The 576,716-nt window shown below is 47.9% G+C and overlaps 1 protein-coding gene across 1 annotated transcript; it reads right to left on the bottom strand.

The window, feature by feature from the left end:
• Window positions 1-223,709: 223,709 nt before the first annotated feature.
• Window positions 223,710-457,829, bottom strand: TCERG1L (transcription elongation regulator 1 like). Its single transcript, XM_033178686.1, has 12 exons — window positions 457,403-457,829; window positions 455,294-455,440; window positions 454,356-454,536; window positions 399,079-399,264; window positions 300,850-300,941; window positions 297,151-297,239; window positions 278,084-278,238; window positions 267,002-267,071; window positions 248,869-249,004; window positions 235,257-235,346; window positions 228,960-229,078; window positions 223,710-224,635 (listed from the first exon to the last, which is right to left on the bottom strand). Exons 1-12 carry the CDS (start codon window positions 457,739-457,741, stop codon window positions 224,479-224,481), a joined length of 1,761 nt encoding a protein of 586 aa, XP_033034577.1. The 5' UTR covers window positions 457,742-457,829; the 3' UTR covers window positions 223,710-224,478.
• Between the last annotated feature and the right edge of the window lie 118,887 nt (window positions 457,830-576,716).

The following is a 576,716-nucleotide window of genomic DNA, read 5'->3' as shown; positions in this document are numbered from 1 at the left end:
CCACCCATCTTGGCCTCCCAAAGTGCTGGGATTACAGGTGTGAGCTACCATGCCCAACTAACCATCTATTATTTTTTAATCTTTTTAATAATAGCTATTCTTACTGGGGTCAGATTGTGTCTCATTGTGGTTTTGATTTTCATTTCTCTGATGATTGGTGATGTTGAGCATGGTTTCCATATGTTTGCATGTCTTCTTTCAAAAAATGGCTATTCATGCCCTATGCCTGACTTTTTTTTTTTTTTTTTTTTTTTTTTGAGCCTGTCACCAGGCTGAGAATGCAGTGGCACAACCTCGGCTCAATGGAAACTCCGACCCCAGGTTCAAGCAATTCTTGTGCTTGAACTACAGGCATCCGCCACCATGCCTGGCTAAATTTTGTATTTTTATTAGAGTCAGCGTTTCACCATGTGGGCCAGGCTGGTCTCAAACTCCTGGCCTTGAGTGATTTGCCCTCCTCTGCCTCCCAAAGAGCTGGGATTACAGACGTGAGCCACCATGCCCGGCCCGTATGCCCACTTTTTAGTGGTTCTCTTCCCTTCCCTCCCCTTTCTCCTCCCCTTCCCTCCCCCTCCCCTCCCCCTCCCCTCCCCCTCCCGTCTCCCTTCCCCTCCTCTCCCCTCCCCTGCACTTCTCCTCCTTTCCTGTCCCCTTTTCCTTCCTTCCTTCCTCCCTTGCTTTCTTCCTTCCTTCCTTCTTTCCTTCCTTCCCCTCTCCCCTCCCCTCGCCTCCCTCCCCTCCCCTCCCTTTCCTTTCCTTTCCTGTCCTTTCCTTTCCTTTCTTTTCCTTTCCTTTCCTTCCTTCTTTCCTCCCCTTTCTTTCTCTCTCTCTTTTTAGCACTTTCTCCTCCCTTTTCTTAATAAGTTGGATAGTTTCTTGTCTATTTTCATTTTTTAAAAAAGCGCATGTTGATTACTCATTAGCTTTTCTATTTTTCTACTCTCTACTATATTAACTTTCACTTAACATTATTGTTTGCTTTGCTGTGCTTTATTTTGGTTTCCTTTTTGTTCTTTTTCTAGATTTTTCATTTTTCAATATTTTTGTTTACATTGATATCATTATTTAAAGCTACTGATTTTCCTTTGATGACTGCTTTCAGTGAAAGTCGTAACTGTTATCCATGTTTTTAAAGACATTCTGTAATTTCAATTTGCAATTTCTCTTTAAGAATTTTTTAACAGAATGGTTATTTTCATTTTTTCCTTTTAATTTCCAGGCTGAATGATTTGTTTTTGTTTGCTTGTTTAGTCATTCGCTTCTAGATTTACTCCACTGTGATCAGAAAGGATTGTTTGCAATGTCTGTTTTATAAAATACATTGATATTTCTTTGTGATGTAATCAATGATCAGTTCTTGTGAATGTGCCATGTGTGGCTGGGAAGAAATTGTTTTCTCCATTTTCAAGGAGTAAGCCCTTCATAGTTCAATAAGAGCAGCCTCCTTAATTGTGTTGCTAAGTCTCTAGATTCTCTTTTGTTTACTTCTGTATTTCTAGCTCTCTGGGGATGTTTGCTCTCATATTTTTGGCAGAGATATTTATAACTGTCACCTATCTATACTTAATTGACTTCTGTTTTCTAGTTTTTTTCATTTGTCTGGTATACCTCAGTGTTTTTTGATCTGTTTAGCCTTTCTAAGTCACTTTCTTTGCAGATGTGTCTTGCAGCTGCAGCATAGAGTTGAGTCTTGCTTTCTGACACAAACTGAAAGTAATTTTCTTTTAATAGGTCAGTTAAACTTATTCATATTTATTCACGGAGCTGTATGTTTGGGCTTCCTGCAATTATATTATTTCTTGTTATGGTTGCAATAGTTATTCATGCATATTTGCTCTTTTCTTTCCTTTTGTGATGTGTTTTCTCCAGTCCTCTCTTTTTTCTTTCATTCTCTTTTCCTATCACCCCTATGGGCATTTACATTGGTTTGTGTTTTGTTCTAGTGGTACCTTCTCTCTTACACCTTTTTCAATCACATTAGTCTTCTGTGACCTTATTTAGTAATTTGCTGACCTTTTAAAAAATTCGTTTTAGTGGTATTCTTGACAGTCACTTGTGCTATATTTCAATCAATAGCTTATATCACAATCAATAAGCTTACTTTTCTTTTCCCTTTTCTCTTTTAATTTATCTCCCTTTTTAGTTTTGTTATTTCCATATTGTCAAAATATATAATACATATTATTCTCTGACTCTCATCACCACCTGTATTTCAGTCTTAATATTCAATTACATATATTAAATAGTATTCAGTCATCTTGCCTATGATTTTTCAGCCATCTCTTGGTTGGATGAATCTCGTCTTTTAGTAGATACCTCAAAGGCTAATGAGAACAGCATTCCTTGTGCTCTTACATTATTTAAATTGGTATTTGAGAGTCTTGACATTAGACTGTTTATAGCTGGATATAAAATCCTCAATTAACATATTCTTTTCCATATTTATTGTGCCCTATTGTTGCCTTGAGATGCTAAACTAATTTTCATTTTTTTCGCATTGAGAACCTGATCTTATTTCATACATTTTTAAAGTTTAATACTTTTATTTTAGTTTATTATTCCGCATCATATTTCCCAGGTCTCTGTAGGCCCTTGCAAAGTGTAGGCATGTCTTAGGTCTTTCCTTTATTTCTGGAAAGTACCCATGAGTGGAATCTTAAGAGACATTGCTACTGCAATCTGGCCATTAGTTTCTGCCCATCGGTAATTTGAAGTTTCCTGTGTTATTGTCTTTATTGTTTTGATGTTACTTGTGATTCATGCTGTTTCTTTTTTTGCTAACTCCAATTATACATATGTTGGATTTTGTTTTCTGGCTTAATGTCTATTTCAACCATTTTTTTTTTTTTTTTTTTTTTTTTTTTTTTTTTTGAGACGGAGTCTGGCTCTGTTACCCGGGCTGGAGTGCAGTGGCCGATCTCAGCTCACTGTAAGCTCCGCCTCCTGGGTTCCCGCCATTCTCTTGCCTCAGCCTCCGGAGTAGCTGGGACTACAGGCGCCCGCCACCTCGCCCGGCTAGTTTTTTGTATTTTTTTAGTAGAGACGGGGTTTCACCGTGTTAGCCAGGATGGTTTCGATCTCCTGACCTCGTGATCCGCCCGTCTCGGCCTCCCAAAGTGCTGGGATTACAGGCTTGAGCCACCGCGCCCGGCCTATTTCAACCATTTTTATCTGGCCCTTTTTACTTCCTTCTTTCACTTTCATTCTCCTAGCTATTTTTCTGACTTTATTCTATAGCTTCTTCTATGAAAATTTCTTTTCAAATGTATTCTCTCTCAGGCAGTTTTTAAATTCACCTTTATTTCTAAATGAAAGTACCTTTTTCTTCTTTCTCTTCTGAGTTCAATACATTCTACTTTAATTTCTTTCCCTTCTTGTTTATTTTATTTTAATTTCTGAATTTTTAGTATTATCACATGCAGCACTTCTAGGAGTATATTTGATTTACTTTGAAGTGTTGCATTAGTTTTATTTCACTTTTTTGGTGGTGGATTCATCCACTGAAATACTTTGATCTAAATTTTCTGTTTATTCTCACATTAGCTTTGTATGAAGGAACACTGCTTACGTCTATTCACATAGTGATGGTTTGGAGGATATTACAAGTTTTATGTCTTCAGGACAACTTCTGTCATTATAGGACAGCGTAGCTACTGAGTGGACTTTGGGGGTTATGGGCAGTAGGGGTGTAGCCTTTGATGTTTTGGGACCTATTTTATCATGGAGGATTCTAAAGTTTGCCTTGTGTTTCACTTTTTTCTTTACCACCCAGTCTCTAATGGGGGCCCTTTCCTCAATTTTTACCTTCTTCTCCCTCAGAAACAATGTCTTTCTGTGATCCACTTAATTTAAGTCTTTTCTCTGTAGTCAGTACATTGATCTGATGGGATCGTTTCAGTTTTCTACATTTAGGATGGACTTTCTATTTTTGTCTTTGTTTTTAGGTACGTTTTAGGCTTTTTGTTTTTTTCCTTTCTTTTCTGTACATTTCCCCAAATTTCACTAGATTTCCCCAAAGATTTGCAGTGGAAACTCAAGAGATGCTGCTACTACAGTCTTCTCATTAATTTTCTGCCAACAGGTAATTTGAAGTTTGTGGTGTTCTTTGCCTTTCTGTTAAGAAGAACATGTTTGATTTCTTCTCATTTTGCTATACAGTATCTTTGAAGCTGTGTGAGGAGAGTCAGATGGAGGTGGCTCTTGTTACCTCGGCCACCTGGAAATGCTGAAATGACATCCATAAAGGAACCTCAACAATTATCCTCAGTTAAATTATTGTTCAAAAACAGAGGTGAAAACACAAGAGGTGGCACCGGTAGGCATCAAGGAGTGAAATACAAACATGTTTGGGTATCTCTGCACAATGAAATACTACATGGCAATGCTGACAATGAACAGGCGATGCAACAGTAATTGACCTCGGCAATGTTATGCTGAGCACAGAGCCAGACATAAGGAGCCTGCTGTGTGATTCCATCTACCTTCAACTCTAGAACAAGAGAAACCTAATACACAGTGCCAGAAAGCAGATTAGGAACTGCCTGGGGCTGGGTGCAGCGTGGCCTGGGAATTCCAATGCAGAGTCAGGAGGAGACCTCAGGGTAACGGAAGTGCTGTGTGTCTTGATTGTCATAGTGGTTACATGGATGGATACTTTCATCAAAACTCATTCAACTGTTCACCTAATATAGATGCATGTTATTAGATGTAAATTATACCTCACCGTTGATTTCTTGAAAAAGTAAAGATGTTTTCAGAAAAAAAAAAAAAACAAAAGCTAAGGGAATTCGTTTCCATCAGAACTGCACTACAAGGTGCACTGCAAACAAAGGGAGCTTTTTCAGATTCAGGGAAATTGTCCAAGATGGAAGCCTGCGTCTGTGGAAATGAATAAAGAGCCTCATTTTGGAGGCTTGGCCCCTGCATTCACAGGGAGATGCAGCCTCCCTGAAGAGCCCTCTGGGATCCACACACTGTCCCCAGTCAGAGCTGGAGAGACTTGGGATGGGGCATTTCCTCTGAGAGCATCCATAGCTGAAGCTGGGGTACCCAGGACCGTCAATCACTGTGGTCAATGTAAGCAAGTTTTTCATTGTACCAGGGTGAAGCTGATGGTCATAAACACTTTGCTCATTGATCCATTTTTAACTCATTACATAACTGTTTAGTTTCCAGTTCAAGAAAATAGCAGTAGGTGAAGCTTGAAGTATTCCTGAATATATACATAGTAATGAATTTTTCAGTTCCTAGTGCTGAATCACCACAGATCAATTCTTAAGCGTGGAAGGGCTCAGGGAATATCAAAACTATACATCCTCTTGAAATGTCTATTTGCCAATTGAATTTTGAAAACCAATAGATGAGTTAAAATAGAGTTCTCAGGAATGGAAAATCGGTGATAGAAGGACTGATGGTGAACACTAATTCATCTATCTACAGTCCTGGTAATATACAGCGGTGAGAATTACCATTACAGAACAGAATGTTTTGTAAATCTTGACAATAATAATCAAAATAATGATGCTATACTGGCTCTAACAAAAATGGAAGGAGATAAAAAGTGAATGGGTAAGATTCTGTGCCTTTTAAAAATCTCTTCTTCTAGACAAGGGAGTTGATCATTACTGAGTAAAATGGAAACCTTATTGTAACAAAGAACTGAAACTTCAGTATTTTTCATAACATTTTGATTTAAAATCTCAGAGGGATCTTTTATGAAACAGAACAAAGGAAATATTTCTCTAAAATTTAGCAGTTTCCTGACTTCTATTTCTGTTCCTGTTTAATTCCAGTGAAATTAAATTTAATGTATTTTTTAAGCACTAACGTATATTCTGATTCTGTTAAAACATTTTCCCTCATCTGCATGTTTCTATTCTTCCACCTGGTTGTAGGTAGATAAATCTACACTAATGCTAATTATATAACATGCATAGTGGTTATTATTTAGAATTAAGATTTGGGAATTTTTTCTTTTACTTTTTGGAAGGTGCACTTCCGCGTTTTTATAAGAGTCACCATGGTAATGACAGCCCATGCTTGTGAGTGCTCTTACAGTCCCAGGGAAATGCTTGGTGACCATCATCTTCTCACTGCCTCAACCCTCAGAAGAACGCTATGAAGCAAATCCCAATTGCTCAGACTAGAGCAACAAGGGACAGAAAGTTCAGTGACTTTTTCAAGATGCTGGGGTTGGCCAGTGGCTGAGCCTATGGGTAAGTCTGCCTGGAGCCTGGACTCCTGCCCTTGGTGCGTCACCTGCAGAGGTGGGTGTGGTTTCTCTGCTGGCTGGGCACCAGTCAGGAGCTGGCCAGGAGGCAAACACTGCAGCAGCCATTAAACAGAGAGAATTTACTTTAAGGAATAACAAGTTTGGTATAAAGTTGTTAACTGGGTGACTGGTAAGTAGAAGATGCTGCCATCTCATAGAGGCAGGAACTGCTGCAGGCACTTGCAGAGCTCAGGAAGACATTGAGTTCATCAAGACTTAGACCCTGGAAACAGGTTTCCACAGGGCTGACCCTTAGAGGTCCCGGGGTGGGATGGGTGTTGGCCAGTGCGCGTCAGCATCTGAGCTGGAGGAGGGTTGTAGGACCAGGACACAGGCTTTTGGGGAGTGTGTGTGGGGTGTGGCGGAAGGTCCTGCCTATGTCCGGAATGCTCCAGCAGAGACGTCTATGGGAAGAGGCCTCCACTGCATGAGTGAAGCTGTGTCCCTAGGTGACCTTCACAGGAACCACCACTACAGAAGTAAATCAGAAGAAACAAAGAGAAAACAAGAATGGTCCTCTTCCTCAGCCACTTGTTCAGCAGTCTCCCTCGGCCATCACCTCTTGGCATAGCCTGAAATGGAGCCAGCTGGAGCCTCAGAAATGTGGGTGCGGAGTCCCCACTGAGGCATTGAGGTAGAGGTGGGACAGTGGGTTGTGCGGAGGGACGTGGCATGGTTCCAGGTGCAGCTCTGGTGGCTGTGAGTTCACTCACACCTTTGATACCCCTGTACAATGCACATCTGTTTCCACCCAGCAAAATCCTGCTGTCTCCATGCCATCAAGTCATTTTCATTCTTTCCCAAAATTGAGGAGACCCTAAGTACCGTTAGACTTTGCGTCCACGTCTGGGACACACAGTGCCCATCTCTGGGCTAATGTCAAACACTCCTCAAATTCAAACTCAGAATCTTCTTAATATGAGGACACCTGCACTTGAAAGTACAAAGATTACGTCTGAGGGGCCGTGGGGGAGAGAAGAGGAGCAGAGACCACACATGTGTCTCTGCAGCAAGGAGCGGGCATTGGTGCCCCCATAACGGGCCAGGGGCTAAAGTGGATCCTTCCAACCTCATTTCAGGGACTGCAATGAAGAATGGTAGGGAAGCTTGGGGGTTGGAGTAAGGTCAACCCAAAGTTATGTTTTCCAAATAAAAAAGGAAAAGAAGCCTACAAGAGAAGATAAGCCTCCCGTTCCCCAGCCGGGCGGGTTTTCCTACAGAACAACTTGCCTGCAAGCATCTTAAGCATCACACTGAAATGTCCCTTTAGGAGAAAGGTGGTGGTTTTGGAAAGGGAAGGGTTGCAGCCTGGAGCATCTCTCCTGACCATGGAAGGATAACCGGGCCGTGAGGCAGCTGCAGAGGGCACAGAGACCAAGCCACACAGAACAACTCGAGCTAGGAACTAAATGACAGCACGCTGTGTTTGGTTCTGGGTTCTGAACCTCAGGCAGCTGTGTGGTTACTCCTCCTGCTCAGAGCTTAGGGGCCATGGATTGAAGGAATTGTGATTCCTGGGCAGAGGAATGAATCTGCAGACTGCAGCCCGGTGGCAGGGTCAGAATTCTCCCAGTAAGTTACCTCTTGAACGTCTCACCTTGCTAATTGTGCATTGGAGGAGGAAGGAAAGAAGGAAAAAAGGGAGGGAGGGCAGGAGGGAGGCAGGGAGGGAAAGAGTCCAGGAATGGAATCAGACAGACATGGCTTCAAATCCCAACTCAGGATCCCAGCTTTGTGATCTGAACCCATTATTTGAACTTCCTGAGCCCTGGGCTCTCTAAAAGCTGCCTTGTGCGGTCCTGTTGATAATGAGCAATAGTGTGTGCACTCTCCCTGGTGCCTGGCTCAGAGAAGTGGGAAGTCTGTGGCTCCTGGTAGCCTTACAATGGTGGCTATGTCACTAGAGGCGTCCCGAGGACCGAACAGACTCCATTCTGTAGCCAGGAATCCCATCACACGTGTTTTCAGGAAGGGGTTCTGAGGGCCCATGGACACCCATGTTGTTTTGGTCCCTGAGATGCATGCTGACAGAGGCTGAGTCTGCAACCGGGGTTAATGAAGCAGGAACGTCACCTGGTCCTCCCTGTGACTGAGGCTGAGGAGTTGTGCTCTCAGAGACACTTCTCTATGTCAGAACAGGTGGTATGAAAATGTGCAAGGAGGCCGGGTGTGGTGGCTCATGCCTGTAATCCCAGCACTTTGGGAGTCCGAGGCCGGGGGATCACCTGAGGTCGGGAGTTCGAGACCAGACTGACCAACATGGAGAAACCCTATCTCTACTAAAAATACAAAATTATCCAGGTGTGGTGGCAGGCCCCTGTAATCCCAGCTACTCAGGAGGCTGAAGCAGCAAAATCACTTGAACACGGGAGGCAAAGGCAGAAGTTGCAGTGAGCTGAGATCGCGCCATTGGACTCCACCCCGGGCAACAAGAGTGAAACTCCGTCTAAAAAAAAAGAAAAGAAAGAAAATGCACAAGAAAACTGAGTCCTCTCCAGGAGAGCTCGGGGAGGGGTCTGGGAAGCAGCAGGCCATGGAGCCATCCAGCCCCCTGCACCCTCTGAAGCCTTTCTGCCTCTCCTGCAGACTCCCACTTCCCTTCTTCCAGTCCGCTCCGCTTCTTCCGGTCCAGTCGGCTTCGTGGGACTTAACCCTGTTTCCAGGCTTAGCCAAGCCGGTTCCCCAAACCCTCTCCTGTTCAACACCTGCTCTGACCCTTCCTATCTCTGATAACTAAAACCACATTGTCCCACAGAGCTAGTGAACTTGCCTCTTCCGAGAAGACTTCCCGGATTGACCAGCTCTGTTTTGCTGTCTCATACCTTCTCTTCCCTGGGAACGTGGCCCTGGTCCTCCACAGTCATGTGCAGCCGTCTCTGTGTGGTTACACAAGGCTCTTCCAACTTTTGTCCAGCCTTTTCCTGTAGGTTTATCTGGCTGGACCAATGACTCTATGGGTTTTGGGAGCCCTCCCTTGATGTTTATGTTCCCCAGACAAGGGGAGCACGAAATGGGGGTGCTATTTGGGTCGTCTGTATGTCCAAGTCATGTGAATTGACATTTTCCTCACCCACAGCTGACGGAGCTCAAAATCAGTGGGGATGCTCACAGAGGAACCTGTGCATCCGGGATGAAAATCGTGCACTCGCACGGGACCTTGGCAGTCATTTGTAACTCACAGATTGACGCTGCTCAAACTGCAACTATTGCACCTGAGAGAGTATCTTGTCAATGCAAGAAATCTGAGCACGTTTTCTTCCAAGGTGATGACTGTTTGGGCTTGGATACGTTCCACCAGCTGGCATGGCCACGTATATTTTACAAAGCCATTAAGAAGTTATCTTCCTGACATTTTCTGGTTATCTCCAAAAGTGCATGCCATCTGATTCTTTCGTCAAAGAGCTTCCTCAGTGATGGCTAACCAAGTCCCAGGTTTATGGGGCAGCTGAGAGCTCTCTACATTCTCTCCTCCCTCCATCCTTCTTATAGGAGACACCCAGGTGACACAGCCTGAATTTCTGGAAATGTTGATAGGAACTGCAGGTTCTTCTGGAGGTAACGTGGGCGTGTCAGGACACTGTGTGCAGTGGAGACATCACAAGTCACTGCAGGGTGACTGATGAGATGTTCCACACTAAACTTCAATCCATCTCTAAATGAGAATGCATGGTTTTACCTTTTGGGCCTAGTTACTTTCATCCAGAATGAATTATAAACATAAACTTCAATCTACCACAATGGAATCAGTTTCTCAATCACATTTTATTTGCCATTATTTTCAAAGTCAAACACCTCAGGCTTTGTGGACCTGAAAAAGAAAGAAACTGGAAACAGATATTTTCTATATACAAATCCTGCTTCTGGTCCTGCGGGCGACCACGGCAAGTCCATCACTGGATGTGCTCAGCCTCTCCCAGCTTGTCCCAGCACCACACATGCTGCCAATGCTCATTAGCACTCATGTAGCTCAGGTCATGAAGAGCACACTGACCCTGTCATATGTAACTGTGAGTAGATGGTCGAGAGGTGAGCCCGGGTCATATATGTGTGTGTGCAAGGTATGGCCAAGTCCAACGCGTCAACTACTTGGGGCCTGGTAGTGATGGCCTGAGAAGGTCACTTGGATCTGTCTCCAACAACAATATCAAGAGCCAGGGATTATGGAAATTGAGAGTGTCAAGTGTACTCATGAGGGTTCTCCAGAGAAGCAGAACCGATGGGCTATCTCGTGTGTAGAGCCATCTGTCCATCTGTCTGTCTGTCTGTCCACATATCCATGTGGATTTTTCTTTATGAGGAACCGACTCATGTGATCATGACCGTTATGGAGGCAGAGAAGCCCCTTGATCTGCAATCTGCAAGCTGGAGACCCAGGAAGGCCAGGGATGTAACTCAGTTGGAGTCCAGAGACCTGAAACCCAGGGTAGCCAACGATGTGAATCCCGGGCTGAGGGCAGGGGAAGATGAGAGGAGCCAGCCTGGGCTGGCAATGAGGCAAGAAAAAGAGGCACATACCCCTCCTCTCTTGTTGCTCTATTCAGGCCCTCGGTGTGCTGGACAAGGTCCACCCACACTGGGGAGGCCATCTGCTTTACTGAGGCCACTGATTCAAATGCTAAACTCATCTAGAAGCTCCCAAACAGACACCCTGAGATCAGGCCCCCCTGTGGCCCACTCAGTTTGACCCAAAACCATCCCGTCAAGGCAGCCCAGCAGTCAGGGTCACTGTTCCACTGTCCTCTCCACTGGACCAGATGGATCCCCATGGGCCTGGGGCTGCTCCCCTTCCTCCAGCCCTGGGCGCTGCCTCAGAGGCTCCTGAGCACGGTTCTAGCAGGGCCTGTCTTGGGCGCCTTGAGTAATAAATGTGCACACCTAATGTCATCATTCTGAAAGTCCCACTTTTGAGAACGCCTGGACATCTTACAGAAACTGATGCCCAGAAAAGGAAATCCTGAGCTGGAGGCCTATGTGGAGGAAGGGATGGCCTCAGGAAGTGGGGTGTGAATGCCCCAGAGAGTGGCCAGGAAACCACCTTGCCAACCGCCTGCACTGTGGTGGGTGAATGCGGTGGTGAGATCAAGGCCTACCAGGCACTGACAGTGCTCGTCCCCTGCAGCCCAGGTGCCACTAGTGAGCTGGTCACCTGGGCGGGTCAGGTCATCTATCTGCACATCAGTTTCTCCAAAAGCTGATTGGGTTTGTTGTTTGCGGCAGACCGTGTTACTGCTCACACATGTTCCAAGCCAGGCCCCGGGAGGGGATTCTACCTCTTGGCTGGCCAGCCTAGAGTCACTGACTGGCTCTGGCCAGTGAACTGTAAGCAGACGTGATATGTGTCCTTTGAGGGTGACAGCCTTGAGACCAGCCTGTTGTCTGCTGTGTTCGCCTTTCCCTGTGCCACAGCATCTGGTCATGGTCCTGGCCCCCATCTGCTTGAACCCTACATTGTGGAGGACCGTGAGGCAGAGCCAGCCTGGCTGCCCCACTTGGACATGTGGCAGGCGTGGAGAATGAGCTGCTGCTTTGGAGCATAAGCCCACCTGGGCATTTGCCACCACAGTAGAACCAGGACTGCCCTCATGGGCACGGCCTCTCATTGTGATCACGGATGTGACCTCTGAGGATTTGGAAACTCCCAGGTGGAGGATCTCCAATTTTGGCAGTTGGGATCCATGCCTTAATTACAGAGACTCGTACTTGCTCATTTGTTAAGAAAAATAAGTGAACACCATTATGTAGAGGTAATAAATTTACAGAGGTAATAAAATTTAAGAGAAACAAAAGCGATACCAATTTTTTAAAGGATTGGGTGAAATGAAATGTGCCTGTATCTTTTGTCACGATGAATGGAAGTTAGACAGCAAAGCAAAAAGGCTTACATGGAGGAGTAAATGGATTCCCACTGAGAGACAAGAAACCATCTTCAGAGTTGTAATTACATGAAGGAAAAGAAGCTTTCTACCAAGTAGGAGGGCGAAGACTTCTGAGTGACACAGGAACAGAGAAGACCAGGAGAGATGTAGTGGAGAAGTTGCTGTTAATCACTCCAATGAAATAGACGCATGACAGGGTGACCTTTCCTAACTGGGTCTGTGTGCATGGCTGGAAGATTGACAGGGATGGGCGTGGAGAGCGGCAGTGAGTGAAGAGTTCACGACACAGGGTGGGAGGCCCAGGGTGGTGGGGATAGAAACTGGGAAGTTCCCCGAATGGGTCTTGGACATCTACCTGGCGGTGTTGGTGGCTTCACCACATAAAGTTCCAGAAAAATCACAAGGGAAGGAGGAACCTGTCCTGGAAGAAACTCATATCAAGAGAAGGCTCAGACCCAGGGCTTCCCCATGCAGACCCAGACCCTGGAACGGCAGTTCTTGCTGTGGCTACCCAAAGGAGAACCAGGCAGGACTTGATGCCTGGGCCTGGTCAGAGAGGAGACTCTCAGTGAGGGGGCAGGTCATCAGAGGATGCTGAGGTAGAACTGGTGGTGAATAGATTTTCCCCAGTCTCTGAGACAGGGAGAGTGCAGCGCACGTGTCCCCACTCTGGACAGGAGATGAGTCTGGCTTGTAGGAGCCACTGGGACTTCTCCACCACAGGTAAGTCTCACAGTCCTTATCAGCAGTAATTTCCTCATCTGAAAAAGCGCTGGGATGACAGAGTTGTCATAATAACAAGGTCAAGTGCAGAAGTCCAACAGCAATTGCTCAATCACTATTAATTATAATTATTTGATCATTCTTATGCTTTGAAGCCATCGAGCCTGGTGATCAGAAGTCCTGGATTCAATCCGAGTTCTGCCACATGCAAGCTGTGCAGTCCTGGGTAAGTCATTTAACCTCTCCAAGCCTCCTTGTCCTCATTTTCAGACTCATGCACGCCTGTGGGGTGAGTTTAAGGATGGAGTGAGAGAATGCACTTGGAGTATGGTGAGTGAAGCAGTGCAGGTTACTTTCGACTCTTTCATCCCTGCTTTCTCTAAGCGAAAAATGTTCGTGCAGTGTGAAGAGCTGCCTCCATTTTTGTTGTGTTCATTGGAAAGGCACAGCAGAGACAATGCAAAACTAAGCAGGAGGCACTTTTTCTGGAGCCCTTGGAGCAGACGAGGTTCAAGGCTGTACCTTTTCCTTCTGAATGTGCCGCCCAAGGCTCCCCACGCCTCTGTTTTCTCGCCTGTAAACAATGCACATTGGCAGAGCATCCACCTGCTGGGGTTGTTTCATGCCGAATTGAGTAATTCATGCTAAATCTGATACATTGTGAGTGTCCAATACACGATTCTTACTATCATCACCCTGACCCCCCAAAACTGTCTTGTGGCAGGAGTGAGACTCCCGGATCTCAGCCGCCCGCTCCTGATGGAGATCGCTCTTGGTGATTATGCCACTGATGGATGGCCGTCCCAGGGCTGCCCAAGACAGGACTTCAAATCACCCAGCTTGGTTTCAGGAGCCCAAACGTGGTAATGAGTACATGTCAATTCTACCAGCTCCGCGGGGCTTGACACTCCAGGAAGATGAGTGATCAAAATGCTATTTTTAAATTAGCCAGCTGATGACCTTTCTATTTCGTTGTGTGCTGAAATGTCAGCATTAACAAAATCATGGGGAGAAACTGTACAGCTCCTGGCAAAGGATGTGAATCCAGGAGGAGCTGAACCTGGCAGGAACCGGAGCATCCTTCACCGCCAGCGCCTGGGTGCACAGCTGTCGGCTGCAACCCCCATGAGCTCTTGATGGAAAACTCTGCAAATTTAAATGTGAGCCCATGCTCAGTTTCAGATCTACACGAGATGAGGGAGGTCAGGGCTGCTAATCCCCTGATGAGGCTCAGCATATTCCATGGTTCGCCGAGTGCTTCCATCTGGCAGGGGCTCCTCACCCGTAAGGCTGTAGGGAGAAGATGAGGCACAAAACCTATGTGAGTTACTTGGACAGCGGGCATGACAATCCCACCAAATGCGATCATAAATTTGTAATTGATGGTAGTGATCTCAACACAGCATGATTCTACGTCATTCCACTGCTGTATTTCGCTAATGTGAGCTGCCGTGATGAGCATATACACCCACACCCATGGCAGGGACAAAGATGCATCATCATCTGGTTATTTCCAGAGGTTTGGACCATGTGTCTTTGTCCATTTTGTAGCAATGTCTACATTGCCCCCAAAAAGCATTTAGGAAGAGCTTTTGGATGTGTCATTTTTCTTCTGCCACAGGGCAGGGAACTGTGATTCCCCCATACATGGGGCAGTGACCCAGGAGTGCCAACTTCCATAGGCCTCCTACCTGTGAACACCAGCTCAGCCTGCACAGCAGCCCCTGCTACAGATGTGAGCCCAGGCCCACATCACGCACAGTCAGCCCTGGTTCAGCTTCAATATCCAGAGGTTTTCGGCAGCCCAGAGGGTTGGCAACAGACACATATTGGAGTCTATTTATTTTCAGGCATCGAACATCTTTTGAAGAAACACAAATAGTATTTTACTTCGTTTGATGGAAGTTGGCCATCTGCTCTGCTTAAGAGGAGTGAGTGTGCATCGCTCTGTCCTATGGGGGGTCCCTCAGACGGGTGTGCATAGCTCTGTCCTATGGGGTCCCTCAAATGAGTGTGCATCGCTCTGCCCCATGGGGGTCCCTTAGATGAGTGTGCATCGCTCTGTCCTGTGGGGGCTCCCTCAGAATGCTTTTTCTGTGTTCTTGCTTTCCCCTCCTGAGGGCTCATTTTTACCCCAGCTCAGTGATCCCAAGGGTGCCTACCACAGACTCCCACCGCTCTTTCTTCCAAGAATCTGACTCAGGGCCCACCTCTCCCATGGGTGGAAGCTTCTGTGGGTTTTCACGATTAACTTCCCAGCCCAAGGCATTGGTTCCTTGCTATCAGGAGTCCAGTGACCCTGCACTGCCCTCCACACCAGCTCCCATCTGCTCTGTCTACACCATCAACACTGGCAGCACCATTTGCCTTAGCGTGACCTCCTGTGCCCCTTGTCTGTCTGAAAGCCAATGCCTTGACCCAGCTCAGTTGCCCTGGGTGCCCCTTCACACCAGCAACCCCTCCCAGGGCACAGCTGTAGGCGGGTCCCTGCACAGGCAGGCAGCTGGCTGGTCCTTACGCACGAGCTAGGCTTCTGCACTCAGTCATGCTGTCTTCTCTTTTTTTCGTTGTCTTGGCATCCTAGAATCCTGTGCCCACTCCAGCACCATCCTGAGCCTTCAGGAAGGGGAGCAGGAGGTAGACTTACTGGCCTGCATCTCAACCGAGAGTCATTATTTTTTCAAATGAACTCACCTCTGCTCTGTGCATTTCTTCCTGGATGGTGCCTGGTGAGGAGCAAAGCACAGGTTGTTCCCTGGGAGCATCGCTGCTCAAGAAGGACTGTGCTCCTGGTGAGTGACGCTGGGATGGTGGCCACATTGCTCAGGATGGTGCCACAGCCTTGTTTCACCTGGCAGCTTCCACCCACTCCTGTGGGGGCAGAAAGCAGGCCACTGCAGAGAGAGCAGGTGGAACCAGCACACGGCAGAGGGAGGACGCACGCAAGTGGGATGTGGTGAACACTAATCATCATAAAAGGGGAAGACTCAGCAGGTAGAAGTGGATGCGAGGGCCACCTCCTTGGGTGCCCAGCATCCAGGTCATTTGCTGGCTTGGCCAGGTAGGGATGCACAATGCCCGCAGGCAGGGCCCTTTGGAGACAGTACTTCTATCTTTAGATTCCGGCTGAGCATGAGCCAGATGAAGGCTACTTCCTCCCTCCTGAATCCCTTCCCTGGGTCTGTCCCTGCAGGTGACAGCTGCTGCAGGTAAAGCTTGTAGTCTGTCTCAGCAACCTGGCTCTGCTGATGATGAAGCAGCAGCCACATTCCTGCAGGCAGCACATTGTATTTCTACACCTGGGTCTCCAGAGCCAGCTCCATGGACTGTCCTCTGCAGAGGGACGGCTGCCTTTACCCTCCAGTATTCTTAACTCTACAGCCTTCCAGGGACCTGCGCAGAGGCTGAGCTTGCTGGTAACAGTACTCAGTCACTCCTGCCATGCCGTGATTACCCCACTGGCTACGTCGTTATGACATGCAGAGAGGACACTGAAGGGTTTGGGGTTTACCCAGGACATCGTGAGAAAGTCCTACACAAGAAGGACCGTGTCTCTGGTGAGTGACTCTGGGATGATGGGCCACATTGCTCAGGATGGTGCCACAGCCTGCTTTCACCTGGCAGCTTCCATTCCCTCCTGTGGGGGCAGAGAGCAAAGTATTATCTCAGACAGTGAATTGGGCTTCTTTAACGGCACTGAAAATCTGAAGTGACGAATGTGCCCAGCCTTTGATGGAGAGGAGCACGATGGCCCAACCCCGGGTGGGGGCAATGCCCTGAGCAAGGCAGAGCCCCCTGCAGGCTGTGAGGCCCCAGGGAAAAGCTCTCCATGTGGCCTCAGGGGAACAGTGCGGGCAGTGGGGGCTGGTGCAGACTATGAGCTCAGAAAAGTCAATCTGTGTTGAAGAAAATAGTAACTGTATTAGTCCATTGTCACACTGTTAAGAAGTAATACCCTAGACTGGGTAATTTATAAAGGAAAAAGGTTTAATTGACTCACAGCTCTGCATGACTGGGGAGGCCTCAGGAAACTTACAATCATGGTGGAAGGCAAAGGAGAAGCAGGCACCTTCTTCACAAGGTGGCAGGAGAGAGAGCCTGTGAAGGAAGCGAAGAGGGAAGAGCCCCATAGAAAACCCTCAGCTCTTGTGAGAACTCACCCTCTATCATGAGAACAGCATGGGGGCAACCACCCCCCGATCCAATCACCTCCCACCAGGTCCCTCCCTCGACACGTGGGGATTATGGGGACTACAACTCAAGACGAGACTTGGGTGGGGTCACAGCCACGCTACATTAGTAATAAATAATAAGGCATAGCTAATAGTTAATAATGATGATGTAGTAAAGACGAGAGGTCCATGCCACAAAGTTAACCATCATGATTGTTTTGATGAAGTGTGGGGTAGATTTTTCTCCATTTTTCACAATATGATCAGATGATTTTTAAAGAAAAAATTAATGTGAAAAGATTAATGCTCCATGTTTGGTGAGAATAAAGGTGTGACGTCACTTGGTGACATGTTAACATAAAAGTGCAATATCAAGGCTGGGCACTGTGGCTCAAGCCTGTAATCCCAGTGCTTTGCGGGGCTGAGGCCGGAGGATCTTCTGAGTCTAGGAGTTTGAGACCAACCTGGGCAACATAGTGAGAACCTGCCTCTATATTTTTTTAAGTGCAACATCAAAATGGGGGTGCCTGTTATAGCAGGAGAAATTCCCCCTAATAAGTGACACAGCACAACCAATGTTCTGTTGAATTATTCTTGTATTCTAAAATAGATAATTCTTTAGTAAAACAGTTCATAAGGCTTAATCCATGTACCTAATACACACTCTTCTCGTCATTTATGAATACAAGGAAGATCAACACCTAAGTGCTGCCCCCAGAATGGCTCTGATTTCCTAACCTCGCCCTGGTTTCCCTGGTGAGCAATGTCGGGGGTCACAGGCTTGTACACATTCCAGATCTTTTTCTTTGAGTCCACAGGGTTTTTGCTTTTCTGTTTTGTTCTCTACCAGAAGCTCTTGTCTGTGTTTTATTTTAGTAAATAATCAGCTGCCATAGGAAGAAGCTCAGCATTTCCATGACCATTTCCTGTGCTAAAGCCCCTGGAAGTGGAGGGGGCCTGGGCATGCACAGGCCGTGGCCAGGCTGAGGCCCTCTGCCGAGCCCTGTGTGTTCCCACTTCATTCTGTCTGTTTTCTGTGCAGGCCCCTTTTAAATTACTTTTCTAAATTAATGGTGATACCATTTCGCAGCTTCTAATCGAAGCCCTAGAGCCATCTTTTATCTTTTTCTTAGATTTCATATCCGGTCGACAACCTCTTCTGCCGTGTTTTCTGCCCCGAATCGGCCCCGAGCCTCATGCCTTGTGCTCTCGGCTCCAGCCTGCTGACATCGCTTCTACACCATGGTTTTGTTTATGCGACGGCCCCTGATGGTCTCCCCGCCTCCAGCTCCAGTCTATTTTCTATGCTTTACTCATATGCCTTAAAGAAACACCATTGAACTCCCTGTTTGCAAGGTGGAAGGTCCCTCCCCTGCTACAGGACAAAGACCCGTCACCTCCAGAGGACAGGACCCCTGTGTGCCTGATTCCAGCTCCCACTTCTGCCTTCGTTTCTTGCTCCCAGAACATACCCAGGAGCCCTGTCTCCAGTCACACGAATCTCCCCATTCTCCCCTGGACATATATTTGTGCTCTTCAAGACACACACACACATGCAGACGCATACACATGCCAGTGATTTGCTTTCTTTTCTTTCTTTCTTTCTTTCTTTTTTTTTTTTTTTGAGATGAAGTCTCTGCAATCTTGGCTCACTGCAATCTTCAACTCCTGGGTTCAAGCAATTCTCCCACCTCAGCCTCCCAAGTAGCTGGACTACAGGCTACAGGCATGCACCACCACGTCTGGCTAATTTTTGTATTTTTAGTAGAGATGATGTTTCATCATGTTGGCCAGGCTGGTCTTGAACTCCCGACTTCATGTGATTTGCCTGCCTCAGCCTCCCAAAGTGCTGGGATTACAGGCACGAGCCACCACGTTCGGCCTGATTTTCTACACACAGTCCTCTCTGCCTGGAATCTTGTGCTTCTACTTCTGGCCTGGAAAACATTGATTCCTCCATGAAGACTCCACTCAACTGGCACATCTTCCATGAAGCCTTCCCCAAAATGCCAGAAGGCATCGGTTGCTGCGCCCTTGACTGTCCTGGTTTCATCTTTCCTGCTAGGCTCTGACCTCCTCCAGGGACTGGACTTGCCTTTTTCTTCTTTCCTCTCCAGCGTCTGTGACTGAGTTTGGCATGCAATAGCCATTAGGCAGTGTTTTCCTAAATAAAATAAGGACAAACACATTAGTGAATGGGATTAGTGAAAATGGGATTCGATATCACAAATACAGGTTTTTAAACTGACTGTGCCTCTTCTTCTCACATCTAGAAAGACGTTAAAAAATTAATGTTAAACAAGGAGTTACTCAAACAGTTCTCATTAGGAAGATGTGACTTACATATTTAAACTGAAATAAAACTAAATACATGTACAACTCAGGATGTAGTCTTTATCCAAGAATATAAACCATCATGATGTGGATAAGAATGCATGCGTATTTTTTAGCATACAAACTAACAATAAACTCTAAGAAGTAGCCTTAGAGAATAAGCCACTTATTCTCTAAACTCACAGGGCAAGTGAGTTTGCAGGGAGCCCACACACGGCAAGTGAGAGAGACAGAGACAGAGACAGAGAGAGAGAGAGAGAGAGAGCGAGAGAGAGAGAGAGAGAGAGACCAAAAGTTCTAAGGGATACAAATGTGGGAAGGATTTCTTGCTTGTATTCTGCACAACCATGCTTTCAGACTAAAACTCCACACAAGTCCTTTGCTAAGGCATGGAGAAACTCCCTAGTGAGGGAGACACCCTGACCCTCACGATGCTTCCTGGCAGCTGTCCCTGTGAACCTGAGTGACCGGGGAGAAGGTGCCAGCCTCCCGGGTTTTACTGGGGGTGGCGGGATCCTGGGCAGCAGAGGCCGAGTGGCAGTGTTGAGCTACCGGGAGCAAGGTGGCTACATTTGCTGCATGAACATCAGGGACAATGTGGCCATCAGAATGTCTGAGTGCCAGGGAGTTCAGGCAGTGTCCTATTGATCATGGTCTTCCTGGGAATAGAATATATAAGCAACTTTAAAATGTCACTTGTTCTTTGTATGACAGGAAGAATACCAGGGCTGATGGCCAGAAACCAAGCTGAGTCAGCAGATGGAGAAGTACAGCTTTTCACCAAATTTCTAGGACTAAGCCAGCTCACAGTCCAGAAGGCCTTGCTGAAGAAGAAGTTGGGTGCATCTGAGGGAGAATCCTGAGATGCCGTCACCCCGTTCCTCAAAGCCTTGTCTGAGTGACCCTGTGCTCACTTACAGGAGTGACTCTGTTTTGAGTAAAATAAAATATCGCATTCTCTGAGTGGTTCCTAGATTTCCTATAAAATTAATACCATTCCTAGATGCCTCTCTCCAAGCCCTGTAACCTGCCATCCACACTATGGCTAATGGTAGTCAGAAATTTTGACCAAAATTTGTGTCGTTGTGACCTCATGTGTACCCGACTTGAGGTTGTTTTTGATGTCCAGAATTTATTGTTAGAATTGCCACGATATTCAGTGGCAGAATCCCCATACTTCTCCTAACCCATGGTGGAGAGGGGCATATGGAAGACCTTAACAAGTCCCTGACCTACCAGAACATTCGACCAAATGCAGTACATATCCTAAGATAAGTTAGAGATTAGATCCATCATCAAAGACTTGGAAGATTCAGAGGAGGAAATAGAAACTCAATACTTACACAACTATCTGTTTCTTCCTATGCAGAAGGCAGATCTTGGAGAATGACTGTGGATTATTATAAATTAAGTTAACTGGTGACTCTCATGGAAGCTGGTGTTCCAAATATGTTCTCTTTACTGGAGCAAATCAACATAATCCCTGGAACATGATTCTTAGCTGTTGACTTGGTTAATTATTTTTTTCGCTATTCTAATCTGCAATTCTGCTGTACCAGAAGGTGTGCTTCCACCTGGCAGGGGCACCAATGTACCTGCACAGTTTTGTCTCAGGGCTACATCATCTCTCCTTCAATAGTGAAGGAACTCCCAGGGATCTGATTCTCTTACTATTCCAAGGAAGATTGCATTGGTTTACTACAGTGATAAAGTTATGCTAATTGGACCTAGAGAAGAGGAAGTGGCAATCATCTTAGATGCTTCAGTAAAATACAGGTAAGCCAGAGGATGAGAGAAAAATCCCGTGAAGATTTGGAGGTCTCTGATGTCATGAAGTTCCTGAAGGTCTGGGGCATGCTGAGGTGGCCCCTTCAAGGTGAGGGACAAGCTACTGGACCTTGCACTGCCTGCCGCTTAAAAAGCAAGCATCATGCTGCTTTGGACTTAGAGCCTCTCTACCACACATAGAGGTCGTGCATACCATACACACCATGTGCTCTAATCCATGTGTGACCAGAGGGCTCAGGAGGGTGTCCAGATGCTAGGGAGAGCCCAGCCCCAGCTGGTTTTCAGGTTTTTGACATCATTGCAAGAAAGAATTGAGAGATGAGTCAGAATGAAGGGGAAGACAAGAAGCTGTTTTTGGAAAGTGAAGATGCACACCCAAGACAGCCATGCGCACAAACCTGGGAGAGCCAGTCCTACACGGAGGGTTTGGGTTTCTGATGTTATCAGTGTTTCTTTAATTAGGGTATGTGATAATCATCAGATATTCTGGAAAAGGAGGGAATTTCAAGGACCCTCCAGTTACCACCTCCTTTCTTCCTTATTTGGGTTTGCCCAGAAGAGTCGGGGACATGTCACCCCGACCAGGATGTTGGCCATTTTCTCTCCCTTATTTTCGGTTTTCTGTTATTCTGTTTTAGCTGTTGTTTCCGTTTTTCCATCCTCCGGTGACTACTCCATGCTATTCCTTTCTCACATTCACTGAGTGCCTTGTAAGAGCACCATTTCTGAGTGGGGCTCAGAATAAGAGAATGCCCTCCCAGGAGCCCAGCTGCCTTGCAGGCATACTTCTGCTGGATCCGGCAATGCACAGAGGGTCTGGACTGAACAGGGGTGTCATGTAGAGGCCCTGCACCTTCCCAGGCAGTTGTTCTCTTGGCATGCATTGACAACACCTGTGGGCTGTTAGAACAGATTGCCAGGCCCCATCCCCAGAGTTTCTGACTCAATGGGTCTGGAGGGGGGTTTGAGAATTTGCATTTCTAAAAGTTCTTAGGTGGGCCTGTTCTTCTGCTTCAGAGCTCACATGCTGGGCACCACTGCTTTAGTGTTTTAGAGTAAATATGTTCTCTCTTTTGAAGATAACTACTTCCTTTGCATAAACCCTCTTAATCTTCTAGAGCTTCCTTAGCAAGGTGCCACAAACTGGGTGGCTTAGAACCACAGATATTTGTCACATCATAGTTCTTGAGGCTCGAGGTCTGAATCAAGGTGTCAGCAGGTGTGCTCTGGTGGTTGCTGGCAAAGCTTTGTGTTCCTTGTCTTGCAGCTGCATGAAGTCAATCTCTGCCTTTGTCATCCTATGTCATTCTCCCTGTGTGTGTCCCTACCAGCACCTGTCTCTCTTCTTATGAGGACACCAGGCATATTGAACTAGGGGCCCAGCCCACACTACTCCAGTACAAGCATATCCTAACTACTTGCATCTGCAATAACCCCATTTCCAAACAAGATCGCATTCTGAGCTACTGGAGGTTAAAACTTCATATTTTTTGAAGGGGGGGAAGGGAGAGATGCAATTCAACTCATAACAATGCCTGACCATAGGACATCAAGGCCCATATTGTATTAGACTGTTTCATGATGCTGATAAAGACACACCCAAGACTGGGTAACTCACAAAGAAGAAGAGGTTTAATGGACTCACAGTTCCATGTGGCTGGGGAGGCCTCACAATCACAGTGGAAGGCGAAATGAACGTCTTCTGTGGCAGCAGGCAAGAGAGAGAATGAGAATCAAGCAAAAGAGGTTTTCCTTTATAAAAGCATCAGATCTCATGAGACTTCTTCACTACCACAAGAACAGTACGGGGGAAATTGCCTCTGTGATTCAATTATCTCCCACCGGGTCCCTCCCACAACACGAGGGAATTTTGGGAGCTGCAATTCAAAATGAGATGTGGGTGGGGACACAGCCAAACCATATCACATGTGATTTTAGCAGCACATCACAGGTCATCTGGGACTGTGTTACTACAGTGTTCAAGGGATCAGGCAGAGCAGGCCCAGAAGGCTCTGCTCAATTACGTGAAGGACATCTCAGGTTCTTCTGACACCCACTCCTGCTATATTTTTTCCTGTACCTCGGTTCACACAAATGGCTCACGGAGATTTTCTTATGACCAGTTGACTGGGGAGAAGCTGCTCAGCCCTGGCATATAGATGGTGCTGCTTGAATTGCTGGCACCAACCAGAGTGGACTCCTAGAGCATTACACACTCAATAAAGAGAATCTGAAAGACAGCAGGCAGTAAAAAAATCCTCCCAGTCAGCAGAAATTTGAGCTCAGTGAGTTGTTGCAGACATGTTCAGAAGTGAGAATCAGGGCTCACGTGTGGGCACTGGCTAATGGTTTTTCTGATGGTCCTAGGCCTGAAAATAATAGAATTGGAATGTTGGTGACAAGGAGTTCTAGGGGGAAGGTATGGGGCTGTTGTTCATAAAAAGGTATTTGTGTGCCAAGAGCATGCTCACAGAAGTGCATCCATGGCAGAAGAGACCATCAATAGCCAAGCAGGTGACAGGGCGTGTTCCCAACGTCTTCTTTCCTAGGCACTCCCCGGCTTGCTCTAGGGGCCAAAACATTAATAGAAAGTGGCCATGGTGACAGAAAACCTAAGAATGGACCCTAAAACATGGACTTCCCAGACGATACATTATGTGGTTACTGCTACAAGTCAATGTTAAACTGCCAACAGCCCTGTATCGTGCCGTTTCCTATGGCGATCGGCCAGTCACCTGATTACGTATAGTTTATATGGAATCACTTCTATCAGGAAAGAGAGCAATTTTCCTTATTGGTACAGACACACGCTGTGGATATGGTTTTGCACTCCCTGCCCCTAATGCTTTCACCAGCACCGTCATATGTGGACTTTATGAAATGCTGCATTCACCACTAGGATTCAACACAGCATCACTTCTGACCAAAAAAATCTTTGCACGGCAAAGAAGCGTGAACATGGACTCACGCTCTTGGCATCCGGAAGGTTCGCACGCCTACCATTCTCAGGAGAGTTGGGTCTATCAGAGAAAATGTAGTGAGCTACAGAAGACTCAGTTAAAGCAATATCCGGAGTGGGTTGAGTTCTCTATTACAGGGTGTTGTACAGACACTTGAACAAGTCACCAGCACGCAGAGCATTTCTCCCTCAGCCAGAAGGCGTAGGTGCAGAAATCAGGGGGTGGAAGTACAAATTGCTCTTGCTGCTACACCTGCTAAGACAGAGTCTGTTTTTCCTGCTCTAACAAAATGCCTAAGACTGAGTAATTTACATTAAACAGAAATGTATTGGTTCACAGTTTGGGGTGATGAGGCGTCCAATTCCAAGGTCCCAGCATCTTGTTAGGGCCTTCTTGATGTGTACCTCATGGCAGAGGTGAGAGGAAAGAGAGAGAAAGAGAGAGACAAGGGACCAAACTCTGCCTTTGATAGCAAACCTGCTCCTGCAATCATACACCCACTCTCCCCATTACAGCATTAATTCACTTGCAACAGTAGAGACAGGATGGCTTAACTTCCTCTTACAGTTCCATCTCTTACTACTGTTACAATGGCCATTTCAATATGAGTTTTGGAGAGAACAAATATTTAAACTGTAGCACTTACTACTGCAATTCGACTGCAGTTCCAGTGAATTAGAAGCTGAAACTGCCACCGGACCAATCAAGACATCTCGTAAATTTAACCTCACAGGCCCAAGGGGGAGTTCTGCAGTGCTGGGCTGATTGACACCTGGTGCAGAGGGAAAATTTGGTTGACTGCACTCTGTGAGTGCAGGGAACAATATGCCTGAACAGAGAGAAATTTCTGGGACAGCTCTTAGTACTTCCATGTCCATTAGTAAAAGTTAGTGAAAAACTACAACAACCCTAAAGCAGATACAGAAGAAACGAGTGGAGCCATTGCAGGCTCGCACTCCAGCAATGAAGGTTTGTGTCGCCTCATTAGGAGCACAGTCCAGAGCAGTGGAGGAAGTCATGGAGCAGAAGGGACTGGAAGGAGGAGGACGTGATGATTACCTGTGGCCTCCATCACAGAAAAAGCCACAAAACTGTGGGGCAGCCATGCATCCCACGGCCCTCTGTTTCCTCTATAGACAACTCTGCCTTTGCCTTCTTTTTTAAGGACCTCTGTCATGACACTGGGCCTGCCTGGATGATCTGGGATAATCTCCGCATCTCAAAACCCTTCATGAATCACATCTGTGCAGTCCCTTAAGGATGCACAGGTCCCAGGGATTCTGCACCTTGATTTTAGGTGTTTGACCTCCAGCACCATAGGAGGTAAACATGTACTGCTTCAAGCCACTGAGTGTGTGGCCCTGTGTTATGGAAGCCACGAGAAGCAATGACAGATGGAGGGTGTGAATGTCTCCCAGGGGACTGCTGGGACTTGTGTTCCTCACTTGGGGACCAGGATAGGAGCTGGAGCCTCCTATTTTATGACTGGACTCTGACTTCTATCTTCTGCTTTCTGCAGTACTGGTAATGGCTCTCTGGACACTGGCGCAGAGGCCATGGGATGCTGAGTTGAGACACAATTTCTGGGTAGCACATCCCATGACAGTGGACAGTGGTTGACAGGTGGCATTCATAGAGGCTGGCTTGATCCCAGTTTTTCAAAGCAACATGAACCATTCATCATCATTGATGCCAAAGGTGGGGACTCCCCTTCCCTGGGCACTGCTGCAGGATGCCAAGCCCACTGCCCACACAAGGAATCTTGGTCACCACCAGGGTGCCCTAGGGAACTCGGACAAGCAGCTGATGATGGTGTCACCAGCACCGGGAGGCATAGGGTTGTGTCAAGAGAAGACATGAGAATTGTTTTATGTTCAGTCAGGATCACAGAGAAGACTTAAAGTGGGATAGCTACCTGGATTTTGTTTCCGAGCTCAGCTGCCGTTTCCAGAACACCTAGGCCTCTAACAGAGCCACACCACCGTTCTCCCCGTAATGATCGCATTGCTTCAGAACAGCAAGGACGGTCATGCACTTAGTGCTGAGTTCCAAAGCAAGGAAGAGTAAGTTATCTCTCAAAACGTATGCAGAGTCAACTCTCACCCTTTAATACAATGAAATAATGTAGATTAGCTCATAAGCTGTTAAGACTTTAGGCATGCCCTTATCCTGACTGAATCAGCCAGATCATGTTCTGGGTAGGGCTGGCTAACGTTGAGAGGGTATCCCTTGAAATAAGAACACACCAGACCTGGTGACATGAATTGTTCCTGGCGCAAAACCTTAACAGATGCTTAAGAATCTTGCAAGTTGCAAAAGAGAGAGATGTTACATGAGTTTGCAAGAGATGAACTTTAAAAACTTCCATGTTAGATCAAATAAAATGATCTCTTTTACTTTCTTCAAATGGAGGGGTAAAGAGAAGAATTCTTCAAGCGTGTGTTTAGTTTCCAGTCATGACTGTATAATGTGTATCAATTTAAACATAGCCTAAAATTTAACACTCCACAAATACATCTCTTTAGAAATCATTGTTTCTACCTCTGTGAGTATGACATGCGAACCGGCACACGTTAAAGGTGTATTCCATTCTTCTTTTCACTCTGATACCGTACTGGAGTCATCCTTGCTCTGCCCTGGAGAGAAACAGCCCAATACATCTGGCGTAGGAACCCAGGGGACTGGCTGTGTGATAGACCACTGGGTTAGTCAATGGTAGTTTTATGTCCTTTCAAAACAGGGCAGCGAGGTTTAATGTGCTGCCAATTTCCCTCGATAAACACATATCTACAGCAGATAAGCTTCTCTTTCCAGATGGATGATGTTTTGCCTTTATCTAAACATTCTCTGTTTATAAATCTCTTTTATTTACCTCAATAAGCAGTAAGTGTGTCTCCCATGCAGGAAAGCCAGAGTAAATCCTAAAGTGGAAGGAAGACAGAGATGTCCACTGGGACACACGGTGTTAATCCTCTGCTGTTGAGAACTTCGTTTTATGAATTACCAACTCCATTAATAGCATATGAATTAGAGAGTTAAGGAAGGCATACTTTTAAGGTAAGAAAAACCATCAGAGTGGTCCCAAACTGAACTGCGATTTGCACTTCTGGATTTATCAAGTCCTAAGAGCTTTCTACTGACTGTACATTAAACACACCTTTGCTTTCAGGAGAGTCAAAAGAGTTTTCGTCCTTATATCCATGGAGAGTTCAATTTTTGTTCAACCTTCTTATGTACCTAAGTGCATTTCCTATGTTGGAGATAAGGGCAGAGAGGTTTACAGCTAACAGTAGCTATTTACCTATTCATTTATAGTTATTTTAATGAGCACATTTTCTTGGCAATGTTGTCTTTATGTTTTTTTCCCACTGTATTTAAAGTTGTTGTCTTGGATACAGAGAACCCTGAAGCTGATAAATTACATTTCACACCTAAAGCAATCTACATTTCTGGTAGAGTGGACATTTATAGAAATGTTCTTTGCCACAGGCAAAAGTTTTTTCTAAGGGATTTGAAAACTCTTCTTTATCCCCATGTAAAAAATGAAAATCTTGGTACATCTCAATTTATCCTCAACAAAGATGTTTAGGTTCACGATTTTTCAAGACACCTTAGTGTCACATTGCTCCAGTAGACTTAATGCCTTCCTGCTTGTCTTCACCCTTTGTTCTGTCTTCTTGGAATAGGGGTGAGCAGACTCTCCAGTGCAACACAGAATCTCGGCTCTCAGATTGAGTAAAGTTGGGCAGACAATGTCACAGCACAGAAGCCTCCTGGTTTTGCACTGCACCAACATCTACCTTTGTTTTTGGCCTGAACTTTCAGTCAAACAATTCTACCTACATCAAAATTCCATAGAGAATCTGCTCTTGATGATTAATGGCATGAAGAATTCTGAAATGCACATTCCTACTCTCCTGTGACCATGCTCTCTCATAAACAATCCCAACAATAACTACCGAGCAGTGCACATGTGCTCAGCGACCGTGCTAGTCCTGTATTCCTAGATCATCACAAAAGCCACCAGAATGTCATGCATGATAGATTGCTCTTCAATATCCACAGCTACTGGATGTACAGTGTCCTGGTTTTGTGCATAGTCATGCTGCCCTGGTTCCACAGTGAGAACCCGCATGTCCTGCCCAGGGATTCTTTGGCAGTACACATGGAAAATCAGGCCCCTCCTGATAGCATTCTCGGGAGCAGTGGCTGAACTGGCCTACAGTTATAGTCAAGACTCAGGGGAGCAGAGCAAGGAGACCAGGTAGACAGTCCTTCAGTTGCAAGCTACAGAGACCTTTACACTCCCACTTCCCAGCTGCCAAAGCTCTGTGGTGACTGCTGCCTAGCACAGCCTCACCACCACAGAGCTCTTGGTTTTACCACGCTTGGTTTACCACTCTTGGTTTTACCACTGTGCTTCTTACACAAGGATGCTACCATTTATGACACTGAAGCTGCAGTTTCCTCTATTGAATTTCATAGAATTATCTTTAGTCTTTATAAATGATATTTAATTGCTATTAGGCATTCCACTGATACCCCTACATGGTCTGTGTATATGTGTGTTTTTGGTTGTTTGTTTGTTTGTTTTCTCTCCTAGACCGCTCTGCTCCAGGTGAGGCAGCCTCACAGTGACATTCATGCTGAGGAGGATCCACCTATCCTTTACAGCTTCTATTTGTTCTTCCAAGTATAGCAGAGATAATCTAAATTTTATTGTAAAATTTAGCAGGAGGGATAAGCAAGCTGAAAATTTCCCTTATCCAACTTGGAGACAATCATTTGTTACAAACTTCTCTACTCACAGATTGGTGTTTTTCTGTGTTCTCCTATAAGCAAATAGTAAGCAATTTCACAACCTCAAACAGGTTATAAGCAGCTAATACTTTGGCGTGATGAGTGAAGCCATTACGAGAATTACAGAGTAACAGCCAAATTGCATGGGTAGCATTCAGCATGGATGGCACCAGGCACACTTGCAAATACATTTACAACAGCATTAGCTCACCATTCGAGGGCTTCTTGGAGAAACTACACTGTAATGACCTGAAGGACTGTGCTGTGCACAATAAATGTTCCCTCATCTGCTGTCCTGTGAAGCCATTTTCCTTCTTGTCAGCTCGAAGAAATAGCATTACAACCATGTAATTTTACCCAAACAAATCACATATTGAAAAGAAGCACTGAGATAAATATAAGAGCAGTTGGGTGCCCTGGCAATAAGTTTATGTTCTGAAATACACAGGCAGTGAGGGCTGGTAAAGCCCTTAGATTTTTATTGGATGAACCCTTTTGTTTTAGAGTTAGGGAACTGGAGAGCAGAGAGGAAAAGGCAGCCTGGGTCAAGGTCCCAGGAGAAGAGCAGGGACTTCAAATTCAAGTTTCAATTTCTCAAAGTGGACTTCCCTTCCTGCTCTTGATTCACGTGTCTTCTGACTTGAATAATCCATCCTCCCATGAGAATGACCACCTGAAAAGTAACTTCTACACCTTTCTGAATTTCCAAGCTGACAAGGACTCACAGGACTGTGAGTCATCTACGGCCACCTGACTGGCCATAGTGGGGAAGTCTGGGTCAGGGCCCACGTCACAGTTTGGCCAGAGTTGGCTCTTCGTGCACACTGTTGGGTTCTGGGAGGACATGGTCAAGGTGACCATCGCAAACTGGCAGCCCAGTGAAGCTTAGGGGCCTGGGCTCTGAAGTTAGACACTAGACAGAGGCCTTGGCTGGTGCTTCAGAGATGAAGAATTGGGGCAAGAGATTTCACCTCTCAAAGTTTCATTTCTCATTTGTCAAGTGCTAAGCATAGGGTCTGGCTAATCAGCTCTCAAGCAATACCAATTAGCATGATTTGGAGATTTTATTGGTGTTTAGGGGCTTTATGTTTGTATTGGTTTTTGAAGTTGTCCTTTAGAGTGGGAGAAGCGGAGAGAAGCTTCAGGTGGTAGGAGGTCTGGGCTGAATGAAGGTTACTGAGGATGTGTGTACATACAAGTGTTCACACGTGGTGTGTGTGTGTGTGTGTGTCGAGTTAAACACATCACTAGGGTTTGAGTCCTGATTCTGTCTCTAACAACATTGGGTAAGTTTTCCAAACTCTTAGAGCCTCATTTTGCATATCTGTAAAATGGGGATAAGAATAGCCACCCTCAGAGTGCTGAAAAAATTAGACGAAACAGGCATGTAAGGTGGCTCTAATGTAACTAGCATGCAGGGGGGCTCGAAAAATGCTCTTTCTCTACATCAACAGCCCCCTGTCTGTAATTGCTGGATTTTTTGAGCTATGAGTCGTGCACTCCTTCAGGAAGCTGTAAAAACGATGCCCAGAGTCCTGGTAACACGCTCACGGAGCCTCCCTGTGTTGGGGACACCAGGTTCTTCCTGCTCCTGTTTGCACATTCACAGTTGACTTATCCTGGGATTGCAATCACGATTTTTCCCACAATCCCTCCTGCACGTGATGACGCACTGTCATGCACGTCACACCGGTCTAGGTTTGCCCTGGATTTCCCAGGCCCTCCCACCTAGCACAGGTGAGTGGAGGGCGCTGGAAACCTCCCAACTCCAATAACCTGGGGCAGGGCTGGGGACTGCAGCCTTAATGAATACGCAGCATTTTCAAATGCTCAGCATGGTTTGGGAAGCAGCAGGCTGGGCTGTTTGAGAGCCTGCATGATCGTTCTCATCAGACGTCCTGTGGAAATGCCTGACACCGTCACGAGCACACAGGCTCAGCTCAGCCAACACCGGCTGGCCTGAAAAGTCATGGCCACAAGAAGCAGAGGTCACAGACCAGACTCCAGCACAAAGGTGTGTAACAAGTTAATAAGCACCAATAGCGGTCAGTGTACAGTCAACAGACAGAACCATGGCTGTTATGTTGATAGGCAGATTTTAAAATGAAGAGATGCTGCCTTGGCGAGTGTGGACAGGGGACACCTGCGCACACAGAGGAGCCCGTGAGGCCACTGCCACCCTGTGGGATGGGAAAACTTCTTCCAGCCCCACAAATGCCATCTGCCTCCCTACGCGCAACACGTCCTGCTCACCTTTTCAAGTAATTTATTGCATCTGCAATAAATAAAATCAAATAAAAGTATATTTTTAAGTGTTCATTTTTAATCTTTGTGGAAAAAGGTAGAGTGTGTGGAAGCAATCTTGGGAGGTCACTCTTGGAATTTAAGATTATGTCTTCAGGACTCAGGAGGCTTCTTCTGGCCATGCCTGTTTTCTTTGGCTGGGCCATGTTCCCTTCTGCCTGTTCCTCCCTCTGCTCCTCTCCTCTTCTGCAGAGGGTCCAGCACCTGTGATGCTATGATGATCAACCTTGAACATATATCCCTGGACTTTCAGGGATTTCTCAATGCTACAGACCAGGACACAGCACTTCAGCCCACCAGGTGCCTGCCTTCACTGCAGGGAGATTCCTCCAAACGGCTTCCCAACCACTTGTACTGATTTATCCTTCCACTAGCAACATATACATGTGTAGACGAGTGGATTAATACACTTCCCGGTGGGTTCACATCTTTGTCGCTGTTAGGTGTAGTCAGCTGCCTTCATTTCTGCAACTGACCTGGTCTCAGTTCGTGTTCATTGTGGCCGTGGTTTGCACCCCGGATCCCTGGCAACCATCGGAGCACATCCTCCTGGGCCCGTGGGCCGTGGGGATTTCCTCTTCAGCTCAACATCTGCTGTGCCCGCTTTTCTATGGGGTTGTGTTTTTCCTGTTGATCTGTGGGAGCTCCTTATATGTTCTTGGCACTAAGCCTTTGCCAATTGTGTGAATAATTTCTTCTATTTTGTCACTAGCTCTTGCATTGTCCTATCTGGCAAATATGACTCAGCTATAATGTACACTACATATTTGGGGATCACGCCACTTTGTTTCTAATTCTTAGCAGGAGAGGAATAGAAGGAGGCTGAGCAACCTTCACTTCCCTTCACTGGGGGCCCGCAGGCCCAGGACGTTCTGCAGAGAAGCCCTGGGGTAAGTGGAGGATCTAGTTAGGATCTTGCAGCAGGGGACCGAGTAGGAATCTTGATCCTCCTGCTTTTGTCACTTCCCTGCTGTCCCTCACCTGCCTGTTCCTCCATGGAAAGTGAGGAAAGTAAAATCTTGGTTGAAATGAAGCTGCTTACCCCGCAGTGGCCCTAGGTCAGGAGGCAATGTGGAACAGTGGGCGGCCTATTAGTAATGATAGAAATGATGGCGAGCTCTGATTGGGCACTCGCCACAGCCAGGCAATTTACACTTAAACACTTTGCACAAATCGCCTTCCTTGGCTAGCCCCATGAGCTGGGGTGATTAGCAACCCAGGTTATAAATGAGAACCCCCATTTTCTGGGGTAATGTAGGTAGTAACAATTGGCAACCATCTACTTTCTCTAATTCTCAAAGTAGCACTGATTTTCAGATCACTGGGAATTAAGTCAACATCTCACTTTGTCATCCTTAAGTTATATTAAAAAGAACCAATCCAAAGATCAAGGCCCCGGAAACTCCCAGAATCCTCGCTGCCTTCAGCTTGACAGGAAGAATCCAGGTTTGAAAATTGCTTCTGATATACAAATGGCCTTACTGAACCTCTGGAGCCAGAGAGCTAGGACTTAAGGCTTGTAATCCTCCCCGATTTCAACAGCTCCCATCCATCAGCCGACCAGTCGCTGAGCAGGAAGCTCCAGCAAGCCTGGAAGAAGCAGCTCCTCCTTTTTGCTAGGCTGGGCGAGCCTGGCACAGCGTGGCCTCAACCACCAACCAGGAGTGGGGCCTGGCCCAGCCTTCCGGCCAGCATTGGTGGGGGGACCTCTTAACGAACAAGCTGTGGCCTCTCCAGGAAGTCTCTTCTTCCTCCCTGTGCTTGTGTGTGTGTGTGTGTGTGTGTGTGTGTGTGTGTGAGAGAGAGAGAGGAGAGAGAGAGAGAGAGATGGATGGATGGATGGATGGATGGATGGATGGATGAGTGGATGGATGGATGGATGGATGGATGAGTGGGTGGATGGATGGATGGATGGATGGATGGATGGATGGATGAAGGAATAGTGATATAGTTTGGATATTCGTCCCTGTTTGAATCTCATGTTGAATTGTAATCCCCAGTGTTGGAGGTAGGTCCTGGTGGGAGGTCATTTGTTCATGGGAATGGATCCCTTATGAATGGCTTGGGACATCCCTTTGGGGATGAGTGAGCTCCAGATCTGAGTTCTCCTTCGATCTGGCCATTTAAAGTGTGTAGCACCTCTCCCACTGTCTCTCTCTCTCTCTCCCTCCAGCTTTCGCCATGTGCCAGCTCACCCATTGCCTTCTGCCATGAGTAGCAGTTCCCTGAGGCCTCTCTAGGAATGGGTCAGATACTGGTGTTATGCTTTGTGTACAGCCTGTAGAATTGTGAACCAATAAACTTATCTTCTTTATAAATTACCCAGTCTCAGGTATTTCTTTATAGCAATGCAAGAGGCCTAATGCAGTTGGAGGAGGAGGCAGGGATTTCCCAGGCTCTCCATGGACCCGTGTGTCCCTAAAAAGGCCTCCATACACTGTCTTCCTCCAGCCCTACTGGAGACAGCATTGCACAAACCCCAATTCCTGTATTCATCCCTTCTGTCCACTTCTTCAGAAAGTGCATCTGAGCAGTAGGGAGTACAGGACAGCTGACATCTGCTCAGAGAGAAGTCTGCCTGGACAGGAAACCCCAGCCGTAGTCTGGGCCTTGGGGCCTGTGAAACATACCCTTGCTTATTAATCCACTGACACTTTAGCCCTGTTCCTCTTCCCCAGGGAAAAAGGAAACCTTAACTACATCTCACTCCTTGGACAGAGTGGGCACAGGCAATCCCCATGAGGTTAGCTCCAGTGAGGGAGAAGTCAGGGGAGAGGGCGACTGCAGAGGCGTGAGGAAGGCGAGCACCCAGCATCACAGCCTTTGCAGTGACAGGGGAGCAAGTCCTTGTCAACCAGCAGGTTAATAGGAAAACAGCTCACATCAGAAATTCTCTTCAGATTTATAATATAAATAATATAGTATAACATTATTACTGTATTTGTTAATAATATATTAATAATATTAATATATTACTATTATAACATAATTATATACATATTATTAATAATATATAATACAAAGGATAGCTTCTTTGGGTGGTGAATGAAGCCCTATCTGTAAGGGCCTACTGTGTGCCAGGCTGAGAGACGCTGCGTGACTGAGATTAATACAACCTGCTCCCTGCCCTGGAGGAGTCCACAGTGTAGACAGGGAGACAGGCGGGCGGGTGCATTGGAAATGAAGTCCACGTGGTGCATATTTATCTGATATCTGCCTAGAGTGATACAGATGCTTGGGGGAAGGCAGGGGGGGTCACCGGGTTGGGGGAACATTACTGAGCACAGGAGGCTGCAGGAGAAGGTGAGGGTGCCAGGCTGGGTGTGGGACGGTGGGAAGGGGCATTCCCAGTAGAGGGGCAGCATGTGCAGAGGCTCAGAGGGAGCTGGCAGTGAGGCTTAGAAACCGCCCGTCGGCTGGCATTTCACCAATCAGGAAATCGAAAGCCCTGAGAGGCGTTTGGTTTTCCCGAGGTTTCACAGCAAATGCAGAGAGAAAATTTGAACCTAGGCCTCCAGAAGGTTGACTCAGCCTTTATTCATCCCTCTGGCTGTCTCCCAGTGTGCCTGAACCTCCCCCCGCCCACGGAGAGTTATGTCCTGCAAATGTGGGCAAGTAAGAGCGGGTGGCACTCCTGTCCACGCCTCAGTCCTTCATCTCTGTGCACTGAGCCTGCACATCCCAGGCAGCATTGCAGGGGACACTAGAACCACTCATGGTCCCGTCGAGGGCTGGGGACACCCACCTGGCAAGTCTGTCACCCACTCCCCAAATTTTGGCATGGCCAAGCCTCAGCTGAGGGGAAAGAAGTGTAAGAGATGGGGAAGATGTTCGGCTGCTGAGGGCTGCCTCCTCCTGTTTCCCTGAGCCTGCACCAGGAGGCAGCGACATCCTTGTTTATACAGAAAAGGAAATCGTGGGTCTCAGATGTTAAGGCGAGCCCGGGGTCCTGCGGCTGGAGTGAGAGCCCGGTTTCTCTGGCTGCCCAACCTACTCTTCCCATTCCATCCTCAGCTCTGGTGCACAATTGAACTCAGACTGCACAAGGGGATGGGGGAGTGTGAGCTCCTTTGCCCCAGAACCACCCCCTGGCCCCCCAAGGCAATGAGAGCATTGCAGGAAGTCAAGTCCCTGCTCCATGGCCTTCCAGAGGTGGCTGGCTCCTCTCTGTGGATGGGTCAAAGTCAGAGTCAGCCAGGGTAGGAGCAAGACTGGCTTTTGGAATCAGGAACCTGGAGGCCCAACCTTCTTCGTCCATTCCCTCTGCGTCCTCAGATCCAAGAGGCCTCATCAGGGGTGACTGAAGTGTTACAGAGAGGGGTGGGCCCTGAGCAGCAGTCATTATGGGTCCCTGTGCATAAGGAGAAAGACAGCTCAGGCCTTAGTTGCTATAACTGGGTGATTTAAAGGGAAAGAGATTTAATTGACTCACAGTTCTGCACTGCTGGGGAGGTCTCAGGAAACTTAGAATCCTGGTGGAAGGTGCTTCTTCACAGGGCAGCAGGAAAGAGAAAAGTGCAAGCAGAGGAAATGCCAGATGCTTATAAAACCATCAGATCTTGTGAGAACTCACTCGCTATCACGAGAACAGCATGCGGGAAACTACCTTCACGATTCAATCACCTCCAGGTCCCTCCCAGGACGTGAGGGGATTATGGGAATTACAATTCAAGGTGAGATTTGGGTGGGGACACAGCCAAACCATATCAGTCAGCAAGACGGTCAGAGGTGGTGAGCAAAGCACTCTGAGGAGCAGTACGCAGCATGGCTGCTGTTTCCTTTCCAGGAGATGATATAATCTCCCAGCAGGGCAAGACCAGAGGTGTGTCAGGTCAGAAGGGAGCCTGGCTGTGTCTGACTGCAGCTAGTGAGAGCACTGCCCACAGCACCTGCCTTCAGTGACACTCAGCCCACAAGGTCCTGGAAGGGCTGAGACAATGCCTCCTGGTTGAGGTAGGAGAATGAGAATGAGCCCTTGTCCCTGTCCAGGACCCTCCTTTTGCAGAGAGTGGAGGCCAAGGGAGCTGGGGTTCCCCTCCTGAAGCCAGCACCATAGGTAGCTCCATCCCCCTCTCTGCCTGGGAAGCGGGTATGAAGGGAGGGGACTCGACCTTGGGAAGCGCATCCCAGTGCTTGGATGGATTCTGAGGTTTCATAATGAAAATGTAAGCCAGGCTCCAACTTAACATGTGTCTAAATAACAGACTAAAAATCAAGCTAAGGAAGATACATCTAGATGACTCCTAAGCCATTATAATGAAACTAATAGCTGTACATTATGTGCTGATGGGAAAAAACACAATTTCAACCCAATGGTGAGCACCACTCTCCATCGTTCAATGTTACCTGTTTCTTGCAGGGTACCAAGCGTTAAAGTGGGCTCCATCCCAGCTACTGCTGCTCTGCCTGGTGCCCTTGGTCCGGATCCCATGACCTCTGGCTCTCTGAAGTCTAGAATCTTTTTCTGAAGCCCAAAAACCTCATATTGAAGCAGAAATGATAAAGGGTTTCCCTTTCTATAGTTACTTTTTCATATAATTCTTCTTTCCCTTGATAGGTGAGGAAAACTTGAAAACATCAAAATGTACACACTAGATTATGATGAAGCCAAAATCAGGCAGAAGGAAAGAGAGTGGCAGCAGGCAGGGCAGGAGGAAGAGAGAAGTGGGAAAGGAGTGGGGAGGGGGAGAAGGAATGGTAGAAAGAGTGGGGAGAGAGGGAAAGAGGAGAGATGGCAGAAGAGAGAGGCCAGCACAGAAACTGCGACCTGGGGCGCCCAATAGATGCTTCTGGGTTGAAGGTGGATGGATGGGTTTTCCCAAGGCCACAGCCAGCCCTGAGGGTGGCGAGGTCGGGCAGAGAAACGGCCAGAATCAGATCTGTGGCCGCTCTGCCAAGCACATCTGTGCATATTGCTGCTAAGGACATCAGGGCCTGGCTGCAGCAATCTCTGTGCTGCTAAAGTCACAGGCGGTCCTCGGAGGGGTGGTGTCGTCCTCATGCCTTCTGCGCTTCAACTCCTGTTCTGACGTCGGGTTTCCTTGGCCAGGGATGAGCTCCTCACTCTCCAAAGTGGAAAATATCCTGCAAAGTGTGAGCTCCACTGCCACAGCGACTTCTGCCTAATTCCATGGGGAGTGCCCCAACCATAGTACCAGGACTTCCTATGCCCGGCACGCACCCGAATGGGGCAGGAATTGGGGCCTTGTAGGGCAATGTCCAGCATGGGTGCCCCAGCCCCCAGGGCCCTCCCTGCTGCGCCCAGTGTCCCTGCAGCTGCTCCCACACCCCCACAAATATTCTCTGTGTTATCCTTACAACTTTTCTATAAATGTAAAAGTATTCCAAGATGGAAAGTCTTTTAAAGATAAGGATGTGTGAATGAGCTTATGCAGCCTGCCTGTGGGATGGTGGTGGCTTGCTTTCCACTGCTTTTCCTAGATCAACGTGTCTCTAAGTTGTCAGGACATACACCTTCGGTCTGGTGACACCTTCAGCCTCCCCCCCACCCCTGCCACCCCCACACACACGATGCCCAATGTCCTTGCTGGGCCAGCCCACTCTTCCACGTAACCTAAAGTGTACGTGCATACATGCACACACACACAGGTACACACACAAGTGTGCACACACACAGGTACACACACAGTTGTGTACACACAGATACACACAGGTGTGCATTCACACAGGTACACAAAGATGTGCACACACACAGGTACACACAGTTGTGCACACACACAGGTGTGCACACACACAAAGTACTCACACACATGGATCGTCTCTTGACCTCCCGGTGACTGCAGAGTGGGGACTCCTGTAGACTCAGCATCTTGGACATGAGGGAGCTGTGTTTTCTTGGGTCCCTGATAAACGCATTCAGTTTCCCCATGTTCCCAAATATCTGGCTGATGTTGTGAAACTTCAGGGGCCTCTAGGAAAATAACTTGCAATTATTACCCTCACCTGAGGAATGGAGGGGAAGGTTGTCTGCTGATAGAGGTTGCATTAGGTTACAGAAGTTAAAATGGCAGATTATATCAACTTAAAATAGCCCCGAACCAATTTCGGCTAAGTCATCATAAATTTTGCAGAAAACCAAAGGAGCAAGTATAGGCAATAAAAAGTCTTGCTGCTCAGTGTAAACTCAGTTTCTACTTATGAGTATTCTAGCCTGAGGTATTACTTCTCATAGCTGCCCCTGATTAAATAAAGACTTTTTTTTAGCATTCCAGATTTTTCTTTGAAAGCTGTTCTCTCGATAAAGAATGATTGTGTTTACATACAGTGACATTTGTGTTGGTCCTTAAACTGAACAGATGTCTGGTAGTATTAAGAAAAAGTAAATATTGGCATGTTCTGGTTTCTGCAGAAACAGAAGACACTGAATTAAAAGCCATATAGTACATACCCCAGGAAAAGACTCGAGCTCGTGAAGCCCTCAGCCTCTCTGTCTCCTCCAGTCAAACCATCTCGGCTCTTTCTGGAAAAAAAAATTCAGGAATGTATGCAAAAATATTTTTCTTGGCCAAGAGAAGGTGATGGAAGTCCCTCCTCTTCCTCCCTCTCCCCCACAGGGAGGGCCAGAGTCCAGCTCTCAGGTCACAGGCCCACTGGGAAGCTGGAAGGAAATGTCTTAGATTTGGGGTGTCAGCAGCAGGGGCGAGCAGCCCAGGAGAGGTAGGCAAGATTGGAGTCATGGCAGAGAAAATGTATTTGTTCTCTGCTCACATACCCAGATCATGAAGAAAGGGACGAAAGAAGAGAGAGGGGAAATGGAGGCAAATTAATAATAAAAGACTCACTGAATAGATGGGGGTGAAAAATCCACTTTGGTGAGGGTCTTTGGCGTTTTCTGTCTAGGTCTGGTCTGTGGCGACATCAACAGCTTCAAAAAGGACCATGCTCAGAATTGCACATCAGCTAAAGGGAAGGTGGGAGATTGCCACAGCTGGACCAAGGCCACGCCGGGCTCCATCGTCCTCTTCTCCCTGGTGGCCTCCCACAGTCAGAGGGGAGGTCTCTGCTTCTCCTTTCTTGGGATTCCTGGGCTGCTCATCAGCCACCGTCCTCACCTCAAGTCTCACTCCACAGCCACTGTGGCTGCCAGCTCAGCCCTGGGGCCTCAGAACTTCCACACCGTGGGGCTGTGACCCAGGACCCTCAAAGCCGCTGGCCCTGCCACCCATGGACACCTGAGCCACAGGGCCATTGACCCAGGTTCCCAGGACCCTCAGGACTGTGCCTGAACGCTAGACACCGGGGGGATGGGAGAGGCTGTTTCTGTCTGACAACACCAGAGACCAACAGAGCTGCCCTTCCCTGGGTGTCTTCCCTGGCACCCGCAAGAGCATGGGGAGGGAGCAGAGGGCCACAGTCTCCCATCCGCAGTGCCACAACCCAAAAAACGAATACTTTTTTTAATGATGGCCAAAAACTCATTTGGCAGCAAATCCTGTTCTGATCTGATGTGGAGCCATTTGCAATCTTTATTTATTCCTCTTAGTGTGAATATTCATGCATTTCTCACCAGAAATATGAATGCATGTGCTTATGAGATGCTGTCTGGATTCTACTGGAGGTGTTGTGTAATTTACAGACCTTGCAGCTTTGTCTCTGGGCACTGTGAGACATTCACCATCGTGCAAGGCAAAGCCTCCATAGAGGCCTGACGGATGGTTAATCTTTCTTATGTAAGCTGCGCATAAGCAATGCAAAAAGTTGCCTCATATTTTCTAGTAAGGATATTTTTTCAAAGTTAACCCAAGATGAAGGCTGCACAGTGTACAGCATTTCAGGACCAAAAATATGACTGCATTTTAGAGGAAAAAAGATCTTTGCAAGATTGAAGGGTTCTTGGATGGATTTTGCAAAACCCACTGCAAACCCCTGATTGGCCTCATGGGCTTCCACTATTTGCATACCTCACCCGTTACATGGAAAATGCAGGGTCTTTGGTGGCAAGGAGCAAACTGTGTATAATTAATTGAGGCCTTTCAGAGGAGCAAAGGACCAGGCAGTAGAGAAACAGCGCAAGGAAAGGTGATTGATAATGTGTTTCCAGCAGCTTAACTTCAAGAACAAATTTGCAAGCAAAAAAATTATTGGATTATGTAAAACCAACCTACAACTCAAATCCTGGTTGCCAGCCTTTATTCTTGGTACACATAAACCACAGTTTCCACATATTTTCAAAATCACTTGCTTGACTTACAGCTTTCAATTTGACACAAGGTTTTCCTCACACACACACACACATTTTCTTTATGAAAAAAGAAGAAGGCCAAACCATGGGCAGACCTCAGTACACCAGAGGAACGCGAGAGGCAGGGTCAGGAGAGCCCTCATTACTCCAACGGTTCGAGAAGTCCTGGGTGCTACACTTGGAGGTTTGGTGGTGATGGCCGGAGCACATTCAATTCAAAATGCCTGGCAGTAAAATTCATAACCTGTTTTTGATGAAAAGATGCATCTTTTCAGAAAATCTACCTCTCCATCAGGAGATGTGTAGCAGGTCAGACAAGCCTAAACACACCCACACTGGCTGGACAGGAAACCCCACACCCGATGCAGTGAGCTTTGAGGCCCGGCGCGTGCATTCTGAGCACCTGCCCAGCAGAAACCATCCCCCTCCCAGAGTGTGGGGAGCTCAGTGCCATGGGAGATGTTTGCCCTTGCCCCTGTGCTCACCACTTTTTTTTTTTTTTTTGGCTCTTATTCCATCTCTTGATGGTCCAGGTGGACTTGTATCAGTTTGGGGCATACAGAAGCCTTAACTTCTCCAGCACACAGGGAGGAGCCTGGCTCTGCAGAAGCCCAGGTGTGGGACAGGAAAGGTGGGGGCTGCATTTGGAGAAGAAGACTGCACTGCTATGCGGAGAGCGCCTCATACATAGAGAGCTGCACAAGTGGGCTCATTGAAATTTGGATTTAAGTGAAACGTCATATAACAAAACCCATTTTACCACAAGCTATTTGATGTAAACAAGAGTTTAAGTTCCTACAGCATATTTCTGATTTTAAAAAGCAGTAAACTCAACTTAAAAACCCAAACACTTCTGATATTATGCACTGAAGCTGACTGTGATGGTTCTGCTTATGGGAAGCCACAGTGGGAGCATCACTTGAGGCCAGGAGTTCAAGACTAGTCTCTGAGCAACACAGTAACACCAAACCCAATCGAGAGTGAACATATTTTCCTATCTCCTTGATGACAACAGCTCGGCGGTGATTCTGCTGAAATACTTTCGAAAATGTGTTAAGCCAACAAACTCCCCTTGCCCTTCCTGTCTGCACTGGCTTTACCCACAGAGACCTCCCCGTTCTTGTGTGGTCTGCTCTGTTTACTTGGCTGCCTCCTGGAGGACCTGTGAGCAGCCCAACACAGCTGCCTTCTCTGAGATGACAGCGGGCACTGGGCTCTGACCACAGGCAGCAGGGGGCATCTCAGGCACTACAGCAGCTAGAGAGCATTCACTCAGACAAGAGAGTGTAGGACCCCTGCAGCACACAGGGAGGAGCCTGGCTCTGCAGAAGCCCAGGTGTGGGACAGGAGAGGTGGGGGCTGCATTTGGAGAAAAAGACTGCACTGCTGCGCGGAGAGCGCCTCATACATAGAGAGCTGCACAAGTGTGCTTTGTGCACATGGAAATTGGGAGCCATGGGAGGCGTTAGAGTAGAGGAGTGCCCAGACCCGATGAGCACTAGCATCCTTAATCTGCTTTCTTGCAGCTTGCTTACTGAATTTGGTTGGAGAAGGGGATAAGAATGGAAGTTTCTGGAACAGCACTAGTGAAGTATAATGGGAGTCTAAGTGGGGGGTATTGGCAAGGAGAGAAATGGAACCTGGGTGGGCTCAGTCAGGCGACCTTTGCCCCTTCCCCACTGCCTGCACAGGGGAGTTCTGCACCTTTGAATATGGAGCACCCTCAAGTCTCAGGGGAAGCGTAGGAGCTGCCCATAATGAACTCAGGACAAAAGGCTGTACCTGTGGGTTCAGAGCCTGCCAGGGAACGGCAAGCGCACAGTGGAGAATGGCCATGAGGCCCCCAGAGCCCCCAGCTTCCCACCCCTCAGGCCAGGCCCCTGGAGGAACTGCGTGGGTTGGGGCTGGGGAGTCCCCCTAGTACTCCAATGTGTTGCTGACCCTGCTGCCAGGACTTCCCTGCTGCCTTGAAGCCAACATCTGCTATGGTCTGAATGTTTGTGTTGCTCCCAAATTTGTGTTGAAACTTAATCCTCAATGCAAGAGTATAGAGAGGTAAGGTCTTTAGCAGGTGATTAGGCTCTGCCCTCATACATGGGACTGGGGCCTTTATAAAAGGGTTTGAGGGAGTGAGTTCATCTCTTTCTTTGTCCTTCCCTATGATGAGGACACAACAACAAGGCGCCATCTTGGAAGTTGAAATCAGCGCTTTCCAAACCCTGAATCTGCACCTTGATTGAGACTTCACAGCTTCCAGAACTGTGGGAAGTAAATTTCCAGTATTTAGGAGCTACCCAGTCTAAAGTACTTTGTTATAGAAGCACACGTGGACTAAGACGGCATCTTTCACCACTTTACCCCACAGGGTCCCCCACACTGGCTGAGTCTAAATTCCTTATTGACCCAGCCGGATGGAAATTTAGAGGAAACAAAGGAATTCCAAGAAGACGAGGCTGGGCGCAGTGGCTCACGCCTGTAATCCCAGCACTTTGAGAGGCCAAGGTGGGTGGATTGCCTGAGCTCAGGAGTTTGAGATCAGCCTGGGTGACATGGTGAAACCCCGTATCTACTAAAAACACAGAAAAATAGCCAGGTGTGGTGGTGGGCGCCTATAATCTCAGCTACCTGGGAGGCTGAGGCACGAGAATTGCTTAAACCCGGGAGGCGGAGGTTACAGTGAACCGAGATTGTGTCATTGCACTCCAGCCTAGGGGACAGAATGAGACTCTGTCTCAAAAAAAAAAAAAAAAAAGACAAATTATGATGTTTCTTTAGGGTCTCCATATCACACAACCCCAAAAGTACCATTTACACAGATTGGGTATGGTGCAGTGCCTGTTCTGTGCAATTGTCCTGGACAGCCTTCACTCACACACATTCATAAGACTATGGGAATTTGCATAACTCTGAGTTTTCAGACATAATTGCCTTATTTCATGAATATATTATAGGAGATACACAAGAAATTAAATACACAAATCCTCTCCTGATGCAAATGCTCAACTCAGGTGATACAGCACCTTCTATGCTTGCCTTTGAAAAATCTTTTGTTTTAAAAAAAAAAACTTGTTAAAAGATATTTGGAGCCATTTAAACGTTCTAAGTTAGATATTACGGCCACCAGGCAAAGCTGAGGGGCAAGCACACCATAGCCGTCTTGCCCCTCAGACCTGGAAGGATCCTGTGTAACTGTGTCCTTACCACTCCAGCCATCGTCATTTCAAGACTTGCGTATTTTGAAGGCATGTGTGTTCTACTTTCTTTTTCATGTTTCAAAAGAAACCTCTGCAGATGTCATCCTCTGCTGGATTTACTTAACAAAGCCATCATCCAGAAAACAAATAAACAAAACCGTACCACAGCTCCCTTACCCAGGCCAAGGGTGTGCTCACCCCACGGACTCCAGATGAAAAGCTCTTGCCTTCAGAAGCAATGTTTATTTTCAGTCTCAGCACAGCAGCCCACAATGGGAGGCCTTCAACTCTCTGCTCCACCTGCTCTAACGAGATCTGATTTTTAAATGTTGATGTGGGATGAAAATTGCCAATGGTATAACTTGGTTACAAAAGCCAGGGTGCATTCCATTGATTGCAATTGCTTAAAGGGAAAATCAACTCTACCACTGTTTGCAACCTTGCTATGGTAGGCATGTGGAAGGGGGCTTTGGAGAAAGACATTTTTTCTCTTTCCTTTCTCTGATGCATTCAGAATCCTTGTGGAGTGCCTCCCACATGCCCTCCTCTGGCTCTCCCAGGCAGGGAGAGTGTAAACCTCTCCCCCAGTTCCTGGAGTGGAGAGGGGCAAAGCCTGAAGGTCCACAAGCCAGCATAGCTGGAGTCCAGCTGGGGTCCTAGTGGGCAGGAGGTTCAGGCTAGAGAGAGGTCTGTATTCTGTGTTGTTCCTTTAAGTTTGCTATTAAAATACATCAAAACAAACAAACAAACAAAAAAAAAAACTGCTGAGAAAGGTTTCCAGGCAGAAAGATGGAGTTAGAAAAGTCTCCATTTCCAATTTTCCATGGCCCTGGTGGAAGCGACTCAGGAATTCCTGCTCCTGAGAGCTGGCCACTGTAGGAAGCAGGAAGAGAGGCTGCCGGGCAGTGGGTTGAAGCTGGGTGGATGGGGCAGCTGTGACTAAGCCAGGGGCATGGGCAGCATTGGCAAGAGCAGAGAGGAGATGAGTGTGTGGAAGAGGGATCCACTGGGGCCCCACCGAGGCTACGAAACCACCTGAAGTTTGGCGAGCTGCGCACAGATGCACTCTCCAGCACAGAGGGGAGGCGGGGTCTCACCTGTGGGCCCTAAAACAGGGCCGATTCCGACTCCAGAGGTCAGGCGGGTGCTCTCCTACCAAGCTCCCAAGAGGAGCTAAGGGGGCCAGGGCGGAAACGGGGAGCTCTGGCCCTGAGAGGCGAGCTGGCAGCATCAGGAGCCTGGGCGTCAGGAAGGTACCTGGAGGTGATTTCTGCGAGGAATGTTGACACAGGCATTTGGGGCCACAGGGCTCAGACAGCAATCTCTGGTTCTTACCAATCCTCCATAACAATTTCAAGAACTGTTTTTTGGAAAAAGTTTAGTTTACCATGTTCATTTAATAGTCAAAGTCCCTGGCTGGGCGGGGTGGCTCGTGCCCGTAATCACAGCACTTTGGGAGGCCGAGGCAGGCAGATCACTTGAGGTCAGGCGTTCAAGAGCAGCCTGGCCAACATGGTGAAACCCCGTCTCTAACAAAAATATAAAAATTAGCTGGACATGGTGGCACATGCCTGTAGCCCCAGCTTCTTGGGAGGCTGAGGCAGGAGAATCGCCTGAGACTCAGAGGCAGAGGTTGCAGGGAGCTGAGATCATGCCACTGCACTCCAACCTGGGCAACAGAGTGAGACTCGTCTCAAAAAAAAAAAAAAAATTGTCAAAGTTCCCAAAGAAGACTGGTGCAGCAGTTTTGGCAAAGTGCTCCCTGTAGGTCCTTGGCCATCCTGGACCCTGGAGCCTGATGTTCTTCCCAGCACTGGTCCTCTCATTTCCATTTTGCTCAGGGAAGCTCAACTCAACCCTGTGGCCTTTGATGGTGACTCTGCCTTGAGGGAAAGGAGCAGTGCAGTGAAAGGCCTCCCATGGTGTCCAACCACTGCCTGTTTTGTGGGTGAACTTGTCCTTCACTACCCCTGAGGCTCCTGAGTAGAGTGATGTCCACCTTGCCTCCTGCCTGCCCCTTCTGCCTCAGGAAGACTCGCTGCAGGGCTCAGCCAAGCGTGGCAATGTCACAGACAAGCAACGCCCTAGTGAGTGGGGAGGCCAGAGCAGCACTGCATGGTCTGCAACGCAGCAACACAGAAGGCAACTCCCTCCAGAATCAGAAGGCTCCTGGGTGATTCCTTTTCCAGGCTGGCAACACCCTGTGGACGGCCTCCTACGTTTTGCAGGAACTTTAGCACAAGGAGTAGCTGGAGAGAATTATTTATTTCATTTTTCCTGAAAATATGCTGCCTTTTGACATGAGCCCCAAATACCTGCTTGTATACTGAAAAGAATTAATTTAGTTAAGATTTCTCCTACAGCGCCGTGGTACTACCAAGTAAAAATAAATTATTCTGTAAATCGGGTCAACAAGGAAGCGCCTGGATCCTCGTTTTCTTGAGTGGGAAGGGGTCCTTCTCCAAGACTTGCAGTGGGCAGTGGCCTCCTCCTTCCAGATGTGTTGGGGGCTAGTTCCCTCTCCGTCCTCCCGTGGGGATCTCCAAGGAATGCTGGTGACTTCGAAGGGGAATCCCGCAGCCAATGCTGTGCACCAGAAGGTCTCAGCATCCCCCTTGTGGCCTCCCGCCCTCAGGGATTCTGTGGGTGGGTCCCTCTCCACCGTGCCTGATGGCTGAGCTCGCACACCTGCCGTGGGGCTCAGGCTGTTTTCCAGGCTCGAACCATGGCCAGTGCATCCCTGGGCTGGCCTTATCTGAGGGTGACCCTGCTGGGAGGGTGACTCCTTTTCCTCTCCCCTTTGGCTTCTTTCGGCTCCTTTAAATGTCTCCTCCCAGCAAGGAGTGAGCAGAAGCAGCCTGCAGGACCTCGCGTGCACAGTGTGTGGCTGCAGATGAAGTGGGGTGCTTGCACATGTGCCTGCAGAGTTCCTCGGGCTCTCAGGCACTGGCAGATCAGAGAGGACTTGGGAAGTGATGTATTATTTACAACTGCAGCTCCCCTGCAAGCCTGGGGAATCTTCCGAGAGTGATGGCAGATCCTAGATGTTTTCCAGGGAGCCTCTGGGGGAGCCGGCGCAGCCTCTGGGCAGATGCTGCAGCACTATAGCCAGGAGGTCCCAGGGTGGTGCTGATCCCAGAGTTGGGCTGACTTGCCCCTGGCTCTGGGAAATAGGACAACGTACGCCCCACTGGTGAGCAGACAGACCCTCCACGTCAGCTCTGCAGCGTCTCTCACACCGAGACAGCTCATGGGGCCTAATCCCAATTAGCCCTGCAGACAGCATAAGCTTTGCATGAAGCAGGGAGAAAAAAGTAACTTAAAAATGGACAATTTCAGTATTTCTGCAATTTCTCTAGACTGGCAGAAGTTGTGCAAACTTAATAGAAAATGAAGATGTATGGGAACGATGGCTTTCTGATTAGGAGGAGTGAGATAGAGTGGATCAGCGAGCACCCCGGAGAATCACAGCTGTGTGGCATTTGTGACTTTCATTGTCATTTCACTTACTGAAAATGACTTTGATAAAAATCCCTGACCCAGGAAAGTATACATCAGTGGCCCACAATTCAAATATTCATTTCAACCTCTGTGGTCTCCTTTCCCTAATGTGACACTAGAGTTCATCTTTTGGGGATCAGATCTCTGCTAAGATTTCCCACACTTTTCCTGACCCTACCTGAATCAGAGCTAGACCGTACAGATTGGGCAACTGACTCTGAACAAGATTTTTAAGTCCTGAGGGAACCATGTGCCCAGGCAGTCTGGCCTACAGCAGGGTTCGGGGACGGATGTTGCAGAAGTCAACTTTTTCCCCGTGAACTCCCACGGCACAACTGTCAAACACGAAGAGCGCTGGCTTTGGTTTTCCTGCTCGAATGGCTGTTCTTCTGACGTTATGTCAGCACCACTGTGTGACAAATCAGCTTCACGTCACAGGTAAGACAAACCACGAGGTGTTTGCCTCCTCCAATCTTTTAAGCAATTAAGTGGGGAAACTAGTCTGCTGAAGAAGCTTTTAAAACAACATTTCAGCAAGCACAATGATTCTGTAAAACCATTCATTTTCTTAAGTAATGACCGTTGTTACTCACTAGCTGATTCTGTTTGCCTTAGAGAGGCCACAGCCTTGGTAGATGGTCCAGCTGAGAGGGTCTCAGATGGGGTACTGCCTTCATGAACCCCATATTGATGGGGTAGACAGACCCTCCGGGCTTCAGACCCCAGTGGACACGTCCATTCCTCCATGGGAGGGAACCAGCGGGGGCTTAGAGAAACTCAGATGTCACAAGGGCCCCAAATGGAGAATCAAGTCCCCAGAGTCCTGGCTTCCGGGATAAGAGGCCCTGCTCAGCCGAGGGTCACAGCCCAGGAGAGGGAGACACCAGCCTCTTTGGTGGCAGATAGGGGCTCTGCCCCCAACTTTTCACATCCTCTTAAGCCAGGTTCTAGGCTTTTATTCCTTGCCCTGATGTTGCTAAGTCCTCCTGGAATATTTTAAGCATTTTAGCCTGAAGCTGGGGACGTTTTATCAGCCCCTTTCAGAGTCTCAAAATGAAATGTTAAAAACTGGGGATAAAAGAGCATCCATGGAGGACAGGAGCTCCCTCTGTTTGGTTGGAAACACAAAGCGAATGTGCAGTCTTTGGGCCAGGGGTCCCTGGGACCAGCAGCTTCCTGACTGTTTCTCTCGTTCAGACCCGGCTCTGCTACACTCCCAGTGCTCATGGTCTGGGGGGCCCGCTGGATCTCCAGAGGCGCCCTCCATGTCCTGTTCTGACCCCGAGGTAGCCTCTCCCGCACACGCTCATCCAAGGAGTGCCGCAGCAAGGCGAGGTGCATGTGTCTGTAGGTGCTTCACATGGACACAGCTGCAGGGGGGCGGTGGCAGGTGACAGTGGGGGTTCACCAAAGGGCAAAGGCAGAGGGTGAGTAGTCAGCTCCCCACTTAGTCTCCTCGTTCCAACAGGGGCCACTTCTAGCCGGAGAGGCTCCGCAGCCTGCCTGACTGCTCCTTGCCACGACCCACTCTCCTCCCCACACTGCCTGCTGAGGTGCCACATCTGCACACCATGCCTGTCCTCGGCTGCCCCTGACCACCACACCCCGAGAGACCCTGGGGTTCCCTCTGCACAGGGAAGGACAGTCAGGGTGCAGGGCACATGCAGGATAGTTGCCTGCCAAGGGCTCAGATGCTCCGTGCCCTTCAGGTCTAAAGGGAGCCCTGAGCCCCCTTCTGGATGCTTCTGGGGCTTCTGGATGGGGACAAACCTGACTGGGGCCCCGCGCCCTGACGACGGTGCCTTCTACACATGATGTTTACGTCAGTGCCGAGAGTGAGTGGGGCAGGGATTGCACTCTGTCTATGGAGACCAGAAATGGAGGAATAAGCCAGATGTTCCGATGGCCCAGAAGACAGTGCTTATCAGAAGGCATAGGCTTGTTCCTCTGCAGGTTCTGCCGTTTATCCTTGGCTCAAAACTGAACCCATGACCCTTGTTTCTGAGCCCTTCCCTAAGGGCCCACCCCCCTCCACCCTCGGCAGATGGCTCAAGTCAGCTCCTCCCCCTGCTGTAAAGCAGCCCCAGCATCCCCAAACCCAGAGGCTCAGAAGGCTAATGTTTTACTTGCTCAAAAGGAGGTGTGTTTCATCAAGGGACTTTGGGAGTCAGCTCGCCACTCCAGGATGAAAGCTGGCCCTGCCTTCCCACCTGCCAAGCCCCTGCTCCTGAGTCGGTGACCCCACCCCCCAGGCCAGGGCCCATCTGGTGCAGGGGTGGTGGCCTCCTGCATTGGAGGGGCCACAGACATTAGTCTCTGAGCAGATGCTGAAGCATACACGAGCCCTCCCACAAATTCCTTGATAATGCTGCGCCCAGGCGACGGAGTGGGCAGCATCCTGAGACCGTTTACATCGAGGCCATCCTCAGCAGGACGGCAAACGTCCTTCCCCCACCTTCAGCAGGGCCGGCAGCTGGCTTCCCTGCTGCTGGCTCACCATGGACTCAGTGCATGGCTGCCCATGCAGGGATGGCTGACCCCCACTGCCCTGCCCTGATTCCTGATGGGTAGACAGACCCTCTGGACCCCAGGACCCATGAATATGTCTACACTCCTCTGTGGGGAGGGCCACAGCAGGTCACAGGGTGGACAGCGTCCTTCTCAAAGGCCCTGTTTTCCTGGGCACCCGAGACTTTCTGAAGCCCTCTCGGCCATAGATGAGACCCCACTTACAGTGTAGACAGCCCAGGCTAGACTGTGGCAGTGTGGGGTAGGAGGGCCATGGCCTCACTGATGATCACCGTCAGAAATCCTGGCAAGTTGGGGCTGGAAGAGATCTAAGTGATACCATAGCATGTTTTATGGATAGGGACTTAAGGAGACCAGGGAAGGAAGGGACAGCCCCAGGGTCACACAGCAAGCTCCTCCTTTTAAACCTGGAAGAGCAAAGTGATGAAATGCATCCGGGCTCAATTTCTCTGCTTTGAATTGTGCAGAAGCTCTTGGCTTTCAGGATCACTCTCTCACTTCCTAGCCTGGCAGATGCTCCTCCCATATCCTTGCTCTGGCCCTGCCCTCTACTCCTCACTCGGTTCTCAGCTGCCCTCTCCTCCCTGGCCATCCCCACTGAGCCCCTGCCCCTGCTGCCTGGATGTCCCTGCTGGCTGCCTAACTATCGGGAGAACCCACCGCCGATATTTAACGTGGGTTCTTTTCTATTTCCCAAGTGTCTCAGCTGGGTTGAGAAATAAAGGGAAAGAGCACAAGAGAGAGAAATTTAAAGCTGGGTGTCCAGGGGAGACATCACATATTGGCAGGATCTGTGATGTTGCCCGAGCCGTAAAACCAGCAAGGTTTTATTGGCGATTTTCAAAAGGGGAGGGAGTGCACGAATAGGGTGTGGGTCACAGAGATCACATACTTCACAAGATAATAGAATATCACAAAGCAAGTGGAGTCAGGGCAAGATCACAGAACCACCGGATGAGGTGAAATTAGAATTGCTAATGAAGTTTCGGGCACGCATTGTCATCGATAACATCTTATCAGGAAGCAGGGTTTGAGAGCAGATAACCTGTCTGACCACAATTTATTAGGTGGGAATTTTCCCGTCCTAGTAAAAGCCTAGGAGCACTATAGGAGACCGTGGCTTATTTCATCCCATCGGCTTCAACGGGATGCCTTAAAAAGGGGCCATCCATATGCCTACCTTCAGGGCGCATTCTCTTTCTCAGGGATGTTCCTTGATGAGAAAAAGAATTCGGTGATATTTCTCCTATTTGCTTATGAAAGAGAAGGAATATAGCTCTGTTCCCTCCGGCTCACCGGCGACCAGTTCAAAGTTACCTCTCTTGTTCCCCGAACATCACTGTTAGCCTGTTCTTTTTTAAAGATGCCCAGATTTCATATTCAAATACACACGCTCTACAAACAATGTGTGCAGTTGACACAGTCACAGGATCCTGAGGCGACATTCATCCTCCTCAGCTCACAAACAAGATGACGGGATTAAGAGATAAGTAAAGACAGGCATAGGAAATCACAAGGATATTCATTGGGGAAGTGATAAGTGTCCATGAAATCTTCACAATTGATGTTCAGAGATTACAGTAAAGACAAGTGTAAGAAATTATAAAAGTATTAATTTGGGAAACTAATAAATGTCCATGAAATCTTCACAATTTATGTTCTTCTGCTGCGGCTTCAGCTGGTCCCTCCGTTCGGGGTTCCTGACTTCCCGCAACACCTAACCCTCCCTGGATCCAGACTCACTCGGGCACCCTTTCTCCAGGAGGCCAGGAGTCCTCCCTGACCTCCCCCTGCTCTCCCTGGATGGGGCTCAGGACCCAACTGTGCTCACCTGTGCCACCGCCTCCTAGGGAAGGAGCCAGCGTGCTCCATGACCTCGTCTGCCTCCCTAGTCCGACAGGGATTTCTCAGGGCTTGTCTAATGTAAACAGCTGGCAGGACTGACCTGCTCATGGCAGGTACTCACTGTTTGTTGAATGAATGGACGGGTGGGCAGATGTAGGCTTTTCCAGCACCCTTGGGTCTCTGCAGCCCTGCCACCAGCAGCACTTCTCTGGGTCACTTTTGATAAATGCACATGTCTGCTCCATAGCAGGCTCTTGGTGACGCCTCCATGTGCCTCTTTGCTCACCACGTCAGCTCCATTTGCTGGATTTGTCCCGTTCTCCCCGACCTGGGCCCATGTAGGGTAGTTCTGGTTGGTTGCCTTTGGGGTGGGGGAGCCTAGTGACATGTTCTGGCCAACAAATCAGGAGTGGGGGTGAGGAGAGTCCCTTCTGGCACAGAGACCCTGCCACAGCTCCCACCCGGGGCAGTTCACTTCACGACAGTGGCCTTCCACCTGCCGAGTCCAGGAGGGGGCCACAGAGCGAAGGCCCTGGGTCACCCCATGTGGCCTATGATGGACAAGGAGTGAGGGAGGTGTGCCCACGGAGTGAAGGGGGTGTGCGCACGGAGTGAGGGGGGTGTGCGCACGGAGTGAGGAGGGTGTGAGCACGGAGTGAGGGGGGTGTGAGCACGGAGTGAGGGGGGTGTGCGCACGGAGTGAGGGGGGGTGAGCACGGAGTGGGGGGGTGTGCGCACGGAGTGAGGGGGGTGTGAGCACGGAGTGAGGGGGGTGTGAGCCTCCATTGCTAGAAGCCCCCAGGATCTGAGGAGCAGCTGTTCCAGCAGCAGAAGCTGGCCTGTTCCGTCAGAGTTTCCATCCAGACTCCGCCTTTGCTGGAGTTGAGGCCCAGGAACAATTCTCTTGTCTCTGGAGAAAACCCTTCCATCAACTCTGGAAGGACGTGGAGGTGTCAGAGGCAGGCTCTCTGGCTTTGGGGGTCAGGTGGAGAAAATGATTTGGGATAAGTGAAGGCACATTGCAGGAGGTGGCTATCAGCTCACTGGAAATTGAAGAACTGCTGCAAAGGAGTCTATCATTGATACCTGCCAAAAGACTGCAGACAGAGTTTTAGGAATCTTAGGAGGGAGCAGCAAACTGTTGATCATAGGTTGTTGTAAAACTGTCTCTCAGGCCTCACTTTTCTGGGTAAACTTTGGCAGAGTTTAAGGAGGCAGCAGATCATATGAAAGCCGCCTGGGATTGGATTATTAACCCCCAAGTTCCAGTTGTGGATGGACCATTTACTGTCTGAGAATGTGGCAGGTCGTTGAAGCTTCTCTGGAGCGCTGCTTGCTCTGATCTGTGCAATGGTGGAGCCTAAGCTTGTCCACCTGGGGCCACAGAGGCCAAGAGCGTCTCCTCTTCTTCATGTTCTCTTTGTTCCTTCTCATTCTCTTCCTTCGAGGTGAGGTGAAGAAAGTGCAGCTGGGGGCCAGACAGACCACCCTCAGAGCCACCTCCTTCTCTAGTCAGGTGAGGTGAGTTGGGACGAGTGATTTCCCATCTCTAGTGTCAGCTTTCCCGCCTGTCACAGTGACCGTCACAGGGCAACCATCCTCCCAGTTTCCGTGAGGCTCCGGCTGAGCTAACACACTCTGAGCTGCTCCCAGTGTGTTCCGAGGCTCTGAAGGAGACCTGAGTCTATCCTTCCTGATGCATGAAGCAGCCGTGGGGGATGCTGGGCTGTGAGGACGCAGCCTGCAGGCCGTCCCGGGGCTGGTATCTAGCCGAGGGTGATGCGTAGCAGAAAGTGTGAGTTCGTCATATTAAAGAGCCTCCCATCGTCCCAGGTTTTGTTTTCAGAACAAAGGTGCTCTGGGGTCTGTTGGGGAAGTCCCAGAATTTGCCCTTCTAAGCAGACCACTCTGGGTGTGACTCTGAAGTGGGTAAGTGCCATTCTCAGTCCTCTGCAGAGTTCGGGGCCTCCCCGCTGCCCCGCACCGACAGGGCGGGTCAGACGTGTTATTTCAGGAAGTGCATTTCCCAGAAAGCCTGACTCTAAGAGGTGCAGCCAGCTTCCTCGTGTTTTCACACCAACTTTTTGTTGTTCTTCCTCCGTGTGAAGTCGTTCTTAGTTCTGCCAATCTGAGAGATGAAAAGGATGGTATTGCAGGGGGTTTATGTTGCATTTCTTTCATTCTCTTTTGTTTAGTTAGGTTTATTGCAGGATACTTTACACACAGCAGAGTTTGCTTGTTAGTGGACAGTTCGATGAGATTTTGCAGATGCATAAGCCACAAACACCTGGATCACAGCAAATCTTTCCCCTCACCCCCATCCCCAGCAATCCCTCTGCTTCTCATCTGTGGTCAGCTCCTCCTGTCACCTCGTTCCTGCAAACTGTGACTTGTTTCCTATTCACGTCCTTCCATAGAAATGGGATCATGTAGCATGTAATCTTTGAGTCTGGCTTCCTTCATTTGGTAAAATGTATTTGAGATTCACCCATGTTGTTGGCTGTATCAATGGATCATTCCTGTTTCTCGATACGTAGGAATGAACGCCACCCTGTTTATCCATAACAGTCGTGTTGTTTCCAGTTTGGGATCATTATGAATAAAGATGCTATCAATATTCGTGTACAAGTATTTTTTGAAGATAATTTCTTTTTCTCTTAGGTAAATACCTAGAAGTGGAATTTCTGGCTCACATGGGAAGAATACGGTTAACTTTATAAGAACCTGTTCTTCTTTTAAACTCCAGCATTTAAGCAAACTTTTAAAATTAGACACAAATTTCTGTATGATCAATAAGGTAATTTATTTCTAAAATGTTGAATGTTGGGAGGACTGATACAGCGTTGGTGGTCGTTCAGGCCCCCCTGGGAAGCCGGACTGCCTGCCCTCTGCAGTCTCCCTGAGACCCACTCTGCCTCCTGGCCACCACTCCCTACCCACTTCTCATCCGCGCCGCCCACTCTCCGCCTCTCTTCCTTGCACTTGGCGTATCATGATGCTTCCAGTAAGTTCTAAGTGACTGAGGTTACAGAGGGCTGTATCTTTCATTGGTTAGCCAGGATCTAGCTCAGAGTAGACCCTTAAATATCGTATTGAATAAACGTACCTCTTAGTTATCTTCATTACAGACATTGTACCAGCCGCTGCATCTTCTTTGCTTTCTACAACCAATGGAATAGTCAAAACCCCATTAATTGGTATTGCCGTATTGACATATAACTCCCATATCACACAATTCACCCATTAAAGCACACGATTTAGAGTACAGTGTATTTTTTTCATATATTCACAGCATTGTGCAACTAGCATCAAATCTAATTTTAGAACGTTGCATCACCCAAGAAGAAACACAGGCACTTTGATGTTCCCCACCTGAACCTGCGCTCTCGACAACCATCCTTCTACTTTCTGTCCCAAAAGATTGGCCTATAATAGATATTTTATAGAGAGTGTCAGAAATCTGTGTTCTTTTGTGACTGATTTCTTTTTTTTTTTTTTTTTCCCTGTGTCGGAGTTTCGCTCCTGTTGCCCAGGCTGGAGTGCAATGGCTCGATCTCGGCTCACCGCAACCTCCACCTCCCGGGTTCAAGCAATTCTCCTGCTTTAGCCTCCTGAGTAGCTGGGATTACAGGCACCCGCCACCACACCTGGCTCACTTTGTACTTTTAGTAGAGGCAGAATTTCTCCATGTGGGTCAGGCATGTCTCAAACTCCTGACCTCAGGTGATCCGCCCGCCTTGGCCTCCCAAAGTGCTGGGATTACAGGCGTGAGCCACCGTACCCGGCCGAGATGGATTTCTTCCACTCAGCATCACATCTTCAGGTTCATCCAGGTTGCTGTGTGTGTCAGTACTTTCTTCTTTTTAATTGCATAATAATATTCCATTATTTAGAGATGTCACCTTTTATTTATCTGTTCATCATCTGATGACCATTTTGGTTGTTTCCACTTTCTAGGCTATTATGAATAACGCTGTGATGAAAATTTATGTACAAGTTTGTGAGGTGTGTATTTTCCTTCCTCTTGAGTAGATATTTAAGAGTGGAATTGTTGGGTGATATGGTAATTCTAAGTTTAACATTTTAAAGAATTCAAACTTCCAAAGTGATTGCATCATTGTACATTTCCACCAGCAATATACAGGAGGGCATTTTGATTTTCTCAACTTCTCTACATCCTCACTAATATTTGATATTGTCTTTTTTATTTTCAACATCTTCGTGGGTGCAAAGTGGTGTCTTTTGTGCTTTTGATTTCTATTTCCATAATAACTAACAGTGCTGAGTATCTTTTCATGTGTTTATTGGCCATTTGTCTGTATTCTTTGAGGAAATATCTATTCCGAACTTTTGCCCATTTTATTGGGTCATTTGACTTTTCATTATTGAGTTGTTAAGATTTATTTATATACTTCGAATGCAAGTCTTTTATTAGATATGTAATTTCCAAATGTTTTCTTCCATCTTTGGGCTGTGCTTTTGCTTTCTTGATGGTATCCTTTGAAACACAAATATTTTTCCTTTTTTTTTTTTTTTTGAGTTGGAGTCTCGCTCTGTCACCCAAGCTGGAGTGCAGTGGCATGATTGTGGCTCACTGCAACCTCTGCCTCCCAGGTTCAAGCAATTCTCCTGCCTCAACCTCCCAAGTAGCTGGGACTACAAGTGCATGCCACCAAGCCCAGGTAATTTTTGTATTTTTAGTAGAGATGGGATTCCACCATGTTGGTCAGGATGGTCTCGAACTCTTGATCTCATGATCCACCCACCTTGGCCTCCCAAAGTGCTGGGATTACAGGCATGAGCCCCAGTGCCTGGCCTAACATTTTTCATTTTTACTTAGTCTACTTTATTTTTTTTAGTCTCTTGTGATTTTAGTGTCATATCTAAGAAAATTTTGCCTAACCCAAGGCAAACTTTGTATGAGTTGCTAGATTCAGTTTGCAATGTATGTTGTTGAGGGTTTTTGAGGGATTATTCATAACAGATATTATGTGGTAGCTTCCTTTCTTATTGAAGTCTTTGCTTTTCGTGTAGAGTAATACTGGCCTCACAGAATGCGGCAGGACATGGTTCTCTCACCTAAAATTTGGGAAGAGTTGACGAAGAATTGGTGTTAATTCTTTAAATGTTTGGTGGAATTTCCCAGGAAAACCACATGGGACTTGGCTTATTTTCATGGGGTATTTTCCCTTTATTTTTTTTTACATCTATTCAGATTTCTTATTTACTGTTAATTCAGTTTTGGTATTTTTTTCTAAGAGTTTATCTGTGTCATCAAATTTATCTAACGTGTCAAAATACAATTGTTCATAGCATTGCCTTAGAATTCTTTCCATTTCTGTAAGGTTTATAGTGGTATCTGCTGTTTCATTTTTTAGTTTATTGAGTCTTTTTTTCTTAGTGTAATAAAAAATTTTCCAACATTACTGATATTCCCAAAGAGCCAAGTTTGTTTTTGTTAGTTTTCTCTGTTTTTCTATCCTCTGTTTTACTTATTTCCACTCTAATCTCTATTGCATCTGCACTTCTGCTTGCTTTAGGTTTTGTGCACCCACCATCTTCCTATTTCTTAATATGGAAGCTTAGGTGAGAACCTTTTTTTTTGCAAAAATAGGAGTTGACAGTAAGTTTTCTCTACGCACTGCTTTAGTGGCATCTCACAAGTGCTGACTTGTTGCGCTTTGACACTTACTCACCTCAAAATGTTTTCTAATTTCTCTTGTGGTTTCTGCATTGACCCACTGGTTATTTAGAAGTGTGTGGCTCAGTTTCCACACATTTGTAAATTTACACATTTCCTTCAGTTGTTAAGCTTTAGTTTTACTCCATTGCAGTTGGAAAAACATTTTGTAGAATTTTATTTCTTATGAATTTTTGAGGCTTATTTCACTTCCTAGCATATGTTCTATCCTGGAGAATTTTCCATGTGGGCTTGGAAAGAATGTGCATTTTGCTGGTGGTGGGTGGAGTGCTCTTTAGATGCGTGCTAGAGGGAGTTGTTCAAGCCTTCTGTATCCTGTTGCTCTTCTGCTCAGCTGCATCCATTCTGGGAAAGTCGGATATTGAAGTCTCCGCTTAATATGGTTGAATTGAGTATGAATTGAGCACCTCTCCCATCAGTGCTGTCCATTTGTGCTGCAGCATTTTGGAACTTGTTTGGCACATGCATGTCCACATCCCTCCTTCCATTTAGCAATACATTTGTTTTAAAATCCGTTTTGTCTGGTATTAGCATAGCCACTCCAGTTCTCTTAGGGTTGCAATTTGCAAGTAATTACTTTTACTTTTAACGGATTTATATCTTTGAATTTAAGTGTTTTTCCTGCCTTGTAGACAGAATATAGTTGGATTGTGTTGTTTCTTGGTTTGATCTAGTTTGACAATCTTCGTCCTTTGAATGCACTGATTAATCCAGTCACCACGTTATTATTGACATAATTGGATTTATGCCTATTTTACTTTTTATACTGTTTCCTATTTTTTGTATTGCTTTGATTATTCTTTACTGCTTTCTTTTGTATTATGTGAATATTCTCTAGAGTAGTGTTTTAATCATTTTCATTAGTTTTCACTCTATTTTATGTGTTTTTCTCTTAATAAGGTTCTTAGTTAACAGTTTTCCTTTCAGGGCTTTGAACATGTTGTACTACTGACTTCCAGCTGCCCTTGTTCCTCACGAGGAGTCGTCTGTTCATCTCACTGGGGTTCCCTTGTACGTGCTGAGTCATTTTTCTCTCGATCTTTCCAACAGTTTCTCTTCTCTCCGTCAACATTTTGAGTAAGATGTGTCGAGATGTGGATCTGTTTGTTTGTCCTACCGAATATTCTCTGAGCTCCTTAGATGTGTAGACGAGAGGGTTTTTAAAAAAATCAAATTTGGGAAGTCTTGAGCCATTATTTTTATTTATTTATTTATTTACTTATTTATTTATGTATTTTATTTGAGATGGAATCTCACTCTGTCCCCCAGGCTGGAGTGCAGTGGTGTGATCTCAGCTCGCTGCAACCTCCGCCTCCCGGGTTCAAGCAATTCTTGCACCTCAGCCTTCCAAGTAGCTGGGATTACTGATGCCCACCACCACGCCGGCTAACTTTTTGTATTTTTAGTAGAGATGGTTTCACCATGTTGGCCAGGCTGGTCTCCAATTCCTGACCTCAGATAATCCGCCTGCCTCAGCCTTCCAAAGTTCTAGAATTACAGGCGTGAGCCACCGCACCCAGCCTGAGCCATTATTTCTTTGAGTATTTTTTATTCCTTTCTCTTCTCACTTTCTTCTGATGTGCCTTAGTACACTAAATGGTATCCCACATTTCCCTGAGGTTTTGTTTATTTTTCTTTATTACTGTTTCTCTCCATTCTTCCAGTTACACAATATTTATCCATCCACCTTGAAGCTTTCTGGTGTTTTCTTCTGCTAGCTCAAATCCACTACTGAGTCCCTTTAGTGACATTTTTTATTTTGGATATGGTATTTTTCTACACATATTTACTTTTGTCTCTTTATCATTGTTGTATATGTAATGAGACATTGACATTATGCCTTCTGGATTTCTTTCAACATTGCTCCTTTTAGTTCTTTCAACTTACTGTTAATAGCTGCTTGACATCTTTGCTATTTCTAAACACTCTGGAAGGTAATTTTAATTGCCTGCTTTTGTTTTATTTCTTTCTCCCTGTGTTTGTGTCACACTTTCCTATTTCTTTGCATGCCTCTTGTTTTTTATATTGTAGAAAACTGGGCATTAAAAAATATATACCTGTGGTAGCGACCTAGGGCTTGTTATTTTGTTGTTGACTTGTTGACTTTATTTTTCTTTAATGACTTGACAGAATCAGCTCGGTGAAGTCTCCTTCCACAGCAGTGTGCAGCCCCTGATGTCACTCCTTAGAGAGCCTGGCCATGGCCATGCCACGCTGACCTCCCTTCTCTGGGGATAACGGTGGTTCCAGCTGAGCTCTTGGTGACGTTCTCCTCCTCTGGCTCACTGGTTAGGCTTTTTGCTCTTTGGCCTGTGTTGGTTCCACAGCCAGCTGTTATCCTTTACCAATGTCTACCTGATTGCTTTATGGTTTCTGACAACATCCTGGGACATAAATGACTCCACTATCTGATCCAATTAAAATCAGTCTCTTTGCTGGAGTTGTCTCTTGTCTCCTCTTTAAGACCTGCACTAACCCCAGCAGAGCTCTCCGTGACTGTCTCTTTCTGTGGCTCTCTGTTGGGCTTCTAGCTGGCTCACCATTTTGCTTGCTGCCATATGCAGCTACTGGCCTTCTCTCAATTGTTCCCACTAGACGTGCCAGTGGCATTGACCTGGGCTGTGGATATGATACCCATTGAGGATATCATGAGAATCCCTGCTTTGTGTCACTGTGTTCCAGGGTCTCAGGTAACCTGGAGTAAAAGAGAATTGGAGTAATGACACTGAACCTCTTTTTTGTATTTTAATCAGAAACCTTTCGGGGGGGCTTATGTTTATTTTTTCTTGATGCCAAATAGCCTACATTAGGTCTCTCTCTCTTTATAAAAGCCCCCATCCTGTTCCTTTGATAACTGACACCCATGGCTTAATTTTCTTGTTCCCTGATTAATACCGGTGACAGACTGCTTCAAAAATTAAAGCTGTGCACCAATATTTGTTTATGGAATGATACATTCATATTATATTTTTGTAATATGAGCCTCACATTGGCACCTGATCCTATTTGAAATGAGTTTGCCCTTTGCTGTGCCTGGAAGAAGTCTCATGGTTCTCCTACGAGGCTGCCTTGGGGGATGTCCCCCTTTCTCCTGGCAGAGGTGCCTTGGGGGATGTCCCCCTTTCTCCTGGCAGAGGTGGCCTCTCCAATGCTCACCAGAAGGTGAGCAGGTAAAGGTGCGGACCTTGTCTGATCCGGTCTCCATCCTCCAGTTCCCAGGATGGTACCTGACACGTACCAGTCCCCACACTGTCGCTGTCAAGTGAATCAATGAGCTAATTAATTACCAGTAGCGTGAACGTGGCAGCTTGATGTTGGTGAGACAACAAAGGGACTTCAGATTTCGTTTTGAGAACGGTAGAAATGTCAGTAACTTAGACAGATTAATTAGTGATATAGATTCTAAAACATCAGGAATTCCAAAGAATGTATTTCGGAAATGCTGAGCGTGAAAAGCTATCCCGAGTGGGCTGTCACGGTGGCCTGAGGGTGAGGACTGCACTATGACTAGGAAGACAGAACCTGGAGGCAAGGCTGATATATGGTCAATGGCTCATCATTAAGTTTCCCTGAAAACTCTCTTCCTGAGATGCGCTGGAGGCCAGGGAAGCATGGCATCGAGGAGGACACATCTTCCTAAATTGCCAAAGACTGAGTGTGTCTTCTTCAGTTCCTATCCCCAAGCTCCTCGGGAGCTTTATTTCGAGAGGAGCCCTGGCACGAAAAGACCACAGAGGTCCCCTTGGGGTCTGTCCAGTGGGTGGCCCTCGGGGAAGAACCAACCACTCAATTGCAGACAGTGCAGATGCTGGGCCAGAATCCACATGGAAAACACAGCACCAGCTCCCTGAACAGGATTTGTATGAGCACTGAGCTACTTGCAGGCACAGCAGGCCGGGTTGAGGAGAAAGGCTGGCTCAGATCTATGGGACAACATGCAGTCACCTGTGCTGCCTGATCCCAGGCTCCCAGGACAGGCCCAGCCCAGGAAGGTTACCATGCATCCCTACCTTGCACACCTTGATCGTGGGACCTTGAGAGCTAGGCTCAGACTTCTAAGACACGATGCCTGAATCACACTCCAGGCACCACTGCCGTCCCCGTAGCTCCTTTTAGAGACCTGAAGAAAAGTCAGCAAATCTATCAAAAACTTTCTCAGTACTCTCCCCAAGTCAGGCATGTGAACTGAAAGACACAATCAATGCGATTTATGGTCCGGATCAGCTATGGACCTGAAAGCTTTCCATGTTGAAAGGGCTTTTTTTGATCAATTACAATGTACCTGCAGCACCATAAAAATACTGTATCTCTCCACCATCGAGACATTTCATCAAAGTGTCACGATTTATTTTAGTTCTCTCGCATGTGGAAGCTATATCTCTGCCTCCCTGATTTTTTGCCATATTCAACATCATTTTTCCCGTTTCATTGTGGAGATGGCAGCTCCTTATTCACAAGCTCAGGAAAGTGTTTGTTGAATCAAACCTTTGTCTTTGTTCTCCCAGCCAGAATTAACCCTCCCCACACACACTGCTATAATTGGACTGTGGCACTTACTTAATTCAGCCCAAAAGCAGCATGAACCATTTACATGTCGGTGTTTCCCCCTCAACCCTGTGCCCAGCAAGGCAAGGGTGAATTTGTGGGGTCACTCCAGCTCCCAACATCAGGCAGAACCCGCAATCTCTAAGCTTTTGATAAATGACTGACGAATGGATGGGAAGTCAGCAATCCAATGCATGGATGAGGAAGCTGTCATTGCCTGGGGCACAGGAGTCCCCTGCAGAGGGATGACTTGAATGGCACAGGGAGTTTCCTGGGCATGAGGGAGAGGAGTCCTCCCTGGGCATGAGAGAGGAGGTGGAGTCACTGGAAGACACAGAGCAAAGCGAGGAATCTGGCAAAATACCCTGCAGAGAAGGGTCTGCAAAACTCTCACTAGGGGCCAGAGAGCCCCCTCCTCATGCTGCTAGATTGAGAAGAAGGTTCTGAACCTGGTGAGCTCACTGGAGTGAGACTAAAATGAAGTCATGTTCCAACAGAAAAAAAGAATGTTCAAAACTCTACACCTGAAATGGCATAGACGATCCTCTGTCCTGCCTCCTCACACCCCAAACACATACCCCAAGGTTTCACTGTCATCTATAAAGAGACTCCTGAGTAGCGTGAAGACAGCAACAAGTTGACTGAGACCCTGGACCTACTTCTCCAGTCTGCCCCATAGGCCAGTGGGAAGTTAGGGAGCACCCGGGTCAAGGTGCAGGGACAGACGCATCTTTGTCCTCAAAAGTCAGGCAGACCATTGACTTATAATGAAGACTAAAGATAACATATTGTTTACAATGAATTCTCTCAGTGCCAGCTTCATATATCAAACTAATACAAGTTTCATGTTCTTTTTAATGCAAAGAAAACAAAATTATTGGGGGTGGATTGGACATGATCTATGCCCATATCTCTGATAAGTTCTTTACTTTCATTACTTTTTGCAGCAACTCTATGGGATCACTTTATAGACAAGGTAACTGAGGCTTAGAGAATTTAGGTGTTTCTGCAGCTAGTAAGAGGCCAAGCCCAGATGCTGCAGGGCTTGGGGACCCATCACTGAAGTCTGCCCTGGGAGTAGAGACACCCTCCCTCACTGTGTGCACTGGGACTCTGTTGGCCTGGCAGGAAGATGTTCTTGCACAGAGATACTGCAAGAGTTCCAAGAGAAGGAAGGAAGGAGTCACAAAGTGGGTGAGAATTATGAGCTGCCTGGCTGATACAGATGGGCTGTGGCGCCAGTGAGAGAGGAAAGGTGTGCTCTGCCATGATTGCTAGAATGTTGGCTCTACAACTTCGAGCGTGCAGCTCAACGTCTGACAACCTCTAAGTGGCCAAGGCTTGTTTGCAGGAGATGAGGGGTTGGTTAATCCCAGTTCCGAACCTGATGGGGAAAGAAAAGCTACACAGCAATGAAGCTCCCTGGCCAGTTTTCCCCACAGCAAGGGCAGCCATGAAACCTGCTCAGGGCAGGGCGTTTCTCAAGTTTTTCAGCTATTTAACAACGGCTTATTTAACATTTTAGAAAGAAAGTCTTTCCTCTCCAAATCTCGCATCAAAAATTGGAGTTGAACAATTTCAGAACAAACTAGAGCAGAAGGAACTGGAAGGATTTGCTTCTAGAGCTGCCCATACAACAACTCTTTGCATTTGCACTTTCCATCCTGAGAATGAACAAGAACACAGAGAAGCAGGTGTTTCTCCCAGGTGGGTGGTCCAGGACTGAAGGCGACTTCCCTTATTTCTCATTTCTGGCTGATTTTTTTAAGAAGACTATATTTTAGAATAGTTTTAGATTTAAAGAATAGTGAGAAGACACAGAGTTCTGCATGCTGCATGCCTAGTCCCCTCCATTACTGACATCTTGAAGTAGTATGATGCGTTTGTCACAAATAATGAAGAAGTAACAGGAAATTACTGTTAGCTAAAGTCTGTAGTTTACTCAGAGTTCCCTAGCTTTTGTCCTTTTTCTGTAGGAACATGCCACCCAGCGTGCCACATCCCACTTCACTGTCTTGTCTCTTTGTGTCCCTTTGGGCTCCTCTTGTCTGTGACAGATTCTCAGCCTTTCCTTGTTTCTGATGACCTTGACAATTTCAGGGAGTACTGATCAGGCATTTTTTGTATGCCCCCCTATTAAAATTTCTCTGGTATTTTCTGCATGAGTAACTGGGGTTGTGTACTGGAGAAAGGTCACAGAGATAGAGTGTCATTTTTATCACAGCACATCAGAGGTGCATCCCATCAGGACTTAGGCCTGTCAATGTTGACTGTGGTCACCTGGATCAGGTGCCCTGAGGCTTCTCCTCCTTTCCACACTGTACTCTTTTGAGGGAAGTTGCCATTGGGAGCCCAAGGAGTGGGGAGTTATGCAGTGGAGAAAGAGACGTAGGGATGGAACAGGGAGGTTTGCAGATTCTGGGCTCAAAGACTGAAGGGAAGTGGCCACAAGCCAAGGAATGCAGCAGCCACAGGCTACCGGAAGAGGACTTGCCACCACCTGGATTTCAGCCCAGTGATACTGACTCTGGTCTCCAGACCTGTGAGATAAGAATGTTTTTCCCTAAACCACCAAGTTTGTGGGAATTTGTTACAACAACTGCAAGAAACCAGTCATCCTTGAGTACATTAGCATCAACTCATAAGTATTGATTTTAGACTACGGGTTATAATCCAATACTCCTTTATTCATTTTGTTGCTGAAATGGCTAGAGCTTTGGCCATTGGGTGCTCCTTCAGTTCACCCATGTGCCCCATGACACACCCCCATCATTGTAGGGGTTTGTGGTGCTGGTGGTAGTGGCAGTTGCTGTATCTTCTTACTCTCCAGCACTCAGATGCTTCCAGCTGATCTGGTATGTATCTTGCTCCATAGAATTAGCCATTTCTCCAAGAAGCCCTGGGTCCTTCTATTGGATTATGGTACCAGGAACAAGGGTTGGGTGCTCAGTGTGCTTATTGCTGCTGGAGTATTGCTTCTTTTAGACCCTCTGAACTGATGGAGCAAGGAAATACATACACATATATTAATCCATGTATATAAACGTATCTCTACATATTTCTAAATCTGTAAGCAAACACACTTATCTGTGTTAAGTTAAACACGAGTTCTTAGTGATGCCTCCAACTCTAATCTGTACCAAGGGGATCATTCTAACCTCCTCCCTTCCACTCCAGTAGTGAGAAACCAGGTCCCACCATCTACCGGTCATTTACTGAATAGTTCAGTTCCAGCATATCTGGGAAAGTATCTGAATTGCTAGCAGGTATTCTTGTGTGGGGAGGGACATTATCAACTAAAGTCTGGTCCTTCATGGAGTTCCCTCTGCCTATAGTCTCATAGCTGCCACTCATTTCCAAAATTGCTCAAGTCAGCACCTCTCCACCTGCTTCAGTGAGGTTGCTTTATGTATTTGTAATGCAGCAGATATCACTCATGTCTTATCACAGCCTGCATTTCTTCCTGGGGTCTCTGACCTCCTCAGTCACTTTTTAAGTTTGCATTAATTAAGGATCACTTTTTGTTCTGTGAAGTGCTATGGGTTTTGACACTTGCATAATGTCATGCATTGCTATTAGGGTATATACAGTACACGTTTACCATTCTAAAAATCTCCTGTACTTCACCTATTCCGTCACTATTAGAGTATATACAGTACATGTTTACCACTCTAAAAATATCCTGTACTTCACCTATTCCGTCTCCCAAAAGCTCCCTTCTCCCTCCTGAATTGGTTCCTTCCTACTGGAAACTACTAATTGTTTTTCTGCCTTTGTGGTGTTGCCTTTTCCAGAATGTCATATAATTGGGGTCATAAAGCCTGTAGTCTTTTCACACCGGCTTCTTTCACTCAGTAACGTGTATTCAAGATTCCTCCACATCTTTCTGTGCTTTGATAGCTCACTTCTTTCCATCTCTGAATAGTATTACAGTGAATGAATGGATGGGTCACAGTTTGTCCATTCACCTGCTGAAGGACATCTTGATTGCTTCCAGTTCTGGGCAATTATGAATTGAGCTGCTATAAACATTTGCATTCAAAGTTAGGCTTAATCATAAGTTTTCAGATCTGTTGGGTAAGTTACTGGCATGTAATTGCAGAACTCTGTGGCATGGCTGTGTTTTGCATTGTGAGAAACTGCTAACCTGTCTTCCACAGTGGCTCCCCCCTTTGCATTTTGCAGCCCACAAGAGCTCCTGTGGCTTCTCATACTTGTCAGCACTGGGCATTGTCAGTTTTGAATTTTAGCCCTTCTAATGTGTGTGTAGTGGTCCTCGTTGTTGTTTAATTCGCAATTCACTAATAAATGATGTTGAGGCTTGGCACTGTGGCTCACATCTGTAATCTTAGAACTTTGGGAGGCTGAGGTCAGGGGATCACTTGAGCCTACGAATTTGATACCAGCCTGGGCAACATAGTGAGACCTCATCTCTACAAAAATTTGAAAAATTAGCTGGGCATGGTGGTGCATGCTTGTGGTCCCAGCTACTTGGGAAGCTGAGGCAGGAGGATCACTTGAACCCAGGAGATTGAGGCTGCAGTAAGCTGTGATTGCGCCACTGCACTGCAGCCTGGATGACAAAGTGAGACCCTGTCTAAAAAAAAAAATGATGTTGAGCATCTTTTCATATGTTTATCTGCCATCTGTGTATCTGCTTTGGAGAAGTGACTGCTTAGTGTTTCTGCCTAATTAAAAAATTTTTTTCTTATTATTGAATTTTGCGAGTTCTCTGTATATTTTGGATATCGACCTTTATCAGATACGTGTTTTCCAAATATTTATTCCCAGTCTGTGGCTTGGCTTTTCATTCTTTTAATAGTTTCTCTCACAGAACAAAGTTTTAAAATGCTAATAAGGTCTAACTCACCAGTTTTTTCATTCATGGATCAAGTTTTTGGTGTTGTGTCTAAAAACCCAAAGTCACACAGATTTTCTTATATGTTTTCTTTAACATGTTTTATAATACTGCATTTTATCAGCTTCCTGATACATTTTGAATTCATTTTTGTGAAAGTTATAAGGTCTGTGCCTAGATCTTTTTTCACACATTGACATCCAGTTGTTCCAACATTGTTTGTTGAAAAGAGTATGCTTTTTTTCCTGTTGAATTGCCTTTGTTCCTTTGTCAAAAATTAGTTGACTGTATTTGTGTGGATTTATTTCTGGGCTCTCTATTCTGTTCCACTGATCTATGTGTTTATTCTTTCACCAATACTGTGCTGTCTTGATTACTGTTTTATTGTCAGGTACCGTCGGTCCTCCAATATTTTTCTTTTTAAGTATTATGTTGGCTAGTCTTGGTCTTTCATCTTACCATATAAGCTTTAGGACCGGTGTATCAGTATCCACACAGTAACTCGCTGGTGTTGTGAACAATTCTGTGCTTTATCTATAGATCAATTTCAGAAGAATTGGCACCTTAAAAATATCAAGTTTTCCAGCCCATGAACAGGGAAGTTTTCTCCATTCATTTAGTTCTTTGATTTATTTTATTGGAGTTTTGTAGCTTTCCACATGTATTTCCCATGCATCTTTTGTTAGTCTGGTTACCTTTCTCAGGGCCCTGCATCAGCACACTCTCTGGGAGGATTTCGAAGAGTGACAGCTCCCTCTTCACCCCTGCATCCTGGCTTGGATCTCTCCACCCCCGGGGAAGCCTGCTGTCCTCTACAAGGCAGGCACTTGCCCCTTCAGGACCTGCATCAAGGTGTGTAGCACGAGTCACATGGTAATGGACTTATTGTGGTTATTGGTCCCCGTTGATGACAGGCTTGGGCTTTGTGAGGAGAGTAACTATAGGGTTTATTTCCACATCTCCAGGGGCACTTAGAGCCTGCCACAGAATTTTGATTCAGGCTTCAGGGCCCCAAAGTGCAAGCACAAGAATCTCAATGGCTAGAGACGATAAGAACTTCACATCTGCATACATCCTGTCTCCAACTGCCTTGTAGAAGAAAAGTCCGTTCCTCTATTTCATATTGCAAACCTCATGCATATGTTTCTCTTTGGATGACTCTAACTCAGCACTGTACAGAGAAGGGACTCCTGGGAAATTCACACAGAAGTTGGCTTCGTTTGCAATGTAGCAATAGCTATTCAGAAAAGGTGGTAGTGATGTCGCATTGACAAGAGAACCTGCACAGCAACTCCACCTTAGAGCCTCTTCTCTAAAGCTATGGCTTTGTCTCCAGATGAGCTCTGTAAAAAGGCACATACATCACTTGCAAGGAGAGGCACCACAGACAAGAGACCACTAGGGCTGTACAGATCAATAAAGCAAAACTTGCAGGTGAAACAAGCCCTTCTTAGCTGCTTTTCTGTGGGCATTTTTCTCCAGTAGCAATGCCGCGAAGAGACATGCTGGACTGTAACATTTTACATTACATGAGAAACATCATATTGGATGGCGATATTTCCTCTCTGAAAATTATTACTAAAAGTTATGTAATCAGCAGGTTCTGTGTAAAACTATCCAAACTCTCAGACCATTGCATTTGCAGTAAAAGCAATCATTTTCTTCCTACTTCCTTCACAGAATACTATCATTTTCATAAAGAAGGAGAAAATTCCACCTTGCTTATGAATCTATCCTTTGGATTGCTTTTTGGTTTTATGTGGATGTATTTCGTACATTTAACTTGACCAAAATGTATTGAAAATTGAGTGAATAATATTAGTAGCATAAAACCTGAAAGTCAGGACTAAGTTGATAATGTCCTTACGGAAAAAAAAAAAAATATTTCCTCTGTAACACCATTGTCAGTAACTGAACTCTGGATAAAAAAACGGAACTCCTTGGAAAGGATTATTATTATAAAGACCTTTGTTTTCCAGGTGAAAACTCTCTGAGCAATTCACCATTCAGGTTGGACTGTGGACTCTAACGAAACCCGTGAAGAGTCAGCCTATTGTATGTTTTTTACGGGAAGCCATAAAGGGGCTCATGTACTCTGATCAATAGAAACTTTCCCTGGAGTAGAGGTTCAGGTCAGCACAAATACCTGGGGAACACTCTGCTTGGATAAAGTTATTTTTTTTCATTTAGTGTTAGAGAGGCTTATAATATCATCTCTCCTCAGTTGTAAAGGAAAGACATTGTTATCAACTGGTTTAGCAAAGTAGTTCCAGCATGTGAGCCTCTGGCTTTCCCACACTGTACACATATGTGAAATCACACATAGGAACCAAATTAATAGAACATCGGAAGCACAGTACAGTCTAATTTGTAAAATGTCCTTTGAGCTTTGAAAGGTTGTCCAGTTGTGCTAGAATTGGACAAACCAGTAACCCAGTACATGTGGTACTGGATACTGCAATACTTGCTAATACCAGAGGACTGGAGCAACCACCTATGCAGGAGTAAAGTTGGGATTTGGAGGAGCTCAGGTACAAGCATCCCAACACCCGATCATCTGATACCTGAACCAAATCTGTTCTTAAAGAGCTTCTGAATTCAGTATCTCCTTCAAATCCCCAGCACACACAAGATGCAAACCCTTCTAGAACATAAGTAAAATATTTATGTAAATAAATGCCAGGATAAATGGAGCTTGGGTCACTTCTTCACATGCTCTCCAGCTTCCCCTTGTAGCTCCTTTGCTAGATTCCACGTGGATCCCTAACTCACAGTCTGCCCTTATTGGAGAAAACCCCTTTCCCCATCCACCCATGGGGGATGTCTTGATTTGGCAGTCACATCTCCAACATTCCCAGCTTGCTTAACTTGTGGCAGAGCCAGATGGCCGATGAGAGGTGTTAGCGATTTGTGAAAGCGAATTGCTGCCTTGATTCTCCACGGATGCTTTGTCTTGACTTTCTATACCCCACATTTCCATTCATAGGCAGGTGGCCTTCCCTGAGTCATTTGGTGAGGGGTAGGTGCCAAAATCTCTCTCAGACTTGATTTAGGAAAAGCAGAAGACACTGGAATTTGGATCTTCAGGGAATGAGTGTGATCATGAAACTCAGAGAGACTGCTGCACCAGAATGGTGTTCCAAGACATTCCTGCTTCTCAGACGTGTTGGCGGCTTCTACCCCAGCCTGGGCTCTACAAAGGCCATGGGGCCCTTCCAATTGCTTCTTTTCTGGAAATATTTTATGCAGTTTCAGCTTTGCTTCAAGCTGATTTTTCTTTACTTCCTCCTGTTTCTTTCAGACAGAAGCTATGTAGGGTTTACCCTGAAGCGTTTCAAGCCTCTCCCTCCCTCCCTTCCTTCCTTCCGTGCTGCCGACCCTGGGATCGCTGAAGTTCTGCGTCAGCACCATGGACAGCGGTCCCGGCCCCAGAACGCAGGCCTTGTGGGGGCCACATCACTAAAGGAGAATCAGCTGCCACTGGCTCTCTGATGTTGGCACGGCTCAGGGGTGTCTGAGCTCCTTCTGCCACTCCACTACAGAATTCAAAATGGCCTGGGTGAGGGGCTGCAGCAAGGTCCTTCTCCCTCAGCCGGTGGGAGAGCTCCTCAGAGACAGGGGGTCCACCTCACACCCTTCAACCCCCAGCACCCAGTCCTCCATGGAGGCTGTCTGGAGTTTGCGGGCCAGGTTCTGTTCTCAGGACAAGCACAACCACCGACAGGCATCAGCCACGCTGGCTCCTAGAAGTCAGCCCTGCCCCATGCGCCTGAGAAGGTAAAGGTCGGGTTTCAGGAGAATGGTGAGGAATGGGATGATGACTAGAGAGGCAGGTGAGGTGGCAGAGGATAGAGGGACAGAAAGCCAGTCAGGGCAGCTCTCACGAGCAGGACCACCTGCTTCCCGTCCTGGCCATGGCTGGGGCCCGGGTTCCTGGAGTAACCGCACCTGCAGTTCTGATGGTTTTTGACACAGGATCAAAGAAGCCCATGCTCCTTCGAGTAAGTGTTGGTTGCATGTATAAGAATGCAATTGTGCCCGTGTGTATGAGTGTGAGCATGTGTGAGTGTATGTGTGTGATTGTGTGCGTGTGCATGAGTGTGAGGTGTCTGTGTGTGACTGAGCATGTCTATGAGTGTGAGGTGTCTGTGTGTGATTGAGTATGCCTAAGAGTATGAGTGTGTGAGATCTCTGTGTGTGGCTGTGTGAGCGTGTGTGTGTGAGTGTGTGTTTTTGTGTGATTGTGTGAGCACGTGTATGAGTGTGATTTTGAGTGTATGAGTCGCCTTGTGTGACTGTGAGCATGTGTGTGAGTGTGAGCATGTTTGAGGTGTTTGTGATTGTATATGATTGTATAAGCATGTGTATGAGTGAGATTGTGAGGTGTCTGTGTGAGCATGTGTGTGAAGTGTCTGTGTGTGATTGTGAGTGTGTGTTAGTGTGAGTGTGTGAAGTGTCTCTGTGTGATTGTTAGCATGTCTGAGTGTGAGTGTGAGATCTCTGTGTGATAGTGTGAGTGTGTGTGAGTGTGAATGTGTGTGTGATTGTGTGAACGTGTGTATGAGTGTGATTGTGACGTGTCTGTGTGTGTGAGCATGTGAGGTGTCTGTGTGTCGTTGTGTGTGCATGTGTATGAGTTTGAGCATGTTGGACTTGCCTGTGTCATTGTGCGAGTGTGTGTGTGAGTGCAGGCATGTGTGAGGTGTTCTTGTGTGACTGTATGAGTGTGTGTATGAGTGTGATTGTGAGGTGTCTGTGTGAGTGTATGTGTGTGAGGGTGTGACATGTCTGTGTGTGGTTGTGTGAGTGTGTATGAGTATGAGCATGTGTGATGTGTATGTGTGTGATTGTGTGAGCTTGTGTGTGAGCGTGTGTGTGAGATGTGTTTTGTGGCTGTGTGAGCATGTGTATGAGTGTGAGCATGTATGATGTGTCTGTGGGATTGTGTGAGTGTGTGAGGTGCCTGTGTGTGTGTGAGGTGCCTGTGTGTATTTGTGTGGACATGTGTATGATGTATATTAGTGTGAGCATGTGTGAGGTGTCTGTGTGTGATTGTGTGAGCATGTGTGTATGTGTGAGATATCTGTGTGTGTGAGCATGTGTGTAAGTGTGAGTGTGTGAAGTGTCTGTGTTTGATCTTGTGGGTGTGTGTATGAGTGTGTGTGAAGTGTCTATGTGCCATTGTGTGATCATGTATGTGAGTATGAGTGTGTTTGAGGTGTCTGTGTGTCATTGAGGGAGCGTGTGTGTGTGAGGGGGTGTCTGTGTGTGATCGTGGGAGTGTGTATGAGGTGTTTGTGTGTGACTGTGTGAGAGTGTGTGCATAGATGAGTGGATGTGAGTGTGGTTGTGTATGTGTGAATGTGTGAATGTGATTGTGTGGGTGATTGGGGGGGTCTGTATGATTGTGGGGGCGTGTATGAGGTGTATATGTGTGACTGTGTGAGATGTGGGTATGTGTGAATGGGTGAGTGTAGTGTATATATGTGTGTGTGAATGTGACTGTGTGGGTGTGTGTGACTTTTCTTGTGTGATTGTGGGAGTGTGTGAGGTGTGTTGTTTGTGTGAGAGTGTGTGCATATGTGAATGGGTGTGAGTGTGGTTGTGTATGTGTGAGTGTGTGAATGTGACTGTGTTGGTGTGTGTGAGGTGTCTGTGTGATTGTGGGAGTGTGTGAGGTGTATGTGTGTGTGATTGTGGGAGCGTGTAAGAGGTGTATGTGTGGGACTGTGTGAGAGTGTGCGTGTGTGAATGGGTGGGAGTGTGGTTGTATATATATGAGTGTGTGAATGTGACTGTGTGGGTGTGTGTGAGGTATCTGTGTGATTGTGGGAGTGTATGTGAGGTGTATGTCTGTGACTGTGTGAGAGTATGTGCGTGTGTGAATGGGTGTGAGTGTGGTTGTGTATGTGTGAGTGCTTGAATGTGACTGCGTGTGTGTGTGTGAGGTGTTTGTGTGATTGTGGGAGCGTGTAAGAGGTGTACGTGTGTGACTGTGTGTGATTGAGCATGTGTGTAAATGTGAGATGTCTGTGTGGGCATGTGTGAATATGACTGTGTGGGTGTTTGTGAGTTGTCTTGTGTGATTGTGGGAGTGTCTGAGGTGTGGGAGCATGTATGAGGTGTATGCATGTGAAAGTGTGTGCATGTGTGAATGGGTGTGAGTGTGGTTGTGTATATGTGAATATCGGTGAGTGTGTGTGAGGTGTCTGTGTGATTGTAGAAGGGTGTATGAGGTGAATGTGTGGGACTGTGTGAGAGTGTGCGTGTGTGAATGGGTGCGAGCGTAGTTGTGTATGTGTGCGTGTGAATGTGACTGTGTGAGTGAGTGTATGTTTATGTGTATGTGGGTGAGCAGGTGCATGTTTTACCATTTCTCTGCCTAAGTTCTCCAGGCCTTCCCCCTCCTCTGGCAGCCAGAGCTGAGACCTGCACCAGTGCTGGAGGTGAGAACCTCTCCTGCCGGTGTACACTCTTCATTCCCAGTATCTCTCTGGGTAACTCTTAGCTCAAGAACTCCCCCATGGTGTTCTTGGCATGTGGTGTTCTCGATTCGTTTTGTTTTGTTACAGAGCAAGAATTCCAAACTTCAAAACTAAGCAGTTTCTGAAGAATAGACATGGCAGGCTTTGTGGGAAACCGAGATGGAAGCCTTTCTGCTCCCTTACAGGAGCTGGTAGAATGAAGACCCATGGGTCCATGGAGGAAAAGAGGAAGACCTTCTGTCCTCTGGTTAGAAAAAGCTACCTAATATTTATACTCACATTCAAAACAGAAAATGAAAGCTACTTTGGTGAGAACAGGTTGTTTCTTAGTGGAGAATTCAATTCTCTTTAATCCAAGTCTTTCTAACTTGTAACTCAAGCTATGGCAACGTCAGATAATCATGAATATTGAATTTTCCCCCTCTTTGCAGAATAAGTTAGATGCTTGGTAACTCTATCCACTGTAGGGAAGTGAAAATCCCCCTGCTATTTTTTAAGATCATGGAATACAGATCTTTCACCGACTTGCTAAGACAATGTATGATTGATCTTCGTGTTTTCAGAATGCAGGGAAGAACTTGTGTGTTTGAAACTACTGTACAAAAGCTGTCCATCCAATAAGTTGGACGAGCAGAACATTTCTGAGCTCACTCTTGGCAGGCTTTTGCTAATCAGCCTAGGCACATAAACAAGGAACTCATCTGAGATGTTTGTAGACCTGTAGGAAAGACAAGCTACCTATGGAAATTTGGACTACTAGGTTATTTTAAATGTGAGTTGTCAGTTTAAAGGAAGGAGCGGTTACTTTTGACCATGAATTCTGAGAAGGCTGGAGTGGGTGAGCCTCGAGCTGAGCTGATGATAATGGGAGGAAAGCACACCAGATTATTTCACAAAGAAACCGCCGTTTAATGAGGCAGCCTTTCACAGAGATGAGAAGCCATCCTCCCACCCCACATTATAAATGTGTGGTAGCACTCAGAAGCCTGCAAATTAGAAATATGAGTATTGCCTAATGCTGCTGAATTTTACCATAAACACACAGGCTTTACCTATTCAGGAGAGATATTGGGGGGTATATCTGCAGCCATTCAGTTTACTCATCTCTTAAAATCCTTGGGATGTGCAGTCAGCCTCATGGCAAATCATCCTTTAATTGCGTCATAAAGACATATAGTTGTCTCCCGAGATGAAACTGATCACAAAGAGGCAAACATTTGTATCATACAGGATCCCAGAATGAAAGACACACTGAACTGGAATAATGCAGACATTTAATGAATCAACTCTTTGGAGGGGTAAAGGCAAGGTTAAGGGCAGCAGACTGGCAAATACAGGAACCCATCATTCCTTCCAGGCCTGAAGAGAAGTGGAAAAGAACACTGTAATTTACAAGAAATGGGAGAAAACTGGAGCTGTAGGAAACAGAGTCTGGCATGGGGGCACAGCATGCCAGAGCCATGGTGCCCACGAGAGACAGTGGGGAGGGGCATGGAGTTTTCTCCTCCTGTTGTTCTGTTCCCGCTAGCCAGATCCAGTCATAAGCGGAAGGCGGGGGAGCCCTGGGTGCAGCCCAGGTGCCTCCTGCCAAGCACCAAGCAAAGCAAAAAGTCAAATGGGTCCCGGGGGCAAGGCACAGAAAACAGCCAGCACACTTCTCCCTGTCAAGAACCTTCCACAATGTTTTCCAGGTTCTGAAGACAACATCGCAGGAGAAAGCTGGTTCTGGGTTGAACAGTGCCTCAAGGAGAAGGAGATGCTCCTGCAGGGAGGGGGACCCATGGAGAGTGACATCTGGGACACCTGGCTTTTCAGAAGCCTTCTTCCTTCTAGACAGACTTCAGCATGCTTCATCTCTCTCTCAGCGATGGTGAGAAAAAAGACTAGGGCTGCTGGGCTGCTCCACAACTCCCCCAGCACTGTGTGGGGTCTACAGACCCCAGACCCCAGGCCCGGCTCTGCTGGAAGGGCCTGGGAGGCAAACAGGATGGGCCCACCGCAGTCAGAGAGGGGCCAGGCAGACAGACAGGGAGGCACCAAAATGTAAGCAGCCCTCGCCAGCTGTGAGTGTCCTGAGATAGAGGTACAGGTGGGGTGAGGAGGAAGAGAGGGAGCGACAGAGAGAGATCCGGGATGGCTGGGGGAGGAGGCCCTGTTTACTCCTCTAGGCTCCCCAAGATGAGGATTTGGACTTGTCACTTCTCCCCAGGACCCCGATCCCGGGGTTTCCTCTCACACTCCCATCATCGCCGTCTCCTCTGTGTGCTCACCAGGCCTGTGGGCTCCATGGACATCTCACGTGCCTGGGAGGCTGCTCTCCTTGTCCTATGGATCCAGGTCCCGGCAGCCCCACTCTCAGGAGCACAGGAGTCCTGAGAGCCTCCTTCTGCCCACCCAGGCACCCACACACCTGACCACAAGTGCACTGCTTCTTCTGACACAAAAAAACGGGAGTTTTCTTCAGTTATCCCTCAACGTGTCTTGTTTAATAAAGAAACAACCTTCAGCCATGCCAGGCAGCTATGGGCTGGAAGCTTTTGCAGCTTGCTCGGGTAGAGCTGTTCCTCCTGGAGCCCTAACAAAGCCCTCTGTTCCCCTTAAGAACCCCCTGCCATGGCCATCTCGGGCTATCCTTGGGGACTGTTCCAGAGTACAAATATAAGGATGGAAGCCAAACCTCCCTGGAGCAGGCCTGACTCTGTGAGTGGCTGACTCCCTCAGAGGAGCTGTGTTCTGAGAGTTTTCAGAACGAAACTGCATAGTCTTTAATACAAACACAGGTATGTTTGTGGTGTTTCTAAATGGAAAAGGAGTGTTTGCCACCAGGCGTCCTCAATGGGACAATGAACAGCAGCCTCGGTGAAGGTGTGGCTGTGCCTCCCAGGGTATCGGCTCCCTCTGTGTATGGGCTGGGCTCCCTGATCCCTGCAAGGTGTCCCAAAACCATGGAGTAGACAGCCTTGCAGCTGCCCCAGAGTCTGAGAGGCCACACTGCCCCAGCCCAATACCAGGACCAGCTGAGCCATCCCCTGCAATGCACAGGTCAGAGACCCCCTGGCAGCATGGACTGCTACACACAGCCTGGGCCGGGGAATGAACTCCAGCCTGACTGATGTGTGACTCCCAGCAGCTCTAGCAGGTGTGGGTAGCCAGCCTTGCCCAAGGGGCATGGTCACTTCCTGCCCCTCCCTGGAAGCAGAGACGCCACAGACTGACTCCCTGCATTGATGCTGGCTGAGCACCGTGTGACAGCCTGTGCCTTCTTCCTGCCATCGCTGGTGTGAGGAGTTGATGGGCTGCAGCAGACAGCCCCTCAGTGGGAACCTGGCCTGGACCAGGGCTCCGTCATGAGCACCTCCTCCTCCTCCTGTGGCTCCATCGCTGTTCCAGGTGGGGCAGGACCAGGGCTCTGCAATGAGCATCTCCCCCTCCTCCTGTGGCTCCATCGCTGTTCTAGGTGGGGCAGGACCAGGGCTCTGCCATGAGCATCTCCTCCTCCTCCTGTGGCTCCGTCGCTGTTCCAGGTGGGTTGGGGTGGATGAGCTCCTTGCCACATGCTCCAGTGATACCCTGGGATGCTGGGCTGGAAAGCCTCAGGGAGAGTGGGAGCCTGGGCTCTGCACCCCACAGGGCCATCCCAAGTCTTAACACAGCCTCAGCCGTGGAAGGAGGTCTGGGAGAGTAAGAGCAGGCCTCGTCAGGAATCCCATACACACAGCTGACCCCAGTCCAGGGGGTGCTGGGGTGAGGCTATTCTAATGCAGCTGTAACGTTTTGTAAAATATCAGGTGCAAGGACTCATTCCTGAAATTGGACATGGGAGTTTGGAGCAACTTTTTGGTAGCTAACAACCCCAGTGTCCCCAGCTTCCAGCACTCAGTAATGAGTTGGATCTGGGGACAGTATGGCAGAGGGCCCCTTCACCAGGTCCATGGTGGCTCTGCAATTTCCAGACTGGGTGAATCCTACAGGCAGGGAAGGTGCAGAGGGTTCTTGTTCCTTGGGCATGGTGCCAGATGAGATCATTGCTAAGGATTCTTCCAGTTTTAAGAACTGATCATGGAAGAGATGAGAGAGAAGGAGGCAGGACAGATGAACTAGGGAGGAGCATGGCTATCACTGTATGTGGGTTGCTGAGCATCTGCAAGGCCTGTTCCCAAAGCTTCACAGGGAGATGGGAAGGGCCCATGCTGCACATCCCCCAGCTTAGACAAACGCTCTGTGCTCCGAGAGGCTCCCGACCTGCCTATTCTCACAGCTCCAAGAGAACAGAGCGCAGATCTCTAGTTTCTGAGCACTGTGGTCTTTCACCGATCCAGAGGGGGACTCTGGAAAGGAAGGGACTCTTATGGGACCTTGCAGATGGCACAGGGAGGCATAGCCCCTGCAGGGATGTGGGCGGTGGAGAGGACAGGGTCTCTGCCTGAAGAACTTGAGATAACCCCTAACACCACCGGCACATATCCGTTCATCTCTCCCTGAAGGCCAGACTAGGACACTTGCATAGCGGAAAACTGTTTAAAATACAGACTTTAAATATATAAGAATCATCGTGTTTTCTATAGTCAATCTGTAACTGAGGTTTTCAAGGCATAAAAATAATGCTTCTGCTATCACCACGATTTAATTTTACTTACGGCACATCCATGATTCCCAGGGATCTTTATAGTGTTACTTTGATAAGTTTACATTCATTTTTATAGCTCTGTGTGTGAAACTGATTTGAAGAGGCAAAGCACCATATAGGGTCTAAGTATTATTATTTTACTTTTTCTCTGGGAAGGAAACTTCTAATATGCTCCTCTGGAGTTCAGAAGCCAGGAAAGGCTCCCCGTGGGTGAGGGTCCCACATGGGCATCAGACACCCCACTTAACCCGAAGGAGGAGGAGGCAGCATCAGATGGACTTGGGCAGTCTGGGTACATCTCAGCCTCCTGGAAGAGTCTTCCAGACCCCATCCCTGTGCCCAGATCTCGTTCCATGCTGCCACCCCACCTGCCAGCCCTTGCTCTCGGTCTGGGGTCCACATGTCTCCTGTGGTCGCATCCTGTCCTTGACCCTCTGGCTCTTCTGACACTCTCACTTCCAGACTTAGCCGACCCTCTGCTGCTGTCAGCACTCGTGCTCTAGAACACACGTGACGCTAAATGTGAAGTAATTGGCAGGGTGCTTCTCCTGGGCTTGGAAACCCGGGAAGGGGACATCTACCTTCAGATCACAAGAGATGTCAGCTCTGGACTGAAGCTCTAGGGAGACTCACACCAAGCCCAAATACCAAAGCCAGGGCAGCACAAACTTCTGTCTAAAGTCGTGAGCTCTGACTGAATTACCCCAGAACAAACTGACAGGGAGACAGAATGCAGTTGGCTTCCTGAGTGTGGAGTCAGCGCTCACGCACAGCAATGCCACGGTGGCTGCTGCCTTGCTGCGTGGGTTAATCAGCGTGGCAGGTCACTTCCCAGCATGAGTGTCAGCACCTAGGAGGCCTGATATGGCACGGGGCTGTCTGGGGGGAGATTATTCTCACTTAGCCTTGCCGTTTTCTAAAGCAAGGGCAGAGTGATTCATTTCTGAAGTTTAAGGAAAGATGTGGGGGCTTTGAATGATGATTTGGTAACTAACAAAAGCATTAACTGTTTCCGGCACCAGGGACTCGACTTGTTGGCAGATATGGGGCATGGGCCATGTGGCCAGTCCCCACCTGCTCTGAGGCTGGGAGGCTGTGGAGCAGTGAAGTCCAACATGGAAGCATGAAGCTGGAGAAGAAAACAAGGCAGGAGAAAGGCCCTGGGTTCAGGTGAGCATGGATGCGGAAGGCTTTGCCGGGAGACCAGAGACGTGTTGGGTTACAGGCCTGCAGCTTCCACTGTGCCCAGGAGTTCGAATGGGGCTTGAATATCCTGAACTGGGAAGCAAGGGATACCCCAGCTCTCCTTGGAGTGCAAGCCAAGTCCAGAGCGAGAGAAAGTCAGAAGAAGGCCTGCTTCAGGAGTGGATGGCACAAGAGCCATGGGACAGAATCTGAGATCCAGAAATGCACCATCTGCATGCAAAGGGGGGTTCCATACAGACCACGGGTGCTCACCAGGGTGGGCCCTGCATGACTCAGGGTGGCAGGAGACACCTTCGCCAGGGCCCCAGTCTCAGATCTGAGTGGTATTGCCATGTGAGCCCCTGCCCCTTGGGACCCACCCAGCTGTGTCTCTGCACGTATGGGCATTTTCTCTGTACTGAGGCTGTCCTCATAGAGACGGTGCAGAGCTTCCACCTGTGGCAATGGTGCTTCTGTTTCTCCTCCTGAGAGCAGAGCTGGGCCCCGGCCCCCATGGGGCTGGCTCTGCTCACTGGAGCAGCAGTGGAAGGGTGCATCCTCTCCTCTGCCCTGGGTGGTTCGATGCAGAAGTGCTCAGCACCCCCCTCTCTGTCCTCATCTGCTGGGGACACAGAGGCTGAAGCAGGGAATCCAAAGATTCTGTGGCGGCAATGCCCCTGGAGGGCCCCTGAACGACTCAGCTGTCACCCATAAAACTGTGATTTGAGCAGGAAATAAATCTCCGTGGTGTGGAGTTGCTAGGGTTTGGGGAATGTTCGTCACTACACTCAGCCTATCTGCCAGGTGCATGAGGGCATGAATGCATGTTGAAGCAGAGCTGCCGAGGAAACTCCAGGTCCTGAACAAAGAGGCCCCGACCTGGAGGGCATCTGCTCTTCTTCACTCCTCCAGGAGCCATGTCTTCCCTGGAGTCTGGCCTGCCCAGGGACAGGCACTGAAGCTTTATATCATGTGCAACGAACCTTCAGCAAGAGGGGCGGAGTCTTTGTCATGTCAGAAGTGGCAGAGCTGGACACCGATAAATGGCAGGAAAGACGGACTTTACACAGGACCATTGCAGCAAGGGAGAGAGGCTCGACTCCAGCCATGGCAGGGGCAGCTGGAAAGTGCGGCCGAGAAGCAGTGGGCGGTCACCAGAAGGAAACCACTCAGAGGAGACTGTGGGGAAGGCGTTCTTGCTAAACCGGCCTGACAGGGCTCCTGTTAAGGCAGGCATGGGGTAGGGGTGAGGAATTTGATCAGATATGGAGAGTGGGGGATTCCTAGGAAACTGAGGTCACCGGATTCTTGCTAAAATTGCGCTGGACAGCCAAGGACAGGGCCGAGGCTGAGGCCTGGTCTAAAGGAAGGCTCCAAGGATCCCGGATAGAGTTTGCTCAGAGAGAGTCTCTGTCATGAAGAAGCCAAAACAGAGGCCCTGGCCAGGAGACACAATTCTCTCAGCCCCAGAACCGCTTCAGAGCGTGTGTCAAACAAGAACTAAGATTTACAGCAGCAAGCTCTTCAGCGCGCTGACAAATACTCACCAGTGAAATAGGTCACTGTTTGCCATGCAGAGTGCCGCCCTCTGGGGACGCAGCTCCCAGTTGTGGTTCCTCTTTTGTTATGTGATTGAAATATGAAAATCATTTTCTCTGGCTACGTAGCTTCAATATATGGATATTAACTATAAAAACAAATTCCTTCCGTAGGCTAAATCAGCAGATGGGTTTCACACATTTTAGGAATATAAAGAGGTCACTTAGCGTGAGATAAGCACTGAGCCCAGTGCATAGCAGGAGGCCCAGGGAGTGACCTCCTTCCTTCCCCTGCACCCCCTGCTGTGCCCTTATCTGGGCAGTGGCTCTGGCACTTAATACAGCATCAGTGCTTCCAGGAGGAGTGGGCGGGGAGGGGGGAGGTTGCAGATAAACCAGCAATGGCTGGCCCCACCCCCAGAGTTTCTGATTCAGCCTGTCGGGGTTGGGGCACCAGAATTTGCTTTTTAAACAAATCCCCTGGTGGAAAGAACGCTGGTGACTGGACATTCCACTCTAAGAACCGCCAACTTAAGAGTACCCAGGTTCCTTCATCTGACAACTTGGCCGAAAGACAGAGAAAACTAAAGTTCTTTGCTCTTCTGCCTGTGGTGGAAGGACCAGGTTCAACATACAACATCCCTGTATTGGGACTGAAGCTTTTATTCTCTGCTCCCACCCAAGTGACCCATAAAAGGTTAAGACAAGCACTGCCAAGTAATACAATTAGGATATTTTTAGGGACCATCTAAAGCAGGGTTTCTTTGCTCTTGGAAATCTGATGAAAGCTATGAATCTCCCCTTCCTAAAAATACAACACACACTCAAACATGCACACATGCACATACACACACCACACACACACACACACACACACTGAATTGTACATTTGAGTCCAAAGTTTTGTGAATCTCCTGAACCCTGTGACCCCAGGATAAGAACTCATAATATTCTAAAAGTAAGAAGAAACAAGAGATTTTTCTGTGATAAAAATGCAATGGTAATTTGGAAGGGACTTTATCTTGAAGGTTTTTAGTGTGTAAGATAAATAAAAAGAATATTGGATTAGACAAAGAAGAAAAATAACTAGTTTGTCATGGCATGATACTTTCCTGAAACCCATCCAATGGGGCACGGATCAGGAAGGCTCCTCCTGGGGGCCTGAGGATGGAGGGCCGAGACTTCTGTGTGCTCAAGAGCAGGGTCTTACATGGCGGAGCCCAGGCAAGCACTGACGACCCCTGCGAGCAGCGTCCTGCAGAGGCTGCAGCACCACCCCCTGCTTCCTCCCCCATATGCTTCTGCTGACACTGGGTGCAATGCTACCAGGGCATGCCTTGGGACACCTCTGGGTTGGCAGCAGAGGTAGCTGACGTTCATTCATTCCCTCTGTCTACACCAGCAGATAGTCTACACCCAGTGATACGCACACTCCTCAGAAGAACCCAGTGGGGAATATTCCACTTTGCAGAGAGGCTGAAGCCCAGGGTGATCACATGACTTGTCAGAGGTCACATGGTGAGTGACAGATCAGGACTCAAGGCCAAATCTGACTCATCCAAAACCCCCTTAGCAGCCCCTACCAATGCTGTGCTGGGCTGTCCTGTCCATGGTCCTCCCTTCCCTCCCCAAGCCCCTGTCTTGAGAAACAGATACCTTCTCCCTAAAGTTGAGAAGAAAGAGACAATCGCTTCTGTAGTTTTCTACCTGAAGGTCTATGAGAGGTCTCTCAGTCCTCCCCTCTCTTAATCATGATATTAGGACATCACGGGGGAAGAGAAACACGGGAATACCATCGCTAGCTCTGCTGTACCTTTTTTATCTGGTCTTGTCCACCCGCCAAGGGTAGCCTTGCTATTTCTGTACATAAGTAAAATAAACAAGGACTTTACCTCCGAACAGATCGGAGAATCTCGAGCTGTGCACGTTCAGCGAGGAGTCGGCTTCTCTGTGTGTAAAATAGGATGGTGTTCCTCTCCTACAGTTCTTTATATGAATTTTGCTAAAATGAAATAAAAATCACTCAACCCAGTGACTTGCACACAATAGGTATTAAATGTATGCATGCTTCCTTTCCCCTTTGCTTCCTTTCTTCCTACACTCCTTGGCTTCTGAAGGTAAACAGTTAGTCATCACTGCAGCATATGGAAGCTATGAGGCCCGTCATAAAACTGTCAGCCAGGATGCATACTGTAGCTCAAATTAAAATATCTTTGTTCACTTGATTCTTTGTGCTGGAGGCACAGTCAGTTAACATATGTCTGCAGCACAACATTTGCAAGTAGGAATGACACTTTTAAAAATCTTTGCAATAAATATTTTGGTTTTTGGTTACTGCACAGGGCATATCATCCTGTCTCCCCTGTCTGTCGCTACATCGGTTATCATTAGGATAGGACAGGCTAGGTGTTTCACGTGACTCCCAAAGAGCCTGAGTTATGGTGGACGGTTCTCCATTCATTTCAAAGCAGGTAAAAGAGATGTTGTGGGCCTCAGAGTAACTCTGGGTTGAGGAAGAGGCGGTTAAGGCAGAGGGGCTAATTGCCAAAGTTCCTGCAGGAAGAGTCAGTGAGTATTAGTTGAGCAGCTACTGTATGTGAGGCACTCTATAGAAATGGGAGCGGGCATGCAGACTGAGGAGACACCACAGTTGGCCTCAAGAGTGGGCTGTTGATGTTGAAAGGAGACTCCTGAGTTTCCTAATGAAGGGCACTGAGTGGTGTGATCATTCCGGCTGCAGCCCTGCCCATCACACTGCTTCCCGGGACCACAGCTGCCTGCTGACCCCTGCACCCTCGCACCTGCGCTCTGCATGGACTCGTGGTGTTAGAGCCCCTCCCCAAAGCCCACCATCGACATGTGCTGCAGACATGCCCAGGGCTTCATCACAAAAGAAGAACTGCTAGGAGGGATAGAGAATAAGAAGCTCATTATCAAGGATAGAGCTTCTGCGAGTGTGCAAACCAGTGGAGAAGTCTGTGCAAGCCTGTTCCTTCTGCATCTGGTTTGGACCTGTAGTCTCTCAGGATCCTCCATGCCAGAGGCTGAGAAGAAAAGTCAGACTGAAGTGGGAGAGAGTGAGGATGAACTAGACCCCATCAGGACTGACCGGAACTGGTGTTTTTTTCACACCGTCTCTAGGCTTAAGGACACGACGGTCTCTAGAAGAAGCTTGATTCTTTGTTAGAGAGCTGCCCCAATCATTGGACTCAGGGAAGCAGAAAGAGAAGACCTGTTGGGACCTAGAGGGTCTGCAGGACTGGGTGCTGCCCAGTCAGCAAGGAGGACGGCAGGCCAGGAACTGTGAACGCAGTGGCCAGAGTGCCTGGCTCCTCCGCAGCCCTGGTGCCTCAGGACAGCGCTGCCACGTGCCGTGTCCGATTCTCACGCACAGCTCTCTGCGGCCAACCCTCACTTGCACTGGCGGGGAAGGGAATTCTAGAAATGTGGTTAGCAAAGTTGACACAGTGTGGACACACAAGAGTCAAATCCCGGAGAGAGGTCCACAAACAGGTTTTCTACTATAGACGGGGGAGTTCAAATTGATACGTGGATTTGAAAATGATTTGAAAACTGTACAAAGAGCCTTAAAATATTTATACCACTTTACCAATTGATTGTACTACTGGAAATGTAGGTTAAGGAAATAATTTTAAATGAAGAAAAACAATAGTTTTTACCGGTGTTCAGTAGTAGAGAAACAGTTAAATAAATAAGTGAATAAATAAATCCACCTAATGAAATACTAGAAAGTTGTTGAAAACATTTTTACACAATGTAGCATTTTTTTAAGTTTGTTACAGTGTGAAGTAACACCCACAAGTTCCTAGGCAGCATGAACAAAATTCCAGAATCACAATAGCACATGCTTACACCTGGCCTCTCCACACACACTCCCACATCTTTCAGGGCTCGACACCAAGAGCCAAGGAAGTCACCCAGCCCCCTGCCTGGAGTATAGTTGGTGACTGGTTGTAATAGCTGTCTCAAGAGGGACAGGACTAATAGGATATATGCATGCATGAAAGGAAGTTTATTAAGGGGTATTGACTCAGCATGATCGCATGGTGAATTCCCACGATGGGCCATCTGCAAGCTGAGGAGCCAGGAAGCGTCTGAGTCCCCACATCTCAAAAGCAGGGAAGCCGACAGTGCAGCCTTCAGTCTGTGGCCAAAGGCTCAAGAAAATGCATGAAAACAATGCAATGAAAATAAAACAATAGATAAAAAGGATTAGAGAAATGGTGATGGAAGTAAGAGATGAGCAAAATAAAATACAATTTATGTCTAACTGGAGTTCCTAAAGGTGACGTACAAAATAAATGCAGAATTAATACTTCCAACTATAATCCAAAGAAGCTTCCTGAAATAAAGGAAGGCCTATTCAAAAGCAGATGTGTCTGCAAGGAAACTGAGCTGGGATCGTCAACGCCACAGCAGGCCCTAGGAAATCTCTTAGACTCTAAGAATGAAACAAGCCAAAGTAGAAACAGAAAACTTCTCAGAACCTCCAAAGAAGACCAAGGGTCTGAAAAGTAAAAGCAGTAGGCACAGCTGATGCTGTGCTTTCGAGCAGACATCTCCAAAGGGGGACAACAGTGGAGCCTCATTTTCAAGAAAGACTATTAAGGGCAGTGTGAGCTGAGGAAGATAGCTCCAGCCAAGCCTTACTTCAAATATCAATGCCATAGGACCACAGTTACGAAGGAGCAAGGACTTCAGACACACAGGTCTCCCCAGTGCTTTTGGAAGAATACATTAGCAGAAGGGCTCTGCCCACCAAAACGTAGCTGGGAAACTTTGGCAAAAGGACAGACAGCACTGTATCTATAAACCTAAGACTAAAATGCACATGGGGACAGTGGTAACATAGGGGTAACACACCTTACATGTTCTGGAAACAGAAATAGTACAAATAACAAGAGGCAAAGGAGAAAGAAAAGAGGAAAGTAAATAAACTCACTGATTGTTACACAGGTAAGAAGAGGAAGTCAAAGGACATTGCTTTTAAAGTTCACCATGCAAATAGTTGAAACCTGTTTGAGGTAGACACATAGATAAAGGTTATTCTAGAATAAAAACACACACTGTACCAAACACTGCACCAACACCTTTAACATTACCTGAAAAAGAAAACTGACCATACACAGAAAAAAAAAAAAAAAAAAAAAAAAAAACAGGAAATACACCATCAAATACTATTGACATTTCAGAGATAAGATCAAACATGTCAGTAATTCCAACAAATATAACTAGGATTATTCCAGCTACTAAAAAAAGGTTTGCAAATTGACCACAAGAAAAAAGATCCAGCTGTGTCTGGTACAAAAGGCACATTTAAAATGATTCAGAAAGGCTAAAATAATAAAAATAAAACAATTAGGCAAAAATCGTATCAGGCAATTAGAACAAAACAGGAAAGCAAGAATTATATTCCTGATATTTTAGAAGGTAGAATTTAGCTTCTCCCACCACCAAATTAAGTGTCACAAAGAAGAATATTTTGTACTATAAGGGCCATGATTGAAAATGGAGTTATAACACTTGTGAATACATCTACACTACAGAACATGGCAACCACCTTCTTGAAATATATAGGAGATGTATAGACAAATAGAAGCAATTCACATTAAGAAAATTTCATATATCATTCTTAGTCTAAGGCAAGTCAAGGAGATTTTTAAAAAGTAGAATTTTTTTTAAACAAATGCAATCCATTAGGTAGAATTCATGAATACATATCAACTTACAACTTAATAACAGAGAACACATCTTCTCAGTCACACGGGAAACATTCGTAGACATTATCCATACTGCAGGTCACAACGGAGTGGCCACGTATTTTCATAAAGTGAAAATAATGCCAACAATACTCACTGATCACAATGCAATAAAATAGTAATTAGTGATGCACTTATTGAGTAGATCCTTTCTTCTGGAATTTAAAAGCTCTACGGAACTACTCTTTGAGGAAGGGAAATACAGTTCAAAATAACATAATTTCTGTAAAAAAAGATAATGGCATCATGATATATCGTAATCTGTGGGACACAATTAAAGCAGTGATCAGAAGAAAATTCATAATCTTAGATATAAACAAAAATAAAATAACAAACTTAAATTTCCAAATCAAAGGCTAAAAAATGCACTTTCCCAAGAGAAGGAAATAATAAAGATAAAAGCACAAATCAGTGAAGTGGAAAAAATTGTAGAATTTATTTTTTTAAAAAGTGCTCTTTCTTTGGGGGAAAAAAGAATAGACAAACTGGGTAACCTAATTTTAAAACATGAGAAAGTGAAAATACACAACATAATAAGTTACAAGGGAGAAAAAAATCATTGAAACACAGGCTTTAAAAAAATTGCAAGGGTCTACTTTCCATAACTCTCTGAAAATATATTTGAAAAACTTGAATGGAAAAGATAATTTTCCAGGAAAATACAGCATACCAAAATTGACCCCAAGGGAGAAGGAAAGATTTAACAGGCTAATTTCTATAGAAAGCAATGAAGAAACTATACACAAAAAAATTACCAGATCCAAAATAGCGTCTTGGGAGAATTCTATAAACTCTTTAAAAAGCAGAAATAGAAAGGAAAAAACATATTAAGAAAAGGAAATCTTCTAAATCATTTGCATGAAGGAAATATACAATTGAGAACTAAATCTGTTAAAAAATGGCAGTACAAGAAAGAGACCAATATCACGAATATCAATATAAAAAATCATAAAATATTAGCAAATAGAATAAAACATTCTATTAAGAAAAAACAATAACATATATCAAACATATGTGATTTATTCCAATAATACAATTATGGCTCAATCTTTTATAATTACTCATATTAATAAATCTAAAGATAAAAATTATATGGGTATGTCTGCAGGTATTAAAATACCTTTTAACAAAAGGCAATATCATTCATTTGTGACAATACAATCAGTGGCAAATGAGTGAGCAGACACGTACGGCCTCAACACAGACACAAGACGAGAGGGAACCTGATGCGCAGCACCAGAAGCACTTTGCTAAGGTCAGGAAAAAGCAAGATTACCCACCATCCCAGTCCTATTTAATGTTGTATTAGAGGCATCAACCAATGCAATTAGCAAGGGAGAACAATGTGAAACATAATTATTAGAGAAAAAATAAAACCATTTCTATTTTCAGAAGATAGGATAGGATACTTGGAAAAAGCCATAAAATCAGTAAACAAACTCAATATTATAATTCACTAATATAGCAGGGTATAAAGTTAATATATGCGTTTTAAAACCATCATATTTTAAATAATAACGGAACACGTGATAGAATAAAATAAGCAATGGGAAAGAAAACCCTGTCATCAATAACAAGGAGCAGAACGTTAAATTTTTGAGATTAAAGTTAACAAAAAGTATATAATACCTGTAAAAGAAAAATATTTGTGTCAATCAAAAAAGCCACTAAGGTAGACTTGAAAATACAGCCATGTACTTGGAGAGGAGCTTTCGTTTATTGATTTTGTTTGTTTTTGTTCACAAGCTAACTTTAAAGTTTATATGGAAAAAATAAAAGTGTAGTAACATTCAGAAACTCTTGAGCAATAGCAATGAGGAGGACTAGCTGTGCTGATATTAAAATCAACCTGAAATTTCCATGTTCAAAATGAGGGAAGGCTGGTTCATGAGTAGGTGGGTTAGTGGCACTGAAAATGTTCCAGACATGGAACCTAGTAAAAATGGACGTTTTGTACATGATAATGTATTTTCCATAGATCTGAAAATGTTTATTAAAAAAACAAAAGTCGGGGTAAAAGAGAAAGAGAGAGGGAGAGAGAGAGAGGCCCAGCTCAGTGCCCAGTGGACTTTAGAGAGGGCAGAACTCCTGGCCCTTCCCACTTCTGGAAGCCAACACAGCCCCAGTCTGGTCCAGGGTCCATTTTCTGTATGCTCTTTTGCAAAAAAAGAGGAAGTGCTTCTGGTCACTTGAAATATGCTGCTGTTTTTCTCCTCTGGTGTCATGCGATCTGGAGCTACCCAGCCTCCCACTCTACCTTCCTTCTCTGTGGGACCATTTTGCAGCCTCCAAGGCATAGATACTGTGGTGCACGGCTCCCGTGACCAGCACGCCAGGGTCTTGCCCGCAATGCCAAGTGTTGCTGACTCACACATCTACACAGCATCAAGACACATGGGAGAGGTTGCATCTCAGCAAGCCCTTGAGCCACAGCTGCCCACACTCTAGACTGAAGAGGCAAATACAGGCTCTGTTCTTGGATAAGAGGCTGTTGAGGATGCCTATCCCATATTCCACTTTTCATTGTTCTCTTTAAATCTCACTGTATTTTTGAGATTTTTACCTTCTTCAGACACGTCAAGTAACATACATATTGAGTGTAATCATCTACGTTGAAAGACTGGTAAATTATCTTTTAATATATCGTTGCATTTTACGGATCAGAAAGGGGTGCTGCAGCTCTAACCAGTTACCTGGTAACCCATGGAACCATTCTATAAGAGAAAGCAATTAAAACGTTCTAATAAGAACCCCCAATGTGGAGTTTGATGAATCCAATAGCGATTTTCAGACTTCACCAATTCTACAAATCCTCAAGCAGAAATGAAAGAAGAAAGCATCACCAGGAGCTTGTCTTGTCCTGGGACCAACCACCAGGGTCAACCAACTCAACCACAGAAAGTCTATGAGCTCCCTGTGGGGCGGTATAGACATGCCTCATTCTGCCGGCAGCCTCCTCTCCATCACCCTCTCCGTGTTTCTAACTTCTCCTTATCTGAAGGGTCCTGCAGAACCGCATGTGCTCCTCTGGAATTGCATTGCTATTCCTGTCTGTGAATCTCTGGAATTTCTCCAGACAACGACTGACACCCATGGACCCTGAGACTGCCTGGCTGGAAGTACAGGACAAAGGCAGCATGACCACCCAGAGAGAGAAGAGCCCAAGCCCAAGTCCCAGGCTGGCCGTGCTGGGAGCCTCTTGTTGCCCCAGAGCCTTCTAGGGTGGGACTCGCCTCCTCCCAATTCAAGGTTAAAGTGCCTCCCTGACTTTGTCCCCTCCCCTGCCTAGGCCATTCCACCTGACAAGACTGCACTAGGCTTTGCCAGGCTCTCCCAGTGCTCCTGAGCCCACCATGCACCAGCTTCCCTCTGCCTTGCACCAGATGGTGTCCCTTCCCCTGCTTCCTGGGCTGATCAGAGCATGACTGGTGCTGACTAGGACATCATGGAGACCCCTGGGAAGAACAAGAGCTTGTAACTGCACCCTGGCCGGCTGAAAACAGATGCCTACAAAAGCGACAGTAGAGTTAGGTCAGTGAGTCCTGGCACAAAAAGGTTCCTTCCTCCCTCCCCCAGTTTGTCTTATTTTGACGTTATGAGTGACGGACAAGTCCTTGATTCTTGACTGTCCCAGCCATGCTCAGAACACTGCCTCCAGGGACAACATGGTGCTTTGGTGGTGGGGCAGCGTCCCCAGGACGGGTCCCCACAGCGGACTGGGGCTCAGTGGAGCCTGTGATTCTGGCTGCCTTCTGGGGGCATCACACCCGCGCTCTTGGGCAGTGATGCAGCTCACTATAAACCTAAGACACCCACAGAATGTATTGTAACATAATTCCAGGCACTTTAAGGCACTATCAGTCATAACCTCCAAATAAAACCAAACCTGGATCAAAATTTATTTCATGTCAGAATTTTATCATAGTTATAAACTCTATCAGAGCTTGAAAGCACTGTGACATTAAATTTATCCACACTGCAAGACAGAACGCCAGGGAGGGGACAAGTCACATTTGTTGGTTTTATTTTACCGCCAGTACATTGAGAAATTAAATGGCCGCTGTTTCCTAAATATGCCAGAATGCACAGTTAATTCTGTCCCATTGCTTGGGCCCATCAGTGCAGTTCACGTAAATATTTCTTCCCGAGTGTTTTTGCATCATCCCTCGATGGTCCAAATTATTCTTCATTTCGACATGGTTATTGACCTGCACAGAAATTAGAAGATATTGACAAGCAATATATATGACTATGGGTATCTAGCCCTGGGGTTCTCACCTCTGGCTACAAAAGAGACATTTAAAAATCAAACGACTGGTCTCCTTCCCCGAACAATGCAAAGCAAACCTTTGCAATGGGTACCACACATGAAAATTGAAAACCTGATTTCCTAAGTAATTCTGCAGCATGGCGAGGGTTTTCAGCCACACCAGCACTTCCCAAACTGCACAGAGTGTGCAAGTTTCCTGGGGATCTGGTTAAAATGCAAACTCCAGCTCAATAGGTCTAGGACAGGCCTGGAGAGGCTTTGTTTCTAACACGTCCCCCCATGGACACTGATGGTGCTGCTCCAACAAGACCCACTAGCAGGAGAGCAGAGCCCCCACGCCAAGGATACAGGGTCCTGTCACTGTCATGTTCGCTGTGGGGGCCAGAATCCTTACAGAACCTCCCTGGGTGAGAGCAGGGTCCGGCCCTGGACAGCAGTGCAGGGTTCCCAGCTCCCACCTGATGGTCCTTCCATCTCCCCATAGCTACAAGGTCACTGTGGCTATGCTGAGAGTTAGGGTGACAGGACCCTCCCTTGCCATCAGGAACAGCACCTGCTCTTCCCCATAGAACCATGTGTGTCTGTGACTCTGGAATTGTGAATGTCAGTCGTTTGCACCATCTAGAAAAGCTGAGATGCAGGCGTTGAGAAAATACCATGGTAACAAGGGCTATGGCCCTGCATCATGCTGGACAGATGCCCTTACCCTTGGCTTCATAGTCACCACAGAGCCTTTATCCAAGACCATCTCACTCTGAGCAAAGGGAGGTTTCTGGTGAAGGAGCAGTTGGATGACCAGAGTGAGTGCAGGATGAGAAAATTACACCTCAGACTGCTTCGGCCAGCACACAATTACAGGATCCTTCTCAGACTGCTTTGGCCAGCACACAATTGCAGGATACTTACCAACTCAGTGGTGCCCAGATAAATAGTAGCGGTGATGCCAGTTAAACTGCTTCTGCAAGGGCAAAACCAGCTGGATTCCATGATATAGAGAAATAGCACGCGTTTTTCAGCCAATCACACTTTGAAATCTTTGCAGTCTTTACCCGATTAAATAACCCTGAGCACTTACCAGCAAAACGGAAGAAGAATCAGATCAGAGTCAGAACCTGTCCGCCATTCTCCACACGAAGACAAGAGTGAGGATCCCTGGACTTGCAACTGAAGGCAGTGAAGGATGGAGGCCATGGAGTTGGAGGAGGGAATGGGACCAGAACCCACAAGCCATGGTCCCCACCCTGGTGCCTCAGTGGTCCCAGAAGCCATCACTTGCTGGCTAAAACTCAGGGGCGGCTCTGCCTGCCACTCTAGTCACAAGAGCTGCACTCGATACACAGCCCTGCAGCGTAACCTAAAAGTCACAAGGTGGCCTTCCTCCTAAGAGAAGTTTCATCTCACTAGCAAGAAACCTGTGTCCACTCCCAAGGAAGACAGTTAGCTGTGAAAGATCAGGCCTGAGGAAGGGCGCTACCTCTTCAAAGAGCTCACCATATTTTTAAAGAAAAATGTTTGTATTCTATTTCAACGTTGTCAAGTGATTCATAGCAGTAAAAATGTAAAACAAAACTTACATTCACATAACCAACACGACCATCTGAAAAACATATCTTTTCGCTTTCCTGATTCTGTAACTAGAAACCTGAGGGGGCGGTGACTGGCCCTCTTCTCTATTCCTGCAAGCCCAGGGCACACACATGGTCTGGGATAGGGGCTGAGACAGGGCTGTGTGTTCACCACCTCTGCCAGGAGAAAGGGGGACCTCCCTCAAGGCAGCCTCATAGGAGAGCCAGAGGGCAAACGCATTTCAAATAGGATCAGTTGCCAATTTGAGGCTCTCAGCCCTGGAACAGGGCCAGACCCCTGTTAGATCCTCAGTTAGTATTTGAGGAGAAAATAAAGAAATGACTATCTCCTCTTTATTTGTGGGAGGGGGAGGGGGATGTTGTCTGTCTCTGTCACCCAGGTTGGAGTGCAGTGGCGTGATCTCGGCTCACTGCAACCTCCACCTCCCAGGTTCAAGGGATTCTCCCGCCTCAGCCTCCTGAATAGCTGGGATTACAGGCACCTGCCGCCACACCCGGCTAATTTTTTGTATTTTAAGCAGAGACGGGGTTTCACCATGTTGACCGGGATGGTCTCAAACTCCTAACCTCAGGTGATCCACCCACATCAGCCTCCCAAAGTGTTGGGATTACAGTGTTGGTATGAGCCACCCTGCCTGGCCAATGATTATCTCTTCTGAAAAGGAATTTGAAATACAAATCTTAAGCTTTTGATCAAAGAAATTTTTTCCAAAGAGAAGGGAAATTCTCAAAAGAGAAAGTATTTTGTCCTTTGGGATGTTGAGTCTTACTTGTAAAACTAAGAATTAAAAATAAATATCTGACAACATATCATGAAAAATAGATTCAACGAAAAATGTTTGATCTTTCGTAATGTTGTAAAATTCTTTATTTTCTGTTGATGGGACTGTACATTGTGAAAACATATTCAGGAGGGTAATTTGGTAACTAGCATCAAAGAGTGGTCAAAAAGTTTTGGCATCACTTGTAGGGATTCATCTTAAACGCATAATCAGGGAGCAGGGAATGTGTGTGCCCATGTGCCCCGCAGGGAGGCATCTCTGATGTCACCTTTGGTAGGAGTAGGTGTGTGGAATGAATCAGGAGAGTTGTCAGTATGACAGTAAAAAGTGGAGTCTCTGAAGACAGACAGGTCCTGAGTCTTCGGGAGACCCAGGCCAGGCACATGACAGTGCTGTGCTTCCAACCATGGGCTGATGGCAGTGCCTACCTGGCGGTGGTGTTATCAGATTTAATGCGGTCACACCTGAAAGTGCTTGGCTCATACCCGGCTTATGGGAGGCACATGATAGATTGGACCTCATCCTCATGGTGAGGTCAAATTCGACTGGCAGGTGATATGATTGCCCCTTTTTCTACACCAGAACACACCTTGCTGAGAGAGTCCAGCAGGTTAGAGGACAGGTGAGCCAGGTTCTGTGCTTGCTCCATGCCGGACACAAGGATCGCATCTTGAAAATGATACCGCAGTGAATCTCCATGGTGAATCCTTTGCAGTACACAACCGTTTCTGGATGAAGACACTGAGATCAGGAGAGGTTAAATAGTAAGCTGGGATTTGAGGCAAGATCAGACTGCATTCATTCAATTGATGTTTATTGAGAATCTACTTTGTGGCAAAGAGTTGCAAGCTCCTGAGAAGCACCACTGAACAGGTGAAGACCCCAGTCCCTAGGACACTTATCTCCACCAGGAGACAAACCACGGACAGCATGCACAGTACCCATGCAAATCGTACAGCATGTTGGTAAGCGAGAAGTCCTGTGGGACGTTGTAAGGACAGGGAAGAGGTGAAGGACTGTCACAGCAGACCTCACTGAGAAGTGGACATCTGAGAAAGAAGTTGAAGGTGGTCATAAAGTTATCTAAACAACACATAAATGTGATGGTAGGGTTTTTTTGTTGTTGTTGTTACACTTTAAGTTCTAGGGCACATGCGCAAAATGTGCAGGTTTGTTTCATAGGTAAACATGTGCTTCAATGCCCAGGTCCCGGCAGCGATGCTGTATTACAGTTTTGCAAGATGTTCTCACTTGGGGGTGGGGGATGGGTAAAGGATTCACAGGAATCTCAATTATGTCAAAACAAAAGGTTTAATTAACATGTATGCATGTATATACATAAATAAAATAGGTACACCTGTGTATATGTGCACATACGCATGCATGTATGCACAGGTGCATGTACACATGCAGAAGTGCAGCAGGTCCCTCTGGCTCTGGGGGACGCTACTGCAGAGGTGGGCGCCTTCAGCCCTGATCTCACTCAGTTGCCGGCTGTGTTCACTGCACCAGTCCTGTTCTTCCCTCTTAGATGCTCGCTTGACTCCTCCCGGCTCAGGGCTTATCCTCTCAGTCTCCTCCGCTGGATTACCCTCTTATCCCAGATGTCCTGACACCAAGGGCAGTCCCGAGGTGCCTCTCTTACTTACCCTCCCTAGGACTGAGCTGTCCAGGCCTATTTGGCATGGCCACTTGGCCATCCCGTTAACCCCACCCACTCAGCGTACCCATGCTAACCTCCACCTTCTTCAGTGGCATCTGGGTCTTCCCATCTCATCTTCCTGGTGGCCCTGGCTGAAGTCTGGGTGTGGGCTTTAACGCTGTGCTTTCTCTCACACCCAAATCTAGTCCATCAGCAAATCATACTTGCACCAACTTCAAAATCCACAGGAAAGTTCTCAGCTCCTACCATATCCATTGCTGCTCCTTGACTCTCCACTTCCCCCACTAATGTATTTTCCACCCAGGAGCCAGAATAACTTTGTAAGTCAAAACCTGTCATCCTAATGCTCAAAACACAGTAATAGCTCCTCACTTCCTCCAAAGTGAAAGTCAAAGTTCCTGAGTATCTAAAGGGTTCTGTGGGGTCCAGCCACCCTTTTCTTCTCCGAGAGTCCCTGGGTATCCACATGGACCTGCCATGGGACCTGGCCACCTGTCATGTGTCTGCACTGAGCTGCACTGCTGTCCTTATTTCGCATGCAATTGAAGCCACACTGACCTCCTGCTTGTTTCAAACACATCAGGCTCAGTCCTTCCTGACGTTTGTTCTGGACATCCATTCTGGCTTGGACTACATTCATTCAACACGTATTTATTGAGAATCTACTTCATGCTAAAGAGTTACAAGGTAGGTTGTTCCTGTTTATTGCAGAGTAGTGTTCCATCATATGGACATGCTGCTGTGTGTCTCTTCATTGATTGATGGACATTTGGGTTCTCTTCAGTTTGGGGCTATGTTGAATAAAGCTGCTATAAACATTTCCATACAGATTTTTGTGTGAATATATGATTTTTAAAATTTTCTTTTGGTAAATATTCATAAGTAGAATTGCTAGGTTATGTGAGAGTTGTATGTTAACTTTACAGAAAGCTGGCCAATGATTTTCCAAAGTGGTTGAACCATTCTGCACTCCCAGCAACAAAGTACAAGAGTTCTAGTTGCTCCACCTTTCTTCCAACACTTGGTACAGACATCTTTTAAAATTTCAGCTTCTCTAGTGGGTGTGTGGTGTCTCGTTTCAGTCTCCAATATATGTAAATATTTAAGCCTGTGGTGTAAAAGTGTGATGTGTAGACTTCAGCTTTAATCAGTTCATACAGGATTGATGTCAGGAGTTAACTCTGAGTGATTTAGCAATAGATCGTTTTTCTTTTAACTCTCATGTATTTTAAAGTTATTTCCTATTATTAGCACAGATGTGTTATCTAATTCAATTGGAAAATAATGCAAACATACAATAAAGCAAGAAGTGTTTCTGAGATATATGGCTAGCTTATCCTCAATTTGAAAAGGCCCAAATGTTTTCTGAGGAACAGAAGTCCTTTATCTTACATCACAAAGCAAGTTAGGCCAGGACTGAGGCCAGAATGTGAACCTTGCATTAAAATAGAATAAAACAGAGCCAATGTGAGTTGGCATGGATGCAATGCTGTACGGCCTGCAACAGGTGCAGACACAGCAGCTTTCCCCAGGCCGCTTTCAGCACCGAGCAGTGGACAGCTCCAGTGACTAAGGAAGCGCTGAACAAGGGTGGGGGCTGTTTAGCAGAGCCAGGCGCGCCCCTGGGGCAAGGAAGGGCCTCAGAGAGGGGTTCGCAGAGGGCTCTGGGAGTCTTGCTCATTCTACCCCTTCACTCTGTGGTCCTGGACTTCGGGATTTTGAGCTGCAATTCAATTAAAGAGGAATAATGAGGACTTACATATTTTCAATGTTTTTGTTAAGTTTTACTAAGCAATGCCATGACAAAATAGCATGTTATTTGGCTGGGCGCAGTGGCTCATGCCTGTAATCCTAGTACTTTGGGAGGCCAAGGTGGGCGGATGACGAGGTCAGGAGTTTGAGACTAGCCGGACCAACATGGTGAAACCCCATCTCTACTAAAAATACAAAAATTAGCTGGGCATGGTGGTGGGCGCCTGTAATCCCAGCTATTCGGGAGGCTGAGGCAGGAGAATCACTTGAACCCGGGAGGTGGAGGTTGCAGTGAGCCAAGATCGCACCACTGCACTCCAGCCTGAGCGAGAGTCAGACTCTGCCTCAAAAAAAAAAAAAAAAATAGCTTGTTATTTAAGAAAAGCTAAATGCACTGTATGTGTAGGTGTGGATATTAACATATAAAAGACAGCATCATGCAATGCAATTCCATGGACTGTTTCCTTGAAGTAGGAACTCTGTCAGATTGGGGGTCTATTTTGGACACTGGAGCCACAAGTGGAGCTCAGATATCCAATTTATGTGGCATGTCTGATAATTAATGTCAAAAGTGCAGAGTCCAATAGGATTGTGGACACAAAAGACACATCTTTAACATCGTTGTGCATTTTCATTCACTTTGGAACATACTGATGATCACGGGACCCTTGGGAGCCACAGCACCCAGGCCTCGGGTTTAAGGATCAAGGCAGACTTCCCCCAACCCCCTATCTCTTAGAGGTCTAGGAACAAGGCAGACCTTCATTAGCAGGTTGCAAATCCAGCAAGTGAGTGCTTCAGGAGGGAGGACAGCAGGACCCACCATCCCTAAATGACTTTCTTCCCAGAGGACGGTTCAACTTTGGATTTCTGTCATCCCAGGTAGAGCAGTCGATATTTTATCTGACAAGCACAACCCAATCGGATGAACCATGAAACCAGCTCTGCCCCATCACTCTCTGGGACCCCACCCTCCATTTGGATTTCTTCCATAATTTTGAACATACTGATCTTAAATACATCCCTCTTGTTTCCTTGCTGTACACAGGAAGTCCTGTTACCTGTGTGTATAGCACAGCACCTAGAACAGGTGATCTGGACATAAAAGTTGTTTAGTAGCTGTTTGTGAAATGAATCAAACAGGTGAGGACAGTTGACAGCATCAGCCAGTGACCAGGTAATGGGGAGGGCCATTAATCCAGAAGCCCAGAGTCAGCACCCCATTTAGCATCAACACACAAGGAAAGAAGAGGCAGATGATGGGAAGTAGTCTAAAGACTCATACAGGGCTGTGGAAGAGAAGGGCCAGGCAGGGTCCAACCAGATGAAGCCTTAGAAACACCTGCCCAGATATTCGGATGGCTGTGGTCCTCAGTGCCTAACATGGCTCTCAAGGCAAGTTCCTCTTCCTAGACACTGCCTTTTAGCAATTCACGATCCATGCCAAGTACAGGCTCGTTCTGCGGGTATCAGAACGTCAGTGTCATGAAGCTAGACTGATGCTCCACAGCTATTCCTCAGAATGCTTGCAGCTCCCACAAAGAAACAACTAAAGAAAAACAATATTCCCTCATGAATAAATAGACAAAAGACAAAAGAATAGCAAAAGCTGTTTTGTGTTCAAAGAACCTTCTGCAGCTTTTAAAAATAGCCTGTTTTCTGTAATAAGAACAATGATTATTTTTTAAAAAGTTAGTAACTCCAGGCCCACAAATCCAGGGAACAGCTAAACCTACCACAAGAGCTCCTCCTTCTAATGCAAGCCCTCCAATTCTCTATTAAGCTACTAACTAGGTCATTAACAACAGATCCGCCATCAGCCCCATCCTGGCCTGCTCACCAGCTGCACTGAGAAGTGGAGAGCTTGGAATGATCGGTAGCAACTCTGCCAGGGGCCTCGCTCATCTTCTTTCCTGGGGAACCTTGTGGGGATGATATCTGGTGGGTCTGTCTAAGTCAACAATAAATAAACACCTAGTAATTTTCTTTGGAAAGATGAATGTAGTATATGCCTTTACAGTTTGGGGGGTTTACAGTAAATGGTGCTACAGGAATCAATCATGCTTGGAGAAAAGAGCAAAGGACAGTGATTGTAGCTAAGACCTAATTAAATTAGGGAGGAAGGGATGAAATAGCTGCTACTCTAATTTCCTTGCTGTACACGTGAAGTCCTGTTACCTGCATGGTTATCACAGCACTCTAATAACTACTGAATACCATTTGATGTATAGCACAGTGGGCCCTCTCTGACTGTGGGCACCACATCTGTGGATTCCAGCAACCACAGATCAGATATATTTGGGGGAAAAAATGCACGAAGTTCCAAAACGCAAAACTTGAATTTGCTGCATGCCAAGTACTGTATAGAATCCATGCAATTGAAGTGACATGTAAGCATTGTATTAGGCATTATAAGAAATCCAGAGATGATTTAAAGCATATGAGAGGATGTGTGTAGGATGCACAGATACTTTGCTCTTTTATATAGGAGACTCAAGCACTGTGGATTTGGGTATCCATGGAGGGTACTGGAAACAGTTTTTCATGTATACCTAGGGCTGACTATATACATGTGCGTGTGCACACACATGCACACACACTCCGTCATGCTTCTCAGGTGATCAAGACCCAGGAAACCCAGTGTCTGTGTGTTCCTGAGGTTTCGTGTACATCAGAGGTGGTGTTAGTAGGAAGGTGGACTGCACATGGAGCTCAGTGTGGTCACCAGCAGAGGAGGCGCCCATGAGCCCGGCTCCATCTGAATTCCGTCCATGGGAGCCAACAGGTGGATGTGCACTCAGTGTGACCACCAGCAGGGAAGGTGCCCATGAGCCCGGCTCCATCTGAATTCCGTCCATGGGAACCAACAGGTGGATGTGCCCTCAGTGTGGCCACCAGCAGGGGAGGTGCCCATGAACTGGGCTCCACCTGACTTCCGTCCATGTGAGCCAACAGGTGAATATGCGCTCCGCAAGCCCAGTTACTGCTATGTCAGTCCCAGGACATGTGCTTCTGGGAGTGTTAATGACCGAATGTGTCCAGGTCCCAGCTCACTCCCAAGTAGAGCCAATGCCCTTCATTGAAGTCTGTAAGCGTTGTAAACCCAGTGTGCTTAGCACTGTTCTGCAGCTGTCCCTTCTCCCTGCTTTCCCATGCTGCCCCGCCTCGCCCCCACTGCTGCTATGGCTCCCATCTCTCCTGTGCTCCTAATCTAAGTGTGCACCCCACTGCCCACCAAATTATTCAAGACCCAGACTTCGATGTGATATTTGGCTCCTCCTCTCCCTCTCTACCCTAAATCTAATCAGTGGCCAGGTTCTGTCCATTCTAAATCAGAATCTCTTCAATCCCAGCTATTTCCCGAGTCCAGAATGAGGTCCTGTCTTCTAGTAACGGCAAAATCCTTGCCACCAGGCTCCCCCAACCCACCTCCATTCTGTAGCCTGCATGACCGTGTTAAAATAGAAACCGCATCTTGTGGCCCCCTCCAAGGGATGCTCTTTATGTGTCATAAGAAAAATAAAAACTGCTTTGCATGGGCTCCAGGGTGAGAGTCACTGCAATAGTTGACATCTCTGTGAGTGAGTAGCCTGTGTGTTCACGTTTTGATGACTGCACAGCCCTCTGGTGAGATGAGTGCTAATTGTGTCTCTGTTTGCAGATCAAGAGCCTAAGGGTTAGGGAAGTGAGCAGGGCCTTGGAAACCACTCCAGCTGACGCAAAGATCTTCTCTCCACCACCGAGCCTGCCTGATCTGCTCACCTCTCCAGCCCCACTTCCTGCCCCACGTCTGGCCTCTGGAACCTTAGCCTTGATCTCTTTGCCCTTGATGCCTCCTTCGTTGGCTTACAGAGCTTGTATTCATCTTTGAGCTCCCAGCTTGATCATCACTTCCTCCAGGAAGGCTTCCTTGGTTTCTGTGGTGTGCTTCAATAACACTACCCGGCATTTGCTGTGACAGAGCTGCTCACAGCCCAGTGGGGTTGCTTGTTTTTCTCCTACACATTCATGAAAGCTCCCTGTGGACAAGGGACATCTCATCTGTGCATTTTTTAAAAGTCAGAGCTCAACTCATAGGAGATGCTTTAATGTGATGAAAGACAATGACAAAACTTGGCAGTTCCTATTCAGTTTGTTGTGGACATTTTGCTACATTTCGGGTTGTGATTGTTGAGGTGGAGGAGTGCTGCTACCGAGGGGGAATCTGGATGTATCCGCACATTCAGTCTTTCATTTGCTTAAAATGGGGGCTGCACCAACTGTGTAGAGGTCTCAGATGGCTGTCCTCAGTGACAGAAATGGGTGGACCCAGGTCACCTGTACTTGTGCATATGCACACATTCACCTAAAAGAGGTCCCATGGAGGAGGGTTGAGCAGAGAGTATGCTGTGCCCCTGGGATAATTGCATAGGAACAGGAGTAGGTGGCCTGTGGACCAAGACCCCTAAGCAACTTTGCCTGTGGCCAAGAATTGTGCCTCCAAGCCCTGTTCTTGCACTGTGTCCTCAGGTTCTGTCCCAGAGGCTAAGGCTGTGTGTGGGGTGCAGGCGGCGGACGATACCATCTTCTGGGAGGCATGCGGCACGATGCATTTACCTTGACTCACTTTGTGATGCTCACGTTTGGCCTTGGCGGAGTTCAGTCTGATTCTGAGCTTCTGCTGAGGCCTAATGTCCCTGTGTAACCACTTCCTCTTCTGATTGAGGCCTTACCTGGGCCCCCTCTCTCTGAGGAGGTTCATGCAGAACACAGTCTGTCCCCTCAAAACCTGATCCTCCCACATCCCGAAGCAGGCTATCTGTGGGGGAAGGCACAGTAAAGCTAATCATCCGAGTTTTATATTTCTAAAGATGGGGAGCATCTCAAACTTTCCAGCAGAGCCAGGCAGCTGGTAACAGCACTTGACTTGGCCACGGCCTGGTAGCTCATCTCTGTCTCTCAGCAGATGTGACACAAGTCAAGTCAGCATCTGTCCACCCTGGTTGTCTTCACAGAGCTGGTCAGTGGTGGGTTTCAGGGGCAGGCCTCTGTTTCCACCGTTTCCCCCTGAAGCCACGTGGTTTGGCACGAACATACGGGAAGCAAGGTCTGGGAGTGTCCCTGTCCTGGTGGTGACCTCAGCCCATTTTTCTAGCTGGCCCCTTTCTTTAGACCATGATCATTGATCAAAATCCAGGTGAGACATGACAATCCCATCACGTTTCATCATGATGCAATGGCAGGAATTCTGGAAAAACCCCAGTGAGACTGATTTGCTTTCTAACCATGTTTCTCATTTGAGGTAGAGAGAGTCACAGCCTGCCCATCATTGCAATGGTGAGAATCAACTAAACACACGTATCTTGAGATACATCTATCAGGCAGGTGACAATGCACAAGACCCTATCAGGAGACACCCAGACACTTAGAATCTGTCTTGAGGGCCACAACCAGTGTGAGTGGATGTGATAAATGCAGGTGCAGCTTAGAAGATAAACACCGTAGGCAGTCCCCCAAAGAAGAGATGAGTGCACGTGCAGAAAGCTGGGGGAAGAGAGAGTCTGGGTTGTGGTGGGAGCCTTTCTGCACAGTGCTCTGGCTGCGGACCTGGAATACCAGGACGGCTCCCACAGGAGACAGAGGCACTTCGTCATGGCGCCTTGCGTGAGTGGATGTGGGCACAGCCACCTTCCTTGAAAGGGGGGTTGAGATTCAGAGGCAGACACTGAGCCCTTCCTTGGCCCCTCCTGTCTGCCACCCTCCTGCGAGCATGAGCAGCTTCTGCCCCATCTCTGTGCGCCTCGCAGGGGCACAGCTTCCTCAGCTCCCATCTCTTGTCTCGGAGGCTGACTTCTGTGCTCCCTCATCTCTCCTCCTTTGTGCGCTCATTGCCATCTCTGCCGACAGAGTGTCAGCCCTGTCCCTCCAAGCCCTTCCTGAGACCCCACCACCACTCCCTCTTCCCTGAGACCAGGGTCCTCCTGTCCTGGCACACCTGCTCCTCTCCTCTCAATGCAGCTGGGAGAACTGGAACCTCTTGGTTCTGCACAGCATTGGCTGATGCTGCACCCACGGACCTGGGCATCCTAGAGGGTCAGGAAGCTGAGGAGTGGGAGCCCCCGGGGTGAGTGGAGTCAACCTTCACCCTTCGCCCGAGGCTCTGATCTTGGCAATGGGAGCCACCACTGGTCTTGGAGGAGAGGCCGCCATGAGATGAAATCACTCATGCTTGGTGGCACAGTGGCATCTGCAGTGCTCACTTTTCCATACTTGCTGTCTTCCCCGGTTTCATCCTCCCAGGGCAGTGGCTTTTATCCTCACTATGCATGAACGGTTGAGTTTGAGGTACTCACTACCTTCAAAGTCAGAGCTGACATCTGACCCAACTCTACTCTTCCGACTCCAAGTCCAGTGATGGCCTCTGAGTGGAGGGTGGAGGATTCCCCGGGTGACTCTGGGAGCTGCAGCGGGAGGAGAGGCTTCTGCACTGAGGAGTGGCAAAGCTCAGGGGTGTCCGTGTGCACCGAGACCAGAGCTCCCAGGGCAGCCTAGAGGGAAGTGACCACCTCATGTGGTGACCTCACGTGAGGGACTGGTTTCCGTAGAAGCAGAACTGGAAACAAGGGTTCTGGTTCAGGCATATAAGGCAGTGTCTCAGGAGAAATCCTTGAAGGAGGGAGACAAGCAGTGAAGATGAGGGAGGAAGCTGAAGAATGTGGCTTAGGGTCAAGTGCAGCCTCAATCTGCCCCGCGGGGGCCCTGGATCATCCACATCACTGTGGCATCTGTCCTACCTGCATGTTCTGGGCCACCCTGGTTGGGCTGGGGCATCCCATCATCCAGGAAACTTCAGGCAAGGCAGCTCCAGTCTCCCAGGGCAGCCTTGGCAAAGGTTGTAGGTGCAAGCTGTTAGCAGCAACCCCCACCAGGAAGCAGGTGGCAAAGAAGATCCTTGGGTCCCTGGCAGGGCCCAGCAGGGTCCATCCGTGGGCAAGGGGAAGACAGTAACCAGAAGGCTCCACATCACCACCTCCAGCTTCTGGGCAGACTGGCAGCTGGGCCAGGCAGAGCTGGGAAGCTATGAAGGGCGTTATTTATTCTAAGTTTGGACAGGTTTAGGTTAGAAGATGAGTTGTCTGCCGGGTGCAGTGGCTCACGCCTGTAATCCCAGCACTTTGGGAGGCTGAGGCGGACCGATCACGAGGTCAGGAGATTGAGACCATACTGGCTAACATGGTGAAACCCCGTCTCTACTAAAAATATGAAAAAAAAAAAAATTAGCCGGGTGTGGTGGCGGACACCTGTAGTCCCATTTACTCAGGAGGCTGAGGCAGAAGAATGGCCTGAACCAGCGAGGTGGAGCTTCAAGTGAGCCGAGATCACACCACTGCACTCCAACCTGAGTGACAAAGTGAGACTCCATCTCAAAAAAAAAAAAAGAAGATAAATTGTCTCCCAATCAACAAGAAATACAGGTTACCGAAGGCAATGGATGGAACCAGAGAGAAAGCCTTAATGGAGAACCGAAGGGAGGCAACCCAGGGTGCAGTTGGGTGGCTTAAGAGAAGACGGGGGAAGGCCCTGCCTGCGAGGGCTGAGCCAGCCATGGAGAGGGAAGCCTGGCTAGGAGGCGGAACAGGCAGCAGCTCAGGCCACTGAAGAGGAGTTGTGCCATGGTTGAGCCCAGTGATGCAGAGAAGCCAGGGAGGGAGGGTGGATGGGGAGATGACCCCCCTCTCCAGGAGAGATACTCCTTTGGGGAGAGGGCAGGTGCCACTTTCCCTCTAATGCTATAAAATAGGGAGCCTCACTGGGCCATGAGCCATGCAGATCTCTAGCTAGAAGTGAGTTCGGATGTGGCTATTGATAGTGGGGGCCTTGGAAGTTCTTAGGGGACCAGAAAAGCTTGGGTGTACTGGTCCTAGGTAAGGAGTATGTGTGTCACATGAAGGGGACTGCCCCTCAGCCCGGTGCAGAGGTAGGAGCCTGCAGAGTGAGAAGGGGCAGGGGGAGGGCTGGAGATTGCAGGAGAAAGAGCCACTGAGTCAGCGAGAGCATGTACCGTGAGGAAGGAGGAAGCCTTGCGGGGAACAGTCCAGCTGGCCTCACTGGGATGGTCTCTTCTACATTTCCTCCAGCTGATTCACGACCAGGAGCAGGAAAGTGCAGGGGGCAGAGGGCCGCACCTCAGCGTGACCACCATCCATCTGTCCTTCCTGGCAGCTCCGTGCTCCGGGGAGACGTCTGTAAGCATTAGCCCACGAGGAGGAAAGGAGACGATATATTCACAGACACTTTGGGAATAAAAGTGCTCCATAAATACAAAGAGTTAGCACCATGTCAAGGCAGAATTTATTTTAGAAACACAGCCTGATGCTCTGGGATGCTGAAATGCCAGGGCACCACACCGTCTTGGTGATATGTTTGTCATTTGAATAGGTACATCCCTGCTTCCCCCACGTCAGCCAGGCCCAGAAGGAGACAGAAATAAATCAGCAAGAAATGATGTATTTTCTGCAGTGTCAAAACAACACTTCCCATGTTGGAGTTGGGAGAAAACCAATTCAACTCTCTTCTCAACCAGCAGAAACACATTGTGTCTCCCGAGTGTCCCAGGGAGAAGAAAGAAGAGGAACAAGAGAAGGTGGGGCCCTGGTACTGGGGGCTTCCACTGAAGAACACCTTTCCCACTGCACCTTAACCCTGGGATCTAGAGGACTCCCGGGAAAATGGTTCCCAGCTCACTATACATTTAGGGAACATTTCTGAGAGCCTCACAAACCCACTGACATTCCCTGCACTCAGCTACCTGTCCCTTTGAAGGGTGCCCAACACGCTGGCCTCCAGGTCCCCGTCCTGTAAACCAAACTCCTGGGGCCGGGGTATTTTCTTTATGTACCATGACTCATTTACTTGATTCAATTCCTCCTTTTCTTTTTCCTTTTTTTGAGACAGTGTTTCACTCTTGTTGCTCAGGCTGGAGTGTGATGGCACGATCTCCACTCACTGCAACCTCTGCCTCCCAGGTTCAAGCAATTCTCCTGCCTCAGCCTCCCAAGTAGCTGGAATTGAAGGTACCCACCACCACGTCCAGCAAATTTTTGTATTTTTAGTAGAAAGGGGTTTCGCCATTCTGGCCAGGCTGGTCTCAAACTCCTGACCTCAGGGGATCCACCTGCCTCGGCCTCCCAAAACGCTGAGATTACAGGCGTGAGCCACTGCGCCTGGCCCCAATTCATCCTTTTCAAGTCTTATTCAAATCCTCCTTTTCAAGTCTTAGTACAACTGCACAGAGATGTGTCACCCTGGAAAGGGACTGGCATTCTCATGGCAGAAAGCTGAAACATCAGCAAGAAAACACTGACCAAGGAGACCAGAGACACATGTCCTGGTCAAGTCCTGGCTCAGTGAATTCACTGGAAAAGTTGGAAATACTTGCCTTGCAGATTTGGAGTTGCTAATGGAATCAAGTGGTAATGTTTAATTAAATCTCCTGCAGACTGTGAGGGTGGTATCTATTTTTATTTGATTGAAATATCTTCTACATAGTGGTGGCTCTTGCCTGTAATCCTAGGAGTTTGAGACCAGCCTGGCCAACATGGTGAGACCCTGTCTCTACTACAAATACAAAAAATTAGCCAGGTGCAGTGGTTCATGCATGTCATCTGAGCAACTCGGGAGGCTGAGGTGGGAGGATTGCTTGAACCCAGGAGTTCGAGGCTGCAGTGACCCAAGATTGCGCCACTGAACTTCAGCCTGGGTGACAAAGCAATACCCTGTTTAACAAGAGAGAGAGAGAGGGAGAGAGATCCTCTATATATTATTTTATCTCTCAACTAATATTTTGTCCTCATTCTCAAGGTTAAAACCAATGGATATCTGAAAAACAGATTCAGATTATCTGTGTTAATGCACCTGCCTCTCATCTGCCTTCAAACCGCACTTGCAGGTAGCTCAATTATTTTGGCTTTTATTGTTGCTGCTTTGAACTACAAAAGGGCTCTGAGATCCATCTCTGTCTACTGCAAGGGCATCTTCTGGACCATGAGTGGCATGTCAGTTTTGGGCTTCTCTGGAATAGCTCTTCTGTACATTATCAAATTAGTTCATTTCTATCTTGATATCTAGTATCACCAAACAACAGTCACTGAATGATGGCCTAGACCTTCAAGGTACCAAATAGAAGTTTATGGCCCCACCCTGCCCCGTCTCCAGGACCAATCATCAGTGACACTCGAGCATGCTCCTGCCTGTGTACATATTTCCAAGATGGGAAAGTTCAATTTATAGAAAAGCGAAGATGCTGGGAGCCCAAGTCTGCAAAGCCCCAGACAGGTGCTCTGCTAATGACAGGAGGCTGGCTTAGTTGTATTTAAATTATGTTCAAAATGAATTTTTGAATTAATTAGATAATTTCTCAAATAAGACTATGGACGTATACATGATCATTCTAAATACCTCATTCTTTCACATTTATGTAAAAAGTTCTCCAGAGAATTGAAGATACAGAAACATTCCAGCCACCACACATTTCCTCCAAGCTTTTTGCTTTCTCACTTTTTCCCTTTTTCTACTAGAAGGAAAGGGCAGTGTACCCAGATCAGGGTCTAAAGTAAAGAGATGTGGTTGGATTTGAAAGTTTCATCTTGAAATATTTCATACATTTAAGAAAATATACCTAAACTGTCTAAGGCAGCAAGAACATTATAATTCATAGCAATGTGCCCCTCATCTTGCTTATGCAATAGAAGTTTCGATACAGCCCCTGGGTCTCCCTCCTTGAGCACATCTTCCCATCTTCCTGCCCTCCTGCCTTCCTGAATTTTGTGTTTATTTTTCCATTTGTAACTTTTCTACATATGTTTTCGTAAAGAAAATAGTATTCTCCATCCACCATGGGACCGTCTGGCGCTGCAGGATGCCACCGGGGTTATGTGGGTCTGGTTCTGGGCTCTCTCCTCCCGTTGGCCTGGTGCCCTTCCTTGCACCTTCCCTCACTGTCCAATTGCTATAACCTTAGAATATCAATGTCTTATTATACGGCTGGGAACTCTCTGTGCTTGGCTCTTCTCTGGGAGTTTCTTGTCTATTCCTAGTCCTTGGCATTTTCATATAAATTTCACATCCAGTTTGTAAAGTTTCAAGAAAATCCCTGTTGAGATTTTGATTCGAATTGTATTGAAAAATTGGACCAATTTACAAAGAGTTCTCAGATTTTTCAACGTTGGATTTTGTTATCCATGAACTTGGCATCTCTTCTCCCTTATGTATGTCTCCCCTAATGTCTTTCAGAAAAGAATAAGAATTTTCTCATAAAGGATGACCCACTTCTTTGGTTAATTCTGTGTCTTTTTCTAAGTGCTATTGTAAACAGTATCAGTATCAGTCAGAGCAGGATGTGTTATATTGCAGTAACAAACAGCCCCCAGATTTTGGGGGCTGAAATATCGAGGCTACATGTCCAGAGAGGAGTGTCTAAAGGCTCTGCTATAGTTCATATGTTTGTCCTCTCCAAACCTCATGCTGAAATTTGATCCCTAGTGTTGGAGAGGGGCTTGGTGGGGAGGTATTTGGGTCGTGGGAGTGGATACCTCATGGATGTCTTGTTGCTGTCCTTGAGTGAGTTATTGCTCTGCTAGTTCACAAGAGAGCTGATTATTAAAGAGACCCTGACTCCTTCTCACTCTCTCTCTCTCTCTTTCTGTCTGTCTTCTCTCTCACCACGCGACATGCTGTTGCTCTTCTGCCTGTTCCTGAAGTCTTGACCAGAAGCAGATGCTGGTGCCATGTTTCCTGTATGGTCTGCAGAACTGTGAGCCAAATAAATTTCTTTCCCTTATAAATGATCCCGTCTCAGGTATTCCTTTATAGCAATGCAAAATGGACTAATACAAGCTTCTGTCTCTGAAGATGTGAATACCACTCTCATGGTTCTTCAAAGACCTCACGATCAATCCTCACACTGACCCTTCCATCTTATGGTGTTCCTTGCTCATTCTGAATTGAAGGATGAGATACTTAAGTGCCACTCATATCAGAGATGTGGGTATTTGTTTATAGCAATAACACTCAAGGCACTCCAAAGCCATCCATTTCAATGGACATTTCTCCTTTTCAAAGGGAGCTTCTTTATCTGCCCTCACTGGTGGTGTGGAAAGGTGTTTGAGCAGGAGGCTTTCCATGGTTTTTGGTTCTCTGTGACTCCCGTGGTGGATCTGGGGTCCAGAACTGTAAAGGGAACCTGGAGTTTTGGCTGAGCTCCTTGACAAACCCAGTCACGTCCTTCACACCAATGGCTGTTGCTGGCCTCTGGAAGGCCCACTTGTTAAAAAGCCTGCTGGGGCCAGGGACTGGTGTGAGCTTGCCTGGAAATGTCTGCAAATATTGTCTAGACAGAGTCCCTCCTGCCCAAGCCCTTCTCAGGGATCTCTGGGGCTGAAACAGGTAAACAGGTATCTTCTAAGGAGGACAGCAAGGACTCTGGCCTCATGGGCAGGGCCAGGGTTGCTCTACAGAGACACTAAAAGCACCCTTTTCCCAGAGACACATCATCAGAGAATTAGGACACTTACTTCTGCCACTTAACCCAGTAGATTGTTGCTGTCCCATGCAGAGTTCTTAAATAAAATAAATCAAGCAAGTTAAACACAGGCTTATGATACAATTCAGCCATTCTACTCCTTGGAATCTACCCAAGAAAAATGAAGACATATGTTCATGTAAAGACATGTGCATGAGTGTTCATAACAGCATTATTCATAAGAGCCCAGAGCAGGCAGCAATCCAAATGTCCATCAGTTGGGTAATTTATGACACAAATGAGCTGCATCCATGCGCTGGAATGCTAGCTGGTAAGAAAAAGAAAGACACTGCTGAGACATGCTACAGAGTGGATGAACCTCAAAAGCAAGCTGAACAAAAGAAGCTGGGTGCAAAAGAAGCTAGATGCACTGTATGATTCTGTTTATAAGAAATATTCAAAAACAGTACATTTAGAAGCATAAACAGCAGACCAGTGCTCACCTAAAGCCTGGAGGTTGAACAGAGATTAAGCTGAAAATGGGTGTCAGGGAGTTTGTTGGGGTGAAAATGTTCTAAATCCAGATTGTTGCAATGGTTGCACAATTCTAAAAAATTAAATAAAATATAGTTGAATTGTACTCATGCAATAGGTGAGTTTTATTATAAACTATACCTCAGTACAGCTGTTTCATATATATATATATATATGACTCATACAATCCATCAACCCCGTTCCTACATATTTGTACACGAGAAATGAAAGGAAATACTCACATAAGATCCGTTCGTAAAGGCTTACAGCAGGTTTGTTTACAATAGCCAAAACCTGGAAACAATCCACGTATCAACTGGTAAGTGGGTGAACAATTTGCAGTAAGACCACACCATGGAACTCTATTCTGCAATAAGAAGTAACAAACTACGCGGCATCATATGATTAAATCTCAAAAACGTGTGTGTGGTGCCCTCAGTAAGACATCCTGGACAAGACAGGGCCACGGGACGAGAGTCCATCAGCATGGCGGGCTGCAGCTGGGGCAGGGCCTGGCGGCAGAGGGTCTGGTGCTGTGGGGAAGTGAGAGTGCCTCTCATGATATTTGGGGGTGGCTGCACAACCACGTGCATTTGTCCAGACTCACAGAACCTGCTTCCAAAGGGGGACTCCTGTGTGTAAACTAGCCCTCGATACACCTGACTTGAAACTGGAATATCCACAGTTCTACTTCGGTGCATCAAATATTTTTCGGCCTGATGACTGTGGAGCTGTTTCCAGCCCGCAGCCGCCTGGCTCATGCCGTCTGCTTTGAATGCTAGCCCTGGACATTACTTTTGTGACCCCAGGATGCTCTCTATTCTTGAGCTTTGCTTCTCTCGCCAGCAAAGGGAGTCAGTGATGGAAGCCACTGCATGGGGGTCCCGTCCAAATCACAGAAGAATGTGGAAGCACTTTCAACAGAGGGACTTCTTTTCAAATCGAAGCTTCTGGGACTCTATAAGCTGCAGAAGAATGGAATTTGGCAATGCCCAGAAGAGGAGTGCCAGGAAGCCTTGCTCCCAGCAAGGGAGTGGCGGGGACGCGCTGCTCCATCTCCGAACCCGCTCCTCTGAGCAGCACAGGCCTGGGCTCCCATGCAGGGCTGGTGTAGGAGCACATTAGGGAGCTTGAGGATGTAGGGTCCCATCTGGTCCCCACCTCTGCCATCCACTGTGGCTGAGGCATTGGCAGAGGGTGGCCCAGGCCAGAGAGGCAAGCTGGGACAGGGGCCGGGAACACACCCCTGAGTGCAGTGGTTGGGGAAGAAGAGGGGATGCAAGGACTACATGTGGATGCTTTTCATTCCAAAGCAGACACTGCTGGCTTAGGGGTCGTCTGCTCTGGTCCAGCTGAGGGTTTGTCGCTGTCTCACCCTCTCTCACACACACACGTAGGCATCCCTGAAAACATGGGGTCTCAGAAGGGCCAGCCCCTTTGCACACAGGTGTATGGGGACCCCTGGGGAACTGAAGGGCCTTCGCGTGCCCCTCTCTGCCCCTTCAGGAAGCCTGATCAGGGCAGGAACCCCTACACAGGAACCCGCGGGCTGTGAGCCTCGTCTGCACGCCAGCTCTCTGAAAGAGCTGAGGCCCTGGGGTGTCCCATACGTCTGTGGTCTTCTGCCCTTCTGTAGCCAAGCCCAGGACCTGAGCTTCACCACCAGCCCTGCCCATGAGGAGAGGAACAGTGCTCTAGACCAGTGGCATCTGTTGGTGGTGAGGGGACTCCAGCGCCCCTGCCCAGCAGAGACCCAGGAACTAGGCGTGCAGAGCCACTGAGCACAAGCCTCCCTCGGGACACACACATGGCCGCAGCTAAACCAGCCATAGATGTGGAGCCTTCTGTTCTGAAAGGAGTGAGGCCAGGCTGAAACGGAGGACCAGTACCATGAGCAGGAGGAGCCCACATCTCGTGGAGGGTCCCATAGTGCACACAGAGGAGGCCAGAGCTCCATCAGTGGGGTGATGCCCTAGAGTAAGGGTGGCCCCGGCCCTTCGATCCCCTTGTCTGGAGCTGGCTGCTGGCCCACTGCTCTAGATCTGGAAGCTCAGCCGCTTCTGCAGCCCACAGAACGTGGAGGATGCAATGTCCTGTGTTTCCTGGACCAGCCCTCACAACTCCAAGCTTCCACCTGTGGTCTCCTGGAAAGCCAATTCCTTCCTTCCTTCCTTCCTTCCTTCCTTCCTTCCTTCCTTCCTTCCTTCCTTCTTCCCTCCCTCCCTCCCTCTCTCCCTCTCGCTTTCTTGCATTCTTTCTTTCTCGAAGTTTCATTCTTGTTGCCCAGACTGGAATGCAATGGTGCTATCTCAGCTCACCACAACCTCCACCTCCTGGATTCAAGCGATTCTCCTGCCTCAGCCTCCCGGGTAGCTGAGATTACAGGCATGTTCCACTGTGCCCAGATAATTTTGTATTTTTAGTAGAGACAGGGTTTCTCCATGTTGGTCAGGCTGGTCTCGAACTCCCAACCTCAGGTGATCCACCCTCCTCGGCCTCCCAAAGTGCTGGGATTACAGGTATGAACCACCATGCCCGGCTGGAACGTTCTTTCTAGAAGCCCCAGGTGCAGGTGCCCATGAAAGCCCTTCTACTCTGAGACCAACACAACCTAGGAACCCTGTCAAAAGCCCTGGAGGTGGTTTCACAGCCCGCCTGCTATGGCGCCTGACACGCGGGGGAAGCTGCCCACAGGTGAGTGCCCTGAGGCCCATAGTTAGCATAGCAGCGAGGATCCCCACCTGAAGCCAAGCCTGCAGAGGCTCCAATCCTGAAAGTCACAAACCCTGATGCAAATGCTTGGTGCTTTCAGCAGTAATGCCCTGTGAGTGGCTTTGTTATGTCACAGGGGACAGTAGACGTCCACTTCCCCTGGTGGCCTCCTCTGCACACATGCGGAGGGTCAAAGCCGACTCCTCGGAAGGCAGGTGGAGGTGCGGCCAGGCCCTGCTGCACAGGGGGAGCTGCCGGCCTGGGTTCCCCAGGACAGGCCTGGTGGATGCCTGTTTCCTCAGCCTCATTTTTGGTGGCTCCTCTTTCATGCTCAACAGGGCCAGGTTCAAATGAGGAACTATAGTGGCCCCTGTTGTGGGTCCTTCCAAGGAGCGGTGGGGCCCAGGCCTCAATGTATTTGCCAAGTGGTCCTTCTGCCCAGCTCCGCCAGTCCAGGACAGAGCCCTCACCATGCTGTGCTTGCAGGATGAAGAGGGCAACTGACCTTGACCCCTGACCCTGATGGGGGTGGGGAAAGCCTCTCCATGGACTCTCCACAGAAGGTGCGGGCTGGGCCCAGACAGCCCTCCCATGGGATGCGCAGTGAGGCTGCCCAGCCCTCTGTGCCAGCCCGAAGCTGCGAGAAGGTGTCTCATATCCTGGCTTCAGCCCACGGTTTCTTGAACCACTACAGAATGCAGGGCGAGGGAGATCAAGCTGCCTCGTGGCAGAGGGGTGGGTTTTATGGATACTTGTCTGCAGCTCAGACATGTGCAAGTGATAGAAAGGGGTGGAATAAAAAGTTCCCCTATAAAAATAATTTACTGAGCCATCTGTACGCAGTTGCTCGGAAAGAGACGTTAAGCCATGATCTCCGCTTGTCAACTTTCCCCCTAAATTCTGTTGGACACAAAACTGGTGAAATACGGTCACAATTTACCCATAAAATTATTTCCTTATATGACAAAGTCATTCTTTGTCTCCAAAGTCATTCATTCTTCAGCCACCTGGGCCCTGGGCATGTGTTTTTGGAAGATCCATGTCCTGTCTTTTATCTTTTTCTGAAATGAGACATGAGGCACATTGCTGGTGTGTCGGAGAGATGCGCTTCGCATATTGGACATGCAGGAACAGATGGACACCACTGTGGTGCTCACAAGGTACCAAGTTCACTTCCAATTTCAGGAGAGGCGATTCTGCCTTATGGGTTGTCTACAGCTGGTCAACCAGAGGAAGCTGGCGACACACACAATCCATATTTGTAAACACTCTGGGAATCAAATGTCTGTGCAAATAGAATCTCGGTAAAATGTTTATCCAAAAATAAAGTGGCAATATCGCATTTATATGTTTGCTTCTAGACAAAATAAAGTTGATCAAACAAATGTGTTATCTTAACTACACGGTAGTGATTTTTATCAGGTCAATAAGCCATTCCTGGTGTGTTTAGGGAAAAGTACACACTAAACTTCCTCTAACAAGAAGTCAAAGGGATAATCAGTTTCCACCCAGAACAAAACACACATCTAAACTTTGATGGTTCCAACATTACTGAGCATATTTCTTCACTCATTTCAAGAGATTAAGATCAAAGAATGACATCAGCTTAAGCTCTTGACATGGCATTCTCACCGGTGAATTCTGTCCAGTATCCCAGTAATCAGTCACTTCCATGCTATCTAACATCATCCAGTACAGGAATATGACAGAATATTATCCAATGCATTTTTGTGTTTGCAAATTTTACTTATTATGCGCACCTGTATTTATTGGCCACCTAACCTAACCTAGGTGGCCAATAAATACAGCATTCTAGGCAGTAGAGTTGTGGAAGAGAACAGAAGAGAAGCATATCGCTGTCCTTGTGGGACTCACCTTCCAATGGCTGGGATGGAATAGTTGTCAAATGAGTAAATGCCGATGTCAAATGACAGCACTAGGAGAAAAGAAGGAAAGCTGGAGGGTGACCAGGAGTGCTGGAGAGCCGGAAACTGTAACCCTGAATGGGAAGATGAAACAAACACAGAAGCACCTCAGATTCATAGCCACGTAGGACTACCCACGCTAACGAATATTTATGTTTAATCTTCTTTTTTTTTTTTTTTTTTTTTGAGATGCAGTTTCACTCTTGTTGCCCAGACTGGAGTGCAATGGCACGACCTCGGCTCATGGCAACCTCTGCCTGCCAGGTTCAAGCGATTCTCCTGCCTCAGCCTCCTGAGCAGCTGGGATCACAAGCATGCACAACCATGCCCAGTTAATTGTCGTATTTTTAGTGAAGATGGAGTTTCTCCATGTTGGTCAGGCTGGTCTCGAACTCCCGACCCCTGGGTGATCCGCCCACCTCGGCCTCCCAAAGTGCTGGGATTACAGGCATGAGCCACTGTGCCCTGCCTGTTTAATCTTTTTTATGGAAGGAAAAAATACAGCCAATGGCACCATCCTTCCTGACCCTTGTTCTCACCTTAACCACTCCCCAGCCTCAGGGTGGACTCCATCTGAAAGTTCATGTGGGTTCTTTTCCAAAAAGGTTTGGATACTCTCATTATGAAGGTGGGTACTCACAAAATACATGTCATATTCCATCAAAGCTTTAAGTGTGCTGTTCCACAGGTCATTTAATCATCCTCCTATTTTCTAAACAGCTTTATTGAGATGTAATTCATAGACCGTGCAGTTCATCCGCTTCAAGTGTACAATGTGGTGGGGGTTTTTTTTAGTATATTCGAAGTTGCACAATCATCACCATAATCTAATTTTATATTTTCATCACCCCCATAAGAAACCCAGCTCCTATAGGCAATCACTCCCCTTCCTTCTACCCCACCTAGCCTTGGGGAATCATTCGGCTGCTTTTTGTCTCAATTCTGAACACATTACATACATAAATGACACTATGCAATGCGTGAGCTTCCGTGACTCTCTTCTGTAACTTCGTGTGTTTTTAAGGTTCACCCTTGTTGAGGTGTGAGTCAGGAGTTCTTTCTCCTCCTTACTTTTTTCCTTTTCACTGCTGAGTGGTATTCCACTGCATGACTACACCATATCTGTTGACCCACTCATCACTTCATGATCATTGGGTTGTTTTGGGTTGTTTCTACCTTTTGGCTTTCGTGAATAATGCTGCCATAAACATTCGTGTGCAAGCTTTTATGTGGACATATGTTTTCATTTCTCTCCCACTAGGGTTGCTGACTTGTATGGTAACTATGTCGAACATATCGAAAAAATGTCAAAATGTTTTTGAAAGTGGTGGTAACATTTCCATTCCCATCAGCAATAGATGAGAACTCTAGTTTTTCCATGTTTTCACCAACACTGGTTACTCTCTGCCCTTTTGATTATAGCTGCCCTAATGGTTATTAAGTGTGGTTTGAACTTGCACTTTCAGAAAGTTTAATGTTGCTAAGCAACTTGTAAAACTTATTTCTATGGAAATGCAAGTCTCAGAATAACCTTTTTAAGTGTTCCACCAAACCGTAATCAACTAAAGAAAAAACTGCCAAGTTGAACTTTATCAAAATTAAAAACTTCTGTGTTGAAAATGATGCCATCAAGAAAGCAGAATGACAACCCATGGAATGGGAGAAAACTTGAATATCATATCTCTGGTAAGGGATTTATCTCCAAAATATCTCCAAAACTCTTAAAAGTAAATAATTTTAAAATATCATAATTTTTTAGCATGGGCACATAATCTAGATAAACATCTTTTCAAACAAGACATTGTTTTGTTTTTGTTCGATAATTTTCAGCAGTTAAATAGTTGCTTCATGGAAGAGAGGATCCATTTTACTCATTATCACGACATTTTGGAAACCAAACTCCAATCATTAAATTTTAAGTTTTTCAGGTTGACACATGCAGCTCATTCATTTAAATAATGTATGGTATTTCAACACATAAAAACACATTTTCACCTTGCTCATAAACACTGAAATTGTGTCCCTTTTCCTCTATACAATGATGCTGTAAGTATCTATATGATTTTTTGTGTGTGAATATATACCTAAGAGTAAAATGGTAGGTTGGAGAATATTTGAATCTTTAATTTTGTTAGATTTTGTTCAATTAGCTATACAAGTTTAAGCCTCAGTCACCATCATTGCTTTACAGTTTTATCAACACTTGACAGAGTCTGAATTTTGAATCTGTCAGTCTGAGTCAGTCTACTTCTTTTGGTTTTAATTTTGTTTTTCTCTGATTGCTAGTGAGCTTGAGAATCATATCATGTTTCTGGGTCTTTGGATTTCCCTTCACATTGATTTTCTCTACATATCCTTTGCTGTTTTTTCACTAGCTTTAAAAAACATACAGTATGATTCTAATTGATGTTTCTGTGTCTAGAAGAGCTTTTGATCATCTGTGTTTTATCTTGTTTCTAGCAACCTCATTGAACTCTCCTATTCATATGAAAACTTTTTCTACAGAATCTCTTGTCTGATATGTTGACAGGTTTATTTCATCTTCTCCATGATTTAAAATGTAATTTATTTTTATTATCTTACTATTTTCTCTGGAAACTCTAATATAATGTTAAATAGCACCCAATGATGACAACCACTCTTCTGACTGAAAAAGGAACACTTTAATCTGTAAATATAATATTTTTCTGTAATTTTTGGTAGATGTTATTTATTATGCATAGTGTCACAGGCTGGGTTCTTTGGAAGTGGGAGCTAAAGTGGAGATTAGGTTGAAAGATTTTATTAGGAATCATAACCTGTAAAGGGGAGAGAAGGGTGATTGGGCAGAGGGAGAAATGGACTGTGATCAATAATACCTTATCAACGTGGCAAAGATTTCCTTGGTGATGAAATTGTTGGGGTAAAGTTGTAAATGGAGGTGATACTGGAGAGAAGGGAAAGAACCCCACTGGGTTCTTAACTTAAGATTTCATCCCTTTAATGGTTTTAGTTGTAAGTAACACAGCCATTTAATGGTTTTAATTTTAAGTATAAATACAGCCACCAATCCCAATTTGTTCCCCATCTCCTTACCTATTATATTTGTTTCATATAATTTATCACTATTCTGAAATTTTATTTACCTGTTTATTACGTGTCTTTTCCCAGTAATCTCTAGAGATGTTGCCCAATTGCTACTGTATTTCTCAATATGAGAAGAGTTCTGCCACATCATAAACATTCAATGAATATTTGAATGAGTGCATGACAGTTTATATTTAGAATATTGAACTTATTCTAAGAAACTAGAATTTGTTATTAGTCCTTATTACATTACATTGTTATGTCTATACAAAAACATGAGGTTATCTCAATAGGAAACTAAATGCATTAGTATTATAAGCATTTTTAATGTATAAAATGTGCTCCAATTCCAGGCTAGTAATTCAGAGTATAAAGGAGACCCAGGACCTACCTTGGGGGAACTCATAATTAGATATATGGATAACCTAAATCCAGATATTCCACAATAGTATCATTAGTTCTCTAAATAAGATGAGACCTGAGGAGAAGAAAATACTTCCCACATTAAGAAACTAAGTTCTTAAGTAAAATATATACCAAATTAAAAATATATTTTGGCCGAGCACGGTGGCTTACGCCTGTAATCCTAGCACTTTGCGAGGCCGAGGTGGACAGATCACCTGAGGTCAGGAGTTCGAGACCAGCCTGGCCAACATGACAAAACTCCATCTCTACTAAAAATACTAAAATTAGTCGGGCTTGGTGGAGCATGCCCGTAATCCCAGCTACTTAGGAGGCTGAGGCAGGAGAATTGCTTGAACCCGGGAGGCAGAGGTTGTAGTGAGCCAAGATCACACCACTGCACTCTAGCCTTGGCAACAGAGCAAGACTCCATCTCAAAAAAAATAGGTAGGTAGATAGATAGAGTTATAGAAATATATAAATAATATTTATTTTATATATTTTAATAAAAATATATTTTAAATATTTTGTATATTTTAATAAAAATATATAAAAATATTTATTTTTGTATATTTTATATACATAATATATATACACAAAAACATGTTTATAGAGATTTATAGATATATATTGATATATATTTAGATGATGACTTTTCTATACTTCAAGACTTCACAGAGCTATTAAGCATATAAAGATTCAGGAAAAATGTATGGAATGCACTCCCCCCCAAATTATTTGACTGTGTGACTCCTTTTTGAGCAGAATACTTGAGAAAATCATATGCTTTAAAAATAAAGAAACAATAAAGACATGTCTGAAAAGACACACAAAAAGCTAAAAGAATTAGCTTCACAAACCTGAACTACAAATATAAGTCATATATCACTTTCCTATTTTAAAGGTTTTAGTGGGTTCCTGTGGCATAATAATAATAATAGTAAGGTAGGTAGATAGGTAAGTAGGTAGATACATAGGAGATAGATAGATAGATAGATGATAAATGAGTGGATGGAGGGGTAGATAGATGAATAGATAGATAGATAGATAGATAAGTGGATGGATGGGTAGATAGATGAATAGGTAGATAGATGATAGATAGGTAGATGGATAGATAGATAGACAGACACACAAACTGACCGAAGCTATGCTCAGTGTCTTCTAAGAGTCTCTGGCATCTGACTGTTTTCACTGGGTGTAGAATGCTTGGCTGACAGGTTTCCCCACCCCATCTACTTACTTGCAGCATTTTAAAGTTGCTGGCTCTCTGTTTTCCAGCTTACAGTATTTCCAACAAGAATTTTTCCATCTCTATCATCTTTGCTCTTACATATGCAATATGTGTTCTTCTCTGAATGTTTTGAAGATTTTTCTCTTTATGACTGATTTGAACAGTGTGCCTACACTGCGTGTGGGTGTGGTTCTCTTCACGTTTGCTGTGCTTGGGACTCACTCAGCTTCTTGGATGTAGGGGTTTACAGTTTACATCAATTTTGTGAAGGTTTTGACTATTTCTAAAAATATTATTTCTGACCCCTTCTCCTTCTCCTACTTGTGGTATCCAATTCCACATATCTTGCTTATCAAACTGCTCGAGCACGGCTCACTCATGCTCTTTTCAACTTTTGGTTTTCTTTCGGTAGTTGCTTGGTCTTCACACTAACAAATCTTTTCTTCAGCAATGCCCAATCTATCAGCAACCATATCTAGTATGGTTTCAACCTCATGTATTATCGCTTTCTTCTCTAGAAGTCTGACTTGAATCTTTTTATACGTCCAATGAGTCTATTTAACATTTTTAACCTTTCCTTTGGCTTTTCAAACATGGAACATAATTATAATAATGGTTTTAATATTTTTATCTATTCTATCTTATGTGTCAGTTGTGGGTTAGTTTTGGTTGACTAATTTATTCTCTATTACGGGTTGTGTTTTCCTGTTTCTTTGCCTTCTTCTTAATTTTTGGTGGTATTCTAGGTATCGTAAAATAAACCTTATAGAGTGCTGATATTTTTGAGTCATGTTACTCGGGTTACTCAACATGGCTCAAAAATATTGAGTCATGACCAAAAATATTTTTGGTTACACGGAAACAGTGGGATCCTTTCAGGTCTTGCTTTTAAGCTTTCTCAGTTGGGGCCAGAACAGCCTTTGGTCAAAAGCTGATCATTCCCCACCACTTAGTTGAGACCCTTCAGAGCACTCTGCCTGCCACCTCGTGAATGTGAGAGTTTCGGTTAGAAAAGAAATTGAGAATAACAATGGGGTTTATGTAATGTCCCAGAAGCCAAGAGCAGAAAGTATTTCAGTGAGGGAGGGGTCAGCCGTGAAGACCATTGCTGAGAAGGTGAGCTGGATGCTAAGGCTCACTGCATTGGGAACCCATGGTGTGCTGGTGACCTTGACCGTGTCATGCCATAGACAAAATGAGCCTGGATTGCAGCCAATGAGGCAAGAATGAGGGGCGAGGAAGCAGAGGTAGTGACCATGGAAAGCCATCTTCAATGACTCGCCATAGTGGGGAACAGAGATGTGGCATCACCCCTTTGGTGTGTGTTAGGATGGGGGCAAGTGGCGTCAAATAAACATTGATTTAAAAGGTGACGGTATCTCTGGGCCTCAGTGACATGGAGCTCATGGCATGAAAGGAAGGGGCTTGGGCCTTTCAGGAGGAGGATGAAGGGTGGGGTGGCTGTGAGGAGGCAGGAACTGGGGAATTCATGATTCTTATGAACCCATTTACGTGTTTGGGTCTCACATCAGCATAAACACCCCCAGAACTCCACACATATTTTTTCTGCTTTTCCTGGCTAAGATAAAGAAAGAGATCACTTCCCACTTGGCTTTGTTGGCCTCTTTCTGAGCACCTGTGCTCTTCAAACCTTCCCCTCTGAATGCTGTAAATGGTGTTCACAGAGGAAGGTCCAGCATCTTGGGGAACATACCTTCTCCCACCCTCCACGTCTTTCCTGGCTCTGCTCCCCACAAGGGTGGCAGAGCACAGGCCGCTTTGAATGACCCTGAGAGCCCCCTCCTTCCATTTTTTACAAGACCTCACCCCCCGGTCCCTACCTGCACCTCCCCAGACTGCCCCCACTGCAGTGCCCCTGCTGCCTGCCCACAGTGGGGCCCTGAGGGGAAGCGGAGCACCTGGAGTGGACCCTGCCCTGGGATCCACAGAGGATTCTCTTTCCCTCCTCCTCCAAAGGCCCCCTTCTGCTGCTCCGGGGACAATTAGGGACTGACAATTTTTCATAAGGGGACGCTGCCCATCCCACTTAGGATATCCATTCCATGGTCTCCCCGGGAGAAGGCAAGTACACTGACCACTCCCAGACAGGAATTCAATTTTCCTCTCATCCCATGCTCATTACTTCTGAAGCCGTTAATTGCACACCAAGCTGCTGTGTCTGGCGTGTGATAAATACATTTTGAAGAATCTTAGAGAAGCGAGAGTGGATACAACCAACACGTGGCAGGCACACCGGAGCATTTCACCAGAAACGCATTCATCCCGGGCAACTGGGAGCTCTTCTCCTCTGCACAAGCAGGTGCCTGGGGAGCGCCGTGGGTGCCTTCCCACAGCAGGCCTTCCGCTCCACACCAAGGTGTCTAGATCAGATGTGAAAACATCCATCAATTGACTCTTTTTGTGTCTCTCTTGTGAAATGATGGATTGACGGCTGCCTTTTCCACTGAACTATCTTGTTTTGGGGAGGAAGGGTCTTCCTCGTCAGTCCAGGTGTCCTGGGCCAGCAAAGCAGGGTGGGATCCGGGAGTTGGGTTTACAAACTGGTGCTGATCCACCCTCCCTCCCAGCCCGCGATGGACGGGCTGGGTTAGCAGGCCACCGGGGAAACGGTGGTCATATTTTGCCACTTATGGGATACCTGGAGAATATGTGACTCACGGCAGTATGGAATCAAGCGAGATAAAAAATCAATTTATTATTTCAGACATTCCTGAGCCTCACTTTTCACCGTCTTCAGGTTTCTGATAGTCTGAGAAGCAGAAGATTGCTCAATACAAAAATCTTACGGCATGATTTTTGCAAAGCGAAATCTCTCCTCCCCTCCACTGGTGAATGGTCGGGCAGAACGGCTCCCACGAAGCCGTGAGAGACGGTTTCAGAGCACACCCCTGCATCCCGGGGCGGGTTTCCTGTGCACATGGCCGCGTTTTTACACTTATAACAAATGTTCTGCCTTTTGTGGCTGGCACTCATGGGTGCAGGGATGTCTGATCTGAATACTCAGATGTAAGGATTGTCTGGCCTGGCCTGGTGCTGCTGTGAGGATGAAGTGAGTCAGACCTTTCGCCTCTGAGACCAAGATCATCAGCCCTTTCAGGGGTTTCCTGACTGGACGGGGAAAGCTATGCCTGGCACGGGCCTCACAGGCCTTGATCAATGGATGCCCCGATTGTCAGAGTAAAACACCACCACTGCCTGAGGCTGGGAGGGACGAGTCTCTCTGTGGCCTGCACAAAAGGGTCACCCTGAACCTTCCACAGTACCCACGACCCAAGCCTTAGGGCAAAAAAGAATTTCAGGAATATGTCTCCTGATGCTGGAAAAAAAGAGTCTTTCCACAAATAACATCTTCTACTCCTAGGGATCTGCTCTTGGATTTAAGACTTTGAGTGCGTCCTTGGTGAACTTCAGAAGGAAAGAAAGTGCTCTGTGGTCTCCTAGCTATTTTCCCCTTCATGTCAGTGAATTAGGGCCCTCAGCCCCAGAGCAGCTCAGAAGGGCAGGCGTTTGGAGCCAGGCCTGAGAGCACCTGCAAAGGGCATGTACCAGGAGGGTTTGAGGGCCCTGCACACAGGAGTCTTCAGTGGTGTGAGTCCCAAGTCCAAGGCACTCCAGAAAGCCTGACTCTCCCCACTGGCCTGGGGTGCTCTGGGCTTTCCCATCCCCTGCCCACCTCTCCATTATACTTGGAAATACGCTCCACAAACTGCATTTTCTGCCTCCCTATCTTCTTCCTTGTTTCTCCCACTCCCCTTGACTAATTTTCTATGTAAGAACATTTATTAAAGTGCCTTGTAAAAATGACTTGTACAGCCTAGGAGTTACTGGGAGGACAGCCCGGGGTCCTCCAAGAGCAGCAGCTGAGTCATCTGATAAGGGCTCCAAGTGTTATTCTGGGTGCCTGGGTCGCTGCCCAGGGCAGGAGGCATCTGTGAAGGATGCAGGTGCCTTTGAATGGGCCTGGGGGCATATTTAGGCCACATCATAGCAACCGCCCCACGCAGCTCTGCTGTGTCTTTTGTTCATCTTCCCAGCCTTGCTCCTTTCCACTCTGAAGTAAGCTGGTTGCTATGGAAACAATGGCATCCTATGGGCTGGTTAAGGTTACCCACAGGGGGATCGATCTCCGTGGGTGACTGAAGGCACAGCCCAGCATGTGAGCAGGAGAGACAATGACTGCAGGCAGGAGTCTTCCACTGTCCTCTGCTCTGAGCAGCCCAGAAACTGCCCTCTGCCGGGCCATCAGCTCAGACTTGGGCAACACGTGCTGCCCTGGCTCTTGGTCAGCTGCAAAATGGAGACCCCCACCTGTGTGGTGCTGCAGCGGGAAAGAAGCTGCCATCAGTCCCAGCGCTGCTCTGTCCTCGCTGCCAGGGCATCCAGCAGGCATGCCTGGCTGCCCCAGTTTACCTGGGGATCACATACATGCACATTCCTGTCCATCACCCTTTTCACCTGGCCTGGGAGGCCCCCTCAGACTCACCTCCAAGGCTTCAGGTTCTGCCCCTTCCATGGGTACTGCCCTGCAGGGACTCCTCTTCGGTCCTCCACCCTCAGCTTCCTTGGGGCCCCAGCCTGGGTGGCTGCCCCTGAAATCCCAGCTCTGAGGCCCAGGGCCAGTCAGGCCATCCCAGGGAAGCCTTCTTCAGGGAGCTTCTAAGGGGTGATCTGTGGCAGCTTCGTTTCCTGTCACTCTGAGGGACACAGAACTATGGCTTTCCGGGACACACGGGCTGGGTCTCTGGGGACCTGGCAAATTGGCATTTTGTCTGCAAAATGCTCCCGGAAGGCAGCTGCCCATGCACTTCTCTCACCATCCTCCACAAGGAGCATTTGGAGCCATCCTTCCCCTCCAGGTCCCAGACTGACTTCTGATTCCAGCACCTGGATTCTCTAGCCCCTGCCTGCAGACCCCTGCTTGGTGTGGGTATAAGGTTCTCTCAGGGATGCTATACCAGACCAGACTCTGCCAGCTGCTCCAATGTCCCCAGGCTTCTTGCCTGTTCAGACACAGAGTTTGGGCCTTTTCCCTGGGCCCTCCACTCTTACCACCCTCCCGGCCCCGGGCTGTGTCGCCTCATGCCCTGCTCTTCTTCCCCGGGAAGGAAGGACTCTGCTCTTTCATCCTTCCAGGGCAGCTCCTTTCCTTGAAAACATAACAACACAACTGACCTCTGGGGCCTGTGACCACCGGCTGAGGAGAGACCTTCTCAGAGCAGAACACCCACAGGACACAGGTTGGCCTCATGGAACCCACAGCCGGCTTCACCCACAGGTCTGGGCCAGGGCATTCTCCATACTTCCCATGGGCTATGAACTGGTGGAAATTCTTTCCAGAAGGATGCAGACCCTTACACAGTGTTTTATGATTACGTATGAAACACCTTGCCGTGTGCTATATAGAAATGAAAAGTGCGGGCTGGGTGCAGTGGCTCACGCCTATAATCTCAGCACCTTGAGAGGCTGAGGAGGGCAGATCATGAGGTCAAAAGTTCGAGGCCAGCCTGGCCAATATGGTGAAACCCCATCCCTACTAAAAAAATACACACAAAAAAACCAAAAAAAATCAGCCGGAAGTGGTGGTGCATGCCTGTAGTCTCAGCCACTCAGGAGGCTGAGGCAGGAGAATTGCTTGAATCTGGGAGGCAGAGGTTGCAGTGAACTGAGATCGCACCATTGCACTCCAGCCTGGGTGACAGAGCGAGACTATGATAAAAAAAAATGAAAGAAAGAAAACAGAAAAGAAAAGTGCGTGTGGCATGTGTGCATCCTCTGGAGAGACAGACTACGCACTGAACCAACAGCACTTAGGAGAAAGCTTTTCATGCTCTTTCTGCTTCACGGGAAGGTCTTTCTTTACTCCATATTTCTCTAATGTCTGCTGCTTATACAGCATGCATGCTTTATATTTGAGATCAGAAAATAAGGGCCCAATATCGCCACAACCTAAAAGGATGTGAGATGGTGACGCTGGTGTGGAGTGAGCAGTGCTCCCCAGAGCCAAGGCTCTGTGCTCAGCCTGCCTGTCCACCATCTGTCCACTGTCTTGAACGTGTGCAATGCCTGTTGGCAGCTAAGGGCAGGCTGTGAAGGAAACCCACTGTCTATGCTGAGCTCCTACTGTGCTTCTGGGACCTTTCCCAGCACCAGAGGTGCAGAAGGTGTTCACATTCCTGGAAGGTGAGGACCCTGGCACACTTCTCTGATGCTGTGTGTGAAAATGTGCTCCAGCAAGATAAGGGAGAGTGACAGGAGACCCAGGGGCTGCTGTGTCACTGGCGAGGGCAAGACACACATGCTGATAAAGACATCTCAGGAAAACTTGCCACACCGTCTGCTCGTGCTGCCTCTTCTCAGTTTCCCTCTGCCATCCGAGCCTGGTTTTTCCCTTCTACCTGCGTATCTCTGGCCCTTGTCCCTCTCTTCAAGGCCAGAGAGTGGAGCCAGCTTTGATAGAAGCTGAAACTGAGTCTGCCTGGAAGACTACCCTGTAGAACCATTAGCTGCATCTGAACCAAACAGAAGTAATATTTAAATTATCCACCAACCCCTCTGATCATGCAGAGAGAGGAGAATTGACCAAATTCTGAGCAGATGAGGATTATCAGGCTGGCAGATGACGGGGTCAACCAGGCAAGGCTCTGTCCAGAAGAAGGATGGATTCCAGGGCAGACGTTGAGCTCCCCTTGTCCACAGCACTGGTTCAGCCAAGATGAGTACAACATCTTCATCAAGATCATGCTTGGATGCGTCTGCAGCCTCTTCCATCCAGAGTTCCCAGGCACAGGCCGGGGTCTGGACCAGCTCAACCCAGAACAAGCTGCCACCAGACAGAGAAACTGGTAAACAGCTTCCCCTGGCCCAGCCCACGAGCCGGAAAGTTATTTCCTTTCAGGTTGTGGATTTGGATGAAAACACAGGCTGCAGCCTTGCCAACTTGTACTGATTGTGCCTGTGTGATTGTCAAGGCCCCGCGGTGAATGGGAATGAGGCTCCACTGCAGCAGGCCCTGGCCCTCTCCCACCTCCCGGATCCCCTGTGTGCCCCCTGGGCTGTCCTGCTCTCCTCTCTCTGCTTCCCTCCCTGTCTATTTTCCTTTCCTCCTTTCTTCCTTCTCCTCACTCCTAGCAGAATAGAATTTACCAAAATGACTCTTGTCCTGTCAAACATTTGAGGAATAGCCTTTTAAGTGGCAAGCTGTTTATTCCAGGACCGAATTCCCAGCATCTCTCGGCTTTAATTAAAAACATTTGTAAACAAGCTGACGATTGTCACAAAAGTCCCATCTATGAAACAATAAGAACAAAGAACAATCAGCTGAACATATAATTGGGAAATAGTTTTCTTTTGAACTTTGCAGATGGGATTGGGATATGCAGTTTACTAGAAGATTATGAGCTGCAAATCCATTGAATACACAAATATTTGCCGTCTGTGTTCAGAAGGCACAGTGGGGAGTCACTTTTCAATGCTGTGTCTTACAGCATCTCGTCAGGACCCACTGCCAACCGATATATAAGCCAATTAATTCTGGACACATTTAAAAAACAAATACCAGCCAACCACCTGTTTTCTGGTGCCAGCTTTTTGCCACTTCACTGGTTTATACACAGGCCAGCAAAGCGTCGCCATGGTTCTGCGCAGTTGGCCTGAGGATGAGGCCAATTCATTATCTTGTGGTCCAGTGTGATGCCCAGACAAGCTGCTCACCCAGGCCCGTCGGCAGTGAGCAACGGCTATCTTTAAAAGAGCTGCCAATTTGGAAGAAACTTCCAGAATCACATCCTCCTGATGAGCAGAGAGAAATACACAGGAAAAAATAAATCAGAATCAAAAGCTCCTTAAGGAGAGAGAGAGAAAAAAAAATCCAGTATGCCACATGTCATCTGCAGTGGAAGCCAGTAATGCTGAAGTTCAAGTCTTTCCAAATGACAGGTGATGGATGTGGCCCAGCTCACAATGTCTCATAAAGCAGATTGGTCTATTCAATGCTTACCCAGAAGGGTAAAGATTTCTGTCATCTAGATACAGATGAATACTAGGAACATCAATAGCGGTTGCTACTAAGTCAATTATTCCTGCAAAAAGACAAAGGGTGTATTCCAGCACAGATCAGTGTTGCCCAGAATGGGTCATCAAGCATGGTCAGAAAAGATCCATGTTGGGATAAAGAAAATGGTTTTCTTGATGTAAACCAAGAACAGACTCTAAATCCCAGGATCATCTAATACTTAATAGAGAGACAACAACAGAGCCATGAAAATTAAAACCAAAGGTGCATCCAATGCTTCCTTTTCTTGATGCACCTGTTGTATGATATACCTTGAGTGGAAATGAGACAACTCCAGGAAAGCCAGACCCCCCACCGGACCCATCAGTGTCTTCAAGTTAGAACTGATTGTGTCTCCACAGACGACTTTCACTAATGTTTCAAGCAGATCTTAGTGAGACAATTCCTCTTTGTTGTATATTTGAATACAACATTTTATATCAATAATATCTGTAATATATAAATATGTAAAAACTTGTTTTTTTGTTCTTTGTTTTTTGAGACAGAGCCTCACTACATCACCCAGGCTCGAGTGCAGTGGTGCGATCACAGCTCACTGCATCCTTGACTTCCCTGGCTCAGGTGATCCTCCCATCTCAGCCTCCTCAGTACCCAGGACCACAGGGATGCGCCACTATGCCTGGCCAATTTTTGTATTTTTTTGTAGAAACAGAATCTCCCTATGTTATCCAGGCTGGTCTGAAACTCCTGGGCTCAAGGGATCCTCCCACCTTGGCCTCCCAAAGTGCTGGGATTACAGGTGTGAGCCACTGAGCCTGGCCAATGCCATGTGTTTGGATGTGTAGAGAGCACTGTGGCAAACAGGAAGGGCACACACCCAATCTCCAATCTTTTTGCCTGCATGGAAAACCACAGAGAGTTCACAGCTCCATTAGACCTGTTCCTTCAACTCACATAGGCTCATTTGCAAGCCTTGGCCAGTGTGCTGAGTGTGCAGTGTGCCTGGGTGAGCACAGTGCACTCGTGAGCTAATGGGGCACTGAGCAACCTCATTGCTGGCTTTCCTTCAGCTATCAGCAGATGCTGAGGGTGGGAAGAGCAGGAGATATGTGCAGACCTCATCTTGTCATCTTAAATTCTCTCTCTTTTTATTGAAACTTATAGCATTTGGGGAAGAGGATGGGTGAATTTGGAGAGTATTTTGAACTTGGACAATATGCCCAAGCTGTCTTATATTTAGTATTTTAATTGGTCAAGAAGAAGGAAAAGGCAAATAAAAACACCTTCGCCTCCTACCACCTTTTATATGCAGAATCTCAGCAATGCAGTCCTGCCACAACGTAGCTATTATGTAAAAAGGAAAAAAGTGGCGTTCAGATGATCCAAGCCAACAGGTTTATAATTTTGGAAACTCTATTCCTGGATTGATTGAACCACCTTGTAAACGGCGGGAATTAGAGTGCAGCTGTTCGCCTCTTTATTCTAAATGGGCAAGGGGGGCTCTTCCTGTGAACTAGGACAGCATCAGGGACCAATCTGCAAAGGCTCATGTAGGAGCTGCTCAAGCTTTACAAAATTCTGGAAGATGTTTCTTCATTCCAGTTTCTGTAAGTGCTGAAAATTATGTTTTACTCTTTTTAAATATAAAATAATCTAGACTCACACTTAACATTTGGTCTGTCTATTCTATCTTAGAAATTAATCTAATATTTCACACTAGCTTGACCAGTCTTGCCCAACTACGAAAACATTTACTGGCTTTTATATCTCTGAGGAGCAACACAAGAACCTGCCTTCCCTGAAGCAGTCATCACAAGCACCCAAAGACTTCAAGGGCACAGAATAGCAAGGGGCCACCACTCACTCCCACCGTGCCCAGGAAGGACAAGACGCAGCTTCTACTCTATGTAATCCTTGTTCAGAGGCTGAGGGAGGCCCCACTTGGGTGATTCCCAATCGTCTAGGCAGAACAAAGGGAATATGGAAAATTGGCCACTAGCTCTTGCTGTTTCTTTTCAGAAGTGACACAGGTCATTTCAACTCACACCTCATTGGTCAAAGCAAGCTCAAGGTCATGTGTTGTGTCTTCAAGGGTAGAAGCCATGATGCCACCTTGGACCTGGGAGGCACAGAGCTGGAAATAATGCTGAACTGAAGATAGCTACTCATGCCCATTGGAAACAAAAGCACCTCTAGAAGCTGGTGATGCCAGAGGTTAGGATAAAGACATTCTCAGATGTGTCAGAGCAGCTCACCAGTGCTGACCTGTGGAAGGTAAACCAAGGTAGACACCTCCAGAAGAGGAAATCAAAACACTGAGGCTGACTTCCTTCTGGAAACACGGCCTTCCTGAGTGTTTCTACTCACTGCTGAAGACAAAAGGAGCAGGTGGTGGCCACAGCAGGTCACTGCTCCTCACTGTAGACAGCACATTTTTCTGCGGGCCCACTGGAGATGCACCTGCTCCCTGAAGCCTTCCCGTGACTGTCTGCCTTCCTTCACATCTCATGGCACACTCCCCCAACTGGAAGCCTCTGAATCCCTTTGCGCAAACAATTCTGGGACACATGTCATCTCCTGGCAGGACAGGGGATGTGCAGGGCTGACTATGTCTCTGGTCTCAGAATTCTCCCTGGAGCTGAGCATGGGCTCTGACACACAGGTTGCAGTCAACATGGGAGGCTTTATGTGAGACCCACTTGTCTCCGTAGTGTCCCGGAGCTGATTCTCCTCCTGGTTCTCTTGAGTGACATGACAGAGCGCCCCTCCTCCCAGTGTTTGCTGGTTCCCTTCTGGCACAGCTTTCCATTTCGTGATGAAGCCGGTGCTAGACAGGTAGCTCATGCTTTATCAGCACTTTCTGGTCTTTTGATTCTGGAAGTGCTTTGCACAATGTTTATTCCAACAGGAACTTTCCTGGTCGGTGAGCACAGCTGACAGTGAGCCACACTGTGCCACAGTGGGAGGAACCCAAGCCCCACTTTTGACACTGGAGGAAACGAATGATCCAGGTGGTGAGCAAGTGACCCCAAGGGGGCCCAGCAAGGCGGCCACAGAGCCCAGGTTAGAGTTGGGGTCAGTCTGCCCATGCCAGTCACATCAAGACCCTGACAGCTTTTCCCTGACCTGACTCACAGGTACCCCAGGGCGATCTCTGGAAAATCCTTTTGCAGAAACTCCACAACGAGGCCAGACGGCCTGAGTCCACCAAGCCCCCCTGCCCTGCCCCTCCAGGGCAGCCATGCTGGATGCCAGCATCAGTGGGAGATGAAGAAGGTCACTGTGGCTGGGGCTGTCCCTGTGTTTTCAGTTTCCTTGAGGCAGTGGGTACTCATTTTTGAAGAAAACAGGCAGTGTTTGGGATGCGGAGTGCCACCAGGGTACCAGGAGCTGCAACTGCCCCGCGGGGGGTGAAATGCAGCCCAGGGACTGTCCCAGGGGAGCCAAGGGGCTGGAACCTCTATCCCAGGATGATGGTGGCACCTGCATTCATTTCTGTGCCTGCCGCAACAAAGCACTTAACTCTTGGTTAAAAAATAGAAATGCATTTTCTCATAGGTCTGAAGGCTCTTTCTGAGGCTGTGAAGGAGACTCCATTCCCTGCCTCCCCCCAGCTTCTGGTGGCTTCTAGTGCTCCGTGGCCCCTTGGCTGCAGACGCATGACCCTGGTCCTTGCCTCTGTCTCTGCATAGCCGTCCTTCCTCCAGGTCTGTGGGTCTCAAATCTCCCCCTGCCTCTCATATGAGGACACAATCATTGGATCCGGGGACCGCCCTAAATTCAAGATGATGTCACCTCAAAGCCCTGAACTGAATTATTCCTGCACAGACCCTGCTTCCAAGTGAGACCACATTCCGAGACCCGGGGTAGGGGTCAGGACGTGGTGCGTCTTTGTTGGGGCTGCCATTCGTCCACTGCAGAGCCCCTGCCTTCTGATTCTTTAGAATGGCCCGGGATTCAAGGGAGGGCCTTTGTTCCTCAGCCCCAGGGAGAGCAGACGAGGCCGACCTTGGAGAGACACCAGAGGCCTGAATGGAGTGGAGTGTCTAAAAATTCTGCTGTGACTAGAATGAGCCCAAGGCCAGCAGATGTGGATTGGGGTGGAGAGGGCAGGGGGCACTCCTCGGAGAGCCCACGTCCTGCAAAGTGCTAGCGATGAAGGCAAAGCACAGGAGCCTGGCTTGCGGGAGGAGCCACGCACGGATGTGGTACGAAGGTTGGATTACTCAGCACCCCCGAGCCTGCCTTGGACCCGACGGATACATCGTTCCAACAAGCAGGTGTGTAACAACCCATGAGTTAAGTCAGTAATCCACAGTCCTAGGAGTTCACGATTCCATTCAGCATTCCGTTTGTTAAGTTTCAAAATGAGAACAAAACACCAGAAGTGAGAAATTTCTGTCTTCTAATCACAAACTTACATTCCTCTGTGTTGCCTTGTATCAATGTAGAGTAAATTATTAGTTTGAAAAATCTAATCATGCAGCTCAGGTCAATGGGCTCAGAATTAAGCATCTGGGAAGGGAAAAAAAAACCAGAATATTAACAGTCAATTGTAAAGAATATTAAGCTTTGGAAGGCAAAGGCACAATTTCTAATTATGAATTTTCCATGACCTGGCTAAAGGGCTTCGTGTGAGTCAGAGACAGTTCTGGCCTCAGCTTCTTGTGCTAAAGCCTGGATGAGCACTGCACCTGGATTCCATTCCCAGGGGGCTTTGGAGGCTGCAAAGAGATGGGACATTCAGGTGCACATGAGAAATCTAAGGTGCTCGGTGAAGAATATGTTTCCCATCAAGAGCAAGGGAAGGAACAGAATCTATGTTAATGGAGAACCTGTGACATGCTGGTACCTGTAGTTGGCATCTCACTGAACATCTCAGCCACTGAGGCAGCTTCACATTTGTTTTTAGTTGATAGCGTGTTGTAATTCGTCTGCTTGTCCCTTTTGCTCTGATAGTTTTTACTTCCTACACTTTGAAGCTCTATTATTAGGCACACACATTTATAATTGTGTGGTCTTCTTGATGCATTGATATCTTTACTATTACGAAATGTTCTCTTAGCTTTAGTCTTCTTTTTCTGAGCCTTGTTTTGCGTGGCGTTAATACAGCATTTCCTGTTTTCTTAGGATTACAATTTCTTGTATATGTAGTGTATGTATGTGTGTGTGTAAATTTATACCCTACACACACCGCTTATATACACACACATACACACATACTGTTTGCTATCATTTTCCTTCCTCCTAAAGGACTGCTAGAACAGTCTGCTGCTGACAACTTCTCTTGAATTTTATTTATAAAAAAGGAATTTATTTCATCTTTAATTTTGAAGGGTCATTTCATTGAATATAAAATTCTGTTTTGATTTTTTTCCCTTTAGTGCTTTAAATATGGAGTTCAATTTTCTTCTTACCTGCAACATTTATGATGAAAATGCTACCTTAGGTTTGTACATATTTTTTCCCTTCCATGTGATGTGCTGCATTTCTTTTCTGGATGCTTTTAAGATTTTCTCTTTATCTTTGGAATGCAACAATTTGACCACAATGTGCTCCGTTGTGGTTTTCTTTGTATCAGGTTGGTGCAAAAGCAATGACAGTTTTTTGCCATTACTTTTGCACCAACCTAATATTTACCCCACTCAACATTTGTTAGTCTTCATAGATTTATAAATCAGTATTCTTTGCCATCTTTGACTATTATTTGTTTAAATATATTTTCTGCCCCATCCTCTTTCTTCTCATTGTGTGACTCCAGTAATATATATGCTAGTCAGTTTGATATTTTCATAAATGTGTTTAGGGCTCTGTTGTATATTTTTAACATTTTTTCCTTTTTATGCTTTAGATTGGATAATTACTATTGCTCTATCTTCAAGTCTGCTGACTCTTTTTATTTCTGTCTCCAATCTTCTGTTAAGTCCCATTAGTTTTCATTTGATTTTTTTATATTTTCCCAGCTCTCAAATCTCCACTTGGTTCTTTTGTTGTATTGCCAGTGTCTCTGCTGAGAGTCTCATCTGTTTACACATTTTGCCCATATTTTTCTTTAAGTCCTTGAATATATTTATGCCTGTTTACAGTCATTGTCTGCTCATGACGCTATCTGTGTCATCTTGGTGTTCATTTTTATTGACTACATTTTGTTTTTGAGTTCAAGCCACATTTTCTATTATATGGTTATTGTTATTGTGAGGATAATTGGATACTAGGTATGATGAATATTGTGTTGTAGGGTGACTTTTGTTTCAGAAAACAATTAACTTGCGTGGAATCAAACCGCAGGCTCTGCTTCTTCTGCAGGGAGAGGTGGCTGAAATCTCAGCTCAGCTATTTCAACATTCAGTCCTACTTTTCCGCATCCCCATGCGTCCCGATGCATGTCACCTTAGTGGTAAGCCAGAGACTCGCCAGCGCTGAGACACCATCACTTGCTGTGCCTCCTCCCTGCCATGATTTCCCCACTGATTTCTGGCTAAATGGAGAATGCCAGTTCCACACTCTATCCTCAGTCATCATCCTACTGGCTTGAGTTGTCATTCCAACCCTCCACCTGCACCAATGGTGGAGTGTCCTCAGTAAAAACCCTGCAGACTCACAGGCCTAAGCCCGGCAGGCTGGCTTTCCCGCACAGACTCCCCTCCACGTTCCCGTGCATTGCACGTTCTCCAGGGCCTGCAGGGAGCTGCATTTTTTACATTTTGGTTTTTTGGGGTCCAGATTTTATAGTTGTTATCTGTGAGAGCATTAGATTTGGCTCATCTACTTTGTCATTAACCTCTAATGGATTTTTGCTAAAGATCTGGTGAAGTAACTCTGATTCTGGATTCTTAAGAAAGAATGGTTTAAAGGCTGTATTTTATTTAGCTCTACAAAAGCTAGAAACACAACATGATGTGGCAACAATGGCCTTAATCATCTACCCTGCTTCTCACTCTATGAAAATATATTCTGTGACTAAATTGTGAGAGGCTAAACTCAGAGTATAATTACTGTATTCATAAAAGATTGGTGGTAAGGATTTTATACAATTCCCTGGGGTTGCAATCAAACCGTGTGAGAGACCATCTTATCAATTATTCTGGTACTTGCACTCTTGAAAGTCTGTGTGCCCTAACGGGCTGGAAGATTGCACTTAGGGCTCCTGACAACCCCTGGTGCTTCCTGAAGCACAGGGTGCAGCCAAACTGGGAGTGTCCAGGGAGCAGATGCTCTGGGAACCAAGCACATTCCGTTTATGGAAGGCCAGGGGACCAACCCAGGCTCCCAGGGCAAAAGCAGGGAATACCAGACTTCAGAGGGAGGGAAGGCACGCATGGGAGTGAGCTGCATCACACCGAGGAGCTGGGTCTTACCCTGACGGCAGAGAAGGCTCTTGCCTAGGCGGTGCTGTACCTGGAGCAGAGGGGAGGGGATTTGTTTTTTGCTGGCCTGTTAATTTACTGTGCTTGTTCTTTCAAGGATAGAAAACATACTTCCTTCTATGCAGAGGAAGAGTGTAAAATAAAGGAGAATCGGATGATAAGGAAATAGAAATACGGGAAGAAATGTGAGGGTGGGATTCTGCATTGGGAAGGAGGGCGAGCCTCTCTCAGGGCACACATGCATCTCTCTGTGCCCACAGGAGTGAAAGGCAGAGGCTGGTGAAGGAGACCTCAACACATGCGGGCCCAGGTGGCTTTGTGGGTTCCACCCAGCGACTGTGTGTTTTTCAGGGAAGTGGATTTCTATTCCTCTGTGTGAGCAGCAGGCAGCACCTCTTCTTAGTCCCAGGTTACAAGGAGGCAGAGAAGACCCTCCCTGCTTCCCTGGTTGCTGGGCTGACGGATGCTCAGGTAGCCACCTGCCCTCACATTCCAGTCAGGCAGCAAAGCGCAACTGCCGTCCCTGGCAGGGTTATAAAAAAACCAAAGCATTTCAATTCTGCAAAATTAGGGATGGACTTGTCATCCATTTCTTTTGGGGATGAGGAGACAGAGGCTAAGAACAGGACCCTGAGAAGGGACCCTGAGAATGTTAGCAGCCAAACTGGGATCAGGACCCGGTTTCCCCAGCCTCGTGAGGGCAGCAGCCTTCTCTGCTATGGCTACAAAAACTGTCAGCAAAAACGGAAGGCATTCCAACACTTCATGAAGCCCTCCCTTGAGAAGGCATAGATCTGTGTGGGCAGAGAGGGTTCCAGGGGTGTAGGTCCGTCTGCCCTGTCCACTGCTGCCCAGGACTGGGGCTTAGGGACAGGGGGAATTGTCCACAGAGGGTCAAAGGGGAGGGGTCAATGGGCATAAAGAAGAGAGAGACAACCGGTCCCCACAAAGCCAGGAAAGGTTGTGTCTTACTTTCCGTGGGAAATGGCTTCCACATGATGTCCTAAAGGAGTATGTCTGAGGCAGACGGTGGCGGAGGATGCCTGTCGCGACTTCCAGCCATTCCCGCTGAGGGTATGAGGATTCCTCTGAGTTCTGGTCTGGCTCAATCTGGGCGACGCTGCTCAGAGATTCCTAGGCCTTGCTTGGGTTCTCCAGACACGGACAACAGAGACACCCAGATGGTCTCAGTCCCTCCCTCATCCTTGGATTCTTACTTAAAACACCATCACACACTCCACAGGATCCGCCACTCTCCAGCAGCCGCCAGGGAGGCTCCACGGAGCACGGCTGCAGGAGGCTCGAGGCCTTGTTTGGGAACGGATCTGCCATCAGGGTTCAGTCACAGGCCATCCCTGGCCATCCCTGGTTCATTCCCAGTGGCAATGGGCAGACTCGGGCCCCACCAGGGTCCAGCTCTCCATCCCACCTGGAAGTCACTCTCCACTGTCACTACAGCTACCCTCCTAGTTTCTGGGATGAAAGTCCCTGGACCCTGGAGTTGAGATTTTCACCCTGTTCAGTCACCCCAGAACCATAATCTCAGGAATGTCTCCCTCCAAAAGGGACAAGCTGATGCGCTCCAGCCCTCACTACTTTAACCAGCACTTTCTAGACAAGGTACGCTTTAATTTCTCCCCTTTCTGAAAAAGGATATTCCAAGTCTCTTTTCCAGATTATTTAAAGAAACATGGTTATGATTATAAGGACAAAGCAAACATGTTCTCTCTTTTCCTCTTCCTGAGGGAAGGTGTCTTAGAGGGGACAAGGTCCCTGTTGAAGGAGACACGGAAGGCATTTGGAAGGGAGGGAGAGAGGACATGGGGGTGGGCAGGCTATAGAGGACCCTAATGGCCATGGAGCAGAGCCAGAACCCAAGGCCTTAAAAAGGGGCTGGATGGGTAGGGAGCCTGGGCACATGTCCATGCCCACAGGGCCAGAGACACGAAGCTGCCTGTCCCCAGTGCAGTGGCAGACCCTGCCCTGCCTTCGGGTGGGCACTGGAGGGGCCGCAGGATGCAATCGAGGGCTGCACATGGGTGAGGTTCAAGCTGGAGTTCTTGGGATGAGCACTTACAGGACAATGTGCTTGGAATGCATCTTCGGCCTGAGCCACTGCGGGCAGCGGGGCTCCTTGTTTCTCCTGCATCTGTCTCTGCATGCCCCGTTCACAGCTGGAGGTGACCTGGTGAGGTGCAGCCTGGGCCTGACCCTCTAAGTCCCGTGCTGCCTGACCCTCCTGCAGCACAGCAAAGCACCATGGCCAAGTGTCATTCATCCCTTCTTCCAGAGCTGATTTCGCTCAGCCTCCAGAGCCCTCGATCCCCCTGCTTCTGTTTCAGAAATGATCCCAGTGCAGTCCAACACTAGGCTTGGTGTTTTCACCCACCATCTCTCACACCACCTGGTGGGGTCCAGATCCTCTGCATCCTCACCAAGTTTAGCTGCAAAGTTTTGGGGACACTTGCCTGTCTGGCATTCTTGCTCGTGGCCATGGTCAGATCCCAGGGCAGGGCTTCCCTTGTACCCACCAGGAAAGGCAAGGTGCAGGGTAGAGCAGGAGGCCTCTGAGGGCAAGGCCTGCCCTGCTGCCAAGGAGAATGGAAGCAAGCCAAGTGCCCTTCCATTGTCTCTCTTTGAGGGTCCTTACCCTTGCCCTGTGGGAGAAGCCATACATCTTATGTGACTTTGTATTGCCTTAAATTGTGGGACTTCATTTTGTGGACACTCATGGCCAGGATATCTTCCTAATCTAGGCTTTGCAAATATTTAGGCCAGCTCCGATGCTCAGGAAATTGAGTCCTGGCCACCAATGACATGCTAATCTAAAACTCACCTTGAAAGCCAGGTTGCCAGCTAGCATTAAATTCCACGGCTATCAATTCTGATCAATCAAAAAAACATGCTGACTGCCCCATTGCCAGAACACGTGATGCATCTTCCTCCATCAGAGAACCAGCAGGTGCCCACAAGCTGTTCCCACCTCTCTGGGCCTCCTGATCCAGAAAGCAGAAGTCTGAGACCATGGGGACACTGGGTAGGGGTCTTCCACATCTGGTTTTGGATGCATCCCCTGAGGTTTTATTTCCCATCACATCCTAATTCTCTCCATGTCTTCCTGGCTTTGGTAAGATCATCAGCACCCAGGAAAGAAGTAAAGCTGAGAGGTTGGGAAGAACATTGCATCTGATGGATGAAGTTCCCAAGTGAAGCCCTGGGATGGGAAGGAGACGGCAGTGTCCGGGAGTATCCTGGGGACGGACTTCCATAGTGAGCTCTGTACAGTCAGGTCACCCAGTCAGGAAGCCAGGCCAGAGCACAGAAAAGGGTGTCTTTTTAGCCCTGTAGCTATGGTGGGTGGACGTCTGTGAAAGCAAGAATCGAACTTGGCTGGGAGTGGGGCACATCAATTTCCATTGAGGTGTAATCTGAAGAGCAAGTGTGATCAGTGAGTGGAGGAGCAGAGAGGCGGGGCAAGGTGAGCTCCTTCTTCCTCTGCTGACCAATGCTTAGCCTCATGGGTCCAAATTTAAGAATGGCTAACACAAGCCAACCAGCTCAAATGTACAGGCTACACAAGGGCATGTCACCAAAGAAAGTTATCTCTAGCCAGAAAGAAAGGGAACAACATCCTGGGAACTCAGGCAACAACCAGACCACTTAAAATTGAGAACAAACTGAACCAAAAGAAAATAGCTTAAAACCGTTTGATATCCTCCATTAGATGCAAAAAAAAAAAAAAGAAAAAAATAGAAATTTTTTGTACAAAAATAGAAGAGAAAAAAGAAACAGCTACCATTCTGAAAGGAAGAAATATAAAGACATAGATGAAGCATGTATTGCACGTTGAATAGCAAATTATACATCTATTTTGGTGGTGGTACAGAGAGTTTTTACACTGCAGAGAATAAATTGGGGATGTATAGGTCACGTCTGGGCAGATTTCTTAGAAAGTAAGATGAAGAAAAAGATAAAAATAGTGCAGAGGCGATGGATGACTGCAGAGGACCCTGCAAGGAAACCGTCAGGATGAGAGCACAGATGTGCAGAATCGTTGTCTTCAAGAATGAATCTGCTGAGGACCTCGTGTCTCTCAGCCCTGGCTGTGCATTGCAGGCACCTGTGGAACTTGGCAAACCCTGATGCATGCCTGGGGTCCACCTCAGAGTTTCCGGTGCAACCGGTTTGGGACACAGCCTTGGGTGCACCGGGCACTTTAGGGTTCTTGGGTGATTCTGAGTTCAGCGAAGGATGTGCTTATCATTCCACTCCTTCTCCTGCCTCAAATCATAGAGTTTTCAGGGGCAAATGCTTGATCATTCATAATCAGGGCTTCCGAGCACCATGAGAGGGAATCCATCCACACCATGTCCCTCGGTCTTTAGGCTTCCACTTCCTACACAGAAAGGGCTTCCCCTCTTAGAGATGCATGCTTCCTAAGGAATCATGGCACAGTGTCCTGCCCCAGCTCAAGGCATGCTCCCCTCGCCTGAAATGACTGAGACGCAAGGGCTTTGATGGATTGATTCATCCTTTGAAGCCTCTAATTTCTAGCTGCCTGCAGCAGTTCCTCTCCCCATATCTTCACAGTAGCTCCTGAGACTCTGGGGCCCAACAGCTCAGAACTGGCTGGAGATGTTTGTGTGGGTGGATGAGGATGAGAGTCATCCTTTCTCTTCCATTCTGTGCACGCTACTTTGAACAGAATGTCCTACCGTCCACACAGCCTGCAGCACCTGGACTCCCAGAGGGTTTGGGGTTTGCCTTGTCCCGCGCATGGTCCCCTGCTCCTGAACTGAAAATGCTGCCCAGCATTCAGAATAGAAATCTCTCTCTGTAATAGCTCTGTAGAGGAAAAAATGATGCAAACATTCTTGTTTTCTCTTATTAGACACAAGACAGACTCCGGCAGGGAGTGAATTCTGGTGAAGCATTTGGTGGAAATGTGGTTTCCACCTGTTGAGCTATTTGAGTCTGAGAGATTTATAGCAGTGACTTCTTGTGCTCTCTGCAGAAGGCCCCTGAAACCTCTCCAGGTGGCCTGGCCACCCCAGCAGCCATTTGCATCCTGGCTTTGCACGAAAATAGAATCTGGTCTCCCAATCAAGTTTGAAGGAAGCATATTGAATTGCAAATCTTTTCAGCAAATTCTGTTTGAGCAGCACAGCCAATGTGGACCTGGCTCAGGCATCCTCAAAATGAAGCAGGACTTTGAGGGGAGCAGCAGTGCTGTGGGCCCTAGCTGCCGCCATATGACGGAGTCTCTCCTGGACCCATTTGCTGCCAATCAGGAACCTGCTAGGGCCTTAGAGTCATGCAAGGTGCTGATGAAAAGCTGCCTGGGCAGAGTCAGAGTAGAGATGGCAGAGCCCTTCTGTGTCACCTGCTTCGGTCGTAGGAGTAATGAAGGATGTGAATTTTAGTTGATGTTGCCCTAGTAGTGACTTAATAGAGTTCTCTCAGAGCTACCATCTTGGTTCTTAAAATAGTTCTCTATCTTATTACATCAATTTGGCTCTGGTTTTGAGAACAACAAAAATAGATGACAGACCTGTGCTCTGATGGAAACCCCTGGGTTCTCAGCATATGATTGCTACAGAAATTCTTTGTATCCACGTTCCTCGTTAATTCTTGGGACTCATGGCTGGGAAACCTGTGGTAAAAGATCCGTTGTTAATATCCTTTCCTCAAATGGCTCCTGCTAATCCCATTCCCTGCCAGTCTAACAGTCAAGTCTATGCACATCGGTCATTCATACAAGATGAGGTAAGAACCTGCTCTGAAAGGGTTGTTTTCTTTGCATTAATCAATACGTTATTTTGTTATGATGTTAAATTACCTGTATGTTGACCTTGAGGTGCTAAACTATGGAGTGGTTTATACCTGCTGGAAATGAAACACGTAGAGACTCACAAAGTAACACATCTAAGCCAAACTTCTTGTGATAAATGAACACAGCAAAATTAATTCGATATTTATGGCTATTACCAGTCTGTTCTGTGCTGGCAGCTACATGGAAAGAAATGATATTTATGCTCCACAGAAAAATAGCTGAGTCCCTGTGAAGGCTTGGAGGCAGTGTGTTCTGCTTTCACTGCGTCAGGGGCTTGAACAGGTGCACTGAGGCAAAGAACGTTTCCTGGGAGCCTCACCTACTCTCCCCAAATCCACAGGGTACCCACAGGAGGTGTTCAGATTTTTTTCAGAGCAAGGGTAGTAGCAAATTAACCCAACTTGCCTTCAATCCATTTAGACAAACATGTGTCTATAAGTGTTTTATAAACTACTGAGTCACTGTGTCCTGCAAACAATTCTGTTCCAGTTGACATCAAAGAAATAATGGGTGCTGGAGCTGGTTCACAACGCCCCTCATTCTCTGTGACCTCTCCTGCTTCTCCCTGCAGCCCCGTAGGCAGATGCTGCATGTCAGAGAGGAGACACTGAGTGGGGAACATTCACAAAGGAGCTCATGGTCTCCAGGTGATAGCGTTGGGACCTGCACCTACATTCCACTTCTGCAGATCATGGGAGAAATGCATATGGACTTTACTCACTCCTGAGAGTGATGTCCGTGCTCACACACAGTGAGAACTGGAACTACATTGTGATTCCGCAGCGGGCATGGCCTATTTCATTCTTTTCTGACTGCCAGACCCTGAAGAAGGTTAGTCCAAATGTTCTACGCAAATATCCATGTCATGCATTGCTCAGAACCATGTTAAACGTTCTTTTGGTTTGGAGTGTTTGCAGCATCCTCCAGTGCATCCGGATGGTCACTGGAGCTGTTTTGTCTCCAGAGAGAGGGAGAGAGTGTTATCCCTTTAAGATTGCCCTGACTTCTTGGATAAGAAAGGCTCCCTGGCTGATCAAACCATGTTTAACGCCAGGGAGAGATGCAATACCAGGTGTTAGAGAGAAGGGGGATCCATGAAATTTCTGGCCTATTGCTGGTGGGGTATTAATTAGTACAAAAACTTTGGAAAACACTTCGACATCTGCTCCTGAAGTCAAATATCCATATGTTCTATCCACAGACATACTTCTCTTAGATAAATACTCAAAGGGAATTCTAGCATATGAACAACTAGAGACAGAAGTTGGTATAGGCACATGGTGAAATATTTCACAGCAATCACGATGAAAAAAATGCAATGACACACTCAATAAGGCTTAGTAGTAGCATTATATTGAGTGAACAATTAAGTCCCAAAAGGTTACTTTCAGGTACAAACAGAAGTTCTCTGAAAAGGAATTTAGAGGAAAGAGACTATTCCAGTGTATAGTTTGTAAACCGGGAGACACAACCTTCAGTGTGAAACTAAGATGTGTTCCAGAGAATAAAGAGAGGGTTCAGATTTTATAGCAAAATGCCTGCCCAGGTTTCCAATCAGGTCCCTTCATGTAAATGTAGGATTCGAACTTGCTTATTCCTGATGGATTGACTCAGTTGAGTCCCGACCAGTTGATACAGCTAAGCCTTGTTTTGTTAATACCGGTCGGTGACCTCTGACTGGGTGGTTGAGGTGAGCTCTGGAAGTCCCAAATTTAAGTAGAGGTGTGGGTTTTGGAAGACTCAGAGTATGTATGTCTCGTCGGCAAATGGAAGCTTGTCTGAATTTAAAACATAGGCCCAGGTGGCCCCTCAGGACCCATCTTGAAGGACTGGCTCTTTTAGTGCACATTCATTCACACAGGAATATATCATTTTTATAAAGTTTAAAATGATGAAAATAAAGCATATAATTTTAGGAAAATATAATATATAAATAGGAAAATTTAAAAAATGATGAACTTGTGTCCAGGATAACATTTACTTTGGGTGTGGGGGAAGCAAGGAATGGGTGTGGCCACTGCAGGTTAGAGGTAGATAGTTTTCAGCAACATTCCAATTTTTGTTTTGGTTAATGGATTCAGATACTTATAAAAATAATCAAATGAAGACAGAACTTAAGAAAAAGGCTGCATATGCTGATAAAAACTGTCATTTCTGTGGACAGAATGATGGCACTCTCCCAAATTTACGTATTGAAATTTTAACCCTCTAGGTGATGGTATTTGGGGATGGGACGTCTAGAATGATATTGTTTGAAATTTGTCCCCACCCAAATCTTGTGTTGAACTGTGATCCCCAGTGTTGGAGGTGGGGCCTGGTGGAAGGTGATTGGATCATGCTGTGGATCCCTCACGAATGGCTTGGGCCACGGCCTTGGTGATGAGTGAGCTCTGAGTTCACATGAGATCTGGGCGTGTAAAATGTGTGGCGCCTCCCCCACCTCTTGATCCCATTCTCACCACATGAGTTGCCTGCTCCCCCTTTGCCTTCTCCCATGAGTAAAAACTTCCTGAGGCCACACCAGAAGCTGAGCAGATGCTGGCACCATGTTTCCTGTACATCCTGCAGAACCTAAATTACCCAGTCTCTTGTTTTTGTTTTTGTTTTTGTTTTTTTGAGATAGAGTCTCACTGTATCGCTCAGGCTGGAGTGCAGTGGCTCGACCTCAGCTCACTGCAACCTCCGCCTCCCGGGTTCAAGCGATTGATTCTCCTGCCTCAGCTTCCTGAGTAGCTGGGATTACCGGCACTTGCCACCACGCCTGGCTAATTTTTGTATTTTTAGTAGAGATGGGGTTTCACCATGTTGTCCAGGTTTGTCTCAAGCTCCTGACCTCAGGTGATTCACTTACCTCGGCCTCCGAAAGTGCTGGGATTATAGCCATAAGCCATCATGCCTGGCCTCAGGTATTTCTTTACAGCAACTCAAGAGCAGCTTAACACACAGGAGGTAAGATTGAACGAGGTCACAAATGTGGGGTCCCAATCCCATTAGACGGGTGGCCCCATAAGAAGAAGAGAGATCTTTCTCCACGTGTATCCACTGAGGAAAGGTCATGTGAACATGCAGCAAGAAGGCAGCGGTCTGTGAGCCAGGAGACTGGCCTCCCCAGAACACCTCCTGCTGGCACCCTGACCTGGGACTACCAGCTTCTAGAACTCTGAAAAAGAAACATTTGTTGTTGAAGTCACCCAGCGCCTGGCATTTTTTGTGGCAGCTAAAGCTGTCTAAGTCAGTGCCTATTCCAAGGACTGTAAGGATGAGGTAAAAGGGAAGAAATGCAAATGAAAGATGGCTCATTACCAAGCTGGCCTTAGCTAGACTGGAAACACAGCTGGCCTCTGTCTCTCCGCTTCTTCCTCATTGTCCAGTTCCTCATTGGTCAAAGTTCTCCCCATGAGCTGCTGATGCCCCTGAACTTCTCGGGGAAGCACTGGGTGGCTTCAACACAAACGTTTATTTTCTTGTTATACTAGAAGCTGGTAGTCCTAGGTCAGGGTGCCAGTGGGATGCCCTCAGGTAAGGCCAGTCTTCTGCCCAACCCCTTTCCTGCAAGGCCTTCTAGGAAAGCCAGAGCTTCATGTCCTAGGCACAGTGCTTCATCTGGGTCTGGATGTAGCGGGGACAGCTGGATTCTGGGAGATTCCCACCACAGCAGAGGCTGCATGGAGCTGCAGAGGTGCATCTGCGGTTGAATGTAGGTATAGACAGATTCCTTAGCATCCCTTATGTCATGCAGCTAGTTTGTGACAGACCCAGTTGAACTCAGACAGGCTGGCCCAAGAATCTGTGACCCTAACCACTCCTCTACTTTGCCCTTGAGTTGAAAATTAGAGGGTCACTGTCTTGGGAAAGCTGAGAGTGGAGCCTCGTCTAGGAAGACCGATGGCCCTTTCCCTGCTTCCGGGGCATAAAGACGGAAGACAGGGGTTTTATTTGTCAGCACAACGCTTTTATTTGGTTTGGCCTCTTTGCTTTGATTCCCTGACGCTCGATGTATATATTTTCTTAGCAATCACAAAAATGCACCACAATGATACGTTCTGTCTGTTTTCCCCGAAGACTGGGCTCTGTGGATCCATTTTATGTGCACAGTGGTGTGCACACGTGTGAACAAGAAATGGATAAACAAGTTTCTGGATGAGTCTGGGATGCCTTCTGGAGTCACAGGGAGCAAACGGGAGCGACAGTTTCAGTGCGTGGATGACAGCCCGGGAGGGCCAGCTGCAGCTGCACCAGATGAGACTCAGCGCCGTGACATCCAGGGGAACGGGGAGGGCCACAGGCTGGCGCTTTCATTTCTATAGTGTTGCAGACTAGAGGTTCTGGACAATCCTCCCACTTCCATGTGACTAAATGTGTTGGACACAATATAAATAAACAAATCTTATACACGGCATCAAATTGGCAAGAACTAGAGAAAATCCTCAGGCAAATACCAAGGGGAAGAGCAAACTAGAGAATCACCCGGCTCTGAAACCACAGCTGTGCTGGTGGCCCCTGCCAGCACTGGTGACCTTGAGCCTGGAGAGCAGCAGACAAAACCCAGCCTCAGCCTGGAGGAGGCTCTGGACAGGAGCCTCTTCCATGAAGCCAGAGACTGGAAGGACTGACGTCTCAGAAAAATAACTCGAAAAAACGACCCACCCTTCCAGGAAGGAGCACAAGAAACCTCACCCTGGGTGGGGAGATGTGGGGAACCTCCTCTGAGATTTTGTAACCACCTTGTGAGCTACACACAAGTTACTGACGTGATTTTACACAACATAGATGGTCCAAAAAACCTCAAGTTAGTATTGAAAGGTAGTCACAAGTTATGGCGTCCCCAGGTGCCTGTCAAAATCTCAAGTGACTGGTCTGGAAGAAAGCCTCTTTGGCACAGACCTCCGAGTCTTCAGAGATAGGGCTCCATCAGACACATGCCTGTGATACAAAAATTAAGCTAAATAAATCAAAAGTACAGCTTGCAAGAGGAAACAAGACACATCACAAATATAAAAAACAAGAGAATTGGATTTGCAAAGTTTGCACATACTGGAATTATCAAGAACAGAAGGTAAAACTTAATGTTTTATATGTTTACAGCCTAAAAAAAAGGAAGGAAGTATTGAATATCTGAGTAAGAAATTATTAACATGTCAAAATGACTAGGCACATCTTCACCAACACTTGCCACATTGTGTTCTGTCATAATCGTCCTCTGACAGATATGAGGTGGTGTATTAGGGTTCTCTAGAGGGAAAGGGCTAATAGGATAGATGTATATGTGAAGGGGTGTCTATTAAGGAATGTTGGCTCACACAATCACAAGATGAAGATAGGCTGTCTGCAAGCTGAGGAGCAAAGAAGCCAGTCCAAGTCCCAAAACCTCAAAATTAGGGAAGTCTTTAGTCTATAGACAAGGCCCAAGAGCTCCTGGTGGATCACTGGTGTAAGTCCAAGCGTCCAAAAGCTGAAGAACGTGGAATCTGATGTTTGAGGGCAGGAAGCATCCAGCGTGGGAGGAAGATGAAGCAAGTCTGGTCTTCCACCTTCTCCTACCTGCTTTAGTCTAACCTCACTGGCAACTGATGAGATGGTTCCCACCCAGATTGAGGGTGGGTCTGCCTCTCCCAGTCCACTGACTCAAATGTTCATCTCCTCTGGCAGCAGCCTCACAGACACACCCAGGAACAACACTTTGCATCCTTCAATCTAATCAAGTTGACTCTCAACATTAACTATCTCAGGTGTGTCCCACTGCGATTTTGATTTGCATTTCTCCAGTGACTCCTGATGTTAAATACCTTTTCCTGCACCTGTTGGCCACTGTTATGTCCTCACTGAAGAAATATCTATTTAGGTCTTGTGCCCATTTACTAATTGAGTTTACTTTTGTTGGTTGTTTGCTATTCAGTTGTATGAGTTCCTTGTATATTTTGAATACTCATCTCTTTAGATATATAGTATACAAATATTTTCTCCCATCACATAGGTTGCCTTTTCATTTCATGGATTGTTTCGTTGATTGTGTAAAAGCTTTGTTTGATGCAGTCTCACTTGTTTATTTTCGCTTTTGTTAATCTGTGCTTTTGGGATCATGTCCAAAATATCATTGCCCAGACCAGTGTCAAGAAACTTTTTTCCTGTTTCCTTCTAGGAGTTTTATGGTTTAAGTCTCACATTTAAGTCTTTAATCCTCTGAGTTGATCTTTGTGTGTGGTATAAGATCTGGGTCAGTCTTATTCTAATGCACATGGATATCTACTTTTCCCAAAACCGTTTATTGAAGAGACCATCCTTTTCCCATTTTGATTTTTTGGTGCCTTTATTGAAAATTAGTAGACCGTGTGTCCATGGGTTTATTTCTGGGTAGCTATTCTGTTCCATTGATCTACGTATATGTCTGTTTTTATGCTAGTACCGCACTGCATCACTGTAGCTTTGTCATACAGTTAGAAATCAGGAGACAGGATGCCTCCTGCTCTGTTGCTCTTGCTCAAGATTGCTTTGGCTATGTGGGGGCTGCCCAGGGTGCACCAGAGGGATCCCACGCCCACAGGCACCCGAGCTCCCAGCACAGGAAGCACGCTCTGTCCAAGGCACCTCACAGTGTTGACTTCCCCGCCTTGAGAATGTAGCTGGATTATCTTCTCTAATAAAACAGGAAAGGCCACAAGGTATCCTGAAGCATAACGTGAGTCCCTGCGCCCTCCGTTAGACAAAAATATTCTGAACTCAGACTCTTCTGTTTTGCTTCTGCACTGGTTTTTAATCTTATGGAGAATGAAGTAAGCTTGATATTCTAAGAGTTAGTAAACTTCAAGGACAGTCTTTCTTTTCTTCCTTTTATGAGAATTGTCAGTGGTAAGGTAAGATAATTTGACATCATAATAATCTCTCCCAGATCATCAATAGCAACTCAGAAAGGATTTTTTTTTTCTTTTTTAATTCACATGATTAGAATTAGTCTTCTTCAGTTTTCTGGCCCCTGAAGTGGTGTGTCCAGCCCTCAGGATTACATGTTGCAGAAACAAAACCTCTTTTGTATTCAACTAGGAGGAGCTAATCATCTTTAATTATTTTCAAAATTAATTTTTTCCTAGAAATATCATTTATTTCTTCGTATATCAAGCTGTCAATATCAGTGATTTGGAAACTGGAGGATTCAGTGGGTCTTAGCTTGGGGGAAATGAGAAATGGAATTATGTGAATATAGAATGGGTTTTGCATTTGAGTCAGAAAGCCACATTGGTATTTCAAATCAAAGGTGGATGAATTTCTGCGAAATCTTTCTCCAGTCAGAAGTGATGTTTTTCTCTTTAACCAGTAAGATACTATCTATAGGGGCTTTATATATTTGAGGATACACTTTTTCATAACATGGGGATAACACTAGTTAATATTTTATAGGGTGGTTATTGAGATTAAATAAGCTAACGTCAATGTGCAAATTTGAATTCTAAGTATCTGGTGATATTTATAAACCTATTTATTCTGACATTTTTCAACTTAATTGTTTTAATATCCAAAACTTGACCTAATGATGTCCTTTATTTGAATCACACCTGCCTCCAAATCACCATTGATTCTGACTTGCTTACCATCTGAGATCACCTGCTGGGAAGCCTCCTAGGAGGCAGGCAGGAAGACCTCGCCTCTTGAGGCTGTGGATGGTCCTGCGAGGGAGGAGCTGCCTTCCTACACAGTGGGTCTCGGCCACCAGAGCAGCCTGAGGAAAGTGACGCAGCAGAACCACACACCTGGTCAAAACAAGTGAGGGGTATCCGGGAAGTGAGGGGTATCCGGAGGGCAACCAGGACCGGAGACCTGGGGCCCATGCTCCCAGGACCCAGGGCCAGCAGGATGCAGAGAGCTAGCTCACCACGGAGGCAGCATAGGAAAACCGGGTAGTTGCCCCACAGGGCCACGCCCCACTGAGGACCTGCACTGGGGGTGCTACAGGCCCAGCAGCCCCCGGCACCAAGCTTCTGCTGGCCAGAAGACTGAGGGGAGAGGCCCAATGCTCTCCAGCAAGTTGGCCAACCAGACAGGACTTGGAAGGGAATCAGGACGGGGAGCACCCCAAAGCCTTCGGGGTGAGGACAGCCTGCCATGGCTCACCTCTGCCATTGGCAGCTCAGAAGGTGGGGGCTGTGAACACATATGTGTTTGTTTGTATTTGCAATCTTTTGTCCACCACTTTGCTAGGGATTGAGAATGGCCGAAACTCACCATGACTGGATGAGTGAAAACAGCCCAGTGTTCGGAGAGGCTGGGCTGGCCGTAGGGCTTTGGTGGGAGGAGTCAAGGATGGATGAATGGCATGAGGCCGTAAGTCAGGTGCTGAAGACCCTGATTCCCGACCTGAGGGCCCCATACAGAGCTCATCCCAAGGCTGGAGGGCCCAGACTTCCTCCTTGGAGCTCCTGCTCTGTGTTCCTGAGGTCCTGAGTCTGGGGCTGAGCCTGAGCTGGGGCCACTCAGAGATTCCTGGGCCTGCACCCTTTCCCCAGACTCACTGCCCAGCTCCCCAGTTCCCTGCATCATCCTCATATCAAGGGTTACCGGGTCCTTCTCAAGTGTTGCTCCATACAGTGGTGCAGAGAGTCCCCATGTCGCCTGTACGTGGACCTGCCTGGGTCGAGGACAGCAGGAGAGCAGCCTGCTAGGTCTCCAGTCTGTGGAAGCCACATGCAGGGGGCCCTGCAGCAGCCAGAGGGTGGTCCAACTGAAGAACAGGATCCAGAAACTTGCTCATGAGGAATGAGGTTTAGGAGCAGAATTCTTTTCCCTGGGCAGGGCAGGGGCTACGGCTATGAGGAGGAATGGGAGAAGCTGGGAGTTGACCTAGGAGCCAGCCAGGCCCTGGAAGCAGGTACAAGGTGGAAGTGGTCACCAACCCAGAGCCCGGGAGCCTTGAAACTAGAGGTGAGGTGGGATGTCAGAGTTCAGAGCAGGGCAGTGATGCTGGCCTTGTGAGGCCACCCAGCCTCTGCTTCTACCTCCCCACACAGCAAAGACCCTGCTCAATGCCCCTGTGTGACCCCAAATTCAGGTTCAGGGTGATGTGCTTCCTTGACATTAAAAACAGGCCTGGCTGCAAGTTCCCTCTAGATGCTGCCCCCACAGAAGGGCCCCCTCGCCAAACAGCCCCCTTTATCAAACAGCGAAGGCAGCTCCCACGGATCCCTGAACAGCGGGTTTCAGGTCCCTGCCCGCCCCTGGAGTCATGCAGACAAACCAGACACACCCTCCTGCAGGAAGCAGGGGCGCCTCACCCTCTTGGCACCACCCAGCCTGCCCCACAGCCCTGCCAGCTCTCTCTGCTTGGAATGCATCCCCCTGTGACCCCGTGTGGCGTGGAGTCCTCCTCCCCGGGTGTGAGTGCATTTGGCCGATGAACCCCCATCATCTCATTGGTCCTAGATCAGGTGCTGCATGATCCTCCATAACCCTGGGGCAGACGTTTCTTCCTCACCAAAGGGGTGAAGGGGGGCATTCAAGGCCTCCCTGCTGCAGCTCCCCAGCTCTCTGGGAAGGCTGCCCCAAGACAGAAGGAAAAGAAGTGGCTTACGCCCAGCACGTTGGAAAGTGGCCATCGTTCTCTTCCTGCCTTGCTGTCCAGTTGGATAAATGGGCTCTTGTCACATTCCTCAGCCCTGCACACATTTTTTACTCTCATTCTGGGGCCTGGGCCTCATTTATTTCCCAGGCTGGGTTCTCTGCCTGGACAAATGGGCCCAGAGCTGAAGCGCCTCCACCATCCACCTCCGTCTATACCTGCCACTGGTGCCTGGGGCTCGTGCCCTGAGTCCCAGCCTGAGGCTGAGGCAGGCTGCTTGCCCACATGCCTGCCAGGTGGCCTGCCTGTCTGACCCTCTGCCTGGGCGATACCTGCCCCTGGAATCCCAGATGTCAGATTCTACCCACATCCAGGCTTCCTGCGGCTGGTTGGTGTATGGGGCTGGCTCCAACCGGCCCTCTGCCATGCTGACCTCTGGAATCCATGCTTCCTCTACCAGGATACCATTCCCCTGGGGTGCCAGCATCTTCTCAGGTCCAAGACCCGGACAGCGCAGTCCACCCACGCAGATGTCATTCCCAGTTCTGCCTGCATTTCAGGGTGCTGCTCCCCAGTCGCCCGCGTCCTGTGACTCACGTTCCCTGTGACTGCTGAAAGGTGGATCTGGAGTCTGGAAGCCCATACAGAGCCTCGCAGGGTTCAGTAGCTCTTAGAGTCACCGTCCACAGAGTGGCCACTGTGGAGTGCTGATGAGTGAGACGTCAGCGACCTCCCTCAGCAAGGCAGAAGGGGATATTTTAATCCACTTCATTTCAAAAGCAAATGATGCAACTCAGAGTTTTCTTCTTTCTTCAGTTTTGTATATAAAAATATGCGAAATATAATGTTTACATTTCAAGTTATATAATCATTTAAATTATATTAATTGATCATGCAAGTAATTTTATGAATGTAGCAATTACTTCATGCAAAACTGTCAGGAAATGTTCTAAGATGATGTTAATTTTAAAATATTCATAAATAGTACAAATGAGCAAATGAGACTGTTTGGAGTTCATAATTTGCAAATGACGAGGGATATGGCCATGAACATGTGTTTCTTGTTTTGTTCTAAGGCTTTCACAGTCCAGTCTCTAACAAAAGAGCGTTTGAACCGGGGCTCACTCACCCTTGTGTCCAGATAGCACATGTTGAAGAATGCCGGTAGCAGAGTGCGGTTTCTGGGATGGAAAGTTTCTTTGCATCATTTAAGGAAAATGGAAATTCACAGAAGAGATTCTGGCACTCACTGCATGGGAGACACACTGGCCCACCTGCCCCACATAGGGTAGGAGCAAGAAGGGGGCTGAGATCCAGGGTAGGCTCTGCCCAGGCCACATCCTTTCCAGGAGAGGGAGCCTGGCTGGTATGATTGGCCTAGCCTGGGTCATCCCTGCCTCCAGGGTGCATGGCACTGGGACAAGAGTCTCTCCAAGACCTCAGAAAATGAGGATGACAGTTCTCCAGGGGAAAGGAGACACCATCCCCAGAAGATGACAGGCAGGGCCATGGGCAGGGAAAGTCAGTGAACCTCCACCATGGGCAAGTGTGTTGGCAATGAGGGAAAGGGGGGCTCCTTCCAAGCATTCAGGCATATTGTCAACTTCAGACAGACCATCAGTAACAGATTAAGATACAGCAGATGAATCATCCCTTCACATGCTTAGAATTTAAATATAAGATACTATTTTTAAAATATTGGGATTATAAAACATATGTTTGGCATAATTATAAAAAATCACTTGGGGTGGTATATTTTTCTTAGTTGTTTGAAAATTTTCTAGGATTTGGTTCTCCTGTCTATCCCTAAATTGTCACCTGGGTAATCTGGCATTTGGTGGGAATAGAAAAAAATCATGAAAAATTCAACACGACATTTAGAACTTGGGAGACCAATTTTGCCAAAACGCACTGAAAAGGTTCTCTGAGCATAAGTCCTTTGTCACGGGGATACTCCACTCATTGAACTGACAGGCTTTTTCTTGTTCCCTGCCTCTCTTATGTGCAGGGTCAAGGGGAAATTTTTATATACCCGAATTTACCTGCAAGCCTCTCTCCCTCTCTGTCTTTCTCTCTACCTACCTACTTACCTATCAACTCTCTATCACCATCTCTTACTTCTGGATTGACCGCTTCTTGCACTTCTTGCACTGGAAGACATACCTTCCGGTTGTTGAGTCAGTCCCAATCCACATTGTCTATACAAGTGTCCTAAAGGCATGGAGAAAAATGGCAAGCCCTGCAGAAGTTGGCAGTTGGATTGGATGTTGAGAATACCTGTGACTTGCAAGACGAATAGGATTTGGCCACAGCGAAGGGAAAAGAGAAATGGCAGTGTAGGCACAGCACAAACCAAAGCTTCTGGTGTAAGTAAGGAACAGCTAGGATCCTGCCCAGCTGCAGTTCCAGTGGGGGTTTAAAGTCCCATGGAGGATAAGAGAGCTGGAAAAGAGATTCCATCATTTGTCTGAAGATAATCCATGGCTCTCATGAACTGGTAGGTCCTAAAAAACGTGGAAACTTGCCGAGCTGAAGAGTGGCTAGAAAAAAAATCTGTTGTTTCAAGATTCAGGACCTAGAAACCCACATAGAGGAAGCTAGAGGGGCCGCTGAGGCAGGGGCTGTCACCTCTTGTCTACTTAAGTCCAGAGACCCAGAAATCCAGATCCACGGTGGATGAGGGACATCACTGGGCGCAGCTGCTTCCCTGCACGCAGGAGGGCTGGGGTCTGTCCTGGCCCCCGGTCTGTACACTTTCCCCAGGGCTCTAGAAATGAGTAGAAAAGAGCAACCTGGTAAAACATATTGGTTCGGGGTAAGTGCCACCTATCAGAGCGTACGCCTCGCTTCCCTTACATAGGAATTTAGCAGAAACCTACACTCTTGCATCTGATAATTGACTGCAATTCTTTGCATGTAAGCAATTGTAGATATATTTTATTTTTCTGGTTAAAAATCAATTTTTACCTCATATTTTTATCTTCAAAAGTGTTTTTTTGTTGTTGTTGTTTTTGTTTTAAGTGAATAACTGCTTACCCTAACAAAATATCATGAACACCTTAGCTTTTCACTTGTTTTACTCAGAAAAGTGGCACCCATTTTCCCACTACCCAGGGACCGGCCTAATCACGTTTTCTCAAGAACAGCAAAAACACAGTGAACTTTTGTGCAATATTATTTTTATAACATATTATTTTTGAGAAGTTCTCTACTTCTCAAAAGTGGTCTGGTTTTAAACGAGGGTGAAAAACTTTTGGTGATGGCACGAATAGCGGCCATTGCTTTGGGATTTGCAGGCTGATGAGCAACAACAGAAAAGAAGGCCAACTAAAATCAATGTCTAAAACACTCTGCACCAGGAATCCCATAAGGAAAAAAAGCAAGGCACCAAGAACTGGAATACATTTACTGTATTAAGTCTACCACAGATATCACATATTGCTTCACCCTCTGTCTTAACTAGAAAATAGTGGCCACCAAGTAGCTCTGCACATAAAATGATGCCTAGAAACTACTGACTCAGGAATCCTGCATATGTGTGAGCCATGCATGTCTTCATAGGCATGTCTATGTATACAGACACATATCTTCAGCAAGAAGAGAAAGAATGGACCCTTAAGAAGTCAGAGCCAGGCCAGGCGTGGGGACTCATGCCTGTAACCCCAGCATCTTGGGAGCCTGAAGGGGCAGATCACCTGAGATCAGGATTTTGAGACCAGCCTGGCCAATATGGCAAAATCTCATCTCTACAAAAGTACAAAAACATCAGCCAGGTGTAGTGGTGCACTCCTGTAGTCCCAGCTACTCAAGAGGCTAAGGCAGAAGAATCACTTGGACCTGGAGGCGGAGGTTGCAGTGAGCTGAGACTGCACCACTGCACTCCAGCCTGGGTGATAAAGCAAGACTCCATCTCAAAAGCAAACAAACAAACAAACAAAAGAAGTATGAGCCACTCTGTAAGTTCAGCCAGAGGTTGAACCTTTGAGGCTGTGGATATTCATAAAGTGAGTCCCCTCCAGTTGCCATCCTTTCTCCACCTAAGAGTGGACCTAGCTTTCATTGTTAATGCCTAAGTAAACAAGCTTTGCTCATCTTAAACCTGCTATTTCTGACCATGGAGCCAATGATTTTGCTTCCTGTGATGCTGAATCACTCACCTCATAGTGCCTGGGTTGCCTGGAAGTGTTCATAACTCAGAAGGTCAGCAGCATCCACTCATCATACCCTGCTGCTCTCAGTAAGAAATTTTATTTGTAGTTGAGCTGAGCTCTGGCTACCTTGAGCACAAGGGAATCTGTGAGTAGGAAATAAGGGATCCCAGTGCATCTACCACAGACTGGGGAGACAGGCTTAGGGCCCTGGGGGACCTGAAGGCATTTTGCGAGCTGGGCATAGGACACAGCAATGCTCTCCTGGCAGGAAGGGTGGACAAGCACCCTCCACCTGATGACCAGCACTCACCACTTTCTCATCTCCTCACAACCATAGCCTAGGTCCGTGCCTCAGGTATGCAATGTCCAACAGGCCAAGGTAAGTTTTCTTGAGCCAGGGAGCCAACACAATGGCCCCTTTAGCTATCAACCGTGGCACCAAGCAGAGAAACCACCTTTCCAACAAGAATGCTCATCCTGGAGGGCTCCAGAAGACTGACAGGGCACTGCAAGGAGGGACAATCATTTTGGCAAAGGAAACGGATGGATGACCACAGCTCCTGTTGTGCAGCCGGAGCCTTGCAAAGCAACTCCTCAAAGCCTGTGGAGTGTTAACCTGCTGACTTCAACTGAAAACTCTTCAGATGTTAAAAACAAACCACGTTTTGGGCATAATGTCCAGCAAATGTCATATTTCTCTAAAAGGACAGCATGGCAGGCAAACCCTGGGGTGACCCACAGACACCTGCCTGGGGTTCACCCCTGTGTGCTTCCTCCCCTGAGGTGAGGACCGGTGACTTGTTCCTAACCAATGGAATGCAGCAAGACGGTGGCATGTGCATGCTCACGTGATTGTGAGGTCCGTCTTGCTCACAGGCTGTCCCCTAGCAGGCTTTGGAGAAACAAGCCTGCATGTGCCAGGAGCTGAGGGTGGCCTCCAGCCACCAGTCAATAAAAAACTGAAGCTTTCAGCCCATTGGCCCCAAGGTACTGAATACTGCTGACAAATACATGAACTTTGTGTCAGATCCTTCCCCAGATGAGCCTCAGATGAGACCCCAGCCCCTGCAGAAACCTGGATTGCAGACATGCAGATGCTACACTCAAGCTGTGCTTGGATTCCTGGTCCACAGAAACTGAGATCACAATGTGAGTTGTTTTAAGCAGTGAGTGTGTGGAAATATTATCACACAGCACTAACTTATATGTAGCTGGTTGGTCATAACTCTCTGTACTGCATGTAGACAGTAGTAGCCCTGTACAGCAGCCACAAATGCTCCAGGCTCTCTTTACCAGGAGGAAATGAATTTCAGATGAAATCACCTAGAAGGACAACACGAAACCCTGCACATCTCACTTGGTAAATGTCTAAATCTTCAAGAGTAACTGTAAATCAAGTGCTTGCGGTCCTACTAAGCACATTTGACATTTATCAAATGAGGACAGCCTGGTTGCCCAAGCACTGTCCATAGCCTCAGTCTCAGAGCTGCAAGCCCAGCCCCTCTTCATCAGCCTCAGGTCAAGATCAAATCTAAACAACTACAGACATAATGGGAGCAAAAATACCCTTCAAAGTAAATACTTATCCCAGCACCACAGGCTGCAAAGTCACTTACATTTTCAAGTTCTGCAGTCCATTCACAGTTGATAAACTGATCATTTTCTCCAATGAGATAAAGAATGTGAAAGGGCTTTGAAAACGAGGTCACCAAGCAGGTGGGCTATTGTCAGTAGCCTTTGGTTTGCATTTTCTCTGCATTTCACCACTTCCGTGGCAAAAGCCCTTTGGCCCCAGCTGAGGAAACATCTGCCAATAGGCAGAGGAGCCTGTGAGTGCCATGCCTGTCCCAGGGACACAGCTTCAGGCCCCCAGAAGACCTCGGTTCAAAATCCGCCTTCGGGTTTAGGCTTGGCTCTTCCTTCACTTTTATTTTCCCCATCTTTAACTGCAATTGCATCTGACCATGTTGCTGCCTTCAGTACATGCCCTGGTCTGGCCTTGGTCATTGCTGATGGCTGTGGTCCAGGTGCATTCACAATTCTGAGAAGGAGATCAGCATGACAAGAACATTTTTCTGGGGCAGAGCCATCCCCCTCCTCACCCTGACATGTGACCTGAACGCCAGTGCTGGCCACAGGCAGAAGGTTCTGCACTTCATTATTTCTCGTGATAGTTTCACCCTGGGCCTGCTGCACTCAGGAAATGGGTCCAAATTGTTGCTTTGTCGTTTTTCAAACAGCAGCAGATTCATATTTATCACACAAGAGATAATACATTCTCACCATTATCTTCACAGAGAGACTGGGAATCAGGAGGGAGGCTGGGTTTTCATTTAAAGTGACGTGTAGAAAGTCAGCTCTCCTGGGTGAGGACAGATGGCACTGGCCCAGGAGGCATGTACTGGAAGTGATGGTGGCCCAGAGGTGGGCAGGGCTAACACACGTTCCTCAGATGTCCTCCCTGGAAGTGCAGCTCTGTGTTTAACCACCCCTGAAAGTGCTCTCCACCCAGCCATGCTCTGTGCCACCCCAAGCCCTGACATTTGCACCTGCCCAGAGAACAGTGGGAGCCCAGCACTGCCCGAGCCACCGGCAGGGACATCTGAGTTAGATGACTTGAAGCTGGCTGACTTTCAGTGGGAGAAAGCGGCAAATCTTAGAGTGGTGGCCTGGGGTCAGGAACCCAGGACAGACAGGAAGAGGGTGAGAAGCGTCTCTGTACCCCTTTCCACCTTCTTCCAGGTGGGCAGCCCAGAGTGAGGGCAAGGAGACCTATTGAGGAACTAGGCAGATTACCCTGAGGGAGGTCTTGTGATGGCATGAGGTCTCCTGGTCTGTCGGCTCCCTCTATTTATATCCCTCATCCCTACAGGGCCCATACCCTGCATCTCTGCAGGGCTCACACCCCACACCCCTGCAGGGCTCACACCCCACATCCCTCCAGGGCCCACATCCCACATCCCTCTAGGGCTCACACCCCACATCCCACCAGGGCTCACACCCCACATCCCACATCCCTCCAGGGCTCACCCTGAGAGACTTTTCTTTCCCAGGGCTCAGGCCCACCCCCCAGGTCTCTGTGACTCTTGTGTGGTGCTGGGTAAATTCCCCAGGAAGGGGCAAGTCTGATGGGTGCAGAGCAACCCAGTTTCCAGGGTGGCAGAAAGCAGATCTTGCCTGCCCAGCCAGAAAAGAGTTCTCTGGGAGAAGAGTTGGTTTATTTTGATTACTTGTGAGAGGGTATTTGGGGGCCCTTAGACGGAATTATACCTGACGTTTGCTGCCATTTATACTTTTTCTAAGGATCTTCTTATTTGATTTGCTTGATTCACATTGGTGTTATACTATAAAAATAATTAACATATTAGGCAGCAGCATATTTTCCCATCACCAAACCTAGCCTCTTCTGCCCACGCTGGGCACTCACTCTCTGACTCACTGTCTCTTGGCCTCACTGGCGGACAGTGGGCAGGTTTCCCAAGCTAGACCCTTCTCCAGATTGCATGGCTTCCTCAGGGCAGCTCAGCACCTCGCACGTCCTCAGCTGTGGTACTTCTGTGGCCCAGGGATCCTGTGTATCCCAGATTCCTGTCTCTGGTCCTTCTCTTGGCTCTTGTCTCCTAATAAGACCCCTGCTGGTCCTCACGTAGATCAGACCTCGCCCCCACGCAGACACCTGCCCTGCTGCCTTTCCACCCGTGCTCCCAACCTTTCTGCCTGCCCAACGTGGTGCCTGCCACTGCTCAGGGCCACAGTTTGGTGTCTCTAAATCTCCTGGCTTTGTCCTCACACCACCGTAAGATCAGTCCCTGAGATCTGCCCCATCTGCTTAGAGCCTCTGCAGTCCACCCACTCCTCCTGGCCCTGCCATTCCTGTTCTGATCCCAAAGCCCATGGCTTTCTGCTGCATGGTGGGTTTCCTAGTGTATCAGAACACAGGACAGGACGTCATGGTCATCATCCCAGGACATAGGGCAGGAGGCAATGGTCATCATCCCAGGACACAGGGAAGGACGCCATGGTCATCGTCCCAGGACACAGGGAGTGACACCATGGTCATCGTCCCAGGACACAGGGAAGGACACCATGGTCATTGTCCCTGGATGCAGGGCAGGAGGTGGTGGTCATCCTCCAGGACTCAGGGAAGGGTGCAATGGTCTTCGTCTGGGGCACAGGGCAGGAGGGAAGGTCATGAGGAATGCAAGTGGGTGAGTGTTGCAGAATCTGAGGCTGACTAAAGAGGAAGTCAGACAAAAGGCACATTTTCAGAGACAGAAAAGAAATTGGTGACTGCGCAGATCATACATGCATCCCACAGGTGAGGGAAGGGAAGAATCCGTCCAGGATACACAGCACAGCCCCAGTGAGGCTTGTGACTAAAGTCAATGCCTTCCGACCTGTGCCTGGCAGGCCAGTGTTGGGGAGAGAGAAGGCAAGGCAGAGGAAGGTACGTGGCTGGGAAGATCAAAGAACGTGCCCCGGGGCTTCAAAGGAGAGCAGAACTCTCCAAACACTTTGATTAGCAGCAAGGGGTCCTGTTTTCCTTCCCCAACTACTTGAAGCCTCAGGCCTGGAGTACTGGGCAGATGCTGAGTGATAGGCGACGAGAACTTGGCCTCCGGAAAATAGCCGCACAGCAGGGGCCCCAGAATGGAGAAAGGGCAGTGCCCATGAGCCCCTCTCCTTCACCCATGAGCGAAGTGCAGCACCGATGTCCTGGTGGCCCCCCAGGATGGCCCCTGGGTTGTGCCCCAGGCCTGTACTTTATGCATCAGGACGCTCGCTCTTCTCCTTTGCTCCATAGTGAGACAGCAGCTACCAGGCAAGGCTGTGCGAGACTCAGGAGGTGCAGGCAGAGCCTGCTGAATGTACCGGTGTCGGCGTGTGACGATTCACTCTTCAGGCTGACAGGAGGACATGAATCCCCCAAATATGATTTTTTTTAAAACTTGGCACAAAACCTTGTCAGTCTCACCAACTGCATAACCCCTCCTTCCAATCATTTAAGAAGTGCTGCAGGGAAAAGATGAAATTTAGCTACATGGCTACCTTGCATTCATGTAATATTAAAAACACAAGCCTTTATGGCAAATAATGGAATACCTCCACCCACAGCAATTAAGCAGCCACTGCAGGTGCAGCGACTCCTCCAGAAATACGTCTGCGAAGAAGTGAGAAAGGGGGTGGGTTGGCTTAGGGGTGAAATTCACCTGTAGCCTGGGAAGGGACTTGACCTTCCTGGGAGGTGTGGGCCCCGAAGAGTCTTGCCCTAGAACATTCCACACATCAACAGCTTAAGGAATTTCTCCAACACTCACCAGTAAAGACCACTTCTCACCGAGAAAGTGGGTGCCACACACAGAGGGCCTCGGGGAGCATGGTGGGTGCTGGATTAAGCACTGCTGTCTGGAACCTCTGCATGAAGACTGTGCTTGGCATCAGCCTGAGTCTGTGTTGTGTGTTGCTAAAACAGAATATCACAGACTGGATAATTATGAAGAAAATACATGTATTTCTCACAGTTCTGGAGCCTGGGAAGTTCAATATCAAGGTGCTGACATCTTACAAGGGCCTTCTTCCTGTGCCATCCCAGGGCAGAAGCTGAGAGAAGGGAAGAGAGAGAGAGAGACACACGAGAGAGAGAGAATGCAAGAGGAGCCCAACTCTCTTTTATAAGAAACCCACCCTCATGATAATGAACACACCCTGAGATGACATTAATCCATTCACAAGGGCAGAACTTGCCTCATCCACTAGCCATCTCTTTCTAGGCCCCACCTCCCAATACTGTTTGGCTGGGGATTAAGTTTCCAACACATTAACTCTGGGAACACTCTCAGATCATAGCGGCATCCTAACAGCCTGGGTTGGTTGAACAGGCATGTGGTTGGACAGGCACGTGGACAGACACACCGGAATGTTTTCCTGCTGGAAAGACACATCAAATAAACCGATTTCAGAGTCTGGTGCCTTACAATTGAGAATCTATAGGCACGAACAGCAATTTGGAACGATTAATGTATTTCTCCTTTTACATTTTTAGGGCAGCAAAATGTAAGAAGTGGTTTCGGGGTGCCAGCGTGGAGCAGCCTGTCCTGCCAGGGCCCTGTGCTGCCTCGCTCCTCTCCTGCCGGCCTGGGCCAGGGTGAGTGTTGGAACTTTATCCCCAATGCCTTTTCCAGTGACCCTGCCCTCTTGCCTGCCATCTGCCTTGTTCCTGGAGACGCTGGAGATCCTGGCTTGTGAGAATCACAAGTCTGTCCCTGCCCACCTCGCCCCAACACCGCCATGCTGAGCAAAGGACATGGAATGCTGGTTTGCAGATAGGACCATCCCATGCCCTGACTTGCGGAGACACCCCACTTCTACAGTCATTACACCAGTGCAGGGAGACCCAGAGATCCAGGTGCTCAAAGGTATCATGGTTTGAACAAGTACATGTTCACCTTACGAAGGGCAAATGATTCTATGAGTGTGTTTTTGTCATCAGAATCCCACAGCTCACTCTCCAGGGGGAAGTTGCCAGCTCTGCCCGTGCCCACTGGTCTCTCTGTAGGACTCAGCTTCCTAAACGGCCAGCAGCACAGACATTACACAAGTTTCCTCACCTGGAACCTCTGACCAGGGACAGGGAAGAGAACATGGTCCAGGCGGAAAGATGACAAAGCTACATAAAACTACCATGACAGGCACCATTTTCTCTCCTTCCCTTGTCCTGGCTGTAACAAGCTAATTGTGAAGCTGCATGCCAGTGGAGGCTGCTAGATCTTCCTGGGCTCCGATTCCCAGGGAAGGCACTCCTGTCTGCTCCCAGAGGACAGAGGGTGTGGAGCACAGGGAAGGAGAGCCGGGGGCCAGGGGAGGACAGGACAGGAGGCTCCTCCTCAAAATAGAGGCTAAGGCCATCCCCAGGGAGGGAACAAGCCTGTGACTACAAACCAGAACCAGGTACCCCAGAGTCCAGATGAGATCTCTTCACCAGGTCCATGCCCTGGAGGGAAGAAAGCAAAAGGGCCCTCAAAGCAGAGAGGGTGTGGACGGAGATTAAGAGGGGAAATGAAGGGCCGCAGCCCATTGCTGATGGCAGAGCTTAGAACCCCCAGGAGCAGTGGCAGGGAGTCTCAGGAACCCCAGGGAACGCCCAGGAACACTGGGCAACTAATGGGCTTTAGACCCCACCTGGCAAAGGAACACTTTGATCAGGCAGCGCCACTCGCAGCTTTTCTGTGGTCACCCCGCCCAGGCCCTGACTTTGCCCCACTGTTGTGATACATTTAAAAGATTCAGATTCCAGGCCAAGCGCCTATAATCCCAGCACTTTGGGAGGCTGAGGCAGGCGGATCACCTGAGGTCAGGAGTTTGAGACTAGCCTGGCCAACATGGTGAAACCCCGTCTCTACTAAAAATACAAAAATTACCCAGGCATGGTGGCACACGCCTGTAATCCCAGCTACTCGGGAAGCTGAGACAGGAGAATCGCTTGAATCCAGAAGGCGGAGGTTGTGGTGAGCCAAGAAGGCGTCCTTGCACTACAGCCTGGGCCACAGAGCGAGACTCTGTCTCAATAAACAAACAAATAAACAAATAATAAAAAAATAAATAAGTGCCCTGGGACTCGTCATGGCCAAGAATAACAAAGTCATGCACGCTTTGGGGAAGTGAACCTCCTACACAAAACAAAGGAAAAATGGGAGCTGCACGGACACAGTCAGGACATCCTGAGCAGAAGGCAGGACCTTGGGAAGTTACCTCCAGCTGCCTTGACCCCCCTGCGGCCCGCAGAGGCCTTAGAGAGCCAAGGGGCAGGAACCAAGGAGAAGCCACACCCGCTGCCTGTTTTAATAAGGAAGCCAATGGGGGAGGCACCCCTGCACTGACTTTGCTGCGTGGTTTTCCTTTCTGAAACGGGGCAATGGACGCTTTACCTGGACACTGGCTACTGAGGCAGGCGATGTCCAATTTCCAGGGCCCTTCTCCAGGTCCTCGTGTGCGTCTGCGGCAGACACACCAGGGCCAGTGCTCACAGGCTGAGCTTACAGCCGCACATGCTTCAATGATTGACAAAGCCTCCAGTCCGAATGACATATGCCGCCCCACAAACACGCAGGTGGGAAACCGTCGCACAGCTATGTTTTGAAATGATGTCTTATTTTCATTTTACTTTTTTTTTTTTTTTTTTGAGGCGGAGTCTCCCTCTGTCGCCCGGGCTGGAGTGCAGTGGCCGGATCTCAGCTCACTGCAAGCTCCGCCCCCCGGGTTCACGCCATTCTCCTGCCTCAGCCTCCGGAGTAGCTGGGACTACAGGCGCCCGCCACCTCGCCCGGCTAGTTTTTTTGTATTTTTTAGTAGAGACGGGGTTTCACCGTGTTAGCCAGGATGGTCTTGATCTCCTGACCTCGTGATCCGCCCGTCTCGGCCTCCCAAAGTGCTGGGATTACAGGCTTGAGCCACCCCGCCCGGCCTCATTTTACCATTTTAAAGAAATTTTCCTTGAAAAAATTTAGTCATTTAGGAAAGAAAGAAGCCTACGTCTGATGGGCTTAGCAGAAATTAGCAGAGAGCACTCAAAACGTGACTGATGGACCCCCAATGCCACTCACCAACTAATTTTGAGTCCAGCATTATATCAATGCCGGGCATGAAAATGAAGAAAAAGAAAAGTAAGAAAAGCAAAACAAAACTCGTTGGCCGGGCACGGTGGCTCACGCCTGTAATCCCAGCACTTTGGGAGGCCGAGGCAGGAGGATCACAAGGTCAGGAGTTCGAGACCATCCTGGCTAACAAGGTGAAACCCTGTCTCTGCTAAAAGTACAAAAAATTAGCCAGGTGTGCTGGCAGGCGCCTGTAGTCCCAGTTACTCGGGAGGCTGAGGCAGGAGAATGGTGTGAACCCGGGAGGCGGAGCTTGTAGTGAGCTGAGATCGCGCCACTGCACTCCAGCCTGGGAGCAGAGCGAGACTCCGTCTCAAAAAAAAGAAAAAAAACTGTTTGTTCTTCTTTGTTCTTCTCTTTTTCTCTCCCTTTTTCCTCTTGTTCATGTATTTCACACATTTCAAGCAGGCACTATGGGTTAGAAACTTGTGTTTAGGGAGTCAAACAGCTACTTCAGCAGAAGTCATTGATGACTCCAATTCCTCATCCCTCCCTCCACCTTTCAGGACTGCACTGCACTGGGGCAGGCTGAGGGGCTGCTCCTCTGCACCTGCCGACTAGAGGCTCAGCTGCGTGACTTGCTGTGAGCAGTGGCAGGAGAGCAGTTGTGTCCATGAGCAAGTCATGAAAAGTGCTGAAGGGGTCGGGCCTGCCCTCTTGGGCCCCTGCCTTTGCCATCAAGAGCATGTCTGGCTGGGGTGCTGGTGCAACAGGAGCATGAAGATTTTGCAGCACAACAAAGACACCCGAGCTGAGCCCAGCCCCTCCCAGGCAAACCCTGGCCAAGCACCACTCACAGCCAAATCAGTGCCGATGTTATCTGTCACCAAGCTTTTCTAGTTGTTCGTTATGCAGCCTTTCGTAGTTGTGCGATAGATGCAGCTATTAGCTCCATCTCCTAAGAGTCCTGGGTTGATGTGCCAGTGAGACATGAGCTGAAATTTGGCTAAGACGGTGTAAAAGCATTTGCCTTTCACAGTTCCTAAAGTCACACGAACACGCATACACTCCAAACTGACCACACAGTCAATACAATTTAGACCCTGACTTTGGTTGGGCCAGGAACGGGAACACACGGTGAGAGTGGACGTGAATGCTTCCCTGGGATCCAGTGTGAAGGAGCCACCTTTCCCTGAGCACTTGCGTTTCTGCAGGTTTTGCTTCATTTGTGTGTCTTGTTTGTCAAATAGTGAAAAGATGCAAGAAGCATTTGTAAAACCTTCTTAACTACAGGTGCACATCATTCTGCTGCAATTTACAGATATCACGTTTGACAAGTTGAAGATGGGAGAGCCTGGCATCCGCCACCTCTGCTGGTACTTTTCCAAGAGCATGTGCTCACTTCGTGTCTCTGGGTAACATTGTAGGAACTCTCACAATATCTCAGACTTTGTCCTTATTGTGACATCTGTGATGGTGATCTGTGATGATCTTTGATATTATGAATATAAATATTTTGGGGCACCATGAGTGGCAACCAAATAAGACAATAAACTTGATCAATAAAAGCCGGGTGTGTTCTGACTGCTCCAGGCACCAGCACTCCCCTGTCTCTCCCCCTCCCCTCAGGCCTTGCTATCCCCTGAAATCAGCAATACTGAACTTGAGCCAACTAAGAACCCTACTATGGCCTTGAAGTGTTCAGGTGAAAGGAAGTGTTGCATGACTCTCACTTTAAATAAAAAGCTAGCGATGATTAATCTCAGTGAGGAAGGCAGAGTTGAAAGCCTAGATCAGTCAAAAGTTGAGACCCTTTCACCAGCTAGCCAAGTTGTGAATATAGAGGAAAATTCTTGAAGGAGGTGCTACTCCGGTGAACTCACAAATGTTAAGAAAGGGAAACAGCCTTATTGCCGATATGGAGAACGTTTGAGTGATCTGAATAAATTAAACCTGCCATAACATTCTCTTATGCCAAATCCTAATTCAGAGCAAGGCCCTACCTCTCTTCAGTTCTGTGAAATCTGAGAGAAGTAAGGAAGCTGCAGAATAAAAGTTTGAAGCTGGCAAAGGTGGGTTCATGAGGTCTAAGGACAGAAGCCGTCTCCATAACATAAAAGTGCAAGATGAAGCAGCAAGTGCTGATGGAGAAGCTTCAGAAAGTTACCTGGAAGATCTTGCCAAGATCACTGATGATGGATTAACACACACACACACACACACACACACACCCCAGATTTTTCAATGCAGAGAAAACAGCCTTCTATTGGAAGAAGATGCCATTTAGGGTTTTAATAGCTAGAGAGGAAAAGTCAATTCCTGGCTTCAAAGCTTCAAAGCAGAGGGTGATTCTCTCATTAGGGGCTAAAGCATCTGAGGACTTCCAGCTGAAGCCAATGGTCATTCTCCATTCCGAAAATCCTAGGGCCCCAAAATCTACGTCAACTTTACTCTGTCTGTGCTTCATAAATGAATCAGCAAAGTGTGGATGACAGCACATCTGCTTACAGCATGGTGTAATGAATATTTTAAACCCATTTTTAAGACTCACTCTCAGGAAAAAGTTTCCTTTCAAAGTACTACTGCTCATTGACAACACAGCCTGATCCCACAAGAGCTCTGAGATGGCCGAGGAGATGAACGTTACTTTCATGCCTGCTAACACAACATCCGTTCTGCAGCCTACGGATCAAGGGGTAATTTTGACTTTCAACTCTTATTATTTAAGAAATACATTTCATGGGCCAGGCGCAGTGGATCACGTTTGTAATTCCTGCACTTTGGGAGGCCAAGGTGGGCAGATCACCTGAGGTCAGGAGTTCGAGACCAACCTGGCCAACATGGTGAAACCTCGTCTCTATTAAAAATACAAAATAAGCTGGGTGTGGTGGCACATGCCTGTAATCCCAGCTACTCGGAGGCTGAGGCAGGAGAATCACTTGAACCTGGGAGGCGGAGGTTGCAGTGAGCCCAGATTGCTCACTGCACTCCAGCCTGGACAACAAAAGTGAAACTCCACCTCAAAAAAAAAAAAAAAAAGAGGAAAGAAAAAAAGAAAATAAATACTTTTCATAAGGCTACACCTGCCTTAGATAGTGATTCCTCTAGTGCATCTTGGCAAAGTACAAAAGTACATTGAAAACCTTCTGGAGGCCGGGTACGGTGGCTCATGCCTGTAATCCCAGCACTTTGGGAGGCTGAGGTGGGCAGATCATGAGGCAGGAGGTCGAGATCACCCTGGCTAACATGGTGAAACCCTGTCTGTACTAAAAATACAAAACCAAATTAGGCAGGCTTGGTGGCAGGTACCTGTAGTCCCAGCTACTTGGGAGGCTGAGGCAGGAGAATGGCGTGAACCTGGGAGGCGGAGCTTGCAGTGAGCTGAGATTGTGCCACTGCACTCCAGACTGGGCAACAGAGCAAGACTCCGTCTCAAAAAAAAACAAAAAACAAAAAAAAAAAAAAGAAAACCATCTGGAAAGGATTCACCATCCTAAATGCCATTAAGAACACTTGTAATTCATGGGAGGAGACCAAAATATCAACACCAATAGAGATTTGGAGGAAGCTGATTCCAACCCTCATGGATGACTTTGAGAGGCTCAAGACCTGTGGAGGAAGTGACTGCAGATGTGGTGGAAACAGCGAGAGAACTAGAATTAAAACTGGAGCCTGACTGAATTGCTACAATCTCATAACACTTGAAGTAATGAGGAGTTGCTTCTTACAGATGAGCAAAGAAAGTGGTTTCTTGAAGTGGAATCTACTCCTGGTGAAGATGCTGTGACCAGTGTTGAAACAAGAACACAGGATTTAAAATATTCTGTAAATTTAGCTGATGAAGCAGCAGGAGGATTTGAGAGAATTGACTACAATTTTGAAAAAAGTTCTACTGTGAGTGAAGCGCTGTCAAGCAGCGTCGCATGCTACAGAGAAATCTTTTGTGAAAAGAAGAGTCAAGGGATGTGGCAAACATCATTGCTGTCTTATTTTATGAAATTGCCACAGCCATCCCAATCTTCAGCAACCACCACCCTGATCAGTCAGCAGTCATCAACGTCCTTCAATCAATTGAGGATTTATTGAACATCCTTCATCAATCAACTGAAGGCTCAGATAACTGATTGTTAAAAACTTTCAGTAATAAAGGATTTTTAAATTAACGTATATACACGCGTTCTGATCCGTGTCTCCGTAGACCTAGGTGGAAGAGTTTCTTTCCTAACTGTACAGCTATTTGCTTAGAAATACGAATTGGGGGCGTCTTCATCTTTACCAGGTTTTGCTAAATAGCCCTAAAACGCGATTGAACAATTTCCTCTTCTCCACCAGTGTAGGATGGCTCTGGTCACCCACTTTCTTGCTAAACATTGACTCTGACCAATCAAGTCAGATGGTTTCTTATTTTAATACACATGTTTCTGGTTAATTGTGAGGCTCAAAAATGAAATGTATGTTCTTGGCTGCTTGTGGTTTCTCATCTGTAAACTGTCTATTGGCCTATCAGGTTTTGCCTTTCTTCTTATTTGTTTATCTTAGACATTGGCTGTCAGCATTGCAACTGTCTTTTCTATGTTTGTATTTTCATTTTTTCCAGTATCGACTACTGTTGGAAATGTAGAACTTTTTAATGTTATCGCATTTTTCAGCTATTTCTTCTATGACTTTTGTTTTATGTCTTATTTACATCTTCTCCTACCCTCAGAGTCAGACACTTTCCTAAAAATTGTTCTGAAACCTTTAAAAATCCTTTACTTTTTTGTTTCTGTTCCATTTCTGATACTCAGAAATGTTTTAAAATTATTTCTGAGCCTAGCAGTGTTTCCTCGGCTTCCTTGTTCTATATTTTATAGATCATTGATCTGCATTTGAAGTTAATGGAGTGCAGAGAATCATAAACTAGCAGCTCCATCCTGTTCAGAAGGCAGCTCCAATTCTTAGGGACTTGAGACAAGATGGGGGGGAAACAGGAGCTTTGGGGATGGGGAACAGGAGGAGGAAGATGCCCCTTGGTCTCACCCAAATTTAAACTTTACCTTAAATCCGAAGGTAAAGTTTCTCCGACCTCTGTTCTTCAGAGGTCAACAAAAAGCAGTGTGGGGAGTCTGCCAAAGTTGTGTGTTTCTTCTATGTGAGTCATAGGAATGGAGGGTTTGGTTCTCCAGCTCACTTCATAAAATCGTCTGGCCTTTCTCTTGCTGGGGAACCAGGGTCCAATCAGGAAGTAAGATCCACTGGGGCAACCCCTCCATTCGTTCTCAGCAGCTTCCTCTTCAAAGTAAAACTCCCAGGGCCTGAGGCGGCTGGAGGGAACCCTGGAAGGGAGGAAGCACCCCTTGGTCCCTCCCCCCAGTGTCTCTGCTGTCGCAGGTGCCACAGATATCCTACTGTTTTGGATGCCCTGCCTCTGTGCAGTCAGGCTAACCCCCACACTCAAATGCTTGCACTGCTATTACAGACAAGCACGTGAGATCAGAGAAGGGACGCTTGTGGACTCAGCCCAGGGATGTGACAGGTGACAGCCCCTGCCGTGGCTCTGTGCTTGTCCCCAAGAATGGCCACAGGTCCTGCGTGTGACCAACAAGGCAGAATTGCTAGGAGCTGGGTCCACTTTGCCCAGCATAACATTCTCTGAAATCCTCCCCTCACCATGCATTGGCTTACGTCCTGTTGTTTGGAAGTCCTGTCTTCTGTCCCAGGTGAGTTCAGGCAGACAGGAGTGGGGAGGGATAGGTAGTATAGCCTTGTGCTCAGTGGTGATCTGTGCAAATGTGAAGTTAGATGTAGCTGAGGCCTTGGGCTCCAGACATTTCTGAACTCTCCTCTTCTGGCCTCTGTCTCTGTTCACCCCTAAACCTCAGAGACAAATGGACCCTGTGTACGTGGTGGCCATGCTGGTCTGATCTGCTTCCTCCCACCTGGGATCTCTTTCCCCCTAATCTCATGCGGTTTTACTCCGGCTGTCCTTCACCCAGTGAAGCCTGCCCGACTCCCCGTCCTAACATCTCAGTCACCATCCTGCCTTTTTTCCCTTCAACAGCATTCACCTGGAAATCCGTGGTGACCACTGCTCCTGCTGTGACCCACCTTCCGTGGGGCTGGGGGCGGACTGTGCAGGTGGGCAGTGCTGCTTCTTCCTGCCTGGGCTGCTAACCACTCCATCTCCAGCACCCACAGCAGTGTCTGCACGAAGATGACGCTCAATACGTGTGGAATGTGGGCATGACCGTGGTTCAGGAGCTCGCAGGGCTCGGCACATGACTCCAGTCAGTCCAAGGGGTACTGACGTGGCTCAAACCAGTCCTTCAGAGTTCTTCCTGGGAAGCAAAGGGAAAGAAAGCTTCCTCTCCCCTTCAGGTCACCATCTGTAAGGACAGAGACTTTGGGCTGCCAGCAGCCGTCTCTCCCTCCAGGTGAGGAGGCCCATTTGCGGCCCAAGGGCCCAGTGGCAGCGGAAGGAGAGGAGCGGTGCTGAGGGATGGAAACTTGGTTCTTTTTTTTTTTTTTTTGAGATGGAGTCTTGCTCTGTCACCCAGGCTGGAGTGCAGTGGCCAGATCTCAGCTCACTGCAAGCTCCTCCTCCCGGGTTCACGCCATTCTCCTGCCTCAGCCTCCCGAGTAGCTGGGACTACAGGCGCCGCCACCTCGCCCGGCTAGTTTTTTTTTTTTTTTTTGTATTTTTAGTAGAGACGGGGTTTCACCGTGTTAGCCAGGATGGTCTCGATCTCCTGACCTTGTGATCCGCCCGTCTCGGCCTCCCAAAGTGCTGGGATTACAGGCTTGAGCCACCACGCCCGGCCGGGATGGAAACTTGGAAGGAGGAAGAGACAGCCCCTGAATCCAGCTGTTGTGAAAGTTGCCCTTAGAAGTACAAGGTCCATAAGTCCAACAGTTTGCCTCTTGGCTGGGGGTTCCAACACTTGCAACTCTTTGTGTTGTGGATATCACGGAGTGCCCAGCCTTGGGCTATCACTCGAGAGCTGGCAGGGTCCCACCCTAAAACACCACTCATCCTCTACCATACTGGAGAAGCATGGGGCTTCACACACCAGCCCTGCTGCTCAGCCTCGCCGCTCTGCTCCTGCAGAAGGGCAGGGAGGGTTTCCCAGGCCCCTGGCCTTCTCCTTTTTATCCACAAAGCTTCTTAAATGGGACTCGACCTCTCTTAGGAATCCATGCAGCTGTGCAGATTCTCTCCTGCCCGCAGTCCTACCCCAGCCTTTCTTTCTTGCTAACTTCACCTTGCTTGGGGTTGGACAGCCACACACTTGCCCAAGAGCTAGAATCAGGATCTGTCCACATTGACGACACAATCTGCTGCTTCTTTGTTTAGGATGGCATGGACCCAGTTGACCCAATTTTGGCAAATGAAAAGCAGAAGTCGGCTGGATGCTATTTTTAAATATATGTTTAAATTCTGAAATAGCTTAAGGACCTCATAAATTGCAACAGTCATACCATGAGTGCCCGGCCACGCTTTCCCTGGTCTCCCTCCATGAAAACGTCTCACACAAACCCCGTGTCATCGAAAGGAGACTGGCACAGGTGCAATACTGGTGACTCAAACAGTCCTGATTTCATTCGTTTTTAGATGAGCTTTTTAAATAAGGTTTGGCATATCATTGTAACAAAACATATCACATAAAAATTCAAGGCATCATCCACACAACCAGGATGTGGAACTTCCAGCACCACAACCAAACTCCCTCCTGCTACCCCACTGGTCCTGTCCCTGCTCAGCCTGACCCCCAGCCGCCGTTGATGCGTTCTCCATCTCTATAGTGTCATCACTTCTAGAGCATTGCGTGAATGCAGCTGTACAGATGCCACCGTTTGAGACTGGCTTTCATCATTCAGCGTGACGCTGAGACCCGTTCAGGCCGGTGTGCGCATCAGCGTTCCATTCCCTTTTGTTGTTGTTGATATGGAGTCTCCTTCTGTCACCCAGGCTGGAGTGCAGTGGCACGATCCTGGCTCACTCCAACCCCTGCCTCCCAGGTTCAAGTGATTCTCCTGCCTCAGTCTTCTGAGTAGCTGGGATTACAGACACACACTGCCATGCCCGGTTAATTTTTGCATTTTTAGTAGAAACAGGGTTTCGTCATGTTGGCCAGGCTGGTCTTGAACTCCTGACCTCAAATGATCCACTAGCCTCGGCCTCCCAAAATGATGGGATGACAGGCATGAGCCACTGTTCTGGGCCTCTATTCCCTTTGATGGCTGAGTAGCTGCTGTTCATTGCACTGATCTTCCATAGTTTATCCATTTCACTCTTGAAAAACATGTGGGTTGTTTTCAGTTTGGAGCAATTACAAATAAAGCTGCTATGAACATTTGAGAACCAGTTTTTATAGGATCATAAGTTTTCTTTTCTCTAAAATAAATATCCAGGAATGTCATTGCCAGGTCATAGGGTAAATATATGGTTAACTGTGTAAGAAACGGACACATCATGGTCCAGAATGGATGTACCCTTTACTCTCCCACCAGCAATGTGTAAGAGTCCAGCTGTTGCATATACTTTATAGCACTTGGTATTGTCCAGTGTTTTTCCTTTTACCTATTCCCATCGGTGTGGAGCATTACTTCACTTTAGATCTAATTTGCATATTCCTAGTGTTTAAGGATGGTGAATATCTCTCATGTGCTTCTTTGCTATCCAGTTCTCTAAAGAAAGAGGCACCCATGAATCTTCAGTGAAATGTTTGTTCAAATCTTTTGCCAATTTGCTAATTGGATCGTTTGACTTCTTATTGTTGTGTTCAGAGTTCTTTACAGATTTTAGATACAGGTACTATCAGATGTGTGGCTTGAAAATATTTCTCCAGTCTGTGTCTTATGTTTTCATCATCTTAACAAGCTTTTTCACAGAGCAGACATTTTTAATTTTAATATAAAATCCAATTTATCAATATTATTTTTATGGATTGTATGTTGGTATCATATCTAATAATTATTTGTCCAGCAATAGGTCAAGATTTTTTTCTGACATTTTCTTCTAAAAGTGTTGCAGTTTTACATTTTGCATTTTCATCTTTGATCCATTTTGTGTTCACTTTTGCATAGAGAATACACAAGATATTCTTTAGATACTAGCTGCTCTTCAGGAAGATTTGCCTCCCTGGTATATTAGAGAATTGCTACAAGATGCTACAAGGGGGGCCTGTGCTGCTTCTCTGTTCTCTCCCAGCTCTGGATGTTGCTGTGATGATGTGACACCAGGAGCAGTGGCAGCTCTTTTAGGATCAGGAAGTAAAATGCTTTGGAATGAAGAACAACATGACAAGAACCGTGGAGTAAAGAAGAGCCACAAAACCAAGATTGAGACCCGATGCCTCCAGGCCTCCTGTTAGGTCAATAAGTGTCCATGTGATTTAAGACAATATTAGGGTTTTCTCTCACTTGAGTGTCGTGCATAGCAACAGAGGCCCCATCCTAGCCAACGAGGTGCTTGGTATACAGGGAATCATCTTGATAGGGTTTGGATCTGTGTCCTCACCCAAATCTCATCTTCAATTTTAATTCCCGATGCTGGAGGTGGGACCTGGTGGGAGATGACTGGGCCCTGGGGACGGTTTCTGGTGGTTTAGTACCATTCCCCTCGTGCTGTTCTGGCGAGTGAGTTCTCATGAGATCTGGCTGTTTTAAAGGGTGCAGTCCCTCCACCCACCCCCCACCTCTTCCTCCTGCTCTGCCCGTGTTGATGTGCCTGCTTCCCCTTCCTCTTCCACCATAAGTGAAAGCTCCCGGAGACCTCCACAGCCACTCAGGGAGGAACCATGCAGCCTGCAGAACCATGAGCCAGTGAAACCTCTTTTCTTTATCAATAACACAACCTCAGGTATTTCTTTTCAGCAATGTGAGAACAGACTAAAACAAGTCACGACCTTTCAGTCCCAGAGTCCACATTCATGACCCCACCAGGGAATGGAGGAAACTTCTCTCATGCATTCTCAGCAGAACGGAGCAGAAGGCAAGGGTCAGTTCCAACTGCGAAGAATGAAGCAAACAGCTGCAGCCCACAGGGAGCTCACAGCTGGCCAAGTTCTCTGTAGAAAGTAGAAAGTGCCTTTTCAAAGTTTCCCTCCTTGTTAAAGAAAAAACCTTTAAGTGTTAGAAATAACCGTTTCTTTTAAAGACGAACTTCCTTTAAGCCTCCTTACTTTATGCTAGTCACTCTTTTTCGGACCCTATGGTATGCAGATGTTAAACACGCTGACAGGCACGAAGTACGTTCCATGTCCTGGTACCTTAACCAAGAGAATTGTGCTGGACCTGCTCACAGGCACGCTCCAGCTCACAGCCTATGCCTCTCCCCTATTTGGCAGAAGCAACTTCCTCTTTTCCTTTGTCTTTCCATTACTTTTACCTGTTTAGAAAAGTTTTAAACTGTTAGCCAATCGGGTTTTAGTTTAGATTGTGCGGCCTGGCTCCAGCCAATGGAGACAGGACACAGTAGCAGGGACATACTGCATAAGGAATAAAAATTGCTTCCCTCCTTTGCTGGGGTGTGCTCTCACCATTATTCCGTCTGTGATTAGCCCCTTTCCGCAGAAAGTAAAGATTGTCTTGCTGAGAGAATTCAATTTATGTTTGAGTGCTATTTCTTTGCAGTACCAGGGAACAAGCATTAACATATGACATTCCCAAACTCAAGGGTCCATCTATGTTTTACCGACTTGTGAGAGTGTGAAATGTGTAAGGGCATGTTCAGAGTTAAGCTTGACAGACTGAAATGACACCAGCGGATTTCTCAGCAGCAAACCCACTGGGAAGTCGTGTGGACTTTTCAGAAGAGGCCACTGCTGGAATCCCCACCACGCCTCTCCTTGGTCTAATTACAGGAGATGTTCAAGGCATCTAATGTGAGCTTTCTTTGTAAATCAGGCTGCAGCTCCAGAGATGCTGATCTGAGTGTGCTGCGTGGTGAATTGTGGCTAACAGGAAGGTGGTGGACATATGCCAATATTTATGCAAATAGCAGAGCTGCTCGGGGACTGTGCCCTGGGAGACTTCAGCTCAGCATGGCCAACATCCAAAGACATCAGGCCCTGCGTTCACAGGGCAATTTAAATTACTCTGCAGATTGGATGGAATAAATTTTGCATATCAATGCTAATGGTGTCAAGGGTTCATAATCAGCCCTCCTGCTCCTAATTTTAGACCCAGCAGCGCATGCGTCTGTGTGAAGGAGCAGGTTGGGAGTGCCGGTGGAACTCATCCTGCTGGGAGGCTAATCGCTCAGTTGTTCTCCTTTCTTGGCATCAGGAGAGCTTTGTATAGATATTGAAATGTGAGAACATCAAATGCTTAAGATGCAGTCTAACACATCCCCTGAAAGCCCAGAGTTTGCAGATTCTGCAAAGCAACTGGTCTCAGTCTGGAGCCCTGGAAGCACCAATTGATGTATTGTGAGGATCGCCTTCCAGAGACGGGGAAGAGGTGTGGGGGAAGAAAGATAAGGTATGGGGTGCGGTAAGATAGTGTATCGGGGGTGGGGGTAAGATAGGGTATCGGGGGTGGGGTAAGATAGGGTATCGGGGGTGGGGGTAAGATAGGGTATCCGGGGTGGGGGTAAAGGGTAGAGCGGCTTCACTCTAGGGAATGCCGGCAGCCATGGGGGTGTGAGTGCACCAGTCAGAAACGGGATCGGTGCCTGCAGCATCCGCTGAGTCCTTGCCTTGTACTCTTCCAGTCCACTTGCTCCTCACGTTAAAATCTCTGTCCAGACACAGCTTCCCTGGGATCCTTGCCAGGCACAGCGCCAGGGAGGGCTGTTCAGATGAAGCGCAGCCCCCACGCCACAGCCCACCCTAGGCGGTTGGCTGGTCCTCGCCTTCCTCCTCCATCCTCCAGGCTGCATCTCCTGCCCCTAGCTGGCACTCTTCCTGGGCTGGTGGCTTAGCTTGGTGGTTGCTGACTCTTGTCCCTAAGGGCTCTGAGCCTCTCGGCTCTGCGTCCCTGCCAGGCTGCAGGTAGGGCACCTGCCTATGGAAAGCAACGTGGGCTACCGGGCAACCAAGGGCTCCAGTGGCTCACTTGAGTGGCTGCACTTTTCTATCTGCCTCCACCAGGCTCTGGGGCTACTACAAGACGAACAGAGCCCAAACTTCTCCTTGATCGGTGTTGACTGGAACACAGTAGTTCCGGAAATGTCTCCTGTCTCCTGCATCTTGGTGGATTCCCTGAAAGTAGAAGTTGAAGTTGTAAGGGAAACTCTTTGCAGGATGTTAAGAAATGACAATGAGTTAAGAAAGACAATACAATATGAGCCTTTCTTTAAATGAGTGAAACAGGACTGTGAGGGACTCAATTGTCAAACCCTCCCTGGGGAGCACTGGATGCCCTCAGTCTTGGGGAGCACCGGAAACCCTCACTCCTGGGGAGCACTGGATGCCCTCCTGGGGAGCCTCGCTGGGGCCCTGCTGAGTCCTTCCCAGCGCCTGGGGACCCCACATTCTCACTTCTGCAGGAAGATGCTGGCATGGCCCTCTGAGCGTCCATGTCTTCTAGGGTGGATGGATGTCTCATGAGACGGGGAAGGGACACTGGGTGGTTGGGAAGGGGCCGCACATCTTAATCATGCCCAGGAAGCCACAGGCACCTCCAGGTTCCACAGGACAGCAGAAAAGGGCAACAAGATCCTCTCCATCTGATTTTCTCCCTCTCTTTGTCTTTCTCTCTCTCTCTCTCACCCCTCTGTGCCTCTGTCTCTCTGTCTCTCTCTCCTGCTATCACCAGGGCAACAAGAGCACTCACTTCCCTTTCTCTTCTTCACCCTGTCAGAGCCCTTGTGTGGGAACAGCTGAACTTCATTTGACCACAGATCCCTGACACCACCTTTATTATAACTTGGAAAAGAGGTCGGAAGATCAGGAGGGGGAAAGCCACCATCTGCGGAGAACTCTTTGGGAGCTCTGTGCTGGGGACCACGTGCTGGGGACCGCTGATGTTCTTGGAGCCACCCCAAGAAACAAGATTCTAGGAAAGGCCTTTACTGCAAACCTCGGCCCCCATGATGGGTGGATATGCCCCTCTCCTGGTGGTTGAGGACCCTCAAGATGCCCAAGAGAGCCTGCCAGGGTCCAGAGCATGCCAGGGCACTCACTTGGAGGAGACAGATGGGTTCACCTGCTTCTTGGTCATGGTTTACTCCAGCTCAGAGGGGGCTATAAGCCTGTGGCAGCCTTGCCTAACAGTATCCAACAGGAAAGGAAAGGGCATCACCTCCTTCTCTTGGCATCTCATGAGGGAGACAGAGAGGGATAGAAAGGGAGAAGAAGGAAAGAAGGAAGGAAGGAAGGAAGGAAGGAAGGAAGGAAGGAGGGAAGCAGAGTGGGGGGGAGGAGGAAAGGAAGAAGAGAGGGAGGAGAAAAGTAGGAAGGGAGGAGGGTGGAGGAAGGAGGACTCTCCTTTGGACTTCCCATCCTTCAGCATCTCACTCTGGCGTTCTGGAAGTTCAGCTTATAGATGAGAACTTTCTCCATGAGAAAAAGTTCTATAGAAACCACTGTTAAATGAGGGAATCAGGGAGAATTTATAACATGTGCCTAGGAAAATAAAGCAAATTCTAAATTCTTTAACAAGCATACCTGTGTCTGCTGTGTGCCTGGCAGGTGCAGACTCTAGTGGTGGACGGCAGCCAAGGAGCTGTGTCCCCCACCTCCGTGTTGTCGAAATGCAAATAGAAGACACACACTTGAAGTGTTCAATGTATCTTAAATTAACTAGAAATCTCATAAAATGATGCAAAGGGCCATAGATTCTTCATGTCTTTTCCTTATTCAATCGTTTGCTGTTAAACACCAAGATCAGTCATAGGTTCGTCCCAAGTCATCATGAAACCCAAATAAATCTGTGTTCTTTCCCTATTTGCTTTAAGTCCCGTCCCAGCCTGGTTACACATCCAAGAGAAATGAATTTCACTCCAAACACCTTACAGTGTAAAATATTCATTGACAGCTTTCCTCAGGCCTGTGAAGAGAAGTCCCATTATGTACCACAAGGCAAAACTGTCCCCCAGTTCCCACATTAATCTTCCCACAGTCCTGAACAATGTGGGCAGCTTCCCCAAAAGCCCCTTACACACACACACACGCACACGCACACACACACAGTCCACACACACACGCACACACACAGTCCACACATGCACACATACACGCACACACACAGTCCACACACACACATACACGCACACACACAGTCCACACACACGCACACACATAGTCCACATACACGCACACACACACAGTCCACACACACGCACATAGTCCACACACACATGCACACACACAGTCCACACATGCACACACACACAGTCCACACACACACATACACGCACACACACACAGTCCACACACACGCATACACATAGTCCACATACACGCACACACACACAGTCCACACACACGCACACACATAGTCCACACACGCACACACACAGTCCACACACACGCACACACACAGTCCACACATGCACACATACACGCACACACACAGTCCACACACACACATACATGCACACACACACAGTCCACACACACGCACACACACACAGTCCACACACATGTACACACATAGTCCACACACGCACACACACAGTCCACACATGCACACACACACACACACATACACAGTCCTCTAAATAACAACCCCTCCCTCAACTGCTTCTCTTCTCTTTCTTCCCGCCCTTTCTGGCTGCCGCTGAGAACCCTTAAAGCACAGCCAGCCTCTGCCCTCATGGGGATACATCCTCCCTCTGATTCCTGGGGTCTCCTGGGGAAGAAGCAGAAGGCAGGAGACAGGCAGAGTACACCTAGGCTGTCACACCTGGAAGGGACCCAAGTTCCAGGGCAGGATGGGCTTCCAGGATGCGCCCCCAGAAGGCTGCCTTTTCCCCTGAGGCTGGGTCATCCCTTTGCTGGGGCAGAAGGTCACAGTGTGGCAGTCCTCCCTGTGTCCTGGGTGCCGAGTCTGACCCTTTCCCAATGCACGGCAGCCTCACCAACAAAGAGCCTCTGCTGGGTGAGCAGGAGGACCAGGGAGAATTCTGGAGAAGAAAACCGTAGAGGATATAGTTTATTACAACCAAAGAGGGATCGTAAAATCACATTTGCAAAATGGCGACAGCAAGAGAAAGGCGACAGAGTTGAGTCCATCTTGCTTCCGACCTACAAGCTGTCTTTGGTCCTTCCTCAGTGTAGGCCAAGCTAACTTTGGCAGGAATTTAGTTCAGTTTCACCTTAAAGCAAAGATGATAATAGCCCTTCCCAAAACTAAATTGCTTTTGTAAAATGAATGAAAGGCCACAAGGTTGGGATGATGAGAAGGCTGTGAATTCTGATAAGCTGGGCGTAGTGTCTATAATCTCTTACTGCTCAGGGGCCATGTGGACAGAAGCTCTAAGATTGATGACTCTCCCCACTGCTCCTTTACATAACTTCACCCTTTTAGAACCTAAGGTTGTTTTTTTTCCAGAGTTGCTTTTCAGACTTGACCCTACCTGGACTCATGACTCAGCTGATTCTGTGGTCCCACCAAGGGTGGGCTCAGCACACGAGGACTGTTTTTCTCACCCCCTATTGTTTCGTCTTTAATCAGTCAGCATCACCCCTTCCCTAGCCCCCGCCCACAAAATTGTTCATAGAACCCAAACCTGTGAGCCTGCAGGGAGACTGATTTGGGTGATAACTCCAGTTCTCCCATGTGGCTGGCCTGGCATCAATTATACTCTCCTGCAAGGCCGCCTTATTGGTTGACTCACTTTTCCTGTGCAGGAGGCAGGAAATACCTGCTGGGCCATTACAATTGTGCTGCTGCAGGGTCCGTGCCCGAGTCATTTATTAGAGCTGTAAAGAGTCAGAACAAGTCCACTCAAGCCACTCAGCTCGCTCCAGGTGCTCTTCACCGCCTTCTTCTGGTGCAGAATGTTAGGACTGTAAGATTCATCCTGCACACCCATTTATTAGGGAAGAGGGAGCAGGGAGGAGCTTGCATATTATTTTATCAATCAGCATGTTACTTAATTTTATCAACAACCAGGCACAAGATCTACCCTTTATGGTGTGTCTGGAGAAAACAAAACATAAATTCAATGGGTGTTGTCTTGAATCCTAGAGGTTTAGTTCAACCTACACGAAAGTAAATGCCTCACTTGAATTGGGAGCAGGGAGGACCCTGGAGGACAGGGCTGTCCAAGCAGCCATGTCGATAGTGAGGGACTCTCTAGGGCAAGAGGTTTGTGTACAATTTCTTTCCCTCTGGATACCTCTGGCCTTTATCAATGTCTCCTTCATTCAGCAAAAGACTCCTGTAGATGCTGGAGATGAAGTGGAGGGAACAGACCTAGTCTTGACGTGTGGACTTCACATACCACTGTAGGCATCAACTAAGCAGGTGGATGCCAGCACTTTCTCACACTGGGTAGGCCCCACCTTGAAAACACTGTGATGTGCTTTACACACATTTGATCATCTGATCTTACAGGTAATAGCTTGGGGAGTGTGGCTCACATGCAGTGGGCAGGACACACAGGTATAGTGGGTGGAGCACACAGATAAGGCTGTCAGTTATTAGGTAATAAAGCCAGGACAGCAGAACCAAGGGCCCTGGATCTGGCTGGATTCTGTTTAAGACCTCGTCCCTGCAATGTGCCATCCTGGCAGGTACAGGAGATGCTCAGGGACACAGGGAGAGCCAGGACCCCCTGTGTCCTGAAGGAGCATCACTGGTGAGAGAGAGACATGAGAACAACTGCACTGAAAAGCAGAAAGTAAATACCAAATGTGAGTCCACGGCACCCGGGAGATGCTGTCGACTCCCAAGTCACAGACTCTCAACCTTCTTCCAATTTCAGTCCCAGCAGTGGAGGACAGTGCTGGGAGCACTGCGGGAGGCTAGGGACGTTGCTGACAGCTGGGAGATAGCTGTTGGCCTGCCTACCCACAAGAATCCCTGAGCACCAGACTGGTCTGCAACTTTGGAGTCACGGATGATTGAGGCTCAACATAAATGGGTAGGCATAGCCAAGCCCAGCCTGTAGGGACCCGACACCTACGTGCACCACATTTTGGAGCTGATCCCAAGCTCCAGCAAAGAGCAAATCAAAATATCCCTAATTACATTGTGGACACTGGTGATGATATTGGATACAATGCCAGGTGGGATATAATGAAGGCTGTGAGCTCCCTGCCAACCTCTGCTCAAAAGTGAAGACTCATTTCTACTTACAGAAAAGCAAGAACCCTTTAAGTTAAAGGGTAAATTAGCTTGCTCTATTGGAAACACCGCCTCCTTGCTCAATGAGCTGATAAGTGTTTCTGCCCACGCCTACCCCCTCCCAACAGGTGCAGTCAGTGCCGGAATCCCTTTAGCATCACAAAACCAGTAATGAGGCAGCCCCTCCTCCCACTGTACCCTGCAGAGCTAATCCACAGCACTGTCAACAGGAGGGGCACACTCCAATGGACCCAGCAGGGAACAGAGGAAGTGCTGATTGGGGCCAATGACAATATTTTTCAATTACTCATTCCTTGTGCTTGGGTAGCTCAGTCTAAGAGACCCCAGGTGGGTGACTTGTGCTGTCTGGGTGCCTGGTCCTCCTCTCCAGGCTTTGTCTGGTTCCTCTCCCAAACCATCTCCTAGTCTGATTCTTCAAAGCAGCACTTTTCTGGTCAGTAGAACTTAAGCAATAGAAACACAATTCAATTTTATTCGTGATGTCATAATACAAATCACATATATAATTTTTAAAAATATTTTCTAACAGCCACATTTTAAAAACACAATAAGAAGCAGGTGATATTAATTTCAATAACATATTATTTAACTCAATAGATCAAAAACATTATTATTCCAACATATCATCAATACAAAAATGAGTAATAAAACAGTTTACTTTTTTTACACTAAGTCTTGGGAATCCAGGGTGCATTTCAAGCTTATAGCAAATTGCAGTTTCAACTTGCCCCATTGCAAGGGCTCAGTAGCCTCACAGGTCTAAGAAATTGCTCTCCATAGTCATCTACTCAAGACTTTGCAATGATGTATTCTTGCTTCTTTGGTGGAAAAGACAGTGGGTTTTGGAGTCACACGATGTGGACGAAATCCTTCCCCACCTAATAAATGGGGGGCCTGGAGAGAGTTATTTCACATTCCCAGGTTGGGTTTCCTCACCTATAAAAAGAATATAACACTGTCAGGCCTCTGAGCCCAAGCTAAGCCATCATAACCCCTGTGACTTGCACGTATACATCCAGATGGCCTGGAGCAACTGAAGAACCACGAGAGATGATATTCCACCATTATGATTTGTTCCTGCCCCACCCCTCTCTCCCTTTGCTGACTCCTTTTTTGGACTCAGCCCACCTGCACCCAGGTGATTAAAAAGCTTTATTGCTCACCCAAAGCCTGTTTGGTGTTCTCTTCACACGGATGCACATGACAAATACTAGTTCTTCCTTCATGGAACTGACGTGTCATGGAGCTTACCTCATGGGAAATCCTCAAATGAGTGCTCCCAAAGCCCAGGGGTTAAGACGAGGACATGGTTTTCCCACATTCTTGGTTTGTGGACATGACAGGAAGCCCCCTGAGGCCAGGGACTCCAGAACCCATCAGTCCTCCTGTGCCCTGACCACCCTCACATTCCTCTGCTCCTCTCCAACCCCAATCATCCTTTCCACCTGCTGGTCTCATTCTCCACCAACGTCCTCATTTCCACATCTGCCCTCACCCCACTCCCTAACCTTTCTCTCCTCCTATTCCACACCCACAATTTCTTTTGCTGCCTTCTCATGAAGGAATTCATGTGACTTCTTGCCAAAAAGGTCTTGAAGCATGCTGACGGAACCCTACATCTCACCTCTGTCTGTTGCCTCATTCTCCATGTGTTCCAGATCACAGGGTCTCGGGTTCCATGGCATGGAAACTAACACAGGGTCAAGCAGCTTTCCCAGACAAGGCTTTAATTTGGAGACTTGTGCTTGAATGCCAGGGAGACAGTGGAGGTCTGGTTCCCCAAAAAGAGCCAGTGGGGATTTTTTTTTAATTCGGCAAAGCATGGGAATTGACATCAGGAGTAGGGTATGCAGCTGGCCTGGGCAGCGTCCCTGAGGGATAGGGGATGCGGGTCAGCATATCTGGTCGCTGTGGTTTTCTTTAGTCATGCGCCGCTTGGCCACCTGTCTGGCAGCAACGAGGCTGTGAATCAATCACGCTGAATTTCTTCCTGAGGTGGGACACGACGCAACCTTGGTTTGAAGTTTGGATTTCCTCAGGCCAGTTTCTGGACTCTATTCAGTAAAAGGTATGGCTGAGCATTATTAGAGCACAGAAGAACTACTATTTTCTTTGTGCAACTAAAAACTTGGGGTCAGTGGTAGAGTGTCAGCGAGGCACTGGTGTGGGTTTTGAGAAGAGAAGAAAAAAAGAAAAAAATGTATTTGAAGGAGTAGTCACACCCTCTCCTACTATCTATCTTGTGTGTCTTTTAAACACAGGCACCTGTCCCTCCCAGGGGCTCCAAGGACTCTGCTGGATCTCACATCATTAATTACTGAGTCTGAATGAAAGGCATACACAGGGCGTGGCATGGCAGTGCCTATAAACACTTACTGTTTAGGCAAGAGCTCCTGGAGATAACATCTGGACCCAACGTTTTAGTCATCACTGAACACATAGAACCCACATGGTTGTGTCATTGGAGACAAAAATAGCAAAAGCCTGTTAGTGCAGTTCTGCAGGGCAGTCCTGGCACTGGCTGCTGGATTTCGTACAGATTCCTGCAGGTCAAGGGCACCATCTTCTGCAAGATGTCCTCATTTCAGATGCCAGCTGCTAGTTCAGGGGTCTTCAGATCATCCACACTTCTAACCAACTGGCTGAAGCTGGAGGCTTCCCATGACCTTCTAAGGCGTGACAATTCCCTGGAATTACTCACAGAACTCAGGTAAGTCCTGTGCTTATGGTTATAGCTTTATATGAAAGAATACAAACCAGGACCAGCCGCATGAAAAGGTGCATGGGGTAAGGGCTGAGAAGGTCCCAGGCATGGGACTTCTCTGTCCTCTCCCTTTGGAATCAGGATGTGGCCCCCTCCCAGCCCATCGATGAGTTCAACAACCAGGAACCTGTCCTGAGCTTCAACATTCAGAGTTTGTCTTAGGGCTCCATTACACAAATGTGATTAGTTGAATCATTAATTAATCATTAACTGAGCTCAATCCAGCCATGACTAATTGAACTCAATCATCCGTTCTCTCTTTTTTGAAAGCCAGGCTGAGATAACTTGGCTTAAAGCTTCAACCCTATCATCACGTGCTGGCCTTTCTGCTGTTGCCAGTCCCCATCCCAAGACCATCTAGGGGTTCCCCATGGGCCACTCAGTTAGTATGAACTCAAATGTGGTCCCAGGGTCCGACCACAAATAACAAAGGTGTTGAAACTGCAATAGGTTTCTTGCCCAATATGCGGCAAGTCAATACACGGAGACTCCAGGTTGCAGGGGAGAAAGAGGCTGAATCATAAGGCAGCCAGAGGAGAGACAGGAGGAAACCTTAAATCCACCTCCCCACGGACTTTGGGGCTAGGGATTTTAAGGAGTTTGGACAAGCACTGGGCTAAGGTTTGGCTGGCACTCCCAGTACTTTTCGAGGTTGAGGAGGGCGGATCGCTTGAGCCTAGGAGTTTGAGACCAGCCTGGGCAACGTGGCAAAACCTGGTCTCTACAACAAATAAGAAAAAGTAGCCTGACATGGTGGTGGACACTTGTAATCCCAGCTACCTGAGACGCTGAGGCAGGAGAATCGCTTGAGCCCAGGAGATGGAAGTTGCAATGAGCTGAGCTTACATCACTGCATTCTGGCCTGGGTGACAAGACTAAAACCCTGTCCAAAAATTAAATTAAATTAAGTTAAAAAATACTGGGTCAAGATTGGAGATGGCTGGTGAGTCGAGGAGTGTAGCGTGAAGTTGTGGAAGGTGGTGAGTGAACTGCAGTGCCTGCTGGTTTGGGTTTCTCTGTGGGGGTCTTCAAACTGCCTGGCGTCAGCAGTTCTGCCAGAACTCAGGATCTGGAACACATCTTCAGCAATTCGTCTAAGGTCAGAAATCCTATCTATAGGAACAACAGAGCTGCAAATCAATTCTGAAACAAAAACTTTAAGATTCTAAGGTCAGGAGCCCTGTCTATGGAAACAGTGGGATGGAGAAGGCCAGGACCCAGTGCCACAGGACTTTTGGTTAGTAAACAGCTACAAGGGGGTGGGCCAAGGTGCAGCCTAATTAATGCTTAGTTATTTCTGTCTAGAACCCAGAATGCAATTCTCGTTTAACTGTGAGGAGGGTTTCGGTGTCTACTTCTAACAGGAGACCCAAAGGGTTTAGAAGCTCCCTCCAGGAACTGGGGATAAGGACCAGACACATTATTTATTACACAGACTTCAAAATGCATAGAAAACTGAATTCTTGTTCACTGTCATTTCTAGCGTAAACCAAAAATGCAATCCTAAGCCTCCCAGTTAACTGAACAGACTTCCTCCGGGCCAAGGGAAATCTGGAAAACCACATTCCTGGCCATGACAGGAAGGGAGGTGGACAGGCCTCGTTAATACCCACTTCCTCTGGAGCTTAGGCACAACTGACCAGGATTAACTTTAAAGTAGAGAGCATAAGACTGACAGAGTCTCCGTGACAATCAGATACCAATGTCAACCTGACTATAGCATCACATGATAGATAGCAGGCTCCAAAGGAAATCAAAATATTTTACCCCCAAATCTATTTCTTTGGTATTTGAAATGGCCCTGCAAAGCCATCTCTTCTGGGAAATTTGCATCTGTAAAGAATCTCCTTCCCTTTCTAAGTCTTCTCCAGGTCCAGGAGAGATGTAACTAAGAGTCTGATACCTTTTAGTGTCTGAGACATTCCCCATCCATTCTCTCTGAAGCCGCCACTTAGAGACATCATCTACATAACCAGAATCTTGGCTTCCACAACCTCTCTTATTTTTGCGCGAGCATTTCTTTCTACTGGCTTCTTAAGTCTTTATACAAAGCTTAACTCTTTCAACCAACTGCTAGTCAGAAAATCTACGAATCCACCTAAGACCTCAAAGTCCTTCCCTCTTCTAGATATCCCTCCTTTCTGGGCCAAGTCAAAGTACACCTTGTGTGTAGTGATTGATATCTTTGTCTGTAACTTCCGTCTGCCTAAAATGTATAAAACCAAGTGGTAACCTAACCACCTTGGGCACACATTTCCAGGCCCTCTTGAGACTATACCCTGGGCCATGGTCATTCATCATTGGCTGAGAATAAAACTCTTTAAATATTTTACAAAGTTTGACATTCTCATCAACACTAGTAAATCAAAAATTATTAAGTTCTTAGTTCTCTCTAAATTTATGAAATAAAACTTACACACAGGTATGCACATTTTAGTATTTATTATTAACAGTAATATTCCCAAAGTCATTGAGAGAACATAGTTCCCATAAGTAACAGAAGATAATGTTGCACCCCTTTATGCAAATAAAAATAAGGAAAAGTTGTAATTCACACACACATGTGTGTGCAACAAAAAAGTCTTGTATAGAAAATTCTAATAATGAATATATTCTTGAGCCTAAAAACATTGCCCCCCACCCACGTCGTAAATAAACATCTAGCAAATAAACATCACGACTACAGATAAATTAGATTGCGTTCCCATAAATATCTGGTGAGGTTATAAGTCAAATGGTTCCTATGACTACTTCATTTCACTGTGATCACGTTACGAGAAACACAAAGGAAGAAAGACTTGGTGTAGAACACCCGCAGGATTCTTTCCTCTCAGAACGACTGCAGTTTAGACTCTTATTTTCCTGTTAGGATGGAAAGTTGGATCAAAAATACTCTATAACCTGGAGGCTTTCTGGCAAGTTAGGAAGTTCTAAACTTTATGCCTTTTGATGATTATAATTAACATGTGAAATGTCTTTCAAATTTCCTCCTGAATATCCTTTATATTTATCCTAAGGCTTCAGTCAAATCATTTTCGGTACAAAACACTAGATTTTCCAGCCTCTGTGACACAGCCTCTCTCTGTTTACAACATTTGCTTTTGAGAGAAAATAAATGTCACTTTCTCAAGGCTCCAGTTTACTTGAGTTCCATTTCAAAGGATGTTTTTCTTGGTGTATGAATATCATTCAAAACAGGAAAATATGAGGTCTCCTGGGGGTATATACACTTCCCTGTATTTTTTACAAAATGTAATGTCAAATAATCTCATTAATGTATGGTATCTTCTCCATGCTTGGGATGGTACAGTACAGAATTGGGTAAAATAACATTTCTTATTGTCACGTCAAATAACATTTCTTATTGTCACGTCTTATTGTCATGTCATGTCTATAGTCTTTACGATCAGTGATATGAATTTTTAAAAACTGTTTTTGCTGTTACTGATGTTTTTCTTTGACATTTCTTGTAACATAATTGAAGTGAACAAAGACAGGAAAACACAAGTGAAAGTCTGCTGAATTCACTCCTGTCCCTGGCACGATGGTCAAAAGGGCACAGCACTTGGTTTAGGTTGTTGACTATTGACATGTCAAGCAGCAATTTACTTCCATGAATCTGCATAAATACATTGGGGAATATGGTCCCGTTAGAGGAATATTGCTCTTTTTGAAAACACTATAATTTAAAGAAAATTCAGATTAAGCTCCGGGCAAAATTCTTGTCTGGAAACATCCTGCAGGGCTGATCGTCTCAGGCCAAGTCAAAGCAGCCACCTAAAAGCAGGAAACTGTCGCAGAAATCAGGGTCCTGGGAGGAAGCTCTGGACTAAAAGCAGGAAACGGTTGCAAAACTCGGGGTCTTGGGAGGAAGCTCTGGACTCGTGGCTTGGACCAGAGCTGGATAAAGGAAGCATCCCTCTCTTAAGTGATGCAGTCTTTTCTAGACTCACTGACATTTCATGTGCTTGTGCTAGCAGGTCATGCAACTAGGTGACTCTCCTGGTATCTCTTTGTGCAGCCAGCACCGGCTTCCCACCAAGTTCCCTTCCGCCATCATGGAATCCATAAGCTCATAAGCTTGCTGTCCTTCTCTTCCTTCTTTTTTAAACCTCAAAGGCAGTCCTCAGCCTTACAATCATGGAAAGTTTCTTTTCTAAGAGTAACTTTGACTATAAAAGAATATTAGTATTCGATATGCAGAGCCCATGCTTCCTTGTCTGGCAACCCATCTGGCTTTGCTGCTTTGGTGTAAAAAGAAACCCCACCAGCCACTGTGTTTCCTTGCATTTGCTATCAGATTATGCTCAAAGACTGTTGTCAATAACCTGGAAAACGTCTCGTCTCTGACTGTGGAATTTATCAAATTCATGAGAGACAGTCTTGAATTACTGCCTTTCAAGAGATTTTTGTCATGAAATGAAAGTGGAATATAAGATATTTCTCCACAAAAATTCTCTTGCTTTTTAGTGAGTAAGTTCTTAAGTGTTTGCTTGAACTTCATACATAAACTTCACTTTGGGGGAAAAAAAGAGGAACTCGTTCTGGGAACACTTTGACAGGGAAGAGGTTAAGTCCTGGCCTGGCTCCCTTGCTGAATTTCCTCGCATCAGGTGAGTCGTCTGAATTTGCAGGCATGAGTGGGTCATCTGGTGAATTTCCTGGCATTAGATGGGTCGCCTGGTGAATTCGCCAGCACTGGGTGAGTCGCCTGGTGAATTCGCCAGCATCAGGTAGGCCACCTGGGGCATTTGCTGGCATTGGGTGAGTCACCTGGTGGATCTGATGGCATCAGGTGAGCTAAGCAATGTTCTCCCAGGCCGCACCATTCCACACTGGCGTGACTGAGACGCCCTCTGTGGAAGAGGCTCATCCTGCCTCAGAAAGTCCAGGGCTCCCTCTAATGTGCTTCCTCAGGCAAAAGTCCAGGGACAAATACCGAACATCCTATTTAAGAAGGACCCTGGGACTCCTGCTTACAGAGAGATGAAGTCGTCTGCTTTTCCATGTTCATGCCACTGAGTACACGCAGAAGCCTGCACTGATATTACAGACAGAAGGAAGGCAGGTGACCTGCGGACTTTGGGACCTGGGGAGCAACACGAGGTGCATTCCCCGTGCTTCCTTTTTGCCTCCTGCATCCCAGACGGGGAACTGGAGAAGCCAGCAACCTGGAGGTGCCAACAGAACAGAAAATGACTCCTCTTCTGGAGCTTGCTCTCTCGTAGCAAAGGGTCAGGAAAAAGCAGCTGACCAAGACCCAGGAACCGCCTCGATCTTTCCCATGCAAGGTCACGTGAAAAGTCCACCCTTCACCCTCACTAGGCCGCTGTGAGGCACCCCAGCCTCCCATTGCGATGGCGTCAGAGAAGGCTATGCGGAAAGCCGGGACTTTCATCTCCGCTGGGTATAGGTGATATCGTCTTCCTCACCCAGGTGTGCTGTCAGGGGAGACCATGGCTGGACTTCCACCCTCCCCAGCAGCAGGAGGGTGACATTCCCTGCCCTCCAGCACTGCGTGGTATCCGTGGAGGACGAGTGGAGAGCGAAGACTTTTGCTGTTGCCCAGAGATGACCAGGACACCCCCACATCCTGTATGGTCTGTGGAGGTCACATGTGGTCAGTAAGGAGGAATGTCCACCTCTCCCAGGCATCAGGGTATCAGTGGGCACCCCAATGGGGAGCCAGACTTGCCATCCTCACCTAAGCTGTAATACAGGCCCTCCTTATTTATGTGTGTATTGATGGAGCTCAAATGGAAAGATGGAATATACCCTCACCGAACAGTACCAAAGTGTCTTCTCCTTCACCTGCTGGAGGGATGCCAGCTAAAACCAGCCAAAACAGAAGATTCCAGTCACACACAGAATCTCATAATACCCCAAATGACCAGACTGCAATAGAAAAATCACTCATATGAAAAAAGCAGAATATTTCAGAGCAAATTAAAACACAAAATCAGATGTTGAAATTGAGATGACAGTCATGTTAGAACTATCTGACAAAGATTTTAAGTCAGCCATCATCATAAATGTGTTCCCATGAGCAATCGTGGAAAGATTTAAGCAAATAAAAAACAAAAGCAAAAACAAAAAAACAGAAAGTCGCAGCAAAGAAACGGCAGATTTATAGAAGAAACAAAAGGAAATGTTAGGGCTAAAACATACAACAGCAAAATGAAACCCTAAACCACAGAATGGAGGGGCAGAGAGAAGAATCAGATGATACTGAACCTGGAAGACTGTTTGCCACTTGAATATAAAACAATAAAATTACGTAAATCTAAATAATAGTCAGAAAATACGTGCACACACACACACACACGCACACACACAAATGAACAGAGCTTCAGGGATGTAGAACAATAGAATTACCAAATCTAAATAATAGTCAGAAAATACACACACACACAAAATGAACAGAGCTTCAGGGCCTGTAGGACAATAAGAAAGTTCTAAAGTTTGTGTCAACAGTCCTGGAAGAGAAGAAGGGAGAGGGTGGATGGGGAAACCACACAAAGAAAGAGTGTCTGAAAACTTCCCAAATTTGGCAAAGGACAAAACTATAGATTCAAGAAGCTAGACAAATCTTAAATGGAATAAACGGAGAGAAATCCACATTAAGACACATCACAGTCAAACTTACGAAAAGCACATATCATAATAAATGTGTAAAGACTAGAGACAACAAAAATATTTTAAAAGCAGCAAGACAGCCGGATATGGTGGCTCACACCTGTCATCCCAGCACTCTGAGAGGCAAAGGCAGGTGGACCACCTGAGGTCAGGAGTTCAAGACCAGCCTGGCCAACATGGTGAAACCTCATCTCTACTAAAAACACAAAAATTAGCTGGGTGTGGTGCTGCATGCCTGTAATCCCAGCTACTCAGGAGGCTGAGGCAGCAGAATCACTTAAACCAGGGAAGTCGAGGTTGCAGTGAGCTGAGATCACACCACTGTACTCCAGCCTGGGTGACAGAATGAGACCATGTCTCAAAAAAAAAGCAACAAGAGAAAATGGACACCTTATCTACAGGAAGACAATTGGAATGAGAGCAGATTCTTCATCCGAAGCCCTACAGGCCCTAAGGAGATGGCTGGACATTTTTCAAGCACTGAATGGAAAGAAAGCTCAACCCGGAATCCTATACCCAGCACAATATATCCCTCAGGAATGAAGAGAAAATTAGAACATTTGAAGATGATAGAAAACTAAGAGAAAGTATTGCCAATAGATTCCTTCAAAAGAATGGTTAAAGGAAGTTATCTAGACAAATAGTAAGCAATAAAAGAAGGAACCTTGGGACACTAGGAAAGAAGACAGTGTGGTCAGCAAGAACAAAAGCAAACACAATCGACTGTTCAGCAGCTTCTTAAACAAAACAAAACATAACTACACGTTTAATGGCTGTATGATGCAGTGCACCCTTGGACATTCATCCGAGAGACGTGAAAATTATGTTCATATAAAACTCTGTACTTGAATAGCCACAATAACTTTACTGGTAATGGCCCCCAACTGAAGCCAGATGTGCTTCAATGGATGTGTGGTTAAATTAACCATGGTAAATCCATATCATGGAATACTATGCAGCAACACAAAGGAATAAATTTTGTGGGTTTTTTGTTTGTTTGTTGTTTGTTTGTTTTGAGATGAGGTCTTGCCCTGTCATCCAGGCTGGAGTGCAGTGGCATAACCATATCCCACGAGGGATCCTCCTGCCTCAGCCTCCCAAATATCTAGGAGTAGACCCATGGGTACCACCATGCCCAGCTAATTTTTTTTTTTAATTTTTCACGCAGACAGAGTCTTGCTATGTTACCCAGGCTGTTCTCAAGGTCCTGGCCTCAATGGATCCTCCCACTTCGGCTTCCCACTGTGCTGGGAGTACAGACATAAGCCATGGCACTTGGCCCAGGAAAAAGTTATTGATACACACAACAACCTCAATGGATCTTCAGGGAATAATGCTCAGGGGAAAAAAAGCCAGTCTCCAGAGGTTACATATGGTATGATTCCACTTATACTTAAAAAGCTAAAATTCTAGGTTATCAATTGCCAGGGGCTAAGGAGGGGTGGGAATGACAGGATGGGTGTGGCTGCGTCACAGTATCCTGAACTGCATCCTGTGGAGATGAAACTGTTCTGTGTCTCCGGTCCATCAACATCCATGTCCCGGTTGTGATCCATATTATCGTTTTGTAAGATGTTCCCATTGAGAGAAACAGGGCAGTGAACACGCAGGACCTCTCAGTATTGTATCTTAAAATTGCGTGTGAATCTATAACCATCCCAAAATGAAAGGTTTAACTAAAATTTCAAAAAGAGAAGAAAAAAGAAAATAAATCTGCGGATACCCAGAAACTCTGCGCAGCTCCTGTGACGGTCAGTTTGCTCAGATGACATCATACTGAAGTGTGTGTTTCTAAGCTGTTGATTCCTGGCAGGGTGTCAGTGAGGCGAGCTGATCAGTGATGTCTTTACTGACATGAGAACAAATAAAACAATTTGACCCATGCTGAACTCAGAGAACTCTCTTGCTCCTAGACGAAAATAGACTCCTGCCTGGCAAATCGAATTCTAGCTCTACGTCTATCGCAAATGGAAATTTTTGCAAATCAGCATTTTCAACATTTATTGCCACAGAAGGAAAAGCAAGATCAATTGGATGTCAAAGGTGCCCGGTGGCCAAGGCTGAGCACCCCCAACTTTCGCCTCCCAGTTCAGCCCAGTCTGGGAGCCTCCTCACGCGCATTCTCGTGTGTGCCTTACGGAAGTTTGCTTTCCAGTCTTCTTGTCCCAAATAAGATTTGTGTCAATTATTTCACAAGATATGAGAATCAATTTTCACCCGAGAAAACGAAAGCAAAATTATGGCCTACAAAATGTAATAGTTTGTCTTTATTAAATATATTCATGCCTTTTTTGCAATAAAGCACAATTGTGCGCACGTTGCTATGAGTATGACTAGGTAGATTCTAATTTTTCTCAGAATCTCTGAGGTCCGCTGTTTAAAAAAAGTGAAGAACCACTGAACTTCTAGCGTTTTATAACTTTTATTATCAAATTTTCGAAAAGGAATTACTTGCAGAGCGCGTTTTAGGCTATCTAAATACTATGCACTTTGAAACAAAAGATGCCAAAGTTGCTGCTGTCCTCAGAGAACGAAAGAATGATGCATTGGGTTTGGAGTGAATTTGTGCAAGAGGCCCAGGAGTCCTTGATTAAAAGTGCCGCTCAGCCAGCACTGTCCTAAGTACTCGTCACCTTTCCTAGTGAGCACGTTCGGATCTTCAAGACATTGACACCAGTCTCTACTTAAAAGCGGCTCGACTATAAAATATCAAAAATGGAAAGCTTTAACTCTGGCAATAATTTCTCTTTCTCGAGTGTGATGTAAGGACATAGGCTCCCTCAGCTGTAAAATCAGGGGCCGGCTGAGTGATTACCAAGGTCTCCCGGTGCTAATGCTCCTGCCCGTTACCTGTCTCCGAATGGGCTGCCAAGCTCCTGCTGGCTCATTAAGCAGGCCGGAGTCAGGCTCTCTGACTGTGACCAGGTAACTCTGCCTCTGCATTAGGAGGGCTGAGGAGTGAACGTGGCTGTGCAAGGCTCCATTTCAGAACACGTAGCTGCACCATTTCCTGAGCATTGGAGTTTAAGGCGTAAGAAGACGGGCAGGCAGAGAGATGGAGGTCACCACTGCCATGGGTCAGCATGCCACCTGTCCCAGCAGCTAGCGATAAGCACTATGATGTCAGAGGGACAAGCATCCGACTCCCACTTCTCATCCAAAGGGCTCCTTCACAGAAGCCCCCGGGACTCCCCACTTCCCCCTGCCCATCCCTACACAGGTATCCTGTTTCTCCCAGATGCAGCACCCGCCTTGGACCATTTCACATCCCAGCCTCCTCCTGCAGAGCTGGAGAGCAGCTTGGGACACCCTCTCTCAGAGTTGAGATGAAGGAAGATGGCAGCTGGGAGTACAAGTATTCCTTAGGAAAGGGGAAACAGCGGGCGCGCTGCACATACAGCCGCAAAGCCCCCACCCGAGCTGCCACCATGACCCCAGGGCACGCCGGATGCCTTCTCCTCCATCTCGGAGGCCTCTGTCTGAGCCTTGTGCTCCCACCCTGTGTGTCCTGAAGGAACTCACTTCCCTGCCCATGTGGCCTCCTCAACCTGGAACTCCTTGGCCTTCTTTCTGTCCACGTGTAAAACTCCTATATGCACCTTGAAGCCCAGTCCAAACACCACCTTACTTAGAAAGCTTTCCCAGATTACCCCCTGGGACTGCACATGTCCCCGTTGCCATGTTCAGGGCATTCCACTCACATCCTTGCTACCTCAAAGAGCGTCCCTGAAGGCAAATACACGTGAACAAACCTCACTCTGGCTCTGGACTCAGCAGTCATCAGGGAGGGGTTCTAAGGAAGGGCTTCCAGGAGAGGGTCTTTAGGTGAGAGAATCCAGTAGCTGGTGTCTGGACCCCAGGCAGGAGCGTTTGAGGTGTTCTCTGAAGGAAGGAAGGAAGGAAGGAAGGAAGGAAGGGAGGGAGGGCGGGCAGGCAGGCTGGCTAGAGGCCACTGTCCAGATCCCTGGAGCCAGACAGCACTACTATGGCCAGCTGAGGCTGTGCCTTGGGGCTGGGGACTGATTCTTCCCTGTCAGTGGATGTTCAGGGAGGAGGCATCCTGTGTGAAGCATGCAAGGCCCTGTGAGCCTGAGCCTGCTTGTGGGTCTAAATGGGCACAGTTCCCTGCCTCCCAGGTCCGTGGTGCAAACCACAGCCATGGAAGCCCTGACTCCTGTGCCCAGCCCCAGTGCTCTCCTTCTTCCTGCTGAGACAGAGTCGAGGGCCATGGCAGGTCCCTGAGGCATCCCAGACAGAGGAGGGGCACGGAGTCCCAGCAGGAGGTTTCCGAAGAGGGGCAGACCCAGGGGCTCAGCTCTAATCTCCCACCATGGCAGCCCCAGCTCCCACAAGCCTGGGCCTCCTCGCAGGGCTCATGGGCTTAGTGACAAGAGCTGGCCCTTCAGGAACTGGCACCCAAGCCCCTTCCCCAAGAGGCGCCTTTCTCTAGGTGTAACGCAGGGGCCACCAGCCCAAAGACCCCTCCCTCTGTGCAGGACAGACGTTGCAACCAGGGCATGTGTTGCAGGCAGCATTGGATATACAGACTTGGTGGGCACAGGGTGGACTTGTTTTGTTCTCGCTGGAATCACAAGGCCACCATCTGGTATCCTAGCAGCAGCATTTTGGAGGTTACAAAACAGTTTCCTATTTATTACCTGAATTAATCTTTGTGGTAATTTTATCCATTTTAATTCACAGGCAGAAAATGAGATTCTAGGCCATCGTCCTCCCCACCCCCACTTCAAGCCCTAGGTCAGGATCTACCCTGGGGCCTCTGCTCCTTCCTGGCTTCTGCTCAACCTCCTCTCCTCCTCCCAGGCTCTCATCATCCTGCCGGATGGATCTTCTCAGGGGAGCATGTGGCCGCCACTCCTCTGAAGGCACCTGGGCACCTCCAGGCGCTTTGGAAAGCACAGCCCAATCTTAGCAGAGAGACAGGGAGGCAGCCCCAGAGGGACAGCCGTGAGTCCTTCCTTCCCTCCAAAACTGCCCCTTCCAGACCCTCCAGCAGCTGAATCTTCCCCAGGGGTAGATACTTAAGTTTTAAGGAAGAACCTAAAACAAAACAATGATTCCATCATCAGCATAAAATAAACAGAATAACAATAAACCATGAAAGAAAAATTAGACTGAAAGAAGCGAAGATCTATACCTGTGTAATGATGTATAATGAGATGTTCCTTTAATCAATAGGAGGCAGAATGGAAATCTTTGATTTTTGCAGAGGCTGCTGAAGGCTGCGGTTCTGGTGGATGTGATTTACGCCAGTGTTGGGGTCTTGAAGCTCTAGCTTGGAGATCCCCACTTTACCTCTTTATTTTAAAGAACTCTTATTGGTTTCTTTGTCATTACTATTATTTTTGGAAAGTGATACATACTCACGTGAAAGTATAAAGAAGTACCATTTTTTAAAGATCTGTAATGCTGTAACCCAGGGGTAAGCACTATTAAATCCATCTGCATTTTATTCTAGTCTTATGCACATATATTTACATAATTGAGATTATACTGCATGTGCAATTTTATATCCTGACTTTTTTCACTTAATATTGTGCTGTAAAATTTCCTACAAGTCGTTGACAATTTTAGAGAAGCATTTTAATGGCCATGTAATTATCTATTGTATGATATAGCACACTGTAATTATTTCCCTAGTGTTGGACATAAGATTTTTGCATTTTTTCACTATTATGGATAATATTCTGATGAGCACCTTTGCAAAGAAGACTTTGATGGTTGATACAGCTGTTTCCTTAGAAGAGATACAAAGAAACATAACTGTGGAATCTAATTATGCAAGTCAAGAGAGTTTGAGGCAGTTAACCATCCACAAGTAGCAGGAGCTGTGCTTCCCTTCTCCCTAATGGGTCATGGCTATTATCATTACTTTAAAGTTTTCTAATTTAATAAGTAGCAAGTATCTTACTATCATGATAAAGTGTCTCTTCCTAATTACCAGAACATTTGAATAATTTTTATGTTTGTCGATAATCTCTTTGTAAATAACCTACTCATTTCCTTCAGTTCCTTTTCTGTTAAGAAAAACAAAATGCTTTTAATTTATTGATTTCTCTTGAGTTTTTGTCACTTAGGAAATTAACCCTTATTTATGCCAATTAATGCTTTTATTGAGAATGTTCATTTAAGCCCTCTTTCCTAAGCCTGGCCCCTGGGTTGTAAATCTTTTAATATGTTTTTGAAGTGATGTTTTAAGGATCCACTTAATTATATCCAGAAGACAATAATTTTCCTGTGATCTATTTTATTGTTCATGTACTTCAAAGAAATAAACAAACAAAAATCAAACCCAACATTCTTACCATCCATATATCAGCTAATAACCTCCTAATGGTCTTACATTGCTATTTTCTTTCCTCCTCTGTCCTGTGCTTCTGCACTTAGTGCCATGGGACTTTCATTTTGGTGTAATAATGTGGTGTGAGGACCCCAAGCCACCCCCTTTTTAATAACAGCATTTACTGACATATTACATTGACTAATGTATCTCCTCCTAATTGATTTATAGTTCTCTGATAGAATATTATGCTCCAGCCGGGAGCGGCTGCTCACGCCTGTAATCTCAGCACTTTGGGAGGCTGAGGCAGGCGGATTGCTTGAGGTCTGGAGTTCAAGACCAGCCTGGGCAACATGGTGAAACCTCATCTCTACTAAAAGTACCAAAATTAGCTGGATGTGGTGGCGTGTGCCTGTAATCCCAGCTACTTGGGTGGCTAAGGCAGGAGAATCACTTGAACTTGGGAGGTGGAGGTTGCAGTGAGCCGAGATCATACCGCTGCACTCCAGCCTGGGTGACAGAATGAGACTCCATCTCAAAAAACAGAAAAAAAAGTATGCTCCTTCAGGTAGCTGGGTCTATTTTACACTATTCCAGCTACCACAGGGTTACAACATTTTAAGACTTTTTTCTTAACTGTCTCAGCTGCTCTAACTGGTTCATTATTCAAATACACATTCTCCCCAGCCTAAGCAATTGTCCTGTGGGCATCTATGAAAGAAAGAAAAGAAAGAGCTTCACTCCCTCCTAACTGCAGTTGCTTCCTTATACCTGACTTGCAACTATGTGGGAATGGAACGTTTGAGACAAAACAAACCTTAAAGGCCAATCAGATCAACTCTTAAATAACACCCAACATGAGGCTTCAGCTGTTGCTGGCCACCCTGCTGGCTTTCTGCCGGCCAAGTGACCCACTCTGTCTTCGGCAGCTCTCACAGTGCTTGGGTCTTCTCTACTGCTCTGGGGCTACCCCCACCCACCCAGACATGTGCCCTCCAGAGCCACGGAGAGTACGTGGATATCTTCTTTATGAGAACAGGAACCAGATTCTATGGAACCAAGTTTGAAAATCCCAGTTTCCAGGATGGACTCTATCCAGATGTGAGAATCGTGCATGCTGGGAAACTCTTTTGCTCCCTGTGAAGCAGGCTGGCTAGCCTCCTGTTGTGATCTGGTCTAGAGAAGAAGAACAAAAGCCCCTTACTCAAGCTCTAGCTTATCTAACTTTCAGCCAGTCAGCAACAAAAGACCCTACACACTGTTAACCACAAGTTCCTGCTTCCATTAGGACTCAAACTCAACCTATAGTTATACCTTCCTCATTGTAATGCTAAAAGTCACACCCAGAGGTGCAGATTTAAAGTACTCATGCTACATGCAGTGTATACAGAAGTGTATTAAATCCCTGCCCAGGTGCTGAAAAGGATCCTCCTCTACATGCTCTGATGTCTCCCTTCCCTACAGGAGAGTCCTATAAAATGAACTCCCACGTTGCTTTCAGAGAACAGCCCGTCCTTCCCTTCTGCAGCGCTGACTCCACTGTGCACAAGCTAAAGAAACTTTTCACTAGTCTCTCTTGATTTCTCTCCTGGGAGATTTGTAAGAACTCAGGGCACCAGAAACACTTGTTTCGCTTAGAAAACGTATGTCCATGACTAGAATAATAATTTACAGCATTTTTCTTAATCCAAGCAGTGCAATGATGGATGAACCTGGATAAGCAAATAAGGTTGTGAAAATGTTATTTGTAATAACAAAAAGTAACAAATACAAATACGGGCAGATGAGGAAATCACCCTAAGAAATCTCCAAGTGTTGTTTCTCATCAAGAAATCTGGACATACCCTCTTTTTTTTTTTTTTTTTTTGAGATGGAGTCTTGCTCTGTTGCCCAGGCTGGAGTGCAGTGGGAGCAATCTCGGCTCACTGCAAGCTCTGCCTCCCGGGTGCACGCCATTCTCCTGCCTCAGCCCCCTGAGTAGCTGGGATTACAGGCGCCTGCTACCATGCCTGACTAATTTTTTGTATTTTTAGTTGAGGTGGGGTTTCACCATGTTAGCCAGGATGGTCTCGATCTCCTGACCTCGTGATCCACCCACCTCGGCCTCCCAAAGTGCTGGGATTAAAGGCATGAGCCACCGTGCCCAGCCTGACACACTCTTTTTAGAAGTCAACAGTGACATATACAGCTTATCTGTGTACTGTCTTCCAGCAATATCACTAACATGATAAAATCACTGCTGCTGAAAATGCAGGAAAAAAAAGGTTGCTCATTTAAAAATAATTTAGAGACAGGAGAATTGCTTGAACCCAGGAGGCGGAGGTTGCAGTGAGCTGATATTATGCTATTGCACTCCAGCCTGGGTGACAAAGCAAGACTCTGTCCAAATGATAATAATTAATAGTAATAACTCAGAGATACTATATTCTGTGTACTTCCTCAGTTTAGTTCACTGAAGGAAAATTCAGGGTTGACCAGTGATTATTCAATGTAAAAAAAAATTGTTGAGAATTTTATATGCAAATACTTTTACAGAAACACAGAAATGAGTAAGAGTGATTCTCTGCCCTTGTGTGTAAACAACTGAAAATAAAACAGAATTTGACTTTAAACTCCATGGGGCAGGGTCCATGACTCCTGTTCAGTTTGTGATCCACAATTACTGGCATACGAAATGTACCCAATAAATACTCAGTGAATGAATAAAAAGTAAATTTCCTTGTATAACCCAGATCTTTCCTGCTTACAAATGATGCCCGCATCCATTATCTTGTTTGATTCTCCAGCAATGAGGTGGGAGGTGTGTTTGCCATCCCACACAGGCCATGATGCACAAGCCAACAGCAGGTCCCTGGGGACCTCTCGGATCCCCAGTGATCGCTGCCCTCACCCCACACCCACCAAGAACTCTTCTGTGGCAGATGCGGGGAATCCCTGGCATCCTTGCCATAAGAGGGAGTGTCTGGGCAGTGGGAGGCCATGTCCTTGGAAAGTCTGTTCAATAAATGGATGGCCTGCGGGCAAGTCAGCTTTGTGGGCTCATTCCAACGAGCTGTTCTCTGCATCTGCAATTCTAGCCTAAACCTCCACAGAGCCTCTGAGTCAACCTTGAGGTTTCGCCAAGGTGAGTCCCTGGCAATAGCCACACAGAGCGTCCTGACCCTCCTTCCAGTAAAATCCCTTGCCAGGGGCTGTGTCGGGACAGCAGGGTTAGGGCGCAGGAGGCCCCTTCACGTCGGGCTTGTGGTGGATGGGGAGAGATGGGCAGACACAAAGCTGCTTCTCCAAAGCTCGCCCAGGGGCTGACAGCCCCAGAACATCAGGACAGGAGGGGAGGTGTGTGGGTGGACGGGGGGATAAACTATGGATCAGCTCCCACACCAATCTCACCCCCAGGCACTGCTTTAAGAACGCTGGGGTCCAAGAAGAGCTTGTCATATAAAGGACTGCACATAGCATTAAGTCTAGAAATTAATACCATAACCCATGGCTGAATTCTGCCGGCACGCAAACTCAGGCAGAGATAGTCCTGCCTGGAATCCCCTGGTTTCCCCATGTGGTAGGAGGGTGCAAGGCGCGGTGCAGTGCCCGCGGCATCTTCATGAGGAGTTCTCACCTGAGCGCAGGAACGCAGCGCCCGCGGAGCACGTGCCCCTCTGCCAGGCGGGAGCAGGACCCGCCTCCACAGGTGAGACAGACGCGGCGCTCGTTTCCATTTCACCCTCTGTTCTCCAAGGAAAGGAGCTGCCGGGGAGTCTCAGTGGTCAGTTTCCGGACAGGCCTGGGACAGCCCTAACCGAAGATGAATGCTTTATTCGTGACTTCTCCAAATTCCAGCACCTTTCCTGATTAAAACAGCAACAAAAATGCTTAGTTAAAAAGGAATGTATGGTAATGTCCTTGGCATTAAAAAAAACCAAACCAAACCAAAACAAAACAAATCTCAGCCCTAAAGCTAAGCTCCTACTGAATAGGAAAACCTGTTACAGGAAGATGAGGTCCTAGTCATCTCCAGCTTGGCGGGTGCAGTGGAGGCGTCAGCCCGTGCAATCAGATGGGCAGACACAGAAGAGGAACAGGATGTAAACCCTTTCTGTTTGCAGGTGGTATGAGTGTACCTCTTGAAAACCCAAGAGAAAAAAGGATAAAACAAATAACTAACACTGGAACGGAACCACACAAAAGCAAAACAAATATAAAAAAGTAGTAAAGTATCAGGATATAAAATTAACATAATAATAAAAAGTATTTATATATACAAACAATGACCAAGTAGATGATATAGTGGTTAAGAAAACACAAATAGCAATAAAAAGAAAAATACATAAAAGCAAGTTTTTAAAAACTGTACATTTACATGAGAAAAACTCTTAAATATTCCTGAAAATTTGGATTTCCCTGGAAGGAGGGGCATCTCCTATTGTTGGGTAGGACTATTTAAAATTTGGGCAGGCACGGTGGCTCACACCTGTAATTCCAACACTTTGAAAAGAGGCTGAGGCGGGTGGATCACGTAAGGTCAGGAGTTTGAGACCAGCCTGGCCAACATGGTGGAACCCCATCTTTACTAAAAATACAAAAATTAGTCAGACATGGTGGCACACACCTGTAATCTCAGCTATTCGGAAGGCTGAGGCAGGAGAATTGCTTGAGCCCAGGAGATGGAGATGGCGGTTAGCTGAGATTATGCCACTGAACTCTAGCCTGGCCAAGAGAGCGAGATTTTTTTCAAAATAAATGAAAAAATAAGTAAATAAATAAAATGAAATAAAATAATAAATATACTAGCTTGGGGGGGTTAATGTAAATATTTCATGCAATACCAATAAAAGTGTTAATAAGTTTTCTTTTCTGAAACCAAACAGGTATATTCTAAATTTCTTATGAAAACAAATGCAAAGTATCTTTAAAAAAATTTTTAAAACAATGGTAAAGTTACTAGACATAAAAAATACGATAAAGCTTTTGTGATTAAAACAGTGTATTAGTGGGACATGAACCACCTGACCAACAGAAGAAATAAATAAAAATAATTTGTAGAAATCCATAAATAAACCCAAACACATGTGGAAGTTGAACATGTTATTAAAGAGGACATCTCTGAAATATCTGAGGAAAATATTAACTTGTAAAAATTCACATTAGAAAATCTTGACATTCACTTGGAAAATTGGATCCACGACTCACACTATTCGCTGGACAAAAAGTAAAATGTAAAATATACATGAATTATATACACACACACATTAGGCAAAATCATGGGTGAATTCCTTTTTAACTTGAACAGGTGAAAAGCTTTTCCAATTAAGATTCAACATTTAGAAACAATAAAAAAGGTTGATAAATGCAATGATATGCTTTTCAAATTGTATAGTAAAAATTACTATAAGCAAATCCTAAAGATAAACATCGAACTGTGAAGAAATATTTACAATGCCACTCACGATGAGAGAACACATGAAAGCTGTTTGCTGCTGCTGTTTCTCACCTCTCAGATCGACGCCAGTTTACAGCTGGCAGCATTCCATGGGCAAGGCTGGGGGGGGAAGTCGCCCCACGCAGTGCTGGTTGGAGCAGGGGTGTTACTGCACTGTGGAGGGGAATGAGAAGGCTTCTAAGGAGGTAGTGTAAGCACCTGCCTTTGACCTAGAGCTGCATGTCCAAGAATTTCCCCTACAGGTGAATGTCTCCAAACATCAACCAGCATATACAAGTGTACTCCTTGCAGCAGTGCTCTATGTTAGCAAAGTGCTGGGAATAGCCTGGAGAGCCACTTAGCAGGGTGGGTACGAGAGCCACAGTGCCCTGGGATGGCACCCACTGCATGGAGGAGGAGCAAGGAGGGTTGGCCGCACACCAGCAGCAGTGGTCCTGCTTCACACAGCTGGCACTGGGACAGGCCAGGCCAGGCCCTTCTCGATGGGGAGTGATGAGAGGAGCCCAGCACCGGCAGGGGCATCCAGGGCAGAAGGGCCGGCCTGGAGTGAGTCACCTCAAGAGAAGCTGACAATCCCCGATGCTGGGCTGGACAGCCAAAGAACCAATGTCAGGAAAACAACGGAAATGGGGGAAGTGTGTGTGGGAGGGAGATTCTGATTTTAAAATGTCCATGGAAACCTGGCAAGCAAATGCAGTGGGTAAAACTTAATTGTCTGGGAGAAAAAGCATAAAAGTAATTGTTAAAAAAAAAGATGAAACTGGAATGTGAACTATTTAGATGCTGTTGTTGAGTTTTAAAGAGTCTTCGCTGTGACAATGGTATTCTGGCTGGGTGGGCAAGGACCTTTCTTATCGGAGATGCATGCTGATGATGACGTATTCGAGGGTAAAATGTCATGATGTCTTACACTCATTTTCACATGTCCTCACGAAAATGTACGTGTGTGTGCACGCTTGTATGTACTTATGGACATGTATAGAGAGAGTGGACAAAGGTAACAATGTTAAAAAGCATGAAGCTGAGGGTCTGTGAGGGTTCATTTTATGACTTGTCAACTTTTCTATAGGTTTATAACATTTTCTAAGTAGACACTAAGTAAGAAAGAAAAATCGTGCACATTTATTTAATCATGGATATGAAAGGTGAGTCAGGGACAATTTGGCTTGGAGGGACAGAACCCTGCAGAGGAGTGGGTGTCTCCGGCAGAGGCTGACTCGGACTGGGAGGGTGCCCGGTTCTTTGAGAAGATGCTGTTGAAAATGAGTGCAGAGGGCTTCACGGCCTCTTCTAAAACTACCCTGACTAGCCATAGGCCAAGCCTCCCAGCCCCAGCCCCTGGCCCACTCCCGTCAGCAAGCCCTTACTGCCTCCAATCCTGTGGCTGGTCTTCAATCCCCAATTAGAGACTCTTCAAAAGCATCCCCTTCTCTAAGCCATATTCCTCTGAAATATGCTTGTAATACTGTTCACACTAACCTACATGCTCACGACTCCATTTACACAACAGCTATGTGATGTTGAGGTTTATGTGCTCATTAAAAATTTTTATAGCAAAATAAATTTATTATTTCAAAAAGAGATTATGCATTTAATATATCTATACCCCGAATTATTGAACATTTGCATTTTGCAGAGTGGGCAGAAGCAGTGTGTAGTGTGTCACTTGTTGAATAAACACACTTCCAGGGGTCTGTTTTTCCTGTAGTCAAAAAACCTCAACTCTTGTCATGCTGTGGCCTAGAAGCGGAACCTGGCATCTGAGTGTGGACAGGTCATCCACCATATGGAGCTGTTCCCCTTGCCACCCAGTACACACACACACACACACACAAATACACACATACTCACATGCACATATACACATGTATTTACATATGCAAATCCACACACATATCTACATAAACACACATGCACACACATACACACATGCCCATGTACACATATAGTTGTACACACATATATACACAAACGCACATACATAAACATACACAAACACACACATACACATACGCACATGTACACACATACCTGAACACACATATATACACATACACACACATACACATGCACACACATCTACACATGCCCATGTACACACATAGCTGTGCACACATATATACACAAACACATATATACATAAACATACACACAGATACACAGACATGTACACACATACCTGAACACACACATATACACATATACACACATACACATGCACACACATATGCACATGCACATACTTACCTGCACACACACATCTACATAAACACACACTCATGCACATGCACATACATACCTGAAGACACGCACACACACAAACACACACATATGTACACACATGCACATGTACTCACACACTCCTGCACACACGCATCTACATAAACACACACTTGTACACACATGCACATGTACACACATGCCTGCACACACATATACACACATACACACATCTAAACACACATGAACACACGCATGCACATGTACATGCATGCCTGAACACATACACAAACACACACGTAAGACATACCTGCCCACACATACACACACATACATCTACATAATACACCTGTTTTGACGAACGGAGGCAAGATGGTGCATTTCCGGGTTTTTCATCACCAACTTTTCCCCGTGTGCGCGAGGATGCAGCTGGCGCTCGGGAAGGTGCAGACCAACCAGGCATGCGCCAGGTGATGTCAATCCGAAGAGATCAAGATTTACCTGGTGGCACCTGCGCGCCTTCCCCCCCACTCCCCTGACGCGCCCGTGCCCCGCCTATTGCCCTTCCACTCCTAGAAAAGCCACTCCCGGCAGATGCACGGGGGGGCTTCCTCAGCCCCTACCTTTGTCGGGACTGCATTAGGAACTCTGCCCAAGAGCTCTACTGGGTGACTCTCTCGGCCTCCTTTGCCGGAGGCCAACAGACTTCACCCCCATACCTTTTTCTCTGGAGCTAGATGACCAAAGAATAAATTTGCAGTTTTGCTTTTAGCCTTGCCTACTTGCTGGTTCTTTTGTGCTCGCTCTGGTGGTCTTAGAAAAACAAATCAGTTGGTGCCGAACCCGGGAGGAGACCCCTCCTCAGGCCCCAGGGTCTGGGGAGCCTCCTCCTCCTCCTCCTGCTCCCACTGCAGACGGACCAGGACCTGAGACCCGCTTCCCTCACTCTCACGGCCTTTCTGGGGTAAGTGCCCTTGTCTCCTCTTTACCTCCCTCGGCCAGAAATCCTGCGCAGGTCCGAGGTCCATTTGGAGCCACCAAGTGGCTCGGGAGACCCGTTCAGGACGGAGACGTCCGCCTGAAGGTAATCTCCATTTTGGCTTCAAGAGCCTCCAGTTTGTCTCTGCTGGTTCCAAAGGACGCTTTGAAGCCAGGCAGGGATCCATTTCCATTTCCATTGTGTCCATTGTGTAAGTAAAGAGGAAACAAACGGGAAACCCCCAGTCCAAATTTCCAAAGAGCACCCCCTTAGGGTGCCTCCTAGCCAATTTAAAAAACTTACAGCTTGAACAAGACCTTAGGAGGAAGCGGTTAATTTTCCTTTCCACTGTGGCGTGATCGACCTCAGCAATTTCTGCCAGCGGCTAGGCAAGTGGTCCGAAATTAATTACGTACAAGGCTTTGGGCCTTATGCTCTCGTCCCGACCTGCCCTATATTCCTCCTTCTCTCCCCTCTCTCTCCAACCCCTCCCTTCCTGCCCAGCCTCCTCCTTCCTCCTCCTTATCTACTAGTAATCCACTCGGTCTCGTGCCTCCTTCGGGGCCCCCAACTGGCTGTCTTGAGTCCCCTATCTCTGCCCACACCCTCCTACAGTGTTAGCACCTTTGTGAGAGGTGGTTGGGGCAGAGGGGGTAGTCAGAGTACATGTCCCTTTTTCATTGGCCGATCTTTCCAAAATTGAGAAGCGTTTAGGCGATTTCTCAGCTAATCCCACCATCTACATAAAGGAATTTAGATACCTTTGTCAGGCCTATGACTTAACTTGGCATGACCTCCAGGTTATCCTAACCTCTACCTAAACTGACTGAGGTTCTAACCCAATACCCGGTTAGATCTGGCCTCCCCCACAGGGGCCACTATTTTGGCGTCTTATTTCATTTCTCAATCAGCTCCTGACATTCGTAAGAAACTTCAAAAGGTAGAGGATGGTCCTCAGGCACCAATACAAGACCTGGTTAAATTAGCCTTTAAGGTCTATAACTCCAGAGAGGAGACGGCAAGCTCGCCTTGAACAGAAGTTACAGCTCCTAGCAGCGGCTTTACAGCCCAGTCGTAACCCCAGGCCAGAGAGTACACACTCCGCAGACTCCAAGGCTACAAAAGGAGCCTGCTATAAGTGCGGCAAAGCAGGACACTATGCCAACAGGTGTCCGCAAGGTCCCCGAGCCCCAACGCAGCCTTGCTATAAGTGCAAGGCATCAGGACATTGGACCAGTGAATGTCCTAACCCTCGTCCACCAGCAACCCCCTGCCCTGCTTGCCAGCAGGGAGGACACTGGAAGTCTGATTGCCCCACCCTGAGAACAGGTGCTGCGTCTCCACGTGACCCCCTTTCCCAGGATCCTGGGAGCTCCTTCCAGCTCCTACATCTAGACGACGACAACTGAAGGTGCCGAGACTCGGGGACCCCCATCACCCTCGCCGAGCCGCAGGTAACTCTCCTGGTAGCGGGTAAGACAATCAATTTTTTAATCAACAGCGAGGCTACCTATGTCGTTTTGCCGTCCTTCTCTGGACCTAGCCTTCCATCCAATATCTCTGTAGTAGGAGTAAGCGGAAAGCCATCCACTCCACAAAAACTCCACTCCTTAATTGCTGCCTGGCCAACAACTACTCTGCGCACTCGTTCCTCATTCCAGCTAAAAAGGGCCCCTACCGAAAGCAATCAGTGGAAATCAGTTTGGCTTTCCCCCACTTGCCTCAAACTTACTAAATTTTAACTATCTCATACTCCTTAACCTTGCTGGGACCTTCCTTCTGGGTTTTGCCCCTATTCCAACAAATGCTTCCATTCCATTCCTATACTAATACTGTGCCTTATTTTATTCTTCATCCGTACGTCCAAATGCCAACCATGGGCCCCGACCTTGACGACGCCCCTTAACAGCAGGAAGTAGCCAGACAGACCACGGCGCCCCTTATCACTATTACCAATAAAAGGTTGGAATGTTTTGACGAACGGAGGCAAGATGGTGCATTTCGGGTTTTTCATCACCAACTTTTCCCCGTGTGCGCGAGGATGCAGCTGGCGCTCGGGAAGGTGCAGACCAACCAGGCATGCGCCAGGTGATGTCAATCCGAAGAGATCAAGATTTACCTGGTGGCACCTGCGGCGCCTTCCCCCCCCCTCCCCTGACGCGCCCGTGCCCCGCCTATTGCCCTTCCACTCCTAGAAAAGCCACCCGGCAGATGCACGGGGCGGGCTTCCTCAGCCCCTACCTTTGTCGGGACTGCATTAGGAACTCTGCCCAAGAGCTCTACTGGGTGACTCTCTCGGCCTCCTTTGCCGGAGGCCAACAGACTTCACCCCCATACCTTTTTCTGGAGCTAGATGACCAAAGAATAAATTGCAGTTTTGCTTTTAGCCTTGCCTACTTGCTGGTTTTGTGCTCGCTCTGGTGGTCTTAGAAAAACAAATCAACACCCACACACAGAGACATGCACATTTACATACATGGACACAACTGGGCTCTGATTCCCAAAGCTGGAACTGGGCTCTGATTCCCAAAGCTGGAACTGGGCTCTGATTCCCAAAGCTGGAACTGGACTCTGATTCTGATGCTCCTCCTCCCCTGCCAACCTGACAACCCTGATAGCACTGGCCCGTGGGATCTCTGGAACCAGCCACGTGTCCTGTTCCCAAGGTGCTCAGGGCAGGTCTTGTCATGGGGATGCTCAGGAAACCCTAGCTACCAGGAGTCTCACGCCCAGCCAAACCCTGGTCACAACGCAAGCTCCTGGTCCCAGGGGCTTCTGGACCACGTTCCGTTCCTGCCTTCTGACTTCCCTCTAACCAAGGGAGCTCACAATGTGTCTGTCTTGCAAAGAAAAATAAAAGAAAAAAAGAACTTACTTTCAATTCATCGATATTTTGTGCAACAGCTCTGCAGGGTATCCATAAACTTTTCCAAAGCTGTAAATGTGTAAACTTCTAAAGCAGTAAAGCTGTAAAATCTTGTTATTGGACCTTCATTACATTTTATATTTTGGGCAGCTGATTCTAAACTCCAGAAAACAATAGGAAGGCTGGTCGACATTGCGTGGTTGGAGGGTGGGCAGGAGAAGCTTTGCTGACCAAGAAACCGGCTGATCTGCGGGAGGTTGGACCCAGATGGACCAGCAGACTTCGCACGTGGTTGAAATCTGTCTCACCAAGAGGGAGGCAGGTGTGGGCTCCAAATTCGTTTTGCCTGGATGGAAACCAGTCTGCCCGGCATAGTGACAACCTAAACAACCTGGCAAATAACGTTGGAAATGAAAAGAAATGTGGAACCAGTCAGTTCATGGCAGACGAGGTGTGCCCAGTGTGCTGGTTTTCTGTGGCCCTCCAGGAGGTGGAGGCTGCTGGGGGAGATGTGGTTTGGATGGAATGCAAGCTTCAACTGCTTCTCACGTGACATCACCTGTTCTCACGGGGAACTAATGAACACTTATTTGAACAAAGATGAAGTCTGGTCCCAAGCTCCCTGAGCCATTCCTCAGACCCAGCTGTGCAGGGGTGTTTGGCTATGGGGACCTTGCCCTCTTTCTGCCATACCCCCAGAGGCACAACTGGGATGAACCAGGGGCAGGGACTTCTTCCCCTGGAGACTCCTGCAAGGGTGTGAACTTGAGGGGAAATCCTTAATGAGGACTCCTTCCTGTCATTGGGTGGGTGATGGCTCTGTCTTAGCTCAGAGCCCTTGTCTTTGGTGGCCAACCCTGGGGTGCCCAGAGCATGGGGGCCGGGAGCCTGGGGCTGGGAGGGGTAAGACAGTGACGGAACCTAGAGTCTGGCAGCCCCTGATGTGGGAACCCAGGTCATTACATTTTCTCTCCACTTCTACATGTTTGAGAAATTCTATCATGAAAATCCTCCGAGGCCCTCACTCCTCCCAGGCCAACGTCCCACTGAGTAAATCAAAGAGTTGTTCCGAAAAACTAAGGATAAAGGTTTCAGATGCAATAATGACCTAGTCTAGGTCTTCTGCAGGTCAAGGTCAATCTCTGACCTTCAGAGTGTCAGCCTCACATCCCCCAGGTCTGGGCTCCCAAGTCTGGGTCTCCGTGCAGCCTTAGGCCTCCGTGCACTGGGCGCACCCAGGTCCAGGCTCTCGAGTCTGGGTCTCCGTGCAGCCTTAGGCCTCCGTGCATTGGGCGCACCCAGGTCCAGGCTCCCGAGTCTGGGTCTCCGTGCAGCCTTAGGCCTCTGTGCACTGAGCGCAGCCCTTTTTTGCTCATGGACCAGGGTGAGTTATTGCTCACCCAGCTAATCATGGCCTGATTAAGTCTCCAAGCTCAGTTAGTTCCCCAGCTAAGGAACCTAGAGGTAGTCAGAACCCACTGGAAATGCAGCCTCTCCAGATCCAGACCCCGTGAATGGCCAGTGCTCAGCCTGGGGGCGTCCCCTCCCCTCCCTTTGTCTTTGCTCCTAAATGTCCTCTCTGTTGGTGCATCACAGCTGAAAAGGTCATCAGTTTATGAAACACCTGAAGAGATAAGCAGGCTTCCTCTACTTCTGTGCGTTCAACAAGTCCTTTTGAAATGACCTTATTTTCTTCCCCCAGTGACACTTGGAGGAGGCTAGAAGACAGTGCCCACCGTGCAGTTCCCACTGGGATGCAGGTCCCACCAGGATGCAGTTCCCACCGGGATGCAGGTCCCACCGGGATGCAGGTCCCACTGGGTGGCAGTTCCCACCAGGATGCAGCTTCCACTGGGATGCAGGTCCCACTGGGATGTCCATCTGGGCCCCTGTGTGATGCCTGGCTGGCCCTTTCCAAAGCCGCTCCACATGGAGCTCGGGATGCAGAGCTGAGGACAATGGCCGAATCAGGGGCCTGGACTGCCCCCAAATTCTGCCTAGGATGGCCCTTCCACCCCTCTGCACCCCACTTCTGCCCATGAGGGTCACTCCAACTCTCCGGGTTGCTTCTCCAGAGCCAGGGGATGGACTAAACAAACCAAAACAAAAAACTTCTCCGCAGGCCCTGCATGATGAGTCAGCTGAGGGAGTATTTCCCAAAGGCCTTGCAGGAAAAGGCAGGGAGAAGTTGGGCAGTCTGGCTCTGGGGGGATCTCTGGAGAGCAGGCTTTGGTGGAGGTTGGACAGAAAGGTGGGGTCTCCCGTGTCCTGGCCTGGGGAGGGCAGGAAGGGACCAGCAACTTGTATGGCCGGATAGCTGGGATTGATCCGTAGAATCAGGCATCACGAATGAGCAGCCAGGGGCGGACCTGTGGGTGGGCCAGGTGCTGAGCCTTCTAAGCAGCAGGTGCAAGCTCTCTGTCCTTGCACTGTTTCTCTGACACAGAAGAAGTCTGAGAGCTGTTGTGTGGGACAGTTGTGTGAGTCAGGACTCCCCCATGGAGGCTGCATCTTTGGGAGTGGTGAGGAGGGATCTATTACAGGAGGCTGAGCCTGTGCCACGGCTGAGGCTGGTTCCACGATCTAGGTGTAGTTGGCATCACTGGAGCCAGGAGGCACAGGGCAGGCAGTGATGAGGGAAGACAGACGGGAGTGGACAAGAGGCCCCCTGGGACGCATCTGTCTCTTTTCAACTCCAGGCCTGCAGCCTGGACGACACAGTTGAGCCGTGTAGATGCAGACGCTCTCATCCCAGAGTGGAGCAGGTGCCTGGCCCAGAGGACAGGTACATTGATGCATGGAACCAAGGCAGCAAGGAGGCAGGACTGGCTGTGACAGGTGCCCACAGGGTGAGCAAGGAAGTCCATGGGAAGAAGCTGAAACAGCGCCCAAAAGCCCAAAGGGGACCCGAGGACAGGGAAGCGCTAGCCTTGCTCTCTGGGCTGGCCCTCCCGTTTGTGTCTTGGAGTGAGACTGAGTCCAGAAGGGGAGGAGGCAGTGCCTGCTGCTGGGAGGGTGTTGCGTGGGGATAGGGTGGACAGGGATTCCAGGCCCCGTGAAGTCACCCACCTCCACACCGTTAGAGAGCCTTTTGGAGCCACGCTGTACCCAGTCTGGTTGTGCAACTGTGCCTGAAAAGGACTCTTAAGCCCTGGATATTTTCATGTAAATATGTCTCTAGCCTCATGCTAAAACCACAGATGATCATGGAGGTGAACACATAGCTAAGAGGCTGATTTTTTTTCTGAAGATATGCTCATTATTTGATAAGGATTTAAACAGATTTTAACTACCTCCCTGGATAGTTCTTTCTAAATGTTTTAATTATAAAACCTTCCTGGCTTAATACATTATATAGTGCATAATCAGGTTATACATTTTCTATCCTGTCTCAGCCTGAAAAATAAGAAAATAGGATTATAATAATACCACTGCAGGGGCAATTAAATGCAGCAATCATTGTGTGAACACAGTCCACTCTCCTCTCCACTCAGGCTGGCTGAGGCTGGCTCCCCATCCCCCATCCCTTCCACAGGCCCTGGGTACCAGCCATGCCTGGGGAAGCCCAGAGCCCAGGGTCCGGGGTGGATTATTGTAGCAGTGCCCAGAGCAAAATGGAGGCTGGAAAGGCTCTGGAGGAGACAGCGGGTGGAATGAGCCAGGATGAGGAGCATCAGTATACCTGTCCTCTGGGCCAGGCACCTGCTCTGCTCTGGGATGACAGCGTCCGCATCCATGCAGCTCAACTGTGTCCTCCAGGTTGCAGTCTTGGAGACAGAAAGAGACAGAAGTGTCCCAAGGGTCCCAGCTCCTCATCCCAGCACCTGGGGAGCCTTTTGTCCACTCCCCTCTGTCTTGCCCCATCACTGCCCGCCTTGTGCCTTCTGGCCCCAGTGGTGCCAGCTGCACCTAGACTGTGGAACTAGAGTCCTGGTCCCTTCCCGAGTGATGACAATGCACTGGAGGACAAGCTTTCCACGTAGTCCCCAGCACTGCCCAGAGCTCAGGTCCCTTCCCAGGTAAAGATGATGATCCCCTGGGGCATGGGTTTTCCACGCAGTACTCAGCGCTGTCCAGAGCCTGGGTCCCTTCCCAGGTGATGGTGATGCCTTGGAGGACAAGCTTTCCAAGTAGTGACCAGCACTGCCCAGAGCCTGGTTCCCTTCTAAGATGACCCCTTGGGGGACAGGATTTCCACGTGGTGCACAGCACTGCAGAGCCCAGTCTGCACCAGCCAGCTCCACAGTAAACTCCTCACCTGCTCCTGCAGCCACCTTAACATCGGCACCCTTTCCAATGGGAGAAGAATCTGAGCTTCCAAAAGTTTAAAGAACTTACGCCAGCACCCCTGAGAACCATCAGTGCTCTCTGACCTCACAGGCTCCATTTCTAAACCCCTCTGACTCATCTGTGGGCTCTGGCGGGGGGAAACTGAGGTTTAACATGGGTGGTTCTGGGTGAGTCACTTCTCCTGTCTAAGCCTCAGTGGGGCATATGAATGGCCCCCAGAGCATCATCAATGCTGGAGAGGACTGACGACTGTGGATGGACACAGCCAGTGCCTGTGCCCAGGAAGCTCTCTCTGGGGATTGTGCCTCTCGTATTATTGCTGTGGGGCCGAAAGCACTGGCTGCACGCGCAGGTCCTCGAGGCAGCCTGTCTGTGTCTTAGCCTGAGCAATCACTGCCTCTCTGTGTCTCATTCTGCCTGTATATATAAAGGGGCAGTCCCCTTGACTGTGCCACTGGTGTGCATGAGGACGACCTAAGTTAACACCTGATCACTTGGAGAACTGCCTGGCAGAGGGCCGGCCTTTGCACTGAGCCACGCTGAGCTGCGTGGCTGCTGGTGTCACACTGCCACAGGCTGGACAGGCTGAGCTAGGATGGCCCAGTGCTCACACCTGCTTTTGCTCTGCTTTACATTCCTCAAGGGCAGGAGCCAAGTCAGCTCCGTGTCTGACCCCAGAACATAACAGGCTCTGGCGTGCGTCAGTGCTCAGTATCTGTTGTGCTAAATCGCCAGATGCGACCCTGTTGTTTGACCGTCGCAGAGGGAGATGAGGTGGAGGCAGGGAATCCAGGCAGCCAAATGACCCCACTGGAGTCCAGGCAGCTAGATGAGCTCTCCTGGATCCCAGGCAGCCGAGTGACCCCACTGGACAGCAGTTCCCTTGGTTGGTACCCTGGGTCTGCTGTCCTGCCTTTCTGGGAAATTGTCTTGGCTGTTGAAGTCCCAGTTGGCGGAGGAAGAGTGGATGGAATGAGCCAGGATGAGGAGCAATTTACTGCCAGGCTGCAAGGGCCCACGGCTGCAGAGCAAGGGCAGAGCAAACTTCATTCCACTTCCAAGCCACTGAGCTATGTCGACACATTCATAGCGGAAGGGTTGGGGCCTTTATGGGCCATTTCCATTTCTAAAATATGGTGTAAGTTGCAAAGTGATGATGCAAATGGCAAGAGATATTTACTATGTGTAGGACTGCAATAAATATTTCTTTTATGTCCTAAATAAAACCCCAAAATTGTGAGTGTTTTGTGGGCCTCTTTTATGTCTTCCCATTATGGTCCTGGTCTTGTGATTTAGCCAAAATTTAGTGGCAGTGAACATGAGCTACAGTGGAGCTCTCTCTGACCCTGAGCACAGCCATGCACAGAGCTTGTCTTTCTTCCGGAGTCCTGGAGGGAGCCCCACCCAAGAGAAACAGAAAACAGTCAGGACAGGGAAACAACATACACATCAAAAAACCACCAAATGCAGTACACTGATTTCTGCCCTTAGAACCCACGAGTAGATGAGGACTCCTGTCCTCATATCTCAGAGCGCAGTGTATTATATAAAAGATGAAGTAGGCAAAGACGGTGCATTCGCAAATACATTGGAATCAAGAGAGCATTTCAATTCCCTGAGCCTGAGCTACAAAAAATTGAGGGTAGAGATCTCTGACTTTGTTATTAAGTGTGCATTTTGGAGAAGTGGAGGGAGTTGAAATGGTAGTAAAAATGATTCATTTCTCAGCACACTTTGCCAGAAGGTGATTTATTTTAAAAAGCATATGGACGCCCACATTTCTCCACTTCTCAGGCAGAATTAGAGGACTGAAATGGAGAGATCTATCTCAGATGGACGTGGAGACGAATCAAGTAAAATCACCCACTAAAGTCGACACTGCACTCTCTCTGAAAGTCTAGAGAAAGAATTTGTCCTCTCGTGGGGACCATCATCTGATTTGTTTCCATTTCCCTGACTTCTAACTGCTTGGGGTAGAGATTATCTCCCCAAATGATGCCAGGCAGGCCCAAGACCTTGTCCCCCGGTAATGAGTCATGGACAGGAGTTTACAGAATTGACACACCCAGGTAGGGTTGCTGGAGATTCAGAAATGTGGAGGCTCTCATGCATTCTGTCTGTGACATGAACCCTCATGCCAGCCTCCCGGGGAGGGTCTGCCTGAATAGGAGCCACGAAGGGACGGATGTTGAGAGAGGCAAGCTATTTTAGAGCAGTGGGACTGTTCAGAGACACACACATACAGTGCATGCACACACACATGCACATACACACAGACACACGTGTGCACTTACTACACACCCACACCCACACATGGTGCACGTTCACACATGTGCACACGTGCACACACACACACCCACACATATACATCAGTAGGGAGGGGCTCAGCCCCAGTGGCTCCATGCTGCTTTGCTGGGCCCCAGCTCAGTTCCAGGGCTCTCCCATCAGGCTGGGGAGGCCGAGTGCTTAATCCCAAGCCCTGCCCTCCAAGGCACATAATCCCAAGAGGACATTCTTTTCTTGTTAGTCCAAGAAAAACAAAAACATTTCTGAAATACAAAGTTCTGTTTAGAACATCTTCTTGCTCCAACCGTCCATTCCGACCCCCGCTCCACCTTTTATCCTGAGACAATCTTGGTTTGCAATCCCGGTGGGCCGAGGAGATGGGGCTGGATCCTAGTTCTAGGAAAGAGGGTGGGATGCTGGAGCAGGTGGCAGAAATGTCGTAGTTTGGCCCCGAGCCTGTGTGCGGTGAGCTTCCTTCTTTACAGACAAGCACCTCACAGGAACTGTGTCAGGTCGTAACAGCAGAGAAAAAGCCAAAACCAGAAAACACGCAGCAGCGGCTCTGAGTGAACATCCCCGCCTGACCCAAGGGAGGCGTTCTCAGCCGGCGGAGCAGGCGGGGCTTGTGTAGTTGCTGCAGACCTGTGAGAGGACGTCTTGCTGGGACCCCTGTGTCTGGAACCCCAGCAGAGGGCTGCACTCACATGAGCACACGTTCCGCAATGGGAGAAGCTGCCCAGGAGTGAACTGAGCTCAAGGCCAAGGCCAGTGCTTCTTGTTTCGTCTTCTCCCAGTAGATGGAGGCTGGAAAGGCTCTGGAGGAGACAGGGGTTGGATTGGCAGAAGGAGGAGAACCCAGCACGGGGGTAGTATTCAGACCCTTCTTGACCTTGACGGTCAGCAGGTGTCTCCAAGCCTGGCAGATCCGTGGGGCGTCTCAGGGTCAGTGACCCCCACACTCGGGCACCAGTCTGGGGTGGCCTTGCAGGGCAAGAGCTGGAGTGAGGCTTGCTGGGCTGACGGGGCTGGGAGTGCGGAACACAGTGCCTGTGGCTCTGGGCCTCTGATACCGCAGATGCGGTGGGCACACTGGGCTCCTGGCCTGCATAGCAGGAGGGTCACCTGGGCTGTTCCAACGAGCATAGTGGCAAATTCGTGCAAATGACAAATCTGACCACGGCTACTTTTTTCTTATTTCCTTTCCTCTCTACCCCTATTCTGTCAAAAATTTTAAAACAGCAAATGGCCAAGTTCAGGGGCCAAACAGCAACCCAGTCACCTGTCCCCAGACTGGCCACTTCTTGCTGGAGCCTGCAGTCAGGACCTCCCGACCAATAGGAAGGGCACCTCTCTGCCTGAAGTCAGAAGCTGTGGGAAGATCTATGCTGCCCCAAGATGAAGTCCCTGCAGGCTGCCCAACATGGGTCAGGGCGGGACAGGTGAGGGAGGACTGGCCGGTGTAGAAGGCAGCACTCACCTGGCTGGAGGCTGGACTTGCGGGCACAGGGCCCCCGGCCTGAGGCTTTGCCTGATGGATGCTGCTCCCTTTGCCTGATGGGAGCTCTGAGCTGCTCTGAATGAGGGCATCTGGGATGTCAGGAGTGAAAACCAGTGGCCAGAGAGAGAGCTTCTCCATGAGTAGTGGCAGGATTGTGGCCTGAGGCCCGTGGGGAGGCAGGTGGGGTGGCAGGGAGAGGACTGTGTCCTCTGTCAGGCTGATCTCTACAAAGGAAACCCCCTTTTTCCACTCTCGGGACACCTCAGATTCCCCCATCGTACCAGCCCAGGGATAAATCCAGGATGGCCACATGGAAAACAGCAGCCCTGTAGTTCAGCCTTAGCCTGCCCATGTAGGAACACTCGTCTTACCCCTAAGCCCCATCTCAGCTCTCCTCCAAATTCGGGAAGCCTGGAAAAGATCTGCCATCATTTCAGCCTTTTCTAAAAGTGTCTACTTTGGTTTCAGAGACCGGCTGCCACGAGTTCAGTGGGCACAGGTGGTGCAGGCTCAGCGTCTGTCCGTGTTTGGGCAGGCTGCCCACCGACCTGGACAGGATGGAGAGAAAGTTGCTATTCAGCTGCTCATGTATGGAACAGCTTTATTTCAGCACAATCTCTGTTTGCAGGTCATTCTAGCAGTGCCCAGAGCAAAATGCCTGCACTGGGCTTTGAAGGGAATGAGCTGGCAAAGTCATCTGATTACCAACGTTTCTGTGTGGAGGAGATATGCCGGCAGAGCAAGAGAGCAGCTGTTTTCATTTGTGGTTTGCAAACCAAGGTCGTGGTGGGTTGAAAGTATTTGGGCGAGGTGACTAGACTGGAAGTAATTCATCATTTCAGGATGGCTGGGGCCCGTGCTGCACATTCACACACTGCCTGACACACATGGCATTGGAAAATCCCAGTGCCTATGTGCTAAGTCGACAGAGAGACGGTACACAGCTAACTGGCTTTACAGTTCCCACCCTGTTCCAGACAGGGGTTTGTTAGATCGGGAATTAGGCTGTGTGGTGTCCATCTGACCACACATTCCCCACGCAGGCAATTGATCCATTCAGTCACCCATGTGCCCTCTCCTGCTGAAGAGGCTGCTGACCTCCCAGCCACGGGGAATAGATCCTGTGTAATGGGACGCAGGGCAGGGGCCAAATGTGAGAATGCCCCACGACTGTTCCCCAAACGCAACATACGGCTGCTCCCCAAATTCAACATGACATGAACGTGGATGGGATGAATCAGAGATGAGATGACCCAGGTCACTGCTGAGAGAAGGGTTAGTGACCTGCAGGACTCGGTTCCAATGAGACAAGAGGTGCTCGTGTATCTAAGGAGAGAGGCACCAGTGAGAATGGGAAGAGAGAGCTTTGGAAGAATAAGGGAGAAAATGGGGCAATTGCCCACAGTGCTGACTGAACTGCTGATCGGGGAACAGAACTGGCTCTACGGCCCTGAGGACATGGGCTCGTGGGAAGGGCCACCCCCACGGTAGAGACGAACGTCCCAGACTTCAGCTTCCCCTGCGATGACTGGAGACTCACAGGAGGTGTTGTCTCTGCGCTGAGCTCTGCTTGCCAAAGAGCCTCTGGGTGGGTCTTGTCTTCTTGTGAGGGTCTGCCCCTAGAAGCCTGTGCAGCCGTCGGTCAGGGCAAACCCTCTGCTTCCCAGGCCACCAGCCTCCTTGTCGGAAAGGAAGCGGTCAGACTGTGCATTGGCTCTGAGTGCTGCATGTTGGGGGACATATCCCTGGAGAGCCAGAGCCACTCTCAGGAGGCAGCTGCATTACGGTCCCCTGCCTGCCTGTCCAGCTAGGGGCCAGACCCCCATCAATTCAACTCCCCTTGGAAAGACACTGGCAGAGGTGACCGGGGTCTCCAGGGGAGTCACCTCTGCAGCGCAGTGGGCAAAGTCTTCACCTGATTTCCTTCTCTATGCCTTGGGAGAAAGTGAAGATTATCATGCCATCAGCCCTGGCCTGCTGGGCTAGTCCAGACACGCTTCTGTATCACGCTCACCAGCGCCCTCTAGGAGGCAGAGCTGTGAGAGCACCCAACGCATAGATGGGGAGATGGTGGCACAGACAAGCCGTCACATTCAGGCTCTCCAGCCCCAGGACCAACACCGGAAACCACCAGGCCCTTACCAGAGCCATGCGAGGCCCTGGGCAGACCAGAGCAGCGCAGGGGGATGTGGGCTGTCTGAAGATGGTGTTTTGTCTGAGATGCCCGTATCATCACTCAGGCTCCTCATGAGGATGGGCTGTGGCCCCCAGGGGTGTGCCAGAGCGGTTGTCTCGGGCGGTGACTCAAGGGAGGAGGAGATTCGCGGGCAAAGGCCTGGAGACGCTGTGTGCCCGGCAGCCACATACAGGCGCCTGCGTCCCGGCCTCTGCTCCCCTCAAGACCCTCATCTCAAATCATGTGATGTGCAGTGGCCTGAGTGCGTCTCCCAAAAACTCACGTGTGAAACCTAACCTCAAGGTAATCGTGTGAGGAGGTGGCGCCTTTGGGAGGTGGTTACCTCGTGAGGGTGGAGCCTTCAGGAATGGGATCCGCGTCTTATCCGATGGGCCCCAGAGAGCTCCCTCACCCCCTCTGCCCTGAGAGGACACAGTCAGGAGGGCCCCGTCTATGAGGAAGGGCCCTCGCCAGACGCCAACTCTGCCGGTGCCTTGATCTTTGACTTCTAGACTCCAGAACCATGAGAATTAAAGTCCTGTGGTTTTAAGCCCCCTGGGGTAGGGTAAGGGGTTAGAGCAGCCTGGGCACTGTGCACTTGTCCGTCTGGTTTCCGCCAGGTCCAAGTTCCCCAAAAGCAGGACCCACACCATCCTGTTTCCTGCTGGGGTCTCTGTGTTGGCAACAGTGCCTGGCACATCTTAGGAGCTCATCAGTATTTGTCAACCAAATGAAGGAATGTGATCACTCACTGTATTGTCTCTCTCCCCATGACGTATATGGAAGGGATTTTGAGAAGCCCCTGGTTGGCCTGTGTCATGTCTCAGCTGTGCAGCCTGGGTCCCGTGCCTTTCAGAGGCAGAGCACCAAAGATGCAGCCAACCAGACACATCCAAAACAACAAGGTAAGTATTTTGAGGGCATGGCTGCTGCTGGCAGTTCCGTGGGCAGATCTTGTTACCTGTGCTCAGAGCCTCAGTGTGAGCAGCCCCTTCTGCCTGGAAGGCTCTGCTCCTGAGTCCCCCCAGTTCAGCTTCAGGACTTGTCTGTCCCCCTTAATCTCCCCGCTTGCCCCCCTCCCACAGTCCCCTGCACACTCCCAGGCAGCATGTGCCACCCTGTGTGTCAGTGGCCTGGTGATCTATGAGTCACTTGAAGACCAGGCTTCCGAGGCTCCCTTCCAGCAGTGCCCGGCCCAGGAGATGCAGAGCACACGTCAAAGAAATAAAGAAATGAGCGCCTGCAGGAAGGGACGTTAATTCTGACAAAGCCACAGCCCTGAGTGCCCTGGGAGAAACCCAGGGTCCAGCACAGGGTGTGGTTTGCGGATCTGGAGTCAAACAGACTTCTGTGCAAGTTCTAGCTGTGTCCCTATTACCCAGACTTTGGACAAATCACTCGCTCTTTCTAAACTTCAGAGTCTTCTGTGAAGTGAGACTGGCAATAGGATTTACCTCAAAGGATTGTTGAGAGGACAAAATGAGTCAAGGAAGAAAGGACTGAGCTCCACGCCTGGTCTAGAATGAGCATTTGCTCAGTTACTCACTATGATTAGTATTCAGATTGTTTACAGATCAAGGGTCACGGTCATCTGGAAATAGCAGCATGTTCCACTTACAATGAGTGTGCACCAATCACCTGCAAACAGTGGCTTAAAATAATGACCCCTTTGATTTTGCTCCTGGGTGTGCACTTTGGGCAGGGCTCAGTGGGGAGAGTTGGTATCCGCCAGGCTCAGTGTCAGAAGGTGACTTTAAGCGCTGGGAGCTGGGCTCCTAGGAGGCTCCCACACTAGCTCACGTCTCCTGAGGCCACAGCTGGAGCCTCTCCATGCAGGCAGGGCTTCCTCACAATATGGTGGCTCCCACAGGAGAATGTCCTGGGCAAGGAGGAGCCAGGCAGAGGCTGCCTCCTTTCAGAGCCTGGCCTGGCAAGTCACATGCATCCTCCTTGTGCTCTCTGGTTGAAAGCAGTCACTGGTCCCTGCTGGATTCACAGGGCAGGAACCCAGACTCCACCCCTTGTCATGGCCATGGCAAGGAGAGCACGTGGGCTGTGGGGTATGTCTGTGTGTCTCTGTAAAGCATGCAGCGGTGAGTGGGGGAGCACAGCCTGCACTGTGTGGATAGACACTGCTGGCCCTACGCCTGGAGAAGCCACCAGAGCCCCAGGAGAGGCTACATGGCTTCCACTCCCTCACCTCCAATACAGTAAATACACATTATTTTAAGATCCCCAAATGATTGCCAAGTGTAATGCAATTTTTAAAGATCAAGTCTTGGAAAACAGAGCTTGGAGGCAGGAAAGGATTCAATCGCAAGACAAAATCCCTAAAACTGTACGGAAACAGTTCTGTTTGCTCTGAATTCTGCTCTCCCGAGCAGCTGTCTGAATCCCTGTTTTCTGTGCCCCCTCACCCCACTGCTGTCCTCTGTCCCCCACTGTCCCCGTTCTCATGCGGATGGCCCTCCCTCCTCATTGCCAGTGCCCGAGAGCACAGTGACTTCACAATGCCAGTCTTCATGGGTCTCTTCACGTTGGCAGGCCCGGCAAGGGCACGACTACATGATGCTGACAGCGTTTTACAAACAAGCAGGAGTTTTTCGCCTGCATCACACTTCACATTCTTAATGGAGAAAAGGCAAGCAAAAAAAACAACAACGAGGTAAGTATTTTGGGGGCAATACAACTTCCTCTTATTATTGTTTGAAGCAGATCATTTGAAAGAAGCAGCAACAAGAAAATAAACAGTAGCAACGATAAACGTTTAGTAAAGAAATGAATGGAACACTGAGTGAACCTTGGTAAAAAAAAAAAAAAAAAAAAAAAAAAAAAGTGTCCTGACCCATCTGCGAAGAAACAGCAGGACCGTGAGTCCACGAAGCCTCATCCATCTCCATCACGCCATGCTCCTCCTCTGGTCATGACTGCTCATGGCCAGGAAGGCCCGGGGCCCCCTCATCCTCCCTGTGGGGGCCTCCCCACAGAGCAGGGGGTGCGGGGGAGCGGCAGACGGGCAAGGGGCATGCTCTGATGTGTGCAGGGGCTGGCAGATCTGGCAGCAGCAAGGAGGAGCTGAGAACTCCCAGGCAGAGAGAGAAGGCCGGGGTGGGGCCGGGGTGGGCAGGGAACCCCTGAGCTGAGGCCCCAGGGGCAAGTCCGAGAGAACAACAGAGTCCGAGAGGAGGATGAGCGAGGAGCGAGGGGAGGGTGGGAGGGGTTAGTGAAAGGCAAGGGTCCCAGGAAGGTGAGAGGTGGGTGGGCCCAGCCAGCCGACAGCCGCAGGAAGCTCTTGGGCTCTGGAGCTTGGAGGGAAGCTTCTGTCCCATGACCAAGGCCAGCTGCCGCCTCTGCTTCCGCTCTCTTGCTGGTCCTGGGTGGGATTCAGTGATTTCTGATGGACACTCTAATAGAATATTTTAGTTTCCTGCTAAATTCTAAGAGGCTATTATCAAGTTCATCCAAGTTATGTTAGTGGCATTTAAAATGTAAGTGAAACATGGAAAAATGAAATTATAACCTAATACTGTTTTTCTATAATATCTTAAATACATACTGAAACTAGAAAGTTATTTATATCTACAGCCCCCAAAGTAGGAGAACATTGGAAATGCACTCCCTATAGACAGACATCACGTGGGGTTTCAGAGCTCGTTTTGCTCCCTGAACACGTCCCTAATTACACCCGCGTTCCCCCTTCATCTCCACGGCATTGCTGACCGGCCCACAGATGGGCGTGCGGGTAGATACAACCATCAGCATGGAGATGGTTCCATCACTCAGCTAGCCACGACTTTAAATCATTTAATTCTCTTCGAATCATAATCATGGCTGTATGAACTAACATACAAGACCCCTGAATATTTGGATGACGAGCAAAAATACCCAAGAGTTTTCCTCCAGGCCGGCGGCACCCGTGTGTTCCTAAGCACCGAGAGAGTATGGATCCTTTCACGTGTGTGGAAACAGCTAGAACGGTGCCCTCCCCTTGCGCTCCTGCTGATCTCATTTCTGGTGTAATTGTGCCTTGTCGTGAGCATTTGATAATTACCATCTGGGCGACGATGGAAATGATGGCGGGGATTAGAGGGTCGTGGTACTGACGGCCCACAGATGGCCACTCGCTAGGGGTGACGGAGGAGGGCTTACCAGAGTGTGACCCTGAACACTGGAGCCGAGATGAGGGAAGTCAGGGAGGGCAGAGTGCCTGGGACACACAGATGCTGCTTCTAGCCCGGGCCTGAAGGGGCAGGAAAGGCCGCTGTTGCCAAAGTCCACGTGAGCTGTGGCTGTAGGAACAGCTCCCTGACCAGAGCTGTGGCCTTGGGCAAAGGAAACAATATGGCCAGGCAGCAGGGAAGAGGGGGAACAGACACCCCAAACTCCCCCCTCCACCACCACTGTTTCCTGCTGCTGCCTCCCATTGACAGAAGCAGCCAAGAGCAGGCAGGAAGAGGGCCCAGAGCCGTGGTGTGGGAGACTTGGGGGCCACAGGGCAGGGCAGAACCCCCTGGGAGAGGATTTTGGGGGACCAATAGAAACTATGGAGCTCTGGCCCCTCACCCCGTAGCACACTCACAGGCATTGGTGAGGACGGGGCCCCGCCCCCAGCGTGGGAGAATCCACTGAGGTAACACCACAAAGTCCCCAGCAGAAACCCGGGGCAGTGGGCCGAGTGAGATAACAGGGGAGACAAAGGCGGAGACGTGATCCACGGAAGAGTTCAGCTGCTCGGGTCCTATTTCCAGAGACAGCCATGAGCCCTTGGACGAGAATCACCGCTTTCAACTCCATCTCAGGCTCCTTTTACCCAAAACCACGTGATGGGTGAGCCAAGCTTGCTTTTCTGTGGGGTCCAAGTCTTCACCACTCCTGACTTTCTGAGTTGATGAGTTTCCTGCCGACCAGTGCCAAGCACTGAGTGGTACTAAAGATGCCCAGCAAATTCCACAGGGTCCAGTCATGGTTCTCCGAGTCCTCATTATGTGGAATTGGGAGAACTCGCCCCAGCCAGCAGAGCGGCCACCTTCTCCACCTCCTGCTTCAGAGCCAGGAGGGGTCCAAATAGCAGGAAGCTGCCACGGCCTCCAGTTGAACAGAACCAAGATGGTGATCGAACTCTGCCCTTGGCAACAGGCTCTTTACACGCACCAGCCCGGGGCTGTGGGGATGGACATAAAGATTCCCTAAGTAGGTTACTGAGTCGAATGACCCAAGGGGCCACTCCCGCCTCCCCTTGTTGCACCTGGTTCCAGGGGACACGCCACCTCTTGCAGGCTGCTGGGCTCAGGTGGGCACCATAACCCACAGGCACCAGACCCTCAGGGTTTTGTCTCCCAGGTGGCACCGCGTCCGGGCCCTCGTAGGCCATCCCAGACTTTTATCAAGGCAGCTGCTGTGGGGGTGGGCGCATGGGAACACCACTGAGTCGGGTGGCTCTGAGCTCATTGTTGCAATGACTTTCACTTGGATTGAATCCCTTGGTCAACAAGACATCTTGCGGGCAGCCCCGGAGATGGAGGCCATCCTGGAGGAATCGGGTCATGATCACGGTAGAAGTGCTTCAGGCAGGGAAAGAACATCTGCCTCTGGGGAGGTAATCGAGTGAGAAGAAATTGCTTCCTCATTAATAAGACAATTCCACATGATCAGCCCAACAAAGGGGCCATCGATGAGACTGAACATTGGCCTTTTGTGGCAGTAGCTCCACCCCCTCCCTGAGCAATTCTACTAAAGCCCATGCAGACCCCGCATCTCTCCCTCGAGGTCACTTTGAAGTTGGCCCAATGCGTAAGAATCGGGGGAGTGAGGGAAAGACAAGGCTGATGGCCGCCGGACCACTGTCTTCTCCCGATACTAGAGCGAGCCTTGTGAAGGGGATTTCCCAAGCACATGGGACCCGAATATCTCCACAGTCTGTGTCCATCCCAACAATTCCCAGACTTCTTCATCTCTTGCTTGAGGTGGACACTCAGTAACCCCAGCCCATAAGCCAGTGCTCCCCTTTCACCGAGAGGAAGGAAAGGTTTACAAAGTGGTGGCTTCCACAGCCTGAGGCCACTCACCGAGGCTTCTCCTTCACAACGGCCATCGGCACCACTCCGGACCAGACCATTACTGGTGTCTGGAGCCAGCAGAGATGGGGACTCCCCCGTGAGTCCTGGCAAGCACCTTCCCTCCTCTGTCGGCGGGGGACCAGGAGTTCAGCAGGAGGCAGCACTGTGGGCAGGGGCGGGACTGGGGCCATGAGTCAAGTTCCCCGGTCAGGGCTGCTTTGCTCATGCTGTGTCCACTCTAAGTGAAACGCGGTTGTGCACCTGCAGTTTTGTGTTGGGTGGGCCGGACAGTAGGCCTGAGCCTGATCGATGGCCCCGGAACCCCCAGGGGCCACCTGACACAGAAGGTGAGGTGTCAACAGTGACAGTGTCGGGACCAGGGCTGATCTCAGTGAAGAGTGGATCCCACCTTGTCCAATTACATCCTAATAAGTGTGGAAAAAAGTGTTCCCACGGGAACTAATTAAGAAGAAGGTAGGTGAGGAGGCTGTGTCACTCTTTACTAGGGGACAAAGACATTGTATCTGAACAGATAACTCCACAAATCTTGAAATAAATAAATGGATGTTCAATAGTTTAAGGAACGCAATTAATTAGCGAAGGTTTTGCCAAACATGGTTCCAGCCAGGACTACTAAGTATGTTGAAAAGTAAGATTTGGTGTGAGTGGCATTTTCATGGCCCTTATTGCAATCATCGGGACTTTTTTCCCCCTGAATCTTTCAAAACTGGGTATCTTTAGTTGAAACACAATTTTGCTGCTTAAGATCATGAGGAATGTCTTAGTCACACACACACACACACACTGGTTTAAAATATTTATTGATTAAAAAAATTAAAAATTTTTTATACAAAGGTGATGAGAAAAAATCTCATGCAAACTCTGGGCATACAATAAAAATAACTCAAATATTAATATGATGGTTTTGTACAAAATAATTCTTTTGAAGTAGGACCTGTGGCAACCAGCACGGCTCCCTGCTCCAGACCGGGACGTCCCTCTGGGAGGAACGCGCGGCCACCCTTGGAAACCTGTAAGTGACCCACAGTCCAGGTGTGGGATGTTCACACTTGTCACTACGATGAACGATGAAAACCCTATTGCTGCTACTCAGAAATGAGACTGAGACCTAGGGAAGAGTAAGGAATTCCTCAACACCGCGGGAATCCTGGAGGAATGAAGTCATTCACAAAGGTTTTTCAGAAAAGTTTTCGCTAATCGTCTCAGGTGATGACACCAATGCCTGGAGATGGTTACGGAGGCTCCTGTTCCCGCTTCCCCACAGTCCTGCGGTGGATTGATAATTTGTGTATATTACAAGTAATTTGCATAATTAAAACAATTAAGAGATCGACGTACCATGACGATTAGAAATGCATCAAACTCTGAACGTACAAAAGAGAGAGCTTCAATATGAAACAGTAATCCTCTGAGAACGAAGACCCCGCAGCGCTGGTGCCTGCTGGGTCGTGCAGGTGCCGGCCGCCCCACGCCCGTGTCTGTCTCCACCGCGACCTCCTCGCTCCCGGCATGCCCAGGGCCAACCCCCGGGCTTATTGCATTTTTCACAAACTCATCTCATTTTCCGCAGCCTTAGTCTGTTTTCCTTATCCCGTTTCTTAAGAATAAGTATGAATTGGTTGAAAAAATGCTCCTGGTCCTTTCTTTTTTGAACAAGTCGGAACCTCTGATCCCGGCCGTATTTCTCTGCAAACTCCTTAAATGTGGTCCTGAAAAAGAAAGAGTTTCCTGAGACACCTGCCAGAGAGCAACTCTGGCCTCCCCAGGGATCCTGCAGCGGTACTGCCTGAGCAAGCAGCCAGCCCTTCCACCAGGCCGGGCCGTGGGCGGCAGGGCACCCGGTGGGTGAGCAGCTCTGGCCGGCCATGCCTGCTCCTCACCAGGGTCCTGCAGAGCCCTGACCTGCCCTCACTTGCAGGACCCCCTGGTCTCTCCTCTGAGTGGTCTCCAGAAATGAGCGGCGCCCACTAGCCTCCTCAGCCGTCTCATGCAGCTGTCACTCTCCCAGCCATCCCCATCACAACTTTGCCTGCCAGGTCTCCTCCGCCCCTTCCTTGCTGCCACCATGCTCTGCCTGCCACGGTCTTTCTTACACTGTTCCCTCCGCCTGGCACACCCTTCCCTTGTTTATTCCCCGAGTTAGAGCTGCTCGTCATGAGAAACCAGGCCAAGGCATCTTCTTTGGGAAACTCGCCCTATCTAGAAGGTCAGAGAACTGTGACTCCATCATAGCCCTCTTCACAGTGGTGATCTTGTCAAACCTCACATGTGGAACCGGACTCCCACGTTCGAATGGGGGAGGCATTATCTGCTTCATTCTCCGATAAACGCCCTGAATGTCCAGCCCAGTGTCTGGCAAGTAGTGAGCCCCAAACACTGATGGAGCGAATCAGAGCTGCCAGGCCAGGTGGTGCCCCACAAGAAAACATGAGTGACCCAGTCTAGACCAGCAAGGCTGTTCTCAAGGCTAGGGCAGCTTAGAGGGTAAAGCAGGACGCGCCTCTGCGGTGACCAACCTGACCTTCACAGGCTCCGGGCCCCGCAACTTCCTGTTCTCTTAGCCTTGAACTTGAAGCCAGGAACAGGGACAGGGATAGAGGGGCCAAGGCCTGGAGCCACTGGTCCATGCAGATGCACTTGCTTGTCCAGCAACAGCAGGGCCTGGCCTGGGCAATGTGCTCCGGGGTGCCTGGAAAAATGTGGTCATTCTTTGTCTGGGGGATTCTTCTTATTCCCTCCCATTTCTCTTCACAGAGAATTTTACACTTTCTTGCAGACATTGAATTATTGTGTTAAATTATCATAACTTAATAGCTTCTGAAATATACAAACAACAAGATTATGCCGACATGGCTTTTAGAAGACAAGACAAATAATTATCAGACTCATGCTCATTTCTGTCATTGAACAATTCGTCTCATTTCTTCCTCAAGGCGCTGCCGTTTTCCTGCTCTCCATCTGTGGGGGTGCTTGTTTACACATCTCTCGCAAGAAAAGCACTTCTCTCTGGCTTCCCTCTTCCTCCCTCCCTCCTTCTTGCCCTCTCCCCTGCCTTCCCTTCCTCCTTCCTTCTCTCCCTCCCTCCTTTTCTCCCCATTCCTTTCTTCCTTCTCTCCCTCCTCCCCCCTTCCTTCCTTTACTGATGTAACAACTCTTGCTGTGCCGTGGCTAAGCCACACTCCACCCCTGACCTGCTCAGGGTGAGTCAAATGGTCAGACTCGCCTGGGCTTGTTCCACCCTCCCCTGGCTAGATAGGCATCTACGCATTCTCAGTTAGGGGCTGGACAGGTGCAGCTGCTAGACAGGTCCTATTCTGGGTCTCTCTGAAAAAGTGTCCCTGAAAAGAAAGGGAGCTTCATACCTCTGTGGCCCCTGAGCCATGCCAAGGGGCCGAACTGGCTTTCTGCTGATGCTGACGAGCTGTGGTGTGAGCTCAGGAAGGTCAGCTGAGTCACGGGCCCTGTATCTCTGTTCTCCCTCCACTAAGCAGGACTCAGGATAGCCTGCCATGAAGGAGGCAGCTGCTGCAGCTTTCAAGAAGGAGCACCAGGTGTCAACCCCACCAGGTAGCCAACCCCACCTGGCTAGGACCCAGTCCCTAGTGGCTGCTCTCCCGAGAGGCGGGCAGGGCTGGGGCTAGGGGCTGTCCAGGAGTGTTCTGGACTATCCCATCACCACCATTCCCACAGGCTGCTCGAGACTGAGGCTGAGACGGGTGACCAGGAAGGGATTGTATGGCTGTAGGAGGCTACACAGCCCCAGGCGGCTGCTTCTAAGAGGCCCACGTGGTCTGCATGGGGATGAGCCTAGCTGTCCAGCATGTGGTCATTTGAATTGCACGTTTCAATAGGATGCCTACAGAACGGTAGACAGGAGATCTGGAAAAAGTTTTTGAAATGCTGTAAACTTAGCTACTTTAAAAATTTTTTAAAAAATGCTTTATAATTATAAAAGCAATATATCTCAAGTGTAAATGCTAAAATTTGCTGCATTATAGTAAGCATTTTATGATCTGTATGCACCCTATACCATTATGTTGTATAGTTTAAATATATACAATAAAATTTCTTTTAAAAAATAGCAGGCAATTAAGTCTAATTTTAAAAATAGTCAGTTTAACTTCCTTCTAATTTCTACCACTCATTTTCCTTGTGTGTGTGTATGTGTGTGTATGTCATCTTTTTTAAATGACTCATTGCATTCCGAATATCTTTTTCTGTTGTCTTCATGATGTATTCATGGGAAGGGGAGCATGTGGCTTATTGCTACTATTTTATCAATAGAGAGACAGAGAATGCTGGCCAAATGTCCTTAATAGTAATGACAGTCTCAACAGTAATGACGGTCTCGATAGTAATGACAGCTATCACTTTTGGAGCTCCTCCTGCCTGCCAGGCGCCACTGGGGTCCCTCCCTGCAGCCCCTTACTCCATCCTCCTAGTCACTTTCTGAGGTGTGTGTGGTCATCCTCCCATTTGGAGGAGGGCTCTGACGCACAGGAAGGTCCAATACTGACCCCATGGCTGGGATAAGATGGGCCAGGGCCAGGCTGTGAACTAAGGCAGAGAAGGGGCTCCCGCACCTTTCCCAAGCCCTTGCCTCTGCGGCCTCTGTCCCATGGCCACCTGGTGGGTGGACACAGCTAAGCCATGGCTAGAACCCAACATTCTCATGTCTACTTTAACCATAGAAAATCACAAGTTGCAAGCAACAGGACACACATTTACTTGCCCACGTTAGCACTTGTGATGAAGATAACTCATGCTATTTTTCCCCATTCAGAAAGTACCTGTTCTCTAGAACAGTTAGAGAAGTTTTATGAGGATTGTGTAACTAGCACTAACTTATGCCACCCAATTCTCGATCAGCCAAACCACAGGTCAAACAAAGGAGGCCTATGCCTTCATAGAAAGCATCAATTAATGTCTGCTTAAAAACTAATGCTGGCCGGGCGTGGTGGCTCACGCCGGTAATCCCAGCACTTTGGGAGGCTGAGGCAGGTGGATCACCTGAGGTCAGGAGTTCAAGACCAGCCTGGTCAACATGGCGAAACCCCGTCTCTACTAAAAAATACAAAAATTAGCTGGGCATGGTAGTGGGTGCCTGCTATCCCAGCTACTTGGGAGGCTGAAGCAGGGAGAATTGCTTGAACCCCAGAGGCGAAGGTTACAGTGAACCAAGATCGTGCCACTGCACTACAGCCTGGGTGAAAAGTGAGGCTGTCTCAAAAATAAACAAAAAACAAAAAAACAAAAACCAAAAAACAAACAAAAACCTGATGCTAGATCTTCCAGTCTAAAATAAAAATACATTGTCAACCATTTTTATGCTTACAAAACCTACAGTTTTATAGTTCTAAGAGTAGTACATGTTCATTAATTTATAAAGATTAGTCAATTAAACTAATTTTTAAGAGTTAAGCTTATGTATTCTTCCGATTTCTAACATCTCTTTTCTTATAAGTGTGTCTTATTTCATGGAAATAATGCCTCATTTATTATTTTAGTAAGTCTTGGCAACCCAGTTAACTCAGTTCACTTCTCTAGTGTATCAAATCTTCATCAAATCTTCATCTTATTCTGGGACCAACTGTTAAGACATCTGGGACCAAGGGGTGTGGTAGGGGTTCTGGTGCTGCTGTTTGTAGTTAGCTTTGCATTTTTGCTTCTTGATCATTAGCTCAGAAACTCGACCTCATCTCATGGGTGCTGACGTATTGATTGGTTATCTGGGTCAGTCAGGGCTGCTGACGTCTGAAAGGCATGCGGGGTGGGCATAAAATGGTTGTGATGCATTTGGATACCAAATAGCCCACTTTCCCAGGACTGACGAGAGGGACATGTGGAGGCTCATGACAGGCTGCATGGTAGAGGGGAGTCAGCCCGGTCTCACCCACAGGTCTTCGAAGCTCACACTTTTGTGTCTGTGGAAGGCTGGGTTACAAAATTTAACAAAAACAAACCTGAAGAGTCCGCTTGTAATTGGTAAGTTCCCAGCCCCAGAAATCATCGGGTATATTTCTCTCTCCATACCTGGGAGACACTTTAGATTCCTCTAGAAGTTTCTTGAATTCTTCTTTGGCTAGCAGCAATTTACTTTTCTTTTCCTTGTATTCTTCTTTTATTCTTGTCTTGACAAACTGTTCAAATATCTTAAAACACAGACACAGAAGAAAAACATCATGAAATTGCATATCAGAAATGAAATCTTGTATTCCAAGCACAACATGAGAAAGCAGCAAGAATCTATGGCAAAAGCTGTCCTTGTTCGCAGCTGCTGGAGTTATGAGCAACAGCCTTTCAGCATAGCTCTCCAGATCCAAGCAGTCTGAATAATTAAACCTGGGTCCCCACACGGCCTGGCGTTTCTCTACATGCAGGCGCCATTTCTGGGTCAAACCTGAAACAGCCCTGCTGGAGAAACCCGGAGAATGACTTGGCTGCCCTCTCTGCAGGCATCTGGAATCAAGTGGCAATTTGGAACTCATGCTGTAGGCTGCAATGGTCCTCGCTGTGGTCTCTGAGCAGCATCCGTACTGCGCGGCCTCCTCACTTTCTCATCATGGCCAGTGGCACCAGAACACAGCAGAGCACTCAGTTCGTGCTAGTCACTTCCTAGGGTGATGTAATTGACATTCGAGTCTCCCAAAAATGACCTTAACTTGTGAAAAGAAAGTAAATTCTGCATCTCTGATCCCCACTTGTGAACCTGGGCGTCTGGCGCGTTGGGGAGGACTCAGGGCGCACAAGCGGCCTCTTCTGAGGAGGTCATGGGATGCCAGGCTGCCTGGGTCATCAGTGTGGAAACAACTGAGCAGGAGGCCTGACCCTCGGGCACTGGGCATGCCCCAGTCTGACCAGAAGTGCATCTCAAATGCTGCCCCAAACAGGAAAACCCTGCTCCTCAGTGAGAAGGACAGGCACATCAGCTGGCAGGCAATTTTGGGCAAGGCTCCAGGGCACTTCTCCTGGAACCCGGCAGCCCGCATAACGAGATGCAATCTCTTTATGACAGGCCACAAAACCTCTTCTCTGTCAGAGGATGATGGATCATTGTTCTAACAACCGAAAAATGGTCATTTATAGACTACAGAGTCAAAGACGGACAAAGTTCTTTCATTCCTAATGCTACCCCAAACTCAAGAACATTAAAAGATGAGTGTTTATGCAAATGTAAATAAACATAAACAAAAATATCAAGAGAAAGTCCACATAGGATCCTATAAGGTCGATCAATGGCAACTCTGCACCAATCCAACCAACCACCAGGCAGATCTTAGAATGTGACCGAGGACCAAGCAGGCAGCTTCTTCGACACGCATGCCAAGTGAGGGGGCGATGAGAAAGTAAGGCTGGGCAGGTGAAAGCCTCCACCCCAGCACTGCTCAGCCCCTTCTCTGGAGCGGCTCCCTTCCCACTTTGTCTCATTGTTTCAGATTCCATGTCAGTAGTGGCAAACCTTTACAGGGTTATCAATACACAATGCTACTGGGCTCTTGAAGATACAGGTAGCAAAACGAAACATCCACCAATACGGCTGAAACTGAGAAGACGTGCATGCATATGTAAGTAAGAAGATGACTGGCTTTTTCTCTTTTCCTTTTTTTTTTTTTTGAGACGGAGTCTCGCTCTGTTGCCCAGGCTGGAGTGCAGTGGCGCAATCTCGGCTCACTACAAGCTCCGCCTCCCGGGTTCCCGCCATTCTCCTGCCTCAGCCTCCCAAGTAGCTGGGACTACAGGCACCGCCACCTCGCCCGGCTAATTTTTTGTATTTTTTTTTTTAGTAGAGACGGGGTTTCACTGTGTTAGCCAGGATGGTCTCGATCTCCTGACCTCATGATCCGCCCGCCTCGGCCTCCCAAAGTGCTGGGATTACAGGCGTGAGCCACCGCGCCCGGCTTTTTTTTTTTTTTTTTTTTTGAGACAGAGTCTCGCTCTGTTGCCCAGGCTGGAGTGCAATGGCTTGATCTTGGCTCACTGCAACCTCTGCCTCCTGGGTTCAAGCAATTCTCCTGCCTCAGCCTCCCAAGTAGCTAGGACTACAGGTGTGTGCCACCACGCCCGGCTAATTTTTTTGTATTTTTAGTAGAAACGGGTTTCACCACGTTGGCCAGCCTGGTCTCAAACTCCTGGCCTCAGGTGATCCACCTGCCTCGGCCTTCCAAAGTGCTGGGGTTACAGGTGTGAGTCACCGTGCCCGGCCATAATTGGCTTCTTATAGCAATGTAAGTTCTCAGTTGTCTTATATTTAACTAATAAAAAAAAGTGAATGCAGGGTTATTATCCAAATAAAAGCATATGGCTCCATCATTAGCTAGAGTTTTGCTCTATTAATTTTAGACCTGGAGAGAAAGCCTCGCTGGCTGTGGGGTCAGAGCTCTTCAGAAATGCCTGCTTCTCTCTCTGCCTAGAACCATTTCTCCATCTCATCAAATGCTCCTCTCTTTCCTCTTGCTTTGCTCTGTTACTTTATTTTATGCTGCTATAATTTAACATCGCAGGTTTTGTTTTTCATCCTTAACAAATTATACCAGCTTTATCCAAAGTGGAGCATGACTTTTTAAAAGAGATTCCGTTGGCCATTATATCACTGCTGTATGTTCTAGCGCAATAAAGCAAAACGTTATTTGTTGCCATAGAAACAGGCCTGCTTCACACTCCCTCGACCCTGGTTCTGTGTAGGATCACCCTCTTCTCCTGTGCAGCTCCCCTAGCAGAGGAAGGGCTGTGATTTTCACACCAGGGGCCTTAGCTTTCCCCATGAACACACTGTGTGACATGAGGTCCTGTACTGATTCTATGTCTGATACTTCTAACCCAATTTCTTCCTAAATAGGACTGTGGTCTTTGGATGGGGTCCTGCTATGATTTCTCTCCATCCTCCTCCTCATACGAGCTGCCATGCTCCCCTTTGATGAGGTTGCAGGCACTTCTGAATGCTCTCTGGCCTCTCCAGTGTGCTGGCTACAGTGTGGCCTGCTTCCTCCTCCTTCCCACTGGACCTTATGGGACCAAGTTGCAGGACGTTGGGACAGGCCCAGTTTCCTCTGGGTGATTTCACAGGGATGCTTAAAGGCTTTCCCCAGGCAACAGGTACTTAGCATGAGCTATATTCTCATCTTATCTATTTGCAGAGGACCCACCCAGGCAAGGGCAGGGCATCCCAGCCCAGGTAGGCCCAGCCCCATCAGGGTTGGCATCTGCTGTCTCTGACGACGGCCTGAGGAAGGTCCAGCCTCACAGTGCTCCCTTGGATGAGCCCTGGGTGGGATGCCCATGTCCCCCAGACATCAGGGGGACATCAGGGGGCTGGTGCTGCCCTGCCCATGAACCTCTTCCATCCAGCAAGCAGACTGGGCCCCTGTGTTCCCAGTTGTTCTAAGAGATGTGCTTTGGCATTTAAACTAGAGTATCTGGAAGGGGCTTGATCATAAATTGGAATTTTCTTTTTGCAATGGAGATGATCTTACTTATTCAATGTTTTTTAAAGGGACTAATGGCCTCAAAAGGTATCCATGGCACAGAGAGAGAACAACTGACAACAGCAAACTAGTTGTGGTGGCACACGTGGCACACGCCACACATGCCATACGGAAGCCACACGCCATACACAGCACACATGCCACACACGCCACGTGCACCCCAGATGTACTGATGATTTTTAGACACTGCCTGGTTTATGGCTCCTGCCTATGTCCTCCAGTGAGTCTGTCACGTAAAATCACAGGCTCCTTGCTATGCTTTTTCATAGCTGATTTTTTTTTTTTTCTTGAGACGGAGTTTTGCTCTTGTCGCCCAGGCTGCAATGCAGTGGCACAATCTCGGCTCACTGCAACCTCTGCCTCCCGGGTTCAAGTGATTCTCCTGCCTTAGCCTCCCAAGTAGCTGGGATTACAAGCAAGCACCATGACACCTGGTTAATTTTTGGCGTTTTTAGTAAAGACAGGGCTTTGCCATGTTGACCACACTGGTCTCGAATTCCCGACCTCAGGTGATCCGCCCACCTTGGCCTCCCAAAATGCTGGGATTACAGGCATGAGCCATTGTGCCCAGCCATAGCTGAAATTTTTGATTTTTAAAATTGCAACAAAATGGTGAAATATTACCAATTATCAAAGTCTATGGTTTCCCTTCACTATAGGAAAAAAATATATAACACCCAAACTCAGCTAACTCTATTGTAGTATCAGTTTGAGACTGTGATAACACATTTCACATATTTTAAAATATTTCATTATAGAAAATGAAACTCAGCTAGAAGACAGTAAAAGATTATTAATTCCAAGTTCTTGAAAGGTTCAAGTTCTGTATTCCAAGGCAGTCAATCCTGGGAACACGTCACACTGCTTAGCCTGCCCCTGAGCCTGCTCCAGGGAGACGGTCCAGTTCCAGTGAGCAGAGTGGTGGGGCGAGGGCTGGGAGCAGGAATGGGGACAGAGTGGGAGCTGGTCACAACGAGCAACGTGGGTCCATGTGACTGAGACCCTGTGAGTCAGTGCTCCACTGACATCATCTCAGGCATGTGCTTAAAGGGACTTGATGAGCAGAGGAGAGAACTGAACATAAAATGGCAATTCCCATACCCTCCGTCTGGGGCTTTATCAGACTCTGCTGGTATAAGAAATCCAGTGGACACCAACCTGGGGGCCCCTGGTCACAGAATCCCTCCTCCCCAAATTAACTATGGCTCTTCCATTTTCAGCTGCTCTTCTTAATAGCTCACCTTCCATGTGCATCATTTCTGAACTCAAAGGGCAAAGGGAGGGCAAGACGTGACTGCATGCATGGAGTCTGGGTAGGAAAGTCCAGACCTCCCAGAGTCTATCTCAGGGCCCTTCTCAGACGCGCTCTGCAGGGCACATAGACCCAGGCTGTGCTGCTCCCTCCCCCAGCAACCACAGGCCCCTCCTGTGAGTCAACACCATCTGTCCCTCTGTCTGTTTGATATGGAAAGCAGTGTTGGCTCAGGAACCGACTTTATGAAAAGCTAGGGCAGACCCCTGGCAAGTCTCTCCTTAAAATAGACCCCAGAGAACCCCCTCTAATCAATTCATTGTTTTCTGGGCAACGTTCTGTAGAACTTCCACCCTTTACTGTGCTGCTATTGTTCTCTGGACCACTCCTATTTCATTACTATTATTGTCAACCTGAAGAACAAGCAGAAAGAGGCTCTCTAAAATGAAATGAATGCTTATTTGGGAAGAAAGCAGTGCGATGGGAATACACATGCCATCATAAATGACAAGAATACTCAGGGAGGTAAAAAAAAGACAGTAATTTTTAAGGAAAAATAAATGAGAGGATTAAATCATTGTTTTGAAATAATTATCTTTGGCTACAGAGATTCATAACAGGACGAAGCCAGTCTGAGGTTGGACAGGCAGTTGTTGGGCAGGCGTCCTAGGAGAAGTGCTTTTTGTGTGTATAAGTTTGTGATGAGCCAGGTGCAGTGGCTCACACCTGTAATCCCAACACTTTGGGAGCCCAAGGTGGAAGGATTGCTTGAGCCCAGGAGTTCAGGATGAGCCTGGGGAATGCAGAACAACCATATCTCTACAAAAAGTACAAAAATTAGCCAGACCTGGTGGCTGGTGCCTGTAGTCCCAGCTACTCAGGAGGCTGAGGTGGGAGGATGGCTTGAGCTCAGGAAGTGGAGGCTGCAGTGAGCTGAGATTGGAACACTGCACTCCAGGCTGGGCAACAGAGCCAGACCCTGTCTAGAATAGAATAGAATAGAATAGAATAGAATAGAATAGAAGGTTCTGATGCCCTCGTGTGCAAGACTGTGGTTCTCATAGAGCCTTTTTAGTTATCAGGTACACAAGTGTGAGAACCCTCTCTTCATGGCCTTCCCCCATTCTATTTGTCAGGGTTCTCTTAACATTACTGGCTTCATTTTGATTCTGACAACTTTCATATTATATAAGACTTTAAGCATATAAAACCTTAAGGTCTTACGTAAGACCACTTATTTCACTATATTTATATAATACCTTCAGTATTTCGTATTTTTAACATATGATTTATGGTCATTTGGAATGAGGGTTAATGCTCCTAAAATCTACATCTTCATCTCTACAAGTATTTGTCTTCCAGGGTCATAACCAAATGGTGAGGTAAGAATAATGACCAGAATAGCCTTCCTCAGTCCCTCTAACTCTTCTGTTTACAAGTTTGCAAGCTCCAGTGCTGGAGTTGTAATTCCTCCCCACTGGCCACATTTACAACACAGTGTCTGACATTCGGGAACGAAAAGCTCCCCAGATCCAGGATGCAGCAGTCACTTTCATGCCGCGTCTCTGCAGTCAAAGTGCCCTCCCACTCCATTACCTGCTTTCGTTCCTCAGAGTTGAGCAGGAGATAGCGTGGGTCAAACACGATTTTGTGTAATTCTTTCTCCCAGGTAGAAAATGCTGATACCTAAAGAAAGATATTCAATAGAGTTGCTGTTAGCATCTAATGCTAAACCTGAAGCCGCGCTGAAATGATCCATGGTTAAAAACAAACAAACAAAAGCCAGCATTAAAGTACAATAGATTCAGTGATGTGGTGGAGTATAAGTGTTAGACATGTCAGACGTCCCAAGAAAATCAATACCTAGAACATTAGAAAATTTAATTTCTAGACTCATGACTCATGACCATTTCTTTCTTGGGTAACTTTCAGGGTTCTGTCCCCTGATGCGAAACCCCAATTATATCTGTGGAGGCGTGGCATTCTGGAACACCCCACTTCAAAAGGAGAAATTATATTTGTAAAAATTTTCAGAACCCCTACAGACCATGACAAAGAGTAATGTCTTGAAAACAGGCTGAGTTTAGTTGATTTGCAATCAAAGTTTAACCTCTTTTAGGCAGGTCATTTTAAAAATAAATTATTTTGTTTGCAATAGTTTTACACGTACTAAAAATTTGCAAGAATATTACAGAAAGTCAATATATACTCTTACCTAGTTTCTCACGTTGTTAACATATCAGTAGGCTAGATTCATCACCACTAACACTGATACATTATTACTAACAATAGTCTGTGTTTATTCAGATTTCTTTAGGTTTTACCCAATTTTCTGTTTCTATCCAGGACCCTATCACATTTGGCTGCCATATCTCCTTGGACTCCTCTTGGCTGTGACAGGGTCTCAGACGGCCCTTGCTGTTGATGACTTTGAGGAGCAAAGTCACGATGGTTTGGGGAGCCCTGGTCAAGTGCATTGCAGGATGCTCCTCAGTTGGAATTTGTCTGAGGTTTTCCTCATAAATAGCCTAGGGTTGTGGGTTTTGGGAGGAAGACCACACAAGTAAATGCCATTCTCATCACGTCATAACAAGGGTATACACACTGCTGACATGACTCCTCACTGACAGTGGTGGCCGTGGTCGGCTGGCTGAGGTCTCCCCACTGTGAAGTGCCCCTCTCCATGCTGTCCTCTCTGGAAGGACATCGCTACGCACAGCTCACACTTAGGGGTACGGGCTGTGTCCACTTCCAAGGAGGAGAAGTAGCTACATGAGTGACTGGGAGATGTTCTTGGGGCAGGGGTTGGTGAATACTCGTTCATGCCTCCACACTGCTTATGTACTCAATCTTTTATTTATATTGCTGTGGACTCATGGATGTTCAGCCCATGCTTGGGCTGGACTCCAGTGTGACTTTGCTTCTTTTCCTGTTCAGCTTCTTCCAGGTTGGCCTTGGTGAGCTCCGTGGGGGGTTCCTGGCTCCTGGGCGCCTCTGACAGGAGCTCATCACTTGGTTTTTTGGGCATCTCCTTAAATTTCTGCCACTAAAGATACACCGGGGTCATCTTCTGCATGTCCCACCTTTGCCCTTGAATCAGTCAATTCTCCAAGAAGCCCTGGCTCCTTTCCTAGAAGGGCGTTAGAAACCAAGATCTGGGCACTGGTGTGTTCGTTGCTAGTGAGGTATCATTGCTTCTAGACTCTCTCAGCTGATAGAGCAAGGGAATGTTTAAGTCATTTAGAACATAAAAGCATTCATTTAAAAACATGGACTATGCATTCACTGTGCCTTGAGCCCTAAGCTGGGTATTGAGGATCCTGAGGAAATAAATCAAGGAAGCCCATGGTCTAGCGCTGGTGAGGAGCTAACAGACTCTTAAGATGGCACCAGGGCCATGGCAGAGACAGACCTGGACGCTAGTGGGACCCAGCAAAGACCCACAGCAGCCTGGGGAGGTGGCTTCCAGAGTGCTGTGACTTTGGAACACGAATACTCCTCACAGTTCACATAGGAGTCTGGGGGCTATTCCAGGACTGGCTAGCAGTCAGGGCAAAGGCTGGGTCATGAACTACAGGGAATGCAGGAATCCCAAGAGGTTGAACATGCCTGGGGGTGCCAGAGCCCATGAGGGAGCAAGGAAGAGGCAGCAGAGCCAGAGGCTGAGGTTCAGGGCAGTCTGAGACACGGTCAGGAGCCTGGGCATTCTCTACAGAGACAGGGGAGAAGAAAATTCGGATGGGGCGTGCGTTTGAGGAAAGCCACCCTGGGATCTGGGCAGGAGATGAATACCTGGGCACGGTCAGGGATGGGAAGGTAATTGAAAGTTTACAAAAACAAAACCCCATTTGCATTCTTAAAATACTCCTCATAGGGTACTATTTCAATAAACACGTGATTTATTTGTATATTTTAACAGATGAATTTTCTTCACTGGCAATTTCTATCTTTAACTATCAAATTTAAGCCTTTTCTGTAATACCCACAAGCTCTTTTATTAGGTGGGATGACCCAGGATCCGGCCAGGGATTCCCCTCCACAGAACACAGTGAAGCATTGCTGGGACTCAGAGTGAGGTGGTGTCTCTGGGAGGGTCTCCAGGCAGAATGGGTCCCTTTAGCTTTGACTGAGTGCACGTGGCCCCGGGAGCATCTGGGGCTGTTAGAGAAGCTGTGGGCAGCCTCCATTCAGCCCAATCAGATGGCAGACACCCATCTCACGGGGACCTGTGCACAGCCCGACGGTCCCAGCTCTGCAGGGAGAGAGGATTAGACCCTGTGTGGCGTAACGACACCAGTTTCTGGAAAATGTTGTTCTAAAGTATAATAAAATAATTTTTCAATTAATGATGTATAGTTGTTGCCACCGAAGGGATTTATAATCTCTATAGAAGGTCAGATAAGCCATCTCTACAGTGATTACAACTTACAATGATAAACCCAACAGTATCGTGTCAGGGACAGTTCAGGGAAGGGTGAGAGCACAGTGGCTGGGACCCGGGACGGAGGTGGGGGCTGAAGTGAAGGCTGCACAGCCATGTGTGAAACAGGGTCCTTCCCTGCCCTCCAGGTGGGCACAGGACTTCTCCCAAAGAAGGGGTCCTGACAGCCATGGGGACGAGGAGTCCTGCGAACTGCTCCTGAGAGAAGCCTGGCGTTCCCGAGCCTGCGTGAAACATCTACGTTGCCCAGAGAGTACATTCCACGGGCCAGGATCGCACACGTGTGTGTGTGACTACACACACACATAAACACACACACCACACACACAAACATCCACAGCATGTATACATGCAGGTGCACACACATGCAAACACATGAACACACACAGGACATACTAAGATATGCATACACGGGCACGTGTGTACACACGCACATGTACATAGTTGCACAAATGCATACATATGCACAAAGATGCACACATTGATACACACATGCACATGTGTGCCTACGCACACACACATACACACACACACGGTACCACCACCACCAAGGAAGTCCAACGTTGTAGAACAACCAGGCAAAGAAAGCCCCCCGTCAACTGAGTGGACAGCAAGCTGCATATCTCCGTTTTTTTTTTGTTTTTGAGATGGAGTCTTGCTCTGTCACCCAGGCTGGAGTGCAGTGGTGCGATCTCTGCTCACTGCAAGCTCTGCATCCCAGGTTCACACCATTCTCCTGCCTCAGCCTCCTGAGTAGCTGGGACTACAGGTGCCCGCCACCACACCCGGCTAATTTTTGTATTTTTAGTCTCGACAGGGTTTCACCGTGTTAGCCAGGATGGTCTTGATCTCCTGACTCATGATCTGCCCGCCTCAGCCTCCCGAAGTGTTGGGACTAGGCATGAGCCACCGCGCCCGGCCCAAGCTGCATATCTCTTTAAGTCCAGCTATGTTGTGGGACTGTTCTCTGGGTGGCCGTGGACAAAACCTGGTTCTCCCTGTTTCTGGCTGGTACCTCTCCAGAATGACCGGAATGCGCTGGGAATGCAACAGGCTGAGAACAGCCAGGCTTTGTTTGGGCCGCACCCCAGAAATAAGACATCCTTCCACCTGTAGCCCAGCGTTTCACATGACCTCAGGGTACAAAACCCACTGAGGGCTGCTTTCTGGGGTCCCTTGGTTACCGCGAAGGGTAGGCGAGGCTCTGTCCCCTCCTTGCCGCGTTCCTGGGCCTGCAGGACTGGTTCACAAGGCACCCTCATCTTCTGCCACCCTTGTTTCCTGTCTGCAGGGAATAAACCCACTTCAAATGATTTGCTGTGTGTATGGGCATTCTGTCTCAGCAGCCTCACACAGGTGGCTGACCGGTGCCCAGGGAATCTCCTTCACATCTCAGTTTCTATTGCTGCATAAGCAACGACTCCAAACTCAGTGGGTCACAAGCACTACCTCGGGTCACTCCATGGGCTGCGTGGGTCCTGAGTCCAGCATGGGGGCATTGGGCTCCTTGGTCCAGATCCCACTGGGCTAAGACGAGGTGCCAGCAGGAGCTTTGTTCTCGTCTGGTGCTTGGGGTCCTCTTCCAAGCTCGCTGGACGTTGGGAGACTTCAGGTCTTGAGGTTGCAGGGCTGAAGCTTTCCATGTCTTCTGCCAGTTGGGAGCCAATCTTGGCTCCAAGCGGCTGCCTGCAGGTCCTTGCCCCAGGGCCCCCACAGTGGGGCAGTTTCTTCAAGCCAGAGGGAGAATCTCTCCCTGGCTAAGGCAGAGTCTTACACAACACAGTGCCACATTGCCACGGGTGTGACACGGGCCCCATCCATGCTCAAGGAGAGGACCGCACAGGATGAGCACAGCGTGGTGGGGCGGGGTAGGGGGTGGTGTTTAGAATCCTGTCTGCCCAGCACGCCCCTGACACCAGGACACACTGTTCCTCTCTCAGGGGTCTCCACGTCTCAGCAGAGATCTCTCTCTTTCCTCTTGCCTAACACTTCTTTGATTCTTTGGCATTTTATATGTGACTTGATCCTTAAAGACCTGAATTCTTCTGTAAACTTCAGACCCTTTCCTGCAGAAGTTTGTGATTCCACCCTCTTCCTCACCCTGTTATACATCGTCACATCACCCCCTGGACAAACAGCAACGGCGATCCTGGTGCCCGTCTCAGCACGCCTGTTGTCTGTTCCCCTGTGGATGATGTGACCATGGCTGTGACCGTGGCCGTGTCTGTGATCATGGCCGTGTCTGTGACTGTGTCTGTGACTGTGGCCGTGTCTGTGACAGTGGCTGTGTCTGTGACCATGGCCGTGTCTGTGACCGTGGCTGTGTCTGTGACCATGGCTGTGGCTGTGACCGTGGCTGTGTCTGTGACCATGGCTGTGGCTGTGACTGTGGCTGTGTCTGTGACCATGACTGTGTCTGTGACTGTGGCCATGTCTGTGACCATGGCCGTGTCTGTGACAGTGGCTGTGACCATGGCCGTGGCTGTGACCATGACCGTGTCTGTGACTGTGGCCGTGTCTGTGACTGTGGCCGTGTCTGTGACAGTGGCTGTGTCTGTGACCATGGCCGTGTCTGTGACCGTGGCTGTGTCTGTGACCATGGCTGTGGCTGTGACCGTGGCTGTGTCTGTGACCATGGCTGTGGCTGTGACTGTGGCTGTGTCTGTGACCATGACTGTGTCTGTGACTGTGGCCATGTCTGTGACCATGGCCGTGTCTGTGACAGTGGCTGTGACCATGGCCGTGGCTGTGACCATGACCGTGTCTGTGACTGTGGCCGTGTCTGTGACTGTGGCCATGGCTGTGACCATGACCGTGTCTGTGACTGTGGCCATGTCTGTGACCATGGCCGTGTCTGTGACAGTGGCTGTGACCATGGCCGTGGCTGTGACCATGACCGTGTCTGTGACTGTGGCCGTGTCTGTGACTGTGGCCATGTCTGTGACTGTGGCCGTGTCTGTGACCATGACCGTGTCTGTGACTGTGGCCATGTCTGTGACCATGGCCGTGGCCGTGGCTGTGACCGTGGCCATGTCTGTGACCATGACCGTGTCTGTGACTGTGGCCGTGTCTGTGACCATGGCCGTGTCTGTGACAGTGGCTGTGTCTATGATCCTGTGACCATGACCCTGCCTGCGACTGTGGCCTTGTCTGTGACCATGACCGTGTCTGTGACCGTGGCCATGTCTGTGACCATGGCCGTGGCCGTGACCGTGGCTGTGGCTGTGACTGTGGCTGTGTCTCTGACCATGACTGTGTCTGTGACTGTGGCTGTGTCTGTGACCATGGCCGTGTCTGTGACTGTGTCTGTGACCGTGGCTGTGTCTGTGACAGTGGCTGTGTCTATGAATACTGGAGCTGCCTTGGTGGGAGAACAACAGGATCTTTTTCTGGCTCCCAGGCTGGAGTGAGTGTTTGACTCTGTCCGAGGACAGCATTGCTGGTTCCTCACTGCACATTCTCATCTGATCGCTGTTTCAGGACTGTCCCTCCACCCTGCCTGAATCACAAGAGTGGGGACTGGAGGTCATGTGGGCTGGGCTGGAGTTGTGCCCTGTCTTCCACTCTCAGCCTCCTGCAGTGGGACTCTCTCCTGTCTCCCTGGGAACGCCGGCTGGAGCTCCTCTATTCCCTCATTAGTGTCCGGGTTGCAATTGATTCCCTCCCATTTCCACAGTGGAAGAAGCCAGAGCTGTTTGTTAGAAATGCAGGCGCCAGAAGTTAGCTGCAGAGGAGGCAGTGTGGTTGCAGGCCAGAGAGGCAGTTTCCAAACTCAGCAGATAGCTCCATAAAATGGACATTGCCCAAGCATCACCCTGCAGATAGTGGCCGGCTGGCAGCAGGCGTCCTTGACTGCAGGTCACTGTGTGGCACCGTCTCAGCCCGCAGGCATCTCTGCTGGAGAATGGACAGGCACCTGGAGTCTGAGGTTCAGGAACGGAAACTGCACCTTCTTCACAGCCACAGTAACTGGGCTGTCCCTTTCACAGCTGTTTTCAACATCCTCTCAGTGACAAGGACCTGGTCTGGAGAACCCAAAAGTGTTTTCCAGATCAAGTGGCTAGATGAAGACCACGTGGGCAAAGCATTGAGCCATGGTCATCTGGTTCTGGGACAGACACAGCTGTCTCTTAACCACCCCCCTCCCTGCCACGTCACCTCCCTCAACTCACACCCTCTAAAACTTCTTCTCCTTGAGCCCTCAGGTGAGTCCACAATTCAGCTGGGTGCTCGAGGCCCTGGTGGTCTCGCCCTAGCTCCCTCCCAGCATTCAGGGAGCTGCTTCTCTGCCCTGCTGAGCGATGAGTGGCTGCCAGGAGCCCCAGGTTTCCCTGAGCACCCACACCGGCTTGAGCAGACTCTCAGCAGGGAAGAGACCCCAAAGCATGGCCCGAGCCCAGCACTGTCCATACCTCCTGCTGTGGATGGGTCTGGGTGAGCCCCTGTCTGAAACCGGGCACCTCAGCCCTGGGAAGGCGGCCAAGACCTTGGGCATAAAGAAAAAGGTCACCATTTATAAAACAACGCCAGGGAATACTAGATCTAACTTCAGTCCCAGCTTCACCAAAAACCTCTCTGGGGACTGAGAAACTCATTGTGCATTGTTCCGGTGGATGCGTCAGCTCTGAGAAAAGGGGGTTCAGTTCAACTAAAGTGGCTGAGAGCTCGAGGACAGCTCAGCCACATGTGGGATGCCAACGTCCTGGAGGTGCCCCATGAGTGTGACGGCTCTGGGAGGTCATCACGGACGGGACAGGTCTAGACTGGCAGGGAGCCTCCGACAGAAGCAGAACGCTACCTTCCATCTCTAAAACCAAAACAGAATGCTACCTTCCATCTCTAAAACCAAAAAGGCTCTTTCAAGTATTTTTCAATCCGTGGATCACAGAAAAGGCCAGGGATCCTGATGACTAGAGTAAAGGGCGAAAGCTGGCAAAAGGATGGCGCCTGCCAAGTCCCGAACTGGAGGATAAAGCCCCAGCCTTGAGAGGGCCTCAGGTCAGGGGCACAGTCCATGGCCTCTCCAAGGAAAGCTGGAGCCATGCCCTCTCCGATCCTGACGCTGGGGCTGGGCTTAGCCAGGCAGACTCGTGTGCGTCTGCAGAAACGTGCATCTGTCTGTCTGCACCGTCCGCCCCCACCCACCCTCATGGCTCCCTGCTGTGGTCCTCAGTGTGTTCCAGGGACAGGAGCTGCGGTCTCTGTCCCTCAAGGAAAGCTGGGTCATACAGGGTCTCCCAAACATGGCAAACTTCCATCTCAAAGACAAACCTGGTTACTTTTATGAAAGTCCTGGAAGCTAATGTTTTGATGAAATTTGATTGTCAAACAAAATGTATTTACTTTTACTTCTTTGTATCTTCAAATGGCCGTAATAGACCGGGAGCATGAAGTGTTAATCTAATTAGAGGTGATTTTTCCTTCTGGGTTTTATGAGTGCAAACGTCCTGAGGAAGGAAGCAATCTGTCACAATTACCCTCATCTCTTGATGACCCTGCAGCTGGACTTTTGAAATAAGATCACCATTTCCTTGCACAGCCTGCCCTTCCCCTCGCCCACGCCCTGTGGGCAGAGGACAGGCTGCAACTGGTTATCTTGAGGCCTGCATGGAATTCACTCATGTAAATAAATAATAAAGCTCCCAGGTAACATTGTGTTATATTATTTCATGTTGTGTTGGAAACACAAGAAGACAGACAGACAAGCCAGACTGCTCCAAGGTGTTGAGGGCGGCCTGCCCCTGCAGCCGCCAAATAAGACCCCAGCAGCCGAAATGCATCTCCAGGTCCCTTGGTCCCTAGTCATGGGCCCTGCCCCCCACCCTGTCTTCTCAGCTCAGGCTGCAGGCTGCGTGGCCAGTGCCAGCACCCTCCCTCCCTTCCTGCCATCTTCATCTCTCCTGTTCCTTCCTGCCTCCCCTGGTCTCAGGAAAATTGACCCAAGGCCTCTGCTGGGGCAGCAGAAGTTCAAGACCACTGAGAGTGGGGGAATGGGCCCCGGCCACACAGCACTCCCAGTGGCCACATGAGGAGGGTTCAAAAACCTCCCTGGGGCCTGAGCCCAGGACCTCCGCTTTCAGGGCGGAGGCTGAAGACTTGGGCCACACCCATCCCCGAGCTCTGTCCAGATTTACCTGCTCTATTTCTCCAGTTCCGGCTCCCGCCTGTCCTGGAGATGCCTGCCTGGATCTGCAGCCCATCTGGCCCCTCCTGAGCCCAGATGCCCCAACCCACCCCCCGCGGACTCCTTCCCAGGACTTTCTCCCCCTGTCCCCCAGGCCCACCCTGTGCCTCCCACAAGCCCTAATGATCCCACAAGCCCTAATGATGCCACAAGCCCTAATGATGCCAGCTGCACGTGGACAGACTCCATTTTTGAGAAACTGCCTGGCCATTCTCCTTCCCTTTCACCCCGTCCCCCTCTGCGACCCTCTTCTCCTGGCCCCTGGATGGGGCCTGCTCTCAGGGATGGGGAACATTCCTGGAGCCTGTGGCTGCGGCTGCTCCAGAGTCCCCGACCATCAAAAGCGCGGCAGCCCAGGGCAGAATGACCGGGCTCCCACCTCATCCTTGAAGATGAGGCCATTGCCTTAAGCTCAGATCCCTAAAGAAGCCGCATGGCCAGGGCCAGGGTGCAGGTGTTTGTTTGGAAGGTGATTCCAGGCGGTCCTGGGAACGGACACACGGAGGAGAGGAGCCAGCAATGGAGGGTGGGCCATGGGGCGAGGAAGGTGCCCAAATCTGCCCGAGAGGCATCCTTCCTGAGGACTGGGAAGCAGGTGTCCACCTGCTGACCCCCGTCCTTCCTGAGGACTGGGAAGCAGGTGTCCACCTGCTGACCCCCGTCCTTCCTCGGTTGAGGGTTGCCCTTGGGGTGTTAAATCCCTAACATTTAACAGTGGAAGTGGCCAGCACAGACAGAGTTCCTGTGAGCCCAGGTGGCCCCAGGTGGACCCGGGCAACTGTGAGTGAGCGTGGAAGGGAACCTGGGTCTGCAGGCGAGGCCTCCGTCTGCATCCCTGTGTTACCCTGCCTCAGGGCACATCAACGCCTACCCCCACCTTCAGGGCTCGGAGTAGTTTACTAACTTTTTGTTTTCTCTTTTGCTGAATAAATGAAATTTTACATGGTTATTCCACAATATAGCCAGCTGATTTCACTTACTTTTGAGGGTTACTTTCACACAAGCGTAATTATCATCCCATTCCAGAAATTAGAGCGGGCAATCCCAAATCCCAAAGGCACCTTCAAGGGTGCTGTCCCCACAGGCACCTCCCCTTCCCTGGCAGCAGCCTAGGCCTTTCTGCGCATGTGCGCCCCAGCCGTGGGCCTGGTGAAGCTCCTGGGAGGCAGAGCTGCCTGTGTCTGACTGGAGGGAAGAGCACTCAGACACTACTCATCCGGGGAGACGGACAGGCCAACGCTGCCCTTCCTGCTGCCTGGGAGGGGCGCCTGCTGCCTAGGACTGTAGGGGCCTCTGTCTGGTTTGTGCCCACTCACCCCACAGCCTCGCTGTCAACACCCATCTTAGTGCAGGGAGAAACCATCATAGCGAAGCCTGGAGGAACCCTGCTCTGTGAATTCCTCACTCCAATGCAGACGTGGTCCCAGGGCTCTCCTGGGTAGCCCACCACAGTGCCAGCCAGGGTCCCCGAGGCTGGTCATGGCTGGGAAGCTGGCCCAGGGTCACCCGCAGAGGGACCCCTGAAAAGGACCAAGGACAGCCCCTAAGTCCCTAAATCAAAATCGAGTATTCTCAAAAGGACTTTCTCTCCTGGCCCCTGGGTGAGCATCACCTACTTGTGAGAGAGACTTTGCAGAAGGAAAGTGTTCTCAATAAAATGTCTCTAATGTATTTACCTAAATAGCAGGATTAAATTAATAACCTGCTGTTCAATTAAACTTGCTCCTGATGGACTAAAGTTTTAAAAGAAAGCTTCTTTGGGATTTGCACTAGCAAGAAAAAAACAAAAATAAAACAAAACAAAAAACGAACCTTCTGCTGAACCATCATTTACATGCCACAAAACCACAAAACCTTCATCCCCCTGCCCCAGGGCATAATCCCCATGGCAGGGCCCAAAGCCTGCCCTTTTTAAACTACTAAAAACCCCAGGGTCCACCCCTCATCACTCCACAAGTACATGAATTTCTGAACTGAAGTATTGAACAAATGCAATAAAAAATCTTATCAATCACTCAGTCCATGAAAAAGTGACCTTTCTGTGCCTCATTGTTAAGCAGCTAGAAACCTTATGGGTTTAGCTATCAAATTCTCCTGAGCATGAGCAAATCTGCCAGCATATTTTACAAAGCTGAAAAGTCATAAATGGTGGCATTGCTTTATGATATTCACAGTAAATTTGGGTTGATCTTTTCTACTCATGAGCTGTGTGTAGGCCTCTCCTGAAAATCCTCATGAGACACGGGACTAGGCTTCACCCCGGTCCCTTTCTCTCGGGGTAAACACACAACCCTGTGGTTACTGCTTCACTTTCAGATGATTTTGCTGATTCCTGTATAATAATCTGAGCAGAAAAAGTTGAAACGAATCACCCACCCTCACTGGGGTAAAAAGGCCCTGAAAATCTCATTAGTAAAATCTCTCCACCAAGGCCGTTTGGAGAAATTCAAGAAGCCCATAAACGGAGTCCGCCAGCATCCCTGCCGGGGAAGGGAAGGCCGGCCTCTCGAGCAGGTAGGTTAGTTTAAAACTGTGTTGGTAAATTGGGCCTGCCTCATTTCCAAAACAAAGAGATGGAAAACTTGGACGTTAGTAAGATAAAGGGAATGTTCTATTCCTACTTCCCAAATGTTCACGATGCCATCATGTTTCAGGGAAGGCGAGTCATGTCTCCTGCCTGATAATCCAACCAGGCCAGCCTGGCCAGGCGTATTCAGAAACTCAGAATTCCAGCCATTTCCACAAGGGCCATGCAGTCGCTGGGGCACAACAGTAAGGACTGGGAAACTGCCTGCACTTGGACCTGTGGGTCACAAAACGGCCTCTCCTGCCTCTCGCCCAGTGACACCCCCGAACCTGACCCTGCTCCCAGGCAGGGCTCTCCTAGCAGGTGACTATCTCGGTAAAGACGCAGTCACAAGGGCGTGTGCCGATATAAGCAAGTTCCCTGTGAGAGGGCCGCCCAGTCACCCGCTGGACACTTGGGCATCAGGCCGTCCACCAGGATGAAGAAGAGTCCGTGAAGGCACACGGGGAACACCTGGCGGCACCTCCCCTGGAGCCCCTGGGGCAGGGCTAGAGCTTTTCGCCACTCTGCAGAGACCAAGTTAGGAGAAACTACCACAAAGACCCCCATGCCAAGAGCAGCAGGAGGGCAGGAAGCCCGGGGCAGGAAGAGGGAGGGACTAAAGTCTTGTTTTAAAACAAAATTTGAGCCTAGTAAAAATAGCTTTTAAAATAACATTTTTTGCAAAACAAACCAACACCCAGGCAGCGCATCATGCCAGGGCCAGCTCCACACATGTGTGAGTCCACATCATGCTTCGTGCCTCTCGGCACGTGTGTTAATTCAGCCTGACACACGGCATTGCAGTCACCACTTACACACCTACTTTTCCTTCTGGTTCCTTGAGGCCCAGAGCTGTGTTTTACCTTTGAGTGAATGATGAAATACGTAAACAGGTGCACACATTCAAATTCAAGGGGCGTTGGAGGAGACGTGTCCCTGGGGGTGGGTGGGACCAGCTCCTTCCTCCATAAAATTCCTAAGGGGTAGGATCTGCTCAATGTTTCCTGTTCCCCCAGGGTTTAAGCCAGACCCAGGACAGCGTCCCAGCCCTAACCCTTATGAGGGCTCTGCTCAGACCTCTCTGTTCTGCAGGGAGCTGTGTCTCCAGGCAGCTCCACCTCTGCCCCCCTCTCCAGGACCCTGGGAGTTACCAGCTGTGGGAGGGCCAGGAAGCAGCCTGGGGGTGGGTGCTCGCTGCAGAGGAAACTTGCTCTTCAGTCTGAAAGGCCGTTTGTGTGTTCATTATAAACGTCCTCACACGTGGGGCCCATCACTGCCGTCTGCATTCAGCCTTATTTTCTGAGGAAATCCAACCGGGCTGAAATACTGCCTCTGGCTCATTTTATACCCAGAGCCAAAGCAGGAAATGATAGTCATTGACAGGGGATCTGAATATAAAATCCCCCCTGGCCCACAATTCGAAGTGAGATTTGAAAATCAGCTACACTGAAGATATCCTAATTTTATTTTAAAAACAGTCATGTTCATCTGTAGGGGAGGGAGTCCCACTAGGTAGGATGGATAACCCCATGGGGAAGCTGCACAGGGAGGTCGGGCACCGTGACCTGGCCCAGCTCCCACAGGAACCCCATCTGCGCCGTGCGTGCTTCCTCAGGCCACCCAGGACCTGGCCTCCCTGTGGACCCCACCTGCCAGCCTCTCAGGCCTCATGCCCACAGGTGAAACCACAAAGGCACCTTTCTCCTTTCAGAGGTGAAGCAGGACCTTCTCTCCACATTGGCTGCCCCTCAGCCTCCACTCACTTAGCACCTGCCCCTCACTCAGCACAATCGGGAACTTAGTAAGGGGGAGGCATCCCTCAGGCCCTGGGATGGTCACTTAGCCTGATCAGGAACTCAGTAAGGATGACACATCATCTCTCAGGCCAGGACCGTCACTCAGCCTGATCATGAACTCAGTGAGGAGGAGACGTCCCTCAGGCAGGGACAGCCACTCAGCGGCTGTTCCCCAGGGTCTGCCGCAGGAGTGCAGCCGCTCAGCTGCGCCGCCTTACCCCTCTCTCCAGCAGCATGTCTCGGAAGTGGGTCACGCGCTCCTCCAGGGGCAGGAGGATCTGGGGGGGTGGCGTCCTCGGGCCTTTGTCCTCTCTCTGTGCCTCCTCTGGCCTGGGACTCCCGCAGCCTTCGGTCCTTCAGGGACACAAGATGCAGAGAGTTAGACACACTTATGGGGACCCAGCTGGTTCTTATTGCAACCTTGACAAACCCTCCTTAAGGTAACTCTTTCAGAAACACAGTCTCTTTGACAACTCTTCACAAAGCCTGACCTGGTCTCCCCAGCAGAGGTGGCACATTTGCTCCTGGCAGGCACGGCGCTTGGCTGTGTCCAGGGCGGGAGGCTGGAATTGAAGTCCCAGCCCTGGGCCCGGCTGCGAGAAGCTGCAGCTCAGGTGCAGGCAGAACCACACCCCGGCAGCCAACCGGTGTGTCTCCTGGGCAGGCCCTCACTCCAGGTCCCCGTGCTGCCCACGGCCCACGGCAGGGAAGCCAGGCCTCAGGTGCCGCTGCAGAGACGGAGTCATGGAGGGGTAAGTAGCAGGCTTTTCATCCGAAATATCATTTCGCTCACTCATGGCCCCTTTGTTCTGGACAAATGCCTGGAAGACAGTTATGCACAGAACCATCTGTGACCTGAGATCTAACCCCAAAGGGAAACTTCAGTGACAAAGAAGGAGGCTAGGACCCCTCCCCAGGCACAGAGGACAGTGGAGAATGGGATCACCCAGGGGCCCTGGAGAAGTTCCCTCCTGCAGCAGAGGGGTGGCCCCTGCCAAGGCCCCAGACACTGTGGGCAGCAACAGGAGCTGCACAAGGTGGAACCCAGGGTGGGCAGGGAGGGAGGGACCCCACGAGCTGACTGTGCTAGGCTGGGCAGCTGACCAGCACTCCCTTTCAAACCACAAGCGCAGGGAGGCGGGAACCTACTCCTATGGAAGAAATGTGAGAGGCCCACCTTTTTCAAGTACCAACTCTCCCCCTTGCATTATTTTAACTGTACGTGGATAGATCTCTTTATGGTTCTACACTGGATTCTAAGAAGCATCTAGAAATATCCTTTTGAAAAAATTAAACGTTTGCTGCTGGAAGAACATGTTTGGCCAAATGCAGACACCGTTCTTCTTGTGTCTGGTTTCCCCTCTTTCCCGCCTTGGCCCTACCTGGGAGCAGGTCCATCAGCTGCCACCCCGCACCTCAGGATGCAGCCTGTTCTCCAGGACGGGCAGACTCAACCCATGCAGGCTTGACACACCCTCAGTCCGACCATGCTGAGCCCTCATGGGCCTGCTCCCTAGCCTGGCCCTGCTCCCACACCTACCCATGGCATCATCAGACCACCCATTTGAGAGCTCCCTCATTTTCTTTCTTTTTTTTTTGAGATGGAGTTTCACTCAGTCGCCCAGGCTGGAGTGCAGTGGTGCGATCTCAGCTCACTGCAAGCACCACCTCCCGGGTTCACATCATTCTTCTGCCTCAGCCTCCCAAGTAGCTGGGACTACAGGCGCCCGCCACCACGCCCGGCTAATTTTTTGCATTTCTAGTAGAGACGGGGTTTCACCATGTTAGCCACGATGGTCTCGATCTCCTAACCTCATGATCTGTCCGCCTTGGCCTCCCAAAGTGCTGGAATTACAGGTGCAAGCCACCCGGCCCGGCCAAGCTCCCTCATTTTCTGCTGCACTTAGGTCAAGCTCAGCCAGCAATCATGAAGAGCGGTCTTCTCACAAGCAGTGGCTTAGGGCCTCCTACATTCTGGGAGCTCTCTAAGTGCTTGGAGATGTAGGAATGGCAGGAACATGTGTCTAAAGGCATGGGCCTTACCTGCTCCTTTCAAAACCAGCTCACCCTGGGATCTGAATTGTGATTTTTTTGAACCTTTGTCTGAGCTTTCTGATTTGGCCTAGAGGCAAGGGTCTCTCCTGGGCCACAGTCTCCCCAGGCTCCCCTGAACTTTTCAGTAGGCCTAGGATTTTGAACTTCCATGCTCACCTTTGCATTGCCCAATTTAAGCAAAAGTACTGCTAAACTGATTAGCCATAGCCTTCCCCGCCCTTCCCTTAATCTGCTCACCTGGAAACCTTATCAGATTTCTCATCCTCCGCCATCCCCCAGATCCGACTCAGCAAGAATCTGCTGAGGTTGGTTCAGCCAAAACTCCCTGATCCCTGAAGTCTGCTCTTGCTAATTTTCCATCCACTGACCCCCAACCCTGACCGTGGCTATCAATTCCTGCTTTTCCATGCCAAACTTGGAATTGAGCCTGGTCTCTTTTCCTCCTTTGCAACAGTCGTGAATATAATCTGATTTTACGGCTTTAACTACTGTCCAGCTCTGGTGTTGACAATAGTGCCATATTCTCCACTGGGGATGATTTTGCCCCAGGGGACATTTGGCAAGGTCTGGGGCATCTGTGGTTGCACAACTGGGGAGATGTTACCAGCACCTGGGAGTGGAGACCTGAGATGCTGTGAAATGTCCTCTAATGTACAGGACAGCTCCCACCATGCAGGCTCATGTGGCCCACGTGGGCCTCCCCCAGGAGGTTTGGATGCTAGGTGAAGATTACACGACTTCTTCATTTGGAGAGGAAGTAAGGGGTTAGACGGGAAAAGGTACAGGTGGTCATCTACGGGCCAGACCCAGCCGTCCAGGCCTCCCAATACCTGCCAAGTGAGAAGTGTTTCCTCATGGTCTGTCCAAGGTCCTGGGAAATTCATCAGTACCACGTTGAGGATGTGCTGAGAATATACAATGCCTGATGTCTAACAAGGGGGCTTCACTCACAGGGGCTGTAATACGGATTAATCCCAACGAATACAAAATGTGCAAAGAAACAAAAAGATTGCTCAGCCCATTCGAGAATTGTATTTATAGACCAACTATTCCAAGAGAATTTACATTCTCTGCTTCTTATGCAATTACGTGGAATTTTGAGAAAAGAATATTACCAGTGGATTTCCAATTGTATCGTACTCCGAAGGGTATAATTAGGATTTCCCTGTAATAAATTTTCATTAGTTAAAAATAGAACTGTGAAACAAGGCCTGTATTGTGGCAACTTGAAATAAGTAGAAAAGGCACATTCTGACTGTGCGGCGATGGTGTGTTGAAGCGTATTCAACACATTACTCTGTTCAGGACTGCTGCATACCTTCCAAATGGCTATCAGTTCTGTTAGAATCGGTTGAAAGCAAATGCAAACTAGTTAAATATATCTTTGATATTCTTATGGCTGAATGATTTCTGTACCTTTAACAAAAAGTGAATTCTAATCCTTTTAAGTAAAGATAACTCAAGCCATGGTTTTCTTGCTGGTAAAGGCGGCGTCCCTGAGGACGCACTAATTGGTGTGCACAAGTACTGCCTGTTGCCAGCCAGGGAGGCAGCCTTACTGCATCACAGAAGCCTCGTTAAGGTAACCCATGGATTTGGGAAGTTTTCCAGGTCCAGTGTGTAGGTTGAAAGGGGCCTGGTCTTGGCCAACCTTTAACCAGGGTAGGTGCTCCCGAAATCTGGGCACTATAACCCTGGGCGGGGGGCCCTCACGCCCAGGGTCAGCCCCTTCCTGCCTTCTGCCCCTCAGTGTGGTGACCATCCCACCCCTGAGCTCTCTTCTCCTGGTTCTGTCCTTTCCCCCAGCCTCTGAGCTGGCCAATTGATCTGTTAATGATTCGTGTGTGTGTGTGAGCCTGTGTGTATGCACATGCATGCATCTGTCCCAAGCTGGTAAGTCTGTAAAACTGAGGTTTTCTGATTTTCCCCATGTGCAGAGGGCAGCATATTATCCAGTAAAATGCACAAATCTGAGACCCAGCGGAGCTGGGTTCCGGGCACTGCAACCAAAGCCACGATTTTCCCTTTGTAAACAAGACACTTTAATGATCCATCTGAGGCTGTGCACACCTGCTGTGGGTGCAGAGCTCACCCGTAAACCCTCAGAGGCACTTCTCTCCACCCAGATCCTTTCTGCAGAACTATCTCTGAGGTTGGAACCATTGCCCTGGCAGAGGAATGACAAACACCAAGCAGTTGCTGGCTCCAGGCTAGAGGAATGGGATGTGTGATATTCAGCTTCTCCAGCCAGGCTGAGGCACCCACCCATTCCCTTGCAGGCTGACACCCAGGTGCCTCATCACAGCATTACCCAGACGGATGGAGGCTCAGACAGCCCAGCTGGATGGATCAAGATCCAAACCTCTACGTGGGCAAATGTACTGACGCCTTCAGCCCCAGCATGCTCCCATGAGGTGGTCCTAGCACTCACCCAGGGCTGTCGTGTGGATTCAGTGAGATGGTCCACATCGACCACTCAGAGCAACCCCTCCTGCTCCTTCCCGCCCTCTCCAGCTTGCAGGTGCGGTGTGTCTAACCATACTAGGCCCTGCGAGGCTGTAGCTGGAACAAGGAGCCCCTCACTGCCCAAGGAGCCTACAGTCTAGTGGGACATGAATTAAGGTTACACACACGTGAAGCCTCAGCTGCCACAGTTCTGTCAGGGCTGAAATCCACAGTGCAGAGACGTCAGTGCCAGAGGGCTCCCTGCGCTGGGCTTCCGGCTGGTGTTCCCATGGACACAATTATTTGAGAGACTCTGCAGAAACAGCAGACATTCTAGTGGACCATGGCTCCAAGACAGATCACGAGCAGGGAAGAGACACAGACGCTGACACAGGTTGAGATGGCGTCACTCTGCCAGGGTGCTGCCATGGGGTGTGGGGAAAACGCAGACATGGGAGGGAGGACCTGGTTCTGGAGAGGCCTGTCTGCAGATGTGACGAGGTCAAGGTGTTTTTGAGCCTTACAGGTGAAGATGACTTGCTGTACAACCTTGGCCAAAATATGGAAACTCTCTGGATCTTACTCATGGTAAGATATATGCTTCCGACCAGACGGTCTGAAAATGCCTCGCAATACTGCAATTCTATGATGCAAATGTGATCCTGTTAATTTCATCCTGATGAAATATTTAAACATCTTGACTCTGCCATCAACTTACTAGCTCTGCCTCCCAACTTTGCAGTTCCTATAAATTTGATAAACAGGCCTCCTGCGTCTTCATCCAGCTTGTTCATAAAAATGTTCCACAGGAAGCAGCAGACAGACGCCTCTAGCAGGTCTCCCAGCTGCAGCCCTGCAGACAGACGGCTCCACACACCCATGTTCACAATGGGTTGTGAGGCCTGGGCGTGGGCACAGACACAGAGATGCCCCCTCGGCCCTGGCCTGCCTTCCGTATAGTCTTGTCTCAGCCTGCAGGTGCCAGGTCCCCAGCTACAGCCCTGCAGACGGACAGCACCACACACCCATGCTGGTGATGAGCTGTGAGGCCCAGGTGTGGGCACAGTGACCGAGATGCCCCCTCGGCTCTGGCCTGCCTCTGGCATAGTCTTGTCTCAGCCTGCAGGTGCCATGCTACCATCAGAGGTCCCTGCTGACAGCCAGTCTGTGGAGGTTTCCAGAGACTGTGCCAGCCCTCACTTCAGTTTTGTTTTGTCATAAATGAGGTCTCTCGCAGCCTCACTTCTAACAAGTGACCGCACCATGCCACACGCTGCCAGCCTCCCCAAGGGCCCTTTGGCAGTATTGTTTGCTGGGGAAGAGTGGGTTGGGAACCTAAAATGTTAGGCCTATGATATAACAAATAATTAATCCGGTCTTTACTCCCAGTTCCTGGCAGAGAGCTCCAAAAAATTCTTGGAACATCCTAAGCACTAGAAATGACCTTTGCTATTCATAAGGAGACCTCTCCACCATACCACATCTTAGCTGCACTAATGAGGCCACTCACTGGGTTCTTAGTCTCAACGAAGGCGCTGGCAATGCCAGGAAACACCAGCCCTGAAGACTAGAGGGTTGGAATGTCCAGCCCCACCCACCACCTGCCATCCAGGGTGAGGAGAGGGGCTGGAGATTGAATGAAATCTTCTCACCAGTGATCAATAAACTAATCAATCATTTCTCTGTATTAAAACCCCAATAAAACCCTTGAACAATGAGTTTCAGGAGTGCCCTGGTTGGCGAACAAATCAGTATACTGGCAGCAAGACAAATGTAGGGGGACAGAGAAAAGAATATTACCAGTGGATTTCCCTGCCCTTGAGACCTTTCCCGATCTCACCCCATGAGTCTCTTCCATTTGGCTGTTCCTGAGTTGTCACCTTGGTCATAAGATAAAACTGGAATCGTAAGCATAGCACTTTCCGTGAGTTCTACGAGTCATTCTAGCAAAGTATCCAACCTGAAGGAGGGTGGTGAGAGCTCCAGAATTTGTAACCAAATCAGACAGATGTGAGGGTAGCCTGGGGACCCCACTTATAGCTGGTGTCTGAGGTAGGGATGGTCTTCTTAGGGCTGAGCCCTTCCCCTGTGGGGTCTGCAGTATCTCTGAGTGGTTGGTGTCAGAACTAGACTTAATTGTAGGACACCAAGTTGGTGTCAGAGAATTGCTGTCAGAACTCGGGTGCAACCAAATTTGCTTCAATTACATTCAGCAGGCATTTCCATGGGGACTACCCTGTGGTCCTCCCAACTGGGGCAACCTGCCTCATTTCCCTGAGCCTCCCAGGTCATTCATCTATTACAGAACCCACTGGCCCCACACGGCTGTCATGAGACTGAACAGAAACCCTCACCTGCAGGAGCCTGCAGAGGGCTGCGTGGGGCCCCTTGGTTAGCACGCAGCTGCTGGTGTCTGCAGCGGACCCTGCTCCAGACCCTGGGATCCCAGGCCCCTGCCCTCACTAGGCTCACATCCTAGAGGGAGGAACAGAGAGTAACAAATAACCAATACCACCAAGTTAGTAAACTGGGTGATGTATTCAAAGATGTTGGATGCTCAGGAAGTCACAAAAAGCAAACGAATGAACGCAGCTGAGGGGAGGGTCTGAGACCATCACCAGGCAGGCAGGACACCCACAAGCAGATCCTAGGAAGAGGTGAAGAGGCTCATTCCAGACTCAGGGCTCAGCTATGCAAAGGCCCTAAGGTAGGAGCATCTAAGAATATTTCAGAGACAGTGGCAAGGAGGTCAGTGAGGGGAGGGTATGGGGGGGCAGTGCTCAGAGGTCTTCGAGGATCCAGGTCCTGATGTCTCCTCACCCATGGCAGGGCTGTGACCTTTCACTCCCAGGGACATGGGACCCCAGAGCCTCTGAATAGAGTGACGCATCCTGGCCTCCGACCACCCCGAGTCCTAACTTAGTGCTCGCTTCTCTGCTTGCCTGGCCAGGGGCCGCCCTGAGCCATGGAGTGCAGAGACAGCTCTGGGCAGCACCCGGGGAGCCAGGGCGGGAGTAGGTTCCTGTCCGGAGCTGCCTCTGGAGCACGTGGGAATTTCCGTCAGGACCCCACAGAGATGAGGCCCTGCCCCTGTCTTCTCAAACGCATTTCAGAAATGATTTCCTGGACATCCAAGACTGCCCCATGGTTTCCTTGGTGGATTTTTGAAAATCATGCATTGTTCCAGGTAGGGCATGAGTGGGTGGAGGCCACCTGGAGGAAAAGATGCCTCACCAGGTGAAGCCATGACATCAGGCTGTCCTGGCAGCGGAGGCTCCTGGAGAGTGAGGGGACACTCTTCTGTCAATCACTGCGGCGTAGACCAAGGTGCAACTTTCCTTGCCTGGCTGATGCTACAAGATGATGCAAATCTGCACACACTGCCTGGCCCTTGGGTCAGGGTTTGACCATCCCATAGATCTCTGGCCTCTGACAGGTCTCCAAGGCTGTAATTCCAGGGCCCACTGCCAGGCTCCTGAGCTGCGGGAGACCCACGTAAGACCCACTAGCATCCTATGCAGCTGAGCTCCAGATTCTAAAGGAACAGGGTTCCAGGGTCTCCAGCCTTCCTCTCTCAGCATGCAGGAGTCCCCGTCCCACCCCAGCCTTTGTCTTGGCATCGCAGACCTTGCCCTTCTGAGCGATGTTTCTGGAATTTGTCCAGCATGGAATTATTGCCACATTTCTGTAAGTCTTCCGAATGAGTAGCCACTGAGTTCTACTCTCATTGAACAAAATTGCCAGAGAAATTTATAAAACAAGGTGACTTTTTGCAAGTGCACTATGGTTTTGATATTTTCAGCTCTACACCATGCAGGAGCGGAGAGCAAGACTTCGAGACCCAAGCAAGGCTGGACCCCCTGCTGGCTTGGCTCTTCGTTGCTGCCTGTCTGGATGTGCATTGCACTGGCCTCTACAAGCTTTATCTTCTTTATCCCCCAAATGACAACAACAACAGCAACAAGAACAACAGGATCTGCATTGCAGGGGTGAGCTGGGGAGAGAGTGCTGGGCACTCATGAAATGCGTGGTCTCTGAGCTCGGAATCTGGGCTTTCCCACTGTGTGCTCTGTGTTCTAGAGCAAGTCTCTTCATTTCACCAACCCTCCATTTCTTCCTCTATAAAGTGGAAATAATAATAGTAGCAACCCCTTGGGATTTGCTTGTAAGAATTAAATGACATAAGAAGAATCCCTTAAATCCACCGAGGGCTCACTGTGTCGAACCTTCTCCTCTTCAGTGTCCCTCCATAACCTCATTTCATCACCAGCACAACCCCACTGTCCAGGTGGAAAAACTGACATAATGTGTTTAAAATATTTAACACAATGGCTGGTCTAGAAATAGTTTTGATGACAATGATGGTGATGATGATACAGTGATGATGGTGATGAAGATGGTGGTGGTGATGATGGTGATGGTGATGGTGATGATGGTGATGAAGATGGTGATGAAGATGATGATAATGGTGATGAAGATGGTGGTGAAGATGATGATGGTGGTGGTGGTGATGATTTTTCACCTTCATCATCTCTGCCAGCTTCTGATCATCCACACCCATTCTCTCCAGGCTGGGTTCCAGCCCTCTGTTCATCTGGATGACATCTCATTTTTTTTAATTTTATGGATGGGAAGAACCTGTTCTTTCTTCCAGCAAAGAGGGCTGGGAATTTATCATCAAAATACTGCCAGACTGTAAATCTGGTGTTAGACACAATGCGAAATTCTGCAGGAATCAAAGTTTCTGTGAATCTTTTGCCTTATGGGGCCTCAGACATTCTAATGTGTGGTTGTAACAAATGGTCTTCAGATGAGACAAACTTTGAAAGATCTGTATTCTCTAGTTTTTTAGCCTCGACACTGTGCAGTGCAGAAGCGTGCCTCTGGCAGCTGTAAGGAAGATTGGCACATCAATCAGGGTGGGCTGCAGGCCCCCAGGTGAGACAGGAGCACAGGGGTGTCGGTTCTGCCTGCTCTGCTCTGCTCACGTGGATGGTCAGGATTCACAGCCAATGATGGCATCGAGATGGATGCCTCCCCAGGATGGATCACGGCCACCAACAAAACCCTGGCTTTGGGGCTTGGCACTGGCCCTGAGTAGGAACCCTGCAGGCAGCTGGGTGAACTCAGCAGGAGCAGCTGCTCCTCTGCCCTTACGCACAGGTGACACTGCCCAGTGCACAGAGATGGGGCTCTGGGATGGGCAGGGATGCAAAATCTTCCTGGAGGAGCGATCATGAGTTCCCGGCTGGGGTCTGGGCTGCCTGGAATCTCCAGGGACCTGTGTCCCAGCCACAGGCTCACTGTTGGCCTGTCTGGCTTGGCCGGTTCCTGACTGCCTAGCACCCCTGCTTCTGCCCTGCCCGCTTCACCCCTTCCGGGAATCACAAACCCATTTCTGGCTCTGCCTAAGGCCAGACAGGCCCCACCGTGGCTGGACAGCTCAATCCCAGTCTTCAGTGTGACCACACTCCTCTGTCCTGTGTGCACTTGCTCTCCGTGTGGCTACGGCACATGGGCCATGCTGGGGAGAGGGGGCAGAATGAGGAGAGATCAAGCCATGGGAGCTGTGGCCTCCTGGACCCTCCACCATGCTGAGAGGCAGGCTCACCAAGGCCTGGGAAGGGCTGAAGTCTCTGCCAGCTGAGGTTTATGAGCCACTCAGAAGGCGAAACACCTGCTGAAAAGGATTTGCTGGTGGCCTCATCCTGGCTGGGGGCAGAATCCCAGTGAGCAGCAAGCTCCAGCTCTCAGCTGCGGGAGGCGGGGCAGCTCCGTGCTGCAAGGCGGCAGCTCTGGCCTGAGCTCCTGCTTTGTGATGAGCTCTGCTGGGGACTGTGTTTCAGTACCAGCTTCAGTGCCGGCTGCCAGGCTTCCCCAGCAATTAATTAGGAGGCCCTTGGCCCTTGAGCACCTCCCCAGGACGTGTTTCTGCACCTGTAACTTGTGCAGTCTCCTTATGTGAGAACACACTCTGGTGGCTCCAGAGAGGCAGCACCCACCTCCACCCAGGGCAGCACAGACACCAGGCCACGTCCTGTCCTTTGGCAGGTAGTTTTCTGGTAATATTTGCAAAATTACCAAAGCTCTCAATCTGAGATCTTGGTCTCAGAGCTCTCAGAACTCTAGACGGGGCCAGACAAGAGCTGAGGGAGACAGTCAGGGCACCTTGGCTCTAGAATTTGGGGCATGGCTGACGGAGGCTGATTAATCACTGAAAAAGCAAACCCTCAGTAACAAAAACCTATTTTCTTGTCTCTACTTGCTGCCTCCAGGTGTTGATTTTAGGTAATATTGAAGGAGGCATCAGCCCAGTCACATGCATCTCAGGACACAGGACTCTAAGGAATTCTGAGATTTAAAACAAAAGCAAACGGCAGGAAACTAAATCCCACAAAGGCAGAAGGGAAGTGTTTTTATCTCCCCAGAGTCACAAAAGCTCACACCGAACTGTTAGAGCAACAGAACAAAAGCACACCGGATTGTTAGAGTAACAGAACAAAAGGCCCATAGACAACATCTTCACATACTGCTGGGTGAAGAACTCCCAGGAACACCAGTGTGCGTGGGCAAGTCCAGGCCAGGGCCCTGACAGAGACAGAGACCGAGGCACGTCCCAGCCAGGCCCTGAACACCAGCCAGCCCGCGACCCTGTCATGAGCAGCATTCCCAGGCCAAGAGGCAGCCCCCAGGCCCCTGCAGCTAAGAGGCTGATGGTAAGCAGAGGCAGACAAGAGCAGAAGCCTTCCAGGGTCCAAACCTCTTAGGAGCCCGGGTGGCCCAGGAAGTTCCACACGGCTGGACCCTAGACACAGACTGGTGAGCTCAGTACAGCAGCTGCCTCAACAGACAGAGATGCCAGGGAATGGAGGGGCAGGTCCAGATAGAGTGCAACGCAGAGCAAAGGGACAGGTCCCTAAAACACAGTCCCCGTCACAATCACAGACTCTAGGAGGGAGCCCCAGAACCACAGATCTGGAGACAGGTCCCCCAAAAACACAGCCCGTGTCATAATAGCAGACTCTAGGATGGAGTCCCAGAGCCACAGACCTGGGACACTGCCCAGGGCCACTGCTCTTATCACGGTCTCATCTAAACAGGGATGACAGAGAACCACCATGGTCCCACCCCATATACCACTACCAAGACCACCACCAAGAAGGACTGACGCTCAGAGAAACGTCCCCAGGTGGCAGAGGAACCACAGGGAGGCACATCCAGATATTGAATGGCAATTCAACTGACTATTCAAAAAGGAGCTAAACATTAAAAGAAAAAAAATAGGTGTTATAAAATATCAGCATATGTCTTATTTTAAAATGAGTAAAAAAGAATATTGGTCAAAGACTTGAAAAACAGTCTGAGAAAATCTGGGAAATAATTAGAAATGAAAGGGAAAAAGTGGAAATGAAGAATAAACTAGAAGGAACACAAGAGTGAATAATGTCATAAATGACATCATAGGAGGAATAGAAGGTGAGAAGGGAAGAGGAAATCCAGAAAGAGCATAATGACGAAGCGTCAACAGCGTGCAAAGGAGGTGACCCAGGAGGAAGCTGAGGGAGAACCAAACAGTTCACAGGTGACTCCAAGCCACGAAACAGAACAGACATGAAAGCAATTCAAGAAAATACCCTGACGGAAGAAAGGCATCCGCCTATATTTTCATAAGACACACCTCATATCTGGGAAAATGAACCAAGAATAACCAAGAGTTAGCTCTGTCATTGTCTTCTAAAGGATGAAGATAGTAACTAAAATTGACTAAAACATCAACCATGTTTGCATCCAATTCACAGTAAGTTGGTCATCTTTCGAGGATACTAGGGAACCGATGCAGTATTTTGGAAATTGATATTTAAAGGAAAGAATCAACTCTTCATTGTGTGTTTTCAGTTTAAACAATATCTTGAGGGAGTCAATGGTTTATGAGGGCAAGTTCATCTTTATGAAAGTAGGCAAGCTAGTAAATGTGAATAAAATGGCAGAATTAAGAGATGAGCACTCAGCAATCTCTAAGGAAGTCTTAGATGAAGATAAATCATCTGCTTGTATCATGTAAAGACAGACAAGTCGACATCACCTGCTTCTGATGGAAGGAGCTCAAAGCCACCATTAGTCCTGCCAGAGCACTAATCAAACCTGACCACGATAAAGCTCGGATCTGACTGCAGATTTACCAAAAATACAGAGGACAGAAGAACACGCCCCTAAACCATGCCCCAGGCATGATCTATGTCCAAACCATTCTCCAGGGATGAAATGACCTATGTCCACACGATGGGAAACGCATACTTGTAAAAAACCTCTCGCTCCTTCAAAAACAAATGAAGACAATAAAAATGAAGCATAGAAGGGAACACACCAGCAGGTTAAAAGAGACTTAGGAGAGAAGCAGAGGGCAATACCCGAAACTGACTTAGTCCTGATATGAAAGCAAACCTCTAAGAGAAAATAAAACCGTCAAGAAAATTTAAACCATGACAGGGAGCCCATTTGATAATGTTAAGGAATCATTTCTGTTTTTAAAGATGTGACTATGTTACCATGCTTATATTTTTAATATCCTTGTATTTTAGTATTATAGAATATTTACAAATAAGATTTATATGATGTTGGGAGTTTGTTTCAAACTAATCTAGAGGGGCATGGACTAAAGCAGAAAAACGCTGGCCTTGAGCTGATGATGGAAAATGAATGCATGGAGGCGAACTATGTTGTACCAGCTTTTACGTGAAACTTTTCCATAATAAAAAGTTAAAAGTAGGTAAAATAACTATTACTCCTTGAGTATATTTGTTTTTTCATATATTTGTTGAGCCTTTTCAATCCAGTGTCAGGCAGCTAAGCACACACTGGGCCATCTTACGACATCTGTCTCTCCTATCACCACAGAATTGGCTTTTATGGAAATCACTCCATCTCCTGGGATCTTTTGAACTGACCTAACCTGTTCTATTAGTCCATTCTCACACTATTATAAAGTACCACCTGAGACTGGGTAATTCTCCAAGAAAGGAGATTTAAGTGACTCACAGTTCCGCACGGTTCAGGAGGCCTCAGGAAACTTTCAATCTTGGCGGACGTTGAAGAGGAAGCAAGGCCTGTCTTCCATGGTGGTAGGAGAGAGAACGCGGTCGGTGGAGACTTCCACAAACGTTTCAACCCCCAAATCTTGTGAGAACTCACACACCATCATGAGACAACCATGCAGGAAACTGCCCCCACGATCCCATCGCCTCCCACAAGTCCCCTTCCCTGACACATGCTGTATTAGTCCACTTTCACGCTGCTGATAAAGACATACCCGAGACTGGGTAATTTATAAAGAAAAAGAGGTTGAATGGACTCACTGTTCCACGTGTCTGGGGAGGCCTAACAATCACAGTGGAAGGCGGGAGACGCATCTTAGACCGCAGCAGGCAAGAGAGAGTGTGCGTGTGGGAACTCTCGTTTATAAAACCATCAGATCTCGTGAGACTTAGTTACTATCACAAGAACAGCCGGGGAAAGACCCGCCCTGGTGATTCAATGACCTCCCACTGGGTCCCTCTCCTGACACGTGGGAATCACGGGAGCGACAATTCAAGATGAGATTTGGGTAGGGACACAGCCAGACCACAGCACATGGGGATTACAGTTCCAGATGAGGGTTGGGTGGACAGCCAGAGGCAAACCACAGCACCCATGTCCCCTCACATGACCATTTTCTCTTTGGCTTCTCCCACCCTGGCTGTCCCCTCAGGGCCCATGCCCCCGTGTCCCTCTGCCTGTCATCCTGTGATCTGCTCTGACCCTCTCTTCCTCCTCGTTCAAGTTGAGCATTTCTTACCACAGAAGTGACCACACTGAAGAGTTAACCTGTCATTTCTCATAATACAGAACAAATATGTTCTCTCTCATGGGAGAGTAAACTACCTGAGATTTTGATAAATTTATACCTCCAAGTGGTGATAGAGTGAGCCAAATATTTGATAACCAGCCTTGTGAAGAAAGTACTGAGTTCTGGGGGAAACTGACTCCCCCACTCACTCGGTGATCTCTGGATCCCTGCAGGGATGGGCATCAACCCCCCGGCAAACCCTAATTACGTCATAAATACGGGGTAACTGAATTCTATGAAAAGAGTACTGAAAACACACCCACCCTCTGGAGGGAAGCAAATAGGTGGGGCATTCCCGTGAGTACTCATGCAAGCTACACTGTGCATTTCACAAGCCCGCGGCCACAGCCACACAAACAATCTGTCGACTTAAGAAAATGTATTTCCAGGCCGGGCGCGGTGGCTCAAGCCTGTAATCCCAGCACTTTGGGAGGCCGAGACGGGTGGATCACGAGGTCAGGAGATCGAGACCATCCTGGCTAACACGGTGAAACCCCGTCTCTACTAAAAAATACAAAAAACTAGCTGGGCGAGGTGGCGGGCGCCTGTAGTCCCAGCTACTCGGGAGGCTGAGGCAGGAGAATGGCGTAAACCCGGGAGGCGGAACTTGCAGTGAGCTGAGATCCGGCCACTGCACTCCAGCCTGGGTGGCAGAGCAAGACTCCGTCTCAAAAAAAAAAAAAAAAAGAAAATGTATTTCCACTTCAAAACACCGCAGCAATTCCAGAAATCACAGGTGTGATTCGAGCCGTGGCGTCCAGGTTTCCGATGCTCAGGCCCTCATTCTTGGGGGAAGTTGGGAGACAATTGCAGTGATACCAGTCAGCAGAGACCACCACCCTGTACACGTGAGGTCAGAGGGACAGAAGGGGACTGCGGACGGGAGGCTCCCCAGAGCCCATTTGAAAGGGAGAGTTATAAAGCCAGAAGATCAAAGATCAAAGCAGGTCTGAACTATGAAAAGACCCGTTCATCAGAAACTGGCAGCACCTCCAGGCCCTGAGCAGAAAGGGGTCGAGCAGTCATGAGTCTATTTTCCAGTCCCAGGGAAGATGCATGGTCCTTGCGAACGCATCCCTCTAAATAGTAAATAACAAGCTATTTGAAATGACACTCACCATGTAGATTAGACTATTCCAGTCATTTGAGTGCTTGTCATTGTGACATATTTCTCCTCCGAGAGAATTTCAGGAAGAGTTTCACGTGGACCTGAATCACTTTCACAATCGATGTAATTCCATCTGGGCATGAATGCCCAACATGTGCATCGACTGTGCCAGGCTTCACAGGAAACATGGGGAGTGGAGACCGGTGTCCAAAACTATCATCATCTCAGCTTATTTGCTTGTTTCTTAAACATCATAATCTGACTGCTGATGAATCACACGTTGCGGGAGAATTTTAGTGTTTTTTGATGAGGCAAAATGATGCTACCCTCACAAAAAGGGCAGGTCCAAATGGACAGATTTCAGCAGGGCCCCTGGAGGCATGTTCTCTAACTATATGGGCCTGATTCTACGACACAGAAATACATAAAAGCAGTTAGGAGCTTGAGGAGTACGTGGACTTACTGACCCTAACCTTCCCAAAGAGGGATCCAAATGCCACGGTGATGCTGGTGGTTCCCCCGGCCCGGGGCGATTCGCTCTGAGCAGGGGCGTGCAGGTTGGTGCTTCGGAAGAGCTTTGGGAAAACCTGCCCGATGGTGACGCTTCCAAACAGAGGGCATGGCTTTGTAAACCAGTCTATGAACGAATGCCCAGGATGGGATGGGTGTGCTCCGTCCTCGGGCTGGCTGCAAAATGAACGCCAAAGCGTTTTCCTCCCATACCTCAGAGCAGGCCACAGCCTCCCTGAGAGTCTCCCTCTCCCATGGAATCTTCAAGGCTGGAACCGACGTGGAAATGAACAGCTGCCAAAACGGAGGCAGCTCCATGCAAAACCTCTGTGCGTGTTTCAAAGTTGGTTTTCAGTGACGGAAATCATTCGGATGATTAAAACCAAAATTAGCATTTCGATGTTGTTGAATGCCAACTGTTGGGAACCGAGGCCAGATCCATGGGATGGGAAGTGCAGCCGGGTGAGGAGGAGGACAGCCCAACTGCTTCGGATCCCACCATGCTTTTCCACCCACACAAGTTCAAAATTCATCAACTCATGGCCACATTCCATGTTTCCTGTGCCTCAGGAAGCTCGTCTTGTGTTTTAAATTAAGCACACATACCCAAAGACCAACGGAGACCAGTTTAGCTGAGGTCCACGTGTGATGGTGAAATCAGACAGGCTGCACTGGGTCCTTTCCTGGAGCCCTTGGCCCCCATCAGAGGTGCTCATTGTCCATCCCCTGTGACCCACACAACATCCTTTGGCCCCCAAAAGTGACTTTCTATGGAGGAGATTTGGGGTAGCAAGAAGACAGCTGCCCAGGAGATTTTGAGTAGGAGGCGTCCTCCCTCCACAGCCAGTGAGCCCCGGCCCTGCCACGTGCGGTCCTAGACCTCCCCACATAGTGTTTCACAGGTTCCACGTGCTGTGGGGCCAGGCAGCAGGACCCCTGGGGAAGGAGAGCTCCACCTCCTACCTGATCACCTCCCTGGCTTAGGGAAGACACTGTTATTCTTCTTCGCATTGTTCCTGAAAGTTCTGTGGTGTCTGCTTACTATTGAACCACTCAGGTCTAGTTCTATGTGTTTTGTTCATGGCTCCATGGGCACCCAGCAGACAGAAGAGTTCGCCCTGACCCCCAGCTGCTGGGCCTGCTAGGCACCCACAAGCCCAGCTCTTGCTCCCTCTTCCCCTCTCTTCCTTACCATCCTTTCATCCTTTGCTAAAACGTTGAAAGGACTGAAAAGGTGAGAATGGGCACAGGCTCTGAGTCAAGATTTTGTTTTACCTTCATTGTGGCAAATATTCTTACTGCAAAAGTACATTTTTAAAAATAGAAAACGCATATAGTGCTAAGATTCCTGACCAGTTCATTTGGGTTCCTGTTGCAAGCCTAGGGTATCCCATGAGCAGGGCTGGTACAGGAGCCTGGTGCAGGACAAACGCACCTGTGGGCCGTGGCAGGACCCAGGGTCCAACGGAATGTCTGGGCATCATGGGGCCAATAACAGCCCAGCTCAGGAAGAGCCTGGGAAGCGCCCCTCATTGATTTGCCTTTCAGAGTCCTCCCCACCCTTCTCTGCCAAACATGGGGCCCAGCAACTACAGCATTCCTTCCATCTCCCTGTTCTGGGGAACTTAAACACACACTTCCACATTCATCCCCTTATGTGAAACTCACAGGCAAGGCAGGGCAGCCCAGCAGCCACACAGGAGGGGTTAAAGGGCAGGAGCCATCCCCTGGCTTGATGGAAAACAGGGATTCCCTACCTCGGTGCATGGCAACTCCCAAAACCAAACCGTGACCAGCCGACTTGGAGGGAGACCCACTGGCCGTGTGCACCCTGCAGGTACGCAAGCATCATCTCATCCAGCTGTCCCAGGGCCCACTGGGGTCTCTGCAAAGCCTCATCTTACATATGAGAAATCTGAGATCAGGGTTGGCTAACTTTGCCCAAAGTCATCAAGCAGGCAAGACATGGAGCTGCAGCACCAAGCCAGGGCTGCCTGACCCCTAAACTTAACCTCTGACACAGCACATGGCACCACCTACGCACTTGGCCCCCATGACCACTTCTACAGGACTCTGGAAACACAGCAGGGCTGAGCATGTGGGCGCCTAGGTAGGCTGGGGGTGGCAGGCCCTGTGTACAGTGTCTGAAGTGCCCCAAGCCTCTGAGATACCTGCTTCAGCAGGTGCCCAGGACACTGCTAAGACAGAACCTGAGACCTCTTACCATCTGTCCAGCGGTTGAATTAGCTCTTTGCTCATAGTCAACGTGGTCAAAATGATGCCTTTTCTTTCTATATCACCTGAGTACCCAGTAGGGAAGGACCCGCTGGGGAAGGGAACAGCCACCTACCGGTTCCTCTTGGTTTTCACATCTGGGTCTTCCCTGCTGTCTTCAGAACTGGACCCATCGCTGTTGTCAGCTGAAAGAAAATCAGATGAACAGGGTTAGAGTTGTCAGCGCTCAGGGCTTTGGCACAACCACCAGGTGACACTCACTTTCCAGCAGACTTATCTAGAAATTAAGACAACAGGCTTCTCTTAAAGATTGATGTGAAATCCTACAACGAGTTGCCTCTTGGCACACATGCCTTTACATTTCAGCAGAACAGAAATCTGACTGTGCTGATCTGCAGAGTGGTTCTCTTTAGATACTGTCTGTTTAGCAGGTGCTGGGCCTTCCAGAGGGGCTGGAGGGTGGAGAATTACAGGCGGACCTCTGCTCATCCTCAGGGCGAGGGCCCAGGATGAGCAAAGCTATGTCATGTTCTTGGGAGGGAACCATGAGACCGGGGCCACTTCTGTGGCCACTGCCCCAGGGAAGGGTGGCCGCCAGCAGCACCTCCAACAGGCCCATGCTCAGCTCCTCTCCATCCACTACAACAGATAACAAGATTACCCTACCTTGCATGCAGCCATGCCTCACTATGGACGCCCATCTACTTCCAAAAGCCAAACCGATTTTGAAGACATGGTCCCCCATTTCCATTCTGAGGCGGTCAGCCCTGTAGATGTCTGATGAGCTTTTGGAATGAAAAAGTAAAAAGGGGCTTTGGTGTTTCCTATGGGTCTCCAGGAGGGAAGAGGAAAGATGATCATGCAGATGGTCTGGAGTGTCATTGCTTCTTCCCTGACAGGCGGAGTGACTTCCACACGCACCAAGCATCACAACGGCTCCCACCTGCTTCTCATTCTGTGTCTACCTCTGGCTCATTCCACCCCTCCCAGTTTGGGTGGCCAACGGAGCTGGGCTGGGCTGGGCTGAACTAGTCTGGGCTGGGCTGGGCAGAGCGTCCCACCATCTTCCCAGCCAGCCTTGGACCACCTTCCCCGTGACTGCTGAGCCTGCACTTCCTTCCTGGGAGGGTCTGCAATGAACACAGTGCTCAGCTTAGGACGAGCGCAGAGCTGATGAGAAAAGACATCAATTTCAACAACTGCAGGGGTCTCTGCACATTTTCTTTCCATAAAACCCTACAATTCTCTCCACACCTGTTTTTAGAATCCCAATAATAGCTCTGTTACCAGCTCACCGTTCAAATCTATTTACAGGCTTGTTTTCAGTGTGCAGCATGGGGCCCATGGTAAGAGGAGAGGGTCAGGCTCTGGAAGCCCTGGCTCGCCGCAGTCATGCTGCATCATCCTTGGGGGCCTCTGCCACCTGAGCTTCCCAGGCAGCTCATGGTCGCCCCTGCCCACATAAGCCACGGGACCACGGAGGCTGCCTTAGAAGGACCGGGGTACGGCATGTCTGCCCTGCACCTTCCAGCAAGGCCGCAGTGTCCATCATGCACACCCTGTGTGGATGTTCCACCCTTCTGAAAGGATGCAGGCCACAGGGGAAGAAATTCCTGTGGGCAGTGCAGAGTAGGGGACCAGCAGAACTTGGCCCTGGGAGGGCGGAGGAGCCACAGCCCAGGCGGAGCTTCCTGACTTTTCAGCAGCCCCTGGTTCTGAACCTGGCAGTGCTGACTCCAGGGCTGAATTGCTCTGCCCTGAGAGCCACCCTGTGCCCTGGCCCTGACCCTGGCAGCGCTGACTCCAGGGCTGGATTCTTCTGCCCTGGAGGCCGCCCTGTACCCTGCAGGTGTCTCTAAGCCTCCCTGATCCCTGCCCCTCCTCACCATGCTAATGAAAATGCCTCCAGAACTTCCCAAATGTCCACAGGGGTAAATTTGCCCTTCCCAGTTGAGAGCCACTGGTCTAGAGCCAAGACCATTGATGACAACCGGGGGGCCATGGAAGGGAAGAGAGGACACTGGAGGGCATCCACTTCCTCCTCGCTGGCTGCCTTCTGCGTGTGCTCCATAGCCCAACACAGTCCTCCAGGCCAGGACCCCAAAGGACACACTTTATGCTCCCTGCTTCCCAAGCTTCACTCGTGCCAAGCCCAGCACTTCCAGGCATTTCTGTTTTTTTCTGAGACGGAGTCTCGCTCTGCCCAGCTTCAGGATGAGGGTCTGTGGTAAGCACTTCCATGTCATGTTCTTGAGAGGAAACCATGAGACTGGGACCACCTCCGTGGCCACTGCCCCAGGGAGGGGTGGCCCCCAGCAGCCCCTCCCCCAGGCCCACACTCAGCGGCTCTCCATGTTCAGTCTGTCACCCAGGCTGGAGTGTAGTGGTGCGATCTCGGCTCACTGCAGCCTCTGCTTCCTGGGCTCAAGCAGTTCTCCTGCCTCAGCCTCCCAAGCAGCTGGAATCATAGGCACCCGCCACCACACCAGGCTAATTTTCACGTTTTTAGTAGAGACAGGGTTTTACCATATTGACCAGGTTGGTTTAGAACTCCTGACCCCAAGTGATTCACCTCCCTTGACCTTCCATAATGCTGGGATCATAGGCATGAGCCACCATGCTGGGCCACCTCCAGGCATTTCTACTTCCTGGCTGTGGGAACCTGCTCTGCCCATTCAAACTGAGGACACTGGCCGGGCACAGTGGCTCATGTTGGTAATCCCAGCACTTTGGGAGGCCGAGGTGGGTGGATCACAAGGTCAGGAGTTTGAGACCAGCCTGGCCAACATGGTGAAACCCTGTCTCTACTAAAAATACAAAAATTAGCCAGGTGTGGTGGTGGACACCTGTAATCTCAGCTACTCAGGAGGCTGAGGCAGGAGAATTGCTTGAACCCGGGAGGCAGAAGTTGCAGTGAGCCGAGATTGTGCCACTGTACTCCAGCCTGGGCAACAGAGCGAAACTCCGTCTTGAAGTAATAAAAAAACAAAGAAAAATAAAAGAATAGCACTAGAGAGGCTGCCATTCTCAGTTGACTGCAAAGACAAGGGAACTGAAGCCTCAGCCACCACACGCTGTGAAGAACACACACTTCAAGGCCATCACTTTGGAAAAGGCGCACTTGGATGGCTCCCCTGCACAAGCCCACATCAGCGATCTCTGGGAAGTGGGAGAATCCGATTTCCACCAAAGCTGCCCCAGTACAATGCCTAGCATATCTACTTTTCAACCAAAAACTCAAAAGCATGCAAAACCAGGAAAGTCGGGCCAATTCACCCGATAAAAAATATTTTTGACAGAAATCATCCCTGAACAAGTCTACGTGTAAAAAGTATCTCAAATGGAGTTAACCGTACACGTTACAACTATAAAAGTTGTTGAAGAAAACGTAAGGGGAAAATCTTTGTGACAATGCTTAATCATGGCAGAGTTTCTGCTATGGGTGAGGAAACAGTTGTAGAAATCGGTAGTGTTGACAGCTATACAGCATTGTCAACATACCTAATGCCACTGAATTGTACACCTACAAATGGTTAAATGGTCAACTTCATGATATGTATATTTTACCACAACAAGAAAAAAAATCAAGGACAGCTTGTTCTATGGCAAAAAAAAAAAAAAAAAAAAAAAAAAAAATCAAAAGACCAGGAAAAATACTATGATACTATTGTAGCCAAACACTGATAGCCTTGATTTTCAAGTCCAAATAACTCAATAAGATAAGGAACACAAACACAAAACAAATGGCCAACAAACCTGTGAAAAACGGTTCAATTTCACTCAAAATTAAAGCAATGCCAACTGAAACGAAGAATGGCTTTAAGAATTAAGTCTGATGCTCTACAGTGCTAAGGTGATTATTCAGAATCTATCAGTACAAGTGTGAACTGATCAATCTCTTTGGGAGAAGATTCGGCAATACCTGCCCAAAATCTAAAATGCATGTACCTTCTGAGACAACAGTTCTAATAATGTGAAATTACACAATTGATATGTTTGCAGAAACGCTCCTAAAGTAAATACCTAGGTACAAAGGTGTTCTTTCCAGCACTGTGTGTGTGAGCACAAAGCAGATGACCCAGACGTCCATCCAAGAGGAGGCTCTGAGGAAGTCATCATGCGTCCAGACAGGACGAAGGTGGGGGGACAGGAGATGGATAGGAGAGAAAAGCAAGGGATTGGAGGGAGAGCGAACAGGGTGCAGGAGACAGGAAGGCTCTGAGTCTGAAGGATAGCCAAGACGTGTTACAGGTGCGGTGCAGACAGCGTGCAGCAGTGGGTCAATCTCTAACATGTTTATTAATGCACACACACCAATATCTATGTATTTTTTTAATGTGTTGTTTTTTATGCATTTGCCAGCAAGGCTATGCATATGTGCGTGTGTGTCTGTGTGTCAGTGTGTGTATCTGTGTGTATGTGTGTCTGTGTGTGTCTGTGTGTATGCGTACGTGTGTTTCTGTTTCTGTATGTATATGTGTGTGTCTGTGTGTGTCCATGTGCTTGTGTGTGTGTCTGTGTGTATATATGTGTGTGTATCTGTATGCATTTGTGTGTGTCTCTGTGTATGTGTCTCTGTGTGTATATATGTGTGTGTGTGTGTCTGAGTGTGTTTGTAAGTCACTGAGTTCAGGGAGTGTGGCTGGTTGCATCAGGTAGTAAAAGTCCTGAGTCTCTGAGCCAAATGTTTTCCTTTCTATGAGTGGTGGGGAATATACCTAATTTTGTCAGTCTTCTTAGACAGGGTAGGCACAATCTTTGGTAGAACTTACTATGGAATCATAGGAGCCGAATGTTGGTGCGTAAGGCAAATTTGCATTCAGATGGGATCCTTGGCACACCTAAACTTCCCACTCATCACATTTCGTTCATACACAGACTGCACCCTACAAATACAGAGAACTACAGTTTTGGTATCTGTGGGTGCCTGGCTGGACCTGCTGGTGGACCCAGCCCCTGCACAGCCAGGCCTCTCACCTCCGGTGCAGGTGACACCCCCACCCCTGCTCCTGGCAGAAGCTCAGCCCCACAGGGCCCTGTTGCTGAGTGGCCCTGGGCTTTGTGCTCTGTCCTCTCTGATGGGGCCTCCTGCTCTGCATCCTGTCCAATGCCCTACCCTGCTTGCTCGGATCCTGAGTCCTGAGGAGGATGGGGCTTGGTAGGTTGGAAGGTGGTGTCATCCTCCCTCTCCAGGCAGTTGCGCTCAACCCTGTGAGCTGGATACAAACCCCAGGTCACGCGTTAACCTCGGGTCCCCCCCATCTAGGCAGCAATCAGGCTTGGCATCTTCGTGGAAAAGTCAGTGCTCTCCAGGACTGTGGCTTTCCTGGGCACAAAGAAGGGCACAGTGGGGGGTCCTCCTGCATGGTCCAGGACCCCAGAGAGCACCTTGCAGGGGCTGGGCCAGAACTCATCTACAGGCAGGCAGCTGTGCGAGGGGTGCCCAGGAGGCAAACAAGGGCGGGCACTGGGATGAGATATGGAGCAGGAGCCCTTGGCGGAGAGGGCAAGGCATATGGCTCAGGGCAGCAGAGTCTTGCGGGGATGAGCTCCTGCCAGGAAAGGTGGTGGGGGTACCGCCTGCACTGAGGGGCGAGAGGCTGGCTGTGCAGGGGCCAGGTTGGATCCGCCCCACTGCACCAGCAGGTCCAGCCAGGTGCCCACAGATGCCAAAACTGGACTTCTCTGTATTCCTAGATAACATCCTGCGTATGAGAGAAATGTGATGGGTGTGAAGTTTAGGGATAAAAAGAGCCGTAGAAGAGCTGCAACTACCCTGATTAGGAGACAGACCTGACGTGGTCACTTTGCTTTGCTAGGCCTGGGCTCCCAGCTGAAACTCAGGGAGGACATTCTGGATTTGGTCAATAATGGGGACCTCTCCGTGGCCACTTGGAAATGCCATAGCACAGGTGCCGTGATCACAGCAGGGCTTCCCCGAGCCTTCCACGCCTTGAGGCTCACTGTCCCCAGACAGCCCCAGACAGCCCCCCTCCACGGTTCTCAGCTCAGCCACAAGCACACCTTCTTCTTCCCACCTTAGAGCTCAAAACACACCCTTTGCCTCCCCTCCCCACCTCCTGGGGTCCTGTGTGATTGACCATGCCTCAGGGAAAGCCCCTGGCTGCTGCTGGGTCACCCCACTCCACCCATCCATTGCTGCTTGTTTCTCTACCCCAATATGCGAGACATAGAGCTCCCTGCTCAACATCTGCTCATCTTTGGTGTCCTGTGTCCAGTCCAGTGCTTGGCCAGTCACCAGTCCCTAAGTAAAGGACTGGTTCAGAAGAAAATGAACTTCCTCTCTTCCCTCCCTTCCCTTGCTCCCTTCCCTCTTTCCTTTCCTTTCCTCCTTTCCTACTTCCCCTCCCTTCCCTTTCCTTCCTTTGCTCCTGGCCCCGGAGGTGGGTGGTGGCTTGATGTCTTAGGTCCTGGGGAAACTACTCTGAAAAATGCTATGTCAGCATCTGTCCTTTTCCACCGAATCCACTGGTGCATCCAGGAGCCTGGCTCAGCCCCTGCCCTGCCCACCTGGCCTCCCAGTTGAGGCCAAACACAGTAAGCTGAGGGGTGAATGTGATCAGAGCATCCTAGAGACTCCCCCAGCTCACTCCTTCCCTTGCACCGGCAGCCCTGCAAGCTCCACCCTCACACTCAACTTCCTGCACGGTCAACTCGGGATTCTGCAAGGAAGAGACACCTGTCGCAGCTCATCTGCTTCATCTTGGCATCATGTTACAGAGACTAAACAAAGTGGGCACTAAAATGGAGCTTAGCAAACAAGCCACCTGGTTCATTCATTGTGCAAAGAGGCGGCTCAGGGCCAGGAGGCCAGCAGAGGGTGCTGTGATACGAAGGCCAGGATTCCTCTCAGAGAGCCTGGGGCAGGTGGGTTCCAGGTGGGCAGAGCCTCCCACATTGCCTGGAATCCTCATGGACAGAACCACACTAGCTCACCACCCTCCAGGGCTCTGGCATTTGTGTTTTTAGCAGCCCTGGGTCCCCCCAAGTGCCCCAGCCACCTGGGGCCCTGGATGTCATAGATCCAGTGTGGGCTGTCTTCTCGGACAAACAACGCTGGGGAAAGTGACCCATTCATGAGTCACAGCTGTGTTTACTCACCGGACAATTTTACATCCTACTTGGTGAAATGAATGTCATTATCAATTTACATTGGTCTTGAATACAAATGTCTAAAGTGTTTATAGAGCAATTAAGTCCAGCGACGTTCATGTCGTCTCCCCGCAGGCTAGGGAGGGACACTGTTGAGTGCACAGCTGCTGCAGCTGCTGCCTGGTGAGCTGGCACAAAAAGTCACCTGTGTCCATCACAGGCTCATGGGGGCCTGGCCAGGCTGCCCTCAGGCCTGGCATCAGACCCGCCAGGGTGCAAAACCCCATTCCCCACTCAATAGAGGTGTGACCCTGGGCAAGTTAACTAAGCTCCTTCTTGAAATTCCCTCTTCTGTACAGCAGGCGTGGGTCACAGATTAATGCTTCCCACCAATGCTCACATCTGAATCCTGGAAGGTGTGCATACCCTGGGCTACCTGGAAAAGGGGATGGAGGTTGCTAAACAGCTCCCCTTGAGGTGGGAGACCATCCTGTATCATCCAGGTGGCCCCACAGACCACGGGGACCCTTCAGAGTGGAAGCAGGAGGCAGGAGGGCCAGAGCCAGAGAGAGAAGAGAGAGGCATGAAGATGGATGAGGGGGCCAGGAGTCAAGGAAATCTCCCCTCAATCCCCTGGAAAGAACACAGCCCTGCCGATGCCAGCGAGGCCTCTGCTTGATGTCTGCCCTCCAGAACTGTAAGATCATCACCTTGTGTGACTTTTAGCCCCATGGTGATAATTTGTTACAGCAGCAAAGGGTCTCCAATGCTGATGGCATCTGCTGCGTGGGACTGGGGAGGGGAGTCAATGGAACCAAGTGTGGGGGTTGCACACACCCAGGGTCCCACCCGGTGGTCCCTCCCCTCCCCAAGGCAGTGAGAAGGCCCCTCTTCACTTCTTAGCCCAGGGCTCCCGGTCCTCCTCCACCCCTGGGAGGCACTAACAGGAGACAGCCAGGCAGGAGGAAAGAGGCCGGCGTTTGTATTCCCTCCACCTCTCCTCCCTGCACCCCAGACGAAGAACCCAAGGGCCCCAGCTCCAACACTTCCCACCAGACTGTGCCAAATGTCCCAGTAAAGTGACAGGTGCCCCCCCCCCCCCCCCACGGCCAGGGCAGGCAGAGCAGGCCAAGGTGGCCGGGCTGCAGGTGCACAGCCAGATGGCAGGGGAGTTGCTGCCGTCTCTAGCAAGAGAAGGTTCGGCTGCTGCAGGCAAAGACAGTGAGAGAACGGTGCCTCTGATAGGCCTGTGAAATGTGGGCACAGGTGGGAATGCCACAGCCAGCACCCTCCAAACTGAAGTGTCGGTAAGATCCCCGAGAACGGCATGGCATGGAACGGATGGGGGTGAGGGTGAAGCCTGGCACTTCTCATTTTCCTCCAGTTCTACTGGCATTTATTCTCAACTAACAGCACAGTTACTACAGCTATAAAAAATCTGGATGCACTGCAAGGTAATTAGAAAATAATTCAAGACTTCGCTGGAATCCTTCAGGAGTGCTCACAGAAGGAAAAAGCGGTCTCTTCCCTTATCTGCGGAATGACGAACGTCTCAGCACTTCTGGCGGAGCTGCATCCTGCATCCCACAGCTGCCCGGCACAGTGAGCCACAACTTCCACGTCTCACACCCCCACTGAACACACACGCACACACAGACACACACGCTCACACACACACGCACGCCCCTGAGACCTAAGAGCAGTTAAGTGTGGCAGTCATTTTACAAAATTCTTCTATTTCATTTGGCTCTTGAAAAGTAATGGGTGTCGACTGAAAGCGTAGTTGTCCCATTTCAGACTACACATAGGTATGGATATATTCACATCAACAATGACTGATAGTTGAACAAAATGTGAAAAGCAAAACTCTCCACCCAGAGCCATCTCCCCTAGAGCTTGTTTTCATCATTAGGGTTAAATATCTGAGGAGCCGTGATGAACGTCGGCCAGGGAGAATGCCAGTCACTCCTGATGGCTGCAGGCCATCAACTCTGCTCCCTGATCATTAATTAACCCTTCAGAAACATCTCCTGTCCTAATTGTTTCGCTGCAAAGCTCTCCGAGTGCATTTTAGGGAATTAGAAGTTGTGCTCTTAAACATCAATTCTACCTTGGCAACCGGAAGTTGAGAATCGAAGTCATTTGCGTATCCTTATGGTTAAAAAAAAAGACTGGTTGAAGACAAATCTCTTCCTCTCTTTATATGAGGAGGGAAGTAAGCTTAAAAATCATTTTGTAACTACATGTAATTTTGTAATCACATGTCTGTCTAAGTAGAGTACTTAGGTCCACCATAATAAAATGGGTATCAGACAAAACACCATAACATGCTAAATCTAAATTAATCAGGTATTTCTGGTTGTAAAACCTTAACTCTCTACTTTTCAGAGTGTAACATGAGATTCTTGTTAAAAGAAGGAAACAGAGCATCGAGCTCTGAGCCAGGTAATCCAGGCCCCTGTCGTCCACCCACAGTCCTGGCGAGCCCTGAGACAGCAGGTGGCCCAGTGGGGGCGTTTGCAGACGCCTCCCTACCTCTTTTCAGACCTGACCTGATGTGGTCCAAACAAAAGAAATGAGAGAGCAGCTATGCACTGCCTTTAATAAGTTCATTTCTTTCTCCTTACTACCAATTCTTTCGGGGAAGAAGGAAACAGCACCCAATTATCTACAAGAACACAAGCTAAAGAAAGGACTGAGGAATCTGCCAGCGTGATCTGCCTTTGCCAAGCAAACAAAATCATCGTTAGGACAGACTGTGCCTCAGTGTTTCTCGTGGGGTCTGAGGGTGTCCTGATTTCCCAAATCGTGCACCATCCTCTTGTCCATGAGTAGGAACCTTGAGAGGGTGCTCTCTGTAATGATTTTAAAGCACTCTTTCAGGACGTACAAGGCCCCTTTTAATAATGAATGTGGCCTGATCAAAGGAGGAAACACAATCGCCAAATTCAATCTTCACTGTCTGTAAATACAGCAACGTTTTACAGATTCAATTCCATACGCACCTTGGAGATTTTTCTTTTCCCAACACGCTGATTCAGTCTCTGGAGAATGCTGTTACTATTTTCAGTGGAGTTAACATTTTAAACGTGAGATGTCTCAATCTTAAAAGACTACCACCATGTCTCTTACTATGGTTAAAAATGCTGATAAAACTTTTATAATACTGTCTTCTAAAGCTTCAGTCAAATACCTCTGGATTTGACACAAAGTGTGAATTGCCATCATCTAGTATTAGCCCTCAATGATGTGAAATTAAAAATGCCACTAGGAACCCAATAGAATTCCACACAAAACTCAAACAAAGAGCCAAGCTCCCATTTCACCAGCCTGGCCTTGCAGCCAGGCGTCTCTGCCTCTCACGTTGGCGGAGAGCTCCTGCTCTCAAACGTCTCCAGTGGAGTCAAGACTGTTTGAATCCACATGCTCCGGGAGGAGGGCTTTCCCTAAGCAGCAGCTAATAAAATATGTATTAGATCTAATCGGAAAAGATCCTTTGTGAAAATGCTAAAAGTTCCTCTCTGTTTCTTGGCAAAACAAGATTTACAGGCATTGTCAGAAACAACTGCCTCTGCCAAGCACCCCATTCCTCTACGGCTGAAGAGAATCTCTTCCCCCGTCCGTGACCAGGGTTTTATCGAATTGAGGCATCCATCCAAACACAACAGCAGATCGATGGGGTGCAAAGGTCTAAAGTGAATGTAGGTGGAAGAAAAGACACTTCCATCTGTGTACATCTGGTCTCTCAAGGGGCATTCATAAGACATTTGGAACAAGAGTAAAACGTTGGGTAACAGTGATGCTGGATGGAAGCTTCGAGGGGCTGATGGAATGAATGGCTGTCTCTGCATTAATCACCTTACGTGATGCAAAAAGACAGTCAGAGCCGACTGCTCGGAAGGATCAAGGTTTCTGCAGGAAGTGCCATAAAAACTTGATTACTAAATTCTGCAATCGTGCACAGGATTCCTTAGTAGTCAATTTTCAACATAACCAAGAAGAAACATGCTTTCACTTTACATTCATTAGAAATAAGCAGCTTAAACACTTCAAAGGAGATGTAAATAACCCAGTGCTTAGTTACTTGCTGGTGCCTCCAGCTTGCGTTTGTGGGGCGGGTCCTCAATGATCCTGTTGAGGTCTCCGCGGTCCTTCAGGTCCATGGGCTTCTCCCAGACAGACAGGTGCATCGTTGGGTTGAAGAAGAAAACTCGGTCATCGCCCGTCCAGACCACACACCTGTTTGAGTGGAAAAACTCATCTCAGTGGCTCTCGGAGACACTTAATTAGAAAGTCATTAGCATGAACTCTCACTGAAAAAGCCCCTCAGGACTGAAATCCACGCATTTGCAAAGCTTGTTTACGGATAATATGAATGCTAAAGACAAAGTCTGCCTTTTTAGGGGGCCTTATGGATCTGATTCATTTGATTAACAGGTAGACATTCTTATCACCAGCCTTAGACCAGGAAGAACACCAACATTCAGAGAAACCAAGCAGCTCCTGAAGGTCACATGCAGGCAGAGCTCTCTCCAGCCCACCAGCTGTCTCTGCCTCAGTGAAATTCCATTTCAGATGCAGAGCACTCTGGGGCACCTCTGGCCCCGGTTCCGGCAATGGAGTAATTTGGAGAGTGGCTCCCTACACTTCCCCAGTCGAGCTCTGCATGGCCGTCAAGCAATGCGCACGGCCACAGCTCATTACCCTCCCACAGCAGCAGAATTAAAAGGGCTGCTTTCATCAGCAACCACAGCCCCGGTGTCCTGCTCATTTGTGGATAAGCAATAATGAAGATTTGTATTTTCATACATGGAAACTGAAGATATCTAAAAGGAATCGTGTCATTTTTAAACCCCTTATCTGTGAAAGGTTATCAGAAAAGATTAAAAAGAAAAAAAAATGAAAGGAAGAAAAATAATGAGAGGGAAGGAAAGGAGAAAAGTCCCTCCCTAAGGAATGTGGGTCCCAGAGCCTGTGGCATGGAGGTGCATGGAAGATTCTGCACTCTGACACTCTGACCCCGCACTGTCCCCATGAGATAAAGGCCAGCAAGGCCAGCTTGGGCTCTGGGATTATCCCCTAAGTGGTATCAGGGTGCTGTACAGATTGAGGCCTGTGCTGGCACCAAGGTCCGGTCTAGGTGTGGACCCCCCGGGAGGTTCCCCTGGGGCAAGCTCCTTCCCCTCTCTGGGCCTTAGCTTCCTGCAGTGACCTCAGAAGGTCCCTCTGGCTCCATAAGCCTCCTAGGACTTTTCAAATGTGAGGGAATGAATGGGTGAGAACACCCACGTACCCACCTCTAGCTATTGACTTCCCTCTGAGGGAGGCCCCGGACCTGTTGGGGTACTGTTGGGCACTGCCTGGGTCCCTAATAGCCCACTCACACCTCACTCCGGCCAGCCTTGCACAGGTTCTGGAGGAGCTATGGATTCGTGTCAATAGAAGCCACTCTGTTTTGCGTGGAGAAAATTACTCCACACTTCACTCAGCCAGGCACGTTCCATGGGCCAGGCATAGGGCTCAGGGCCTGGGGCCCTGCATGTCGGCAACCCTGGGCAGACCAGGACCCTCCCCAGAAATGGCCCTGAGAAGATGTGCCAGGTCCACTACTCAGCCCAGCCACGTTCATGAGTGTGGGAGTCAAAATGATGGCCCCAAAGATTTCCATGTCCTGATCCCCAGAACAGGTGTGCATCACCTTACATGGCAAAAGGTCTGTGCAGATGGGATTAGGATCCTGAGGTGGGGGAATAGCCTGGGTCATTCAGGTGGCCCCAAGTGTAATTGCAAGGGTCCTTCTAAGAGGCAGGCGGGAAGATCAGTGAGGAAGAGATAGGAAGATGGAGGCAGAGGTGTTGCACACAAACACACACACAGAGACACACACAAACACACATACACACAGAGACACACATGCACACATATACATATACACAGAGACACACATACAGAGACACACACATCAACACATAGACATACAGAGACACACATGCACACATACACATACACACGTGCAGATATACTCATAAACACACACAGACACATACACACACACACAGAGACACATGCACACATATACACACACAGGGACGCACATGCACACATATACACATGCACAGAGACACACACATGCAGACACACACACATAGACACACACACACACAGACACACATGTACACGTAGACACACACACAGAGACACACACAAACACACAGACACACAGAGACACACATGTACACGTAGACACACACACAGAGACACACACAAACACACAGACACACATGCACACATATACATATACACAGAGACACACATAGACACACACATCAACACACAGAGACACACATGCACACATACACATACACACGTGCAGATATACTCACATAAACACACACAGACACATACACACAGACACATGCACACATACACACACACAGGGACGCACATGCACACATATACACATGCACAGAGACACACACATGCAGACACACACACATAAACACACACATAGACACACACACAGACACACATGTACACGTAGACACACACAGAGACACACGTGCACACACACACGGAGAGAAAGAGAGATCAGGAGATGACTCGCCTTGAGGCTCAAGAAAGGAATCACGAGCTCAGGGTTGCAGTGGCCTCTGGAAGATGGAAAAGGCAGGAAACGGACCTCTCCAGAGGCTCCAGAAGGTTCAGCCCTGCCCACACCTTGACTTTAGCTCAGCGATACCCGTGTCAGACTTCTGACCCTCCCAACTGTAAGAGAATCAATGTGTGTCACTGGAGCCCTGAGTCTGTGGGAGACAAATCAACAGGCTTCCCCCTCGGGGCCACTCTGTCCTGAGTGCCAGCATCTGGGAGCCCTGACCCAAACCCCAAGTGATGTGCCTGGAGGCCTTGGCCACAGTCAGCCTGGTCATTCATGTGGGAGAATATGACCTGCCCTTCTGCCTGGCAAACTCTGCAGCTCCAACCCTGCCCTTGACCTACCAAGTGACCCTGAGAAGGTCACCTCCCCTTGCTGGTGGCCTTATGCCCTCAGCCCTTCAGGTGGGGAGTGGAATGGGAATTTGCTTTGCCTGGACAGCCCACCCCACTAGGGAAGTGGACCAAGATAGAGAGTATCACACTCCCATGCCAGGCCCTGCCCTCAGGGAAGGCAGGCGCTGCCCAGGCCCATGCTGGAGGCTGGAAGATGAGGCTGGCCAACTGCAGCAGACTCCATGCCCAGGTAGCTGGATCCCTTCCTGCTCTCAGATCAGGCAGACCCTTGTTCCAGCAAGCCCAGGTCAGGGATACCTGACCTCTGGGGCCTGCAGGGAGGCTGTGGGTATGCATTTGTGGTGCAGAACCCAGCTAGCATAGGAAGTTTTTATTGAGTCTAAAGCTGAAGGTAATTACACTGTGCTGTAAATTATGCACAATTCAGCTACTGCATGAACTCTGCAGACAGCGTGGGCCAAAAGGGAACATAAGCCCAGGGCAGGGACTGACTCCTTTCCTCCAGACGCAGACCTGGTGATGGCCTCCTCCCCAGGTGGAGCTGTGAGTGAGTGGGCCACATGCAGAGCCTATTATTAGCTCCCCACGAGGCCTGGGCTCTTCAGGAATGGTTAGGATGTGGATGGTTTTACTACTGTGACACTGGGCTCTGTCTCCCGGCACCCCTCTTGCAAGGAATGCAGTTAGAGTCATTGAGGAGACCCTATTGCCAGCAGGAATGTAGGGATTGAGGAAACCCTGAGCCCACCTCCTCATGCTGTACGTCTCATGCCCAGTGTGTCAGGACAGAAGCTTCCATGACTGGACAGTGGCTGGAAAGGCAGCTCCAAGCCTGAAGCTCCCGGCAGCAAGAGGGCCCATTTCTAACAGTATTGCTTGGAATGTTTTTTCATGATGTTTTGCTGCAACTGGCCTCAGTGGCAAATCCTAGAAGCATCCTTGGCTCTCTGTGTTCCTCTCTAGCCACTTAAGACTTAAAACCTGTTGTGTAGACCCATGAAGGTCTCCTCAGGAGCCTGACCTCACCTGGAGAACACAGAACAACTTACTGTGACCTGGGTACAGCAGATGGACCTGTTGACCACCATGTTTCTGGCAGGAGGCCATCCTGCCCCCACGGTTCTATGCACACCAGTGATCTGGGCATAGCACCCCAGGTGCCAACAGCCTCACCCAGAGCTGGGGGATTCTGTGTGCTCCTCTAGAGTCATTGAAGTGTGGGGATGCTCAGCCAAGGGCCAGACGCTCACTGAGGCAGCTCCAGTTCACTAAGAGCTGCTAGGTGCAGTATCAGGCATTCATACTGCATTCCACAAGCAACAGGGCCATGGGAAAATTATTTGGAAGCCAGAGGTGTTGGGACACAGGCTCAGACTGGCTGAGTGGTCTCATCCAATCCCAACTCTCCCACTGGCTTGGGGAGCTTTCCTAACCTGGGAACTCACCAGCTTTCCTGAACACCCGGGGTGAGCCCTGAGCCAGATGAGGGCCAGAGGACAGGGGGAAGAAGAAGCTGAAAGAGGTGAGAGGATGACCCATTGCATGGCAGGGACCAGCAAGAGCTCTCTTCTGCCCACTGCAGAGTTTAAGAGAAACAGGAGTTCAACTTTGGGCCCTGATAGCACATATGGATCTCCTGTTACCATGCACTAGGCTGAGGGCAGGTCAGTGGCTGTATGAGTCCATTCTAACATTGCTATAAGGATATATCTGAGACTGGGTAATTTATAAAGAAAAGAGGTTTAATTGATTCACAGTTCCTCATGGCTGGGGAGGCCTCAGGAAACTTACAATCATGGCAGAAGGCACCTCTTCACAGGGCAGCAGGAGAGAGAATGAGTGCCAGCAGGGGAAGTTCCAGACACATAAACCATCAGATCTCATGAGAACTCACTCACTATCACAAGAACATCATGGAGGAAACCACTTCCATGATTCAATTACCTCCACCTGGTCCCACACTTGACACGTGGGGATTATGGGGATTATGATGAGGTGAGATTTGGGTGGGGACACAGAGCCAAACCATATCATTCTACCACTGGTCTCTCCCAAATCTCATGTCCTTTTCACATTTCAAAACCAATCATGCCTTTCCAACAGTCCCCCAAAGTCTTAATTAATTCCAGCATTAACCCAAAAGTCCAACTCCAAAGTCTCATCTGAGACAAAGCATGTCCCTTCCACCTATGAGACTGTAAAATCAAAAGCAAGTTAGTTACTTCTAAGATACAAATGGGGGTATAGGCATTAGATAAATTCTCCCATACTAAATGGGAGACATTGGCTAAAACAAAGAGGCTATAGGCCCCACACAAGTCCAAAATCCAATAGGGCAGTCATTAAGCCTTAAAGTTCCAAAATGATATAATTTGACTCCATATCTCACATCCAAGTCATGCTGATGCAAGAGACATGCTCCCACAGCCTTGGGTAGGTCTTCCCCTATGGCTTGGCAGGGTACAGCCCCCTTCCTGGTTGTTTTCACGGTCTGGTGTTGAGTGATTGTGGCTTTTCCAGGTGCATGGTGCAAGCTGTAGGTGCATCTACCATTCTTGGTGCTGGAGGACAGTGGTCCTCTTCTCACAGCTCCACTAGGCAGTGTCCCAGTAGGGACTCTGTGTGGGGGCTATGACCCCACATTTCCCTTCTTCACTGCCCTAACGGAGGTTCTCCATGAGGGCTCTGCACCTGTAGCAAATTTCTGCCTGGACATCCAGGCATTTCCATACTTCTTCTGAAATCTAGGTGGAGGTTCTCAAACCTCAATTCTCAACTTCTGTGTACCCACAGGCTCAACACGTGAAAGCCACCAAGGCTTGGGGCTTGCACCTTCAGAAGCAATGGCCTCAGATGTACCTTTGCCCCTTTTAGCCATGGCTGATGCTGAAGCAGCTAGGAAGCATGGCACCTTGTTCCAAGGCTGCACAGAGCAGGTAGACCCTCCTAGCACCCTCCAGGCCTGTAATGGCAGGAGTTGCCATGAAGGTCTCTGACATACCCTGGAGACGGTCTTCCCATTGTCTTGGTGATTAACATTTGGTTCCATGTTATTTATGCAAATTTCTGCAGCTGGCTTGAATTTCTCCCCAGAAAATGGATTTTTCTTTTCTATCGCATGGTCAGGCTGCAAATTTTCCAAACTGTTATGCTCTTCCTCCTCTTGAATGCTTTGCCACTTAGAAATTTCTTCCACCAGATACCCTAAATAATCTCTCTCAAGTTCAAAGTTCCACAGATCTCTAGGGCAGGGGCAAAAAGCTGCCAGTCTCTGCTAAAGCATAGAAAGAGTGACCTCTACTCCAGTTCCCAACAAGTTCCTCATCTCCATCTGAGACCACCTCTGCCTGGACTTCATTGTCTATATCACTATCGATGTTTTGGTCAAAGCCCTTCAATAAGTCTCTAGGAAGTTCCAAGCTTTCCCACATCTTCCAGTCTTCTGAGTCCTCCAAGTCGTTAGGAAGTTTCAAACTTTTCCACATTTTGCTATCTTCTTCTGGGCCCTCCAAACTGTTCCAGCCTCTTCTGTTACCCATTTCCAAAGTTGCTTCCACATTTTCAGGTATCCTTATGGCGGCACCCCATTCCTAGTAAGAATTTCCTGTATTAGTCCATTCTCACAATGCTATAAGGAAATATCTGAGACTGGGTAATTTATAATGAAAAGAGATTTAATTGACTCACAGTTCCACATGGCCGGGGAGGCCTCAGGAAACTTACAATCATGGCAGAAGGCACCTCTTCACAGGGTGGCAGGAGAGAGAATGAATGCCAGCAAAGGAAATGTCAGATGCTTATAAAACCATCAGATCTCATGAGAACTCACTCGCTATCAAGAGAACAGCACGGGGGAAACTGCCCCCATGATTCAATTCCCTCCACCTGCTCCTGCCCTTGGTACATGGGGATTACCAGGATTACAATTCAAGGTGAGATTTGGGAGGGGACACAGAGCCAAACCATATCAGTGGGTCTGGGCGGGTGAATTCATTAAGGGGTCCTGGGCAGGCGTCAGTGTTAGTGGGCCTGGGAAGAGGTGCAGCAGAGTTGAGAGTCCCACTGAAGCCTCCCAGACACTAGGCTGAGTGGTGTATGAGGATGCTAGGCGTATACATCCTCTTCTAGCAGAGGGAGGAAAGGGCAGGGCTACCTAGCTTAGACTCATCTCCAGTCAGGGCAGCAGGACCCACCTGAATTTCCCCGGATGTCCTACTTTCCACAGAAAACCAAAGCACATTCACCAAAGGCCAGGGCAGTGTGAGGAAGCTGGATTCCCTTGCTCCTCTGCTGGGCCGCTCACCCTAAGCCCGGTGTGCTCATTCCCTAGAGAATCAAATGCACTGAGACCCTAGAAACCAGTGTTCCAGAGTCCTGGTGGAATGCTCCAGGCGGCCCTCTCCACTGGGCCTCATCATTTTCTCATTGACTTTCTGAGGGATTTTCCCAGCCGGCCTCCAGCTTTGCTGTTAACTTAAGAAAGAGCTTTACATTTGGGGACTGACATTTATTCAGCCAAATTTTCCCCAGATCCTAGGCCAGTGTTTGTTGTAAGTGCAGTGCCTAGGGATGCACTGATTCTAGGTCCCTGGTTCTCAGACGCAGAGACGCCCAAGGTGCATCCGCATGCTGGGAGCAGCCAGCACAGCACCCTGGAATGCCCCAAAGTGTGAGGAAACAGCTTCCACTTCCCAGCGAGGAGTGCAGCTAATCAGGACTCGGTAAGAGATTCCACCCAGGAGGAGGCCGAACCATGGCAACTAACACGCCACCCATTTATATCCAGGCCACAAAGAGCCCAGCTCCTGAGCCCTGGGGAAATGCAGGGAGCTGAACCAGAGCGGGTAGCTGGTAAATAAATGCAGTTCCCCCGGAGAAATCCACCTATCCACGCATTATGGTTGACTTCCACTAGACAGAGCCAGCTGTAACACGCGGAATTGATTTTATGTACCATTTTATGCCCATTCTAAGTAATATGCATGTGTTCCCCTCCTTTAATCACACTTTATAATTTCCGGATGCCTGCCATATTCCCTCTTCTCTCTAACTGTCCTCATATCCCAGAGGATATAGTTAGTGCATCAGAGTTATTTAAGTCTGGTTCAGTAGATCCACACCAAGCAGCCGCAGTATCTGAAGACCTGGGTTTCACTGAACAAACACTGAGTCTGTTGCTTTGTTATATGAAAGGATTCCCACACTCACCCTGCAAATAGCAGGACCCCAAGCTTCAAAATCAGCTGGCTGGTGGGGAGGGAATGCATCCCTCCCAGTCCCGCACTGCACAAAGGCTATCCCTGGATCCCTGTCTCCATCCATCTTTCATCCCTGAGTGCTCTGTTCCAGGAGCATCCTAGGGGATGGACAGAGCCACACACTGCCTACGGCCGGGCCCCTGGGGCTGCGCTCTCAGAATGAAAGGGCTGTGCCCAGTGCCCTTTGCTGTCTTCTCTCCCTCTCCTAGTCCCTCCCCACGTTTTCTGGGGTTTTGTATCTGGGAAGGGCCTGACCTGGGCAGGACTGAGTGGCCCAGGCCCACCCACCTGGCAGCTGCGTGGGGAACTAGGGCTTATGAGGACTTCAGGAGGAGCGTGTGGAGACCTCCCTCCCGCCTTTCTTCCCTCCTGAGTAGGTTCTCCAGCCCAGCCGTGTCTGGTTGTGGTTCCCACTACCACCAACCCTTAATTCGAGAAGAAGGTACAGATATGCAAGACAAGGACACGAGCATGCACAGACGTGCTGTTCTGGGGCTGCAGGGGCAGCCTGGGCCGGGCACCTGCCAAGTGACTGTGTGGCCTCTCCGCTTCAGGCCGTGGGTCGTCTTGCTATCCTTTCTCAAAAGTCGATCCGGCTAGTGACGTTCTAGACAGAAGGTGCTCCAGGCGCTGGTGCCTGCTGCACGGTGAGTCCAGGAGCCTGGGGACATGACCTCAGCCTCCCAAGAGCACAGCCTTCCCTACTTCCTCCTTTGAGGTAAAAAGACACCAGGAAATAGCGCCAGGGCGACACTGGAAGTGAGACAGCGGACAAGCTGGGTGAGGGTGTCCCTGCACTGCACCAACAACGGAGGCTTCTTGGCTGAAAACAAAATTCCCCTTGCCCTGGGCTTAGGTGTCTGTGCTCCTAAAGGCCTCACTGTTAACTTCTTGGCATAACTCTTAAAAGATTTTACCAATCCATCTTTAGTTATTTCACATAAACAGATGTTGTCATTGTTAAATAATGAGCTGCAGGGAAAGACCATTCCATAGTCATGTTGAGCCGAGGCCACTCGGGGCCCTGCCAGCTCTGTCCAGCCTTGCAGCACAGATGCAAGCTCCCGGAGTCTTGCCAGGAGGGCAGCCTCTGGCCCAGACCGCCTTTGAGAACACAGGTTTCCGCCGACAGCTGGGCTCTACCTGGGCTGGGGGCTGCCAAGAGAGCCTATCTTTATGGAGTTGGAAAGGGGGTGTCACCCTGCTCTTGCACCCAGCAGAGTCCCAGCTTTCTTTAAACCCAGGGACTCATCGGATTTCTGATCTCCCCACCAGTCACCGGTCGAAGATGGATAGAACTGCTACCTGTCCCATAGAGGCAGGGGGCTGACAGCACGTCCGGGAGTCGGTGGCTGCCTGGGGATGAAAGCAAGGCAGCCTGAGGACCAGTGAAAATCAGCCCAGAGGGAACTGGAGGTGGCACTGCCCGTGGCCCACCCCCCACTCCACGAGCTGCTCCCTCCAGACCTCTCAAATGTGAGCTAAATGGCAGCTTCCCCGCCAACTCCTCCTCCCTCACTAAACCACACTGACATTTACTTCAACATTAGAGTCCCCTCCTCGACAAGTGACACCTCCTGTCCCTTCTCTGACATAATAAAAGACTCAATTATTCAAAAGGGCGGAAGTGACATTTAGTTTCTCTTAAGTACTACTTAGTCAAGGAAGACCGATGCGATGTCCCTCGGCCTAGCGAGTGCAACCGCAAGTCAGGGGACGGTGCACGGGAGAAACTGACACAGTCCCGCATCTCTCTTAATCACCATAATTTCTAATCACCTTTTTCTTCTTGAACATCATCCAAATGTATGATGTCTTGGGAAACTTTTCCTTTCTTTTTAGAAAAGTTCTACCAACTTCATCTCAGAACTGATTTTGACACTAGTTTTTCAAAAGTCAAACATGCTCAATATCTGTATTTAGAAAATCCAGAGAAACAACTTTTAAATGTCATGCCCAATAAATAATTATGAACTAATACAAAAAGATGTTACCCACAGGTACTGAAATATAAAATGAAGTCAGAATTAAGGACAAGTCATTAACGTAAAATCAGGAGAACCAAAGCGTATCCCTGGGATTTGAAAACACAAAACAGCCCTTTGAAAGATGCTCACACCTACAACAGCTCACAAATCACATTTCCAGGATGGTGTCTGCCCGCAGCTCTTACCTCTCCAAGGCAGAAATGCAGAATCAGCCGCTGGCTTTTGGACGAGACACATTTACTAACATCAGAGGAATGCACCACACTCACTTGGATAATGTGCCCGTACTTCTTACCTTTCAATGACTTTTGCCTCTCAGGATAAAACGTGAATCAGCTTTGCTAGAAAGTGGCGCCTTCTGACACTGTCAGCTTCCTAAAGTGCACTTTCATATCTTTCCAAGCCATCTTAGAAAGAACTTTGATCTGTGCTATTAACAGACCATGACATAAGACCTGCAGTGTAGCAATCTGAATTTTTTAGGCAATAATATAATGTTAAAACCAATATTTAATATATAGTTTTTAATTTCACAAAAATAGCTAACTACTTGTAAATCTATAGTCTTTTAAATAATTTTAAGATGCTGATTAATCATAGTTTTTGACATTTATTGTCATGTAACCCAAAAGCTATGGATTTTACACTTTGTCGAGCAATTACTGTTGAAATTTTCCCATGTCATCAACTCTCCAAAAACCTTTATATTGCCAGTAAGTGGGAGTGGTTTAATTCCCTCAAAATTACTATTTGTGTCTAAAGCCAAATTGCAAATAAAGAAGATACAGAAATTCCTAAGGAGACTAAAATAATGCTATTCTACTGTTAACATGCGTGAACGTTTAAAGAAGAAGATTTGAAAAAAAAGTAATTCAAGTTCCATTGCAAGTATTACCGTGACACCTTCTCTAGAGGAGGATGGGATTTCACCTTGTATGAAAGTAAACGCACTGTCTTCATTTCCTTTATCCTCCTTAAAATACCATGCCGGGGACATGGTATCCTTAAAACTACCCAGCAGGAGAATGCGGAATAGGTTTTCACATAGCAGAGTTGGCTACAGAAGTTACTATGAACTTCGACACCAGTTTTAATGGTTAAACTGGCCCAGGCCATTAGACAAGAGTGGGTAGATGGCCCTTCATTTTTATTCCCGTCAGGGTGCTAATTTTCCATTTCTCAAGTGGTTAGCATTACATTAATGCTTTCAAGGAGGCCCTGCATCTGGCTACCTCTCAGCAGTGAGAACAGCAGAGAGACTCCCACATGGTTAAGAATAGCTAAGGATGCCGCCCGTCTGCTGCTGGCATTTCATATGGATTCACTGAGCTCTAGCAGGGAGCACCATCTCCTGCAGCGAACTGGAGAAACGTCACCCTTCTGCTGTCATCACTTTTAAACCAGTTTCTACCACCTCATTGCTTTCTTTTTTTTTTTTTTTTTATTATACTTTAAGTTCTAGGGTACATGTGTATAAGGTGCAGGTTTGTTACATATGTATACTTGTGCCATGTTGGTGTGCTGCACCCATCAACTCGTCAGCACCCATCAATTCATCATTTATATCAGGTATAACTCCCAATGCAATCCCTCCCCCCTCCCCCCTCCCCATGATAGGCCCCGATATGTGATGTTCCCCTTCCCGAGTCCAAGTGATCTCATCGTTCAGTTCCCACCTATGAGTGAGAACATGCGGTGTTTGGTTTTCTCTTCTTGTGATAGTTTGCTAAGAATGATGGTTTCCAGCTGCATCCATGTCCCTACAAAGGACACAAACTCATCCTTTTTTATGGCTGCATAATATTCCATGGTGTATATGTGCCACATTTTCTTAATCCAGTCTGTCACAGATGGACATTTGGGTTAATTCCAAGTCTTTGCTATTGTGAATAGTGCCGCAATAAACATATGTGTGCATGTGTCTTTATAGCAGCATGATTTATAATCCTTTGGGTATATACCCAGTAGTGGGATGGCTGGGTCATATGGTACATCTAGTTCTAGATCCTTGAGGAATTGCCATACTGTTTTCCATAATGGTTGAACTAGTTTACAATCCCACCAACAGTGTAAAAGTGTTCCTATTTCTCCACATCCTCTCCAGCACCTGTTGTTTCCTGACTTTTTAATGATTGCCATTCTAACTGGTGTGAGATGGTATCTCATTGTGGTTTTGATTTGCATTTCTCTGATGGCCAGTGATGATGAGCATTTTTTCATGTGTCTGTTGGCTGTATGCATGTCTTCTTTTGAGAAATGTCTGTTCATATCTTTGTCCACTTTTTGATGGGGTTCTTTGTTTTTTTCTTGTAAATTTGTTTGAGTTCTTTGTAGGTTCTGGATATTAGCCCTTTGTCAGATGAGTAGATTGCAAAAATTTTCTTCCATTCTGTAGGTTGCCTGTTCACTCTGATGGTAGTTTCTTTTGCTGTGCAGAAGCTCTTTAGTTTAATTAGATCCCATTTGTCAATTTTGGCTTTTGCTGCCGTTGCTTTTGGTGTTTTAGACATGAAGTCCTTGCCCATGCCTATGTCCTGAATGGTACTACCTAGGTTTTCTTCTAGGGTTTTTATGGTATTAGGTCTAACATTTAAGTCTCTAATCCATCTTGAGTTAATTTTCGTATAAGGAGTAAGGAAAGGATCCAGTTTTAGCTTTCTACTTATGGCTAGCCAATTTTCCCAGCACCATTTATTAAATAGGGAATCCTTTCCCCATTTCTTGTTTCTCTCAGGTTTGTCAAAGACCAGATGGCTGTAGATGTGTGGTATTATTTCTGAGGACTCTGTTCTGTTCCATTGGTCTATATCTCTGTTTTGGTACCAGTACCATGCTGTTTTGGTTACTGTAGCCTTGTAGTATAGTTTGAAGTCAGGTAGCGTGACACCTCCAGCTTTGTCCTTTTGACTTAGGATTGTCTTGGCAATGCGGGCTCTTTTTTGGTTCCATATGAACTTTAAAGCATTTTTTTCCAATTCTGTCAAGAAACTCATTGGTAGCTTGATGGGGATGGCATTGAATCTATAAATAACCTTGGGCAGTATGGCCATTTTCACGATATTGATTCTTCCTATCCATGAGCATGGTATGTTCTTCCATTTGTTTGTGTCCTCTTTGATTTCACTGAGCAGTGGTTTGTAGTTCTCCTTGAAGAGGTCCTTGACATCCCTTATAAGTTGGATTCCTAGGTATTTTATTCTCTTTGAAGCAATTGTGAATGGAAGTTCATTCATGATTTGGCTCTCTGTTTGTCTGTTACTGGTGTATAAGAATGCTTGTGATTTTTGCACATTAATTTTGTATCTTGAGACTTTGCTGAAGTTGCTTATCAGCTTAAGGAGATTTTGGGCTGAGACAATGGGGTTTTCTAAATATACAATCATGTCATCTGCAAACAGGGACAATTTGACTTCTTCTTTTCCTAACTGAATACCCTTGATTTCTTTCTCTTGCCTGATTGCCCCAGCCAGAACTTCCAACACTATGTTGAATAGGAGTGGTGAGAGAGGGCATCCCTGTCTTGTGCCAGTTTTCAAAGGGAATTTTTCCAGTTTTTGCCCATTCAGTATGATATTGGCTGTGGGTTTGTCATAAATAGCTCTTATTATTTTGAGGTACGTTCCATCAATACCGAATTTATTGAGCGTTTTTAGCATGAAGGGCTGTTGAATGTTGTCAAAAGCCTTTTCTGCATCTATTGAGATAATCATGTGGTTCTTGTCTTTGGTTCTGTTATATGCTGGATTACGTTTATTGATTTGCAAATGCTGAACCAGCCTTGCATCCCAGGGATGAAGCCCACTTGATCATGGTGGATAAGCTTTTTGATGTGCTGCTGAATCCGGTTTGCCAGTATTTTATTGAGGATTTTTTCATCGATGTTCATCAGGGATATTGGTCTAAAATTCTCTTTTTTTGTTGTGTTTCTGCCAGGCTTTGGTATCAGGATGAAGTTGGCCTCATAAAATGAGTTAGGGAGGATTCCCTCTTTTTCTATTGATTGGAATAGTTTCAGAAGGAATGGTACCAGCTCCTCCTTGTACCTCTGGTAGAATTCAGCTGTGAATCCATCTGGTCCTGGACTTTTTTTGGTTGGTAGGCTATTAATTATTGCCTCAATTTCAGAGCCTGCTATCGGTCTATTCAGGGATTCAACTTCTTCCTGGTTTAGTCTTGGGAGAGTGTAAGTGTCCAGGAAATTATCCATTTCTTCTAGATTTTCTAGTTGATTTGCGTAGAGGTGTTCATAGTATTCTCTGATGGTAGTTTATATTTCTGTGGGGTCGGTGGTGATATCCCCTTTATCATTTTTTATTGCGTCTATTTGATTCTTCTCTCTTTTCTTCTTTATTAGTCTTGCTAGCGGTCTGTCAATTTTGTTGATTTTTTCAAAAAACCAACTCCTGGATTCATTGATTTTTTGGAGGGATTTTGTGTCTCTATCTCCTTCAGTTCTTCTCTGATCTTAGTTATTTCTTGCCTTCTGCTAGCTTTTGAATGTGTTTGCTCTTGCTTCTCCAGTTCTTTTAATTGTGATGTTAGAGTGTCAATTTTAGATCTTTCCAGCTTTCTCTTGTGGGGATTTAGTGCTATAAATTTCCCTCTACACACTTCTTTAAATGTGTCCCAGAGATTCTGGTATGTTGTATCTTTGTTCTGATTGGTTTCAAAGAACATCTTTATTTCTGCCTTCATTTCGTTATGTACCCAGTAGTCATTCAGGAGCAGGTTGTTCAGTTTCCATGTAGTTGAGTGGTTTTGATTGAGTTTCTTAGTCCTGAGTTCTAGTTTGATTGCACTGTGGTCTGAGAGACAGTTTGTTATAATTTCTGTTCTTTTACATTTGCTGAGGAGTGCTTTACTTCCAATTATGTGGTCAATTTTGCAATAAGTGAAATGTGGTTCTGAGAAGAATGTATATTCTGTTGATTTGGGGTGGAGAGTTCTATAGATGTCTATTAGGTCCGCTTGGTGCAGAGATGAGTTCAATTCCTGGATATCCTTGTTAACTTTCTGTCTCGTTGATCTGTCTAATGTTGACAGTGGAGTGTTGAAGTCTCCCATTATTATTGTGTGGGAGTCTAAGTCTCTTTGTAAGTCTCTAAGGACTTGCTTTATGAATTTGGGTGCTCCTGTATTAGGTGCATATATATTTAGGAGAGTTAGCTCTTCCTGTTGAATTGATCCCTTTACCATTATGTAATGGCCTTCTTTGTCTCTTTTGATCTTTGATGGTTTAAAGTCTGTTTTATCAGAGACTAGGATTGCAACCCCTGCTTTTTTTTGTTCTCCATTTGCTTGGTAGATCTTCCTCCATCCCTTTATTTTGAGCCTATGTATGTCTCTGCATGTGAGATGGGTCTCCTGAATACAGCAGACTGATGGGTCTTGACTCTTTATCCAGTTTGCCAGTCTGTGTCTTTTAATTGGAGCATTTAGTCCATTAACATTTAAGGTTAATATTGTTATGTGTGAACTTGATCCTGCCATTATGATATTAACTGGTTATTTTGCTCGTTAGTTGATGCAGTTTCTTCCTAGCCTCGATGGTCTTTACATTTTGGCATGTTTTTGCAGTGGCTGGTACCGGTTGTTCCTTTCCATGTTTAGGGCTTCCTTCAGGGTCTCTTGTAAGGCAGGCCTGGTGGTGACAAAATCTCTAAGCATTTGCTTATCTGTAAAGGATTTTATTTCTCCTTCACTGATGAAACTTAGTTTGGCTGGATATGAAATTCTGGGTTTAAAATTCTTTTCTTTAAGAATGTTGAATATTGGCTCCCACTCTCTTCTGGCTTGTAGAGTTTCTGCCGAGAGGTCTGCTGTTAGTCTGATGGGCTTCCCTTTGTGGGTAACCTGACCTTTCTCTCTGGCTGCCCTTAAGATTTTTTCCTTCATTTCAACTTTGATGAATCTGGCAATTATGTGTCTTGGAGTTGCTCTTCTCGAGGAGTATCTTTGTGGTGTTCTCTGTATTTCCTGAATTGAATGTTGGCCTGCCCTACTAGGTTGGGAAAGTTCTCCTGGATGATATCCTGAAGAGTGTTTTCCAACTTGGTTCCATTTTCCCCCTCACTTTCAGGCACCCCAATCAGACGTAGATTTGGTCTTTTTACATAATCCCATACGTCTTGCAGGCTTTGTTCATTTCTTTTTCTTCTTTTTTCTTTTGGTTTCTCTTCTCGCTTCATTTCATTCATTTGATCCTCAATCGCTGATACTCTTTCTTCCAGTTGATCGAGTCGTTTACTGAAGCTTGTGCATTTTCACGTATTTCTCGTGTCATGGTTTTCATCTCTGTCATTTCGTTTATGACCTTCTCTGCATTAATTATTCTAGCTATCAATTCTTCCACTCTTTTTTCAAGATTTTTAGTTTCTTTGCGCTGGGTATGTAATTCCTCCTTTAGCTCTGAGAAGTTTGATAGACTGAAGCCTTCTTCTCTCATCTCGTCAAAGTCATTCTCTGACCAGCTTTGATCTGTTGCTGGCGATGAGCTGCGCTCCTTTGCAGGGGAGATGTGCTCTTATTTTTTGAATTTCCAGCTTTTCTGCCCTGCTTCTTCCCCGTCTTTGTGGTTTTATCTGCCTCTGGTCTTTGATGATGGTGACGTACTGATGGGGTTTTGGTATAGGTGTTCTTCCTATTTGATAGTTTTCCTTCTAATAGTCAGGACCCTCAGCTGTAGGTCTGTTGGAGATTGCTTGAGTTCCCCTCCAGACCCTGTTTGCCTGGGTATCAGCAGCAGAGGTTGCAGAAGATAGAATATTGCTGAACAGCGAGTGTACCTGTCTGATTCTTACTTTGGAAGCTTCCTCTCAGGGGTGTACTCCACCCTGTGAGGTGTGGGGTGTCAGACTGCCCCTAGTGGGGGATGTCTCCCAGTTAGGCTACTCAGGGGTCAGGGACAAACAGTTTGTGGCATCGTCAAATGGACATGCAGTCATGTGCCGCATAGTGACATTTCTTTCAGCCACAAACCGACCGCACATATCATGGTGGTCCCGTCCGATTATAATACCGAATTTTACCATACCCTCTCTACGTTTGGATGTGTTTAGACACACACATCCCCATCACTGTGTCACAACTGCCTCCATGCAGTCAGCACCACGCGGTCTGCACCCTGGGAGCCACGGACTACGCCATGCAGCCTGGGCGTGCGGGAGGCCGTGCCACCAGGCCCGTGTGAGCGTACCCTGTGATGTGCACAAAAGGATGTCAGATGCCACTGCCCGAGGATGCGTTTCCAGAATATACCCTGTCGCTAAGCAGCACAGGGATGTATATGGTCTTTGTTCCAGATTCCTGACACAGAGCCTCCCAGACTCTTAGAATTTTCTGAGCAAGGACAAGTCCCTGACCATGCCTGAGGCTGCACAAAGGAAATGATTTCAGGACCCCTGAGTAGCTTCAGGGAGGGTGCTGGTCTCCAGAGACACCAGCCGCGTGACTGGAGGGTTGCCACTTTCAGCCCTGCCCAACCCTCTGAGTCCTCTCACTTGGCCGATGATTTCATCAGTCATGCCTATGTAGTTATATCTCTGCTAAAATTCTAAAACAATGAGGTTCCGAGCGCTTCCAGGCTGGTGAACACTGCGGCACTGGGAGGGTGGCTCGGGGGAGGCCCAGAAGCTCAGTCAGGTCCATACCTTTCCCTGAGCACTGCTTCCACTGGCTGTTCCTGAATGGTATCCTTGATAAGACAAATGTAATCCTAACTAAAGTGCTTCCTGAGTTCTGTGAGTTGTCCTAGCAAATCACTGAAGTGGAGAGGAAGTCATGGGAACCCCAAATCTGTGGTCAGCTGGGCAGATGTATGGGCAGCTGGGGGACCCCATTTGCAGCCAATGCCTAAAGCAGGGCAGCCTGAGGGACTGAGCTCCAGCCTGTAGGGTTTGACACTAACTCCCACTAATTAGCATCAGAATTGAGTTAAATTGTAAGGGTTGGAGAATGGGTAGTTGGAAAACAGCATAATATTAGTACAAGGAGGCCTTACCCCAGGCACTCCCAGGGTGCAGAGGAGCTTTAGCTACAAATGGAAGGCTGGAGGCGCTGGGTGCCTGCCACCCACACTGACCATGGCATACAAGGCAGGGGTCCCAGTTTGTCCAGATTGGAGCCAAGCTCACCCTAAACATCAGAGGGTCAGGGGACAGCACAGCAGGCCCGGTCATCAGGGACATGCTCACTCACTATGCAAGGCTGGTGGGGGCCCTGTGCTTCTTAGCCGGCTGCTTTCTGTACCTGGCCGGCTGCTTTCTGTACCTGGCTGGCGCATTGAGCTGACACAAGTGGTTGCTATTTCTGTTCTTTAAATTAGCTGTTCCTCCCAGCTGTATACTGCACTCTCATCTTCAGGCTTTAAACTTAATTTTTACTGTAATAACCTTTTATTCTGCTTCCAAATGACTCCATTATAAAAGGGCATTTTAAAAAACCAAAGACTGTGGCTCCCTCGTGGAGGGTGTCTGGAGTGTGGCATACTCCGGGAGCAGGCAGCCACTCAGGGCGACAGAGAGAACAGGCACGTCTTTAATTAACAGCCATTCGGTTACGATTCTTCTTGGAGTGGAGGGAAAACAGATCTTTTGAAGCGTAAGGCTACACTTTCTTCAGCCACTGCCTTTCGCTGATAGACATGCAACAGCATTATCATTTTAATACATATGCACAAATAGATCAGAGCAGGATAGCTCGTCACTTAAATGCTATGTTTTTCTTTCTGCAGAATGTGACCACAGTGCAGAATTATACCTGCCAGGAGCTGCAAGTTCATTTTTTTAAGGCACAAGATGCCTGAGAAACATGCAGTGTCTCTTTGGTGACATTGGGCAAATGCCAGGACCAGACAACGCCATTGCTAGTGGCTCTTGGGCTTTGGGGTGTCTTACCAGGGGGATCCGGGCACCGGGGTAGAGGCCACTGGCCTGTTGCCTCTGGCTGTGCTGTCCTCTCCTCCCCCCAGCATCGGTGGAGGTTCCTTTCAATAGAAAGAGACAGGAGAGTGACTTTTAATTCTAAACACTCATCTTCAATTACAAGCAAGGAAGGGAGAAATAAACAAATCTCCTGCAGGCAGGCTGCTTATCGTAGCCCCGAGATAATGACGTCAGCACAGCAGTGCCTGGGCTGGGAGGTTCTGCCGGGAACACGGAATCAATGCAGAGCAGACTGGGTAGAATCACCCGGACAAAGGCACCCCTCATTGTCCCAAGCTGTCTAAGCTGCCTGCTTTTCCAGAAGCAGAGATGGTCACAGGCAGCCAAGAGAGGGCATCTGAGGTCTGATGTTTTTGGGACAGAAAATCTCACTGGCTTCATCCCCAGAAATGAGCTGACCCGGCAGAGCGAGTCACTGTGCCATGAAAACAACAGCATTTAGTGGTAGAGAGCCTCAAAGCTGGGGCTGCCACATCCTGGTCCCGTCAAGGCAGGAGGAAGCGATAAGCCCATATTCCTCAATGACGGCTCTGCCACACAGCGTGCGGCTCCTTCCCAGGCTCCCGCCTTTCCCGACCATCCAGCTGGGGGCAGGGCGCATGGGGGCTGTTTTGCATCCTGGGGATGATTCTGATTCTGATGCTCGGTTGGTCCACATTTCCATTAAGAAATAAGAATGTTTGAAATTGAAATGCCGGGCGCAGTGGCTCAAGCCTGTAATCCCAGCACTTTGGAAGGCCGAGGCGGGCGGATCATGAGGTCAAGAGATCCAGATCATCCTGACCAACATGGTGAAACCCCGTCTTTACTAAAAATACAAAAATTAGCTGAGTATGGTGTGCACACCTGTAGTCCCAGGTACTCGGAAGACTGAGGCAGGAGAATCGCTTGAACCTGGGAGGCAGAGGCTGCAGTGAGCCAAGATTGTGGCACTGCACTCCAGCCTGGATGACAGAGTGAGACTCTGTCTCAAAAAAAAAAAAAAAGAAAGAAAGAAAGAAAGAAAATTTATCACCTAGAATAAAATGAAGATTTATGCCCTAAAATTAAAAAGAGAGAAAAATAAGCTATGGTTGGGACACTTGATCAGTATTCACTAGGAATAAAATTTAGAGAAAAATAAAAGTTGCTTGAGATTTAAAAATATGGTCCATCATAACTCTAACATAAACAGAGGCCCACAATTCAGATGAATTCCTTTAGCCATATTGATGTATGACAGACAGCAGATCTTACTGGGCAGAAAGAACCAAATTCTTGCCAGTAGAACCATAGATCACAAAGAGAAATAAAAAAAAAAAAAAATAAGGAGATATCACCACAATCTTCGAAGGCTGTAAGAAAGAAATGAATTCACATGAAGTATAATAAATTCTGGTGTGAGAAACTTTTTTCTTTTTTCCTCTTCCAGCTGTTTCCATGGTTTTAATCTCAAACCTAGAATGCTCTGATAGATTGTGTTCTCTCTCTGGGAAAATTAGGTGGGATTAAAAGATACCAACACCTTATTCAAAGCAGCAATCTGCTTTTGAGCTGAGAATGTCAGGTGCAATTAGAATACTCAATTCATTAAAAAAATGGAAAATCATCCTAAAAGTTTAGAATCTCTGTTTCTACCATCGTTGATGTTGGTACTTTATGAGGCAGTGGAGGTGGGAAGATGATTAACCATTCGACCAACCAAAACTAAATGAAGTCAATGCTCCAAAGTCCTCCTGGGGAGCTTCCAGTGCAACATCAGCCACGCGCAGGAGGCTGGGGATGCTGTGGCAAAGCCCAGCACATGTGGGTCCCCGAGGGCTGCGCTGGGCCAGGGCCCATCTGCACTATGTCAGCTGCTTTCACACAGAGTGCTTAGGAAGGAAAGTGCTAAATTACGGAGGCACAGAAACATAAGATTAGAACAAAAATGAAAAGAATCTCGAGTGTCTATAAGAGACAATGGTGAGATAAAGCCCAAACGAGTAAGTCTGTCTAATGTGACAGTTTGGTAGAACCATGGAAAACAGAGTGAAGTTGCGTCTTGGTGACCGAGTTATCCAGAGTGAGTGGCCCATGTTGAGAGATGCCAGCCCAGAGGGAAGGACAAGAAACATGGAGATTAAAACGCTCAGCCAGAAGCATCTTGCACGATCTCCAGAGTGAGGGTGAACCTGGGAAGGGCATCTTCTCGAACACCACGCAAGGGACTACCAGGAAGAAAGGAGTGGTCTGTTTCATGTACGTTCATCCTGGCATTTTGGTATTTTACACATGATTTGTAATGTATATTATAACATTATCCTTAAGTTTGTAAGCTTACGAATGAAACTTTTATAGATTTTCTAGTAGCACGAAATACCTTTGTTTCTTGTGAGAAAATAAGGTCAGGATAACTAATTGGCATAACAGAGCATTCAGAAATACTTGTCTCAAAAAATATATATTAAGACTAGAGCTTATATTACCAATCCAATTAGAAAAACTAGGGGGGACTTTCATTATGAAGTTAATTGAACAATAGAAACTCAACAAGAAGTCTCTGAGTGGTAGATTACCTCAGCTAATTATTCAAGCAAATAGAGTAGGATGCAATTTGTGATGGGGACTAACGTTTAAATTTGGTAAGGCTGGGGTTCTCTACTGCTGATTACCGAGGTCTTCTCCACGAGATGCATGCTGGTTATGATTTCCTGTTGGTGATAAAAACGGCTAATCATGGTATAAAACTCCTGTTCCACGCTGAAGTCATAAAAGCGAATTAGACTCGAAGAACCACGTGATGGAGAAAGGAGTTATTTAAGGCACTAGAAAGGCTATCTGTATAATTAATGTGTAATTCTGGCCTGGATGTTAATCTGGAAATATCGGAAAAATCATACCTCAGAGGGCAAAAGTTTAATTTGCACTAACATTTGTGATCAATTTTCACCACTGAACACCCGCACCGATGATTGAGGAGGAGACGTGAACAACAGGGCGACTGCATCCTGGAAGAACTCAGAGGAGACACGGAAGCAAAACCAGGGAGAACAGAAAGCTCACAGTATGACTTCAGGCAGAGAAATACCTTGGAAAGGTGAAGTAAGACAGAACGTTGACAAGCAACTGAGTCCTACCAGTGTCTTCAGTGTATTTGACAGATGAGAGCTAATTAAGCGTGATTTGTGATTTTGAAATGCAGTAATAAAAGTGACTCCGTTGGGTTATTGAGAGGAAGGACTGTACTACTAAAAACACGAAATGCTTCAAATGCACTGTCCTGGTCAGTCTTTAAAATGCCATTTGGCAAACCAGTTAAGAGAAAGACCTGAAATTAGAATGAGAGCATTGGCTTTTCTTTCCTCTTGCCTAAGTGCTGTCTGAGTTTGACTCACTTGTGTGTCTTCTCTTCCTTCTGAAAATGGACAAAGTTCAAATGGAAGCCAAAGCCTTTCCCAACAGGGTCCCCCAGGGAGCTCCAGACCCAGATCTGGCAGGACCAGCAAGGGCTGCATCTCTGCTCTCCAGGCCTCACCTGGCCCCTTCAGTGCCAGGTCCTGCTGTTTCACACAGCAGATGTCAGTCATTTCACAAACACCATACAGCAAACAAGCGTGAGGGTGTCCTGGCCCTGGATCTCTACACCCAGGGTTTTGTGTCTTTAACACACACACGAGCCCGGAAACTGACCTTGTCTTCTTTGTCCCCAACCCGGCTCTTCTTCTGGGCCTGCAGCATCAGGGCAGGTGGGCGGGCCACTCGGCCCCGCTCTGTCCTTGTATCTGTTGGGCCAAAGCAGCTGTCATTAACATTTCATTTGTCACGGTCGTTTGGAAAACCTAAGCAATCAAAGACAAAATGTGGCCCTGAAGATTCGAATCGATTGGTAGACCCTGTGCATTCCACAGGAAAGTGACATTGCCCTGTCCTTGGGTTGAAGTCTAGTGACAAAGTTCTCATCCCAAAGTGAGGATGCACCGGACGATGGGTTTGCAGGGGCCAGAGGCCTGGGCACACACATGCACCCCTGGACTCCCTGGCCCAACCTCCCGGCATCCCTCTCCTGCGCCTGTGTGTGCAGGCAGGTGTTCACTCCATCCCGGACTCAGCCTCTCGGAGAAGGACAAGCAGGAAAGAAGTCCAAAAGGGGGTGGCCCGAGACTTGGCTGTTGTCCACCTGGTGACAATCACCAGGGTGAGGCCATGACAACTCTCACCACTCCCAGTCCAGTGGGCCCAGGATGGGAGTGCTGTGCCCAGGCGTGTGAGTGTCTTGGGGCTGCTCTCTCACATTCTGGGGCCCCCAGTGCTCGGGGAAGTCAGCAGCCTCCTCCAGTGATGTCAACCTGCCCCCTGTGAACTGGGCCGCGTGGGTCACAGATGAATAGGACACAGGCCCTTCCCAAGAAGGACAAAAGGCCAGTGTAGGACAGAAGAACCAGCCTTGCTGAGGCTCTGCCAGCTGGTGGCCATGATGGGCTGCCCTTGGTCCTGGCCCTGCCAAGGGGATAGGAGGGGCTCTGTGCAGACCACACCACCAGTGACCATGGCTTACTGGCCACCATGGGGGGCCCTGGCTTTTCCAGGGGGCCAGATCCACAGCACTTTGAAAAGTACTTGTTTCAGGGAAGGAAGGGATTCTGCAAATTCCCAACAATTGTTCCATTTTTGTCTTATCCAAAAGTGTCTATCTAAGTCTCAAAATCTTGCAAGTAGATTCAGGGTGAAACAGGAAAGCAAGGTTGAGCACTGTTTAATACCAAGAATAAAAAGAAGGACCCAACCCTGTAACCACACACCAACCTAAAACCATAGATAAGTTCTCAAAGGAAAGCCCTGGCCAGGTCTCATGGGTGTGCAGGGCAGGGCCCTTGGGCAGCAGAGATTTGTTTAGCTTGATCCAGAGCTCAAGACTAGACAGTGCAGTCAGGGAGGCCTGGGTATGTTCCTTCCTGGCAGAAGGGAGGATCGGAAATTAATGTAAATCACTTTATGCGTGTGTGCACACAACATACAGGCGCATATATGCACACACTCACATAGAAAGGATGTCCCGTGGCCCCTTCAAGCCACACGTCTGTGCTTGAAGGAAGTGAAAGGCAAGACTGGGGGTCCCACTGGCACACCCCACCTTCTAGCCTTTCTTCCTTGACTCCTGCAAACCGGGGCCCCTCTGCAGCTCCTGGAAGGAGAATTGCATAGCTCCGCATGGGGCCGGCAGTCACGCCGTCCATGGGCATTGGCACCTGTCTGCCTCGCAGCTGCAGAGCCAGGTGGTCTGCAAGGCATCCCTCCCCAGAGCCCTTGGGAGGAAGCCCCTTATTAGTTAGGGTTGGGTCAGTCAGCAGATTTATCTCAGATGTGGGGCAGCAACACTGAGGCAGTCCAGATGTGGCCCAGAGGCCCCATCCCCGGAGGTGCTGAGTCTGGACGAGGCAGAAGCACAGCATTCTACCCCCGGCTCCCCTCCATCCCGTGAGCGGGTGGAAGAACGCCCAGCCTGTCTACCACTGTCACTCTGCACCGGCCCTGGCCTGCAGGCTCTCCCCAGAGCTGGGTGGCTGTTCTGCCCTTAGTGCAGGCTGCTGGCAAACAGGCTGAGCAGGGATCCCTGAGGGCACCAGCCTCCTCCATCATTGCCACTCTACAAGGGTGTCCATACAGAGTCTACACTGCACACTTCTCCCTCACAAGAGGCCTGCCAAGGCTGACCACAGGACTCCCCTACAGCCATGACCACCCCAAGAGATGCCCTCTGGCCTGGCAGCTCTGTGCGTGGGTCTATTTCAAGGCTGGCCTTGGGAAAGGGACTATCGGCTTTACACTGAACCGGGTAACCAAGCCTGAGTCAAGAAAAGACTGCAGGGCAGTGGAAATATTTTATTGTCACTCAGGAAGAGAAGCAGAGTCCCTGAATTGCATTAAGATTTCCGGAACTCTGTAAGAATCACCCCCAGAGCCTATTCCTTGTCAAGGTGCCGTGGTCATCAAGCAGCCCGGACACTGGATCTCTGTCCTGAGCCTGCAGGGCCATCCTGCCCCGCCCATCTCCGCCTCCTTATCTACAAGAGGGGATTAGCGGGCCACTACCTCTCCGCCACAGAAAGGGGCTAGCAGATGGGGACCCAGCCGCGCCCTGGGGAAACCTCGTTAAAAACCCGGGGCTCTGTCCTTCTGCCTCCATCCTGCAGCCGCCAGAAGCAGCCCCCTGATTGAGGGACAAGGGGGCACACAAGGGAAGCTGAGCCCACCCTTCCCCTGACCTCACAGACCCAACACAAAGCAGGCCCAAGTGACTGGAAGAGGGAAGTTAAACCTGGTGATTGGATGACCCAGCACTCCACATATCTCACTACTGCACCCCACATATCTCATTACTGCACCCCATATATCTCACTCCTGCACCCCACATATCTCACTACTGCACCCCACATATCTCACTACTGCACCCCACGTATCTCACTACTGCACCCCACATATCTCACTACTGCACCCCATATATCTCACTCTGCACCCCACGTATCTCACTACTGCACCCCACATATCTCACTACTGCACCCCATATATCTCACTCCTGCACCCCACATATCTCACTACTGCTTTCTACATATCTCACTACTGCACCCCACGTATCTCACTACTGCACCCCACATATCTCACTACTGCTCTCCACGTATCTCTCTACTGCACTCCACGTATCTCACTACTGCACCCCACGTATCTCACTACTGCACCCCACTATCTCACTACTGCACCCCACATCTCACTACTGCACCCCACGTATCTCACTACTGCACCCCACATATCTCACTACTGCTTCCACATATCTCACTACTGCACCCCACGTATCTCACTACTGCACCCAACATATCTCACTACTGCTCTCCACATATCTCTCTACTGCACCCCACATATCTCACTGCTGCACCCCACGTATCTCACTACTGCACCCAACATATCTCACTACTGCTCTCCACATATCTCTCTACTGCACCCCACATATTCACTACTGCACCCCACGTATCTCACTACTGCTCTCCACATCTCACTACTGCACCCCACATATCTCACTACTGCACCCCACGTATCTCACTACTGCACCCCACATATCTCACTACTGCTTTCCACATATCTCACTACTGCACCCCACGTATCTCACTACTGCACCCCACATATCTCACTACTGCTCTCCACATATCTCTCTACTGCACCCCACATATCTCACTGCTGCACCCCACGTATCTCACTACTGCACCCCATATATCTCACTCCTGCACCCCACATATCTCACTACTGCACCCCACATATCTCACTACTGCACCCCAGTATCTCACTACTGCACCCCACATATCTCACTACTGCACCCCATATATCTCACTCCTGCACCCCACGTATCTCACTACTGCACCCCACATATCTCACTACTGCACCCCATATATCTCACTCCTGCACCCCACATATCTCACTACTGCTTTCTACATATCTCACTACTGCACCCCACGTATCTCACTACTGCACCCCACATATCTCACTACTGCTCTCCACGTATCTCTCTACTGCACTCCACGTATCTCACTACTGCACCCCACATATCTCACTACTGCACCCCACATATCTCACTACTGCACCCCACATATCTCACTACTGCACCCCACATATCTCACTACTGCACCCCACATATCTCACTACTGCTTTCCACATATCTCACTACTGCACCCCACGTATCTCACTACTGCACCCCACATATCTCACTACTGCTCTCCACATATCTCTCTACTGCACCCCACATATCTCACTGCTGCACCCCACGTATCTCACTACTGCACCCCACATATCTCACTACTGCTCTCCACATATCTCTCTACTGCACCCCACATATCTCACTGCTGCACCCCACGTATCTCACTACTGCTCTCCACATCTCACTACTGCACCCCACATATCTCACTACTGCACCCCACGTATCTCACTACTGCACCCCACATATCTCACTACTGCTTTCCACATATCTCACTACTGCACCCCACGTATCTCACTACTGCACCCCACATATCTCACTACTGCTCTCCACATCTCTCTCTACTGCACCCCACATATCTCACTGCTGCACCCCACGTATCTCACTACTGCACCCCACATATCTCACTACTGCTCTCCACATATCTCTCTACTGCACCCCACATATCTCACTACTGCACCCCACGTATCTCACTACTGCTCTCCACATCTCACTACTGCACCCCACATATCTCACTACTGCACCCCACGTATCTCACTACTGCTCTCCACATATCTCACTACTGCACCCCACGTATCTCACTACTGCTCTCCACATATCTCACTACTGTACCCCACGTATCTCACTACTGCACTGAGACCTATTTTTTGACTGGATATGAGTGGATGGCTTTTTACTACCTAAGAATGTGCCAAACATGAATTGTTTTAAATTTTACGTAAAGTACAGCAAAGAGCAAGTTCCAGGGAGGAAGTCTGGAGGGGTCGTGCACGGAAAGCTGAACTTGTGTGTTAATTTTATGCCATACCCTCTATGTTTTCAACATGGCGGGTGCCTATAAAACACACAGCAATCACAGTAGCTGAAATGTGTGTCTGTATCTTCTATGAGCATGTAAATAAATATGCATTGTGAAAAACTGTGTTAAGAAAACGCAGCCCCCAAGGAGGGCGTAAGCCCGTAATACTGTCCTCAAATAGGGACAGCATTGCCTAGTTCATTCTCCATTACCTTGAGAAAACATATTAAGATATTTTTTGTATTGAAAACAGTTGATCTTTGTAAAAATCAGATCTTAAAGTCTGGCTTTTGAGATAAACGGATTTACATTGCTCCTCGTGAGTGCTTCTTAGAGAAGATATTGTTGATGATCATTTTAAAGCCCCTAATCACAGACACATACCCCCGGAATACCTGTGACAAATGTGTGTGCCTCGCCCTAAATACTGTTCTTAATAACCGGCACTCTTTAACAGTCATTGATTTTGCAGGTACCTTGGAGGTGCGTGGGTGGCATGAGGGGCTCACATACATAACTGGGTCTGCGTCTCAGCCATTCCACCGTGGAAGTGCTTACTCTACGGCTCTCCGGGGCCCACTTCCGGGGTCCACTCTGACATGCTTAAGTACTCTTTGCTTTGGGCCTCTCCACAAACTCTGATGATGTTGTCATAAAATCCTCCCTTGAGTGGCAGGGAGAACTAGTTTATGGAGGAAAATCAACAAGTTGTAAGACTATGGGCGCTAAAGTACTTCGGGGAGCATGCCATACATTTCCACCTTCCGAGAGAGGCATGGCGGTAATGCCTTTCTGTGCAATGCCTCTATTGATCAAACCCAACTCTGAGATGTGAAGTGCTCCCCAGTGGCCTTCGATGTCATTTTCCTCCTGGCAGTGATGAGAGACAAACAGAACTGAGAAGGTCGCATGGAAGTCTGGCAGGAAGCAAAAAAGCTGTGCTAAAAAACACCCATGTCAGTCAGCTGACAAGCATTTATTTACTGCTCTTACAGAATCCAGCACAACTCTCCTTGCTGGTGGGGAAGAAGTGAGAGGATGCACTGAGAGCAATTAGACACTCCTCTCTCTAAGGGCCGCAGGGACTGGTGAGGGTGTCCAGCAGAAAAATATTCAACACCAGCCCCTTGAAATCAAATGGGGCAACGAAATATCTCTTTAAGAAAAGTGTGGAGGCCGGGCACTGTGGCTCACGCCTGTAATCCCAGCACTTTGGAAGGCTGAGGTGGATGGATCACGAGGTCAAGAGTTCAAGACCAGCCTGGCTAAGATGGTGAAACCCTGTCTCTAATAAAAATACAAAAATTAGCTGGGCGCGGTGGCAAGCACCTGTAATCCCAACTACTCAGGAGGCTGAAGCAGAGAATAGATTGAACCTGGGAGGCGAAGGTGACAGTGAGCTAAGACCACCACTGCATTCCAGCCTGGGCGACAGAGCAAGACTCCATCTCAAACAAAAACAAACAAAAAAAAAAGAAAAGAAAAGAAAAAGAAAGAAAACTGTGGAAAGAAAAACTGTGTCCTATCTGCTGGGCAAGACTTAGCTTCAGAAACTCTTAGAGCTCAGCAATCAGTTCAGTTCGCCATGTTTCCCTGAAAGAAGGGAGAGGTGGGTTTGCTTGTGCCTGACCCGGGGTCAGGGTCCTGGAAGCTTTTCCGATTGCGCTTTTAAGTCATGAATCCAGGCCCGAGGCACCTGTTCTCCTCAACTGCCCGGAAGGTGTAGACTGAAAGTTATCATCATCCCCTGGGGTCAGGCCTCAGCTCAGAGGTGGCACCAGGACGCAGGTGCAGTCGATGGCATGTCATGCAGTCAGCACACACCCAAAGACCAGCAAATGCTTCTTACATTGAATGAAGAATCAGAAATTTATTTCTTTATTTATTTAGAGAAGGGGTCTCACTCTGTCATCCGGGCTGGAGTGGGTTCACTGCAACCTTCAAGCCATTCTCCTGCCTCAGCCTCCCGAGTAGCTGGGATTACAGGCATGCGCCACCACAACTGGCTAGTTTTTGTATTTTTAGTAGAGATGGGGTTTCACCATGTTGGCCAGGCTGGTCTCGAACTCCTGACCTCAGGTGATCTGCCCACCTCAGCCTCCCAAAGTGCTGGGATTACAGATGTGAGCCAGCGCCCAGCCTGAATGATATTTTAATCTTGCCTACTGCCTCCCTGGAAGCACCCTTCTAAAATAATTTCCAAGATGCTGAGATAAAGTAGGCACAATAATCTCTTTTTACAACTAAGAAAAGCAGATTAGGTGAGCATTTTCTAGATTATAAAGTAACCCAGTAGGGAAGGCAGAAATTATTTATCAATTTAACTGGTACTGAGCTCCTTTGAAGAATTTGATAATACAATAAGGGGAAAATACAATTTATGCTTAAGATAATAAAAATGACACGCTCAGGGTCCGTTGTATATGGTCCTAAATGAGGCGTGGTGACTGCATTGATTTTCCGAGTCAGCCTCTTCAATGAGAATCAAAGCATCTAAGGGAATCCTGCCCCTGGGAAGGTGCCTGCGTGCTGCCTTCACGCTGAGTGCCAGATCCACAAGAGCTGCCAGCCCCAGAGGAAGGCAGAAGGAGGAGAGACACAGATTTCAGGCGTTAAAAACAAGAGAAGCCCAGGGGCCAGAGGGGCACTTGAATGGAAGGGGTGCCATGTCCTGCAGGAAGGTTGGTGGCAGCTGGGAGCACAGAGGCACGGCCTGGAAGTGTCTTTTTAAATTCCCTTCTCCAGGGCCTGCCCCTCTAGACAGAACCTGGCACAGTGTCCTCCAGATGATGTCAGGAAAGCCAAATCCCACTGGTGAGGAGCTGGTGAAAGGGGAGACTGTGCAGCTACCTGGCGCTCCCCCTGGTGGCTCAGGACTGGGAAGGAGGGAGGGGGAAGGGGAGCAAACCCCTCAAGAAGCCCCTCCCCCAGCAGGGCTTTTGACTGCCACAGGAGGGGCTGCAGTCGGAGTGGCAGGTACTCCCTGGGTTTCTGGAAGAGCCAGGGTTCTCTGGCCCATCCCCACATCTCAGCAGGGGATGTACAGGTGGTAGCCCCGGTGTCTGCTGTACAGACCTGCTCACCTGCCCAGAATATAAGGCCACAGTCAGATGTCTGCTGGCACCTCAGGAGGACAGCACTGGGGGCTGCTGGCACTGGGGCAGGAGGGCGGGGCACCTCTGACAGAGCACCACAGCCCAGCACACAGGACGAGCCCAGCATGAAGCCCAGCCGCACAGGCTGAAACCCCACAGTGGGGCTGTTTCCCTGGGAGCCTCCTTGAAGCCGGCGCAGGTCTTCCCGGGTCCTGCTCAGTAGGCCAGGAGGACACCAGCTGGCTGGGCTGCTGCGCAGTTGGAGAGGACTCAGGTCAGCCAAGGCTCCAGAGGTCCCCCGGTAGGGGCTGGGCTATGAGCAGGGCCCATAGCTGCAGCTCCACCCGCCTCTCCCTCTCACCCGCCTGTTCCCCAGCAAAGGCTGGCTCTTGAGATCCCAGAGCACCTCATTGAACTCCACTATAAATGGAGATAATTTTCATACAAACAGCAAATCATTTCTGAGTCCTCCTAAATTTTTCATAGGTAGTGATTTCACAGAGTTGACAAGCTGCAGAGAATTAATTTTCCATCCATTTTTAACATCCTGAACTTCCCTTTTCAAGAACAAACGGTTGTAAAATGCTCAGATCAGAGAACCAGAGCGTGGCTTCCTCCACAAGAAGGGGTCTCAGTACTGAGAGGCAACTCCACCTTTTAACAGGACTCAGCCCTACCATGAGAATTTGCCTCATCATGGGACTCCACCCCTGCAACCTGAATCCACCCCTGCAACCTGAACCCACCCCTCTAATAGGACCCCACCCCTGCAACCTGAACCCACCCCTCTAAACGGAACTCCACCCCTGCAACCTGAACCCACCCCTCTAATAGGACCCCACCCCTGTCATTGGTCTCTGTCCTCCATACCCAGCCAGAGTCCAGATTTTCTCTGTGGGTTCTGTCTGACCAGCAGATCTGTTTGACCAGCAAGAGAGAATCTGGTGTCACCACTAGACAGAATGGCCTGGGGAGGTGGTGGGACATTTGCACCAGCGTGATCCAGGGCCTGGGGCACTCTGCTTCTCTGATGAAGGCAGGCTTCCGACAAAGAGGCCAACTCCAGGTTGGAGATGCAGGAAGTGCTGCACCCAGCAGAGTGAGCTTTGGGATCTGAGCGTAACAGGAGTGGAGATGAGGACACCAGCACGTTGATTGTCAGTGGAAGGCAGCGAGGAGAGCCTAGTGCCTGCCTCGCCTGGTGCAGCATGCCTGCACGGAGGCATGCCTGTAGGGAGGCATGTCAGGGCCTGCGGGGAAAACCAGCTTCAATGTGCTGTCCCTCCAAGAGAGCTACTCCCAAGTCACCAGGGCACTGCAGCCCACCCCAGGGGCAGGCTTGTCCCACTGGGTCCACAGGAAACTGACGCCTGAGCACCAGCTGTGCCCAGGGAGGGAGCCACAGAGCCAGCTCCCTGCCCACCTCTCACCTCAATACAGGTGTGTTTAATGAGTAAATGAATGAGCTGATGGTGAGTTCCATGCAATTCACAAATTACGCTCAAAGTTCTCATCTTTATCCAAAAGTAGGAATGTTAAAAGCAAAAGAGACATATTAAACCAGACAATTTGTATAAGAAATGAAATAAAAATTCCAAGCACTCTTGTGTCAGGTACATAGTGAGCCAAGTAGGACTTTACCCCAACCTTGGACCAAGAAAAGAAGAGATGGCTAGATGGAGGAGGAGGAGAAGGTGGAGGCTGGGACAGAGACAGAAACGAAGACAGGGATTGAGACAGAGGTACAGATAGGAAGCAGGAGGAAGGCGGTGGAGATTCATGTGAACTTGTAACCATCATTTAAAACATTTTCCTGAAACCTTTTTTCAAAGTATAAATCCATTTCACAGTACCAGGCTGAGTCATTTAAGCAACTCCCACCTTTCAAGGCAGCGCGGGAATTACAGCTGCTGACAGACGGAGAGCTTCAGTCTGCCGCTCTGCCAAGCCCTCCGGGTGCTAGAGCAAGCACCCAGCAGTGGGTGTTCCTCCAAATGGGTTGTCACAAAAGTCACAGCTGGGCTGAAGACTGCTGTTACTCGGGGTGCTTGAGCTGAATCAGGGGCTCTGGTGCCCATCTGAGAGGGCAATGCTGCACACACAGATACCCATGCACACACACAGAGAAGCATGCACACACAGACATGTGTACACACACGGACACACAGACATGTGTACACACACAGAGATAGGCACTCACAAAGAGACACGTGCACACACAGCAAAACACGTGCACACATACCCAAACACATGCACACACACAGAGACACGTGCACACACACCAAGACATGTGTACACACATAGAGATGTGTGAACACACACCAAGACACATGGACACACACAGACACTGGCACACACAGACATATGTATACACAGAGACACATGCACACAGACAGGTGTACACACACAGAGACACATGCACACAGACAGACACATGCACACACAAGCACACATATATGAAGAGACACACACGTACACTACACACACAGGCACACGCATGCCCACACAGACACAAAGCAAAGCTTGTGTGATGACGGCTTTTCGGCCACCTGTCACAGCGGATAAAGGCATTGCTCACAAGCTCACTGCTGAGCTCAACACTCTGCACACTCCATGTGCCAGGAAAGAATGGAAGAAAAACTGACACATGTACACAAACGTGAACAAGCAAAATGTCGGTATTGTGACGTCAATCATCTAAAGGTGACATCAAAACAAGTTGCCTCTATAAGGAGAACTGTGTGTGCCCTGCACGGCTCCTCCCAGCACAGGGCCATTGGGATGTCCCAAAGGACAGCACGCCTATCGGCAGTGGTAAGTCCCCTTGGCCACCACACTGTCTCCCCTTTTACGGGCGTTAACACGCCCAGCACATGCCAGAGGGCAGCGTGTGTGCTGGGACCCCCATCGGGACAGCCCCTCACAGAGGCAGCCAACACCCACTTCCGAGTCTGGCACAGAGCAGCAGGCTCTGGGCAGACGTCAGCTAAGGACACAGAGGGAGACTGAAGGGGAAGCTCTTGGCACGTGACCCTGGATCAATGCCCCCTATGTCTCCTCTGACCTCTGACTGTTCTAGATCCACGATCCAGATTATTTCCCTCTTGATCATGCATGACGTTCGCACTGCACACAGGAACCGTCAGCCCCTAGAGTCCCTGCTGTAGTTTCAAGTCTGTTTCCACTTTATTTTTTCTCTAGAAACAGACCCTGGCATGTTGCCATTTTGACGGAAGCAGCCTCCACATTCTGGGACAGTCATGCAGGCTCTTCCTCTCTTTACTCCCAGGGCTTTCTCAGGAGTTGGGGAGCCTGCACACGGGGCGTCAGCCAAGGTCCCACCTGTTCCCCCTGAGGACCCTGCCTCCCCGCTGAGCGCTCTGCAGGAGGCACCATGTGAGGCCCGAGCCTTTGCCCAGGGAGGTTGCCAGCTTTACCTTTGCTAGAATTGCAGGTTTAGCATAAGACAGTTACATAGGTGACTCTGCCAGGTGCTTGGAGGGGATTTTCCCAGGAAACAAGGAAGCCAACTAGCGTGGGGCCCTGGAAGTGCTCTTGAAACAAGGCGAGGTTGGTTTGTATCTGAATGTCTCTTGTTCCTCTCAGCTGAGCTGTGATAAATGGGGTAACGAGTATCTCATGCCCTGAGTGGTCTGCAAAGAGCTTGAAAGTTCTACCAGATGATGGAATGTGCTTCCAAGTCTCAGAAGGTGAAGCCCCCTAGCCACGCAGGTCAGGAGACATCTCCCTCAAGGACATGCATCTGTCTGTCTGACTGTCCTCAAGGCCTGGGAAGAGGCACAGCCCTTAATTTGGAAACTGGGTGTGGAGACCTTCAGGCCCCTCCCAGAACTGAGGTCTCCCCAGCACCTGGGAGACACCTGGTCTCGCCTGTGGGTTCCCAGCAAGCACTGAGTTCAGGGCCTCACTCGCCCTGCCCTGGGTGTCTCCGGGATCCCTCGGGACCTGCTCCCCAGGCATCCGCCTGTTCTTTGCGCTCCAGGATGAAGATCTGGCTCTCCGCACTTTATGAGCCTCTCTCTGATCAAGTTAAACAACAGAATCAACAGATGGGACTCCACTGTGTGCTCCACAGAGCTGCAAATGAATGGTTTAATGAGAAGGCAAAGCGGTTCCAGCAGAGCCCCGCTCACTACTCGTGTATACTCATCAGTGCTCGTTCCATCCCTCGGGGACACGCTCCTACATGTCATTACGGAGGGTTCCATCTCATGGCGGCACCAGCCCAGCCTCCAGCCCCTCTGACAGCAGTGGAGGCTGAGCCTGCATCGGCACCATGCCAGTGGAAGCCGGGGCTCCTGTGAACACACCTGCCTGGCTCTCTCCACGGGCTGCAGATCGGGCTGCCTGGATCAGGAGGTGAGCAGCACTCCCTGCCCACCTCCCCAGACTAACAGGAACCGGCCAAGGTGGGGCAGCGGGGGCAGCCCCCACACAGCCATGTGGGCAGCACCTGTGTGTTTCCCAGGTCACAGTAAGAGGCCAGGCCACGCCCAAGTCAGGACCATGGGGCTTCTTGGCTTGAGTTATCCATACAGAAACACCAAACATCAGCACCATTCAGCTGCCTTTTAAACTTTTCTTTCAATCCAAGAATGCCCTAAACAGAAACATGAAGAATGTTCCCTTCAGGGCACCACATCCCGCGTGAGGCTGGTCTGCAGAACACAGCCCTGCCCTCCCTCGGTGATCCCCAGAGTAGCCCTCGGTCCACCCTTGGCCACCACCCTTTCCAACCTGGACAGTAGCCAAGGGGACTAAGCCAGCCCAGCCGTATGACCCTGCAAAGTTCAGACAAAGCCATTCCTGCTGACATGGCCACCAAGGAGGGCTGGGGGAGGGGCTTCCAGTAATGTCTTCTGGCTCTTGTGCTTTTGTTTTGAGGTCAATGAAAACATTGCTATCCAGAGCCAAGAAGTGGAGCCTTAAACTACACTTTACCATGACAGAAGCAGCTGCATGCATGCGTCACTGACGGTTTTGTCCCCTTGCAAATAGGGAGGGGTAGTGACTTTGCGAGGTTAAGGCCCAGGCACCCCTGATTCCCCGCACCCACTTCTGGGTGGAGAGAAGAGGCCGCCGGCAGGTCTGGAGTCCTGGAATTCTCCATGCTGCCCCTGGTGACAGCAGTTGACTTCAAGACAAAGAGCTGGCAATGATTTTTTCATGTTTTAGTTAAAAATATGTTCCAAGCATTGCCCTGCTTTGAGCATGGCCTGAGGCCCGAGGGAGGTCGGGAGAAAGACAGACATGGTCTTCCTGGCCTGGCAGGCAGGTCATGACCAACCCGTTCTACAAGGGACTCCAGCACACAGCCCAGAGGGGAGAAAGGCTCGGGGATGGTGACATTGAAGTGAGACCCCAAGGATGAGTAGAGATGGGATAAAAAAGAATCTCTATGATACAGGAATGGCAGATAGGGATGCAAAGTCCCAGAGCTAAGATCATGGTGGTGTGGCTCACAGGCAGGGGTGAGTGACAGAAGACAGGCAACGCAGGAGCAAGGCCAGCTCAGGCCCAGCCGTAGGGACAGCTGCCACTGAGCATTGCAGGGAGCTCTGCAAATTACAAATTCTGAGGACATCAAAGCATTGGATTGCTAAGGTCATATACAACATACACAGGATATTACATACATACATTTATTTTCGGCTACTATTCACTGCTAATATTGTTTCACATTAACATTTATTTTAGGCTACGATCTATTGCTGATATTATTTTGTAGAAGAAAGAGAATTTCAAGAGGGGGCCTGTACTATTCCTAGGTGTATTTTGACAACGTTAAAATGAAGTGTTTGAGCCATAAAGTTAAAATATTGTATTTAGCACATTCGTTATCTTAGCATATGCATTCAGAACCTCAGATTTTAAAGCTTCAAAATACCTTTTAATATAACCTTCAGTTCTATATGGAAGATAAATGCATGATTAAGTCTATTCACATTCTAAATTACATCATTAAATTTTATCAAATAAGAATGTTTTTGTAAAAAAAAAAAGGATTCAGTATTAAAGTGGTTATAATGTAAGAGGGAGATGTGTGAAACCCCACGCTTCCCATCACTGACTGCATCCTATTATTAGCGACGTCTATTACCTTGAAGGGAAGTCGGGTCCCTGGTGTCTGGGTTTGACGCTGCTATTCAGGAGACGCCCCTGCTGGCTCCATTCTCATGACCAGGGAGTTTTAGGGCTCAGGTAGGGAAGGGCACAACCCCTGCCACTGCCCGCCATGGACCATAACCCCGGAGTCCAGGCCTCCCCTGCTGCTCCCTGGTCTGCGTGGTTGAAGCACAACCTCCGGTTCTTCAGCCAGGGCTGGGACCTCCCCACAGTGGAACCAAGACCTGGAGTCTGAGGGCCGCTGGGGCCAGAAAGAGGAGAGTGGGGCCAGGCTCAGCTAAGGCCCACCTCTCTCCTTTCACCTGGACTGGGAAGATGGAAATCAGGCTAGGAAGGGACAGCGCCACCAGCAACAGCGGGGACCAGGGAGCGTCTGTGCTCAGCACAGAAGCCGAGGTCCGCGATCGGGCGGGCCTGAGCACGGCACTCAGCTCAGCTACTTCCTAGCCACGAAGTCGGGGGAGCATCACTTACCTTCTTTGAGATTCAATGTATCCATCAGTGAAGGGGAAAAATAATAGCATGTGGAAGATCCTGACTATGGATAGAGATGCTAAACATTCAGTGCCATGCACAGGTGTGCCCATGGCAGGGCTCATGGAAGTAGATTCTAACAATTGATTGGGCAAGAGCCTGCTGAGCCAGCCTCATCTGCTGCCAGCGTCTGCCTGTGGCCAAGCAAGCAAGGAAGACCTGGCCCGGAGGAGACCTGAGGTGGGCCAGGCAGGCCAGGAGCAGGGAGAGGCTCTCTGTGTCCCCCTCTCGCTTCCTGAGCAAACTCAGCTCCTCTGGGTCCACATATCTTTGCAAAATGCACTTGTTCATCCGGGGGGCATTCCAAAAACTTGTGGTAGCCACTATTCTATCCTGAACATTTTAAGGGAAATCTTTGCAAACGTTCTTTGCAAATACATTGGGAACAACCACTCACCTCTCCCAAGGCAGCACTGCTCGTGTTAAGATGCAGCTTTGAATCACCACACAGAAATCAAAATCAATCTGAACAGCAAGGTATCTATGTATGTGCACATAGCACCCTGTGTGTGTGTGCACATAGCACTTGTGTATGCGTGTGTACATAGCACTGTGTGCATGTGTCTGTGTGTACATAGCATCTGTGTGTGTACATGCATATGTGTGAATATAGCATGTGTGTGTGCATGGGTGTGTGTGCACATAGGACGTGTGTGTAGGAGCATGTGTGTGCATGTGTATATCAAATATTCGGGTCCCTTTAGAAGTCTTGAGTCTGCCGTGTGAGTAGGCATGGGAAAAAGACCTGAAGAAAGTTCTCTTGCCTCTGTAAAAATGCATTTTGCATTGTCACTGTGTGAAAGGGAGGAAAACGCACATTAAAGTTACACCAATGACTGGGACGTCCTCAGGGCATGGCCAGGGTCTTTGTGCCCCTATCCCTAGCTGGAGAGCTAGCACAGTAGCTAGCTGGGAGGGCATCAGTAAGCAACTAATTTAAAAGAAATAAACATTTATTTAAAACATCCTCTTAGACAGAAATCAGGATTTGTGATAAATCCATCCTAATCTGACCCATCTGCATGATTTAAATGAGCAGATACTTACAAGAGCATCTGCCCTTGCACAAAAGTGCGCTCATGCTTCTCGGAACTCTGCATGACCAAAACAAAAGATAAGTTCAGAAGAACTGTATGGATCTCTCTGCCATGTGGTTATGGTAGCCTGTGATTTATATACACCCTGCTTTAGCATTTGTAGGCCTGTTAGTCTTCAAAGAGCTCATATCAAGTCAGCTCTGACTTTTTGCAGACTAATCTATGTGAAAATGCAGTCCTCACCTAACTGATTTATTTTCACATTTAGAAGTAATAAAATTAATAGTGCAGTTCTCATCTCAGTTGATAAAATTAACTTTTTTTTTTCTAACTAACTTCTTTCAGTTATTTTCTTTATTTCTAAAGGGAAGTTATTCCAGTCATTTGATACAAATGGCTTTAATTAGTTTAAGGCAAACATAACCTTTAACGAATCCAAGCTTGGGATTGCTGGTTGTGCGCTAAAGGATAAAAACAGTGCAGTGCTTATGGCATTGATTTGTAATGTCAGGCTGCACAATCCAATTTGGTTTGGCATCAAAGCAAACCACCCATCACTTGAAAGAATAATTCCTCTGCCAAGGCCAGCCCTGAATACACACAAAATGCATTTTTATGATGAGGGGAGGCACATTTTTCAAATGATGGGGAGGGGGAGACCCACCATAAGGGCTGCTCTGACTTACAGCATAGCAGACATTTTCTAAGGAACTTGCATTTTTAATGACTATTTCTTTGTTGTTTCTTTTAAAGAATTAAAATGTTTAAAATAATCAATCCTATACTTACAATGAAGCAACTGGTACGAAGAGACCCTTTGTTGGGGAAATACTCAACTGAAGGTTCTTATCTGAGATTTACCTTTTCAAATGGGTCAGCCTTTGTCAACTAGAATCAGAATTTCTGGTCCATCCACCAGAACTTGTATTTGCAGATCTGACCTTGGGCTTCTCTCGTATTTCAGTGGCCCCTCACCCTCTGTAGGATATAACCTAATCCCAGTAGCTTCTCCTAAATATCTTATTTTTCAGGAATTATTTACTACCTAAGATCGCTCCCAGAATAAGCTGAGAATACAGCTTTATGTACCCACTCTCTAGAATACCCTACACCCATGCCCCACCACTGACTCCCCTCTCACCTGAGCTCAGGGCCCAGGCTCTCTGGACACTGTCCACACTCCTATGGTTGGGGCAGGGAGGACTCTTGTTCTGTCCCCCACTCTGTGCATTGCTCTTCTTACATGTATTGCTAACATTATGGTGAATGTGTCTGCCTCCTTCTTGGGAGACAGGCTCCTTGGAGGTGGGCATTGCCTCTTGAGCACGCGTCTGCCACACACACGCACAGGCACTGATAGCAGTGGGACTCAACTCACTTCCCCATCTCAGTGACCAGCCCTTATTTCTGCAGGGCCAAGCTCAGAGGTTGCCCTAGAATCCACCACACTCTCTGTCTCTGTATCTTCACCCGGAAGTGTCTGTTTCTTGGAAGCTGCTCTCCTCTTTGCCCAACGAAGCCCTTCTCTTCTCAGTAGAGCACTCCAACACCCCCTGCCTTGCAAAGCCCGCACTTGGAGTGTGCACTAAGCGATGACTTCATTGTCCTTCCGTGTTTCAAAAAATGTGACACATTTCTATTCTAGCGTATCACATTTAAATGACCCGTTTCTTATCCGCGAGCTCCCTGAAAACAGAAGTCGTGTCTTTTAATCTTTAAATCTACTTTAAATCAACTGTGTGATTGACACAAAATAGACGTTTAATAAATATTGGATGGCTGACTAAATGTATACATAAATGAGGGAACAACTATCCGCTGGAGGAGATAAATGGGCTTGTCAATCTGCCCTTCCCACACACAGAGCCATCAAACAAAAGAGAAACAAGTCAGCAAATAAATATGAAACTGCATGCGATATTTGGCAAGAGTCAAGGCAGCTGGCACAAAGGTTTTCTATTCTGGAACAAAGTCCTCCATACCAGTCAGCGAGGGATCTCACTACTAAGTGGTCGGCTCCTGGCACATCCAACCTCAGGTAGAAACTGCGTCTACAGCAGCTCTGCGTGTACGCATTGGTCATGATGGGAACTCTCTTGCTACTCGCCGATTCTAAGTTGTGAATGGGAAGCCCAGGAGCTCCAGGCACCAGAGCAAGCCTCAGCATCAAAGAAGGAAACTGCAGCAGCAGGTGCACAAGTGCCCATCGGCCTCTTATCTCACAGAGGAAGCTGTGGGCCCTCGTAGCGGGATCGACACAGTGTCCTCAAAGGGACTGAGAAGGTCCTTTAGCCATGAGGCAAGAACAAAATGGCCCCAAAGTCACTATTAGAAAACACAAATAAACTCTAGAAAGTCATATATACATACATATAATATACATCCTACTATATTTACAGGTTAGCTGGGATTACTGTAGGAATTACAGGAGGCTGAGGTGGGAGGATCACCTGAGCCTGGGGAGGTTGAGGCTGCAGTCAGCCAGGATGATGCCACCACACTCTAGCCTCGGTGACAGAGTGAGACCCTGCCTCAAAAAATAGAGATATATAGATATATACATAGATAAAAATATAGATAATATAGATGTAGGTATAATTTTAAAATAATTAGATAACAAGATGCATCAAGAATATAAATGGATATAGATATATTTTAATTAGAAACAAATAGATGTTTGAAAGATAGCATCAAGTAAATGACCCAAAACACAGAAGAATGTCATAAAGATTTTAAGCAGAAAGAGACATAATCTTGGATTTGGCAATAGATTCTTACATATAACACCAAATGCATGAGTAACAAAAGAAAAAATTAATAAACTGCATTTCATCAAAATTTAAAACTTTTGTGCATCAAAGAACACCACCAAGAAAGTAAAATACAGCCTTCAGAATGGGAGAAAATATTTGCAAATTATATATCTGATAAAGGTCTGGTATCCGGAATATGTAAAGAATTCTTTACAACTCAACAAGAAAATGACAAACCACTGAATTTGAAAATGAGCAAACGACACAAATCATCATTTTGCCAAAGAAGATACACAAATGGCCAACACACATGTAAAAAGGTGCTCAAAATCACTAGTTGCTAGGGAAATGCAAAACCAAACCACAGAGAACACATTAAACTCCCTAGAAAGGAACAATTTCAGAAAATAAAGGAAAATAACAAGTATTGAGAGTATGGTGAAAATGATGGCTGAATGTAAAATGGTTCAACTACTCTAGAAAACAGTCAGAAAGTTAAACATAGATTTAATGTAAGACTCAGTGATTCCACTCCTAGATCTATACCCAAAAGAATTGAAGATGGGTATTCAGATCAATACTTTTAAACAAATGTTCACAGCAACACTATTCATAATTGTCAAAATGTGGACACAATGTACATGAACATCAACGGATGGGTGAATAAGCAACCCGTAGGCAATCCAAGCAATGGAACATTATCCTGCAATGAAAAGGAATGAACTGCTGATATACAGTACTGTGCAGATGAACCCCAAGGACATTAAGTTTAAAAAGCCAGACACAAAAGGTCACCTATTATATGGTTCATTAACATGAAATGTGCAGAATAGGTAAACCCATAGAGACAGAAAGCAGGTTGGTATTGCCAAGGGCTGAGGGGAGGGGAAACTGGAGAGAAACTGATTAGTAAGGTTTTTTTGGAGTGAGGAACATGTTTTGGAAGTAGATGGAGGTGGTGGTTGAGCAACATGGTAACTGTGCTCAGTGCTGCCGAATTGCTCACTTGAATATACTTAACTTGTGGTATGTGAATTTCACCTCAGTAAGGAATAGAAAAGGTAACCAAAGTAGACATACAGATTATCAATCCAGGAAGCTGAACACCCAACTCATAAGAGGTCCAGAGAGGTAACAGAGACTGATAGAAAAGTTCTGGGAGCTCCAGAGACACGAGACTGCAGATCTGATGGCTGCAGAGTTGTATCCGTGCAAATCAGAGACATATTTTGGAAGACCAGGGATAAACATCGATCTAGAAGGTTACATTCTGTAGGAAAAGAAAACTGATTCTCCTACAAAGAATGGGGACAGGCTGCAGGTGTCTGAGGGCCAAATGTGCCCCCGAGGAGCCCCCTGTCCTCGTGCCTGAGGCGCTGAAGGCTCTGACTCTGGGCCTGCAACTCGTGCACTGGGCACTCCACACCACTAAGCTGCCCTGGACATCTGTTTTGTCATTGGTTGGTTTTTGTTTTTTCTCTTCAGCTGGTTTTTGTTTTCCCCTCACCAAGGATGAAGATAAGGCTTTGATTTACACCACAGAAACATTTTTAGAATAATGGAAGATAATATTAATGAAAGAGCTTTGAAAATCAGAAGCTATGAATCAGAGCCACATCTGACCTTGACCCCACACATCCAGCCCTTAGGTCAGCAGCCCTTCATCCCACAGGGGCTCCTTGTCCTTCCAGCCCACTCTCTCACCCCTCCAATGCACTCGCTCTGCCCCTGTACAACAAGGCAAGTCTGCCACAGCTGGCATGAACTCCGAGGGCAATAGAGAAGTCCAGGCCAAGAAGTGGGCAGAGGACAGAGGCTGTGCCAGCAGTGCCAGCAGAGGCCCATTGGTCAAATCACCACTACCCAGCCACCACCCCAGCTCCTGGTGCATGATGTCTGTTGAAGGAAGGAATAATTAATTATGAAGCTGGCATTCGATAGAGCTGTGCAACCTCAGAGTCAGAGACCAAGCTAATCCAAGGCCTAGCATTGCAGAGAGCTGAGAAGTCCGCCATCCAGACTCTCTAGTTGTACTAGACACGAGTGTGGGTGTCCAGGTGGCCCAGCGGGGAGCATTCCACCCGGCCATCCTGCTCTGCTGCTATCCAAACAGGATAGCCTCACCCAGGGGCGGCCCCCATCTGCCACCCCAACTCCTGCCCGTACTTGAAAAGGGGGCAGATTTGTGAGGAGATGGCCTCCCATCTTCCTGCATTTCTTCCTTAAGAATGGCACGGTGGAAAGCCAAAGGCCAAAATCAATAATCTGCCCCATCTGGGGCCTCCTTGGTTCTCCCTCAGGTCTTGAGTTCTGACTTCCTGCCCCCACCTAACTGAGCTGCAACTACAAAACTGCCCCCAGGAGAGGATGCTGGGGACACTTTGTTCTCCTGGAGAGCTTTCATGACAGGCCCATGTAGCTGGCAGCTACTCGGCACTCCATCCTGCTGCACTGGGAGGACTTGGTGTTAACAGATGGAAGAGAAAAGAGAAGTATCCTCTGCAGAGGGGAGGGCTCCATGTGCCCTCACTCAACGGCTGGGCCGGGCACTGCTCCCATGCGGCTGAGTCTGCGTCTGATAGAAGGGGTGGATTTGGAGCTGAGTTGCACAGAGGCTCCGCATCCTGGGTGACACTTTCTCTGCAGAAAGGCAGCCTCTCCTTGGCTTGGTCCCCAGCACACTTCCCAAGTGACAGCCGGGCAGGGCTGGGCCCTCTCCCTGACTCTGGCGCAATTAGAGCTGGGAACACACTGCTGCTGACAAGAAGATGGAGGGCTTAGCTGTCCCGGCAGTTAATTGGTTGTGTTATTTATGTGTTTTGAATGCTTGTGAAGTTGCCTGCCTGTTTCTGATACAATTAGTCTCATTGATGGCGAGGTTTATGAGTGGAAATAGTGGCTGAAGTGACACTGAAGTGCCCCCTGACGTAAGAGAACACAGTACAAATGGGCACGTGCTGCTCGTTTCCATGCAAACACCTAGGAAATGGGCTTCCGGGTTTTTACAGGGAGATAAAAGATTCATCTTGCCCACACAATTACTCCATTCACATGGAGCTGTATAGACTGCAGTATGAGAAAAATGAACTTCTAAAACAAAAGGTCAATATTTACAAAAACAGTTTTATTTTTGGCAACCTCTGGTCTCTCATTAGTATAGCAGAACGAAATCCTAATGTATACATTTCCATTACTCCTATATTCAATAATGGGCACACAATTAGCTTTAATTCAGGATCATTATTATGGAAAAGTTAAAGATGTTTTGCACAAATTCTTCAGTAATATTGACTTGGGAATTTTTTTGCATGTGTAAATTGTTATCTATACGTGGGACATGACTTTGCACTTTTCTTTTAAAACCAATTTAATTTTGAATAGACCATATATTCACTATATTCACATGATTCAAATTTCAAAAGGTACAGATGGATATAATGTGAAATGTCTGCCTCCGCTCCTAAATCTGGCCACACAACTGTCACGGAAAGTAATAAATGTCACCACTTTCTTATGTGAGTTTCCTTAGTTATTTTATGCATTTTCAGACAAATATGAGTATATATCCTTTCTATCCCTTTTTCTGTACACAAATGAACCATGGTATATGCTTTCTTTGCACCTTTAAAAAAAATCTAGTAATACATCTTTGAGATACAGGAAAATAAAGCAGCATCCTAATTTTTAATGGCTCACAATATTGACCGTGTGGATAGATTAGCATTAATTAAACCCACCCCATCAGAACGGACTTGCAGGTTTTTCTAGAAGTTACAAATTTTTGTAAAAGAAAGTCTGCTTAGATTTGCCATTTATTATTTCTTTTCCTTTTCTAGTTTTATAAATTTATAGGGCACAAGTGCAATTTTATGACATGCATAGATAGGCTAATAGTCAAGTCACAGCTGTTAGTGTATCCGTCACCCAAATAACACACATTGGGCCCATTACATAACTTCCTACTATCCATCTCACCTCCCACTGCCTCACCTCCAAGTCCCCTCTGTCCACCATCCTCTATGTCCGTGTGCACACATCATTTAGCTTCCACTGTGAGTGAGAACATGTGGTATTTGACTTGCAGTGTCTGGCTCATTTTACTTAAGTTGATGACCTCCAGTTCCATCAATGTTGCTATGAAAGACATGATTTTATTATTTTGTATGGCTGAATAGTGTTCCATTATATATATATATCACATTTCCATTATCCTGTCTTCCACTGATGGACACTTAGGTTGATTCCATATCTTTGCTATTGTGAGTAGTGCTGTGATACACATAGAAGTACAGGTATCGTTTTGGTCTATTGATTTCATTTCCTTTGAGTAAATGTCCAGTAGTGGGCTTGATGAACGGCATGGTAGTTCTCTTTTTAGTTCTTTGAGAAATCTCCATGCTGATTTCCATAGAAGTTATACTCATTTACATTCCCACCAACAGCGTACAAGGGTTCCTTTCTTTTCTGCATCCTCACCAACATCTGCCATTTTTTGTCTTTTTAATAATAGCCACTCTGAAACAAGAACAAATTAAATCTAAAGCTAGAAAAAGAAAAGGAATAACAAAGATCAGAGCAGAACTACATTAAATTCAAACAAAAAAAATACAAAAGATCAATGAAACAAAAAGCTGGTTATTTGAAAAAATAAATAAAATCGATAGATCATTAGCTTGATTAACCAAGAAAAGAAGAGAGAAGATCCAAATAAGTTTAATTAAAAATGAAACTGGAGATATTACAGCTGACACCACAGAAATAAAAAAGATCATTGGAGACCCCTATAAACATCTCTATATGCACCAACTAGAAAATCTACAGAGAACGGACAAATTTCTGGAAACATACAACCCTCTTAGAATAAATCAGGAGGAAATAGAAAACTTGAGCACACCAAAAAACAAGCAGTGAGATAGAATCAGTAATTTTAAAATCACCACACAAAGAAAGCCCAGGACCAGATGGATTCACAGCTGCATTCTACTAGACATTCAAAGAAGAATTGGTATCAACCCTGCTGAAACTGTTCCAAAAGATTAAGAAACAAAGAGTCCTCCCTAAATCATTCTACGAAGCTAGTATCACCCTTTTACCAAAAAAGGAAAAGACACAACAAAAAATAAAACTATAGACCAATTTCTCTGATGAACATAGATGCAAAAATCCTTAACAAAACACTAGCTAACCAATTCAACAGCACATCAAAAATATAATTCCTCATGATCAAGTGGGTTTCATCTCAGGGATGCAGGGTTGGTTTAACACACACAAGTCATTTTCATAGATGCAGAAAAAGCATTCAACAAAATCCAGCACACCTTTATGATAAAAACTCTCAACAAACTAGGCATAGAAGGGACCTACTTCAAAATAATAAAAGCCGTATGTGACAGACCCACAGCCAATATCATACTGAATGGAGAAAGGCTGAAAGCATTCTCCCTAAGAGCAAGGACAAGACGAGGATGTCTAGTTTTGCCACTCTTATCCAATATAGTTCTGGAAGTACTAACCAGAGCAATTAAACCCGAGAAAGAAATAAAGGGCATCCAAATTGGAAAAGAGGAAGTTAAACTATTGCTGTTTGCAGATGATATGATCATATACCTAGAAAATTCTAAAGACTCCTCCAAAAGACCCTTAGATTTGATAAACGAATTCAGCAAAGTCTCAGGTTATAACATCAGTGTACACAAATCAGTAGCACTGCTAGACACCGACAAAGACCATGCTGAGAATAAAATAAAAACTCAGTCTTTTTCGCAACAGCTACAAAACCAACCAACCAAACAAAACCCCCTAGGAATATACTTCATCAAGGTGGTGAAAAATCTCTACAAGGAGAACTATAAAACACTGCTGAAAGAAATCATAGATGACTCAAACTAATGAAAACACATCCCATGGTCATGGATTGAAAGGATCAATATTATAAAAATGACTATACTGCCAAAAGCAGACTAGATTCAATGGAATTACCATCAAAATACCAACATCGTTTGTCACAGAATTAGAAAAAAACAATTCTAAAATTCATATGGAACCAAAACAGAGCCCAAATATCCAAAGCAATCCTAAGCAAAACAAACAAATCTGGGGGCATCACATTACTGGACCTCAAATTATACTGTAATACAAGACTATAGACACCAAACAGCATGGTACTGGTGAAAGGAGGCACATAGACCAATGGAACAGAATAGACAACTCAGAAATAAAGCCACATACATACAGCCAAGTGATCTTCAACAAAGCACACAGAAACATAAATTGCAGAGTGGACACCCTGTTGAATAAATGGTGCTGGGAAGAGTGGCAAGCCACATGTAGAATGAAACTGGATCCCATTTCTCACCACATACAAAAATCAACTCAAGATGGATCACAGACTTAAATATAAGACCTGAAGCTATAAAACTTCTAGAAGACAACATTGGAAAAACTTCTCTAGACATTGACCTAGGCAAACAATTCCTGACTAAGACTCTAAAAGCAAATGCAACAAAACCAAAAATAAATAAATGCGACCTTATTAAACTAAAAAGCTTCTGCACTGCAAAAGAAATAATCAGCAGAGTAAACAGACAACCCACAGAATGGGAGAAAATATTTGCAAACTATGTATCCAGCAAAAGACTAGTATCCAGAATCTACAAGGAACTCAAACCCTAAGAAAAACAAACAAACAATTCCATTCAAAGGTGGGCAAAAAACATGAACAGACATTTCTCAAAAGAAGATACATACACGGACAACAAACAGGAAAAATTGCTTAACATCATTAATCACCAGACAACTGCAAATTAAAACCACAATGAGATATCATCTTACTCCTGCAAGAACAGCCATTATTAAAAAGTCAGAAAACGATAGATGCGAGGAAAAGGGACTCCTTGTACACTGCTGGTGCAAAGGGAAATTGGAACAATCCTGATGGAAACAGTATGGACATTCCTTAAAGAGTTAAAAGTAGATCTACCATTTGATCCAGCAATCCCACTACTGGGTGTCTACCCAAAGGAAAATAAGTCATTATATGAAAATGACACCTACACACATATGTTTATAACAGTACAATTAACAATTGCAACCTAAATGCCCATCAACTAATGAGTAGATAAAGAAAATGTGGTATATCTACATCATGGAATACTACTCAGCCATGAAAAGGAATGACATAATGTTTTCTTTTGCAGCAATTTGGATGAAGCTGGAGTCCATTATTCTAAGTGAAGTAACACAGGAGTGGAAAACCAAAAACTGTATGTTCTCACTTGTAAGTGAGAGCTAAGCTATGAGTATGAAAAGCATACAGAGTGGTAAAATAGACACTGGAGACTAAGAAACAGGGAGAGTGTGAGGAGCTGAATGACAAAAAATACTATACATTAGGTACAACATAAACCACTTGGGTGATGGGTGTACTGAAACCTCCAAATTCACCAAGATATAATTCATACATGTAACAAAAGCCACTTGTACTCTGGAAGCTATTGAAATAAAATAATAAATAAACAAATAAAAGATAGCAGCTATTTTGACTAGGGTAAGATGATATCTCATTGTGGTCTACATTTGAATTTCTCTGATGATAAGTGATGTTAAGTATTTTTCATATGCCTGTTGGTTTTTTGTATGTCTCCTTTTGAAAAATATCTATTCATGGCATTTACACACTTTTTAATAAAATTTGTTGTTGTTGTTGAGTTTTTTTGAGTTCTTTGTATAGCCTAAATATTAGTCCCCTACCAGAGTAATCATTTGCAAATACTTTCTCCTGTTCTCCAGATTGTCTGTTCACTACATTGACAATTTCTTTTGTTGTGCAGAAGCTTTTTAGTTTAATTAAGTTCAATTTGCCTACTTTTTTCTTGCCTATGCAAGTCAGAAATTATTTGCTCAGACCAATGTCCAGAAGAGTTTTCCCCAGGTTTTCTTATAGTATTTTTATAGTTTCAGGTTTTATATTTAAGTATTTTATCCATCTTGAGTTGACTTTGTATATTATAAGAGATAAGTGTCCAGTTTCATTTGTCTTTCATGGCTAGCCAATGTTCCCAGCACCATTTATGGAAAAGGGTGTCCTTTCTTTAATGTCTTGTCAGAGATCAGTTGGCTGTAAATATCTGGCCTTATTTCTGGGTTCTGTATTCTGTTCCATCCATCTGTGGGTCTATTTTTATACCAGTACCATGCTGTTTTGGTTACTATATCCTTGTCATGTAATTTGAAGTCAGATAATATGATGCCTTTAGCTTTTTCCTTTTGTTTCAGATTGCTTTGCCTATTCGGGCTCTTCTTTGATTTCACATGAATTTTAGAAATTTTTTTCTAATTTTATGAAAACTGTGCATATGGGTCTTGCTGCAAAGCACAGCCCTGTGTACCCCTCACTGAGCCCCCACAGGGGGATTATGAAGATAAACCCCCAGAAGGGGAGTGGCTGGATCTAGGATACACACCTTGGAGATGCTGATAACGTTGCCGCATTGGCCACTCATGTACTGTGCTGATTAATAGCCACACCTCCAACCCCCAGCAGCGTGCCTGGCTTCCGGCACTCTGACCACACCACACGGCATGGAGCTTTGACCCATGCCAAAGCGGTGGGGATGTGTGTCTTCATAAAGGCTCGCTTTGCTTTTGGTTCCTCCGTTCAACAAACATTGAGAAGCTACCATGTGCCAGGCACTGTTCTTGGCGGTGGGGAGTGAGCGAGGGAACAAACAGATGCAATTTGCTGCCCCATTGAACTCACACGCTGATGAAGGAAGACAGACGATGTCCCCGCCGTTGCCTTCAGCACCTTTCCAGGGATTAAGAAAGGCACCTGAATTCCTCTTCTGGAAGCTGCCTATTTATGCCCAGAGCCTGGTCCTGTTGGACTGTGGGTTTGTTTGGGTTATAGAATTAGAGGGCCCTCTTGTCTAAGATAAGGTTTGCGGCATGCTGTTCTCCTTTTGCCTTGCTTGTGATCACAGTTTCCATGCCTTAAATTTTTATTAGTAGGTGGTCAAATTTTCCATTATTTTCTATTGGAGCTTCCAGCTTTTCTGTTGCATTGAGAAATTTCCTCACTCCAAAATTACATACTAATTCTCTCATGATTTCCTCTGGAAGTTTTATGGTTTCCTTTTTTACATAATGGTCTTGTTTGCACATGGAATTTATCCAGGAGAAGGGGTGAGGTGTGGATACACCTGTGTACTCCACCAGGCGGCTGCCCTGTTTGTTCAACAGCATCACCTGAATAATCCATTTCGCCTGTTGATTTGAAATGTCTTCTTCACCACAAACTCCATGCCTATGGATATCTGAGTCCATTCCTGGACACATATGCACATATTTACATATTGATCATATGTTTTTGCATGTGTACACACACATGCTATTTTAAGATCAAGGAGCAATAAATGCTGCTGGTAAGATTTGGCTGCTGATACACACGTGCCACTAAATCCAGCCCGTCGAAGCTTTCAGCCTAACATTTGCTGAGGTCACTGACTGTGGCCAGACCCTTTTAGTGCCCATGGGCTCCTTCCTTTCCCCCAGACCCAGGCTGTTCCAGGTCCGAGCATGCTTGGTTCTTGCAAGCACGAGGAACAGACTTGAAATGGGAAACAGGTGAATATTTTTATTTCTCATATTTTGATGAGAAATGGAGCATGACATGAGATCATCTTAGCAGGTACATCCAGGAATCTGAAACCGTGTATGTGAAGCCTAATCACAGCTTTTATCTGCCCGTCCCTGGCCAGTGGGTGTGGCTGTCTTCCTTTGGCACCTGTGCACATCTCAGCCCAGAGACAACACACAGGGACAGAAAGGCCTCGCTTATTCGGTTTCCCCATCTGAGAGGCTCAGGGCCCTGCAAAACCAGAACACGACTGTGGCACCGGATGGAAACCAAAAAGGAGGAAATCTCTGCTTTTCCAGGCTGATGGCTGTCCACAGCAGGCCAGCTTATCTCCAGGGAAGATGTTCCCCTTGAGGCTCTTCCCAATCCCTCTCCCCCGTACCCCAAGAGCTTTCTATGAGAGGGGTCCAAGGACCAAGGCAGGATGGGGGGCCTCTTTCTCCAGCCCGATCGCACAGGATCTCTCTGCCAGGCCAAGGCTCCCTGCATGCTCAGGGCTGTGGTCCTGGCACATGTGCTGCTTGAAGTGGTCCTTCCCTTGGCCTTCTGTGTCCCACCACCCTTCCCACACCCTTTTATCTTCCGGCAGACGACCCTGCCATGGTCAGCCATGCTCAAGCATCTTGTCTTCTGCAAGGCCTTCCAGGCATAGCTGCGTGGAGACCATGCTTGGCCTGCAGGGTGCAGCTCTCCTGGCTCCATCCACACAAGGTGAGGCAAACACAGCCCCTGTACCATGTCCCCACTGGCCTGGAGCTCCTTGGAGAACACAGGATGCAGGAAGCTGGTCCCCAGAGCCTGGCGGCAGGGCTGGCCCTGAGTGGACACATACAGAATCTGTGAGTGACACACTGGCCAGTCAGCCACCTGAACAGCAGTGAGTGCCCCCATTGCCATCAGCCCCACTGAATATCAGTTCCTTTAGGGTTCAGTATTCACAGTACTCCCATCGCAGGGGACAAAATAAAATAAATAAAAATTAATGGATCTTGGCTTTGATAAAATGTTCAGACACCTGTCACACACAGATGAGATCTGACTTCTGCCACTGGAGATGACATTTATCTTATCGGGGTGGTACCCTCTGTGAAATATCCTCCGGCCGCCTCATATCAAAGAGTTCAATGATCATCGTCCCTGCTTGAACCGGAGACACAGGTGCACCCACAGCTGCATCGCTCAGTGACCCTGCACATTTGCAGGGAAGGTGGGCGTGCCAGTTCCTTCCAAGAGAAAGAGGAGGCAGGAGGCCTGGACACCCCAGGCCAAAGGATGCTGGCTCAGGGCTGCGACAGCCATGCAGACACTCACAGCCAAGGCCTGAGCATGTTCCGAGGACAGCCTTGACGTGCAGGTGCTCCTCTCCTCTTCCCGTCTCTACCACTGTATGTTCAGTCTCCACTGTCCTGAAAACTCTGTGATCAGGGCCTGGACTTTCATGGGGAAAGACGCAGAGGTGAGGGCAGGAGGAGCCCTGGAGCCCGGAGGCCACCTTGGCACACCTGGCGCTGCGGCCCAGTCTCCGCTTTCCTGCTGCCTTAACAGCCTCCCGTGACTCGGCCTGACTGACTGGAACACAACCACCAAGCAATTCCCTACAATGAATAAACATTCTACCAAAAAAAGTAGCATTCGCCTCTGCTGTCATCATGGGCTGCCATTCACCTGTTAGTACTAGGTGATACTGTGTTTGCATTGTTGATCTCAGCTCTACTAAGAGAAGAAGGAGAATCAGAGAATGGGGTACTTAGGGAGGGCCCCTGACCTGCCCCCTAAAATGAGAGGCAGAACAAGGGACCTGGGGGTCAGGTCCTTTGCAAGGGAAGGGTGGGCTCCAGGAAATCAGAAGGACAGGAAGAGGCTGGGGAGACCACGCCCTCCACACCCTCCGTCCCCTTCACCCTGCCCTTGCCCTACAAGACACTCCCTGTGTGGTCTGTCAGCGCCAGGGACCAGAAGTTCTGTTGCAGCTTTCATCTGGGACCCTGCTTAGTTTTCTCTTCTTAAATAGGGCCACATAATTTCCTTCTTTCCTCCATTTTTTTTTTTTCTGACTCAAACTTCACAAAGTGTATAAAGGTACAAAACACAAAATGAAAGAAATTAGTCATGATCGAGTATCAGAAGGCAACTGCAATAAACCCTGGGGAATTTTTCATCACATCCCAGTCTTTACCAATCAGCAGGTCTACCCAGGGAGATGGCTCAAAATTGAACACGTGCACGCAGATAGCAGGGCACACCAGCCAGAGCTGAGCTGAGGTGAGGAGCCCTCTTTCAGAAAAATAGCATAAAATACAAAAGCAAAATTAGGTACAAATGTGTATCATTACCTCGAATGAGCAAAAAAATCACAACACATCCCCAATTCAAAAAAGTTTAAGCAATTGCAAACATCACACAATTGAGGAAATTGGTATAATATTTAGACCAAATTCCTGTTATGTTTTAAATTATTTTTGCCTTTACATTTTGGGGCTGTGTCCTTGTCAAACATCTCTGAATACAAAACAATTTCGTAACATCGTTTTATATGATAGAATAGATATTTAATTCAAATTTTCCTGTAGCATCAATGCTCAGAATCGCTGTTTTTTTACAAAAATTCTTCATAATTGCTGCACCTGAGGATGTTCTCACCTGTGCCAACATGTCCATGGGGTGCAGCGCTGCTGTGTCTCTGCCCAGGGGTCCGGGCATCCTGGTATGTTTTATTTTGTGGGATTATCACAGGAAATGACAGACAGGTATGGTATGTTTATCACTATGCACATGGCATCATCAAGTATATTCTGATAGAAAAGAACTCAAAAGTGACTAGTTGTTGAGAAATTACACATTCAACTTGGGAAGAATTTCCCAGACTGGTTTCTGGCTCTGCACCCTTCAAACCAGGTCCCCTGGTGACCCACTGCCCACCTGCTCCTGGGGGCCAGGCCTCACAGGATGTGTCCCTCAAGACACAGCCTCTGGCCCACGCCTTCCCTTTGTGAAAAGAGGTGTCTCTGCCCATGCTGCGCTGCTGTAGGAAAACACCACCAGCTGAGTCATTTATAAAGAGCGGAGGTGTGCTTCTCACCATCCGGAGGCTAGAAAGCTGGGACAAGGCTCCTCCCGTTCCACCATCTGAGGCAGGCTCCTGGCTGCCCCCACCCCTGCAGCGTTGCTGGAGCGGCCCCACAGCTGCTCTCCTAGGCGGCAGTCTCAGGCCTGTGGCCCTCCCAGGCTGACATTACATGCTGGTGGCTCGAAGGGTCTGGGCTCTTTGTGGGGAGCCCTGCTCCATGTATCCACTAGGCATTCCTCTAGCGAGGGCTCTCTGCAGGGACACCACCCCTGCACTGGGGCTCTGCCTGGGCCTAAGCCTCTCTGAGGCATCTTTTGCAATCTGGGTGGAAGAAGCTTGCGCCTGCTCAGCTCACGCACCGTGTGCACCTGCAGAGAGTGGACAGCGCCACGTGGACACCACCAAGGTCACTGCTTGTACCTTCTGGGGCAGCATGTCCAGCCTCTCACCTGGCCCACCTGAGCCACAGCTGGGGTGGCTGATGAGTGCTGGGTCAGAATGAAGGGAATGGAAACTTGAGGCAGCCCTGGGCAGTGAGCCCCAAGATCTCATGGGCAACCTGGGCCCCTCCCTGAAGCCCTTCCGCCCTCCAGGGCCTGGCACTCTGGGCCTGTGAAGGACTTGGCAGCCCCAGGCTCTCTGAAATGCCTCAGACTCCTGCTCTTGTTGTCTGGTGAGCAGCAGCTGGCCACGGGCTATCTGTACTCACCCTTTGATCAAAGGGTACCTTGGCTACCCTTGGTGCTCTCTCCCCAACCCCTCTTCTCATTCTGTATCTGGCCAGGCAGAGGATGTTCCAACTTTAAGCTCTGTTTCTCTTTTGATTATAAATTCCGTCCTTTATTGTTTCCCTCTTTTCACATTTTTCTATAACAGGTCAAAAGAAGCATCCTGGACCCCTTGCTGCTTAGAGATTCCTGACAAACGTCTTAGCTCATTGCTCCCAAAGTTCTACTTCCACCAAGTCCTAGGGCACAGACACAGTTCATCCGGTTCTTGGCCACATTATAACAAGGGTGTGATAACTTCCCTCAGTTTCCAATACTTTGTTGTTGAGAAAGAAGATAAACTTTCTGTCTGAAGAACGCAAGCCCTTTTAAAGTATCAGGCCCATTAAATGGGCATTAAACTATGACAGCAGTCACGTCACACCCCCTTGTGCTAAATAATTACTTCTTGAAGCCACCTGCTCTGTGGGCTCCCAGCAGACAACAAGCAGCCACAAAGGGCCACACGCCGGGCACCATCACCACACCCTGAGGTTCAGTGGTGCACAGCCAATCACTGACCAGTGCCCCTCCTGTAAACAGTGGGAATTCCCACCCAACAGCTTTGTAGCAGCCAGCCCTTGTACTCTTTCACCGTTAGAAACCTACACGAAACACTCCCCCACGCAACTTAGAAGTGTGTCCCGGTGGCTGCCCTCAACCTGGCTCTAGTAAAGGCTATAAAATTATACGCTGTGCCTGAGCTTCTCGCTTTAGGTTGACATTTCTCCTTTCCATCTGAAGCCTCTCAGAATGGCCCTTCCCGTCCATATCACTACCAGCATTCTGATCATGACCCCTCAGTGATCTCTAAGAAGGACTAGGCTTTTCCCAACAGCTCTCCCCTCCTCTGAGCTCTCACCAGGATCGTCCTTAATGCTCTGTCCATGGCAATGCAGGCTTTTCCCAGCAGTCATTCCGAAACGATTCCAGCCTCTGCCCTGTTCCTGGTCCCAAAGCCGCATTCATATTTTTGGGTATTTTTTATGGCAACGGCCCACTTCTCAGCACCAATTTCTGTCTTAGTCTCGTTTGTGCTGCTAGAAAGACGAGCTGAGACTGGGTAATTTATGAAGAACAGAGGATGGGAGATTCAAGACCAAGGCACAGTAACTCTGTTGTCTGATGTGGGCTCCTGGCCACTCCATCCCAAGGAGCGTTGAGGGCCCAACCTCTGTTCAGCGTGTCTGGAACATGGAGTCGAAGAGGGTGGTTCGCAAACCTCAAAATGTGATGCCGTTTGCATTGTCGGGTGTTGACATTACCTGGGATCTGCTATGCTTTCCTTCTTGCCTATTTCTCCTTTTTGGAAGGGGGATGTTTATCTAATGTGTGTTCCGTCACTGTATTTTGGAAGTGGATGACTTGCTTGATTTTGCAGGCTCACAGCTGGAGGGAAATTTGCCTTGGAATAAACCACATGTTGGGGTCTCGCCCATATGATGTTTAGAAGACTCTGTGCTTTTGAGTTGATGCTAGAACAAGTTAAAACCTTTGGAATTACTGAGATGGAATTAATGTATTTTGCATGTGGGAAGGACTTAAGTTTTGAGGGTCAGAGTAGAATACTACAATTGAGTATGTCCCCCCCTAAAATTTAGAAGTTAAAACTTAATGGTCACGAGAACGCATTTAAGAGGTGGGGCCTTTAGGAGTTGATTAGATCACAAGGGATCCTCCCTGGCAAAGGGGATGGAGGCCCGTATAAAAGAGGCTTCTCTCACGGTTATCTCCCACTTGCCTTTCCCTCTCCTGCCAGTGCTCTGAGGACACAGCCTCCCACCCCTCGGGCGGATACGGAATCACGGTGCCATCTTGGACACGGAGGGCAGCTCTCACGGTCTAATGACCTGTTCAAGGCCCCACCTCTTGACACCATCACATTGGCAACTACGTGTCAACACGTGAAACGAAACGTGGAGGGGACACACTGGAACCATCACAAGAGGTGAAAGACTTCCCGAGAGTCCGGCCCACCACCCGCATAGCTGGCTCTGCCTCCCTGGAAAGTGAGCCCCCAAAACACACCCCACTAAACTCAGACTCAATGAAGCACAAAGCACCTCCCTTCCCCCTGCTGGGTCCCGCCATGCCTCCAAATACTGCACCAGCACCCACAGGGCAGGGACAGCGACAGGGAGGGTCACGCTGGGAACAGGCAGCAGCCTTCCTGGGACCATCGAACATCCCGCAGATTTTACACAGATACATAATCACGGGAGCACAGCGCCAAGAGTTCCCGGGGTCTTGCAAGGCACCAAAATGGGGGGTCCCAGCACTCCAGCTTCATTCATTCATGATGGACCTGTCACAGAAAATGCAGGATTGTTTGCTTTACTTATTATTTTAACAAACGCCACACACTTAGAAGCCCTTAATAAGCATGATTTAAATGCCTGCAAATAAATACATAAAAATAAAATAAATCAATGGCTGCCAAATATTTCTATAAAACATGGACTGCAATTTGCTCTGCTGCGGCTATTGGGCATTTGGACTTCTTTTTTACTTTTAATCTCCCAATTTTACGCTGCATTCTGTGGGATGTCCTCGTGCATCCTTCTCTGTGGGACTGTAATGACCTTCTAAACGCTCATCTGTTAGTGAGTTTTTCAGAGCTGCTGGCTTTGGTAAACATGGCTGCTCTTTTACCCCACATCCATCACCCCCCTGTGCCGATGGTGCACCCATTGACCTTCCCCAGAGATGAGGAAAGAGCCCAATGAAAGATGGCAGAAAGCTCTAGCAAGTCCCAGGGCCATGTGGGGCTCATGGGGGCTGGATTGCTCCAGACCCTGTAATGCATTTCTGATGACTGCTCCTCAGGAAAGGTCCTGTGGTCAGAACTTCTGGGTTAAACAGACAGGCTAATTAAGAGTCTCAATTTATATTAATCCATTTCTTTCCAGAAGCATTGTACCAAACTGCGTGATCACCAGCTGCACATGAGCCTCCTGCCCACATGAAGGAGCACAGAGAATGTTCACTCTGAACTGACTGTAACAGCCCACGTTAGAAAGAGTCTGATGCCCCCAAAGCAAGTAAGTATGTGCATGCCTGCACCGTGGGGTACCATGAAAGCTGGCAAGGCTGGAACTTTTTCGCCAGGACCAGTGGCTCATGCCTGGAATCCCAACACTTTGGGAGGCTGAGGAAGGCGGATGACCTGAGGTCAGCAGTTCAAGACCAGTCTGGCCAACATGGTGAAACACCTTTACCACTAAAAATACAAAAATTAGCCGGGCAAAACCTAGCTACCTGGAAGACCAAGGCAGGAGAATCCCTTGAACCTGGGAGGCGGAGGTTGCAGTAAGATGAGATCATGCCACTGCACTCCAGCCTGGGAGACAGAGCAAGAGTCCATCTCAAAAAAAAAAAAAAAAAAAAAACTGAAATTTTTTCAAGGTCACTATATTTTGGTCTTCGAGATACATTGCTAAGTAAAACAGTCATGTAGTGGAAATGTGTGTATCGCACAATCCCATTAAAGTCAAAAACATCCTCCACGTTTTCAGGATTCCCATAGGCTTGCATGGAATACACTGGAAATATTCTGATTATCTGATTATCAATAGATGTTTCTAAAATGAGAAGAATAGGGTTGGGAGGAGCTTGATTCTATATGCTTCTAAATAGTTTTCATTTCAAAAATAAAATGTTTATTTTTTACAGTTTAATTAGAAAAAAGAAACAGTTAAGTCTGCCGTCTATGGAAACGCACACCTCAGTGTTGATTGCTTCGTGGTTCATGTTAACCAGGTGCCCTCCTAAGTGGAAGTTTGAGTGAAGAGGTTTATTCTGGTTCACAGATTGTGGGGACAGAAGTCAAAGGCCACGCTGACACCAACATGTTTGATTTATCACACAGCTGCCAGGAATTCCACTTGTAAATTCAAGAACCATGGACAACAGCCCTCAAAGCTTTTCAATGACAGCAGTGACGCCTTCTCAGGAGTAGTGACAGTGTTCATGGAGGTGCCTACACCCGTCTTCAGCCCTCCGAGCTGCGCTCTCTGAGTTACTGAGCACAGCTGGGTGGTAGATGACCTCCCTTAAGACTTCCAGCATTTTGTGGTGGTGACCTTCGCGGTCTCGTCACTTAAGACCAACTCGTTGTTTAACGAGGCTGATGACAAAGAAGCACCCTAAGACCTCTTTGATCAGACGGCAAACCGCCTCTGGTAGCACATCCAAGCCAGCCCCTATCACAGGTGCCTACGTCTCTGTTTTAAGGGAATGCATGTGCAGGACTTCTCAGCCTCACGGGAAAACGCCCCCATCATGTCAGCTGTTCACATTCGAACATGGTGCATCGCTCCAGTGAGGATGAATGTGGGTCACCGCAAATGATTCAGGGACACACCTGCTTCTGGTCTGTGGCCCTGCCATACCCAGTTTCAGAGAGATTGGAATCCAGGGGCCAGCTGAAGCCGGGAGGTGGGGAAGGCACCCTCCTAACCGCTGCTTCCGCTCTCATCCCGCCGGCGAGCACTAGCCCTAGGAGAGGCCTGGGAAATGTGGTCGCAGCCTCCCCAGACACTTTCCACTTCAGTCCTCCTCCGAGAGGAGGTGGGCATCTTAAGGGGACAGCTGGCTGTCTCCACTGCAGCCCAGCTGGGAGGGGAGAGGCTGATGTCACGTTAGGTCACACGAGAGCATGAATGCCTGAGTCCCTGCAAAACCCAAAGTAGGAAGCTAAGCCCCAATAGGACGATATGAAGAGGTGAAATCTTTCGGAGATGTGAAGTGATGAGAGCAGAGCCCTCATGGATGGAACGAGCTACCTCATGGAAGGCCTGAAGGGAACCAGCTAGGCCCTCTTAGCCCTCGCTCCCTCCTGCCATAGGAGGATGCAGCAAGGAGGCACCATCTTGGAAGCCCAGCGGCTTAGCACTGGGACTGGGCCTAGCTAGGGTCTTGGAAGCTCTCATCAGGCACCAAATATGCTGGTGCCTTGGTCCTGGACTTTCCATTCTCCAGAGCTGTAAGAAAAGCATTTCTCATGTCTATAAATTGTCTAGTCTAAGGGTATAGAGCAGCGGGAACAGACTAAGACAGGTCACAAACCAGCAAGTGGGCTGGCCCAATGGCCCCACCCACATCTCCCCATGATTCCCAGACTGGAGCACCTCGAGGGACCCTCTGTTTCTGCTGAGACACAGCAGAGCCCCCAGAGATCAAGTCAATATTTTTGGAGGAGAAAGTTAATTGTAATGTCTGCTTTCAATTATAGTCATTTTAACCGGGTCACTTGGCCTTGGAGTGTCCCCACCCAGAGTGGATCTAAGTACCTCACAGGGAAGTGGGATGTTTGCTGAGTCTGCAGTTGGTCTGTTGCAAAGGGTGTTTTATCCAACTGTGTTTATTAACTTTGATCCCCTTCGAAAGGCTTTCCCCATCACTCGGCAACGGTGATGCTGTGGCCAGGCCTCCAACGGTAAAAGCAGCGTAAGTGGCCAAGTGTGCACCCCTTTTTCTGGCTGTGGGATAAGTCCTGCTAGGGCTCTGGCTGGGAGGGAGAGGCCACAGGCCTGGAAAGGTCGTCTCCCTCTGAGCCTGTGTAAGCCTCCCCCTTTTCTGTGCCCTGTGGGACCTGAGTGTGCTCTGGAGGGAGGGCGGTGAAGAGGTGGCCAGCGGAGCTCTGGGAACAGGTACAGATTGTGACCCTAACCCGCCACAAGCAGGCGAGGAAACTGGCACCTGCCCCCCACTCTGCCCCTCCATCTACAGGACTCCCATATGCCCAACTGGAAAATAGGGATGAAGATGATTCTATCCACCCCAAATGCCAGAAAGCGCCTGTCAAAACCCTTTGCCACACAGAGTGAAGAAACTGTCCATGATGGTGGGTCCTGGCTTGCCAGCAGCGGGGGCCACAGTCACTGCATGGGCTCCAGCAGGGCATGGAGCCAGCTCAGATCCAAAGCTGTGTGTCCTCAAATCAAAGGACATTTGTCCAGTGTCCTTCCACTAGAGGCTAAAATAAACCAATGAACCTGCAGGTAAGGGAAGAATGTTTCTTGGGGCAGAAGACTCCCTTCAGGGAGAGGCCCTGATGGCAGTGGACTTGTCCCCTCAGTCCCTTCACAGCCTGGCCCCAGGTAGAACAGGTTGGCTGGAGAAGAGAACACACCTCTCAGTTTTATGAACGGGCAGAGGAAGGGATCCTCGGTGGAGGTTCACGCCATGTCTGACCACAAGCCCAGTGGCCTTCCTGCTTGAAGTCTAGGGTCTTAATGTGCTCTGCAGTTGGATCTGGTCTAAGGTCCCTGTCCCTGGACCTGTCACACCCTCAACCCCTGCCACCCGGCTCTTTCTGGGGCTGTACTGAGAATCCAGCCTCTCTCAGACCAAGCGGACCATGGCATCAATTCAACTGCAGTCTCTCCCAAAATCCAATTACACCTGGTTTTATTGCCATTGTGACTGATAAGTGGTTCCCTTAAAAAGGGAAAGAAAATGCTAATCTTAGCAGTTTACCCTTTAATCCCAATAGCTCTCCTTTATGGAATGCCACACAACTAACCAGTGATGTGCATGCCTCATTGTGAAGCACAAGTCAGACGCATCCCAACTCTCTGCTGTGTCACTTACTTCAGAAATGTGAAGCTATGAAACCTAAATAGGTTTTCAATTTCTCCTAATGTAAAAAAAAAATAGCAATAAAGTAAAAAAGTGAGAGAAAAAGGGAGAAACAGTTAGACTCTGGAAATAGCATCCTTCATGAAACTACGTTCGATGTGAATTATTCCCACAATGATTTCTCTGTGGAATTGCCGCATTCCAGCCTGTATCTCACGTTAGGAAATTCCGTAACAGGCTGAACTTTTATTAGGAAATGTTTCTCCTGAGTATCCCCAGTGCAGCCCTGGAGACGTGGAGGTGAACGCTGCCTCCCACGGCCTTCCCTTCGCAGGGCATGTCCTGGCCTGGGGTCATGGGGCCACCCTGGCCTCTCTGACGGCCACTTCCTGGAAAAGCAGCACCTCTTTCCTGAGGTCACCTGGTCTTGGAGGTGCCAACACCTTCCTGAGGTCACCTGGTCTTGGAGGCTCAGCACTGCAGACCTCATCCTTCCTAAGAGGCTGCAAAGGGTGTTTTATCCAAAAGGTGTTTTATGCAAAGGGTGCAGGAGATGGGAGGCTGCTGGAGCCCCTGGAATGGACCCAGAGTCGGGGAAGCTGTGACAGAGGGCCAAAGTGGTGACTGCCCTCCACCGGGCTCCTGCGCCAGGTCTGCGTGGGGTCCATGGGCAGACAGCTTGCCATATGGGCAGGAGTCCGCAGGCAGACGGTTTACCATATGACCACAGAGGTCTTACTACGGTCTGTGGCTCCTTTGTCTGGAAGGCCCTGAAAGGGCAGGAAGGTGGATGCTGCAGACACAAAGCCCTTGGGATTCCCAGGCGGGAGAACTGGCTGGTGGCTCTGGAATAAGAAGTACAGGCGGATTTGAAGGATATCATGGACAATGAACTGCCAACCTGGTGTACGCCAAAGTCTGCAGAGGCAAATCCTCATGGAAACACTGCCTAGGGTCACCAGAAGGGCCGGTCCTGCAGACCAGCTGGCAGCCCAGGAGTGGACTCAGGGCACTAGGCAGGGAGGTCAGCCCGGGACACACCCTCCAAGGGGCTGCTGGGGTGAAGACTGGCTGTGGGAGCTCTGCCGAGGCCTCCCAGGCCCCGTGGCCCCAGACAGTCCAGGAAGGGAAGAATCCACCTGCATGACCTGAGCCTTCCTGGAGCAGCCCTCAAAGGAAGGGGCATGAGGAGAGGCAGAATCGTGGGCGTTTTATCCATGGAACAAGTGCCCCTCGAAGATGGCTGCCCGCCAGGCCTTGCACAGGCCCTGGGTGCAAAGTCCATGCAGTCAGGGAGCCCATGGCTGAGCTCAGTGGGTGGCATGTGAAGGAGGGACAGATGTCATGTGTCCCCAAAGGGGCGACTGTGATGAGAACAAGAGCATTGTAAGGGGCGCAGGGTCCTCCTGGAGCCCAGAAGCAGCAGCTGAGCTCAGCCAGGATGGAATAGGGGCTGGGGCAGCAATTTCCCAGGGATGTGAGGTGTAGGGCAGGGAGGCCTGGTCCGCCTTGAAGAGGACAAGATCATGAGGAGAAGGTGGGGTCTGTCCAGGGAAAAGCCAGATGCTCCTGTGGCCAAGCGGGTGGTGGGGGAGGGCGAGGAAGGATTCGGTGTGGTCACTTCACTCCCAGAGGGGCCAGGGAGGCAAATGGTCTTTGAAACTCTCTGTCTGCTCCTAATTATCAAACAGGCCTTTCTTGGCATCCCCGTGGCTGGCCCCCTCCATCAGTTCCCCTCTACAGAGCTGAGCCTGGAATCAGAAAGTGCTTTCTCCTTGTCAGCGAGCGTTGGGGTGGCCACAACTCTGTTGGCCATTGGCAAAGAAAGCTGCATGGAGATCTTCAGGGAGGTTCCCACCCCAATCCCCTCACTTGCCCCGATCCTTTCCCCCACCCCGATCCCCTCCCCCACCCAATCTCGGGCTCCAGGCACAGCGTGATTCCATATCTCCAAAGGGAGGTTCTGTCCTTGCAGACCCCAGGTCACAGGAGCTTTCCAAATGGGCTGAAAGCCAGCATGAGTGTTGCTTGGTTTCACGCGCAGGCCTGGTGGACAGGCATCTTGCTGCCGAGGCTTTGCTGCCCAGGAGGGCACCTGCAGGGCTGGCACTGCAGCGATGCAGGGCAGAGTTCAAGTTCACTGTTTACAGGTGACACAGCAGCTCCAACATGAAGACAGATGTTCCCTGGAAGCGACACTGCTGGCTTCTCCCTCCAGCTCTCTCTTACATCAGTTGCTACCGTTTTGTTTTTTTTTTAATCCCCTGGCTCCAATTAGCAGACCAGAAACAGCTGCATCAGGTTTAAGACCATTCACGGGGCAAAACCTTAAAATGGAGAAAGCTGCCCCCTTGGCCTGGAGGCCTCATACAGATTGGGAGATGTGTCCACTTCCTATGTGGACAGCATGGGCCTCTGCAGCAAGAGGAGGGGTGTGGGGCCGAGCTCCATGGGACCTCAGACGCACCAGGCCCGGGAACCAGGACCACTCTGACAGCTCGGGCTTCTTGTCAGCCTTGAAATACCGAGCAGCCTGTCCCCGACACTGAGTGGGTCTGAGGAGGACAAGCACCACAGAAGAAAGAAAGAAGGCACCAGGCTCAACTGGAAATAGTCTGTGTCAACAGTGAGAGACCCAAGGCCCAGGCGGCTTCAGGGAGGCAGGCAGGGGAGGCTGTGCTGAGAGGGAGCCAAGATTCCCCGAACTCCACTTCCACAATGAGCCAACCTGTCCATACCACCAAGGGACCCTAGGGACCAGCCCAGCCACAGAGAGGCCAGCCCTGTCTAGCCCACACGAGGACTCCAAGGACCCGCTCAAAGGCCAAGACAGGACAGGACTAGGTGGAGTCAGTAGGACCATCACAAGTCACCTATGATCTCCTTTGATGCCTGAGCCAAAGCGGTTCCTCCAAGGGAAATCTTCCAAATGCAACACCCCTTCTCCATGACGGACGCCCAGGTTACGTCACTTGGAGACATCTCCCTCTCATGTGACCTGAGGATGCCTATCATCTGTGTCACCCACTGACCACAGAGTGTGAAGCCTCAGAGGGGGCCTGTGCGTCTGGCTTTCCTTAACGTGGCCTCTCCTCGGCTTCAGAGCCCACAGAGCTCAACAGAGGTGCAAGTGAACGATGTCGAGCGGTGGCGAGACCAGCTGCCAAGAGCGCCCGGTCCATAGGCGGCTTCCACCTCCTCAGCATCCTCTTCTCATTTTGTGTCTGAGCAGACAGATTTTCACAGCTGGAGTTAAACGATAAATCAGAGCTCCTGTGCTAAAGCTCCACAATCTGTCCCCTGCCCCGCCGTTTCTAGGGAGGGGCAGCCGTTACCTTTCTTAGGGTGTAGGTTGAGCACTTCTAACCTGAAAACACACAATCCAAAATGCTCCAAATTGGAAGGTTTCTCCGTGCTGACCCCAGAAGGGAGAATTTCACATCTCACCTCATGTGGCTCATCTCAGTCAAAACTTGGCCGGGCGTTTTTTTTTTTTTTTTTTTTTTTGAGACGGAGTCTTGCTCTGTCGCCCAGGCTGGAGTGCAGTGGCCGGATCTCAGCTCACTGCAAGCTCCGCCTCCCGGGTTCACGCCATTCTCCTGCCTCAGCCTCCCGAGTAGCTGGGACTACAGACGCCCGCCACCTCGCCCGGCTAGTTTCTGTATTTTTTAGTAGAGACGGGGTTTCACCGTGTTCGCCAGGATGGTCTCGATCTCCTGACCTCGTGATCCGCCCGCCTCGGCCTCCCAAAGTGCTGGGATTACAGGCTTGAGCCACCGCGCCCGGCTGGCCGGGCGTTTTAATGAACAGATATTTTTATATGTACACAGCATGACTAGTAAAATAATTCTTTTGCCACAAAATAAATGTCTTAGATACATATACTTATAAATGTAAAACATATATAGCCTTTGCCATTTGTGAGGCCTGCTAACCTTCTCCGAATAACCCCTCTAATTCTACAGGATCTGGAGGCTGAATGGTCTCATCTGTCCTCCTACCAGTGACAAACACAGTATCATAGGGCAATAATTATTATAATTAAGTAGTTTTTAAAATAAATGATAAAATAAAGCAATTTATAATTATCTAAATAAATATAACTAAATAATTTTAAGCTTAAAGAAGACTTTGTAATATTAATTTACAAAGATAATGCTTTTCAAATGTTACTTTTTAATATATCAGAATCTTGATGTGACACTCAAAATAGCAAGTTTACAAATATATTTTACACCTAGAAATAGAGACCTCACTGATTAGGCTGCATTTTGATGCTATCGTAATTTCACTGTGCTGGTCATACCAAAAGGAGCAAGAATGTAAAAATCTAGAGGATACTTTCTCTAGCTTACAAAAACAAATGTTTTTTGCAATACAAGGAACAGAAGTGAGATAAAGATCACCTGGAGGAAAAGAAAACACTCAACATGAAATCCATTGACTTTCCAGCATTTTGTCATCATCTCTCTCTCTCTTTTGTTATTGCCATAACTTCAAGAAAAATAATGGGAGCTGTTGTTGTGCCCATTTTCCAGATGAGGAGACTGACACAGGGATCTGGCTCTCCCTGAGGTTGCCCAGCCTTGCAGACAGTGTCAGCTCAAGGACCAAGGCCACTGATTCCAGGTTCCTGTGCCCACAGTCCCCCCAACCCTCTGCCCCCAGGGCCATCCTGGGCAGGAACTAAGAACCTGCCCACTTGCCTCACTTTTGTCCCTGCTGGAAGAGAGTCAGCTCTGACCACATCCACTCTCCAAAGACCCCCAGCAGGGAGACATTCAAATGACCAGGACTCCATGGGCAACACCAAGGGGAAAATAAAAAGAATTATCTGGGGAAAATTCCAGGCTTTACCACTCACAAGTGGCACAGCTTTGTCAAGTTGTTTTCACCTCCGGACTGTACAACTAAGAACTCTTAGGCATTGCAGGAACACACTGCATGTCCTGAGCTGTCCCGCAGGCCCGCCCCACTGGAGCCAGCCCCCATCTCCGCCTCTCCCTCAGTTTCCTCCCTCCTCTCCTCCTCCTCCTTATTCCTTCTTTGCTAACTACCCCATCAGGCCCATGTTACAAACCTATTTTGCTTATTAGTAATAAATTATATCTGCAGTCAATAATTCATTTTCCAAAAACTAATTTGGGAGCAACAGTACACAGTTCTCCATGTAAAATCAGGGAGGCATGGCAAGCCACCGAAACAGCAAGTCATTACTTCATGTCACTACCATTTCGTCGTTTTCCTCCAGTGAAGATTTATACCTTCCACGAGGCGCTGCCATGCACTTCAATGTTTGAATCAAAATCAAACGTCTAAGGACGTTGTCCCATCTCCCCTTCTGTCTCACCCACCTGGAGACCTCTGAACGTTCGTTTTCTGAAGCTGCCTGCAGCCTGTGCGTCTGTGCTTTGGGGACAGCAGCAAAGGGGTGTTGGGATGGTATGTGGGTGGTGGGGCACGGTCAGGGTAGCAAGGCTTGGCCCTCCCTGCTAGAGGCACCATGGTTCTGGACCCACAAGTGCAAGAAACAGGCCAGCCTCTCAGAGGAGGACTGACGAGGACTGTCCCTGGCCTTCCGGCCCCCAGCAGATGAGGTTAGAACTGGATCAGATGCCCCACATCAGGAAGCATGTGGTGAGCTGCGGCTAGGGCTGGGACCCTGAGCATGGGGCTCTGACTTTCCCTGCCAGATTTCCCCACAGTGTGGCAAAGGGTTTCCTACTATAACCCCCTTTCTGGTGTTCTGGGCCCATGCTGTGGCTGGAACTAGATGTGCTAGAACCCCTTCTATTTAGTTACACCACAAGAAGTAATGTCCCAGGATGCAGTGACTTCATCCACATCCTGGGACAAGTGAAAGCAAAGCCCCAGCCAGAGAGCCAGTTTCAGCCAAAGGAAGAAACTTGCCAGAAATGTTATAGGCGACTCCTTTCATGAAGGCAACCTATTTTATTAACACTTCAACCTTCAAGCAACATAAATGCAGCATGAAAATTGCACAAATGGAGGAAAGAAGCCTCTGGGTGGTGGACTCGGGCCTGAGAAGGAGCTCCACCCCAAGAGGCACCAGAGCACCAGGCCTGCTGGACCACTTGCCACTGTCACCTCTAGTGGAGACAGTGACTGGCAGCATCCATTTCTCTGATGCAAAAGGATGATGTTAGAAATATAAAGCGGAAAAATAATCAGATAAACAGAAGTTTCCACAGCGTCAGTTCCTGTCTAAGATCATCTTTATGCTATTGTTGAGTAGACACACGACCATCCATAGATCTTTTCTTATTTCTTTTCCAGATTAGCAAGCAAGAACTAATGATAAAATTGGGGGTGATTCTAAGATTTTGTGACTCAACTGTGCAGTGGGGCCACATCATCCTAATCTCCCACGTGGATGAGAGACTATCTCATCTCCCCAGGTGACGGTGCAGGAACCATCCCTGCCCAAAAGTGCAGGCTAAAGTTGTGTCTGCTTCTTCATTCACATGCTCCACCCACTGGCACCACCTCAACTCAGACGCAGACCTAGGGCAAGAAAGCAGCTCTCCCACTGCCTTCAGGCCCATGCATACTTGATTCTGCAAGGCTGTAACACGAAGGTCTTGCAGGGAGCATCCTTTTTGGTGTACACATCCGTGGTCTGAAGTTAAGGGTATACCAATGCATGATTAGAAACTCCATTCATCCAACCCAAATGCATGATGGGAAACTCCATTTATCTAGCCAAAATGCATGATGGGAAACTCGATTCATCTAGCCCAAATGCATGATGGGAAATTCCATTTATCTAGAACAAATGCATGATGGGACACTCCATTTATCCAGCCTAAATGCATGATGTGAAACTATTCATCTATACTTGGCATCTGTAAGCTCAAAATGATTAGGCCTTACCTAAAGCATCCATAATTAAAAGTGGAATGGTAAATGAAAGAAGTGAGGGTCCAAGAGATTTTACAAATATGTATAGATAATGCTTTGAAGGGTCTTAGGTAGTTTCCTGAAATTAACATCTCCAGTTTGCACATCCATAAGTCTACAGTTCCAAAATTCTCGATTAAACCTGAGACTACCAAATTAGTTCTATTTGTGAGTGGCCAATAAAACAACGAATTATCTTGTGAATGCTAATAAGCAACCACAGATGCAAAAAAAAGCTCATTTTACAGTAAGAGAGGAAAACAGTCAAGGCATGAATAGTTTAAAACAGGACCGTGGATGCAGCTGCCCCATGTGATATGCAGTAGGAAGTGTGACAGAGGCACCACATGGGGCTAGCACTGCTGGAGCACTTCTTACCCAGAGGTTCCCCACAAGCGCTCCTCCCACAGCTGCGGATTGACCTGCACAAGCACAACGGATCTGAAGACTTTCATCACTCATCAGCCAAAAATGACCCTCTCTGCCCCATCAGGCAGGCGGCCAAGAAAACTATTCCCTCATCAACCTCGATCAGAGGCTGCACGGGCAATGAGGGGGCGTGTGTTGGCCAAACAGGGCTGAGGATTGGCTACGGCCCCCAGAGGCTATGTGGGGCCTCCCTCCCATGGCCGTCTGGTGACTAGAGGACAGCAGCTCTATCAGCCCTGAGCTCCTGGCACGCCGGAAGATGGCTCATGTCAAGAAGGGAAAAAGAAAGGACCAGACTCATCAGAACCCATACCTGCACCCAGCTCACCCATGAACGTGGGAGGGCTTGAAACCTGGGACTTACTTCCTGGAAATGTCTACAGAAATTCACACACAGAAAGGTTTGACTGGAATAAGACTTCATGTTATAAAATTCCTCTGCACCAAGACCAGATACTAGGAAACATGATTCTGCTCTTCAAATTCTTAGTAAAATATCACTGAGCAGCTCGGCATGCAGGGTCAAGAGACCCACAGCCTCCGTTCAGATTCCAGCTCAGCTGGGCCACTCTGTCTGGCCTGGCTGTGCCTCAGTTTCCCCATCTATGGAATGGGGACAACCCAAGCTATCTCCAGCACTGCTGCGGGGATGCAGCTACTTAATGATGCAAGCAGGTTCCATCAGCCTCGGGCTGCAGGCAGGCCCTCAGCAGGCACAAGGTGGGCCTCTCCCTGGACCCTGCTCTCCTGTGTTTGCTGAAGGGACTCTTAAGGGCAAGGGTACTGGCACCCACAGGCGAGAATCCCGTTCAGCCTGAGCTTAGGGCCCTGTGCTGGGCCCTGCTTCAGGCAGTGGGAGAAAACAGAAAGAAAACAAGAGCCCTGCCCTCGAGGAAGCCATAGCCCAGCAGGGAACCCTGTGTTTCCCAGGCCCTAAGAACATGCTCACCAGGATCAGACTGTCCTACAGTCCCAGCAGCTCCAATGGCCGTGGAAGTCAATCAGTCTAACTCAGCAGAGGCACACTGCTTATCCGGGGATGCAAACATGCTTTTAATGTTACAGGCGCACACACACACACACACAGACACACACAGACACTTGCAACAGTTAGTACAATGACTAACTGGGCAGTCATTCATGAATTCACAACCCCTTAAAGAATGTAGGAATGCACAGGCCTCCTCATATCCTCTGCAGGGTCCTCAGAGAGCCTGCTCAGGGAGGGGTGGGAGCCTGGGGTGAGGCACCCTGGGAAGCTTGTCCTAACTTGCCTGCAGAGTCCCCTCCCATCTCCACTGCACGCACTGCCCCCTGTCCAGGGCACAGGCCCCATGGGACCCCCAGGGAGCTTGGATGGGCCACCTGTGCTCCTGGCTGCTCATCTCTTCCCTTCCACAGGATCTTGTTCCAGCTGGTGGCATCTCAGCTGCTCTCACAGCCACCTCCAGTGCCTCCTTAACTCTTGATTAGCAAGCCTCCCCCACCCAGAGTTTGGATCCCCTCCCAAGAAAATCAGAGTCTTTCTACATGTTTTTAAGAAAAGGCTCATCATCGTCATTTACACCTTCTGTTTTCACTGAACCGTGAGAGTTAAGAGGAAAAGAGCACCATCTCCTGCGTTTCAGCCGCTCCCACAGTGCCTGACACCCAGGAAGTGACAGAGGCGGTTCAGAAAGGCAGCTTCAGTTTCACTCGTACAAGGATTCACAGCGCGCCCGGTTATCTGGAGGCGGAGCAGTGACAAGGGAAGTGGGTGGAGCCCACACAGTGGGAACAGGTCCCTAGAAGGCCAGCCCCACAGATGCCCGGCTGAGTGGGTCAAACCTACTGGTTCTGGGGGTGGGGGGCATCTTCAGTTCCACTCGTACAAGGATTTCCAGCATACCCACTTATCTGAAGGCGGAGGGGTGCCGAGGGAGGCGCATGATGTCCATGTAGTGGGAACAGGCCCCGGAAGGGCAGCCCCACAGATGCCCGGCTGGATGGGTCTCACACCTACTGACCATGCGCCCACGGAGAAAGACGTTGGACAGTAAGAGTCAGCAAATACAAACATGTACTGATACACTGAGATTCCCCTGAATGTGTTTATTTAACAAACACATGAAACACTGATTCTGTGCCAAGGACTCCTCTAAGGCCTTTGTGAAGCTCATCTCATTGAATTTTCGCCATGGCCCTGTCGGGAGCCCTGTTTCTGGTTCCACTCAAAGGTGGAAATGGGGGCACTCGGAGCTAGCCTGGGTGCTCACAGGTGGAAATGGGGGGCACTCGGAGCTAGCCTGGGTGCTCACAGGTGGAAATGGGGGGCACTCGGAGCTAGCCTGGGTGCTCACAGGTGGAAATGGGGGGCACTCGGAGCTAGCCTGGGTGCTCACAGGTGGAAATGGGGGGCACTCGGAGCTAGCCTGGGTGCTCACAGGTGGAAATGGGGGGCACTCGGAGCTAGCCTGGGTGCTCACAGGTGGAAATGGGGGGCACTCGGAGCTAGCCTGGGTGCTCACAGGTGGAAATGGGGGGCACTCGGAGCTAGCCTGGGTGCTCACAGGTGGAAATGGGGGGCACTCGGAGCTAGCCTGGGTGCTCACAGGTGGAAATGGGGGGCACTCGGAGCTGGGCACTCCTCGAGATCGCAGGGTGAGTGGGTGGCAGCCCAGGCCAGATCCCACACTTGTACTTCCTCACTGTGACACACTCGTTCTCTGATACTTTCTACTCAGTGCCACTTTATGTTAAAGCAGCACTGGTCCTTACCTGCTAATGATTTCCCTTCATTGAAAGCCTCCAGACCATAAGTTCTCCAAGGCTCACCCCAAGCCTGACACCCCAATCCCCATATTGAAGCCACGTCCCCCCGCAGGGAGCCAGAAATGAGTGGCTCATTAGAGAAGATAGTCCTTCTGTCTGAAGCCGAAGTCTAAACTGGGAACTAGCCACTAGATAAACATATCAACTGCCGAGAGAAAATTACCTTAAAACGTATATTTAAATATAAATGGAAATTTTCAATCCAATCCGGTTTGATTAAAATGGAATCCACATAATTGGTGAAAGCCTGAGTCTTAGCAGAGGCTTCCTGTTTTTGGAGGAGATGAATGAATCCAACGCGAGGAAATTTGGAAACCTGATCTGCACCCAGCTGGAGGAGCAGACCCCAGTCTGAGGTCAGAGTTCCCAGGACAAAGGGATTTTGGGAAAGTCAGGCTCTGAGGACGCCTGGTCCAGCCCATAGCAGACCCCAGCCTGAGGTCAGAATTCCCGGGACAAAGGGATTTCGGGAGAGTCAGGCTCTGAGGACGCCTGGTCCAGCCCATGGGAGGGTGTTTAGCTCCAGCCAGAGAGAGGGACTGTGGAGAGGAAAGAGGAGGGGAAGTCAGCCCCCTGGAGCATTGGATAAAATCACTAAGAATAGGGAAGAAAGTTGTTGCAGCCAAGAGTCTACCCTGACCCCTAATGGAGCAGTCCCCTAAGAAGTGTCCACAAAAAAGAACAAACTGATGGTGCTGAAGGGAAACATAAAACCATTTTCCATGAAAAACTACATAACCAAGAAAAAGAGTGAGCAAAGTAGAAAGCACAGAGCAACCCGTTTGCTGCTTGTGCAGAAGCCTGAGCCTGAAGCAGAACTCACCCACGAGCGCGAGCTGAGGGGCAGCCACAGCTGAGCCGTGCTGCCCAGACGCCCCACGACACAGGACCTGACCAGCCACAGGGAAGGGGAGGGCAGGTGAGCAAATGGCCTTGTCCCTGTATCAGCCTGGACATCCGAAGCAGACTGGAAGATAATCGATCAAATAAAAACAGTTTCACATTAGCAAAATCCAGCCAGGTGTCATCAGCTAGTCAGTTTCTGCTCTCTGCCCTTGTTGGAGATGGAGAAATAGAAAAATCATCTCACTAGTACCAAGCCCAAAGAGAAGAGGTAGAGAAAGAACTGGGTCAGGTGTAAGACAATATGGAAGGGTAGAAACTGGGGCACGTAGGCATCACTTTGGAAACATCAAGTCGAGAGCCTTGTACCATCTACTATCACAGATCCTACAACTGCCTGCCCTTTTCACTATAGTGAGGCCTTCAGTTTGGACAGTATCTTGCCTCTTTTGATGTTGTTTTAAGAAATCTTTGGAGAAAATGGGGAAAGACCTGCTTTGAAAACTCTATAGTAGATTTTACCGTATCATCCTTACATATTACGTAAGAGAAAACAGTCTCCTCAGAGCCAGGGACAGGACAAACTTTACTGAAACTCAATAACTACCTTTTTCTTTTTTATTTAAGCTCTAACTGGGGACAGAATTGGAGAAGAAAGAAAACATAGCTAAGAAAATAGCCTAAGAATCAGCCCAGGACAGCTGGATTTCACTTTCACTGACTACAGTGGGCAAATAGATATTGGTGGCATTTATAAGAAGATATGTGTTGTGCTGCCTGCGGGCCAGGCATGGGAGTGGGGTGCACACAGGCATCAGAGCCCCCCTGCAGTCCGCAGAGGGAAGTGCCCCTGTGGCAGCCGGGAGAGGAAGAAGCTATGACTCAGAGACCGTGGGGTGGTTCCCGAATCCCACTGAAACCGAGGGTGGCATCTCTACCCAGGGCACAGGACCAGGCCTGCCATGGTTATCCCTTCTGGCTGCCAAGCCATCTCACTCCTCCTCCGTCCTGCATCCACAACACCCACAGTCTACAGGGTTGATGCTCCTGGCTGGGTGGTGGACGCAGGAGAACAAGGGTGATATGGTTTGGATCTTGTCCCCACCCAAATCTCATGACAGATTGTGATCCCCAGTGGTGGAGGCGGGGCCTGGTGGGAGGTGTTGGGATCCTGGGGTGGATTTCCTGCTTAATGCTGTTCTCGTGACAGGTAGTGAGTTTTCCTGAGATCTGATCGTTTAAAAGTGTGTGGCACCTCCCCTATCCCGCTTCTCTTCTTCCTGCTCCAGCCATGTAGGACGCCTGCTCCACCTTCGCCTTCTGCCATGATTGTAAGTTTCCTGAGGCCTCCGAAGAACACCAGGCAGATGCGGCCATGCTTCCTGCACAGCCTGCAGAATAGTGACCCAATTAATCCCCTTTCCTTTATAAATTACCCAGTCTCTAGTATTCCTTTACAGCAACGGGAGAATGGACTTATACAAAGGGGAAGGCAGGACTCAGCGGCAGAGGGCTGGATCCCAGACACCAGCCTGGTTGGCAACAGGGCACTCCAAGAAGAAGCCTCCCATCCAGCTGCTCTGCCTGGCCAGCAGCGAGCACTGTGTGCCCAGAAACCAGGACGGTGGCCAGGCAAGGCCCAGGGAACAATGGGAAGCTCCACTCCTTCCAGGCTGAGTCTTGCTTCGATCTGACCCCACACAGCAGCTGGCTTTTCAGTTAAAGGATGCACAGTTCCTGCCACAAGAGCGGGAGCCACAGGCAGTCCCAGTGGCCCCAGCGGCCTGGTTGGACATGGCCCAGCTTTTCCCACTGTGTCCCTTCCTGCAGACTTCCCTCCCTGTTCTCATTACTGCATTTCCTGGTGCATGGACTGCCACTGTTTTAATAGTTCATGACTTTTGTTCATATTTCTACATAGAGTACTGTGAGTGCTGTGTAAGAAAGTACCCATACATCTAACCAAAACATGCATGACATGGATAGAAATGCTGTTTTTAAAACACAGAAACGACGCTCAGCCCTGTGGAAACAGCACGTAATCCTATCAGGTGTCCATCTCCCACAGTGGCCCTGTAATCCTTTCTGGCTTGGGTGGTGTGACCTCACTGCACATTGATGCACAGCTTACAGATGGCAACTGAGCAAGTCCAAAGCCAGATTGCTTCTGCGATCCCTTTTTTCTATGTATTTATTTATTTATTTTGAAACAGAGTTTCGCTCTTGTTGCCCAGGCTGGAGTGCAATGGTGCGACCCTGGCTCACTACAACCTCCGCTTCCCGAGTTCAGGTGATTCTCCTGCCTCAGCCTGCCGAGTAGCTGGGATTACAGAGTACCCACCATCTGCCCACAGGCGAGTGATAGGAGATAAGAGGAGTGAAGTGGGTGTGTGTCCTGAGCCTCCGGGAATCATCTCGCAGGGAAGCACCTGCGCTGACATGGGGAGGGAGCCACGGTGCTGGCCAAGGGGAATCCTTGCAGCTGGGCGCCCTCCATGTCCTGAGACCAGTGTGATGCCATGGTCCTGTGGTCACTGCAGAGGCCAGCTATGCCCTGCTGTGACCTGTCCTCCTCCCTGGCAGGGGCCTCCAGCACACAGGGAATCTGTTCACAGCTCCCTCCGGTCCCTCAGAACCATCCTTCCTGCCTCAGCCAGGGCACTGGCCACTGTCACTCCTCCTGGGCACTGGTCACCAGCTCCCTGCCCAGCTCACACCTGTACAGTGGTCATGGGGTCATGGCTGGCATGGCTCTGACAGCAGCTCCAGCCTCCAGGACTTCTCTCCGTCCTGGCTCTGCCTGCAGGCTCCGTCCCACAGTCATGATGGCCCTTCATGGCCTGGCTCAGCCCATGTCTCAGCCTGGCTGCCACTGCCCTTGCCCCCAACTTCCCATGGAGCCCCTCCAGCACACAAGGGTCCCTGAGCCACGGGCCAATTCGGGAATGTCTACTTCCAGGAGAGCCCCTGTCCCCTGTCCTTGAGCCCGGTAGGTCCCATCATCCTAAAATTCTTACTCAGTTTTCACCTCCCCAGGAGGGACTGACCCCTGGTGGGCAGACCCAAGGACCGCCAGCTGCTTCGAGCTGTGGATGTGCTCTTGCCCCCAGGCCAAGAGCAGGCTCTGTGGATGCCGGGCTGTGGGTGGACCCTTAGCTTACCCCTAAGGAGCCTAGCACATCGCTGGTGCTCAACACATACTGCGGGAAGGTGGAGTGACCATCTGCAAAGGCCACTCTGCAGTCCATGGCGACCTGGGGGCTGCGGTGCAAGGAGGCTGCCTCCTCACTGGTCCTTCGTCCACGTCTCCCACCTCCCCAGGGAAGGCTGCCCGGCCCCAGGGCTTTTCCTTCTGAAACTCTGAGGGGCTTCCCCGCGAAGCTCACCGCGGCATCCCTGGGGCATTCGGGGCTGGACACGGGCCCTGAGTGTCCTGAGGTACCATTTATCCCACGCTCGGCAGTCTACACCAGGGCTGTTTACAGTACAACAGTGTTAACTAAGGGACGGGAAGGTAAAGTCAGCATCCAGTATGAAGGTGGGGTGCTGGACTGAGGCTGTAGTGGAAAGAGGCTCGTCCTCGGGTCAGCATGGTTTGCCCCCCGGCTTGAGCGCTGAAGCCTCCCCGGGCCTACCAAAGTGCATAGAAGAGACGCGCTCCATTCCAAGGGTCTGTTTTCTGAGAAATGAGCCCACCCAACAACAAATGAGCCAGCCTATGACCTCTGCCTCCCTGAGGTTCCAACGCGGATCACGGGCCCTGGACCCGGGCTGAGCCTCACCCTGGCACCTGCGTGGCCTCTTAGAGCCTCCAAGCCTCGCCCATAGTGAGGCTTCTCCTGGCGACTGTTCCCCGCCATGCGGAGAGGATGGCCCCGCCAACATTCCCCGGCTTTCAGGCCTATTGGCCCCAACAGCCTGGAAGGGGAGACCCGCCCAGGTACCACAGATGCCGCAGGTCAGGAGGGCTTGGTGAGTCCCCACTCACCCCAGCCCCATCCTCCAGGGCTCTTGGCTTAGGGCCCAGGTTAGGGACCAGGGAGAGCACAGCCTTGGGCCTCTGGCTCTATCTGCAGGACACAGAACTGACCATTCAGAAACCCTGGTCAGCGTTTCCTCCTCCTGGCACCCTGACTCACAAGGGGAACATGGGGATCCCAGAGCTCCGTTCCCGCATTCTTTGGCTTGGGCTACTCAACTCTGGCTTACTGACCTTACTTGGTGTCTCGTGGGGCCAGGGAAATGGGCTCAGAGAGGGAGGGACGAAGGGGCATGGAGACCCCATGGGAGCCACCCCGTGCTCCTGCAGAGCTCTCAGGGCAGGAGCTGTTCCCGGGACGCTGCCTCAGCGTGGAGAAGGGCTTGCCTGAGGCCCCTACGGCCAGACCAGGCTGGCAGCAGATCACTGAATCCCCCCAGCTCCTCCACCCCTGCAAAGCTACCCAAACCCTTGGCAGTGGTCCAGAGCCAGGATGAGGAAGGGAGGTGGGGGTGGAAAGCAGCACCTTTGGGGGCTCCAAGAGTTTGCAAACCACTGTGCCTGATCCCCCATGCCCTTGGATATGTGGTCTTAGTTCTGCTCTGGGGCCAGAACTAAGGGGCACCACCATCCAGGGGCAATAACAGCTGGGCACCTGTGATGCAGTCACTGAGGCAGCCCCACGCCCTGAGCAACTGAACACCTACCTGCAGTGTAGCCACTGAGGCAACACCCCCCACCAAGCAGCTGGGCACCTGTGGTGCAGTCACTGAGGCAGCCCCAGTTCCTGAGCAACTGGACACCTGCAGGGTGGTCACTGAGGCGGCCCCACCCCTGCCCCCAGGGGTCTGCTTCCGCTCCAATTCCCTGGAGGCCACAGGGGCAGCCAGGAATGGCAGGTGGAAAGTGTCTCCCACTCTGACCCACCGAGAACTGCAGCTCCCCTCCCTGCTGCTGTGGGGTGGGAGGTCCGTGGCCATCCAGGAAAGGCAGGAGGAAATCTGTGCTCAAATCACCGGTGGAGAGGGAGAGACTCAATTCAGAGATGGCAACACCATCAAATTTCCTTCTCAACATTTTCTACAGAAATCTCCAAGAAGGTGCCCAGAGGGAGGTGGGGGAGGGTGGGAAAGGCAGTGGAGAAAGACCCCACCTAGGGAGACAGGACCCTCTCCAGGAAACACTCTCCACCTGGAGTCATTAGAAGGCAGCGAGGACAGCGGGGGTCCGGGGTCTTCTAACTGCACTGTGAGGCTCCAGGCAGGAAGCTTCTGGAAGACGCACCAAGGGGATGTGGCACTCAGAAGATAACACGCTTTTTCAAGGTGCCCGGTGTATGTGTAAACTGCATGTGTTACCACAGTTTATTGAACACAGATCCCAGCTCCTCTCTAAATGAACATTTTGGCACCAGTTTTTGCAGCAGGGGAGGTGACCGTGCTATGACTTGGCCACATGACAGACAGCAGAGCACGTTGTAATCACACAGAGGGCAGCCCGTCTGCTTTTCTGTGGTGTGAACATCGTACAGGAGAAGTGGCATCTTTCCACAGACCACTGTCCGCCGCTGCCCCCACATTGGGAATATCTTCCACACAGGGCGAATGAGATTCTGAGTGGACATCCCAGCTATAGCCACCGAGCCTCTGGGCGATGGACGAGGCAGACTGCAGGCACGAGGATTTCATTTTCACTTGTTTACTGTGGTTTGCAGAACTCTACATTCCTATTCCTCCAGGGAGCATGAAAACACACTAAGTGTCTCCAATTCTTGGGGTTAATCCACATTTCTCAACTGTCCCGAACCAGAAAGAGAACAGCCTCCCTCCGTCTAGCAAGCCAGTGAGTAACACATTACACGATAAATATGAAATGGCCTTAGGAGTTCCAGACCATTAAGGGGGCCGCTTCTCCGCAGCATGTGAGTTTAGCTTGAGAAATACAACTATTCATCAAGAGTGAATTATTGGTGCACACTCAGGCATCCTGAGTGCCCCACATCTGACAGATGCTTCAAAGGTATCCATACATGATATTCTGTGTGGACAGTGACGGCTGCGTTTGGAACCAGGCTCTGCTTACTATTCGTGGATGAATTCGTGCTGCCCCAAGGGGCCATGAGTTTACAAATGTGTCAACTTCTAGAGCAAAATTCAGCATCCTGAGAGGGATGCATCTCTCTGTTGGCAGATGTGAAACATAATGAAATTTCTCCACCTAAGTCAGAAGGCAGCCGCCACACGGGTGTGAACACCAGCCTCGTGCTGGGATTCCCAGATGGGAAAGGAGAAAGCTCTAGCTTTTCACATGGTTTCTTCAGCACGATGGATTTTTCACCAAGGCTCCCTGAACTGGCCCCATTCAGAGGGTCCATGAGATAGTGAGGACATGGCCAAGCCTTTCAGGATCACCCTACTCAGGAAAGACCACATCTGAGCTGCCATGGCAATGGCCTCATTAACATGGCCATGCCTGTCTGGCCCCTTCCTGTCCCCTCTCACATGTGGTTTCGAGGGTGGATAAGGTCCCTTCCCAAGCCACAGCCCTCTGGGGAGGGTCGTGAGAGAAGGCTGGGGCCTCTCCCAGCCCCAGTTGCCTTCTAACTGCTCAAGGTGGAGTGTGTTTCCTGGGAGAGGGTGCTGTCACCCTAGGTGGCTGTGGCCGGTTTAACCCCTGCCCCACCTGTGGGAAGTCTGCACAAGACAATGGCGTCGCCCTGGTGGGGACGGTGAGTTCCATCCCTGATGGTGACTTATCCCTTCCCTGGGGTTCACCGGACACAAGCCCCATTCTTAGTGCCCCTGATCAACCGGTGGGGACGAGATCCCAAAGGATGCCAGTCAGCCTGCCTGTCGAGTGACAAGAGGATGCCAGTCAGCCTGCCCATCAAGTGAGCAGAGGATGCCAGTCAGCCTGCCCATCGAGTGAGCAGAGGATGCCGGTCAGCCTGCCTGTCGAGTGACAAGAGGATGCCAGTCAGCCTGCCCATCGAGTGAGCAGAGGATGCTGGTCAGCCTGCCCGTCGAGTGAGCAGAGGCTAAACCTGGGATTCAGGCACTTCCTTGTGCCAGGAGACCAGGAGACCTGCCACCTGCACCAGCAGCTGCTGGACTGTGCAGGCTTGGGACCCCATGGGAACTGGGTGCCTCTCTCCCTCGGCCCCCAGGGAAAGCAGCAAGCCCAGCTGTGTCCTCACCATGGTGCAGACCCCCATCCAGGCGTTGAGGTATTTGGGACCGCATGCTCCACTGCCTGTTACCTCCAGGTGGGTTTCCATCCCAAAGGGCTCTTTTGGTTGTCACAGCTTGGCATTTGGTTCTAGAAAGAGTTAAATGCTGACCCACCCTGATCATTCAGATACTGTTTTAGGTCCACCCTTTCCTGTATCTGCCATTTCTATTTGTTGGCTCTTTTCCCTTACTTTGTAAACATACTTCTGTGTCTTTTGACTTAAAAACCAACAGCTACAGAAATAAAGCACATGTCCACACACACACAGACATGCTCACACACATGCTCACACTCACATACACACTGACACATGCTCACACACATATGCTCACATATGCTCACACACAGATATACTCACACGTGCTCATACATGCTGACACATGCTCACACACGTTCACACATCTCTGACACACACGCTTACACACACATGCTCACACACACATGCTGACACATGCTCATACATGGATATGCTCACACACATGCTCACACACACATTCTCACATGCTCACACATGCTCACACACAAGCTCACACTCACACACGGTCACACACAAGCTCACACTCACACACGGTCACACACACATGCTCATACATGCTTACAATGCTCACACACATTCACACATGCTCACACTCACACACATGCTAACACATGCTCACAGCTCACACACACATGCTCATGCACACTTACACATGCTCACACATGTTCACACATGCTCACACATGCTCAACACACACCTGCTCACACACAAATGCACACACTCACACTGACACATGCTCTGACACACACAGGCTCACACATGGATATGCTCACACATGCTGACACACTCTTACACACATGTTCACACACGCTCTCACATAAATGCTTACACATGCTCACAGCTCACACACACACACACTCACACATACATGTTCATACATGCTGACCCATGCTCACATACACACACACTGACACACGGACACACATGCTCACATACATGCTACACACTGACACACACACTGACAGATGCTCAACACTGACATGCTCACACACTGATACACATGCATGCAGCACATGCTCACACATACTGGCATGCTCACACACATGCTCACACACTCACACACTTTGGTTGGTCTGAGCCCAGCTGGGGCCCAGTAGCCACTCAGGTGACATATTTTTCCATAAAACTTTCCTGAAACATCAGACTCTGTGCTCTGAGCCCAAATCTCCCTCCTTTAGCCCCCATCCCCCAATAACCTGATAATCAGATACTTTGCTCCCACTGGGAGATTGTACCCAGGGATCCCACAGACCCTCCTGGGCTGGTCCATGTGGCTGGCAGGTGGGCCTGACTGTGGCTGGTCCTCAGAAGCCTCTGGGGTCCATCATGCACATCTCCTTCCAGCTCAAGGTCACTCCCTGAAGTCTCCTTTGGCCAGCAGCTCCCCGCCCACCCAGGACTCCTCCCCCGGCCCTCCCCCGGCCCTCCTCCTGGCCCACCCCGAACCGCCCCCTGGCCCTCGCCCTGCCCACTGCACATGGACATCTTCAGGATGCAGCTCACTAAGAGATCCTAGCTTGACGTGCTGAGCCCTGTCCCCTCCCCAGGCCACATCCCCACCTTCTCCCCTCCCTCCTCTCCCTCTTCACTGCATTCCCTGTGGTGAGAAGCAGCTGCTCCATCCAACCAGAGCTCCACCCTGAAGGCTTCACTGTCACTTCCGACTGTTTCCTTTTTGGGCCTGAATTCCACTTGATGACGAATTCCTCGAACCCCTCCTGTCTCCTCTCCCCTTGACCCATCCTCTCCCCTCTTTCCAGGTATCCCCTTTTGTCCCAGCTGAGACCTGAACTCTGGAAACTCTCACCCCACTGTTCCTTCGGGCTCCTCTCCAAGCCTCAGATGATGCCCCTACAGGCTCCTGCCCCACACACCTTTCCAGCTCCAACTGTGTCGACCCTGAGGTCGCTGCATTCCCACCGCGAGTGCCCTCCAGAGCCGGCCTGGTCCCACTGTCCCGTCCTCCTGGCTCTGCTGCCTCCTGCACTCTGGCCCCTTGAGTCCCCTGAGCAATCAGCCACATCCCTGTTTCAGACTTACCCACTAAAGTAGCTTTGTACGCTTCCCTTCCCCTAGACTCTAGGACCCAGGGAGGCAGGGGTTTTATCTAATTCACCATGGATCCTTGGTGGGTATCCCAGTGTCTGTCGTTTGATTGACAGCAAGATGTCCGTGGCTAAGTGAGTCACAACTGATGGCACGTCCTCAGGGTTGGACTAAGCTGTGCGGCCTGGGGAGTTACCTGAACTCTCCAACTTCAAGACGGAAGTCGCATCCTCCCTCACCAGGCCCTTGGGAGGATGGTGCAGGCCAGGCCTGGGAACTGCAGAGCCCATCACAGGCTCCTGTGGCCCCCCGTCCCCCAAACCCCACTCCCAACTCCCAGATAAAACGTGTGGGAAAACACTGACAATCTGTGGAAATAAAAAATAAACTCTGGCAAGATCTCATTTTGATGAAAACACACTTTCTACTCTAATTAGTGCACCTGGACATCAGGAATTCTGAATGGAGTAAGTAGTCTCTCCTTACTAGCGGAGGTAATAACGTGGTTTGTAATCATGACTGTCTGCCCTCAGTGTGGACCTGCCATGTGCTGAGCACTGGTCTGGGCACTGAGGCTCATGAGTGCGGTGGACGCGTTGACTGAGAAGGGCCTGAGTATCATCTCATTTTGCAGATGGGAACAAAGAGGTTCCCAGGACCCACAGAACCAGGAGTCCGACTCACTCCTGCCCCGTGCCAGAGCTTAGGCGCTCTTCTGCATCACACACTCTATTAGTTTATCAGAGGAAAATGATTAAGCAGAGAGCAAAATTGCTACGACCTGACAAGGTTTCTTCTCGGATGGCCCTACAAACCAGGCATCAACATCCAACTGCTCAGTCCAGAGAACAGGCGCACAGCCCTGCCACACAGACTGGAAATTCACACTACAGCCAGGATCACGCAGAAGGACTTGAGAGAAGTGGCTTAGGGAAGACCATTACACCTGTGTTTGTAAGTACACGATTCTACCCGCGCGAGAAGGGAGGAGGGCAGAGGCGTTTCTCATTTCTAAAATCAAAAGGTATTCAGGACACCAGCCAGGGGCGCTCCCGATGCCTCCGTGGCACCCACACTTCTGGATTCATCTCAGACCCAAGATGCATTTCGATTGATTTCAAGACCCAGTCATTCCCCATGTAATGCTGAAGGAAAACCCCACCTGAAGGGAGACCCTAAATCTCACGATGGCTCCAGAATCGATCCACTGAAGTAGCAGAGCACACAGACCACGTCGACAGAAGAGAAGGCTTTCCACGTCAAGGCACAGCCTGGGCCTGGCACCTCCAGCGTGACCCCCCCACACCCCACCCCGGCAACTGCCTACACATGGCGATGCCCCAGGCTAGGTTCCTCATAAACTCGAGTGTGGTCGGCCTCACAAACGCAGTTTCAAAATCAGTGAGTTGTGTTCAGGCATCTTAATGACATGAAATGACTTGAAAGACACATATCTCAGAGCAACATGCCCCAGATGCCAGGGTCAATTTCCTTTACTTATTTATGTATTTATTTGCACAGGGTCTCACGCTGTCACCCAGGCTGGAGTGCAGTGGCACCATCATAGCTCACTGTAACCTTGAATGTCTGGGTTCAAGTGATCCCCCAGCCTCAGCCTTCTGAGTAGCTGGGACTACAGGTGTGAGTTACTATGCCTGGCTAATTTTTGAATAGTTTTCTAGAGCTGGAGTGTCACTAGGTTGCCTGGGCTGGTCTTGAACTCCCGGGCTCAAGCGATCTGCCCGCCTCTGCCTCCTGAAGTGCTAAGAGTCCAGGTGTGAGCCTCCACGCCTGGCTACCAATTTCCTTGAAACATCTAACCTGACCAGTACGTTTTCTCACTCAGCAGAGCTCTAGTTTGTCCCAGAAACAAGCTACCACCTTTCCAGAATAGCAGAGAATCCAGGAAATTATTGAGTTTTCATGTTTTCCTTCAGAACCATGAAATTAGGATTACAGCCATGATGATTAGCATTCAGCAGAAGCAGACTTTCTGCTCTGCAGCATCTTCTTAATAAGCAACTAAAGGAAGGGAGAGACCGTCCATGGAGCAGCTGGTGTGAGGGAGAGAAACGCAGCCTCAAATCCAACTGCAAAGCATTTGAGGTAAATTAGCCACATAGTAAATACATGTAATCAAAAATAATTATAGTTTAGAAGTGTAAAAGCCCAAGCAACAAAAACTGGGTTTATTTTGAACAAAAAGGAATCCTGTTCTTGCCTGGGGGCAGACGAACAGATAAAGTACTATATTTTCATGTTTGTATAGAACTTGGGGGAAAATGAAGTATCCTGCTTCAACCAAAAAACACAGAGGCAGAAAGAAAAGCAGAATGTGGGGGCCCTCGTACCCGCTGGCACCGCTGTCAGCTCCCACAGCATGAGCAGCTGCTCAGGGTCAGGTGGGCTCTGGGCAGGGAGGCGGCCGCCTCCCAGGCACTCTTCGGCCCTGCTCACAACTGCAAGGCTGAATATCAGTTTCACCCTGGGCCCTCACGGGACCCTGGAGAGAGCAGCATCCCATTCAGAGACTTGTTCTCCATAATGTCCCATAGGGCATGGCCGTGGGCCCTAGCAAGCGAGCCTTTGTTTAATGTGGCACTTCAGCCACCACTGGAAGTGACCAGGGCTGGCTGAAGCCCAACCAAGTGCTCGTCACCATGGGAGTCCCCCAGCTCTATGCCTGCAGATACGTGGTCTGAAAAAGGTGATCCCTGGTTCTCCTCCCAAAGCTGGGCTTGGAGCTGGCCAATCAGAAGAGTAGAGTTCCCTTGGGTGGACACACGGCATGGGCAGAGCTGGACCGAGTCATCGGCACACATCAGCCTCGGGTCTGGCTGGTTCCAGGGCAGCCAGCCCAGCTTTCCCTGCCGTCAGGGCTTGGGTGAGAGAAGAGCCACCACCTCCCCCCTTCCCCGCAACCCACACACCTAATATAGACCTGAGATAGCAAACACCTGCCGGGAATCTCCCACTCAGACCCTGGAAAGGACCGCCCAGCCCATGCACCTGTATCCACACCGGCTGACCCTGAGTTCCCTATGAGGCAACGAGCAGCTCAGCCTCACCTCCAGGTGAGCTGAGGGTTTTCTATCAGGCGAGCTACCTGCCCCACCAAAAAGATTAATGAGTTACGGACATGAGCAAAGAACCCAAGATACATGTTTTGATGATTACAAAACAGATCACAGGCACTTTCATTACAGTATTGGTCACTTATGAAGAGTGTTTTCTCTTTCTCATTTTTTAAACAGGAACGGGAACCCCTTCTCATGGTCTCTGTCTAATATTTAAATTTGACTTGAGAGTGACTATCTTCCAGGTCAATATTCAGGAGCTGTTGGGCTGCGCTCAAGCGTCTTCAGGCTCCCTGGTGGAGGGCATTTCCGTCTTTGCCCTCCTCACCCCACCCCTCCTCACCCCCAGCACCTGACTTGGACTCTGTCCTCCTTGCCCAGTCCCTCCTCCCCGTGCTGTGTTTCCTTAGTGGCCTCACAGGGGTATGTTTCTGGACCTCCGAGCCCCCAACAGGCATTTCCTCAAGGCCTCACGAGTCTCCCCTCCTGCTTTGACTCTGGGCCATCCTCAGTGCCTGTTCCAGGCCGGACCATTCTCCTCCAGCATCCAACTGTCCAACACCAAAGCCCTTGGTGCTAACCTGCCTTCAGAATTCCACTCAGACTTTTGAGTTCTTTCCAGCAGATGACAGGGGAGGAAATGAAACACCTTCAAGATCTTTCAGAAGAAAGCCCAGCCGTCAGCGACACGCACATTTCATGCTTCCTGCCCACATGCTGGTCTCCAAAATGCCCCTGGAACATTCAGCTCCTGGCAACAGGCTGCTCAGTACCACTATTCCAGTAAGCGAAGGTCAAAGTGACAGTAAAACGTAAGAAGTATGAAGTATAAACACCAATTACCAATTAGCGCAGTCATAAACTTCTGATTCTAGGAGGTAGATGAAATCCCAGAATAGCCCAAGACACATACATATATAGAATATTTGCCTCCTAGGCATATAGATTTGCCTCCTAAATATTTAGGATATTTATAGAATATTTACCTCCTAGTGGTAAATAACATTTTTCAACGTAATGATAATAATTGAGAATAAAGGCACAGGGTGAGTAACCTTCATGAAATTTAAAGAAGTGACAATAATAATCCAGAATAAAGGCATGGGGTGAGTCGTCTTCTGAATGGAGCGCCCAGGAGAACCTGATTTTGTTTCACTGAACTTTCCCCTCGTGTGGCATATGTACAAGGATGAGGCAGCTTCCTCTCTGCAGGAGCAGCTCTGAGCGCTGAAGTTTCCTGAAGCGAGGGAGGGAGCAGCAAGCACAGGTGCTCCCAGGCACTCAGCTCTCCCCTGCGACCCGACTGTCCCACGAGGATTTCATCACGACACAATGTTCACCTGCAGCCTCCCAGGGTGCCCAGCCTAGCTCCAGCCAGATGTCAGAGTGGCCCAGCTCAGCTCCTGCCAGGTGTTGGAGTAGCCAGCCTGGCTCCAGCCAGGTGTCAGACAGCCAAAGACTAGAGGGGCAGAGACGTACCCCAGGACAGCAGACACCCTCCTTGGGCCCTTAAGTTTCATGTTATGAGGACAAGGCAGCTTCCCCTCCACAGAGGCAGCTCTGAGCTGCTTGCGCACCCTTCTTGGGTGCACTACTCCGGACAGCGCGTGCTGCTGTGGTGATCACTGTGTGCCCATGACCCAGCTTTCCCGTGCCCCCTTCTGCCTCCTGGGTGACCGCAGCAGGTGCAGGCCCCTTGCTGCCGCCTCCAAGGTCCACCCCGGAGGGCACTGGCTGAAGCAGTGGATCCTGGCCAGTGTTCACCGGCAGCAAGTCCCAGCACACTGAGGGACGCTGGGGAAAAGAACCACTGTGACAAAGACACAGACATCTTCTTCCCACTGACAAGCCTGGCGGGCCGTGGTTATGGGAGAGGCTGGGTCACATCGTATCTCAGCTAAGCCTCTGTGTGGATGTGAGACAGTGGGACAGTGGAGATGGGTCTGTGGCGCGGGTCCACTACTCCCTGTGAGACCAAGCTCAGGGCTAGAGAAAAGCGTGGCTCTCAAACCTCAGGCTCTCCAGGGTCACTCCCAGCCACTCACGCCTGGACAACCCGGGAGCATCTCTGGCACCTGAGCGCCATGTGCCAAGGGAAGAGATGCGGATGCTACTGGCCCCGGGCAGGTGGCTCTGGATAGATGCACGGCAGTCAGTCCCCGAGGGGACAGTGTGCCCCTTGTAGGCTGGCACAAAGGGGCCTCTGCAGGGTGCTGTGCCAGGGCCAGTGATAGACTTCTTAATTGTTTAAGGACACATGCCCTGAGCACCCTTAATTGTTTAGGGTGCCCCTGAGCACCGCTCCTGAAAGTATGAAAGATTGGGATTTGGCCTGATTTTGCATGACTGTCAGTGTAAGGATCCGGAGGGGGCAGTGGCCACGATGGCCTGCCCAGCCTGGGTGAATTAGCCTCCAAGTGTACCCGAGTTCCAAGCAAGTGGATTCTGAGCAGGCCGCTGCCCTGAGTCTGCCCGAGGACTGCCACTCTGACGGTAGCGCAGCAGACGCTGAGGGTTGCTGAGAGTGATGAGCCAGCAGGTTCCGGTGCTTCTCAGGATGGCTCCTAAGCTGTGATCATAGTTACGCCATTGGAAAATGAGCCGAGTGACGGCTTCCTAAGCACCTAGCATGTGCTTTCTGTGCCTCCACAGTCCCACCGTTACCGGCCCCTCCAGAGGCGAAGGTCGCCAACCCCAGGTTAGACAGAAATGACCGAGGCTCCAAGAATTGCAGCCCTGGAGCCAGCTGGCATCCCCTGCGGCTGCCGTGGCCCTGCCTGCCCAGCTTGTGGCTCTGCTGAATCCTTCTGAGGTGCAGCCTCAGGAGCACGCAGATCCAAGCCCCTCCGGCATCAGAGGGGTTTGGAGCAGGGACAGCCAGCGCACGGTGATGTCTGCCACCGCCTTCCCCCTTTGCACTTCTATGCCTGTGACCTTCCTCCTGGTTCAGCATCCAGTGCCGTGGGAGGGAGATGAAGCCAATGAGGCCGGCAGGTTGGGGGAAGTCAGTGCTAAGATTTTATCCAATAAAATAAGATTTTACTTCCACTTAGTAAAAAAAGACCGGGACAGCTGAGTCTCAGGGCTCAGTGGACAGGGGACAAGGGGGACTCTCCCTTTCCACATCTGGGAGTCTAGTGGAGAGGGCAGAGCAGCTCCAGTCACTGCAGAGGCTAAGGGTTCCTGCTGAGCAGGGGCTGATGCAGAAGGAAGGCGGTAGGAAGGTGAGGAAGCTGCTTTCCATGTGTGAACAGTGGTAGAAATGGCCCCCGTTCCTCCCATCCCCCAGGCCAAAGCTTTGTCCCTTAATGCTGCAGTGTCTGCCCTCCCTGGTAGGGGCCATTCTGCCGCCTCCTCCACTCCAGCCCCAGCCATGTGCTCAGGGCCAGCGGCGAGTTAGCCACAGCGATTCACTGGGACTCCAGTCACTGATGCCATCAGGTCCATTCATTCTCGCGTGCTGTTATGCCCATGAAAACGTGGCTGGGTGGGCCTGGGTGGGACACGAGGAGCACAGGTGAGTTACCCCATCACTCCATATAGGCATCCCAGACCCCACAACAGCCATGCAACCCCTGAGCTGGGTGGAGCCCAGCGGGATGAGCAGCTGCCGCCTCAGCAGTGGCACACACCGGGGCACTCCCTGGCAACCGCCTCTGACAGGCTGCTTTTGTTTTGCAGGAGCGCTGGCAGAATCAGTAGCTAACAGGCAGTGTGCACCCCAGATCGTACACGCACACGGTCACCTGGCAGAGATGCCCCGAGGTGCCTGTTTCACTGAATCCATCTCATGCGCTTTGGTCCTTAGCCAATTTGTGTTCACAAAAAATGGGTAAGAGAGGTTGATGAATCTGAGAAAAGTTTTAAAACAGATTTTGTTCTTTCTCTTTAAAACTGCAGTGTGAAAACTGCCAAAAGTGAAGTTTTCACGTTCCAACAGTGCAGGCAGCTCAAGGAGTATTTGGGATTGAGAGCTCTTTCCCCAAAGCTGCTAAAATTGGCACAAAACCCCTCCCCTCCTTGTTCCACCACACAAGTGCCCCCCACCCTTCAGCTCACAGAAAGACAAGGGTCTGGAGCCAGAGACCCCCACCCTGAAACTTCCCTCACACCCTGCCTGTTTCCAACCTCCACATCTTCAAAATTCAAGGTGGGGTCGGCATTCTGTGTTATCCCGTAGTCTGTGTAAATAGGTTTTTACAAAGGCTACATAGTTACTTCAAAGAATAATTTATATGCACTATTATTAGAGATGTAAGTGGCTGCCAATTTTAAATATCATAAGTAGGTGTGGCTAGAGCAAATGACCTGTATCACAAAGCTACATTCCCTGAGGGAGAACTGTTGGTCAGAGGATATTAACATCTGTAAGGCTCCAGACACTAATTCCCAAAGGGTTTTCAAAATAAGACTTTTTCTATTAGTGTGTCTGCAATCCTTCTTACCACACCTGTTTTAGTACAGATCTTACATCATGAGGGACAGGAAGAAAGGAGGGAGTGAGAGAGAGAGGGAGAAAAATGTAGTAAAATATTGAGATCTTATTGTTGCAATTTGCTTTCTTTGATTATTAATGAGGTTATACTTATTCTGTGTTTTCATTAGCTTATGTATTTCCTCTTTTTTGATCCCTTTATTCACAGCCATTGTATTTTTATTAATAAGAGACAGTGATCTTGAATATCCATTGCACACACACACGCATGCACATACACATGCACGCATGCACACGGACACACACAGACACATGCACACACGCAAGTACACACACACATGCACACACAAAATCTGATGACGCATTGCAACTTTTCTTTCATTTCTACAGTTTACTAGTCCTTTTTCCTCTAGATATTTTCCTTAGCACTCATTTTTAATATATAACTTTATAATCCATTTTTAATGCTACATTAAAGCACAAATTTTGAAACTATCAAAAATATATTGCAGTGAAAAGAAAACGACATTTTAATCTCCATTAAACTTTTAGGACGTTAGTTAACTCCTGCTATGCTTTGGCTATGGTTCGTCCCCACAAAATGCCCATGAAATCTGATCCTCAGAGCGGCCATGTTGGGAGGCGGGGCCTGTAGGGGCTGCATCATAGGGATGGATCCCTCATAAATGGCTGGAGGCTATTCTCTGTATTTTTGTGGGAATGGATTAGTTCCCTAGAGAGTGGCTTGTTATAAAGCCAGGATGCCTCTTGGGTCTTGACACTCTAAGTGTATCTACTTCCCCTTTGACCTTCTGCCACATTGTGACACAGCACGAATGCCCTGGCCAGAAGTCAAGCAGATGCCAGTGCCATGGTCTTGAACTTCCCAGCCTGCAGAACCATTTCCTTTATCAGTTACCCAGCCTCAGATGTTCTGCCATGGCAACACAAAACAGACTAAGACAGCTTCTTGAAAATTCTTGGAAGACGATCATCAGGTATATTTTAGATTTTATTTCCTACCCTAATCACCCCCAACCCATTGCGTCTGTGAGAGTTCCTGCTACCTTTAAAGTACGCTGTTGAAAAGATACTTCATGGTATGATAGGCTAATTTTACTAATGTAATTTCATGAATCATTGCTGTGACAAATAATACTTTTTTCAATTTATTACTAGCTGTTAGGCACACCAAATTCTCAAAATGATGAGATAAAATGTAAAAGCTGTAGATAAAAAATATTAAAACCTTTTTTAGAAAAGTTGGAATAAACTAGAGGCTCGTGGCTTGAAGGCAGGATGGCTCAAGGGGTCAAGACAGCTGACTTCAGATTAGCCCATAGCTTACATCATGGCAGAAAGAGTGTACTCATTTATTCTCATTTATTATTGATCCCAAGGGCAAAAAATGACCAACATCTTGGAGGAAGTCGTTGAGAAGCATGTGTGGTTCACTAAGCTGATTTTGTTTTTTTGAGATGGAGTCTCGCTCTGTCGCCAGGCTAGAGTCCAGTGGCGTGACCTCTGCTCACTGCAACCTTTGCCTCCCAGGTTCAAGTGATTCTCCTGGCTCAGCCTCCCAAGTAGCTGGGACTACAGGTGTGCACCACCACGCCCAGCTAATTTTTGTATTTTTAGTTAAGACAGGGTTTCATCATGCTGGCCAGGATGGTCTCCATCTCTTGACCTCATGATCCACCCGCCTCGGCCTCCCAAAGTGCTGGGATTACAGGCGTGATCTACCACATCTGACCAGATAATTCTTTTAAGCAGAGGGCAGCTGCCATGGGAGGTGGTGAGCCTCCAGACAGTGGAAGAGTTCAAACAGCACCACAGGGCCCAGAGTGCCACAGGCAGGGTCCTGTAGGTGAAGGAGGGTGGCTCAGATGGTGCCCAAGTTTGATTAAAATCCTAAAATCATCACCCATGAAAATGCTTATGCCTAATGTCGTTTACCCTCACAACATGCACCAACAAAGTAGTTTTCCAAGACAATTTCAGTGATGATGGCAGAATGAAAGACTGATCTTTCATGTTGGAGAATAGTGGAAATAGACAACTCTAGAAAATGAACATGCAGGGAATGACTTTTCGTTGCCTGTGGTGAGTGAGGAAAGTCCGAGCCTGGCTAGAAAACCACAGGGCAGCACCTATAAAAGGAGGAGGGGTGTTACTTTGGTCCAACAGTTCCATTTCTAGGGATCTCTCCTCAAAATATTGCAAATAAGTGCCAAGATGTGGATGCATCATTTCTAATGATAAAGAACAACTAAAAAGAACACTGATAGGCAAATACTATAATTTAGTAAAGCATGACAGCTCAAAATTATGGAATACTCTGGTGCGTTAACAGAATTAGGTCAGTTTCTATCTACTGATACAGAAAACATTCTCATAAAAAAAACTGCTAAGTCTGAAAAATCAACATGTAGAACAACATAAATAATATAACCCTGTTCATGCAAACCAACCAAATAGATCTGTACATGTCTGTGGGATAGAAAGAGATCAGCAAGAGGCCACCAAAGGCAGACAGTGAAGCCAGCACCAGCAGGGGCTGGTGGTAGCCAATAAGCGTGCCTTGCTCTGTACTTCTGTTGTGCATAAATCTTATAAAACAAAAATGCACTCATCTGTTTTTTTAAAACAATAGGCTAATCCTTATAAAACAATAAATACCTATAAAATGTTTTTATATAATTAAAGAAATACACAGTAAATATAGTGCCTGTAATGCAAACAGTGCCTTCTACATGAGCAATTTCATGGCATTCCATTACATTTAGGCTCACATAGAGTGTGTGCCAGGCAGTGAGTCACCCTCAGAATCCTAATCTGAGCTCCACATGGCAGGATGACTCTTGCACTCCCATCTCCAAAGATACTGTGTGTCTTGCCTATATGCAAACACTTAGCCTTTCGATCTTGTTATCCCAGTGGGGGACATTAGTCCTCCAGTCCTATATAAAAGGGGATCACATGCTCCAACCTGCTGTGATCTGTGACCTCATAAACTGGACCATCAAAACCACCCAATGGTTCTCTGTTACTAATAGTAATAGCTAATAGGTTAGCTATTACTGCCTTTCCCCTCACCCCAAACAATTCAAGTAAAACGGCCACGTGTTCATCACCCATGGAAATCAGCCTCAGAAAGCAATGGACCACATGACATGGCCACGCTGACATTCCAGGGTCACCGCGCCTGGGGCCACAAACTGCATGATGTGGCCATGACATTCCATGATGTCCCCGTGCCCTGTGGCCACCGCTGCTCGCAGAACTGGCTTTGAAGGTGAAGTTCCACCTTCACTGACGTCACTGAATCTTGTGGTACATCCCCTCGTATTTAGCTCGTTTGTCGTTAAAAATGACATCTATTCGATTACAGCCATCCCCACCGTGTTGAAGCCCCCTGAATCTTATTATCAGCTCTCTCCCTCCTTGGAGCCCAGCTGGTCCTATCCAGGAGTGGGAGGCTGAAGAGAGGTAATCGTCTTTGTAAGGAGAATCCACCAGGAGCCTCTCCTCTGAGAAGGAAGGAGTGAGGCAGGTAGGTAAGAGCAGAGAGACGTGAATCCCTGGAGGTGGGTGAAGATCCAGCCTTCATCTAGTCCACATGCTTTCTGAGAACAGACCATCCGCTATCCGCACACAGGCCACCCCGTTCAAGCCCGCATCATCCTTTGCCCTGATGGCTTCTTCTCGGTAGCCGGAGGGACAGTTTAAAGCTATGCAGTGTCCCATGACGCCTCTCCAAACCCTGAGTCGTCCCATTTCACCAGGAGTAGAGGAGAGTCCTAGGAATCCCTGGGAAGCCAGGCTCCGCCCTCTGCCTCACCCCATGCCCTGCCGCTGCCCCTCCCCTCCTTGCTGGCCTGTGCACATGTCAGGCTCACTCCCGGCGGAGGCCTTCCGTGGGCCATTCCCTCTGCTGGAATATTCTTCCCCAGTGAGCCACTTAGCAAAAACCCTCACCCTCCAAGCTTCACCCGGGAGGTCATCTTCTGAGAGCCCACATGGAGCCCCTAAGTGCCAGCTCCCTCTGGCCTGAGCTCCCCTCCCTCCCCTGCTCTGTCCACTATGGACTCTGGCCACTTTCCACCACACCACAGGCTCAGGCTCAGTGTATGCTTCCCCTACTAGGATGCAGCCGCGCCACCGCAGAGATTTTTGTTTCTCAAGATTTTCCACTTACCAAAAACAGTTCCTGGGACTCAGTAGGCGTGAGTGTTTACTGAAGTGAGTGGAGAAGATAAACCAAGCAATGAGGATGCATTAGTGCACTGCTAGTTTAATAATTCAGTTGCATTGTATCTGATTAGATAAAATTTCAGATACGTACGTACAATGTCATCATTTTTTACAGTACGTTAAAAAAGTGTTAATGATTTCCAAAAGGAAGACGTTTGTCTCTGAGGGATATTTGAAGCAGGTCCCACCCACTGGTGGGTTCATCGTAATTCACAGAACTTGGCCTTGGCAAGGCTTGGGGACCTGTGTGTTGTTCCCTCTCCTGTGTGTCTGACACGAGGCAGACAGACAGTAAATCTCTGCTGAATGAATGGGGAATTGAGAGGGCTACCTTGCTGTGCTTGGCTGAGCCCAAGTACAGTAAGAGCTGAGTGGAGGCCTGTGGGCTCTGGCACGTCCATCCAGAGATCCTTCAGAGACACAGGGAGCACCAGGGCAGCCCCTCATCTACTGAGAAACATGGCACAGTCTCTCAGCAAAGCCAGCTCCCTCTGGCCTGAGCTTCCCTCCCTACTCTGACCTTTTCCCACAGTGGTCACATTCTGCCACACCACATGTAACTCACACATCTCATGCATATATTAGGCTAGAGCAGTTTCATGGATTTACTCTGAGATTAAAAAATTTAAAAGCCAGAAACTTTATTACAGGTTTGCAAAAGAATGCTGAGGGGGGCTGGATTCCTGGGAGCCAAAATGTGGTCTCCACATTGAACGCCCTCTGTACCTCTTGGTTTGAGAAGCTAATCCAGGCATTGGCGGGGTGGAAAATGTTAGCTCCATAGTTCAGCCGGTCCAATTGCTTCTCTCCTAAATATTTCCTTGCAGGCAGCAAGGGCCTTGAACCCGGTAACACCTGATGGGATGCAAGTCTTCGTGTCCTTTGATCACACAGACTGAGTGCTGGTGGGCGTGTGCAAGTCTTCGTGTCCTTTGGTCACACGGACTGAGCGCTGGTGGGCGTGTGCTCATTGCTTGTGTGCTCCTTGCTTTGCTGTTTCATTGATTTTTGAGTTGAAGTTTTTTAAACAACCTTCTTGCCCACAAAGCCCTAATGTGAAGCCTCCTTAACTGAAGCACGGTAAAATAAATGGCCATCTTTTCAACAAAATACCTTTTTCTGTTTTGAAAACTCAAGGAACCCTTTGTGACATCAGGACCTGCCCAATTAGCTTCCACCCCACAGCCTGGCCCCTCCACCTGCTGGACCCCGCCCCCTGTTCCAGCCCCCAGATCTGCAGTCTGAAAAGGCCGGCAGACCTGGGTCCGCTCTGGCAGGATCGCAGGAGACGGCCTCTGCGTGCTGTTCCATTGCACAGCCGTCTCGTGAAGGAATCCACGCTGGAGTACACATAATGACAGTCGTTCCCCTGGGGATGATATTTGGAGACAGTTTGCAGAAGATATGAAGCTTCCACCAAAAACAAGTCCTGACGGAGGAGGTCAGCCCTCGGGAGGGGTGTAATGTGCAGGGCGGGGGTCTCCCCACGGTGCTCAGAGCCCACTCAGGAGTCAGCTGCAGGGCTGCCCACACTCAAGGCAGCACGGGGGCCAGGGGTGACCCCAGCAAGCAGGGACTGGCTATTTCACAAGTGGCCACAAGGAAGCAACGGCAAAGCCTCCCCCGAGGGAAGTTCTGTGCTTTCCTGTTAGGAACCTTCCTCCATGTTCATCATCTCTGGTGCTTGTTCAAGCGTGTCACGGTTCTTTGTGAAACAGGAAGTCGCCATTCCATGTGCTGCCCTGGCAAAGATTGTTCTGGAAGTGCTCATGGTCTTGGGCTGGAAATGGGCCCTGGTCCTGTCCCCAAATGGTCCAAGCCACTTGCCCACCACACGGGCGGGGCTGAAGGGGAAGAAGGGGCTGGGCCGCAGCTTTGACTCGGTGCTCAGGCATCACCTCTGCCTGGCAGCGCTGGGAAAAGGTACCCTGGGCAGAGGGAGTCTGTCCTGGTCATGGGTGTCCCGGGCAAAGCCTGGTACATGCCAACGTCCCCGTGCAGCGGGTGGTGTGCCTGCTGCTCTCCTGCCTCAGTGCCTGACATGGACTTAAACTCTGAGAACATAACAGCCAAAGCCCCAAGTAGCAGGCATGCATTTTCATCGGCTGCAAACCAAGCCGAGTGCTGTTCCCAAGGGACAGCCCATTTGAGGCTGCTGAGGCCCAGCCAGCTGGGTGGAAGGCAGCCCAGAGCTGGGCCTGGGACCCAGCCTTGCAACGGCACCCGGCAGCAGAAGGCAGACCTGCAGTCTCCTTTCCCAGGTATAATTCCACGCCTTTGCTTGAATGCAGCCTTCAGTGCACATTTAAAAAAACAAACAACCACCCATAAATTGTTTGCTGATATGAGAACCAAAGATAAACAGATAGAAAAGAGCCTGCTGCAGAAGACGTTGATAGCAATGCCAAGAATAAGAATGAGAATGAAATGTCAGCATATATCTTATCTCCTACAAATAAAGGCATGTCAAAAAAAGAATATGTTCCCAGTTATCTGCTTATTTATTTATTACCTCAAAGAAAGGTTTTTACAGATTTTGACAAGTGGTCAAATAATGAAAACAAGTTTGGTAATAATCAGACATCTCAACGACACCATGCTGCATGCTCCAAGTGTGTATTTGCGGGGACTCTCAGACGCATCGGCCCTCAGACATCCATCACACCAGAGTCAGAGGTGAGGAGGGGCCCATGAGGCAGCGCAGACAGAGGGGCTTTTATAGGATTGGCCCTGAGGGTCTCAGACACTGGCTACACCCATGATAAATTGCTTCCAGTGGTATGGAAATCTCACCACTTGACCTTCTGCTGAGGCTCCTGCATAAAGGGGATCGTGTTCTTTTCCCAGTGTACAGAGACACCTGTGCAGCCTCTGGTCAGAGCCAGGACCCTCCCAGGCTCCCTCATGGCCCCTAGAAAAAGGTGCATTATCTTCCTATAGTCCCTAGAAAGGGTGCGGTGTCTTCCTACAGCATCCCAGAATACAGAGGAGAGTGGTCCTTCTGGGGAGCCACTTTTGTCTGTGGGGTGCCCTCTATCTGGTTGTTTAGGCACACATCCCGTGGTTTCAGGAAATGGGACATCTGGGCTTGGTGAAGAAGCCCTTCCCCCCGGGCCCCGCTGACTGTGCTGGTCCCTGTGGTGGGACATAACCCCTCCCTTAGGATGACTGTCCCTGGGAGGACAATGGTACCTAGTCATTCCCACCGGCTTCCATTCTGTGCAGAAATGTGTATCCTGAGCCTAATGCTGTCCTTTTCATGCCCAGTTCTGGGCATTAAATGTGTGTGGAGCACGTGCTTGGCAGGTGGGCATCAGACCCCCAAAGGCAGGGTCCATGCCATGTGGCCAGGCCCCCCCTGGGCTCCCTCTGGGAACAGGTACTGTGTTATCCACACAGGAACTCAGAATGGTCCCTCCCATCCTGACGCTTCCCCATTCATTCATTCATGCATGCATGTATCGGGTACGTTTATGGAGCTGATTTATTTTATGATCTGTCTCCTCTTGCACCCCATAAGTTTCCTGAGAGCAGGAATCTGGGGCTCTTTTATAATTTGACCATCCAAAGCACCGACCACAATCCCTGGAAAGCCAGAAGCACCCAGTGAGTATCTGAGGAACGAATGAATGAGTGAGTGAGTGAGCATCTGTTCCGAAGGCTGGGCCTGCTCGAGGTGCTGGAGACAGGACAGCACCCGCACAGGGTTTATAGTCTTGCAGACAAGACATGAGCCACACGTTTTCTAAAAATACAGCACAGCCTGGTCCTCCACAATCCCAGGGAAGGTGACTGAGTCAGCAGCCATCCTGTCTGAGGCTCCTCCTGAAATATGGATCCGGGAAAAGTGAGAGTGGGGAGGAGGGGAGCAGAGAGATGCCTGTCACAGATGAGAGAGAACCACAGCCTTCTAGAAGGTGAGACCCAGAGGGAGCTGACTGTGAGACAGGAGAGGCGGAGAAACCGGCGTGTGGGTCCTTGTGAGGGACTGCAGCGGCCTCACGGCCTTTGGCTCAATCCCAAGAGACTCATCCAGGGCAGAGGGGGCCAAACCAGCTCCTAGGCCTCCTGCTTCACCAGGAAAGCATGACCGGGGTCTATGAGGTGGTCGTGAGAAGACATCGCAGCAAGAGAGGAAGACTGAGACCATCAGAGAGAAGCTCAGGGCACTGCACAGAAACGGCAACAAAACAAGACAGCATGGACGGATCCGGAGAGTGGAGGAGCTGCCTGCACGCAGAACGAGCGGAGGGCTGCGGAGAACATGAGGCTGGGGGTAGGGAACACAGGAAAACTAGGAGGTGAAGGAGGTTTTCAAAAATTCAATAGATTTAGAAAACAAAGTTAAGGAAGTCTACCAGAATGTGGGAAAAAGTCAAAGAGGCAAACACACGAGAGAAAATAATAAGAGACAGGGAGGGATGACACCCAACGCCTGGTAACCTGTGGACAGGAGCCACAGGAACTAAGTGCATGTGGAGGAGGAGTAAGCACCTGTGACATGTTGTATGACGTGCAAAACATTGTGCATACATGACACACAGCACAGTGGACAGTGTAATATAAAAACACAGTAGGCCGGGCGCGGTGGCTCAAGCCTGTAATCCCAGCACTTTGGGAGGCCGAGACGGGCAGATCACGAGGTCAGGAGATCGAGACCATCCTGGCTAACACGGTGAAACCCCGTCTCTACTAAAAATACAAAAAACTAGCCGGGCGAGGTGGCAGGCACCTGTAGTCCCAGCTACTCCGGAGGCTGAGGCAGGAGAATGGCGTAAAACCCGGGAGGCGGAGCTTGCAGTGAGCTGAGATCCGGCCACTGCACTCCAGCCCGGGCGAAAGAGCAAGACTCCGTCTCAAAAAAAAAAAAAACACAGTAGAGGACACGCACGAACACTGTGGATAGGGCAATATAAAAACATAATACAGAATATGCATGAACACAGTGGATAGTGCAATATAAAAACATAATATAGAACATGAATGAACACAGTGGATAGTGCAATATAAAAACATAATATAGAAGATACATGAACACAGTGGATAACGCAATATAAAAACATAATTAGAACATGCTATAACACAGTGGATAGGGTACTAGAAAAACAATATAAAACGTGTATTAACAGCAGGTATGTCCCTGTGTGCATATATGTATACATATGCATCTTTGGGTTGAAAATGCCCACAGAGGTTTCCACAGAATTAGTATTTTAAAATGTCCAGATGTCATTAGAAAATCACTGAACATCCAAGATAAAAGGGTCACAATTACCACAGCATTTCTACAGAAAGAAAACAAAAGTCACCTGCACAGTAACACAAACTCAGTGAGTGTCTCTCATGGCAGGGTCAGATTTTAAAAGACGGTAGAGCAATTCCTTTAAAATGTGGAGGGAAAAACAATTCAAGGTAACACTGTACAACTTGGCAACCTATCAATCAGGTTTGAAGGGCAAGAACAGAATTTTCAATGCGAAAGGGATCTGGAAGGCTTTTATTAGGAGGTTGTTTTTGGCTATGCTCCAGCAAGTGTGATTGTGAACTCGGAAAGGTGGAGATAATACATTCGGGAAACGTGGCTCCCGGCCAGCAGAGCGATGGCACAAAGTTCCAGCGTCACAGCCCCAGGGAGGAGCTGCTGAGAGTGTAGAAATCAGGAAGATGGATGCTGTGAGGAGTGAGAGGCCTCCAGGGAAAAAAGACGAGAAACAGAACAGAAAAGTACAGTGAAGAATGTGAAAAACATCTTGGCAATGTATAAGAGAAAGAAAATGGGGACTGGCTGGATGAACAAGTAGAAGTACACAAGAAAGTCACCATCTAATCTTTGGGCAAACTACAGAGTGGCATGATTGGGAGCACTCAGAGAGCGGTCAAGACACGGGTGTCACTCTGATATTAAAACACGGCACCAGCGACTTTCAGTGGAACAACATCTACTTAATTACACTATTGAAAACCTACACAGTGAGTATCCCTTATATGAAATGCTTGCAACCAGAAGCGTTTCAGATTTCAGGTTTTTTCCCAGTTTTGAAATATTTGCAGAAATATACACTGGTTGACCATCTCTAGGCTGAAAATCTGCATTCCAAAATGCTCCAAAGTCTGTGACTTTTTGAGTGACAGCAGGATGCTCAGAGGAGGAGCTCACTGGAGTCTTCTGGAGGAGGATGCTGCATCTGTGTCTGTGTGTTTATTTATTTACTCATTAACCTGTAGGATACGTCTAGGAACAAAACTAGAAAATCTGATGGTCCCTGTAAAAGCAAATATAATTATGAACACCCTTGAAAACAGAAAGGGAAAACTGACAGAAGTTAGGACTCAGAAAGTTGAGGAAATAGGGACGTCGATCTCTGCATGTTATAAAAAAGAAGGTCAATGCTAGGAAGAAACTGCATCAACTAACAAGCAAAATAACCAGCCAACATCATAATGACAGGATCAAATTCACACATAACAATACTAACCTTAAATGTAAATGAGCTAAATGCCACAATTAAAAGATACAGACTGGCAAATTGGATAACGAGTCAAGACCCATCAGTGTGCTGTATTCAGGAGACCCATCTCATGTGCAGAGACACACATAGGCTCAAAATAAAGGGATGGAGGAAGATCTACTAAGCAAATGGAAAACAAAAAAAAAGCAGGAGTTGCAATCCTAGTCTCTGATAAAACAGACTTTAAACCAACAAAGATCAAAAGAGACAAAGAATGCCATTACATACTGGTAAAGGAATCAATTCAACAAGAAGAGCTAACTATCCTAAATGTATATGACCCAACACAGGAGCTCCCAGATTCATAAAGCAATTCCTTAGAGACCTACAAAGAGACTTAGACTCCCACACAATAATAATGGGAGACTTTAACACCCCACTGTCAACATTAGACAGATCAACGAGACAGAAAGTTAACAAGGATATGCAGGAATTGAAATCAGCTCTGCACCAAGTGGACCTAATAGACATCTACAGAACTCTCCACCCCAAATCAATAGAATATACATTCTTCTCAGCACCACATCACACTTATTCCAAAATTGACCACATAGTTGGAAGTAAAGCACTCCTCAGCTATCGGGAGAACCCACTCCCAATGTTTAACGTGGGTTCTTTTCTATTTCCTAAGTGTCTCGGCTGGGTTGAGAAATAAAGGGAAAGAGTACAAAAGAGAGAAATTTTAAAACTGGGTGTCTGGGGGAGACATCACATGTCGGCAGGTTCCATGATGTTCCCCGAGCCATAAAACCAGCAAGTTTTTATTAGCAATTTTCAAAAGGGGAGGGAGTGCACAAATAGGGTGAGGGTCACAGAGATCACATACTTCACAAGGTAATAAAATATCTCAAAGCAAATGGAGGCAGGGTGAGATCACAGGACCACCTGATAAGGTGAAATTAAAATTGCTAATGAAGTTTCTGGCGTGCATTGTCATTGATAACATCTTATCAGGAAACAGGATTTGAGAGCAGACAACCTGACTGACCAAAATTTATTAGGTGGGAATTTCCTCATCCTAATAAGCCAGGGAGCACTACAGGAGACCAGGGCTTATTTCATTCCTTCAGCTTCAATCATAAAAGACAGCATGCCTTAAAGGGGCCGTCTAGAAGCCTACCTTCAGGGTGCATTCTCTTTCTCAGGGATGTTCCTTGCTGAGAAAAAGAATTCAGCAATATTTCTCCTATTTGCTTTTGAAAGAGGAGAAATATAGCTCTGTTCCCTCCAGCTCACTGGCAGCCAGTTCAAAGTTACCTCTCTTGTTCCCTGAACATCGCTGTTATCCTGTTCTTTTTTTAAGATGCCCAGATTTCATATTGTTCAAACACACGTACTCTACAAACAATGTGTGCAGCTGACACAGTCACAGGATGCTGAGGCGACCTTCATCCTCCTCAGCTTATGAAGAAGATGATGACAGGATTAAGAGATTAAAGTAAAGACAGGCATAGGAAATCACAAGGATATTCATTGGGGAAGTGATAAGTGTCCATGAAATCTTCACAATTTATGTTCAGAGATTACAGTTAAAGACAGGTGTAAGAAATTATAAAAGTATTAATTTGGGGAACTCATAAATGTCCATGAAATCTTTACAATTTATGTTCTTCTGCTGAGGCTTCAGCCGGTCCCTCCATTCAGGGTCCCTGACTTCCTGCAACACTCAGCAAATGTAAAAGAACAGAAATTATAACAAACTGTCTCTCAGACCACAGTGCAATCAAAGTAGAACTCAGGATTAAGAAATTCATTCAAAATCGCTCAACTACATGGAAATTGAACAACCTGATCCTGAATGACTACTGGTACATAATGAAATGAACGCAGAAGTAAAGCTGTTCTTTGAAACCAGTGAGAACAAAGATACAACATACCAGAATCTCTGGGACACATTTAAAGCAGTGTGTAGAGGGAAATTTATAGCACTAAATGCCCACAAGAAAAAGCAGGAAAGATCTAAAATTGATACCCTAACATTGCAAGTAAAAGAATTAGAGAAGCAAGAGCAAACACATTCAAAAGCTAGCAAAAGGCAAGAAATAACTAAGATCAGAGCAGAACTGAAGGAGACAGACACAACAAAACCCTTAAAAAAATCAATGAATCCAGGAGCTGGTTTTTTGAAAAGATCAACAAAATTGATAGACCACTAGCAAGACTAATAAAGAAGAAAAGAGAGAAGAATCAAATAGACACAATAAAAAATGATAAAGGGGATATCACTACTGATCCCACAGAAATACAAGCTACCATCAGAGAATACTATAAACACCTCTACACAAATAGACTAGAAAATCTAGAAGAAATGGACGAATTCCTGGACACACACCCTCCCAAGACTAAACTAGGATGAAGTTGAATCCCTGAATAGACCAATAAGAGGTTATGAAATTGAGGCAATAATTAATAGCCTACCAACCAAAAAAAGTCCAGGACCAGGTGGATTCACAGCCGAATTGTACCAGAGGTACAAAGAGGAGCTGGTACCATTCCTTCTGAAATTATTCCAATCAATAGAAAAAGAGGGAATCCTCCCTAATTCATTTTATGAGGCGATTATCATCCTGATACCAAGGCCTGGCAGAGACACAACAAAAAAAGAGAATTTTAGACCAATATCCCTGATAAACACTGATGCAAAATTGCTCAATAAAATGCTGGCAAACCGAATCCAGCAGCACATCAAAAAGTTTATCCATCATGATCAAGTTGGCTTCATCCCTGGGATGCAAAACTGGTTCAACATACGCAAATCAATATAAACGTAGTCCATCATATAAACAGAACCAAAGACAAAAACCACATGATTACCTCAATAGATGCAGAAAAGGCCTTCAGCAAAATTCAACAGCCATTCATGCTAAAAACTCTCAATAAACTAGGTATTGATGGAACGTATCTCAAAATAATAAGAGCTATTTATGGCAAACCCACAGCCAATATCATATTGAATGGGCAAAAATTGGAAGCATTCCCTTTGAAAACTGGCACAAGACAGGGATGCCCTCTCTCACCACTCCTGTTCAACACAGTGTTGGAAGTTCTGACCAGGGCAATCAGGCAGGAGAAAGAAATAAAGGGTATTCAATTAGGAAAAGAGGAAGTCAAATTGTCCCTGTTTGCAGATGACATGATTGTATATTTAGAAAACCCTATCGTCTCAGCCCCAAATCTCCTTAAGCTGATAAGCAACTGCGACAAAGTCTCAGGATAAAAAATCAATGTGCAAAAATCAGAAGCATTCCTATATACCAACACCAGATAAATAGAGAGCCAAATCATGAGTGAACTCCCATTCACAACTGCTTCAAAGAGAATAAAATACCTAGGAATCCAACTTACAAGGGATATGAAGGACCTCTTCAAGAAGAACTACAAACCATTGCTCAACAAAATAAAAGAGGACACAAACAAATGGAAGAATATTCCATGCTCATGGATAGGAAGAATCAATATTGTGAAAATGGCTATACTGCCCAAAGTAATTTATAGGTTCAGTGCCATCCCCATCAAGCTACCAATGACTTTCTTCACAGAAGTGGAAAAAACTACTTTAAAGTTCATATGGAACCAAAAAAGAGCCTGCATTGCCAAGACAATCCTAAGCCAACAGAACAAAGCTGGAAGCATCATGCTACCTGACTTCAAACTATACTGCAAGCCTATAGTAACCAAAACAGCATGGTACTGGTACCAAAGCAGAGATATAGGTCAATGGAACAGAATAGAGCCCTCAGAAATAATACCACACATCTACAACCATCTGATCTTTGACAAACCTGACAAAAACAAGAAATGGGGAAAGGATTGCCTATTTAATAAATGGTGTTGGGAAAACTGGCTAGCCATATGTAGAAAGCTGAAACTGGATCTCTTCCTTACAACTTATACAAAAATTAATTCAAGATGGATTAAAGACTTAAATGTTAGACCTAATACCATAAAAACCCTAGAAGAAAACCTAGGCAATACCATTCAGACCATAGGCATGGGCAAGGACTTCATGTCTAAAACACCAAAAGCAATGGCAACAAAAGCCAAAATTGACAAATGGGATCTAATTAAACTAAAGAGTTTCTGCACAGCAAAAGAAACTACCATCAGAGTGAACAGGCAACCTACAGAATGGGAGAAAATTTTTACAATCTACCCATCTGACAAAGGGCTAATATCTAGAATCTACAAAGAACTTAAACAAATTTACCAGAAAAAAATCAAGCAACCCCATCAAAAAGTGGGCAAAAGATATGAACAGACACTTCCCAAAAGAAGATATTTATGCAGCCAACAGACACATGAAAAAATGCTCATCATCACTTGCCATCAGAGAAATGCAAATCAAAATTGCAGTGAGATACCATCACACACCAGTTAGAATGGTGATCATTAAAAAGTCAGGAAACACCAGGTGCTGGAAAGGATGTGGAGAAATAGGAATGCTTTTACACTGTTGGTGGGCGTGCAAACTAGTTCAACCATTGTGGAAGACAGTGTGGCAATTCCTCAAGGATCTGGAACTAGAAATACCATTTGACCCAGCCATCCCATTACTGGGCATATACCCAAAGGATTATAAATCATGCTACTATAAAGACACATGCACACGTATGTTTATTGTGGCACTATTCACAATAGCAAAGACTTGGAACCAACCCAAATGTCCATCAATGGTAGACTGGATTAAGAAAATGTGGCAAATATACACCATGGAATACTATGCAGCCATAAAAAAGGATGAGTTCATGTCCTTTGTAGGGACATGGATGCAGCTGGAAACCATCATTCTGAGCAAACTATCACAAGGACAGAAAACCAAACACCACATGTTCTTACTCATAGGTGGGAATTGAACAATGAAAACACTTGGACACAGGGTGGAGAATATTGCATACCGGGGCCTGTTGTGAGGTGGGGGGAGGAGGGATAGCATTAGGAGATATACCTAGCGTAAATGACGAGTTAATGGGTGCAGCACACCAACATGGCACATGTATACCTATGCAACAAACCTGCACATTGTACACATATACCCTAGAACTTAAAGTATAATAATAAAAAAAGAGAAAAATGTATATGCACACAAACATGTATGTGTATATATATATATATATATATATATATATAGAAGGTCACCTTTTTGTGAAACTCATCATGTTACTGAAGAAGAATGAGGGGCTTAAGTGTTTTATTTACCCTGTGACTTATTTAAAGAATAGTTAGTTTTGAATATCTAACGTTATAAAATACCCTTGTGTGGGGCTGTACAAGATTTCAGTTCACCTGCATGATAGTAACAATCACCAACTCACTCATGCCTTTCCGCACTCACGCCTTGTGAGTGTCCCTCCCACCCTGACCCTGGACTTCACCATGGACCTGCACTGGCCAGTGAGATAGGGGCGAATGTTGCAGAAGCAGAGGCTTAAACACTGCAGGCACGGCCAGGTGCAAAGGCTCACGCCTGCAATCCCAGCATTCTGGGAGGCCGAGGTGGGTGGATCACTTGAGGTCAGGAGTTGGAGACCAGCCTGGCCAATGTTGCAAACCCTGTCTCTACTAAAAATACAGAAATTAGCTGGGTGCCGTGGTGTGCACCTGTAATCCCGGCTAGTTGGGTGGCTTGAACCCGGGAGGCAGAGGTTGCAGTGAGCCAAGATTGTGCCACTTCACTCCAGCATTCCAGACTGGGCAGCAGAGTGAGACTCTGTCTCAAAAACAAACAAACAAATAATGTACATGCACATTGGGGCTGTCCTCTCTATTGTTCTTAAAACCAACCCTGCAACCTTAATGTGAGAAACATGGTCCTGATGTGAGAGGCACGTGACCAGACACCCTCTGCTCACCAAGACGCATGTAAGTGATAACCATCCTCAGCCTGTCAGCCACCAGGCAAAATGGCAGCTGACATGATGCACAAGGGACACATTATTAACTCGTGATTTGTGGGTCAGTAATTTGAGCTGGGCTCAAAATAACAAAATCATGAGATAAATCACTGAGAAAAGCCCAAGAACTGTCCAACTGAGCCCAGCTCAAATTGGAGATTCACAAAATCATGAGCTACGTAAACAGCCATTATTCGAAACCACTCTATTTGGGGATGGTTTGCTATCCCACAAAAGCTAAGGTTTTGGCTGTGCAGCAACAAACAATGAAAACTATCTTCCTTTTACAGGATGTCAACAGCCATCATCTAAAACTGACACATTCAGAGATCACGATATCAACTGTGTCATTATAACAGAAAAGTTAACTCACAAAAGTGCAAAACGTAAAATAAAAGTTGCATCGATTGGAAGAGGCTGCCTGGGAGTGGGGGCCCGGGGTCCTGCGGCAGGAGGCCCTCGCTCATCCACAGCCGTCTCCCTCCGTGGGAGGGTACAGGCACATGTGTAAAAATAAGTATGAAAAGGTGTGACCATGGAGCATGAGAAATGCCAGGAGCAGAAGTGTCAGGTGCTCCCACGTGGAACAGGCTTTCATCCGAGGGCTTAAGGGAGTTCATCCAGGGGAGAGGGAGGTTTATGTTCAGAGCAGGCAGCTCTAGGGGAGTGGAGCACGCAGAGTCAGGGGTGCTTTGGGGGTAGGTGGGGAGAGGCCTCTCAGCAGCTGGCTAAGTTCTTTAAGGTGCGCTGGAAGAAACTGCAAGAAGCGTCATGACCCCATGGTTGAGGTGGAGGGACAGCTAGAGTTTGTCTCCAGAGTAGATGGCAGTGAGCTCTCCAGGTGGTAGCCCCCCCTTCCAGCCACGGCCAGGACTTGAGTCTCAGTAACGCCCAGGGTGCCGTGGCACTCCCTGGAGGACTGCCAGTTGGGGAGGGCTTCCAGAGCTCACAGTCATTGAAATCCTGGCCCAGACTGAAAGAGTTTTATCTGTGGACGAAGTCACCTGTGCACGTTCAACAGTGCCATGGACTAGTGGGCCGAGGTGTTCCCAGCCGAGAGAAGACTTCAGCAGCTACCTAGATTCTCCATGCCACCACCCCCGAGATGGGCAGGGAACTGTGAAATCCCATTTCCATGGGCACAAGCAGGGCCAGGGGTCTTCCTGCTGAGGACACTGGGTAACAGGAGGAGCATCAGTAACAGAGGCAGATGCTGCAGGGGGACCGAGTGGGAGTGTGCTGGGCACAGGGGAGTTGGGGAGCCCCTCAGCTGCTGGATGGCACCTGGACAAAGCCCAGCTCCACCCAAGAAATGGGCTTGCTGCGGTGCTCCCCAGCCACAGATCTTGGCTGATGGGAGCCTGGTGGGATGTTCTGAGCTCCTGAAAGGGTCTCATTGGTATTGCTGCCACCAGTGTGCACAGCAGGGCACTGTGACCCCAACACACACCGGAAAAAGTGTCAGCAAAACCTAATTAAAGAGTGAGATGAAAGGAGCCTGCAGGAGCAATGTTAATTACAGCATTTAATCCACCGGGCAGCGTGGCCGGGCCTACCTCTTTGGGATTCTCTGAGCTTGTTTATGATAAATTATTTTTGGGAATAACAGCCAACATCATGGCTTGTTAATTGGTTTAAAATAATAATTTTTTAAAAGAACTGAGAAGTTGAAGTCGACATTAGCTTCTTAAGAGCCCACGGTCACTTCCCTTGAAGACGGCTTCCCTCCCTCGAACCTTCTACATTTCCACCCAAAACGAGGGGGAGGCTCTCCGGGGGCAGGGGCAGGAAATGTGACCAAGCCCGCAGCTCACGGCTCTCCCTGGGAAACCACGTGTTATGCCCACAAGCTGCTGCCACGTGGCTCTCCGGTAACCTTCAGTGGCAACAGCCCAGACCAGGGAGGGGCCTTCCTGAGGGGCTCCTGCCACTGCTCCTAGGTACAGGTTAGTGTATCATCCTCATAAAGAGCTGGTCAAGTTCGGAGTTGGCGGGAGGGGTGCAGTGGGTGGGAAGTGCACGTGGGGCCTTTGTATCAGAGTTCTGTGGGTTGCAGGGCCTCATGGAAGGGCTGGCCAGGAGTCCTGCAAGGGCCTGGGCGGCAGAGGCCTCGGGTGGATGGGAGTGTAGGTGGGAAGAGTTCCCAGAGCAGGCAGCGCCAAGGAGCAAGGCCCAGGGCCCTTGGCTGAGTTGACGGGAATGATGGGGCAAACAGAGGCCAAGAGCCCCCAAGTGCTGGGTCTTCTGGAAGCACTGAGGCTCTGGTGAGACACAGAGCACCAGCCCTGCTGGGTTCACGAGAGCCACAGCCTTGGTTGGGCTCCTCCACTGGCTGGAGGGGGGATTGCACCTCAGCCAGGCGGCATGGCTCAAAGCCTAGAGGGGAGATGGCACCTCGTGCACGACAGTGGCAGAGGGGTGGCTGCACTCAGTGAGGCTTTCTCGGGTGGCATAAGCTGAGTGCTGGAGGACAAGTGATTTTTGGCCAGAAGCATGGTGAGTACCATGAGGGAAGCCTGGGGTCCAAGGGGCTCAGGAAGTGCTGAGCAAGGAGAGAAGAGGGGCAGGTGCATGCAGGAGACGGTGGCCACGCTGGACCGGGATGGGTCTGCTGGCCAGGCTGGGTGGGACCCAGTGATGGAGCTGGGAGGTGGGCAGGGCAGGCCCCACGTGACTGGGACAGCACACTACAGTCTCCATGAGGATGCGGAAAGGCTGGTGAGCGGAGGTGTTTCCCAGTTGGAGAAGGATGACAAAAAAGCAGAGGACAATTTAGGGGCTTGTGAATCTCCACCCGTCCCTCCCCTGCCCCACAGGGAGCTCCTCCTCCGGTGATGGGTGCCTGCCTGAGCCAGAACTCCGGGATCAGTCAGGGATGTGGCAGAAGTCCGTAGCAAAGGAGCTTGGTCCAAAGAGGAGGAATCGGGCAGCCACCTTCCAGCCTTGAGGCTGGGCTACCCCAGGGGTGAGATGGCCTCCCAGCCACACACCCCCACAAGGCATCCTCCTGCCAGGAGCATAGAGGTGGGGGTCACACACTCAGGGGACAGGACTATGAGATTCAGAATTGAAACCAAATAGCAGGTGCCCCCTCGGCCGAGCCCCCGGGCTGTTGCACAACAGAGTCCCAAACTCGTGGGGTGAGAGATGTAGGGAGGGGAGTATGCCAGCTCCTTCAGCAGCCACCAAGCCAGGTGCCACAGTGCCCTCCCAAAGCAGGGAAGTAAACTGAATTAAACACATATGCACACACGCGTGCACACACATCCACACCACACACAGCGACGGGCACATTTTCACTGGAGGTGGTGGCCCACGCTGTGCCTACTCCAAGGTACCCTGTGTTGGACAGACACAAAGTGGCTTGCTTGTGTACATTAGTTTCCTCTAATTACTATAAATTGAGTATCAGATGTTCGAGTCTTACACATTCGCCACAGCAAATTATATCCTCACCTTCCTTTCTACCATTATCACATTCTGAAACACCCATATGTAATCAGCATCCCCTACCAGCGCCAGGCTGTGTTTAATTCCTATTCTGTCCCCAGGAGCTCCTTCCTGAAGTGTCCTCAGTCAAGAACCAAGTGATTCTTGAACTCTGGCAAGACCCACCCCTGGTCGGGCCTCTGGAGCTTACGAACATGAGATAAGGCTTTTGTGGCAAGGAGTTACCAGATGGTGAGAAGGACAAGGCAGAGCAAATGTGGTGAAAAGAACCCTGGACGAATGACCACCCTCAAGGATGGCAGCACACCCAAAAGATTTTAGAGCAGATGAGCTTTCCCTTCTCTGTCCCCACTGTCTATCCTTGACCAGTTCACACATCTGGTCCGTTCGCCCTTTTCCAAACGGTTCTCAAACCTGATTCTCAAACAAGGCTCTCTCTCCAGCCCCACCTCCAGCAGCACCAACTCTCCCCTGCCTCCTGCCATGGCCTCAATCAGATCACTCACTCACAAATCCTGTACATTCACACCCACACGCCCACATGACTCAGGTGCACACACGCACAGACACATGCACACACGACTCACACACACACAGGTAAACTCACACACACACTGTAAATTCACACCCACATACCCACATGATTCATATACATGCACACACACACGACATACACACTACTCATACGTGCACACACACATGCACGCACGACTCATGTGCACACACACATACACACACAACACACACACGACTCATGCACACACACACGCACACACATGACACACACACTGGCAAATTCACACACACACGACATACACTCACATACGCTGGTAAACACACCCACATACCCACATGACACACACACACACGACTCACACACACATACGACACAGATGCCATCCAGGACCTGGACCCAGGCCTTGGCAGGAAATGTCAGAGCTGTGACAATGACAGAAAGGTCTCCATGTCCCTAGCACTGAGGCTGTATTAATTATGAACTTGAGACGTCATAAAGCAAACCAGGCTGATCTCCCTCTGCCCTCCTTGGCTCCGAGGGCTACAGTCCACCCGTCAGCCACACCTGGTGCCCGCTACCTTCCTGTAGCCTTGCCCCCCCCCCCAACAGGTCCCCGGCCCTTTCCCGGGATCCCATAGACTCTGCCTTGGCCTGTGTCTGGCTGGAGGCCCATCTGGGCCTAGTCCGGGGCAGGAAGGAAGACAGGGAATGAGGGCCCTCGTGCTGCCCTCAGATACATGCGGCTGAGAGTCAGTGGGAAATACATAACTTTGCTCCTTGAATGGGACACTGAACCTGCACTAGGCTTTCTGCCCAAGTCTCTGGCAGTGCTGAGCCCCAATGCCATGGGGCGTCACGCCCAGCAGAGGCTCCTTTCGCTCCCATCACAGTCCCCCCAACCTGTGCTCACATCCAGTCTTTGTCTCAGAGTCGCCTTCTGACTAGAGGTGCCCAGCCCTGCAGGTCATGCCCATCCCTGGAATGGTGCCCCAGGCCAGCCCTCGGCAGGACCGGAGAGGCAGGATGTGATGGAGCTAACCTGGCACACAGAGGCGATGCCTCTGACTTGGGGCACTGAGTCCTAAGGGAAAAGGTTCCCTCTCGCGCTCACTTGTAAACAGCCAGAACCCAGCCTAATGCTGGGAATCCAGCAGGGACTCGGCGAAAGCGGGTGGCTCACTGGTTCATCAGGTGTTGGGGGGTGGGACAAAATGATTTATTTACAAAAGCTCAGGTTTACTTTTCACATCATGCTAGAGTCCATTGTCTTAAGCAAATATGAGTGATTGCTCCTGCCTTCTTAGCAGAGGCAATATCACTGTTGAAGAAAGAAAAATAAAGGGAATACAGCAAGCTCTGGAAAGCCATGCAGCTACCCCAGCACAGGAGATTCCATGGCCCTGACAGTGGCTCCACTCAGGTCCCCAACAGCTGTTTAAAGCAGCATCCCTGAGTCCCTGGAGGACAGTGGCCCCCTCTAACCATGGCAAACGCACACTGGGGTCCTTGCAGCCCAGTAGCACGTTTCTTTTTTTTGTAATTATTATAAATTTTGTTCTTTTTTGAAAGCCTTAGAAGTAAGCTTTCTTTCTACTTGTGCAAATTTTCAAACTCTATATCACCAGTCAAAACGGAAATCACGCATCCACTCTCCCCCTCCTGGTTCTACCTGGCTGGGAGCTGCATGGGTATGACAGTCACACTCGCTGGCTCACACATTACTGGCTTGCTTAACCTGAGCAGCCAAGGCTGTGTTCCCCTCCTTTTCAAATCGTTGCAGGAAAGCAAAAGCATTCCGCCTGGCAAATAAGAACCTGAGGAGAGAAAGCAGCACTCTCTGCTTGTGCACAGAATAATTCAAACACTGTCTCCTCTCAGCAAAGAAAGCTCCCAGAAAGGAGCACACACCTGCCCCGGCATTCAGAAAGAACGCAGGAGCAAACACCATTCAGGGCAGCCAGGGACACTTTGGAGGAATAAAGCCGCATGATTTAAGTCACAGGGCACCAGTGAGGTACCACAGAGCAGGCAGGAGCCCAGCCCAACTCACATGAAGCTGCATGCTGCGTGCACGCCTGACGGGGGCTGGCAGAGCCCACCTTACTTCCCTGCAGATCCTCCCGGAGGCTGTCCACAGAGAACCACCAGACACTGAGACTGGGTGGGGCTTCTGCAACTGGTCTGTAGGTTCATAATCTTAAAGAAGTAAAATGGAATTGCAAGTGCTTCATGCGAGATGTGGCCTCACAGATGCAGGCTAATCTGTCACACACTGAGCCAGAGCCTTTGAGAGGTTTGCAGATGCTCACTTGAGGTGGAGGGATCATGGGCTATTTTCCTTTTCTTATTTATGCTTCTCCACTTCTTTCCTCAGGGTTCTAAGTCAGTGCTAATCAGACCCTCCACAGGGAAAGGTGGCCGGTATATCCTAGTTGGGAAATCTCATTCTAAGAACACAGGGAATCCTGAGGAGACACACGTGGGTTGTGAACCAAGTCCTGGCCGTCACTCATCGCCTGCCCAGGTGTAGGTGGAGCCAGTCTTGAGCTGCAGCAGGGAAGGGATGGTGAACTGGTGGACAGCGGCCGCCTGCCCGGGGCCTGCCCTAAAGCACCCTCTTCGACTCTCTTCTTCCTAGCCCAGGAGCCCGGCGCCCTGTTAGTTGACTTCTTAGGGAGTGAGAAGTGCTGCCTGCTACGAGCTCACTCAGCCTTCTGGTCATCAACATTTACTAAACTTTCAGCTGCCTGCAGAGCATTAGACACATGGGGTCTCCTTCTTAGCTGGACACTCTCCCAAACCACATTGCTCTTTCTCAAGCCCCGTGTGACATAGGACACACCGGGCACGTGAAGTCCTTCTCTCTGCAGCTCTCTCATTTCACCACCAGCACTAGGCTCCGCTTCCCACCTGTGCTGCTAGATGGCTCATGCCTGGGAGAGTTGAGGCCCAGCCAAATTCTCCAGCTTGTGGGAACATTATTACGCTCTCAGGCCGTGGGTCTATCTCAGGGAACCCACTCACCTTTGGTATATGGTGCTCCTTTCACGGCACTGAGAAATTCCAGGAAACATAATGGCAGCAGAGGGGTCCAGATTCCACACTGCCACCCCTCATTCCCCAGGAGCTCTGCCGTGGCCCTGACCACTCCCACGCCCCTCTGCCCAGGCCAGCAACCCCAGCTCATGGGGGTGCCTGCCTGTGCTGGGAGCCAGTCCTAACTTTCTGCCCCCTTTCCCCCTGCCCCTCCTCCCAACCCAGCTCAAAACAGCCCCTCTGCCTCTGCTGCTTCCTTCACTGAGAATCCTTGCAATCACAGACCTCAGGCCAGCCCCCAGGCCCTGCTGTCTCCTGCTCTCTGCAGACCCTATGCAGTCTGCCAGCCACCTCCAGGACAGTACATGCGCTTTGAGCCAGCCACCCTCACCCAGGCTCACAGGTCTCCTTTCTGCTTCATACCTCAGTTTCTGCTGTGCTCCGGATGGCTGATGGCACCGGAAATTGGGCTGCTGGAAAGACTGTTAGCAGAGCTGATCAGAGGAGACGCAGACATGGAAGGTACCATGAAGGGTAGAAGCAGTAAGAGGTTTTCACCGTTTCTTACTTAATGCTGTTCTTCTGACCGTCTCCAAGGTCCCTCAAATAAACTTCATTCATGTGCATATGAGAACACGCCTCCTTTTCTTATTGTTTTTATTGTGGTAAAATATACATAACACGAAATGTACTGTCTTAACCATCTTGAAGTGTACAGTTCAGTGGCATTAAGCACATTTGCAGCCGTCACCACCACCCACACTCCGAATTATTTTACCTTCCCAAACAGAAACTGTCCTAGTTCAACACTGACTTTCTGTTCCCCTTCCCCCAGTCCCTGGCAACCACCCTTCTGCTGTCTATCTCTGTGAATCCGATGGGAGGACTCAGATAAGTGGATTCTACAGGCTTGTTTCACTGACCATCGTGTCCTCAAGGTTCATCCATGAAGCAGCAGGTGCCAGCAATTCCTGCTTTTAAAGACTGAATAATATTTCACCATATAGATATGCCACATTTTCTTTATGTATGCACCCATCAGTGGATGCTAGGATCACTTTCATCATTTGTGGAATAATAAATAAGCTGCTACGAACATGTGCACTCGAGTAGGTATCTGTTTGAGATCCCGATTCCAATTGCTGAGTCCCATGGTAATTCCACGTGTAATTGTTTGAGGACCTGATGCACAGTTTTCCGCAACTGTACTACTCTGAAGCACCAATGTTGCTTTAGGGATGTTTGTTCAAAGCAACTCCCACACAGTCTCTAGAAGTTTAAGCATGGAGAGCAAAATGTCAGCTTTCTCTCACCCAGACCCCTGGATGGAACATGGGCCTGAAATGTCAGCTTTCTCCCATTCAGACTCCTGGGCGAACACAGGCCTGCACGCTACTGAACACAGGCTGTCCTCCCCCAGGGCATGGATCTCATTCATGCACCAAAGAGGTCTATTTGAGTGTTGGGACCGGAAGACTCTGCAGTGTGAGCTGCGGACCGGACGTCTCCAACGAGTGCCCATCAGGGAGGACTCGCCTTCTCCACGGAGTCCTGAAGCACGTGTCACTCGCCGCTTCTGACGGCCACCCACCATGGATACTATTTCCAACAGTGCTGTTATCACAAATTAAATAAAGTGGTCTGGCCCGGGAAGCAGCTGCTGCTCCTGTTGCAGTGAGTACTCTATGACAATGTCCTGTCTGGCTACAGCAACACGATCTGCACAGCGACCAGCCTCCTCACACAATGCTTTCATTAAAGCAGCCATGGGTGACCTCCTTCCTCCCTGATCTGTCTACAGACCAACTATTTCCCCACCCTCCTTACAGGGGCGCTTCTAAATCTGGCCCCTGCTTGAAGACCACAGGGACCCCCAGGGATGGCAGCACGTACCGCCGTGTGCCTGAGTGAGGCCCTGGCGCCTTCCCTGCTGGGCCAGTCACAGACTCTCCCTGAGGGTCCTCAGCACAGCAGGCATCCAGCCTCTCATCGGCTCTTGGCCTGTGCCTGCCAGGCAGGCACAGCTGAAGTTATCCAGTGTCCCTTTAGCACCGGGAGCCTGGCCACCATCACAGCCACTGGGTTACTGATTTTAGCACAGTGGCTCTATAGACGGACAGGAATTACAGCTGGTAGATGGGACTGCCAATGGTGCAGAAGAAAGACATCCTGGGAAAATCCTTGGCAAAGGATTGCTGAGTTCCACCCTCACTCTGCCCCTCACTTGTATTGGGATTTAGGTAAACTGGTCTTCAGTGGCCTTTGACCCTGCCCCCCAGCTTTAAGTAACGGAATCGGTTGTCCAGAGTCCACAGGCCTTTCAGCTTGAAAATTTTGGGTTCCGGGAAATTCAAATCCCTAAAGATTGTGGTGACTGGGGCACAATCACCTCACTATCTGTCTGAGCTTCCCATTAGAGATTCCGGTTAATGCTGAGCTGAGCGGCATATTCAGGGGCTGGGTGATGCGGCGTCCGCCGTGCTGAGCGCTTCCTGACTATGTTTGTCTGTTTGTTAGGACTGGGCTGAGTGGGTGTGGGGTGAATGTCTGTGGAGCAGGGCAGCCATCTCTGCACTGTCTCATAGAGAACACAGAGAACTGTCAACCAACACCCCAGAGCGTTGTTGGAGAGGGTCGTAGCCACAGAGCACAGGTGTGACTGGATGCCGTTCATTAACAAAGAGTCAGTGAGAGGTAAATTTGTGCCGAGAACCGTTCCCGGCACCAGGGCCTCAGTGGTGCACCCCGCCCCTCAGGGTCTGACATGTCAGTGTAGGAGAGAAAATAGGCCGGGAACTGACATGGAAGAGAATTGCAGGTGATGACAAACGCCGAAAAGCAAACGCAACAGTGAGGAGAAGGAGCTCGTTCCGTGGGCCACTTCAGGATGGGAGGACTAGGGCTGCGTGCTGCAGCTGAGGCCTGAACAGTGGAGGAACCACCGGCCGGTGGGACAAGGCGTTATATGACTTACAAACAAATGCTGCACAAAAGTGAACAGGATGGTACCACCGCTGCACATACCAGCAGGGACGACTGTAAAGAAAGCACGTATCTGAGTGGAAAGGCCATTGCAGAAGAATGCACAAACGATGCTAACATTTATGTGAAATGAACAAAAACTGAAGTATGCAATATATTGTCTAGAGATAATGCATGTGGTAAACACATTTTTTTAAAAAACAGCAAAGGAATGATTGGCACATCTTCAGGGGAGCAGTGACCTCCGGGGTGAGCAGGAGGTGAGGCTGGGGGCAGGGCCTGGGATACTGGAAACATCAAGTTTCTTAGACTCAGAGGGAGGCACTGGGTGTCTATTGTATTAATATTCTCTATACTGGACATAACCTTATGCATGCTGTGGCCTGCGTGATATATTTCCACATTTTTTCTTCAAAGAGAGGGTGAATTGGAGCTAACAGAGGAGATGGCTAACATAAAGTGCAGGTGATCCTCAGGGAAGGCACAGGGAGTGGAGCAGCTCAGAAAGAACGCAAGGTCCCAGGAGCATCATTTCCTAGATGAGTGAGCCAGACCTTGCTCATGGGAGTGATTTCCCCGTGAAAGCAGCTCTCCCCTTTGGAGCCCAACAACGAGGTCTCCATTTAAGAAAGTCTGCTCCTTATATGCCTAAACGTAATAATGCCGGCTCAGACGCTTGTGGTTGCATTCTCAGTAAGAATTCACTTATCATGCATAACAAACTATGCAAAAGGGTTTTGTTGGTTTGTTTAACTCCAGTAAGTTTTCCACTAGAGGTAACTCAATTCTCCATCAGAAATGAACACGTCTTTCCCGCACAAGCCCGATGAGTTTGAGGAATCTTGAGGTATAAGCAATTATATTGTTACAGTATTTTTGTCTCTGAAAATCTTTAAAATGTTAATATGTATTATGACATTTTTGATTATAGTGGAGGAGGAAATAATTCCTGGATGATTTAAAAAAAGACCTTATTCCCAAATGTCTGAATTACTGTTGTTACAGAACCTGTTTCAGCATCTGCAGATTTTGCTAATGAGGAAAGCCGACAGCCACATGAAAGGCTGCGTGGTACAATTCTGGCTTGGAGACTTTCTGACTTGTTATGTAGCTTGGCTGGTAAGTTACTGATAGAACAAAAAAAATAGTCACTTCCCAGCTGTTCTGTGGCAGGACAAAATGTTAAATTTAAACCATTAAATAGTTCTGGAAGCAAAGAACAGGTGGCAAATGGCTTCCCAGGCAGATGGCCCTTTTTAATATCTGTTTGGTAGTTACCTGCTCTACCAGAGACTGAAAGTACTCACTCATATTTCACTCTTCTTGCCTGAACGCTTCAGTCATGGTGGGCCAAATTTTAAAAATGAATGCTGTCTTTCTTAAAAGAAGAATCACTTTGGCTGAGCACAGTGACTCACGCCTCTAATCCCAGCACTTGGGGAGGCCAAGGTGGGCAGATTACGAGGTCAGGAGTTCAAGACCAGCCTGGCCAACATGGTGAAACCCCGTCTCTACTAAAAATACAAAAATTACCTGGGCATGGGGGTGTACACCTGTAATCCCAGCTACGGGGGAGACTGAGGCAGGAGAATCACTTGAACCCAGGAGGTGAAGGTTACAATGAGCCGAGACCATGCCACTGCACTCCAGCCTGGGTGACAGATCAAGACTCCGTCTCAAGAAAAAGAAAGAAAGAAGAGAAAAGAAAAGAAAGAGAGAGAACGGGGAAGGAGAGAGAGAGAGGGAGAAAGAAAGAAAGAAAGAAAGAAAGAAAGAAAGAAAGAAAGAGAAAGAGAGAGAGAGAAAGAAAGAGAGAGGAAAGGAAAGGAAAGGAAGAAGGAAGGAAGGAAAGAAAGAAAGGGAAAGGAACACAATAAAGAAAGAGAGAGAGAGAAAGAAAGAAAGAGAAAGAAAGAAAGAAAGGAAAGAAAGAGGGAGGGAGGGAAGAAGGGAGATAGAGAAAGAAAGAAACAAAGAAAGAAAGAGTGAGAGAGGGAGGGATGGAGGGAAGGGAGAAAGAGAGAGAGAGAGAGAGAAGAAAGAGGAAAGAAACAAACAAACAAACAAACAAGCTCTGTGAGTGAGTGGAACAGGAGCAGGCTCCGCTGGGCCTATCAACGTGCAGAAGGGAGCGCTGTCCCTGGAGTCAGGGGAATTGCTGCGTTGGGTGCAGGCAGGGTGGGGATGGAAAGACATGACCTCTGCTGGTGACCCACTGCCTGGGAGGGGCCAGCCTGGTAAACAGACCCCTGTGAAGTGGAGGCCAAGGGACACTCGTGCCCTGGGAGGGCAGCAGGGACCAGCCTTCCCGCCCGTGCTGATGCCACTCTGAAAGAGAAGTCCGGTTCACGGCTGAATCCTGACTTAAAGAGCCTGGTCACGGGCTCTTTAAGTTTTACGCGGCATCTTAGTTAAGCTAAATCTCATGCAAGGCACCGAATTCCGTGCAAGCTTTATGACTGTGGGCTCTTTCCAACACACAGCCTGCTCCTTCACGGTCAGGGTAGTGCCATATTAACTCTCCCAGATGAGCATATCCGGGTACCCAGACAGCTTTTCACGGTGCCTTAAGCAGAGTTCGAATAATACAAACCCCGGGTTCTCCACAGAGCCACTACCTACACTTTGGGCCAGATGTTTCTCTACCATGGGGGCTGCCTGGGGGTTGTAGGATTGTGGCATCTTCCCTGGCTTCTACCCACCAGATCCCAGTAGCAACCCTCAAGTCATGACAACCAAAACACACGGAGAGTCACGCTGCCAAATATCCTCTGGGGTGCAGAATGGTCTCCAGTTGGGGACCACGTGGAGCTCTGAGGTTACTGACTTTTATACCAAAGCCAAGGATGTAAGTACAACAGTCAAGCTCGCTTATATAAAGTCGGAATTATCTTCCAAATAAAAACAGGATAATTCTTCTGTAGATAAAGTAAAGGTCACAACCTTTTATAAAATCAGTTTGAATATAGAGCAAACTTTGCAGTGAGCTGTGTTCTTCTGAGTCCATCAGCACCTGCTTCACACTGATGTCCTTCTATTTCCTCTCCCCCAGGCAGAGGCCACTCCCTCCACCCACCCCTTCATGGGATAGCTCATCCTTGTCCTGCCCCTGCCCAGTTCATCTATGTTAAGGGGTGTCAGAAATTTCCTAGGGGGCTGCCTGAGCATTTGCTGAGACCGCCCATTAGCAGAGATGACGCCTTGCTCCCATCATTCTGTGGGGCTCCTTGCTCCCATCATTCTGTGGGGCTCCTTGCTCCCATCATTCTGTGGGGCTCCTTGCTCCCATCATTCTGTGGGGCTCTTGCGGTGGTTTAGACAACAGCCCTAAGGTTGCAGATAGGCCAGCTCTCTATCCCCCCATCTCATCAAGTCTTGGTTTTCAAAAAGTACCCCAGGGACATGTTAGGATGGTTTTCTTCATGGGCATGACAGCCTCGCTCCCAAGTCCAGAGGAGGCTGCCAGGACAGCACCACCAGGCAGTCCCACCTCCTGATGGAGCCCTCACCAGGGGCGCCCCTGGCAGCACTGCACCTACCCGTGAAGCCTGGGATGGGCCACGCTGCTCACAGCTCAGACCTGCTCATCGCTGGTTCAGACCCAGCTTCCTGGTGGTATTTCAACTTCAACCTGCAGCCTCTCCTGTGGGGCAGGGTTTCCAGGTCAGGTGGATCAATGCCAGCAATGGGAAGGCAATTTTAGGAGCTACCTTCTGAGTAACGCCCCTTTCATCTTCCTGTCAGCCCATTTTTCCAGTTATCTACAGGACAGCAACGTTGGTGCTGGCCTCATTCTAACTGAATGCACATTATAGCAAATTTGATCATGGAACCTTATAAAAGGCAAACAAGAGAGGATGCCTAATTGTTATGTCACCTTATAAATCATGTAAGAGATATGGAAAGTGAGGCTGCCCCTGAGGTACACAGCTTTTGGTTCTAAGATTAATTTTCCTCTGAAAACAGTAAGTCATCCCTAATATATGTCAGTGGACTGGAAGGTTTAACCAAATTCTTGACACAGCTGCAATTTATGTTTCACTCCGAGATTATCCATGTGTTTTATTTATTTTCTCCATCACACCCTAAATGCATGCTCACTGACATGCTGAAAGAGAAATACGATTTTGATCTTCAGAATACAATATCCTACTTATCAACTAATTCATCAGGCCAACATAGAAACAGCGAATGCCGAAGGTCCATTGTTGAAAAAGACTGTATTAGATTTACTAGCAACAAAGCCAACAAACTGCAAACACTCCAAAAATCGGAAAGTCGTGGAACTGGGCTGTTGGTCTTCTACCATGAACCAGTATGTATATATTTATGTGTGTGTCTGTCACAGTCTAGTGGTTCATTTCCTGCTACTCGTAATCTAGCAATTAATGATATTAATACAATCTTCCATGGAATTTCTCTACAAGTTTTACCATCTCACATGAAGAACTGAAACCAAAATAATAGAGTAAATCCTCAATTCCTGGGAGTTGGCACTGTCATTCCAAATTAATGGAAATGTTGCTAAGTTTGGAGAAACAGGCATTTTACAAGGGTGTCTGGGTCCCGAAGCGTGCAGGTTACAGTTAATGGATGGACACGCATACCTGTGAACCCATAGGGACAACAGAGCTGCAGATGGGACCCAGGGCCTCCCATCTACTCCAAGTGCCTCATCAATGCATCTCATACCTCTCAGGACACCAGAATAGCCACCCTCCCAGCCCCTGCCCTGAGGACATCTCAGAAAGGGGGCACATCCACTGCATTGATGAGCTCAAATGCCTTTGTGGCGGCCCAAGCCTCTCGTACTCCAGGCTGTCCCGGTGGGTGGGACCCCAGCCCCTGTGTCCAGCACAGGCCAGAAGACAAGCCACGTGGACGGCCTGGGGGGAGCGGCGTGCAGCTTGGCTCTGGGCTCACACACCAGGCTCCGCTCCGGCACACCAGCCTCCACGTCCTGTGCAAGAAAATCACAACTTCCTAGGGTCCTTGCACTTCCAGACCATGCATAACTCCCCATCAATTCCAGTTAGTAAAGAGAAGCCTCATTTCCTCAAACAGAAACCTTCACCTTGGCTTTACAGCAGGAAGTGCCAGGGTGGACCTGACAAGGTGGCTCAGTGGAGTCAGGTCCATTTGCAGGGTCTGAAGTCAAGCAAAGCCCAAACGATCCCCGCCGAATGTGTCCCCCTCAACCGGAGCTGGGCTTCATGTCCCACAGCACCTGGGCCCACGCCAGTGGCATCTGACAAGGAAGCCTCGGCGCCCTGACTAAGGCAGCACCGGGCATCGGGACTGCGCTCTGAGCCTACCTGAGAAGGGGGACGTCCGGAGGGGTATTTTGATGGGTGCCAAGGTCAGGAAGTGGCGCGGCTGCACACTGGAGGGGGACGGGCCCCGGAGGCTCTCAGGGTCCATGGAGACCATGGCAGCGGCGGCAGCCGTGGCGATGGTGATGGCGGGGCTGCTGGTCGGCTTAAGGCTGTTATGGCAGCCACCTGCGGAAGAGGGATGCAGAGGGTCAGCGGGGGATGCCCACGGCCATGGGTGACTGATGCCCATCTTGCAACCACAAGATATCAGCCCCCAGAAAACAGGTGAGGGGGCACTACCCCTCTTTAACGGAAGCCCACCGTACGTGCCACAGTCCGCAGAACAAATGGTTGTGTGATGAGTTCTCCATCTGCGAAATGCTGACACAGACACCCAGCACACATACAGGCCATGTGATGCCCAGTGAGCCACGGGGCCCACAGTCGCCAGGGACGAGCCAGGATCCAGGTGTCTTACAGAGAAACCGCTTGTCCCTGGTGCCCGGGTGTTAAGTGCCTAATCAGAAGTGACCATGAACAGCACGCAGTGACTTGGAGCAGACGCCGGGGAAGGCCCAGCACTGCCACATAAGACAGTGGGGCTTTGGAAGAAGGGGCAGCTGTGAGACAGGTTTCCAGAGGGCGCCAGGCTCAGCTGGGCCCTGCAGGGAGTGGCCGGTCACCAGACCAGCTGCTGCAGGGGAGAAGCCCACACCCAGCTCAGCGCAGGCTGCTCCCTGAGAGGAGTCAGACGCAAGCCTGGACTCGGGCATCTCTTCTAACATCAGCGGAAACATCTGAAAGTTTGCTTCCTCCTCTGCCTTTTCAGTAAAACATGTTTTCTTTTAAAAGACTCCTCAGTTCCCCCAAATAAATGTGGTATCTAAGAAGTATTTTGTAGGTGCCATTTTACATAAATGGTGGCAGCTTAGTCTGGCCAGCTCTGGACAGCAATTTGGAAACGTTTTTAAAACCTTGATATAATTCACAACTCTTGATCTGGCACGTCCTCTCCCGCAACCCACCCACACGCCCAGTGCCTGAGGATACAGGTGTAGAATGTGGAGCTAGAAATATCAGCAAAAGCTGGACAGCTGCACGAAGGATGGCGCACCATGCGTGGGACGGTCAATGGTCAGTATGAACATGTCAAGAAAGATCATTAGTGCCATTGCAGATGGCTCATGATACAGCAGATCAATAAAACAAACTAAAAACCATATAGATTCCTACCATGTCTCGTCATTCAGTCAATCAGTCTTTATTTAGCTGACAAGTGCCAGGCATTTTCCAGCCCTAGCTCTTTGAGACAGAGCAGTGAACCAAACACTGGGAAGGCTGGCCTTCGGGGGGGTTCCTCCCAGGGAGGGAAGAGGCAGGGTGCTCATTCTTCTTGTTGATTTTCTGTACTTTCCAGGCTGGTGGGAATGGTGGGAAAGCAGGGAGGGGGCATCTAGCCTTGGTGTGTGGGCCTCAGTTGTGACTGGGGTGGCCAGGAAAGTCCTCACTGGGAAGGAAAAAATAGGTAAAAGTCTGCATGAGGCAAGGTGAGGCGCCCTGCTGACCCCTACAGAAGAAGCAGGTGTGCAAAGACACTGTGGCCGGTGCCTGTGTGGTGCCTTCCAGGAGCAGCAAGGAGATGAGCAGAGCTGGGGTGCAGCGTGCAAGGCACCGAATACAGGGAAATGGGGAAGCCGGGGGTGGGGGGGCAGCCAGGCTTTGCCAGCAGACACAGGCAGGGGATGACTTGGGTTTTACTCCAAGTGAGGCGAGCCACAGGAGGGAGCGGAGCCTGTGGAGCCTGTGGAGCCTGCAGAGTGGCGGAGAGGCCACAGCTCTGAGTCTCGTCTGAATGTCTTCATCCTGCCTCCTTTACTGGGAACAGACGGGCATTTGCTTCCAGATGGACTCAGCGCCACACCCTACAGCGTCCCTATTTCAAGGAAGACATCCAGGCTAGCGCTAGAAATTTGGAGGCCTATAGGAGGTACTTAACACTGTGATGTCAGATGTGGTTAAAAATAGAAGAAAGTCGTGATAATGAACATATCTAGATGGCAGAATTACGGCTGATTTTCTCTCCTTTCTTTTGGAATTTCCTATGATGCGCATATAAAGATATTTTAAATTAAATATAATTTGTTACAGGGCAGCTTTAGGTTTACAGAAAAATTAGGTAGAAAGTAGAGAGAGTTCCCTAATAGATGCCCCCACTCCCCTCACTGTGAGCATCTGGCATCAGTGTGGGGCCTTTGTTACAGTTCATGAGCTGACAATGGCACCTTGTCAACACGGCCACGCGTTCACTGGGGCTCACCCTTTGTGCTGTGCATCCTATGGGTTTGGACAGAGGCACTGTGGGATCATAGGGAGCATTTTCACAGCCATTGTACCACCATGCACTGTGATATCATACAACACATTCGCATAGCCCTTAAACTCCCCTGTCCTCTGCCTGTTCATCCCTCCCTCCCCTAAGCCCCTGGCAGCTGCTGATCTTTCTATGGCCTCTCCAGCTTTGCCTTTTCCAGAAGGCCATTCAGTTGGAACCAAATACTATTAGCCCTTTCAGACTGGCATCTTGTGCTTGGCAATATCCATTTAAGGTTTCTCTCTGTCTTCTCCTGACTTGATAGCTCATTTCTTTTTATTGTTGAACGATTCTCCATTATCAGGAGGTGCTGTAGTTTAGAAGCAAAATTGTTGGATTTTATGGTAGGAGGTGTGTTTCACTTTTTAAGAAACTGCCCAGCTGTCTTCCACGGTGGCCGTGCCATTTTGCATTCCGCCAGCAGTGAATGGAGTTCCTGTTGCTCCACATCTTCACCAGCATTTAGTGATGTCGGCCTTCTGGATGGCAGCTTTTCCAAGTATGTCATGGAATCTACTTGTTGCCATAGACAGATTTGAAGTCAGAAAAAAATAGGCACTATTCAAAATATGTCATCTCAATAATAAAACACTTTCGAAAATTTATAAGATAAAGTAATCATGTGGATAAAAAGTCCCTCCTGAACTCTCCCACTGAACACTGTCCATCTTTTGTTATATTGCAATTGTCTGGCCTGGCTGTGTTGGAAACATATCACAATCACACTAGATCTGTGGCTCTTTCATGAGATGCTATAAAAGAACACTTCCGGCCGGGCGCGGTGGCTCAAGCCTGTAATCCCAGCACTTTGGGAGGCCGAGACGGGCGGATCACGAGGTCAGGAGATCGAGACCATCCTGGCTAACACGGTGAAACCCCGTCTCTACTAAAAAATACAAAAAACTAGCCGGGCGAGGTGACGGGCGCCTGTAGTCCCAGCTACTCGGGAGGCTGAGGCAGGAGAATGGCGTGAACCCGGGAGGCAGAGCTTGCAGTGAGCTGAGATCCGGCCACTGCACTCCAGCCTGGGCGACAGAGCGAGACTCCGTCTCAAAAAAAAAAAAAGAACACTTCCTTTGTCATAAAATGCCCTTCAAAAGTCCCACGCTGAACCACAGCCTTGTATTCCAAGGAAGGGACACGTCACATACATTTGCCGTATTCTGTTACCCAGCCCCGTCATAATAGGTGCTGTTCTGATAGATAACCACGATGCCAACAACCACCTATAAACAGGTTCATTTCCGTATTTATTGCTATGCAGTAGATTGCAGGGTCCAAATAGTGTAAGCATGTGGGGTGTGCATGTGTCAGTGTAAGGAAGGAATTTTCTGGAAGTTTTGATGCACTCAAGAGCCCTACATGAATTTATTCTCAGTGGCTTCTCTCCTTAGGATCTCTGTTTGCATGTTGCCTCCCCACAGCTGTTTCCACTGGAATTTAACCACTTAGTGGTTAAATTTAACCTACTTAGTGGGCCTCTGAGTGAGCACAAAAGTTAAAGCCCTTGCTGGGAAGTTATTTCCAGTTGAGGAAGGAAAAGATGGCATCAGAATGACCTGGGGGAGTTTTCCAAACCCCGGGAACCACTGGGAGCCCCAGAAGGGCAATGGGTGGGTGGAAGGGAGGGCTATAAACATGCAAAGCCCCTCAGGTCACTGTAACATCCCAGCCCTGCACCCCGTCCCAGTGCCCGAGTCCTGTCCACCCGGAAGCTTCTCCCTGGTCTCAACGCAGGCTGACCTTCCTGCCAGGGGTGCCCTGACTTTCATTGCTGAAACTGCTCCTACCCGGCAGAGAAGGACCAGAGGCAACACATCCTCCACTCAGCAGCCCTGCCAGAGCATGGGTGCAGCAGTGCTGGTGATCAGGCCTGAGCTGTGGGCTCCCGGGTCGGGGAGGGGCTGTCCAAGACCACCCACCCACAGGAAGGAAAGGTCAGACCTCTATAGGGTGTGATACAGGTGCAAACAGATACAGAGAAGCCATACAGCTTGGTAATTAGTACACAGATTGGCACCCGAGGAGTCCGGCTCTCAGTTCAAAACCTGAGTGTGATAACTTGGGTCTTACCTGAAGGCTGCACTGGGCAGGTCTCAGGGGGAAGCTGTGTCCCCACATCAGGCTCATGCTGAGCCAGTCATGGCAGGCTTGAGGGAGCAGCAGGGAAAGGCTCAGGCCCTGCGGTCAGTCATGCTCCCAGCACATCTGCACCCCTATCCCGGGGGCACCTTCATTCTGTCTCATTATCTGAGGCCTCGGGCAGACGTCCTCCAGGTGCATCTGCTAAGACCTCCTTGTTGGCGGGGGAGGGCAAGAGCTTAAAGCCACCTCCGTGCTCTGACTCAGTTCCCAGGGAATTCCTACTCCAAGCCCTTCCCAACTCCATGACTTCAGGGTCCCTAAAACTGCAGGAGCCTTTTGTTCAGGGTTCCCTGACAGCGTGAGGACCCCATGTCTGCGTAGATCACTCTGGCTCTAGACCTGTGTGCTGGTCAGTGGGGGAAAGAGAACGGGGAGTTGACACGTCCTCCAACTTCAGACTCTTGCCTGTCCCAGCCAAGTTCATGACCCAGGCTTCCCGTCTCTGTTCTCAGGGTATAGCTTTAATGGCTCCTCTGACACTGTAGCCCAGCTCTGCCTCTCGGCTCATCTGAGCCCTTGAGAGAATGAGGGCCCCGCCCAGAGCTTCCACCAAAGGCGCTGTGTCCACACGGGCTGCCAGGGCAGATCAGGGAGCCCCAAAGATCTGAGTGGGTGAGGCTCTTCCTTCCCTCTTCCGGGAGGTGTTGCTGACCACACATCAGATGCCGTCCATGTGGGCTGTGCTGTGAGCACAAGACCTGGAAACATCCGTGTAAAATGCAGCATTTCACAGTGAGATGTGGGGGTGGTGGTGACTGTGAACCTTTCAGAGAAAGGTCTAGCGTGGTACACAATGCTTGAGAGCATCGCTGTCTTAGTTAAGAAAACAGGACTAAACTTCACAATCCTGGTGAGAATCCACCTAGTCAATTTTTTTTAATGAACTCAATCTGTTGTTTGAAATGAAGATGGCCTTTAACAATTAGTAAAAAGTCACTAACGGTGTTTTAAAAGAAACAGATACTAAGGTGAGAGTCGTTTGTATACGAAAGAGAGAAAATATTTTTATCACCATGCGATTTTGTTGTAAAAAATCGTGGGTCAACTAAGTAGAAAAATAAATAAGTAAACTTTCTTATCTGCCTCTTTAAAGAAAAACTTGAAAATAGAGTTTTTAACCTGTTCTGAGATCACATGGTTGCATATGAAAATTTAACACTCTGATTCATTCACAAAGTCAGCTGAATGATATGACTGAAGATAGAAAGTTAATAACCATATCAACAGAATGATTTACATAATCGGTGGATGAGATTGAAAGAAGAGTCGTGGTATTGAGCAAGGCTTCTGCCCAGCTCCAGACCCTTGTGAAGTGTGTTGTTCAGCCATGACCACCATCAGAACTGAGTCCTGACAAACCTCAGAGACAATGAGGGTTCAGTTCCAGACCACCACAGTAAAGCAAATATTGCGATACAGTGAGTCAGGTGAACTTTTTGGTTTTCCAATGCATACAAAAGTTACGTTTACACTATACTGTAGTCTGTTAAGTGTGCATTAGTATTATGTCTAAAAAAATGTACGTCCCTTAATTTAAAAATAGTTTTTTGCTAAAAAATGAAGGATCATCTGAGCCTTCAGCAAATTGTAATTCTTTGCCAGTGGAGGGTCTTGCCTCAATGTTGATGGCTGCTGACTGATTGGGGTGCTGGGTTGCTGAAGGCTGAGGTGGCTGTGGCGATTTCACAAAAGAAGAACAACAACAATGTGTGCTACATCGATGGACTCTTCTTTTCAGGAAAGATGTCACTGTGGCATCCAATGCTGTTTGACAGCATTTTAGCCTCAGTAGAACTTCTTTCAAAATTAGAGTCAGTCCTCTCAGACCCTGCTGCCGCTTTATCAACTCAGCCTGTGTAATACTGTAAATCCTTTGTTGTTATTTCAACAATGTTTACAACATCTTCACCAGGAGGAAATTCCATCTCAAGAAACCACTTTCTATGTTCAGCCCTAAGAAGTAACTCCTTACGTGTTAAAGCTGTATTTGAGATTTTAGCAATTCAGTCACATCTTCAAGCACCACTTCCAATTCTAGTTCTCTTGCTGTTTCCACCACATCAGCATTTACTTCCTCCAAAGAAGTCTTGAAACCCTTGAAATCATTCATGATGGTTGAAATCAGCTTCTTCCAAACTCCTGTTAACGTTGATATTTTGACTTCTTCCTATGAACTATGAATGTTCTTAATGGTATCTAGAATAGTGAATCCTCTCCAGAAGGTTTTCCATTTATTTTTCCCAGACCCATCAGAGAAATCACTATTAATGGTAGTTATAGCCTTATATATAAAAAATACAAAATATATGTCTTAAATAGTAAGACTTAAAAGTTGAAATGACTCCTCCATTCATAGGCTGCAGAATGGAAGTTGTGTTAGCAGGCATGAAAACAATTCATCTCACCCCCTTCAGAGCTCTATGTGACCAGGTGCATTGTCAATGAGTAAAAATGTTACTAGATCTTTGGGGTGTTGCTTTTCTGGCTGGAAATTTCTGTGGCCACTGGCACCTTGGCCTGACTTCTTATCCTGAGTCCAGAAAGAATGAGGTACACAGACAAGTGGAGGGTGAGCAAGACAAACAGGAACTTTATTAAGTGTTAGAACAGCTCAGAAGCTCTCAGCAGAGAGGAGGCCCTGGAGTGGGTGGCTCCTCTCTGTAGGCAGGTCATTCCGATGAGAGTTCAGCTCTCAGCAGAGAGGGCAGCTTCTGTCTGTAGCTGGTCAAATGGACATCTGCAGCTCTCCGCAGAGAGGGTAGCTTCTGTCTGTAGCTGGTCAAATGGACATCTGCAGCTCTCAGCAGAGAGGGTAGCTTCTGTCTGTAGCTGGTCAAATGGACATGTGCAGCTCTCCGCAGAGGGGAGGCCCTGGAGTGGGTAGCTCCTCTCTGCTGCTGGTCATCCCTATGTCTGCTGCTCTCTGCAGAGGATAACTCCTCTACTGCAGCTGGTTGTCCTGGCATCTCTCTGTCCACTGCTCTGCTCTGGCTGAACTTGGGGCTTTTATGGGCCTCAGAGGGGAGGAAGTGCCTGTCAATTGGTCCATGGGCAGCCATGAGTGGGCCTGGAAAAGGCACAAGTCCCTACTGGAGCCCAGCCCCCAGCTTTCAGATCCTCCCTGGCCTGAAGGTGCAGCCTCACCTGGAACCCACCCCTTCACACCCAGGAGCCTGTCTGCCTCCTGCTACCACCCATGATGTCCAGGCCACTTGCACCCAGGGGTACCCACAGGCCAGTGCTGAGCTGCCACCAGCCCCATCTCAGCCTCCCACCCACGCTTATTGGTGCCCAAAGTCCAGAGAGGCCAAGGCAGCAGGGCACTGTGCATCAGCACTGCCCTGAGTGTGCACACACCTGGCTGGACTGCAGCAGCTCCTGGGCTTTGCTCCAACCCTACTCCAGGATCGGAGTAAGCACTGGGAGCAGAGAGAGGCCAGGAAGAAGGAGCAGATACCCCCAAGCCTGAGTCCTGAGAGCATCAGGAGGCCCAGGCCCACAGCTGTAACCTGGGTGGCTGCAACTGAGCCTCAGGAGCTCCCACCCTGCCAACTTGAGGGGGGTCACGGCTCCTGCCTGTCCCAGCTCTGCAAGGTGAGCAGACCTGGCTGTGCCCTTCTCTGCGTCTCCCTCTGCTATAGTGGTGGCCCCTGCACAAGTGAACCCGATGTTCCTGGGGCTGGTCCCATGAGTCCTGGCTGCAACTTTGGCCAGGTGCTCATGGGCTCCCAGGACATGGCAGAGTGAGGTCAAAGCTGTGGTAGAGGCTCCAAGCCTTGGAGCAGGTCCTGCCCAACCATGCAAGGGTGGAGGTGGCAGAGTTGACTGCCTTGGGGACATGGGGCACAGGGGACCCCACTGCTGCTCCCACCACAAGTCCTATTGCCCTATCCACCTTCTTGCAGACTGGGATGGGGGCTCCAGGCCTGTGCCAGAGTCCAGGGGCAGGGACACAAGTTCCCCTGTGGCCCCAGTGGTCAGGGGTGGTCCAGGGCTCCCCTCTGCCCAACTCACAGCTCTGTCAGGTCGGCTCCTCTGGGAGCAAATTGTAGGCCCTGGGCCCAGCTGCCAAGAGTGCCAGGCTCAGCAGTGGGAGCAATCACTTCTAAGCCTGTGTGGGGCAGGGAGGGATTCCCAGGATCCTAAGACCACATGAATGCCCTGCTCCACAGCCAGGTTGAGCAGCTGCAGTGGTGCCCAGGGAAGGCTGGGCTCCTGCCTGCTCTGTGGAGTGGAAGATCCAGCTGTGCCTCCCTGCTGCAGCTGGCATCTTGGCAGCAGCCACTCTAGATGGGCTGCTGCTGCCGTCCATAATATTTTGATAGGAATCCTTTTTGTTTTAGTTTATTTTTCTGAGCAGTAGGTCTCAATCACGGGCTTTAAATATTCAGCAAACCATGCTGCAAACAGATGTGCCATCACCCAGGCTTTGTCGTTCCATTTATAATGCACAGGCAGAGTAGATTTAGCATCATTCTTGAGGGCCTTAGGATTTTTTGAATTGTAAATTAGTCTTGCCTTCAACTTAAAGTCACAAGCTGCATTAGCTCCTAACCAGATAGTCATCTGTCCTTTGAAGTTTTGAAGCCCATCACTGATTCCTCCTCTATAGTTACAAAAGTCCTAGATGGCATCTTCTTCCAATAGATGGCTGTTCCATCCGCATTGCACATCTCTTCTTTAGTGTAACCCCCTTCACTGATGCTCTTAGCTAGGTCTTCGGGATAATGGCTGCAGCTTCTCCATTAGCACTAGCTGCTTCGCCTTGCGCTTTCATGTTATAGAGATGGCTTCTGTCCTTAGACCTCATGCATCACCTCTGCTAGCTTCAAACTTTTCTTCTGCTGCTTCCTCTGTACTCTCCGCCTTCACAGAGTTGAAGACAGTCAGGACCTTGCTCCGGATTAGGCTTTGGCTTCACAGAATGTTGTGCCTGGTTTGATCTTCCATCCACACCATTAAAACTTTCCCAACATCAGCAATGGGGCTGTTTCGCTTTCTTATCTTTTTGTTTTTATTGTTCACTGGAGTAGCACTTTTGATTTCCTTCAAAAACATTTCCCTAGCATCCACAGCTTGGCTAACTGGTTGGTGCATGACACCTAGCTTTCAGCCTGTATTAGCTTCAACACGCCTTCCTCTCTCAGCTTAATTATGGTTAGTTTTTGATTTAAAGTGAAACATGCCACTCTTCTCTTCATTTGAACACATAGTTGCCATTGTAAGGGATTAATTGATACAATTTCTATTTGTGTGTTTGTTTGGTTGGTTGGTTCTTCATATGGACTCTCACTCTGTTACCCAAGCTGGAGTGCAGTGGTGCAATCTCGGCTCACTGCAACCTCTGCCTCCTAGGTTCAAGTAATTCTTCTACCTCAGCCTCCTGAGTAGCTGGGATCACAGATGCCTGCCACCACGCTTGGCTCATTTTTGTATTTTCAGTAGAGACAGGGTTTTGCCATGTGTGGCCAGGCTGCTCTCAAACTCCTGACCTCAAGTGATCTGCCTGTCTCAACCTCCCAAAGTGCTGGGATTATAGGCGTGAGCTACTGCGCCCAGCCTGAATTGATCTAATTTCAATATTGCTATGTCTCAGGGAAGACGAAGGCCCAAGGAGAGGGAGAAGGATGGGGAAAGGCTGGTTGGTGGAGCAGTCAGAACACACAGGACATTGATGGATTAACCTCCCCATCTTATATGAGTGCAGTTTGTGGCACCCCAAAACAATCACAATAGAAGCATCAAATATCATTGATCATAGATCATCACAACAGACAGCAATAATTAAAAACTTTGAAACACTGTGAGAGTTCCAAAAATGTAACAGAGACATGAAGTGAGCGCATGCTGTTGGGAAAATGGCACCCATAGACTTGTCCACCTGGGTTGCCACAAACCTGCAACTTGTAAAAACACACTATCAGCAAGGCACAAGAAAGGGAGGCACGAGGAAGAGACGTGTGCCTGTACCTACTGGGCAGGTGAAGCCTCGCACCAAACCCGCAACCCACAGAGAGGCCACAGAGCACGGCAACCCCAGTGCACATCATAAAGGCAAGAAGAGTGCACTTCAGGATGATGCCCAAGCCTGTTTACTGATAACCGTGCAACGGTAACACACACAGAGCCCAGTGTTGGGAAGAAGAGGTGTGGTTGCTTTGTGTTTTCCTTCCTGGGTCCTTCTCTGCACCCCATAGTCAGATATTTATGAAGCCAGATGGTACCTGGTTCTGGGACTGGAAAGATGATATAACGCAGGCACCCAGGCAAGCAGAAGAGTGCCTTCGGGTGGGAGAAGCCTGAGGACACCAGCCAGGAAGGGTGCAAAGCCAACCGGAGCCTGGGGATGCCAGCTGTTTCCTTCGGAGATGGCTCCTGAGCTGAGTTTGAAGAGCAGCAGGCACTCAATGCACTGTGTGGACGGATAAATACCATAGCTCACTTTCCCCAAAGGACCACAGAGAATCCCATAGTTGAGTAAATAAACAGTGAGATAAGACAGGTCCAGCCAAAGAAAACTGCTAAGCCAGCTCAGAGATAAGCCAGAAATGCTATCCCACAAGGATGGCTTATAAAAATCAATATTTTAAGCAAAACAGTAATTAACCATGTGCTTCCCTTGAGGGCAGGCTGAGGAGAGGGTGCGGAGCCAATGTGTCCAGAAAACCCGCATGTGCTTGAGACCCAGCCCCACATGGCTGCTGCCGTTGCTGGCATTTGCATTGTTATTGCCACTCCTACCTTCTTCTCTGATTATCGAATTTACAAAAGAGCTTTGCTTGCATGTTTTTTTTCAAACACGTCCTTTAATACCCACATGCAGGCAAATGTGCATTTCCCCGTGTTTCGTGGGAGAGGTCAGGCTTGGCGAGGTTTACAGGACTTGCACAAAGGCTCGTGGTGATGATGGTGCCGATATTCCTGCTCCAGTGTCTCTAGCCTGAATCCCACCTGGTGGGGCTGGGGCCAGGCCCCCTCCCCATGCTGGCTGAAGTCGTGCCTCGTCCATCTGATGCATCTGAGAGGACTCGGGCTTCCCAGAGACTCTCCTGGGCCTCACCAGGTCCCACCCTGGGGCTGTGTGCACTGAGGGATTTGGCTGGGCTCCACATCATGACTTCCTGAAGACCCCACTGGCCTCAGCAATACTGGGAGGGCAGCCCTACCACTGCCTTCTCTGCTCGGAGGCAGACCGGCTGTTGAGATGCTTCCAGAACCTGCCTCCAGAACCTGGCACCCAACCAGCAGCTGGATTTGGCTTTTCCTGGGACTCAGCAAAGAGGAAGGAAGAAGAGGGACAGTGGGGTGGGAACCCAGTGCAGTGGCAGGTGGCTCCAGAACATCAGGCCGAGTGAACCAAGCCCCACCGTGCCGGCTCAGGGCACCCACACGCAGCTGGGCGGCTCTCCAGGTTTTCTCTTCTTCTCTGTGTACACCCTAGGATGGAGCCAGCCTCAGTCCAGAGGACTTTGGTCTCTGCCTGCACTCTGCAGAGGAGGTGACCACAGAAGGCACAGGGCTGGAGAGGACTGCTGACTCAGCCAGGCCCTCCCTGCCCAGCCCAGGCATCAGACCCCTCTGCCCAAGGGATGCCCACCCAAAAGGAGCATGCTGGTATTGTTGGCTCCAGGGCCTCAGGCTCGGAAGACTTGTCAAAGACTAAGCTGGGACTTATGCCCACCCGTGGGGTGCAGAACAGAGAAAATGCTAAGCATTTACCTTCTGCATCTTCACCAGAGATCAGGAGGAAGGCCAGGACAGATCTGCCTCTGAGAATGCCATGTGGAGGGAAGGCCTGGAGGCCTCCCACAGGGCAGAGGGTTTTAGGTAAAGCCCAGGATGGCTGGTGAGGGTCCCTCTGACCGAAGACTGAATCCGACAAACCCCAGCTGCCATGCTGTCTGTGCTGAGCAACACATTCAAGAAAACAAACAACCATTAGTTTATTATGCCTGTTTAGCAACTGATTTCAGCTCCAGTGGAAATCCTTCAGGCGCTGTAGCCACCAACTATACCAGAAATAACGGTAACTACTTCTGCAGAAATGACTCTTTGATCAGTATAGTGACATCAGGCACAGAAGACAGGCCCAGTGAGCTTCCCGGGGAGATGAGCCTGGGTCCACAGCAGGCACTGGGGGCTCTGACAACACAGTGGGCAGCGGCGGAATGAGCTGGTGCAGAGACTCCGTTGACAGCACGGGTCCTTCCCTCCATGTCCTTTGAGAGCGCTGCATCTTGCACCTCCACACACAGCTCCACACACAGCTTGCATGAGTCAGGAAATTCATGAGGAATTAACTGTGCTCCTTTTGGAAAACCAGCGCTAGGTGTTTGCATATCTGATTCAGGCGCCGTGCAGATTCAGGACATGTGCATTTGAACTGCTGTTGGATGACGCGGCCAGCATTTGCAATTTCTGGTGTTTGTTGTTCTGGTTGTTTTCTGAGAGGCATCCAATGCCTGGTATAGTTGCAAGTTTTTAACGTGCCAAATGAATAATCCTACAAACTGGGCTGGATCACGGCCCAAGCTCCATGGGGTACCCTTTCATCTCCTTGCCATGTTAGGTGTTTGACTATCCGGCTCTTGCTGCGTGGTGGAGTCCCCAAGGGCCCCCACCATTCTTTCTTCCCTGCCAGCCCTGTGCCTGGGGGCCCCAATGCTCAGGAAGTGTCTGTGTGGAGCCCCACCTGGCCGGTGGGAGGGATGACCCTTGGCAACCCTTCCTTCCTGATCCTCCCACGCCACAGCCTGGTCTGTGAACTGTGCCATCCAGCATGGATGGGGGTAGAACCCTTGGCAACCTCCCAGCAGGGAAGCTCAGGCTCTCAGTGCTGCCCACCCTTCCGGGATGTGGAGGCACCTGCCTCACCTCAGCAGGCTCAGCACATCAGCTTCCATGGGACCTAGAGGTCACAGAGGCTCCTCGCCCGGGTTTCTGCATCTGTGGGGTGGGGAGAGTGTTGTTTAGTGGACCAAATGGGTGGCCTGGATGAGGTGTCCAGCCAGGAGCTCTGTAGCTCCCCTTTCCCTCGAGGGTTTGTCTGGCGCCTTTGCTGATGGGGAGGGTCTGTCCACGGAGTGAGACTTTGGAGACTGTTTTTCAGACAAAGCAGCAGGGAGTTGGGGTCCACAGTGGAGTGGGCCCAACCTCACCCTCAGGCCTGGGGCCCCTCACTCAGGCAGTGCCACCTTCCACTCCCCACACTCCTTCCATTACCCTGACCTAGGTCAGGTCCCTGCCCCATGGCAGTGGGTCTTGGACTCCCGGGGCTGCCCGTGCAAACAGCCTGGGACCCCCGTGGTTGTCAGGGCATAGCCTGGGCAGCCAGAATGGAAGCCTCAGCAGTGACTACACACAGTGGTGATTCTCGGGCAGTGTCTGTTGGGGGCTCCGGCATGTCCAGCTGGCCTCCTCCCAGGGTCTGGAGTTACCAGGAACCCGGTTCCCAAAGCACTCGCCTGCCTCCTGGGAAGCCCCTTGGCCAAAGCCCCGGGCTTTGCTGCCACAAACTCAATATGGTGCCTGAAACTCTGCCACAAAACGCCGAGGAAATCTTTCTGAGGAATGAGGTTTTGGGAATTCTCATGTAAAAGGTGACTCTCAAAGTGAAATGCAGTGGTGGGGGCTGACCCCAACGGTGGACCTCAGCTTTCCCGCCTCCGTCCAGGCCCCTGGGCTGACCGAGGCTCCCTCATGTGCCGAGAGGAGTCTCCAGGGGGGAGGGCATCATTTCCCCCAGAGGAGACGCTGCCCACACCTACCCCATCTTCGCAGTGGGTGGCGCTGGCCCAAGGTCTCCAGAGGTCACTCTGAGTGCGCCCAGCAAGCCCGAGAGCCAGGCTCTGGGCTTCCAAAAAGGCTCTTGGAGCCCAGTGGAGCTCTGGTGAGTGCTAGCGAGGAGTGGATGCTGGGAAACCCCACTTCTCTAGGCTTTCCAGGAAATATGGAAATAACAGGATTTACTCAAAGTGAAAGTCAAGAGTGAGAGGGAAAGTATCCCCCGGTGAAAAGCTTCCCAAATTGAAAAACAAATAATTCGTCAGGGAACATGTCACATGTTTCATGTAATTTGTTGCACAATAATTTGAATATTCATTTTATTAAAACTAGAGATTAATGACACCACCCAGGAGAGCGGATTGCGGTGAATACGTGGTAATGTAAACATCCTGATTACTGTAAGGAACCAGGTCAGAGAGGGAGAGAGCGGGAAAAGGCAGGCAGCAGCTTCCATCATTAACTGCTTGCTCAGGTCTGTTTTCTTCTCTCCTGTTTGGTTGAGAGAGGAACGGGCCGAGCGTGTGATGGAAGCACCACTGCTGTCGAACACCTGCTCGGCGCCGAAGAGGAAAGCGTCCTTCCTTTTCCTGCTCCGCTGTCTTGCACGCAACTCATGGTCGCTTATCCCACAGACATGGGAAAGGAAAGATTCTCGTAAACTGCATTTCAGAAAATATCCACATTTTCGTATTCTAAAAGGATCATTCCGTTTCTTCAAAATGGGATTTAGCAAGCAGAACCCAGACTGGGCGGTGGACAGCGCCTGCACAGCAGCTGTCCTCCAGAGCGGCACCTGCTCAAGACAGCCAGGGCCAACGCCACTCCCAGCTGCACTTGCTGGTTTTGCTCAGCGTCTCATGGCCATGAAAAGTGACATCAGCCAACGGATGGGTCTCTGCTTTAGGGCCCTTTCTGCCTCTCTGTCCTTGAAGGAAGTGTGAAGGTGACTTTCCCAGGCACATCCCTTTCATTTCATCTGTGTGCCCCTCCTCTGCTGACGGCAAAGGTCAGTACACCGAGACTGCTTTACAAAGGGCTTCTTCACTCCGGCTCTTTCGTTAAAACTCCCTTAGGGCCCAGCTCCTCCAGTGCAAGGCATGGCTGCTGCATGGCTTGTTCGTGATCTGGCTCTGCACAGGCACTCACAGACGTCAACTTAACCCAAGCTTCCTCCCAGGCCCCAGGAGGGGAGGACCCACCTGACCCCCAACATTGCCCTTGTGCTTTTCTAGCCAAGCTAAGCCCAGGCCAGATGACACTGTCCCTTGGCATCATGGCTTCGCTTAGCAGCTATAAAAAATGTGGAAATGGCCCCGTCCAGTCTGCCTGCCTCCATCCACAATCCCAGTTCTGCAATCTGGATTGTCACACCAGGTGGAGCCAGGCAGGCTCGAGATCTCAGAATGGAGCCTAAGGCTGTGGGCACAGACCTGGAAGACCCCTAGGCCCCATATTCCATGACTGATGCTCCTCTCGGGCCACTGACTCCTGATCCTTCCTCAAAGGTGCCCACATCACCCCGCTCTCAGCATTGAAGGGATACAGCCAGGGTTCACTCTGTCCCTCCACCCCATGACACAGTGCCTCGCAGCTGGGCCTCCTCCCACAGAGCTAAGGAGCTAAGAGGTGCAGCTTTGGCGCGTATCCAGGGAGGACCCTGATGATGTAAGCTCGAAATGTCCACTGGGCCCCACTGTACGGGTATGAACAAGCAGCCCTGCTCCCCACACACCGGACAGAATGTCTAACCATTGAGTCACTGGAGGTCTACAAGCATGAACATCACTTTCCCTGCCTCGGCAAAATGGACGGGTGAAAGGCGAGGACGTATGCAGTACTCTCTGTAAGATGGGAGAAAATTCACTTAGCTTTGCACGTCAGTTTAGGAAGACTAATGCATTAATGTTGTTGTGATTTTGTGTAATTTGTTGCACAATAATTTGAATATTCATTTTATTAAAACTAGAGATTAATGACACCACCCAGGAGAACGGATTGCTGTGAATACGTGGTAATGTAAACGTCCTGATTACTGTAAGGAGCCAGGTCAGAGAGGGAGAGAGCGGGAAAAGGCAGGCAGCAGTTTCCATCATTACAAAACAATGGACAGGTTCTCAGAGGCTTCAGAAATCACCCCTCGAGAACCTACCTATGTAACCAAAACCCACCTGTACCCCAGAAACCACTGAAATAAACAAATTTAAAACTATTTTTCAAAAGGAAGACTGGATGGTTTTACAGTAACTTCCAATGAGCACTATCAGCCCAGCCTTTCCCCCGGTGCCAGCATCAGCTGGTGGGGGAGGTGGCCACGGGCTCTCATGAACTGGAGATCCAGCACAAGGTCTGGACGCAGGCATCTGGACAGGAAGTGGATTGTGACAATGTGCGTGCCCCCCAGGCTGGCTCAGAAGATCCCTTTGCCTCCCCCAGACCCTCTTTCTGTCAGAATCCCAGACATGCCTGCCTGCACCAGGCACACAGAGACTCCTCAGGCAGGATCCTGCTCCAAGACCATGCCTGTACTGTGTATGTAGCAGGTGCTTAACACATACATGTTAATTGGGTGGCTGCTAGACAGCATTCTCCTCCTGAAAGATCCATTCAGTGTGTGGCTTTCATGAAGTAGAAGGGTCTGCAGCTTCCTCAACTTCCAAGGTTCCTCCTGATACGGGGCTACCCTGGGGGGAATCCAGCAATGTCCCTCTAAGTACAGTCCGGAGTGGGCATCTGTCACGAGGAAGATTAACCCTTTGCCCTAGAATACATGTGTTTACATCACAAAAGCTGCAGCAAGCAGATTCTATTCCCAACCAGCAGCCCAAGGCTTCATTGACCTTGAGAGAAGAACAGAAGCCTATTTGTTTGTACAACAACAAAAGTTTTGTGAAGAGGTTCTTGAATGCATTAAGCAAAACTCCGCTGTTTATCATCAGGCAGCTGTTTTCATTTTTTTTTTTTTTTTTTTTTTTTTTTTTTTTTTTTGAGACGGAGTCTCGCTCTGCCGCCCAGGCTGGAGTGCAGTGGCCAGATCTCAGCTCACTGCAAGCTCCTCCTCCCGGGTTCACGCCATTCTCCCGCCTCAGCCTCCCGAGTAGCTGGGACTACAGGCGCCCGCCACCTCGCCTGGCTAGTTTTTTGTATTTTTTTAGTAGAGACGGGGTTTCACCGTATTAGCCAGGATGGTCTCGATCTCCTGACCTCGTGATCCGCCCATCTCGGCCTCCCAAAGTGCTGGGATTACAGGCTTGAGCCACCGCGCCCGGCCCAGGCAGCTGTTTTCAAACCACTTCATTATGTTCAACGCACATGCAATTGACACTCACCTCTCACCTGCCTCGTCATATCCCTTGGCAGTAACAGAGCACAGGAAATTACTCTCAGCCCATGTCTCTCTCTTCGGAGACGCATTTAGACAGCGATGCAATCAGCCAGCTGACAATTTTCAGGGATTCTCGGGCTTTGCTAAGTCTATCTTGGTTATGAAATTAACATGATTGAATGCCTCATCATTGAGATACCAAATATGCTTTTCTCTACACCACCTGCCAGGGTGAGTTCTGTTCCTGAATCTCCCCCAGGTAAGTGCATGCTGCTTCCTTCCATGACTGTCCGGGATGGTAGACGGGTCTTCAGTGGATCGCGGAAAAATATGTCCACACTGATGACTTTATTCCTCAAAACCCAAACACTCTCCCAGGAAATAGCCTCTGGACCAGGATTCCCTGCAAACTCCAGAATGAATACGCGCAGTATTGGAGAAGGAAAAGCTAAGACAGAAATGCTCAGAAAAAAATTTCTCATCATATGTAGCTGCTGTTGAGTTTTCATGTCAATATGACATAACAAGACACGATCATGCCTGTCCTTGTAGAACTGCTACCCTAAGCGAGACGAGAGTTTGAGATTCCAGAATCAATGGACTGAGGAAAACAACATCACCACTGAACTAAGAGCTGTGAGAAGGAACAGAGACTGGGCTCGGGAGGGCGGGGCCACACTCAGAACTGTCTGTTCCTTCACCCCAGGAGTGAGTGGTGACCACAGAGGTCACAGAGGGTTTAAAGCTGGAAGATGGATTGGCGAGGTTCTGAAAAGTACAAAGGAGATTTGAGTTCATTCTTTGAACCCAGCCCCTGGATGTTGAAGATTCCTGGCAGTGCACGCATACCCAAAGCTCTAACCACGGGAGCAGTCACTGCAGCTGCCCAGATGGACAGCCAGGAAATCTCCCGCAGGCCTGCGCCACGAAGATAGTGGCCTGGCCTAGACGTGAGCCACATGAGAGGGCCGCTCCCCACCTCCCGGCAAGCACACTGATGCCCACAGGCATGTCCACACACTTGGCTACTTAATGACATTTTTGGAACCCTCCCAGGCGCAGGCACTGTCCAGCAAACGGCCCTGCCTATCTGGCTCAGGTTCTTGTCTGTGGAGCAGATCAGGGACAAACTAACAGAAAGCTTGAGGGTGCGAAGTCAGTGTTGGGGAGGACAGTGCCCATGGCAGAAGGATAAACACAGAGGCAGGCACGGGCTTCTGAGGTCAGGTCTCAGCGCAGGTCTCAAGGAAGCAGAGATAAGCTCTGAGGACATCTTGTCAAAAGTTGCCAGGAGGAGGGCACAGCGACTGCCCAGGCCCCAGGCAGAGGCCCGGAGAATGGAAAGGAGCCAGTGACAGGCACTTCCTGAGCCAGGTGAGCCACTGACTTGGGAGGGAAAAAGGCTAGGTGGCCAGAGCAGGGGTCTCAGGGGCCACCATGAACTCTGGACTTCATTCCACACGTGGGGAGCTTCAGCGACTCCCCAAAACAGGGCCTGGAGGGAGGAAAGTCTGAGGAAACGCAGCAGGGTGTGGGAGATGGAAGCGGAGGGAGGCAGGGGCTCCCGGCTCCTGCCTCCCCCAGGGCCCACTGGCCTCAGGAACAGGAGAACTCGGACTGATCTGGGCACTGGTGGGGCTCCTTCACCCGACTCTGAAACCCCAGGCCGAGCCGCGTGACCCCGGCCAAGTCGCATCCTCTCCTGGAGGCTGCTCAGTTTCCTCACCTGTAAAATGGGGTAGCAGTGCCTCAGGAGGTCACTGGTGAAGATGAGATGAGGCCACCCCTCCTGTCCTCTCCACTTAAGCCACATTGTCTTTTCTTTTCTTTTTTGAGACAGAGTCTTGCTGCATCACCCAGGCTAGGGTGCAATGGCCTGATCTCAGCTCACTGCAACCTCTGCCTCCCGGGTTCAAGCAATTCTCCTGCCTCAACCTCCCAAGTAGCTGGGATTATAGGTGCCCACCATGATGCCCAGTTAATTTTTTTGTGTGTATTGTTAGTAGAGACAGGGTTTCACCATGTTGGACAGCTTGGTCTTGAACCCTTGACCTCAGGTGATCCACCTGCCTCGGCCTCCAAAAGTGCGTGAGCCACCGTGCCCGGCCCACATTGTCTTTTCAAGCTGTGAGACCGATCATGTCTCTTCCCCACCTTGGAGTCACTTCCTGCCAAGGCTGGCCTGGGTGCCCTTTGCTGCTGGTGTCCTTGCCTGCCCAGGAGTCACCACCAGGCCCTTGAGGGCCCCTGCTCTCTCTTGTCCTGGGGCTTTGCAAGGAGGAAGTGCTCCTCCCTCCCGTGGGAGCTGTCTTGGGCTCATGGGCCTCAGGTCCCCTGAAAGTCCTCCCTGATGACTGCTGGACCCCCACAATCCTCCTGCGTGGTCTTCAGCCCCACACCTCCCTCTGGGCCCTTATGCTGCCACTGTGTGTGCCAGTCACATCTGTTTAAGAAAGTCTGTCTCTCTCACAGGTCCCAAAGCTCTAGAAGCCAGCCCAGAAACCTCGCCTGATTGGGTTCAGCTCTTTCCTTCCTAAGCCTAGTCCAGCCTCACAGCTGTGTATGCCCCTCAGGCAGGGACAGGGCTACCTGGTTCACGGGATCTCTAGATTAGATGAGATGAGTCACAGGGAAGGGCCCGATACAGTGCCTGGCACATAACTCATCAGTCACTTTCCTTTCAATTCCAAGGCATTCTAAACATGGGTTGACTTTACACAGGGACAGAGGAAAGGTGAGGGGGGAGGAAGGAGGGAGGGAGGAGAGGGAAAAGGCCTGGGCAGGCAGGTGGGCAGGAGTGTAAGACGCTCAGTGCCATGCATTGCCTGCAATTGACAGTAGGCAACACTGCTAACCTTCATGACTGTTTAGGACAGCAGACGGGTCTTTTCCAGTGAGCCTGTTCCAGGCTTTACATCATGCCCAGTGTCTCTAGGACTTAAAGCCCCAGCAGGGGCCAAAAATATCCAGCCTCATCAAGAACCAAGTGACAGAACCCTGGAAACAGTGACATCTGGCGAGACAAGCCCCTGTGCCCCCCATTCAAGGCACCTAGATAAAGAGAAGACCGTGGGCCATGCTGGCCTGAAAGCCAGAAAAACACAAAGGAGAGAGAAAGCCGAGAAGGACCTGGAGGAGCACAGGCCACCCAGCCGCCCCCAGAGGATGACCACACCTCCGGCCACCCTTGACTGAGCCAGGGAAATGTCCCCTAAACATCTGTAGGGATGGGAAACGCTTCCGGACTTTGGTGGGTGACATTCATGGATGCTGAAACATCCATAGCAAACCCGGCGAAAGTCACCCGCAAGTCCTCACTCTGCCTTTCGCTGCAAAGGTCCAGCTACTCTCTCGGGGGCACACCCTCCTCTCATTAGCAAATCCCACAAGAGTGACAGGTGAGAGTTTCTCCATGTGGAATGCAACCCAGCAGAGCCAGCCTACACACTTCCATGAGCCCTGAAAATCAGAGACAGGTCTCAGTTAATCTAGAACATTTATTCTCCCAAGGTTGAGGAGGCACGCCCAAGACACAGCCGCGGGAGGTCCCGATGACAAGTGTCCAAGGTGGTCAAAGCAGTTTGGTTTTATACATTCTAGGGAGACATGAGACATCAATCCACATATGTAAGATGAACCTTGGTTTGGTCTGGAAAGGAGGGACAACTAAAAGCCAAAGTGGGGAGACTGGAAGCAGGAGGGGGCTTCCAGGTCAGAGGTAGATAAGAGAGGAATGGTTGCATTCCTGATGAGGCTCTTCAAAGGAGGCAATCAGAGAGATGCACTTATCTCAGTGAGCCACAGGGTGATTTTGAATACAATGGGAGGCAGGTTGGCCCCAAGTAGTTCCCCGCTTGACTTCTCCCTTTAGCTTTTGGTAATTTTGGGGCCCCAAGATTTATTTTCCCTTCACGTTTCAATATTAAGCTATACGACTCATCTGTGCCTGCCTAAGATGCGTGCGCGCACACACACACACACACACCTGCTCTCTTTGCGGTTGTGCTTCCTGCAAACAGCCACCTGTATGCCCAGGTAGTCTAGGAGATGCACCCGACAGGCTCAGGGTGGACAGCTCTGAGCCTGCACCAGCGTCCCCACCACCCCAGGCCTGGCCCTCGTGGGAACCCAAGCTACTGCCCTTTTCACCTGTCAGGTATAAATCGAAGAAATTTTGCTGTCCATGGAATCTGATCAAGCCTGTGGCCCCACCTTCCTCCTCTGACTCAATATTCATCATTTGACCTTTTACAGTCAATCACAAAATGTCATTTTTAAAGGCATTATTCAAGTTATCACTGTGGTCCACGGTGAAAATTATTTTTCTCTTATCCAAGCCTGCATCAATGTTTATATGCCTTTCTCATAATCTCAATGGCAATAATCTACTAGCAACAGTCATTAAATTTCCCACTTCTATTGCAAATTGTACAATACCATGCTCTGCATTCCAAATCACATTCAATCTTCCTTTCACGAAACCAGCAGACATTGCCTGCATGCATATCACAGGCAGCCTTGTGGCTGAGCACGCTGTGAGGAATGCCCTGCACGCCCTGTGCTGCCTGCGCGGGTCGACCGTGCAGCTTTGTCTGTATCACAGAACACCAGTGCACATGGACTAATTAGATCAAAGGAGATTCAAGGTCCATCTCCAAATTTAAAAACAATCCATTGCAGTAAAGACAATGCTACCTGAAATGAATGCTTACTTTCCTCAAGAGTGAGCACCACCTTGTCCATACGAAAGGCATTTGTGCTGATGCAGGAAGGAAAAGGAAACTTCCAGTGAAGCCCAAGCCCCCAGATCCTTAGGGCAAGAGCCAGACACAAAGTTTGGCCACTGGGAGCTGCCTGTTTCCATTCTTCCCAAAGGCAAACCCTCCCTAGAGCGAATGCAACTGAACCTCCAGGGTCCTCCCGGCAGACTCCCCCGAGGCTCTGTCCTAAAGTCCCTATTGGGAATGTTGGGTTCTTCTTCTTTAGAAGGACCCCTACTCATCACAATGTGTATACTAGTCAGGGTCCAAAAACCCTGATCCGCCCCCTACTTACCACCTTCATATCACCTAAAAGTGAGGACTGCCTGAGCCCAATGAAAACCCTTCTTCTGCAAAGCCACTTAGGAGGAATTTACCCAAATCTTCACCTCTGAAAGCACATCCAGTAACTAGGTATTGAGATCCCATACTTTCAGACTTCTCAGAATCATATTGAAGTCATATTTTCAGGAATTCAAAAAAGAAAAACATTGTTATGGGAATTGTGATTGCGACATGCATGGTATTTTAGGAACAGACACTATTTTTTAAGAGTCCTGATGTAATTGTTTTACAAAAATTTGTAGTGGTTGGTGATACTGAACAGGCAGATGGGAACTAATTCTTCCCTATAGAAACCAGCAAAAGTAACCTCAGCTAAGATCTCCCTATCTGAAAACTTTTCACTAGAAGTTGATTAACTTACTAATACAAGTTAATATACTAACATGTTAACAAAGTAAATGACTATAAAACCTGTGGAAGCAGGTTTAAAAATAACCCTGTTTTGTTCATGCGTCTATCCCCCAGCACATATACCAGTGTACATGCTACGGAATAGGCACTCAACCTGTATTGATGTTACCAGCGTTTTAAAGAAAAAAAAATGCAAAGTAAGATGAATATTTAGCTTTTGTCATAACATTACTTCTCATAAGTTCGTTTCTTATGAGTCTTGACCCTAACTTTCTAAGAAAATTAAAGTTCAGGTGACACATGTAATTCAAAAGGAATCTATTGAATTGCATAATTTGAGGGTATTGTCTCAAATTACATATATTATACCCAAATATAATATATATTTATGTATAATATATAAATGTTTTTATGTCTCAAATTATATAGCCTCAAATTATCTCAAATGTATTACTCTTAGAAGAATATTTCTTATTACACTATTTCAGAGCTAAGTGCATGTAGGCTATAGAAGCTGAAGTGAGTCATGTCTGCCGCAGTGCTGTGAGCAAGGTTCTCTAAAAGGCTCTCCAGCTACAGTAAGGAACGGCCTTAGAATGGTCAAAGGTTGATCAGGCCTCCAAGAATTCAACTTCTTTCCATTTCCCAGGAAACCTGTCTTAGGTCTCCCTGAGAACCAGGCAGCAGTGACGAAGGAAGCCGAGCGTAGGATCTTAGAATGAAACAGAAGCTGTGACTTCACGAGGGACTGGTCTGCTCCTGGGTGATGGTGCCCCTTAGTCCTGCAGATGCAAATGTAAGGCCTCTCTAGTGAAAAGCATAACCAACTGAGCCTGCTGAAGTTCCACAAATTAGGAGGAAATCATAAGCTCAAAGTTAAAGAACAATGGGTAAAATAAGTAAACAACCATATAGAGTCAAAAATAACAAATGATAACTTTGGACCCACAAAAATTAGAAATATAAGAATTTTCATGTACAAAATATACTAATTGTATATGAAATGTTTTCAAGAGGAGCAAGGACCAAGACATTTTAATGCATGAAGAATTGGAAAACAAAGATGATGAAATGTCTAAAGATTAAAATAATTGTTGAAATGTAAAACTTCACAGAAAGTTGAAACAGGATATTAGACATAGATGTGAAGAGAGACTTAGCAACTAGAAAACACAGCTAAAGAAATTGCTTAAAATACGCATAGAGAGCAATAAGCACAGAGAGCAAAGAGGTAAACAGTATAAAAGAAAAACTGGCTGGGCATGGTGGCTCACGCCTGTAATCCCAGAACTTTGGGAGGCCAAGGCAGGCGAATCACTTGAGGTCAGGACTTCAAGACCAGGCTGGCCAACATTGTGAAACCCTGTCTCTCCTAAAAATACAAAAATTAGCCAGGCATTGCAGTGGGCACCTGTAATCCCAGCTACTTGGTAGGCTGAGGCAGGAGAATCATTTGAACCCAGGAGGTGGAGGTTGCAGTGAGCCAAGGTGGAACCACTGCACTTCAGCCTGGGTGAAAGAACAAGACTACATCTCAAAAAAAAAAAAAAAAGAAAAAGAAAAAGAAAAAAGAAAAAAAGAAAAGAAAGAAGAGAAAAGAAAAGAAAAACTAAGAGATACCAGGCCAAGAGATATCAAATCTCCACACATTTCAGAAGAATTGTTGTACACAGCCCACAATTTATGTCAGTTGCAAATGAATAAAAAAAAGAAAATTTTAAATCAGCATACATTAGAAAATTAACTGAATGGGAATTTCTTTAAAAATCATAGGATATAAAACTACAATGAAAATTTAAAATTTAAATATGAAACTGATAATAAAAGTAGCACATTTAAAAATTTACAGGAAGCAGTGAAAATTGTATTAAAGAGAAAGGGATAGCCTTAAATCTTTTATGCAAATAAAGACAGATAATTAATGTGCACATACACAACTTAAGGATTTCGGGGAAGAAAAAAAGACAATACATCTGAAGAAAATGGAAGAAAATTGAGATAAGAACAGATTTCAATCAAGTTGAAAAATGTACCAAAAATGTTTTTAAAGACTAAAAGTTGTTACTTTGAAGAACTAATAAAATGGACAAACCTCTGGTAGAAATGAACAAGTACTTTTTTTTTGAATGAGGAGGTGCAAATAAGCAAAACTATACATTAAAAAAGAGACAACTATGATTATAGCATATTAAAAAGATAAGTAGGTACTGAACAATCTTATACAAAGAAAATTGGCAAACTTAGAGTCAAATATAAATTCTAGAAAGAAAAACAACTTGTGAACCCTACCAGAATAGGAAATAGAAAGCATGCATAGTCATGTAACAACTAAATACATTGTATCAGTAGTTAAAAATCTTTCCACATAGGAAAGATGAGGTTCTTATATTTTAAGAGGAAAGTTCTACAAATTACTTTTAAGGAATATTCCAATCTAACACTGTAAAATTCTTCCAAAGCATTAAAAAGAGAGGAGCCACTTCCCAGCTTATTCTATGAATCCAGTATAGCTTTCACACTAAAGCCAGATGAGTCTAGTAAAAGAAAATGAAGTCACCAGGTGCAGTGGCTCACACTTTTAATCCCAGTACTTTGGGAAACCGAGGCAGGTAGATCACTTGAAGTTAGGAGTTCGAGACCATCCTGGCCAACGTGGTAAAATGCTGTCTCTATTAAAAATACAAAAATTAGCCAGGTGTGGTGGCTCATGCCTGTAATCTCAGCTACTCAGGAGGCTGAGACAGGAGAACCATTTGAACCTGGGAGGCGGAGGTTGAGTGAGCTAAGATTGTACCACTGCATTCTAGCCTGGGCAACAGAGCAAGACTCTGTCAAAAAAAAAAAGAAAGGAAGGAAGGAAGGGAGGGAGGGAGGGAGGGAAAAGAAAAAGAAAGAAGGAAAGAAAGAAAAGAGAAAAGAAGATGAGACGGCAGGGCAGCTTCACACAAGAATGTGGATTAAAGACCCTAAACCCTGTAGTAGAGATAAGTGCAGCATTGTTTTATGAAAAGGGCAATTCAACATGAAGATTTTGGGTTGATTCAAGAAACATAAGTGATTTAACACTGTAACAGTTTAAAATATCATACACCACAGTAACAGATTAAAAAAAGAAAAATGTGGTTATCTTAATCTAAAAAGGTAACGCATTGAAAAAACTTCTTCCCTAAAATATGATAACAAGAAATGAGCACCAGGAAACTCCACTGGAAGGAATGTTCTAAGCCCAGTGGCGGGTGGTTAAAACCTATAAGCATATAGAGAACAGGACACATTTGAAGCATCTGCCCCGAAACAGGAACAGCGCGGGGTACCAGCCATCGCTACCACATCAGACTTTGTATTGAAAGTCCTAGATAATCAATACAAAAATAATATTTTAACATTTTAAATTGTAAAAAGCACAAGAATGGAAAAGAAGAAAGAAATCTCACTCCAGAATGTTAACATGTCTGTGGCTCTTGCACAGTAGTTTTCTTTTTGTCCCTTAAACCAGGGGAAATACTTGGACAACTTGGGTTAAGAGGACTTTAAAACGTCCGGGAAGTTTTTATAACAAAATGATGCTAAATGCCTAAAAAGTATGTAGGCACCGTGAATGTTTGGAAATAGTTTTTTCAGCGTATATATGTTGAGTAAACTCTATTCATCAGCTGGATTTTTAAAATTTATTAAAGATGGCATACTAATTTATAATATCATGGAGAAATCTATATTAAAATATTAAGTCGGAAGTGAAATACAAAACTGTGGTTGTGATACCCCATCGCGTAAGGTAATGCACCAGCATACTAGCCTTATTTGTAAACATTAACTGGAGCTGGGAGTGACTTTTTTCCCTTCCTTTCGCATTTTAATAATTTATAAATGTTTCATATCTAACAAATATGAATTATTCTTTTTTTTTTTGAGACAGAGTCTCGCTCTGTCCCCCCGGGCTGGAGTGCAGTGGCCGGATCTCAGCTCACTGCAAGCTCCGCCTCCCGGGTTCACGCCATTCTCCTGCCTCAGCCTCCTGAGTAGCTGGGACTACAGGCACCCGCCACCGCGCCCAGCTAATTTTTTGTATTTTTAGTAGAGACAGGGTTTCACTGTGGTCTCGATCTCCTGACCTTGTGATCCGCCCGCCTTGGCCTCCCAAAGTGCTAGGATTACAGGCGTGAGCCACCGCGCCTGGCCAATTATTCTTATATTGGAAAAAATAAAAGGCAAATCATTTGTGTATATGAATACTATATAAGTTTACACCATTTAAATACCGTATATGTAGATTAAAATGGATCCTTTAGCTATTCTTATAAGATCAAAGAAATAGAGAGGTCACATTTGGGTTCCATTTGGTAACAAAGAGGCATGAAGTAAATTTCTTTGAAATGCTGTCTTTAGGCCTCATTGAATCATCTATAAACTATATTCATAAATAGATCTCTGAGATCTTCGCAAAGGAACTTGGTTATTACCTTCCGGCACTGCCATTCCCACATGGGAGGCATTAGCTCCATGTGGCTACAGAGCCCCTGACCTGGGCTGGCCCAAATCGAGATGTGTTGTGAATATCAGACATACACTGGATTTCAAAGATAATATCGAAAAAGGAAGGTAAATATCTCACCCATAACTTTTACATCGATTACATGCTGGAATAATAATGCTCTGGATATATCGAACTAAATTAACAAATTATTAAAATTCACCTGTTTCGTTACACCTTTACAAATGTGAGTGCCAGAAAATTTTAAATTCCATGTATGGTTTGCATTATATTTCTGCTGAAGAATGTTACTTCAGAACAGGGATCAGAGACTGGAAACTTCCAGTAAGAAGAAAGTAGGGGAATAAAAATCTCTCATTTAGATGCTAAAGTCCATAGTTATCATGGAATTCTGACCTCTCCACACTTATTTTCTTAATAGTCTCAACACTAACATGGTGATTCTGTATCCTATCTGTAAGTTAGAATTTTAATCTTTTGCAAACCGATTCATTATTTTGTGGCTTGTCACTCATAAATTCAAGGAATATAATGATCACTAGGACAGATTTCTAGTTGTTTAAAATGATATGAATTATGTTGGTAAACACAAATCTCACTTAATTTCATTACCTATGCAGTCTGCCCATTTTAGCTGATGTTTAAATAATTTACCAATGGGTCTGGGGACACAACCATTTTTTACATAAAGGGCACCTTGAAGTACAGTCCAGATATAGACAAAATATAGAGTGATCCAAAGGTCTGGCTGACTCACTAGATTACTTCCAAGCCAGCGTCCACCTCCTTGCCATCTAGAGCCGGCTTACTCAGGGAGCACCTATGGGAACGGTCAAAATAGGCCAGGCATTGCGATACCGCACAAGCAGTAGTCATTCACATTCATTATTAAAATAATCATAATGCAATTAATTCTTGCAATAATCCCACTTCACAGATGAGAACACTGAGGGACAGGGGTGTTTAGTCATCTTCTCAAGGTCAGGCAGGCAGCTGGCGAATGACAGGCCATTTTGAACCCAGCAGTCTGTCGGCAAAGTCTGTGTTCTCAGTAATGACAGGATGTCACTTGTCCAACAACATTAAACAGTAGACTAGAAGGTGGCTCTGGACAAACATTTTCCACACACAAGTATTTTTCTGACTTCTTCCAGATGGCATAATTTACAGGACTTTTTTGGATGTGCTTCTCCATAGCTTTCTCTGGAACTGCGGACCTGTGAAGATCCCAGCAGGACGACAGGCAGGGCCTGAACCGGCCGGCACTAACCTGACAGTCTCTGAAGGTTGCTGTGATGGTAAAATCAGTCTGTTCTTCCACAATATAAAAGAAGTGTTCCTGCCCCAACTCTCTAAGGAAAAGTGCAGATTCAGAATGACTTATCTGCTCCTCCTACAACTTCAGAAACCACTCGGCACCAGGCACCCAACCCAGTTTGAGAAACCAAGCCCATAGTTTCATTTCCTAGTAAGCAGGTGCTGCCTCTTGACTAGGAGTAACTAACCATCTGCGTTTTACTCTCCCACCTGCATCCCGTTATGGTCACGTGGATGCAGGCCTTTAGGTGGGACCAGACCGACCCTCTCAGGACAGACACCCCTGTGGGACGCCCGCTCTGCCCGGAGGTGGATGCTACCCCCCAGGGCCTGCCCTCCACCCTAATATCAACAGGGTTCCCTGCTCAGAGGAAATGAAAGTCCATGTCCAGACGCAAGCTCTGTGCCTATAAAACTTACCTCGCGGCCGGGCGCGGTGGCTCAAGCCTGTAATCCCAGCACTTTGGGAGGCCGAGACGGGCGGATCACGAGGTCAGGAAATCGAGACCATCCTGGCTAACATGGTGAAACCCCGTGTCTACTAAAAAAATACAAAAAACTAGCCGGGCGAGATGGCAGCGCCTGTAGTCCCAGCTGTTCGGGAGGCTGAGGCAGGAGAATGGCGGGAACCCGGGAGGCGGAGCTTGCAGTGAGCTGAGATCCGGCCACTGCACTCCAGCCGGGCGACAGAGCGAGACTCCGTCTCAAAAAAAAAAAAAAAAAAAAAAAAAAAAAAAAAACAAAAAAGAACTAGCCGGGCGACATGGCGGGCGCCTGTAGTCCCAGCTACTCTGGAGGCTGAGGCAGGAGAATGCCGTGAACCCGGGAGGCGGAGCTTGCAGTGAGCTGAGATCCGGCCACTGCACTCCAGCCGGGCGACAGAGCGAGACTCCGCCTCAAAAAAAAAAAAAAAACTTACCTCGCAACAGGCCCTTACTTGGAAGTAGAATGTTTGCAGATGAAATTAGTTAAGATGCCACCATGCTGGATAAGAGACGGCCTTACATCCAAGATGTCCTTGTAAGAAAAAGACCCACAGAGAGGGCGGCCCCGTGACCACCGAGACAGAGCTTGGAGGTTGCGGTTCCGAGCCAAGACGTGCCCAGGATGGCCAAGGACACCAGGAGCCGGGCCAGGGCACGGGACAGACCCTCCCTCAGCACCTCGGGCGGGAGCCAGCCTGGGACTTAGACATTTCCAGCTTCCCGAGTTAACAGGGAACACATTTCTGTGGACTTCAGCCACACCATTTATGGAATTTTAAGGCAGCCCTAGACACAGAATCCACTCTGCATTTCCAAAAGTGGTACAAAATTTCAAAAGTCAGGGTTACAGAATTATTAAAAGCTCTTCCTATTTCTTGACATAACGTGATACAAATAAACTGAATTTTTAAAAGAGATTGCTTTGCTATAGTAAAAGTCTTGATTTTCTTTTTTTTTTTTATCAAGCATCGCCTTAGCACAGGCGTTTCTTTTCAGAACAGATGGACAAGACAGCATTGTCTTAATTTCGTAAGCGTCACGTGACTGAGAAGACTTTCTAACAGCAGGTGATACTCTCATTTTCAACAGCATAAAGAAAAAGAGATGCATTTTCATATATTTATGGCATGTTTCTGATTATAAACATAATACAGACTCATTAAATACGAAAAATAAAAGATATGATATAGTTGGAAATAAAAGTGTCCGTTTATCCCAGCATCCAGAAAGCCCCACTTCTGACATTGTGGTACACTGCCTCCATCTCTTATCGGTGTGTGTGAGTGTATGTGTGCACCGCTGTGTGTGAGCAGGTGTGTACACGTCTGACATTGTGGTACACTGCCTCCATCTCTTATCAGTGTGTGTGAGTGTATGTGTGCACCGCTGTGTGTGAGCAGGTGTGTACACGTCCGACATTGTGGTACACTGCCTCCATCTCTTATCGGTGTGTGTGTGGGTGTATGTGTGCACTGCTGTGTGTGAGCAGGTGTGTACACGTCCGACATTGTGGTACACTGCCTCCATCTCTTATCGGTGTGTGTGTGGGTGTATGTGTGCACTGCTGTGTGTGAGCAGGTGTGTACACGTCCGACATTGTGGTACACTGTCTCCATCTCTTATCATTGTGTGTGTGTGGGTGTATGTGTGCACTGCTGTGTGTGAGCAGGTGTGTACACGTCTGACATTGTGGTACACTGCCTCCATCTCTTATCAATGTATGTGTGTGAGTGTATGTGTGCACTGCTGTGTGTGAGTAGGTGTGTACATGTTCACACAGATATACTGCTCTCCAACTTTGGATCCTATTGTTCAATATGAAGCCTACTTTTAAAAACTTAACATTAAGCCTGGGGCGGTGGCTCATGCCTGTAATCCCAGCACTTTGGGAAGCTGAGGTGGGCAGATCACCTGAGGTTGGGAGTTCAAGACCAGCCTGACCAACATGGAGAAACCCCATCTCTATCCAAAATACAAAATTAGCCGGGCGTGGTGGAATGTGCCTGTAATCCCAGCTACTTGGGAGGCCGAGGCAGGAGAATCACTTGAACCTGGGAGGTAGAGGTTGCAGTGAGCTGAGATTGCACCATCACACTCCAGCCTGGGCAATAAGAGTGAAACCCCATCTCAAAAACAAACAAACAAACAAAACAAACAAACAAAAAATCCTTAACATTAAAACAAAACAAGAGCATTTTCTTTTGTCACTGTAAGTACTGTTCTAAGTGTGAACTTCGTTCATTATTCATGAACGAAGGCCATCCATTTTTTAATGTAGATGTATCATAATTCACATAAACACTTATCACATTGGAGGTTTTATTTTTCCTTTTGGCATTATGAATAATGTCGCGCACTACCATGGTTCATACACACACGCTCTTTCTCTAACCTTCCTGGAGCTAGAATCACTGAATGAAGTTATATCGGCTTATTTAAAGGATCTAAAAGTTATGCTGCAGGTGGCCCATTGCATCCCACTTCTCACAGAGCACAAGAAAGAATTCACCAACTACTGCATTGTTGGGAACGCTGAGTAAAGAGCCAATGTGTTCTGAAAATCTGTGCTAATTTAAGGAGAACATTCCACTTGGTGGTTTAAATTTACATTCCTTGAATGACTTATGAGTAAGCCACATATTACACAAGGATCATTTATAATTATTCTGTGTCTTCCCTTTATGTCTATTTTTATTATAATATTAGAATAAACTGTCATATATAACAATGCTTGTAAAATTCATTACATTGACCTATGTGTAGATTACTGTCAGTACCATACATTTTAAAAACTGATGCAACTTTAGAATAATTTTAATCCCATATATTTCATATATATCTGGGATCCTATACAACCAATACATAGACAGCTAGATACCTTTAATAATCTCATGTGTATATTCCATAAACAGCATTTCTAAATGCATCACTTTCCTGTCCAAGACCATAGTAACTGTAAAAACAATCACTTCTCAGAATTTTCTTGTCGTTTTCTCTGTTTAGATTTTACACGTAAGTAAAGGTTATGATCCATCTACCTGTGTAGACAGTTGTTCATAGGTGTTTTGTGCAGTTTTCTATGCTATGTGAATAGAGTATTTTCTTCAATTACAACATCTAAATAACTACTAATATGTAGAAAATATATTATTTTTCATATGCTAATATTTTATCAATCCATTTGTTGGTCTTTTAATTCTGAGTTGTTAAGCTGACTGTCTCCAGTTCTCAAAATGTAAAAGTATATAACCAAGTAGTATTTCATATTTCTGTTTTATTTCTTATTGCATTGGCTAGAACTTTCTGAAAACAGTTTCAGTAAAATGATAAACAGTGACTCTGATTATCCAAGGACTGCTAGCACTGTGGCAGTTTTTAGCTAATTATTCTGTATCCGGTTCCACTTCATTCTTTAGTTTTCTTTCTTTTTTTTTTTTTTTTTTTTTTTTTGAGATGGAGTCTCGCTCTGTCACCCAGGCTAGAGTGCAGTGGTGTGATCTCGGCTCACTGCAAGCTCTGCCTCCCAGGTTCAAGCCATTCTCCTGCCTCAGCCTCCCGAGTAGCTGGGACTACAGGTGCCCGCCACCATGCCTGGCTAACTTTTTGTATTTTTTAGGAGAGACAGGGTTTCAACGTGTTAGCCAGGATGGTCTCCATCCCCTGACCTCGTGATCTACCCGCCTCAGCCTCTCAAAGTGCTGGGATTACAGGCGTGAGCCACTGCGCCCGGCCAGTTTTCTGACTTTTTAAATGGCTGTTACTTTTGCATTTTTATCAAATGACGCATCTTCATGTGGTCGACTAATGGGATATTGTTGTTCTTATAAACACACAGAGATGATACTATTGTCACTGCCTTTCATAATACGATGCTGTTGATGAAATGCATATTCTACTGGATTCTTACAGATGTTATTGTCACTGTTCTGTGAAATTTTAAACAATACTTGGTAGGATTTGTATAGCTATCTTTATAACTGAGATTTGTCTGTATAATTTTTGTTTCCACTTTTTCTGTTTTTAAAAAACATTGGTAATCAACTTCTATTTAGAGTTTCACCATATTCCATGTTTGGAAACAAGCTCTCTAGCTTGAGAATGTTCTCCTCGGAGTCTGGGAGATTTTACCACTGAAACCTGTGGTGTCTCAGGTGCAGATGGAGCTCTTTATGCAGCTGCCACATCATGGTTCAAGTTGAATTGCCCATCATGTCTCCCAAAATAGTTTATCTAATTACTTAAAAAGTACAAATGTGGAGCAGTGATGGCTCCATTTATTGTGTATTTTTTTCATGTAATTTGTTTTCGTGTCCATGAGAAAGTATTTTTAATCATTTTAATTTATTTCTGGATTTTTTTTTTTTTTTTGAGACAGAATCTTGTTCTGCTGTCCAGACTGCATTGCAAAGGTGCAATCTTGGCTCACTGCAACCACCACCTCACAGGTTCAAGTGATTCTCCTGCCTCAGCCTCCCGAGTAGCTGGGATTAAAGGTACATGACACCACGCCTGGCTAATTTTTGTTTTTTTAGTAAAGACAAGGTTTCGCCATATTGGCCAGGCTGGTCTCAAACTTCTGGCCTCAAGTGATCTGCTGGCCTCAGCCTCCCAAAGCGCTGGGATTATAGGCATGAGCCACCATACCCAGTCTTATTTCTGGTTTTAAAATCATCAATGCCTGCCTTTATTTTTTAATCGTATGCTTCCCCATATTTTCCTTTTTCTCCTCGAGTTTTCTAATGCCTGGATTTGAAAGCTGATTTCTACAGTGCCGATGGTTTCGTGTTTAACATCATCATCATTCCAGGCTTTAGATTTGCAAGTACTATTTGACTGTGACAGTACAGGTGTATCGCCGTCTTGGACAAGCACCATCATTCTAAAGTTCACCTGGATCAAAAACTGCCTAAATCCAAAGGGCATCAGCCTAATGGCTAAAGTCATCATGACCATAAACCACAAATAACATCTCCTACCAGAAACATTCCAAAGCCCTCCCCGACCAGAGACATGCCAGCCCCGAGATAACCTCCCTCCAGCTGGGAAGATGTCAGTCCCAAGATAACCTCCCCTCTGCCCAGAGACATTGCAACCCCACCATAAAACTTCTCCCTCACACAGAAACATCCCAAGTTTGTGAAAAGCCCCCTCACCCTAAAACCAATCTATACTTAGTCTGTATGAGAAAGTGCTCCTGACCGAAATCCACCAGAAGCCCCTCTCAGGTTTATTTTCTCTAAAATAAATCTGTCTTTAACTGTTAAGCCACATTCCATGTTTCTTTCTTCTTTCTTTAACTCTTACAGACTGCAACTTATGAATTCTAATAGATGCACTTCAGGTTGGGTAATTGTATTTATGAGTTTACATTTGTAATTTATACTTCCGTTTCACTCATTATTTTTTTGTAGCCTTTTAACTTCAAGGTTGATAGGCATTTCCTTATAGTCCATCACTGTCTTTCTGGTTCAGATGCATGACGGCTGTAGGTAAGGCCTAGGCAGTTGCTCTCTGTAATTTCCTCAGTGTACTTCCTGGTGTTATGTAGAATCTCAATTTTTACTTTTTTTTAACTTTTATTATGAAGTCCTTCAACAATAATAAATAATAGTGTAATGAACTGGTGTCCCTGTTTTTACACTGTGGGAAGAAAAAAAAAACAAGGAAACTTTATGTCTGAAGAATGAGAGCCCCTTTAAATGATCAGGCCCAGAGAGGCATTAGAATGCAACAGCAGTCACTTCTGCCCCTGAGCTAAATCATGGCCTCCTGAAGCCACCTGCTGCGCCACCAAGTCGCCATTAAAGGCCATACACTCTGGAGCACCACACGGTGTACCCCATCAATAACCAATGTCACTTCTGTAAACCAAGCAGAATCCCTGATGAGCCACTTCTGTAACTGCCCACCTCCTGATTTGTCCATTATCTCTTCAAAAATCTGAGCCTTTCCTTCATTCTCCAGAGCAGTCCCCAAAGCAACCTGGAAATGTTCCACATGGCAGCTGTCTCAACCTTGGCCCAAATAAACTCTCTATGTTAATTTTGCCTCAGTTTCTTCCTTTTAGGTCAACAACACCAACCTAGCTCCCATGCCAGGATTATTCTAAAGTAAACCCATGACATTTTATCTCGCCCTTACATGTTTCAGAAGATATCTCTAAATTATGAGTTCCTTTGAAAAACGTGAGCATAGAACTCATCACTCCAACAAATTAACAATAATTACTTAAAATTATTAAATACATAGTCAGTTTTTCTTCTGTTGTCCATTTTTTTGTTTGGTTTTATTCAAACCAGGATCAAACAAAATCCTGGCACTTTGTTGGGTATGTCTTTTAAGTCTTTTTTTTTTTTAAAGTTGGATGCACTCAGGTGCTATTTACATTCAGTGTACAGTCCTCTGCTTTTAACAAATGTAGACAGTTTGGGAACCACTGAGGCCAGATAAACATCCACCATCCCCAAACCTGCCCTCTGCCCTTTTGTTGTCAAAACCCTTGTCCCATCCCATCCCCTGGAAATCACTGAGGTATTTTTTTGTTCTTATAGTTTTCTTTGCCTAGAGTATCACAAAAGAGGAATAATACATGACATAAATGTTTGATCCTGAATGCCTTCTTGGACATAATGCTTTTGGGATTCATTCATGTCATTGCACATGTAAGAAGTGTGTTCCTTGTTATTTCTGTGTCCCAGTCCATTATTTGGATCTAACCAAGTTTGTTTACCCATTCATCAGCCAACATCACTTAGGAGTAAAGCTACTACAAACATCTGTGTGCGGGTTTCTATGGGAATCTTTTTATGTTTCTAGAACAAATACGTAAGAGTGAGATTATTGGGTACTAGGATAAGGGTGTTAATAACAACCTGCTCAACTGACTTTCAAAGTAACTGCTCCGTGTTGCATTCCCACTAGCAAGTTACGAAAACTTCAGCTCTGCCACATCTTCATCACCACGTGGCATTGCCAGGTTCTGTCTTTGTTTTGTTTTCATGATTGCCATGCTAATAAGTATGTAGGGACTCCAATCATGGATTCAACTTGCATTTTGCTAATGAAATATAAAGTTGGCCATTTTTTAAGATTTTATTTAATTTTCTTTAAATGTACATAAAATAACAATACATATTCAGGGGGTACATAGTGATAATTTGAGTCATATGAAGTCTAGTGACCAGATTAGGACAATGAGCATATCCATCACCTCAAACATTTTCCATGTCTTTGTGGTTGGGAACATTCAATATTCCAATACCCCTCCTTCTAGCTATTTGAATCTATATATTACATTGTTGTCATCTATAGTCACCCTACAGTGGTAATGACCTCTAGAACTTATTCCTGCTCTCCAGCTATAATTTTGTAGGTTTTCACAAATCCCTCCCTATTTCCTGTGCTGATTGGCAATCCATCTTTCTTTGTTGGTGATGTGTCTGGTCATATATTTTGTCCATTTCTGTTGGATTGGTTTTTTTCTTATGACTAAGTTGTGAAGGTTCTTTGTATGCTCTTGTCTTTATCAGATATATGTTTTGTGAGTATTTTTCCCACTGTGTGGCTTTTCTTTTTCTGTTATTTTATTTTACAAAAAGTGATTTCAAAGACCAACAGTTTTTTTAAAATTTTGATGAAGTTCAAGTCACCAATGCATTTTCTAATGTAGTTCATGCTTTTGGTGTCATGTATTACAAACATTTGTCCAATCCAAGGTCACAACATTTTTCTTCAATGTTTTCTTCAGAATTTACAGTTTTGGGTTTCACAACTCGGTCTATCATCTATTTTGAGTTGATTTTTATATATAGTAAAATACATTGATCAAGGATTGTTTGCTTATTTTGAGGACAGATAGATGTTTACTTGTTCCAAAGTCATTTGTTGACAAGATAGTCTTTTCCGTATTGATTTTTCTTTGTAATCTTGTAAAAAAAATCAATTGGCCATATGTGCATGTGTCTACTTTTGGATGGTCTACTACTATGTTCTATTGGTCTTTATTCTTATGCTTTGCCAATTGCACAAAGCCTTAGTTGCTGGTGATTTGTCATCAGCATTTGGATCCTCTATGCCTGTGTCCTCCACACTCGCTTTCTTCGTCAGTACTATTGCGGCCATTCCACTTCCTTTGCCTGTCCATATTAATTATTGCATGGGCTTGTCAATTTCCATGAAACTGGGATTTTGTTTAGAGTTGCAATAAACATGTAAATCAATCTGGGCAGAAGTGAAATCTTAACATTATTGAGCCTTCCAGTCTATGAATACAGATTATCCCTCTATTTATTAATGTCTTATTTGATTTCTTTCATTAATGTTTCATGATGTTCACATATTTTGTTAGGTTAATCCCTAAATACTTCATGATTTTGGTGGAATTTTAAAGGTATTTATATTTTATTTTAACTTCCAGTTGTTCCTTACCAGTAATACAGGGGTACAATTGAATTCTGTATATTGACCTTGCATCCTGCTACCTTGCTAAACTTCCTTATTCGTTTTAGTAGCTTTTGGTAGACTCTTGGAGATCGTCTATATCGTCATTTGTCTGCACATAGAGACAGTTTTGTGTCTTCCTTCCCAGTTTGTATGTCTTTGTTTTCTTTTTACTTTTTGCCTTGTTGCACAACTGGGGCTCCCAGCACAAATCCTTGCCTTGTTTTTCATCTTAGAGGGAAAACACTATCCTTCCACTATTCAGTTTGCTGTTAGCTGCAGATCTTCCTTAGATGTCCTCTGTCAGTTTGAAGAAGTCACCTTTGATTCTTAGTTGACTCACACGTGGTTCTTTGTGCTGTTTTGTTTTTAATCTGAATGGATGGTGAATTTGACAAATGCATTTTCTGAATCTATACAAATAAACTTATTACTTTCCTTCTTTGTCTTTTGATAAATAGCTCTGATGGATTTTCTCATGTTGAACCAGCACTGGATTCCAAAAACAAAACCAAAAACAACAACAAAAAAAAACTCACTTGGTCATGATACACTATCAACTTTCAATCTGGCTGGATTTGATTTGTTAACGGATCTTGAGCCTTCTTGCATGGATGTTCAAAAAGTGTATTGGTCTCTGCTAGTTTCTCTCTGTAATAACCACTTCGTTTTTGTGTAAGGGTAATGGCTACTTTAGCAAAAATTACTTAGGGAAAATTATTTCATTTTATTTTCTGAACAAGTTTATTTTAATGTGTGTATTATTTCTTCCTTAAGTATTTGGTAGACCTCACCAGTGAAGCTGTCAGGGACTGAATGTTTTCCTGTTGGAAGAGTTAAATCATAAATTTTATGTTTTTATCAGATACAGAGTTATTCATGTTTCCTATTTCTTCTTGAGTGAGAACTGGTAGCTTGTGACTTACAAATAACTTATTTCATCTAAGCTGTTGCATTTATGATTATAATTTATGTTTTCCTATTGCATGGCTAGTGTTAAGATACATCATAATAATATCTTTTTTTTTTTCCTGACATCAGTAATCTGTGTTGTTTTTCTTTCCTCTAATTCTTTATAGCCAGGGGTTTATAAATTCTATTAATCTTCCTAAAACATCAAGTTTTGTTTTCATTGAGTTTCTTTATGTTCTTCTGTTTTTAACTTTTTCATTTCTGCTGTTATCTTTACTATATCCTTCCTTTAGCTTGTTTGGATTTAATTACTTCTATTTTTTCTAGTTTCTTAAGGTTAAACTTAGATCATTAATTTGAAGTATTTCTTGTTTTTTTAATATAGGTGTTTTAATGCTATAAATGTCCACCTAAGCTATATCCAACAAGAATTTTTTTGCTATATTGATTTTGATTTTCTTTTATTTTCATTTTCATTCTATTCAAAATATTTTCTTATTTCCTCTGTTACTTTTTTCCTCTGTTACTTTTCCTTTGACCTCTCCATTACTTAGGAGCATTCTGTTCTATTTTCAAACATTTGCAGGTTTTCTGGATATCTCTGTTACTGATTTCTAACTTAATTCTGTTGTGGTTGGAAAATAAGTTGTGTATACTTTTTTTTTTTTTTGAGACAGAGTGTCGCTGGAGTGCAGTGGCACGATCTCGGCTCAGTGCAACCTCCACCTCCTGGGTTCTGGTGATTCTCCTACCTCAGCCTCCCGAGTAGCTGGTACTACAGGCACACGCCACCACGCCCGGCTAATTTTTGTATTTTTAGTAGAGATGGGGTTTTGCCATGTTGGCCAGGCTGGTCTCAAACTCCTGACCTCAGGTGATCTGCCTTTCTCGGCCTTCCAAAGTGCTGGGATTACAGGCATGAGCCACTGCACCCAGCCCTACTTTTAATTATTTAAAATTTTTGACTTGTTTTATAGCCTAGAATATGGTATTGATGAATGTTTCATGTGCAGATAAAAATATATATCCTGTTACTATAAAGTAGAATGTTCTATACGTGTCAATCAGGTCAAGCTGTTGGACAGTATTATGTAAGTTCTCTAAATTCTCACTGATATTCACTGATAAGCTTTCGTGTTCCATCAATGACTGAGATATGTTGAAATCTCCAATTGTAAACACGATTGTCTATTTTTTTGTTCTGTTCTATCAGTTTCTGTGTTGTGAATTGTGAATTTCTTTTATTAAATTATTAGATTAAATGTATTTGATTAAATTTTATTAGAAATTTTTATCCCTAGTAATACTTTTTGTTCTGAAATCTAATTTGTCAAATAGTATTACAGTCACTTCAGCTTTCTTTTGATTTGTATTTACATGTTATATCTTTTCCAGGCGTTTGCTTTTATGTTCACTGTGTCTTATAAAAAGTGAGTTTTTTATAGACATTGTATATTTGGAACTGCAAACCTGAAAACTTCTGCCTGTTCATTAGGGAAGTTAGATCTTTATATTTAAATATACCATTTCATAGTTTTTAAAATATTTGTTCCAACTTCACTTTGATCCTTTGCTTTCTTGTTTTGTCTGCTTTGGGGTTGAGTGATCATTATGATTTCATTTTTATCTCCATAATTATTTTATTAGTTATAACTCTTTTTACAGTTTTAAATGTCTGCTGCTCTACTGCTTTATATCTTTTGAATATATCTTATATCTTTCAAAGATAAAGTATATCTTCATCTTAGAGGGAAAACATTATCCTTTCACTATTAGAAACTGTAGCTCTTCCTTAGATGTCCCCTGTCAATTTGAGGAAGTCCCCTTTAATTCGTAGTTGACTTATAGGTGGTTTTTTGTATGGTTTTGTTTTTAATCTGAATGGATAGTGAGTTTAAAGACATACTTATATCTTCAAAAGATATAAAGTATGCCTTTAACTTGTCACCTTCAAATAATACTATAGCACATAACGTATAATACAATAGCCTTATAATTCCATACTTCCAATTCCTTACTTCCATGCTTTGTGAAATTTTTGGCATGCATTTTTATTTTGTGTATAATTTTACACATTATATAACTATTTTTGCTCTTTATACTGTCAGTTATCTTTTAAAACAATTAAAAACAGAAAAATATATATTTTACTTAATGTATTCCATTTCTAGCATGCTTCTTTTGTGTAAAGATAACTTTCTCCACACTGGTGTATTATTGCTGACTGATAAGCTTCTTTGTAATTTCATGAACTGCAAATCTACAGAAAATGAATTCTTCTCAGCTTTTGTTTGCTTGTTAAAATGTTTATTTCACTTAGTTTTCAATAATTGTTTCTGTTTAGTATAAAGTTCTTTGAATCAGAAGTTTAAATATGATTCATCTAGCTTTCAATTTCAGCTTTTTCTTGTTTTTTTTTTTGCTATTTATTAGTCTTATAGTTTGCTGAACTTATTGGACTTATAGTTTCACAATGTCCATTTTTATCTCCTTTGTTCATTACAACTTCAAATATTCTATCTTCCATGTATTCTCTCCTTGCCCTTTTCAGACTTCAATTATGCATGAGTTAAACCATTTGATATTCTCTCCTGGCTCTGGAAAAGGGCGTTCCATGTTTTCAGTTGCTTTCTCTTTTTGTTACCAGTTTGTTGATCTATCGTTAGTTTCATTAATTCTTGGCTGTATCACATCTACGCAGGAGTTCATCAAAGTAATTTTTCATTATGCAGTGTTTCATTTTTTCTGATATTTTAATTTGACTTTGTTATATTTTTTATATCATTGATGAAATTCTCCTTCTGTTCATTCATGTTGCTCTCCTTTCCATGAGTTAATTTAACATACTAATCATGGTCAATCATAGCACTGTCTGATAGTTCTAACATCTGTGTCACCTTAGGGTCTGATTCTGTTGACTATTTTGTATCTTGTCAATAGTTTATCACTTCTTGCTTGGTTTGCGTGTCTTGTAACTTAATTTATTAAGTGCTAGGCATCATAAATAGAACATAATGAATGAGATAATAAATATGGTTTACTCCTGGGAATGGGCACACCCCTTCTTGTGTCAAGCTGTTAGTAAATGCAATTTTGTCGGTGTATTCAGGGTGTGGATCTGGACTTGGATTTTGTTGTCATGGTTGCCTTCAGTGCACCACAAGCTTCAAATATTTTAAAGATGTATTTTGCTTAAGACAAATTCTGGGGTGTGTGAAAATCTTTTTCGGTATTTGTACCCTTATCCCAGCTTTCAACCAGTCTTACATCCCTGCACTACACAAAAGGTTTCCTATATGTCCCTCTCCTTCCACCAGTGATAGGGGGTTATTGCTTTTTATTCAGTACTTACTACTGGTTAGTGGGAAGAAATCCTTGTCAATTTCAGTCCTCCCTAACTTTGTTCATTTGGTCTTGAAGACTGGGGGTTTCTTACTCCTTCTGCTTTTAACAAATGTGAAGAATTTTTAAAGGCTTTATACTCTCATGATCCTTCCTTCTCATCTCCTCAATTTTACTGACATAATTTATGTATCCAGATTATGATTATTATAAAAAACTCTTGAAAATAAAAATATTGTTTTAAATTTTTCACTCATTCCTGCAACCAAATTAACAAATATTCACATATATCCTAAAGGTTAACAGAAATTGTTGTTAATTACAGATATTTTGAAAACTGACATCTCCATTGTTAGTTCTTATTTAACTGTATTTATCACTTATCTGAGAAAATTAAAAGAAAAAATGACATTTGATAAAATAAACTTTTTCCAAATGTCTCATATTTCATAGAAGAATTCTAAAGTAATTGTGTTTTCATGATTTGAAAACTGAGAAAACATAACCTCAGGCCTGCTTTTTAAAAAAATTCATACTGATAATTGCTTGAGAAGATAGCATCAGTGTGAACACATTCCAAATAACCATATAAAAGTAAACAAAATGAAATAAACTGTAAATGTCACCCACAAAAATAAAAACAGAATAAATCAAAAGAATACCAAAAGAAAATAAAAAAAGAATGTAATAATTACAGATAAATATACATACAGTAAATTAAATATAAATGTGCTAAATTTCATTTTCAAAAAGCAAAGGCAGACATTGCACTTTTAAATAATTGACCCGGGGGGCGGAGCAAGATGGCCGAATAGGAACAGCTCCAGTCTCCAACTCCCAGCGCGAGTAACACAGAAGACCGGTGATTTCTGCATTTTCAACTGAGGTACTGGGGTCATCTCTCTAGGGAGTGCCGGACAATCGGTGCTGGTCAGCTGCTGCAGCCTGACCAGCGTGAGCTGAAGCAGGGCGAGGCATCGCCTCACCTGGAAGCGCAAGGGGGAAGGAAATCCCTTTTCCTAGCCAGGGGAACTGAGACACATAACACCTGGAAAATCGCTTAACTCCCACCCCAATACTGCGCTTTAAGGAAACAGGCACACCAGGAGAATATATCCCACACCTGGCCGGGAGGGTCCCACGCCCACGGAGCCTCCCTCACTGCTAACACAGCCGTCTGCGGCGATCTATCCGCAAGGCAGCAGCGAGGCTGGGGGAGGGGCGCCCGCCATTGCTGAGGCTTAAGTAGGTAAACAAAGCCGCTGGGAAGCTCGAACTGGGTGGAGCTCACAGCAGCTCAAGGAAACCTGCCTGTCTGTAGACTCCACCTCTGGGGACAGCCCACAGCTGAGGTCCAATAGGGAAAGCAGCGGGGGCGGTGCAGAGGCGAACGACTCTGTCTGACAGCTTTGGGGAGAGCCGTGGATCTCCCAACGCGGAGGTTGAGATCCAAGAACGGACAGACTGCCTGCTCAGGTGGGTCCCTGACCCCTGAGTAGCCTAGCTGGGAGACATCCCCCACTAGGGGCAGTCTGACACCCCACACCTCACAAGGTGGAGTCATCCCTGAGAGGAAACTTCCAAAGGAAGAATCAAACAGGTACACTCGCTGCTCAGCAATATTGATCTTTGGCAACCTCTGCTGCTGATACCCAGGCAAACAGGGTCTGGAGTGGACCTCAAGCAATCTCCAACAGACCAACAGACAGTCCTTCTGACTGTCAGACGGAAAACTATCAAACAGGAAGGACACCTATACCAAAACCCCATCAGTACGTCACCATCATCAAAGACCAGAGACAGATAAAACCACAAAGATGGGGAAAAAGCAGGGCAGAAAAGCTGGAAATTCAAAAAATAACAGCGCATCTCCGCCTGCAAAGGAGTGCAGCCCATCGCCAGCAACGGATCAAAGCTGGTCAGAGAATGACTTTGACGAGATGAGAGAAGAAGGCTTCAGTCCATCAAACCTCTCAGAGCTAAAGGAGGAATTACGTACCCAGCGCAAAGAAACTAAAAATCTTGAAAAAAAGTGGAAGAATTGACAGCTAGACTAATTAATGCAGAGAAGATCATAAACGAAATGACAGAGATGAAAACCATGACACGAGAAATACGTGACAAATGCACAAGCTTCAGTAACCGACTCGATCAACTGAAAGAAGAGTATCAGCGATTGAGGATCAAATGAATGAAATGAAGCGAGAAGAGAAACCAAAAGAAAAAAAAGAAAAAGAAATGAACAAAGCCTGCAAGAAGTATGGGATTATGTAAAAAGACCAAATCTACGTCTGATTGGGGTGCCTGAAAGTGAGGGAGAAAATGGAACCAAGTTGGAAAACACTCTTCAGGATATCATCCAGGAGAACTTCCCCAACCTAGTAGGGCAGGCCAACATTCAAATTCAGGAAATACAGAGAACGCCACAAAGATACTCCTCCAGAAGAGCAACTCCAAGACACATAATTGCCAGATTCACCAAAGTTGAAATGAAGGAAAAAATCTTAGGGCAGCCAGAGAGAAAGGTCGGTTACCCACAAAGGGAAGCCCATCAGACTAACAGCAGATCTCTCGGCAGAAACTCTACAAGCCAGAAGAGAGTGGGGGCCAATATTCAACATTCTTAAAGAAAAGAATTTTAAACCCAGAATTTCATATCCAGCCAAACTAAGTTTCATCAGTGAAGGAGAAATAAAATCCTTTACAGATAAGCAAATGCTTAGAGATTTTGTCACCACCAGGCCTGCCTTACAAGAGACCCTGAAGGAAGCCCTAAACATGGAAAGGAACAACCGGTACCAGCCATTGCAAAAACATGCCAAAATGTAAAGACCATCGAGGCTAGGAAGAAACTGCATCAACTAATGAGCAAAATAACCAGTTAATATCATAATGACAGGATCAAGTTCACACATAACAATATTAACCTTAAATGTAAATGGACTAAATGCTCCAATGAAAAGACACAGACTGGCAAACTGGATAAAGAGTCAAGACCCATCAGTCTGCTGTATTCAGGAGACCCATCTCACATGCAGAGACATACATAGGCTCAAAATAAGGGATGGAGAAAGATCTACCAAGCAAATGGAGAACAAAAAGCAGGGGTTGCAATCCTAGTCTCTGATAAAACAGACTTTAAACCATCAAAGATCAAAAGAGACAAAGAAGGCCATTACATAATGGTAAAGGGATCAATTCAACAGGAAGAGCTAACTCTCCTAAATATATATGCACCCAATACAGGAGCACCCAGATTCATAAAGCAAGTCCTTAGAGACCTACAAAGAGACTTAGACTCCCATACAATAATAATGGGAGATTTCAACACTCCACTGTCAACATTAGACAGATCAACGAGACAGAAAGTTAACAAGGATATCCAGGAATTGAACTCATCTCTGCACCAAGCGGACCTAATAGACATCTATAGAACTCTCCACCCCAAATCAACAGAATATACATTCTTCTCAGCACCACATCACACTTATTCCAAAATTGACCACATAATTGGAGTAAGCACTCCTCAGCAAATGTACAAGAACAGAAATTATAACAAACTGTCTCTCAGACCACAGTGCAATCAAACTAGAACTCAGGACTAAGAAACTCAATCAAAACCGCTCAACTACATGAAACTGAATAACCTGCTCCTGAATGACTACTGGGTACATAACGAAATGAAAGCAGAAATAAAGATGTTCTTTGAAACCAATGAGAACAAAGATACAACATACCAGAATCTCTGGGACACATTTAAAGCAGTGTGTAGAGGGAAATTTATAGCACTAAATGCCCACAAGAGAAAGCAGGAAAGATCTAAAATTGACACTTTAACATCACAATTAAAAGAACTAGAGAGGCAAGAGCAAACACATTCAAAAGCTAGCAGAAGGCAAGAAATAACTAAGATCAGAGCAGAACTGAAGGAGATAGAGTCACAAAAAACCCTCCAAAAATCAATGAATCCAGGAGTTGGTTTTTTGAAAAGATCAACAAAATTGACAGACCGCTAGCAAGACTAATAAAGAAGAAAAGAGAGAGGAATCAAATAGACGCAATAAAAAATGATAAGGGGATATCACCACCGACCCCACAGAAATACAAACAACCATCAGAGAATACTATAAATGCCTCTACGCAAATCGACTAGAAAATCTAGAAGAAATGGATAATTTCCTGGACACTTACACTCTCCCAAGACTGAACCAGGAAGAAGTTGAATCCCTGAATAGACCAATAACAGGCTCTGAAATTGAGGCAACAATTAATAGCCTACCCACGAAAAAAGTCCAGGACCAGATGGATTCACAGCTGAATTCTACCAGAGGTACAAGGAGGAGCTGGTACCATTCCTTCTGAAACTATTCCAATCAATAGAAAAAGAGGGAATCCTCCCTAACTCATTTTATGAGGCCAACATCATCCTGATACCAAAGCCTGGCAGAGACACAACAAAAAAAGAGAATTTTAGACCAATATCCTGATGAACATCGATGCAAAAATTCTCAATAAAATACTGGCAAACCGGATTCAGCAGCACATCAAAAAGCTTATCCACCATGATCAAGTGGGCTTCATCCCTGGGATGCAAGCTGGTTCAACATTCGCAAATCAATAAACGTAATCCAGCATATAAACAGAACCAAAGACAAGAACCACATGATTATCTCAATAGATGCAGAAAAGGCTTTTGACAAAATTCAACAGCCCTTTATGCTAAAAACGCTCAATAAATTCGGTATTGATGGAACGTACCTCAAAATAATAAGAGCTATTTACGACAAACCCACAGCTAATATCATACTGAATGGGCAAAAACTGGAAAAATTCCCTTTGAAAACTGGCACAAGACAGGGATGCCCTCTCTCACCACTCCTATTCAACATAGTGTTGGAAGTTCTGGCTAGGGCAATCAGGCAAGAGAAAGAAATCAAGGGTATCCAGTTAGGAAAAGAAGAAGTCAAATTGTCCCTGTTTGCAGATGACATGATTGTATATTTAGAAAAACCCATCGTCTCAGCCCAAAATCTCCTTAAGCTGATAAGCAACTTCAGCAAAGTCTCAGGATACAAAATTAATGTGCAAAAATCACAAGCATTCTTATACACCAGTAACAGACAAGCAGAGCCAGTCAGGAATGAACTTCCATTCACAATTGCTTCAAAGAGAATAAAATACCTAGGAATCCAGCTTACAGGGATGTAAAGGACCTCTTCAAGGAGAACTACAAACCACTGCTCAGTGAAATCAAAGAGGACACAAACAAATGGAAGAACATACCATGCTCATGGATAGAAGAATCAATATCGTGAAAATGGCCATACTGCCCAAGGTTATTTATAGATTCAATGCCATCCCCATCAAGCTACCAATGAGTTTCTTCTTCACAAATTGGAAAAAACTGCTTTAAAGTTCATATGGAACCAAAAAGAGCCCGCATTGCCAAGACAATCCTAAGTCAAAAGACAAAGCTGGAGGCGTCACGCTACCTGACTTCAAACTATACTACAAGGCTACAGTAACCAAAACAGCATGGTACTGGTACCACAACAGAGAAATAGACCAGTGGAACAGAACAGAGTCCTCAGAAATAATACCACACATCTACAGCCATCTGATCTTTGACAAACCTGACAAAAACAAGAAATGGGGAAAGGATTCCCTATTTAATAAATGGTGCTGGGAAAATTGGCTAGCCCAAAGTAGAAAGCTGAAACTGGATCCTTTCCTTACCCCTTATACGAAAATTAATTCAAGATGGATTAGAGACTTAAATGTTAGACGTAATACCATAAAAACCCTAGAAGAAAATCTAGGTAGTACCATTCAGGACATAGGCATGGGCAAGGACTTCATGTCTAAAACACCAAAAGCAACGGCAGCAAAAGCCAAAATTGACAAATGGGATCTCATTAAACTAAAGAGCTTTTGCACAGCAAAAGAAACTACCATCAGAGTGAACAGGCAACCTACAGAATGGGAGAAAATTTTGCAACCTACTCATCTGACAAAGGGCTAATATCCAGAATCTACAAAGAACTCAAACAAATATACAAAAAAAACAAACAACCCCATCAAAAAGTGGGGAAAGGATATGAACAGACATTTCTCAAAAGAAGACATCCATACAACCAACAGACACATGAAAAATGCTCATCATCACTCGCCATCAGAGAAATGCAAATCAAAACCACAATGAGATACCATCTCACACCAGTTAGAATGGCAATCATTAAGAAGTCAGGAAACAATAGATGTTGGAGAGGATGTGGAGAAATAGAACACTTTTACACTGTTGGTGGGATTGTAAACTAGTTCAACCATTATGGAAAACAGTATGGCGATTCCTCAAGGATCTAGAACTAGATGTACCATATGACCCAGCCATCCCACTACTGGTATATACCCAAAGGATTATAAATTACTCTACTACAAAGACACATGCACACGATGTTTATTGCGGCACTATTCACAATAGCAAAGACTTGGAATCAACCCAAATGTCCATCTGTGACAGACTGGATTAAGAAAATGTGGCACATATACACCATGGAATACTATGCAGCCATCAAAAAGGATGAGTTTGCGTCCTTTGTAGGGACATGGATGCAGCTGGAACCATCATTCTTAGCAAACTATCACAAGAGAGAAAACCAAACACCGCATGTTCTCACTCATAGGTGGAACTGAACAATGAGATCACTTGGACTCGGGAAGGGGAACATCACACACTGGGCCTATCATGGGGGGGGGGAGGAGGGAGGGATTGCATTGGGGAGTTATATACATGATATAAACGTTATGCACATGTACCCTAGAACTTAAAGTATAATAAAAAAAAATAAATAAATAAATAAATAAATAATTGACCCGAGCTTAAACAAAAATAAGGCAAAGTTGATAAGAAGAAAAAAATACAAGATGTAGATAGAGCAGCAGCAACATTAATTTTAGACAAATAATTTGAGGTGAAAACATTAGGTGTGGTAAAGTCAATTGATTGCTTTTTTAAGAACATCTTTTCCATACTAATGCAGTTGTATGACTTTCTTGTGAGGCATAAAATTGCTTCAATCACAAGATGCTTTCCTCATAAATCTCCAAACTTTTCTCCATGAACCAAGCTTGTCTAGTACTGCAGAACGGTCTGAAGCTGTATCAGCTTCTGTGTTCTTTTAAGTAGTGTCTCCAACATTCATAAAATGCCTCCAGGATACGGTGAGCAGGATATATGAGTTGCCTTGCTCCGTTCACTACTTCTGCTGAAATCTGTGTTTTGTTTTTTTGTTTTTTTGAAAGGAGAGATATATATTTTTTTCCTTTTCTCATCAAATGGGTTTTATTTAACCTTACATATATTAACTTATTTTCCAACCTGACTCTGGTATAACATTATGAGACAAGGAAGAAAAATGAAAATATTTTCCCCAAAACATGTTTCTTTGCCATATCTTGAAATGGCCCTGCAAGTCATCTTTGGTGGGGGAAAATTTGCATCTGTAAAGAATCTCTATTAACATAGCTAGATCTTTTGCTTCCAGGCCCTCCCAATTCTTTTTTTTTTTTTTTTTTTTACTTTTTTTTTTATTATACTTTAAGTTCTGGGATACATATGCAGAACGTGCAGGTTTGTTTTACAGGTATACACATGCTATGGTGGTTTGCTGCACCCATCAATCCATCATCTACATTAGGTATTTCTCCTAATGCTATCCCTCCCTCAGCCCCCTACCCCCCAACAGACCTTGGTATGTGATGTTCCCCTGATGTTCCCCTCCGTGTCCATGTGATCTCATTGTTCAATGATCATTTATGAGTGAGAACAGGTGGTGTTTCGTTTTCTGTTCTTGGGTTAGTTTGCTGAGAATAATGGTTTCCAGCTTCATCCATGTCCCTGCATAGGACATGAACTCTTCCTTTTTCATAGCTGCATAGTATTCCATGGTGTATATGTGCCACATTTTCTTTATCCAGTCTATCTTTGATGGGCATTTGGGTTAGTTCCAAGTTTTGTTATCATGAACAGTGCTGCAGTAAACATATGTGTGCATGTGTCTTTATAGTAGAATGATTTATAATCCTCTGGGTATACACCCAGTAATGGGATTGCTGGTTCAAATGGTATTTCTGGTTCTAGATCCTTGAGGAATCACCATACTGTCTTCCACAATGGTTGAACTAATTTATGCTCCCACTAACAGTGTAAAAGCGTTCCTATTTCTCACATCCTTTCCAGCATCTGTTATTTCCTGACTTTTTAATGTTCACCATTCTAACTGGCATGAGATGGTATCTCAATGTGGTTTTGATTTGCATTCCTCTAATGACCAGTAATGATGAGCTTTTTTTATATTATATGTTTGTTGGCTACATAAATGTCTTCTTTTGAGAAGTGTCTGTTCATATCCTTTGCCCACTTTGTAATGGGGTTGTTTGTTTTTTTCTGGTAAATTTGTTTAAGTTCTTTTCAGATTACAGATATTAACCCTTTGTCAGATGGATAGATTGCAAAAATTTTCTTCCATTCATGAAACGTGTGTTTTTAAGGAGGTCAAAGCAATATAGGTTTGTTGTTTGCTTTCTATTTTACACAGATATCACCTTCTCCCACTGTTATGATCTGATTTTCTCAGTCACATCTATTTATGCTTAAGAATCTTTCTATTGTCTTCTTTCATCAGATGCATAATCAGTTCTTCTCTTCAATGATTTTAGTTGATAGTTGTCAGAAGTTTCCTTGCATTCTTTTCTCTTTTCCTCAAACTGTCTTTTCACATTGACCAACTCTCTTTTGAGTTTATCTTTTACTGCTTTTCTATGTTCTATTTTCTTTTACCTATTAAGATAGGCAAAAGGTGTTTTGCCTACAATGATTACTAATTCCTGTGCAAAATCCATTTCTCAGATATGTTGATCTTCTGGAGCTTTTGAGCAAATGAATCTTTTATGAAGCAGAATACTTCAGATGCCCTATCTCATCTTCCACTTTCTCTCTCTCTCTCTTAGTCATCTTTGAATGAAGAGAGGTACAGTCAGTGGTTTGTTTTGTTTTGGTTTGGTTTGGTTTGGTTTGGTTTGCTTTCTTTGCTTTGTTTTGGTTTGGTTTGGTTGGTTTGGTTTGCCCATCATGGTGTTTGTTGGTAGAATCAGGCTCTTTGATCTTAAGCTGGCAGGCAATGGGATATGGACAACTTTTACATAAATCTCTAGTTTCCAGCAAGATCCTTCTATTTCATTTGCCTTTGTTGGACAGATGCTGAATTAACTACCTTCTCCTCCCACTGCTTGATATTCTTGATGCAAATTATTTAATTCCTGAACGGCTTGAAGGACTCTGAAACTCTTATTTTCAGAAGTGGAAAACAGAGACTCCTTGGAGGGTACTCGTACCACCCAGACCCTTCTCCACATCTGCCTGTGATGAACCGCATGTCCTAAGATGCAAGGTAAGCCCCTTCTGCCTGGGAAGAAGAGGGACTGGTAGGACTGCAGGGAGCGGGGAGGTGTTGATGGGGATGTGGCAGCTGATGCACAGGCACTGCTGAAGAAGAGGTGGTGACTATGGGGCAGGTGGCCTCTCCCTGCCTGTCCAGCCCTGAATCAGCTTCTGAGTTCTGGGAATCAATAGATCCTAGATAATTTCTCAATTCAACCCATTCACAATGATCAGGAAGAATTTCTTTGAAAACTGCAAAATCATTAATTACAGATCTTAGTTTCTAGTGCAGGTGTAATTATTTGTGTGCTTGAATTTATTTGTCTGTGAGAAGGCTCTGCCTCTTCTGTGGCTCCTCTGCTTCCCAAGAACAAGTTCACACTTTCCTGGAGAAGCCAAGAATCCTGAGTGGAAGAATGATGTAAAGTCCCCCAACAGCCCATGAGGATCCAGGAGACTGACTCACACCACAGGTCTTATGTGATGAGTCTTGTTTGAAGAGGCCCCAGAGCCCAACCCTGCCATATCTCCTCCGGCAGCCCAACCACACTTGGCTACTTCGAATTGCCCGATCACAAAATGCTCCTTTTGATTTTGTGTCTTTGGACATTCTATGTCCTTCATTTAGAATTCATTCAACTGTTCCTGCCCCAAGGTGGCATTGGCCACAGAGGCCTTCCCTGAGGATCCCCTGCTAAGGTTCTCCTCAAACACCTGCAGAGAGCACACACCACTTGCATTTCTCCTCCAGGTCATATGTTGATGGACTAGCCCCCAAAGTGATGGCATCAGGAGGTTGGCCCTTTGGGAGGCTCAAAAATGACCAACAGGCTTGTTTACAACAGAGTGTGAGAGTGTGACTGGTCATGAATGAGTACAGTGTATATAAAAATGGAGTCCTTTATAATACTTATTAAAGCTTAGATAGCTTTTCCAAATTCATCCAAATTGTGCTTATATTATCTGAGACTCTGTGCCATGCAGTTAATTCCTAATCAACAGTAAGTGAGGGGTGATCTGATATTAGTCTCACCCCATCTCTACCAGAGAGATTCCAACTTAGTTCAACAAACGATTCAGTTCATTCAAACAAACCTGCCTTCTGGGTGACATCATTTGAGTTCATAGTATAAATTGCCATTATACCTAAAACAACAGTGCAGATTTTAAAAGTACTTAAAGAACGATCATTACAGAAAAATTACTACCTCTCCAAGAAAGGAAAATAAGCTTAGCTCACTAGACCTGTTTAAAATGAGCGAGTTTGATTCACTCTTCCTGCTCTTTGGGAGTTCTGATTCTGCTTCACTGATTAACTTGAAGGGGATTGATAAAATATATCTGATTCTAAGGCCATTTATTTCTGAATATAAAACTTTATAACAAGACTGATTGATGTAATATAACAATTATATAATAGATTTATACATTATATATTTTATATATAGTACATCCATATATTTGTAAATGCATACTTTTATAATATATTGGTGATATACATTAGCTATAATGTATACATTTATCAATTCATAATAGGATATGAAAAATTAATAGTAATTTTTAGTAATGACAGCATACCTGAACATTTACGTGTAAGTGTCTTAATGAAGTTGTAATTTCACATTGACTACAGTAAAATTAAAACCATTTACCTGAATTTTTAACTTACTTGGAGCTTACCGTACCTTCCACCTTTACTTGCCCCCCTCATCCCAGTTCTCTGTTAAGTAGTTAGTAACACATAAATAACCCTTTATATGTTTTCTTTGGCCTAAGAAACATTCGGTATGTGCATTCTAAAGTTGGGTAAATTCTAAGAATTCTGAAATTTATCAAAGAAGTAGAGTTTTCATGAAGCAACTCAGAAACTACCATCTCAAAACAAATATATTTGATTATTATTAAATTACCTTTGGTGTCAGGTACATTTCTCCCCATAACATAATTAAAATTTTAAGTGTTATATTCACATATGATCCGTAAATTAAAAAAAGAAAAAAGCAGAGAAGAGAAAATCTAAGCTTTGTTGAATAGTAGACTAGGTTAGAATGAAAGGTTATTCTGCTATTTATCATGTTTATAAGAAATATTATTTTATTTTGTTCTTAAAAATAGATCCATTAATGAATACTCCATTCTCTAGGATGCGCTTATTTCACACTGCATGCCTGTGGTCAAAACATCTCACGTAACCCACAAATACATACACCTACAATGTACCCACAAAAAATTGTGAAAATAATTTGTCAAAATTTAAAAAATAGATTCATCCAAAAATCAAAAGAAGGTAAAATCAATACAAACATGTTTCTAATGAAGTATTGCATATTTGCCACACAATAGTAAGTAAACAATGTCCCTAAGATGGAAAATCTATGAGAGGTGACCATAAGCTTCTCCAACTAAACAGATATTTGGCCCATTTATATATGGATTTCCTATGAAGAAGGTGAAGGCATGGTGGAAAATGTCTATATTATACTCAGAAGGAAAGTTCACATAAAGACTTTGTAGGAACAGGTGAGCTCATTTCACCATTTTTAAAACTACATTTGCTGGTTATTTTCATGACAGTTATGGCCAGCACATTAGGAAATTAAAATATTACCTTTTCATATACCAAAAGAACCTTCCAAAGTCATGTCATCCTTATATAACACGTGCCACTGAATCATCGTTTATCATCATTAAATCAAATAGGAAACATGATCATGTTAGTGTAAAATGTTTATAAATGTGTGCATGTACCATGCTCACTCAGACTTCAATTAATCCCTAATGCATAATTATAAGGACAAGCTGCAGTCAAAAATCATTTAGGCCTATGAGAAACACAAATAGTTTAGTCGTTCTTCCTGACTTATTACTAAACAAGATTCATAGCAAATTGGAATAAATGCGTAGGCAGAGAACAAAATAAATATATCTCCTAACCCATCACTGCATTATCCACAAGAACATCTTATTACTAAACTTTAGAGACACACATTGAGGCAAGCTTGGGAGGTAGGAAATTACAGAAAGGTAATGTAATTCTGAAGCCATAACATATTCCATAATGGAAGGTGTTGCACGACAATTTTGGCACAGGCGGCATTTGCTTTCATAAAATGATCCACATGTGAAGGTGATTTTAAAAATCAATTTAAAAATTCATAAGATGATTATATTCCCCTGTTACTATATAGGTTTATTATACAATCTTTCATCCAAGCATTGCTTCATGGGAGTCTGTTCCAGGACAAATGTTCTTTCAGGTCACTAGACTCCAAAGATAGAATAAAATCCATCTTTCAAACAGGGCATTTTATAGTCCATCTCACTATCACCGCAACATGAAGGCAAAATTCAGAGATCACACATGTTTCTGTGTCCTACAGACCAGCAAACGTTATTCCTTGCACCTCGCCACAGACAAGCAACATTTTTTGAAGAGTAGGCTGATCAATTAGTGCCCCTATTAAGAACTATCAGCAGGAAACCTGGTCCAATCCTAAAAATAGAGCACTGCAAGTACAATGCTGTGAAAACCCCATTCAGCCATCCTTTCATTTTAACATCAGATCTCTTATCCACCCACCCCAGAAAAAAATAGTGGATAAGCTATCCAAGACTCGTTTTTTAAAAAAAGCTTCATGCTTGTGAAAAGAAATTGTATTTTACCAAGATAATTGTTTCATCAAAATGACAAGTATGGTTTTCATATCTAAAACTAATTTGTGATTGAAGCAAAAATGAAAAGCACATTGTCAGTGTTATTTGGGCACCAACCTGGGATGGGCTGAGGTGCTAACACCACTGTGGGGTGTGGCCTGGAGGCAGGACCCGGCCTGGACAGAGACACAGCGACTTGATTTGTCAGCAAATGAGGCTTTTCATGCCCATGGAACAATCTTGACTCCTCAGGATGTATCCACGTTGAGTCCAGAGCAAAGGAATTATTAAAAAAGATCTGTCCAAAAATAATGCAAGCATAACATTTAAGGCAAGGTACATGATAAAAGCTGAACATGACTATGAAAATATTTATGTTGCCTTATGTTGATCCAGCATTGAACATTCTATTATTGGGGACTCGATAAAAACATCACTCTAAAACTTAAAGGAAGTTCCACAGGGCTTCAATACCAACCACCATCTAGTTAATATCTTCTGGGCTGGCCTTCAGCTATTGACTTGGTCACTTCAGCCCGGCAGTCAGTTCACTGACTGAAGAATCACCCCAATGAGATAATTACTAAGCTGTACAACAAGTCAATAATTTACTTCTTTAGTTTCCTTGTGAACAAAATGTAGTCAGTAAATTTGAATCCAAAAGCCAAAACAAACCATTAGAAAGATGAAAACTTAAAGCATCATATGAAGAAAAACTGACTTTTAAAACTTGAACTGGTATTGTGTAATGTTTAAGTCTAGATCTTTGATCAGTGGTTACAAATTTAAAAACAAAAAAAATTTAAAAAGACTCTGATTTAAAAATTGGAAATGTTACATTGCCCTGTGGAATCCAAATATCCTAAACTAAAACAAAACGCCCCCCACCTGCTGACTTTGAACAGATCAATCTAAGCCTGAAATGATTTCTTTGTATACCTAGATGGCCAATTTATGGCAACGAGAAAATACATGGATATTTTTGTTGTTATGGCGATGTTCAACAACTTAATCATTAAAAACCCCTTATCCAATTAAATCACTTGCATTTTTACCTTACAGTTAGGAATCCTTTTATCTATCCAACTTTTCCCAATAGGAGTTGCAAGAGCAGACGGGCAGAGATGTGGGAAGATGGGCACCAGCTCCACTGTGGAAGAGGGGGGCAGTCCTAGGGACGGAGAATGGCCACCAAACAGCCACTGCAAGCCAAGCAAAAAAAGACAATTGCATTAGCCTGAATCCATCCACTCAACTTCACACCAAAACATTCTGGAATAACTGCTTTGAAAAGGGAATTTCAAAATGTATGTATTTGATTATCAGATAAATTTCCTTGAGAAAAACTATATTTACCAATCAAAGAAAAAATTATAGTTTTCATATCTGAATCATCACAAAGCATTACCAACATTGCATTCTTCAATACTGAAAAAGAACTTCTAAGCACAAAACCTCAAGCACGAGGTAAGAAATGGGTTTCTGCTTTGAGATAATAAGAAACCACCATGAAAAAGAGAAATGTTGGGTATTCCCTTTCTAATTCTTAAATTATTTTTATAGGCAGGCATAGGGCTATATTGTCCCTTTCAGTATTGCATTTTGTATTAATTACATTTGTCGTTTTACAAACAACTAATACTTTCAAAATGAAAATATCTAAGAAGTTAAGCTTCCAAGTTTCACCAACACAAGGTTCACCAATACAAACAGATTCTATGGGGAAAAAAAAAAAAACAACAACTAAGCATCTCATGACTTGAAGATCTCAATGTACAGAATAAAACATCAGTCATGGAAAGGGGTTGGTAATTCAGGACACCGTCTCTCTAATTAAAATAACTGAGACCTCACAAGGCACTAATAAAATGCATTGCTCAATGACATGGAATGTTTCAGTACCTATTGTTTTAAAATCATAAAAGCATTTGTGATGTTCCTGTTATGTGAAAATGTTCTTCTGGTTCTACATATTCTTACTTTACAGAAGATAGGCAGCACAAAAATATTTAAAATATTAATACTAAGGTTTTTAAAAAATTTTCTCTTAAATTTATACAAGTGAAAAAATGCAGTTTTTTAAAACAGAATTTTTAAAAATGTAGTTCCTTGACATTATATCCCTCTAGTGGCAGCATTCTGATATAACACCCTCCAAAATACGGCAAAACTACCAACGTTTATTGAAAATTCTCCAAAATAAACTGCATCACACATAAAAACACAATATCCAGGGCTGCATATGTGACGTATCATTAAGTCTAAAGACCAATTTAGCAGGAGTTTAACAACATCTTTTAGAAAAACTCACAAGATAATATTGGAATTAAATTAATCAAATGATGTATTCTAACATAACACTCATTTGAATATGCTAATGAGGTCAATCCTTGGAATAAAATGCACGCTATTCCCGATTTTAAATGCATCTGCATCGTTAGCTGACAATGAATCTTGCCAAAACCAGCCCGCCTAGCTCTGCTGCACCATTTATCAAAGGTTCAGTCACTTTTTCTTTTTAATTTCATGTCTTAAAAGCCAAACTCTTCTAAAGTGCAGTGTGGCATTAACGAATGTGGTGGACTCCAGCAGGCCTGGGCAGGGGAATCTCCGGTAATACCTCTCAGTACCGAAGGCAGGATTTCCCGGCCACTTCCACCGGTTGGAATTATCTTAAGCATTGCCCTGAGTCTATTTTCAAACGAAAGGGGGAAAAATCCAAACCAGATTAGAATCCGAAACAGCTATCGATTTCCAGCTTGCTTTCAAGTCTGGCAGAGACAGTAAAAGTCCTAACTTCTCCGCGATGTCAGCCACGGCCCGCGGCGGCCACGGAGTCCCTTCAGCACCGCGCGGTGGACAGCGACCCCCGGCCTGGCGCGAGTTCCCTGCGGTCCCCACGCGGGCCTGGGCGGCGGGTCCCTCCACGGCTGGGTCCGGACACCCGGAGGCACCTGCCAAAGCTGCGGAGGCGGACAGCCGGGCGCCCAAGCATGAACTTTCTCGCCGAGGCACGGTTGCAGGGCTGCGTCCTGAGGGTTTGGGGCGGCGAGGACCGCCGGGGAGGAGGGCGCGCGAGCCGGAGGCCAGAGCCGGGCCGGGAGGGCGCGCCCAGGAGCGGGGTTGCCGGCGATCCGGGCCGAGGCGGGACGGGGACACGTTACCTGCCCGTGGAGCGCGGGGAAGGGGTGCGCGGCGGCGGCGGCGGGGTCTGGCGCAGAGGGCAGCGGCAGCAGCGGGAGCACCGGCTCGCTCGGGGCCGGCCAGCCTGGGAGACCGGGGAGCAAAGCGGCCGCGGGCGGCGGGGCCGAGGCGAGTAGCACCGGGGGAACCGCAACCCCCGCGCTGAGCCGGAGCAGCCCGGCGGAGCCCGGCACCATCCAGACCCAGGGCGGCGGCGGCGGTGGCTCTGCGTCCATGGGCCAGAGGAGAGGCTGCCGCCGCCGGGGCTGCTGCTGTTGCAGCTGCCGCCGCCGCCGCTGGAACCTGACGCCCGCCTGCATCCTACATCCCCGCGCGGGCGACGGCGGCGGGGGCGGCGGGCGCCCGAGATGCGCGGCCGGCGGCGGCGCGGGCTCCGGAGCGAACTCACTTGGCTCCACTGCGCGGCCGCTCGCTCCGCCCCTGCCCCGCGCGGGGAGCTCCTCCTCCTCCCGCCCGCGCGGCCGCCGCCCCCGGACCCGGCCCCCGCCCCGGTCCCCGCCCGCCCGCGCCCCTCCCCGCCAGCCCCCGCCCCGCCCGCGCGCTCCCTGGCCCTGGCCCTGGCCCGGGTCTCCTCCCCACTGCGCCCCCTGGACCCGGGCGGCCGCGGAGGACGTGAGTGGGCGAGGGCCGAGGGCGCGCCCGGCTGGGCTCCCGCCAATGCCGCCCCCCTGGTGGCCTCTGGCCCTCGGGGACCCAGCGCACCGCCAGGGAGACTCCGGGCTCCGCACTCAAGGGCAAGCGGAAGCCGGGGTGGTGGCGCCGGAGCCAGGCATGTCCCGCTGCCCGGGTGGGGCTGAGGGCGCAGATGGGGACACCGCGGGCCGCTCTCTACCTGGCCTCCTCGGAGTCCAGGGCGCGGGACCGGGGGCGATATTGGGCTGCGGATCCCGGCGCAGGCGGCCCGGACGCTGCTAGGCGCTGGCGGATTTCTGCTGCACAAAACAGCCAAACATGTTCTTAAGGCCCCCGCGGGTCCCCTGGCCCAGAGGTTGAGCTGTGGGTGCCTGGTCTAAAGTTCCGCGCCCCACAGTGGCCCGCTGGCCTCGGCAGCTCCTGCCCTACGCCCTCCAAGGCACCAGGCAGGTGGCCCCAGGGCCTTTGCCCAGGACACTCCCAGGGTGGGGCAGGACCACCCCTCTATGAATTCGTCCTGGATGCCCCCAGGCACAGTCTGTGCTCCTCCCAACCCCAGCACACGCAGCCTCTGACGCTGCACGCCGAACTTGCTGGGACCCAGGACAGACTCGGGCTCCGAGGACCCTCGCTCCGCCCGGAGCACACGCGGCAGCGCCGGCCGAACCGAGCTTGGGTCAGCGCTGGCCACGCGCAGCCACCGCCAGACGGCGCTCGCCCTTCCCCGCCATAGACCCTGCTTCGGAGGCCGCCAGCGTCCTCCCCATCCCGGGCCACAGCTTCAGTCCAGCCCCTGGCGACACGTGCTGAGGGCTGGGCAGAGACTTCCGTGCGCTGTAAACCCCGTAGGTCGCTAAACCCAGGAAACCCAAGCACAGCTAATGCCAACGCGAGACCAGTGCTTGTTAGAGGCATTTGAAGGGGCTTTCGGGATGCAAAAGGCAGCGTTATGATTCATGCATTTAAGAACCTGCATGAAAAACCCTCCCTGAGCTTGGTGGGAGAGCAGGCACCCACCCACCTACTGACACAGACATGCCTGGTACTCCAAACACGTGTTCGCATCACCTCCCACCTGTCCACTACCAACCTCCTGAGATGGACTCAAGCACCCCAGTGCTTTTAATTTGCGTCTAGGGTTGTTTCCTCATTATCCTGATTTGCTTAATTTCCTCTTGGCCTGGCATGATTTCTTTTAGATCTGGGCATATGCTGATTTACATAGCTGGCGCCTCCATATTTTCCTCCACGAAAACCAGTTTTCAATTAGCAAGTTTATCTCTCTCTTTGATGCAAAATTACTGGCATTTTTTATTCACCTAAAATCAGAAAGCTCTGCAGATTAGAAGGCTGTTACTATTCACTTACACCCTTAATTTATGTGCATATATTAGCATGTGCTCATGTGTTATAAATGTGTCAGTTTAATGGTCAGAGCCAGATCAGGATATCGGGGAGGCATCTCTAGGCAGGCTCACATGCCCCCGCCACCCACCTCCCCCACCGCATGGTCCGTTTTGAGCAGGAGATTCTCCTCCCTTCTTCATTGTTTGGAGGCAGAGACACAAGGCCAGGGGTGTTGGTGCCTGGCTTGCATGCTGTTCTCTGCAAAAGCAGAGCTTCATGTGTGTGGCCTCAGGCTCCTGGAAAGATAGAGTGAGCCACAATCTGTGGGAGCTGAAGCACTCCTTTAGGGAATCTCAGCTCCATCCCCACTGTCCTAGAAAGGGTTCTGCTGAAGTCAGTTTTTGCCAGCGCACCCCCCGGGCTTGCTGATGCTCTGAGCTCAGGACCCCTTGAGCCACTGCTTGGCTCTGAAGAAGAGGTGGAAAGTCAGAAGCAACTTGACTCAACCACAAAGCAGCCTAAACTCTTTTGCTGTTTCCTGCCACAAGCTTGACTCTCCTTCTGTATGACAATGCTTGGAAGCCCTTTTCTGTACCATTCTGTGTGCTAAATTATGGGAAAACAGCCCTGGACGATGCAGACACGACCATTTCCACTAATTGTTGCTAGGGCCAAAGACCCAGCACAGGGCTTCTTCTCCTCCTCCTGGCTCTCATTTTCATCAGCTTCATTTCGGGGTTTGCCTCTCATCCCACTTAACCCGGGAACTTTCTACATCCTCATGGGTAGGAGACGCTCCCTCACAGACACACTCATTTCAATGATTGTTTAGGAGGACTCCCTCCATGAACTGGTTCTGCAAAGGTCCTTTGCACATCTTGAGGATGGTTGAAAGAGCAAAGGCAGAGAAGATGCAAAGAAGACGGCTGTCGTACAAACAAGCAGGATGCCACCTTCTTCCTGGGGACTGGAAGCCAGGTGAATGTCTGGCTTTGAGCTGAAACACTCTGCCAGAGAGACGTGTGCTGGCAGGCACATCTGCCTCCCTGTGAGTGCCCTCAGAGGTCAGCCCTAAGCAGGACAGGTGGCTGGCACTCCACAGACTCGCCCTTTGTCTCCCTGTAAAAATCAGGAGAAATTTGCTTTATAAGGCATCTTATATACAGTCTAGTCTCCAGCTCTCCTATCCGATAAAAACAACCTTAAGTCTTTCCATGTTATTTGGGCAAAGCCAGCAAAAATTTCCTGCTAAGCTGAGACAGGATATCACCTAGGAAGAGGAGATTCGCAGCAGGGAAAATGTGTGAATTATCTGCATGTGCTAATGAGTTCCCAATTGTTTATTACCTTTCAGGAAAAAATCATGTGGAAGGTTTCAGAGGCATCAGTGGAATAAGATTTTGAAGCCCATAGAAGGTTTCTTTTCTTTTTTTGGAAGTTATTTTATTTTGTTTTTCTAAGTAAACCCTAATAGAATCCCAAAATAGGAGTGATGAAAACATTTCCTTCCAGGCCGGTAGAGTTAAACACCAGGGGAACAGGAGGGAGGTCAAGGCCCTGCATATCACCTCCGTGGTTCCCGGCACCGCCCACCGCCCACGCTGCTAGAACTTCTTTCCAAAGCAAGTGCCATTCAGACCCACTCCTTTCAGAACACTCGCCAGCTGCGCGATGATGAGGCCCTGAAAGAAAGCCGTGCCACCAAGGACCCAGAGGAGGAATCGGCAGGGTGACACCTGACTCAGTGCAGGCTGAGGAGGAGAAGGGTGGGAGGGTGGCTCCCCTGTTCTGTGAGACTGGGGAGAGCCTGGGGAATCTGAGACTAGGGATGAGGAGCCCTTAGGGATGGATACACTGTGGGCCAAGAGGTGGGTGAAGATGTGCTGACCTGGAAGGCTCCAAGATCACCTGGAAAGACTTACCCTCTTCACAGTTGAAAACTTCAGCCTGGAGTTCAGGAGCAAGGTCTTGGATGGAGCCACAGAACTGAAATTAACACAAAAATTGAGAGTGGCAGCTGTCCGTAGTGATTGTGATCAAAGATGTGGATGGGATCGCCCAAGGCAAGCACAAAGTGGGAAGAGGACAGGCCACTCATGGAGTCAAGTGATGGAAAGTGAGGCTCCCCGTGAAAGAGAGAGAGACACACGCAAGGCACACTGGGCCCGCAGGCCTCCCCGGCAGGCAGGAGCACGCTTGCCTGATAAAGGCTGTTATTATTGTTATTTTTGTTATCAGTGTGTTACTGTAGGATATCTGGAAAATACTGCAGAGCACTATGAGTCGGAACCCCTCAGGGAGAAGCAGTGCTAACCTTTTGGTGACCTCTCTACAATCATTTTTTCTCCTCACTTCTCTCTCTCTCTAATGTGTATACGTGTGTGTGTGTAGTATGAATAATATATTGCATCTTGTAATACAGTATTACATTTTATATTAAATTGCATTTTATAATAAATAGCTTTAATGCAGCCTGTACTATAAATAACCTTAAATCTTATTTTTCACTCAGTATCACAGCATAAGCATTTCCCCACATGTTTTTAAAAAGCTTAGAACAACCCACTTATCAATACCAGAGCAAATACCCCACTGAGGACAGATGGAGGCTCAGGTCGGGCCCTGTCCTGTGAATTCGCATCCACTGTCAGGTCGGAGGCCCTGCCGTGTGAATGCGCATCCGCTGTGCCAACTTTCTGCAACTTTCAAAGGACCACGCATGTGAAAAGAGCCACCCAGTAGCTGGTGAAGAGCAGGCGCTTAGTGCATATCGCTCCGCTCACGTCTTCACCGAGGCGGATGAGTAGCTTGTGGCCTGTTTGTTTAAACTGTGTGTACCCGTGTTCAGAATTGAGAGACAGGGACCCCCACATGGAGTCAGGCAGGTAACAGGCAGCTGCCGAGAGCCCCTTGCCTGTTTGGCCTGCCCCTCTGCCTACCTGGTTTGTACCCTCAGGGTCCTGAGACTCCCCGGCCTCCATACACTCACTGTTTTCCTTCCAGGGCAGCTACAGGCCTGGAGCCGGGAGCCCCCTGCCCTCGCATGCTGCCTACAGGTCCCCTTTGGCTGTGTGTCTTCATAAGGGTCTTTACGTTTAGAAATGCATGCTCCCCGGCCCTCAGGAATCCTTTCCTCTGAAGCAGCTCTCCGGACTTTCTGGGGCCTAGCACGTGTGTGCACAGCGTAATCCATGTTGGCTGAGGGACAGTGAGCTCCGTGGAGCTTGCTTCCCAGCGCCCGGTCCCTCTGCCAGCCTGGGACTCCCCACACAGTCACTGCTTGCTGCTTAGTGCAGCCCTGGCTGGTCTGGCCCTCAGGCTCTGGGTCGCACTCCTGCCTGGACAGAACCAGTGGAGACAGGGCTCCTGGGTTCCTGCCTGCTCATGATGCTGCTGCCGAAACCCTGGTGACATTTCTGAACACATTTCTTCCACCTCCCCTGACAAACATACCTGAAAGAGGCACCAAACTTCCTTCAGTCTTCAGCACTCAGAAATGCAGTTACAGAGCAGCCCAGCTCAGAATTTCCTCACATGCATCACTTTCCCCGTGGAGTGCTCAGGCTTCAGCAGCCACCAACCCCAAAACGTCCCCCTTCCCCTCTGCCCCAACATTGAGGTCCTCCTGAGGCCTGACGCCTTCGTGAGGCAACTTGCCCAGGCTCTCCGCTTCCTCCTCTAGTCCAGGATGCTGACTACACACTTAGACACTCACTGTGGTCAGTTGACTGTGCCCCCTCCAAAAAAAAAAAAAAAACAACTGTCTACCCTATAACTGTATTTGAAAAAACGGACTTTGCAGATATAGTTAAGACAAGGATCTTGAAATGAGAACAGGCTGGCTACCAGCGTATCCAGGAATACATTTAATATTAACAATTTATTTTTGAATATGTTAGAATATTTATTTTGTAGTATAGAAATTAACTTTATAATCAAAGACTGGTGATATAAATGATAAAATATCTATAGGATAAAATACTCTCTGCCATGCAAGTATTGTTACAGAAGAATACTAATTGAAGTGAAAATAATTAATTATTCTATTTTTAAGTAAAAATGTTAATCAGCCTACCTGTCTATCTATCTATAGATCATCTGTGAGACATACAAGAAATGTCCCAAACCGTGGAGTGGGCAGAGTTTTTGTGGGGCTGGTATGACTGTGATGAAACCAGACACCACAGGCCTGGGCTGCAGCTCCCAGGATGCTCAGGTTGAGATGGAACCCGTGGTGGGAACAAAGCTTCTCTCTGGACCAAGCCCTCAACCCTCCACTTCCCCATTCCCTCATCCCCCACCTCCCACCCTCCACTCTCCAACTGCCACTCTTCTTCCCACTGCCTGTCCTCCCATCCCTCACCCTCCATAAGACACTTCCCAAGGCCCTCACTGTGCCAGGGTCCTTCCACACACGTGCCCCTCTGTCTGGTTTGGTGGAGAGGCCCTGGATGGCAAGAACTGTGGGTTCTTCCTTCTCCTCTTCCACTGCACACTGTCAGAAGTTAATAAATGCTCAAGGAAGGGCACAGAAGAACCTTCGTGCTGTAGGGAAGACCCAGGCCAGGATCCCCGGGAAGGTCACGCCTGAACCCCGTGGATGAAGCCAAGAGGAAACTGCCTTATGTCCACACCCACTGGACAGAAGTGCAGCCAGACTTTGCAGGTGCGCCCTGTAGGGGTTGCTTAGCCAAGGGGAGGACGGGGTCCAGCCAGGTCACTTGCCCAGCCATGCCAAGTATAGGGATGTGTCCACCTAGAGGGCACCTTTGTAAGAGTCACATCAAGGCAGCCTGGGGCTGAATCCTAGCGAAGCCCAGCCCTTGCCCATTCCCGCATTTGTTCTGCTCCTTAGACCTGGAAATACTTGGGAGGGCAGGGAGGAGGGAGGGAGAGGGAAGAAGAGAAGGAAGGGCAAAATCCTGTGGGCGGGGGGCAGGAAGGTCAGAGACTGAAGGACGAGCTCCTGGCTCTAAGAGGGGCACTCTGAGCCTGGCCCCCTCACCCATGACTACTCCTGTGCCCTTTACTGCCCCACTACTGCCTGGCAGCATCTGGCTGCTAGGAGGGGACAGAGATAATTAATCTTAACCGAGGATGACTTAGGGGACACACCGACAGGGAAGGAGGAGAAAGGAGGCCGTGTGGTGTGGGGCATTCTCACAGCCATGCAATTCCTCTGCCTCCTGCTCACTGCACACATACGGTGGCATGATTTGTGGGGTTTGGTGACATGAAATCATTTGCATTTTCTCTACAAAGCCTGTGCAAACAACTAAAAGCCACACTGATTCATGTTAAGCAGGCATGTACCAGTCAGAAAACACACAAACTTCCCATTTTGGCACAAACATCTCTACTGCCAGGTAGTTGTATCTTCTGGTGCAGGAGCCTAGAGATCCCATGCGGATGAAGTCACTGCATTAGCCCTGCTGCGGTCGGCCCCGCTGCAAGGTGCACCTGCCTGATTTCTTACCTGCACTGAGAGGGCGATGCAGCTCCCTGTCTCCAGGCTCCACCACTCTGTGGGCGTGTCACACCCTAACACCTAAGAGGGGCTGCAATTGGGAAGCAGGTGACGACAGACCCATGGCTTGGAAATAATTCAAGAAGCAAAGTGGCCTGGTCCGACTTGGGAGCACTGTTGATGATCGAGTGTGTTTTTAACATAGTTTCACTGTTTGGGGGCAAAACTAGCAGCACAAGGCCCCCAGTGGCCAAGGAGAATCCTGCTGTGCCCGCTCTGAGCAGGTGGAAGCTTTAGCAGAAAGCGCTCTGGAAAGTTTCTGCTTCTATCTGGAAGCCAATCAGCCTCCTCTGCACACAGATTCCATTCTGCTAGGAGACTCTTATCACCCTACAGTGGAGAGGCAGATTCCCACCAGGCTCAAATTAGCAAACTTCCAAGGCACAGAGTCTGAATTCACGACTGAACCCCAAGCACACTTCCTTAGAGGCACCAGAACGAGAGAGTGGTCTGGACATTTCTGGTAACTCAGCTTCTGCAGCCCGTGCTTGAGCTGATCAGAATTTTAAAGCTATTCCCACACCTCCCATTCTGCCAGTGGCATCTGAGCTAGCAGTGCCCGTGGTGCAGCCTGGCTGTACAACAGGATTATCAACCCCCCAGTTCGGCCCACAGTGTATGCTGTGGATGGGAGCTCAGAGCACAAAGAATGAGAGTGGAAGAGGTGTTCCTTCAGCAGACCCAGCTATCGGCGGGCCTCGTCAGGCCAGGGTGAAGCCCTCTGTGTGTGCAGGAGTCCCCAGGAGCTTGGTTTAACATTTGGTCATGATATGCGCAGATGAAGGGCCCTGTGACTCGTGGTCATTAGGCGCGCACACAGGAGCCAGATATGATCCTAAGCTATGACACACATCATTTCACTAAATCGATCCCAAAGTGCCATGAAGACGGTATGTCCCTGTGCCTGTTTAAAGGATGAGGAACCGAGGCAAAGAGACATTTGGCGATCTGCCCAGGAATCTGAGACCGATCCTTAGTCAGGGCTGGGATTTGGGCTCAAGCAGCTTCCCAGAGCCCAGGCTTTCCAGGAAAGGAGGCCAAAGGATCAGAGTGTTGCTGAGGTGTTGGGGACACCTGGTAACTGAGGACATGTCCCTACTGGCCCTCTGCACACGCTCCCACTCTTCCCTTCTCTTTGGAATCACGTCTGTGACTGTGGAGCTGCACATATTCCCAAGAGGTGGCAACTCTGGATGCAGCAATCCTAATCCTTTAAGCCCCAATCTCTACTCTCACTAGTAATTCTGTCTCAACAAAAAAAAGAGGAGACTAAGTGTGTTCTCTGCACCATTGATTGTCTTAATATTTTTCACCCTGACAAAATAGTCTTAGGGTAAGAAAAAAATAGAATTTCATAGAAGACAGTCTGTTTTTTCTTCCCTGAAGAGTTAACTTAAATAATTCTGTACATTCAGCAAACTCTGCCTCTTAACCTTTCCTCTTACTCTTTCAGCTCATTAGTAAATACATTGAGATATTCTTGCCTTGGGACCAGTCCCTGGGGCATCTGACTTCTGACCTTTTCCCATGTTCAGAATTAGACAGGGCAAGAGTTTTGATTGTCTAAGGAGCTAAGTGGTAAAATAGAAATACGCCCATGAGACCGTGGGGCCTGAGAGAGAATGAGGTTTCACAGGGACCTGGGAGGGCAGCGGGGCCATCTCAAGCTGAATCACCTGCTCTGTGGCTTGTGTGAAACCAGACAGGGTGGGAAGGACTCCAGCAAAGAGCCAGACCCCTCCCTGCACAAGAGCCAGCCCATAAGACGTCCTTAAGCCGTTGAGGGAAGATTCCCAGTGGCTCCAACTTCCAAGCCCTCAGACAGACCATAAGGATCTGCCTCTCCTACGAGCCGGGAGTCCACGGGCCAGGTCCAGGGTGAGTCAGCCTTGGCCACCTCCCTGGGGCCTTAGGAGAGAACACTTCCTTGGCACAGTCAGAGAAAAAGGCCAAAAAATAATAGAAAGGAAAAACGTAAAATGTGAAAAGTCCAGGACAGGGACGAGAGTGAAGCCTGTTTCACCCCATATGCTCTTTACCCTGAGAGAAGGGTTCCTTCCACCCAACCAGACACAGCCTCATGCATCCCAGAGCCGAGCCCCAGGCTGGGACCGAGGCTGGCCGCTGCCACAGGCCTCAGCTTTGTGGGCCAGAGCGCTGCACACCAGATTGAAGCCCACCCACAGGTGGAGGAGCTGCAGGAGCTTCAGGACCCTCGGCTTCTCAGCAAACCCCTTCTGCTGCTCCGAGGGGCTGGCCTGGGACACCCAAGGCCACTCAGGCAGCTGAGGTGGGGCCGAGATCCTGGGCCTCTGGGCCCAGTGCTGTGCTCTTTCTTCTATCAGCAAGACCAGGACCAGTCACAGCTGGACAAACTGGTTTTGGAAAGAGAGGTCACGCTTGTGGACTACCACACATAAAGGTCCTGTCCCTGCCAGAGCCAGCCAGAGCCACCTGGGGGGAGTCCACAAGGAGTGCAGCGTGGGGGCTGCAGCGTCTTCCCAGCAGGTCCCAGCACCTGCCATTCTGCAAGTCCCCTGCTTGCATTTGGGAAAGCAAAACACTCATAGGAAGTGACAGCCTCACCGCATCTCAATAAAGAGGTGGGAGGGGGAGGCCTTCCCGTTATGCACCTTCTCCCCAAAGCCTTATGACTCAACACAGGGAATGAATAGAGGGAGAGATCCTGTTCCTGGGAGGCTCCTCTGCCCTCAGGGCAGCCTGGAAGCAGCCCCACAGGGCTGAGCGGGGCCAAAGTTTCTGATTTTTAGTAATAACCTACTCACTGCCTGCAATCCAGGCACCAGACATGGTGCCTTGTGTAGCTCCCCCTGGCCGTCTCGGGGCCCACGCAGCGTGGAGGGAAGTGGGCTGCAGTAGTCAAGGAAGTTAACTGGGGCCTGAAGCTTCTGCCTGAGCTACATAAAGCTGGTTTAAGTATATTACCAACAAACTAAGTATACTTTAGTGCAAGAAACATTATTTGAGATTAAAGAGGGCAGCACATAATAAAATAACAGAAAGGCGTACGTGTTCTAATCATGCATATACCTAATAAAAGAACCTTAAGGTATATGAAATAAATATCAGCAGAATTTTTTTTTTAAATAGACAAATTAATCAAATTTCCTGGCGGGTTTGAATTCCAGTGAGTTCAACATCCCACGATTCTGCCGCCCCTTCCCTGCCTGTCGGGTGCCTGCTTCTCCCCTAAACTTTTTAGAACGAGGAAAGAGAGAGGATTTATTTTATCCTTCCACTCACACCACTTCCAAAGATACTTTTCCCCATCCTTGTCCTAGTTTTACTTTTCTACAGTTCCAGAAGCCAGCCAGGTCACCGCACGGCCTTCCTCCTGCTGGGAGGGGAGACTTGCTCTTTTCTTCCCTGTCCCCAGCAGGGGAGCCCAGGCAGGTGCTGGGGCAGCCACTCCCCTGAGTGCCCCTCAGGAGGCAGGAGAGGAAGGCAGGTGCAGGCTAGGGATCTGGGCTGTCCAGAAACCCCTCCCATCCTGACCTGAGAATCACTGAAATGTGAGCTGCACGTGGCAGAGTGCAGCTGTGTCCTCAGAATCTGGGACATGACAGACTGCCACTCCTATATGCCCTTGCTGAATGAGGATCTTATCAGGTACATGTGTTGAAAAACCCTTCCAGTATGAAACAGTTTTTCAATGATAGGATTACAATTTTTAAAAAGTGCAAGGCTGAATTGGCCAAGAAGAAGACGAGATCCTGAGAGAAAACTTACAATAGGGAGAGGCTGCAGTGGAGCCTCCATCCAACTAGCGCAGGTGCCGTCGCCTGGTGACGGAGCCTTTGTCTTGGGGAACCCATGTCCAGACGTGGAGGCTGCCCGGGAGACTCCCATGTTAACCCACCCCATCTGTGCTGGTGCCAGCGTCTGGTGACCGAGCCCTTGTCCAGGGCAGGAGGCTGCCCGGGAGATTTCCAGGATCCCGGGAAAGCAGCATCCTCGTTGTGGGCCAGGAGAACTGCTCCGCAAAGGAAGACAGGAAACATGCCCAGTTCTAGATGGAGGGAGAAGCCTCTTTGAAAAATGAAGAACCACAGACCGCGTCCACATGTGATTCTGGAGTCAGTATTCATATCACCTGTGTGGAAAAAAAAAAAAAAAGTGGTTTGAAGTGGTCCCTGGTGGGAAGTGGCCCCAGGCAGCTAACAATGAGGAATTAGAAAACCTCTGCAGGGACGCATTTCAAATCCAGTCCCCAAAGAGACTCCATAGAAACAGGTCAAAGGGACATATTCATATTCGAAAGCAGAAGCCCAGGAGGAAAGAGGCCACCATGACTGAGGCTTATAGGAAAAAATCAAAACAGAAGGATCAGACCCCAGAAGACAAATGGTATTAGGATTATAGTATACGGGGTATCAATGTGTGTGTTTGAAATATGTTTACATATAATTTAAAAGTTTTAGTGTGCTCTTTGAAGGGTGTATTAAAATATTTTAAAATATATTAAAGTTGCCATTGAAGAATGAGAATTTCTAAAAATAACCTTGTGAGTTTGTAAATGAATATAATACATCTTTTAGAAATGAAAGATGCAGTGTTGAGGTTTGGAACACAATGTGTGTATTTAAAAGTATATTAGACACAACAGAAGAGGTGATAAATGGACTAGAAGAGAGATTTGAAGGAATTATCCAAAAATCATCCCACAGAGGGAAAGCGTTTGGGTGACATGAAAGCGAAGATGAAGAACACGGAGGCTGAAGTGAGAAGGGCTGGGAAATGTTCAGAGAGCCACAGATGAGCTGAGAGAGAAGAGACATGCCCGACACAGAGAGAGAATAACCAAACGTTTTCCAGAACTGATGCAAACTCCAAGACACCAGGTCCTGCAAATGTGGAGAATCCCCAGTCCAGCCGGTTTCCTGTGTTCTCTGGAGACGTGGTTCGTGGCTTTCATCAAGGTATCAGGGACACAGCCTTTGGGAGGCTCTGAGGAAGTCAGTGCTGAGGACCAGGCTCCTAGAGTCAAGAGGAAGCAGGCGCCAGGCCCACAGCATCGGCGCTGCAGAGGCCAGGAGACCCACATGAGTCTGCGAACGGGATCCCAAGGGCCCTGCCACGGTGAGTCACAACTGGGTGATCACCTTATTATCATGTTGGGAGAGATGAAATCAGCCAGGAATGGTGCACTTGATGATAAAGAACATGAAGAGGGATTTCTGGACCTGAACAGGAGAAAATGGTGTCCGGACACTGGAAGGAATCCCCACACGCAGAGACTCACCCAGTGAGTGTGGAAGGATCCCCAGGACACTGCTCAGAGAATCACCCAGTGGGTGTGGAAAAGCCCCAGGACACTGCTCAGAGAACCACCCAGTGGGTATGTCCCTCTGCTCTCCTCCTCATTCTAGGTCTTCAGGAATAAATGACGGCACCCCAGGTGGACCTATGGATCTTCTAACACATTTTAAAATCAAATTATTTCTCTAGACAGGGGCCCAACGTAAAGGATTTGCACAGGATCTCACTAACACTGGAGACAGCTCTACACACAACACTAGCAAAAGAAAGCTGCTCTGTATATTCACAACAAACCAAGTATACTTTAGTGAAAGAAACATTATTTGAGATTAAAGAGGGCAGCACATGATAAAATAACAGAAAGATCTAAGTGTTCTAATCGTGCATGTACCTAATAATAGAATCTTAAGATATATGAAATAAATATCAGCAGAATTTTTTTAAAGTAGACAAATGAATCATCATAATGGTGGATTTTAATATAGCTCTCTTAATAACTGGTAGTATAGCCAGATGAATACATAAATCTGCAAGTACACAGAAGATACACACAAGAGGGTAACTAAGTTTACTTTTTTGAATAAATGTTGAACACAGTACCCAACATCTGTAGAATACAAAGGCAAAGGCGAAATAAAGAGGTGAAAAGTTAAAAAACAAAATATAAACACAGATTTACTCCAACAGACTCTCACTAACTAAAGTTGTAATGCAGTTCTAGAGAAAGAAAAAAAAATCATCCCAAGAGAAAAGTCAGATGCCTGCAAGAATAGTGAGCAAAGAAAGCACTAAACGTGGCGAAATATGAACCTGCCTTGATCTATGAGAGAACAATAATGAAGGAATGCTCTGTGGGGTTAAAAATTCAGTTAAGACTAAAGTGCTGGACAAAAACAGCACATAAACTTGGAGAGAGGCAAACAGACTTATTACATTTTAACTGTCAAATTAAATATGCATGTTAGTATTTCTAGAATAAATAATGAATAAAAATAGTTTGGCAAGTTAAAAAATCAATATATAATTATTATTTGCATTTCTGTAATACATGCAACAAATGGAGCATATAATGTAAAAATATATAATATTTACAATGGTAAATAAAAAGATAAGGGAGATTCCAAAGTGTAATCTAATCAAGAATGTGCAATTTATTTAAGATAAAGTTTTATAAGTGTATTTGAGATGTTTAAAAACAAACAAAAATTGGGGAAATAGGCATTTTATGGATAGAAAGACTCAAGATTTTAAAGCTGCCAACTTGTCCCAAATTTATATGTAACTTTAATGCAATCAAAATAGTCAAAAGATTTTTTATAGAACTTGATATACTGATTCTCAAATACATTATGGAAGTGCAAAGGGTACAGATAGTTAATAAAGTACATCTTTTTCAGTAGGGAAAGAAAGGTCTTTTCAACAAATGGGATTAGAATAAAAATATGAGAGTATAAGAAACCAGATTGAACCCCTACTTCATACCACATGCAAATTGTAAAGCAAAATGTATCCTAGAACTAAAATTAAAAACTAAAATGTGTAAGTCTCTAGAAGAAAGCATGCTTGAAAATCTTCCCAACCTTGAGGCAGATAAAAATATCACAGGACAAGGAAAGCCAGAACTGTAAAAAGAACAATGGATACATTAGCTTTCAACAAAATGTAGAGCTTCTCTCTTTGCAAGATGCCATTATGAAAACAAAAAAGCAATGCACAAACCAAGAGGAAAAAAAGCTCATAATTCAGACATCTGACAAAGGGCCTGGCATGTATAAAGAACTATAGATCAATTAACAAAAATACTAACAACCCAATAAGAAAAGATTTGACTAGCTGTTTCACAAAATAAGATATTCAAATGGATAATAAGTATATTAAAAGATGCCAAACATTATTAGTCACCAGAAAATTTGCAAATTAAAAACCCCTGAAAAATGTCATTTCACACCCACAAGAATGACTAAAACGTTAAAAAACAAAACAAAACAAAGGACTGATGATATCAAATATCAGTGAGGCTTGTGGAGTGACCAGAGCTCTTATACATTGCAGAGAAGAGAGTTGCATTGTCCCAATATTTTGGAAATCTGGCAGTTTCTTATAATGTTAAACTGCTAAACTTGCACCTGTCCTGTGATGAGCTCTTCCACTCTGAGGTACTTAGCTCAGATGCACTAAAACATATGTCTGCAATAAAACTTGTATAAAATATCTTAGCATATTTAGTCTTAATAGACCCCAAGTAGTAACAGCCTGTATTCGTTTGTCAGAACTGTCATAATAAAGTACCACAAACTGGGTGGCTTAAACAACAGAAATTTATTTTCTAAGTACTGGGACTGGAGGTCCAAGATCAAGGTGCCAGCAGGCTTGGTTTCTCCTGAGTCCTCTCTCTTTGGCTTCCAGGTGTCCATCTTCTCCCTTTATCTTCACACAGAATCCCCTCTGTGCATGCCTGTGTGCTCATCTCGTCTTCCTATGAGACACCTGTCATGTCAGACAAGGGCCTACCTTATTAACGACCTCATTTGAACTTAATTACCTGTGTACAGAATTTATCTCCAATTATATTACATTCTGTGGTACTTGTAGTTGAGACTGCAATGTACGAATTTTGGGGGGTAACATAATTCAGTCCATAACATACCCCAAATATCTGTCAACAGGAAAATGGAGAAATGAATTGTCTTATGTTCAAAGAGTGGAATACTACCCAGCAATAAGATCGCCTAAAAAACACAGATTAGTGTAACATTATGTTGAGTGAAAGAAGCCAGACTGAAAGAATACATACTGAATTATTCCATTTTTATTAAATCCAAAAAATAGGCAAAAGTCATCTATATTTCTAGAAATTAGAACAGAGGTTGCTATGGGGATGGGGACTGACTTTTCAGGGGCCCAAGGAACGTTCTGGGTGATGGGAGTTCTCTGTGTCTTGGTGAGATGGGGGTTACAGATGCATACATTTATCAAAACTTACCAGTTTCTACTTGCAATCTCTGTCTTTCCCTTTATGCAAACTGTATCTCACACAAACAAACATAGATATTTAACAGGGAAGACACTATCTGTTAACATTTAAAAGCATTAAACTAGTGTCTTATGCTTTTAAACATTAAACCTTTCATTTGGGATTATTGTGGATTCATAAGCAATTGTAAGAAATAATACAGAAAGATCTCATGTATCCTTATCCAGTTTCCCCAGTGCAAAACTGTAGGATGACATCGCCACCAGGATACTGGCATTAATATAGTCCAGAGAATGAAGGCTTCCACCCCCACAAATTCCTGATGCTGTCTTTTACAGCCACGTCCACTTCAGTCCCACCCCGTGCCCTCCTTAACTCCCAGCGAATACTAATCTGTTCTTCATTTCTATAATTTTATGATTTCAAGAATGCTATATAAATGGAATAATGCAGAACGTAACCTCTTCGGTTTTACACTCAGTATCACTCTGTGAAGTTTAATCCTGGTGGTTACATACATCAGGGATTTCTTCTTATTTTATCACTAAGAATTCCGTGGTAAGGATAGACCTTTATCTTTTGAAAGACATCTGGATTGTTTTGAGTTTTTGGCTATGATGAGTAATGTGTCCGTAAACATTTCTACACATTTTTATATAAACATTAACTTTTCTTTTCCCTGGGGAAAATGTCTAGAAGAGCAACTTGTTGGTTGTGTGATAGTTGCATGTTCAGTTTTGTAAGAAACTGACAGATTGCTTTCTAGAGCGGCTGTACCATTTTGCGTTCCCACCAGCAATGTATGACAGAGTATTTCTCCTCCTCCTCAGGTGCATTGAGTGTTGTCACTGTTTTAAGCCATTCTGATGGATATGCAGTGATATCTCATTGCGGGTTCCATTTGCCTTTCCCTAATTTGTGATAATGTTGTACATGTTTTCCTGTTGTCTCTACGCCATCTTCATATCCTCTTTGGTGAAATGTCTCTTTATATTTCTGTTCTTTCTAAGAAGATTATTTGACCGACTTTTGAGTCTTGAGTGTCCCTCTACATATGTCAGATAATAGTCCTTTGTAAGATATGATTTATGAATATTTTCTCAGTCTGTACCTTGCTTTTTCATCCTCTGGAGTCTTTCAAAGAGAAAAATATTTTAATTTTCAGGCAGTTCATTTTATTCTTTTTCCTTTGTTGACTCACATTTTTTGTGTCAACTTTAGGAACTCCTTGCCTAGCCATATGCCCAAAAGTTTACTCATAGTTTTTTCCGTTTCTGACATGATTAAATCCATGATTCATTTTGAATTAATTTTTGTGTAAAATATGAGACGTAAGTAAAGGTCCAGTTTTGTTTCTTTTGCCTGCCAATATCCAGTTGCTCCAGCGCATCTGTTGAAAATACTCTTTCCCAGATCGAATGGATTTTGTACTTTTGTCAAAAATTAGGTAGGTAGGTGGAAATAATCAAATGTTCACCAGATGAAAACGTAGGTGGAAGGTGGTGGGAGCAACCAAACGTTCATCAAATGATGAATGGTTGAGCAAAATGTGTTGTAGCCATACCTGGAGTACTGTTTAGCCTTAAAAAGTAATAAAGTATTGATACATATTACAACATGGATAAACCTTGAAAACATTCTACCTTTCACGGAGTGAAAGAAGCCAGTCACAGAAGACCACATGGGATTCCATTTATATAAAATGTCCAGGCAAATCTGTAATGTTTGCTTAGGGATGGCAGGGATGTGGTAATGGGAACTAATAGCTAAATGGTAAGGGACTTCTTTTTGAGATGATGAAAACCATCTGAAATTGATTGTAGCAATGGTCGCACATATCTGTGAATATATTACAAACTTAGTGATTCTACATTTTAAATGAGTTGCATGGTATATCTCAACAAAGCTGTTAAAAAAAATCAGTCGGGGAAATCTCTGTGTAACCAGTTAGATCTCTTTCGTTTCACTGATTCAATACCACACTGCTGACTACTATAACTATATAATTATAATAAATCTTAAAGTCAGGTACAATGATTCCTCCCACTTTCTTCTCTTTTAAATATTATTTTAGTTATTTCCTTTATCCCTTCTATATAAATTTTGGACTCATCTTACATGTATCTATAAAAACGTTGTTGAAATTTTAATATGAATTACATTAAACATGTATATCAATTTGGAGAAGCTTGATATCTTCATTATGTTAAGTCTCCCAATCATTGAACATGGTTATTTAGATCTTTGTTTTATTTCTGTCATCAGCATTGTATAGTTTTCAACATACAAGTCCTGTTCATGTTTTCTTAAATTTTTCCTTAAATATTTTTAAAATTTAATTTAATTTAATTAATTTATTTTTTTAGATGGAGTCTTGCTCTGTCACCCAGGCTGGAGTGCAGTGACACGATCTCGGCCCACTGCAAGCTCTGCCTCTGGGTTCGCACCATTCTCCTGCCTCAGCCTCCCAAGTAGCTGAGACTACTGGCACCTGCCACCACACCGGGCTAATTTTTGTATTTTTAGTAGAGACGGGGTTTCACCGTGTTAGCCAGGATGGTCTCGATCTCCTGACCTCGTGATCTGCCCGCCTCGGCCTCCCAAATTGCTGGGATTACAGGCATGAGCCACAGTGCCTGGCCAAATATTTTGTTTTTTAAGCAATTGTAAATAGTATTTTTATTTTAATTTTGATGACCATGTGTTCATTGCTAGTATATATAAATAAAATTTATTTTCGTATATTTTCATGTATCTTGCAATCTTGATGAATTCACACTCAGTTCTGGGAACTTTTGTTTGCTGTGTGTGTGTGTGTGTGTGTGTGTGTGTGATTTAGTATAATGGTTATATAGCTTCATGAAATTAATTAAGAAGAGTTCTCTTCTATTCCTTGGGCAGGTATTGTGTATAATCAGTATTCATTCTTCTTTAAAGTTTTGATAGAATTCTCTAGTGGTTTTGATAGAATTCTCTAGCATAACCACTTAGGCCTGTAGATTCATTTTGGGGATGTTTTTAAAGTTATAAATTCTATTTTCTTAATGATTATAGGGCTATTCAAATTAGTTGTTTCTTACTGGGTGACTTGTGGTGCTTGGTGTTTTTTAACGATGTGGTCCAGTTGATGTAAGTTGTCAAATGTATGCATGTATTGTTGTTCTTAGTATTATTTTACTCTCCTTTTGATATCTTCAGGGTCTGCAGTGATATTCCATGTTTTGTTCCTGACATTGGTAATTTACATCTTCTCTCGTTCTCCTTGGTCTGTCTTGCTAGTGGTTTATTAATTTTATAGAGCTTTTCAAACCTCTATGTTTCATTTATTTCTCTCTCATTTTCTGTTTGCAAGTCTATGGATTTCTGCTTTTATCTTTATCATTGCCTTCCTCCTCCTGGATTTGTGTTCAGTCTTCACTTTCTAGATTCTTTAGATGTGAGCTTATGTTACTGATTTAACAGTTTTCTGCTTTTCCAATTTGTGTACTTAGTGCTCCAAATTTTATTCTCATACTACCTTAGCTGTGTCTTACAAATTTTAATATGTTGTATTTTAATTCTCATTCAACTCAGTGTATTTTTAAAAATTGCTTTTCAGATTTTTCTCTTTGACCCATGGATTATTTGGACATGTGCTGTTTTGTTTCTAAGAGTCTGTTGATTTTCCTATTATTATCTCTAGTTTGAGTTCATTGTGGTAGAAGAACACACTCTGCATGGCCTCAATTCTTTTAATATATTGAGATTTTTGAGGCCTACGATATGGTTTGTTTTGGTATATGTTATGTGGACACTTGAAAAAAATGTCAGTTCTGCTGTTGTTGGATGAAATATGCTATAAATGTCTGTTAAAGCTATTGGTTTAATTGGGTTATGCAGTGGTGTTGAGTCTAATTGGTTTGGGTCTGGTGGTGTTAAGTTCTTCTATATCTGCTGCTTTTTGTTTGTTTTACCAATTGGTAAGAGGTTTATTTAATTTTTTTGTCTGTTGTTGACAGAAGTTGTTAAAGACAAATTGTGATTTGTCTATTTCTCTTTTCAGTTCTATCAGATTTTGCTTTACATGTTTTGCAGCTTTCTTATTTGGTACATACACATTTAAAATAATAGCTGTGTTATCTTGGTGAATTGACCTTATTATCATTATATAACATCCTTCTCTGGCTCTGGAATTTTGCTTATTTTTAAGCCTATTTTATTTGATTTTACTAAATCCTCTCCTGCTTTCCATTGATTAATCTTTGCATAATGTGGCATTTCTGTCTTTTTACTTTCAATCTGATTCTAATATGTCTGAAGTGAATTTCTTACACACAGCATATAGTTGGGTCAAGTTTTTTAATCCACTCTGCCAATCTCTGTCTCAGAATTAGTATACTTACATCATTCACATTTAATATAATTGTTGATATGTAAGGCTTGTCTGCCATTTTACTTCTTGTTTTCTATTTGTTCTCTGTCTTAGCTTTCTCTGTTTTCTTTTTCCTGCCTTCATTTGGGTTACTCAACTATTTTTTTTTTTTTTAGAATCCCATTTTAATTTACTTACAGTGATATTGACTCAATATATGTGTGTAGCTTTTTAATTGGTTGCTCTAGGGATTACATTTTATACACATAATGTGAAAATCCACCGATATTTTTATTTTACCAGTTCAGGTAAAGCATAAAAATCTTGTCTTTTTTACATCTCTTAATTTTCTCCTATTAAATTACAATTGTCTTAAATATTTCATCTACATGCATGTAGAACCACATCAAATAGTGTTATAATTTTTGTTTCAACTGACAAACATAATTTAGAAAACTCAAGGGGAGAAAGAAAGTACATATTATAGTACCCATATGCTGGCTTATCATATTCTTCCTCCCTGATTTTCTAACATTTATTATTTCATCATTGCCTTTCTGTTTCAAGAATGTCCTTTAGGTATCCTTATGAGGTTAGCCTTCTGCTGACAAATTATCTTCATTTTCCTTTATCTACATATGTTTTGATTTCTTTTTCATTCTTGAAGGATGTTTTCGCTGGGCATAGAATGTTGGGTTGACAGTTCTTTTCTTTTAGCTTCTTGAAAAATGCTATGCAACTTCTTTCTGACTACCATAGTTTTATTATTATTTATTTATTTATTTATTTTTTTGAGACAGAGTCTCACTCTGTCGCCCGGGCTAGAGTGTAGTGGTCGGATCTCGGCTCACTGCAAGCTCCGCCTCCTGGGTTCCCGCCATTCTCCTGCCTCAGCCTCCTAAGTAGCCGAGACTATGGGCGCCCGCCACCTCGCCCAGCTAGTTTTTTTATATTTTTTAGTAGAGACGGGGTTTCACCATGTTAGCCAGGATGGTCTTGATCTCCTGACCTTGTGATCCGCCCGTCTCGGTCTCCCAAAGTGCTGGGATTACAGACTTGAGCCACCGTGCCAGGCCTATTATTTTTTAAAATAATATATCTTCTCTACTTTGAATTGAGTTTTCTCCAGTGGTGATTGGTTAGTTTTTCTCTACCTGCTCTTAAGACTTTTTCTTTGTGTTTGGTGTCCAAAAATTTGACCATGATATTTCTTGGTATGGATATCATTTGGCTTATTATATTTGGGATTTTCTTGGCTCCTTGAATCTCTTGTTTTATGTCTTTTTAAAAAAATTTGGGAAGCTTTTGGTTATTGTTTTTCTGAGTACTTTTTTTAACCCAGTGTTCTTTGTCTTCTCTATCTGGGACTCCAGTGACATGAATGTTAGATTCTTCATCACAATCCCACAGGTCTCTGAGGCTCTTTTCAATTATTTGTCAATTTTCTATCTATTATTCAGAGAATAATTCTCACCATCATGAGCAAAATGCACCCAGGCTATGGCTGACTTTTACCCCAAGGGCATGCCCAGCTGCCTGTGGGGCTCATGAGAGTGCTCAGAGCACACTGTCTTCCTGGCCAGGCACTGGCTATTCATGAGGTGAGGAGGGAGATCCCTAAATCTTTCAGTGCAGAGTAATATTTAAGGGCATTCTAGGGATACATGGGTTAAAGGAGATCTGGCCCCATCCTTCATAAGTAGGCTAACTTTAGAAGACTGATAGAAAATACAGATGCTGACATAAAACTTCTGTGTTCAAATCTTGGTCTTTCCAATGATTAATTGCATAACTACAGGCAAGTTGCTTAACTTTTGGACATCCACGCTTCCTCATCTGTAGAGTAGGGGTAATAATATAATTTACCTGAAAGGATTGTTGTGCATCAGGCATGTAAAATCCTTAGAGCAGCTTCTGGGATGCTATAAGCCCCATGTCAATATTTGCTATTAAGATTTTTAAATTTCTTTCATCCTTCATTTTTTCATCTGCTAAATGGATAATTAAACCTTATTTCACAAGGTTGTTGTAAAATGTAAATGGTATAATTTGTGTAGAGTTCTTAGAGTGATACCTAACATGATAAAAATCTGGAAAATTATTTTTTAATTTTAGTGACATTATTTCTACTTTCACTGCTACCATGTGTTTACTCAGTTTTTCTCTACATAACAGCTGAGATGGACTTGTTTTATGGTATGATGAAAGTTTCTAATGAAATAACCCTAGAATCATTTTTTGTTTTTACCTTTTTTTCTCTTATATGCTGTTTTGATAGTTGTGGCATTTTCAGCATGTAAATAGCATAGAGCAGGGTTTACAAACCTCAACACTATTGATGTTTTTTGTGGATAATTGCTAGTGGTGAAAGCCATCTTGGCCACTTTAGCCTCTACCAACTACACACCAGTAGCTCTGCCTCAAGTCATAATAATCAAAAAATTTTCCCAAACATTGACAAATACTCCCTATGAGGAACCCTCCCTGCCCTCCTTGAGAACCAGTATTATACATTAAGAGAATAGCAAAAAGAACATGAAACCATGTCAATAGACCTGTCATCAAGATGGCCCAAGCAGAACCACCATCCAGAGTCTAGAAAGGGTCTGCTAGTTGTCACACACTCTGACATGCCTGCCTGACACTTATGTGAACTGGAGCACCTTGGACCACTTTGGCAACTTAAAAAGACACCTTTAGATATTTTCACCAGTCCCTGGACTAAAGCTCCATCTTTCTGTGTCCATATGCCAAGCACCAAGTGGTCAGCAAACAGATCCCTGCATCTGTGGGTCACTGATTTCATGGAGAGGCGGGCATGCTTCTCCACTATGACATGGGCCTGCACTGTCCCCATGGCCATCCATCCTTTCCAATCCATCTTGCCAGGATGACTGATTCTTCTCAAGCAGATGAAGCATCCTGCTCTGAAGAAGGGCCCAGCTCTGCTCTTCTGACATTTCCACATTTTCTAAGAGCAGCTTCAGCTGATGCCACAGAATGTCCCTGCTCTCAGGGAACACTAGGTTGCATTCCAAGTGCCTTCCACTGAGCAACATCCAACACGGAAAATCCTTATTCATAGCCCTCACAGAAGAACATCAAGGAAAGCAGCAATCAGTCACCAATAATGCCATTCCTATTATTTCGCTCAAATTTGACCTTCTGTAGGAAAAGCATGAAAAAGCCACAGTTAGAGATTGATGAGCTGCACTACAAGAATGCTTCCGCTTTTACTGTCAAGTGGCAAGATGCTTTCAAATAACATCACTCATGCCATTGTTGATGTCCGCTGGGAGCCCAGTTCATGAAGAGCCTATGAATAAAAGATGCAAAAGCAGCCCCATCTTCCTGGGCGGTGCAGAAGCTGGCCAGTGGAGTGAGGGTGAGGTGGAGGGGGCCTCACGCAGGCACCCTGAGTACCTTTTAACACCAGCAGTGACCTGCCCACCAAGCCAGAGGCACATCTGCTGCTGGAAGCCCACCCGCTTCGCTGTGAAAGAAAGGCCGTTTCAAAGCCGATCACCCTCAGGTGAGTGAGGTGCGTCCCAGACTCCCACCTAAGGGAAGCAGCCACACCTCCTGGTAGCAGCATTTAGGAAGGGTGCCACTAAATGTGCAGCAATCACTAGACTCTGAGGGAGATGCTGGTGGAGAGCTTGCTGTGTGGCCACCACAGCATGGAAACCTGCCTTGGAAGTCACAAAGAAGCCCAGTGGGTTTGAAACTAGCACCGCGCTCCACTTAGATCCTAGAGCTGGAGCTTCTTTTCCTGCTCCTCAGACTGAGGCTGGGTTGTGGACTGATGGCGACTCCCCAAAACGCCTATGTTGAAGCCCTAATCCCCAGTGCGAAGGTATTTGGAGATGGGGGCTGTGGGACTGAAACAGGTTATATGAGTTCGTGAGAGTACAGCCCCCATGATGAGATTAGTGTCCGATACAAAGAGGAAGAGAGAAGTGAGCTCTCTCCACCAGAGGAGGGCATGTGAGGAGGCAGCCCTCACCAGGAATGGGCCTGCTTGCATATTCGTCTTGAACATCCAGCCTCCAGACCTGCATGGAGCATGTATCTATGTGTCTATTCTTACAAGTCGCAGCCCGTGCTGACTCACACAGCCTGCTTCCACGGGACGAGAGTTCCCCTCCAAGAAACCACGAGTGTATTAAATGGCAAGCAGAGGACGCGTGTCATTACAGGAGGAGGATCCAACCTCAGGCGCAGAGAATTGCAAAGACTGGGGGAAGTCAAGTGAGAAAGAGGAGGACACCTTTGCCCGTTGCAGGGAGAAATGGAGCGGAACCTGAGCAAAGCCTCCTGCTTCCCAAGTGGGTCACAGGGGTATCCCAAGGGGAAATTTCTCTGTCCAGGTTACCAGACCTTGGCTGCTTTTCAAACTGCAGAGTGTTGGGTTTTGTCTTGGCCTTGCTGTCCTCTTTACCTGGAATGTGCTACTCCCACTCCACATGTCTTCTCCATTCAGACAAACCCTCCTCTTTCTCGAAAGCCCAGCCCGGAAGTCCTTTCCCGTGGACCTGGGATCTCCAGGCAGGACTGGTCGCTGTGTTCTCTGTGTTCACATAGCACTAGTACAAGTGACTGTGAAATATCATTCCTCCCTAAACTGGGAGATTTTCATTTCCTATAGGACCCAGCCTAGGGCTAGAATATAGTAGGCATCTCATCAACACATGATACATTAATGCATGGATGAGTGAGTAAATGAATAATTAAATGGACACATAAATAAATGAAACAGTCGTATGCTGTCAATGTAACACATGTAAAACATGGCTAGTGATGCAATCATCTTGTTAAGTAAGTACTCATCTATATTCTATATTCTATTTTAATAAACATAATGAAGTAAGTTAGAAAAACGCAAAGTATCTTTAAAAATACCTCCAACAAGTGAATGACACTGTCCCTCTTTTAATCTATCCGTCTACATACAAAATCCTTTCTAGCATATATAAGTCAGCTTTTTTTTTTTTTTTGAGACAGAGTCTCACTCTGTCGCCAGGCTGGAGTGCAATGGTGCGATCTCAGCTCACTGGAAGCTCCGCCTCCCAGGTTCAGGCCATTCTCCTGCCTCAGCCTCCTGAGTAGCTGGGACTACAGGCTCCCGCCACCATGCCTGGCTAATTTTTTGTATTTTTTAGTAGAGACGGGGTTTTACCACGTTGGCCAGGCTGGTCTTGATCTCCTGACCTCATGATCCGCCTCGGCCTCCCAAAGTGCTGGGATTACAGGCATGAGCCACCGCGCCCGGCAACATATAAGTCAGCTTTGTTGCAACCATAATGCAGAGTACCCAGACAGAGGCAACTTCAAAACCAAAATCTATCCCCAGGGCTGCTCTAGGTGTTAGGTGGGAAGGTTCAAAGCTTCTGAAGCCCACCCACCAAGCTGCACCACCAGCACCGAACAAAACCTACACTTCCTCTGCTAATGAGGAGGGAATCCTATTTCGTGCCAAGAACAGACATTTCCTGAGGCATTAATTACCATCATCCCACACACTATTCCATCATTTCTCACAAATTGCCGAGTAGGGGTTGCCATGTAAAGCCTCAGCATTAAAGGACAGTTGGTACTCAAATCGCTAGAAGTTATTTAGAATATTTTATGGAGGTGGATGGTGGGATGCAAAAGACACTGAAAAAAATTACGTGTACCTGTTTTCCAAATCGCTTTCACAGTTGCTTCTGTCCACTCGCTGACCGACTCCACTTTGACAAATGCATATGAGTTTGAGCACTTCCAGGGCAGGTGACCTCACCCCTCATTTTTCTCATTTTTCCTCAATTTGCCAATCTCTGTTTCTTTTTTCTGTCTGCATCTTTCTGCGGGGAAATGCTAGGTTCAATGCTTCCATTTACCTCCATTTGTTTTTTTCTTAACTTTTTACAAGTATTTTCGGTGAAATACACAAAACATAACATTTACCGTCTTAAATATTTTTGAGTATATGGTTCGGCGGCATTAAGCATATTCACATTTTGTTGTGCTACCATCACCACCTCCCATCTCTACGATTCCTTTCATCTTGCACACTGCAGTCTGTACTCAGTAAACACTGACTCCCCACGCTCCTTCCCCAGCCCCCAGCACCCAGGATTCTACTTTCTGTCTATGAATTGACTCTTCCATGTAGCTCACATAAGTGGAATCATACAGCCTTTGTCATTTCGTGACTGACGTTTCACATCAGGTTTCTAATCTGTGTTGTAGCTTGTGTCAGAATCTCCTTCCTTTTAAGGCTGAATAATGTTCCATCATCGCATAGACCACGTATTTTTCTTACCCTTTCATCTGTCAGCGGACATTTAGGTTGCTTCACCTTGTGACGATTGTGAATAATGCTCTTATGAATATGAGGATACAAATATTTCTTGAGACCTTGCTTTCAATTCTTCTGGGTGCAAGCCCAGAAGTGAAGTGGCTGAATCATATAGCAATTCTATTTTTCATTTCTTGAGGAACTCTTTCCTACAGCAGCTACCCCATTTTACATTTCCACTGACAGTGCACAAGGGTTCCAGCTTCTGCACACCCTTGTGAACGTTCCTGTTCTGTTTCTGTTTGTTTTGTGTGTAATAGCCATCCTGATGGACATGAAGCAATATCTCATCATGGTTTTGATTTGCATTGCCCTAATGATTCATGATGTTGAGCATCTTTTCATGTGCTTATTGGTGATTTGTATATCTCTTTTGGAGAAATGCCTATTCAGGTCTTCTGCCCATTTTTAACTAGGTTGTTTGTTTTGTTGTTGTTGAGTTGTAGGGGTTCTTTATATATTCTGGATGTTAACCTCTTATCATACATAGGATTTGCAAATATTTTCTCCAGTTCTCTGGGTTACCTTTTCACTTGGTTGAATGTGTCTTTTGGTGGAAAGTGCCCTATGACCTCCATCCCATTAACCCACTGCAGGTCCCAGGCAAGCACTCACTTGCTCTGCATCTGATTAGTTTTACTGCCCCAGGATTCCATCTAAAAGCAATGTTGCAGCATGTACATTTTTGCATCTTTATTCTTTTGTTCAGCCTAATGTCTTTGAGGCTGCTACATGTTTTTAGGTGGATCAGTGGTACCTTCCTTTTTATTGCTAAGTACTATTCTACTATATGTAACCTAGACTTGGCTATCAATTCATCTGTTGATCGACTTTTTAGTTGTTCCAAGTTTTTTGACCACTATGAATAAAACTGTTATAATCATTTGTGTGCAGCTCATTGGATGGCTGTATGTTTTCATTTCCTTTTAGAAAATATATGAATGGAATTTCTGGGTTTTGTGAAAAATATATGTTTAACTTTATAATAAGTTGTCAAACTGCTTTCCAAAGTGGTTGTACCACATTTAATCTCTCCAGAAAGGTAAGAGGGTTTCAATTGCTTCTCATCTTCATCAAAAATGTGATTTCAAAATTGCATCCATGATGATGTTATGCAGTCCTATCTCCTTGGGGTCTTAAGGGAGTCATGAAAGGGCAAGTCTTTCATGACTGTAAGTGATACTGAGCACCCTTCTGGGTGCCTCATGCTCATTCATGCATGTTCCTTTGACAAACCCCTCTTCAAATATTTAGCTGAGTTTTTAATATCGAAATTTAAAATCAATTGCCTGAGATGTAATTTACATAGAGTAAAATGCACTCATTTAAAGCGTATACTTTAATGTCATGCTTTGTTGAAGTGTCTGTTCTAATCTTTTGACCATTTTTTATTGGGTCGTTTATCTCCTTATTGAGTTGTATGAGTTATTTATGTTTTGGATTTAATTTCAAGATTCAGACGTTTATCGCAGATAAATTGCTCCTAGGATTGCTGCAAGCTTGTGGTTAATTTACAGAGTCCTCAAAAAATTGATTTTGACAATACTAGACAGTGTTCTGATTGCCTTTATGGAGCAGTGGATTTCCAGAGTTCTCAGCCCCTCTGGAAGAGGCTACTCAAAGAGTGTTTGCTCTCCATGAACTACCTCAGCATTGTATTCTGTTCACTGGGGCTACTAGTCTACCCTTATGCAAATGACACATTTTCTTATGAAGGTAGCGCTATCTTAAGTCTTGAAATCAGATAGTACGATCACATGAAATTTAAAACTACCTAGAAAATGAAAACAATATATTTTTTTTTTTTTTGAGATGGAGTTTTGCTCTTGTTGCCCAGGCTGGAGTAAATGGCGTGATCTCAGTTCACTGCAACGTCCACCTCACAGGTTCAAGTGATTCTCCTGCCTCAGCCTCCCGAGTAGCTGAGATTATAGGTACGCATCACAATGCCTGACTAATTTTTTGCATTTTTAGTAGAGACGAAGTTTCACCATGTTGGTCAGGCTGGTCTCAATCTCCTGACCTCAGGTGATCCACCCACCTCAGCCTCCCAAAGTGATAGGATTACAGGCTTGAGCCACCACGCCTGGCTAAAAACAATTTTCTTAAAAGAACAGTAGAGAATTTACGAGTGAATTTAGTAAGGTCAAAATATGCAAGGTCAGTATTAATAGTTTTCTTTCACTGCTTGAGGAGTTTCCATCTTTTCACAGTTTGCTGATAGTTTTCATCAAGAATGGATGTTGGATTCTATCAAATGCATTTTCCACATTCATTGAGGCCACTTTTTGTTATTATTGTTTTAATATGGTGAATCAAACTGATTTTTATGTAAACCACTTGCACTATGTGAATAAGCATTATTTGGTAATAATATATTTTTATGGAAAACATGCCTATTTAAAATATCACAACCAATCTTCTACTAATATACAACTTTGCATTTAATGTAAGAAACTTACAACAGTAGGCTTCAATTTCCACTTTCCGTTCTGTAATTGGAACACATTTTGCTCCTCCGTTTGTTATAAGCTCCACAGTATCTTTCCTAAACATTGTATTTTCCCAGGTGTTTGGTGAATACCCTGTCGCTAAACGAGGTTGCTCTTCTTTGTTTGACTGCTCAGAACCCAAATATCTTCCAGCTCTGCTTGAGCTCTGGGAATTGTTCATTTTACAGCTACACAGCAGTCATTCTTTCACCAGTTTTATAAAGTTCTGCACTCTGCGCATGCAGCTTCATATTCACGAGAATACTTAATGGCAAACATGAAAATGTCTGGAGGTCTTTCTATGCTTCACTCTTTCCTTCTGCTCTGCAAATTCCAGCTACACAATGAAGAAGATGAAACTCAACCCTAATGCCACCATATTCCAGAGAGGATGACTGTTATAGTTTTGGAGGGCATGTATTTTTTTACTCCAAGGGTGTGTGACTCAGGGTTTGTGGTCTATGCAATGGCATTTTTCTCTACTCACGGTTCTTGCTAGCAAAATTATTGACTTTTCGTTTGGCCCAGATTGTGTTCCCCTAAAATGTATGGGTTAAAATCTTGACCCCCAGCATGACTGTATGAAGTCAAAAGGGTGTGGCCCTAATCCAGCTTGACATGTTTCCTTACAAGAGGTTAGGACACAGGGAGGAAACAGTACCTGCAAGCTGAGAAGAGAGGCCTCAGGAGAAACCAGCTTGGCCAACACCTTGACCTTGGAATTCCAGCCTCCAGGACTTTGAGACAATGAGCGTCTGTTGTTTAAGCCACCCAGTCTGTGGTGTTTTGCTATGGCAGTCCAAGGCCACTGGAGACAGTGCATTTTGGAAACGGGGGCTCCTCCACACTATCAGAAAGTCAACGTTGGCCTCATCCTGTCCCTTCTCATCACCATGGGTTGACTTTGGTGTGGATATATTGCACCATGGCCACAGAAATTTGAGCTGGAGGGGACCATCTCCTGGGGAGCTGTTTAAAGAGATGTCATATTTGTACCTATGTGGAGAAAAGAGAGAAGGAAGAATGATTGTTTTCTGGGTAAAATCTCGATGTGGCTGTGTGAGTCCAGGATGCTGAATTCATCTCATGGGCAAAAGAGACCACACCCGAGGATGGGCCGGGCAACAGGAACAGCAGAGAGGAAGCACAGAAGTGCGCAAAAGTGACTTGGGCTAATTTTAGGGCCACTGATGTCCAAATGTCTTGTTCTGGATGATCGTAACCCCCTATGGCATAAGACACTCGTCGCACTTTGCTACCTACATCTAAAGGCATGCAACCTGAAACACAACTTTTATGTAGCCGCGATAACATGACTCATGCATTTTGGTAACAGAACTTTCTGTGTATACCGTCATGATTTTCCACGTCATCCAACATTTCTCATGAGTCCGATTTTTCACAGCCACATAATCATTCCTGCATGAGTATTCTCTATTCCTGTGTTGAGCGCTTGGGACTTCCCAGCTTTGCAAATATGACCAGTCCTGTGTGACAGTCTTGGAGTATGAATCTTGGTCTTCAGATGATATAAGGCTGAATGGTACAGACCCTTTTAAAATTCCTGATCCATATGACTGAGTTGGCAGTGTGTGAGTGCAGCCAGTTTATCTCATTATGCCATCATGGAGTGTTATTTGAAAATGCTTCTAACCTGCTTGGCCATAAGCAATTTTTTTTGTAGTTTTAATTTACATATATTGGATTCTTCTTGAGGTTGCATCATTTTTTCAAAGCTGTTGATTAGCTTAGATGTCCGAGAAGAGTATGTCTTCTCCTGTGAATGAGATGATGTTCCTTGCTCACTATTGCATGGTACAAGCACTTTTTCCTCATGCAAACCCTGCCTGAGAAAGCTACCATACCATTTTTTCCTTGCAGACACATACTTCAAGGGCTAAATCAAACGTCTTCTCCTGTGAAAAACATTTACTCCCTCTGTGGCATCTCTAATCCCACATCTTACTATACTCCCATAGCTCACTGTGTGTCTCCACTGCACATGATTTCGGATGATGTTTTGAGGACAAGAATTCTCCTTTGTTCTGCACCAGTGGGCCCTCAGTCAGCACTTCCTGGATGAATGAATGAATGTGTGCATTTGTGCCCCCACTCAGCGCTCACAGCTCACAGGCTTGCAGTGAGGGCACAAACAGAGATACCTGGTTCTTCATCCAAGGAGGAGCTGGTCAACCTTCCTGTGCAATAAATTTTAGGCAAAATGGAAGAAACAACCTTCAGCAGTGACTGAGGCAGAGATCTGGGTAAAAAAAGAAAATACTTCTCTGAGCAAAGTGTGTTGTTGGAAAGGCTACTTGTCAAATGCAGCCAAAATGGACAGACTGGGCACCAGGACTCATGGTCACTCACAGGCAAGGCCACAGCAGGTGCAGTCAGAGGAGGGGTGATCGGCACACAGACGTGATATCCCTCATGCCTGCAAACCACCACTCCCCAGGGTGCCTCGCTGCTGGGCTGTCTGGCCGCACAGATACCAGGCCTTTGAGGCAGACCAGTGTCAGCCTGGGTGCTCAACACACTGTTAGGAAGAAAGGGGTGCATACCCTCCAGGAGAATGCTGACTACCAAAGCTTCCTCACAGGTTTAATGGGGCTCGCCCTCTTCTCCCCCTGCACTACCTAAAGGAACGCACATGCTCTGTGATCATGATTCTACGGGAATTTTCACTTCATGGCTTTTGTCAATGAGAAATGTACGTTTGCTCTTTCTTTCTCCTTTCTTTAGATTATGGAAAAGTAAGGGTTATGTGATATTTTTCTGGACTCTGAGAAGTGCTTTTGAATGTCAGCTGTGGGAAAGAAAAATGCACATTAGATGACATGAAATGATGCAAGGTTGCACATAAGGTCAACAGTGTATGTAAATTTTACTCATTAAGATAGAGCCATTTGTATATTTTCCCTTGGCACTGAATAGTTAAAAGAAAGCTTTTTTAAATTGTCAGCTTGTCTCATTTTTAAGAATAATCATGATCCTGAAATAACTGGATAAAATCTTTACTAAAAAATCTACAGAAATGACTTTTCTGTAGCTCCAATAACGGGATGTCTGTTTCTGTTTCAGATTTTTGTTTAATTCCACCAATCTTGTTCTTTTTTTGACTCATCACTGTCCAAATGCATCATTTTGTCTTCTTAGTATTGATTATTTCAACATCAGGTTGTAAAAACCATGTCAAGTCACATAGTTGCATTTACGGTGAGAGCAGACAGTCTATTTCAGAAAGAAAAATTGGGGCTGCCTTCCCCCAATTCGGGACCAGGATTCATTCTTCCCTGAAAGTGTGGTTCGCCCCAGGAAGTGCCATGCGTGTTTCCTGCAGGGAAGTAGCTCCACTCTTCCAGTGGCTCTTTCCCCAGTAACACTCGATGTGTTCACTCAAGCCACAAAGCAGGGAAGCAGCCAGTCTCTTAGCTCCACAAGCTGAATCTATAACAGAAGGGCTTAGCAGACAGTTTCCTCTCCCTTCCTCCAATAAGTGCAGACTACTTGAGAGCTTTTGCCGGGAACGGTTCGTGCCAGGCAGGGCAGGCAACACAGGGTCCCCAGAGTCAGGCATCTCGCATCACAGTTCCCGTGGCCTTGATCATCAGCCTGGCCCCAGAGGGAGAGGCATCGGGGCGTGTGGTCCCAAGTATCAGCTCAGATAAGTGCATCCGTTATCTATGATCACAGAACTTCTGTGGAACAAATGGCCCCACACTCAGCGGCTGAAAACAATGAACGTTTATTTAGTTCATGAATCCCTGGGTTGGCTAAGTGGTTCTTTTGATCTTGGCTGGAGGTTGGGTGGCCGTCCGTGGGACTACAGCAGGTTTGTCTGACACACCTTGGGGACCTGCTTCATCCTCTGGCAGGTGCCTGGAGCCTGGTGCGGATGAAGCAGAAGACAGGCTGGGAAGCTGAGCCTCCACGTGCTGTCTGGGATTCTGCTGGAACTACAGTTGCTGGCACCCCATCGCCAGGGCACATCTCTGCCTGAGTCTGGAGGCCGAGTTGACAGAGGAGAGTTCCACAAGTGGGAGGGCGCATGCGGCCATTTTCAGATCCATCACAGCAGGTCTGCTTCTGGCCAGCCATGGCAGACTCCATTCTGGAGACCTCCTCACCCTCTCACGCGTGGACCTGGCCTAATGCAACTGAGCTGGGGTCAGTGAGCTACCTCTGCATGGTCTCCATGGCACTCAGCGGCTTTTGTGATCCAAAGTCGCAGCTTCTTGCCCTCTGCCTGCCTGTCATGTGGGCCAAGAGGCCCAGTCTGGCACATTGATGCTATATCCCAGTTAGCAACAGGAAGGACAGTGGGAGGGATGGACCCTAGGGAAGTAGGGATGGTTTAGGAGAAGAAATACGGAGTGCCACTTTGGAAGGCCAAGGCAGGCAGATCACCTGAGGTCAGCAGTTTGAGACCAGCCTGGCCAGCATGGCAAAACCTTGTCTCTACTAAAAATACAAAACTTAACCAGATGTGGTGATGTGTGCCTGTAATCCCAGCGACTTGGGCGGCTGAGGCAGGGGAATCGCTTGAACCCAGGAGGCAGAGGTTGCAGTGAGCTGAGATCGCACCATTGTACTCCAGCCTGGGCCACAGAGGGAGACTCCATCTCAAAAAGAGGAGAGAAGAGAAGGAGAGGAGAAGAGAGGACAGGAAAAGAAAAGAAAAGAAAAGAAAAGAAAAAAGGAAAAAGGAGGCAGGCCTTCCATGATGGAGGAAGGGCATCTCAAAGGGGGAAGCCAGGTTTTGTGTGCCCAGGGGTGTGGTCTGAGACCAACCCTCTGCAGGTGGAGAGGAATCCTAGGCGGGAGCCATCTCCTCAGTCCCGGGCCACACGACTGTCCTCTGGGATGGCAAGCAGGGAGACTCGCCAGGCCCAGGCTGACGGCAGCACCAGCTGGTGAAGGCCCCTTTTCCAACCACACGTCTCCTGGGAGAAGCTCGCCAGCAGGGGGCATCACCTGGGGCTTCACGTCCACCCTCCAATCTGACTCTGCAACCCCCAGTGCTTGTCCAGGGTTCCCAGGGGACCCGGGCTGTGTCATCAGGGGGGAAAAATTCCCTTTGGATTTGACAGCTGCTCACTGTTAATTCTGGCTCTTTCAATGTTGGTTTGGTGAATTTGAGCAAATTATGTAAGATCCGCCACCTTCCTCTACTCAGTTTCCAAAACGGCAGTTGTAAGTTCTGCTTTTTAGGCTCATTTTGAGAAATAGAGATTTGCATACACATTCCTGAAATGCCATGCAGGAAGCTTTACCTATGTGTGACACAGAGCAAATAAAATATCAACAGCATGTTACTCTAACCTCCAAACTCACAGTGTCCTCCGGTAGCCTGGGATGGACACGCTTCCTCAGCCTTGGTGTTTGCGTTTTTTTTGGTGGTGTAACCACAATGCTGGTCCAGAGATGTTCCAAGCAGACACGCTGCTTACAGCGATGCCACATCCTGCACCCAGGCCGCAGCCTGGACAGCCCCTTCCCAAGTTGCCTGCCGAGCCTCAGGAGCTTCTGCAGGAATGTCACTTGGGGCTCAACCAGGCATTGGGATGAGGAGACAAAATCCCCACCCAGAAGCCTGCCAGGCTGGTGTTTCCTCATGGGAAAGAGCACCTCCAAGTAGATGTCAGGGGCACTGGGCCAAACTTCCAGACCAGGTTCTGCTGGTTTTGTTTAGCCTCACCTGCTGGCACCAGCCACAGAGCTAAGCAGAAACGTCTGTTAACAAGTATTTGCAGGACGTTGAGCTTGTCTGTTCAGCATCAGTTGCTCGTTAAACACCCACTGGGCATCAGAATCTAGGTCAGATTCTTTGATCCTCAAGAGTGACAAGTGGGCTTTGAAAAACTGACAGGCAGTGAACATCCCTTCTTTTTTCTGTCCTTCCTTCCTTCTTCCCTTCCTTCCTCCCTTCTCTCCTTCCTTCCTTCATTCCTTCCTTCCTTCCTCCCCTCACTCCCTCCCTCTTTCCTTCCTTCCTTCTCTCCTTCCTTCCTTCTCTCCCTCCCTCCTTCCTTCTTCCTTCCTTCTTTCCTTCTTTCCTTCTCTCCTTCCTTCCTTCCTTCCCTCCTTCCTTCCTTCTTTCCTTCTTTCCTTCTCTCCTTCCTTCCTTCCCTCCTTCCTTTCTCCCTCCCTCCCTCCTTCTTTCCTTCCTTTCTTTTCTCCTTCCTCCTCCCTCCCTCTTTCTTTTTCTTTCTTTCTTTCTCCCTTTCTTCCTCCTTCTATCCTTCCTTCCTGCTTTCTTTCTCCCTTTCTTCCTCCTTCTATCATTCCTCCTTCTTCTCTTCCTTTCTTCATTTCTCCTTCTCTCCTTCCTTCCTTCCCTCTCTCCCTTCTTCCCTCCTCCCTTTCTTCTTCTTTCTTCCTTCTCCCCTCCCTTCCTTCTTTTCTTCCTTCCTCTTTCTCTCATTCCTTTCTTCTTCTCTTCTTTCCTTAATTTCTCCTTTCCTTCTTTCCTTCCTTCCTTCTTCCTTCCTTCCTTCACCCTTCCTCCTTCCTCCTTCCTTCTTCCTTGTCTCCTTCCTTCTTTCCTTCCTACTTCTCTCATTCCTTCCTTCTTCCCTTCTATCCTTCATTTCTCCTTCCTTCCTTTTTCCTTCCTTCCTTTCTTCCTCTTCTTTCCTTCTTTCCTTCCTTCCTCCCTCCCTTCCTTCCTGCCTTCCTGCCTCCCTTCCTTTCTTCTTTCCTTCCTTCAACACCTCATTTTCTCCAGCCTGGGAGCCAGGCCCAAGTCAAGGAGCTCACAAGAATGCAGATGACAAACCTAGCAGGCAGGTGATGGCGATACACTGAAAACAAATATTTTGAATTTTGTTTTTTCTAAATGATGTATATGATTATAAATTGCATCTTGTGAAACACTCCACAGCCAGGTGTCATGCAATAGAAAGGTTCCTGTTGAGCTGTATTTCTGGCCTTGTGGCTAGCTGGAATGTGTAAGGCTTTGGAAATTGAACTGCTGTACTGAACATTCTGGAGTGCAGGTGATGCTGGAATGTGGGTGAATTACAGGAAAGGTGAGGATCCTAAGCCAGGCGGCACACTGCCTGTAGGTGAATGTGACCAACCACCTTGCATCAGGGTAGAAAACCTTCATGGTAATGACAGGGTTTCCTGCAACTCTTGCCCATGAGCCTCTGGGAGGCTTTTGCAGCAAGGGAGCAAAGGTGGTGGTCTTTTCATTGCCAGCCCCCTGCAGAACCAGGATTCACTACAGAAGGGCCTGGCAAAGCTCCCTCCTCCATCAGCCTTTCTCCCACGCAGTCCTCCCACCAGCAAATCAGCTGATGGAGACCGGAGCCTCAGTGTGTGCCCGGCACAGCAGCAGCAGCGTCCCCTGGGACCTTGTCGGAAAGGTAGAGTCTCAGGTCCCCCAAGACCACTGAGTCAGACACTGGAGGCTGGAGCCCTCCAGGGAGCCTCATGCCCCTACAGCCTGAGAGCCCCTGTCCTCCTATTTTAAGTTATCTTGAAAGGACCCCAAGCATGAAGTTTGCTGCAAGTCGCTGGATTCTGAGTCTGCTCTTTTAAGGATATGTGGGGTTTTGTTTGTTTGTTTGTTTGTTTGTTTGTTGTTTTTCACTGGTGGGTTTCCTGCAGTCTTGAGATTTCCTAACAGAAATTGCTCCTCCAGGACCATGGACCACCTTCCCTTAACCTCATCGTAGGAAGTCACTCAGACCTGGCCTATCCCACACCAGAAAATGAAGGATGGAAACGACGTAGGAATAGGCAGAGGATGGTCAACCGGCTTCGCCCCCCAAGTCCTGGGGCGAGCGCAGGAACACCGTGGTCCCCCCGCACAATGCCACCATGCCTCACTCCCTGGGCCTCAGTGAACCTGCAAGAAAATGAGCAAGCTTATTAACATTTGCAGATGTTGGTGAGGCCTTTTTCATTCCTAAGGTGTCAAGACTTCACCAAAAATAAAGCATTTTTCTGATTTCACTGTGGGAAAATCACATAATATATGGAAGCTACAATTCAATTCTCTAGGTCCAGTGGTAAAACTCTTTGATGATAACTGTGTACATTTACTGGATCTAACCATACGTGAGGCACTGTCTTTTGCCCTGTAAATTTAAGTCACATGGTATAAACCTCCAGCAGGTTGTGGAGATAGCTGCTGAGACTCCACTTATTCTACTGATTGAAGCAAAATGCTGAGTGACCCACCACCCATCTAAGCTCCTAAGAGGGGAGCCCAAGATTAGGAAGAAGCAGCCAGACCCTGGGAGTCACACACCCTTCATGGTCCCAGGTTGCTAGGGCAGAAAGGAACAGGTGACTGCACTCAGAACCCTCACTGTGTGCACCTGTGCAGAAGCTCACCTGGGCTCTTCATAAGGCTGGAGAGGAGGAAAGGGACAGTTGTCGGGCACTGGCTGGGTGTGGCTGGGGCCATGTGTCTGTGGTCAGGGCCTGGTCATCTTCAATTAATCCCTTGATAGCATCGTGATAATGGCATGATGGTCAGGAGAGGCACTTCCATCCAGACTGGCCGGTTTCCCCAGGTTGGATCCTTCCACCAGCGATGCTGGCAAAGACCCAACACATTGCAGGTGAACAGAGCTCAGGCTGACTCTTCTCAACTTGGGCTCAGTCATCACGAGCCAGACGGAAGCTCTGGGCATAGCTCTCCTGAGCTATCAGCCTTCCTTGCCAGGGCCTTCCAATAGCCTTGGAAAGCTGCTATTTCCAAGAAAGCCAAGTAGCAGCTGAAAGCAGAGCCCTGGGAGTGCTGACCTGCCAGTGTGTGCCACCTATGTGTGTCCACCACCTGTGTATCACCTGTGTGTATCACCTGTGTGTCACCTGTGTCATCTGTGTCTACCACTTGTGTGTCACCTGTGTGTGTCACTTGTGTGTCACCTGTGTGGGCCACCTGTGTGGGCCATGTGTGCACCAGCTGGTCGTGCCACCTGTGTGTATCCCCCGTGTGCCCTCTGTGTTTGCATCTCCTGTGTGTCACCTGTGTGCATCACCTGCATGACATCCCACTACCCTTCCTGGTCTATAGCTCCTTCTCCAAGATCCAGTGAAGCCTCTGGAAAAAGCCTGGAGGCACGAGGCCCAGGATGGGCCTGCTCTGCCATGGTCCAACCCCTGACACACAGGCCTTACTCCAGCAGCTCCTGCTCTGGGTGCTCTGCCATAAGTCTCCAATTTCTCCCTGCAAAGGGCTCTGCAAGTGGTGCTCAGCAAAATCCCAAACTCCTCTTCATCACCCTAAGCCGCATCCAACCTTGGGAGATTCCTAGCAGCGTTCTCTTCACAGTACCTCTTGAGGTGGCCTTTGAAGGGGGGACAGTCTCTGTCATCTCCCCACCCAAACTCCCCAGCATGGCTGCCCATCAACCACCCTCCTTCCAACCACCTTCACTGAGCAGTCAGGGCTTCTGGTCGACCTGTGGCAGACACCCGGGTCCGGTTCTCTCTGAGTTGCAGCAGACCCTCTGTTCCTTCTGATCCTTGGACCTCAGGCCCTCTTGCCTTGGAAAGACAGACAAAGGAGGCCGCTTCTCCACCTTATCCTCCCCTAAGGCAGCAGCACTTCTCAGTGTGTCTGTTGTTCAGGAGTAGATTCGCCTACCTGGGCACTCATATTTCTGGGCCCCACCCCAGGCTTCAAGGGGCAGAATCAGTATCTGAGTCCCAGGAATTTATCATGGGTGTTACAGGCTTGGAGTCAGTGCCCTGAGTTCTCGCTTACCCTGCAAGCAGCCCCTTCTCCCGGGAGTGAAGGAAGAAAAATGCATTTAGTCCTCAGGGAAGTGGGGTCTTCCAGCTGCAGAGGCTGGGGGCTTTGTAATGCCTTAATTCTTGGTGCCTCATTGTGAGGGCCAGATACCAGCAAATGCAGCAGCATTAAGCCAAAACCCCCATTTGGAGGTGGTTTTGGAAAGGAAAAATTCGTGCAAGTTGTGCCGGTCACCTTTGGGAGAAATCTTTGTGTTCAGTCTTTATTACCCAAGGATGAATTGCACTCCAGAGATTTGCTGTTTGATGTACTATTTATCTACAGACTCCTGGCTATTGTTTGGTTGGGCTGGTTCCCCTCCAGAGCTCTCTGATTGTCCTCCAGCTAGTGGGATGCCTGCATTAAGATGCATTTCCGTTCTTCTCCATGGACGCAAACAGTACACCCGGAGGTTGAAAGGTGGCCGGGATAACAGAATGACAACGCGGAGGAGGAGACTTTTCTCCTCCTCTGCAGTCCCTGCCAGACACACCACGTGGCTGTCGTGAGCACTTCTTTATGTGTGTGGGATGTTTTATTGTCCATAAATCTCAAAGAGCCAAACTGCGGTTGTCCTTGCTGGAAGGAAATAATCTCTTGATAACAGATCAGGCGCTGAAGGCATTGCCCATTCCCAGAGGTGAGAAGGCAAGATGTGCCAGGATCCAGAGCATCTGAGGGCTATGGAGGGGAACGTGCTGTCTTTCGGGGTCTCCTAAGCTCCTGCGCATCCCTGGAACCACCAGGGAAGCCCTGGTAGGTAGGGGGATGAGGGTTTCACACACCAGATGATGGGGGAACGGCTCAATTCCTCTCCAGATGAGGCTGAGGAATAGAGAAAGGACAATCTTCAGGCACTGGCTTGGTGGAAACGCTGCCAACACAAGCTTTGTTCTGGCTGGGCAGTGGCCTTTGGGCAAGGCCAGTTGATAAAAGTGCTGGACTGAAGCTGTTGACTTGCAGGAAAGCCCTCCTCTCTCCCAGCTGAGCCCTGCAGTCCAGGTATTTGCTCTGATACCAACCTGACCTGCCTTCTGGGTCCTTCCCAATCCAAACTCCCCCTATTCCTCCTGGAACCTGACAACAGCTGAGCACAAATAAAGTGGAAGACATTGTGTGCTGTGAGCATCTACTAGGCACTTGTAATGAGTAACCAGTACATGACCACATATATGGAATCTCTGTACCCTCCTACCTTTCCTTCCCAATACCGTCCCCATCTTATAAGGAAGAAGGCTCCTTAAAGATCAGAATTCCCTTTCCTTGCTATTTCCACCTTTGATTTGCTGCTGTTTCTGTGACCGAGACGTATGATTGAGAATGCGCTACAAGGGGTGCTATGGCTTTTCAGGGTTACTCTGGAGATATGGGGGATTTGATACCCACGTCAGGACTGGAGGTGTGGCTCCCAGCTCTACCTTGTATTAAAATAATTTCCATAATTTGCACCATAATGTTCAGACATAGAAAATGGCCATGAAGAACAAGCTTGATCAGAACCTGAGCTCTGATGGGTCCAAACAGTGACAGCAAAGAGCAAGCAGCAGGTGCGTGATCACGCCGGGCACCATCCTACCACTTCACATGTGCAGTCAGATGCCACATAAAATGCCTCAGTCAACCATGGACTCCACTTATGACAGTGCTCCCATAGGTTATAATACTATATGTTTACTATAGCTTTTCTATGTTCAGATACACAAATCCTTACCATTGTGTTAAAATTGTCTTCAGTATTCAGCACAACCACATGCTCTCCAGGTTTGTAGCCTAGAGCAGTAGGCTACACTAGATGGGCTGGGTGTGTTGGAGGCAGTACCTCCTAGAGTGTAGGGTAAGTATCCTCTAGGAGGCTCGTACAAGGACAAAATTGTCTCCTGATGCATTTCACAGAATGTATACCCATTGTCAAGTGACACATGACTGCACAGCATCTTGGATCCTCATGGCAGACCTCTGAGGTCCATGCTCCTGTCACCATCATCCCCGTTTGGCAGTGGAGGAAGCTGAGGCACAGAGGGGCTTTGCAGAGTCACACAGCAGGGTGGGGGCAAAGCCAGGATTAAAATCCCAGCTTAGAATCTGTGTTTTTATCCTACACACTGCAGGCCCCAAACAAATCATGAAAACTGCATGAAGTCAACATCGCAGATTTGGGCAAACGCATGGCTCAGGATCGATGTAGCCCAGCTAAGCAAATTTACCTGGTGCGCGGTGAGTTTACTCAATGGAAGACATCAAAAATTGTCCCTGCACACAAGCTCCGCACACAGTGGCAGGTCTAATCCAGGCTCAGTGGAGACCGGCTTTGTTAGTAAATGGAATCTTGCTGGGCAGATGAGAAGTGCATTATCAGACTAGGATGGGCTAGTTCAAAGAATCTTCCCATTGCAGCAATGGAGCCCCCTCCTCTCCCCTCCTCGAGGACAGAGTTGCTCTTGAGACTTGAGTTCAGCTGGCTCTGGGTCCTACAGGCCACTCACCATCAGGAGCTGGAGGCCATTGTGGAGAGAGGTGCAAGGCTCAGGACCAACCACATCTGGAGGAGGGCTAGAGGGTGCCCCAAGTGGGGCGTGGGGCAGAGGAACACTGACCTTGAGGGACCATGCACAGGGCCTGGCCACAGATTGGGGGAAGCTGCACCCCACAGGAGCACCGACCACCAACGTCCAGAACTGGGAATTGCCAGGAGCTTCTCACACTGGCCCAGGAGCACACACAGGGCCAGGTCAGGCTGGGCCACGGTCTCTCTGGAACTGGCCCATCTCTGGGGTCAGCCCGGTCCTTACCTGTGCAAGCCTGAAAGTAATACACAAGCAACCTTGGCTTCCCTGGAGGGACAGAGTGGCATCATGGCTATCCTCAGTTCTAGTCACCATGATTCAACACTAGAATTGACATATGGCATTTATGTACTCTGGAGTATAAAAGGAAACAAACATGGTAACTTCCTATGGCAGATAATGTAAGAATTAGGTAATGGTGGTGATTGGTTCATGTCTTCTTTCTGGTTATTTTATCAGAAACAAGATGTACAGTTGCCAACACATTCCATACTCAAGCCTTCAGTAGACCATTCACCCCCTTGGCGGGACCCCTGACTTCAGCATGGGCCCTGTAGCTGTTATGGGAGAAGTGACTTGGTGTTTCTTCTCCTTTTATGAAAAAAAAATTACATAAGCAAGTTAGTAGTGGAGCTATCCAATAAAAATTAAGTAAATGAATTAAATAAATGTTTGCTTTATTGTAAAATTTGAATTTTCAATGACAAAATAGCCTGGTGAAAAATCAAATGGTTTGATTGCTAGCTTAATAAAATCCCCCACAGACAGCTTTTAGTGAACAAATTAAGTGGTGAATGAGTGGGACCAACAACGCTCAAGCGATCTGTTTATTTGTCATTTTACTTTCAGAATTAATAATTTGACATAAAATTCTCCCATAGAAGGAAGCATCTCACAGTTCTGTGGTTCTTTCTGAAGTAGGTAGCAGATCTCTCTGGCTTCCTTTTTGCCAGAACCATGATAAGATTAATTTTGACATATGGGCAGATGTTTGGGGGGAAATGGTTAGATTTCTCTGGGTATTTGCCAAGATAAAACAATAAAATGTTGGTTTACTTTCTGTTTTGTTATGACCAATTGCATCAATCAGGGTTCTCTAGAGAAACACAACGAGAAGTGTGTTCATGTCAGTGTGTGGGTGTGTCTTTCTGTGTATGTGTGCAGGATGTGTGGTTACAGTTTACCCTGGAGTAAGACATAGATGTAAACACAAGTGTGTATGTGGGTACATACATAGGTGTCCCAGCTGTGCCCGTGGCTCACCCTTTTTTAAACCTCTCTGGTTTCCTCCGTAGCATTTGTCATCTAATCAACCACAGACTTTATTTATTTTCTATTTGTTGACTGTGTCCGTGCACTAGAATGTAAGCTGTAAGCTCTATGAGGACAAAGATGTGTTGTTGGTTTTTATTTTTGGTTTTTGTGCTGTATTTAAAAATCACACATTTCTTATTGTTCATAGGTCTACAGGTTAGCATATGGCTCTGCAACTTGGGTGGGGTTCAGGTGATTTTGGTTGGATTCCCTCACTCATGCCTTGGAAGGCAGAGGCCATTCTTGAGGTAGTTTCAGCACCGCGGACAGCGCCGAGCATGTCCCCGGTGTTCAATGAATTCTCATCAATGAAGCAATCTTGATTCAGATCCCTAATTGAACCGTGTGTGTTCTTTTCATTGTAACCCAATTTTATGGCATCCCTAGAATTTGGGCCAGTAGCTTCCATTTACCATTTCACTATTTAATGATACAGAAATCAAAGGCGGCTGCAGCACTCGAGACTCACTGCTCTGCTCTTTCCGATGGTCCTCGGCAGAAGATGATGATCATGTTCACAACATCGGTTTGGGGCTGAAAGTCACAGGGCAACCCACGGAACACCCAGCTAATCATTTGGAATCCGTTCACCTAACATTTGGGCTTATTTTTATAGCAGGAAATAGCTAAAAGGATTTTTCATTTTTGGAGTTTAAAAAGAAATTTGGTGCTATTTGCAATGTCACTTTATTAAAATAGAAGTCAAAACTGCTTTGAAGCCATGCCAAATGCAGTGAATTTTCCATTTATCAAGGCTTTTTTTTTCAGCGTGAACCGATCGCTTATTTTCTCCCCTTTGCCATGTAGTGGGATAATAGCTCTCCTTCCAAATTGGTTTATCTCAGTCCACAGGAGTTTATAGCTCAGTGTCAGGCAAAAAAACCCTTCACTTGGATGCGTTTCAGTGTAGAATTGACAATGACAGCCGGCGGGAAGAGAGTCTCCACCAGGACGCAGACACTGACCTAACATAGTCTGTTTCCTCGCTATCTCAGAAATCGCTCTCAGAGTGAAGGGGGAGACCCACCACAGAGAGGCGGACGCCACCTGATTCACAAGCTTTGCTTCCGGCCGGAACTCAGGCTGCCATATGAAGTGCAGTCCCAGAACTCCGTGCTCCCGCTGCCATTTGGACCTACGTGAGTTTGTTCTAGTACTGTGGACAAGTAACTTCTTCACTCTAGATTTTAGCACTCAAAATACAAAACACGCTGTGCCATTGGTTCTCTGCCGTTGATAATCCCTTCCCCCACTGAGCTGTTGTCTCTGCCTCTTGCTATACAATATTCTGATAAATAGTAACTTGATAAAGATCATGAGACAGGGGACAGAGCACAAAGGATCCCAGGAGGACTCACCAATCAAATCCTGAAAACTGGAAACTGACCCCACTGTCCAGCCAGTGTTAAAATCAGTGGGCACAGTTATAGCTTTAAATTGAGAGTGAGTTAAAGCACAACACAGGGTTCGCATTCCTTCAGTAGGAATGGGTTCTAAAAACCTGCAAGTTCACCTGACGTGCACTGGCAAAAATACTGCTCTTGGGGTTTTTATTTTCACATTCATAAAAAGGGTTGTTTGCAGCCTGACTTGGTACTGAGACACATCCAACGTGATGCTCTGTGTGAGGGAGGCAGAACCCGTGCCAAACACTCCGTGGGACATGGTTATCCCAGCACTGCCCTTGCTATTAGCTTGATGCTAGACCCAGAACCAATGATGATTATCAAGGATGACAGGGCTCTCACACGGCTATCACATACAAGCTTTTAGAGAGGCCATAGCTGCTCACATCTCAATAAGGGGCTGCTGTGGAATGACCCCAAATCATGGATGCAGCTCAGTATAAGATTTAATGTGGAATCCTGACAGCTCTTGAGACGAACCAGGTCTTTTTAGGTCTGGACTCCCAAGTGACTCTTGCAGGTTCAGGATATGCAGCATCTTTTACTTTGTAAGGAGACAGTAAAGGCCAAAGCCATTCCCTTTATTAATTATTTGCCAGTCGTTTGAAAATCATCCCACCATTCACATCGTTTCTCTGTCCTTTTTCAAAGACAGCCTCCGATGTTTTCCTTTCAGCTGTTTAGTCAGGCTCAGGCTGCCTGTGAAGACACTTTCACTGAAATAATAGGAGGGCAAATCCCAGCAAAAGAATCTGACAATGTTGTTAGTTATTGCATAGAGAAATAAGGGAATAGGTGCAGAAATGTGCTCACATGAAACTATATTTTAATGACAGAGGAACGAATGGGAAAAGCGGCACTTTCTACCGTAGCTTTAAAAATCAATTACTGCAGTTTTCAGTGGAGAAATATGTCTGCTCAGCATAACTGTTTCATCCCCCGCATAACAAGAAATATTTTGCTGATTCTCGGACTCCGCAGCTCACAACCAAACATGCCCCAGCTCTGAGGGATGACTTCTTTTGCCCCCAAAAAGGAACAGGATGGTGGACTAGTTTCTCCCCACATCACTGAAGATTAATATTCAATTCTGTTAACTGAAGGTTTTCAAGTTCAGCCTCTCACTGTGTTTCAATATAAAATGTGCAACTGCTGGGATGTCACCAAGAGACAGACGGCGGCAGGGACTGGGGAGCACGAGGTTCACCGTCTCAAGGCCTCACGTCAGTGCGTCTTTCTTTCTCATTGCCAATTATTTGTAAGCACAAGAGCAGAATAAAGAATATTACCCTTCAGTGCAGTGGCTCACACCCGTAATCCCAGCACTTTGGGAGGCCTAGACGGGTGGATCACTTGAGGTCAGCAATTTTGAGACCAGCCTGGTCAACATAGTGAAACCCTGTCTCTACTAAAAATACAAAAATTAGCCGTGCATAGTGGTGTGTATGCCTGTAATCCCAGTTACTCAACAGGCTGAGGCAGGAGAATCACTTGAACCGAGAAGGCGGAGGTTGCAGTGAGTCAAGATCGTGCCACTGTATTCCAGCCTGGATGACAGAGTGAGACTCTGTCTCAAAAATAAATAAATAAATAAATAAATAAATTGCCCTTCAGAGTAAAGGCCCTGGTTAGCCCAGCCTGTTGTCCTTGTGCCTGGGCAAGCAGCAAAGCCAGGTGCATCCTCTGCCCTGTACAAACAGGAGGTTTTGACCAAGGAGACGAATTTCCCACAAAAGTAAAAACAGTAAGACATTTGGTAAGCGCTCCTGTGTGCCACAAGGGGGCCCCAGGTTTGATCATTTTCCTCATTTCTTTGTGTTCTCCATGACAGAAATTATCATTTTATAACTAGTAATAAGGTTGGTGGAGTGTGTGCCCATCAGAAAATTTCGAGCAGAGAAAATAAGAGGCGCTTCTCTTAGCTAAGAAAGTGAGACTCTGCCTTGGGTGAGTTGGCTCCTGCAGGTGGTGGAACTGTCTCTTGGCTAAACGGACTCCTGGTGGCCGGGAGCTGACCACTGGGTCCAGCTGAGCATGCAACTCCCGGCCGGGACATTGCCGCTCCCTGCTCTGGCTCTCGGGGCCTGCCTGTCTCAGCAGCTCCACCTCCTGAAGGCAGGCGATTATCTGTTCACATGGTCCACACGCTGACGAGATTGTCTTTTGAAGCTGAGGAGGAGAAGCACTTGGCAAAGTTCCCTGAAGCAGATAACGCCCCTTCCATTAAGTAATGATTGCAGTATCAGAGCTCAGGAGCTTGTCAACATATCACAACGACAACAGCGCTGCAGCCTCTGCCTAAAGACAGTTCGTGGTCATCCGTGGCTCCCTTGAAGGCTATCTCAGAAATGCTGTCAGGTTGGCCGGGTGCCGTGGCTCATGCCTGTAATCCCAACACTTTGGGAGACTGAGGTGGGTGGATCACCTGAGGTCAGGAGTTTGAGACCAGCCTGGCCAACATTGCGAAACCCCGTCTCTACTAAAAATACAAAAAAATTACCCCAGCATGGTGGTGCACACCTGTGATCCCAGCTACTCAGGGGGCTAAGGCAAAAGAATTGCTTGAACCCGGGAGGTGGCAGTGAGCCGAGATCGCACCACTGCACAACAGCCTGGGTAACAGAGCAAGACTCCGCTGTCTAGGGAAAAAAAAAATGCTTTCAGGCTCAGCGGCCACCAGCTCTGTCTTGTGGTTTATGGGTACCCTGGACCTGGCAGCCCACTCCCAAGCTTTGAGTCTGAAGACGTGTGCGTGCCTGCATGTGAACTTGCACGTATGTCTGTACATGCATGAATTTTTTGTGTTCATGCATGTGTGTATTTGTGTGTGTGCGTGTTCAAGCGTTGTAACAGGGACCCGTTGTGGGTAGATGAGCTAGGTAGGCTTATTAAGGACCAGAAAAAGAAACTCCAAGCTTCTGATGACAAGGGCTATGGCTTTCTTGCCAAGATATCTCAGATGCTGGCACATGGCAAGTCTTCAATAATGGCTGAAAGAGAAGAAAATGGCGACTGTGTGGTGAGGAAGCAGTTAACACAACCAGTGCAAGGTTCTTTTCACTGAAGACTAAATGAGGCCACCTTTTCATGTGCAACTCACCAGGTGAGAGGGAAACCCCTCCCCACCCTGTTCTTCCTGCCCTCTGAGCTGACTGATATCCTGGGATAAGAACTCCATCTGCACCACCCTTGGAGCCCCACTTAGGAAGACGTCTGTTCATGTCTGAGTTGACTACATTTTGAGGCAGACTTGCTCGTGAAAGTGTGGCCATCTTCCAGTCTCTCACATTGCTGAAAAGTATCAAGCAGAACTATTCATGAACAATGTGAGACTGTAAAAGAGGAAACCAAAAACAACTTCAGCAGAAACGTCTGTTTAATTAAAATTAAATTCTAGTCTCTGTATAATATGTATGTCCCATTTAAAACAAATCCAACATAAAATACTGTTAATTTATATAAACAATAAATTAGTGAGTAGTCATTTGCATCGTACAATTTTTCTTCTCTTTGTAAGAAAGCTTTCATTCATTTATTTGTTGCACAAATGTTCCTGGGTATATATTAAGCCTCTAACAATAATTGAGACAGACACAGCACCTGCCCTCATGGAGCCCATGCTAGAGAGAGGGAGGCAGTGAGGGGGTTGACAGAATGTGAGGGTGATAGTGTGACCAGCCAGAGCTGCATTCCAGTAACAGCAGAAGCCCAAGGAGGCAGATGGAGGAACAGCTTGGCAGGTGTGAGAGGAAAAGGGCACTTCTTGGCTCCAGCACTCAGGAAAGGATATCTATAATGCTCTAGCCATGTGTATCTGTCAGCACAGGTGAGGTTATGCTGCAGTAACAAAAATCTCCCAAACCTCATGGCTTTAAAAACTAAGCTGAATTTCTCACTCACACAAGGTCTGCCACGGGTCTAGGAGCTCCCCAAGACAAGTGTCCTCCATGTGGAGACTCAGCAGCCAGGGACAAAGGCCAGACAGTCCAGAATCTGCACAGCCTGGATGCTCAGCTTCCTGGCTGGCTATAAGTTCTCATGCTGATGATTAAATGCTTGGCCTGCTGGTGACACATGTCAACCCTGCCCCCAACCCACTGGACTGAGCAAGTCATATAGCTCTTCTGACACTGAGCAGTCAGGGGATGGAGACTCTTCATTTGCTGGGAAGGAGGCAAGAACTGGGCATTGCTGAGTAGCAGTCACAGTGCCCATGCTGGAGCATTACTGTGAAAAGAAGCAAAGTATGAAACTAGGGACAATGCTTGGGAGTTATGAGGGGGTGCAGTTGTCCAGAGAGGCTTGTGCTGGGGAGAGGTAGGCGTTTATGAGGCTGAATGGGACCCAGAGTGGGACCCTTTCTAGAGGTCCTGGTGGTGACATCAAGGCCTCCTTCTCTATCATTGGTGCAGAATCAGCCCAGACAGCCCAATGAAATCCAGCCAGTGGTCAGTCCTGGGGCAGGGGCGGTGGGGAGGGAGGTATCTTGCAAAAATTAAGGCTCATTTGCACTTGAGGGTGAAACATGCTAATTCCATGTAGAAAATACTCTTGCTTCTTCCATCTCAATTTTATCTGTTCAATAATATTATTTGGAGAAAACGTGTTTCATAGACTCTTGGTTCAACTTGAAAGAAGTTCTTGTAGATGAGAAAGGGAAGGTTTTGAGAAAGGCCTGATTCTATTTGTTCTGAGCCAAAAGGCCGAGAAGAAATTAAAAGACCTGTTCCCAGTGACAGTTATACTTTAACAGAAGATCATTGGTTTATCAAAATCACACCTTGAACACTCCCACAGATGAAGTGAGAAGCACCTTTGCCCATCAGCCCTGCCTCTGCTCCAGATCATCACTCCTTGCAGCCAAGATGTCCCTGGGGGGGCGGCAGCCAACAACTCTGGATCCAAGGCCACGGTTATTACTCATTCTTACATCCCCCGGTCCTCGGGGAGGAGGAGCTGTCCTGTTCGCAGGGTCCTAGCATCATGATGGGCGAGAAGGGGCACCCTGGATGGCACAGTGGCTGCCAGTGGGGAAACATGGTGGTGGCAGGGACACCCACAGGGACACAGACTTGGGAGCAGCTGACCCCGTGGTGATCCCTGACTGGGGCACCACTGTGCAGGGAACACTCGGGCATCGCTAATTTCCAAGTTGTTAATACTCTAGGGCAGTGGTACTGAGAATTTTAATGGCAGTATTTGCTTTCTGTTAATTGTTCACCAAATGAACTGAATCTCATTACAACAGAGGGTTTAATTGATGCAGATCTGTACAGGGCATCCTGTACAGGGCATCTTAATGAAGCAAATTCTTCTTTCTGCAGATTCAAGACCAAAGCTGGGGACTGACAATGGCAGAACAGGGTTCCAATGCCTTCCAACCATCCCTCCCCTTGTGGACAGTGGTGGCATGGGTGTCCACAGCCAATGGCTCACATATCCTGAATCTGTGCTGGGGCTATGGGGAGCCAGGATGTGATGACTGCCATCTCCACCCAGCCTCCAGGATCCTGGGACTTTTCCTTCTGCAGAAGTGGGAAGAGAAATATTTTCCTTACAAAGCTGAATTGAATTTCTAAGTCATGCTACTTGGCAGCACTGTATCCTCAAGCTGTTCAATGTTTTCTTGGCTGCTTTTCTGACATGTAAATTAAACTATCATTTCTGCCCCAGCTATTTTTTTCTCTGGTGGTTCACAAAGTGAATGCTGTAGAAAAGTTAGTTCTACACAAGAATTTAAAACATCTTAAACACTGTACTCATTGCTTATCAGATTGATGATTCTTTTTCCAAAGTAAGCCGACTCATTGACCAAGCAGCATGTATTCTCCCCGGCCAGCACTCAGCTGAACATTCCTATTGCATACCTTAAACACAGTGCATTGGGGCAGTTCACTACTTTACTGCAATGGATGTGTTTGCATGCTGGAGAGATGGTGGAAAGTGAGAAATAGACACTGCTTACATGTGTTCCAGAGTCCATTCTTCAGCAAGAAAGGGGAGGTCTCCAGGGTCGTTAGGCAGCCAGGAAGCCCTCCAACCTCAACAAAAGCAAAACATCCAGCTACAGTGAATGAATCTTGCTGTCTGCTTTGTCAAGTAATTGTCACAGTTGAAAAATAAAAACCAAAAAGTTTTAGTAAACAGATGAAATAGACGCAAAACATGGAATTTGAAAGTTGGGAATTCAATGTACTGACATCCAAATTAATTGCCTTGCTTAATCCAAGGACTTCACCTCTCTAAGCTCGAATTTCTTCATTTATAAAGTTGTCATGGGATTCAGCTCACTAGTTGATATGAAAGACTTGGAGCAAGTGAGAATAGTTCATTCTATTACCTTTTTAAATGAGATGTTTAGTCACTGAAACTAAAAATCCAGACTTGAGGGAGGGAGGCACAAGTCAAACGGGCCTGCCCAGCATGTTCGTTCTCCACTGCACCCTGTGCTCTCGTCTGCTGAATTAATGAACATGCATACTTCTCTTTCCTTCCAAACCTTTTCACCTGCAAAAATTGTAGGGGTGAGCACAACCTTAACACATCATTAGAGTTTCCAAACTTATTTCTGCCTCACACATTGACAAAGGTTTATTTTTCTCTCCTAAACAATATTTGGCATCACTAATTTTGAATAAATAGTATGCTTCTATAGAAAGAAAAAGAGGTATGTGTGACCCACTTTGATTTCCTTCACAGACTGTCTGCTTTTAAACAGTTTTTCTGAGAAATGATCCAATACCTCCTATAGCATAGACTAAGTTTTTGAAGGCACATTCTGGAAGCAGTGTAAGGGCTGTGGTGCTCAATGACTCACCTGGGAGGAGGTGCGGCTCCCTTTGGACACAGGTGGGGTCAGGCGCCTCTGCTGGTGTGAGGTCCTCTCCACTCCTGTCCATGGTTCTCACCACAGGCACCATCAAAGCAGACTTGCCCCTGTTATGCGTAGGTTCTGTCTCTGTCACACTCTCTAACTGACGCAAAGTAAAGCTATTGATTTTGAATGATGATGCTGTGTTCATTCCATTTGCTGAATTTATTTACTGTAAATGGTTAGGTAAATGGCTGGTAAATACTTAACGTATGAATGAAGGATCAGTAAAATGCATCTCTCCTCACATGGCCAGTTATGCTTCTCAGAAGGAGCCACAATTAAAGTTTTTATTGTCTGCCATGAAATACTTTTGCCTATACAAGGACACCTATGCAAACATGCACACCAGATTGTTCTACCAAAAACAGTGCCTGTAATCAGATCCCTCCAGAGTCCATCAGGAGTCAGGGCTGCCTTCAGGGTCTCCTGTCACCCGCTATGTCCCCAGTCCCCTTCCAAATCTGCCATCACCTTCGCGAGACTCACAGAACTCCCTCACAGCCCACATTGATACAGCTTCAGCCCCATTTGTATTTATTTGAATTCTAGTCAAATATTTTGTTCACTATTGAAACATGTATTTTCTTTTGACCTTTTGATGTACACTTTGTATTAAGTAAATTAAACATTCAGAATACTGCACAAATTACAAATGTACATCTTGAAATTTCACAAAGTGCACAAATCAATGTAACCAGCAATGAGATCAGGAAACGGTCATTACGGCACCTGCAGAAGCTCCTTGGAGTCCACTTCCCGTCACACCCCCACCTCCTCTGAGGGAAGCCAGATCCTGTGACAGTGTCACGTACACTCACCTGGCTCTGGACCCCATAAGCCTGGAATCACACAGGGTGTGCTCCTTTGTGCACGTCCTCTTACACTCGGAATTGGGTTTGTGAGATGTGCCCATGCCACTACATGTGGTTGCACCTCCCTCTAGTGTTCTGTGTGATCTTCCCACTATTCATTGGCATCTGGATGGCTTTCATTTGGAGGTCTGGCTAACAAAGCTGCAATAAACACTATGGCACGTGCATGTGCACATTTTTGTGGCGTCTTTAACAGTGAATGGAATTACTCAGTTACAAGTTTTCAGTTCAATAGAATTGCCACATAGATTTCTAAAAGAGTTGTACCAATGTACACTCCTACCAGCAGTAGAGAATTCTTGCATTGCCATAAAGAAATATCAGACACTGAGTAATTTATAAAGAGAAGAGGTTTAATGAGATCATGGTTCTGCAGTCTGTACAAGCATGGCACCAACATCTGCTCAGCTTCCAGGGTAGCCTCAGGAACCTTACAATCGTGGCAGAAGGCGAAAGAGGAGCAGACATATCACATGACAAGAATAGGAATAAGGCTCACGTGGAAGGTGCAACACACTTTTAAAGGACCAGATCTCATGAGAACTCACTTACCGTCATGAGGACAGTACCAAGAGGATGGAGCTAAACCATTCAGAAGAAATCGGTCCCCATGAGTCAGTCACCTCCCACCAGTCCCCACCTCCAACACTGAGGATTATAATTCTAAATGAGATTTAGAGAGGGCACACATCCAGATCATATCAGTGAGTGATCCAGCTGCTCCACACTTCTTCAAACACTCAATAGAATCTATTGTTTCAATTCTGGCCATTTTGCTGAGTAGGTAGCACACAATATTGTGTTTTACATCAAGTTTACGGAAGTAGCATGTATAAATTGTAAGAAACACTCATTTGAATGAAGTTTACAGTTTGCTGGAGTTTTGGCAGATACATTTTTGTCACCTTAAAAGGGTCCTCAATTTCCTTCTGGTCAATCTTCCCATCCCTACCCTCTGGCAGCTGCTGTTTGTCTCTGTGCATTAGTTCTGCTCTAGAATTCCATAGAAATATAAATGGAGTTATGTGCACTGTTTTGTGTCTGGCTTCTTTTGATGAGAATAATGTTTTTCATTATTCATCCATGTTGTCATGTAAATCAGTGTTGTATTCATTTTTATTGCTGAATATTGCTCCATCATATGGATATTCCAAAATACTTCTATTCATTCTCCAATAGAAAAAAAAAATGAGATCATTTCCAGTTTTGTACTATTGAGGGAAGCTGCCGGGGATGTAAGTGTATAAATCTTGTGTTGAACATGCATTTCCATTACTCTTGGGCAAATGCCCAGGAACAGGATTGCTGGGCTATGTGGTGGCAAGTGTGTGTTTAACTTTATAAGAAATGGCTAGACTATTTTCTAAGCAGGTTGCAGAATCATCCCCTCCTTCCACTGAAGTATGAGGTTTCCAGCTGTTCCGCATTCCCACCTTTCTCAGTGTTATTGTTTTAAAAAATATTTTAGCTTTTTCAGGAGTCAGATAGTGGCCCCTCACTGTGGTTTTTATTGCCATTTTCCTGGTCACCAAGTGCTGTATATCTTTTAACGTGTTGATCGATTATCCAAATATCACCTTTTGAGAAATGTCTGGATTCTGCCAATATTGAATTAGGGTGTTTACCATCTTAGTGAGTTGCAAGTCATTTTTATGTTCTGGATACCAGTCATTCGGAATATTTTCTCCTAGTTTGTGTCTTATATTTTTATGTTTTGATGGTTTTGACCACAGAGCAGAAGTGTTTATTTTGATAAAGTCCACCTTCTCAAATATTTTCACTTATGATTAGGAATTCTTTCTTTCTTTTTTTTTTTTTTGAGACAGAGTCTCACTCTGTTGCCCGGGCTGGAGTGCAGTGGCCGGATCTCAGCTCACTGCAAGCTCCGCCTCCCGGGTTCACGCCATTCTCCTGCCTCAGCCTCCCGAGTAGCTGGGACTACAGGCGCCCGCCACCTCACCCGGCTAGTTTTTGTATTTTTAGTAGAGACGGGGTTTCACCATGTTAGCCAGGATGGTCTCGATCTCCTGACCTCGTGATCCGCCCGTCTCGGCCTCCCAAAGTGCTGGGATTACAGGCTTGAGCCACCGCGCCCTAAGAAATCTTTTCCTAATCCCAGGTTTCCTCCTGGTTTTTTCCCTAGAAAGTCTGTATTTTTAAGCTTCTACACTTTGGTCTATTTTGTTTGAAGTTGTGTTGTGTGTGGAGTGAGCTAAGGGTCAGTGATACGTTTGTCCATTTCACTATTTCCTTTGACTTCATGCTATTTTTGAGCAGGCCTAGAGTAGCTATTTCTGAGGTGCAATTCTTCTGCATCTCCACTGAAACCAGTACATCTTCAGTGTAGTCCCTTCTGTCTCACCGGTTGGAGCTCGTCTATGTCTCCTGTGAGATCTGACCTGCTCCACTGACTGCCCCCTGACCCTGTCCTTGTCCTGACTCAAGGAATCTCACTCTAATATGTCCTTAGCTGAGAACTCAGCCCAAGACTCAGTGGGACCCTAGAGCATGCTTCTGGAACTTTCTCTGAGAAAATTCCTTCTTGTACATACGCTGCCCTCCAAATCTTAACCACCTGAGTCTGCTAGAATTCTTTTCCTTGTTTTAGAAAACTCATGACCATTACTCATTAAATTTTCCTTCTTTCCGTTTACTTTGTCTTCTCATTCTGGGGCTCCACTACAGGTATATTAGAACTGTATGCTACATCCAATTTAACTCATACTCTCTCTTTTTACTCAATTATATCATCATACTTCTGTCTGGATATGTTCTACTAGCCTGACCTTCCATTTCCTAATACTTTCCTCTTCTGTTATGTATCAGGCCTGGTGACTCACTCCTATAATCCCAGCAACGTGAAAGGCTGAGCTGGAGGATTGTTTGAGTCCAGGAGTTCAAGGCTGCAGTGAATTGAGATCACACCACTGCACTCCAGCCTGAGTGACAGAGAGAGACCCTGCTCCCTGCAAAAAAGTCTGCAGTTATACCCAGTTATACCCATTTGGTGATTCTTAATTTAATTTCAGTTATGATTTTTTTCATTCCAGAATGTTTGTTTGATTCATCTTAACACACTCTCATTCTTTGGAAATATTTTCCATTTTTTCATTTGTCTTCCACAGTTCTGCATCTATTTTCTTTAACATACTCATCATAGTTATACTAAAGTCCTTGTCAAATAGCTTAGATATTGGCATCATCTATTGATCTGTTTCTGGAGTTTACTTTTTCTCTTTAATTTCAGTATTGTGTTACCACCTTCTAAAGATACAATTTTATCTTTAAGTACTAGACACTGTGGATAAAATATTGTGGGGCTTAATGATGTTATCCTCTTCCTAAGAGGGTTCATCTTTACTAAGCCCATAGATGGTAACTGATCACCTTAATCCAACTAGGAACTGTTGGTTCCTAGTTAGGTCTCAAGTTGATCTGACCGTGGCCCTCCAGGGTTTTTACCTGAGAGTCTGGTGTATTCAGCATTCCCCTCCTGGTGGGTCATAAATTCTAACCTGTGGCTCATGAAAGTGACAGAAACTCCCATCCTTTTCGGAGATTTTTGTATAGGCTTTTAGCTTCTAGCTCAGGGCAGCCCTGGGATTTTCCAGCTTGCTTGAGGAAAACCTAGCCATGCTCTCAATGCCTATTTCATCTTCACTGCAGACTCTTCCAATGTGCCTATACCTCACAGCAGGTGCAAAGCTGGACTTTCCATCTCTCGCCCAGGCCCAGAGCTGGCTAACACCCCTAGAATAAGATTGCTGCAGAAGTCAGCTCATTTCTCTAAGGTTCTCCCATCACTCTGCTGCCTTCAAGAAGATGCCTTCCAAAATGGGACAACACAGCAGGAGGGTTCTCACCAATGAGGGCTCCTTGATCTTAGGCTTTCCACCCTCCAGAACCGTAAGAAATAAACCTTTGTTCTTTATGAACTACCCAGTCTCAGGTATTCTGTGATAGTAGCAGAAAACAGACTGCAATGACCTGAACCATACGCATGCTTCTGATCCTCTGTTCTGTATGTTTCATTGCTTTATTTGTTTATCCTGCACTAATTAAATACTTTTAAAACCACTATAGCTATAACATATTTTTGATGTTTTGAAGAATGAGTTCTCTCCCCCTATCTTTCCGGGTAAGTTTTAGAGTTAGCTATTGTGTTTCTCAAAAAGCACTATTATGATTTTGGTAAAAGTTGCATTACATTACAGGATAATTATTGGAGAAATGACATCTTTACAATATGAAATTTTAAATAAACATTGTTAAGAATACAAATCTGCATTCCAAGTTGCCAAGTAATAAACTGAGAATATACCACCACATTTTAAAACATATTTATTGAAATTCAGCATTTTAATAACTTTGATGTTGAGCAGAAATACAGTATTTTAAATTTTTATTTAGTAATTTAAAATGTTATAGACGTGCGCACCATTTATAGAACATAGTTCAGTTCCTTACTCTGCATTTCACTCTGTAAGAAGCAGGCAGGTGTTGTGTTAAGTTGTGTTGGCAGATGCTGTGATGTGCCACCCATATCCTGTCCTCTGTCCTCTTAGGAAAAAAAGACCCTTTCCCCAGCTTCTGGGGGTGTTGTCAGGGTTCACAGCTTCATCTCTCCCCAGGAATTGCACAGACTAAAGTGACCTTCCTTTTCCCTGGGAGTAGCTGGTTCCCATGCAGGTGCAGAGCCTCAATCCCCTTGTGCAGGTGCAGAGGCTAAGTCCCCTCGCCACAGCTTGGAGTGACCCTGGGGACTCCGGCTAACCTTCCTCCCTGCCAGCCCTACTTGCTCCCTCTCCCCAGGTGGTGTTGCCTGGAGAACTCCCCAGTCAACTTCCTGAAAGCAACTCTCTGCTTCTAGTTTCCCAGGAAATCCTTCCCGGGAAGGAAGCTGACCTTAAAATGGGATTTGGGGGCTGGATGGACCTGAGTGGCAGGCAGGTGGGACTTCATCTCCAGTGGTGGGTGAGGCTTTGACAATCCCCAGCACCCAGTCAGGATGGCACTGCTGGCATTTGTCTTTGAAGAGCTGGGGTGAGACTCTGGTGGAAGAGGAGGCAACAGTGGTGTGATGTGCCAGGCAAGTGTGGGACTTGCTGCACTCAGGGGGTTTTCTCCTAGCCAGGTCCCAGCGCCTTCCAGCTGCCCAGGGCTCCCTTTGTCACTTTAAAACCTCCCTCCATGCCAGCTGCCTGTGGGAGCTGTTTCCCCTGGAGTCAGACATGAGAGGGAGTCTTGCCGCCCAGCCATTATCTGTGTATAATAACAACACATTGCAATGCTTTTCATGTACATCACAGCTGAAATTGCTATAGAACTGTTTCCCAGGTGTGTTTTCTGCAACAATAGTCCCAAGAGATGCCTTGGAGACCAAGAAATGTTCTGTGGTCACCTAAACCTGGAAAGTGCTTTATAGGATCTCCCTCTTAGGAATCCAAAATGCATGCTAGCTATTACAGGCTCTGAAGAGTTTTGCTACAAAGAATACTATTTACTTATTTCCACACGGTGTTTTCAAAATGTAATTTAACATGTGACATTTACTGGTGATGACTCCTGGCTTATTGTTTGGTGGTCACTCCAGAAAAGCTGCTGAAAGTCATTCTTATGTAATCACATTGCAGCCTTCCAGAGGTAAGAGTGAAACACAGTGTGCAAATCTCACTGAAGTGCAGTGTCACTGAGACTTCACTGTAGCAACTTCAGTCATTCTGTCTGACCCTACGGATCTGAAGGGATGGCAGTAACAAAACAGGTGCTCAGTTTCCCCCCGTCGGGACCATTTGAGGATGTCTTTATGCCCATCGACACTCCGCGCCCTCCCACGTGCACCCCAGGCAATCCTGGGCAGCCTCACCACTGGGAGCCAATGAACAAATGGATGGCCAAGTGGACCACGGGTGACAGCATTCCCCCTCCTCACTCTGACATTCTCCCTTTCGCAATGGCCTTGCCTTTGGACAGCACTGAACTGGATTCTCAATTTCCCTCAGTGCTAACATTCTGCTCTCACAGTATTAGCAGCAGAGACAGGAGATTTCCTGAGTCACTTTGCCATCTGCATAATTCAGGTACATCAGCTGTTCTTACTGCTACCAAGCTTTGCTGGATCTCCACTCGAAAATCCCACTTTCTTCTCAGTAAATGCACACTACAATTCACAAGAAATCGTAGAGCCACAGAGTCCACTTGCAGCAAGGTGCTCCAGGGCAGTCCAGGAGCTTCTCTGTGGCTGGGAGGACTCCAGGGAGCTGCAGCCTGTGCCCCAGAAGGAGCCCTGTATCCCAGGATGCCAGGGATCTAGGAGGCAGGCATGATTCCCAGGGACACATGCAGGGTCTCAAGGGAAAAAGAGGTTTGCGTCCAATGCAGGTCATTGCTTGAAGACAAGATGGAATGGGCATGGAGTCATTCCTCGCTTGGAAAGGGCCCCCATCCCTGCAGAACTTCTGCAGGCTGCAGTCCCTCAGGTCCTCAGTGAGAGCTATGGTGCTTCAAGGTTCACACTCCTGGACGGGGTAAGTGACTGCAGACAAGCCCTTAGGAAAGCGGAACAGAACCAGCTCCAGCAGCCTCTTCCCACCCCGATGTGTGCCCACCTATGCCAGGAGCACTCTCCATGCCCCACACCCTCGGCCTCACTGACTCCACCTCCTCCTTCAGTACTCAGTCCCAGCATCACCTCCATGACCAGGTTCTCTCATGTGTGCACACTGAAATCACCCAGGGAGCCCTAAAGATACAGCCCTGGTGGCTTTCCTGAGATTCTGAATCATTGCTCCAGGTTCACCCCAGGCTTCATCTTCAAATGCTCCCCGATGATTCCATTGCGTGGCCAAGGTCAGAAACCTCTGTCTGCAGGAAATCCTGCTTGCTCCATCCTCTGACCCCAGTAAGGGGTCGGAACTCTGCAATCTGTGCGCACCAACCCAAGGCATTGGCCAATCAGCCTTCAAGACCAAAACGCACCGTCCCGGGGATCAGTCCCCACCCTCCCTGCCCAGGCCCCACTGAAAGGCTCCAAACAATGTCTGCAGCGGGGTTGGGTGGCAAGGAGGACAGGAGGAAGGCAGAGAAGTTGCAGCTTCCAGGTCCCAGGCTGGTGTCTTCTCTGTTAGGTAACATTTGGAATCTTAGTCCCTTAAGGCTTTTAAGTTGAAAAAAATGTTAATTTATAGTTTTTTCTTCCTCTACCATTTTCAATACTAAACCACATATTACCAAGGATTTTAAGATGTTTTCTTTTTAACATGAGCAAACTTTGTTCATTTTACCATCTCAAAAAGTGTCCTCCTCACTCAAGTCACAAACAATCCACAGTACCTGAAAAGGCGACCTTCTGATTAATAGACTGTTTTCTTCAAGTTGGCCTTGGTCTGCAAAATCAGGGCAGCTTATATAGTCTTGTGGCGAAAAGAAATGTCTTTTTCACATCCTCCAGTAAGCACTTACCCAAAGCAAAATAAATGAGAAAATATGTTTCATCACAATAAAATTTAAAAATATACCAAGCCAGTTGCTAAATATGATTTTTGTAATTACTGGGATATTCTTACTTTATATTATTAAAGTTTGATATTTAAAATGAGATTTTCTATCCCCTTGAGCGGGGCTTTTTTTAAATAATTGAATTCCTCTACATTTTGATTAAACCCTTAACCAAGATCACTGTGTATGAATGATAAAATGCAATTACTTTTAAAACCATAGTTGACTTCAAAATTTCCACCAATGACCTGACTTTAAATACAGTTTGTTTATTTAAAAACTTAGGTAGGGAGCTGTTGCTTCTCTTCCATAATTGTCAGGGCAGACCCTCCCCAGCTGAACCTCACACTCACTCTAGCTTTTTCTCTCCACTCCGACCCACCTGCCTACCCATGGATGCTCTGCCTTGCAGCCCCAGGCCCTTGGCAAGCACTATTCTGTCTGCATCTCTGTGACTACAAACCATGTCCTTTTCACCATCCCCTGCTCCTAGGGACCTCATCCCAGGCACCACTCCCACCGTGAAGCCTTCCCTGACCCTCCCTGGAGCCCAGACCATCCCCTGCAGCTGTGATTCATCCCTTCCAGCAGGCACGACATCGACCCTGATATTTAGCTGTGTGCTTATTGGAGTGTCTACCTCCATCTCTGGGCTACAATCTCCTGAGGCCAGGGCTGTATCTCCACTAGGGGTTATTGCCATGGTGTGTCCAACCGAGTGTCTGAGCTGGAAAGGGTGGTTGAGGCAGACATGGCAGGGGAGGACAGCTGGACAGTGATCATCATCCTGACCCGGGAGTGGGAAGGCCTGGTTTGTTGAGGGAGCTGTACTTTGCTGCCTATGATAATCATGCTTTCAGCACACTCAGAAAGGCTAAATGGGAATTTATTTTCATGAAATCGTCTCTGGAATGGTGACATTTTATCTAAAGGCACCTTGCGGCCCTCGAGGACATAAACTGCAATATTTAATGTCTCCACTGCAGCAGCCCACGGGATGGGGCCTTGTTACTTTAGGCTTGGAAAATAGTTATGTGATATTTTAATTTAAAAACATTTTGGTGGCAGGACTTTCCATACTTCTACCCATTGGAAAGATTCTCTGTGCTTTCGAAATGATTTTCACTGAATGGTGCTTAAAATGCAGCGCCTTCACCCTGCCTGTAATGGACCCATTCCCACTCCCTGCATGAATGAGTGGGATGATCCTCCCTCGCTGTCTCCTGGATGGGGCGCCATGCTGGTTCACGCACACTCACGACCGCACCAGCAGCCCACCCTCTTCTCCCCAGGCTGCCTCTCCTTTCTTCTGTTTAAATCAGGTCAGTGTGGTCAGAGCTGCAGACGGTAATGAGGGGGCAGGAGAGGGAGGCCAGCTGCAGTAAAGCCCACGTGAGACTCAAGCGGCCCAAAAGAGATGGGAGCGGACAGCAGGTGCAGAGAAAACCCGTCGGCGACGTGCGCCGATTAGTCTCCATCGGTGATTAGAGAGGCGAGCTTGTCGGGCCAGGGAGCTTTTGCAGACTTTGATTGACAAGGCATCGATTTCTCCATCTGTGGTTCTGCTCGTCTCTTCGAGGTACTAAATAGAAACTTACCTTGTAAACGTCCTGTTGGTTGCTTTATGGGATCTGATCTCAGGAGACTGCAGGATTATTCATGCCGAGGACGGCTTGAAATAAAGTCAAGCACAATAGTCTGTGTTTCCGTTCCTGAAAACCCGATGCTTATGTTTGTCCTCTTCATGGATTCAGAGCCCTTCACCTTTTCTCCCTGTGAGTGAGGTTCCCTTTGGGATGAGTCCGATAGTCCCACCACATGGGTCTCAGACTGGCCTGATCCATGCTTTGGAATCTGTTTGGCCTGCAGTTCTTGAGGAAGGTAAATTCTCACCATGGTCACCCCGAGGGATACCTGATTTTATCTCTCCTGGCCTGCTGCTCTAGATGGAAGGGGCCACCTGGCAGCTGCCAGCAGTGTCCTTGCCAGACGAGGAATGAGGAAGAGCAGCACTGTGGACCAGGGAGCACCAGGCCCACAGGGGAGGAGGATCCTGAACCGTGGAGGAGCACCATGGATGAGGGAGCATCTAGCCTGCGAGTGAGGAGCCTCTTCAAGTGGGTGGGGCCTTGCCACATCCTCCTCTCGAATGTCCATCATTTGAACCTTCTGTAATGACGAGTCTGTCACAAATCCCAGCCCGTTACAATCCTCAGGATGCAATAAATGCAGCTGCACTTTGGTACAATCTGTTCACCCCGAAATGTCTATTTTTAGAGACTCACTTCAAATTAGCCACATTAATTGGGTGGGAAAATGTGTTTTGCTTGACAACTTCTAGGTTCTCAGGGATCTTGGAACAAGGCCAAGCCATTGTTCTGCCCAGGCCTCTCCCTTGAAGGCTCAGCCCTTCAGCGCTCCTAGGGGAGAACAGCATACAGTACTCTTGCTGATCTCATCACTACGGGTTTTCCTGGGACTATACTGGGTACCTCAAAGAGCCTCCTTGGGTTCTGGGGTACTGAGTACTGGGTACCTCACAGAATCTCCTTGGGGTCTGGGGTACAGAGTACTGGGTACCTCAAAGAACCTCCTTGGGGTAAGGGGTACTGAGTACTGGGTACCTCACAGAATCTCCTTGGGGTAAGGGGTACTGAGTACTGGGTACCTCACAGAATCTCCTTGGGGTATGGGGTACTGAGTACTGGGTACCTCACAGAGCCTCCTTGGGGTCTGGGGTACTGAGTACTGGGTACCTCAGAGAACCTCCTTGGGGTAAGGGGTACTGAGTACTGGGTACCTCACAGAACCTCCTTGGGGTCTGAGGTACTGAGTAGCAGGTTCCTCATAGAACCTCCTTGGGGTAAGGGGTACTGAGTACTGGGTACCTCACAGAGCCTCCTTGGGGTCTGGGGTACTGAGTACTGGGTACCTCACAGAGCCTCCTTGGGGTCTGGGGTACTGAGTACTGGGTACCTCACAGAACCTCCTTGGGGTCTGGGGTACTGAGTACTGGGTACCTCACAGAACCTCCTTGGGGTCTGAGGTACTGAGTACTGGGTACCTCACAGAACCTCCTTGGGGTCTGAGGTACTGAGTAGCAGGTTCCTCATAGAACCTCCTTGGGGTCTGGGGTACTGAGTACTGGGTACCTCACAGAACCTCCTTGGGGTCTGAGGTACTGAGTACTGGGTACCTCACAGAACCTCCTTGGGATCTGGGGTACTGAGTACTGGGTATCTCACAGAACCTCCTTGGGGTCTGGTACTGAGTACTGGGTACCTCACAGAACCTCCTTGGGGTCTGGGGTACTGTGTACTGGGTACCTCACAGAACCTCCTTGGGGTCTGGGTACTGAGTACTGGGTACCTCACAGAACCTCCTTGGGGTCTGAGGTACTGAGTAGCAGTTCCTCATAGAACCTCCTTGGGGTCTGGGGTACTGGTACTGGGTACCTCACAGAACCTCCTTGGGGTCTGAGGTACTGAGTACTGGGTACCTCACAGAACCTCCTTGGGGTCTGAGGTACTGAGTACTGGGTACCTCACAGAACCTCCTTGGGGTCTGAGGTACTGAGTACAGGTTCCTCATAGAACCTCCTGGGGTCTGGGGTACTGAGTACTGGGTTCCTCACAGAACCTCCTTGGGGTCTGGGTACTGAGTACTGGGTACCTCACAGAACCTCCTTGGGGTCTGGGTACTGAGTACTGGGTACCTCACAGAACCTGCTTGGGGTCTGAGGTACTGAGTACTGGGTACCTCACAGAACCTCCTTGGGGTCTGAGGTACTGAGTACTGGGTACCTCACAGAACCTCCTTGGGGTCTGAGGTACTGAGTAGCAGGTTCCTCATAGAACCTCCTTGGGGTCTGGGTACTGAGTACTGGGTACCTCACAGAACCTCCTTGGGGTCTGGGGTACTGAGTACTGGGTACCTCACAGAACCTCCTTGGGGTCTGGGGTACTGAGTACTGGGTACCTCACAGAACCTCCTTGGGGTCTGGGGTACTGAGTACTGGGTACCTCACAGAACCTCCTTGGGGTCTGAGGTACTGAGTAGTAGGTTCCTCATAGAACCTTCTTGGGGTCTGGGGTACTGAGTACTGGGTACGTCACAGAACCTCCTTCAGATCTGGGGACCCAGCTCACTGGCTGCACAGACAGGAACCGCAGTTCTCTTCTCGCTGGCCCTAGTGCTGGGTAGGGCTGTGCTGCCACCTGTCCGACTGCCAGGTTCTGAACCCACTTGGCTCATCATGGCAGTGCTCTGACCACCTGCATGGCCACAGCTGCCCTTTCTGCTCTGCTCTGGGATTTCCATCTTGCCACCTTGGAGGCTCTTCAGGCTCTGGTGTCTTTGAGTCCTCAGCTCCTAATGCAAAGTCCGGGGCAGGTCCTTCATACTGACCAAGCCCAGAACAGGAGCCACACTCATCCCCAGGAGGCAGAAGGTACATGGCTGCATTGGCAGCTGTTACACGGGGCAGGTGAGTTCCTGACTCCCACTCCAACTCACAGGAGGGCAATTCCCCAACCTAGGACACAGGGTATGTGACAGTCGATTTCATGTGTCAAGCAGATCACTTTCCCCAGTGTGGGTCAGCCCTCTCCAGCCTACTGAGCCTGAAAAGAACACAAGGCCTAAGTGGGAAGAATTCTCTCTGCCTGACTGTCTTGGACCTGGGATGTTGGTTTTCTCCTGCCTTCAAACATGGACTCAAAATAGAACCACAACATTGGCTCTCTTGTTTCTCAAGCCCATGGACTCAGGCTGGAGCTCATATTACCAGCTTACCTGGGCCAGCAGCTTCCCAACGGCAGGTCATGGACTTATGTTTCAAAACTGCATGAGTTGATTGCCTATAGTAAATACCCCTCCATAGCTAACTAGATAGCTAGATACATACATACATACATGCATACATACATATATGCATACATACATATATACATATGTACATACATATATAGCTAGCTAGACACATACATATATACATGGATGTATAGATGGATGGAAGGATGGATGGATAGATAGATAGACAGATAGATAGATAGATGAATTAATAGATAGGATGAATAGACAGCCTGTTCACAAGCTACTTTCAACACTTGTTAACAATACTAACAGTGCCATTAATGTTCAGTATTTAAACGCTATTTTTAAATGTTTATAATTTAAAAATAAAATTAAAATAAAATTCTAGTTCATGTTCTCATCTTCCATGTAGAGACTCAAAATAAATGTTTTAAACCTTGAAATTCCAGTTTTGTTTTTGCAAACACGTGAACTTAATACCAAGAAAAACAATGTCATCAGATACCATATTTTTTTCAAAGAGAATGAAATTGGTTTTTCCATCCTCAATTCTCAGCCTAATCAGATGGCTCTTTCTAAAGGGAATATCCATATCTGACACCTAATTTCTGTCCTGATTCATCTGGTCAGACTGAAGGAAAAGTTACCATGAGGATACGCTTCCCACAGCACTGAAGCACCTTTCAGAAGGCTCACACTTAATTATCAGATGTTCAAAAGTCAAGGTAAAGTGATTACCAAGCGCTGCCATGCGATTATTTTAGGGTAATTTTCCAGGCATTGAGAACGTGCAGGGCTCCACAGCTGCGGCGGGACTGTGCTCCTAATCAGAAGATCAAGGCCCCCGGAACTGTGTTCACCAGGCCCCGTCTTATCTCCTTCAAGCAGAGATGCCCCGGCTTCCAACACTTATTCTATCCTTGGCGCCTTGGTTGTTTTCACAGAGCGTCTGAGGCACAGCTTATGAATGTGGAGACAACACTGCTCAGTGTGACCTCATCACTCCCACAGCCAAGGGTCCCTCCAGCCAGCAGACACCACTGGAACACTGCCTCCTCTCACGGTGCGGCAGGGCCACTCCTCCGACGCCCAGGACGCGATGCAGCCCGGGACCGGGGCTCCCCTCTCCTTCCCTTAGGGTGAAGTCGTGGTTGCTCTGATCTCTGGAGCACGATTCCAGGGTCCCAAGACCACCGCACCTCCGCCATGGGACACGGGCGTGATCAGGACAGGCTCTAGTTGTTTGTTCATTTATCTCACAGCTCATCAGCGGCATTCCCAGTGCGATAGTTCCTTGATTTATGCAGTCACGAGTTCTATGCTGCAGTTGTAAATTTCAAAGCTATTGTAGAGTCTGTGTTCCAAGGAGTGGGCTCAGATGAACATCGGCTGAAGACGCTCACTGCACCTTTTCGGGGGTTCTGCCCAGGAAATAATTCTTCATTCTGTTCTCTCTTTTGGCCGGTGTTCCCTCCCCAAAATTGTAGGTCCAGATGGGAGAATTATTCTTGCCCTGAGCAGAAATATTGCCAAGCTTGCACTGGTCCTATTTCATGCACAGTAATTCAGGCAGGAATGTTTGTAAGTTTTCCATGAGAAGCTGGTTTTGTCAAATGAGTTTAGAGCAGTCAATTGGAGGTGATCGGCCATTGTGGGATAAGGCTTTGACTCTCAAGTTCGGTAAAACACGCCCGGGGTGCCTCAATGAACTGAAATAGTTTTGTGAGTGTCTCAACTGTTTTAAGCATGTGTGTGTGAGACCGACGCCAATGTCTGCGGTGTTACTCTGTCTGTGGCTCTCGTCTGAGGACAGCCAGCAGGGAGGAAAGGCGAAGGGAGCGAGGGCAAAGGTGCTCCTTCCAGTGAGGCTCACAGAGCCTCCCAAAGCCTGGCAGCTTCACGCAGCACTTGCAGTTCCGGCAGGAGCAGTCCAGCTTGTCACGTAGCCGAGAATGACCCACCAACCTCCAGGTCATGACACAGAGACTCTGGCCTTGACAAGTGACCCCAGGTGACAGAGAAAAGGGAAATGGCAGGAATGAGTGACAGGAGATGCAGGTTCACGCCACAGGCCCTCACCTGGGAAAGGACTCAGCTCTCCGCCAAATGGCAGCACTAAGACTTCAAAGACTTAAGGTACACACTTGGTGTGATTTTCCTTTTTAACTGATTTGTTCCAACTTACCAACCAACTCCCAGCAGGTACTTATCAAACAGAAAGCACCCCCTGTGCGATCTGCAATGCTGGGGGGACCCCACTCCAGGACAGCAGCTGCCTGGGGCAGCAGGAAGACACCAGTAGTGTTACCTGGCATTTGGGAGGAGGTGGGCCCTGAGCAGGGTGCAGGTGTTCCCTCTCAGGCAGGAAGACCCTGACTATGGGGGTCTGTACACAGAGTCCAGGTAGGCAGGGAGAACATGAGGGCAGTGAGATGGAGACTGGGGGAAGGGAAGGTGTCTGGAACAGGCAGGTCCCTGCAGCTGTTGCAAGAATCTCTGGAACAGCGTCAACTGGAAGTCAAGCGGAAGCCAAAGGAGGAGCCCATCCCTGCGTGCGTAAAGGGCAGGCTGAGGACCGGACACTGTCCACATACGTGCAAGCTATGTTGTTTGTCTTTGGTTCAGAGTCCAGGCCCGCTGAGGGGCTGTTGAAGTGGTGGAGGAGAGGAGTCTGAGATCCAGACACTTGAACTTGAACCTGGGACCTGGGCTCTGCCTTTGCCTAGCTGTGTGGGCTGTGGTGCCTGCGTCCCCTCTGCAGAGCGGAAATGATGAAACCTTCCTGGAGGGGTTGCTACACGGCTCAGAAATGCAGCTCGACTCAGTGTCCCTGGATCCCATCCCTGACACACCCTGGGCACAGCACAGAGGTGAGAACTGTCCACTGGAATTTGCGGTCAAGGCGGGTCATCAGAGATGAGAACTGTCCGCTGGGGTGTGTGGTCAAGGGGACATCATCAGGGGTGAGAACTATCCGCTGGAGTGTGTGGTCAAGGCAGGATCATCATGGCCTGCCCGCCCCCACCTGGTCTCAGTGCGCCTCCCTCTGTCTGACTTTTCCTTCTGTGAGGTCCCAGTGCTCCAGTGCCCATCTGTGTGCCCATGGCCGTGATGCTCCCCTGTCTGCACACTGGTGACCCCAGCCTTGCCTCCACCCCAGGCCTCCCCAGGGCCCACCCCATAGTCACACTTCCCCCTCCCTGGAGCAAACCCAGGCCCCTAAGGCTTCCCCTTTGTGCAGCCCAGGTGAAGGTCAATGCCGCAGGTGAAGATCAGTGCTGTGGGTGAAGGTCAGCGCTGTGGGTGAGGTCAGTGCCGGGGTGAAGGTCAGTGCTGCGGGTGAAGGTCAGTGCCACAGATGAAGGTCAGTGCCGCGGGCGAAGGTCAGTGCGGCAGGTGAAAGTGCTGCAGGGATGCTTGGGAGCAGTGGGTGCCTGAGCCCCTAGGGACGCTCTCCCTCTGCACCAGGGAGTATTGGGTCAGTCTCTTGGTGGACTGTGTCAAACAGGTAACGTAAGCACCAATACAACCTCCTTTTTCACTCTGTCTAATGTTAAGGACCAATTGGTATAAATAAAAAATATATATTTAAATGAAACGTCACACAGTGTTGTATTAGGTCCCTGTCACTGTAACACATTGCCACAAACTAGGTGGCTTCAGCAACACAAATGACTCCCTTAGAATCCTGTAGGGCAGAGTCCAGTGTGGATTTCCCTGGGCAGATTCGAGGCTCCGGGGCAGAGTCCACTCCGCACCTTTTCCTCCTTCCAGGGGCTTCTGGGATTCCTTGATTCATGGCCCCACCCTTCACTTTCAGAGCAGCAACTCTCATCCCTCTCAACCTCCTGGGTCACCTCCCTCCCTCTCACCATCCTGGTTGTCACCTCCCTCCGTCTGACCATCCTGGTGGCCACCTCCCATCTGTCTCAATGTCCTAGTTGTCACCTCCCTCCCTCTGACCTGCCTGCTGGTCACCCTCTCTCTCTGACTGTCCTGCTGGTCACCTCTCTCTTTTCTGCCTCTCCTTCTCCTTTTAAGGACCCTGGTGATTACACTGGGCCCTGCTGGATGATCCAGGATCATCTTCCTATTTTGAGGGCAGCTAATTAATCACAGTAATTCCATCTGCTACCTCAATTTCCCCACTTCCATGGAACCCAACTTATTCACAGGTTCTGGGAATTTGGAACTGGATGACCTTAAACAGGGCCCACCACAACTGTTACCTATTAAACATAACAGAAGAATGTAAACCAGGTGGTAGAATGGGAAATGCTCAGTATTACTTTTGCAAACTTTTGGAATAAAAGTTTCATTTTCTAAATGAAGATATTTACTTTGACAATTGTATTTTTAGGGTTTATGCCACATGTTAAAAAAAAAAAAAAGATGATGAACCAAAAAAAAAAAAAAAAATCCATCAAAGCCAGGTTAAGTCATCTGTCCAGATCTTTTGGTGTCAATAAATTGTTCCTTGTTTAGATTCTAAAGAGTTTCACATCAATTATAAACATGTAATAAGGAATGACCCGTAATAATTCCTGATCATAAACCAATCAATGAAGCAAACCAGGCTGTGTCCCAAAGCCCTTATTCCCCATGGTTTTCTTACTTGCCTTACAATAGAAGGCCGTCCCCAGATCCAGGAGGGAGGGAAGATGTGAGCGGGTGAAGAGCGCCAGGGAACTAGGGTAACCAACCATCCCCACGTGCCTGGGGCTGCCAGGTTCCCGGACGCCAGGCTTTCCATTTCAAAACCAGGAAAGTCCCAGGCACCCCGGGACCATCACTCAGCTCGTCCAGGCGTGAGAGTCCCCACACGACGTTGAGAATGAGGATGCAAGTAGAGAATTGTTTGATTCTCCCTCAAAATGTGATAACACCTATCAAATGCTTACTAAGCAAATTGTCCCATCTCCTAGAAGCTTCCCAATAACCCAGGAGGCCATTACAGCTCATTTCATGAATGGGGAGACTGAGGCCTGGAGCCACATGTCTGGCATATAACAAAGTCTAGAGATCAGCCCAGGCCTGTCTGGTCCCAAAGCCCACGCTCTTCACTTCCCCACTCAATGGCTCTTTCAACCGTTCCCAGCTATGGATCTGCTGTTTGTTCAACCTGCATTGTGATGGTCAGGGACTGAAATGACTCAGGGTGAGGCTCATGTGTGCACGTGTGTGTGCCAGTGTCGGGGGGAGAGCTTACTTTCAGTAGCATTTCTCATCTCTCCTCAGTGTTATTTAGAAATTGTATACAAATTTTTCATAATGAACACTCTCTAATCTCAAGCTGTAGCCACCAAAACCAAATGCAACGTGCCTTCTTCCAGAAATTGTTTGCATCCTGTGTTTTTGTTTCCAGACGCGGAGCTGGAGTCTGCAATTACACAGCTCTGCAGACTTGGAGCTGAGCCACCCAAGCCTAGGCTCTTGTGCACATTCCATTTGGGTTTTCCCAGAATGTCTGAGGCCTTTGCTACAGACACGGTATGTCTGAGGCTCAAATGGTATCCTGCGGAAAAATAAGCAATTTGAGTACAAGGTGTATTGGAGTTGACGGGAAATGGTCAGATATAAATAAACACAAAGGGAAAAGAAAGGCACATAAATTGAAAGCTTAGAATAATGTGTAACTATTAAAAGATTTTGAAAAACTCATTTTATCTATTTAATAATCTCCGAGGTAAAAGCGGAGGATAGCAGTCTCCAGTTGGAATTACTGGCTAATGTTATTCATAGCCAATCGTTATCAGCTGCCATCCAGCCACATATTTTCATATTCTGCTAAAGCCTTCTTCCATGCAAACTTGGGAAGCAGGGTGCTTCTTGTCCCACCTCACAAGCCACACAGAAGAGACAAGCAGAGGTTTTTAATCCATGTGTCTTAAGCTGGGAACTTGACTGAGGTCTTCATCACCACTCATCATCACTGCCTGTATGACTATCCGGAAAAAGTTAAAACTCTCGCTAGAGCTAACCCATGTGAAATGTTTCTAAGTGAAAATGCTGCATAACAACCGTGTTTCAGCAGCACATTCTGAGCCAGGGGCTCTGCGGGGGACTCTGACACCTCCACTGGGAAAGCCCAGGGCTCTGGAGAACCAGCCAAGTACTTACCTTCTCTCCAGTCTTCCCTCCAACACGCACAGGGGATAAGTCAGAAAATTCCAGGAGCCTCCAGGGGCTCTGTGGCTTTCATTTTCCTGACAACATTAAAAGCCCGGTGTCTAAACAGACACAGACACATCCATGCACGAAAACATGCACACATATGAACACACTTAACATATGCACACATACACGTATGCACACACACACACAATCTGTTCTCAAGTGTATAAGTCACAGTAAAACAAATTACTTCATGTCAAATATGATGTTTGATCCATAAATAAACATAAATCCTTATCTTATTCTTGTCTTTTTTATTCTCCCAATGATTACATTAAACCTTTTTTTTTAAGATCCTATTTGGCTTGACTTAAGGAATTCTGAAAAGCTTGCTGCTGAGGGATTCCAGAAGAGTCACAGAGGGTTGATGTAATCAACTTCATCTGTTCTTTCATCGTTGCTGGTATTGTGTGATTTTCCTTCCACTCTGCATGTCTGTGGAGCAGACAGAACTCAAGGCCTGGAAAAAGTCGTCAGAATTTGTTTTTACTCTCACAAAGCACAGAGAGAGTGGCAAAGGGAGAGGCAGAGGGAGGAGCAGAGAGAAAAGCAGAGGGAGGAACAGAGGGAGGAGTGGAGGGAGGAGCAGAGGGAGGAGCGAAGGGAGAAGCAGAGGAAAAAATGGAGGGAGGAGCAGAGAGAAAAAGAGGGAGAAGCGGAGGGTGGAGCCGAGGGAGGAGCAAAGAAAGGGATAGAGGGAGGAGCAGAGTGAGCAGCAGAGGGATGAGCAGAGGGAGGAGCAGAGAGAGGAGTGGAGGGAGGAGTGGAGAGTGGGGCAGAGGGAGGAGTGGAGGGAGGAGTGGAGAGTGGGGCAGAGGGAGGAGTGGAGGGAGGAGTGGAGAAAGGAGCTGAGGGAGGACTAGAGGAAGGAGTGAAGGGAGAAGCAGAGGGAGGAGCAAAGGGAGGAGTGAAGAGGAGCTGAGAAAGGACCAGAATGAGGAGCAGTGAGAGAGATAGATGGAGGAACAGAGGGAGGAGCAGAGGAATAACCAGAGGAGGAGCTGAGGGAGGAACAGAGAGAGGGGCAGAGGGAGAACCAGAGAGAGGAGTGGAGAGAGGACCTGAGGGAGGATCAGAGGGAGGAGCAAGGTAGGAGGGGAAGGAGGAGCAGAGGGAGGAGAGGAGGGAGGAACAGAGGGAGAAGTGCAGGGAGGAATGGAGGGAGAAGCAGAAGGAGGAGCAGACAGAGGAGGAGAGGGAGGGACAGAGGGAGGAGCAGAGGGAGAGTGGAGGGAGGAGCAGAGAGAAGGATAGAGGAAGGAACAGAGGGAGGAGCAGAGGGACCAATGAAGGGAGGAACAGAGGGAGGAGCAGAGGGAGGAATGAAGGGAGGAGCAGAGGGAGGAGTGAAGGGAGGAATAGAGAGAGGGGCAGAGGGAGGATCAGAGGGAGGATCAGGGGGTGGATCAGAGGGAGGAGCAGAGGGAGGAGCAGGGAGAGGGATTGAGGGAGGAATCAAGGGAGGAGAAGAGAGATGAATGGAGGAATGAGCAGAGGGAGGAGTGGAGAGAGAGGCAGAGGGAAGACAAGAGGGAGGAGTGGAGAGAGGACCTGAGGGAGGAGCAGAAGGAGGAGGAGAGGGAGGAGAGAGGGAGGTGCAGAGGGAGAAGTGGAGGGAGGAGCAGAGAGACGAGCAGAGGGATGAGTGAAGGGAGGAGTGGAGAGAGGGGCAGAGGGAGGAGCAGAGGGAGGAGTAGAAAGAAGAGCTGAGGGAGGACCAGAGGCAGGAGTGGAGATAGGAGCAGAGGGAGGAGCAGAGGGAGGAGTGCTGGTGAAGGAGCTTCAAGGCGAAGCTTGAAGCACCCACCCAGCGTTAGCCCATCTGCGGCTCCCTGGGCTCTACAGTCATCTCTCTTTGCCGTCCCCTTTTTGAGTCTCTGGCTCCTGCCCTTAGAACAAGTCTGAGGGCACGCAGGGGGCCTCTTTTTTGTGTGTTTGTTTCTAAGCCAGTCTTAGCTGTGTTCACTGCACCTGGGCTGGCTCCATGGTGTGCTGTGTTTTTCCTCTTGTGATGGAAACAGCACTCTGGCTGCAGCATAACCATGGCCTGTGGCCTGAGCATCCCGCTCTCTGTCTCTTGCTCCTCCGCAGCGGCTTCCCTTGGAGACCGTGAGACCCCTGTGCCCCCTCCCAGCCGTCCCCAGGGCTCCTGCCCTGCTGGGCTCCCCTCAGCCACCCCCGTGCCTACTCCCACCTCAGGGAACACTAGCTCTGTGTCAGCTGCAGTGCGGCTATCCTCATCGACAAACCCCTGGCACTCTGAGCACTGACATTTCTAAAAGACTTAATGTCTTTAGAGAAGTTTTAGGTTTACAGCAAAATTGAGGGGAAGATGAAGAGATTTCCCATGTACTCCTCTCCCTGTCCCCAGCCTCCCCCACCATTAACAGTCACCACTCTGGTGGGTGTTACAATTAACGAGTTGGTGATGATGCATTAGTATCACCTAAAGTTCACGGTTTACTGACGGCTCACTGTTTTGACATTCTGTGGGTTGGAACAGATGCATCACGACATGGACCCACCATTACGGTATCACATGGAGCAGCTCCATTGCCCTTAAAATCTGCTGTGCTCCACCGATGCCTCCCTCCCTACCCCCAAGCCCTGAAGCCACTGATTTTTTCCCTGCCTCCATAGTTTTGCCTTATCCAGAATGTCCTAGAGTTGGAATCATACGATGTGCTTCTGGCTGGCTTCTTTCCAGAATGTCCTAGAGTTGGATTCAAACAACGTGTTTCTGGTTGGCATCTTTCTCTTGGTAATATGCATGTAAGCTTCCTCGGTGACTTCTCATGAATTCATAGCTTGTATCTGTGAACACTAATAACGTTCCACCATCGATATGCACCATAGTTTATTCACCCATTCACCAACCCAAGGGCACCTTGGTTGCTCCTAAGCCCTGGCATTTATGGATAAAACTGCTATAACCAGCCGTGTGCAGGCTTTTGTGTGGACACAAGTCTCTAACCAACTCTGACATTTATAACAGCCAGAAATTGGGGCCACCAGGAATGGACACAGAGTCTTTGTGTGGAGGAGAAAGAGGTTCCTTTCTCAACATGCTTCAGCTTCACACATCTGAAGAACGCCTGAGCCCCCACACAGACCTGCACTGTGACCTAACTGGTGCACACTCTGGCATGGACCGTGACAATCTACCTGGGCCTTATACTTTAAAACGATGCCCCTGTGCAGGCTTATCTGCAAAATCTGGGGTATCACAATAGCCTAGAGATGAATGAAAGCCATCTCTACCCGCGAGAGAGGAGGTTCGGAACACATTCTGAAACATCCTTAGTATCCTGTGTCTCATGGGGTTCCCACACCCATTTTCCCACGAGCTGCAGTGATTTCCAGCATTAGCTTCGTAGGTTTTCTGGCAAGTCTGGTCAGGGGCTTGACGGTTTATCTAGAAGCTGTGGGGCCACATACCATTGTAGTTTTCTATGATGTTGGCCGTGGCAAGTCCTTCAGTTCTTCAGCACTGTTTCTGTCTTTTATGTTCATTCTACTGGGTTCTCTTATAAAACACAGGGCTCATTTTGGAGAAGGCAGTTCTAGCAGGAGCTGTGCTTACTGAATTGAGTTTGAGTCCAATCCCCTACACCTGCCAGGCTTGGTTGGCTCATTTGACAACACACGGCTCTTATGAGACTCGAGGAGCTCTGGGATCTTCTGGGTCTTCCAGCTTGTCCTTTCCAGCTGCGTCTTTGACCTGCCCTCAGCAGCCCTGCATGCTGTGTGCTACGGGCATTGTGTGCGGTCTGTGCCCTCGCCGGGCCTGCCTCCCCTGGGGTCAGCAGCAAAACAGCATTTTTCTAATTGGCCCCTGCGCTTGAGCAAGGAGGCAGCAGGCTGAGCCACCTGCTCACTGTTGCTGGTGTCCCCAAGATCTCCAGGTGCAGAGCCAGCAGCCTGGGATCAATTAGAAATGGTGATTGAAGCTGAATGTGATTAATTATATAGTTTGAATGATTCAGGTTTTAATTATACTAAAATTACATCATAAATCCAGGGCATTTGGAAGGATCCCCAACATAACTTATCCAGGGAGGAATGCAGCCTCCACGCCGGACTCTCACCTGCATCCTGTTCCACGCTGCTCACCAAATGCACGCATCCCACTCACACTCACGACCACGAGGGACCCGCGTGTGTGGAGGTGTCACTCAGCCACTGCTGAGCAAGTGTGGGTGCTTCATCCTGCAGCCCCTCAGCAGTGAGGGGAATGTTGTGGGGACAGCATGAGCACATTGTCCTTGGTATTGCCGACAGAAGGTGTAGGTTGCTCTAGGTTATGCCTTTGCGTTTCATTGAGACAAACTTAATCCCAACTCCACACAGTGATTCTTGTATCCTACGCCTGTGCGATACACCTACACCCACAGGCTGCTTTGAAGAATAGTCATTGGAGTGGATGATGGTAATTCCCATGTAATTGATTTCGGGCACACCTTGGGGATCTCTGGAAAGAAGGACATTTATTCTGGCAGTGGCTCCTTATTCCTGGGAGTGTCCTCAAATGTTGTCCCATGACGTCCATCACGGCCAGCATGGATCTCTTCCAGTGTCCTGGAGAGCAGGCGTGCCTGGAAACAGGTGTCTCCCTGGCTGGGTCCCCCACTATGTGTAATGGATACAGAGGCCTCCCTCCCACAGGCAGCTCCCCCAGCACTGCCCCCTCCAGGTCAGCACTCCTGACCCACTGTTCACTGCAGTGGTCACCTCGCTAGCCACTGGCCTTTCTGAGCAGCATTGCCTGGACACGGCTGAATCAACATGAGCAGAAGGGAGGAGCAGAGGGAGGAGTGCTGGTGGAAGAGCTTCGTGGGAATGTAAATTAGCCCAACCTCAAGAGCAGGGGCCCTGGCTGGAGCAGCCTCTGGCAGTGTGGGTGCTCAGAAAACACTTGTTGACCAGGCCCGTAACTTTTCTGGGGCAGAGCTCAGATTGGCAGCATGTGCAATCTCTCAGATGCACAGAATGACACCCTTGGCTGCCCTCTTCCAGCGGGGGCTCTTGCTTCCCCATCCCATTCTTGCCTCCCAAGCCCTGAGATCGCTCTAGGGATCATCTGGGACCCATAGGGCCTTAACTTCATCATGGACTGCTTCCATCCTGTCCTCCTAATCCAGCTCCACCCGTCTGGACTCCTGAGTGCCGTAGTCCTCTGGCCTGGAGCCCCAGGATCTAGTGGTGAGCTAGTGGTGACAATTTGTAGCAGGCACCGTCTCCATCCTCCCCCAACGGACTGATTTCTGTCCCGGTGGAATACGTGCACCCACCCCGCCCCTGACATCAGTGGACTTGAGCCTCCAAAGCCAGCCAAAGCCAGGTGGAAGAGAGGCCAAAGGAGGAGCGGTACGTGGGTTCCCACCTTGGCTTCAGCTTCCTGTGTTCCACAATGTTTTTGAAAATTGTATAATTTTTAAGGGTACGAATGCAGTTTTGTTAAATGGCTATATAGTTTCATAGTGGTGAAGACCAGGCTTTCAGTGTATCCATCATCCAAATAAGATACATTGTACCCTTTAAGTAATCTCCCTTCCCCACCCTGACCCACTCTCCCAACCTTCTGAGTCTCTGACGTCTACCATTCCACACTCTCGGTGGGAATGTAAATTAGCACAACCTCAGTGGAAAATAGTACAGAGATTTCTCAAAGAACTAAAAATAGAACCCCATTCCATCCAGCAAGCCCACTATGGAGTATCCACTCAAAGGAAAGAAGCAAACATACCCAAAAGATAACTCCATCCCTGTGTGTATGGCAGCACTGCTCCACAGGCTTGAGTCAGGGACGAGTCCTCCGTTTCCGGAGGAACCACATTCTCGGTGGCTGGCATCCTTGGTCTGAGAATCGATTCAGGCGGTGGATGTGGACGTGCCCCACGACTGATTCTAGCATCTGAACAAACTTAGGTGTGAGTGTGCTGCGCTCTATACTCAATGCCCTGCCATCCCTAAAGTTCCATCAGGGATATTGTACCAGCAGAATGCAAAGTGAATTTTGCTCCTATCGCAGCACAACAGAATGTTCGGTCATGAAAACTCTCCGCTGATTCTAATGCCCAAGTGCCCTGACTCAGAGATCCAGGCAATCAGTTCCTCTGAAAGCTATAAAGACAGCTATCAGCAAATTGAAGTGCTGGCTGGGTGTCCAGATTAGAGGTACTTGGAGACCGTCTTCCAAGACGTATTTCCAAATTCTAAATATCAGGGAGAGCTTCCTAGATAAGGAAAGTGTGCTCAGAAACTACATCAGAGTCATGTATTATTATTTGGGTTTTGTTCTTTCAAAGAACAAATTGTCGCTCAGCCCTCAGGGATGATTGTTTCAATAGCGTTTGCTGATTTGGCTTCATGTGAAAGAAACCTTCATAGATAATAGGTGCCAGCTTTGTTGATCTTCTTGCATTATAGTAAATTCCATGAAGTAGGTGATAGGATCCAATGATTTGCAGTTCAAGCCGTATTTTTAAACTATCGGATAACTGTCCATTCCGTCACTGCACTCTTCCGTTTACTCCTGGTTCTATAGTGTGTCCATCCACTTAGCTGTTTTCATGAGGTGCACTGAGACCTCGACATTCCCACCCCTAGGACCACAGTCATGACTCACATCGTGCAGATCATTTGCTGGAAGTGGCAGAAACATGAATATTGCCATCCAAAGATTAGGGACAATGGCATTTATAGGCAATGCATACCTTTTACTATAGTCTAAAGATACATAATGCCCTTTAAAGCTCAGTATACTCACTAAAAAGAATGAGCTCTGCAGCTTCACCAATAATAACCTTCACGGCAAGTTGCCCATTGTTCCTCAGAGTTCATTTTTAGGAGGCTGAGATCTGAGGCCCGATGGGATTTTTCTCTGCAGTAAAGCAATACACCAGCACATTATAGACAATAAGTCTGATTGAATCAGTATTGCTCATAAGCACATTGAGTGATAAAACATGAAGTGGATAGAAGCGGTTGATGCTAATTGCTAGCTCAGCCACTGTGTACTGGGCAGCCTGCTGAGTGCAGCACTCTAGAAGTTGCCAGGACATTGATCCTCTCTGGACAATGGCACTGGGAGACCCACATGGCTCCAAGAAGAACGGCCCTCATCCCCCAGGAAGGCCTGCTGCCTCCCTGCCTGCCCAGGGCCAGGCATCTGGAGCCAGGTCTATAAGGGAACCAAGTCCCATCATTGGAATATCTCTCTGAATTCCATTGTAATCCATTTCAGACGTAGTCACATGTGTTCATGAACTCATCAATGCAACCTGGAAGCTTGACTTTGGCTTGTGGTCTCTGACACTTTGATGTAATAAAGTGGGTGTTCGGGGGTGGAGGCATGGGCCTCCCTCTCACACTTATGGAGTCTTCCTAGGGGCATGCCCTCCAGTCCCCGTCACTGTGCTCTGCCGTTTGCATATGGGTTGATAAACTTTGTCACCTGGCCTTTTCCATTTGGGAGTCTGCAGAACAAGGGATGAGTCTGAGACCGTCATGATAGTGTCAAAGCCCCAACTCTGCACGAAGCCAGCAACAGGGCAGCCCACCGGTCTCCAGCATCGCCAGCATCTACCTGTCTCTGTCTTTAGAATGAACCGGATGGAAGCCACTTTGTTACCTCCAAGAGCAATGGCTGGGGAGGGGCTGCTCTTCTTTTCTCTTTATCTGAACATCCTCGTGATTCAGCCCTTTTTGGGCCACCACTGTGCCCAACTCTACGTTGTATGTTCTTTTCACCAACAGAAGCCATTGCTCTCAGGGGAATGGTCAGGATCCGCTTCCCGGATGGGGATGTGGCCCCCACCTTGTATGTCCCTGTGTGTTTAACCAAAAGCCCCTGCCTAAGTGGCAGCTTTCTGAAGAACAGGGCTGGGAGTGTGGGGAGCATGGCAGGGGATTTGGCACCAGCCTGAAGGGAAAGAGTAAGAGAAATAGCAGCAGCCGGGAAATGTCTGGGTTGTGTGTTTTTGGTTTGTTTGTTTATTTTTTACAACAAGCCTTCACTGTTTTCAAATTGAGAATTAATAGCTGAATGTTGCATGCAGAAGGTGAGTTTGTGCCTGAATGGCAGAAGTAAAGTGTGTGCAATCCCTCGATGTCCAGACTGTCCCCCTGGCTGTGTTCCTTCCTGCTGCAAATGACTGTGGACGGTCTTTGGTGATGGTGTGGAGGCCTGGAGGTTCCTTATTCAGGGGGCATTTCTGTGTGTTCATGGAGATCCTTTGGGCATCCCTAATCCAATTCTCCCCATTTCCGAAGCCAGAGTGATCCTTTTTTGAGACACACACACAAACCTGGAGTAGCTCCTGGCTCAGTGCACAAATGTTGGGTCACTGCTTGTCCCCAAGGCCCTGCAGGTCCACTCCCACCAGTCTCTATCACCTCAGACCTGAGCCCCCTTTCCCTCCACATCCCAGTCCTCTCGAGGGTCTTCCTGTTCCCCAGGTAGGCTCCACTTGATCTGACCACCGGCCTTCATGTTCGCTGTTGTCTGTGGCTGAGACCCTCTCATCTCACCTTGTCTCTTGTCTTCCAAACCTCAACCCGTCACTTCCTTCTGAGTATCTTCCTGACCCCATGTCCACTCCAGCATGGAGAAGGAATTGCTCCAGGAAGTCTCGGAGGAGACTGGGGCCCTGTCACAGCCCCAGTTGCTCCCTGCTCTAAGGGTCTTCAGCACTGTCCCTGTTTCCATTTCCTGTGGCTCCTGCAGCAAATGCCCCCATGCTTAGTAGCTGAAAATAACACACATTTATCGTCTACAGCTCTGAAGGTCAGAGCCCAAAGTCACTTTATGGGCTAACGTCAAGGCATCAGTAGGGCTGCATTCCTCCTGGACCCTCTGGAGAAAAGTGGTTTCTTTCTTTTCCAAGTTCTAGAGGAACTTGTGTTCCTGGGCTGCTGGCCTTGCCCCCATTTTCAGAGCCAGCCATGTAGCCTCTCCACGCCTCTCTCTGACTCTCTGATCTCTTGTCTCATCCTGTGCCCTGACTCGGACCTCCTGCCTCCCTCTTATGAGGGCACTTGTGATTTCAGCGGACCCATCCAGAGAGTCCAGGAGAATCTCCCCAACTCCAGGTCCTTCACCACATCATACCTCCAAAGGCCCTTCTGCCACGTAAGGTGACGCATGCACAGGTCCTGTGAATTAGGACGTGGCACCTGGAGAGAGGACACTTGTCAGCTAATTGCAGTGCATCTCACCATGTTGCAGTCAACTCTGGAGTCCGAGGACTGTGTCTCTCGTGTTCACTATTGTAGACTTGTCATGTGGCACAGAGCCTGGCCCATGGAGCTGCCTACAAATATATGTTGAATTAAGTAAATGAGTGGAGGAGTGGATGGATGAGTGGGTGGATGGATGGATGGATGGATGGATGAGTGGATGGATGGATGGATGGATGGACTTCCATGATATTCCAAGTTCACTTTGAAGCCTCAAAACCAGTCATGATGCAAAACAGCTCAGTGGGGCCTATTTGGTTAAGAACTGACTCAATCCAGACACCTCATGGTCCAGGGCCAGGCCATATCTAAGTGGGCCTAAAGTGTGGGCACGTTTCCACTCTCAGTCCCAATAGACTTCATAGTGGATTATTTTATCATTTGTTGAAAGTTGGGCTGAGCAGGATCCACACTGAGAACGCTTACGGTGGTAAATGACACAAAGCCCCCCACTGAGCAGACACAAGGCATGACCACCCTGGACACTTCCCAGCTCTATCTCTAGGCCATGTGATAGCCCTTTGACCTCAAAAAACTTGAGAGCTTGTGTTTGATGCAAGTTTCAATCTCCAGCTAGACTCGTCTAGTCTCATTATTACTGTCTAATATTTTTAACATGAAAAGAGGTCGTGTTATAAGGAATAGGAGAAGGAGTTCAGGTCTTGGTATTGTGCTACTCATTCAAAGAAGCTCAGTACACAGAGGCTAGTCTGGCTCTCAAAGTGTCTTCCAGGGAATGTCACCCCTCTGTGTGGACACCAAACTCAAGGGTTCCATGGGCAAAGACCTTTTCAGGGAGACAGTCACGGTGCACATTCATCAAATAGCCACGTTGCCAATGCCAGCTCCCTGCTTATCAAGGAGCACCCACCTGGAAGTCTTTGTAAGTGAAGCAGTGAGGTTCGGTGAGAGGCAGACTTGCCTTACACCCCCACAGCTCCCTGCCTATCAAGGAGCACCCACCTGGAAGTCTTTGCAAGTGAAGCAGTAAGGTTCGGTGAGAGCCAGGCTTGCCCTACACCTCCACAGCTCCCTGCCTATCAAGGAGCACCCACCTGGAAGTCTTTGCAAGTGAAGCAGTAAGGTTCGGTGAGAGCCAGGCTTGCCCTACACCTCCAGCCTGCAGCTGAGGTCCGGGGGGATTCAATCGCTGTGCTCAATGGGGCAGGAGTCAGCACCTTCAGAACGGCACCCCCTACTTGTTGCAGGTCACATGTAAACTGAACTTACGAATTCCGAGCTGAGATTTTTTAAACCAAAAGTTTGCAACTTTTGGTTACTTAGCAATTGTTTGTGACCTATAAGATAATTGACAAAATGTTTTTCCAAAAATAAAATATGCCCATCAACTGACATGAATTCTGTCTGTTGACCTTTTTCTCTTCAAGTTTCCACTCCATTTGGATAGATTCTGTCGTCTGGCCACGTTGTTTCAGAGGAGATTTGCTCTTGCAAATGAACATGACTCTGCAGGCAACATGTGGGTGTGAACCCTGCACTTCTGCTCACACTGTCCCTATCCCACCACCATAATGGACATTAGCAAAATGCAAGCATCATTTTAATAATACTGAGAAGGCTACAGAAAGCTTACTTCAAGAGAAACTCTTCCAAAGTACATGTGGTCTAATTTATAAGAGGCTGCTTATCTTGCCTTCCAAAATAATACAGCAAACTGACAGCACAGAGAAGATTATCTGCACAGCCCGGGGAGCAGGAGTGAGGGTCAATTTGTCACAACCGACGTCACTGCCACAGTGAGCTTTTCTTCAATTAATGTGCAGATTCAGGAGAAACCTTGTTATCTAAATGCTGTTGTTAATTATTCCTGGACTTGGGAGCAGGCTTGCCAGGGGAGGACTTAAAAAACGGAGTCCCGGGACACCCACCGATTGCAGAACTAGGGAACCACCTGCAGGGGACTGGAGCCATCGGGAGGAAGGCGGTGCCACAGCCTTGATAGGAGCCTGTATTTAAATAAAATCTGCTCAGATCCAAGGTAAGTGCAACCTGACAAGTGATATTATCTCGGCCTCTACAAGGGGGAGAGAAGGCAACTGTGGAAGCAAAAGTGTAATTGTCAAGGGATTCCCTGGCTAATGGACCCGTGATTTGGGGACTTGAATGTCCCTGCAGTGCTCTGACAGTTACTTGATGTAAAGCTGCGATTTCGTAGGCTGCACGCTCATGGAACCCCTGCCCACTTGTTCCTGTGTGGATATTTGCCAGGTATTTGCAAATCTTTTCTTTTGCAACTTTGCCATGAAAATTATTACGTTTTGAGTTTCATAAATTTGTCAAGTGCGTGGCATAACTAGAAAAGGCCAGCTGTGGATTCTCCTTTTTCCCATCATTTTCACAATTTTATTCCATGCCCTGGAGTCAGGCTTCTGACAGGATGCTAAGGTCAGAGTCAGAAGCTGAGTGGAACTCTCAGAGCTGGACGGCAAGGCTGGGGTCCTTATTCTGATTCACACTTTCTACTTACATTTTGAATAAACATGTTTGAAATCTCTGAAAGTTAACCAAGAGGTGGAGCTGAAACTATGAACATACAGATGCAGCTGCAAAGACCACATATCAAACATCCAGTGATGTGTGCAGCATGATCCCTGAGGTGGATTAAAGTGTGTCTGCTAAGCTCATGGCCGGGGTGCAGTAATGCCAATTCACCTTCCCCAAAACCCACTCTCTTCTCACGTTCTGCCTCTTTCTTGATTGTTTATTGACTCTTATTTTCCCAGGAAAATGTTAACCCTAAAGTTCCAGGCGGCCTGTGTGTTAGCAAGAGTAATAAGGACAGACCTAACAGCTTAACGCAGTCCTAACCCCCATCCCCACTCACAGCTATGGCAGGTGGAACTCCACACCCCCGTCATGTGAAGAAAAAGGCATCTTGCTGGGGCAGTGTAAGAAAGCAAAGAATGCCAGGTAATTCTAGGAGCTGACCCCCTAAGCGTTTCTCATGCCTCTGCTCATTTAATCCCTACAACAATCTATGAGCTGGACACGGTTATTATCCCCACTTTGCAGGCAAGTGAGGTAGAGGCATGGGCAGCAGAAGTCACTTGCCCTGGGGAACACAAGAAGCACGGGGCAGGCCGGGGCTCCCTGTGCACACTCTCACCTGCCACGCTATGGTGCTGCCCTAAAAAGCCAGTGTCACCCCATGACCAGATGGTGCCACACAAGCCCAGGCTCTTGGTAGAAAGAATTGGACGAGACACACACAGATAGCACAGCAAGGCAGGTGCAATGTAAGAAGCACCGTGACCCCCTCTCGGAGGGGAGAGTGGACTGACCTCTGCAAGATGAGATCGGCATCCGTTTGGTGTAGGTAGGTACTGGCAAGTGTTTTTACTTGTCCTTCTCTTTCCAAGGCTGCCTAATCTCCAGCCGTGTCTGCCCTTTCTTGATTAGGTGGGTGTGCTGCTTAGTTACTTTGGCTCCTTTGTGCTTGTGAGTCACCTCCATCCCATAATTCTAAGGACCTGCCCAGTACGCAGCCCCTGTGCATGAACCTTAGGTAGCTGCTTATCATATGCCGTGACGCGAAGGATACTTTCTCTCTCTAAGGCGCGCGCCCGTCTCTGAAGAGCTGCCCCTGACTGATTTGGCCTGGATCTTGCAACCATGGGGTCCTCGCTTGCTTTTGAATCTCACCTTTGTTTTGGCTGCCGAACCTCTGCTTTTTGTCTTTCTTCTTGCTCACCTGTCCCTTCACCTTGCTTCTGTTCTCTGCTTTTACTCACTCTGCCCTTTATCCAGCTTTGAATTTTCCTGCTTCATTTTCCCTTTTCTCCTGCTTCGACCCAGTTACTAGTTCTGTTATAGTGCCCTGGTCCCCAGACAGAAATCTCCCTCCTGGGTGGGTGTGGCTGCTGGTGGATGGTGGGTCTTCTCCAGGTGGCGGCACGGGGACCGCCGAGCCTGACCCAAGCAGCTGGCTTGGTGGGGAGCCAGGGTCCAAGCCATTCTTGGAGTCTTCCTGGTAGGAGCAGAATGTTCCCCTTGAGAGTCCAGCCCTGTGTCTCCAGGCTCCCTGCTCTGCTGCTGTGACCCCTGCATGTCATCTCTACTCTAATATGTCCCTTCACCCCCAAGTGTCCCCTCAAGCAATGGCCTGCACATGACTGTTCTGATTGCTTATTTTGCCTGTAACTGAAACCAGAGAAAGAAGTAACCCCCCTCCTTCACTCCAAAGAGTAAATGTAAATTTCAAAACCTCCACAGGATTCTCATATCTTTTGTAAAGCAAGCCTGTCACGGCAGTAGATGCTTCTCTGTAGTAAGCAGACGTTCCTGCCCCTCAGTGCAAGTCAGATACACCTACCCTCACACCGCCTCTTGCATTTGCAAGAAAAAATGCAAACAAACTATTAAAATGTTATCGCGGAAAACATTTGCAAGGCTGCGCATGGTGGCTTTTGCCTTACAAGTATTTCCCAGCATTTTGGGAGGCTGAGGCAGGAGGGTCGATGAGCCCAGGAGTTTCTAGCCAGACTAGGCAACACGGTGAGACCCTGTCTCTACCAAAAAAAAGTTTTTTAATTAACCAGGCATGGTGGTGCATACCTGCAGTCCCAGCTACTCAGGAGGCTGGAGTGGGAGAATCACTTGAGCCTGGGAGGTCAAAGGTATAATGATCTGAGATTGCACCACTGCATATCAACCTGGGCAACGGAGCAAGATCCTGTCAAAAAAAACAAAAAAACAAAAAACAAAAAGAAAAGAAAAGAAGATGTTTTCTTAATTATTAATATTGATGTACAACAGGCATGCAGATGAAATGTGACTGCAGGTGCAAGAAGCGTGCCATAAGCCAACACTAACCTTCTGTTAGAAATGCTTGTTCCCTGGTGTCATAAAGAAATAGCACTTGAGGCCGGGCGCGGTGGCTCAAGCCTGTAATCCCAGCACTTTGGGAGGCCGAGACGGGCGGATCACAAGGTCAGGAGATCGAGACCATCCTGGCTAACACGGTGAAACCCCGTCTCTACTAAAAATACAAAAAAAAAAAAACCTAGCCGGGCGAGGTGGCGGCGCCTGTAGTCCCAGCTACTCGGGAGGCTGAGGCAGGAGAATGGCGTAAACCCGGGAGGCGGAGCTTGCAGTGAGCTGAGATCCGGCCACTGCACTCCAGCCTGGGTGGCAGAGCAAGACTCCGTCTCAAAAAAAAAAAAAAAAAAAAAAAAAAAAGAAATAGCACTTGAATATAATTTTAATTTCCTCAGCAAGACCATTTTTTTTTTTACTTCCTGCAGAAAGGGTACACTGGTTAGCAGTTTTGCAACAAGAGTATACCGAACAAAGGAGACAGGGTCTTTTATAACCTGGCACGGCCACCCTGCTGCTGTGTCTGGTTTCCATTGGCTGGAACGGGACCTCACACTCTGTATTTGTCTCGATTGGCTGCAACTTACAATGTTTTAAAAGAGGAAAAGGCAGAGGAGAACAAAGGAAGGAGGAAGTCACTTGTGGAATGCTGAGAAAGGTAAAAACACCTTCAAATAAGGAAGAGGAACAGGCTATGACCTAATGCTTGCTTGGACCGGTAATAATCATGCCAGGGCAAATATTTAGGCTAAATTGTGGGAGCTAAGAACATAAAGTACATTGATTTATTTATCATGGCTAGCAGACGTTTAAGAATGTGAACACAAGTCGGCCAGGCCCAGTGGCTCACGCCTGTAATTCCAGCACTTTGGGAGGCTGAGGCGGGTGGATCACCTGAGGTCAGGAGTTCAAGACCAGCCTGGCCAACCTGGCAAAACCCCATCTCTACTAAAAATACAAAAATTAGCTGGGTGTGGTGGTGCCTGTAATCCCAGCTACTCAGGAGGCTGAGGCAGGAGAATCACTTGAACCCTGGAGGCAGAGGTTGCAGTGAGCCAAGACTGTGCCGTTGCACTCCAGCCTGGGTGACACAGTGTGACTCGGTCTCAAAAAAAAAAAAAAAGTTAGCAGAAGTCTTTGAATAAATTTTGCTTCTAAGAGAAGTTACTATTTATTCCTAATTAGATGGGGAGGAAAGTCTTTGAAGAGGAACCTCTACTTTACTTTGTATACTTCTTTCATCGTACCCTTTGCAGAGCCATCCCAACCCAGCCTCCAAATCCTCCTCCTCCTCCAGTTAATAGCCTACACTGATGGCATAATAAATTGATGAAGTCTACATGAAAGAAAAGCTCTCATCCCCAAATGCAAACCGTAACTCTGACATCAAGTGAAGTCGGCTTCTGTTTCTCATGTTGTACTGAAAGACTGTCTTTGTAAAAGGCCATGTGGTCTACGGACGGAGGGTCCACCCAGTGTTGATCAGGATCTGAAGACTCTCCCCAGAAAGATCGGAATTTTAGGGGGAAAGAGGCTTTAAGCACAGTCAGGCCTCCCGAGAAGGAGCACGGGTCTGTCTGTGAGTGAATCACCTGCCAGGAGAAGGACAGAGAGAGCACAGCTTCCAGCCCCGTTTCCAGTGGGATTCCAAAAGCTGATGAGAGGCAGGAGTGAGGATGGCCAGAGCGGATAAGCGAGAACAAATTGTGATTCTGTTATGCCCAGACCGTTTGTTCCCCGAAGAAGACCACCAGAGTCCAGAGTCAAAGCCAAGCGGCAAGGATCTTTAATGCAAGTTCGAACTTGGTCCCTCCGTTCCACAACATACAAGAGGGCCCGGAACAATGCGTGCGCTTGCTATTTATAGCTCGAGGTAAACAGGACTTGTCAGGTTACAGAGGAACAAGGCATTTCTCTAGGCTACAGCATTACAATTGGTTTACATGTTAATGTGAAGTTATGCTTTTAGCAGCCTTCTTATCGGTTCCTGCGCTTTTACAAACGGTTGTAACCTTATTGGAGCTTCCCCAGGTGTTGTTTTTCTTCATATGTTTGTGTCGGGCCCAGGAAGTTGGGACAAAATAGAGGATTGTGTTTGTACTGGGCCCAGGACTAAGATATGTGGCAGACACTGGTAATTAGAGCAGGACAGAGACTTTCACAACGTTTATCCTTACAATGTCTGGAGTCTATAGATAACCTTAATCGGTTAGGTCCGGGGTCGATCTTTAACTAGGCTCAGGGCGCCGCCCGGGCTGTTTGCCTGTGGACTTCATTTCTGCCTCTTAGTCTCTTCATTTGATCTTTCATTTCCCCCTTTCTCAGGTACCTCTGGAGCCAATCTTGGGTCTTATAAGTCTGATTCTGTTTCAGCGCTTACAGGTTGGTATTGGGCTCTGAGGACCATGAGCTGTATGGTGTCAAACCTTTCCCTGACAAACCGCAAAATTCTGTTAATAACACAAGGTCCTACGGTAAGCAGAAATAGTAGACTTAGCAGGGGTCCAAGGAAGGGGGCTAACAGAGAAAACATATAAATTCCACCATTGATTTGCAGCTGAGGCAAACTGCTGTTTTCTCATTTCTATGCTTAACTTGCGCAGCTGTTGGACCCGGTTTTCTACAAGCCCTGATTCATTTACATAGAAGCAACAGTCCTCTTTCAGGAACATACATGTACCACCTTTTTCAGCAGTGAGTAGGTCTAGGGCCCTTCGGTTCTGCAAGGTCACCTGAGCTAGGGATGTGAGCTGTCGCTGAAGGGAGGCAAGGGACTCAGCTGACTCCTCCATAGCTACGGCAAATTGTTGGTACAATTTGTTGCTTTCTATGAGGGTGTGACCTAGGGCTCCCCCCGCCAGTCCGGCCGCAATGAGGGATGATGTGAGGGAGATTCCCGCAATGAGGGGGAGAAATATTGCTCGTGTAGGTCTCGGTTTAGAGATTGAGTGAATAGCAGTACTAGTCCAGTTACCGGTGTACCCCAGGAACTCGCCGGCAGTTAATAGAGTTAACCGGGGAACTAATGTGACAGGAAGGCATAGTAGGTCGGTAACAGAGGGACCAGATAAGTTCTTAGATAATGTTCCATTACACCAAAAGAATATGCCCGGTGGGGCTCTTAGAGAGGTTCTAGGGGGTGTTACAGTGATGTTGCAAAGGCTGGAGTTAGTGCCTGAAAAACAGTAGGGAAACTTCTCCTGACTGGGGTTCAGGTACAGTGGCACATTAAGAATGGGGGCGTTTGTGAGATTCTGAAGGTCCTTAGTTTGGGTAAAGGATTCCCATGGCAGAGGGACAGCGGTTAGTGGTGGACGCCCTAGGGTGGCACACAGAAAGCAGCCAGACAAGCTGTGAAGTCCTGTAATGTTAGCAAGTTCTAATCCTTCTTGTAGTAATTCTAACCAGGAGAAAGGGCGTAACTCTTGTGTCAGTCTGTCTTCCTGTCGTTGGATATTCCCGTGGACCAGGGGCAGTACTTGAACTAGGCCACGCCACAGATAGAGGTGACTGCTAGGCCATGTGGAGGAAGAGGAATAGTACACAGCCCCATGTTGAGGCGTGGTCCAGCGGGAGTTCCAGGGGTCCTTAACTATCCAAGTGTAGATGCCACCTCTATCCTGCTGGTAGAAGTTCCACCCAGATTGCTCGTCCCCCCCTGACTGAGTGCATTTTGCAGTAACTGTAGGGGCAGCCTGCGTTTTGGTGCCACCAATAGTGTTTACAATTGTACTCAGTCTGATCAAACTCAAAGCATATCATTGGTACCACTGGGTCAGCTATCTGAAAACCAGTAAAATTTAGCAAAATTGGGGCACTGCACCCTGAGGAGGGGCAATCAGCACTGGCCAATAATTTCCCGGGCTTATGAGGTTGCCCAGGGTGGGTTCGATTTTCATAAAGCCAGAACCTCCAGACAAAGGGATTAGAAACTGGTTTTGTGTTTGCCCCCGCGGCCACTAGGGCGACTAACATTAGGGTTAGACTACCTAGCTGCATGTTTGTAGTGAGCTATGCTGCCGGCGCAGGGTGAGTTTTAAGGGGTTGTCTTAGCTTTGTCCACAGTCCACGTGGTCGGTGCTTCAGTCGCTGCCGTGATGGTCCGAGAAGGTCGGAGGCTGGGTCCACCGGCTTGACGTGGGTGTAGTGGATCCACGACGCGATGCCTTCTACCTTCAGGGCGGTGGGTGTGGTTAGGAGTACTTGGAGTGGTCCCTTCCACGGGGTTCTAAGGTCTCTTGCCGGTGTCGCTTGACCAGGACCCAGTCTCCCGGCTGGTACGGATGGGGTGTCGGTGGGGGGCCGGTCTCATATAGTTCCTTCAGCTTGGGCCAGACTTCCTGATGAATTTTCTGCAAGGCTTGTAGGGAAAACAGGAGTTCAGAGACATTTTCTGTTTCAGATTTGAGCAGATCATCTTTTAGGCTGGGAACCAGGGGCGGGGGTCTGCCATACATGATTTCATAAGGGGTAAGGCCCAGTCTGTAGGGGTATTACGGGCCCGGAACAGAGCGTAGGGGAGAAGGACCACCCAATTAGCGCCAGTCTCCATAGTCAATTTAGTTAAGGTCTCCTTTAAGGTCCGATTCATCCTCTCTACCTGTCCTGAACTCTGGGGCCTGTAAGCGCAATGTAATTTCCAATTAGCCCCAAGAATGGAAGCCAAATCCTGACTTACCTTAGCAACGAAGGCCGGCCCATTATCTGACCCTATCTGGATGGGAAAGCCATACCTGGGGAGGATGTCTTCCAGAATTTTCTTTGCTACAACCTGAGCGGTTTCTCTTTTGGTTGGAAATGCTTCAGTCCACCCTGAAAAGGTATCTACAAAGACAAGTAAGTACCGATACCCGTATTTTCCTGGCTTTACCTCAGTGAAATCTACTTCCCAGTAGATACGGGCCTGGTTCCCCTGAGCCTTGTTCCTGTAGCAGCCTGGGATTGGGGATAGGCGTTGCTAAGCTGGCAGACTTTGCAACTCGTCACGATGCTGCTGGCTGTCTCCGCTATGCGTCTGATCTTAAGTTTGGAGCGTTGATCAGGTCTATCATCCGCCGGGCACCCAGATGGGTGGTTCGGTGGATGTGTTCTAACACTTGCTGCCCTAATTTTTCTGGTAGGATAATTGATCATTAGTATCAGTCCACCACCCATTCTGGATCTGTTTCAGGGGAAGTTTGTTGATCCACTGGAGGTCTTGTTCTGAATAATCAGGGCGATATGGCAGGTCCCGAGGGCCCGGATCAGGGAGCTGGAGTGCTAGGAGTTGACTGGGAGCCTTTGCTACACTCCTTGCAGCTTGATCTGCCAGAAAGTTGCCTTGAGCAATTGGAGTGGTTGGCTTCTGGTGCCCTGGGCAATGTACAATAGCCAATTTTTTTGGTTTCCATAGGGCTGTTAGCAGGGCTAGGATCTCTTGCTTATTTTTTATTTCTTTCCTTCAGCCGTTAGCAACCCTCGCTCCCTGTAATGGCTCCATGTATGTGCGCCGTAGCGAAAGCATATCGGCTGTCTGTGTATACCGTCAGTTTCTTCCCTGCCCCTAAGGTAAGAGCTTGGGTGAGCGCTATCAGTTCGGCCCGCTGGGCCGATGTCCCCGGGGGCAGGGGTTCCGCCCAGATTACCTCAGTCTCTGAAGTCACCGCTGCTCCAGCATACCTCTGGCCTTGGTGTATAAAGCTGCTCCCATCGGTGAACCAAACGAGGTCGGCGTCAGGAAGTGGGCGGTCCTGCAGGTCCTCTCGAACTCCGTGCACCTGGGCTAATATCTCGGTGCAATTATGGAGCGGCGCGTCCAGGTCCGGGTTGGGCAGCAGCGAGGCAGGGTTTAAGGTTGTTGGGGGCAGGAAAGTTATTCTGAGGGGATTTAATAGTAGTCCTTGGTAGTGGGTGAGCCGGGCGTTGCTTATCCATCGGTTAGGCGGCTGTTTGAGTACACCTTCAATGGCATGTGGGGTAACGACCCGTAATTCTTGTCCCAAGACAAGTTTATCAGCATCTTGTACCATCAGGGCCGTGGCTGCGATCACTCGGAGGCAAGGGGGCCACCCGGCAGCCACTGGGTCTAATTTCTTTGACAGGTAGGCGACTGGCCTCCGCCAGGGGCCTAAGTTCTGAGTCAGCACCGCCTTGGCGACGCCCTTACTCTCGTCCACGTATAAGTGGAAGGGCTTAGTGACGTCAGGCAGTCCCAGTGCAGGCGCAGAGAGTAGGGCGGTTTTAATCTGTTGGAAAGCCGACTCGGCTTCTTCTGTCCATTAAATGGCTGCTGTCCCCGCGTTGCCTGATATAAGGGCTTAGCCAGCTCTGCAAACCGGGTATCCATAGTCTACAAAATCCTGCTGACCCCAGGAATTCCCTTACTTGTCGGGTGGACTGTGGCCTGGGGATCTGCAGAACAGTCTGTTTCCGGGCGTCTGTTAACCAGCGCTGCCCTCCTTTTAGCAGGTACCCCAGATATGTTACTTCTGGTTTACAGATTTGAGCTTTCTTTGCCGAGGCCCGATAGCCTAGACTCCCTAGAGCTTGTAAGAGACTTTTGGTCCCTTGGAGGCAAGCTTCTTGGGTCTCGGCAGCGATCAGGAGGTCATCAACATACTGTAGTAAGGTTATTTCAGGGTGTTTGCGTCGGTACTCACCCACGTCTTCATGGAGAGCCTCATCGAACAGGGTAGGAGAGTTTTTGAATCCCTGCGGCAGCCTGGTCCATGTCAGTTGGCCGCTTATGCCCCTTTCAGGGTCAGTCCACTCGAAGGCGAAAAGCTTTTGGCTCTGAGGGGCTAAAGGCAAACTGAAGAAGGCATCTTTCAAATCTAAAACAGTGTACCATTGGTGTTTGGGTTTAGAGTACTCAGGAGGGTATACGGGTTAGGCACAGTTGGATGTATGTCCATACCCTCTTATTGACTTCTCTTAAGTCTTGCACAGGTCTATACTCCCCGCTATTAGGCTTCCGTACCGGCAACAAGGGAGTATTCCAGGGTGAGTGACAGGGCCGAAGGACCCCTTGGTCGAGGAGCCGACGGATGTGGGGCGTAATTCCTTCTTTGGCCTCTAGGGGCATCGGGTATTGACGCACCCGAACGGGGTCTGCCCCAGGCTTGAGTTCGACAAACAAGGCAGGACGGTGTTTTGCTAGTCCTAAGCCTCCCGTTTCTGCCCAGGCTCCTGGATATTGTTGAAGCCAGGTTGCTATGTCCTGGTCAGGGGCCGCCTGCTCCTGGTGGAGCCGGTACTCATCTTCTAAGGTTATAGTCAGGACGGGCACAGGCTGATTTTGGGAATCGATCACGATGGCCCCTCAGGGAGGAAATGGATCTGTGCTCCCATTTTAGTTAGCAGGTCTCTCCCTAGTAGGGGACAGGGGCTCTCAGGGATAACCAGGAAAGAGTGGGTTACATTCTTGGCTCCGAGATTTACTGTTCTTTGTGTCGTCCAGGGGTACTTCTTAATTCCTGTGGCCCCTTGTACCCACGAGGACTTGGAGGATAATTTTCCCTCAGTTTTAACTAGGACTGAGTGCTGTGCTCCCGTATCGACCAAGAACTGAACTGGGGACCCCTCCACTTGCAAAGTTACCCTAGGTTCGGGGAGGGGGACCGAACCCCGTCTTCCCTAGTCTTCGCTTTGAGTAACTAGTACGGGTGTAGGCCTAGGGGGTCCCCGTCCTTGTTGTTTCTTTTTGGGGCAGTCTCTTGCCCAGTGGCCAGTCTTTTTACAGTAGGCACATTGGTCTTTGCTCAGGTTGTTATATCTGGGGGGCCGCTTAGGTTGGGTGTTATCTGGCTGTAGGTGCTCTTTTTGTACAACCGCTGCCAGGACCTTGGTCATTTTTTCCTCTGGAGTATCTCTATTATTGTAAACCCGCTGGGCTATCTGAAGAAGGTCCTGAAGCTGTTTTCCCTCTAAGTCTTCTAATTTCTGGAGCTTCTTTCTAATATCTGGTGCTGCCTGATTTACAAAGGACATTACGACAGCTGCTTGACTTCCTGAGGCCTCTGGGTCTATAGGAGTATACTGCCTAAAGGCTTCCATTAATCTTTCTAAGTAGCTAGCCGGGCTTTCTGTCTTTCCCTGCAGAACAGAGTATACTTTAGCCAAATTGTGGGCTTGCGAGCAGCCGCCCGGAGACCTGCCATTAGAGTCTGGCGATAAAGGTGTAGCCGTCCCCTACCTTCTGCCGTGTTGTAGTCCCACGCCGGTCTGGACAGAGGAAAAGTCGCACTTATGAGGTCGGGGTTGGCAGTCGGTCGACCGTCGTCCCCCGGGACCAGCTTTCTAGCTTCTACCTGTATTCTCTCTCGCTCCTCCGTTGTGAACAAGATTCGGAGGAGCTGCTGACAATCATCCCAAGTGGGCTGGTGGGTAAACATAATACTATCCAGTAAGCCATTAAATCTTTGGGGTTGTCTGAAAACCGAGCACTCTGGGTCTTCCAATTATATAGATCACTGGTGGAGAATGGCCAGTACTGGAGCCTCGGACTTCCCGTGTCGTCTGGGGGCCCTATTTCCCGAAGGGGTAACGCCACTGTGGAGTCAGGTGGCTGGGGAGGGGGAATCCGCAAAGTACGCCCTCGCGTTCGCCCCGCCGGCCCTTCGGAGTTGCTTTCACTTTCAGTGGGTACAGGCACGCCGACCGCTTCCCGTTCACCTGCTCCCTCCTGCGATTCCTCCCGGGGGCTGGGACCCGGGGACCGGAGGGGTATGGAGGGGGTTCTGTGGACAGAGGGTCCTCGCTATCCGGTAGAACAGGATGGGGGGGGCAGTCGGTTGCTTGGATTTTAGCTGTCGAGCAACCAGTGCCTTACAGGGTTCAGAGGCTAATTGGAAAGGGGACAGCCAAGGGGGCGGGTTCCCAGCTATATCCTGCCATATGAGGATATATGGGATATGATCCGGTGTGATTAGCACGCCCAGGCTGGAAAACCTTGGACTTTACCCTAGTGATGACAGGGAGACAGAACGTCCCTTCGGGTGGCCACCCTACGTTAAGGGCGGGCCACTCGGAGCGGCACAGAGTAATTAGCTTTCCCTTCCTGATGTCCATACCAAGATCATGGCCCCTTGCCCTAACATCCTTGAAATTACTTGTAAGGAGAGATAGGGGAGTGCTCTGGGTATTACCCATCCTGAACAGTAGCGCCCGTAGTGGCGTCTGCAACAGATCCTGCAAGGGAAAAGTGAGTTGCTGGAATATCAACAACAAGTTTACATCAGTCGCAGGCGCGCACCAGAAATCTGGGTCAGAACAAGTTCAGACAAGAATCAGATGAGAGCCGGGGGACGTCTCCCACCGGTCTCCGCTGGCTGTCCTATAGCGCGTCCGCCAGGACTTATGCCAGCTTTCAGCTTCAGACCTCGCGAGTCACAGATTCAGAGCGGACTTAGAGAGCCGCGGATTCAGACAGGCTAACAGCCTCAGAGCGGACTTAGAGATCCGCAGGTTCAGAACGGACAGAGACAGACAAACAAAGACGAGCCGCAGCCTCAGAGAGCCGCCGATTCAGAACGAACGCAGACAGACAACAGACGAGCCGGCTCACCTATTAGCAGATCGATCCTAGTAGATCCGTTGACCAGGGGTCTGGTGGGCTTGGGGAATCCCGGACGAGCCCCCAATGTTATGCCCAGACCGTTTGTTCCCCGAAGAAGACCACCAGAGTCCAGAGTCAAAGCCAAGCGGCAAGGATCTTTAATGCAAGTTCGAACTTGGTCCCTCCGTTCCACAACATACAAGAGGCCCGGAACAATGCGTGCGCTTGCTATTTATAGCTCGAGGTAAACAGGACTTGTCAGGTTACAGAGGAACAAGGCATTTCTCTAGGCTACAGCATTACAATTGGTTTACATGTTAATGTGAAGTTATGCTTTTAGCAGCCTTCTTATCGGTTCCTGCGCTTTTACAAACGGTTGTAACCTTATTGGAGCTTCCCCAGGTGTTGTTTTTCTTCATATGTTTGTGTCGGGCCCAGGAAGTTGGGACAAAATAGAGGATGTGTTTGTACTGGGCCCAGGACTAAGATATGTGGCAGACACTGGTAATTAGAGCAGGACAGAGATTTTCACAACGTTTATCCTTACAATGTCTGGAGTCTATAGATAACCTTAATCGGTTAGGTCCGGGGTCGATCTTTAACTAGGCTCAGGGCGCCGCCCGGGCTGTTTGCCTGTGGACTTCATTTCTGCCTCTTAGTCTCTTCATTTGATCTTTCAATTCCAAAGAAGCACACCTTTCAGCACACCCCTTGGTGTACACGCAGTTCTGGCATGTGTGTTCCCCGGCATCAGTGGGCGTTTAAAAGCAGAGGATACCCTGTTTTCCAGAACCAGGAGGAAATTCTCAGTGATTCTGTTTGGCACGGCAGGGAGGGGGCAGTGCGTGTGAGGATGGGATTCATGGTTGTTGGCTGAGCTTTGTCTCCTTCCAGACACTGTCCTGAGTGCTGAGATGAACAAGACGTGGCCTCTGCCCTCGGGACCTCAGTCCTCCAGGCCCAGCAGAAAGCAGGACAACGGCTCATGCAGGGAGACAGTGTAAGCAGGGCCCTCCTAGGCAGCCCCAACCTGAGTGGGGAGGGTGCCTGGGGCAGCGCAAAGGGGAGGGCGGAGGGGGAGGTTGGGGAGCGCAGCACCATTCCACTGATGGCAAAGGGACTGGCCGGGGCCACTGAGGAGGCGACTGAGGTCAGAGCACAGCAGGTGATGCCACAGCAGTCCCTCATTGAAGTGACACTTGGTGTCACCCGCAGGAGCCTTCCATCCCTGTGTCAGCTTGATGGGGCCCCTGGATTTCCATATGTTCAGTGAAACATTATTCTGGGTGTGTGGGTGAGGGTATTTGGGATGAAATTAGCATTTGAATGGGTAGGGTGAATTAAGCAGATTGCCCCATCCCATTGGTGAATGAGGCAGGCAAGCCTCATTCATCAGCTGAAGGCCGGAATAAAAGGAACGCTGACTTCCCCAGGTAAGCGAGAATTCTTTCTTCCTGCCAGCCTTCGAGGGAGATGCAGCTTTTTTCCTGCCTTCAGACTCAAACGGAAACACAGGCTCTTCCTTGGTCTTGAGGCTGCCGGGCTTCAGACTCGAAGCCACACCAGCAGCTCTCCTGGGTCTCCAGCCTGCCGACTCACCTTGGATATTGTGGGACTTGTCAGTGTCCATGGTCTTGTGAGCCCTTCCCTTACAGCAAATACATACATCCTATAGTTGCCCCTCAGACTGATCAGTGTCCATTGTCTGTCCACAGTCTTGTGAGCCCCTTCCTTACAGCAAATATGTACATCTTATAGTCGCCCCTCAGGATCCATGGGGGGTTTGCTCCAAGACCTCTCACAGATACCAAAATCCACAGATGCCCAAGTCCCTGATCTAAGATTTCATAGTGTTTGCATGCAACCTGAGACATCCTCAGGGGTACTTCACGTCATCTCTGGATTACATATAATACCTAACACAATGTGCATGCTATGTAAATAGTTGTTATAATTTATTGTTTTGGGAAGAAAAAGAAAAGCAAGTCTCTGCATGTTCAGAACAGATGCCATTTTTTTCCCAGCGGTTTTTGAGGAGAAGGCAGTGAATTTGTGGATGCAGAACCCATGGATACGGAGGGCCAGCTGCATTTCCACGCGTGAACTCCAGCAGGCTGCATAACTACCCCAGAGGGCATTTTCATTCACGTTCTGCATCAACAACAGATGTATGCAGTCCTGACTTGAAAGAGGGCTGGGTGATGGTTTAAATGCTTCACCTGTATGATTAGGAACCAATCATGCATGTTAGATCTTATCTGAAAATAGAACCTAGAAAGCTAAAGAAGTGATCTTCTTACTGCAGAACTAGTCACGTCCACCCAGATGTCAGAGAAGTCTGGGAATGGGACAGGCAGGGAAGGGCACTAGGAGCCTGGATGCCCTTGGAAAGGACCAGGGATTGTGGGGGCCACGGAGGGTGGCGCAGGGGTTGTGATTCTGCAGAAGGGGCGGCACATGGAAGCCGGCGAGCTGTGACCTCAGTGCGATGGGGATCCACTCCCCAGGAGGTTCCGTGTGGATCCCTTGCAGCGATCCACATCCTGTCAGATCATTTCCTGTCATATCCTATCCATGCGTCCACTCGTTCAGGGTGCACCCTGTGGAGTAATGTGGATTCAAACCCCTTTTTGTTTTGTTTTGTTTTGAGATGGAGTCTCGCTCTGTTGCCCAGGCTGGAGTGCAGTGGTGCGATCTCGGCTCACTACAAGCTCCACCTCCCGGGTTCACGCCATTCTCCTGCCTCAGCCTCCCCTGTAGCTGGGACTACAGGTGCACACCACCACATCTGCTTAATTTTTGTTGTATTTTTTAGTAGAGACAGGGTTTCACCATGTTAGCCAGGATGATCTCAATCTCCTGACCTTGTGATCCCTCCGCCTCAGCCTCCCAAAGTGTTGGGATTATAGGCATGAGCCACTGAGCCTGGCCCAAAACCCTTTTCTGATTGGTTTCTTTGGCACCCTCCTATGTCTCTGAGAAAATTCAAAGGTCCCAGGCTATGTGTAGTGTTTGCCGATTACTTAGAAGTCTGGGAACAGACAGTTCAGTCACAGGAAATTCCTGTATATCGAGTCACTCTTAATATTGATGCCAGCCTGTTAATGATTCTCTAAATCTGTGTTCAACACTTCTGCTGAAAAGCGGGCAGAGGTGTGAAATGAGGGGCTCCCTCCCAGCATTAAACGATGCTCACAGGGCGGGGTGGCCGTTTGTACTCCAGTTAACACGGTGCAGACATGAGGAGACCTGCTGCATGTTCTGTCGTCAACAGGAGAACCGGCTCCTTGTTATGAGGATGAAATAATGACATTTGTAGTAGAGAGAGTCCTGGAAATATGTCATCGACTGCCAGAAGAAAAGTTTCAGCATTAATTGCATCAAAATGGAAGGTTCTTAAAAACTAAACAATGTGAAATCACAAGGAGAAAATCAGCCTTCAACAGCTTCCCAGAGGTTAAACTGTGTTGCTGCCTGAGCAGCTGTTACCCCAGGCCGGGGCAGAGAAGGCACCAGGATAGGATTCGGAGCGGGGAGCAGCAGTTGACCAGAAGGCCTCCAGATTCTGCACATGTTTCAAGATCTCCTGGGCTCTGGATGTAGCATCTTGACACAGGGGTGGGGTGGGGTGTCTGCGACACTGCAGACACAGCTCCGCACCAGCGGAGGACCAGCTGCAGGGGAGCCATAGGGACTGGTGTGCTGAGGCCTGGGGTGACAGGGAGTGCCCCAGGGCAGCCCAGCAGGGGCTTGGAGAGCTTGTCCTCCTCCCCATCTGCAGGTCTGTAGGCGGCGCTGGGTGGGCAGTGGGTGGAGAGTATGGTGTGGAACAGGGCACACCTTCCCCTTGGGGTGCGGGTGTGGATTCACTGTAGCAGGGGCCACAGAGGTGAGGATGGCCCCTCGTCCCTCCTGCCGGGCTGTGAGACACCCCCACCCCCAGCTTACACACAAAGTTTGCCGATTCCCTAAAGAACATACAAAGGAAAGGAGAATGTGAGACAGGAAGGGAGCTGCAGCCATCTCCCGCCTGCCCTTGGAAAGACTGGTTTGAAAGGTCTCACACCAGGCTCTGTCCGTGCCCCCTTCAGAGTGGCCTCTGGACTCTGGACGGTAGCCTTGCTGCCCGGAATCCAGCTTCTAGAAAGCCTCCCATTGTCCTCAAGTCCCATCACATCAAAAGAGATGGCTCTGCTCCAGCGTCTGTGATCCCCGGCCTCGGATTGACCAGGAAAGTGACCTCCAAAAGTCCTCCAGAATTTTCAGTTTCTACATCAAAAGGGCTGTGGGTTCCACCTACCAAGGGCAGCAAAGGCGGCTCGCATTTCAAACAGAAAGACACAAATCGTCTGGAGAGCAGCTTCTGAGACCTGAGCATAAAAAACGCTCATTTAGAACCAAGCACCTCCTAATTTCACCATTTTCAGCTCAGTTCTCAGGCCATGATCATGCCACTGCTGCTTTGTGAGTAGAGAGCAGCTCATTCCAGACCCTTCTGGGCCCCACAGAGCAGGGTCTGGCTTAGTGACTCAGAACTTTGAACTCTACCAGAACAATCTGTGAACGATTTCTAAGTGAGGAAAGAGGAGAAACGTCCCTCCGTGGGTCTCTTGCGTCTCTGTGCTGGTGGCACGGGAGGGGGCAGTCACGCGTGCTGTGCATTCACCTGCAAAATTCGTCACTAGGGAAAGAAAGCAAAGGACATGCCCAATCGGCAGGGGCGGGGGGTGGGGGAGGCTGGGGTGGGGTAGCACAGGCCATGGGGACAAGCTGCCCACAGCAGCATGGAAACCCCCGGCAGTGCTGGCAGAGCCTGGTCCTCAGCACCGCCCCCACCAGCCATCCTGGGGCGAGGCCTCCCCCCTGCAGCCCTGGCCTCGCTGAGCCTGGCCCACCAAAAGAGTGACTCGTAGCCTCCCGGGGACTCCCAGGCTGACTCCAAACTCCAGCGATGGGGCAGAATAGCAGGGCCTCATCACTGGGAGAGCACGGCTGATCCTGGGAGAAGCCTGAGAGTTTCGAAAATAACCATATTCCGCCCACTCATCCAATATGGCACTAATGGGGTCTTGCCCAGGCTCAGGGGCTCCCTGAGTCACAGAGCACGGTGGGAGTGACCCTCCCACCCACCTAGACTCCTCTCCTTGAGGGGTTCCCTAGGACCAGGGAGGCATCTGCTTTGGCTCTCATTCTGGCACCAGCAGAGAAGAGCTGGGAGACGTGCCATCAGCCAGGTCGTGCCTTCACTATCAGCCACTGAGTGCATCTGGCACCAAAGCTCTCCATGCTCTTCTCAGCCCCCAGCCGGGCCTCCCTCCAACCCAGGGAAACGCCCTGGGGCGTGTGTGTGAAGGGGTCGGTACTGTCCCCTGTGAGTCAACCCGTGTCAGTGGTCAGATGCCACAGGGAAGTTAAACTCGATCACCGCATGCCGGCTGGTAATTCACCAGGGAATGCCAGCTTCATGCAGAAACAGAGCAGACAAAGGAGACGGTGGCTTCAGAATTTCACATTAATGTGTGGGGTTGTAAATACTAAGTAATTTGATGACTTGGTCTAAATTCAGATTTTCTTCCTGGAAGCAGCAATAAATCACACGAAAACATTTCATACATCAGAAACCTGATTTGTGAGGAGCATCCGAACAGATATCAATGTCACTCCTTGGAGGAGCAGAGGAGTTGAGTCTCCCATGTGTGGCTCTGGATCAGGTTCTCTGAGGATGCAGAGGATGGGGGTCAGGGTGTGGCCCCTGGGGAGACCCCTGGATTATGGGTGGGAGACACAGATGGGCGCAAGTCCCCATCCTCTGAGGCCTGGTAGGCCAGGGGCACTCCGGGCACAGAGTGGCTGACCAGAGGAGGTGCGAGAACACGGGTTCCCCAGAGCTGCACATAAGCTCAGCAGAGACGGGAGGATGTGCCTTTTCTGGCAAGACAAACAGGGACCCCAAACTGTGTGCACTGAGCACCCTCTGCCAGGTGCAGTTCCCAAAGTCCACCTGCATCGTCTCATGCACCCTCCACTCCCTATGGGGAAGCAGCACTGTCTGTCTGTGCAGGGGAGGACACAGAGAGCCAGGACAGGGGAGGCCCCGGGTGAGTGACAGCCTAGTTCTATGCACCTGTAAGAGGGAATTGGGGAGAACAGGTGCATAGACAGCGTCCCTCCAGCCAGGACCTCACTCTCGCTCTGGAATCACATTCTCCCCCCAGCAAGACCTCAGGAGGAAGCATCCCGGGCATGTCAGGAGTGGTCTGTGGAAAGGCCTGTGAATCAGCCAACGTGTGCCAAAAAGGACTTGGGTTAAGGCTGAAAGAAGTTGAGCTGGTTGTGTGGTACCTTGAACGGTCGGCTGAGGACCTCGCTTGGTGGAAGTCGTGAATATTTGGGAATACAAAGAGCAGATACAGTTGATGCCTGTTATTCGTGGATTCCACGTCTACGAATTCACCTACTTGCTAAAGTCGATACTCATGGTACTTTCACAGTAACAAACGTGTGCAGAGAGGTGACAGCATCCGAGGCCACAGACATGTTCCCGCTGAGGCTGGCAGGCAGGGCGGTGCTGGCTCCACCTTCTCCTCTCAGCCCCACACTGTAAACACACATCCTTTGCTCAGTCTGTTTAGCAGGGCACCTTTTGCATTTTTATGCATTTTATTGGTGTATTCACTGCTTCCTGGAGCACAGAGCTGGAGTCCCGTGCAGCATTTCTAAAGGCAGGAAGCCTGTGACGCGCCGTTGGGAGGAACTGCGTGTGTTAGAGACATCCCTCCAAGGATGAGCCAGGGTGCTGCTGGCCATGAGTCCAGGGTTAAATAATCAGCAATGTGTACTCAATAAGACGACTTAAACTTCTGCATATAACACAAGGGCATGCACTGATTGGTTGGCAGAAAGTGGTCAGAGGCTTGTAGGAGCCTAACCCTGTATTTCCCTTAGGAGCAAGGCCTCAGTACTCACAAATTCAGTGTTCACAGTGACTTTACAGGACATAGCTGTGGTGAATAATCAGAATCCCTGTAGCCGGAAAAAGAGCTTCCTCCCAAGGGGAAGTCCATGCCTAGCAGGTCAGGAGAGAGCACCCTGATCTGAGACTGGCCACGGCCACAGCCTCTGCCAGTCCACTTCTTGAAAGCCTGCTCTGTGCCAGGGCCAGGCCAAGCCCTTTCCCCATATCTTCTCTTAACCATCAGAACAACCCAGAAAGCTGTGTCATTTCTCATTTACACAGAAATGAGGTGACTGTGGCCAAGGCTGCAGGACTAACAAATGGTCACCAAAGGTGGAAACCCAGGCTGCCCTAGACCACCCATGCCCAGGGCCCCAGTGTTCAGTGACTCCTGCCTGCACTCCCACCGGGTCCCTGAAGGTCCCTCGCTCAGCAGCATCTCTGCGTGTGTTGGGAGAAGGACGGGACGTATGGACGTCATGACTGTAGAGCACCGTGAGCTGTCCTTGGGGGCAGAGCACCACTTAGGGTTTGGGTAGAAGGTTGAGGGTGCACCCACCTGGAGAGAGCCTGGATGGGCACCTTCTTGCAAGTTATGTGTGTGGAAAGGCGTCCTCAGAGGCGAGCCGCCTCTGCCTGGGGACAGCCTGGCTGGTATTTTAAGGTTTGTGAGTGGCACCGAGGAGGGACCACACCCTCTAGGTCACTGTGCTCTTTGCACCTGTGTGGGGGACGTCCCAGCAAATGAGTACCTGGCAAGGGGACCAGCACTCAGCAGTGAGGTCTTGTCTCCAAGTGCAGGGAGTGGCTGCCCAAGCAGCCCAGGGCATTCCGTGGCTCCATAGGGACAGACAGATGATGTGCATCAGGCCTCGGAAGGTGGGCATCGCCTCTCATGAGCAAAGGGGGAGCCCAGGAAGAGACGAGGAGCCAGGAGCTGCAGTTGCCTGAGCCAGAAGCCTCAGACGTCCCAGGCAATGGCATAGCCCCAGCCCCACCATGAGCCTGAACTGTTCTGGGACCTCTAGGGTCAATGACAGAGCCTCTCTGTGCCTCAACTTCTCTACCTTGAAAGAAAGGTTGATAGGAGCGTGCGTGCTTGTGGGGAAGTTGTGGGAATCAAAATGAGGTGACAGACACACCCTGAGTGCAGTGGCCCATGCCTGTAATCCCAGCATTTTGGGAGGCCAAGGCAGGTGAATCGCATGAACTCAGGAGTTCAAGACAAGCCTGGGCAACATGGAGAAATGTCAACTCTACCAAAAACATAAAACTTAGCCAGACATGGTGGTGTGCACCTGTGGTCCCAGCTACCCTGGGGCCCAGGAAGTTGAGGCCCCAGTGAGCCATAATATCACTGCACTCCAGCCTGGGTGACAGAGTGAGACCATATCTAAAAAAAAAAAAAAGGTTAGCAGACACAACAAAGCCTAAAGAGCTGTGGGCGCTGCACAGATGCAAAGCTTCCCGCATCACGCCTCTGACCTGCATCCTCCCTTTCTCCCTCTGCATTTTCTTGACAGGGAGTTGTGATTCCTGAATTCATCCTAAGCTCTGTAAGCATTCAGACTCAAGCCAGCATTTCAGCCACAGAAAACAGACGGCCCTTTAGGAATCGCTCTACCCAGATAATCTGATCTAAGTCCTGCCCTTAGGTGGGGTTTCGGGAGGGCTGAGCCTCTCTCTAAACCTATTACGATTTTCTCCCAGGACGGGAATCCCAGCTGGTCAGAAACTGTTCTTGTTTATGCTTCATTTGAATGGTTAAGATTAAATCAAAGTGGACTAATTATAAAAATGCAGGTGACAAGTATGTCGATAGGAGATAAATTTATGGTAAGTGCTACACAGTCTCATTTAAAATTAATCCGTGATAATGGAACACTCTAAACATGTTTAGCTCAGTACCCCTTGTAATCTACATGACTGCAGAAGCCTCTGCTTGAACCTGTGGCAGGGGGCCAGGCACCTGAGCAGCAAGAGGCTCCATAGAGGCTGAGATGCTCCCGGGGCCTCAGGGTGGTCCATGGCCAGCCCCAGCCTGGGAAGGAGCAGACGTTCACATGGCCCTGGGAACCCTAGAACTGGCTCCGAGACTCTAGGGCTCCTCCTTCTGGAGATGCCATCCTTGGCTGTCTGCATCTTTCTGTAGCAAAATTGATTCTTGTTCAATGGAGTTGCTTTGAAGAGGAGGTTTCTCTGTCACTTGCTAAGATTGGGGTCATCACGTGAGTTTTTTGTTTTTTGTTTTGTTTTGTTTTTTGTTCTGTTTTGTTTTGTTTTGAGACAGGATCTTGCTCTGCCACCCAAGCTGCAGTGCAACAGCACATCACGGCTCACTGCAGCCTCAAACTCCCGGGCTCAAGCGATTCTCCTGCCTCAGCCTCCTGAGTGTCTGGGACAACAGGTGTATGCCACCTCACCCAACCCCTTTAAAAAAAAAAAAAGTTTGTGGAGATAAGGGTCTTGCTGTGTTTCCCAGGCTGGTCTCAAACTCCTGGACTCAAGCAATGCCCCCTCCTAGGCCTCCCAAAGTGCTGGAATTACAAGCGCGAACCACTGTGCCCAGCCAGATATTTTAATCAGATCCGACACTTCAGGGCAATGACAAAATGAAGATGCAGCCAAGATTCCCAAGTGAGAGCTAGGCATATTGTATTTTGTCTGTGGGGAAAACTCAAGAGGAGCAATGGGCAGAAAAGGGAACTCAGCTCAAGGGAACTGTGTCTGAGGAGCAGTTCCTGACCTCGAGTGCGTCTGTGGGATGGCGTGGATGGTGCCTACCAGCTCCAGCCGCAGTCCTACCCACCCAGGACTCAAGGCCACTGGTGTTGGGCGGCATCTCGAGGCTCAGAGCACGTGATCCTGTGTGTGGGGTTGTGATCCCCCCCACGTGCCCCTCTCTCAGCTGCAATGAGGGTCAAATCAGAGGTCCTAGGACGGTCATTTGACAGTGACGGTCTCACAATTCCCAGGAAAGCCTGTCCTCCCTCTCAGCACCCTGCAAGGAGGAATATGTGTGTGCGATAGAGGTTTTACTCACGCAAGCTCAGCCCGTTGGTCTAAACCAAGAGGAAAAAGGCCCTCTAAAAAGAAGATGAACATCTGGTAACCGCTTTGCTGGAGTCGAATTGTGTGTCCTAACATAAGTTGAGATCCTGACCCAGCTACCTTTGAATGTGACCTTATTTGGAAGGACAGTCTTAGAGATGCTGTTGTTAATTATTCCTGACTTTTATTGGCATTACAAATGAATGACCAATATCAGTGAGAAAATTCTTGTTATCTAGACAGATGTTTCTTTCAACAGTTAAATATGCAGCCAGAAGGGGGGCATTTTCTCTGAACACATGAGGTAAATAACACGAAGGAAGTTCTATTTGTCACTTCTAGACATCAAGGCTGTCTCAGCTTGGTGGCCTTAATCATCTTCAGAACCTGAAAATTAAACTATAGCTTGCCTAATTAACATGAGTTTAGAATGAATAAACATTAATTCGGGCACATTTAGGTTTGCTCACATGGGTACAATGTGAGCTGTTATCAAGCAATTTTCTCACCACAATTCCATTACTGCCTCTTCACATACTGGCTATTCTTCTGTTTGTTTTCTTTCTATAGAATTTGATTACAGCAAGTGTCTACAGTGGATTAAATGGAGATGCTGTGGAGACGTTCCAGCAGATGACAATGGGCCTCAACCTGAACGGGTTTGCGATGACAGATGGCCCCAGCTCCGCACCCCTCCCTGGACCCGGTCCATCCATTCAGATGGCACGGCCTATCCCGCCACCCCAGTGCTGGCTTTGGCCACGCCACCCACAGCCAACTCTCTGGGGCTGGAGACTTTTTGCATGGCTGCTGTCCGAAGCTGCAGAAGCAATGCACACATGGGAGACCTGACGGTCTGAGTGTGGTAGGGATGGAAGGGCTGGGAAACCCAGAGGAACAAAGGGTCTGCAGTGAGAGGGGCTTCCTCCTCCAGGGAGAGAAGCCACTCCCAGCCCCACCAGCCTCCCGAGTGGCGCCTAGAACCCTCCGCTCTGCGGGTGGCCCTCATTCATGTGATTACACAAGCCAGCTTGGAATGACCGTTTCTACTTCAAGTTCCTGCTTCACCCAACTTCAACTTTCCCTTCTACAAGGGAGAGAGAGAGAGAGAGAGAGAGAGAGAACATTGCCGAAAATGTAATCCTTACAAAATGTCATCAGAATACGGAAAATTATTTAGATGTCAATTCCACTTTATTTTTTCCATATTATCCACATTGAAAAATTGGAGCTTCAGCCAGAGAAATTCAGGAAGGGATCAGAAAGGAGGAGAAATGTGGCCTGAGCAAAGGCACTAACCACAGTCACTAAAGCCAAGAACCTCCCTCAAGCCTCTCGACCTCTCCTCTGCTTTGGTAGAAGGATCTGGAAGGTTGAATAAGGAACTCACCCAACCCAGAGTCACACACCTGAGACCAGAGGGTGCACACGGGCCACGACTCAGTTCATTAGACCTCAGGATTTCTCCTCTGTGAATGAGTTTTCCACATTTATAAGCTGAGCAAATTCACACCGGAAAATCTGGACTTCTGGTTTGTTTCAGTTTGCATCTTACACTGTAGTCCCATTCCCATGAGGCAGCTATCTGGGCCCTGGATTTCATAACTACTGATCTCACTCCCTCTTCCCACTCTCCAGACAGGAGTGCAAAGCACAGAAAGGTCCTCCCAGAACCCCAGACGCTGCCCCTGGTTCCCTCTCAGCTCCTTCCTGGCCTCGGCTTCTGCCATGCCCCAGGGCTTTCACTCTCAGCTGTGCCTCAGTCTGCTCAGCCATGTTCCTCTGGCACCTGGAGAGCCAGCACAGGGCATGCAGTCTTCAGTTCACCCCTAGAGAGCAGCCCCACGTCACGGAGAGGAGAGGTGGGTGGCAGGGCCGGGGTGACCATGAAGGCCCAGGGTGGAGACAGAGCCAGGCATGTGAGCGCATGACAGTGGGGGAGGCACAGAGCAGCTCACCTGAAAGGGTCTCCTTCCACCTCCTGAGTGTGTCTCTTCTCTCTAGACGAATATGAGGCCTTTTAACTCTGTGGAACTGGACACTAACATCCAAGTCTGGGATTTCCAGGCCAGTAGATTCCCACCTGAGCAGAACATTTGTAATTTTGAAATTTAACTTTAGAGGAAGAAGTACTTTTCAGTGGTTGAGAGGAGAGGTCATCTGTGATGTCCAGATGATGCTGTGAGAATGTAAAGAGCCCGGTGACAATCCAGCCCCCTCACCAGGTCCGGGGACAATTCCGGGAGCAAAGGCACAAGAGGGCAGACGGAGGATGGGGGCTTTGGTGGGCACTGCAGTGGACATGCTGGTGGGAGCTTCCCCCACACGTGCCTCTCATTACTCCGAAAGCAGAGCATTCTCTGGACCTAGTCCTGTGAGTGCGATCTGGCATCCACCCATCCATGCGACTGGGGGAGATTTGGAGGCAGGGGCGGAGCCCAGGCCACACTTGAGCCGCAGATGTTCTCCAGGCAAGTGCAGTTGTTAGAAGCATGTGGTTCTCCATGGCCAGCGCCACTGCGTCTGGTCATTACTTCTCAGGCTGTGGCCAGGCAGGTGCATCCTAACAGCACCGTTCTCCGCCTACATGGAGGAGGCTTGAGCTGAGGATTCCTTACCCATTTCTGCAGGGAGCCACATGATTCTCATCTCTGATCCCCAGAAGTAACCTCAATTAAATCCCTTCCTGTTAAACTAGTTGAGAAAACTCAGATTAAACAATGAAGATCAAGCCCGTTTTTCACTCCGATGGACACCAACGCCAAAAATGCAGAAAACAAGTAAAATGACCCAGATCGTGAGGATGCTTCAGGCTTTTCTTCTTCATTTGTTATTCCTAAACCACCATGTCTACTTCTTTCCCAAAAGACATCTCCACTCACCCCAGAATTTGAACTTATCTAAGGAAGACACGGGGCCTACTGCAGTTGGTCATACTTCTACAGATTTCCTCACTGTTTTCCTCTGATTTCACATACAGAAAACATTTTAAGTCAAGGAATATATTTTTTTCTACCAAAAAGTGTTAGAAGTCCTTAAACTAGATGGGAAGATATTTAATAAGCTGTTATTCAGAAATGTTGGCAAAAGTTCACTTTTACTGGAATTGCAGGTGGCAGGTGTGATTCCTCCTCTGAAGGCTCCTGTGTGCTGGGTCTCATGCCACTGCCTGTCTTATGGTGACAGCCCACCATCCCACCTGCTCGAGACCCCACCTCCCTCATGGAGGGTCTGCACCTGGGTCACCACCTTCAAATGTGGGGCTTTCATCTAGTCTCCAAAATATTATAAGGCACAATAGTATCCCTTAGAGAAGGAACAACTGTAGAACGTCATAACCATCCCCCTGCCATTTCACCGAGGACAACTTGCTTAGTGTCTGGTCATCTGGAGCACACCACGGTGCCCAGCAGGAGTGGTAAAAGGTGGAGTCAGCACCAGCTCACCCATTCCGCAATGGCTGTCGCTAATGCTGGGTGAACCAACAGCTGCTTCTTTGCTAATGAGCTCTAAGTAAAAAGAAATTTATCTCCGCGGCTGCCACTGGCGACTTGGCTGGTTGCCTGCGGCCGCTGCGTGGAGAAGTCGGGCTCTGCAGAAGTGGGTCTTTAAAAATGTCTCCTGCTTTCTCATGCAGCCTGCATAATTTCCTGTGTTGTAAGTACATTTTGAAACTAGAAAATCATTAACCCTACATATAATTAAATGTCCTTCCTTTTAATGGCTAGAATTGATTTTTTTTAATGTTTGCTAACAGATTTGAAAATGGTGGCATTACATATGTTAAGGAACCTTTATCTCATCAAATCTAACTTTAAAAATGGTCTTTATCAGATGCAGAACCCAGATCACACAGAGGAAAGAGCGCATAGTCCTGTGGTAAAACCTGTGAGAGGATCCCCCCAGTGAGCACCCCTGCCCCTCTTTCTTCAAAGTTCCTGAAAAGATGAAAATCACTCTGGAGTTAAGGGACTGGCTGTTCCCTCTGGGCGTGTTGGGCATTTACCCTGCATTGGGCACAGTGCCAGACAACGGACACAAAGCCGAGAGCCAGGGCCAGGTGCATAGAAAGACCTTACCTAGCGTGGGCAGGAAAGGCTTGCCTGGGGAGGGAACGTGGAAGCTGAGCCGTGAATTACGCAACCTTCTGTGAAAAAACAAAAGTAACAAGCATCCCAGGCATGCTTGTTGCTTGTTTACAGAAAGCACAAAATCCCAGAGGCAAGAAGGAATGTAGAACCCTCCAGGGAGGTAGAGAAGGGCTGTGTGCTGGGACAGCATAGAGCAGCAAGGCTGGGGACAGGAGCTGGGGCTGGGAGCAGGGCAGGTGCAGGCTGCACCCCAGCCCTGGTCATGGCCACAGCTATGAACTGGAAGAGCCAAATGAGTATTTACAGCCAGAGATGCACAGGATTTGTGAACGGAAAGCTCTCTCGGGCTATGTTGAGAAGGGCGGCGGAAGAGGAACAAGAATGAAAGCACAGGCTGTGCTGGGAAGGCGCTGTCAGGGCCCAGGTGAGGGATGCACCATGCTGGCTTGAAGTATGAAGGCAGCAGTGAAAGAGGGTGGCATATGATATAGAAAACGTCAGTGGGAGTTACCTCCCTTTGTCCGAATCTGGGGAGTGCATGACAAGAAAGCATCACACCTGCTCCTAGGTCTGGGTCTTCAGATGAGGCCGACCAGGGTGGGAACCTGCTGGGATACGGTGGATGGCAGGAGGCTCTGGGACACGTGGGCAGGGTTGCCTGGGAGAGGCCTGGGCTGGAGAGCTAAGCCTGCAAACCTCCAGTGTCCAGCAGGGGCCAAGGCCATGTGGCCAAGGGAGACCCCATCCTGAGAGTGCAGAGGGGAGAAGGCTGCCAGGCTGGGAGCTGAGAGTGCTCACAGGGAGGTCTCTGGGGGTCAGGGACCCTGCAAAAGACAAGGGCCACATCCTGTGTGGGGGATGCCTGGGGGATGCCCCTGGGTCCGAGGAACGTGTCTGGAAAGGCATGAGGGTCACCCACACAGAGGCTGAGGAGGAGCTAGACCCACCTGGTTGCAGAGAAGACTTCCTGATGTGGATAAGAGCTGTTTCCCAGCACCGCAGAGCCAGGAAAGATTCAAAACAGGCAGTCCGTTTGTCTCCATAAGAATCGAAAATCTTATGACTTGGGCATTAGTCTTGACTGTCAGGACCTGGAATCTGGGGTAGAGAGAGTCATTCTCCTGGTTTCAGCTCACATCTAAAACAAGAGAGAGGCCGGGCACCGTGGCTCATGCCTGTGATGCCAACGCTTTGGGAGGCTGAGGCAGGAGGATTGCTTGAGCCCAGGAACTTGAGACCAGCCTGGGCAACATAGGGAGATTTTGTCTCTCCAAAAAATTACTTAAAAAACTGGGTGTGGTGGTGCACACCTCTCATCCCAACTACTCAGGAGGCTAAGGGGAGCAGACCGTTGAGTGCGGGAGACTGAGGCTGCAGTGAGCTGTGACTGCACCACTGCACTCCAGCCTGGATGAAAGAGCAAGACTCTGTCTCAAAAAAACAAATAAAATACAATACAATAGGAGAATAATATTTGCCAAAGTGCTATCATTGTTTAAATAAATATATTAAAATTAGATAAAGATGTAAAAGTGTTGTGAAAAGGAAAACATTTCTGTTACTGGATGATATTATCAAACTAAGCACTTGTGTGTGGCTCTGTCTACTTGAATACACAGGATATTGATTATCAAAAATTACCCAATCGCATTAAAAGCCAAGAATGTTGAAGCGTATCACTCCAGAAAAGCTTGTACACCAGGGGTGAGATGTCTAGGGCTTAGAACAGGGTGACTCAGTTGACTTCTGGTCCTGAAGACCCCTGCTCAGCTGCGGGAATTGTGAGCCCCTTGCTGAAGGGGGGTAGGGTCCCCGCTGGAGCCTCCACCCTTTGAAGATGCTCCAGAAACCTCAGCACCGACAGAGATTGCGATGAGAGGAGACTGAGCAGGTGGGGATTAATTAGTGGGGATGACAGGCGCACAGGCAGGTGTGTGGGGACGTAATGAGGACAGACAATTGCAGCAGCCGCCAAGGCTGGTCTGGGCCGCTTGTTGGAACCAGGCAGTTGAGGAGCTGCAGTCTGAAGCTGCATGAACAGGGCTGGGGCTTGTCTCACACATTCTCTCTCTCTAGTCCCTGCCCTGGAGCAGGTGCTTAACAGACACCTACTGAGGGAATAAATTGTATCCTCCTCTAAAACAAGAGAAATGCCCTGTCATCCACAACCTTAGCCTGGTTTCTTACAGTTACGTAACACAAAACTCGGAGTTCTGGAGTCCTGAGCAAGCATCAGGCATGAGCTGGGCTGTGTCCTCAGCTTCCAGGGAGAGTTGCCAGTGCCCTGAATTGTCGTCTGGGAGAACGGAGGTCCAGAGAGGTCAAGTCTTCTGGTAACTGGTGGTAACCTGCTATGTGGCAGCACAGAGGGAAGCCTCTGTGGGAACCGAGTTAGTTTTGTATAATTTCACAAGATTTTGAAAAAGCGTAAGCTCTATTTTCAAGGCAGAAAGATGAAAACTGACAAAAATCTAAGGGAACAGACTGTGCACCATTTTGTCCCAACCCAAATGCCTAGAAGCAAGATATGAAGAATGGTCCGGGCTCTGCAGGTCAGCCCGCCCAGCTGCTCAGCCATGCCCCAGTTTCAGATAACAGAGCCCATAAGCTTGCCCAATTGAGGTCAATCACCTCCTCTCTGGACCCCGAAGCAATCACATGGCGTGGCTGTCCCTGTCAGCGTCTGAGAACCCAAAGCTCCGAAAGGCTTTGGACTTACTAGGTGGGCCTCTTGCTGAATCTCAAAGTGTCCTTGGCCCTTGATGGGGATCAAGGCCCCCAGGACCCCCTGGCTGCCTGGAACACTCTTGTCCCAACAGTCTGGACAGCAGGTGTCTGGCTCCTCCAGTGGGAGCTGGAGTCAGTATGATCTTTCTTTGAGAGGGGGCATTTTCAGGAAGACCATGAGCTAGGCGAATGAGGGCCATGTGAGCCCTGTGTATGGCGCCCCAGGTCCCCTCTCTGCTGCCGTCTTACAGAAAGGGCTCTGAAGCCAGAGGTCATTGACCAAAAAAGGATGGAAAAGCCCATTGTGAAAATGGCGGCCCTCATGCAGAGTAGACGCTGGGGAGGGGTGTTTCCTGGTGAACTTGTAAGAACTCTGAAATGTACTGACCGTGGAAGGAAAATCTCAGATGTGTGCAGAATTAGCAGTGGGCAGATTTGAACCAATAAACCTTCTATTTAGGTTGGGGGAGTCATAAATTGTATAAATGTGGGAACAATATGAAATAACAGCTTATTTAACATTAGTCACAGTAAAAAATTTGTGCATACATCAGTAAAAGTAACATATGTATACATATGTGCACGTGTGTGTGCACTGCCTGTTTGAAGACGCTGCAGTGATCCTGTCAACCTAATTACCAACACCAGCTTTAAGTAAGTCTCAACCATTGTGCACTATTTCATTTTGAACTGTCTGACTTTAGTTTGTAATTCCATACGTATTACAAGGGATTTCAAGGAGATGGTTAAAAAGCAGGTTTTCTAGTAAGAAAAGAGAAAGTGGCAGGCCTTATTAAAATATCTTGAACACACCATACGCAAAGGCGAATGAGCTCACGCCGTGAGGGCCAGCGTGTGGGCTGGGGACAGCACCCCCACACCTGAAATTGTCCTTAAGTCTCCACAACCCTAGAACCAGGAGAAGCCCCGAGGGCCTGGACAGACACATGTCCACGGCCAGGCCCAGCAGAAGGCGACGTGGAAGAAGCAAATCCGCCCCCGCATCTTTCTCCAACATCGCAACTCTCATAAAGATGTGACAAGGGATCTCTTTGCAAGTCTAAGATTTCTCCATAAATACAAGCTTTTTAAGTGTCTTTAGTCTAGTCTGTCTTGACAAAGCAAACTACAAATGTATCCTAAAACTGGGAACTGGACTAACCACCATGGTTTAAGTTGCTGGTGTTGTTGTTTGGTTGTGTTGTCTGTTTTGTTAGACTCTCTAGTTAGAGGGCAGAGCAGGAACGACTTGGCCAGAGCAGCCTGCATTTCACCGGAGGAGCCTGGGTGCGCTCTGCTGCGGTGTGGCCAGCCCAACGACAGCAGGTGCCTGGGGCCCGCATTTCACCGGAGGAGCCTGGGTGCGCTCTGCTGCGGTGTGGCCAGCCCAACGACAGCAGGTGCCTGGGGCCCGCATTTCACCGGAGGAACCTGGGTGCACTCTGCTGCGGTGTGACCAGCCCGATGACAGCAGGTGTGTGGGGAGAACCGCTGCTTCGAGGCTCTGGAGGAGCCCCTGACACTGGCCGGGGACTAAAGGGAGCCACTGAGCATGCTTCCGCTCCCTACTTTTTTTCATTTTGGTAAAACGTGTGTAGTCTGGGAAAACGGCTCTGAAGCTGTGCAGGTCATCGGTGCCGGCCCTCCCAGGGAGGCGAAGGTCTGTCTGGGTCTGGCCTCCACTAACTCCCTGACGTATCGGCCAGGACAACCTGACGCTAACCCAGCAGAAGATTCCTCGGCCTTGGAACTGTGGGCTCAGGACAGGGGTAGCCGATTTGAGGCTGAAGCCTGGCAGGGGACCCTGGGGCTGCTGAGTAATTGTGTCTTCATCAACAACAACAAAATGCTATTAGTTCTGGGTTTCTTCCAGAAACTGCCGGTTCCTCAAAAGCCCATGCATCTGCTAGCAAGAGAACAAAGCATGGACTAAAACCTCTATTTTAAAAATCAAAAATCAAAGCAGAGGGCCCTGCCTCAGCTCTGGATGGCCAGCAGTCCTCTGAGGCCAGGATCTTGCCCAAGTCTCTGGGATCTATACCGAGCAGCTAATGAGAAACCGGCTCATGAATAAAAGAAGGGAATCGCTTCCCCAGCCTGCCAGAGGAATGCTAACTGGGCTCCAGCATCTAAGCAGCCTTTAGAGCAAAGCCACAGTCATTAATGACTCTAATGATTTTTTCCTCCTCTGCCATGTACAATCCTTTTAGTTTTAGGAAACTATCGGTGCATGCTTGTTAGAGAGAGAAGTCTTTGAAATCCATCCAACTCTGCTCTCCAGCCGAGCCATTTATAATAGAAGACTGATTAATGTTTGAGGCAACCCCAGTGAAAAGAATCTTGGCTGAAATGCCACCAAACTTTCCATTTTTAAGGCTTGCCATCAGACTAAGTATGTTGATCTTGAAAGTGTGAGTGAGGAAGAGGAGGAAGCTCTGAGGGGTGGAGGAAGGAGCACTTACCTGTTTGACCACACATCAGGGCCAGTCGGGAGACCCCAGAGACGCCTGTCATCAAAGACCTGCTGCTAAGTATTTGATTTACTTCCATTGCAAAGAGAAATTTTGCAGAACACTGAATCTTCATAATTTTTGTGGTATTAGAGGTATCTTCATCAAACCCCAGGCTAAAAATTACATACATTTGGAAATTTCTGAGGAGGAATGACCAAGGATTTGGAAAGTCAGTGAATGAGAAGGAAGAGGGCAAGGCAAGGGGGGGTCTCCTCCCACCCCCAACACCCTCCACTCACTGCCCACAGCCCAGTCCGTGTGCCTGCTGGGGCCCCATCCCCCACATCCTAGCCCAAGCCCAGCCCATCCCTCCCCTAGTTGTCAGGTGTCAATCACACAGAAAACAGAAAATTATTACAACCACCCAATGAACAGGCCCCAGACCCCTGGAGCCATTTCACCAGACTACACACGTTTTGCCAAAACGAAGAAAAGTGGGGAGCGGATGCATGTTCAGTGACTCCCTTTTGTCCCCGGCCACAGTGTCAGGGGCTCCTCCAGAGCCTCGAAGCGGCGGTTCTCCCCAGACACCTGCCGTCATCGGGCTGGTCACACCGCAGCAGAGCGCACCCAGGCTCCTCCGGTGAAATGCGGGCCCCAGGCACCTGCCGTCATCGGGCTGGTCACACCGCAGCAGAGTGCACCCAGGCTCTTCCGGTGAAATGCGGGCCCCAGGCACCTGCCGTCATCGGGCTGGTCACACCGCAGCAGAGTGCACCCAGGCTCCTCCGGTGAAATGCGGACTGCTGTGGCCAAGTCATTCCTGCCAGTGGCAAGAAAACCAGCAGGTCTGGTGAGGGCAGAATCCCACGAGCCTCTCTCCACCCAAGGAAGGTGGAATCCCATGAAACATGGAGATGCCTGACTAGCATGCTGGACCACAAGAGAAATTTCAGGACAAAAACCTCAAAATTTCATTTGCAATGAGCTGAGAAACTCTGTATTGTTTTTTGTGTGTGGAATGCAAACATTTGCTTACAACAAACGAGAATGCAAACCATTAAACAGATCAAAGTCGATAGTTTTCAATTACAATACAAGAGGCCCACGCAAGTGAGGTGGAGCTGGACGATGAGTGATGGTTGGAACACGGTGTCTGCTGGTGAGACCTCTGCCTCTGACTCACTCTGCCTGGGCTCTTCCCTGGGCCACTCCCCAGGCAGCGATGCACCTGAGTGGCCACCCTCTGCCCTGCCTGTTGCCTCCTCTGCTTACACCTGTGCCTCCTGGATTGCAGGGGGGTGCAGTCATGCCTGTTCCCGTTAGAGGTGAGGTAGCCTCAGAAGACCACGCTGGCCAAGTGAACCTGCAGCCTGATTCCTAAGCCCAGCAATGGCTTGGAGACTCTGCCCTTTTGATCTCCGGCTTTGGACAAGTCTCTTGCCTCCCAAGCCTCAGTTTTTGCTCAGAGAAAAGGACAGCCTTGGTCATTATTCTGCTGACAAACTTCTGTGGTTCCCTAGTCCTTCAGAGAGAAGGAGCTTGTCCTGCCAGCAAGCGCTGCCTCTCAAAGGCAGAGAGGCTGCTGTTGGGGGTCCAAGTTCCCTGCCCTGCTGGACCTGATGGAAGCCTGGTTGGAGCCCCCCCACACTCTGCTGAGATGAGCCTGGCCAGATGCCCACGGGCAGAGCTGCCTGTGCCAGGCTAATAAGCAATGTTTGCAGTGAATCTGCTCCTAGGAACATGCTTGAATTCTGCTCAATAGGGAGCATGGAGCCAAAACCATACGTTGTTGGGTGAGGCATCCCACCTGCACCGCTCAGCCCTGCCGGAATCTTCCCCAGGGGCCATGGAAATGAATGTCTGGGCCAGTTGTTGGGTAAGGAGGAGGCTGACACTTGGTGCTTGTCCACGGCTGGACCCTCTCTTGCTACAAAGAACCAAGGAAATGAGGACAGCCTGGCTTCTCAGGCAAGATTCGGAGAAGAGACTGCTCCGGCCTTTGCCCAAGGACAAGGTGTTCTGCAGAGCACTAGTGCAGGTTGATCTCGTCGGGATCACAGGCAGGGTGCTGCTGCAGGCACCAGTGCCCCTAGAGAGAGGCTGGAGGCTGGAGGCTGGAGGCTGGAGGCAGTCCCCCCAGGGCTGCCAAGTGTCCTCAGAACGGGGCCGGAAAGTGCTCCTTGGCCCTGTTCTCTCCTCCTTTTCCTTTCCTTTCCTTTCCTTTCCCCTCCCTTTTCCTTTCTTCTTCCTTTCCTTCCTTCTCTCCTTCCTTCCTTCTTCTTTCCTTCCTCCTTCCTTCCTTCCTTCCTCCCTCCCTTTCTTCCTTTCTCTCTTCCCTCCTCCATCCTCCCTCTTTCTCTTCCTTCCTTTCTTCCTCTCTTCCTTCCCTCCTCTCTTCCCTTCTCCCTCCAACCTCCCTTCCTATTTCTCTCCCTTCCTGCCTTCTTCCTTTTTTGCATTCATTTATGCTCTATTAATAAACAGCCTTTTATTCACTTTCTTTTTATTATTTTTTCACTCATTCCTCTATCCTTTTATTCGTTCATCAGAATGCCCAACCTTTTACTCATTCATTAATGCATAGACTGAGCACACATTCCTGGAGGCCCTGCCGGTCCCCAGGCCTGGTGCATTTCCCGGCAGGAACTCCCTGCTGGTGACATGGGCTGGGCAGCAGCACCGGTCCCAATGTCACTTTCACAAGCCTCCCTGACTTATTTATATTTGTGGGCAACTCCCTGAGGCTCATCTTGCTGTCAGACTTTTAGGCGTTTGAAAGGGTAACAAGCTCAGGTCTTTCCTTGGTGTGAGAGTGGCTGGTGGCATCCTCTGCAGCCTGAGCTTCTTGTCCGGGTCCAGCATCCAGCCCCAGCGTTTTCCTCCACCTGTGCTCTCTGCCCCCAGTGCCCCCAGCTCAGGCTCCAGCGCCCCCAGCAGAGCCTGCTCTGCCCCCACCTGCTTCCAGCTTCCTCCTAGGAGCAGCGTCCTTGGGTTTCCATTGGTGAAAGAACACGGGCTTCCCAGCTGGGAATCCTGGCAACCTTCATGGCCCACTCAGGGCAGCAAAGTCAGCCTCATGGGGCTCTCACAGGGATGGAAGCAGACTCTGGAAAAAGGCTCTTCCCATGGTTGACATTTAAATTTGTGTTTAATGAGAGTCAAAATAAGGGCCCCTCAACAACATAATACCTCTAAATTTAGATTTTACTAAGCATTTGTTAGAAGGCCCTGAAGTCGAGGCCCTTTTCCTGTTGGTGGTGGACACAGCTTCCCCGGCCAGTGCAGTGGCCATGTCCGGGTTGGGGAGGAGGCTTCTCCAGGGTCCTCTCAGGCCCATGTGGTGGACAGCGCCTTCCAGAAGGGAAAGGCTCCCTCCCACCGGGAAAGCGGCTGGGTGCAGCTGAGGGCCCCACAGGTATGGAGTCATGCCTGGGACACTTGCCAGGGCCTCCTCACCTGGGCACTGTATCTCCTTTAGATGCCTCCCTTTCTTACATGTCTGACCCCAAATTACAGCTTAAAACAGGTTTTTAAAAATCGAAACATGGGAAACATACCATCGGAGAGAAAGAGCTGAGTGTCGACCGTGGTCACACAGAGCCCAGCCCCAGCAATATCAGAAAGCAAGTCCCAAACCAACGGCCACGATCAGAAACCTTGCAAAGCCCTCAATGCCTTTAGGATCATGACGTATTTATGGGAGCAGCGGGCAAGCGGTCTCATTTTTTATGCTGCTCTATAAGAAGACAAAACTCTTGCCTTTATCATCGGAGCTATTTGAGTCATCCAGTAGGTTTTCTGACGACGTTAGAAATATGCTGCAACCCTCTTGATCTACGACTTTGCCACCAGTGGAAATGCTAACTGGATATTTTAATCAAAAGGCAGCTTAAAATGCAATACATTTCAAAATGGAAAAGTGACAGTTCACTTACAATTGCTTTCAGAGTCCCCCGTAGACGTAAGCTGAGTGGGAATTACGGAGCTTGAGCTGGGAACCGTGTTTTGCCCCCCAACTCAACCCGAACAGCTGCACCCTGTAGGCCCCCGCGGGCAGGGCACAGGTGGCAGTCGGGGACTGGAGCTGAACATGACCCGAGAGCCAGCGAGTCAGGTCACCGAGGAGCCGGCTCCAGCCCAGCCACCCGCGCAGGCCCCATCGCTGAGGAAGGTAGCCGAGAAGCCCAGGCTCCTGGTTGTGAGGCAATGGCACGTGAAGGAGCAGGTCCGGGAATCTGTGAGGGTGTCCCCAGGGGCACAGCCACTTCTGAAGTGGTTGTCACCGGTCAGCAGGGAGGGAAGAGGGAGGGTCCTGAGCCTGACCCAGACGCCCCCTCCACCCCAGGCCAGGCGCTTCTGCTCACCCCCGACGCCTACACCTTGCTGGTGAGTAGCTGTTGATTCTGCCCACAGGGCGGGCCCCATGCACACGTGACCCTCACAGTGGGGCAGGGCCCCGAGCTCAGGATGCCCGCCACTGACCTAATGCTCTGTGCATCATCAGGAAAGCCTCAGCCATGTTTGAATGGGAGACCCCACGTTGTCATTTTGAACCAGGCCCCCAAGATTATGCATCCAGTCCTTCTCACCCTCACTGCCCTGCCATGTGCCCTCACCCAGGCACTCTGCCATGCTGCAGACACCACCTGCTCCCTGTTCCCGTCTACCCAGCATCGCCTGGTCAGCAACAATGGGATGTGCCCCTTGGATCTTTCCGGGTTTCTCCTGTCCTGGGCACTGCCAGAAGAGGATCACCTAAGGCACTACAGCCTTTGGGATGGGAGCTGAGTCACCCACACTAACCCAGCTAGAAGGAAGGTGGAAGGAAGGAGTAAGGAGGAAGGGAAGGAAGGAGGGAAAAGGAAAGAAAAAGAGGGAGAGAGGGAGGGAAGGAAGGAGGAAGAAAGGAAGGGGAAAAAGAACAGAGGGAGGGAAGGAAGGAGGAAGAAAGGAAGGGAAAAAGGAGAGAGGGAAGAAGGCCAGCTCTCCCCTCCTCTCGCTCCATTGCCCGCTGATGCCTGCCCTTGGCTAAACCCTCTGCAGCTGGAGGCAGGAATCTGTGGCTGCAGCCACACTCCCCACCTTTGCTGGTGGAAAGTAGTGTGGACCCTCCATGGGACAGATGGGAGGTGGAGGCAGAGAGGGAGGGGGCGATGGAGTCAGGTGATGGAGAGAGGAAGCAGGGAAGGGAGAGGCTGAGGGAATGCGTTTTGTGCATGTGGAAATCAGGTTCATGCTGGCATCCACGTGGAGGTGTCTAACAAGCTGGGCAGCTCTCCTAGGAAGGCAGCAAAGTCTGAAAGATTTTCTTTTGCAGTCGTAATAAAAAAAGAATGATAGTTGAGTGCATAAGCTTGAGTTATAAGAAAAGAGCTTTAACTGCACGGAAAATGCACTTCTGTGGGCTCATTTATCCTTTGACTTTTCCTAGCCATTATTCAGGCAGCACTGAATGAGGGCTCAGTGGGCACCAGGCATGGTGCAAAGTGACGAGGATGCAGAGGTTGGTCTTCGGGACCTGCCCCCGAACACATCAGGGTCTTGAAGGCCAAACAAAGATGTAAGGAGCCCAGAGTAAGCACAGGATGGAGATGAGGCTCCCTTGGAGGTGAGAACCAGGCTGGAGACCCTGGGAGGGGCAGAAGCATCTCAGTGTTTAAGCACCAACAGGTGAGCTGCCCAGCTGTGCAGGGATGACTCCCTGATGGCTAGTGAGATTGAAAATGAAACAGGGAAGGAAATACAAAGTCACTTAAACTCGAGTTCTTAATTGTAAGTGTCTTCTTGCACATGCAGCTATCTTTTGCATTTTTAACTTGTTTTTCTGATTGCTTGATTTCTTTTATGTGGACATGTGTGTGTGAGTGTGAGAGCAAGAGATTGACTGATTTGGGATGCATCCTCCAGTACACAAGGGAAGCCTGGCCCAGGTGTGGGGAGCCTCTCCGGGTGGGCTGGGCCCCGCTTTCTGAGAGCCCTGTCCCTGCGGGTGGTGTGGTCCCCACACGTCCGGCTGAGGATGGTCCTGCTGGGGTATGAGATGCTAAGGCGTAAAGTGTCAGGGCTCCGTATCATAAAGTGTTTCCCTCTGCCTCCATCCATCTCCCTTCCCCAGAAGTGATTTTTGAATTATTTACCGATTACAGGTATAAAAACAACGTTA

The sequence above is a fragment of the Trachypithecus francoisi genome, unplaced genomic scaffold (assembly GCF_009764315.1).
Source record: "Trachypithecus francoisi isolate TF-2019V2 unplaced genomic scaffold, Tfra_2.0 Contig01579, whole genome shotgun sequence".
Classification (NCBI taxonomy): Eukaryota; Metazoa; Chordata; class Mammalia; order Primates; family Cercopithecidae; genus Trachypithecus; species Trachypithecus francoisi.
This window is presented reverse-complemented; position numbering and strand designations above follow the sequence as displayed.

Coding starts and splice junctions, on each gene's coding strand:
- TCERG1L (XM_033178686.1), bottom strand. CDS start 457,741: ATGCAGGCGGGCGTCAGGTTCCAGCGGCGGCGGCGGCAGCTGCAACAG. Junction 399,265..454,355: donor AGCACCTCAGCCCATCCCAG/GTTGGTGCCCAA, acceptor CCTCTTCCGCAG/GTGGCTGCCATAACAGCCTT. Junction 300,942..399,078: donor CCGGACGTCCCCCTTCTCAG/GTAGGCTCAGAG, acceptor TTGGCCCAACAG/ATACAAGGACAGAGCGGGGC.